General features: G+C 42.5%; 9 protein-coding genes, 5 long non-coding RNA genes and 2 pseudogenes across 22 annotated transcripts; 10 read left to right on the top strand and 6 right to left on the bottom strand.

Moving 5' to 3' along the window:
• Positions 1-47,876: 47,876 nt before the first annotated feature.
• Positions 47,877-90,826, bottom strand: FAM91A1 (family with sequence similarity 91 member A1). 2 transcript variants are annotated; one of them, XM_077847124.1, is made up of 24 exons: positions 90,509-90,826; positions 85,495-85,579; positions 84,299-84,450; positions 82,399-82,456; positions 81,633-81,700; positions 80,961-81,074; positions 79,321-79,411; positions 78,861-78,923; positions 74,570-74,676; positions 74,017-74,055; positions 73,417-73,529; positions 72,876-72,991; positions 71,969-72,081; positions 71,531-71,617; positions 69,346-69,478; positions 64,966-65,114; positions 63,101-63,235; positions 62,862-62,975; positions 58,971-59,043; positions 56,592-56,741; positions 54,523-54,627; positions 53,919-54,042; positions 52,609-52,678; positions 47,877-50,860 (listed from the first exon to the last, which is right to left on the bottom strand). In XM_077847124.1, the coding sequence occupies exons 1-24, from the start codon at positions 90,578-90,580 to the stop codon at positions 50,675-50,677; spliced, it is 2,517 nt and encodes an 838-aa protein (XP_077703250.1). In that variant the 5' UTR covers positions 90,581-90,826; the 3' UTR covers positions 47,877-50,674. The 2 variants fall into 2 exon arrangements, with proteins under 2 accessions (XP_077703250.1, XP_077703251.1); XM_077847125.1 differs by lacking the exon at positions 53,919-54,042.
• A 13,005-nt stretch (positions 90,827-103,831) lies between these two features.
• Positions 103,832-104,597, top strand: LOC144283834 (tetraspanin-3 pseudogene; annotated as a pseudogene).
• A 1,234-nt stretch (positions 104,598-105,831) lies between these two features.
• LOC144283273 (uncharacterized) lies at positions 105,832-186,168 on the bottom strand. The gene is made up of 4 exons (XR_013351719.1): positions 186,124-186,168; positions 165,044-165,305; positions 109,763-109,875; positions 105,832-106,019 (listed from the first exon to the last, which is right to left on the bottom strand). It is a non-coding gene; the product is annotated as an uncharacterized LOC144283273 (long non-coding RNA).
• Positions 116,931-167,156, top strand: ANXA13 (annexin A13). 3 transcript variants are annotated; one of them, XM_077847115.1, is made up of 12 exons: positions 116,931-117,083; positions 118,243-118,365; positions 137,910-137,985; positions 147,109-147,203; positions 150,380-150,550; positions 153,276-153,309; positions 153,415-153,494; positions 154,012-154,080; positions 154,526-154,627; positions 159,176-159,251; positions 162,750-162,862; positions 166,388-167,156. In XM_077847115.1, exons 1-12 carry the CDS (start codon positions 117,069-117,071, stop codon positions 166,505-166,507), a joined length of 1,074 nt encoding a protein of 357 aa, XP_077703241.1. In that variant the 5' UTR covers positions 116,931-117,068; the 3' UTR covers positions 166,508-167,156. The 3 variants fall into 3 exon arrangements, with proteins under 3 accessions (XP_077703241.1, XP_077703243.1, XP_077703242.1); XM_077847117.1 differs by lacking the exon at positions 118,243-118,365 and having other exon boundaries at positions 116,960-117,083; XM_077847116.1 differs by lacking the exons at positions 116,931-117,083; positions 118,243-118,365 and adding an exon at positions 137,499-137,618.
• Positions 186,169-190,066: 3,898 nt separating the features above from the next.
• Positions 190,067-198,794, top strand: KLHL38 (kelch like family member 38). The gene is made up of 4 exons (XM_077847114.1): positions 190,067-190,338; positions 190,712-192,346; positions 196,713-196,818; positions 197,726-198,794. The coding sequence occupies exons 2-4, from the start codon at positions 190,958-190,960 to the stop codon at positions 198,013-198,015; spliced, it is 1,785 nt and encodes a 594-aa protein (XP_077703240.1). The 5' UTR covers positions 190,067-190,338; positions 190,712-190,957; the 3' UTR covers positions 198,016-198,794.
• NTAQ1 (N-terminal glutamine amidase 1) lies at positions 196,904-423,545 on the bottom strand. Of its 4 annotated transcripts, XM_077847123.1 has the most exons (8): positions 415,503-415,659; positions 407,880-407,959; positions 379,700-379,799; positions 378,542-378,592; positions 374,872-375,020; positions 374,108-374,232; positions 236,096-236,208; positions 196,904-197,002 (listed from the first exon to the last, which is right to left on the bottom strand). In XM_077847123.1, exons 3-8 carry the CDS (start codon positions 379,700-379,702, stop codon positions 196,919-196,921), a joined length of 525 nt encoding a protein of 174 aa, XP_077703249.1. In that variant the 5' UTR covers positions 379,703-379,799; positions 407,880-407,959; positions 415,503-415,659; the 3' UTR covers positions 196,904-196,918. The 4 variants fall into 4 exon arrangements, with proteins under 4 accessions (XP_077703249.1, XP_077703246.1, XP_077703247.1 ...); XM_077847120.1 differs by lacking the exons at positions 407,880-407,959; positions 415,503-415,659 and adding an exon at positions 385,366-385,596; XM_077847121.1 differs by lacking the exons at positions 196,904-197,002; positions 236,096-236,208; positions 415,503-415,659 and adding exons at positions 368,811-369,500; positions 423,513-423,545.
• On the top strand, positions 289,543-323,299 carry FBXO32 (F-box protein 32). The gene is made up of 9 exons (XM_077847118.1): positions 289,543-289,702; positions 295,514-295,626; positions 296,525-296,574; positions 297,942-298,034; positions 309,554-309,647; positions 310,493-310,677; positions 316,129-316,311; positions 317,320-317,463; positions 317,911-323,299. The coding sequence occupies exons 1-9, from the start codon at positions 289,587-289,589 to the stop codon at positions 317,998-318,000; spliced, it is 1,068 nt and encodes a 355-aa protein (XP_077703244.1). The 5' UTR covers positions 289,543-289,586; the 3' UTR covers positions 318,001-323,299.
• LOC144283272 (uncharacterized) lies at positions 363,503-376,248 on the top strand. The gene is made up of 2 exons (XR_013351718.1): positions 363,503-363,696; positions 376,024-376,248. It is a non-coding gene; the product is annotated as an uncharacterized LOC144283272 (long non-coding RNA).
• On the top strand, positions 381,988-384,472 carry LOC144283274 (uncharacterized). The gene is made up of 2 exons (XR_013351720.1): positions 381,988-382,347; positions 383,246-384,472. It is a non-coding gene; the product is annotated as an uncharacterized LOC144283274 (long non-coding RNA).
• ATAD2 (ATPase family AAA domain containing 2) lies at positions 385,961-460,407 on the top strand. Of its 2 annotated transcripts, none has more exons than XM_077847113.1 (28): positions 385,961-386,110; positions 406,246-406,394; positions 411,342-411,391; positions 412,903-413,068; positions 413,401-413,503; positions 413,837-413,924; positions 414,762-414,908; positions 415,519-415,636; positions 421,402-421,509; positions 423,772-423,880; positions 424,133-424,248; positions 428,352-428,526; positions 429,394-429,482; positions 435,409-435,568; positions 436,940-437,030; positions 437,705-438,019; positions 438,601-438,733; positions 439,078-439,264; positions 439,912-440,097; positions 447,929-448,064; positions 449,352-449,548; positions 450,110-450,269; positions 452,633-452,755; positions 452,904-453,047; positions 455,047-455,442; positions 457,209-457,342; positions 458,656-458,784; positions 459,506-460,407. In XM_077847113.1, exons 2-28 carry the CDS (start codon positions 406,351-406,353, stop codon positions 459,548-459,550), a joined length of 3,849 nt encoding a protein of 1,282 aa, XP_077703239.1. In that variant the 5' UTR covers positions 385,961-386,110; positions 406,246-406,350; the 3' UTR covers positions 459,551-460,407. The 2 variants fall into 2 exon arrangements, with proteins under 2 accessions (XP_077703239.1, XP_077703238.1); XM_077847112.1 differs by lacking the exon at positions 385,961-386,110 and adding an exon at positions 394,728-395,004.
• On the top strand, positions 426,643-427,104 carry LOC144282867 (phosphatidylinositol N-acetylglucosaminyltransferase subunit P pseudogene; annotated as a pseudogene).
• A 15,142-nt stretch (positions 460,408-475,549) lies between the features above and the next one.
• ZHX1 (zinc fingers and homeoboxes 1) lies at positions 475,550-499,833 on the top strand. Of its 2 annotated transcripts, none has more exons than XM_077847109.1 (4): positions 475,550-475,741; positions 482,710-482,822; positions 492,689-495,538; positions 498,916-499,833. In XM_077847109.1, the coding sequence occupies exon 3, from the start codon at positions 492,914-492,916 to the stop codon at positions 495,533-495,535; it is 2,622 nt and encodes an 873-aa protein (XP_077703235.1). In that variant the 5' UTR covers positions 475,550-475,741; positions 482,710-482,822; positions 492,689-492,913; the 3' UTR covers positions 495,536-495,538; positions 498,916-499,833. The 2 variants fall into 2 exon arrangements, with proteins under 2 accessions (XP_077703235.1, XP_077703234.1); XM_077847108.1 differs by having other exon boundaries at positions 475,553-475,741; positions 498,226-499,833.
• LOC144283265 (uncharacterized) lies at positions 492,656-497,365 on the bottom strand. Its single transcript, XR_013351716.1, has 2 exons — positions 494,499-497,365; positions 492,656-493,022 (listed from the first exon to the last, which is right to left on the bottom strand). It is a non-coding gene; the product is annotated as an uncharacterized LOC144283265 (long non-coding RNA).
• Positions 499,834-508,305: 8,472 nt separating the features above from the next.
• C14H8orf76 (chromosome 14 C8orf76 homolog) lies at positions 508,306-528,249 on the top strand. Its single transcript, XM_077847110.1, has 6 exons — positions 508,306-508,467; positions 511,393-511,488; positions 512,220-512,363; positions 516,862-517,319; positions 521,599-521,731; positions 527,891-528,249. The coding sequence occupies exons 1-6, from the start codon at positions 508,351-508,353 to the stop codon at positions 528,086-528,088; spliced, it is 1,146 nt and encodes a 381-aa protein (XP_077703236.1). The 5' UTR covers positions 508,306-508,350; the 3' UTR covers positions 528,089-528,249.
• Positions 528,250-528,580: 331 nt separating this feature from the next.
• Positions 528,581-531,106, bottom strand: LOC144283266 (uncharacterized). Its single transcript, XR_013351717.1, has 2 exons — positions 530,684-531,106; positions 528,581-529,099 (listed from the first exon to the last, which is right to left on the bottom strand). It is a non-coding gene; the product is annotated as an uncharacterized LOC144283266 (long non-coding RNA).
• A 6,456-nt stretch (positions 531,107-537,562) lies between these two features.
• Positions 537,563-561,305, bottom strand: FAM83A (family with sequence similarity 83 member A). Its single transcript, XM_077847107.1, has 4 exons — positions 560,657-561,305; positions 547,206-547,373; positions 545,496-545,620; positions 537,563-538,227 (listed from the first exon to the last, which is right to left on the bottom strand). Exons 1-4 carry the CDS (start codon positions 561,134-561,136, stop codon positions 537,693-537,695), a joined length of 1,308 nt encoding a protein of 435 aa, XP_077703233.1. The 5' UTR covers positions 561,137-561,305; the 3' UTR covers positions 537,563-537,692.
• Between the last annotated feature and the right edge of the window lie 15,411 nt (positions 561,306-576,716).

The raw sequence follows: 576,716 nt of genomic DNA, 5'->3' as shown, positions 1-576,716 counted from the left end.
TGTGTCCCTTGCCAGGCCATTTTGCTGCTCTGGACCTCTTTCCTGTTCTTTCAAAAGAAGAGCCTACACTAGGCATTCTCCAAGGATCACTGTAGCCCCCTCTACAGTGAGGGGAACTACAGTGTAGTTCTAAGATGAGCTAATTAGGCCAACAGCAAGATGGGCACAAAATGCAGAGCCAGAAAGACCAGGTTCAAATCCCTAGTTGGTTGACTCTGATCAAGCTAGTTAATCTCTCTGGGCCCTGGTTTTCTAATGGATAGAATGAGGATAATATCCTGGCTGTTGGAGCGTTAAAGATAGTGAAAGTCAAGTACTGAGCCACTGGAAATGTTCAGGAAGTAGTGGCTGCTGTGATTAGAATTAGCATCATTATCCCAGTCATCATCATTATTAATATTACCTTTCTTTTAAAAGGCAAAGGCCCAAAAACATCTTACTGCACAACAATCTTAAGGAGTCTGTAGGAATATCAGCTCTTCACTAGTAATTTGTCTGAAATTAGTCAGTTCCTCTCTGATGTATAACTGCTCTTGCTTTTCAAGGTTGTTACCTTAACCCTTTTCATTTCCAACCCATTAATGTTAGTTCCTTAATAATAACAAACCATACAGCTTAGTTCAGGAGGAATTTCATATGCATTGTCTCATGGATTCCTGCCCCACCATCATCATCACCACCACCACCATGACCATGACATCTCCATCCATCAACAACTGGGATCCTATAGGGCTGAGCAACTTACCTGAGATCTCAATGCACACCCAACCAGGAAGTCACAAAGCTTGGACTTCCGGATATGGTTTCTAACTCTGAAGCCAATGATTATTCCACTCCATTGACTTTATGAATTAATTCAACTTTTTCCCCAGTCATTGCCTTGTTATAGAATGTCTTCCTTTTATAAAGTATCTGTCCTTCTGTATAATGTAGAATTTGAAGTACAGCATTCTTAAGTGTTTGACACTAACTCCTGAATCTACGCAGTCATGTGGCATCTAATTTAACCACTTTTTTCCCCCTGGACAACACAAAACAAATTTTAGATGACTTCTGTTCTTAAATTCAAATACCTCAGAAAAGGTTATTCTTATTTTTGGTGAATAGTAACAGTGTTTTAAAGGAGTCTTTTGGTTGCAGGAAAGAACTAACTCAAGTGAAAGGTGAAGATTATTTTAAGGATCCCCATTGAATAGAATTTTATTGAACAAAATAATAAAAGCTGGCATGGCTTCATGGAGGCTGGGACTAAAGGGTAGTTCTTGACCTAAGAAAACCTGAACAGTGTTGTATGTAAAGGGCACTGGTTCTTCTCTCTAGTGGTCTTCTATCTTACCATCTTCCATCGATCATTGGCCATCTTACCATGGAGTGACCTGTCCTATTATTCGTCTGTCCCATTGTACTCACACCATAGACTGGATGCCTTACTCTTTAGTTCTGCACTGAAATTCCCACAGAAATTACATTCTTGGCTCAACTAATTACCATTATTCCCATTTGGAAGTCTTTTTGACACAAGGGCGCATTTCAGTAGATGAATCTACTGCCCCTGAGTTAGGCATAGCTTGGGGTATCAAACCTGGCTGCCTGGGGTTGGGCCCTCAGCTAAGGTAGTGGGTGAATCCTTTTTACTTAGAAGGGGCTGTAAGCCACAGCATGTACCATGATTTTCACTGCTAATATCAACAGAGTAAAATTTTTCCTCTCTAGATGCTCTCGTCTTATATAAATCTTAAAACAAATTGTCACTTTTGGATAACTTTTCATGCCTCCATATGTTTACAAATTCCTTACTGATGCGGAATCCCAGAGCTGACTATAATAACTCCAATAAAAATCACTTCCATGGATACCGTCTTTTATAGTGGTGGCTTCTCTTTCACACACTCTGCTTCTCTTGGTTGCTATAGCATCCTGAGTTGACAGGACAGTTATTATTGTCACCATTTAATGGAAGAAAACCTAAAGTTTAAGAGAAATTATTGACCTTAGGCCACAAAACTAGTTAGTGGTTTGTCTGGGATTTAGACCTGTTTCCTAAATTAACCTCTAAAGAGATAGAAAGCAACCTTTATTTTTAGCTAGTCATGAATAGTTTTTGACAGTTACTGTCTCTTACCGGTCTCCTTTGGCCTAGATTCAGACACTCCTCCATTCTCATGCTAGATTCTTGCAGCATCCTCTTAACCCATCTCCCTGCCCTCATCAACAACCCTTTCAATTCATTCCTCCAAAGGCAGCCAGAGAAGCCCTTCTAAATCAGAGTTTTCAACACACCACCTCCGAGATAACAGGCTCCCTGCTGCCCACAGAATAAAATCTGAATTCCTTCAAAGCAAATTCAGTGTCTTGGGAGGTCCAGCTTTTCCACCTCTTTATCTTACAACCCCTGCTCATGACCACTCATATTCACACACATGCAGCCATGCTAGCTCCCAAGCATGGCTTGCAAATTTCTCCCTCTGCATCTTTTACATAAATCACTGTATATCCACTGGATTTAGATGGATTTGGATCACATGATGTTATAGTGGTGGTTGTTTTATCTATCCATTAGCAACATTACGAAAATTTCCAGCTTCTCTTGAAAAAGTAATGGATCAAGGTAACAGTCAACTGAACCTAAGAAGTGGTTAATCCCTTCAAATGGGGGCACACCCTCTGCAATTGGCCACAATCCCTGTTGTTTCACACTCACGTGATTGTGATGTGCTTGATCCCTTAGGTATTTGAGTTTGCAACCTCTGCTTTCTGTGCTCACTACAGAAATGTTCTTCCCCATACACTTCTATCAAAATATGAGTCATCTCTCAAATAATTCTTCCATGAAGTTTATATTGATTCCCTGAATGGGAATTAATCCCTTCCTCCTTAAACATGTTAATTGATGTCTCTAGCACCTAAAGAACTTCAGTAGATTATGACGGATTTGAGGACGAAAACTATTTCTTATTTATCATATACCCGCACACTGCATAATACTATATCTTACTCTTTATAGATGTTCAAAATATATCTGTTGACTTGAACTTTAATTTCGTTCAATTGGCATTTAAATTTTCCAGTAGAAGTCAGCACTTCTGTGATCATATTTTCCCATCACTCATCTAGACTTAAGCTTTTATTAGTGCCAATAGCACCTGCTTCTTTCCTCAGGTCTTATCTACTGAGGAAACAAACTATTTTTCAAAGTTCTATTGATTTAAAAGTTTAAGCTCTTAAATAAGTTATCTTCCAAGGAAAAGCAAGAGCAGGATATTTGCTTTGGCCCTGATCCAGTACTACTCCCCACCGCAGAGTATTTTGTAAAGTCTTCACAAAAGACGAAAGAGAGAAATACCCAATCTCCACCCCAGGTGAGCATGTGACACTTGATCTCAGGGTTGTGAGTTCGAGCCCCACATGGGGTGTAGAGATTACTTAAAAACAAATCTTAAAAAACAAAACAAAAAACCCACAAACTTCAGTTTCCTCAAATAGTCTATACATTTCTTACATACATTTGCCCGTGACAACCTATTGTCCTCTTATTTCATGCAACTTACATTTTTATGAGCTACTTCCTCATATTTTCAGATGTTGACTTTTGAAATAACATTATCCTTTCACTCAACATTCATTTTCTAAGCATATAACAGTTTATCAGGCACTGTGCTTGGTTCTGGGTAAGACAGATACACCCTGTTCTAGAAACAAGGATGTTTTGTTCTCAGCTCCTGGGAGGCTTACAGTCCAATGGGGAAAACAAACAAACCATTCGGGGACATTTTGTCAAACACCACACATAAATAGAGCAGATCCTCACCACCACATTTGTTGTGTATGACATGTGTGTGGTGCAGTCTTTGTGTGTGTACCGCCACTGTGACACCCAGCTTATGTAGTGAGCATTTATAACCTACTTCTCAGCCCACGATATTGTTAGAGGAGGCAGTTAGGTTCTAACAGGATACCTGGAGGTCAGCAGGTAATGAGGAGCTCATGGCCAGCTATCAGGAAGGTCAGAGGCCTGTCCTGGCAGCCCTCCACAAGAAACCAGGTCTAACTAGACAGGCCCAAGATGGCGGATGCTTTGACAGGAAACCCCTGACCCAATTAGGAAGAAAAAACAGGAAACCTGATTCCCACCTTAGTAACAAATATTCCAATGGGGGTCCCTGCGTGGCAAAGTAGACTGAGCTTCCTACTCTTGATTTCAGCTCAGGTTGTGATCTCACAGTGAGATGGAGCCGCCTGATGGGCTCTGCGTTCAGCAAGGAGTCCACTTGGGTTCTCTCTCTCCCTCTCCCTCTCCTCTTCCCCCACTCTCACTTTCTGTCTGTCTCAAATACATAAATATAATCTCTCTTTTAAAAAAAAAGTAATAAATATTCTACCCTCTAGTTAACAACTGTCAATAGAAGATAGAAATCCAACCCCCCAGGATGTGGAGCTCACACCCTCCTGCTTCCCCCCACCCCATTCCTTGAGAGTATACTTTCCACTTTAATAAAGTTTCCCACTTGTGTCACTCATCTGCTGTGCTGCGTGTCTGTCCTTGAATTCATTCTTGTGACAATACCAAGAACCTTTGGTGATTCCTCTGGGTCTGGCTGGGCGGAGGCCCCAGGGCCCAAGGTCTCCCCAGTTCACCTGGCAACAACCTGAACTTCTCCTAAGCTTTTGAGTATCAAGGAGAAATAGGGGCTGCCACTTCCCAGACACAGTAGGAAGAGCATGGCTGAGACTCGGACCTCCTCTGGCTGCCTCTCACACAATCATGCCCTGTGAGAAAGTCATTGTATGGCCACTCCAACCCCGCACAGATAAAATTACCAAAAGTTCATACCCAACACAGACTTGGGCCACCCCGTAAGATAATGAGCCACAACCAGTTGAGCTGCTGACTTACGGCATGGGCCGTAAAAGAGGGAAAAGATACCAGCAGCTATGACCTTGTGGTCTCTTGATAAAGTGAGGCCCATAGCCCTTCCCTGTGCCTCAACTTCCTTCTTTCCTGCGTTATGCATTATGTGTGTGTATGTGTATACATAACAGCCCCCTGCCCTTTTATGTTGCCTGATTATTATATATAGAATGTACTGGCAATAGCAAACTTTATAGTCTAATCCAGGGGCTGGTAAACTGCAGCTGCAGGCCAAATCCAGCTCACTGCAGGTTTTTATGAATAAAGTTTTATTGGAACACAGCCACACCCACTCATTTACATATCCACAATGATTGCTTCTTGCTATAGTGGCAGAGAAGAATAACGTAGACACTGTGGATTGTGTGCTTTTGACATTTTTTAAAAGATTTATTTATTTGTTTATTTATTTATTTATTTATTTATTTATTTATTTATTTATTTGAGAGAAGGAGGGGGGAGAGAGAGAAAAAGTTGGGGGAAGGGCAGAGGGAGAAGCACACTCCCCTCGAGCAGGGAGCCTGACTCGAGGCTCCATACCAGAGCCTTAGGATCATGACCTGAGCTGAAGGCACACGCTAAACCAACTGAGCCACCCAGGTGCCCTGTTTTTGACAATTTTGACACCAGTTCCCACGTGTCTGTTTTTTCTACACCACCAAGCAAATTTCCAACACCAGCTAGATGTCCCATAATTCAACTCAATTCTGACACTATCTGCTTGGAAATAGCATTATATCCCACAGGTTAAGGGCTTAGTCCTCTAAGACTGAACCCTGCCCCCTACTTCAGATGCCAGTTGCAGGTCCAAGTTTTTCTCTGTGCTTCTGACAGACTGGATATAAATCAGAGGTTCCCATGACTGACCCTCTCCTTGGATTCAATTAATTTATTAGAGCATTTCTCACAGAACTCAGAAAAAGTTTAGTTACTGTTTACCAGGTTATTTTACAAGGGTATGATAAAGGATACAGATGAATATCCAGGTAGAAGACATCCACAGGGTAAGGTATGGGAAAGGGGCACAGAGCTGCCATGCCTTCTCCAGGCATGCCACTCTCCCTGAATCTCCATTTGTTCACCAATCTGGAGGCTCTCTGAATCCACTCCTTTGGGGCTTTTATGGAGGTTTCATTACACAGGCATGATTGATTAAGTCATAGGCTATAGGTGATTGAAATCATACTGTTGGTTCCCCTGGCAACCAGCAACCCCACCTCCCCCATCCCTCCACCCCTCATCCTCCCTGACAACCCCCCCCAATCCTATTTTATGAAAAATACCTTCATCTCCCTCATCACTTAGGAAATTCCAGAAATTTTAGAGGCTCTGTGCCCAGAACAGGGACTAAAGATGAAATACATATTTCTTAAAAATCACAGTATCACAATTGCAAAGCCAAAAATATGTATTATATGATCCTTTTCAGAAGAGTTTGCTAACTCCTGGTCTAGCGCACAGACTATAGGGTATTGGTTGGGATCCCCAAAAGCTAAAGGAAGAAATAGCCTGAATCAGAGCTCTAAAACTTGGAGTCAGATATTAACTCAGAAGACTGATTGGTCTCTCTTTGAAGCAGGAGTTAAAGTGTTCTCAGATGTGCCAGGAATTGTCTTATTACATTAAATGGAAACATGTTTTATATTTGTTTTTGGTTTATTGTTATTTTTGAACACTAAATATGGGAGGAGAGAATGTAGGACACCTAAGTGAATACACCATACTGGACATGGGTCACTTGCCCAGATTTTTCCTATGTTTGGAAATAATCCACAACGTGGGTTTTGGTGGGAGGTCCAGACCATCCTCTAGAACAGATCCTGAAAACATCAGATGTTTGCTTTTACTCAACACCTCTGGAAATTAAGATGCAGTTACCTGACAGGGATTGGCCAATTGGTCATATCTGCCCATGGCTGTGAATCCAATACTTAGACTACAAAGAAACAGGGACAGATAATACTTTCCAACAGTTGGGCTTGGGAGAAGCAGGAAGAATTTCCAACCTCCTTACTTCTCTTGGTTCCTGCTTATTATCTGACCCTGATTCTTTTGTATTTCCACCAGCCATGCCATGCAATATCCTCTCAATCAACCCTATTCCTTCATATAAACAGGAATAGTTTTAGGAATCCTTTCTGCTGTTTAAACCCAACTCTGCAGCTTTTAAAACATACAATGTATACCTTAGAAAAATGATCATAACTGCTACTTACTAATTTGTTGAGATTATCATGTGATAGGAACCAGGTTAAGCATTGTTCGTGAATTATCACATGTAATTGTCACAACAATCCTAGTAAATACTATTATTATCCCCATTTTATAGATGAAGAAACCAACGCTTAGAGAGGCCAAGTAATTTGTCCAAAGCCATGCAGCTGGTTAATACTAGGTTTGTTTGTGCACAAAGCCAGGGGGCCTAGCCACTCGAATGTTCTTCTAGGCTCCTGTATTCTGCTAGAAGAAGTGATGTTGACTTAGTTTAGCTAAAATGAAATTTAATGGCCAGACCAGGGGTGTGCCAGTTAACTAGCTTTCCAGAGAAAAAGAAAGCCCTGATTTATAGTGTCTGCCCATTTCCATGGTGTACATACTCCCACCATGGCTGATTGCAAGCTACCAATGGTTTAACCATCTCTTCTCAAATTTCTAGAATATTTAACTGTTGACACTTGCAAGCCAGGAGGAGCTGGCTCCAGCACACCAGTATACCTATGTCCTGTGTTTCTTTCTGTTTGTTGTTTGCTACCCCAAATACTTTATCTTATACTCTTGGAATCTCACAGTGGGATGAGATCTCAGAGGATGTTTTTTAAAAAATATTTATATATTTTTTTTTATTGGAGTTCAATTTGCCAACATATAGCATAACACCCAGTGCTCATCCCATCAAGTGCCTCCCTCAGTGCCCATCACCCAGTCTCCTCCACCCCCCGCCAACCTCCCTTTCCACCACTCCTTGTTCGTTTCCCAGAGTTAGGAGTCTCTCATGTTCTGTCTCCCTTTCTAATATTTCCCACTCATTTTTTCTCCTTTCCCCTTTATTCCCTTTCACTATTTTTTATAGTCCCCAAATGAATGAGACCATATAATGTTTGTCCTTCTCCGATTGACTTATTTCACTCAGCATAATACCCTCCAGTTCCATCCACGTTGAAGCAAATGGTGGGTATTTGTCGTTTCTAATGGCTGAGGAATATTCCATTGTATACATAGACCACATCTTCTTTATCCATTCATCTTTCAGTGGACACCAAGGCTCCTCCCACAGTTTGGCTATTGTGGACATTGCTGCTATAAACATTGGGGTGCAGGTGTCCCAGCGTTTCATTGCATCTGTATCTTTGGGGTAAATCCCCAGCAGTGCAATTGCTGGGTTGTAGGGCAGGTCTATTTTTAACTCTGAGGAACCTGCACACAGTTTTCCAGAGTGGCTGCACCAGTTCACATTCCCACCAACAGTGCAAGAGGGTTCCCTTTTCTCCGCATCCTCTCCAACATTTGTTGTTTCCTGCCTTGTTAATTTTCCCCATTCTCACTGGTGTGAGGTGGTATCACACTGTGGTTTTGATTTGTATTTCCCTGATGGCCAGTGATGCGGAGCATTTTCTCATGTGCATGTTGGCCATGTCTATGTCTTCCTCTGTGAGATTTCTGTTCATGTCTTTTGCCCATTTCATGATTGGATTGTTTGTCTCTATGCTGTTGAATTTAATAAGTTCTTTATAGATCTTGGATACTAGCCCTTTAGCTGATAGGTCATTTGCAAATATCTTCTCCCATTCTGTAGGTTGTCTTTTAGTTTTGTTGACTGTTTCTTTTGCTGTGCAGGAGCTTTTTATCTTGATGAAGTCCCACTAGTTCATTTTTGCTTTTGTTTCTCTTGCCTTCATGGATGTATCTTGCAAGAAGTTACTGTGGCCAAGTTCAAAAAGGGTGTAGCCTGTGTTCTCCTCTAGGATTTTGATGGAATCTTGTCTCACATTTAGATCTTTCATCCATTTTGAGTTTATCTTTGTGTATGGTGCAAGAGAGTGGTCTAGTTTCATTCTTCTGCATGTGGATGTCCAATTTTCCCAGCACATTTATTGAAGAGACTGTCTTTTTTCCAGTGTATAGTCTTTCCTGCTTTGTCGAATATTAGTTGACCATAAAGTTGAGGGTCCACTTCTGGATTCTCAGAGGATGTTTAGACTCACCACACACCCACAGAAGACCCCTCCAGGCCATCCCTACCTTTGTATCCATCTTCTGCTCAACACTGTAGTGTCTGGGAACTCACCACCTTCCAAGGTTCCTGGTTGTATGTTGAAACAAACACAATTGCTCCAGCAGTAATAGCCTTAGTTTTGTGCAGCAGCTGCTGCACTCCACATTTTAGAGGTAGGCTTTCTCTCTCAACCTAGGAGTGCTTGATTCACACCTCCTGCTGAATATGGCTCTTGTCCGCTTGCCCCAGATCCACTTTCCTGTACCACAGTGGAAGGGGCTTCAGGGGTGGGAGTTGGGCATGCTATGTAGGCTGGATCTACTGGGAGCTGATCACATTTCACAGGTGCTGTTTTCCAACCTCACTTACAGACTCAAGCAAAAAAGGATGTGTGCTTAGCTCCACATGGCCCAAACACACACCCACAGGGTTTATTAAAGATTATATGAACGCCTCTGTCATTCAAGACCAGCACCCAGTGCTGGCGCAGCAAGACTCATGTCCTCAAGTGCCATAAATTTTCTTGTGTCACTCATATCATTTCAGGCCTCAGGGCAACACTTCTACACATCTACTCCCTACATTCTTGAAACCAAAGGTGACCGTATCCACTACTTTGGAGTGAGGAGAGCATTTGAGTGGCAGAAGTGCTTAAGTAAGAGAAAAGGTAAGTTAATTAAGTTGTCAAATCCCTGCTCCCAGAGAACATGAGATTCTTGCATCAATAAGTATCTTTTCCCAGCGGTGCCCAGCATCCCTTGTCTTGTTTCTCTCTGTGCTATAATTCGCCAGCCCAGAAGTACTTGCTGATTAGCACAATATTACCAAGACCAGCACGTGGCTCCTGTTGCTAATGAGAACACAACATGAAACAACCCAAATGCCCTTAAATGTGTATATATCTAAGTGTAGACTCAATATACCTGATGTATTATGCTAATTCTTTACATTGGCAACCAAATGGGCACTGAATGTTAAAATTGCCAACAGTTCCCTTTTTGTACAAACATTTAATAATAAGACATAATTATAGTCTGAAAAAAAATCTAAAATTTTCAGCTTTAAATAGTTTTGACTTAAAATTTGGATCGCCATTAATTATACTTGTATTCTTCTTTGTAATTTTGATAGTAATGGATATTTTATAAGAGAATTACTATTAAAACAGAAAACATAGGCTTTTAAATTCTAACACTTACTTTAAACCACATTTTTTGGGTTTTGTTTTATTTATTTATTTATTTTTATTTAAATTCAATTTGCCAACATATAGTATAACATCCAGTGCTCTAAACCACATTTTGATTAAAACATATATTGAAATTTGTGTATTTTGAATACTACTGCACTTTATTTTTTTAATCTTTTAGGTCAGGGATCCACACCTTACAACCTGCAGGCCAAATCCAGCCCCTTGCCTATTTGTATAAATAAAGTTTCACTAGAACAGAATCCAATTATTCATTTATATTTTGTTCATGGTCCTTTCTTGCTCCAACAGCAGAGTTGAGTAGTTGAGACAGAAACAAATGACCCATATAACCTAAAATATTTATTGTCTGATCCTTTATAGAAAGTTTACCAATTCCTGCTTTCCTGCCAATAGAACACAAATTATGTGAAAATCTTGATAATAACAATAAAGCTAGGGAGTTTGCTGACACAGTCAAGAAAACCAGCTGTTATTGAATAAATAAATAGCTTGCTATGAGTTATACATTCTTACATAGATTACTCCCTCTAACATGGCTGGCCTGTCCACAGTACACCTGGACATGTAAAATCATCACTAAATTCAGCCATCCTTGATATTGAGCCAATTGTAGTCCTATAAAAACAATCACTTCATCCATATATTTTGCCATGATCATGATGAAGGTAAATATGTCAAGATATAAAGATTTAATGTTTCACTAAACAGTTGATGGCTTGATTTATAACTTTTAAATCTTGAGACATGTGGGATGCAGGTGTCTACTTGCCAACTGATCCCAGCCCCCACATATGCTACTGGCAGGTCTGGCACTTTCTATAGTGCCTCACTTCATGAACAGACTCATGAGACAAACGAGATTGGCCCCATTTTACAGATGGGGAAACTCCAACAGTCTGAACAGAGAAGAAATATTGGGAGTGTGATTGAACTCTCATTTTGAAAGGAATGTTCTAGTTGGTATTTGAAGAGGATAAGGGGAGAACAAAGGACTGGGAGGGATTGTGCTGTCCCAAGTAAAAGAAAGGCACCTGGACCAAGTAGCAGCAATGAAGTGGTGGGAGGGGTGGGAGTTTGTTAATGGATCGCCTGTGAGATGTGTGAGACAGTCCAGTCGATGCTGAGGTGGATTTTGCATCTGAGTAATGGACTGAATGGAGATGCCAGTCTCCAAGATGGAGAAGCCCTCGGTCAACCAGCCACATGGATATGTGAACACGGAGTTCAGGGAGAGGCTGCAGTTGGGTCCTCAGCATACAGCACATGTTTAAAACCATTGTTTTCTACCTAGTACGGACACTTTTTACACAGTGAGAAGCACGAACATCGTTTGTGAGTCTTTAAGAAGGAAGAACCAACAAATACTCAAAAGCAAAATTGGAGCAGTGGAGGGAACATCAAGATGAAAGAAAAAAAAAATGAGAGACTAATGACTTTTCAGGCAAAAAGAAAAGAAAAAAAGAAACAAATCACTGCCAAGACACATCCTTCCAAAAATCTTTCCATATTCAAAGCAGAAAGTCAGAGTCCTTGCAAAACAGCCAAATCAGGACAGTTTCAGGTTTCTCCTAACACCACATAATGAAACACCACCATGAAAACAAATGCCATGTGTTTGGCCTGATTTTACTCTGCTGCCCATCAGAAGCAAGGAAGAAGCTGGGCTTTCTTAGATGTATAAGCGAGTTGCAAATATGACACATAAGTGTCCTTCATCGAGGAAGGACTTACAGCTCTACTCTGAACGAATAGCTCTTAAAGATGAGCGTGTTTGTTAGCCCTGGAATGTGACAGCCCCCAAGGCTCTTTGTCATACCTCTGCTTGGCTTCACTGGCTGCCACCGCCCTTGGGCCTCCCTTGCCTCCTCCTCCCAGGACAGCACTTGCTCTTCCTAGAGCTACTGCCTCTAGATTGAGCCTTCTTTTTTATTTTTTAAGATTTTATTTATATATTTTATTCATGAGAGATGCAGAGAGAGAGGCAGAGACATAGGCAGAGGGAGAAACAGGCTTCCCATGGGGAGCCTGATATGAACTTGATCTGGTGACCTGGGGATCATGTCCTGAGCCAAAGGCAGATGCTCAACCACTGAGCCACCCAGGTATCCCCCCCCCCTTTTTTAAAGATTTTATTGCTAATTGAATTTATTTTTTTTATTTTTTATTTTTTATTTTTTTTGCTAATTGAATTTAAATAAAGATGTTAGTTGGGGGAGAAAAAAAGGCTAGGAAGCTTCCCTTATTCTTTATCCTGTTTGTCCTGATCTTCTCATTTCTATTTCCCAGCACCAAGCATCAATATGTTCTTTGTAACTTGACTCTGTGTATCTTATTACATTGAGCTCAGCAATGGGCTCATCCATCAGAGCTAATGCATCCTGTAATTTTTCTAAGATTGAATTGATGAGCAGATAAATGGTATTTCAGCCCCTTCAGGTCTCTGTTTTAACCCTCCCTCTCTCAGTGAGGTCGTCCCTGACCCTTTGTTTCAATTGAAAGCCAGGGCCCAGCACTCCCTGCTTTAGTCTTCTCCATTAGCAACAGTCACCCTCTGCTTCACAATATATTTAGCTTACTTGTGTGCTTATTGTTTGTTCCTGTATTGAGAGGCAGTTTAGTGCAGTGACTAGATCCACACTCTGTCTGGGCAATCCCAGCTCTACTACCCCTAGCTGTGTGATCTTGGGCAAGTTACTTAACCTCTCTGGGCCTCAGATGTCTCATCTGTAAGTCAATACTTCACGGGATGGGTGTGAAGAGTAAATGAGTTTATATGTATAAGACATACAGAAAGGGAATCCCCATCACTTAATCCTTAGACCTCATTCAAGTCTCACCAACAGTACCACTGCTGTCCTTGACAGCCAGAGGATGCGGGCCAGAGTCACATTCAGCATTTTCTTGTCAAGTCTCTCAGTTCTCCTTCAATCAGGACAGTTCCTTGGTCTGTCATTGAATGTCAGGGTTTTAACACATTTTCAAAAAAGATTATAGGTCACTTGTGCTGTAGAATGTTCCTCAGTTTTGGTTTGTCTGACCTTTCCTCTGATTCAATTTGGGTCACACGTCTTTGGCCAAAATATCATAGAAGTGACATTGTCATCTCATTTTATCTTATCAGGTTGCCTACAATTTTGATTTGTCCCATTATTGCCTCCTACTTGCTGTGTGACCTTGGACAAGTTCCTTAACCACTCTGTGCCTTAGTCCCTTGGCCAGTAAATGGCTATAATAGTAGGATTGACCTCATAGCATGGTTGGGGGAATAACAATGAGTTAATCCACATATGGAGTACTTGTAACAGTGTCTATCACTAGATCCAGACTATAAAAATGTTGCCTACTTTTTTTTAAAGGATTTTATTATTTGACAGAGAGAGAGAGCACAAGCAGGGGAAGCAGCAGACAGAGGGAGAGGGAAAAGCAGACACCCCGCTGAGCAGGGAGACCGACTTGGGGCTCAACCCCAGGACCCTGGGATCATGACCTGAGCTGAAGGCAGATGCTTAACCAACAGAGCCACCCAGGGCCCCAGTGTTGCCTATTATTAGGGAAGAAAGAGAGGAGCAAGAGAGCAAAAAGGAAAAAAACGGCACTGCCTGTGTTTATTTCCTGGAGCTGCCGTATCAGCTGATAGCAAACTGTATGGCTTGAAACAACAGAAATATGTTCTCGTGGCTCTGGAGGTCAGATGCCTAAAATCAAGGTGTCCGCAGGGCCTGCCCTCTCCAGAGGGCTCCTGGACAGAATCCTTCCTGGCCTCTTCTGAGCTTCTGGTGGTTCTGACAGTCCTTAGCGTCCTTGGCTTCGAGATGCATCGCTCTAGTCTCTGCTCCATCTGCATCTGGCCTTCTCCTCTGGCTCTCTCTGTTCTTTTCTGTCTCCTAGAAGGGGATTCTCAGAGGGCCTAGGGTCTGCCCTGACCCTCCCTCATTACATCTGCAAAGACTCTAGTTGCAAATAAGATCATATCCTGAGCTTCCAGGAGGACACGACTTTTTGGAGGATGCTATTCAATCCACTGCACTGTCCAAACTTCAGATTCTGGGAAAGTGGGCCCAGCAGTTGGGACAGAAGAGCAGAAGGCGCAGGGGAGGACGGAAAGGCCAGGCCAGGGCATGTGTGTCCCCAGCTGTCTCCCTGTGAGGTCAGCAGAGGCTGTCCTGTCCTTGTCCCAAGGGCCACAGCTCCTGTCAGGAGCCCCTCTCTGTCTCTAAGTGGTTATGGCTCCCTCCTCGGAACCTTCCAGAGCCCTCACTCATGCTAGAGGGTGTGAGCTAACTCTTGGGGTTTCCCTACAGCCTGCCTGCATCTTTATAAATAGTCCCTCTACTAAATTTCTCTTCATTCTGAGCATGCCATCTATTCCTCCAGCCCTGACTGACACACACATGAGTAGTTACAACATCAGGGATCCTCTGGTCAAGAAAAACTGCAGCAAACTGCTGCAGAGGAATTCTGGAACCCCCAGGAGAGCCGGAACAGCTGGCTGTGGATCACAGCAGATCGTCTTTGGCCTCCCCCGGCCGCCACCGCAGCCCAGCAGTGTGGCCCAGGGAAGAGCTCTGGCCTTGGGGCCTGCGTGTGGGTCCTGATGTGTCCCTGCCTGCCTTCATGGTCAGGAGCAAGTTATTCACCACCTCAACTTCCTAATCTGCAGTGTGGATAATCATACTTTCATCCCAAGACTGGAGGACCCTTTAAAGGGATAATATGTCTTGCCTCCCCTGAGACACTCCCCCAGGGACACAGCACTGCTTACCTCCAGCAGCCACACATGTTCTTTGTGAAGGACACCCAGAGCACCCAGGTGGGGCATTGTAGCACCGAGAAAGCACTGTCCTGATTTGCTCAGATAAGTCACACAGCTCTTACTGGGGCTTCTCCGTGTGCTCCAAGGGCATGCACTGGGCTTGCCCATGGCAAGTATCCCATAGGAACTCAATAAATGTGCTCAACACATGACTTAATGGGTAAAAGGGCCCAAAAAAGACATCAGCTTGAATCTGAATCACCATCATTTTGTGCCACCGAGGGTCCTAAATGTCCATCTGGCTTTCCTTTATTCAACAAATACCATCGAGTATTTATATGTCTCACGCCTACATGCCTCAGAGACCACTTAAAAGTCACCCTTGGGGCAGCCCCGGTGGCTCAGCGGTTTAGCACCGCCTTCGGTCCAGGACATGATTCTGGAGACCCAGGATCGAGTCCCACATCAGGCTCCCTGCATGGAGACTTCTTTTCCCTCTGCCTGTGTCTCTGCCTCCCTCTCTCTCTGTGTCTCTCATGAATAAATAAATAAAATCTTAAAAAAAAAAAAGTCACCCTTGCTGCAGCCGATTCCTTGGTCACCAACTGATGCTAGAACACCTGAAGTCCTGTCACACCTGCATGACAATGCTCGTTTACCCTGTTTCCTTCCTCAGAGGGAGCGTCTGTAGTTCAACATTCACAGAGCACCTCCTGAGAGTCAGTCCTGAGCTGGACCCCAGGAATGCAACTGTCACTGGTGGCACCCACCGCCTTGCTCTTGGGCTTGCAAATCCTTTGCCAGGGAAGCACTTTCCCCGTCTTCTGACCCAGGCTCAGCCCTCTTTGTTCCCATCTCAGGTTAAATATCTTTTCAGAGAGGCTTTCTTTGATCACCTTAACTATAATAGCCCTCTTCTTCCTCCCTGTCATTTTTGTCATCTTTGTAGCACCTAGCATCGTCAGAAATTTTCTTATATATGTATTTATTGTTTGGTTCCCTCACAACTCCAACGTCATAGGCTCTGGGAAGACACTTTGTCTATCTTGTTTAATGACTATGTTCACCTAGCATATAGTCAGTGCCCCATAAACATTTGTGGTGTGAATGAATGAATGGATGAATCAACTGGACATGGACCCTGTTCTCAAGGAGAGATCAGAACCTCTACACCCAGGCACGTAAGCACGTCTTCACTTGGTCCCTGCTCTAACTATTTTCTTCACTAACCATCCGCATGTGTCCTCTCAAGGGCTTCCAAGGCAGCTACTGGGGAGGCAGGCAGCTGAGGGGTCTCATGAAGATGGGGTCTCTTGCCTCATTCCTTGCTCAAAACTGGAATAAAAAAATCTACTAGAATCTATTCCAAAACACTCTTGGCAAAGCAGAGAGGATTTTTAGGGCAGTGAAATTATTCTGTATAACACTATATGACACTATAATGCAAGATTCATGTCATTACTTATTTGTCTAAACCAATTGAATGTATAACACCAAAGGTGAACCCTAATGGAAGCTATGCACTTTGGGTCATAATGATGTGTCTCTGTAGGTTCATCGATCATAATAAATGTACCTCTAGTGTGGGGGATACTGATAATGGGAGAGCTGTGCATGTGCGTGGGCTGGAGTTATATGGGAACTCTCTGTACATTCTGCTCAATGTTTCTGTAAACCTGAAACTGCTGTCAAAAATAAAGTTAAAAAAAAAAAAAAAACAACACACCTTAGTGACTCTTGGTCATTGGAGGCTTTGAAAAAAATAATGCAGTGTGTGGTTATATTAGGCCCGTCTTAAGACAATCCCATTAGGAACTTTTAAGTAAATATCATGTTCACATGAGATTTTCTTAATTTGATCCCCAAATGATTGCCTAAATTGGTTGAAATCTATAGGCCTTAAATTAAAAGAAGGATGATGTCATTGGGTTATAATGTAGTCGTTTGAATTTTGGTAGAAAAGCAATGATTGAAAAGATATGAAACATGATTGGCTTTTAGCACATGATGTGAAGGGAATAGTGGGTTAGTGACACTGGAGTGGCCAGCCCCTAAGTGCCTGGCAGCTGCAGATAAGACCCATCAATATGTTCAACAGGCCCCCACAAAGTAGAGGACCCACGATGACTCTTTTTCTGATACAGTTGAGGTAGTGACACAGTCCACATCATTGCTGGCAAGTCAGCCTGAATCCTGTAGGATGAATTGTACCTTTTCCCCAGAATGAGGCTGAGCCAGCTCCTCAGGGACCCTCACACTGCTGGGTCAAGGCCCACCATCAAGGAGAGTCACAATGGGTCCGGGATGTTGAGAGCTATAGCCCTTTACTCGTGACCCTCGTGGCTGGGGGGTGGCTGGGAGGTGTCAATAAAGCTCACTTTCCTTTTAGGCATCCCTGTCAAGCCTTTTTTTGGGAGAAAAGACCCAATCTTTAGAGAGAATCTTCTCTCATTTCCATCTTTGAAAATAGGAACTTACTCTTTACACAGATGACATCATGTAAATCTATACTCAGAATCCTTAAAGAAAAACAAAGTAGCTGATTTGTAACATCAAAATACAGAGAACACGTTCCCAGTTTGGGCCCTAAATGAATCAGGCTAATTCTGCATTCCTACCTTTTATCCCTGACTCCCTGGCCTTCTCCCATCTTCCCATCAACCTCCCCCTTCCCAGCTACCCTCAACCTCCTTCCCCATCTTCTCCCCATTGTCACAGATTCAGCAGGGAGACAGTGGCAGAGAGAAAAACTCTGCAGGTGGTAGGGTCTTTTATTGTCTTCTTTCTCTTATTCACATTTTGCTTTTTAGTTTTAATGTATTTTGTGAGAAAACATGAATATTCTAATGGGGAAGAAAGATATTATTTGTATTTCTTAGAATTAGAGTCTAATAAAATAAGCAAAAGGTAATTCTCTAAAATGACTCCCAAGGTGAACACTCCCCCATCTCAAGCCTTGCTAACTGCTTCATAGATGTGATCACTTACACAAGCTCTTGCCTCGGTGTTGGAAGTTGACCTATGGGAAGGGTTTTGTGATCAAACTGCAGATGACAGGCAATGAAGCCCAGCTTCCATGCATGGAGGAGGAGCTGAAGGGGAATTTTAACCCATTGGTTGGTCCTCTTATGTGTGGACAAAGCCCAGAACTGTTTCATAATTAATCATCAGATTTGTCAGGCAGGAAATCTGGGGTTCCTATTTCAATGGCAAGGGCAAAACCATCACCTGCTTTTAAACAAATCACTGTAGGGCACCTGGCACAGTTGATTAAGAATCTCTTGGTTTCAGCTCAAGTCATGATCTCAGGGGCATGAGATGGAGCCTTGAGTCAGGCTTGGGGCTCAGCTTGGAGTCTGCTTGAGACTTTATCTCCCTCCCCCCACCTGCTTCCCCACTCTCCCACCCCCTGCTCCCACTCACACTTACATGCTCTCTCTCTAAAGTAAATAAGTCTTTAAACAGATCAGTGCAAAGAAACAGAGTTCTGTGTGTGTTCCATTTTCTCTTTCTGAGCACCAAGAGGGGTGTGTGTGTGTGTGTGTGTGTGTGTGTGTGTTTGAGTGTTTCCCATAGTAGGGGACATATGCCCACAAGATATTGATGGTCCTGAGATTATTTTAGGTGGGATTAAATGTTATTAAAATTTATAATAAAATTATCATAACTCTCTGTCTCCCATGATCCTTGTGATTACACCAAAGGGAAAGTTTCGTTTTGATGCTACTGTATCTTTAATGTCCAAGCATTAGCTAATCTCATTTTCTAACAAAGAAAAGGAGGCTTCAGGCTCAGAGCTTGACTCAGGGAACAGAATATAGCTACAATTTAATAATATTTTTTATTTTTAGATACCTTCTTTTTATAACGTGGTTCTTCATTTTCAAGAATGGCATAAAACTTCCTTCTAAGATACATAAAGTGAAATGAAAAAGTTTATACGAAATGAATAGAAAAAAATGGTTCTTGGACAAGGCAAAAAAATAGGCATATTATTTAATGTACACATAGTTCTCACCATGTGCCAAGTACTATTCTGAATTCTTCACAAACATTAACTCATCTATCCTAGGGATGAGCCTGATGGATGATGAACCTTACACAAGGTCCCAGAGCTAGTGGCTGGAGGGCCTGCGGCCAGCACTCCCAGGGCGGGGAGTTGGGGGTGGGGTGGGACAGTGGCTGTCTGAGGTGCTGTGAGGTGCTGGGTCAAGGCTTGGGTTATCGTGATAAGATCCAGATCTCCATCACTACCCTCCATTTAACTTTCTCACATCTGAAAACAGATCCAGGCCTCTCCATATGACTTTGATGTTATGAATTCTAGCTTCTGCAGGGCCATTAAAGGGTTAAAAGACACATTTGGGGGAAAAAAGCTTCCAGTGAGTCCCCTAAGTTCCCTAATGTAATTCTCAGTGCTCTTGCTGCCTCTTCCCTTTCCTGTGCTGGAACAGACCATGTGGCTGTGCCCCCACACCCCCAGCTGTTTTTAATTCTCTCCAGGACTTGCTCTCCCTGGGAGAGTGAACAAGATGGCTCAACAATTTTAAGCCTGATTTCTTAAAGGACTCCCTCCATTTTATTAAAAATGATAACAATAAAAATACATAAAACAACTCGAGCTTTACATTCTTCATGATACAAAAAGATTTCTGTAGAGCTCTCTCTCTCTTACTTTCTCTTGTCTTCTATTGGACTCCCCGACCCAGCTAGAATATAAGACACAACCAAAAAAAAAAAAAAAAAGAGGAAAAACAATGTCTCTGCCTAGATGAATCTGCTTAAGCAAAGAACCAAAATAATTTGTCAACTTCTACTATATCTGGTAATCCTTTTTCATAACGTAAAAGCTTTGTTAAGAAAGAATCAGTCTCATTGGAGATAATAATTTCATTTTCTTTGCAGGGGCAAGTAGAGAAAACAAATCAAAGGAAGCTTATTTCACATGTGTATTCTAGGGGATTATTTGCATAATATGTGAAGGAGTTTCCTGTCATTGGAGAAATCTTATGAAAATGCTAATTCAAATCCTGAGAGATGCTAAGTTCAAACAAAATGAGGCTGCCAGTGAGGCTACTCACAGAACAGGTCCAGAAACTGCCTATCAGAGCAGCAGAATGGCAACGGCCCTCATCATGCCTGCCATTCTAAAGTGCTTCGCCATTTCCCCACACTTCATTTGATGCCAAGCACATTCATCTGCTGGTAGCTGAGCTCCCAAGTGTCCTTCTGAACTCCACCTGAGCCCAGAGAACTCAGGTGTGTGAGCCCAGAACCTCTGCTATTTTGTGCAGAGAAACAGCATCAATCAGAGAAAATTGTACTGCTATTTTGGGAACAGACAGGAAATGGGATGTGAAAAAATATGCTAAATAGACAAGGGTTGGATAAAACCATGGCTCTGAACAAAAAGAAGGCTAGCAGTTCTAGACAAGTCCAATAAAATATTAAAAAATAAGTGATTAAAAAATAAAAGCATGACTCAGGTGGATGTTGTCAAGTGCTTTTAAATTATATAATTTTGTCCTATCAGTAACCACCCAACATGGGGCTCAAACTTGCAACCCTGAGATCGAGAGTCACATGTTCCACCGACTGAGCCAGACTATCAGTAACCATTTCTATATGCCAAGTGTTGTGGTTGGCACCAGGGCTCTGAGGAGGAGAAGGAAGACCTGGTCCACATCTAAGAAAGTCTTACAGACCAGCGTGGGGTGAGGGCTGGGACAGAGAGACCCACAAGCAACTATAAAGCTTTATGTGTGGGGAGCTGGGGAACACAGAGGAGGGAACAGCCAGTTCATCTTGGAGGCCTAAAGGACATGGAGTCTGGTAAGACTTTCCTTAGGAAGTGACATATAATCTGAGACTTGAAGGATACCCAGAAATTTTGTCTATGCAAATATTAACAGAGACTCTTCTAGATCCTAAAGCTATATTAGTGAAAAAAATAAAATAAAATCCCTGCCCTCATGGAGCTTATATTCTAGTTTGGGGAAAGATATCAAAAACACATACCTATATCATATGCCAGATGCTGATAAGCAGAGTAAAGGGACTAGAGAGTGATGGAGTGACAGTGTAGAAGCGGTCGTTATTTTCTATAAGGTCCTTAAGGAAAGGCTCTCTGAAAGAATGACATTTGAATAAACTTGAGGAAGGAAAGAAACAAGCCATATAGCTATCTAGGAAATAGGGACAAAGATATTCCAGGCAGAGGAATCAGCAAGCGCAAAGGCCCTGAGGTAGGCACTTACTTGGTATGTTCAATAAACAGCAAGGGGGGTAATGTAGCTAAAATGTTGAGAGAGTGGTAAGGGTAGCATGACACGGAGTCAGAAAGCTGATGAGGCCCAGACTGAGGAGGGCCTTGTAGACCACTGAACAGATTTTGGTCTTTACTCTGAGTGAAATAGAGCCACCAGAGGGCTTTGAGCAGAGTGATGTGATTTGACCTACATTTTTCAGAGATCACTCTAGATTCTGAATGGAGAATAGACTGTAGAGGAGAAAGCATAAGGACAGCCATGAAATCCATTAATATAGACAAAAGACAAGAGTGGCTTAGGCCAGTATGGTAATGACAGAGGTGGTGAACATGGATGGTTAGCTTCCGGATATATCTGGAAGGAAGAGCCTGCAGGGTATGCTCATAGATTGGATATGATATGCAAGAAAGATGGAAAGTCACCAGTAACCATGGCTGGAACTTGGCCAGGTAAATGCAATAAAAGGAAGTAAGAGTAAAAGAACCAAGGGTGTGTGCAAGGTAGCAATTATAAGATGGTCTCTACAGAACTGAAACTGATAGAAAGGAAAGTGATAATATGAGGGGCAAGAGGAAGAGTGAAAAAGACAATCAGGCCAAGGCATTGTAGGTCCCAGTGGCTTGAATAATTCAGGGCATTTGAGGACAAAAGTATAAAGATCAGAGATGGTGGTCTGAATGGAATGAGACACAGGGGACGCAAGTACAGATGTTGATGAGTTCAGGGTATGGCCTTGGGAATGGGAAGCTGACATAGAGTAGAGGGCAAGGTCACTGGATGAGATAAAGGTGAGAGGCTGAGAGCTCAGGATGCTGCAGAGCCGTCCATGCAGACATGGGAATCAGCAGGAATTAGGAGGAGTGGGGTTGGAGAGAATGGTGGTGAGCCAGGATCTAACTCTTCAAGAATGAAGACCGATGTCCCGGAGTTAAGGGGGTGGATTGCAAATTATATCAACAAAGATTGCTAGCAGGTACTTCAAATCTGATGACATAAGGTTCAAGCTGGAAGATTTCAGGAAGGAGAGAGAAACAGTGGTATAGAACATTGGTGAGAAGGAAGGAGAATATCGCATTTCAAAGCCCAGTGCTATGGAAGATACTAAGAGTAATAAAAATTTGTCACTGTCATTCATAGCAGAGAGAGTGGACCTTAATATATGCAAGTATTAAATAATCATTTAAGAGTTGGAGGATCCCAGGATGGAATGCAGAACATGACAAAATAATCCAACTGTAGTAAAATGTATGGCTCCACCTCACTGAAGGGGTCGGGGTAAAGGTGCTGGCCTAAGTGACTTTGGAAATGAATAGAGTCTGTAAGACTGAAGGCAAAAGCAGCTACATGCGCAGTGTACTTTCATGGATGATGTCGTTCCTCACAGGGTATGCATTGGTGGTTTTAAAACCACTATACAGGGGATCCCTGGGGGGCTCAGTGGTTGAGCATTGGCCTTGGGCCCAGGGCATGATCCTGGGGTCCCGGAATCGAGTCCCACATCGGGCTCCCTGCATGCAGCCTGCTTCTCCCTCTGCCTGTGTCTCTGCCTCTCTCTCTGTCTCTGTGTCTCTCATGAATAAATAAATAAAATCTTAAATAAATGAATAAAAAAATAAAACCACTATACATGCATATGAGAAGTTAGCAATTAAGGAAATGGATGGTTGGTGGTAGGAGCTATTTTCTCACTTTTGGAGTAAACTTTGGTCGTTGGAAACTGTCCCACTTAGACCCTTTTTCCTATTGACATACCATTCAATATTGTGAGTATGTTTTTCTTTCGGAGCACCTCCTAACTTCCTGGCACTACAGAGCGTTCCAGATTAATCTTATACCCTTTCTGCACCAGTCCTGGTATCTGCCATCTGCCCAAAGATCCCCGGCTCCCCTTTTTGGAAGAGATGTGCTTGTTCCTATTGGGGTGTTATTGTTTCTAACAAATCCTTCTTGCTGACAGAATATATTATGGATACCAACCCATGCATACACATATTTTAAAATATTTCTGTATGGATCCATCTGTGTCTACATTAAGCTAAACCTGAGTTCATTCTGATTCCAGCTCTAATCCATTACCACATGAGCAACTAGCACAGCCAAGAGGAGATTAAGGAGCCATGACAACTAAATGTAATGTGGTATCCTGGATGGGATCCTGAGAAGGAAGAAAGACACTAGCAAAAACCTAAGGAAATCTGAATAAAGTATGGACTTCTCTGGAGAATGATTATCAATATTAGTTCACTGATTGTGACAAGTGTAACATACTACAGTAAGATGCTAATTAGAGATTTTGGATATGGGAATTATAGGAACTCTGTACTATCTTTGCAAGTTTTCTTTAAATCTAAAACTATTCTACAATTTAAAAGTTTAAAAACTAAAAAAAATATTCCATTTCACAAAGCATAAATGATAGGGTCATTTCCCTGCTTGGTATCCTTCGGTGCCTCTCCATACCTGCTGGGTAGGATGAATTCCTTACATGGTGTAAAAGGTGCCTTCCGATAAGATTGCTCTGTATGTACCTCAACATCTCTTGTCTCTCAGTAGTCCCCATGTAAATCCCATGCACCAGCCATATCTACCTTCATGGGGCTCCCCATGTGGGCTGTACCTGTTCACACTTGCACGTTGTTGGACACAATGTTCTCTTTGCATAGAACTCATTTCCCTGTTTGTCTAGCAAAGATCCACAACATCCTGAGAAGAGCTCCTATTGCCTAGCTCTCATGCCATTTTCAGGGGCAATGAAGACATGACTTGAGGGCTTTGTGTAATCCTGAGAAAAAAATCCCTCCCCTTTTCCTCCTTTAACACATATAACCTTAGAACTATTAACTGTCTTGAAGATGGTCAAGATCTGTTGTGTCCATCTCCCTGGCTCTATTGGCCACTTCTGGCAAACCGAGACACCCATATCTTTCTTCCTCCCTGGGACTCTCATCTCCTATGGCTCTACACTTCATCTAGTTTGACATTTGACATCCTTAATTGCTTAATTCTCATATGCATGTATAGTGGTTTTAAAACCACCAATGCATACCCTGTGAGGAACGACATTATCCATGAAAGTACACTGCGCATGTAGCTGCTTTTGCCTTCAGTCTTACAGACTCTACTCATTTCCAAAGTCGCTTAGGCCAGCCCCTTTACCCCGACCCCTTCAGTGAGGTGGAGCCATACATTTTACTACAGTTGGATTATTTTGTCACGTTCCGCATTCCATCCTGGGATCCTCCAACTCTTAAATAATTGTTTAATACTTGCATATATTAAGGTCCACTCTTTCTGCTATGAATTTTTATGGGTTTTGACAAATATGCACTATCATGTATTCATCGTTGAAGTACTATACACAATAGTTTCACCACTCTAAAATAATTCCTATGTCTCATCTAGTTTTTTTTTTTAATTTTTTAATTTATGATAGTCACACACACAGAGAGAGAGAGAGAGAGGCAGAGACATAGGCAGAGGGAGAAGCAGGCTCCATGCACCGAGAGCCCGACGTGGGATTCGATCCCGGATCTCCAGGATCGCGCCCTGGGCCAAAGGCAGGCACCAAACCGCTGCGCCACCCAGGGATCCCTGTCTCATCTAGTTAATGCTACCCCACTCAAAGCCCTTGCAGCCCTGAATGGTTTATTACCTCTAAGGTTTTGCTTTGTCCAGATTGTCACATCAATGGAATAATAGTGTGTATTATTATTATTATTATTATTATTATTATTATTATTTTACTTAGAAAAATGTTATTTGAGGTGTATCCATGTCTTTGCATGGCTTAATAGCTCATCTTTTGCTATTGCTGAATAATATTATTTGGATGTAGTACACTTTATCCATTCACCTATTTAAGGACACGTTGAATACTTAAAGTTTTTGATAACTTAGTAAAACTTCTATAAACATTCAGGTGCTGGTCTTTGTGTGCACATCCGTTTTCAAATCTGTTGAGTAAATACCTAGAAGCATGATTGCTAGATGACCTATGTCGATGATATTTAGTTTTGTGAGAAATTGCCAAACTGTCTCCCAAAATGACCGTACCATCTTGCATTCCCACCAGTAATGAATGAGAGTTCCTACTGCTCCACATCTTTCTCAGCAATTGGTTTTGTCAGTTTTTCAGATTTTAGCCGTTCTAATAGGTACCTACTGGAATCTCATTTTTGTTTTACTTTGCATTTCACTAATGAAAAATGACTTTGAGCATCTTTTCTTTTGCTTGCCTGCCATCTATGTATCTCCTTCAGTGAGGGTCTGTGCAGACGTTTTGCCTATTTTTTAAATTGGGTTGTTTGTTTTCTAATTGTTGAGGTTTTTTTTTTTTAAGATTTTATTTATTTACTCACGAGAGACACACAGAGAGAGGCAGAGACACAGGCAGAGGGAGAAACAGGCTCCATGCAGGGAGCCCGATGCGGGACCTGATCCTGGGTCCCCAGGATCACGCTCTGGGCCGAAGGCAGCACTAAACTGCTGGGCTACCCGGGCTGCCTAGAGTTTTAAAAGTTCTTTGTATAATTTGAATGCAAGGCTTTTATCGGGTATGTGTTCCACAAATATTTTTCGCAGTCCATGGCTTGTATTTTTATTCTCTTAACAATGTCTTTCCCAGAAGTTTTTAACTTTACTCAAGTTCAACCTATCAATTTTTCTTTCACAGATCACACTTTTGTTGTGCCCAAAAGCTTACCACCAAAGGCAAAGTCATATAGATTTTCTTCTATATTTTCTTCTAGAAGTTTTGCATATTACATGAAGTAAAGTTATCCAAACTGTATATGTTTATTTCTTTTCCTTGTATTCCACTAGCTATGAGTTCCACTAGGATGTTGAATAAGAATGGGGAGAGAGGACATTCCTTGCATCACTGCCAATCTTCGAGGGAACATCTAGTCTCATCACTATGATTTTAGGCGTAGGGTTTTGTAGATGTTCTCTTAGTTCTTGTCATGAGCAGATGTTGAATTTTGTCAAATTCATCAAGTTTTCTGCATCAGTTTGATATGATCATATGATTTTTCTTCTTTTAGCCTCTTGATGTGGTAGGTTACATTGATGTTGGATTCGTGAGCCAGTTTTGCATACGTGGAATAAATGCTGTTTGGTGGTTGTTATTTAGTTTTTTGTATACATTGTTAGAAGCAGATATGATCGATATGGATAATGATCATCATGGCATCAGTGTTCAAGACAGACTGACAAGACCCATCTGGTCAGGCTAGAGACCAGATGATTACTTGGAAAACTACTGGAATAATTTGGTTAAGAAATAGAAAGAAATCAAATTCCCTAATGGTATGAGAATTGAAAGAATGAAGAGCTGGACTTAAGTGGTATTTAGAAGGTAGAATTGGCAAGATTTGGTAATATATGGGATATGTGAGAAGAAATAGAGAGAGGAGAGTAAGTTGACTTCCAGATCTGAATCTCGAGCTTGAGCAAATGGGTAGTGCCATTTACCAAATCACATTAACACAGTATGAAATGGATCTGACAGGAAAGGGGTAGAAATGCTGACCCTACCTTCGGGCATGTTACCTGTGGAGATGATGACAGGACATCCAGATGGAGATGGCCAGCCAGCATTTGGATCTATAGATTCAGAGCACAGGAGATGGGATGTGTTCAAGATACAGATTTGGAAGTCACCTGTGCAAGATAATGGTGGAAACCATGGGGGTGTATAAGGAGACAGGGAGATCATATATGGGCAGTTATTAAGAATTCTCAAAATGTCCAACTATATAATGACATGTGAAAGTAAAAAGTTAATTCTTGCAAAGATGAAAAGAAATTAGTCCAATTCTTTGTCTTTTCTACCCTCAGACTGTATCCACTTCATTTCCTTATCCAACAGCAACTTCCTTCAATATTTCTTTGGGGAAAATGTTCCTGCCCATGACTTTTTTTTTTTTTTTTTTACATTTTATTTATTTATTCATGAGGGAGGCAGAGACATAGGCAGAGGGGGAGGCAGGCTCCCTGTGAGGAGCCTGATGTGGGGTTTGATCCCTGGGCCCTGGGATCACGACCTGAGCCAAGGGCAGATGCTCAACCGCTGAGCCACCGAGGTGCCCCCACCTACCCCGGTGCTCTATCTTAATCACCTTAAACAATCATTCCATCTCACCTGTCAGCAATCCCAAATTTAGCCACAAACTGGATGCAGTTGTAGCTGCAAGTTACAACCCACCACTCTCCCTCCATGGCTGAATTTGAACTTTTTATGAATCTCTCTGTGGAGCTCTACTCTTTATATTATGCTTCTCTTGAAATGTCTGGCAACTCTTGGTGACTTCCTGCCTTGTTGAAGCATTTGCTCAGAATTGGTTTTGCAGCTAGGGTGAAAGAGAGAGGAATTATTTTACCAATGTCCTGAAATTAAGCAGACATTGACTCCTCCTGGAATATAAAGATGAATGTCAAATTCAAGTCACCAGACTTTTATTTATTGTTCATACAAACACACCAACAGGCCTACAGGGAGGTATGCTAGGGGAAAGAAGCAATGGGGTCACTTAAGGTCACCTCACAAAATGTACAGGCAGCAGAGATCATTTTTCTGGGAGTGGAAAATATGCTGTACCTAGAGTATATTTTATTATATAAAGAAATGAAACTTTGGTGATGACAAATAAAATTATCGGGAAAAAATGGTAGAGGGAGATGAAATAGCTCTCTTGAACCAGCATCTCATATATCAACAGCCTAGAAAAGATGCTAAGAATTTTTTTTCATTTTCATTACTCTCATTCTTTGATTCCTTCCACAAAACTCAAATCACTAAATCAAAACTTCTTACCATACTTGGGATTCTTAAGTGTCAGGATTTTAAATAAGGCAGGAAAGCTCACCAAATCCTCTTAATCAATCCAAATAGTATGTTTTCCTTTTAAGAATTCTTATTAAGTCACCATCCATATATTTTCCCTTTGTACCAGCACTTTATTCCCTCCCAATAAACAAGGAGAGAGGGAGAGGGGAGGAAAGAGGAGGTACATACAGAACTCACAAATATGTTGAGGGAAACAAGCCAGACACACAAAAAGTGCATCCTGTATGTTTCCATATATAGAGAGCACAAAAGTTGGCATTAAAGAATCTATGCTGTTAGAATTTAGAGTATTTACCCTTTTAGGGGGGAATGTGACTGGTAGGAACAAGAGGGGGTTTGGGGGGTTCTGTTGATGTTTCAGATACTGATCTGGATGCGGATTATGAGGGTCGGTCCAGTTGGTATAATTTCATTCACCCGCACACTTACAATATGTCAAGTTTTCTAAGAATACATTATACCTCATTAAAACAATTTTTCAGAAGGGAAATACCATTAATCTTCATGAGAACCACTACATGCAGATATTGTGGGAAATATTAACACCCAACATTCAGAAGCAGTCCCCTGAGCTCTTTGCTCAGTTAAAAATTAACTCATTTTTATTCCCCAAAAAACTAGTCTATGAGGCAAGTACTAAGGTTGTCCCCATTTTGCAGATGAAGAAAATGAAGCTTAGTAAGTCATCTGCCCAGCGTCACCCAGATAGAACATACGGGAGTCGGGGTCTGAACTCAGGACGTCCAGCTCCAGAGCGTGCAGTTTTAACCATCACATCTTGTGTCGGAGGAGTGCAGATGCTGGATCCAGAGTGAGGACCTGAATTGCTGTCGCAGGTCACACTGTGACCACAGACAGGCATCTTTCCACCTTAGGCTTTACCTCCCCTGTAAAATGAACAGGTTGAGCTAGTTGTTTTCTGCCCAGGACCACATTCCCAGCCCCTAGTCACCACCAGTAGTGACTGCCACTGATTGTCACCATTAAGACAGCACCACACATTTCCAGTTGGGTGGTCCCTTAAAAGGGTGGCACAGCCCTGGTTGAAAACAAGGCTACATGACCTCTATGATCCCTTCCAGAGCTAGCATTCTCCTGCGAGCTCTGAAGGTCTATTGTGGAAATCTCCCGTGGCAGAGATGGGTCAGCTGTTTCTCGGCCTATCTCCCTCATTCCCTGGAGGTGCACTGGTTTGGTTGTATTTCCCATCCTCCCTTGCAGTTGCTTGTGAGCGTGTAACTGAATCGTAGGCGAAGTACACGAAGAGAAGTGATCGACGCCAGCACCTGTGCTTGCACCATTCACTCTTGTTCCTCTGCTTTCTCTTCCCTCATCTGGCAGCAGGTTGAAGGTGGCTCAGTGCCCATCACGCTGGGACCCAACCTCACTCCACTGGTGACTGAACTGTAAGTCAGCAAGAAAGAAGCACCTGGCGTGTTTGCCACTGAGATCCCAGGGTGGATCAGCTGTGTCACAGCAGCTAGCACTGCCCTCACTAACACAGCAAATGAAGTGCAGGCAGTGGGACCACAGTCATGGGATTCACTGCTCTTATCACCATCCTCAAGCTCCTGGCTCTACAGGACAGGGGAAGATTAAGTCACCGTGTTAGCTAGTTGTCAACCCCTTGCAGACCTGGAGGGAAGTTCTGCAGGGGCCGTGTATGGTCTGAATCAGCATCCAACATATGCTGCTGTTTCCGCCTTAGCGAAGATCCATGGGTACAGGCACCAAGGGACAGAAATGAGAGTGGCACCCCTCATGATTGGCCACTAGCAAAACTTTTGCTTCCTGTCCCAAGCAACAATATATAAATCAGTCTAACAGATACATCAATGAGCAAAAGAAGCCGAGACGCAAAACAGTGCCAACTGTATGCTTCCATATCTATGAAGTTCAAAAGTAAGGTGATAGAGGTCAGCGTAGTAGTTAACATCTGGAGGGGCATGAGTTAGGAAGGAGCACAAGAGAGTTTCCTGGGGTGCTGGAAATGTTCCTTTCAGGTATCTGTAAGTGCATGTGCGCGCGCACACACACACACACACACACACACACACACACACTGCATCTGAGTCCTCCAATTTCATGACAAGGTCAGATAGAGGGAAGGCTTGAGAGGCAGTTCCATAAACACAGCCCCGCAGGAACAGAGATGTAAGGGCGGACAACAGAGACTGAGTGACCAGCCTGGATCCTTCTAGTCTGTCTTCCCTGTAACTTCTCATGAGAAACACTTTTTATTTTGATCCCAAGAGAAACTTAATTAATTTCACCAATTTACTCAACCTTTGAGAGGGACTAAGTGGCACAAGTGTAGCTACCTGCCCAGGCTCCCCAGTTCCGCAGACCCCAGTCTCTTCCGAGAGTCCCACGGGTTATCCTGCTTGTATTCAAACCAGAGAATCATGCTGGCAGCCTGCTGGGGGCTCTGATGGCGCTGTGAGTGATTCATGGCCCTGCAGGGACACGAGGTCTGCAAATCTGATGACTCCTCAGTCACTGGAGAGAAATGATGCATGACAGAAAGGCTGAAACTTCTTGGATCTTTTTTGTTCCTAAAAGGGAATATTTTGGCAGGTGACTGCCGCTGCAGGGTGATACGAACAGGATGCTGAGCCGAGCCTCTTTGGCAGGACTCACGGGCGGTGACAGTCTGCTTACCCCCCATGCATCAGGAGCTCTCACTTCACCTCATTTAATGCTTGTGTCAGTCTGTGAGGTAAGTCTTAGCCGTCCTCATTGTCGTGATAAGGAAAGTGGAGTTCAGAATGATTGTGCAGCCTGTCCAAGGTCACTTGGCCAGTATTCTTGAAGCCAATGTCCTGCTTTGTTTTTAGAAAGTATGGCTTTGGGGATCCCTGGGTGGCTCAGTGGCTTAGCACCTACCTTTGGCCCAGGGCGTGATCCTGGAGTCCTGGGGTCGAGTCCCACATCGGGCTCCCTGCATGGAGCCTGCTTCTCCCTCTGCCTGTGTCTCTGCCTCTCTCTCTCTCTCTCTCTCTCTCCAAGGCATCTTCATGTGGACCTTTCCATTTACACTCTTTAAATCTTTAATGAATGCATCATGGTGAGGAAGAGGATAAGGAAGCCCGGGTTCAGACAAGGGGCAGAGTTTGTCTGAGGCCACGGTGTAGGGGAACGGTTGACCGGGTATCACAGAGAGAGCACAGGGGCTGCCAAGACGAGAGCCAGCTTGCAACACAGCCTCGTACACGCTCCTCTCAGGCGGCTCTCGGCCAAGGGGTCTCCATGCAAGGGCCAAACAAAAATCACAGCTCACTGTCCCCAGCAACAGACCTGGTGTCGTGAGTCCCACCGATATCCCCTCAGCCCACAGGGAGGGTCATCTGTGGCCTCAGCTCCTGGCTTCAGCTCCTGTGCATGTTGCTGCCTTCCTGCCCCATGTACAGGTGTCTCTCTGCCTCAAAGTGTCTCTCTGACCTGGGGAGTATGCTCAGGCCCCCGGTAGGGCAGGTCAAAGGTGCCAGGGAGTTAACAGCCATGGAAGCAACCCCCAGCCAGTGAGGGATGGGGTCAGAGAAGCAATCCCCAGAGTCCCTCACCCACAGGGAATGTTGCTCAGTCTCCCAAAGGGTCCCCTTCAGAATGGAGCCCTGATGGTCCACAGCCTTAACCCTCTCATTGGCCTACCCCTTAATGGCTTTGATCCCTTCCTTGCCCCCACCCTCAATGTGATTCCAGGGTTCAGCTCTCATATAAGCTATTTGCACCAAAATCTGTCTCATTCTGATGTAACTCCCAAAACATACCTTTAATTTGTGCCCCCCCCCCAAAAAAACAAGACATCAGAGATGTCTCTACTACTTCACTTCACACAAATATACAAGTTCAAATACAAAAGGAAGGGCAGCCCTCAATGCTGAGCCCCGGGGCCACTGGGCGCCACTGGGAGAGCCTATGGGTGTGAACCTGGGGTTACAGGGGTGTGGAGTGCAGGTTCAAGTCTCTTTTCTCCAGCATTTTCAAACATTGTTCATGACCTGCTCAAATCCCTTTAAACTCCTCTAAGGCTCTCTTTGGGGGGAAAGCAGTACTAGGAACTGTCCAAGCAGCGAGCATAATGTGCACCATTTATTGCTTTCTGGGCAAGCACACTGTCATGGCTCTCAGCCCCCCCCCCCCCCCCCCCCCCCCCCCCCGCCCAGCAGAGGATCTCTGGTCCAGTGGAACAGAGGATCTTACTAGCCTTGAGGGCCTTCGAGAAACCCTCTGCTTCCTCCTCCACAAAACCAACTGGCCTCATGTACGGAACCAGCCATTGATTGTGTGCAGACCAGGCCCACCTGGGTCAGCTGCATTGCCCACCGTACAGAGCGACTGAGAAAATGTGACACACACGCCACCTCGGTCTCCCTTTCTATTCCTCAAGATCCCATCTTTGCACTTACCATTCTGTCCACCTGGAAGGCTTTTCCTCTAGCCTTTTGCATCGTTGGTCCAATCCATCCTTTCGTATCTCAGCTCCATGTCAACTCTCCAGAGAGGTCTTGGCTAAAGAGCCCATGTGAGGTGTTCCAGCCACCTGCCACTCTAATACCGCCCCGTTAACATTCTTCACGAGCACTCAACCAGCCAAGGTGTCCTGTTGTTTCCTTTCTTCTTTTATTGTATGTCCCCAGCCCAACCTCCTGGTTAAGAATGGAAACAGCGTCAGAGAAGGGAGCTTGCGTGTTTTATTATCTGGCTTGGTGACGGAATTCATGGTCTCCAAGAAAGACCCCCTGTCCCTGGTGTCACATATATTCTCTTAATTCTTTGATCAAACCCTTATTTAGGTGCTGCTGTGAAAGGGTTTTGTAGATGTACTTAAGGTAAAGTAAGGAGAATATGCGGGTGGGCCTGACCTAAACACATGAGACCTTAAATCTGAGTCTAGAGATCAGATACAGAGAAGTCAGGGAGAGTCACAGTGTGAGGATGCAACACGAGGAAGGTTCCCCATGGCTTTGGAGATAGAGGGGGACATGTGTCAGGGAATGCAGCAGCCTTTAGGAGCGAAAAGAGCTCCCAGCAAGACAGTCAACAAGGAAACCAGGACTGCAAGGCTCTCAATTTTGAATTCTGATTTCTGCCACAACCCCATGAGCTCTGGAGGAGAAGCAGCCTTCTAGAAACCTTGATTCTAGCCTTATGGGACTCTGAGAAGAGAACCCAGCTATGCCGTGCACGGATTTCAGACCCACAGAAACTGGATGTCATTTTACGCCACTAAATGTGTAGTAATTTATTACGCAGCAATAGAAACCCAACACACATGGAACGTTTTATTCAACGCAAAAATTGACCCAAGTGTCAGCTTTTCAGACTCAGTAACATACCCCTGCCATGGCCACCAGGTTGACTATTACATTATTGTCTCTGAACCCCCAAGTCCCCTTCTGTGCCCCTCTGTGATCCTGGGCAGGACCTGATGCTCCTGCTTGGCCGTGGTGGGGAGAAGTGATCGCTAGAACAAAGTCAGGAAGAAGGGGCCGTGGGCACCCACCTCAACCATTGCCACCCAAATACATTCAGGTGGCTTTTCAACAATGTTTCCGTGTCATCCCACACTCAGTCCCAGCACGAGATGCCTTCCCTCGGAATTCTATTCGTATCACCCTATAGGAGTCAGTCCTGATGTTCTCAGAGTAGTTCTCCAAGCCAACGACAGTCAGCAGGGCTGGGGATGTGGGTGAGGATGGACTACCACCAGATCCTGCTTATTCTGCGGAAAGGAAAATCTTTTTTTTTTTTTTTTCCGGAAAGGAAAATCTGTGCTGTCCTCCGGCTAGTGGAGAATTTGAGCCGAGCAAGGAGGATTGCAAAGTGAAACACTGCCACCCTCTGGAGGGGAAAAGCCTGCAGAGGCGACTCCAGCCGCCAGACTGGGCTTTGAACAGGACCATCCTAACCCTGGGAGGCCAACAGAGGGTTGCAGAAGGGGAGGTGGGTGGGAGGATGGCCTAACTGGGTGACGGGCATTAAGGAGGGCAGGTGATGAGATGGGCACTGGGTGTCACACTATATGTTGGCAAGTTGAATTTAAATAAAATATTAAAAAATAAAAATAAACAGGACTGTCACTGCTTTGCCCAAGCAGGAAGGCCAGCACTCCAGGGGCGTGGACAGTGACTTTCCAAACAGCAGCAAGAACATCATCGAGAGATCAGGTTCAAAGAAAAGTTTAGTCGGGCAATGGTGCCCTTGGAGCACTCTGGAGTTACAACGGTGTTGTTCAAATGACACCGGGAATGGTCTAAATAAGACAAATTTCTAGTGGACAATCCTGCCTGGCATTGGGTGGGTGTCTGCTTGGAAGAGTGGCAAGTGCTCAGTGTTTTCTCTCACGGGAGAAACAGACAAAAGCAACAAGACAATTTAGAGCAGACTCAGCATTTTCCAAAGCTCTGTCCTTCCCCTCGTGCATGGAGAGGAAAATCACACTCTGCATAATTTGGGCCTAAGAAGTGGCCTCTTAGGATATACTCAGGACTGATGTTCACTGTGCTTTCATCGGGAGATTTTTGGATTGAAAAAAATGGGCTAGCTGTTCGTGGACTTTATTTGAAATAAGTGTAACTTTCATTTTATTCAGTTGGCCATAAGGAACCACCTGAGTTTTTGATCCTCACGATTTTTAAAGACAATTTACTTAACTAACGATGCTGCGTATTGATGAGGAAGTTCTGGCATGGAAAGTATACATTTTCAGAGAACATTTGATAGATGAAAAAAATTCTAACTAAGTAATGTGAAATGCAAAAGGCAAGAGACTAAGCTTCCTGTAGAGGGTGGCTCTGGATTGTTCCAGGCATTTACCTATGGCTGTGTATGTGTTTCTATGTTGTTGAGTAAGTGAGAAGAATGTGCTGCTAAGAATCATACCAAAAACTTCCCAGTGTTTATCTCTGGGTAGTGAAATTATGGTTTGACATTGTCATCCTCATTTTTGTCTGCATTTTCCAATCTGTCATAGCGAAAGTGAATTGTGTCCTTATCAGAAAAAAACTGTGACTTAAAAAGCTAAGGGAGACCTGGGTGACTCAGTGGTTGAGCGTCAGCCTTTGGCTCAGGTCGTGATCCTGGGGTCCTGGGATCGAGTCCTGAATCGGGCTCCCTGCAGGGACCCTGCTTCTCCCTCTGCCTATGTCTCTGTCTCTCCCTCTGTGTCTCTTACAAATAAATAAAATCTTTAAAAAACTAAAGCTTTCTAAAAATAATGTAAGATTTGTAAACAATTATATGGGCCATGGCTGTTGGTGATTTTAAAATGCGTGCCAATCCCTAATTGCTGTCACAGTTGGAATAGTCTAGGTCAGCAGCTCTCAGACATTTTGGTCTCAGGGCTCCTTTAAAATATTAAAAATTATTGAGGCCTCCAAAGAGCTTTTGTGGATTCAGTGGATTATGTTTATATCTGTTGACATTTAGTAGAAATTAAAACTGTAAAAAGTGTTGAGCATTCATTATTTCAAAGTACAATAATAAACCCATGACATGTTAGCATAAACAACGTATTTAATGAAAAATAACTACCTGGGGATCCCTGGGTGGCTCAGCGGATTAGCGCCTGCCTTTGGCCCAGGGCACGATCCTGGAGTCCCGGGATTGAGTCCCACGTTGGGATCCCGACATGGAGCCTGCTTCTCCCTCTACCTGTGACTCTGCCTCTCTCTCTCTGTGTGTCTCTCATGAATGAATGAATGAATGAATGAATGAATGAATGAATAAAATCTTTAAAAAAAAGAAAAATAACTATCTTTTCTTTTTGTAAGATTTTACTTATTTATTTGAGAGAGAGAACACAAGCCAGGGGAGGGGCAGAGGGAGAGAGAGAAGCAGATTCCCTGCTGAGCGGGGAGTTCGACATGGGGCTTGATCCCAGGACCCTGGGATCATGACTTGAGCTGAAGGTAGATGCTTAACCAGCTGAGCCACCCAGGTGCTCCATATATTTTCCAAAGAAAAAGTACTCCGATGAGAAAAAGAGCATTGTTGTATGTCCTTGCAAATCCTTTTAATGTCCGGCTTACTAAAGGCAGCTGGATTCTCATATGCTTCGGCATTCCATCTGTTACTCTGATTGAAGTACATGAAGAATATTTGGCCTCACAACAAATATATGTTTGGAAAAGAGAGGAAGTAATTTAAAGATAGATAGATAGATAGATAGATAGATAGATAGATAGATAGATTTATTATTTATAGAGCGAAAATGAGCAAGTGTGGGGGTAAGGGCAGAGGGAAAGAATCTCAAGCAGACTCCCCACTGAGCGCAGAGCCTGACACCAGGGATCCACCTCAGGATCCTGAGACATGACTTGAGCCAAAATCAAGAGTTGGATGCTTAACCAACTGAGCCACCCAGTTGCCCAGAGAGGAAGTAATTTAATAGCCTTTTCAGATAATGGTGGATATTGCCTTTTTTACTACACTGCTGTGGGTTCACTGCACATTGCAGGTTGGTCACACAGGGATGGGTAGAGAAAAAAACAAATGTTCTATTCATTGTAGTCACAGGGGATCCAGGCTGAGCAAGCTCTCACCATCTTAAATGTTACCAGTCACCTCACCATGAGGAAAGGAGAATTCCAGAGGATCTTGTCTTGACAATGACATCTTCTGCCCAGAACTAACACAATCCATTCACCTCTACTCACTGGCCAGACAAGTCAAATGGCTCCATCCAACCACACAAGGATGGCCCCCTGTTATCCCACTGAGCCAGCAAGGGCAGCCACTGGGAATCATTGCTGACCAGATCTGACAACTGCAACAGCTGCATTTCCAATGAGCTTCTAAAAATTACATTTTATTACTGTAAAAAAGAAAATTCCAAATGGAGTAGAAGGGGACACGATAAAAATTAGAGCCCTCCCAGATAAATCAAACACTGTCTCCAGAGAGAACTCTTCTAGTTTCTTTGGAATCTTCTCCTGCCTACTGGATCCGCACCTATAACAAGTTTATAACCCTGTTTGTTCATCTCAAATGGGCTCAAATGCTGTCCTGGAACCTCTTGTTTCACTTAACAATATATTATTAAAATCTTTTCCTGCCTTTACTTATTTCTTGGAAATGGGTAGAAAATACCTTTGTTCTACCCAATATTCTAGTGAACAAATTAACATTTTTTAGCTTTTTTTTTTTTTTGCTATTATAAACAAAGCTACAATGAATTTCCTCCTATGCATATGTCCAAGTAGGTTTAAAAATAACATTCCTAGGGTCATAATGTATCAAAAAGTATAGTGTATTTTAAATCCTAACACATATTTTCAAGTTTCCCTCCAAAGAAAGTTAACAAGAATTTACCTTCCCACTAATACTACCCACCCTGCCCTAGACTTTCACAGACACTCTGGATTACCACTTTTTTCATTTTTGCCAGTGTGTTGGGTGGGAAATGCTACCACATAGTAGTTTTAATTTGTGTTTAATTATGAATTAATTTGTTTTCATTTTTGTTAGCTATTATATTTTTCTACAAACTGCCTATTCATACGTTTTGCCCATTGTTCTACCCTAGCTTGCCTTTTCTTCTCAGAAGGGGTTTTTGTATTGTAAAGGTAGCAGGCAAGGAGATGCAGCCCTCTGACCCCCACCCTTCAAGCTGTGGGGCTGCAAACAGGGTGGTTATGTGGTAGCCCCCAGGCTGTTGATTCCTTCAGGGTCAGCCTCAGCTTTCCAGCCTGGGCCACAGTTTTCTCAGGGCAGCCCACAGCCAGTGACTGGGCAAGAAAAAAGAACATCCAACAGAGAGAGAAAGAGCGAGATGGCCACTCTAGCCAAATGGAGGGACAGGGACATGCCCACATGTCCCTTTCAATCGACAGAACCTCCATCCATTACCCGCACCACCACAGGCTTCCTCTGAGGGTGGAGTTCCTTGTCCCTTAAGGGAATAAACAAAATACAATCAATCAGGCCAGGAGACTTTCTGATTTTAAGAAGTTAAAGAACATTCTGCCCTTCTTTGGGCAACCACCCACTAAAACCACAGGAGGATGAGAAACAGAGATGATCGCCGATAAAAAGAAGAGAGGTCTGTAACCAAACCACACAGCACAAGAGCAGAGTTGGGATGGGCAGACGACGTTTCAGAGCAGACGAAGGGGAATCCAGGGGAAAACAGAGTTCATTTGAAACAGCACTGACTCCCCCAAATCACACATCTTCATCTAGCTAGGATGGAAGGAGAAATTGAATCAGAAGGGCTCAGGAAGAGAACGGCACAAGATGGAAGAAAATGGTTAATAAAACCTTGACCCTGGGATGCCTGGGTGGTCCAGCGGTTGGGCATCTGCCTTTGGCTCAGGGTGGAATCCCGGGGTCCTGGGATCAAGTCTCGCATCAGGCTCCCCACAGGGAGCCTGCTTTTCCCTCTGCCTGTGTCTCTGCCTCTCTCTGTGTCTCTTATGAATAAATAAAATCTTTAAAAAAAATTTTTTTAAACCTTGACTCCACCTCCCTTCCCAGCTCCCAGAGCTTGGTAGCCGTGTTTGTTAACATCTGGGCAGGAGCTTGAAGTCTCCTCTGGAACCTCTCCTTAAACCAGAGACAGCACAAGTATCCCTACCACACCGTTCTCACTGACCGCACAGTTCAGACCCAGAGCAGACACCTCCAGATCCAGACAGCTGGAAGCGACCTAGTGACAAGTGGCTCCCTCCTTCAGTGAGTCCCACCAGCCAACAAGCCCCACCTGTGCATGCACTGTCCCAGTAACCTTCTGGGCGATGGCCACCCTTGCATACATGATCGCAGTCTTTACAGGAAAACCTCCAGAAGCAGAAACAGAAAAAAAGGAACTCAGAGAAAAAGAGACAACGTAGAGGGCAGAAGAAAATATCAAAACTAGAAGTAACATCCTCTTGAGGATACTAGAACATATTGTATCCATCTATAAAATGGATGTTATCATTTAAAAGGGGCACTAATAGTTCCAGCTCCATCATTTCCACTTCTATATAATAGGTCAACATGGGAATGTAATACATCATTGGTTGATTCTTCCATTGACTTTTGGACTGTTTAACCTCCTCCCCTTTTTTTTCTATTAAAAATAATATAAACAATGCTACTTGTCTTCTAAGATTTTTTTAGAGCTAAAATTGCTGGATTTCGGGATACGTAAATACGCAACTTTGCAAGATTGTATCAAATTATTTTCCAAAAAAGCTTGTGCCAGTTTTTACCCCACCAGCAGTACACAAGAGCTCCCACCAAAAAGCTCTTCTCCAAGAGCACATCATCTCTCCCATATTCAGAATACGAAGGCCTGGGAGTCAAGAAGGGGGAATGGGCATGGCTCCCTTTACTACTACATGAATAAAGCATTTACAGCATTTTTGCTTTCCATCTGGAGATTTTAGGCTCCCAGGGAGGAATGAATGCTTCCTCCAGGGAGCACAGCAAAGCTTCTTTTGGACCAGCAGTTGAGATGCCCACCTGGCCCCCTTGGACTTCTCAGGTCACTGAAAGAATCATCGGGGGGTCACTGAACTGGTCAGGTAACCCTGGTTGCTGAGGGGAAACTGAATTGCTACCACACCATGGGCAGCATCCCTCAGCCAGTCAGTGCTCCATCCTCGGAATCCGAGTCCCAGCAACACACAGGCCCTCCTCCCGGCTCCTGGGGCACTGGCCACAGCTCGGTGGTACGGGCTCCTTAGCGGTCAGCTTCTCGACTCTGGAGGGCTCCTCCTTCGTGCTTCTAGGTTCTGGCAACGCCAAGCTCATTCCAGGCTTACTCCAGACCTGGGGGTGTAGAGTTCCTGCAGTTACTACCTCTGCTATCTTCTCAGTTTCCCTTTTTCCCCAAAAAACTGTTTTAGTGACTCCATTTTACTTACCTCTGTTAAAATAACTAATGTGGTTTGTTTTCTACATAAACCCTGATAGACAAAAGAAGGTTTTCATCACAGTGCTGCATGAATTCTTACAGCCTCATCGCTAGGAACTATGTTTTGCCATTGAATACCTTTAAAAATATTTTTGTTTATTCCCAGGGAATAGGGAGGCATCTGATTTTTAGCTGTGATAATACATCTATCCACGTTGCGCTTATTTCTAATTATCTACTAGGTTAATTCGTTTTTCTATATAAAGTTATTTCACCTGTGGATAATGGCTATTTCTTTCATTCTTTCCAAATCTTTTTTCTTTTTTACTGCACTGTTAGAACCTCCCACATGACTTAATGAAAGTAGGAATTATGAGTATCCTAATCTAGTTGCTGAATTCAAAGGGAATGCTTCTAACACTTTACCGCTAAAATGATGTTTGTTGTAGGTTTTTGGTAGGTAGATCTTATCAGGTTGAGAAAATTCCTTTCTACTCTCAACTCACTAAAAACATCATTGCCCTTTTTTCTTTTTAAAGATTTTGTTCATTTGATCAAGGGTGAGCAAGCACAAGCAGAGTAGAGGGAGAAGCAGACCCCCCACAGAGCAGGGAGTCCAATGCCCAGGCTCCAACCCAAGACCCCTGAAATCATGACCTGAGCCAAAGCCAGACTCAACCAACTGAGCCACTCAGGTGTCCCTTTTTGTCTTTAATTGGGTGTTGCATTTTATCAAAATCAGTTTCTGCATCTATTGAAATGATCATATACAATATTTAAATTTTGGTGAGATGTATTGTATTAATAGATTAATAGCCTTGCTTTCCTGGAATAAACTCAACTTGCGATCTTTTGAATATTTTCCACTTTCACAACTATATTTATGGGTGAGATGAGATTGCAGGTGGCCATTCTTGGTCCATTCTTCTGTGGCTTTGTGTTCAAGGTTATACTAGCCTTGAGAGTTGAGAGTATTCCCTCCTTATTTACTAGAAAAACTTGCATTAAGTTGAAATGATCTGTTCTTTAAAAATTTGGTAGAACGTACCTATAAAATTATCTAGAGTAGATGTTTTCTTCCTAAGATTTTAAATCACTGATTTAACAATTATAGGACTATTCAGGCTTTTGGGTTCTTCCTAAATCACAATTTTACTAAGTTATACTTTTTTAAAAAATATTTTATTTTATATTCATGACAGACACACAGAGAGAGGCAGAGACAAAGGCAGAGGGAGAAGCAGGCTCCATGCAGGGAGCCCAACAAGGGACTCGATCCCGGGTCTTCAGGACCACACCCCAGGCTGAAGGCGGCGCTAAACCACTGGGCCACTGGGGCTGCCCTAAGTTATACTTTTAAAAATTTTGTCGATGCTTTCAAATCTACACCAGCATAAATTGTCGTATATATTTTTTAAAGATATATTTATTTTAGATAGAGAAAGCACGTGCATGCATGTGAGTTGGGGGGAGGGGCAGAGGAAAAGAATCCTCAAGCTAACTCCCCAGCTGAGTGCAGACCCTCACCCTCAACACACACCTGAGGCCATTATCCGATCCAAAATCAAGAGTCCAACATTCAACCAACCGAGCCCCCCCAGGTGCCCCATCATATATTCTTCTATCTTTTAAAACTCTACTGGATCTATGTTGATGACCCCTTAATTCCTAATGCTGTTTTCATTTTTTAGGATTAATCTCACTTGTTTTTTGGCAATGGACCTTCTGTTTGTATTTTTGTTTTCTAACTCATTAATATCAGTTTATATTTTGTAAAAGAATGCTCCTTAAATGGTCCTAATTTTAATGTGCTATCTGCTTCCATTTGGAACCCTGACACACTCCGGTATCAGTAGTCCTTTTTGTCTTAAGGTGTACTTTGTCTTATGTAAATATCAGATTTCTTTGGCACCTGTTTCCGTATCTCTTTTCCATTATTGCATTTTTAACCCTTTCACATCTCTAGGTTTTTAGGGTGGCTCCCGTAAACATCAAGTTGACAGGGTTGAGGGAAACAGGATAGATGTCAACCTAACAATTTGGTTGTTCCTTTTTTTTTTTTTTTAAGTTTGTAAATTTAGTCAATTTATGTGTACCATGATTCTATGAATTTGGGCTGTTTCACCATATTTTTGCTTTTTATTTGGCCTGCTTTTTCTTCTCTCCCCCCTCCTTTTTTCTTCTCAATTCCATTTTTCCCTTCTTCTGGTTTCAAAGTTATAAACTCTATTCCTTTAGTGTTACTCATACTTTATATGCATAATCCAAATCATTTCTAGCTACTTCCATGAACCATCTTCTATGGAATACTTCCATGAACCATCTCTACCAAAGCAATTAATACTTGACACATAGATTGTTGCACATACTCAAATTCCATGCTTGTCCCTCATTTATTCTCAACGTCCTACTCAGCGACCAAATGTCACACTGGATGGTTTTCTGCTCAAAACCTAGTGATTTCACACCTGAGTCCAAGTGCTTACAATGGCCAATAAGATACCAAACATTCTGTCTTCCCCTGCTACCAAATCTACCCAGCAATCCCCCTAGCTCCTTTTAACCAGTCTCATCTCATTTCTTGAAGTTCCTTGGACGTGCCATGGATGCTTCTGAGAGCCTTTGAATGGTGGTTTCCTCTCCTTCAACACTCTTCCCTAGATGTCTACATGGCTCACATTCTCATTAGGTCTTTGTTTAAAAGTCTCCCTCTCAAAAAAAAAAAAAGTCTCCCTCTCACTGAGGTCTTCTCTGACCAGTTACTGAATTGCAATCCCAAACCTTAGTGTTTCCCACCCTTCTCACCATGACCTTTTTTCTATAGAATCACCACCCTCTAGTGTTTTACTATTTTGTTTACTATCCCCACCAACTAGAATGTAAACTCTATGACGTCCAGAATTTTTAATTCACTGATCCATCCCTAAAAACTAGTACCACATTTGCCATGTAGTAAATGTACAGTAAGTGTTAGGGGTACAAATCAAAGAATATTACTTACTCTCTAAAAAACAGAGTGCTTTAACTGTGTGTAAAACACCTCCTGACTCACATGCCATTATCTTTTAGGATTTTAGTCCTGGTTATTTACTCTCCCAAATTAAACATCATTTTTATTTTTATTCAGAAAAAAATTAATCAACACTTTAATCAACATCTTTGTGCAGCATTCCTCATCTTGCAGAGATTTCTTCTGGAGTAATTCACTTTTATTTGATTTTTTTTTTTTTTTTTAGGTGAGTCTAATGATAAACTTAGTAACTTGTATTTGAAAATATCTTTTTCACCTTTGTGGCTGAAAGACAGTTTTGCTGGATTCACAATGTAAGCTAATATTTTCTCTAAGTACTTTTGTGATGTGATTATTTCCTAAATTCATTATTGATATGCACTGGATTCCTGTACCTCTGGATTCCTACATTTCATCTGTTCTGGGCAATTCTCAAACATTTTCTCTTTGGAATTTACCTCACTTCATCTTTTTTTCTTATTCTGAACCCACTGACTGAAAGGACAATAAGGGAACAGGCACACCTTAGAGACACTGTGGGTTCAGTGACAGACCATTGCAATAAAGTGAATGCAGTAATGTCAATTAAAGTTTAGGTTTCCTATATATAAGTTATGTTTAAATTACACTGGACATAAGTAAGTGTCCAATAGCACTGTCTAAAATAAGGTACATACCTTAATTTAAAAATGCTTTGTTGCTAAAAAATGCTAACCATCAAGTGAGCTGTGAGTTGTAACCACTGATCAAAGATCACCATCACAAATATAGTAATAATTGGAAAAGTTTGAAATACTGAATTACCAGAAGATGCAAACTTCCAAAACTCACTCAAGAAAAAAATAGCTAACCTAAATAGATTAAAGAAAGTTAACTTGTAGTTCAAAATGGTCCAAAAAAGAAAACTTTAGGCCTAGAAAGTTTTACTAGCACATTCTACCAAAATCAGACCAAGATATGACAAAACCACAAATCAATATCTTTCAGGAATATGGACATAAAAATACTCAATATTAGCTAATCAAATCCAGCGATAGGATAAGCCATTGTGATCAAGTTGAAATCATAACAAGAATACAAAGCTGATTAAAGATTCAAAAAGTAATCTGTAATTCACCATATTAAGAGCCTAAATGAAAAACCATATGATCATTTCATTGAATACAAAGACAAAATCCAACAGCCATTCATGATAAAAACAAGAACAAAACAACAACAAAAAAACTTTCTCAGTAAGTAGAACTCGAAGGGAATTTCTTTAACCTAATTGTCATTCATTTAAAAATCTATAGTGAATATCATTCTTAATAGCTAGATACTGAATACTTTCCCCCTAAAATGGGGGAACAAGGCAAAGATGTCTGTTCTCATAACTCTTCTTCAATGTTATACTGGTAGTTTTAGCCAGTGAAATAATGCAAGTAAAAGAAGTAAAAGGCATAGGATTAAAAATAAAGTATCTTTATTCAGAGACAACATAATCATCTATGTTAAAAATCTCCAAGAATCTACTAAAAATTTCACTAAGGGAACTTAGTAAAACCAAAATATCCAAAAGTGAGTCATATTCCTATATATATGCAATGAATAATTTCAACTTGAAAGCTTAAAAAGTGAAGTGTTTATCAAAAGATCTAACAAAATTTGTAGTTTATGTATGCTGAAACCTACAATACAGCACTCACCCTCCCCCCCAAGTTATATATAAATAAATGGGAGAGATATTGGTTAGAGTGTGAATTCTCCTCAGTTTGATTTACTGATTCAAAATAACTGATTAAAATTCCTGCAAAGCTTGTGTGTAGATACTGACATACTGATTCTAAAATTTATATAGAAAGAGGAAAAAAAAAAAGAAAGACAAAGGAACTGAAAGAGCCAAAATCAATCCATCGATTAAAAAAAAAAAAAAAGTCAGGAGGACTCTTACTATTCACTTTCAGTGTGGTATTCAAAGGACAGACACATTGATCAAGTGAACAGAAGAGGGAGCCCAGAAATACACGCGCACAAATGTTAACTGATTTTTTTAAAAACAGCTTTATTGAACTATAACTTACACATAAAATTCACTTGTTTTAAGTGTACAATGCAATTATCTTTTGGTAACATTTCTAGTACTCCAAAAAGATGTATGTCCATTTGCACTCACTCCTCATCTCCACTTCATGTAACCACCAATCTACCTTCTCTCTACATATTTATCAACTGATTTTTGATAAAGGTGCAATGACAATTCAATGAGGAAAGGAGACTCTTCTCAAGAAATGTGCTCTATCAACTGGATGTCTATATGCAAGAACAAGCCTTGAAAAACATCTCACCCCATATATTAAAATTAGCTCAACATGTGTCTAAGACCTACACATAAAACTATAAAACTTTCAGAAGAAAACAGGAAAAAATCTACATGACCTTGGGTTTGTGATGAGTTCTTCAGGTAATAGCATTAAAAGTACAACCCATTAAAAAAAATAAAGTATATTCCGTCAAAATTAAAAATTTTTTGTTCTTTAAGAGACACTATTAGAATGAAAAGACAAGTCAGACTGGGAGAAAACATTTGCAAAACATGTATCTGACAAAGGAGAATAACATATGTAACTCTTAAAACTCAGCAATAAAACCCAATTTTTAAAATATGGACAACAGATCTGAATAGGCACTTCAGCAAAGATACATGGGTGGCAAATAAGCATATGAAAAGAAAGATGCTCAACATCATTTTTCAAAAAAAATGAGTATTTTGGTCACAAAGAGTTACCACTGCTTCACTGCTGGTGGGATACAGAATGGCAGTCATTTTGAAAGACAGTGTGGTAGTTTCTTAGAAGTTAAATATACACTTACCAAATGAGTCAGCAATTCCACTTCCAGCAAAACTAATTATGTTTATATTAAAAACCTGCATGTCATGACCATTAAATGATAAAATAAACCTTGATACATCCATCCAATCACACTCAGCAATACAAAGGAGAGCTACTGATTCACACAATAACACAAATTTATTATTTTTTTTTATTTTTTTATTTTTTTAGTATGCAACTCTTGATCTTGGGATTGTGCAATAACACAAATTTAAAATGCATTCTGCATTGCAAGAGAGGCCAGATTTACAAAGCCACAAATTGCACAATCCCATTTACATGACGTCCAGGAAAAGCAAAATTACAGAATAAAAAACAGGAAAGTGGTTGTGAAGGGCGGGGTGGGGGTGGTGAGTAAATGAGGAGTTTTTAGGGTGATGGAACTCTTCTGTATACTACTGAGATGGTGGGTACATAATCACGCATTTATCAAAGCCTATACAGAGTGAATTTTGTGGTACGGAAAACTCAACTGGGATGTAAGAGACCCCAGATGGAAGGCACAGTGTGAAAATGTTTCACAAATGTATGACATAACCTTAACAAAGGAAGTGGGAAATAAAAGCTGAACTTAAGTTACTTTGGAAAATGGTGCTTTGAGTAGATAGTGTAAGGCTAAGGACAAAAAACAAGTACTTGGACACTATACTACAGTTGGCCATTTTTCTCACGGGGTACAACTTAACTATTCTGAAACCACATTATAAGTACTGTAAGTTTCAACAAATAAGCAAACAAATTGTAGATAAAGAAGCCAGGGTTCTCACTCTCAGAGAAGTTACAAATAAACACAAAGGCAAAACACAAAGAATGAAACTTGCAGTGCTGGTTCAGTGAGTATAACTGAACTTAATATATATACAGATAGATCTAGAAACAATTATAGAAACGTACACTATATATTGGTTAGTATGCATATTAGAATCTCCTAGCACACTTCACTGAAAAAGCCTAGAAGCGGTAGTAGTGAGCACACGCAACACCCAGATCTTGGTATCTAAATACCAATCTCCAATAAAAGTAACTAGGGCTCCTTGAAGAAATAGCTAATTCTAGGGCCTACATCCAGGGAAAACTGGCAGTGCCAGAAAGTAAAAATACAATCTTAAAAAAAAAAAAAAAAAGATGAAGGCATGTCAAAAGAATTTAAGAGCCAACCTCAAAGAGTTCCCAATAGCCAAGGTTGAAACAATTTACACAATAAATAATAGGATTAGATTTTAACCTAAAATACAAAGTAGCCATGTTCACATACTAATATAAACAAAGGACCAAATAAATAGGAAAGAGGAACAAATTTAAGAAAAAAATCTAAATAATATATACAGATACTACCTCCTCCCCTTGACTGTGGGTTAGACCTAGTAATTCAATTCCAAAGGCAAAAGAAGTATAGAAAGTGGGAAAATACAATAGAAATACCCAGCAGGCACCAACTTAGCCAGTGAAGGAATATCACCAGTAATATTTACTGACATTGTGTATCCTGTGATTATGATATAGTGTAGAAGGGCACATCACGTCTGTGCTATCCTTCCTTAAAAGCATAACCTCAAATCTCATCACAAGAAAACATCAGACAAACCCATTATTAAGGGACATTCTACAAAATAACTAACCCGTACTCTTCATAGAGTCAAGGTCATGACTAAATAAATGCAATGTGGTGTCCTGGACTGGATCCTGGAACAGCAAAAGACATTAGTGGAAAACAGATAAATAAAAATAAAGTCCATAGTATAGTAAATAGTACTATCCTAAGGTTAACTTGAGTTTTCACATATAGGCCATAGTTTAAAAGGTGGTAACATTGGGGGAGGCTTGGGGAAAGGTGTAGGAAACATCCCTGGATTATCTTTGCAACTTTCCTATAAATTTGAAACTTCCTATAAATCTGCAATGAAAAGGTAAAGGTCATTAAAGAAAAGTACAGGAAAGCCACAGCACTGAAAGCATGGCTCTATTTAATATTAAGAAAGGAACTTACAGATTATGTACACATTTTCGCAGTAATTTGATCAACACCACAGTTTATTTGTAAACATATTATATGTGTCAATAATCAAATTGACAACACTTTATACATTTTGTTGTAGAATATTAACATCATACCAGAAAACAATCCACTGTACTCAGTTACAGAGTTTTGGTACTTTAAAATCTTTAAATACAAACTGTATTTGAAACACTGAACATAAAATAGAAACAATGAATGGCAGAGAAGATTGACAACATCGAGTAAAAAAACCTGGTATTTCTCCAGAAAATGAATATAAAACCAGCTGATTACATATTTAAAATGAAAGAAAGGAATCGAGAAAATCAGATATGTTTTTAAACGACATAAAGTTGCATTCCTTTAGACCCACCTGGGAGGTGTATCATACTAAATTCTGTGTCCTTTTTGATATTTCTTTTTCTCTTGGTTTCTAAAGAATGTATCCCATGGTTTAAGGACATTAAGGGGAGAACAGAAAGGGAGGTAGCACAAAGCCAAATGAAATTACTTTAAAATTCTTTCATAAGTCTTCTTTGGCAAATAAAGTCTACTCTTAAAATTTAACGGTTTGTTGAATGGGATCGACAGTTCTAAGATTAGGAGATGAGTTAACATATGGATGAAACAAAGCCAAATTCATAAAGCAAAGCACAAAAGCAGCTTTCACATTTTACTAACAGCTCTAAAAAGCAGATTCTCCCTCCTTAAAACTATGAGAGGTTTTCAACTGGGAATCAGAACCTTTCCTCATTCACAGGAGAAAAACCAGAGTTGTCCACCTGTTTTTCCAGTACTTTCCCTAAAATTCATGATCATTATTAGGTTCTAATTCTTTCCCCATTATCTCTCAAAGGAAATATAGCAGCAAATCACTCCCATATTTTAAGTTTTCAATTCACCACCAACTGGGTTCACTGCCAACTACAAATTATTCGATTCTTTATTAGTGTACATGTCATTACAGTAGGCTTAGATTGTTAATACAGGAATAAATAAAATAACTACAGTTAATATAAACAAAGCAAATGAAAATTAGATTAAAGAGCCCTGATCAAGTTGAAATACTTACAACTTTCAGTTGAAAAACTGTAGAAGTTACATACATACCTAATAGTACTAGGAATGTACAATATCAATTATTGGAAAAATAAATGAGTGATTCACAGTCATAAGAAATTATTTTAATATTAGTATGTATTTTGCCTTTTACAGACAAACATTTATAACATACACTTGATTTCTACCTCATATAAGACAAAGTAGAAAACGAAACGTTACTGCACTTACCCAAAACACGGCACTGACTGTGTGCCACAGGTAACCTGCTCCAAGATATTCAATTCTATAGGTAGGCCATTGTATTGAATGAATGGTTATGTTAACAGTTTTAAGAAAGGCATATATTTCCAGTAGTATGTTAAATACACAAATACCAATTCTATAAATAACAAAATTATCAGCAAAAATGTTTAGGTTATAACATTCCCAAATTCTCTAATGCTTTAAATGTTTTAGATATATGTTGTTTGACCAGTTAGTTTGGTTACAGTTTTAAACAAGCAAACCATTATCCTATGAGAAGAGCTACACTAAACTATAACACTGCACAAACTTCCCAAGGAAGGTAACTTAAAAAATCTAGAAAGTGATTCCAATTATTCTAATTAACATTTGAGATCTAAAAGAATCAATGACTCAAGAAACATTTTAAAATTACTCAATTTTTCTTTATCAGTTCCTCCAAAACTATTCACATAAATTTAAGATCCAGATTGCTTAAGAATATCTTCAAAGGAGGTTTATCACCAAAGTGTTTCTGATCAGAAGACATAGCCTTAATACCTCTAATAGGTAATTCTAACCTATAAAATCACAATCCTTGGTTTCAAAACATCAAATTCGATTTCATAACAATTCATTGGTAAAGCTACTAAACAAAAAATCAGTCTGGGTGAAAACGTGCAGCAGCCACAGTTACAAGAGTGGAAAATAAATTCTATTTTTCCATAAAGACTCTATGAAAATATAAAGCCCAAAGTGAGTGACAACAGAAGTCCACATACAAATGTTGGTTTAAAAATAGAATGTTTTCCAAAGCTTCTCATGAGATGTCAATGTATAGTCATAGTCTGAGTTAAGATCTTATAAATCAAGGTTAAATTATACATAACTATGCTGATTTACATACTTTCAACAATGTTCAACTCATGTACATAATTTACAGATAGCCACAGAAATTCTTAATGCCCCATCATATCATCTCTCAAAACTGGATGTTTATTGTTTTATAGTTTTGCTACTTTAAGTACCAAGAAGCCTTTTCAGAGGAAGAGTTCCACCTCTTCCATGATCCCCTAGAGAGTAGGTAACAAAATATAAAATTAAACAAGATTTATGTTTGATAAACTAACATATAAAATTACCACTGCAATATTCATAGTGACTGCTTATAAACATAACAGTCATCATAAAGCCTATAAAGTATATCCTCAGTTTTATAAAAGAAATGCAGATTGTCTCAAGGTAAAAAATACAGTGCAGGCTGCTAAAAAGCTCTTTGTTGCCTTAGGAGGTGCAATAATGAGGAAAACTTGAAAAAACGTGAACATGTTTCCCCAATCTTTTAACATCGGTTGGGCGTGAATTGCACTGCAGCAGCAGGATGCTTTTTAGTGGCTGGCACTATAAAGCTAACGTTAAGAAAGAAAAAAGGCAGAAAGTGTGAGCAACAAATGGTGGAACCGAATTATTGCAAATGGAGATTAGCAGTAAGAAGCGAGGAAGGTGACCGTCCACTCCATTCTGATAAGATGCCATCTTTAAAGATTAAGTTCTTTGCAGGAAGTGGAACTCCTGCGTCAGCACAGGAGGACTGCGAGAGCACACTGGAAAAGCTGGCCTCAGTGGGAACATCCAGTGTTGAAGCACCTTCCTAAAAGACCAAGGAACCGGAGAAAATTCCTAGATTCAACACTTAACCAAATAATTTAATACAGTTCATTATAAATACTGACTCTGATGACCCAAGATGTTTGTGGAACACAAAGCACCGTGGGAGACGCAAAGATCAACCTCACAAACCCCAACTACTCAGGGACATCCATTCCACACTTACCATGTCCAAAACCCTAACTCTCCAGTTAAGTTCCTCCCCAGCCCTCCCTACTCCCTACATCATGCTAGCCCAGACACTGGAGAATCATTCTTGACGCCTCCCTTCTTCACCACACCCTCAATCTTTTCCTCACATTGAATTAATCACCAGGTTCTAGCAATCTAACTCCAACATATATCCTACATTATTCATTCCCTGTAGCCCACCAGCATATACTCCAGGCCAGTGGTCTCCAAAGTGGGTACTCACTCCAAAGTTGGGTATGGGGCTATAAAAATTTTAGAAATCCTCTACCAACTACTGCATCCTTACAAAATTTCTATTTTTGTGTATGTTTTATAATACACATAATTTATTGATTTAACAGTACATATGTATAATAAACCTTTACTATGGATACATGCAAAATTTGGGGGTATTTTTAATTAAAAAGGGAGCTCAGCTACCAGCAACTCTCACTTGTGCTATGACAGTGGTCTCCGACCTGGTCTTGCTTCTATGCTTTGTTCCTTCTTAATCTGCTCTTCAAATGGTAACTAATCTTTTAAAACAGCTGATCAGAAATAATATCATTCTTGTTTAAAAGTCTTTAATAATTTATCTTTTCACTCGAACATAAAATATAAATTCTTTGATATACTCTAGAAGGCTCTGCTATCCTTTCCTCTTCAGCCCCACCTCTTGCCACTATTCCTCCCCCGCTCCCACTTTCACAAGGTTTCCACCACACCAGCCTTCTTTCCTTTCCTTGTACACCAAGTGCTTTCCTCACACAGGACCTTTGCTCCTATCAAGCTCTGCATGGCACACTCTTTTCCATCTCTTACAAGTTTCAGCTTTTATATCATCTCTGTCCATTTAAATTAGGTCCCTTTAGATCCCATCAGATTCCAAGGAGTCTGGCTCCTTCAAAAATACCCATTGAAATCTGTCATTACTTACATATTTCAATGTTTACTTGACTATTTACAGTCTCAAACATCATTATAAGCTCCACTAGTGTCTCCCTCTGCACCTAATAAAGGGTCTGGTATAGAGTAGACTCAAGTATTTAAAATAAATGAAACAAAACTCCAAAACACTGATTTCATAATGTTGGATCACATCTTCTGAACAGAAATACTCCATTCCCAAAGTTTATCTACAAATCAAGTCTACAGAGTATCCTTTCTTTTCTTGGGGAAGGGGGAAGACAAAAGGTCTAAAGCACTGGCCTGCACCACAAACAGACAGCCTCCTCTCAGCAACCAAGAACCACTGCAGTTAATGGAAGCGTATCATGTCCAAGAACTAGCACCTAGCATGGTGCATGGCCCATGGGGTAGATGCTTAACACAATTTCTCTTGAACGAAACACTGGCACAGAACAGAGTCTCAGCTTTAGACGTTCTTCATCTGGACAGTGAAATCACATGCAAGAAAACTAACTTCCTAAAGCTCAGCATCTTAATCAATTAAAATCAGTGCTTATTTCATTACTGTGGAGACTCAATACAAACGTCAAAGTGTTCTGCATCCTATTTCGCTCTATGCAAATACCATTTGGATTTTTTGAGTTTTGTTACCTGGAATGAGTGAACAAAGTTAAGGACTTGTAGAGACAGTTTTCTACTGGAATGTAAGAGGTTCTGAAGGCTGAAAAACAAGGGTAAAAAGTTTAAAATAAATATAATGACAAGAACTAATATCTCACAAGAGTTTAATTTCAACAATTTAAGTGCATTTATATATGTAAATACATTCTGTTTAATCACATAAACTTTTTTAAAAGTTTCAGTGGTTCTCATCAATGAAACTTCTGCCAGTTTAATAATATTAAACAGTACATAAAAAGACCATTTTAAAATAAAAAATCATGTATAAAACCAAAACTGAGAGGTTACTATTAGGAAAAGTTTAAACTATCAGTAAATGTAAATGTTAAATGAAAGAAAATGTTTAAAATGAAAACTCAGACAGGAATGACCATTATAATACCAACTTCAAACACCCCAATTAATTTTAAAATACACCTGGGTAAAAAGTCTAACAGATTTAATATACATCAACCCACTTAAATCAAGTATTTTTCAAATATGTAAACTGGTAACAATTATGGTAGCCATCTTAAATCTGTACAGTATTTCTACTTTTTTACTCATGTAGATAACTTTCAGAGAACTGTTGAAATCATTGGTCAATTGAGGTATTTTCAATCTTCTGATAAAGTATATTAAGCCAATTAGATGGATTACTTATTATCCAACTTTGTTTTTTTAAATAAAGAAGTCAAGGAGACCTTTGGACATCGGCTCTCCCAGCCACTCTACCAAGACAATCAGATTCAGGGATATTCCTCTCTGCTCAGCAGTCACATAAATTTTACTGCCTCTTAGCAACTCCTCCCAATGGATCAGAGTCAGCATGTGAGATAAAACCTACACGTCATCTCTGATACGTAATAGATGCTCATTTTAGAAAACGTGGAAACTGAAGAAAATCTATAAACTCAGCTATAATTGCACCAAAAGAGATAATCACTATTTACATGACCTAACTTGAGTGTGTTTGCTCAGGATGACAGAAGTGCACAAGGGAATCTCATATAAGCATGTGATTTTTATCACACTCTCACCAAACCTGGGTAACTAAGTTAACATACTTAAAATTAACCAAAACATGTACCCCCCAATGTCTGCATGTGTCAGATTCTTAGGTGCTGAAGTTTAATTTAGAAAAATATAGAAAAATCCTTAAACTAGCAATCTTTATTCAATCAACAAATAGACACAAGGCAATTACCATGCTCATGTGTGAAGTAAAAGAAAATAAGATGTAGCAACTGAGCACCAGAAGTCTCATAGATGAAAAGATGACAATGAATATAAACCCTCACCTCTCTTTTCTGCAAAGGCCATGTGTAGCAATTTTTCTACAAACCTTCCGGTTTAATTCAGAACTAAATAATGGAATTCCAAAGCACAGCTCGAGAGGAACCCAATCTGCTTCTGTTGTAGCAACTACAAAATGATATAGTTATTAATCACATATGTATTTACATATATTATGACTGACCAGGGTCTGTTAACTGAGGTCCAGGAATTTTCAGGTTCCTCTCAGCCCCCGCAGTCCATCAACAGGCTTATTAATAGGGGAGAGGATTCAGAGAAGTCAGTGAATCTCTAAACAGTAAAGAATCTTTTTTGAGTGTGTACATGCTTCTGGGGCCTTTTACCCCCACCCCCACCCCCACCACCCCAAGAAAGACATTGCAAGACATCTACAACATGAAAGAATTTAACACAGGAAAAATGAAATACTCTCAGGTCGTATTTTTATAACACTTTCATTGTTATCCTAAACATATAAGCATGTTTCCTAGTGAATACTTATTAAAAGGTTATGGATAATCAGAGCAAACAATGACACCCAAATGATTTAACAGAAGAGTTAAATCTCAGAAACTAGTCTAAAACTGAAGATAATTCTTAAAGCCTTACCAGAGTTTTGTTTTGCTGCTGAGTCTATAGCTGCTTCCTCAATGACCATTTCAAATGACTCTGTACTCCCATTTACGTCTGAACCAGAAGCCAAATCAGGTTCTCCTTCCAATGAAAGGACATACACAATATTAGGATTCTTGTAATTGGCACAAGTCATTCAATAGCCTTAACAGAAGAAAAGCCGTTAAGCAACAAGAATGACAATAGAGATTCACCCTAAAGCAGCTGTTTCCAACTAGGGTCAATCCTGTCCCCCAAGAGACCTCTGACAGCATTTAGAGACCTATGCAGTTGCCATGAAAGGGGACAGGGATGCTACTGATTACCTAGGAAAGCTAAACGTCCTACAATGCATGGGATAGGCCCCCGCAGCAAAGAATTACCCAGCTTAGAATGCAAACAGTGCTGAAGTGGTAAAACCCTGGCCCAAGAAATGAGGACTCAAAAGGCAGACCAAGAGGTTAGCCTTTCACGTAGATCATTCCCAAAGTCACTTCCATCCCCATGGAAATGTGCAATCAGATGTCATTCCTCCTCAAAATTCTTTGACTTTTCATATCTTCCAGTACATATGATCCTCCAAGATCTCTTGATCTTAACCTTTTTCTCAACTCTCATTTTCTGCTACTTACCAACAAATTCTTTCTTTTGATCAAGAGCTACTTGAGTGTCTGACTCCCTCCACCTGAAAGGCTGCTACCCTCCAAATAAACAATCATCTCTTATGTACCCAAATCCTCATTTTTCAAAATTTAGTTCAAACTTCTCTAAGAAGCCTTCGCTGATGGCTCAGTTGGGCTGAGATATGCCTTCTCAGTCCTACATTATTAGCACATTAAGCTGTTGCCAAGCTCCACCGCAGACTTTTAACAGTACAAAGCAGGCTGATTCATTGGTTTGTCTCCCTTCCTAGAGTTTTATTTATTCCTTAGGTCTCAGTAATTCCTATATTTCCAGTACCTAAGCAGATACTGCATAAATGTTTATGGGATGAAAGAAATAAAACATGACTGTAGCAGACATGATTTGTAATGACTGCGTAATCCATACATCTGTTTGGAAAATGCCCTCTGATACGTGGCAGCCAACTATTAAAATTAAGTCAGATCCTCTGGCCAAAGGCAAAGGACCAGGCATGAATATTCAACTCAAAGGGAGCCAATCCAATCCACTGGATGGGTGGGGAGTAATCAATCATATTTACTCAAGATTTCACGCTAAAAGGCTCAGGGAATATAATCAATCAATGACAGATGTCAGAACTGTATGGTTTTCTAGAGTTATGGACCAGAGCTGGAACCATGGGCTCCAAAGCCACATACAAGCCAAAATTATGCCAGAGCAGCAACAATCAGTATATGAGAGAAGGTGACTGGAAAACACATTTTTTAATTAGGAAGAAAAAAGGGAATCAGCTGTTGACAACGTGCAGACTAGGTTGGAGACAGAAGGAGAATACGGTCAGGAAGGCTAATGAACAGGAAAGGACTGTGACAACTCATGATTAAAGGATCGAGACACAGACCAGAATGACAGTCACGAGGAATCTAAAGAGAGAGAAGGGAAGACAGAAGATGACATCTAGAGACTAATCACAGAACGTGGAAACTAAGGGGAAGCATGGCAAAAGAAAGAATAGACAAAGATTCTGGGCTTGGGTGATGAGACAGTGGTGCCTTTGACAGAAAGAGAATGGTTCAACAGGAAAAATTGTTAGTTCTACTCTGGAAAGACCGTGACACAGAGACTGAAGTTTCGAAGCTGTCCTTTATGTAACTGAAAGCCTATAGACATGGAGCAGAGATTAGAGGGCTAACACCCCACAACCATTCTGTAACTCCAACCCCAGGCCAATAGCCTTTTAGCTGGGCACTTAGTATTTTCTCCATCCAAACAACTGATATTTATCCAAAGGATGTCACAGAATAGTGTCTCATCTTCGTGAAAAAATACCAAGTATTAAATAATTCAACATCCCCACAAAAGTCTCCCTGCTTCTTAAGTATTAAGATTGTGATCAACTCAATACAGTGATCTTAATTCAAAGAACCCAACTGTGAGCTGACCTCGCTCATCAGAAGCATCACTGAGTTTTCTGTTTGCAAGCTGGCTAGAAGCATTCAACATGGTGACATATCCACAAAAATGCTGTAAGTCCACTTTGTTCCTCAATATCTGCAAAGCTTTATGAATGCCCATATTGACACGAGTAAACTCTAAGAAGAAAGAGTGACATCACATTATAAGTAAACAGTTTTATAACATAATATGATATCAAACATGTAAATATACTCTTATTAAACAATTCTGGGAATTACTTTTATACTTTATCGACATTGGTTCCAACAAACAACTACCTGTGAGTGTAAAAGGATGACGTACATATACATTTATAGCCTTCAGGAGGCACTTATTGTATCAAAACAAATTACCTGCTAAGTAAAAGCAAATAGGACCAGTCAGTGGCAAAATTCTCTAGGCTTCTTTGTGGTTTTATTCTGCCTCGAATGCTTACTTGTTGGGCTTCTGCCAGGAAAGTATTAAATACATATTTTTGAAAAAATTTTAGAAGTAAAATTATTCCTATTGAAACTAAAGCTAAAAATGTACTTGAAATTATATCCTTAATAAATTAAATATTATGCAAGTACTCATAAATAGATTAACTTTGAAAGGTGCTCTATACTCAAATATGAAGATTCCTTTCTTTTATAATTCATAAAATAATCTTCCAAGGCAAAAGAGCTATTCATCAGCTTTTGAGATTTTATAGTTTGAAGATCCTGTTGTCACTAGTCTATATGTTCAGGTGGATATTTTCCCCCACAGAATTTATAAAGTGTCAAAGGATTAAATAGCAAAGTTTAATTGCAGAGAAATACTTATTTCTGAGAAGAGGCTGTTTTTTGGAAGAGAAAAACTCTTCTCCAAATTTTTTTTTAAAAGATTTTATTTATTCATGAGAGAAACACAGAGAGAGGCAAAGACATAGAGAGAGGCTCCTTGTGAGGAGCCTGATGTGGGACTCAATCCCAGGTCTGGGATCACGCCTTGAGCCAAAGGCAGACACTCAACTGCTGAGCCACTTAGGTGTCCCTCTTCTCCAAATTTCATGAACATTTATTCACAACAGGCAAAAGAGAGAACTGAATTTCAAACGGGAGATTTCTGCAGTCTAGCAATGTAAGAAGGAAAAAGATCTTTTTAAAATCTTCCTTTTCCTGACGTTGGTGGAGTAAGGGACAGTGGGGACTATCATTTTGGAAGAATATTAAGTTCTTATACAAATATAAGTTAATTTTAAAAAAAGAAAAAAAACAAATTAATGCAAGTTAGGTTACTTGAACCATTTACTGCTCTCTAAAAATTCAAGCAATATGGCTTTAAGAACCAGAAATACAAGATTACAGAACAGCAGTTTTACATGAAGTAGGAAACAGAGCTGCTATATGAGTATCATTTTTAACCAGATACAGAAAAGGTTATCTTCTATACTAAACAAAATAAAGAATAAATTTGCTTTTAACAAAAATTCTGTGAGCATCTTTCATCAAATGCACTATAGCTCACATCCAATTCTAGAAAAAGATAACTTTAAACAGGGCCTTCTCCCTTGATTCTAACTAGCTTAATTTAGCTCAAACTCAAATCCTCTCTAATAACAAAAATAACATTTAAATTCAAAATCAGATGCTGAAAGAGGAAATACATGCAAGTACTCTGTGAACCGTAAAATAGCATACACATGTTCATTGGCATCTAGTTCTAAATTACCTAAAAAAGCTGCAGGAAGGTGGGAGGGACAGTATGTAACATTGGGGGGAGGAAGGAGATCAACATTCTCTGCATAAAATATTCCCAATAAATTATCTTCTCCCTTTGCCTCCAAATAAATAAACAATAAAAGACATGTGAAAGTCTAAACAGAGAGAAAACCTAGTCTTCCACCTAGGTAGGCAGAGACCCACTGATATACTTCATCTCAAAGGCAGACTAGTCTTCCTTCAAAGGTCCCAAGTGAGTCTTATTCTACTAGTTCTTTGTGGGAAAAGGCACATGACAGAAAACTACCTTTGCCAATACTCCTTTTCTTAATTATTAAAGACTTATTTACTTGAGAGAGAGAGAGCACGTGAGCATAAGCAGGGTTAGGGGGAGGTAGAGGGAGAGAATCTCAAGCAGACCCCCTGCTGAGTGTGGAGCCCAATGTGGGGTTTGATCTCATGACTCTGAGATCATGACATGAGCCAAAATCAAGAGTCTAATGCTTAACCAACTGAGTCACCCAGGCACCCCCATCTTTGCCAATACTCTTTAAAAGCCACATGATAAGACCCTAGAACTTAAAATTTTTAAGAATTCACTTCTTACGTTTTCTACCAAACTGTTGATAAAGATTAATAATGATAAAGAAGTCAAACAGATATAATTCAAAAGTAAGATACCTCCTTGTAGTTCTGTTTCATCAAATGGAAATGGTATGTGGACAGTTTCTCCTATCCCATGCAAACCATGCCCCTAAACATGAAGAAACACAGTTGAAAGGTATACAAGAAACCTGTATTTCCAAGAACAAACAGGTAATCAAACAATAAATAAGACTATGCCATGTAATGATATATTCTATGTTAATATTCCATTAAAAAATTTGTCAACAATTTTTTATTTTTTCCAGCAAGCAAAGATCATCTTAAGTGCATATTAATTTATAAGACTGAAGTCAAGTACACTCACACAAGGGTTAGCTGCCGTTCTGAGAGAGGAAAGTGGTAAAAGAATCCCATCATCCATCAGCTGGTATATCATGAACTGGGAATGCAAAACTCAAAAACCTGCACTCAGTGACATATACTCAAAATTATATAATTATAAAAGCCCCTCAAAAGGGGTTAAATAACTTAATGGCTGTTATTTTCAAGGCAGCTGCAGAAAAGAAAAGAGAGAGAGAGAGAAGCTCCCTATGAACCAAAATGGAAAGGTCTCTACTTGATAAGTGAAAAAAGCATGGGACTATACTGTGCACTGGCTCACACATGCATAAAGAAATTCTAGGTGGGTATTGGCAGAAACCAATAAATGTATCTGATTTGGAGGAGAAATGGGAAAAATGGGGCAGTGTTAGAAGTGCAGTGATACTTTTCTCTGTGTATCTTTTAATAATGTTTTATTTCTGAATCATGTGTAGGTTCTACCAATTCAAAAATTAAATTTAAAAAAATCTGAATCTCACCACCCCACTCCCATGCTACAAATAATGATTTATTTTTATCTCCTGCATTCAATTAATGTTCATTTGAATTCTGTTAGTTTTAAAGGGTTTTTGCATTTAAATCCCTAAATTTGTTATGACTTTGCAACTGTGCAAGAATAATAAGCATGAAAAATTTAATTTTATGTTTATGTGCCTTTAGTGTTGTTATAATAGAAAATTTAAGTTAACACTGGGGAGCTATATATTTTTCCCTTTAAAAAAACTCTACATGTCATTTAAATTGAAAGTACTCTGACATAAAAGAAAAAAATCATTTCAGAGAAAAATTGCACTCATTTAGATGGTTCATATAACAACTTGAACATTATTTCTTTGGACAGCTCCCTTCTACTTCATTGGTACAGTTATGATATGAATCCTAACCAAGACTTTATAATGAAAGCATGGTTTTAATCAAAATCTTAATTTTGCTACAAGTTCCAGCAGGGTGAATTTCTTCCATAAAACTTAATAAAGGAGGCATCCTTTTTTAGCAAAAACAAAACTCTGTAATGAACATTTTAAAACTCCTCTGCTTCTACTACCATTACCAATACATACATAACGTCTTTTGAGATCTTCCTATGTGTTAAGTGCAGGACCATGTAGATTATGCAAGTCAGTCATTCGTTTCAACCTTATAAGGCCAGAATCCCGTTAAAATCTCTAGTTTGCAGGTAAGGTATTCAAGATTACTGAAATCGCCCAAGACTTCTAATAAGGGTAGAATCAAGATCTGAATTTAGGCAGACTGACTCAAGCCCACGCCTAACCCATTCCATGATGTCATCTCCCACCACTAAGCCCTGCTAGGGGTTCCTCCCTGCTGGCTAACACATCAACCCTCATGGCTTCAAGTACCTCCATGTGCTGATGCAGACACTTAAGTCAGTGTCTCCTGTTCAACTTTTGTTTGGATTTCAAAATATTTTCAATTACTGATTAGGTAGCTCTACCATCTAAACGTCCCACAGACACCTTATATTCAACAGGCCCCAACACAACACATCATCTGATCCCCATCAACTGGCTCTTCCTCCTCTGTTCTCTCAAGTAGTGATATCACCATTCTTCCACTTTCATAAGCCAATATCCGGGGAAACATTCTCTTCCTCTTCTCATGTCCTTCTCAGACATCTGATCAATTCTATTAATTTTAATTTGTAATAATTCCTGAATCCATTTTTTCCTTTCAATTTTTATTACCACTTCTCTGATCTAGGCTGTCTTCACCTCTTATTGGGACTCCTATACTAAATCCTAACTGGACCTCTTGCTCCAGGTATCTTACCGCACCCAATCAGTCTCAGCATACTCTCCAAGCTGATCTTCCCAAAACATATTGACCATATAAATCCTCTGCTTAGCACCTTTCACTGGCTACCATCAATCTATAGGGTAGAGTCTAAGCTCTATAGCAAAACAGTCAAGGTACGCTATATGCCAGGGCCTGCCTACATTAAAACACTCATGAGAACCTCCTCTGAGCCAGGCACTGTTCAGGTACTAGGGAAGTAGCAGTGGAGAAAAAGAAAAAAATCTCCGCCCAGAGATTTATTCCTGCTGCCTGGCCTGGCTCTCTTCTGTATCATCCTTCTATACATAAACAGAGTCTCATTCTCTCTAACAAGTGTCCCTTAAGCCTTTCTCCTTGCCTCAAGGCTGAATCGGGTACTTCTGTCTAATGCTTGCACTGTATATAATCCTATTCAGCACTCAGAAAAAAAACTGAAACTGACACCTAACGCAACATTTTCCACCAGACTTAAATCCCTTAAACTCAGGGACTGTGTCTTATTTGTATATCCCCGTTAATTAGCACAGAATATGGCACAAATGGTTGTTAGTGGAATACATTAATGAAATCCTTATTGAGAACCTATTATGAAGCAGAAAGCGTGCTGCACACTTCACACACAGTCTTGTTTCATTCAACAATCATAGGACTATAAATTGCTTATCTCACCATTAGCTGCTACTATCACTTTTTGTTGCTATACAGTAAATACTGCCATCTCCATTTTACAAGCCAGAAACTAAGCATAAGTATCTTTGAAATGCCACACAGCTCATTAGCACATGAAAAGAGGCTCACCATCATTAGGCATCAGGAAAATACAAATCAAAACCACAATGAGATACAGCTTCACACCCTAGGAGGGTTATAATAAAATAAGTCAGATAATACCAAGTGCTAGTGGGAATATAAAATGGTGCAGCCACTCTGGGAAACAGTCTGGAAATTCCTTAAACAGTTACATATAGAACTACCATATAATCCAGCACTTCCAGTCCTAGCCACCTACCTAAGAGAAATGACAACAAGGTCACACAAAAGCCCATAAATGAACATTTATAGCAGTGACTACCATTATTCCTAAGAGCCATAAAGTGGAAACAATCCAAATGTCCACCAGCAATGGATGGAAAAACAAAATGTGGCATATTTATACAAGGGACTCTTATTTGGCCGTAAAAAGGAATGCAGTACTGAATCATGAAAGGCTGATGCATGCTACATGATGAACCACGAAAACATTTTGCAAAGTAAAAGAGGCCAGGGACAAAAGACCATGTATTACATGACTCTACGTATGTGAAAGGCTCAGAATAAGCATTCTAGAGAGACAAGTAGATTAGTGTTGTTTAGGGCTGGGGAATTGGGGAAGTGAGAACTAAATGTTCAGGAGTTCTCTTTTGAGGTGATATAAATATTCTAAAAATGAGCATGGTGATGGTTGTGGACACCTGTGCCTACACTGAAAACCACTGAGTTGTACAATTTAAAATGGTGAACTGTATGCTAAGTGAATTCTAGCTCAACAGAGCTATTTTAAGTACAGCCACACGGGCAGCAAAAGAGGAAGCTGGAATCCAAAGCTGGGTCTAACTACAAAGTCTGTGTTGTTTCTGGGAGTCCCACACTGCCAGACAAACGCCAGGACAAAAACCCACATCTGGTCTCTTACATTTCAGCTTTACAAATGTCAAATTACATCCGACTGCAACTCAGTAGAAAGCTAGACAAATTGTCATCTTTAAAATCAAAATCCAAAATTGGTTGTTTCAAATAAAGCCACAGTACCTGAATCAAAACTGCCGAATGTGTCAAAGCATCATTCAACATCGTCAGCACATTTGATGTAGGAACTACCCCAGGATCATGACCCCAAGATGTTATTAGTAATCGATCATAACCCTATGGAAAAGAAATGAATAAAAGATAAAATGGTGTTTAGAAATTAAAAAAAAAAAAATAAGAAGGTCACTATAATGTTGTTTACCAATTTCTATCCTCCTCAAACCACACCTCACACAACGTACCTGGAATATGTCTGGTAGTTTTCGAAGTCTTGTACCTTTGGACAATAAAAGAGATGGTGGTCCTTGACCAGTGATGTAATAAATGTACAGTTTAAACCAGACAGAACTGACTTCTGGGATAGCTGGTCCAATATGCTGTAATCACAAAGCAGGTAAGAGAAAGTTTCAATACATAGGTAAGGCAGCCAAATCTCACAAGGGACCCAGGATAGTTTTGCAAAAGCTAAGCCTCGCGTGTTAACTGCTACTATCCTTATAAAAATAAATTTCAAACGCTCCATTGAAACAGTTTAAATGTTTTCCTAAAACTGAGAAAGCACATCTTACCACTGCAATTGGGTGAATGAACTCGAGTAGAACACCAGGGTTTGAACCTTGGCTTTGTCGTCTCAGCTCTATCATCTTAGGAAGGTCACTTAAACTCTCTGTGCCTCACTTTACTCTCCTGTAATGTGGTGATAAAATATCTACCTTATAAAGACACTATAAGGTTGTTCAGAAAGGTTTAAAACAGCACTTGTCATACAATAAGCTCTATTCCAAAGTGTTAGTAATTGTCATTAATCACATGCAATTTTTCACAAAAGGGGCTATCTAACCTTCCATCCACCTTACTATTCATTTAGTTCATGGACTCCTACTAATGCCTAGAAGCTGTGTTACAGAATAGGAGGAAGTATGTATATGGGATGGTGTTGATGGTTGCGGGGATGGGTACACAAGAAATTATTTTTAAAAGGCTGGTAAATGCCAATCAATAACCACTCCCACTGAATAGAGGACAAATTTGGGGGTGTGGGAGGTATGCTCACCAAAGCAGCTAGAACAACAAAGCAATAAAATCAACCTTGTATAAGGATCCCTTCCTTTCTCCTACACCATTAACCTGGCACATCTAGGAAAATCAGGCAGGATGTAGCACTGAAGAACAGTGACATGATCCCCTCTGAAAATGGCACAGGCCACAATGTCCTTGCTAAGTACACAAATACACAACTGATTTATTTTTAAAAAGTAAAAAGCCAGCAGCAATGTTCACAAGTCAATTTACAGATAACTAGAGTTTTAGCTTTTAAACATAATCCTTCCTTTCCAGTTTATTTAGCAATCATAGAAGCCTCTTATTCTTCCTAATTAAATTGACTTTTTCCCTCAAGGCAATCCAGGCTTCCTTAAGAGCATCCAAAACATTCTCTTTAAATTTAAATTTAAATTGACTTTTTCCCTCAAGGCAATCCAGGCTTCCTTAAGAGCATCCAAAACATTCTCTTTAAAATACTGCGTTCGTAATTGAACACCAATAAAAAAAAAAATAAAATAAAAAAAAAAAAAGAAAAAAAAAAAAAAGAAAAATATATTCAAATAAAAAAAAAAAAAAAAAAAAAAAAATACTGCGTTCATCAATGTGGCGCCTGGGTGGTTCAGTTGGTTGAGCATCTGACTCTTGGTTTCGGCTCAGATCATGATCTCAGGATCCTGAGAATGAGCCCCACGACAGGCTCCTTGCTCAGAGCCAAGACTGCTGGAGATTCTCTCCCTCTGCCCCTCTGCCCACTCGCACATGCGCTCTCATTCACATAAAGTCTTTAAAAGATATTAATAAAACACCACATTCATCATGAAAACTTCAATGTATCACAAGTTGCTAGACGATGCGTGAATAAAACATACCATTTCTACCCTCACAAACTGAACCGAACATCTTTCAACAGCATAAAATACAAAAGTGCTTTCTGAGTTACTGGTTTTAATATCTGGCATCTGCAAACTGAAAAATAACATGATAAACCAGTCAACCTCTTCATCAAGTCACCTCAAGGACGTCTGAAATGACAGCACTGGTGATACTTCACATGGCTCTTTACCTGAGGGGTACAGCTGCTCACAGGCCGGATTTCATTGGTGAGAGGAGCCATGGACACGAGCAGTGTGTAATTTTTGTTGAGAACTCGGCTGCAGGTTGCAGGGTCCAGACCAAGGAGGCTCTCACAGCGTAAGAGATCCAGAGGAAAACCTGAATCATGACCAAGCACACACACAAAATGAAAGACTGATGATGTGACACAACATCTAAGACAAAATATTGGTAACTACCTTAGTGTTTAAACATTGTTTTCATAGACAGAGTACCCCTATTAACAGTGTCAAATTTCCCTGGAAACAGGAACTCAGGCCCTTTAAGACTTAAAGCCAACAGTCTTTATTCCCTGGTCTAGGAAGATAATTGTCTACTGGTGTTTCATGAAGCTACTACTTTTACGATAAAAGTATGGATTTGCTCTATCTTCCTTCTTCTCCATCTCCAGCCACCCCAGGGCAGTGGTATATTAGAAAGAACCATGTGCCACAAAGAAACAGTGTCCTGGCCTCCCTCAATTTCTGTTTTCTACAAAGAGCTTCACCACCAAGTTCTGAATTTGGTATAGGAACAAGAGTTCCTCATTAACAATATGTGCCCAAGTCTGCTGGTCCATAAAGCACAAACTCACTCAGCATATAATAGATTTTAAGTGTTCCCATTTGTAATCCTTTCAGAAAATACCAGTCCTATTTGTTCTCTAAAAAGATAATGTAAGACTGAGAGAAACCAAGTCAGCCCTTCTCCCTCTCAAGCAAGAATGAATCAAAAACCATGTGGCCTGCTCAAAGGGTCTAGAAGCAGTGAGTACAACTAGCACCAGGCCTTTGGTCTTCAACATCACACTCCAGGAAAAAGAGATCAGGCTCCTACCAGGAGAAAGGCTGATTCCAGGACTAGACAGAAGTTCAAGAGGAAACTGTTTTGCCAGAAAGTAAAAAACTGCCCCAAAAGTAAAAAATTTTTTTAAAAGATGGAGGCATGGCACAAGGAAACTGGAGCCAGCTTGAGGGGAAATCCTACCGGCAAAATGTGAGGCCACTCTAGCATATGCGTAATTAAGAGAGAGCAATGACTAATGATAAGCCATTGGAAAAAAACAGAAATTTATCAATCCATACTGAGAATATAAAAGAATGCTTAGTCTCAGCTATTACTAGAACAGGAGTTGGAAAATATGAGCAATTTACAACAACCATCACAGTGAAGAATGGTTCAGGCAGGACTACCACTGGATATTCAATACTCAGGGTGGGGCTGGGGGGGTGGGGGGGAGGCAGGCGGATATACTGATGAGGAGCAGGATATGTGCATGGTCTTAAAGTATCTGCCCATAGATTACTTAGCAGTTTCAAGTGGGGAGAATATTTAACTATACAGTAGGAAAACCAGAAAACACATCAACTAACTAACATCACAATGGACAGACAGAAATTACATGCCTCCAGATGTCATACCCTTAGGAGAACATGACATTACTTCAGTAATACACTAAACTTGAGTGCATAATCTGAATCTAATCACAACAAAACATCACACCCACCTAAGTGAGAAACTTCCTCATAAGGCCAACAAAAAGGGACTATAGTCTTAAAAAATAAGAATGTTCTAGGACAAAAAGAAGTTAGAAATTTGTTTCAGAATAAAGGTGATAAAGGAGACGTGACAATTTAATGTAGTATCAGATCTTAAACTAGATCCTGTACTTGAGAGGGGCAAAATGCCATTAAGGACATTATTGGGTCAACTGATAAACAGGAATACAAATGGCAGGATTACTGTATCAATATTAAATCTTCTGAAGTTGATGTAAGGGAATAGCCCTGTTCTTAAGAAACATAGCCTGAATAATTTTGTGGAGAAAGACCATATACAACTTGCTCCCACATTCTGGGTTAAAAGTAATTATACTATCCTTAAATTTTTTGTAAATTTAAAATATTTCCAAATAAAATGTTAATAATGGAGGAGAGAGTCATACAGATGTCAGGAAGAACATCTCTTCCACACAACTGGTAAAGAGGGAGGCAGGAGAATAAAGTGGCTGTAAGACAAATCTGGCTACAGCCAGATGTGATGTTAATTTTGAAGTAAAATCAGAGTTGAGCAGGTGGCTTAGGAAAAGGAGAAAAGGGAAAGAATTCTATTAAGACTATAGAAATTTATACTTGATTACGTACAATAAATCAAGAACAAATTTAATAAACAGAAATCACAGCAAGTGAAAAAATTGTCGGATAAAAAAAATCTTAGGAGAGATTAAACATTGAAAGCTCTAACTAGTACCAAAAATAGTCAACTATCTAACCTCAAAAGTTAGAAAAACACTTAACTACTTTCATACAGATAAGGTTTCGGTTTTTCATTTAACTTACTTTTTGGTACATAGACTATTCATGGTGAAAAACAAAGTTTAGTCCAGACTACTAAGCCATAGATTCATGAATAAATCAATGAAAAGCTTAATGTTCAGGAGAAGATAATAAAAGTGATACAGCACGGACGCCTGGGTGGCTCAGAAGCGGAGCGTCTGCCTTTGGCTCAGGGCGTGATCCCACAGTCCTGGGATCGAGTCCCACATTGGGCTCCCTGCATGGAGCCTGCTTCTCCCTCTGCCTGTGTCTCTGCCTGCCTCTCTCTCTGTGTCTCTCATGAATGAATAAATAAAATCTTAAAAAAAAAAAAAAAAGATTTAAAAGTGATAGAGCAAAGGAAAAAATATTTTTTTTCAAGAAAACACGGACTTAAGTCCCATCTCTTCCACTGACTAATCATACAGGCCATAATGACTAAATGGGCAAGAGATATGACCAAGACAAGCTTCAATTCTTTATCTATAAAATGAGTTACTTGCCTGGTCACTGGTACTAACTCTCGTAGATGCTATGATGGGCAGGAAAGGTTGGTGTATTTCAAGATGGCCATAACAGAGTATCTCAAATATTTTAACCCATTATCTCCTTAAGTCACTAAAAAGTAATTTCAGGATTTTTACATTCAAAGACATCTTCAAGATTGTGCTGCTCATTGCTTAGGTCACAAGATCTATTTGGTAGCCAAAAAATAGCTATTAACAAATGTTTCATGAATAAGTGCTTTGGCCTCTTGGCATCTGGTGACTTAATATTCTCAGTTCTAACTATTAATGAATAATCTGAAAAAGAGCCCCTGCATGGAATCATTCCTAACGCAGAACTCTGACCCTGACACCCTAAGGCTGTAGAAGCAAGTCACGAGGAACTGAGTGTATGCAGCTTCACTCAGCTCAACCACTCAGCATATCTGTCTTTACACCTCTGCGACCACTTTTATGAAGTAACAACTGATTCCATCCTTAAATTTTTAAATTGAGCTAAAAGAAAGCCAGATGCTGGTGAAAGTAGAATGAGAATGAAGATGACTAAGAAACCAACGGTGAAACTGGTGATGAAATTTAATGTTCTCAGGGTGTTAAGAGTTCAGAGTTCCAAGATGCAGATCCTGTGAGTAAGCGAGGGCTGGTGCCAAATGCTCTTCACTGGTGCCCAAGCCACGTCATCTTTTTAAAAACATACATTTCAGGGTGACGCTGCTCTACTCAGAACTGTCTGTTCAGCTACAGTTTGGGAACCCTCTATCTATCCCACACTCGAGAGCTCACACCAGAGCAAGAGCCACAGTTAAGGCTCATCATAGATTAAAACTGCCATGGCTTCTTTCTTTTACTCTTTAAAAAGGTTCTCTGTTCTTTTTATTTTTTTTAAAGCAAAATACTTTTGTAAATATTACAGCAGCATTTCCATCAGAAGCTCCTGTTTATTCCTTTTATAGAATCTAATCTTTCATTCAGGAAGTGTAACATTTCCTGAACCAACTAAATTTTGTCATTTGTTCACCCCTCGAACTGAGGCCAGTACTAAACACCATCCAGCCACTTAAACAAATTAACCATTTTTAGAGGTCCTAAGCAGATTTAGATACTACAAATGTCAGTGGCATACAAGAAAAGAGAAAAAGTTGGGGAATCCCTGGGTAGCTCAGCGGTTTAGTGCCTGCCTTAGGCCCAGGGTGTGATCCTGGAGTCCTGGGATTCAAGTCCCACATCGGGCTCCCAGCATAGAGCCTGCTTCTCCCTCTGTGTCTCTGCCTCTCTCTCGATCTGTGTCTCTCATGAATAAATAAGTTAAATCTTTAAAAAAAAAAAAAAAAAAAAAAGAGAGAGAAAGGAAAGTTAAGAAAGAGTTAACAGGCAAAAAAATTCACAAAACAGGCCTCTAGTTGGAAATTCGACATGACGTCTATACAAAATGTATTAAGCGATGATTAGATAAGCAAGCATGACCTGTTTAATTTCTTAGAAAGAAGGTCCATAGGGTTATGTCTTCAAAATCAAGTACATTTATCATACCATAATTGGGTTGGTCTGGCTGTGCAGTCTGTGCAACTAGATCTTTATTATGACGCAGAAACAATATTGTGTTTCTCAGAGTAAGTGCATGATCAAAATATCTCTGTGCTTCTCCTTCACCAGTGCTCTGAACCTAAACCAAGAGAAAATAAATTGTGCAATATGACTCTCAAGTCATTCATCCTAATATATAATAATACAATAGTGACATTAAGACATTAGAATCACTAAGCCAAAAATTTGCCCAGGCAACATCGAAACAAATATTAATCTAAATCTCAATTGTTTCCATTTGAATTCATCTTTGAAGATGACAGAAATTACTCCAGCAAATAAAACTAACAATTTTAAACAACCAAATAATACTAAACTATACCATTATACGTTGTATCTCCCACATATTATTCAAATACAGTGCTTAAAAAAAAGTTAAGATCTATATTCTGCTTCATCCAGAAAAGTACTCCAATCCATGGTCACCAATTATACCTCTAATTCTCATCATCATGTCCACAGTTCTGTATCACTGGCTGCAAGGGACAATGGAGTATGTGATTCAACACAGCTGTTTCGACACTACTAAATATACAGCTTAAAATCATTCAAAAAGAATTCACCAAGTCCCTATTATGTGCTGGGTATGACCTGTCTAGGAATATAGGGACAGAACAGTGGACAAAACCCCTGTGCTCACTGGCCTTACATTTTAACACATGCTTTTCTGAAACTGAGTCAAGTACTTCTTTAACATGTAAAAATACATCACAGAAACAACATAGGAAATGGAAGGACAGGTCTACAGGGGAAAATGACTAAATTAGATTGACATTAAAAAATAAGATCAATCAGGGTATTTGGGTGACTCAGTCAGTTAAGGGGTCTGCCTTTGGCTCGGGTCATGATACCAGGGGTCCTAGGATCTAGCCCTATGTTGGGCTCCCTGCTCAGTAAGGAGCCTGCTTTCTCCTCTCCCTCTGCCCCTCCCCCTCTGCCCCTCCTCCCTCTATCTCAAATAATAAAATCTTTAAAAGAAATAAGATCAACCAATAAAATTTAATCAAAATGAGGCTTCTTAAAATACAGTTACGAAACTATTTTTAACTAAACTTCAGACTAAAAAGATTTCCCATGAATGACCATGCAGCATAAAAGGATATAGATATATAAAGAATAAAGAAATCTTCCAATTTGCTACCTGTGATAAGACTAGTTGAGGTGAGAAAAATAAAAATCAGGAAAACAGAACTTAAAATGTGCTAGAAAATAAATTTATTGGCAAAAGATACATAATTTATTAGAAATGGAATTAACAAGATATTAAAAGCACTGATGGAACAATAGATGTATAAAGGTAAAATAAAAGAGACTAATTAATAGCAAGGATTATCTCAAATATAGTTCTATACTATCAAACTAAAAATCCTATGAAGAAAGAGTGAAAAAACGTTATAGTCTTTTTATTAAGATATAAGGAAGTTAACAGAATCATCAAAAATCCTCTCAGTAGTACATTTAATATACAGAGTTCATCATTAAAGCATGAAAGGTACCAAAATTATTAGTCAAGGAAGAGATTCAGGACACAAACTATTTGCATAAAGAGCAGACAACAAAAAAACAAAAAACAAAAACAAAAACACAAACAGACAAAAAACCTAGGGAATGGAAAACCACAAAAGGTCAATCAAGATTTAGAACTAAAGACAGCTAGGGCTATCTTCATGGACGGACAAGGTGGCTAAAAGCAAATAATTGCAAAGTCTTCAAGAGGCTAAAGTGAGAATGGACATAAATATGGTAACCAGGGACACTGTTCCAGATTTAAGATAAAAGGAACAAAAACTTCAAATTAAAACTGCTGAAGAGATCTAGAGTCATGCTCAAAAAAAAAAGAAAAATTAAAGGCTATTTTAGAAAAATGTAACTTAAAAAATAACAAACTATATCTATAGTCCATTTCATCAAACCAAATCATGCTAAGTGATAGATAAGGTCACAAATCACTTTGTAAATCACAAAATCTGTTCATCCACTTAATATTTTTAAGTGTAAATGACTGTGGCAGTATTAACGTGGAGAATGGGGTAGTAATGAGCAACAATGTGCCAAAAATCAACAGAATCAATATCAAGCAAGAAACTGTACCAAATGCCCTGACATCCCATACTGAGCAACCCAGATTTACCTTCTCTAGTTCTATAAGAAAGCTGTCCAGAGACTCATCCGAGAGTTTGCCAACTTCAAACATCGTGACTGCATGGCTTTTTAAATTCTGGCATAAAGAAACAAAAACAAAAACTAAAATGGATCTTAAAACCTTATACAAGTCTATTATGAGTAAGTTCTGATTTTCTCTTTCTATATGAAACAGAACATTTTATATTTATATTATCCTTTCCAATATAATCAAACTTAAAGGTGAGTGAGATGCAAGGCTGATTCTTCTAATTATAAAAGTAACCCTCACTAAAGTTACTACACTCCTCTAAGGAATATAAAACAAAGACAATTACATTTTGTGTTTTCAGGAATAAATCCAGTACTTAAAAAAGGGTCTCAAAGCATGAACTATTTTACATCTGATCTTTAAACACTGTCATATTCAAACAAGAATTTGACTTACTGGTGAAAGATTTCCCATCATTAAAAAGGCAGTAAGAGTTGAGTCAAATAGAAAAGCAATACGCTTTGTGTATCCTGTAGACAAACTCAAACTGCTTACACTGGCTGTGTCAGCTGGGAAAAAAAAAAATCCTAATTTAGAATCGAGTAAATGAAAATTATTCTTTGCTTACCATTTGGAAGGAGAAAAATCTCATTTCAACTTTATTTAATAACTGTAGAGTACATAACTCAATATAAGCAATTTTGTAGTCCTAAGAAGGCCAGTCCTACCTACCTCCAACCAGAGAAAGTTAAAAAAAATATTTTTTTAAAGTACTTACTTTTGTAGTAAATTTCTTAAAAGCCAATAATAAACCAAGACTTGATAATTGTCAGAACAATAAGACTAGCTAGCCTAACCTTTAGACAAGCCACCTAGCTCAGATAAGACCCTGTGAACAGAAGCCTATGCTGTGCTCCCTCCCCACCCCAACATAAAACCACATGTAGCCCCCTTGTGTATTTACTATGCTTTGCTTCCCTTTGTGCTTAGGCCATGCTGAGGCCTTCCCTCACTCACTAGCTGGCAAGCTCTTATTCACCCTTAGTCCAATTATCATCCTCTCCATGAAGGCTTCACCAGCCTTTAGGCGACAAGAGAGCTTTTCCTCTGCTTCCCACAAGCACCAAAACACTTCTTGCACTGTTGTGATTTTTGTGCTCATACTGCCTTCTCTCTCCCTAGATATAATTCTCAGAAGGAAGGTACCCTATTCCTGTCAATGCCTAGCATATGGGTAAGTACTCAAGGTCTGCATATCAAATGAATGATATCGAGAACAAAGTCTGGAGTTAACTGTGAGTGTACGTATAGACACATGGCGTATCTATAAACAGACTCTAAATTAAACTGAGTAACTGCTAACCTGGATCTTCTTGACTATTTGTATCCGTGTCAGTAGCTGACGAAGCTTCTTGTACAGGACTCCTACTTTCCCCTCCATCCCATGATAGCAGCATCTTTTGTGGATCTAAAGTACTCCTATTAATGAAGAATACATCCATGTTTTAAAAACCATATAATTATCTTATATACAAATAGCTACCAATGTCAGTACTCAAATTATGAATATCCACCCAAATCCAGTCTTATGTGCAAGCCCAAAATTCAGATGTAGCCCTAAAATGCTCTGCCTACATACAACAATGGTTCTTAATTAAGACTCACAGATTGGGTTCAGGGAATTTGAGAACTCTTTAAAGCTATATGTAAAATACTGTATGTCCTTTTCTCTGGGGAAAGGGTTCTTGTTTTCATTAGATTCTAAAGATTCACCACACAAAAAGGATTAAAACCACTAATATATAGAGTTCACCTCAACTGACAAGCTGACAAAATTTCTGTACATAAAACAATGTTTTTTTCAAAAGGAAACTCTAATATACCATACTGAGTAAATGAGTTACTTTAATCTGTTTACAGATGGAACATTCCTCCACGATGAATGAAGCTGATCCAAATTTATTACTTGTCCCTTCTTATGGGCAAAGCCCAATCGGCAGTACATTGAAACAGCGTTCTGAAAGAACATAAAGGAAGAAAGCATTTAAAATAAACTACTAGATATCAGAATATTTGTAGAAATAAAATATTGTCATAGACTATGCTTATAGCAATCCTCAAACATTTTCATTCCATAACTAAAAAAAACATTCTTCAGTGGGCCTACTCTTCTCCTAAGGTCTTCACATATATAGGAGAGAGTGCTTCCAGTTCTGTGGCCTGGCGCTCTCTAAGAAGCAGAAGTGGTTGCAGTGAAGCAGAAGTTGCTGCTTTAACTGACCTCATGTGTGAGTGCTGGCTTTCACGCCCTGGGGTAGAATATTGCTTCAGGGCCCTTATCTTGCTCTTTCATATCTTTGCAGGTACCCCTTTACTCTCCTCACTCCCTTGGATAGCCAATAAGAATCTGTCTGTATTTCTCAGTAGCTTATCAAGACAAAAGTCTGTAATAAAAGCCATTTGGTATTTATAGTACAAATAAAAAGAATATAAAAATTACATACCTTAACTAGGGATAAGTCTATTTCAAGGACATTTGCAAGCTAGAAAATAAAACAAAAAATTATTTACATTCCTAGAATTATCAGTATTACACAGTTATAATAAACAACTGAACCCATAATCAACAAAATTTTAAATTATGAGTAATTGAAAGACTGAATAAATTTTGAAATCAGACTTTCTTCTTTCCTTATGTCTAAGATGCTCAGAGAAGTATAAATCCAGATAGTAACCATAACGATGGAAGATTCTTTACCCTTTAGTTTCATTTAAAGTAAGAAAATGCTTACGTCAATCAACAGTCTACAATCCTTTTACCAAGAAATCTTTTTTAAAAAATTACTTACCAAATTCTAAGTTATTTACTAAAAGAAAGTTACTATGTATATATGAAAAGTAACTTAAGAATAGTGACTTAATATATTAATCATCTATGGTCTACCCATGTAGATTCTGAAAACATTTTAACCATATCATTAAATAATTTTATCTACTTCACACACTTGTTTTATAATCCTGAGGTCAAGTTCATTCATAAGACACTGTCATACTTACCTCTGCAACATTAGTATGCTCATCTATTGAAACAAATATCTTATAGAGTAGAGTTTCAAAATAATCACCTTGTACCCGATTCATTACAAAACCTTCAAGAGGAGGAACTAAAACAAAACAGATTTTTATCAGTGACACAGTTTTATAAAACAAGAAAGCATAATTCAAATCCCTATTCAAAAAGAGAAACCCCTACCTTAGGGACTAAATTCAGCTTTTGATTTATTTTATCCATTCCCCAGCAAGTTTTCTAAAACCCCCAAAGTTAAGGCCATATAGAACCTTGTCTACACAGAGGGACTCTGATAATAGAACACAAATTCTACAAAGAGTAACTCCACAGAATTCTTAGCATTTCTGAGGCAGAGGAAGTGCTGGAGGACACGAACTGGGTAGAAAGGCAAGGGGGCTGGGGCTGCTTCCGAATGGGGAAGGCTGCAATGAATGTGTTTTAATGCCTCACAGATAGCAGGGGTGACTAGGCTAAAGCAGAAAAGCAAAGGACAGAGTTGCTGTGCTGTACAAAGACCAGGTGGACAGAGTACTGTCTTTCTCCCATCATCCCCACTGCATCCTGAGAAGAGAGATAGTTCATCTGCATGACCAACACTTTTACCAGCAATCACTGGGATCATTTGCTCTTTAGAGCTTTCTGTTCTGTGTCCTCCTCAGTGGCCTCAATGGGAAGAAGGGCAAGATTTTCTTCAGCACAGGAGACAGCCCAGCAGTGGCTGTCCGCCTGAAAGTGTATTCATACTCGTTTCTCTCCATCTCTTTGATCCAAAAACTCTAATCCACTTTACTAGAGCACTCTGCCCAGCTGAAAACAAAGAGGCACTATGCCTTCCTTTAAAACTCTCCCCTGTGCATGTTTCCCTTGAAAATATCCTGGGAAGAAAGAGGGCCTAAGCCATCAAAGGGTTTGAGTATCCCTGTGTCCCCTGGTCCTAATACCATCTAATTGCACCCAGAACCTAAACTAATCCTAACAAAGAGAAATCAGACAAAATTTAAATGGTCAAAACAAAGACACTGCAAAAAATCACAATGTACATTTCAGGACAGGTTATTTATTTTCCAGATCTGGCTCATGTCCCTTTCTAATTTAGCATTATCTATAGTTCCAGTCATCCAAGTACTTTTAAGGATCATAGGTTTCTCTTTAGAAACCCCATATTTGATATAATTAATTCTTTTCCTACGCTATCAATTGTGTGAATAACAGCAAACATTGACTGAGCACATACTAAGTGCCAGACTGCTGCCACGTACTTCACATGTACAATTTCTTCTAACCTTCTTAACCTCATGAGATGTTCAACACTACACCTCTACATTTTAGAGATGAAAAAACAAGACATTTAAGAGGTTAAAAACACAATTTACATCTAGGTAAAAAGAATAACGCAACTCTACATGAAGAGGTACCATATAGTCTCCAATAGATACTAAATTAAAAAAACGAAGTACAAACTATAATACACCATCTGTCTAAAACTAAAACCACACAAAAAAGGGTATATACATACTCAAAAAAGGCTATGTACTTAGCATACTTTTGGAAAGATAAGCAAGAAACTTAACAGTGGACCTGAGAGAGAAACTGGGTACCCAGGCACAGAGGTCAGAGAGAGATATTTCTACATTCTTCTAAAATTTAGAATTTTATATCCTAACAATTGCTTACTCAAAAATAGGTTGAAAAACAAACAAACAAACAAGCTCACATGGTGGTTGCAAGAGGTGAGGGGGTGGGCGAAATGGGTGAAAGGAGTAAAAAGGTACAAACTTCCAATTATGAAATAATTAAGTCCTGGGCATGTAACTTATGGCATAGCAACAATTGTTAATAATGCTGCAGTGAATAACTGAAAGTGGCTAAAAGAGTAGATCCTAAAAGCTCTCATCATAAGAAAAAAATTCTCTGCAAACTATGTGTGGCAATGGATGTTAATTAGACTTGCCGTGGTGCTCATTTCACAAAACGTACAACTATCAACATTACAGTTTATATCTGAAATTAGCATAGTGTATTTTAATTATAAGTCAATAAAAAATAACTAAGTATTTTAAACATGCTAAGAAAAATAAATAAATATAAAGGAAAAAATACCTGGAAATAGCCAAGAAAGTTATTAAAAAAAAAAAAAAAAAAAAAAAAAACTCACAAAGCTGACCTGGCCATAACTAATATTAAAAGTCACTTTAAGTCACTGTAATCAAACAACATAGTACAAGAATTAAATCAGTGAAGAAAAAAGGATATCAGAATTAGATCCAATGTAGAGGGAAATTCAATGTATGACAAAAGTTATACTTCCATTCAGTGATAATGAGTTATTGAAAAAACAGTCTTAGCATTTATCCAAATGTTACTGTTTTCCAGGTTGGGCCCTATTTCACATCAAATACAAAAATAAGTTCCAGCTATAGGTTTGGATTTGTATGATAAAAGTTTTTAAGAATTTTTAGACTATTTTTGTATGTGTCCTGAAGTATACTATTCAAGCATAACAGAAATCTAAAAGCTATAAATGAAAGGGGAAACATAATTTGAGCAAGTATACAGTTGGGATGCATGATGGACTAAACATGTTTTAACAACAGACCCTCTTGTGACTATTCTCTTCAAACTATCTCTCTCCCCCAATTTCTTTGTTCTATCCTCCAGAGTGCTTGTTTTGTTGAAACACAGCTGAAATGCATTCTCAGAAATCAACTTCTGGGGTCTTTTGTGCTAAATGTGCTAAAAGTGATGGCTTTCATGCTGTTAAACTGCTTTCCTTTCACGAGTTATTCCAAATTGGGGAACATCTCATGTTCCGTGGTGATAAGGAGGGTACATTCAGCACTTAGAAGAGCATGAGTCTGTCTGTACCATGAAAAATGCTGGACACTAAGAAAAAGCATGGCAAAAACACATCACTGTAATGGAGTAGCCATTCACTTGGCCTTTCTCTGACTACACCTTTCAAATGCACTTAGTGCTAATGTGAGTCAATGTTCAAACTCTCAAGTCAACAGGGACCAAAATGAACTAATCCAAAACCAATCTTTTTAGGTGACTCTCAAATGAGTCAACATCACTTTATCGATGAGAATAAAGACTACAGTAATGCATAATGCATTCCAATTTTCCCACAGTGACAGGAAGCCACTACTGGCCCTGTCCTCCAGAAATCATTTCCTTATCAAAACCTTTCAAATTGTAAGAATAGTATTTCATTTGTCATAGCATCAATTATACTAACCAGAATTAGTATTTAATTCCTTTCTGGCTGTCTTTCCAAACTTAAAATAGAATTCAGGTATGCACATGGTTCAAAATCCATGATTAAAAGAATCACAGACACATGCTACCACAAATAAAGGTCAGGACACACTACAGCACGATAACATCTCAGGATTCAACACTGATACAAAGGAATACTTTTGTAATAAGCCCCCATTATCACTCAATAGTCAATAGCAAAGTCATTCCCCTGGAAATTTTTGACCTTTCATGTTTGATTACACAAACATTAAATAGTATGTTTATATGGTAAGAGATATCAATGAACAAGAACAAAGCTGAAAGATATGCTGGAAAACATACCAGTAACACGTAACTTAAATCAAGTGCTTCTATAAATTGGTAAGAAATCTAACCTAGAGGAAAAAAGCTCCACTGTGGTTCAAGGATGTTAACCACATCACTGCTATAGTAAAAAAAAAAAAAAAAAAAAACTATAAGCAACCTAAATAACCAGCAATAGTGGATTGTTTTAATATACTGATCAATCCACAAGGAAATACACAGGGCTTTGATATTGGTTTAACTTGGGGAATGGGTGAAGGACGAAGGGAGGAGTAGATAAAGACAAAAAAGACAACAGTGACAGGAAAAAATAAGACAAGTACACAGAGTGAAAATATCAGATATGGCAGGACTGAACATCTGCAAAACCAGTTATGCACTGAACAAAGACAAAAAGGACACTATAATCTATAAAAACATTGAGCTGATTCAGGATGTGAGAAATTTATTTCAGGCTTCCATTATTTCAACATTGTGTGTACAACAACATGAAGATAAAAATAAGGAATTTAAATAAAACACACTGGCAATGTGTGACGATGTAACACATTTTCAAAGAGGAGACACCCTTCTTTGAAAAATTCTAATATCATAGGTCTTAGAATGCTATGTGTCTAATTTATTAGGGTGATATATGCAATACCCCGCACCTAGTAACCATTCAAAAATACTGGAAAATACTGGAAAAGTGTGTGTGTAGAAGCACACACTTACCTGCTATACAACTGTCATCAGATATCGGTACATCCAGATAAATAAATCCTTTGTTATATAAGCCTACAGAAGCAAAAATACTTGTTTTAGAGGGAATACTAAACATCAGCAAATTTAAAACAAAACAGATTCCTGATTTTCTGTAAAGATTCTCACAACAGAACGCTAGATGGAGAAAAAATAGTAAACAGAAGAAGAAAGAATTAAAGTTTTGAAATCTGTTTTCTTCCTATGCTCAGAACTACAAAAAGTACCTTATGATTCATTTGTATAAATTTCTAATGTATGTGAATAACTGTGGCCACAGTGGGGAACAACGGACTAAAATCACATTTCAAACAGTAACATGCCTTAGGAAATAGTACTATGTGTACCTAATTGATAAAAATCGTTCTTTAGTGTTGATGGCTTAAAACAAGTTTTTATCGTTGACAAAAGACCATTTCTACTAACCACTTACTATGTACTACATTGTAATCTAGCGATCCAGAGAGCTGAGGGCCTGCATCGATGATCTTATCAATAGCGCATTTCTCAGGCAAAGTGCATATCTAAGAAAAGCAAAATATTTTCAATTAGGTTCTATCCAAATTAATTCATAAGTCTCCTAAAATCTTATGTTTAAATCAATGATTGTTATGATTATGATTATTATATATGATTACATATTATTACATGTTATGTTATATATTATACGATTATGATTATTATGTGTCATTAGCTGAATGTACCACGTATTTTTTTATCACTCTAGAATTCAAATGAAAAAGCTATGCACATAACTGTCAATTAAGATGCCATAATATGCTACCGACAGAATGGAGGACAAAGTAATTAGAAGTATCAACATTTGCTGTTAAGTATTAAGTGTTACCTAATAAATACCAATTTTTAATAATTTTAAGTGGGAATCAGATCCATTTGCTGAGTCTGAATCTCTCAGATCGGAAGTTTACTCAGACTCCACTCGGATATTATCAGTGACAGGAAGTTTGCTATCTTATGACACAGTCTGACGGCTGTAAGGAAGTTCTTACATTGAAGCAAAATTTCTAAGCCTTCTGCTCACAGGATTTAATCTGCCCTCTGAAGTAAATTAAAACGCAAACTAAAAAAAGTCCACATGTTTGCCTGCATTCCTTCAACTACACAGAAACATGACCTGGTCTCTAGGCCCTCTGGTCCACTTGCCCACCTCCTTCCCTCTAAATTAGCATTTCTTTTACCATGAATAGGCTTATTTCAAATGTGGTCAGACCGCTGAGAATATAATTTCCCTTGATCTTGGCACTCTGTCCCTATCAGAGTACCTCTCTCTTCAGTACAGCACGCCAGCAGATTGACTTAAGAGCACAATTCCTTAGCAAACTGCCTGAGGTAAAATCCTGGACCTTCACTATCTCTGTGACCGGAACCATTACTTCCTTTCTCTGTGCTTACTTTCCTCCTATGTGAGATGGAGTACAAATAACACACACCCCTGGGGCTGCTATAAGAATCAAATGAGACAATATAAAAAGTGCTTGGAAGAGAGCCCGGTGCATCCAAGGTGCAGCAAGTGCTCAAGAAGTGCTGGCCGGTATTATGGCTGGTAGCTGCAGCATCACATCACTTCAGATGAAATTTATATCTAATCAAAGTCCCCAGATTACTGTACATGAACCAAGTCAAGTCTCTCTCATCATTTTATTTTTAAAGATTTATTGATTTATTTGAAAGAGAATGTGCAAGTGTGCACATGCAAGCAAGGAGAGGGGCAGAGGGAGAGAGAATCTCAAGCAGACTATCTGCTGAACATGCACCATGATGTGGGGCTTGACCTCACAACCCTGAGATCACGATCTGAGCCAAAATCAAAAGTCAGACGCTCAAGTGAATGAGCCACCCAGGTATCCCTCCCTCATTATTAAAGAGTATTTTTAAAACCCACCAATATTCTAGCCTACTATGGTCATTTAAAACTCTGAATTTATGTTTAATTTTCTTCAGGAAAACCAAATAGTGTTACTTTTTAGAAAAATTAAGAAAACATTCAGAATTAAAAATTATAAGATATCTTAAAAAATAAAAATCCTATGTCTAATTTCTAAAGATATCTACCTTTATGTCATCTTCTGTGATATATCCAGCCTGCACCACCCACCACGCCTCTATGGCAATCTCTACTGGCTTTACTGGTAGAAGATCACGAGCTGTTTTCCTTCTGAAAAATTTCTGCAATGGTAGAACATTTGAAAATTTGCAATCAGCCTGAAATCACTACTTTCTTTTTTACTGATCATAGTATAAGACTTTCTAACAGGTTAAATAAATATCTTTTAAAATTCTTATGCTTTAAAATCTGAAGAATTCTAGATATCTTAAATAGAGAAAGTCATTCTTCAATTATTTCGAAGTAAATTAGTTCAAAACACTAATCATCAAGTCTGGATCTAAATCCAGAAACTCAAAGGAAATTTAGGAGGTAAAAACGAATTTGGAGAAAGTGTCCTTATTTTACCCATCAAGTGACCACTGGGAGTGGAATGAGCAAGTAAAAAGACCAGCAAAGTTAATTTTAAAAAATAAATGTCTTATTCCTTAAATATTTTAACTCACTAATCACATAAGCATAACCTAGAGAATACAGAGGAGTTGTTTTGGTATTATTTCTGTATTAAGCATATTTTACTTGATCAAAGAAATTTCGATTTATTATTTCTACCACTTCACACAATCAGAATGTGTGATAACAAGGAAAAAGTGAAAAAGGAAGGGAAACAACTAACTTACTTTTGATGAACGACACTGATTCATCAGATCAATGTACTGGTTTCTTCCTATGCCAAGAAGTCTTAGACCTGAAAGAAAGAGCCTTTCCTTTAAAAACATTTAATGCACCTTAAAATATCAGTACACTCAGGTCTTTTAGGAAAAAAACTTCGGCTTTTGTTCATCTTTTGATGACTGATTAGCCATCAATATCAAATTAAAAGGAATTCTTCAAACAAAATATAAAAGAAAACCAAACTGGGAAAGTTGAACTCAAGCTGACACCTCTGACAATGTCACATGGTAATATTTTTAAAAAGCAGAAGCCCTCCGAATTTTAGGAAGTCAAAGCGTACTTCTCAGCAAAAGTTTCTCCTTATACAATATAATAGTGTCACATGTCAAATATATACTTCCTTAAAATAAGCATAATAAAGCAAATTATATTAGTAACAACTGTGTATCATGTTGTAAAACTATCGTGTACAGATTTTCTACCCTCATTAGGTAAACAACACAGCCCAAGTATCAGAAAGAACTCCATTTTCTAGCAATATAGACTAGCCTCATTTTTCTCATTCTACCCTCCAAAATATTCCTCTCTTAGACATTTAGACTAAACCTTATACTTGACTTGCATCACCTGATAAAATTCCCATCAACAGTGTTGCTTGCTGCTCCCACTTTAAGTGTTTTAGATTAAAAACACACATGACGATACAGACAACAGTACGCACGTGCAAAGACAGACTCTAATCATTACCTTCAGCATAATTAAAATACTTACAGTCAGCAGCAGTAAAATTGGGCAATGAATCATAACTTTTCTCACTGTTCATAATGTCCTTTCAAAAAGAAAACAATTACAAATTCTAAATGCAAAATGTCCTCAGACAAAAACATGTGCATAAATATGTATTATTTAGCCTAACAGGATAATAATAATTATAGCCCAGAGTACTGAGATTAGAGTTTGCAATCCAAAGCACACAGGCCATGTTATGGTACTAGCTACATGGTCCCAGCCTAGTCACTGAAGATCAGACTTTCAGGTCTGGGTTTCTCAGAGCACTCTCTATGAATCCCAAACATTTGCCCTGTAACTACTACCCTGTGGAAGCTAGGCAAGGAATACCTTTTCTAGAGCTCCCAGATTCCTGCCTCTCCACATCTCATACCTGACCCTAGACTCAGACCTTGGAAGAAGGGCACCATGTGTCATGGTTCCACCAACATGCATCCGAGACACGCACTACCAACAACGATTCTAACCACTTAGTGGGTCTCCTATGAGACCCCACCAGCAGCAGAGTTAAATTCGGTCTCCAGCTTCTTCCAATCCCCATCTGTTTCTCTAACAACAAACCAACTGTTTACTGTGGGGACAGGGCCCATTTTCAACCTAGGAGCTACAGCCAGTGGTGTGAGAACAGAAGCCAGATAACAGCAAGCACATGGACATACCTGAAAGCTGGTAAAGGGGGGGAACCTCCCCCTATTCTCTCTCCTACACCCTGCGGTCAATACCAGTGAAATAATCAAAGAGACAGCAACAATTATCCTACTTACTGGGTAGCTGCCGCCTTCCTTATGCTGCCCTGGATCTAGAGAAAAAGGACTAACAGAAACCAGGGCTGTCAGGCCTCAAGCTTTACGCTAACATTTCCTCCCAAACAGGGACACAGAGACACAAGAGACGCAGGCCGGTGTAAGTGGCCATGAAGAAAGGGCTCAGGGCAAAAAAGCAAAGGAAGCCACGTGGCAAAGTGACCTCACTGTAACTACACACCCCCAACTCCCTTAGTTCTCAGCTTCTTTCTCCTCTGGAAGTGGCCAGTGGGTCCCAAACAGCAGCACTCACGCAAAATTAAGTAGCAAATGGATACGGGAGAAGCACTTCCAATCTTTACATATAGCTCACTGAAAAACAGTATAACTGGTATTTAAAGTTACCAGCCACAGGCCTAAAAACTGCCTTTGGAAAAAGGCTAACATCTGAAAGTGAATAAAAATAGGAAGAAATTAGCAGCCAGGACTACAAAGACATTTCTTTTTTTCTGACACATGTATGTTGGGTTTATAATCATTTCTTCTTTCTCTAGTGAATAAATATATTAAGTTTCTCTGAGCTCAATGTTCTATCCGTCACCCACATTTTCAACCTTAATCACGCATTTAAAAAGCAGTCGGTTTTATAGACTCCGCTAACATAAATGACTAACTATATGACAGCACTAAGGTCAACAATGCCTTCCAAAACCTCGGAAGAAAAATAGGTACTTCTCCACTGTGAAACCCCTGGATAACAAAGTGTTTGCACGGTATGGCTCAAAGAGTTAACTTGTAACCAACTCCCCTTTTTCCACTGTAAACTCAGAAAACAGGGACGCCTGGGTGGCTCAGTGGTTGACCGTCTGCCTTTGGCTCAGGTCATCATCCCGGGTCCTGGGATCGAGTCCTGAATCTGGCTCCTTGCAGGGAGCCTACTTCTCCCTCTGCCTTATCTCTGCTTCTCTCTGTGTGTCTCTCATGAAAAAATAAATAAAATCTTAAAAAGCAATTAAAAAAATAAACTCAGAAACAATACCCACGGGGGTTTAGGATGGGCAGCTGGTCATTATTGGCAAAGCATTCCCAACATGTAGTCCCGTCCCATTCCCAACAGCCTGCGTCCACTGTACACTCACCTCCATGATCCCAGTATAATATGAAAACGGTGTTATCCTCAGGCCCTTTACCATAATATCTGACAGATGGTAAGGGTACAGCATGAGGTGATCACGACTATACTTTAGCAGTTCCTCATAATATTTGCGTTCATCTTTCTTGACGTGTTTAACTGCGGAAAGAGAAAAAACCTCCAGTTTCAGGTGTCTTACAGTTACATGGAATTATAAATATAATTAAGTACTTCACAATCCAACATTAATTAAAAATAAAAGCATCGTAGTCCGAAGAGAACAGATAAAATGATCTGAGTTGGAACAAAGAAACAATTATGCCACAAAAACAGACTTCAGAGTACACAAGCAAATCTGTAACAGGACAGATAAGTAGAGAAATAATTCCTACTAAATCAGAAAGCTAAGAAACCAATCGTGGAATGTCCCCTCCAGAAGATGCAAAGCACAAGCTAGGATTTATCACATCCTTTACTATATTACTTCATAAGAGAGCCAAACTGAATTTCAATGAAGTCTATTTCAAAAAATTACTTGATAGTTTGTTTTTTAAATGTGAAAAGACTCCCAACTTCCCTGAAACAGATGTAAATTAAAAAACCACCTCTGAAACACTGTGCTTAAAATGAGAGTAACATATGGAAGAGAAGACTACCAGGGCAAGAGAGCAGACTAATCAATGTCATCTGATAAATAAAAAGCAAACATTTAAAAAAAAAAGTTAAAAAAAAAAACAAAAACAAAAACAAAAACACACAGAACCAACTATGCTTAAAATCTGTTCCAATTATTACAGAGTTTTCATTAAATTTATATCTGGAAAATTTACAGGAAAAAAAACACCCACAAAACCCCAAATCAAAAACTAGTAAGAACTAATGTACTTCTTCTCTTCTGGCTTATTTTCTCACCTAAAGGGAAAAAATAAAACCTGAATTGAGATTAATATTCTATAGGTAAAATGAATCTACAAATGATACTCTTAAAAAAAAAAAAAAAAGAAACTGATTCAGATTTAGAAAGAAAAATCTACTTGTTAATAGAAATAAAAATTGTTGTTATGTGGGTCAATACAGAGCTTCTTAAAGTCTATACAGGGAATAATTTCAGTTCTATGAAATATGAATTGAAAACATAGGATTAATGAAAATGGTAAACTGCAATAGTTGTCTCCACCTTGATGTAAAAATGTCTCTACTTACCTAAGTTGTTTCTATATCGTAACTGATTGCGGATACTGTAGAGGACAACCTGCTTTTCATATTCTCTCTGTGAATTTCCAAGACTCTGGAAAAAAGATTCAAATAGTTTTAAAAACAGCTTCTGAACTAAACAACAGTACTTTTTTCTCATATAGTTTCAAAACCATGCCCCTTAATTTCATCCTAATACCTCTAATTTCCAGAACAAAGAATATTTTCTTAAATGTTTTTTTTTCTCTTAAATGTTCTTATACTAATTATCATTCTATAATATTAGAGCAAAAATTCAATGTGTTTATTTTTAGCTTGCCTTTCTAAAAGGACTTACTGAAATCACCTAAAGTATTTAATATCAAATAAAAGAGCAATCTGAGAGGATAACTTCATGAAGTTAACAAAACACTAAGTTCAACTTATAAAGATATCTTTCTTTACTGTTCCTAATTTGTGTGTATTGAATGAGTGGATGAATGAACAGACGGATGGACAAATGGAAGGTTTCTTGCATCTACATTTTTTAAAATTGAAGAGCAGCAACTAAAGGCAGACTCCTGTCTGCTAATTATTTCATCTGAGGATTATGATCATTAAAAATTAACATTTCTGGAGATTGTTTGCTTCAAATGTACCTCTAAATGATAAGAGGACTTCTTTTTTTTTTTTTTTTTAAGATTTATTTCTTTATTTGAGAAAGAGAGTGAGAAGGGGCATGCATGTGCATGCACACAAGTGTAGAGAGGAGCAGAGGGAGAGGGAGAGAGAATACTCAAGTAGACTCCCTGCTGAGAATGGAGCCTGTCCTGGGGCTCAATCTCAGGACTGTGAGATCAAAACCGGAGCTGAAATCAAAAGTTGGACTTGAACTGACTGAACCACCCAAGTACCCCAATAAGAAGACTTCTTAAAAACAGCATCTCCTTATGACTTTGTTAAAAAATATTTTAAAAATAAATATTTAAAAAATATTTAGGTGATTTTAGAATTCTGATTTTTTTAACAAGTGAAAACCTTTCTAGCTGTGCTTTGGTGTTTTAAATTCAAAACTGGGCTCTCACGAAAGCAAAGAAAAAGTATGTATGATTACAGTCAACATTATATTCAATGTCCAACCATAAACTTATTTGAACATATGACTGCTATCTCCCTTCTAATTACTGGGTATGCTGTAAAATCAAATTAGACATCTTGGGAAACTAATAGCAAAAAGATCAAAGGATTCAGTTATTATACTTCCTACCCACGGGTCTGAAAGCCAAGGTAAATGTTCATACAGATACTTTCACCAAAGGCAATCTTCACAGGACAGGTAAGACTCACATTTGAATAAACTGGCACATAACTGGACCCACTGGTGGGATGTATTTTAACAAAAAAGTGATGATGTGAGAAAACTAAAATTTTTCTTCCTGCATCTAAATTAGTTTGTTAATTAGTTTATCAGGTTAAACTGTGACTCACACTACTGCCAGGATATATGTGTTTTTATTTTTTTCATCTGTTTTACTGTTACAAGTGGTTAGGAGCAAAGCTCATTACAGAGAAACTACTCTACATCCTCTATGCAGCCAGGGTCAGTAATGAAGATATTGATGGGAGTTAAAACACTGGGCTTTCTGTATAGGGTCTCCTCTAGCTTTGCTGCCAAATAAGTCTCTTTCTCAAGGAACACAAAACACACACAGAGAACACACAATTTTGGTAGAACCCTAGCAACTTCCACACTTGAGGTTTTGCTCATTTTAAAATAAATCTCTTAATTTATCCCAATTTACAATCATTTTCTCCCTTTCTACCTTCATTCCTGGTAATTCCAGAACAAAAACTGTGACCAACAAAAACTGTAATCAAGGCACTCATACAAAATATAAGGGCCTGTTATTTGTAAGCTAGCTAGAGAATACAATGTTTAAGCATCTAAGGCTTTGTGTCAGGAATTATCTAATGACTGACTCTGATCAATATATTGCATATAAAAGGCACTGTAACTGATGCAAGAGAGACATAGGTACTGGCTGTAGAACAACCACTGTGCATCAGATTATGCTAACAGCAAAAAGAATTTTTCTCTAAAGACTCCTCTGCTCCTACAAACCCCAATCACAACCCTTCACAAAAAAGATACGCACAATTTAACTGACCTTTCTTAGATGATACAGAACCTTATAAGACTTTCCTTAAAATAACTATGAATAGTTTTTGAAAAAAATAACACAAGATGCTGATAAACTATAGAAAAACTCTGAAATAATGGCCTTATCTATAACGTTTAACATGTTTTTTTTTAAGTCTTGCATAGCCCACATTACAGAAAAACATTCATCTCATCCATATAAAAGCTATTCGCTTTATGCACATTTTTTAAAAATCCGAAATCCCTCTTCTGGCTTGATAAACATTAAAAAAAAAAAAAAAAAAAATCTGAAATCACCTTCCCCCCAGCATTCAGAAGTGGGAAATGAGTCATTTCCAAAATAAAATCATCGAAGCTTACTGGAAACTCTATCAAAGTACTTACTATCTATAATGGCAAAAAACAAATTCCTCTCAATAGTACACCTTCCCCCCAGCATTCAGATGTGGGAAATAGTACTATTTCCCACTTTTAAAGTGACTGAGCTTTATTTAGGTCCCAGAAAAATATCTCTGACTGATACCATCACTCATTTGCTCCAAAAATATTTTTTTAATTTTTTTTTAATTTATTTATTCATGATAGACATAGAGAGAGAGAGGCAGAGACACAGGAGGAGTGAGAAGCAGGCTCCATGCCGGGAGCCCGGCGTGGGATTCGATCCCGGGACTCCAGGATCGCGCCCTGGGCCAAAGGCAGGCGCTAAACCACTGAGCCACCCAGGGATCCCCTGCTCCAAAAATATTTATTAAAAGCCAGCCATGTGATAGGTGTTCAAAATACCAAAGCAAAACAAGCAATGTAAGCAGCAAATGCAACATAGTGAGGTAAGGGCTATGGATGAGAAACACAGTGTTTCAGAGAGTCAACTACTCCGGATTTCTGTAGAAGGCCAGAGAAACCTTCCTGGAGAACTTCTGACATCCAAGAAGCTACAAGTAAGTATAGGAGACAGGTAGTACAGGATTGTGTTGGCATTTTAGAAATCTCACCCCAGTGAAGTGTGAGGAATGAATGGGAGGGAGCCCTACACTAAGAAGAGAGACCAGATAGCTGATGTAGTAATCAAAGGTGGAGCTTGACCTAGGAGGAACAGTAGCAAGGCTTCATAAGATCCAAGGAAGTAACTTGTACAGATGGGTTTTCCAACACCTTCTATAAGTGGAAGCTTATCCTAAGCTAAAACAGCTACTCTTTTAAGAGATCTTCCCAAAACAAATTTTAACTTAATGTCACATTTCTACCTAATTATAACACTGATCTGCAATTATTTTTAATAGTCATGACTAAATTTTAGATAGGCTTTTGCCAATACTAATTGAAATCAATTATTCATGCTAAAAATAACTGAATCATCCACTCTTTCTTCCATTATGCTACATTTATTGTTGTGAAAGGAAAAGCAGAGAAAAGATGGAAACAAAGTAAAGGATTGTTGGTTCTTCCAGTTGTCTTTGGATACATCACAAAACCCTAAAGGACAGAAGTACCAAAGCCCTCATTCAGGCTGAACAAGAGAAACTTATTCTTTCAAGTTTAGAGCTTTGTTCTTCCAAGTCAAGATAAATGCCACATGGGCAGCCACTGACAACTTAAGAATTCTTAGTTCCTTGATCTTTCGACTTTCTCTTCTTGTTCGTTGCCTATCTTACAGTGAAAGCACTTTCCCTGCCACACAATGCATCGCCAGAACCTTAAATTACTCATTTCCTAGTACTACACCCCCATGCTGAAGGAAGAAGCAAAGTAATAATGCTATATACCATCAACACCACCATACCAGATTTCCCAAATATAACTGCCCAACACCAATGGCAAACAGAATTCCACTCTCAGCCAAGCAGGAAGGGAGGAACTTGACGGCCAATCTATGGCCAGAGAAACAGCGCCTTCTATGCATGCACGCAGCATGTAGCATTACCTTTATAAGATTCAACACCACCTGCTCTAAGAGGTGCTACTTCATTTATCTGTTTACTGTCTTTACTAAAACGTAAGCTCCAGGGTCTCCGGCAGGGTCTCTGTCTTGTCGACCGGTGCAAACTACCTGCACCCAGAACAAGGCACAGCATGCAGGTGTTCAGTTAATACCTGTTGAGCAACTGAGTGAAAATGACAATCCGGTAATTGAGAATGAACCCTCAAAAACAAACAAACCTTCTGTCACTCTTGTTGAAACAGCTCTAATAAACCTGTTTCGTCTCGAGGATAAAGCCCAAAAAATCAAACTAGGAAAGCCCCTTCGGAATCTGGCCCTGCCCGCTTTTCCAGCCTCACCTGCTACCAACCTCCCCTCAGTCGCAAAATCCCACCTCCAAACCTCGACTTCCCGTGATACGAAGTCGCTCGCCACTCTCAAAACACGCTCGCTCTTTCGCCCGCCCAAGCCCTCAAAAGAACTTTCCCCGGGAAATCTTACACCTTTTTATCTCGCGTTCGTCCTAACTTAAGGCCCAATCTCCCTGCCTCCTGCACACAGCCTGCAGACGCTCCCTGGACAAGCTCGTACTCCCCTGTGCGCCCACACGGACGGTAACGCAGGTACGTGTGAGCGGCTACCATCCTGTAAGGTTCGTTTCTCACCTATGCCCCGCCGTCCCGGAGTTCTTGGAGGTCAGGGGCCCTGCGAAATAGCTCTCGCAAGTACATAACCCAGCGCCTGGTTTAAACGAGGCTGCGGGCAAAGGTGCCAGGCGAGTCCGTCCCGTGCAGCCACGGCCCCATCCTGCCCCTGCGGCCCCCGAGCCGTCCCCTCCCAACCCCTGACCTGCAGGGCGCTCCCCCCGCGACCGCGGCGGGGGAAGGGCGGGAGCCGCCGCGAGGGGCAGCCCCGGCCCGCAGGTGACGGCAGGGCGGGGCCCCGGCCCCGGGCTCTGGCCGTACCTGCCTCACGTTGGCCGGCAACTTGCTCCAGGGGTAGTTGTGCCGGATGTGGAACTCCACGTCTATGTTCATGATGCCGGGGGCACGGCCGGCAGCAGCCGAGCCCGCAGCGGGAACGACGCCCCCCGCCTGCCCGCCTGCCCGCCCTCGGCCTCTCGGGGAGCCCGCGGGAGGCCCCGGGCCTCACACGGCGGAGGGCAAGGGCTGCCCCATGGCCAGGGCTCCCGACAGCTCCGCGCTGCCGAGCCACGGGGCACCGGAGCAGCAGAGACCCGGGCAGCAGCGCCTCTGCAGCTCCAAGTTTCTTCCTAGTTTCGGCCCGCCGGAAATGGCTTTGGACTTGCGTCACTTCCGCCCGCTGGCGCGAGGCTGGAGGGGCGGGACTTCGAGCGGCCTCCGCCCCGCCCCCTACGCCCTGGGGGCGGGGCCAGGACGTGGTGAGAAGCACCCGGTAACCGCCCCCTGCCCACGTGCTTGGCTCCAGCTGTCGGGGCCCCAATGCATTAAGATAAATTCTCGGGTTTGCGTTGCCATTGTTGGATGTCCTAGTTTTCTCCAGTTTCAGGCGCTGGAGTAAGTTGTGCAAGAATGATGGGCTTGGGGGATCCCTGGGCGGCTCAGCTATTTAGCGCCTGTCTTTGGTCCGGGGCGTGATCCTGGAGTCCCGGGATCGAGTCCCGCGTCAGGCTCCCGGCATGGAGCCTGCTTCTCCCTCTGCCTGTGTCTCTGCCCCCCCACCTATGTCTCTCATGAATAAATAAATAAAATGTTTAAAAAAAAAAAAAAAAGAATGATGGGCTTGGGGAGGAAGTCATAGCCAGCCTTAAATAGGTGCAAGAGCAATGAGCCCTTGCCCTCAAAGCCAATCCTGAAGAATCTCTTTAATCAGTGGTGTTGGGAAAACTGGACACTTACATGCAAAAGAATGAAACTGGATGGCTATCTTACACCATACACAAAAATAAATTCAAAACTGATAAGAGGCTATAAGACTCAAAACCATAAAATGCCTAGGGGAAAACATAGGCGGTAAGTCTTTAACATCAGTCTTAGTATTTTTTTGGGGGGGGTGCCAGTCCCTTCAGGCAAGGGCAACAAAAGCTAAAATAAACAAACGGGATTACATCTAACTAAAAGCTTCTGCACAGCAAAGGAAACCATCCACAGAAGAAAAGGCAGCCTAATGAATGGGAGAAGATATTTGCAAATCATTCATCCAATAAAGGGTTAATATCCAAAATACATAAAGAACTTCCACAATTTTGTATTTAAAAAAAATACTGCCAGAAGGGGGGGCGTGCCTGCCGGAAGGCCTCTTGGCTTTGGTGCCAGCATATCAGTGCTTCGCTGCCTCCAAGTCTTGCCACGGCTGGCAGGAGTTTTACCAAATGTAAAGTGTTGTCTCACTGGCCATTGGAATTCAGAGACTTATTTGCTTATTACAATGCCATCTGCAGCAAGGAAACAGGCCAGGTCAGCAGAGTTGATAAGGAACTCATCATCATGGTGACCAGCCTGGCCAACAAGTGTCCATACAGCATGGTTGGTGGTCCACAGTGCTGAGTAATACTTGAAGAACCCTGTGCTCCCTGACCAGGTCTGTACAGACTGGAGAAAATCTGACCTCCCTGCTCCAGAAAAAGGCAATGCTGGAGTTTGCACTTATTATTTCCGGAGCTGATGACATAACAGATAACCATTTCAAAAAGCTTGAGGTACATGGCTTCAATAAAGATGCCTAGGATATCACTGCCATTTCAGGTTTTTCTTACCATGTCCAACAACCTTGTTCATTTTTTCAGTCTTGTTCCCAACAAACAATTCTATTAGATGGGCAGAACCAATGATGTCAAAGACATCAGGAGGGACCCTGCTGTTCCCAAAGTATAAAAGCCTACTCAGAAAGACCAGTGTTTACATTTCAAGCACATTGCATTATAGGAAGTGATTTTTAAAAAACATCTAATCAGTGGATCAGGAAGAAAGTAAATGAATTTGCTCCCTGCCTGCTAGATGAGATAGATCCTAAGTGTTGGGAGTATCCAGAGACATGTGATACCTGCATAGAGGAAATGTTTGCTCATTTCAGGAAACCTTTGCCGATTGTTTCCTGGTATTGTGATATAAAAGGGCTATCAGGGCAAAGAAGTTCAAATGATGCTTTAGATATTACTGATGAACTAATATCTATGAAGTTGAGCAGCTGAAGTTGAAAAATTTTTAGCACTCCGAAACAGTGTCACATAGAAATTGATCTATGTAGACTGTGATTTGCAGTCAACTCCTTGTTAACATGACATGTTTGTATTTAAAGGCTCTCAAAGGCAGTGGGTAAAGAGGAGCAGTCACAGTTAAAGTTAATCTATCTTCAGTGCCTGAGTCTCATTGAATTTCCAGTAATTTTTTTAATTGATGGATTTTAAAATTATGGCTATCTCAATAGAATTTTAGTTCTTATGTAATCTATTCTGATTTTAGGTTTTAGTAAAAATTATTTGGAATTAGCGAGGACTTACGTGTTAAATAGAAGCGTAAGAAAGAGAAAAAGCACACCAAACCTTGGCATTACTCAATGACTTGTTCTGTGTCATAGCCACCACTGCCTTTTTGGTTATCGTCTCAAGACTCATTCTCATTATCTGACTGATAGAGGTACATGCAAACCTACTAAATTTTCTCTTCCCATCTGGCTTCTCCAGATTTTCTACATTGTTAGTGAACATTTCTTAATCATTTTTGGGACCATAGTGTATTAATTTTGAATTGCCCGAACTATGAAATCTGATTATCTTGAGGTAGCATGAACTTTCATTGCAGACCTTGTGTTTTTGTTGTTGTTGTTGTTGTTGTTGTAACTATATCTAAAACACCTTGGAACATGTAACCTTTTTAAATTGTCTTATTTTATCTATTAAAATCAATTTAAAAATTTAATTAAATTTTTGTTTAAATTTTGATTGAAAAATGGACAGAGGACTTGAATAGACATTTTTCCAGAGAGGAGATACAGATGGTTAAAAGACACATGAAAAATGCTCTATACCACTCATCACCACAGTGAGCTATCACCTCACACCTGTCAGATTGGCTCTTATCAAAAATACAAAAAATAACAAGTGTTGGTGAGGATGTGGAGTAAAGGGAACCCTTGGGTACTGTTGGTAGGAGTATAAATTGATGCAGCCGCTATGGAAAACAGTATGGAGATTCCTCAAAAACTTAAAAATAGAGCTACTGTGCAAGCCAGCAATTTCACTTCTGGGTATTTATCTGAATAAACTAACAACACTAACTCAAAGAGATATATTCACCCCAATGTTTATTGTAGTGTTATTTAACAGCCAAGATATGGAATATTTTTCAGCCATAAAAAAATGAAATTTTGCCATTTGTGACAAAATGAATGGAGCTAAAGGGTATTACGCTAAATGAAAGAAGTTAGAGAAAGACAAATGCCATGTGATTTCACTTATATGTGGAATCTAAAAAACAAAACAAATCAACAAACAAGACAAAACAGAAACAGACTCATAGATACAGGTAATTGTTGGTTACCAGAGGGAGAAAGTTTTGGGGAATGGGTAACATGGATGAAGGGGAATAAGAGAAACAAAGTTCCAGTCATAAAATAAGGAAGTCAGTGGGTTGTAATGTACAACATAGAAAATATAGTCAGCAATATTGTAATGACTTTGTATTGTGACAAATGGTAACTAGACTTTTGGTGGGGATCGTTTTGTAGTGTATAAAAATATTGAGTCACTATGATATACACCTAAAACTAATAAGCTATTGTATGCCAATTATATTTCAATGGAAAAAAAATAATCTAATTATAAATGCACTAAAATGTCTTAACTTTTTTTTTTAAGATTTTATTTATTTATTCATGAAAGACACAGAGAGAGAGACAGAGACATAGGCAGAGGGAGAAGCGGGCTCCCTGCAGGAAGCCCGACATGGGACTCCATCCCAGGACTCCAGGATCATGCCCTGAGCTAAAGGTAGATGCTCAACCAGGCATCCCCAAATTTCTTAACTTTCTATTCTTACATCCCACATCCATTGTTAGACACAAGCAAAAAGAGAGAGAGAGAGAAATATTACCTGTTTTTAAAGTCTTTTAATATGTCCAGATTTCTTCATTTACATACCATTGGGAACTCCTCACGGGTATTACAAATAATACTAAATATAAATCCCCATATTTCTTTGATTACAAAAAATTAAATTATATCAATAGCACAGTAATCAATATTTTTTAAATGACATAAACCTTATTTAAGTCTACTGAGAATTTGATCTCTTGGAATTAGTGGAAAATACTTTAAGAGAGCAAGAGTCCAGGGGACGCCTGGATGGCTCCATTAGTTAAGCATCTGCCTTCCGATAGAGTCACAATCCCAGTGTCCTGGGATCAAGCCAGGCAACCGGATCCCTGCTCAATAGGCAGTCTTTCTCCCTCTCCCACTTCCCCTGTTTGTGTGCCCTCTCTCTCTTTTTCTTTCTCTCTCTCTCTCTCTCTCTCTGTCTCTCTGTCTCTGTCAAATAAATAAAATCTTTTTTAAGAAAGAGTTCTGAAATAAAACACTTATTTTGAAATAAACCCAGATCTGTTACCTATTTAAAAATAAAAATGTGGGATCCCTGGGTGGCTCAGTGGTTTGGCGCCTGCCTTCGGCCCAGAATGTGATCCTGGAGACCTGGGATCGAGTCCCATGTCAATCTTCTGCATGGAGCCTGCTTCTTCCTCTGTGTCTTTGCCTCTCTTTCTCTCTCTCTCTCTCTCTCTCTCTCTCTGTGTATCTCATGAATGAATAAATAAAAATCTTTAAAAATAAATAAATAAATAAATAAAAATAAAAATGTGAAAAATTTCATAGCATTGGACCCCCATTCCCCCACCAGTCAGTGAAGCCAAGGACAGGTAATCTGGCTTAAAAAGAATGTGAGCTCTCCTTGGGTCATATTCTTCACTTCTCCCTACCACCTCTGTTACAGAGACTGTCCATTGTGAAAACTATCCCACTTGTGCTTCATTTATTTTGGAGTGAACAAATATTTCTGTATTCTTCTACGATGAAAGTTAAAAAGAAAAGATCAAAAGACCTAGCTCTCTTGCATCATATACTTCAGAAATATTGACATTTGTAACTCCCTAAATATGCCAAACAGAATACCTGCCTCTCTTAAATGTGCTTCCCTGCTTATCTACCTGGAAAAGTTCTCATCCAGACACTGTTACTGGAACACTAAAGAATCAGGAGGTAGGGATGGAGAATCAGGAAGGAGCAAGAAAAATGTGGGACCATTTTTCTCTATATTAGGGAGTTTCTAGGATTTTCTTCTGCAAATGATGTAACTTGAGAGTGACAGTGGGTTAGAGAGAGGCAGAGGGATCCTCTCCATACAGCCTGCAAAAGACTGATATTATAATATTTATCTCTAGTATCAAAAATAACGTATTTCTGCCATCTGAAGTCCTTCTGTGTTTAGAACATTTCTGATGTGGGGGCTCCCGGGTGGCTCAGTGGTTGAGCATCTGCCTTCAGCCCAGGGCGTGATCCTGGAATCCCGGGATGGAGTCCCATGTCGGGCTCCCTGCATGGAGCCTGCTTCCCCCTCTGCCTGTGTCTCTGCCTCGCTCTCTGCTTCTCGTGAATAAATAAATACATTTTCAAAAAAAAAAGGGGGGGGGATCCCTGGGTAGCTCAGCGGTTTAGCGCCTGCCTTTCTGCCCAGGGCGTGATCCTGGAGTCCCGGGATCAAGTCCCACGTCAGGCTCCCTGCATGGAGCCAGCTTCTCCCTCTGCCTGTGTCTCTGCCTCTCTCTCTCTCTCTCTCTCTCTCTCTCTCTGTGTCTCTCATGAATAAATAAATAAAATCTTTAAAAAAAAAAACAACATTTCTGATTGGAAATGAACATTCCAATATCAAGCCACGCAACTGAAGTACTGACCCATTGTGATAGTTTAAGTGTCCACTAGGGGTTGATCTCACACAACATTTCTATATCTAAAACCTGAAGATTCTTTGCTTCTTCATTTCTATTGACTTTTTAAAAATTTTTTTATTTAAATTCAATTTAGTTAACATAGAGTGTATTATTAGTTTTAGAGGTAGAATTTAGTGATTCATCGGTTGCATAGCACACCCAGTGCTCATTCGAATACATGCCTTCCTAATGCCCATCATCCAGATGGCACCCATCTCCCCTCCAGCAACCTTCAGTTTGCTTCCTAGAGTTCAGCATCTCTTATGATTTGCCTCCTTCTCTGTTTTTATCTTATTTTATTTTTCCTTCCCTTCCTCTGTGTTCATCTGTGTTCTTTCTTAAATTCCACATATGAGTGAAATCATATGGTATTTGTCTTTGACTGACGTATTTCATTTTGCATAATACCCTCTAGTTCAATTCACGTCATTGCAAATAGCAAGACTTCATTCTTTTGATGGCTGATATATATATATATATATATATATATATATATATATATATATATATATCTCACATCTTCTTTATCCATTCATTTGTCAATGGACATCTGGCTTTTTCCATATCTTGGCTATTGCGGACATTGCTGCTATAATATTAAGGTGCATATGCCCCTTTGTTATCCAAATCAATCTCTCAGGCCTTAAAATTTTTGAAATTCTTCATTTACTGGAGCTTTGTCTCCCATTTCTGTTAGCACCAAATACTGTCAGTTCTTTCTTGGTCATTGATATAGTTAGGACTACAGGACAGTAGTCCATCTGAGGTTTGCACAATCTCAAGGTGACCATTGAGCCTAAAGGTTTCTGCTTCTTGGCAGGCCAGGTAAACCAGATAAGTCCATCAGCTACAAAGCATAATTTATCCTTAATTGAAAGTATTTTCATAGTGTCCATGATGAGGAGTAAAATCACATTTTGAGTGAATGGGATTTGTGAATTCCCTGGTTGCTATTCAATTCTATTTTGTAAAAGAGGTGGGACTAGCTGGAAAAATAAAGAGGGTTGAGCTTCTGAAAGCCTATGGAAGTGAAGAGGCATCTGGAGGTTCTTATCATTTTTCATCCCCATTACTTCATCAAATAACTTCATTGAAGTAGGTGGATAATATACAGAAGAAAATATTTCAATGTCAGATTTAAAAAAAAAAAAAAAAACAGAGGAAGAGGGTAGTCTTAGGAGAATGAGAATGACCTGAGAAGATTTTAAAATTTCCAATGCTGAGGCTCCATACCAGATCAATTTCATCAGAATTCCTCAGTTGGAAGCCAGGGAATTCAATGCACAGCAAGGGTTGGTAACCACTTATCAGACCCTTTTCTTTGGGCCTCAGGTACTCAATAAGCATTTACTGAATTTGTAAAAATGAAGAAATTGAACATAGATGACTTCTAATATTCATTCTAACTCTATAACACAAAAATTCCATGGCCAACTAAAATAATTTTTTCATATGCAAAATAATTCCCCCAGTCTGCCCCAGGATTTTTTTTTTTTTTTGAGATTTATTTATTTATTTGAGAAAGAGAGAGAGCACACAAGTGGGGTGGGGTGAGGGACAGAGAGAGAGAGGATAGAGAGAAAATCGTAAGCAGACTCCTCACTGAGCATGGAGCCTGACATGGGGCTTGATCCCAGGACCCTGAGATCATGACCCCAGTGGAAACAAGACTCAGTCACTTTAATGACAGCCACCCTCGCACCCCTGCCCCAGGCTTTTTTGTAAAGAAATACAGAAACAGGGATCCCTGGGTGGCACAGCGGTTTAGCGCCTGCCTTTGGCCCAGGGTGCGATCCTGGAGACCCGGGATCGAGTCCCACGTCTGACTCCCGGTGCATGGAGCCTGCTTCTCCCTCTGCCTGTGTCTCTGCCTCTCTCTCTCTCTCTCTCTCTCTCTCTCTATCATAAATAAATAAAAATTAAAAAAAGAAAAAAGAAATACAGAAACATCTATTTCACATTCATGTAGATCAAGGAAATCATTTCTCTACTGCTTGATAACTGTTGAGAGATCCCTGAGAAAAATAAAGAATTACACACTATTGGATCAGTAGGAATTATCTGAGTTCATATTACACATAAGACATTGATCTAGCTCAGATCTGTTTAGCTTATTTGGGTGCATTGTCACAGTGGCTTAAACTTGGCTGAAATGAAATATTTTGTGTTTCCTTCTACATTATGTCATCCAAACTTTATACCTTTAGCAACACATAATCTCTTGCCTATCTGACAAGAAATAAGAGTTTATGTACTAGTATAGACTGTGATCATGGATTAATTCACATATAGTGGGATTACTTCATAACCTATATTAATGACATTTGAGTGAGAGATAGGATACTTTCTTGGCTACAACTACAACTGATCCCAGAACAATATAAATTAGCTATTTCTTGGCCCAGGTCTTTGTAAATATTTGTTCTCTCACTTTGCAGAAATGTGGAATTGTCTTTCTTTCATAATTCATGAAGATATAGTTAAATGTGGTTAGTGATATGTCTTTTTAGACTTGGTATACCTTAATACATAGTGATTCTTTTCTTTCTTTCTTTCTTTCTTTCTTTCTTTCTTTCTTTCTTTCTTTCTTTCTTTCTTTCTTTTTTTAGTAGGAAACCAGCTGAACCATGTACCTGGTAAAAGGTAGGCTCTGAGAAAGCAAAATATCAGGAAAAAATTAACTAAAAAGCCAACATCATCCTTTTGCCTTTGAAGAGATAAGGATTATTACAAAGAAATGCAAAAAGAAAGTCAAGGTTCACCATTGGAAATAAAAAATAGGATTTTTTAGTCTGAACAAGAGAGTAGTCTTGAAAGCCAGGCTTGGTTGAGAAAAGTTTTCTAAATCATTTTAATTCCCACTGGCATATCTTGAGGAGAAACAGAGGGAGAAAATGAGATCTTCAAGGTAGAACATTTGCTGAATAGAAACCATCCCTCCAGTGAAATGACTGTATTTAATCAGGAAGAGGCTGAATTAAGAGCATCTTTATTAGGAGATTTAAAGCCACACTCCCCACCTCCAGCACTACCCAGTGGGGTGAGGATATGAAGATGATTAAGTCTAACTTTGAACATAAAATAGCTACATTTTCTTTGTCTATATAGTCACATATGAACATACTCATCTCCCAAACAACTGCTGGCTTTAATCTGAGCCACAATTTCTTTTCTCCACATGGCACATAAGAAGGAGCAAGACTGAGTTGGAGGGATTGTCCCTCACTATCTGCCTTTAAGATAGTATCAGTAGCCACATGTTAGACTCCTTGGGTAGCAAACAACAGCAAAAGGGGAAGCATGGCAGGTTTCCATGGGCCACTGACCAAGTGGAATAAGAAGACTCAAACCAGGGTCAGGCCCTGGGCCAATTTACCAAGGACCTGTATCTAAAGGAAACTATGAGAATTCTTTGAAGGATTAAGTTCCTGTGAGATTCCTCACAGAGACAAGATGGCTTCATGGAGTCGATAAATGAAATTAACATGAAAGATTGCTATTATTTCCCAAATGTAAAAGACACACAGGGCAGGTCACAGGTGGGACTAAGAAAATCCCAGAGAAAAATCTCTCACTCTACATAAGGGAAGAAGATGGGAAAATCACACCCAGATCTTACAACTCTCCTGATTCTTGCAACCCAATGACAGAAATAGAGTTAGCAATTGATTTTGTCTCACTGCCAAATATCGATTTCCAATTCTAGAGAAATACTAATTTAACTAAACGATACATTCTTTCAAGAAAAATATGCTAAGTGCTTTCTATGTGCAAAGGACTCTGCTAAGTATTTGAGGATGGAGATGAATAAAGCATGATCCTTTCCCTTAAATGATTTACAATCTTGTAGGATTGAGAATCCAGGGATTAAATTAATTGATAGAACATAAAAGAGAATACAATGATGAGTACAAGATGATAAAGGGTCTATTGGAGGGAAGTGGTTCTTTTGATTAAGAATTCTGGAGGTGGGCAGCCTGGTGGCTCAGTGGTTTGGCGCTGCCTTCGGCCCCGGGGTGTGATCTTGGAGACCCGGGATCAAGTCCCGCGTCCGGCTCCCTGCATGGAGCCTGCTTCTCTCCCTCTCCCTCTGCCTGTGTCTCTGCCAGTCTCTGTCTGTCTGTCATGAATGAATAAATAAAATCGTTAAAAAAAAAAAAAAGAAGAATTCTGGAGGTAATCACAGAGGAGGTAGCGTTGTTGCCTGAATTAGATCCTAAGTTATTGGAGGGAAAGGTGTTTTGGCTGGCAAGGGATGATATGGATGATACCATGGAGGCCAGAGCACATTAAAATAAAAAGGATTGAGTGATGCTTTTGCTAGGCCCTGGTGTCAACGATTTAATAACCAGGAAGCCCCATTTGAGAAAAGAGTTGTCCTTCTTTCACTCTTCAATGTTTTATGATATATTAATATATTATGATCATAATATTGATCTTTGTATTTAAAATACTAGTAAACAGGGATCCCTGGGTGGCGCAGCGGGTTAGCGCCTGCCTTTGGCCCAGGGCGTGATCCTGGAGACCCGGGATCGAATCCCACATCGGGCTCTCGGTGCATGGAGCCTGCTTCTCCCTCTGCCTGTGTCTCTGCCTCTCTCTCTCTCTCTCTCTCTCTCTCTCTGTGACTATCATAAATAAATTAAAAAAAAATAAAATAAAATACTAGTAAACAAAAAAATCAGTTAAATATGAATAAACAAATGGACCTAGTTTATAATCTGTCCTATTTTTATAGAGAATCCCCCTCAAAGAATTCCAAACACCAAGTCAAGGAAAGAGATGTTTAAAGAGATTGAGATAACTTGTAGTTTTCTGCCAAGTATGCAGCCACTGGATTCTAGAAAAATAAGAAGCTAGTTGTTCATTTTGCAAGTAAAACACAAAGGTTTCTCACATATTGCATTAAAAACGATAGCTGGTACAAGCTGGTACTGGGTATTTATTTCTGATATGAGAAACTAGACACACCTGCTATTAACAAAGAATGACACGACACTGTACAATAATACCCAAGAGAACATACCACAGTAGCTTAGTCACCTCATTTCCTCCCGAGGGTAATTATTTCTGGGCTCCTCACTGGAGATACTTTAGAATTCACTAGACCAGAAGTTCTCAACCAGGGGTAGTTTTGTTTCCAGGGGAACATGTGGCAATTTCTGGAGACATTTTTGGTTGTCACGAGTGAAGAAGATACTACTGGCATCTAGTGGGTAGAGGCCAGGAATGCTGTCCTAAAATGCATAAGATAGCCCCCACTATGCATACACCTGCAGAATTATGTGGCCCAAAATGTCAATAATGGCAAAGTTGAGAACTATCTCCCAGACAACAAACCCTCTGGCACAAAAACAAGTACTCAAAAAGCATTTATCTCCAAATTTCAGATTGTGAAATCCCCAATTAGTTCTGAAGATTTTCAGTGAGACCATCATATAGGAATCCACAGTCACCCTAACGATACAGTTGTCAGGGAGAGAGTATGCAAATTCTCATTTGACTATTTACTGAGTGACCTGTGGTTATTTAACTACTTTGTGCCTTAGGTTCCCCATCTGTAAAAGGGTAAAAATAGTAGTAACTATCTCCTAAAGTTGATGTGATGTTTAAGTAAACAAACAAATATAAAGTGCTTAGAATAGGGTCTGGCCCACAGCACTAAATAAATGCATTTTTGTCTTATTATTAATACTTGGCACAAAGAGAAATTTAAAATTTGCATTTATCTGGATCAATTTCCAAAAGTTCAGTCATTTGAATATTATTTCCAAGTATCATCTAAACTACTACTTACTTGACATTTTTCTAAGTTGTCACACCCCACATAATAAACTCTCTGTGTCATTCACACATTTCATGTCTTCATCCTATTGTCCTAATACACATAAAGTAATGCAATGTGATAAGCAAAGTTGTTTTTTGTTTTGTTTTGTTTTGTTTCGTTTTGTTTTGTGGATGTGTTTCACATAAGATCATCTCATGTGCTCCACTGGTAGACATACCACAATCAAAGAGCTGACCCCTTTTTAGTAAACTTCTATCATTCATTTGGCTGCTGAGTGTCTAAACATCTTATGGATCTTACTAGAAGGCAGAGCCCACCTCCCATCAGAGAAGCTATAAATGCCAAATATTCTCCTTCTGCTGCCTTTGCAGCTAAAGCATGAGCAAATGCCTTCAGCTTCAGTGCTCAGACTTGCTCACGCCTGAGTCTGAATCAACAGCTGAGTCTGCATCAAAAGAAGCAGGCATGGTATCCATGGTCTCCGTCTCAACAAGATGAGCTCCCATGGCTACAGGCACATCCAGCCCTAGGAGGGTAAGGTGGTAAAAATGTTCTCACTGGTTCAAGATAATCCAGTATCACATGAATGCCCAGAATTGCCAACTCAAATGCTAGGGAAACTATGTAAGTAATGTAGAAAAGAAACATGAACCCAGTCAGGGAGGTAGTGGGGACTGTGCCAGCCTGGACAACCATACTTCATCTACATGGGCACCTGCTGCTCAGATCCACATGGAGATACAAGCTCTGTGTTACCTGGTCTGATTTTCCAAGAGCAATGGGAATTCAAAGTTTTGTGGAAATCTGATGGGCAACTCATTCAAATGAGTTGAAATTAGATGAAATTAACATGAAAGATTGCTATTACATAAACCCATGGTGTGGGGCAACACTGCTAGGCACATGCCTGTGAGTCAGCTTCGGTTGTCAGGCCACCATACACAAAGCCCAGGGTATTCTTAAACATGCTCACTTCTTACTGGCTCCCCAGTGAAAGGTTTAATTGAGAGAGAAGTGAAAGTAGCCTCTCCCTACCCCTGCAATATTAGTAAGGCTTCAAGTAGCTAATAATATCAAATAATATCATTAGTAAGAGTATTAGTAAGTAGTAATACTATTTAAGTATTAATAAAAAAAGTATTAATAACATTACTGAAAATTATTACTTTTAGACATTAAGTAGTAGTAACGATAATAACTGGCCAATATTAGTAAGACTTTGAAACTTCTAGATTTTTTATAAGCCTTCCAAAGAGAAACATTAATCCCCAAATATAACACCAGTCCATGTCTCTGCTTTTGCTCATGTTGTTTAATCTTCCTTTATTAATCCCACTTTGCCTGATGATATCCTACTTTTCCTTCTAAGCTCTTTTTGGAGCCTCCTCTGGAGGTCTTCTCTGATTTCCTCTCCCTTTTCTTCCTCCCCTACTCATTCACCTTAGATTAGGTCCCCCTGGAGCACCATGGGATAATATTCCAGACCTTTAAAATACAATGTCTTAACCCCAATTCTCTAGCCAACAGACGGATAAAGCACATGCTGCCTAAGGGCCCTAGGGGCTGCTGTGAGCACCACACAGGCTGGACCATTCCTGGCCAACCACAGGCCAGCAAGGCATCACCTCCTCCAATACCTCATCTTCTTGGGGGTGGAGAGGCGCAGCTGGTCTTTATCATTTATGATGACTACGATCGCTTCTTTGAAGATATGTGCACTCTCATCCCCACTGTCGTGATCAAGGATAGGAGCCCTGCTTTTCATTATGGGGTGAATTGGCTGCCGAGCCACAATCAGAGAAAACCGCTGTGGACTTGCCATGTTTGTCATTGTCCGACCCTTGGTTTCTGTTGCAGAAGTTGTTGTAGTGGTTTGGGGATATGTTTCCAGAGCAAAGGTGGAAACTGAGGTTGATGGCAGCGTTCAGAAAGTGTGTGAGGCCTACAGTGGAACCAATGTCAAGGCTGCTAGCCTGGGCTGTTGATTACATACAGAGAGAGCTGTATTGTTGTGGACTTCACAGCTATTTAGACTGGGAAAATACGGACTGGTTCAAAGAAACCAAAACACACAGTGTCCCTCTTAGCTGTGCAGAGAGACCACCAGCAGCTGTAAGAGCAGTCTGGCCCACCCTTCAGACCTCTATGCAGAGGGATGTGAGGCTCTAGTTGTAAAGAAGCTATGAGATGTCATGGTGCATGTTATCTGGGCAGTGCTGGCATTTGCAGCAATGCAGCTGCTGAACATGCTGGGTGCATGCATCCCATCTTGCAGGTGGAGTAGAGGTCCTGCTTACTCCTCGTAAGTGCCTCATTACTGGTAAAACCTCTGCATAGTCGAGAACACAAGCCTGAGCTTTTTCCTTGTTCTGATTCAAAAGGCGAATGGAGCAGGCCTGCTGTTGGTGGTGGCCTCTTGAGTTCATTTAGTTAAAGCACATGTGCACAGGTGTTGGACAGAGCAGCGTGGGTCTTCACAGGCCCACCTACTTCCCCACCCACCTATGATTTCCCCTATTCTAGCTGATTTCCATGTCCCTAAGCCCTTAGGGATGGCGGTGTATGTTCTAATTTTGGACCTATTTGAAGGTTGCACAGTGTGGGAGAATCAAAGGATGGCTCAGGCCTGCTCCTGTTACCTCCATGTTGCTGGAGTATCACTGGGTCCTTTCAGTCTTTATGATGGAGAACTCTTGGCCAAAGTTTTCTAGAGAGAGAAGGAGGAAACCAGCTGTGGGCCAGACGGCGCCCCTTGTTATTATCCAATTAAAAAACATACACTGTAGTCCGATAATAAAATGGCTAAAATAGATTTTAGAATCATGCAGTGTGTACTTTGGTTCACCTTCAAAATCAGACCAATCTTTGAAACTAGTGGTTTTTAATCAAATCTGGCTTTAGAGGAAGAATATAGTGTATGCACTACTGTTTTAAGACAATTAAGGTGAGTGTGTGTGTATGTATTTTTGTAAGATTGAGCACGTTCATAATAAGTCTAAACTTTTAGGTTTAAGGTACCCATGTAGATTAGCAGAATAGTATATAGATGTGATCTCTGTTGTAAAGCAAAAAATATAATTCCATAAATGCTGTATCACCCCTCAAAAAGAAAAAGATTGAGTGTCCAGGTGCACACAGGCCTGGCAGCAGGACGGCCTCCATGAAGCACTTTCCCCATTATATAAAATGATGCCTGCGTGTCTCTTCCACAATTGTGCACTCAATGACACCAGTAATGTCTTCATCACCTTTATCTTTAGCATTTTCACAATGACCAGCACACAGTAGGGAAGGAGGTGAGTTTTCTTTGGTTCAGCAGACATTTATAAAACATCTAGTGCTGTTAAGTACAATGAAACATAGGGGTGAATGATAGTACTTTTAAATACCAAAACCATGATTCAATGCAGTACTGTAGCTTTAACAAAAACGTTATATATAAGTCAGAGTTCTCCAAGTAAACAGAACTCATAAAAGATATACATAACACTAATATAGAGTTATTTATTTATTTATTTATTTATTTATTTATTTATTTAGTGTATTAATTGGTTCACACAGTTGTGAAAGCCAACATGTCCCACAATCTGCCCTCTACAAACTGGAAACTCGGGAAAGCCAGTGGTGTAATTCAGTCCAAATCCAAGGGCCTGAGAATCAGGATCGACACTGGCCAAGGGCCGGAGAAGGTGGACATCTCATTCAAGAAGAGAGAGTAGAAATTTGTCCTTAAAAAAAAAAAAGAAAGAAAGAAATTTGTCCTTCTTTCTCCCCTTCCTATTCTACACCCAACAGATTGGATGATGCCCTCTCACATCAATGAGGGCAGATCTTTGCTCAAGTCTACTGAATCAAACACTAATCTCCTCCAGAAACACCCTTGTAGACACACCCACAAATAATGTTTTTCTAGCCATCTGGGCATCCCCTTAGTCTACTCAAGTTGACAAATCAAATTAATCAGCACACTTTCCAACCCAAGGTGCACTGACTTCTGGCCTTCCTCTCCATTCCAGTTCCCGTGGGCCTCTCAGGCACCTGAATTCTCTTCAGGTACCATGGTATGATCTCACCTTGGCTGATTGTTGTAGACAAAATTCTACCAAAATATAAAAATCTGCAGTGTATGCAATATCTACAATTAGGCACCTGGGGGTTCACTATTGTCAACATTAAGTGATGTCCACATGCCTATTGTAGCTGATTTTTCTACAAGAAGGTTTTTATGTATCTTTTCAGATAAAAATATTCCTTTTAATAGTCTTTATTGTAATAATTAGTTTTAAACACTAGCCTCAGTAGGGCTCCCTCCAATCCCCCAGAATTCCCCTGATGACACTAAATCAATCACAAATGAACATTATTATGTAGAAAAATATTAGAAAAGTTCCATATGGGATTTTTATATTTGTTAGCAGGGAAAAAAAAATGTCTTTTTTCAGTTCTTACCTCTGTTCATTTTGTGCATCTACTTAGCACATAATTATTCTGTCTGTGTGTTCATTTTCTCAGCTAGCTATTAAATATCTTATGGGTACATAGCACCCAGCTAGGTATCTTCAGTCACTGACAATTTAAAAGGTTTCATGTTTTCTTGCCACTTAATGTGTACCCCAAAAGTGAAATGCAAAATTTCAACTTGCTCTTCTCAGGGGGTTGATAATTATGAGTAGAATGAAAAGGGGGAATTTTAAAAACTAAACTCTGGCAAATAAAACAAGTTTCTGTACGTAATTACTAATTACATTCCTTGTAATGCTTGGCTCCCTTGTTACTTTAAGAATTCTATCACTAAAAGTAGTCTTGATGCTCAGAAAGGGTAAGGAAGCCTTAGTTATCCATTAAAAAGTGATGTATTAACCTTTATCACTTCATCCTCTGGCAACTATGCATATTGGTCAGCAGGTGAGCGATTAGCTTCCCGTTCTATTAATTATTTATCCATTATTGCTATGCATGACTTATATTGCAGTTTTCTACAGCCTTTATTTAAAGACAGTTCAGGAATATTCAGGAGGTCTGAAACACAGGCTGAAAAACGATGTTTTATGGAACTGAAGTACTCTATCTTTTGCCATGTGTATATCATCAAATAAAGCTTATAAAGCTCCTGAGGGGAGCCCACACATGTTGTGATCCTTGAGAGAGCAAAGGGCCTCAGAACAAATAACTTTCAATATGTACCTTTGTAAAAAGTTCAGGTCTTGAAGTCAGCCAGCAAAACAGAGCCAAAAGGCGGGGGGGGGGGGGGGGGGGGGGGGGGGGGGCAAAGAACTCTTAACTTAGATATCTTAGTCATTGTGTACCCATATAAAATAAAATTTGATTTCTAACATGGAACAGGCTTTAAGATGCCATAAATGTAACAGGAGTCTGAAAATGTGTAGGTCTTGCCTCTTGCTACTGACACTGCTTTGCCCAGAATCATGAAATGAAAAGTCAGAAATAAAAATATTCTTTTGCACATTGGTTAACATAGGCAATGCTAACAAATTAGCAGATTTTTGGAACAAAAACAATTGTTCCAATTTATTGATATGAATACATTTCAGTAAGAAAGGACTAAATAAATGGTCCTATCTAGAATCTTACAATCCAAGTAGTCTTAAGATGGATGGGACTTTAACAAGGTATTGGTCTAACCCCCCTCACTTCACAGTTATAAAAACATAAGCCTATAAAGACAAAAGGACTTTCTAGTCATCAGCTTATTAAAGAGAAGCAGGACAGTGCAGAGTGCCTCGTGGGTGAGGTGGCCAAAGAGTAGCCTTGTGAGCAACTACCTCTCTACCTCAACCCAACCAGGCTGACTCTGAGTGTAATCAAATTTTACACAAATTAAATTAAATGTGCTAATCTTTAAAAATTTAATTAAATAAGAATTTATTTTTCAAATACTTTATTATTAGTTAATAATTAAAAAATAAAACTATCTGAGAAAAGATTGCTTCTGTTCATGTGATATGTATATTCCTGAAAACCTATGAGTTTAATTTGTGTAAGTGAAATAAATTTTAGACACTTGGCCTGCTTCATATTTCTCTCAGGTGCATTCAGCAGAGTCAACTACTCTCCTTGAAACACTCTCTTGCCTTTCTAGACATCACATTCTTCCAACTTTGCCTTCTCTTCTCTTCTCCTTCCTTCACTGTACTTCCCTCTCTATCCTCACATTCTCCCCTAGTAATCTCAAGCTGGCTCCTGACTTACATGTGTGCTATGACTCCAAAGGCGTCTCTAACCCAGGCATCATGCATACATACCCAACTGCAGGCTTGACATCTCCATGTGGGTAACTAATACATCTCACACTAACAAGATCCAACCCAAAAGTCCTGCTGCCCCTACTCTCAGATCTCTTCCCACTACCCCAGTGATTGGCACCACCTCCACCCAAGAGCCTGAGCCTCAAATCTGAAAGAGGCATCCCTGATTCTCCTTTGTACTCCATCCACAAGTCAACCTGCCAACAAGTCCTCTTGGCTCTACTTCCAAATCTCTAACCCGCACATCTGCATCCAAGCTGCCTGCCCTTCTCACCTGCTCCACTGTGAAACACTCTTGTTTCTTCTCTTCTGCTCTGTCCCCTGGAATCCATCATAGTCTACACAAGTAGAGTGATCTTTGAAATGCTAATTCAGATCCCGCTGTGCTGTCATCTAAAACTCTTTAGTGATTTCATAGTTCTCTACAAATGTACTCTGAATCCACTCTCCACCTCTGCAACAGCCACCCCTGCAAGGCCCAGCTGGATCTATTTCCATCCCCTCCTCACTAGCATTCCACTCTCTGCTACCCTCTAGTCACCATCTTTTGTGTCATTCAAATGTACTAAAGACTTTCCGCCTCCTTTCTCTTCCTAAACTGCCTCCCCTAGTTCTTCAAATGCTTCCTCTAGGTCCCCCCCACCTCATGCAGACTGCCCCTTCCTGCCCCATCACCATTGGCCTCCCCACTGGCTCACCTTCCTATCATTGTTTATTCCCAACACAACACCACATTCCTGGCAACCTATGTTTGTTTATGTCTTTGTGAACTAGTTTATGTTTCTCCAATAGAAGGTAAGTTCCACCACAGCCCACACTTGTCCTGTCACCACCAATCCCCAGTGTCCACCAGAATACCTGGCACATAGTAGATGCTCAATAAATAAGTAGTGAGTTAAACTGTGCTAATGATTCTCCTTTAAAAGAATCATAATGGGAATAAATGTAAGAATTGCAGGATCACTCATATGCACATCTTCATTCATCTTTGGATGTAAATCTCAGCTTTCCTACCTTGAATTGCTGAAAGTGAGAGAAACCTGTGTATATACCCACACTTTTCCAGCTAGATTATTTATTTAAGGAAAATTCACATGAACTAAATTTCTGCTCAAGAAAGTTTTATATACCTTGGAGACCGTCTCCACAAAATCTGGCCTATGACAGACAGCTTTCTAAAGAAATCATTGCTCTTGGCCACTTACCACAAAGACATGTTGTAATTCAGCTGCCATGGTTTCCATGTGACAAGTGCCACACAAGACTCAGATGTATGGAGGCGAAGAGGAGGCAATCGCTGTCCATGGGAGGTCCCGTTCTGGGGTGAAAAGGTGCAAGCAGGGACACAGTAGGGTGGGGGCTGACCTGGGGGAGCCAGCCTGCATGCAGCGATGACACATATCACTTTCTCCGATGAATCTTTTGACTTCTTCGATGATCTTCCTCTTTCTGTTCCCTTTGCCTGCATACATCTCTCAAGACTCTACTATCCCTCTGTGTGGATGGATCCCTGAATAGCTCCATCCCTAACTTCTCAGCCAAGCCCAGCACCTCTTCCTCCCCCTGCCCTCTAAACTCTTCCCTCTGGGGGTCGTCTGGTACCTCAGCATCCACAATTCCTTCTAGAGTAGCTCCTTCCTAGACTGCTCCATAGCTAAAGATGGCAGCACCAAATGCCAGCCACTCTCTTGAAACCCTGGGTTCTCTTCCATAGCTTCCTCTTTGCTGCTATTCAAGAGTAGGCATTCCCATCTAGGTTAACTTTCCAAGTCTCCTCTACTCACCTTCACTCCTCAACACAGCATACTCTGACCACCCTCTGTTCATTCCCTAAAGACATTCACCACTTCCACTGGCAACTCCTCCATGCTCTTCCCCTATCTGCCCTTCCAATTCTTGCCACTCCATTGTTGCAAAGTAAGGCCCAGGCCCTCGTGGAGCCTCCCTCATTCCCTTGGGCCACTATTTCTTCTTTCTCAAATTCTGTAACATACTAGTTACAGAATGGCCTGTGATAGTCTGTATTCATCTATAATAGTCCATAATATATCTAGAATAGTCATTTTATATATCAGTTATATCTTGGATTATAACTGTTTTTTTAAATACCTTGTTCCCTGCAAAGAAATACTATGCTCTTGGAGGGCAAGCACCCTGTTTTTTTCCCTTCCTTTCTTCTGCTCCATGGTGCTCAGCAGAGGGTTATAACACTCCTTATGTAGTGAATATACACATCTTAATGAATGAATGTTGAGATCTGAAACTCGACAGTGTAGGTCAGAAGTGGTGGTTTATCATCACAGAAGGACGGACAGTGGAGCCCTGTCCATCAACCAGCACCGAAGCAAAACTCCCAGGACTAAGTCCACAGGATGGAGCTGTCAGAAAGAGGATGCTGCTCGGGTAGGTGGGCTGCAGTTGAATGTGTCCATGGCACTGGCCAACACAGGCAGGTTGCCCACAGGATGCACAGATAGTTGGACCAGAAGTGAAAGCACCAAGGGAAGGGCACTTTGCTCCTCTTTCAGTGGCTCTAGTATCAGTTCTCAGTCTCTCAGTGGGTTAAAAATATTCTGGGCTACCATTTCCACCTACTCTTCCCCTCCTCAGGATCTCTCTCCTCTTTTTCCTTTCATTCCTTCCTCTTACTTCTCTTAGGTTGCTCCTTTTGCCCTCTGCAGTGGACATATCTTGTTTCAGCCAGCCTACTATCCTTTCACCCTTCTTTTGTTAAAAGCACTCCAATTTTCTCTGGGTATCCATTCCTTCCCCCACTCTCAGACCACCCACATGATTTGGTGGGGTTGACTCCTTTTTCAGCTCTAGAGGTGACATGAAATCCAGTCCTCATTACATCCTCCCAGTTATGGTGGCTACTTCAGAGAAATTGAGTCCCAATTGCCACCAGAGATTCAGATCAGGATGTATATTGGATTTGGAAGAAAAGCAAGCTCTCATTTTCTTTTAGTTTTGGAATTGTGAGGATGAAAATGTGGAACCACTGGCAGCCATCTTGCCTTTGAGAAAGGGGATCACTTTGAGAAGGGAGAAAGCAGAACTAAGACATGGAGAGAGACCATGGGTTCCGGGGTGATATTTTGAATAGTTAGATCCTGCTATGCCTAAAGCTATCTTTTCCAATTATGTGAGACAACAAACTTTTTGTTTGCTTAAATGATTATGAGTTAGTCACTTATAACCAAAAGAGTCCCAATATGTCTTCCTAAATCCAAATTGTTCTTAGTATTTTAGGTCTGAAAGTAAATGTAGAGATGAAATTCACCTTTTACATTTATCTAATAGAAACCCAAGAACTGGAGAGAGTGTGACTCCAAAATGAGCGTATTCCTAAGTTGCAGCAGAGACCAGCCTAAAACACAGATCTTTGCTCTCCCGGTGCTAAGGTGTTTCTGCCACAAAAATGTTATATTAAATCAAAGTGTTTTTTCTTATATGTAGATGTTTAATTTCTCCAACTAAGCAAAAGCACCTAACAGGGCAGGGGTAGGAGCTATGTCCTAGATTTTTCATATGCCCTTAGCCTCACGTGGTATCTTGCACGTGGCAAATACACAAGTACCAGTTAACCAATCACTGAGTTAAGAAGACTTTTTTGTATCATGAGATTTTTGTTTTTAATGTTTGCAAGATGATAGTTACTTTTAAGGTTTTTACTATTGAGAAAGTATAGGAGTATAGAAATATAGTTTTTGGCAGCAACTGTAATCATTTCCTGCTGATGTCAATCTTTCTTGTCTTAGTCAAATAAGAACTTTTAAGTAGCCATTGTATGCAGACACTGTGGGGATCTGTTAAGCAACAGGCCTGTCTCTGCCCTTGAAAACCTCCATCATCATGTGGCCTTCTCCCTGTGTGCCTGTGTCTTCACATGATATTTTCCTCTTCTTAAAAGGACACCAGTTATAATGGGTCCAAACCCATCCTAATGACCTCAACTTAACTTGGATACACCACCCAAGACTCTATTTCCAAATAAAGTTACAGGTACTGAGGATTAGGACCTCACCAGGTCCTTTGGGGGATATAATATAGCCCATAAGAAATGCATAAATGACATTTTTAAGAAGTGTTAGAAACTTACCATTGGTGGGTGGAACAGAAGGAAAAAACTCTCTTTGGCAAGATTAATCCATGACTTGCTATTGAGACTCATAATGTTAGAAGGAGATTAGAACTCTGGTTGGCATCACTACTTTGAGAACCACAAAAATCCAAGAGATGTAAATAAACAGGCCCAGGGGGCACCTGGGTGGCTCAGTGATGGAGTGCCTGCCTTGGGATCAGGGCCTGATCCCGGGACCCTGGGATCAAGTTCCCCATCAGGCTCCCTGCAGGGAACCTGCTTATCCCTCTGCCTGTGTCTCTGCCTCTCTCTATGTCTCTCATGAATAAATAAATAAAATCTTAAAAAAAAAAAAAAAAAAAACACAGGCCCAGTCTAGGAGAGAAAAATATGAGGTAGCATCTGTAGTCATTTAGAATCACTAAATATTTAAGATAATAATAACAAAAAACCCTCTCCTCACTGTTCTGTACCCTCTCTCCCCTAAAATGTCAGTCTACTACTCTTCTTTCTCAGGCAGGTCCTCTCCTCTCCCTCAACCATGAATAGCCTCCCAGAAATGACCTGGAGTCACAGGAATTCCACTTCCTTCCTCCTGCTGCTATTGCTTGTAATTATTCTAGCCACCTTCTTATGGACCCATCCAGCTGGGGAAGCAGAAAGGAGTAGTTGACACTGGAAACAGCTCTGTTCCAGTCAGATCCAAACTTGACCATGTAAAAAAAAAAAAAAAAAAAGGCAAACTTGACCATGTACAAAGTGAAATTACTAAGAGGTGGCTATAGCAGTGGTGATCTAGAAAAATAAAAAGGTATGTCAACTTCGCCCTCAGCTCCTCAGCTTTCTATCTCATCTCCCTGGAGCCATAAATTATATCTCTTCTGTATGTATTTCCTGTGAGCCTTTGAACAGAATTTATCTCAACTTTGATCACAGCACATCAAATTGCCCTGTTCCTCCTGAACTTTGAGCTTCAACAGCTCAAAAGGGTGGGAGAGGAAGAGAGAGAGGAAAGTAACTGATCAAATCTTCTAGGAAGGGTTAGTGACACAAAGGGTGGTTTCAAACTAGCACAGATGTGGAGTAGGAGAACTTGGCCCTGAGAAGCCTGGGGCTGAGAGAAGGAGGCCAAGACTTATAGAACCCAAATCAGCCAACATCATAGAGAATGGCCAAAGTATCAGTTTTTATTTTACATCTTCTTGTCATTCCCCACCCCTATTCTACTGCAAATTTCTGGAGGAGAGTTTTGGAAGAGTTCACCTACTCCCATCCTCCCACCTGAGAAACAATAGATTTCAGCCCCTTTGATCATCATTCTCTTCCTCCAGTTAACAAAGCTCTTTCCAATCTCTGAGTCTCTGCACAAAATAAGGGCATCTGATCTGGAACACTTTATTTTTTCAAATGATGGGCTCCTTCTCATCCTTTAGTTCATAGTTTAAATGTTATCTCCTTGAAGAATTTTACCACTGCTTAAAGAAAATTACACACACTCACACACACATTCACCTTTATCATAGCATCCTGCTGGTTTTCTTCATAAGTTGCAACAACAATTTATAACAGTTTGTTCCTTGTACACTTGACTACATCCTAGAAAGAGAACATTTGAATCTATCTTATTCACTTTTATAGTCCTAGCAATTAGCACATCGAAGGCACTCAACAGATAAAGGTTAAAGAAATAAAGAATGAATACATACAATCAGAATTTAATAAATCCATGAGAATTTTAATACTGTGTTACATGGGAATTAGCATAAAATAAAGATGGAATCTTTATGACCAGATGAGGAAAGATTAATTATTTAATAACTATCTAGGATCTATAAAATAACCAAAATTAAAGCTGAATCCATTCCTTCCTTACTCTACATGCAATCAATTCTAAATGCATCAAAGAGATATGTCTTTAAAAATAAAGCCATTATGGGGTGCCTGGGTTGGCTCAGTCAGTTACCTTCCAACTCTTGTTCTCAGCTCCTTGATCTCAGGCTCATGAGTTCAAGCCCTGCATTGGGCTCCATGTTGGGCATAGAGCTTACTTAAAAATAAAAATTAAAAAATATATAAATAAAAAAGAAGCCATTAAAAAACTTGATAAGGTATAAGAAGTCTTAATCATCTTAATGTAGAGTTATTTTTTAAGCAAGCCAATAAATCCATAAAAACTAATACTTTCTGCACTCACATATATGTGCTCAAAATACACTCAAACAGAAACAAAAGACAAACAACAAATTGGCGGGAAATAATCGTTACATTTGGCAAAGGCCTAGATCTTATTATAAAGTGTTGCTACAAATAAACAGTGAAGAGGCTAATAACTCAAAATAAAAATAAAGGACATAAGAAAAATTCACGCAAATGACCTTCAAGGGATATGATACATAATTTAAGAATACCAAAAGAAAGGAATATAAGTCAAACACTGAGGTAACAATTTTTCATCTTTGAAATTGGCAGAAATGAAAAACCCTCATAATATATAATTTGGCCAATATATAGAAAAAATGAGCCCTGGCATATGATTGTAGGGGGATATATATTCTACCTTTTGAAAGTCAGGCTCAAAAATAAGTAAAGAAAGAAAGAAAGAAATTGGAAAATAAATTTAGGGGGCAGCCTGGGTGGCAGAGTGGTTTAGCACTGCCTTCAGCCCAAGGCATGATCCTGGTGACCCAGGATTGAGTCCCATGTCAGGCTCCCTGCACGGAGCCTGCTTCTCCCTCTGCCTGTATCTCTGCCTCTCTCTCTCTTTCTCTCTCATGAATAAATAAAAAAAAATCTTAAAAAAAAAAAAAAAAGAAATTTAGCCTCATGGATCGGCTGGACTTTGAGTAGTTCAACATTTTGATGTCTGTGCAGAGGACAACTGGGAAAGATCTATCAGAATTTTATTTTTTTTAAGATTTTATTTATTTATTTGAAAGAGAGAGAGAGAGAGCAGGGGGAGGGGCAGAGGGAGAAGCAGACTCTCTACTGAGCACAGAGCCCAACGTGGGGCTTGAACCCTGGGTGCTGGGATCATGACCTGAGCTGAAGACCTGAGCCAAAGGCAGACACTTAACCAACTGAGCCATCCAGGTGCCCCATCAGAATTTTAAATGTACACATTCTTTGGCCAACAATCACATCCTAAGATTTTTATTCTACAGATAAACATTCACATACAGGCAAAGATGTAGAAATGAAGATAGTCATACAAAAGGCCAAAAAAAAAAAAAAAAGACCCTAAATAATCTTGAATAGTGGACTGATGACATACGTTTTGGCTAATATTCATAGGAGACCACTGGAAAAGAAATGTACCAGTGTCATATATCTCTTTAATATATGAAGCATAAAAGGCATAGAAAAGAAGGTATTGTGGGGCACCTGGGTGACTCAGTCTGTTGAGCATCTGCCTTCAGTTCAGGTCATGATCTCGGGGTCATGGAATTAAGCCATACATTGGGCTTCCTGCTCAGTGGAGAGCCTGCTTCTCCCTCTCTCTGCCACTGCCCATGCTTGTGCTCACTTTTTCTGTCTCCCAAATAAATTTTTTTTTTAAAAAAATAATGTATTGTACAAACCCATTTGTTGACAATAAAATGAAACAAAACAAAAAACACAGGCCAGAGAAAGAAAGAAAGAAAGTAAGTAACAGAGTAAGGAAGGGAAAAAGAATAAGGAAGGGAGAAAAGAAAGAAAGAAAGAAAGAAAGAAAGAAAGAAAGAAAGAAAGAAAGAAAGAAAGAAAGAAAGAAAAAGAAAGACAAAGAGATAGGTAAATGGAGGGACAGGCAGACATGGCTATGTATGCAAACCATCCAGAAACCACTAGGAAAGGGCCTGGGAGGTCAGGAGGCTTATTTTTCATCATACCCTTTCACACTATTAGGGGGAAAAATTACCATCTATACATATTACTTTTTCAGTTCAAAAACTAGCTGGATTATAAAGATGATGTTGGCATAAGTCAATGTCACTCTCCAAAGGATTCTGTGCAATAATAATAGTGATGTTAGTAAAACAGTAAGATTTTTTCAGCCTTGTTTGGTTAATGCTTTTATTATCACAATGTATAAGATTTTAAGTAAATGCCCCAAATAAAAAAAAAAATATGGACTCTTTCAATAATCTAGAAGTGAGACAGGTTTAGTAGAGAATAAGCTATTCACTTTAAAAGCCTATACTTGACGTGTTAATAAATATTTTACTTTGGAAAGATGGCCTAGAAATACAGCTTGGGAAGGCTAAGCTCATTTGTAGCTATCACCACTCCCTACCCATCCCATCCCCAACAATGTATTCAAATTCAATACCAAAAGTTACTTATTAAACTCAAGAGATATTACACCCTGGGAAAACTATTATAAACTTGGCCTGTAGGAGAACTGATCTCCTAATGAAATACAGAACAACTGTCTTAGAAAAACGAAAATGGGCAATCGTCATGTAAGTATTTATTATCTTTGGGAGTCAAAGTTTTCATTTTAGTTAGCATGTGGAGAAATTTAAATTATGAAATCATGATTTTATATTTTATCATTGTGATTACTACGTATTGTTGGTTTTCACAACAGCATACCATGCTTTTAAAATGCACTTGGAATATACTTTTTCTCCATTAGGAAAAAATCTCTTAGGAGGGAAGTATTTAAAACAAGAAGTATTTAAAACAAGTAAATAGTGCCCAGCACAGAGCAAATGGTTAATATGTATTTGTGGACTGTATGATTAAAGGTATTACTTGTGGTGAAGTTGCACAAAACCTTGCAGACTCAGACTCGCAGACTATGCCCATCAGAGTTTTGTGGGGAAGATAGGTTCATGTTGCAAATATCCATAGACTAAGGTAAAAGTATTCCTACAAGGCTATATAATCTGGGCTGAAAGGTAAAAATATTCTAGTATTATTTCTAAGCAGCATCAAGCATTCAGATGTTTGCAGATATCCAGGAAATGGACTTGATGTTTGGGATTTATTTGTTGTTGTTTTCCTGAAATGTCTAGGCCCATGTGAATACTGTGTCTATAAATTATTAACGACTCAAAACTAACTAAAATACTACCATTTGGAATCAACAATGTGCAAGGCAGGTCAGAGTTAAATCTTGATTTTTTTTTTTTACATTGAAAAATACATATCTAAAGCTGTTGCAATAAGCATTGTAGTAAGGTCTTGTTCTACTTACTATAGCTTCCCACGGCAACAATGATTTATTCTAAGTAAGTTAGGAACAAAGAGAATAAAACTCTAAAATTTTCTGTAAACTATAACTTTGATTATAAGATTTTTTTCCTTTGCTGTAAACTAAACTTTCCCTCAGTGGTTGTAAGCCTACAAATAACGTCTTCAGGGAGGTGTCATATTTAAAATCTTCTGTAGGTAACTTTTTTTTTTTTTTTTTGCTAGCCAAGATTAGGAGCCTTCCATTCATTACATCTTTTGGAGATACTAAAGCCTACTTTGAAGGTACTTCTGATAGCTGCAGAGGGCCCCTGCCACAGCAGTTTAGGAAGATGTTTCCATCTTTGAGTGTCATCCCCATGGGGCAACTGGCTTGTATGAGTGGTCTAGCATTTTTATGTATTTCTTTTTTTGAATCCTCAGAGCCAGTCTTACTCCCTCTCAGAAGGCAGTCAACAGTTGCCCAAAGGGGACATCCAACCCTCAGCAGCCGTGCAGCCTCTCAGCCACCCATCAGGGAGTGGAGAGCCAGAGGCCCAACAGCCTGTAAGCACTCAATTTTCCCTCCAAATCATAAGTATGACTGGGCTCTCTCAGGGGCCCAGTATTGCTCACCAATGACGTGTCATATGGGACCCTCCACAATCCTCCAGCCTGAAAAATGTCATCAATAGGTGTTACTTCCAGGCAGGGAAATCTTCCCTTGGAAAATATTTGTTACAACGTTTGCAGCTAATGTAAAAAGGTAATGGAGGAGCTCAGCTTCCATGCCCAATAGCGTCCTCTTCGTTATGCCTTACAGTGGAGGGCATGTTACCACAGTATGACCACTGTGACATTTTAGAAAACGTAAATGGGAATTTAACATGGCACAAGGAATGAATATGTTCTAAGATTGTGTTTCTGAATAAGTAAATGCAAAACCTTCAAGGACAGAGAATCGTCCTGGTAGTGACTTAAATCATTTGCCTTAGAAGACAACTTGAGTATGTACAAACTTCAAATAACAACGTTTCCAGTTCTGGAGCAACTGCACAACCAAAACAAATATAGAAAACTAGATACTAGTAAAATACAAGATCAGAATGTGCAAGCAGATGCATGTAATGGATAGAGTATAATAGACAATGTTATTTTGCTGAGATAAAATGGCCACAGTCAGTGTAAAAAAAAAAAAAAAGGTCCTGATTGCTATAATGTGGTTTCTTTTGTGTTGCAGCATGTTTAAAATATAACATGGTGTGTGACTTCTTAGTTCTCCTATAATGTTTCTCTATCTAAAAGTGAGACACTTTTGTTTGTAGGACTCCTTATAAAATAATCAGGACTTCTCTTGGCTAAAATGCATGATTTTTGTACTAAACCTTCCTCTGTTCTCTGTTCTTTTATCACTGGCTTGCGACAATTAAAATATGGCTGTTTGGTGTATATACAATCATAAAGAGAAACGCAAATGCAGGTGTTGAAGTAGTGTGCCAGGACTTGGTCATCCTAATGATTCAATGCACTTTTTATTCATGTTTAAGTAATTAAGTTTTAAGTTTATGTATTTAGTAAATACATATTTTAAAAGTCCACCAGGAAAGTTACGAATTCCCTAAAATAAGTCCATAGACTGAGATCCGCAGACAACTGCTTGACAAACAATACTCCAATGCCAGTAGGATATTGGCCAGGAAATTACATTTTCCTAGGAACTGTGATATAGAGGCCTTCCTAGCCAATTCTGAAAACTGAAAATTACTTTTTTACTTTGTGCTTTCCTCCAATCCTTTTGCCATCATTAATGATTTCTTTCAACTGAAGACATAGTAATTGTGACTAACCTATTTGGAGCAGAAATAACCAAGATAGAGGGTGACTATCACTTGGTAAATCACACAATGTTCAGAGTTTGCTTAGCCTAGAGGACGTGTCCTTGTGCTCAATGAGCTTTGTGCAGCCACAGAAAAATAAGATCCACAGGAAAATCTGCTTAGGTTTAGTGAGATGACTCTTCTATTCTCTTGTGCGGGTTGTTTTCAGGAGAATCACTCTCTAGAGGAAAATATAGAATTGAGATCAATAGTGAAATCCCTTCACCACTAGAGTATGGCTGTAGGGTATGGGCAGAGCAATAGAGAGGGGGCAAGACTTAGGGGAGCTGTGGACAAATGTGGAAATAATCACAAACTCAGGAGGATTTATGATTTCTGGAAAAGTCTTTTCAAGGCCGATGAATAGACACTAGGAATGATTTGCCTTGTTCCTCAAAGTGTGGTCTCTGGATTAGTAGCTGCATCTACATTACCTGGGTGTTTGTTAGAAATGCAGAGTCCCAGGCCCATGAAGCCCTCCTGAAGCAGATCTGCATTTTAACAAGATCTCCAAGCGATTCTTATATGCAGTACAGTCTGAGAAGCACTGAAATAGGAAACAAGTTCACACATTTGGCTGCACATTGGCATCACCTGCGGAGTTGTAAAAACCACTGAAGCCTGAGCCCCACCACCGGCGAGTCTGAATCAACTGGTCTGGTGATCTGTCTGGGCACTGGGATTTGCAAATCCCCCCTGGGTGGTGCTAAACGTGCAGCTGAGTTTGAGAAACGCTGAACTGGAGCATAACACAATTCTTCCGAGAACAGATCGGCATACCACCGATGATAGCAGGTGTCATTTTAAGTGCCCAAAAGCGAAAACCAACTTGTCAATGTTAGAACACCTGCTCAGCGATCTGCCACGACGTTTGTGAACATGCCACATTTATGACTTGCTTGTGCCAATATTTAGCCAACATCAATATTGTCTAAAATGGAAAACAGTTCAGGACTTGTAACAGGGCAACAGGCAAGCTCAGATGCAGGTGGATTAGGAACACCCAGGAGCCACACAGCAGGTGGGACTCAGTCCAGATGCCTGAGAAAAGAAGGTAGGTTCTGGAGGCAAGGAAAAATGTGACTGGGAATGTGGGATAAAGTAAGTATGGTTTTCACCAAGAGAGTGCCTTGAAGTGTGATTCCAGACCCCAAAGAAGAATTAGTGAGAGAAACCAAGCAGAAACCAGCCCAGACCCTGCAGGTCTCCTATCAGGAAATCTTTTATCCCAGAAAATTTGTCCTTCGGAACACCACCATGACTCATTGGAGGAAACACAAAGGGCCCCTCTGATATCAAACCGTGACAGGCAGTAAAGCATACGTTCTTCATTTAAAAACAAGCCTCCCGCTCAAAGCTGGCTGCATTCTAGACCCAATCACACAGCCTTGGCTTTGGAGAGGGGTTTCTTGTCTACAGTAGATAAAAAGCAGTCATTTTTAAAGAGGTGCAAAATAGGTTGCCAAGGACAAGTACACTGGCAGAAGGAAGAATGTGGGAACCGAGAAACTGACACACGAGCTTTAAAGTGGAGGGAGCCTGGGGCCACGTGGTGTAGGGGATGGAAGCTGGTACTTGCTCGCTCTGCTGCACAGCAGCAAGAACCAAGACTCCCAGGGATGGGGGGCATGGGTGGAGGTCTCCAGGCAGCCTCCTGAAAGGATGCTGATGATCACTGACATGTCTCAAGTGCTTGCTAGACCCTGAGCTGCTGCGGGGCACGGGCTGTGCACATGAAGTGTGCAGCCTGTCACTCTACCAAGCACCCTGCATACATGTGTCCTTCAGTCCTCACACAATTCTGTGAGGGAGGTAGTATTATTTTCCCCTTGGAAAAGTGGGGAAAGTGAAGCAAGGAGAGATGAGGTAATTTGTCTAGTGAGAGATGAAGCATAGCTTGGGATTTAGGTAGAAGTTCTTCACACACATTATACCAATTAAAAGCTAACTAACTGGGATTTCTAAAATGATTGAACTGGATCATTACCTTCTCTTTATCCCCATTCTTGAGCTTCCTTCTTCTCTCCTAACCCCCTATCTGGATTTGATGCTCTTCCTTAGTGCTTCCATGCTACCCTGCATGTAATGCCACTACTCTCCTTCCATGTGATTTTTAGAACGATCTGTTCACACATCTCCCCCACACTGGACTGATGGCCCACTGGGGGTGGGACTATATCTTGTTCATCTTTGTACCTCCATGACTCACACAAAACCTGGCACATAGCAAATGCTTGATCAAAGTTTGATGAATTCATCAATTCATTATCTTTTATAAGTCAGCCTTACTCAAACCAATGTTTTGCTCACATGCAGTCCAAATCCCTATGACCAGGAACAGCCCCAGACCAATGTGTGAGTAAGGTCCCTGTGTCTGTATTTTTTTAAAAAACCCCAAGTGATTCTAACATACCCAAATTTGAGAACCATGTCAGGTTCTCCTACTAATGTCAGGTGTTCCTCTAGTGTAGGAAAGTGCCCAAATGCAGTCCGCAGACCATCATCAGGACACCCTAGGATCTTGTTAGGAATGCAAATCACCAGGCCCCACTCCACATCTACAGAATCAGAAATTCTGGGGCTAGGGCCCTGCAACTACAGCTGAACAATTCCTCCAGGTGATTCTGAGGTTCACTCAAGTGTGAGAATCCAATGTTGAAGCAAAAGCCTCTCATGGAAGTAGCCTGGAGCTCTGGCCCAGCTTTGGCTTACAAAGCGCTCCCATCACTCAGGCTGCAGAGATCCCCGGATGATGGTCTTTAAAGCCTGCTTAGTCTGACACCCTCCTCCGGGACCAGGCACACCAAATGCAGCCCAGGGAGCTACCCCATTCTGCTCCGTCCACCTGAACCGGGGCTGCACTCTCCCACCACTCATCTTAGCACTGCACAGAGAAGAGGCAGCTCAAGAGCCCCTCCGCCAGTGGAGGAAGGAAGCTTCTTCATCCTTCCCATCAGTTCAACATATTCTTTTAAAGAAACTCCTACAAGCCAGGTACTGGCTCTATAGATAAAAAGAGGAATAAAAGACCATAGTCCATGCCCTTAAAATTACTCACAGTCTAGCAAGGGAGGCAAACAAATAGCTAAAATGAGGTGTGATGGATGCATTAATAGAAACATGTCCAAAACTTGGACAGAAGAGGAACTGATTCTGGGTGGGAGGACAGAGTAGAAGAGGCTCCTAACATGGAGAAGGGCATTCTTTATAGTGCTGGAATACGTGCAAAGAGGTACAAGAAGGGTAGTGCTGCCGGAAGTACAGCTCTCATGCTCCCACCCCGGACAAAGCACTTAATGCATTAAGCATCACCTGCCTGTGCAGCTGCTAGCCCCTCCCCCTGGGCTGGGAGCTTCTGCAAGGCAGACACTGCCTCTTACTCAGGGCTCTATCTCTGGGGCTTGACACGTAACAGGTGTGCCATACATATTTTTGATAGAAAGATCCCTGAACAGGAGGCCGAGGCACAGATGCCCAGAGGTGAGACCCAAAGGCCCTTGTTTGCTATGCAAAGTGTATTAGTATCCTAGGGCTAATATGCAAAGTATCACAACTGGGTGGATTTTTTTAAAGATTTTATTTATTTATTTGGGAGAGAGAGAACAAGCAAGAGAGAGCATGAGCAGGGGGAGAGGGAGAGGGACAAGCAGATACCCCTCTGAGTGGAGAGCCCAATGTGGAGCTCCATCCCAGAACACTGGGATCATGACCTGAGCTGAAAGCAGACGCTTAACCAACTGAACCACCCAGGCATTCCACAAACAGGGTGGCTTAAGACAATGGAATATATTCTCTTCAAGTTCTGGAGTATAAGGATTTGAAATCAAGGTGTTAGCAAGGCTACTGTTGCCTCTGAAGGCTGTGGGGAAGAATTCTTTCTTGCCTCTGGTGGCCTCAGGCGTTGCATTTCTTGGCTTGGCACAGAAGCAGCTCAGTCTCTCTGCCTCCCTCTTCACATGGCCTTCTCCTCTGTGGGCATTTCTGTTTCTCTTCTTCTTAAAAGGACCCCGGCCACTGGGTTTAGGATCCATTCTAAATCCAGGATGATCTCATCCATGATCCTGTACTAATTACATCAACAAAGATTCTATTTCCAAGTAAGGTCACATTCTGAGGTTCCAAGTAGACAAGAATCTGGGGGATACTATTCAACCTACTATACCAAGGAAATTGGGTTTTATTGCTTCAGGCCAGTAGTGGTTTCTAAACTTTGCTCATCAGATTCCTTTGGAAGGCTTGTTTAAAACAGAGAGCTGGCCCCTATCCCCAGAGTGTCTGATTCAGTAGATACTTTAGAGTGGGGCCCGAGAATTTGCATTTCCCACAAGTTACCTGGTGATGCTGATGTTGCTGGTCCGGGGACCACACTTTGAGAACCAGCATCTTAGGCAACAGGCCCTAACTGATCTCAGACAAGGCAAGGACAGATCAGAGCTGTACTTTGGATGGACCATGTTGGAAGCCAGTAAAAAAAGTTTTGGAGAGAAACATGACCAAAGGCAAATTAAAACAATTGGGAGGCAGTGGCCCTGGAGAAAGATGATGAACCCCTGCTCCCAACTAAAACAGTGGCAATGGGACTGGAGAGAGGACAGATTGGAAGGTCAAAGAGATATAACTGGATGACTAACTTGCCAGGTATGTGAGGGACAAGGAGGACTTACAGAGTGACTCCCAGGTACCTGTCTTGTGTACTCAGATGAACGGGGTGCCTCCTGGGGATGAGGGAAAGTGGAGGTTCACGCTGTTTGAGAATGAGTTTGGTTTTGGGACATGTTGAGTTTGAGATACCTGTGACACCTGGGTGTAATGCTTAGCAGGTAGCTGGCTGTGAGACTCAAGAGAGACGTCTGGGCTTGAGGTAGTTTGGAGTATGAATTCATAGTTATTTTGTTTATCTTGTTTTCTTTTTTGTTGTTGTTGTTTATTTTTTTTGTTTATCTTGTTTTCAAGTCAATATGTGTTTGATTACAAGTAGCAGACTACAGAACCAAGAGTGGCTTAAATAACAGTGACATTTCATTAGTAGCCCTCACACGCAGTCTGAAAGGAGGGGACTCCAGGGGCGGGTTCATCATGAAGGACTCATGCCATGTCTGCCTTTCCCTGCCACCCCTGACGTGCTGGCAACAACTCCCCTCATAGGTACAAGATAATGGTCTGTGTTTAAGTTCGTGATCTCACATGATAGGATCACAAGTAAGAAGGAAGGAGATAGAGGAAAAAAGTGCCTTTCTTCTTATGTACCACTCCCCTATCAATGAGAAAATCTTTTATGGAAGCCCCAAGCAGGCATCCTGTTCTGGCTCAGTTGCCAGAGTTGGTCAAAAGCCCATCCCCAGACCAATCACTGACCAAGGGGGAGAGGAGAGCCATGAATCATGGTTCATCCCTGGGGCTGGGGAAATCATCTTGTCAGCTAGCACGCTCTCTCACTCTCTCTTTCTTTCTGTATGCTGGCCTCATTCTCTCCCACTGAAAATGAACTTTTTCTTTTTCCCAGTGGTGTGGGAGGCAAAAGTTGTTGGTGAGAAGGAGGCATGGCCTCAGATAGTTCAGATACCACAGAGAGTTCCACATAGCTCCAGATTAACAACACCAATGAAAAGAGTTTCTTTTGCTAAGGACCCATAATATGTCAGGGAAAAATTCTGATTGGCTTGGGTCAAGTACCTACTCCTTGGGTGTCGCTGCGGTGGAGGTTGGCCTTACCAGTCCTTGGGGTTCGGGGATATTGCTTTCTTAGAACTATTATTTTTATTAATATTACTACTGCTCCTGCAGCTACTATTGGATGGACTGAAATAGAGAATGAAGACCCAAAGATCGGGAGAAAGATAGTCAAATAATTCACCCTTCCTGGAATGGGGATTTGGAGCGTTGCAGTGGGAAGATTAAAAATGTTTAAAAGAATTTTAAAGAAATAATTAATAGGGTTGGATCCAATGCATATTTAAACTCTTACCAGGGGGAAAGAATAGCATCCATTGTTTTGATTCTGATGGAGACAGAAATTTGCTCAAAGCAAATTTAGCTATTTCACCTTGTTTCCTTTCTAGCAAATCAAAACTTGTTCACATACTGTTGGTTATGCCCTCTACACAGCACCATTCAATGCCGTAATGCCCCAGCTCAGCCCCCAGCATTTTCTCTTTTCAATTCTGTCTACCCACTTATCATTGACTCTTGAGGATCCCAGAGTACACTTGCTTCTTTTTTTTCCTGCAAGCAATGAATCCCAAGTTTATACTCTCATTGAATTGGCAGAAAAACAGCCTTTGGCAACAGAAGAAGGAAATGGATAATTCTTTTCTAATGAGAAAAGTGCTTCATTTTTCATAACTTCTTGAAGGCATGATTCTTTTCACGGTTGAGGAATGGCTATCACCTCCCCATGACCACCTTCTCCTCCAAGTTCACTTTCGTTGATGCAATACAGCAGTAATTGGATATCTGGAGGTTTAACACTCTTCAGAGGTTTCTGACTCCCCAAACAATCTATGGACAACCTCAAGGCAGTCACTTTCCCTAGGACACAATCTTGTTTCCAGACAGTGCATGTAATTCTACCTCTAGGAGAAACTCTGAGTTGTCCAGCCCAACATAGTACTCAAGGGCCCCCAAGAATGAATCAGCCCAGGCTGCCGGGTGCAGACTCTGCAGATTGAGGCCATGATGCCTACAGTTGTGATGCAGACAAAGAAGCAGAGAGTGAGGACAGGCTTCTCACTTTGGACCAACTTTAACTCAGATTCTACTCCTAGTTACCTAGTCCCGGTACTCATCTTTCAGATTTGTCACTGGAATTTCTTTGAAAAAAAATTAAGGGAAGAAAGACATCATGATTCACTTCTAATCCTCCCTTTTATGTAACTACAGTAATTCGTTCTCTGTCACTGGGGACCTTGCCTGAGTCAGGTCCTATGTGCCATTTGTACCAGCATCCCAGCCTTCTCAACACCTTTTAAAGAAATATGTTTATAGAATTATTACAACCATTCATAGACCCTCATCATGTTAGATTATGGCACGATTGATACTAGAACCAGATAATTCTTTGTTTTGAGGGGCTGTTCTGTGCCTTGTAGGATGTTTAGCAGAATCCCTCATGTCTATGACTAGATTCCAGTAGCACTCCCCTATTATGACTACAAAAAAATGTCTCTAGACATTGCCAAATGACCCCAGAGAGGCATAATTGCTCCTAGTTGGTAGGAAACGACTTTATGAGCCACAGACCCTAGCAAAAGCAAGGCTATAGGGCGGGAGATGGTCCCCTTCATCTGACTGAATTTCTATCAACAACCGTGTGTTCCTATCCCTCTGGCCTAGAGAGTCCCTCACATGATTGCCTTTCTTATCATAGAATAGAGCCAACTCATCTTCAAGATTGACCTTTGTCCTCTTGATAGTGACAACAGCAGCTTAGAGACAGCAGTTTCCCTCAAAAAGCTGTTAGCCCATTAGTAACTTCTGGCGGCCACAATGAAAAGGGCTTCCCTACAGAAATACCCAGTACTGAAGCTGTTGAGCTGCTGGTTTTCCTGTCCAGATGAGCAGTGCTCAGCCGGAAAGTCACTAATTGAAACAATCATGAGTCTATTTGCTCATCTCTCCCCTATTTGGGTATAGCCTCCAAAAGGACAGCTCCATTTAGTCTTCCTATAGCAGAGCTCAGTGCATAGTGGGTCAGTCACGTGGTTTGTACTTCTGATCATATTGTCAGTATCTTCAGAAATGATAGTGCCTACCACCTTAGGGCACTAGATCTGGTCCCAACCCTGGAGTCACCTTTGATGGGTAACTATCACACCAACTTAAGGTGTAACACAGAGGGCATAGCCTGAGAAAGTTTGTCTTTCTGGGAAATGATCTGACTATATTGATCTTCGTCAAAAGCTGTTCTCAAAATGCCAACATATAAATAATCCCAAATTTAGTAGAAGAAAGGTCATTTTTTTAATCTAAAAAAATGTCACTTACTATTTTAAGAACACACGGTCAGCATATATATGTAAGTCATATCAAGATCCGATTCAAGCTAATGTTTTTCCTATTTTCAGCCCTTTTTCTTGCCAAATGATGCAAATATTCCTACTCATTTAAAGTGATGGAGATATGACCATCGTTCTTGGTCCCAAGAGTCTAGGGAGGGAGATAAACTAATGAATAAGTGTAATAATGCACCTTAAGGAGATCTGATAGAAATCTCTAGAATGGAGTAAAAGCACAAAGGAGAAACTGGTGTGCTAGAAAAATGTCTCACCAGATCTTGATGGGGGGTGGAGGACAAAACCCCAATTTGCACCATGTGCCCGTTTCCACAGCATAAATATGAAATCACAACTGATTTCAAGTTACTAACATGAACATAGAGTTGGGAAGAGATGCACATGATTGGCTCTTGGAAGCTTGCAAAGTCAGCTCCAGCTTGGGTGGCCAACCATCCTGGTTTGCTCAGGATGTTTTAGCACTGAAAATCTCGCATCCTAGGAAACCCGCAGTCTTGGGCAATCAAACCATTGGCCACCTTGGGCCCCATGCCCAATTGGCAGAAAGTTTTCCGTCTTTCCCAAGAGGGTCAGGAATGGTTCCAGAGAGGAGATGAGGCTTCAGCAAATTCCCTCAGGTAGATATATTCTCCACTGTTGTCAGTGGACTCAATGGTGGGCAACCAGGTATTTAGGAAATGGACGAGCATGAGGCCAGTGCTGTCAATCTCCCAACCCTTTGGCCCTCTGAAGACTCCAGAAGTTACGGAGAGGAATTTGTTTGCAGTTAACCCCCCTTCTTCGTCCCCCACTGAACACTGATGGAACCTTCCTAATAAGACAAATCTAGATTTTGTCAAGTAGGGAGAAATGAGATTTTACCTATGAAAATGTTTGGCAGTTTATCAGGCCGGAAAGCAGTTACCTACGAGAATAAACATATTGGAAACCTTGGTCATCCTGTTGGTCCTCTGCTTTTCAGCCTTCAGACTGTCTTTAAGGTCCCATACCTAGGATCTCTCTGCTACTCAGAAGGCAAGATGTTTTAGTAAAGAGGGAACCAGAAGGTTTGGGGTGAAATGGAGAAAGAAAAGGAGGAGGAGAATATGGAGGAGAAAGTGTCCTGAGAGCCCGTTAGAGAAAGGCAGAAAAGCCAATTTCTCCCCTGCCAGCTCTGGATCATCATAATGAAATCTCCCTGCCCAGAAGTCTCCCATTATCTTTTTATATGGCTTTGTTGAGATAAAATTGACATATAACACTATGTAAGTACAAGATGTACAATGTGTTGATATGATACGCTTGCATATTGCAAAGTGATTGCCACCATAATCTCAGCTAACACCAGCATTAGGCATAATTACCATTTCTCTTTTGTGGTGAGAACATTTAAGATCTCCTCTCTTAGCAACTTTCAAGTATACAATATAGTATCATTAACTCTAATCACGTCAGATCCCCAGAACTCATTCATCTTATAACTGGAAGTTTGTATCCTTTGATCAACACCTCCCTTTTCTCCCCACCCCCCATTCTAGTCTCTGTGCTATTAAGTTTGGCTTTTTTATTTTTTTAGATTCCACCTGTAAATGATATCTATCATACAATATTTATCTTTCTCTATTTGCTTATTTCCCTTGGCATTATGCCTTCAAAGTCCATCGATGTTCTTGCAAATGACATAATTTCCTCCTTCCTTTTTTTTTTTTTTTTTTTTTAAGAGGGTGAGAGGAGAGAGCGAATCTGAAGCAGGTTGCACACCCAGCATGAAGCCTGATGCAGGGCTCAATCTGACAACCCTGAGATCATGACCTGAGCCAAATTCAGGAGTCAGATGCTTAACAGATGAGCCACCCAGGCGCCCTGACAGTATTTCCTTGTTTCTCGTGGCTAAGTAATATTTCATTTTGTGTCAGTGTGTGTGTGTGTGTGTGTGTGTATGTGTGTGTGTCTGAACACTCAGGTTGTTTCCCTATATAGGTTATTGTGAATAATGCCATAACGAATCACTTTGACTTATTTCATCTCCCCAAGATTTTCCTACTGTTAGTTTACAGGTGAGAAGCAGAAAACATGATTCCATTTGACTCAAGAGGATACTGAGAGCAGAAGTGACAGCAATGCCTTTCCTGCCCCTACCCTGTGCCCACAGGGAGAGGCTGTGCATTTTGCCTTGCAAATAGTGGCAATTGGCCTTCATTTGCATTTGACTTCCTACTGTCTCATCATCAAGGACACTTCTTGATCACACACTCTGCAAGGGACCCTTGGCTTCCCTGGTCAGCAGATAAATCACAGGTCTCAGCTGGTATTGCTGTAAAATACTAGCATTCTCAGAGCCGGACTGAGATCATCTACCATTAAATCAAAAAATAATACTTTGAAAGGGACAAAAAAAATTTGGTTAATGAGAAGTCAATGGTAGAGTTTCTCGATCCAGACCATGTAGATTTGAAGTCCATCACTTCATAGCTTTGTGACTGCACACAATTTATTAACCTTTCTGTCTCTTGGTTTTCTCAACTTATCTCATAGGGTTCTTGGTGAGGATTGAATGAGTGTTATATGTGAATTATTTGGCCCAGTGCCTGGCACAAAGGAAGTGGCTTATATTCTGTCGTCATGCAATTTTTAGGGTTAATCCCTTAAATTTCTCTTCAACTCTCAGCCCTGCTTACTACTTCTCAGTAAGTAAAAAATGGTTTCTGATTTAGGACAAAATTATGTAATCAGGTATTTTAAAAGTGCCGCACAAAGCAACCTGTCAGGGGGCTTGTTCAACACTCAATAGGAAGCAGGTCGGGCAGCCCTGGTGGCTCAGTGGTTTAGCGCCTGCCTTCAGCCCAGGGCATGATCCTGGAGACCTGGGATGGAGTCCCATGTCGGGCTCCCTGCATGGAGCCTGCTTCTCCCTCTGCCTGTGTCTCTGCCTCTCTCTCTCGCTCTCTCTCTGTGTCTCTAATAAATAAAAAATAAAGTCTTTAAAAAAAAAAGGAAGCAGGTCAAGATGGAAGGAAGTAATAAAAATAACACCGAACACGCACCACGGGCCAAGCTTCCTGCCAAGCATGTTTGATGCATACCCTTGTAACAACCCACAAGACGCTGTTATCTTTCAGATGGAAATCAGAGACTTAGAAAGCATAAGGAGAGAAAAATGCATCACGCCAGGTTCGAGGGCAGATATCTTTGCGAGAATGGATACCTATGTGACCACAAAGAAGCTTCTTTCCCAAACTAGATCTCAGTTTCCATTAAGTCCATAGCACTTTATTTTTTTTTAAGATTTAATTTATTTATTCATGACACACACACACACACACACACACACATACACACAGAGGCAGAGACACAGGCAGAGGGAGAAGCAGGCTCCATGCAGGGAGCCTGATGTGGGACTTGATCCCATGTCTTCAGGACCATACCCTGGGCTGAAGCCAGCACTAAACCACTGAGCCACCTGGGCTGCCCAGTCCATAGCACTTTAAAATCCCTACTAAGCAAGGTGAGCCCAGATCACCAACATTGGCTCAAGGTACCATTAACCAGCAGTGGCAATGGTCATTGCTTACATTGGGAGAGAATTCAGGCATGTCTGAGGCTCTCTCCAGCACAACCCTCGCCTGCCTCTACCTTCCTGCTTAAAAAGCCCAGGCCACCACCTGGTTCTAACCCTGGTCCTCATTTTTTATTTCTTCAGCCTGCCCCTTATTTCATGTTGGCTCAAACAGCAGCCCCATTTCGATCCATGTGCAATGAGCCTTCGTCCCTCTGCTCTCCAGCACTTCCTCAGAGCCCTCCTGTCTAAGGGCCTGGATACCAAGCAACCACTTTCAAATATTTACCGAGCAAACTGCAGCAAGCCAGGGCTTCTGGGGGAACTGCACTGGAAAGAGCAAACAATCAAAATGCCACTCCTATTACATTTTGATAAAGCTTCAGGGTTTACAAATGACCCCCACATCCTTATGTCACTGAGCACCTCCTACGTGCTACCAACCAAGTGCTAACTATAATCTGGCACCGCGTCCCAAACGCAGCTGCATCCAAACCTCAGGCTGCCCATGAACAGGTGCACCTCCACTCGAAACCCGAGGCCACAAAGGCTCAGGGAGATCTGTCAGCTTGCCCAGGGGTGAGGGTTGGGGGGGTCATACAATCAGCGAGGGTCAAAGCATAACTGAACACAGTAGGTCCTACTCCCAAGTCCACGTGGCATCATTATATCTTGTGTGAATCAGTCATGTCTGTCCTGCAGTAGTTCAATGGCAGGACATAAGTAGGCACATGGGTACACAGACCAGAGAACATCATGCTGTAGTCTCTCCCTGCACTGCCCTCCCCCCTCCACCCCTCCATATGTATGTACGTATGTACCTATATATGTATGGATGGATTTAGCCTGCCTAACTCCCAGTCTTCTTTCAAGAACCAGCACAAATGTCAACTTCTCCCTAAAAATTCCTCTTCCTCCTCCCAGCTCTTTGTAGGCAAAGTGTGCATCCTCTCCTAAACGCGATTGGCATTGATCTGCTTCCGTGTTTATTTCCCTGGGGAAAAGGACTGCACTTCATAGATCACGTCCCCCTCACCTGGGGCAGTACTTGCCACATGGCAGATCTTCACTACTTCTCTGCAGAAGGAAGGGGAGGGAGGCACAGCGAGGAAGAGGGAAGAGAGAAAAAGAAGGAAGCGGGGAGAGGAAGAGAGTCTAATTTGCCTGCTGCATATGCTCTTTAATTAAACTCACATGTCTCTCTTGAGAACCATATACTTAGTTTCCAGTCTTGATGCTCTCCAAATAGATCAGGTCACCAGGACTGATGAGTGGGAGTGTCCTTAAATAGGAAGACACTTAAGGCTGGGTCCTGGAACATCCTGGTTACCACAGAATACATAGCAACTGTCTGCCACTCATATCCCTCAGCCAACTTTTTCACAAACTCTATCCCCGGAGTTCACTGCAAGCTGGAGGGAGGTTTTCTTGGAATGTTCCCTTCGGTCCTGAAGAGTTAAGCTTTCTGTGAACTGCACTGGGGCAGAAGCCTTTGGTCGGGGGTCTGTTTCTCCACCCAGGCCCTCATGACTGGCGGGGCTGTGGGTGGCATCTGAACCTGATATAAGAGCTAACTTCCCTCCTGGGCAGTCGAGGTGCTAAAGCTGGCCTGTCTCTGAGTCATTTCAAAGAGTGGGTGTTCTCAGTATTCATTCTGTCCAGGTGACACTGCTTCGAGGCTCCTAGTAGCTCAGTGTATTTTGTATGCCTCCTCCTTCCAGAAAAATGGATCATTCATTTCCTTAAGATGCAGGAACATGGAGACACAGAGCAGTGCCAGAGAGCCTGCTAGAAGGAGGTAAAAACAAGACTGAAATTTCCCAGCTTATTCATGCATGAGGAAGTCAGTACCTTTTGTCGAGTTCTTGGTATTTGCTTCCGTTTGTGAGCTTGACTATACTGGCACTTTGGCAAGCACCCCAGGGCTGTATCTCAGTGAGCTCCTCACACTCCGGGAGGTGCTAATTATCACACTAGCCAAATGAGGCAGTTAACAGAATGTGGTGTTGGGGTGTCATTCTGGATTGCCCGAACTCCACACAGCCTAATTGTGAACCATTTCACTGCCTGGTGTGAAATATGTGTCTAGATCCAAATCGCAGGTGATCAATGAAAAACTGATCCCTAGGGTGCTGTTTGCAAAATGAAAACCTCGCAAGCAGGAGAGGGTTTAAAATGTTCTGGAAGGTTCATTGCTGATCTGCCTTCAGTAAATATTGTTTATATTTTTTAAGCACATGCTGTCTGCTCGGCTTCATTTTAGATGCTTTGTATGAAGGACTTCATCTAAATTCTCATAGGAGACCTATGAGTAGACTCTACTATTATCCACATTTTGCCATAAGGAAGCCACAGCACAGAGGGGTTCCCAAACTTGCCCAAGGTCACATAAGTTATGCTGGGATTCAAATCCAGTTTGGGCCATTGGAGATATATCTATATCTCACAATATCAAGTTCGGAAGATATCTCTTGATAGATGGATGGATGGATGGATGGATGGATGGATGGATGGATAGATAGATGGATGGATGGATGGATGGATAGGTAGGTAGGTAGTAGGTAGGTAGGTAGATAGATATAAATCTTCCAAACTTGTAGAATCAAAATATGCAGAATTTAAAACCTAATATCATAAGATCAAAAACCAAGTGGTGGGCCCAAAGAAGCAGAGGAAACACTAGCAGTTTGGCATGGCTCCCTTTGAAAAGTTATCCCACATAATCAAATCTTACAAGGCAGACATCGTCCCCATTTTACAGGTGAGAAAATGAGGACTTTGAGGTTAGTGGCCCAAGTTCCCATGGCTGCCAAGGGGCAGAACCACATTCAAACTTGGATTCACATGGGCTCAAAGCCCAGACTTCTGCAATCATTTTTATTAACATCTTGTCTTTTTAATGTGTCTCATGAGAGTCAGCACAAACGCTGCAAAAAGACAAATTGAAAGAAAACAAAAAAGGAATGTCGCTCTGCCTCTCTCTTGCCTAGAAAGCAAGTGGAATATCATGCACTCGCCTAAATCCTCACAGTCGTGTCTGTCCTTATGCTGGAGTCCCCTGCCCTGCCATGTGCGCCTGACTCGCATTCCTGCAGACCTGCTTTCTGTGGACGTTCTGCTCAGTGGCCACAGGTTTCAAAAATAACATGTGATGGGCAGACGAGCCCAAGCCCCATAATCAGCTGCCTGGCTTGCTAACAATGAACAATGGAGGTGGAATGTCCACTCCACATGCATTCCGGAGAAGGTGGTTACCCAGCTCACCAGAACAAGCCAAGGACATCCCTTTCATCAACACTGGGCGGCACTGATGAATATGGCCATTGTGGAGGCAGTCCTAGCCACCAGAGAGGGAAATTCCTAACAGATTGCTTCCTCGCCTTCCACCCTCCCCCCCTCTTTTAAATAAGTCCCATCCTGTGATTCCTTCACTCAGACACCAAATAGCCTGCTGTTAGGAGGAACAAGACTGAATTCTCTTTGGATTAGAAAAGATAACCCACACGGCTAAGAGTGGTTCTTAGAAGGAACCTGGGAACTTGACTTCCACCTGCCCTGCTGATGGTTGTGCATCCGATAGAGACTTTTACGCTGTGATTTTTTTAAGACAATATAAATTTATCTTACAGCTCTATAGGTCGGTCAGAAGTCCAACGGGAGTCTCACTAAGTAAACACTGCATTTTTAATTAAGCAAAAAAGGAAAAAGTTGTCTCAGTGTCATCTTTATTCCTAACATGTGGTTCAACATTCTCCCACTGCCCATCCCACACACACCCCGCCCTATATCACTGTTATTTTGGATGAAATGACACTACCTGATTCTTTTTTTAGCCTTGGATAATCTAGACATGCTCACAGGGTTTTTCCCCCTTCCTTTTGCTCCTGTGTTATGTGTTACATGGAACCACCTTACTAAAACAGGGGATGAGGGATGGAATGCCCTTTCATACTTGACAGAGCCAGGCTGGCCCTGGTTCCAACTCAGCCATCACCTGGCCCAGTGATCTTAAACAAGTCCCAACACAGCTTCTGCAAGTCCTGGACGCATCTTTGTGCAAAGGAGGAAAAAATGTGTCTCTCTGGGGGAGAAGCAGCCCTGCCAGCACAGGACTTAGCAAACGGAACCCCAGCTGAAATCCAGCCTCTCTGCCTTCAGCCAGGACATCACCTGCATAGCTGTTCACAGAGCCCTGTGTCTCTGTTTCAATTTATGTGAAGTGGGGCAGATAGTAAGTGTCCCACCAAACCCAGCACTGATGAGGCTAAGAGAACAGTTTATGAATCAGCTTTTTAAGAGGATATGTCTGCTGTTCTGGTTCAATACTACTGGATTACCTGAACCCTCCACAAAATACTTCTAATGAAAAGCAAAGACACCATTCACTCTTCTGAGATTGCTACTACCCAACGCTCCCACCCTTGGAGAATTCAATCAACAGACAGGACAGGCCTTATCATATGCAGCCTGTGCAGTTACATAGGCCCCACACAGGCCTTGCATGTGCTTGAATGCTCTGATGTCACCATCTTAACATTCTAAATCCATTTTTAACATGGATCCTACATTTTTATTTGCACTGAGCCCTGCAAATTATGTCACTGGTCCTGCCAACAAGCCTTCTGCAACACCGGATAGCTTTCTCACACCACAAAAGAGATTTGGAAGGAAAAATGGGATATGTCATCCCTGTGCCAAACAAAAAGGCTCCAGTCATACTTAGAACACGAGGCAGGATGGTGCACGGGATTAATAGTATGGGCGTTAGGAGGGGATCTGAGCTCGGTGCTGTGCTACGTCCCGCAAGTTTTCAGACACATTCCCTAACATACTTGAACCCAGATGTCCTTCTCTGGAAATTTAGACTCCTAGTGGCTACTGTTCTGGGTTAACAATGAAGAAAAGTCTCTGTAAACCAAGAAATTGGCATGTGGCAGGTACTCAACAAATGTAAGCCCCATGCTTTAGAAATAGATACTTCAAGATGGGCCATGTCATGGAGTGAGTCCATAGAGCAGAGAGGTGATCAGAGGCCCTAAAAGATCCCTTGGGCTCTAGGATTACATGATTCTCCATTGAACCAAGGTCTAGAAGCCAGCCCTCCTCTAGTCCATAGGTATTAAACAGAACATTTTTGTTGCAAGGGCAGAAATCCAACTCATTAACTTTGAGAAAGTGTTAGTTTATTAATAAAACTGGGAAGTATTAGGAAACAGGCATTTCTGTGTCTGAGGATTTATACAGTGGTATTCAGTTTCTGTTTCTCTCTCCATATTTCCACTCTTTTTATCTTGCCTTGCTTTGCTCTGAACTCATACCCTCTTCATGCAGAGGATAAGATGGCCTGCAGCAGGCCTAGACTCATTCTCTCAGCTGAACAAGCCCAGTCAGAAGATCTCTCTCTCTTTCTCTCTCTCTCTCCCTCAATATCTCAGAAAAGACTCCGACCCTGCTTGGGTTATACTCCCACTCTTGAGCCAGTCACAATTGCCAGACTGACAGGGTTTATGCCCACCTAAGGGCAGGACAAGGGTGCTCGAGCCTCATGACTGCAGCCCCAATGAACACACATAAAATGGAGGACAGGGAAGCTCCCCAAAGGAATCGCAATGCCAGCCAAACAGAACATGTCTACTGTGCCTTATGTGGTTTCCTATTCCTTCCCCAAAGGAGCCAAAGGAAATGAAAGGTAAAAGAGGGGAATCAGGTGGGTGGTGCAGACAGTAGCACTTAAACCAGATTTCACTGAAGAATGGGAAATAAGTAACACAGGTCATTAAAGAGAATCTCTGTGAGGAAAGGCCAAGAGCTGAGAAAACACGGGATCTGTTCAAAGCTACGAGTTGTGTCACTACAATTAACCTCACATCTTTACATTTTTAATAGTAAAGTATTTATTTTTATGCTGACCTTTTGTTTAGGCAACCAATACTGATTTTCCATTTTAGGGCTAATAGAGAATTTCCTTTTAAAAATGACTTTAAGTAAAAATCAAGTAGGTCAGCTGAAAGAAAAATAATAAGTAATAATAACATAGACTTCAATAGCTGTGGACAAATTGGTGTATGTGTTATGCCAATGACCAAAGTCTGAGAAACACTAGTTTAGTTTAAGTAGAATGTTCTCTCCCCAAGGAACAGTAAAAACCAGTGACTCTGCTATTGCTGCTCCATAGGTATCTCTGGCAAATTAAATATTGTGTCTCTCATTGTGTAGATGGCAAAGCTTTAGCCCAGGTCACAGAATGGATCTGTGATAAGATCCTAGAACCCTCAGCTCTGCCTGGCAACACCTATTCCCTAGATATACTTCTGTCTCATGGCAAAAGGGGAGAACCAGCATTCCAGGACATTGGCCCACTGTATTATTGTCTGTTTCAGAGGCAGTCACACAAAGGTAGGATTGATGTCAAAATATCTCATCCCAGAGATGGCCAGGCTGATTGTCCTTATGAACAGAGGGGCCCATTCTCAATGGTCATCCAGGGCCAGCTGGCTCCAAGGAGTACCAGTCATCTCTCTGGGGCCAGAGTTTCCCCAGCTGATTTCCACATGTAGCCACGTGTAAAGTGGCAGCTGGTCTCTCATTTGGATGACTTAGTCATCTTCCAAGTAGCTACCAATGTCAGCCAGAGATAATTCAAGAATGCCTATATTGTCCACTCATCTTTTCGATTATTTTCTGCAGGCCAAAGCGAAAAGCCATCATGGTTTTGACGTGGATCACGATGCCAAAAAGCTGAACAAAGCCTGCAAAGGAATGGGTATGAGATATATTTTGTTTTTTAATTTACTTTTGAAGTTGATTAAGTTTGATCTCATGTCCAACTTTCCCATGATCTTAGGAAGATGACCATGTGCATTCCAAGCTAACCCAAGTTAATTACTTTTAGTTGTTCTCTTTGTAAAAGATCCCCAAACTATAATCAGATCCTAATGCTTTTCAATATTCAAAATGATAGTTAAAAATGGGATACTGTGACGTTGAATTTGACCTTGAGGTAGAAGAAACTTCATGAGGAGTGTAGTCATGCAATCTTAATGTCATCTAAGCCCCTCTGATCCCTTTCATGAGAGGTGGTGGGAAATAGGGGCTAATGAAAGCTGGATTAGAAATCTGGGGATTGCATCTAGAAGTAGATTAAGTAAACATAAAACTGGGACCAAGGCCAAGAATCAAAGGTCAAAACCAGAGGAGCCATTTATGTTGATGCCTAAGGTAAGTGTATGGCCAAGAAAGAGATCAGGATCAGGAATAAGGTAACCCCAGTAACAAGGTGAGATGAGGGGGAGAGCATCTAGAAAGAAGGCCATGAGGAGAGGCTCTGAGACCCAAGGAGGTCTCTGTTGAAACAAGTTTCTAGTCCCAGAAACCTGGGTTTTAGTATAGTCACAGGATCAGTAACCATCATTATTAATTCCAGAACATTTTCACTGCCCCAAAAGAAACCTCATTTCTATTAGTAGCTGCTCCCCACTCCCCACCCCCTACTCCCTTCAGGCTCAGGCAATCATAATCTGCTTTCTGTCTCTATGGATTTGCCTATTCTGGACATTTCATATAAATGGAATCATGCAGTACGTGACCTTTTATGACTGGCTTCTTTCACTCAGCATATCATTTTGCAAAAACAAGTGCTAGATTTTTACTTAGAAGTAAATTAGTGAAGATTTACTTTCCCAGGAATGGGTACTGTGGTAGAACAAATATGGCCATAAATTCTTTGTGTGACTCACTCCAGGGAAAGGACTGGGATCCATAGTGGAAGTTCTAAGAGATATTTTGCTTCAATATAAGCAACTATCTGAATAAAATAGCCTGTCTTCCCCAAGAAATGTTGGAGAAGTTCCAAGAGAGTCAGGGTTGGAGAAGATCTGGTAGGAAAGCAGTAAAAGGGATTTCTATATAGTAAGTGTTCTTGAATACATCAGAGGGAGAAGGAGCTGGAAATGAAGGATGACAACTCACTTGCTTGGTTTAGGGGGACATCAGAGGAAAGTTCAGCAGAGAGGAGCTGCTTCTCGCTCATATCCTGACCTGGCTCATGCTGTATTTAGACAACAGCTGCCGGGAGCCATGTTTGCCTGGAAGTGGCAGGATGTTTATAGTTCTGAGTTTTGCTGAGTGGCTGGGCCAGCCTCACAGGTGTTTCCCTGCTGCCTCTCAAGTGAGGTCCTGACACCTGGATGTGGGTTGGAGACAGGAGTGTAGTGGGGGTGGGAATAACTCAGCTGCAGTTAATGATAAATCCCTGCGTTCTTAGCCACTTAGTGGGTTAAGTCCAAAAAGCACAGATGGAACACCTACTGAATGCCAAAATCTGTGTTTTTTTTATCCCTTTTGGATGAGGCTTCAAGGTGGGACCACTGTTGTGCTGATTACTGTTGTAGAGCACCTTCTGCGTGCCAAGTGCTAGGTTGATCACCGCATACATGTCATCTTGTGTAGCCCTCTCAACAACGCTATAAAGTTGCCTTCTAATGACTTAACAGATGAAAATGTTGAGGATCAGAGGTTAAATATCTTGCCCGAGTTCAGAGAGTTAGGAAATGAGGGTGGGGTGATTGAAAACTAGGGCCATCTCAGAAAGCTGTGATTTGGTTGAAGGTTTAGAATTCTAGAATTCCAATCTCTATTAAAAAGTACAAGCCAGGAGCACCTTGGGTGGCTCAATCAGTTGAGTATCTGACTCTTGGTTTTGGCTCAGGTCATGATCTCAGGGTCATGAGATTGAGCCCCACGTCAGGCTCTGTGATCAATGGAGAGTTTGCTTGGGATTCTCTCTCTCCTACTTCCCATCCCCCACTCCTCCACCTCTCAAACAAATAAATAAATCCTTTTTTTAAAAAAAAGTGTAAGCCAAAGCAAAATTTCATCATTGGCAAAATTTGTCCGCAAGACTGTGCACCTATCTCATTGATATACCAGCCCTACCAGGGCTGGCTTTATATGTCTAGGGCCATGTTGTCCCATAGCCACAAAGGTGAGTGATATAGGTCATTTTAAATTTTTGAGAAGTCAAATTTTTTTAAAAAGCAGGTGAAAGTAATTTTATTAATATGCATTAGCTAAGTCAATACTATATCAAAAATATTTTTTTTTACATTAAGTCCTCAAAAGACAGTGTGTATTCTATACTTATAGAACATTCCAATTTGATCCAGCCACACTTCATGTCCTCCATAGTCACACGTATCCACTGTGTGGGCTGCAGTGGGTCTAAGGGCTGTACTCGTCAAACAGATTATGAGCACTCCCCACCCATTCATATTCCTACACAATTCAAAATAAAAATGATGTATTCTAAAATGATATTTCATTTTTCCAAATAACATAAAAGTTACAGATTTCCTTATTTATTTGTTGCCCCTGCTTTCCAGGGTCCTAATGATGCATATGGTCTGGGTCTTGGTTAACCCAGAACAGCCTTTTACTCTTCTCCCCACACTGACACTCTTTGTCAGACCTTCCTCTTGGGACTCTGTGACCCTCTGCTGGGCCTTCTGAGAAGAATGCCTTAAACCCAAGAGTGCATAGACCTAACCCCTATTATCATTTCTGAAATTTTACATTGTTGTAAAATGAACCTGCATCTTGTTCTCCCTCAAAGAGACACAGAAAGAGGCTCCAGAAGGAAAAGCTGCCATGGCGATTACCCTGGTTCTAGTTCCTGACTTAAACTTTAATGTGCATTTGAGTCACGAGGGTGTTAATACGCAGATTCGAACTGGTAATTCTAGGTGGTTTCTCAGATCCTGCATTTCCAATAAGTTCCCAGGGGATGCTGATGCTACAGGTCCTGCAACCACGCTTTGGGGAACAAGGACTAGACCATCTGAGATCCACAGAGGTTAATGCCACTCAAGACACACTGGATGCAAACCGGGCCTAGGACTCAGATCTTGTGACCCCGAGCCCAATTCTCTTTCCCCTTGCCAGGCATGGGAATGAACTTTGGACCTAGGTTTGAGCCCCTGCTCTGCTACATACTGATGCTGTGACCTTAGTTTTCTGAACTGCAAAGTGGGGTTAATAATCCCTTGTTACAGAAAGGTGCTGAGGATAAGGAGGCAGCACAGTGCTTGGCACTTCCTACGCTCTCATTACATGCTACTCTGCTCCTTTTGAACAATAAGCTGAGATCCAAAATCCCCACAAAGGCCCTTAGATCAGTATGGGCAGTGAGGAAGCCCACCCTTGAGTGGCCTTTATTCTTCATCACTGAGGGTATACCAGGTTGAATGGCCCCCCCAAAGATATGCCACCCAGACCCTGTGATTGTGACCCTTAATCGAGAAAAGGGTCTTTGGAGATGTAATTAAGTTAAGGACTTTAAGAAGAGATCAACCTGGATCACCTGCATGGGCCCTATTGACAAATGTCCTTAAAAGAAACAGAAGAGGAGCATCTGGCTGGCTCAGTCTGGAGCATGGGACTCTCGATCTTGGGGTCGTGTTCAAGTCCCACATTGGATGCAGTAATTAAATAAATAAATGAAACTTTCTATTAAAAAAAGAGAGAGAGAGACAGAGAGAGAGGCAGAAAAAGAGCAGATACCCAGGGAGAGGCCATGTGGAGCCAAAGCAGAGAGTGAGTAATGCTTGAGAAGCAGAACTAAGGATTGCCGGCAGTCTCCGGAAGTTAGAAGAGGTGAGGAAGAGATTTGACCCCAGAGCCTCTAGTGGGAGTGTGACCTTGCTGACATCATGATTTCAGACTTTTGGTCTCTGAATTGTGGGGGAATATATTGCTGTTTTAAGCCACAGAGTTTGTGGTAATCATTATAGGAGCCTCAGGAAACGAATACAGTGAGCAAGTGAAAGCAATGAGCCTCCCTGGCAGCCAAAGTTCTCCCAATTTGTTGCTTCCTCTACTTTCCCTCCACCTCCATTTCCAAAGGAAGCACTGAAGGACTAGGAAGCCCACAGCCCCTGGCTAAGCCAGGCTGCTGGGGGCTGGCATGTGGAGCCCAGGGAGGGAAGCCAAGCCCCCGCCACCAGCGTACTGCTTAGACCACTCATGTGGCACATGGGCCCCTGGTGTGAAGTGGAGGGCACTTCAAACCCAGTGGCCTCCATCCTGCCGAAACTCAGCCTCAGTCTCCTCCCAGAAAATTGCTGGGAGAGAAAAAGCGAGGAGGCCCTCTGGCACTCCCAAGGCTGATTATCACCCTGGGCCTGACCTCTACTGTATAATTACTCTGCAGTGTCTGATGCACAGGCAGGGCTGAGGTTCCTTCTTGTTTTTTTTAAAAACTCTTTCCCAGAACCACTGGGGACTGGCCCCAGTGCCTCAAACCATTGTAAATGTTTACAGGAAATTGTTCAGCAGCACAGACTGCTTATATGACACACATATTATGAAATGTAAAATGAGGTCATTGTTCAGTAAATCACTTCTTGGTTGGGTAGTGGGAAAGGCTCCCAGGATAAACCCGAGACCCAGATTCAAAGGGCTTGAGGGAAATCTGGTCATTCCAGACTCTCCTCTAACCTCCAGGCTGTTGCTGAGCCATCCCAGAACTGCTCTGGCCTCCAGTCTCACTTTCTAAAGCATTCCAGGAAGGAAAATCTAAAAAGTATTATTTTTAAAATTTTTACTTTCCTGAATTATCCAGCTATGGGTTGACTGTGGCATCAGAGTGGAAGATTTCCAATTGGTCCCTGCTACATAGAGCCCACCCAAGTAGCACATGCAGCTTACACCAATGCAGAGACAAGGTATCCCATAATGCTATGCAAAAGTCTCCATTCACTCATTCATTCATTCACCCATATATGCATGCATTTAAACAACCATCCCACTGTATCCACGCATTCAACAAGTCATCTGATGAATATTGAGAGGCTTCTATGTGGATACAGCTGTAAGCGAACCCTCCTGTCCCATGGAACTTGCAGTGTGGCACGGCAGAGATGGGACAGAGGAGAACAGGCCATGTGAGGGACACAGAAAGCAGAAGGCCTCATCTATTCTAAGAAAGCTCAGTGAGTTGAGTCCTAAAGGCAGAGCGGGAATGAAAGTGAGGATCAAAGACAAAGGTGTTTCAGGTAGAGGGAAGAGCCCATGCAAAGATATGGAGGTGAGAAAGAAAACATTGCTTATTCTAGGAGCTTCACATGGTTTATGAAGAACCTGGGAGAATGGGTGGGAGGGACATGACTTTGAAAGGCAAGTAGGAACCACTCCAAAAGGCCTCGGACATCCCACTGAAGACTTGAGACTTTTCTGGACTTGAAGAGCCCAATATTACAAGCTTTGATAGAAAAGAATGGCCAGGTGAGCTGCTCATAAGTGAGCACAATCCGGGAACAGTGAATGTGGTTGGAAAAGGTATGGGAGACACAGGAACCCCATTTGGGTATCGGTGGTTCTGCTGAGTAATGTGACAGAGGTGAGGGTGAAGAGAAATGGATGGGTCTGAGAGATACCAAGGAAGTGAAATAGTGCCATCTTCATGGTAACTAACTGGGCATGGGGTGAGGGGAAAGAGGGAGCCAGGGATGAGCCCCAGATTCCTAGCTGACACTATATAATGAGTGGGCCATCTGGGAGGCAAGAAGGCTCCTTCCAGGGATGACACCTGTAGGGCTCCAGGCCTGAGATGCTGAGGCCAAGGACCTGGGCAGGAGCAGCTCTCACAGAAAGAAAGGGGCCGATTCAGGAGAGTTTTACAAGAAAAAGAAATCCCTTCTGAGGTGAGATTTCTGGCACTCAGAAGTTTAAAAAAAAAACACACACACACACACATCACAGGGGAAGTAACTGGATCCCCATCACAAAGGTGGAACTGTAGGAAAAAATGAAGAAGAACAACATAAATAACAGCACTCAAACTGAACCAGAACTAGGCAGCAATTAATCACTACTATTCTTGGAGATGAACTCATCCTAGAATTTGCTGTTTCTCCACTTGCAATCAAACAGCTAGGTCTTCCCAGAATTGTAAAGGTGGAACTAATCCCTGAGACTCATTGAACAGTCTGAGGACACAAAGCTAGTGTCTGTGCCAGGACCACCACACAACTCTCATCCCTGTCTCCCCACATCCTGCCCTGAGGACTAGCGCCAGAGTCTAGACAGAGGTAAAACACCTCTAGCCTTTGCCAGCAGAAACACTGAGTCTTCTTATTTCCTTCCCCCTCTCTATAGGCAACTCCTCCTTCCACACCTTCCGCCACCCACCACCCAGATTTCTCTTCCTCCCAATCCTTCCACCAAAACGCATCAAATGCATCTAGCCCCTCTTGTTCCTTGAGGATCCTGATCTCTCAGCTGGGTAGGAGCGATCGCACAAGTTCAACTAATTCAGTTCCATTCAAAGGAGACCAAGCATGTGCTAGTCCCAGGGAGTGGCCAGGGGAACAAGCCAATGCAGGACTCTCCAGATTCTGGCTGTGAAGAGAGAGTTTGGGGTTCCTTTGTTTCTCCCTTTTTTAAAAAATATTTTATTTATTTATTCATGAGAGACCCACAGAGAGGGGCAGAGACACAGGCAGAGGGAGAAGCAGGCTCCCCGCGGGGAGCCTAATGTGGGACTCAATCCCAGGACCCCGAGATCATGCCCTGAACCGAAGGCAAACATTCAACCACTAAAGCACCCAGGTGCCCCGGGTTCCTTTCTTGAAGGCTTGAGATACTGCTGAGGATAGTGGGCATATGAGTTTCAAAGGGTTGTGTAACCAAGTACCACAAACCAGGTGGCTTAGAACATTAACCTATTGTCTCCTAGTCCTGGAAGCCAGGGTCTGAAGTCAAGGAGTCGGCAGGCCATACTCCCCACTGAAGGCACTAGGGGGGACCTGTCCCAGGCTTCTGTCCTGCTTCTGGAGGCCTCAGCTCTTCCTGGGTTTATAGACCCATCTAGCCAATCCTCCATCCTTACGTGGCACTCTCACTGTGACTTTGTGGCCAAAAACTCCTCAATTCTGTAACAGGCTTTCAAACCTCAATCATTCAGATACCACCTTCCATGATCTTGGTCAATCTGAGTCCTATAAACATAACATAACATTTTTCTTTTAATCAATTCCTTCAGCCCCTGTCCTTTACAAAATGTAAGCAAAATCACACATTTAATGACTTAATGATATCTTCATATATGGTTGGCCCTTGAACAACACAGGTTTGAGCTGAACGGGTCCATTGTATGAAGTTTTTTTCAGTACTGTAAATGTATTTTTCTCCTCCTTATGATTTTCTCAGTAACCCTTCCTTTTCTCTAGTTTATTGTAAGAATACAGTATATGATACACAAAACATACAAAAATATGTTGACTGTTGATGTTATCAGTAGGGCTTCTGGTCAATAGTAGACTATTACTTAAGTCCTTAATTTGGGGGGATTCATAAGTTACACATGAATTTTCTATTGCGAGGGGAATTGGTACCCCTAGCCCCTGTATTATTCAAGAGTCAGTGTTGTATGTGTGCATATATATATATATATATATATATGACATATATATCATACAGTTGATAAGTCGATTTGAATCTAGGCTGAAGAATCTTTTTTTTTTTTTTTTTAAGATTTTATTTGATTATGGATGAAAGACACACAGAGAGAGGCAGAGACATAGGGAGAAGCAGGCTCCCTCTGGGGAGCCCAATGTGGGACTTGATCCCAGGATCCTGGGATCACGACCTGAGCCGAAGGCAGATGCTCAACCACTGCACTGCCCAGGCGTCCCTTGGGCTGGAGAGTCTAAATCAGAGTTTGCTGTTTAGTCTTTCTCATTCCCACACCTGCTACACATGGATCATCTTTCCAATCCTGTCTCTGTGGATATTCTAAAGGATATTCTAAAAAGGATATTCCCCTCTTCTTTCTTATTCATTATGGCTTCTGGTACTGACCAAATTGCCTACAAGGAGCATGTATTACTTTGAGGATGGGGGGAAAAATTTTTTAGAAAGAATGTCATTTAAAGGCATTATAGGAGTTTAACAAGGCAAACGGCCATCATGGTCCCTATTAGGACTTCTCTCTTGAGATTGGCAAGTTTATGGGTGGGCTTGTAGCAATTTGGGCTTCTATTTTAATCTCTTCCACCCAGTTTTAAGTACCTGGAGGCCAATGAACAGACTATACTTTTTTTTTTTTTTTTTAGATTTTCCATTTTATTGAGGTATAAATTCACATAACATATAAGTCACCCATTTAAAGTGTACAATTCAATGGTTTTTAATATATCCACAGATACATGAAAGCATCGCCACAGTCAATTTGGAACACTTCCATCAGCTCAGAAAGAAACCTCCTACTCTTTAGCTATTACTCCCCTACCCACACCATCCCCACACACTACTTTTCTACTCTATAGATTTCCCTATCCTACACTTTCACAGGAATGGAGTAATTATAATATGTGGTCTTCTGTGACTGGCTTCTTTCACTTAGCATGATGTTCCAAGGTTCATTCAAATTGTAGCATGTAAAAGTACTTCATTCTTTTTCTGGTCACATAATACTCTATTGTATGGATATACCTCATTTGTTCATCCATTTGTCCGTTGATGGACATTCAGGATGTTTCCACCTTTTAGCTATCATGAATGGTGCAGCAATGAACATTTGTGTGCAAGCTTTATGTGGACATTTGTTTTCATCTCTCCTGAGTATAGACCTAGGAATGAAATTAAAGCTGTGCTCATTCCTCTTTCTGCCACAATGCCCAGTACTTTGCTTCAGGCAATGTGAAGCCTTCATGGATATTTGTCAAGTGAATGAGAATATACTTCTCCACAAGACTTTAAAGCTAAAGGGTCCATCTAGATTCCCCCAAAGCCTCTGACCACTGCCCTAGCTTCCTGAGAATTGATGAAAATCAAACTCCATCTTCTTTCTTATTCACTCTTGACCTTGTTTCTTTCTCTTGCACTTTAGGAACTGATGAAGCAGCCATCATTGAGATCTTATCAAGAAGGACTTCAGATGAGAGGCAACAAATCAAGCAGAAGTACAAGGCTACGTATGGCAAGGTGATTCCAAGGGTTCTTGCAAGCACAGCCTTGGCCAAGGCGGTCTCTGCTTTCTCTACATTCCCAAGGCAGCGGAGAATATCTTTAAAGCTTTACTGAGTTAGCTCCAGAGAAAACAAGATGAAACTATTCTTGACAATTTTAATTGATCACAGAGAAACTGAAATTGCCTTGTTAACTTAATAGCCTATAAAATCAATATTCCTTAACTCCTCTTGAAAATTGACTTCCTTTTTCTAATTAATCCCTCTGCCATTTTTCTACTCCTTTGGTCTAATTCTACATATTAACCTACTGGTAGGCCAGTGACTTGAGAACCAGTTTTCACAGGTGGATCTTCATACAAGAATTCTTCATCTATACACTGACCTTCAAGAATGATACATTCTTCATAAGTGTTTTGACAGAAAACTAAAAAGAAAAAACACAAACAAAACACAAACTTCCATTTCATTAAGCATGAATACTTGTTTTCTTTCTTTCTGTGTCTTTTCTTTCCTTCTTTTTGTTGTTGTTGATGGTGTTATATATAGAAATCTATAAGTATGCATTAGGCTTTCTATTTTCTTTATTGATTTATGATGAACACAATTTAACCTTTTCTTAATGTCATTAGAATTATTAGCATGCAAACCGAATATTAATCATTAGGCTGTTTTTAAATCCATATTTATAAGACCTTTACAGTTTCGATCACTATGCAGAAATAGATACAGAGATGGGTTTTCTTATTTATTTGACACTGGGCAGGCAACAATCTCTTTAGGCCCTGGTGTCCTCAGACACAGAATGAAAATGGTCATTTGGCTTACTTCCCAGCTTTTGGGAGAATCAAGCTGATGGCTGATGGCATACATATCAGTAAAGGGAAGCACTCCTAGGTATGGCTATTTCCATTTTATAGAGAGGAAACCTGGGGCTCCTCTGTATGACCTGAAGCTCACGCAAAATTACTCACCTAATAAGCAAAAGAACCAACATCCAATCCCAGTCTTTTAACTCCAAGGGCAGCATCCACTTCTGAAGAACCCATTGCCATGAAGAGGAGCTATTTATTTCCACACTACCTGGCCTACCTGGCTGTGCTTTTATAGTTTTTCTGCTTCTCTCCTCACAATCGGGCTTGCCAATGTCATTCCTTGATGACATTGATGAAAATAAGTGACTCTTCAGTTCAGCTGCAGGGAACTGAATTGAATGACATTGAACTTTTATCGTTGTCAGCGTGCCTAAGTATAACAGCCTCTCAAGTGCCATGTCTATCCCCCACTCTACCAACATGGAAAGTCAGATCAGGCTTCTTAAGCTTGAATGTAAAGCAGAGTAACTGATCTTGAGGTGGGGACTTAGGAGCTCTGCTAATAGGAAAGTGGGCATGCTCTAGCATCAAACCACAATACCAACAGCCTGCCAATCTTTGCTTACACACCTGTTCACACCTGTCTCAGATAGCTGAGACTGCCAAGGAGGTGATCTGGAATCAACATCTGAAGCATGGAGATGTTGGCAGGGGAAAAATCCAAGTCCCCATGTCAACTGAGCTCCAAAGAGAACACACATCCCAAGGTGACACAACTAGTGAGCAAGAAAACCAGGATTAGAGCTGAGACATACTGAGCCAGCTTCTGTGTCCAAGCAGAATGTAAACATACAAGGATTTGTTTTCATGCCTGTGGCTTATAAGAGTAGACAGCTGGGACTTCTCTGCAGTTCTATATAATGTTCATCTGACCTGAAGAGACATGACCAATATTTGGGTGGATCCACACTGTAGAGTGCTCAGCAAAGGGCCCCATTTATTCCTCTCATGTCCCTGTAATGATTGCAGCACTAGATGCGGTAACTGCCTTAAGACAGAGGCAGTAATACCACGGTCCCCACATAAGACTGCAGATCCCCCTCATAAGGCAAAATCTCTGAGGTTTTTCTCCCAGGCTCAGAGCTCAGAGGTTCATGTGAGTAACATGGATTAGCCTCTTAGAAGGTTCCTCTTGGTGTGAAATAATAATAATAATAATAATAATAATAATAATAATACTCATTAATTAAACATTTAAGTGTCCCAGGCACTGTGCTTGGACTTGAAACAGATTGTTTCTCAGCTTTCTCTCCCCAAAACCCTAAGAGATGAATCTTATTATCTTCCCATTTTTCAGAGAAGGAAACTGACAGCTGGTGAAAGTACATTTCCAAAGTCACACGGCTGCTGTGACCATGTCATTAGCCATCATGCAGCATTGCTGAGTGGCCAGAACAACTCCATGCTGTAATTTGGGTCCTTCAGATGCTAGCTGCTCCGGGGTCCTGTGGTCTGACCCACACGGGGCCGGCTGTACATGAAGGTCTTGCTCTGAGCTCCTTCACTGAAGTTGGGGGCGTTGGCAACTCTAGTTAGACTGAACATCACTTCATGTCCCATTCATCATTAACCCATGTCAGAGAGACACAGGTATGGCAGGCAGTTTGCCTCTAATAAGACAGCACTTGCCAGAAAACATCCATGATGATGGACACTTGCTAAAAACAGTCATTTCATGTCCTTCCTTCCTTCTGCCTACCTGAGTGCTTTCCTACGTGTGTTCCTTTCCAGATTTAACAAGTTAACCAAAGTGGTTGTACCTCTGACATGCCCAGGGTGATCCCCTTTTACTCCTGCTATGCCCCTGCAATGATTGCTACTTTATCATTGCCCCTTTCACTCTCAAAACCATTCCCATTTTGAAGACAAATTATCTGATCCCTCTAGAGATAATCGGTCTTTTCTAGTTGAGCAAGGGTTGGGGCTGGGGGGCAAGCCCTTCATTTTTTTGAGGTCAGTAAACGGGAATGATGCCAATACATCTCCTGCCAGGACTCTTCTGAAGATCAGTGAGAGGGCCCTCTGAATCCCAAAATGTCCGGCAAAGGCTGGTTGTTGTTGTGATTCATCTTCGGGGTCTCCCACCCTGAGTAAGGGATCTTCTCTGCCTCTCTGCCAGTTCCGGGAGAAGATGGATAGGAAGGTGACTTACTTCCAGCGTCCTCCAGAGCAGGTCACTCATGCCAGTAGAGCTCTCTCCCCCACTGTATCCGTGGCAGTTTTCCTGTTGACCCTAAGGCCAAGCAATAGAGAGAGCAACACTTGTCCCTCTGCTTTGGGCCATTCCCCAGTCAGGGCTCTTGCCATCTTCCTACAGGACCTGGAGGAGGTGTTCAAGAGTGACCTGAGTGGGAACTTCGAGAAGACAGCCTTGGCCCTACTGGACCGCCCCAGCGAGTACGATGCCCGGCAGCTGCAAAAGGCCATGAAAGGTCTGGGCACAGATGAGGCAGTGCTCATCGAGATCTTGTGTACGAGAACCAATAAGGTTAGTTCCAGCCAAGCCCTCAGCCCCAGCCCTTGAGGGAGCACCCACATGCCCATCAGACAGAGTTGCAGCAGCCAGAAGGAAAGCTACTCCCTGCATTCCACTCATGGGATAAGCAAGCATCTGGCCAGAACTGTGTCTACTTGGCCCGTGCCAAGATTGGGATCCTTCTCCAAATCTCCTGGCTGTCAATCTTGGTGCTGTTGCCTCTGGCTTGACAGAGTAGATCCCTCCAGAAAAGCTGTGTCAAAGCCGCTTTTGTTTCTCCAAAAGGAATGCATAGTTTTATATGCAGGAGGCAAGATCCTACTTTCCTCTTGCCCGCCTGACTTTGCAGGTCTTCTGGCACGAGTAATGCAATAAGTGGTCTAAGCATGTTTGTGCAGCTGCCTTGTCCGTGGCTGTCATCTAGCACAGAGTACAAAAAGGACTGCAAAGAGGCCTGGAGACAGGTGGTGCAGAGGGGATCCCAGTGACTCCCCCGGTGGCTGCCAGCACCTTCCTGGAGGTTTCCATCTGCTTCTCTCAGCAGACTTCTCCCCTTGTTCCCTGGGGCACATGCTGCCATTTCAGGAGCTGAAAAGAGCCTTTGTTAAGGCCTTAGTAGAAGCCCATTCGTCTTTGGGTCCAGAAGTCATGAGGCCCAAGGGATCCATCGAGAGTAGAGTGGGTCTGCAAATCATTATTGGGAGACCCCTTCTCTCTTCCACAACCGCTTGTCCTGTAGAATGGGAAGTCCAGCAGGAAAAATGCCAGAGTCCCAACATTCTTGAGCCTCCAGGTAGGAAACAGAAGTAGTGTTTGGAGCAGACAGCAAGGAAAAGCTTCAACAGAGCTTTGATGCTAAAATGCTATTTTAAAAGCCTTGAGAACAGACGACTCTGGGTTGACTCCTTCTGCTCAGCTTGTGCTATCCAGCGTCTTTCTTTCTTTCTTTCTTCTTTCTTTCTTTCTTTCTTTCTTTCTTTCTTTCTTTCTTTCTTTCTTTCTTTCTTTCTTCTTTCTTTCTTTCTTTCTTTCTTTTTTCTTTCTTTCTTTCTTTCTTTCTTTCTTTCTTTTTTCTTTCTTTCTTTCTTTTTTTCTTTCTTTCTTTCTTTCTTTCTTTCTTTCTTTCTTTCTTTCTTTCAAGGTTTTATTTATTTGTTCATGAGAGACACAGAGAGAGAGAGAGGGAGAGTCATAGGCAGAGAGAGAAGCAGGCTCCATGCGGGGAGCCTGATGGGGGACTTGATCCCAGGACCCCAGGATCATGCCCTGAGCCAAAGGCAGATGCTCAACCACTGAGCCACTGAGGTGCCCCTCCAGCATGTTTCTTAAAGCGCCATCATGCTCCAAGCTACAGCTTAAACCCCAAAGCCCTTTTCCTAAGCATGCCTGGACTTCTCTTTTTTGCACAAGATCATCAAACCCCCCATTTCAAGGAGTTTCCATTCAGGGCCCAGCCTTAGGGAAGGGTCAGTGTTCTTACTCAACATCTCCCACCTTCTGGAAACACTGCAGTCCCGCCAGGAGACGTCTAGTATTGGGGCAATCGGCAGCCTGCCTGGGCAAGAAGGTTCCGATTATTATTTTTCTAATCTTACTTGACCACATGTGGTTTCCCCCCTTGGTCTAGTTTCCTTCAAGCCCTGCTCTCAAACAACAGACAAGCTCTTTTGTTTCCCCCTAATCAAATAGATCTAATAGTAAAGGGAAGAAAAGTAGGAAGAGAGCAGGTCTCAGGTTCAGGCAGATCCTGGCGGCAGGTTGGAAGGAGGAGAACAGGAGGAGATGCATGGGAACGAGTGGTCAGCCCCCACCAGCTCCTAGGTCCCCTTGCCTCCCGGGCTCCTCATCTTTCACTGCCCCCCTACCTGCTCCCTGGCCTGCCCGCTGACTCTCTTAAACATCTTGCCAGGGAAGCTCTGGGGAAACACCTGCTCTTAGACACTGCTGGTTTAAAGGTAAATTGAGGCAGCTCCTGATGGGGCTAGGTAGCATGAGTCCTTGAAATACAAAGCACTTCTTCCCAGCACACAATTGAGAGAGAAGCTTGCCCTCCTGCGCGCAGCACATTGTTTACTGAATGAAGCTTTGTTTCAAATAGAGAAAAATTGGAAACAACCTACATGTCCATCCATCAGGGAGGCTGGCTAAATAAACTGTGGCTTACTGTGGAGTGGAACATTTTGTGTCCACTTAAAAAACCCTAGGCGGCTAGGTATCAGCAAAGCTGGATCTCCAAGACATATTAGTGAGTGAAAACAGTTAAGTCAAAGAACAACATACACAGTATTCCACTTTTCAAACACATTCCCAAAGCAACTCCATAGATTTTCAGTAGCACGTCTATCTGTATACAAATGCGAAGACAAATACCTGGGAAGGTCCCCACTGAAGTTGTGACACTGGCCACCTGAGGGGGGATGGGGGATGTGAGATGGGGTGAGGGAGGTAGTGCAATGTTAGCTTAGCTGTCGGAGCTTTGCTTTGAACTAAGGAGAGTGTATACATGTGGTAACTCATGTGTGGTTTGGAGCATTTGCACGAGGGGGGCTGTTTCACACCTCCAGGGACCCACCCCAGAGCTAGGCCCTGAGCCACGGGGTAGCCCTCTCTGGAGGAAGTCAGGGAGGCATCCTGCATCCAGAGACAGGCTCCGGCCACTTCCCTCTGTGTGTCTCTGTGTCTCCTACTGATTAACCCCACCTTGGAGTATTGATTTTTCTTTTATCACCCTTCCTAGGAGATCATGGCCATTAAGGAAGCCTACCAAAGGTGTAAGTGACCTTTTGTTCTGACTTTGGATAAAGAATGTTCCTTTCCAAATACCTCTGGGAAATGAAGTCATCTGCTTTCTTCTCTCTCTTTTTCTTCTTCTCAAGTATTTGACAGGAGCCTTGAATCAGATGTCAAAGCTGATACAAGTGGAAACCTAAAAGCAATTCTGGTGTCCCTGCTACAGGTAAGATCAGGCCTAGCAAGGGGAATATCTCTTTTGATCAACTCAACTAATTACAGGCCTTAATTATGTCTGTGAAATATCCTTTGTATATTAACACAACACAATCATGGGTGGGAGGGTGAAAGCTTATATTCGCAGGTCTCACCCACACTCAGGAAGGGGGTCATTCAGGGGCTGGGCTGCTCGGGGTCATCTTGGAATCCTGCCTGCCACAAAGCCCTTAGGTTAGACTCCAGGCCTTTCCATGACCAAGTCTCAGGGTTCTTCATCCTGCTTTAAGGCCCCTAAGGTTTGTGAGTGACCCTGGTTTCTACAAGAAAGAAAACGGTGTTGCCTCAGAAGCTACTCTTTATATCAGATGTGCCCTAAAGATGGCAGCAAAGAGCAGCATTGCAGCTTTGCGGGGCTCCATCTCCTCCCACCCCTCTGAAATCACCCCCAGCTTTCCAGGACTTTCTCTTTTTGTTTTCCGCGGTGGAGCAGGAACTCAGGTTAATAACAATGTCAATTTTTCTAGGCTAATCGTGATGAAGGAGATGACGTGGACAAAGATCTGGCTGGTCAGGATGCCAAAGATCTGTACGATGTAAGTGTGCAGACGTGCCAGTCTCAGCGAGTTCTTTTCCTTTTTAAAAAATTTATTAGCCCTATTTTCAACAAATTTTTATTTCATGAAAAATGGGAGTTACTTGAGAAATAAGCATGATCTTTAAAATACTTTTCACATACACGGTCTTTGTGAGCCTATAAGAGTTGTTCCTACTCGTGCACTCTAGAGTTTACCACTTCAGATCCATTTTGGAGCAAGGAAGGGCATAAATAATATAAGTAAATATGTGCAGTTTACTTGCGGGTAGAAGCCTTAAGTGCTTGGTCGATCACTTTGAATATGACTATTCAGGGCATATCTTATAACATGACTACTTGGTGCATATTTTATAACTTCCTGTAAGTGAGGCCTGGTCACAGAATAGTATATTCAGTCTTTCTGCAACAGGCTTTTTTCAAAATGTTTGCATTTGGCCCACAAGGCAGGGGATGGCCGCTGGGGCACCGATGAGCTTGCCTTCAATGAAGTCCTGGCCAAGAGGAGCCACAAGCAATTACGTGCTACCTTTCAAGCTTACCAAATTGTAAGTAAACAAGTACTAGGGCAAGGGAGTTCACACTAAAACTGCTTATTTCTAAAAGAAGGCAAAATCAGGGATAGGGAACAATGGGGGTCTTTTACCACAGTTGTTCTTAATCAGAAGTGATTTTGCTTCTCTCACTATCAAATATCCTTTGATATTTGATAACGTCCAGAAACATTTGAGGTTGTCATTTGGGTGTTGGGGAGGTAATGCTAACAGCATCTAGTAGGTAAAGGCCAAGGAGGCTGCTAAACATCCTACAATGCACCACAACAAACCCCGCAACAGAATTATCCAGCCCCAAATGCAGTGCCAAGGTTGGGAAATCCTGCTTTACAACAGGGGCTAGGAAAGCAGAGGAGTGTCAGGTTGTGGAGCAAAGCCTTAGAGTCAGCATCTGGGTTGAAACTCTGATCCTCTCACAGGCAGGTGGGTGACCTAACTTCTCTGTCCTCATTTGTAAAGCAGGGACCATGATCCTTATCATCACCCCCTCCTAGGATTCTTTCAGGAGCTGAGTAAGAGAAATGTAAAAGCTTCAGAAAAGCACCTGGCATGTGATAAGCACACAAATGTTCTCTCCTACTATTATTCCAGTTTACAGTTGGGCTGACAAAGTGCCTACCCCTCCCACGACAGATGTCATACGCCTCAGATAAACTCCTGAAAAGATGTATAAGCTGCTTTTATACAATTGTTTTTTTAATCTAATGATAATTTTAAGCCAAGAAGAGGAGTTCGTTATCCCAAAGCACTTACTTAGTGGTGAGTCCTTCCCTGGAAATCAGTCTTGAATTGCAAGCCTTTTGTAGTGTATCAGATTTGTTGTCTCCCATTTTATATTTGCAGAGTGCTTTTAACTATTCGAAGCACTTCCATGCCCTGTATCTCGTTTCAATTTCCCAACAATACTGTGTGTAGGCCGAGCAACCATTGTTACCTACTGGTGCTGGACAAGGCGAGTCTGTTATGAGTAAGGCGCCATCTGTAACTTATCAGGACCACACAGCAAGCCGGTAGCAGAGAGTGGATGAGCACTGCAAGATTCCCCAGCCCCAGCCTCTACCTCGCCTGGAGCTGGCTGCTCCTCACTCAAAATAGTGTTTCCTATGTGTTGCCAGCAGATGAAAAGACAATAAAGCTTAGGAATTTTATCATTACTGTATATAAGCCTTGAGGGCCCTCTGCTTTCAAATCGTGCCCAGAGTCATGATCAAAGCCAGCTGACCCTGCACTCCCTTGGCCTCTGCTCCTGGAACTGTGTAGACTCTGGGCTGGAAGACTTCTCCATGACCTAGACACCCTCTTCCCACATGGCTGGGGCTGTAGATGGAGTTTCTGGGGATGGCTGCCATTGGTGATTACTATGGTAACACACATACATGTGAGTGTGTATATGTGTGTGTGTGTGTGTGTGTGTGTGTGTGTACATGAACTACTGACCGCCTGCAAGGATACTCTCCAGGTCAATTGTTCTCAAAATTAATCCCACAACAGCAGCATCAGTATCACTTGAAAACGTTAAAAATGAGAATTCTCTTATTTAGAGGAGAGAGAGAGAATTCTCAGCTCCCACCTTCAACCTACTGAATCAGATTCTCTGGAATTTGGGCCCTACAATGTGCTTTCAATGAATCTTCCAGGTGATTCTGGTGCAGGTTAAAATTTAAAAGGTCTGCTCTAGACTTCTAGCCATTTGACGTTGGGCAAGTTATTAAGGATTCTGCACCTCAGTCTCCTCAAGGGAGAGGGAAAATAATGGTACCTACTTCATGGGGTTAGTAATTAATTAATGAGTTCATAGAAGTAAAGTGCTTAGTACCTGGTATACAGTAGGTGCTCATTAAACACTAGGACTGCCCGTTGTCTCCCTACGTGAACCAACAGTATCAAATAAAGCTCAAACAGACAGTAAGATGATTTGTTGATTTAATGATTCTTTACATGAAACTAGCTCTAAAATACTACCTATTCATCATTCCAAAAACTTTCCCAGAACATCATTCGTCTTGATCTTTATCACTGATTTTTGTGAGCTTACCCTGATCTTTAGACCCTGTTTTATGAAAACTTATGAGTTTTCACATGGGTCTCTGACTAAAAACAATAAACTGCTAGCATGAGATCACAGGAGTATATTATGTGGCATAGGTTGTCCTGGCACAGAGCTGAATTTTTATTTTTGGCATGAAAACGTAGGGGTTTGCCCTTTATTTGCCCTCAAGCCCGAGCCTTCACTACTGACGCTCTCAGAAATCCTCGCCAAGCAAGAGAGCTTTCCCAGCTCTGCTACACTACACAAGAATATCAACAGTCCAAAGTTGACCAAACACAAAAGGCTTGTATAGCTCTAAAGCTCAAGGAAGTTCCCTACACGGAGCTCAATATAAATTGTAGGTAGGCATACCCACAGGCTGGGCGTACACCTGTCACCATTGCTCCCCTTAACTTTAGGTGTTCCTAGGCCTGTTCCAGAGCCTTTAGCCCTGTAACCACTGAGGCCAAAGCCAGAGGGCATTAGGTTCTGCTGTGGGAATGCTGTCACTTTGGGTGAATCGGTTTTAAAAGAGAGAAATGTCTCCCCTATTCTTCTCATAATCTCCCTACAGGCAGTGCTACCTGGTAACTAGAGGCCTTTGAGGCTTGTCTGGAATCTACCCCGGCAATGTTTTTTGTACTAAGATCAGAAAACCTGATCTGTCTAAAGAGCCCCCTGAGTATTAAGTGTTCCAGTAACTTAAGTGAAAAGCTTGCCATTTGCAAAGGGGATTCACGATAGCTTGGGCCAGTCCATTGTTTTCCATTCCTGTTCCATTAAGGTGCCTCAGTAGCTACCAGGAGGGGGGTGTGGGCAGGAGATAGGTAGAGAAGAGGAGGCAATGTGAACAGTGCCCCCTGAAGTTGTGTGATGGAAAGACTCATAGAAAGCAGGAGCCTGGGACGCCTGGGTGACTCAGTGGTTGAGCATCTGCCTTTGGCTCAGGTCATGATCCAGGGGTCCGGGGATCAAGTTCCGCATTGGGCTCCCTGCAGGGAGCCTGCTTCTCCCTCTGCCTATATCTCTCTGTCTCTCATGAATAAATAAATAAAATCCAAAAAAAAAGCAAGTAAGCAAGCAGAAGCCTGGCCATACTGCCTAGGGCTGGGGTAGAGAACCCTTCTCCCACCTCCCAGAACAGCTGCTTTTCTGCTTTGATCTGTTGCACACTGAGATTCTGCAGAGAATGTAATGCACTATTCTGGCCCAGCATTAACAATAGAAACAGAAAGCGGTTTAACGGGAGGATTATTTTTTTAGTAAGCGCAGACCTGTGTGAACAAGATGTCCTCTTGAAATGCAATCTCAGTCTACAGAACAAGAACCCTGTTCGTGGGAAAGTGAGACCAGTCCCTTTCAAAACACCAGCTCCCACATCAAACCCAAGAGAAGCTGAGAACAGCTAAGGAAGGGACAGGACTGAACGTCCCCCGCCAATCCCCTCATTGTCTAGGTCCATTACCCACCCAAGACCCCTAGATGTCAAACCATGACAAGGAAATCAAGCAACAGAGCCTCATTAAATCTCAACCCACCCCCCACCCCTAGCTATTGTGCTTGCATTTTGCAAAGAATATTTTGTTCACTTATGTTTTCAGAATAAACTACAAACACTCCACTGGTATGTCCCCAAAGGCCAATTATTTATAGAACAACAATTGTGTCATACCCTCAAAAAATAATTCTAAGAAAGAAGCTTAGTATTAAGTATTAGTATTCCTAATGCTTAGCTGCATTTCCCCAAACCCCACAAAGAGCAATCCTTTTTCTTAATTTGCCTGCCCTGCATTTGGCCTAGGCGGGACTGGCATTAAACAGTCACCATCCACTCTGAACTTTAGCTTCTGTAAATATTTGGAAAGAAACCTAACGTGTAATGCTGTGCAGAGTCATATGTGAGCTGGTGGTGAATATAGGATCACTTGGAATCGCCCCCGAGCAAAGGAAAGTGGCATTTTGACGTAGTCAGCCCTCTGGCTTCCAGTCCATGCAGCCCCATTCTATCAGGAGCATAAGACCAGGTCCTTATCATGAACTTCACACCCTCTACTTCTTATTTCACCCAAACTGTGGGGAGGTGCTGAGTCCCCAGTCCCAGGACACGGGGGATGAGAAAAGTACAGGTAAGATGATTACAACCACAGCCTCCTAGAAAGTTGGAAGTGAAAAGAATTTTAAAAACACACTGGAAACTAAACTATTATATAGATGTAATGAATTATTGTTACGGTGTAGATTCATTGTTTCTTCCACTCCCAATTTTACAGATAAGCAAAAAGGCCAAGGGATTGGTCCTCACTGGGGTCTTGTCTGACCCCTTAGAGGTTAAAAGTCATCAGCCATGAGAGGCAACCATCCCTGGCCATGTAAGGCACGGGGCAGGATAGGTTCGTTCCTTAAAGCCGCATGACCAAACCTGGAAGAGTTCTTTTTGTAGAGAACTGACCTCAAGAGTACCAAAGTCAAAAGCAGAACCTGGAATAACGGCCGGCCTTTGGTTGTCTCTCCAGCTCATCGATAAAGACATCGAGGAGGCCATTGAAGCAGAAACATCAGGAGACCTGCAGAAGGCCTACTTAACTCTCGGTAAAGTAAACCTGGGAGAGTCCCTTAGGTCAGGCCCCCTGCAACCAGACTTGGAATCAGAGGTTGGCGTGTGCGAAGATTTTAGGGAATAGTTTGGGAATAACACAAATAAGCAGCATTGGGTAAGGGAGAGAGTGAGCATGATGCCACTATAGTGGGAGCTTTGCTGGTCTTTCACAGAGCTCTTGAGCAGGGAGGCAATGGAACCAGGTCCTTGTGCCCCACACCAAGCAACCCAGTGGACACCAGCTGTGTCCCAGGAGCATTTGCAACCTGGGGTGAGGCAACTCCTTGGAGGGCCATTCCTGGGAAAGGACTCAGCTGTGGGCAGCCAGTAGGCAAGAGTTGGAATGGGTAGTCTCGGTCCTGAAGAGGGCATCTGGGGAAATGCACCACGGCATCCGGGACAGTCCCTTTAAGATGGTAGGTCCTCAAGAGTATCCCAATATCCTGGGACCATTGTCTGGTCTCAAAGAGTAATATGTGGTTCAGCCAGGTTTCCAATCCACAAACAAGTTTTTGCACATGTGTTCTTTTCCATTTGGTTCCATTCAACATTTAGAATGAATGAGGTCTCTTTAGAAAGAGTGCGGAGGGAGACCAGATCTTCCCTGTGCCAAGCAAACACCACGACCTTCTCTCCAGGGGTTGCCCGTAGGCAGGAAATAGCAGAAAGATGGGCATGGTGCTATATCTGGCAGGCTCCTCCTTCCTTTCCACAAGCCCTGGAATGAAGGCATTGTCCATTGTCCACGCTTGTATGGCAAGGAATTGAGGGCACCGACCCAAATAGCACAAGAAATGGAAAGACAGATTCCCCAGAAGAGAAAGAACTGAAAAAACAGTCCTGGAAGTTAAAAAATGTGCTCAATCCGCCAAATTGTGTGTGTGTGTGTGTGTGTGTGTGTGTGTGTGTTGGGGAGGGTGCTAAAAAATTTTTTTGAACAATGTCAGCAATTGATTTTTTTCATCCATACTCATTTTGCATTCAAATTAGCAGGACCTCTACTGTGATGTACAGAGGCCTAAACATTCTTAGTGTCACTCCTGACCCACACTGAACACACATGGATGACTCTCCTTAGGGCTCAAAAGAGGAATCTCTTAAGTAGATGGAGAGAACCACTAACAGCCTGACTCAGAGGTTCCAAATCCTTTCTGTGCTTGCCTCACAGAGAATCAGGAAAATACCAGAATGCAGTCACAGGATTATATTAATCTTCATTACTATTAATCATTAATGGCAATAAACCACTATTAATATTATTAATAGTAATAAAGCCGTTCAATTCTCTAACATTTAGTTGGCCCTACCCAGGCTGGGGATCGTGCTAGGTGTGGGGATCAGAGGTAAAAAGGTCCAGTTCCTGCTCTTAAGAAGCTTAAAGTCCATGGTAGATACACACAAATCAACAGATTTGGTTATGGTAAAGATAAAAACCACCGGAGGGAAGAGGGCACAGGGCAAGAAAGAGTCACACCCCTGGAGACGAGGACCATGAAATGCAGGACTTCGGTGTACCCCAGTGGTAGCAAACTTAAAAGTGATTAGAATAACCTCCAGTATAAACCACACAAATCATAGAGCATGACTTCAGCTGTATTTTCTAGACCCTCCCACCCCTACTCATACCTGACTCATAAAGATGCCCGTTTATAGCTAAATTTGAGACCAAATGACTCCACCTGTTGCGGCCTGTGGGGCAGCACTCCTCCAGCGAGCTCCCCCCACCACATGCATCAGAATCATCCATGCAGAGGCACGTGAAAATGCAGTTTCGGGCCCCATTCCAGGTTACCTATTAGGATCTCCAAGAATGGAGCCCGGAAGCCACACTTTCACAAGCTCCCCCAAGGGATGGTCTTCTCCTCACAGTGGCTGGCTCCCCTGCCTTCCACGTGCCACAGCTTCATCCCCACATTGCCCCTGGCTACCCTCACCCAAACTCTTGAGGGATTCCTGCTGCCGCTACAACAGATGTTATTCACCAGGCATGGATTGTACACAATAGAAAAGTTGAGGATTCTCTTCTAGAATATCAAAAAGAAGGAATGTCAGGGGAGAAGACACCTCTGAAGGCTGACATGAGGCAGACAATCATTTCCACATCAACAAGTCCTGCACTGAGGGGGGTTCTTAACTGAGTCTCAAGTATGCTATTCCCCAAATTGACAGGTTCTCCCCACAACCACCACCAAAATTTTTTGACATTTCACAGCCTATGGCTCTACATCCTACCTATAGAGGAGAAAAATGAAATGTATCGGATTAAATACAATTAAGACTACTTACTAAAGGGAAAAATTTCACCTTTCTTCCAATGTCAATTTGTAATATATATATATCCAACAGCTTTTGGATTGTTCTTGGGATAAAGAGATCTGACACCTGGGCCTGGGCTTTTCTTTTCCACGGAGACTTTGGCGGATTCCACACGGCCTATAAAAGAAAGAAACAGACCCCCTCCTCCCAGCCTAGACAGTGCTTCCCTAACCCTGTTCCTCCCCAATGCTCATAAGTAAGAATCAATCGTGTAGGCAATTGCCTAGAAAACAAAATTTCCCATCACAGGACGTATGAAAGGTGCACGTTCCACACTTACACTGAGCGTATTACTCGTTATGAATCACACAGCATCAAAAACGTTAAGTGTCCTAGGTAAATGTCAACACCTAAAGAGTAAATGGTTCATTCCCCCCAAAGCATTTGTCACCATGGGCATATCGTGCCCCAGCCTTGGGAGGCGGGGAGAGGAAAGATGATTATTCCCCAGGAGTAGAGACGCACTCTCTGGCCTGACTGGCGAGTCCAAGCTATGCCTCACTAGTTTGTGGATTAGATCAAAGCAAGGAGAGGACCCTAGCAGGAGCATAGGAAGGTGGTCCGAGGACACCATCGAACATTCCATCGCGCCGCATCCCAGATCCAGAGCTAAAAGAGAATGTGGAGCACTTGGAAAAGGTTCCGAGATGAGACTCACAGAGCAAAGCCAGTGAGGAAAAACAAAGGAAGGAAAGGTTGTTAAGCGCAGGAAAGCAGGCCGCAGTCCAGCAGAGTGAGTCTTCAAGATTCTGAAGCTTTATTCTGGCAGAGTGGCCTGCCAATCTGTGGGGCCCCCCCTGAACCCCCAAAGCCAGCATCAGAGAGTTCATTTAGACAAGACATGTTGCTTTGGCCCCTAAAAATCACGAAGTTGGCAGGGAAAGCCTGAGGGAGGCCACAGCCTTCCTCCTCCCCCCATGGGTCTCCAGGGACCAGCAGCGGGTGCGCTGAAGGGGTTTAGACAGTCCTTGGTTGAAGAGCCCAGGTGCCCTGACCCAAGGGAACCTTCTAGATCCCATCAGAGGGTGAATCTGCACCCTGCAAAGCTCTATCTCATGCCTGAGTCAGCTCAAGGGTGGCAAGGGGACACCCCGGGCCAGCTCGGCCCCATCGGAGGGCCTCCCCGGGCCACGACCGGTTCGAGCCTCACCTCCTTTTGTCCCCTGTCCGCCCAGTGAGGTGTGCCCGGGACCAGGAGGGCTATTTCGCCGACCGTCTGTACAAGTCCATGAAGGGCACGGGCACCGATGAGGAGACGCTAATTCACATCATCGTGACCAGGGCCGAGGTAAGACGGCCGCCGGCTGCCCCTTCTCCTTTGGCCACTGCTGATGTCATCCACAAATAGTTTTTCTTAAGCTCCCATTTACAGGAAAAGTAAGACAGAGAGACAGCCCTTGCCTTCTCAGACTTTGTGGAAGACACTGTGCCATGCTGCAACCTGTTTCTTCTTATAAAAATACAGGAATGATAGTTGCTTCTCTTCTGGCCTGCACATAGGGGACCTGGCCGGGCCTTTCTGGGTAGTGCCACCACGCTCGGCCCCATTTTAAGGAGGACAGAGCAGAGACACTGGAAGGTTGACAGCTGATGAGGCCACCCAGCAGGGGACGATGAGCCAGTGACTGCCTAGCTCCCCGGCTGGGCCTGCAGTTGAACACACCACGGAAGCCCAGTTTTGCACAAGACGCGTTATCAGTACAGGACAATATTTCTGAACCTTTTTTTTTTTTTTTAATTACCAATCATCCTGCTAAGGGGCCTCTTGGGACCCAGTTTTTTCCCTAATCACCACTCCCCCCAAAACATTACCACCACAGATACACTATTATGTCTGTTTATGCTCCCTATATGCATATTCCATTATGTTCTGTATGTATATATTGTGTCCTGTAAATATATATATTCTGTTAGGTTCTTTTTAAAATTTAAATTCAATTAATTAACATACAGTGCATTATTTCATTTCAGAGATAGTTTAGTGATTCATCAGTTGCATAGAACACCCCATGCTCATTCCATCACGTGTCCTCCTTTATTCTGCTATGTTCTATATATACATGTGTGTGTATATTTATATATGTACTTTCACATAAAAAGATTAAAGTTCTTTTTGCCCTCTAATGCACTTTTGCCCTGTTGGGAGCAGCAATGTCACCCTTCTTTGGGATGCCCAAGTATAAGAAAGAGGGAGCTGAGTAGCCCAAAGCTTGGGAGCACCTGTCAAGATTCAGGGCAGATTCTTTGGAACAAGAGGCCCCAGAGAGAAGGAGGGACAAGATTTAGGGGAAGTGGCATTTCATCCATAGTAGGAGAAGACTTGCAGAATGAAGCACTTGAAAGATCACAATCATCTTCCCTCAAAAAATTGTTAATCGAAGGGGACAATCCCAACCCCAGTCCTGGCCCAAGGCCTTCGACAAATAATATTTAACATCTGACACTGCTTTAAAATATAATTTAGCAACAACTTCATTCTTTCGTTTTTATGCCAATTCTTGGAATTTCTCCTCCTCCTCCACTATTCAGTTTTCTTCTCCCTTCCAGCCCATTTCTCTTGCTCCCACCTCCTTCCCTTCCACAGTCTCTCTGCCACTCTCCTGAGTTCTCTCTTTGTCCTCCCCTCTCTCCCCAGATCTCTGCAGTCTCTGTCTCTCTGTGCCTTAGTAACTCACCACCCCCACACCCCCACCAAAGTCTCAGGAGATCCTGAGGCTCAAGGAAGCAGGAGCAAGATGGAGCAGGACGGGGAATTCTGAAAGACCCCAGGGGATTGGATCACTCTGGAGGGTTCACCAGGGCTCTGTGTTCACTCCAACGTGAGCCATGGAGTGTACATTCCAAGATGCGCTGTCCCATCTTAGGATTGGCCACATGTCCTGGGTCATCTCCACATGTGGACCATTCACTCAGAATGCTTCAGGCTCAGTGAGATGTATTGGCTGGATCCCCTAATCCCCTAAAACCACTTGGTACTAGAAGGGAGCCCCAGTGTGCCCTGTCCCTGCTCCCCTTACTGCCCCCCACCATCCTGCCCCTCCCCCAGCTAAGTAGTGGAGCCAGGGGGTGCGGGGAACACACACCATCCTGCTCAAGTCTCCCCCCGCTCAGTGTCCATTTTGCACAATCCTTCATTCTCCTGCCTTCTGCTCTTACCTTCTTTTTATTTATTTTTTAAATAAATTTATTTTTTATTGGAGTTCAATTTGCCAACATATAGAATAACACCCAGTGCTCATCCCATCAAGTGCCCCCCTCAGTGCCTGTCACCCAGTCACCTCCACCCCCCGCCCATCTCCCCTTCCACCACCCCTAGTTCGTTTCCCAAAGTTAGGAGTCTTTCATGTTCTGTCTCCCTCTCTATTTCCCACTCATTTTTTCTCCTTTCCCTTTTATTCCCTTTCACTATTTTTTATATTCCCCAAATGAATGAGACCATATAGTGTTTGTCCTTCTCCGATTGACTTACTTCACTCAGCATAATACCCTCCAGTTCCATCCACGTCGAAGCAAATGGTGGGTATTTGTCGTTTCTAATGGCTGAGGAATATTCCATTGTATACATAGACCACAGCTTCTTTATCCATTCATCTGTCGGTGGACACCGAGGCTCCTTCCACAGTTTAGCTATTGTGGACATTGCTGCTAGAAACATCGGGGTGCAGGTGTCCCGGCATTTCATTGCATCTGTATCTTTGGGGTTCTCATCTTCTTTCTCTCTTAGTTCATCCCTCCAATAAAGGCAGGAGGAAAAAGTATCAGAAACCTGGGTGATGGTCTGTGGATCTGTCTAGAATGCGCAACAGAGTCTAAATTTTTAAAAATTAAGAACACAACTTGTTAAAGAGAGCTCTGTGCTTCTTTTATGAGACACACTGTGTTCTCTCTGTACTTACATCTTTTCTGGTGCAGGTATTGTCTCCCTTACTAGGTCCTAGGAGTGTTCAGAGCAGAACAATCTTTTTATTTGTTTTTCGTCTGCGTCCTCTGCCCATCTCCAGTGCCTGGGTCTTCCAGGTTATCAATGAATTACATTCAAAATAAGTCCTACAAATTGTAATTGATTTGAATTTTTAAAAAGATTTTATTTATTTATTCATGAGATACACAGAGAGAGAGAGAGAGGCAGAGACACAGGCAGAGGGAGAAGCAGGCTCCATGCAGGGAGCCCAACATGGGACTTGATCCCAGGACTCCAGGTGGACCGAAGGCGGCGCTAAACCGCTGAGCCACCCGGGTTGCCCCTTGATTTAAATTTTGTTGATTGGCACTAATAGCCTTGCTGATCCGGGTACAAGAGGGGGAAAAAAAGAGCTTCATTTCAAATCTCTGTGTTGATAATTTTCTTAACCCTATACCAAGGTTCTGGCCTGCAGGCAGCCTCTTTTTGTGTACAGGCTTGCTACCTAAGAATGATTTGTTTTTAGATGATGGTAAAAAAAAAAAAAAAAAATCAGAAAAATCACCTGAAATTCCAGTTTTGGTATCCATAAATAAATTTATACTGGGAGATAGGTAGATAGATAGATGATAGATAAATGATAGATAGATAAATAGATGATAGATAGATAGATAGATAGATAGATAGATAGATAGATAGATAGATTCACCTCTGCAACCTTTGGGGAGCTGGACTCCACTTCCCCTTTCCCATTCATAAAATAAGAATAGTAATAGCCCATATTGCAAAAGGTTGTTTTGAGGCATAAATGAACAAATGAATATAATGTATTCAGAGCCGTACCTGCCTGCATTCATTGTGAACTTACTATAAATGTTCTTGTCTTTGTTGCTATTGTCATTTCTCCTCCAGGTGGACCTTCAAGGGATAAAAGCAAAGTTCCAAGAGAAGTATCAGAAGTCCCTCTCGGACATGGTTCGCTCAGACACCTCTGGGGACTTCCAGAAACTGCTGGTGGCCCTCTTGCACTGAACCAAGCCAGCATGGTGGAAGCACATGGAGAAGCCACCTTTGTCAAGAGTCCATTTCAACCCAGATTTGCAAATGTGACCCCAGCACAAAAAGTATTGAAGAATCCTGGCTTCCTTTCTTGGCAGCCTGAATGCTGTGGCCAGGCCAAGCTGTTTAGAAGGGCAGCAGCCTCAAAACGCTTGGGCAGATCACCCTGAATGCTGGCTTAGCAGGTCCCTGAGCAGCCTCTCTGCTTGCCTCTAGCATGGCAAACTGAATGCTTTCTGAACACAAATGAGATTAGCTGTTGATGAAAGAAACTGCACTTGTAATAAAACATTCAGAAGAATAGGTATCGCACAGAGTGGGTAGAGACTGAATGGTTAAGGTACAGGGAAGACAAAATTAATCAGTTGATCAATTTTCCTTCTGTGGGGGGGTCTGGGTGGCTCAGTCGGTTAAGGGTCTGCCTTGAGCTCAAGTCATGATCTTGGGGTCCTGGGACCAAGCCCCATGTCGGGCTCCCTGCTCAGCAGGGAGTCTGCTTCTCTCTCCCTCTGCCCCTTCTCTCCACTCGTACTCCACTTGTGTGTGTGTGTGTGCGTGCACGCACATGCTCTCTCTCTCTCTCTCCAAAATAAATAAATAAATAAAATCTTCAATAAATTTTTTCCCTTCCATGTGTTCAATTTCAAATCCTCAATGGTAATTCAAGTGGGAGATGCCCCCCATCAGCTGCTTTCCCAAAGACTGGGTCGATTAGTTTGGGCTCTTGTCCTGGAAATTTATGACTTGTGAAATTCAAATATATGTGGGAAATGTAAATAATAACTTTTGTTAATAATCACCAACGACAGCAATGAAGGCTAGCAGCAAGGAAACAACTGAGGTGTCCATGTGAAATGTGAGTAGGGGTAAAAGTCACTGATCTGTTAACCTGGTACAAACAAGTCTTCTTGCTGCCTTAGATGTTTCACCCACTTGATTCTTACATCTGATCTTCAAATACAGTTAGCCTGGGCACGTGCCAACAAGATCAAGGTCAATAGTCTGACCCTCAAATGGATTGGTTCCACACCAATAGGATCTCTGTTCAAGATGTTTGTCTCATAGCCATGTGTTACTAGACATAAGGGGTCTGTCACAGAACATGGACCCTTTGATCCAGTCATTACGTTTATCATTCATCAAGTGATTATTTGTGCCTAGCACTGCTCAGTAGCACAGTTTCATGTTTAGTCCTCTCAACAGACCTATGAGGTTAATATTACTCCCATTTATCAGTTGAGGAAACTGAAGAGTTCATTCCTAGGCCAATAATGTAGACCCATGCCTCCATATTCGACAGAATGCTCTAAGTAAATTCATGCAGGCACAGCTCTCTGCCCATGAGCAAAAAGAACACACAACTCTGCCTGAAGGAACTGAGGAATGCTTCACCGAGATGCATTTGTGCTGGGTTTTGAAGAATGTATGAACGTTCTCCGGAGAAATAAAGTTAAGTAAGAAGGCCAAAAGCAAAGGCTCAGAAGCACAAGGGAGCAGGATGTGTTCAGGAAGTGGTGAAATCCATTCTCCTGGGCATGGATGCGGTGAAGAGAGGGAGAGGGCTGGGGAGGCAGGCCATGAAGCCGTTGAAAAGTATGTTTGGATCACATTAGTGCTGGTTTTGCCTGCCAAGCGTGGGCTCAGTCCTTTGGGCAATGCGCGGTGGCGGTGGGGGGGGGTGGCCCACTGGAGATGTTCAAGTGAGTGAGAAATATGATCAGATTTGGGCCTTGACAATTGACTTGGTGGTGTAATCAACACACAGCAAAGAGGCCACACTCTCAGTATAAAGGTATATGTCATGGAGTGTCTTTCTAGTGGCTACGAAATGGTGACTGACGCATTGAGATGTTAACACCTGTGTCCTCCACACACAGGTTTATCTAACAGTCAGGGTTGTCATTATGAGCTCTCACACAGAAAAAGGTTTTCTAGAGCCAAGCTCAGTGACAGATCATACTCATGTTTACTTATTTGTTGCCAAAGCTGGTCTTTGCTTTTAAAAACAGAAACAAGACAACCAGTTTTTGGGACCTGAGCTCACAATAAGCATAGAAAAACAAACTGACAGGATGAAAGGGGATCTATTAACAACAGCCACTGTTTGAGATTGTTGAAGGCCACCAGCCACACGGTGAGGAGCAGGAAGTTTATTTCATAGGCGAGGAAACAGGCTGAGCAAGACGGAGAGGCAAAGGCATTTATTTGATCAAGGTCTCAACACAGGAAATGCTAGAACTCAAACCTAGGCTCTTCCAACGCTAATGCCTGAGCCCTTAGCCACACCAGCTCAGGGCCCGAGGGCTTTCCCCAAAACTTTACTGGCCAAGGCACCAGGTACCTCTTTCCATGGCTGCTGAGTGTTGCTCTCTGCTCACAAGCAAAGGTCCGTTTCTGGGGGCTTGACTGGGGACTGCCTCAGGAGAACCCTGGTCTGGCCTGTCCCAGGAATGTCCCACCCCATGGTAGACCAGGGATTTCCTCCTTTTCCTCTCCGCACACCCCAGCTCTGCACAGGTCCCACATCACCATTGCCCAAGCACCCTCTTCCCCGAGTGCTCAGAGGGCAGGGCCAGTCTGTGGAGGGGGTCCAGGGGAGAAAGAGAAGACAAAGTTAGAAGGAAGAGAGAGGGGAGAGCTACACTACCTTGTCACTCTCCCCCTGAGCAGCCCTATCCCCCTTCTCCTGAGCCACAGCTCCTCCCCAGATGTTTGAATAGAGGAGTCTGAACCCCACCTGTAGGTCCCATGGGTACATGTGTTTCCCCCATGAAATTCTTTTCCAGTCCCTCATTGGGCTCCCTAACACAGCTTACCCAGCCCGAGTCACCTGGACACAGTGGGTAACAGACCTTGGAGCACTTACCCAAGTGAACCAAAGCAGAAGCTGATGATCCCCGCTGAGGAGCAAAGGGAGTCCTCTCACCAACCGTGGGAGCTCCAGCCCCCTCCTCATTCCTCTCGGGAGCTCTGGGAGTCCCAAGTGGTTCTCTTCATGCAGGCCCACCCCTACCTTTGTGAGTCCCAGTTCATATCCCCTGCTTTTCCCCTCCCTGGGGGTGTGGGAGCTGATTTGTAGCATTTGTTGATTTCCAGGGTACAAATACTCCCACCATGGTCAATTTCAAACTATTGACACGATGTCACTGAACATGAAGTCTTGGAAAGATGAGCAGTAGCACACCAGCATGCAGTATCCCCACCATACAGATACAATAGATGTGAGTAACCTCAAGAGCATAGATGATAGGAGAACGTAGCAAATAATTAGGAAGTGATGAATTTTGAGTTTTTGCTACATTTGTATCAATATAATTTAATTGTGAGTTTATATGCTTTAATTTTTAATAGCCACTAGGTTTAATCAAATTCATAAAATTCCTGAAAAATTAATAATTGAATCTCATGAATCAATAGGAGCCAAGTCCAGCATGTCCAGCACGCCACTTGGTAAGGATCTTAACTCATTTCTTCCAGAGGACTCCTGAGACAATTTGCACCATGTCTCCAGGTACTCACATAAGAAATGATTATCTTGAATGCTCTTCCTCCCACTGGGTTACTACCTACAGTACATTTCAGGGTCACAATGAATAGTTGTGTACATTGTCTACTGCACAAGGCTGCCTGGCTGAGGGGATGTTTGGGACCTCAAATCCAGACCTAACTTCCCTATCAGCTTTTGCCTGCAGGGCTACAGCTAGAGAGGCAGCTAGCTGCTGCCTAGAGAGGGCGCCTTCTGCTAATCTGCACAAAGCTACCCTAGGGACTGGTCCTGGAATTCTAAGTAACCTCTTTTACCTATGAAGGACCATTCAAGAGGCTCTTCCCCGGACAAAACACCTTGTTACCAGTTTCTTATTCTAAATGTTTTAAGTTCTTCTCCTCTAGGCACCCCATATAGTCATATAACCAATCCTTACAAATGTTGAAAGTAAAGATTAGAGGGAAAGGAGATGGGAATGATGGTCCAGAAGATGAGACAAAGATTTTATCACATCCAAGGCGATAGATGATGAAGAAGCAGAAGAAAGCAGAAGAAGGCTACCCACATTGCCTTCAGGAAGACATAAGCCCCATCAGAATTACATGTGACAGCCCCTGGAAGATGCTGCCATCCTCACACAGAGGGCAATGTGTCTCTGTCCCAGCAGTGCAGAGTATGACGCCTCCAGTGGCAAAAGACCAATGCATAAGACTCTTCAGGCTGCAAACAAACTATTTCTCAGACACATTACAGGCAATAAAAATGCCTCAGATAAGCCCCCAGAAACTAGATAAGCCAAGAAAGAAGGGTGCCAGAAAACCAGAAATGGTATTCAACTCTTCATGTCAACAAGCAAGATCTACCACATTGAATTCAGAGAGATGTCAAGGCTGCCTGTTTGTGCCACTGCAATTTCTTGCACAATCAGGACATAAGGTGCAGACCAGTATGTTGGGTCTGGAAATAGAGAACATAGGGTCAGGAAAAAGAAGTAGCCAGGGGCAGGGGCAGAGATGCGGGTGCTTCAAAATAAACTTTTAATTTAATATGATTTTATGTTCTGTAAATTTTAGACTTACATAAAAGTTGTGACTATATTACAGAGCTTCTATATTCCCCACTCCTAGTGTCTCACATCTCTAACATCAATATGGAACACTTGTCATGACTTATGAACTAATATCGATACATTATAATTGAGTAAAGCCCATACATTATTCACATTTTTAAAAAAGATTTTATTTATTTATTTGTTCATGAGACAGACAGGGAGAGAGGCAGAGACACAGGCAGAGGGAGAAGCAGGCTCCCTGTGAGGAGCCTGATGCAGGACTCTATCCCAGGACCCTGGCGTCACGACCTGAGCCAAAGGCAGACACTCAACCACTGAGCCACCCAGGTGCCCCACGTTATTTACATTTCTGTAGTTTTTACCTAATGTATAGTATCAGATTAGTTACCTGAAGCACAAAATAAATATTCCTAAGTCTATACTGATATAAGTAAATTATTGCATAAATAAATAAATGGGGAGAACAGACAACCTCCTGAACAGAAGAATTCCAAATAATTTATGGATTCCCATGAGAATATCACATCGCATTTAGTTTTTGTGTCCCTTTAGGTTCCTCTAGACCATGACAACCCTGACAGTAGACTGTCCCTCAATTTGGATTCATCTGATGTTTTTCTCATGATTAGACTGGGAGTTGGGGGAAAGATCACAGAGGGAAAGTGCCATTCCCACCTTGTCATATCAAAGGTACCTTCTATCAACATGACTTATCACTGTTGATGTTGACATTGACCATCTTCACTGGGCTCATTAAAAGAAAGTCACTGTGCATGGCTCACACTTAAGGGGTAGGGAATTACACTCCACATCCTTGAATGGGGAGTATCTACATAAATTATTTGGGATTATTCTATTCAGGAGGTTTGTCTGTTCTCCCCATTTATTTAGTTGTTTGTTTATTTATTTACTTATTTATTTATATTGGTATAGAGTTAAGAATATTTACTTTGTACTCTGGGTACAAATCCAATACTATATTATCTATTCTGCTGCTCAAATTGTTTCAGCTTTTTCTACTGAGAGTTCATTCAGTTGGTTCCTGTGTCCCTTTGACATACTCCCTCACTTTACTTTTTGAGTACTTCTTTAATTTCTGGCAATATTAGACACTGCAGGTTCATCTTGCATATTCCCCTCCTTAACCCTAGAACTTGCCTTTGCTCCAAGGAGCTCTGGTTCCTTCTATGGGAGAATGGTATTAGAAACCAAGATCTGAGTACTAGGTGTGCTCATTGCTACCGGGGTGTCATTGCTTCTAGGCTCATTTGGTGGGAAGTGCTAGGAAATATAAGCGCATATACTAAGCCAGGTATATACACATACCTGTATACATACATGTAGATGGATGACATAGATATAGATGCAAACAAAGACAGAGATCCATTTATACTTCTATTAAGTTAGACACAAGTTCATACCATGTCAACTTTCAACCAGTACTATGTGTTTCATGCTAGAAGGGGGACTTCGACATCTTAAAAATAATATAAGGAGGCAAGATATGGGGAAAGGAGCTCCTAGCCAAAGGATCCATGGGAAGAATCAAAGCAAACCACACAGTGCCCTGCATGTACTACTGGTTGTATTTCCATTCTGAATGGCTAAGATGTGCCCAGGTCTGGGGAGAAAGTCTGGTCCTTTTTCCTGAGTGGTCCTCTGACCTCCTCCAATACCAGCTACTCAAGGAATTGTCCTTAGGTTTCGAAGAGGATGTTCCATGGCTCTTTTATGACTAAGCCAGAAACACTGACATCTTATGTTCCTAAGGTAACCAACCTTTAATGAGTTCAAAATGTGTTCAACCAATGTTGATACCACACAAGGGAAAGGGGGAGCAAGACCATCTTCAGTGTCAGAATCAAGAGACAGTGGGCTCTTATGCCAGTCTCTCCTGGTAATGATTTTTGGCCCCCAATCAGGGTCACTTCAGGATTGCTTAGAACAAGGATGTCTTAGGGCAAAAGAGCTCTGAGGCATTTTTAAACTCTGAGCTAGAAGACAAAAAGCACTGGTTTTGCATCATTCCTCACTGTGAGTAATGTGGGCCAGGATAATATGACTCAGAAACCAAAATGGACACACTAATTGGCTGAACTCTGAACTCAATCCAAGTATTGATTTTTGTTTTTTATTGCACTGCAAACAAAATCAAAGTTATTGTTTTTAAAATCCTACTGGGCCAATTCAAATTAGAACTAGTCTTTGGAAAAGGTTGAACCAGAAGAAAAAAAGAATCAGAAAAGCGAAGTCATTTCTGTAAAAGTATTTCATTCACTTCAAGTGTCTGCATACACAGATATGCACTGTATATGTATTTCTTTCAGTTGTAGCTCTTTGAACTGAATCTCACTTAACCTATTAGCGAGATTAACCAACATGTCCCATGCTCTCTACAGAGTCTATTGAAGTGTCTACCAGTCTCTGAAGTCTGGTGGCTAGTGCAGGACTAGATGGGAAGTCCTCTGACTTCTAGTGGATCATGCATTTTGCAAGAGTGCCTTGTATTTGTCCCAAATATGTTTATATCTATTGCTCTTACTATTCTAATTATATAATTTAGTTAGATAGAAAAGAAGCTGATGAACTATAATTGCAAAAAGAAGGACTTCTTGCTTCTATGAGCACTAAATTGAACGCTTTGGAAAGACCTGATAAAGGTGTGTTGCATTTAAAGGAAAAAGAATAAATGACAACTCTGTACATTTGAATGGTTTATATGAAAAATAAAATTAAGCTATATATGTTTTACTGTAATGATTCTCTGCTTTCAGTTTAAATATAAATGACCAGTTGCCTTTCCCTAGTGTATCAAAAGATGTGAGTACACACATCTTTTCTTCCTTCTGAAACACTGATTTGTCTATGATGATCATAGTCTTTTTTGCTGGTCAAAGATCTATAAGGCACTGCCATCAACTCCCACAAATCCCAATACCTAGCCCTCTGCACAGTGACTAATAGGAGAAGGAAAGGCCAGGGAGAGGCTTCAGGTGGCTCCACTCACAGACCATGTCATTTACAAATAAGTGGAGGAGCCATACCTACCTCACAGGATCTTGGTGCAGATTAGATGAAATAAAGTACCAGAAGCCCTTAGTACAAAGATGGACCCACGCCAAAAGCTCCCTACACTCCGGCTGTTTGGTTGTCTAACCAAGTCACCCCATCTGTGCCGGGGTAACCAACCCTGAAATGGAATCACGAAGCAGTCTCTTGCACGATGAGGCAAATCCAAGGTGTGGATGCCAAATGGATTCATGCCTCCCACCCTTCCCCACCTGGACTAACACAACAGACCCCCCCCCCACCTCCGGGTCACATCCTCCTCCAGGCTATTTCCCACCCTACAGCTGGCACTACCATCCCTAACTGCCGCTCTCTCCCACACAGTCCCCAGGCAAAGGGTTTGCCACTCAGACCGCAAGCCTTTATCAGGGCTGCTTCCCCTCCACTGGGATGTCCAATTAGCATCTCATACTAAATGCATCCAAAGAAAAATCTTCAATTCCCACACAAAACCAGTTCCTTTCTTGGTCTTCCCTCAGTAACCACCCCCAGTCAGACAGCTGGTTAGGCCATAGTCATCTTTGATTCCTTCTATCCCTCAATCCTCGAAGACCATGTATCAGAAGTCTTGCTAGCTCTCTTCCTCCAAACGTCTTGGATTTTCCATGATTCACCACCTCCATAGCTACCAATCCATGTCAAGCCTCTGTCCTCTCCAGCCTGGACCCCTACAATATAGTTTCATAACTAGTTTACTCCTTCTCCAGTTGCTTCACCTCTGAGTCCTTCTCACACACACACCCTTCCCTACTTCCACTGACTATGCTGGGCTTTTTTCTGTTCCTCAAATTTTTCACCCTTATTCCAGCCTCAAGATTTCTGCACTATAGTTCTGTCTGCCTAGAACCTTCTTCCAGACTGCCCCATGAGCCGATGTCATCACACATGCCCCCCACCCAGAGGCTTATATTGGCCAACCTACCAAGCCCCATCCCCACCACCCTCAGAAGATACCCGAAGTCTCCCTTTAACATTATCCTATATCATCTTCATGGCAGTTGTCACCATCTGAAAGTATCTTATTTCTTTACTTATTCATTGCCTAACCCACCACCTTCACCATTAGAAGATACATTCTAGGAGGTCTAGACTGTTTCTCCATTGTTTACCATGTAACCCCAGCACCTACAACAATGCCTGACACATATAGATGCTCAATAAACGTGGTTGAATAGATCAACACCCATTTCCTTTCTCCCCATCTTTGGCCACACTGAGCCCTTGACTTCTACTTGCTCTTTCAGTTATTTGCCCCTCCCCGCCGTAGTTAGGCATTATCTCTGTCCTCTCCCTTTCACACAGTTCCATCAGAGCACTCACTGTGTTATTCTTCATCATTCCCTTTACCACATCCCCAGCTAAACCAGGAGATCTGAGACCAGGGGCCACATCTTGCCCAGTCCTCTAGCCCAACACACAGAGCAATTCTCTACACCTCAACCGCCTTGTGTGCCCTGATGGCTAAATATGAAATAGTCTTTCCCTCCACCCCCTTCTCCATCATGGTGCCACCATTATAGCATGTATCATTATCTCAAATCATCTCATCTCTATTAACTGATTTATTTGTTCTGCTTATCTATTGTCTGTCTTCCACCTTTATCCCTAGTGACCGGAGCAGTGGTTGACACATAGTAGGTGCTTTAAGTAAAGATTTTTTTTACAAATGCCTCATTCAACCTGTTTGTTAAATGAAGTCCTAGTTAATTGATTAGCCACCATGAGCAATATAAATCTCAGGGTACTTGAAGGTAAGGAGATGCAATGCTATGTTTACTCGTGGTTTCCAAAACAAGACACATAGACGTGATTCATGAAAATTAAATCACATTAGGAAGCACATGTTGAGGGGAGAGAGGGCAATAGAGATTTGGCTAATGAGCAAAATGGGGCTCGAACTGCCTGGGGCATCTATTGTCTGAATTACTACTTGGTTGCTTCTTTTGTTTGGCATGAAGAGCCCAGACAGGAGCAGCAAGTCTCTCTGCAGCTCTAATAATTCTATTCCAATTAGTCCAATTAGAGACTGGTCCAGAGATAATTGCCCAGATGTTTGATTTCATCAGAGGTCCCATTGCATATGCAGCCTAAGAAGATTATCATAGATTTTGGCATATGGAGGATGGGGGGAAGGGATGACACTCAGCAAAACAGGTTGCAAATGCAAGTTCCAAGAGTAAAGGAGTCTCAGCAGCTCCTTTCCAGGAGGAAGACCTCAGGTCATCTGCCTTCTGCAGGCCCTTGACCTGATCCAGCTGGGGAGCAGGAGCATGAGATTTGCTGGTGACATCAGCTTGGCATCTTCTGTGTGACATGTAAATAATACCAACCATGTTAAGTCACTGTAGGTTCACAGGATGGCTGAGGACATGGGCAACGTGACAGCCACAAGGGCAGCAAAAGTAGAGACTGGGACAGAGCCTGCTTATGGGGCCAGTGGAACAGAGGCCAGCTCAGGGCTGCCAGCAACCAGCCCCAAAATAATGTGTCATCAAGATGGCACAGAGACTTGGCCAGAATGGTCCACCTCAGTGGAAGGAAAGGTCTGGCTAATTCTAAACAGGTCATCAAATACAGAAATGCACCCAAGAACTAGCTGCACTTCACCTTGGGATAGGGTGTCTGTGAGGAAGAAAATCTATTGATTTCTACTTTGTTCTTACTGTGAATAAGATAGGCCAGTTAATCATGTCTGAAGCCCATAAGAGATGAGAAGAGTGTCTAGCACAGCGGTTCCCACCCTTGGCGGCACAGTGGAATCTGGCAAGCTTACAGAATGCCGATGCCTGGACTCCACCCCCGAAAATTTGGATTTTATTGGACTTGGACCAGGGTGCAGCCTGGGAATTGGGCATTTAAAAATTTCCCCAGGGACTTTAATGTGCGGCCAGGTGAGCATCACTGCTAAACGCAGGTGGAGGAAGCTCTGAAACCCATGGACACTCCCAGAAACTCCCAACACTTTCTGGACTCATTTTAAGCAAAGAGGAAAGAAAAGGACCACTCACTGACTCTTGTCACAAAAGGCTCCTTCTGGGACATAGGGAATACTGTTATAGGTTTTATTGAACTTATAATTTTCTATAAAATCCTAATTCCTGAGACTAGCACTCTGGAGCCTCTATCTACTGCTCATATAGTCCTTCAACAAATACTTATTGAGCACCTGCTGTGGCCTCAATGTTCTTGTTCTCATGAGGCTTTCATTCTGTTAAGGGAGTCTGAGAATAAACAATGAAATATCACAAATAGAATAATTTCACTAAACAAAAAGTGTAATAAAAAAAATAAAATAAGGTAAAGTGACCTAGGAAGACAGGTAAGGAAATGCAAGGTACTTTAGGTAGTCCGAGAAGGTATGCTCAATGAAATAATATCTGAACTGAGTCCTGAACGTCGAGGACCCAGCACACGAATATTTGAGGGAAAAGCATTCCAGCAGAGGGAACAGCAAGTGCAAAGGCCCCAACCTCAGTCTCCCTGTAGCTCCACTTCAGCTCCTCTGCTCACCTGCTGGTTGTCACCACCTCCCCTGCCTCTGCACTTGGGATTTGTGCCATCAGAAGTACATCTTCCCACCCAAATCTCTTACTTCTTCATGAAGCCCCTCCTCTAAGAAGGTTCCCATGCCCATCCCCTCCTCGTTCTGGCCACTCTTCACCTCACGTCAAATGCTTGTGAATGCCCTTGGTAAACCGCAGTAGGTATAAAAGCACAAGACATGATTGTTGCTACTCATACCTCCTTAGCATCAGGCCTGAATCTGCACTGAATCATCACGCCCTTGATTTTACTGTCTTATTGTTTCACCTGGGTACATCTGGTCTCCTCCTATGAGATCGCTGGTTCTTTGGATCATAGATCGGTTTCCTGCAACTGTTCCTAGTTGCTCCTAGAACAGAGCTAGGCATTCATTCACAGCCTCTGATTAGAGCTGTTTATACAAGAAGCCGACTAGGTTGTCAATTAAGAGTTTGTGTGAATGAAAGAATTAATCAGTAAGCCTTGCCTCAAAACCACACAGCCTTCATTCGATTTTGTGCTAGTATTATCTCCAATTTATAGATGAGGAAACCAAGGCCCAGTGAGATCAGGCTGCTTGCCCCAGGTCATACAGCTGGTAAGTGGCAGGGCTGGGACTTAAACCCAGGCCTATCTGGTATTAGATGCTATACCACACACTGCATAACATGTCATGAAGCGTGAATGTCAGTAGTCCCATTCTCAATTTTTGTGGGGTTTTTTAAAAGATTTTATTTATTTATTCATGAGAGACACACAGAGAGAGGTAGAGACATAGGCAGAGGGAGAAGGGGGCTCCCTGCAGGGAGCCCAAGCAGGACTTGTTCCCAGGACCCCAGGATCACACCCTGAGCCAAAGGCAGACGTTCAACCACTGAGCACCCGGGTATCCCCCATTCTCAATTTTTGAATAAAGAAACTAAAACTCACAAAAGAGTTAACAGATATGGCCTGGTTCATAGACTGAGCTGGTGCCAGAGCCAGGGCAGGTATTCATGGCTTTGGATGCCAAGGCCTCTGGGCTCTCTGCTTTGCCATGTCCCTTGCAAAAGGTCAAAATTCTGGTCAGGATTCAGCCAAAGTATCAGATCATCACTGTGCCCTCTACTGAATTTAGTGCTGCAAGGGAGCTCCTGACAATAGGTGAAAATGTCTAATGAAATGACAAATGGGCGCAGGCTGGAGCGTATTCATTCACTTTAAATAATATTTCTTTCTTTTCTTTCTTTCTTTCTTTCTTTCTTTCTCTCTCTCTCTCTCTCCCTTCCTTCTTCTCTTTTTCTTTCTTTTCTTCTCTTTTCTTTTCCCTTCTTTTCTTTCTCTTTCAACTGTTTGAATGGCAGAGATGGGGGAAGAGCAGGAGAACGAAGTTAACCCTTATCAAGCACCCTGAGCAGGTCACATAACCTTATCTGTAGTATAAAATAAAAGGTTGGCAGCTCAAGCAAGTGAAAAGTACAGGATACATACTTAAATCTGAATTTCAGATAACAAGACAATATTTTAGTGTAAGTATGTCTTGTGACTATTTGGGACATACTTACACTGAAAACCCTGGCTTAATGAAACCTGCCTCACAGGCTTATCCTGAGGATTAACAACACACCAAATGAAAAGTGCTCATAGGTACCTAGCTAGCAAATTGGCAGCCCTTGGTCCAAGTGGCAATCCTAGGTGTGCTCAAAGACTGTCTTTCTCCCTTTATCTTACAGTTGAAAATAAATAAATAAATCTGTACCTTTACACAGATTAGAAAAATGGCCATTGTGGAATACTGACTCACAGTTTCCTAAGGAGAAACCATGCCCCACTCTCAGCATGTGAGGCTCTTTGCTCAGGCTGGAATCTGGTGGCTAAACCAGTGAAGCCCCAGTGCACCTGGGTGGCTCAGTAGTTGAGCATCTGCATTTGGCTCAGGTCATGATTCCAGGGTCCTGGGATCGAGTCCCACATCAGTCTCCCTGCAAGGAGCCTCCTTCTCCCTCTGCCTATGTCTCTGCCTCTCTCTCTCTGTGTCTCTCATGAATAAATAAATAAAATTTTTAAAGACAACAACAACAATGAAGCCCAGAAAAGTTCTTCATGAGACATAATAATAGAAGAGATAACAGGATAGTGGTTTTGCAAACAAGAATAAATCTGCTGAGCAAGAGGGGAACACGAGATGAGGAGATAGTGCGGGTGAAGGCGGAGGGGAGGGAGATAGGACCTTGGGAGACCACATGAAGAAAGTTTCCGGGAAAATGTCAAGTAGGAAAGGTCTATTCCTCCTAAATCAGAACATCTGAGCACCTTGCCTGATGCACTGACAGGAAGGAAACTTGTTTCAAAGGTTCTCAGACAACCTCAGGCACAGTGGGGAAGTGAAGAAGTTCCCTCTGCCTCTTCAGTGGTTAACATCAAGTCTGTCGAGCAAACCCCCAATGTCTCAGAAACACTGTTCCAAGAAAAGCACCAGCATAATACACCACTGCCATCCCAGGTTGGCATTGCTCTGTTCACACATCCAAGGTGCCCCCTTCTCAGACCTCAACCAGTTTATCTGACAAATTAATCACAGGGCAGGAACATTTTTTCTACAGATAATACACATTTTGATAATACCTTCTGGAATGACCTTCTTCTCTCCTCTCCAGCATCTTACTCCTTATTGCTGTCTAACTGGTTATCTGAGTGAGAGGGGGGGGTGCTTCTCAAGTAGAAGAGAGGGCTAGTGTATGTCCTGGTAAAAATGAGATCTCGGTGCATCTCTCCAAATGCCTTCCAGGAGCAAGGAATACAGTAGGTATGCAACAGGTGTTCAATAATTTTGTATTGGGATGAAAGAATCCATTCACCTGCCCTAGTGGCTCTCCTGATTTCAGAAAAGGTCATCCCCAGTGCTGTTCTTATGCAAGCATTTCTGGGGGAATATTCTGAGTAATTGCAAATCTCAGTCACATCATTAGTTACCACCCCGCACAGCCATCGAATAATGATCTACTTTGGGAGTCATAAGGAGAGAAAGTTCTCCTTCAGGCACTTGTGTGGAAGAAAATTCTGGAGATGACAATAGGAACAATGTGCACATCTCCCAGGTGGAATGGCAGGTTTCTGATCGCTATTATTACTACCAATATTGTGCAATGCTTTTGGGCAACTGACAAAGCACTAGGTGTTAGGAAGAGTTTAAATAGCAGGCTTCCCAACCTCCAACTCATGTCTAAGACTCCATAGCCTGTGTTGGCCTGCCCATTGGAATGGAAAACACAAGGTACTCTCTACTTCCTTACTCAAAGCCTTGGGGACATGGCAAGCTCTCCTGGGAATGGGGGTTGCCAAATCAATCATGTTTGTCTTTGCCCACTCTTTTTTCTACCTTTTGATTATTCAGGTGTAGAAGAAAGTAAAGAGGTGACAGGGAAGCCTCTACCTCAGGGGCTCCTGAATTTCTGGTAGGTTCTCAAGAACAATGTGTGAAGCTAATACAAAATATTGTCTCTCAAAAAAAAATATTGTCTCTCTTAGAGCCTCTCGTGCTCATCAAAAGTGATTTACAAAGAGTGGTGAATATATACCACATCTCAAAAAACAAAGACTGCTTACAACCCAGTATCGGAATAAATCTGATATCAGAAGCAGGTACAGTTGGCTTGAGAGAAATAATGATTTACTTATTCATGCTTTACATTGTAGATGAGAAAAGATCCAATTCTCTGGAAGTCAGTTAAGAGAGTTCATTTTTCCCGCACTCCTGCTCCATCACTGGGAGACACAGAGAATGGATCAATCTTAAAACTCTACTGTCTGGGTGATATTTTTTTGTGACAGCCACAGTATAGTTTTATACTGTGCATACACCACAAAATCTTTCCATATCCTTATAGAGATGGCAATTCTCAAGCAAGCAACCGGGTAAGAGGTGGAAAATGGTGGGGAGTGTCCCTGCTAGGAGCCCCTTTGGATCCTGAAGGTGAAATGGAGTCAGAATAAATAAAGTTTTGAAAGCTGTGGGGATAACAGGAAGAGCCTACTGGAGACATTTGTTGTACAGTTGGGGGTACAGTTGGGGGTTACAGTTTCTCATGTATTAGAGATAGAAAATCACACCTCAATCCAGCAGTGCCAAACTACATGGATGCCACTAGACCCCTGGGAATTAAATGAGGGAATGGGAAGAACAATCAGCCATCCCCCTGTTAGCGTAAGAAGGATATTTAAGGGGCATCTGGGTAACTTAATTGGTTGAACACCTGACTTTGATTTTGACTCCGATTACTCAGGTCATGGGATCAAGCCCCACTCAGGCCCCAGGCACAGTGGAGAGTCTGCTTGAGATTCTCTCTTTCCCTCTACCTCTACCCCTCTCCCCCCAAAATTAGTAAATAAACCTTTTTTTAAAAAAAGAGGAAGAAGAAGAAGAAGAAGAAGAAGAAGGAGGAGGAGGAGGAGGAGGAGGAGGAGGAGGAGGAGGAGGGGCACCTAGGTGGCTCAGTTGCTTAAGCATCTGCCTTTGGCTCAAGTCATGATCCTAAGACCCTGGGATAGAGCCCTGCATCAGGGTGGCCTGCTCCTCCCTCTCCTTCTGCTGCTCCTCCTGCTTGTGCTCACTCTTTTTCTCTCTCAAGTAAATAATCTTTTTTAAAAAGGAAGGATATTCAAGTAGCATCCAAAGTGATAGGTAGTTGTTTCAAGGGCAAGCTACATAGTCTGTTGGCAAGCTGCTGAGTCTGGATAAGTCTTCTTATTCAAAGATGAATAAGTAGGTGAAACTATTTACTTCTGAATGTCCAGTAATTTCAAATATTTGTACTTTTTCACAGTACATGAAAGTGATATTTAACACTTTTTGAAGTAAAACTTAATCTTTGGGGATATGCAGTATAAATAGGACTTACAGGTAATAGTTGCTTTCATTTCCAGGTCTGCTGAATATATGATTAAGTAAAACAAAGCACAATAGCCATCCTTTCCCTTCTATTACAACACTGATCATGTGCCTTGATAAAATGACTGGGTAGATAAGATGTGGATTTACCTATAAAACATGACCATTGGTTTGTATACTTTGGCCTTTTCTCAATCCATGACATTTTTCAATTTTTCTTCAAGGGGAATTCTTCAGTTTTCCTTTCTAGTCATCTATGTCTATGTTAGTAATGTTAATTTCTTTTATTGCAGAAGACTTGATCTTTATTGCTCAGTGTCCTTATTCTTCTTTCATTACCATATACTGTATTAGTTTCAGATGTAGAATTTGGTGATTCATCAGTTGCATACAACACCCAGTGCTCATTGCATCAAGTGTTCTCCTTATTGCCCATCATCCAGTGACCCCATCCTCCCACCCACCTCCTCTCCAGTGCCCCTCCCTTTGTTTCCTATACTTAAGAGTCTCTCTCTCTCTCTTCTTTTTAAAGATTTTATTTATTCATGAGAGAGAGAGAGAGAGAGAGAAGCAGAGACACAGGCAGAGGGAGGAGCAGGCTCCACGCAGGCAGTCTGACGTGGGACTCCATCCCGGGTCTCCAGGATCACGCCCTGGGCTGAAGGCGGCGCTAAACCACTGAGCCACGGGGGTTGCCCAACTTAAGAGTCTCTTGTGGTTTGTTTCTCTCTCTGTTTTCATTTATTGTATTTTTCTTCCCTTCCCTTATGTTCATCTGTTTTCTTTCTTAAAGTCCTCATATGAGTGAAATCATATGGTATTTGTCTTTCTCTGGCTACTTATTTCACTTTGCACAATACTCTCTAGCTCCATCCACATCATTGCAAATGGGAAGATTTCATTCTATTTGATGGCAGGGTAATAGTTCATTGTATATATATACCACATGTTCTTTATACACTCATCTGTCAATGGACATCTGGGCTCTTTCCATATTTTGGCAATTGTGTGTGGTTTTTATTGCAATATAAGATAAAAGAATTATGTATTTTTAACTAAAAAGATGAATAAAGAAGAGATAAGCTATGCAAAAATATTGAATAACAAGGAAAAAACATCATTCTGAAGACTCAAGAGTATGTCCAGAAGAAATTATTTCAAAAACCTTAACATCAATAGAAAGAAAAATGAAATTCCTTCTGTAAAATAGGCAGAAATCTATAGAGATCAAACTGAGCCACATAGAAAGCTAGATGAACTACAGGAGTATTTCAGAGCAATAAAAATGCAATAACATATTTCAACTCTGCATTAGAAGGAATAAAGAGAAAAACTAACCCTATGAAAAATATACCAGTAGAGCAAAGGGTATATTTGGGATGGTGTAGGGGAATGTAGAATGAATGTAGGGGAAAAGAACAAGCAAGTAAATATTCAAAGAGTGATACAAATTTACAGGAGGAAGCCAAGTTAAAAAAATATATATAGGGCAGCCCAGGTGGCTCAGCAGTTTAGCACTGCCTTCGGCCCAGGGAAACACAGGATCGAGTCCCGTGTCGGGCTCCCTGCATGGAGCCTGTTTCTCCCTCTGCCTGTGTCTCTGCCTCTCTCTCTCTCTCTGTCTCTCATGAATGGATAAATAAAATCTTTATATATGTGTGTGTGTGTGTGTGTGTGTGTTGTACATGAAGAAACAAAATTGCAATTAAAGTAATAAAGATATAATTGAAGAAAATTTTGCTCAGCTGAGTGAAGACCAAAGTATATAAGTCAGTGGCCATAGTTTCATAGGCAAGTCAACAGCTGTTATATGTCTTAAAAAGAACATAAAAAAAAATAAAAATAAAAAAATAAAAAGAACATACACCCTGGACACATTCTGGTATTTTTTAAAATAGAAGGATAAAGAAAAAAAGAAGTTTAAGAAACAAAAAAAGGATATAAATTGGTCAATTGTGTGGTTTCTTCTCTGTAGTTCTATAGTCTTCCCAGAATAAAATGGGTGATTTTCAGAAAATTCTAAAGAAAAGAATGTTTGATCCTAAGCCATGATATACCTAGCCAAGTTGTTTGCAAATGATAGGAAATTAAAAGAAAATCTTTGATAAGGAAGGATTTGGAAAAATGCACCTCTCTCATATTGTCTCTAAAAAAATATTGCAAGTCAATGAACTCTGTTGGTCAAAAAATGAGTTAGAGTTAAGCATTTAAAAATGGAGAAACTATGGCATAAAAAAACTAGCACTGAAAATGTAAATCAGCCAAGCACAGAGCTTAGTCTATAAATTGGATTCAAAAGCAAACAACAAAGCCATTTGTAAAAGATAAGATATAGAATATAAAATAATTTGATGATAATAATCAGGGCTTTAAATTCCAGGTCATCTTTACAAAAGCCAGGAAGAAAGAAGTAAACAGATTTAAGATTCTTTTTTCTTACCTAGCAGGGAGTCAAAAAGTATTATTTTTATTTATGATCATTAGAAAAACATAGGTTAAAAAAATGTTTTGGGAAAAACTTAAAAGAAAGCCACTAGTAAAAAATATAAGCAGTTTGAAAAAAAGGCAAAAGTAATCAAAGAGTTTCCAGTGTCAGTCTTGTCAACCAATTCCATTATACTTCTCTGTTTTTCCTAATAAGCAGATGGGGAGTAAGACTTGTCTTGCCCCCAAGGAGCTATAGGACAGGAAAGAGATGGAAACACATTCTGCCTGATGTGAGAGCTTTTCAAAGATGTATGTTTAATTTCTCCATTTATGGGGACCCGGAATTCATGGTGGGTGGGGTGTGAAGTGGGAAGGAGGAAGATTGGGGAAGGTTTCCCTTCAGAACACTTGGAACACTTAAATGACTTATTTGTCTGCCTTCTCTATAGACTCTAAGCACCACAAAGTCAGAACTTTTCTGTCTCCCTAGTGTCTTACTGGATAGACTGATGGATGGATGGATAGATGGATGGATGGATGGATGGATGGATGGATGGACATATGGCAGACAGATTAATAAACCCTTAGTTAATTAGACCCATACTTTCCTCAATTTGCATTTCCGCTAGGGATCCTAATTAATCCTACCTCTAAGGCAGTAAAGTTCACCCTCCCTCTGTAGGTCATCTGCCTTCTATACCACAGCAGCAAATTGAAACCACGGCTGAAGGGCCTGGAGGAAGTGTTGTTCCTGCCTAAATGCCTGTCTCACCATCGGGGAGTGCCTGCCCTGGGGAGCTGAGAGGCCAAGGCAGTGTATTATTCTTTGTGACTCACTGTGCTAAAACGGGAGAGCAAGAATGCATCCTTGATCACATTATTTCTTTTTTCCCAATTTGACTTAGAGCCTAGAAAGCTGAGCTATGGCATAAATGATGTGTGAGGTCAGACTTTAGTTTGTGGAGAGAAGGCAAGGCAGACAGCTGAGTTATATACCAATAATCCACCAACAGTCCTAACGTTGTCTCTGTTAGCCCTTTCCCCCCCTTGCTCTCTCAGGGAGGAAGAAAGATATTTTCTGGTGGTGGTGGGGGGGCAGAACAGGGTGGAGGAAGAGTTGGGATGCAGTCATTTGCACTACTGACCTAGTAAAAGTAGTGTTGGACTTTTAGCTTCTCAGTGGACAGTTGTCATGGCAACCTTGGAATCAAGGAGCCCACCCTCTTTTGGCCATTGTCTGGAGTACAAAGTCCCTGTTCAGCTTTCTACAAGCTGGTTAAAAAAGCACATCCAGCCAGACAGATACAGACACCGATAGACAGGCACTCAAATATGTAGAAAACTTTTTAATCATATAGCAGGAGTCAAGTTCCTTCCTACAGCTCTTAATGACCCAGTTTACTGAAACCTCATTTTTATCTTCACCTGTGGGAACAGGAAATACTCTGATGGCAGCAGAGACAGCCTCCCAGTCACCAACAAACTGTCACAAAGCCTTGTTAGTGCACGTTTCTGCATTCTTGAAACCCAGTTCCTGGGCACCATCACAAGCCATGGTTTGCTGGTGAAAGCAATGCCTGGCCCTGAAGGATGTGAGGACAATGAGGCATAATGGAACACAATTTGTGGTTTCCTACCCTATAGTTGTCAGATCTGCTGCTGACCCAAAACAGCCAGCCTTTCCACAAGAATCCGAGCTCAGGGCAACCATACAGGAAAAGGTTTCCTGAGGCAAAGTGCCCTGTAACGTCAATGCAAAACTCTGTGAGGAAACTGATGGCTTTATGAATTTACTTAACGCTACAAAATATAAAGAACACCAGCTGGCAGCTTGACTGGCATTGAGGCCAGAGCGTCTGGCTTCGGGCCAGAGATGTTCAGAAGCTCAGAGGAGGTCCCTTTGCTAAGGCCCAGCCTCTAACAGTTCCTTTTCTGGCCACTTAGGACACAAACCACAGGGCAATCTGGAAGAGGGCTCAGATGTCACCTGGCCTACATCATCACAGCCAGGTGAGAAAGTAAGTGCAGAGAGGTTAAGTGACTTGTCTAAAGATACACAGCCAGTCTCTGCCAGAACCTGGACTGGAACAAATCCAGGACTTCGGAAGGCCAAGTAGATAATGAGGAACATAGCAAACTCTTCAAGGAATAGGAAAGAGAGTAAATAAGAGACCAAATCAGACGCTGAAACTGAGCACCAAGACCCACAGGAATCTCATGAGATTATTTTCAGATTAACAATATAATACTTACCGTAATTTACTGGGAACCTACACTGTGCCAGCCACTTTACTGGATGCTTCACATACATTATTTCTTGGTGACAAGGTTAGTTATCCCTATTTAACAGATGGACAAAGTAAGGCTGGAAAAATATAAATTACTTGCCCAAGACTATATGGATACTGAGAAGAAATGTTGATTCTCTTGAGTCTTTCTGCCCTTGAAGCCTGAGTCTTGACTTGTTACGCCACTGACTTTCATCAAAAGGAGGAGCAAGGAGCTGAATGTCCTCATTTATTTTGGGCTCCCATATGTTCAGACCTTAAACTAAGACATCTCCCAGAGAAAGTCAGGACACAAAGTTAAGACAAAAAACTATAGAACTCTTAAAGACAAAGAGATTCATGAATTGAAGGTAGGTTGGTTGGGATTACATGTGGGTGGTAGATAATCTTTTGCGGGTTGGGCTTGGGTTATTTGTGTGTGTTTGCTTTGAGGTAAACACCAAGACTTGATTTGTCTTTTCCTGACATTTACTGTAGAGCCAGAACCTCCTAGCAAGCCAGGCCAAAGGAATGGGCCTGTTTTTTCTAAACCTTAGAAGCCAGAGGATTTATTAAAGTTGGTCAGACATTGATACTGCACACCAGGGTTCCTTTGAACACTTGACAGGGCTGGATTCCAGAAGGTCTAATTAGTTAGAGAGAACGTGGGGGAAGCTCCAAGATGCCTGCCAGTGGATGGCGCCATATTAGTTCACTCCCAGAAATCCCTACCTATTGTCCTCATGGCCAACCCTTGGTTTGCTCCCTAGCTGGAAGAGAAATCACACAGGCATTTCAGAGCAAAAAGGAAATTATTTTTCCCTTGTGTTGACTCTGAGGCCAAGGAGTAAAGCACTAGCATTAGGGTTGGAAACAGAGGAGCCTCGGGCCTTATATGGAATTTGGCTACTCACCTGTCATATCACCAGCATGGCTCAGAAGTGCAGGAATAATCACCAGCCCTGATAGCCACTGAACATGTCCTCTCTCCAGCTCCTTGCTTATACCTCTGCGGGTCTCTGATCCCCTTGCCTCAGGTCTTCTGCTCCTAGGTCTGGCCTTTGGGTCCCAGGCCCCAATAACATGTTACGGTTACACTTGCCTGACTTTCATCTTCCAGACTCTTTGGGGCGTGATCCACCCTGTGATGTACAGCTAGGAAGGAGAGACACTCCTCCTTCCACCAACTGGAAGGTATCTGTGACACCCTAAAAGCCAGGTCAGCCTAGCCAGGGACGATACACATACAAAGATCTGCCCTTCGTCTCCTAGAGCTGGAATAAAAAATGTAAGTGGGAGACAGACAGGGCAGGAGACAGTTCTCTAGGAGGGCAACAGACCAATCTGATTCGTGCTAAAGTCTGGACTTTATCCTGCAGACTTGGAGAACCACTGAAAGGCATGATACAGGGGCCTGGTAAATTCTGCTTTGCCGGGTAGCCTGGGTGGCTTGGTGGTTTGGTGCTGCCTTCGGCCCAGGGCCTGATCCTGGAGACCTAGGATCGAGTCCTGTGTCAGGCTCCCTGCATGGAGCCTGCCTCTCCCTCTGCCTGTGTCTCTGCCTCTCTCTGTGTGTGTCTGTCATGAATAAATAAATAAAATCTTTAAAAAAAAATTCTGTTTTGCCTTCCTTGGGGTTACTCTGCTGATTCCTCAGGGTGGTTGTACTGGAGGGAGAGAGACAGGGAGCAAGTGAAAAAATTGAGCAAGACGTGAGAAGGAGAACAAACCAGGCTTCCCTGCCACTCGCTGCTGGTGCACTCAATCAGCACCTCATGGGGGCAGAGGCAGGACGGAGCTGGGCTCCCTTTTAATCGCCCTTGTGTTTCTACATGCAGCCATCGTGGCCCTGATTCTTACACTTGGGGGCCGCCTCCTCCTCTCTTTCCTTCTTCTCCCTCACTCCCTCTCTTCCCTTCTCACCCCGTCCTTCCTCCTCCACCTCTTCCTTCCTCCCCTCTCTCTGACACACCATGGAGAGAGATGTCTTGCCTCCTGCCTCCTGCCTCTGGCTCAAGACTCCCTGATGGAAGAAAATGGAAAAGTAAAACAGAAAAACCAGGCTGAACCATTGAAAAAAAAAAAAAAAAAAAACTGAAGAGGGATGGCTGGGTGGCTCTGTCAGTTAAGCGGTTGCCTTCAGCTCAGGCCAGGATCCCAGGGCCCTGGGATGGAGCCTGCTTCTCCCTCTCCTCCTGCCCCTCCCCACTGCCTACTCCCCTGTTTGTTCTCTCTTTCTCTCTCTCAAATAAATAAGTAAAATCTTAATTAAAAAAAAAAAAACCAACTGAAGAACAATCAGCATGTCTCTGTGAGAGGCAGCTATGACCTAAAAGAGTACAATCCTTGCCACTCTAAAACAGAAGCCCCTGGTGTCAGGGGGACCAACAAATGCTTGATCTTTCCTGCGTCTAGAAACTCTGGGGTGCTCCACAAATATTAAAAACAACTTTTGTCAGAGACTCCATCACCTCGGAGCCCGCAGGTGGGAATCACAGCCCTCTCCAATGACCCTGTCGGCAGACAGTACCCTTGGGCCCATGTACTGGCTTCCCTAAGACCGTGCATCACCTTCAACTTGCCCAGGACTATCTTCAGTGACTGTCCCAGGTCACAGCAACCTGTTTACAAACATCTAGAATTCCCAGGCACTTTTAGGACAAGGGACTCGAGATGTGTCCAAGTGGGCAGTGAAGTCTGCTCTAAGAGAAGCTGTTCCTCAGGATCTATTTATGCCCATGTAAACACTTGCCAAGGAAACAAGGCATGTGGGCATGCGCTGGCCCCGCGGGTCCTTGGGTGGCTGCAAAAGGCAACTGGACAGTCACATGTCATCACAGTGGAAAGTACATATGCAACTATTCTTAGCTCTGGAATGTATACACTGTCTCCCTGCCCAGTGCTTCTTTCCCGAAGTTCTAGAAAACTGCGAAAGCACCGTTAGCATAAACAAATCCAGAACTCTCCCAGGACAAATCATTTGCCAACTGAAGGAAAGGCCTGGGTTTATGGTTTCACTTGGAGCAGAGGTGGAAGCTCTCCGGAGGGACCAGCCGGACCAGGCATCGGTGGATGTCACTGCAGCAAACCAAGGTAAAAACCTCTAACGGTTAATTCTCCTGCAGGTAGACAACCAGGTGTCACCCAGGAAACCCTGCCCAGAGTACCGTTTGCTCTCTGCTTTCTATTTATCACATCTTTAAAACAAAACCCCAAAGCCTCTATGAAGCCACGTTTTAAAAATTAAATTGCAGAGGCCCATTCTCATCCTTTAGTACCATCTAGTTACCAGAGGGTCACATCCCCAGAACGACATCCTCGGGGAAGGACTAACACCCGGAGGAGGCTCACAGACTTGGGCTGCTCAGATGCACTGACGGTCCCCTTGCTTCAAGCTAACATTTCAGCCCCTGACAATCAGGTAACTTCCAAAATGTTGGTGGTTCTTTTTGTTTTTTCCCCTCAGATGATCTGAAGATGCTATTTGCCTATTACCTTTGGGAGTAATCACAACTGGGAACAAAAAACAAAACAAAGCAAAACAAAACAAAAAACAACAAAAAAAGAGGTGTCGGCTGTGAGGTCTGGGGTGTAGGTGGCTGCTCTTTCCAGTCTTCACTAAGCAACATTCTGGGTGAAATCCATAAGCATCTTGGTGGGTGGACATAGATGCACTAAGGCTGAGAGACAGCGCAGGCCAACCCTTCGGCACATGCTACCCCTTGGGACCTCCGCCCCCCCTGGCAGGATGGACGAGGAGTTGCCAGATGGGCTGCTCTTCAAAGACCATGACTTCTCCTCTGAATTGTTGAGGCAGCTCAATGGCTTCAGGCAAAACAGGATGCTGACCGACGTGAGCATCTGTACGGGGACCCAGGAGGTCCCGTGCCACCGAAGCGTCCTGGCTTCCAGCAGCCCCTACTTCAGAGCCATGTTCTGTAGCAACTTCCGGGAGAGACGTGAGGCCAAGGTCCAGCTGAAAGGCATCGAGGCCGGGACCCTGGAGCAGATCGTCTCGTATGTGTACACCGGGCAGGTGCGCATCACCGCGGACAACGTCCTGCCGTTGATGGAGGCAGCCTCCATGCTGCAGTACCCCAAGCTGCTGGAGGCCTGCTCCTCCTACCTCCAGAGCCAGCTGACCCCCAGCAACTGCCTGGGCATGATCAGACTCTCTGAAATCTTAAGTTGTGAGACCCTCAAGAAGAAAGCCCGGGAGGTGGCCCTGACGCGTTTCCCAGAGGTGGCCACGTCGGCCGACCTGAAGGAGCTCTGCGCCCTGGAACTGAGAGACTACCTGGGGGACGATGGGCTCTGTGGGGAGGAGGAAAAGGTGTTCGAGGCCCTCATGGTTTGGGTCAAGCATGACCCCCAGGCCCGGAAACGACACGTGCAGGAGCTGTTCGAGCAGGTCAGGCTTCAGTACATCCACCCGGCCTTCTTCCACCACTTCATCGCCAACGAGGCCCTCCTACAGTCCTCGCCCTCGTGCCGGACCATCCTGGAGACAGCCAAGAGGCAGATGTTTGCCTCATATGTCACCACCAGTGCCCCAGACCTCCAGCCTCCATGGCATGTCCCCCCAAGAACCTCTTATCAAGATTTCCTCATCCTCTTGGGTGGAAGGAAGGACAACCAAGAGACCACCAGGGATGTTCTGCTGTACAACAGACAGACCAACCAGTGGGAGAACCTTGCCAAACTCCCAACCCGGCTGTACAAGGCCTCAGCTGTCACCTTGCACCGCAGCATCTACGTGCTAGGAGGCATGGCTGTCGGTGCAGGGAAGAATGTGCCCAGCCACAACGTCTACATCTACTCCCTGAAGCTCAATCAGTGGAGGCTGGGGCAGCCCATGCTGGTGGCCCGCTACTCCCACAGAAGCACTGCCCATAAGAACTTCATCTTCTCCATCGGGGGGATTGGGGAAGGGCAGGAGGTCATGGGCTCCATGGAGAGATACAACAGCATCTTCAACATCTGGGAAAGTATGGCCAGCATGCCGGTGGGGGTCCTCCACCCTGCAGTCGCTGTGAAAGACCAAAGACTCTACCTTTTTGGGGGAGAGGACATCATGCAAAATCCTGTACGCCTTATCCAGGTAAATGGCTGGTCCTTCCCATCACGTAAGTGCATGAGGGTACACTCAGGCATACACACATGTGTGTGCACACACATACACACTTATACCTGTACACACATAAATACACACATGCATACACACGTGTGTACATACATGCATACATCTATACATGCATGCATGAGTGCATATAATACACACTGTTGTTTGCAGGGAAAGCATAAAGGAGGGAGGAAAGGAAGGATGGAAGGAAGGGAGGAGAGAAGAAAGTTTGAATTCAGCAAGATTTTATCCATTTATGAGCTCTTGTTGTGTAAGATTAATACACAATTAATCCTTTGTAAGAATACAAAAGAACGTCAGATACGATCCCTGTCCACGAAGAGTTGATTTGCTGAAGAAACTAGTGTATCTGAAAGTTAAAAAAAAAAAAAAAGTTTAAGTTAGAACACATTGAATGTCAGAGAGTGAAGTTTATAGGAATTTTGAAGATGTTTCTAACTCAAATCAGCAAAGCCTTAGAAGAAGATTCCCAAACATTGGACCAAATCCCTGGGAACCCGATCTCAGATCAGCTGAATCAAAATCTCTTTGTGTGGGGTCCTGATGTGTATCTGTTACAGACATCTCCAGGAGATTCTAAGGACCAGCCACGTTGGGGAACCCTTCCCTTAAATGATAGGGAGATGCTAATATCACTAGCAAGCTCTCTGAGGAGTATTATTAATAGTGACCCAAATTTCAGAATAGTAAGTGTTTTATGCAAGTTCTGATCTCTGCAGGTCGAATAATGACATGAAAAACTTGAATAATGAGCCTATCTTTAAAGATAATCAAAGAGATTCCTGATATTTGCTTTGTTTATTGATTAAGAGCGATATTGAGCTCCAGCCCTAGTAAGAGCTCTGGGGACAGGGGCATGAGCAGGAACATGCACTTACCCTCCAGGAGCTTGTGGGACAATCGCAATGCAGGCGCTGAATGGAGAGGTGCTTTAAGAGCGTGGGCGGGGGGGGGGGGGGGGGGCGGGCGGGGGGGGGTGCCCTAAACCAGTCTAGAGGGAATCAGGGATGGTGTGAACTTTTCAAGGTTGGTTTTAGCTGACTTAAACAGAGACGCAAGAGAAGAGAGAAGGTGAGTAAATGAAGAAGGAGAATCACTGGGAGGCTAGAAGGACCTGACATGGATGGAGACAGGGATGGAAAGCTTCTCTGAGCAGAGGCAGAGTCCTCTGTTGAGGGAGGGGTGGTATTCCTGGGTAAGGGAACAGCTGGACCGAAGGGCCTGGAGCAGAAAGGGGCACACCCATCACCTGGAGGAACTGAAAGCCTGACCATATCCCTGGGACGCAGAGCAGGAGGCATAAAGGTGGTATACTAAGAGGAGCAGGGGGGTTAACCCCCACGTGATCCCCACCAGCCCCCTTCCCACACTGCCCTGAGTGATCCCCCTCCACCCAGACTCCTGCTCCTAAGCCCCTACTATAGAAATTCTAGAACTTTCTTGGGGGATGGGTGTTTGTGGAGATGAGGCTCACCTGGCAGGCTTTCTAGGCCTTGTCAAGGGGTTGTAGCCACAGGGTGGCTGAAGTCATCAAATTTTACATTTTTAGAAGTTCCTTTGGGGCTCCTGGGTGGCTCAGTCAGTTGGGCATCTACCTTTGGCTCAGGCCAGGATCCTGGAGTCTCAGGATTGAGCAGCGGGGAGTCTGCTTCTCCCTCTGCCCCTCCCCCCCACTTGTGCTCTCTCTTTTGCTCATTCTCTCTTTCAAATAATAAGTAAATAAAATCTTAAAAAAAAAAAAAAAAAAGAAGTTCCCTCTGGATGCCTTGTGGAGAAGGGATTGGAGGGGCCTGAGTGGACAAAGGGAGGAGATTTGGGGACTGTTCTAGGGGTCCAGGCCAGGGTGACAGTGGCTTGGTCTAAGTTGATGCCAGTGGAGATGGAGAAAAGCAACAAGCTCCATATTAATCCTTGTTTTTTTCTTGCCTTCACTTCTCCAGCCCATATTTTCAGCTCTTCCCTGACCACCTAAGCAGATTCGGAGCCTATTCCAAATCCCGCTCATTTATTTGAGCCAAGAGAGACATGTTCTGTTCCCTACCAAGCTCTGGCCACACAATACAGATGTAACCAAGTGCTCCTATGTAAAGCTAGAACCCCTCTTGACTTTTTTAAAATGTAGGTAGGTATATTATTATCAATAAAATAAAATAAAATAGCAGAAAGTACATTTTACTAGAAATTGGTCTTTATGTGACCCCACGAGATCCTTGGTTATGTCTCTATAGAATGGACCTCTTTTAAAAAGAGCATTTTTCAAAATAAAGTCAAAAATATGCTAACGATTTCACATTGCAAAATTGTTATTGATTTCCTAAGAATAAATACAAAGCTCAAAAAAGCTTTTAAGCTGGCATATCAAAAAAAAATGCTTAATACCATCAAACAAGATGGTTGCAAAGGCAGAAAAAAAAAAAACAAACCCACCAACATGTGAGTAATCCTTTTATACTGCAGTGATGAGAAGGGGAAAAATATTCATGGAAGCTTCTCTTGTCTACTTACCTTTAGCTTTGAAATGGTAATTTTAGTTATTCAAATGTAGTGTAAGATCAGTGCCTTGGGGGTTGCTTGATGGAGTGGGTTGATTTTCTGACACAGATTCAGAGTTTTCTTTACAGGATGGTTCTTCTGCACACATGTATTCTTTTAGAAACTGTTGAACAGTGGAGTCACTGTGAGATTTGTGTGCGCACGTGTACCTTTCTCCCTGGCCTTTCTACCTCTGTTTCTGGATGGCATAGAACAAATCCCTCACTGTAACGAAGTACCACTTCCTCCACTGGTCCAACCCCATCTTTGATATCCTTGCCCCAGCCTCTCTGGGGTATTATGAGGATTGTGAGCAAATGTTTAATCTATCTTTGAAATCATACCCCAAGCTTGCTGACAAAGAACAGAAAGCCAGGAGGCAATTACTCACTCAGTGTTTACTTCTGCTCCAAGGATCCCACTTTCCAGTGTCATCTACGTATTTTCAGATGAAACCATGAGGATTAGCAGCCACTGAGACTGCCCCTGTCTCTAGCACCTGGCCTCCTCCATGCTTTCTTTACCAACTTCAGGGATGGAGCTGCCTGAAGGGGTCTCCAGTCTCAAACCACTTCGATCAACAAAGGTGACACCTACATGGCCCCAGGCAGAGCCATAAGTGTGGTGGTTAAGAACTTGGACTCTGGGGCAACCTGGGTGGCTCAGTGGTTTAGCGCTGCCTTTGGCCAGGGGCCTGATCCTGGAGACCCGGGATCCAGTCCTGAGTTCCCTGCATGGGGCCTGCTTCTCTCTCTGCCTGTGTCTCTGCCTCTCTCTCTCTCAATATCTCTCTCTCTCTGTCTCTCTGTCTCTCTGTCTCTCATGAATAAATAAATAAAATCTAAAAAAAAAAAAAAAAAGAACTTGGACTCTGGGCTCAACCAGACCAGCTCTTTCATTCACTCTAGTTGTGTGACTTTGGGCATGTCACTTAACCTCTCTGAGCATCAATGATCAAATCTGAAAAATGGGGGCAAGTAAGGGTACCTACTTCATAGGATGGTTGTGAAGATAAATTTGGCAAAATGATAAAAAATAAGAGCCTTTCCTATGGTAGCAATTACATTTAATATAGAAAGAATTGTCACTTACTTCGGTAAATAAATGTTTTGCTCCTTCTTTTATGAAATCCATCCTGAATCTCTTGTGGTAAATTTTGCTAGTAGTGAACTAATTTACATTTGATATTTAAACTTTATTTACACTGAAGGGAACATGTTCTGGGAATCATGATTTGTGACTCTATTTCAGAACGTGGCCAAGGAGCCCTGCCCCACCTCTTTGCTCTTTCTCTCTTTTCTCATGCTTCCTCTATGATTCTAATGACTTTCAGGCATGAACTATTCAAAAGCCTTCCTCACTTAGCCCCAAATGTATTCTTGGCTCTAAGGCCCTCCCTGATACACTGGAACATTTAGAAATTTAAACATGAGCTGGAAATAGAAATGATTGAAAAATCATTGGTTTTATGAATACCCGAGCTGCTCCATTTCCCGAAAGAAAAAAAAATGTTCCAAGCAAGGTAAGTAAACACATATTACAATGCATAACTCTCGGTCCATTCTATAGAGACATAGCCAAGGATCTCGTGGGGTCACATAAAGACCAATTTTTAGTGATATGTACTTTCTGCTATTTTATTTTATTTTATTGATAATAATTTACCTACCTACATTTTTAAAAGTCAAAAGAAAAAGAGTCAGTCTTATTTCACTCTCTTTAATACTACTTCATCTTTTTAAAAATACATATCACTTTACAATGTAGCGCCATGATTATATTTCTCCCTCAGGTTTATCACATTTCCAGAAACACATGGTTCAAAATGGAGACGAGAATGATCAAGAATGTGTGTGCCCCCGCAGTGGTGCTCGGGGAGAGGATTGTTATCGTAGGAGGTGAGTTTGAACAGAGGATCTCTAGGCTGGACACAAACTTGGCATCTCCCATGGAAAAAGGGTCACCAGTAGACAGATGTTGTTCTACGAAACAGTGTTTTTAAAAGCACAACCATCCAACTAGGGGAGTGTGGATGACTTGACAAAGTTCTTTTCTCATCCAGAAGTTTCTCCCTGTCTTTATCTGTAAACAAAGAATGAAATAATACCGATTTCACGGAATTGTTGTGATAATAAAATGTGCTCATATATCTGAAGCACTTAGCACTATCCCAGATACATGGCAAATACTCAAAAAATGTTTGCTACTGCTAATAATATTAGCCACTAATAGATCATTTCTCTGCGATTACAGTATAGTGTCTCGGCTAAGAGAACTGGTTGTAGGGTCAGGTTCAAATCCTGATTCTTTCCCTGGCTATATACTCTCGGGCAAGTTATTCATCTTTTCCTGTGCCTCCGTTTGCACATCTGGAAAATGGGGATCCTAAAAGTGTGGGCCAGATAGGGCTATTGTGGGAGCCATTCCTGAATTCCCAAGGCTCCTTCTATGGATTTTTAAGTCTGGGGCGGGGGGGTGGGGAGGGAGCATGTGAGAGAGTTGAAAAAGCCAATGAGACAGAGGAAGCTGCTGGAATCAGGAAGCTCCTCCCAAACTAATGCTGCCTTAACTTGAGATGAAGCATTCAGGGACCAGAAGCTGACAGATCTGAGTCTAAACCCCAGCTTTGCCACCTGCTAGATCTTGGGCAGGTTCCAGAACATTCTACACCTTAGTTCAGAGTTATGACCCTCAGAGTCCAGCCTTGGTATTGGGAAATGGCAGAGATCAGACATGTTTGCAGACCACAGATTTCCAGTCCCAAGTGAGCAATGCTGAGCTTGCCGATATGCCATTGGTTTTCAGGTTACACAAGGAGGATTCTTGCTTATGACCCTCAGTCTAACAAATTTGTCAAGTGCGCGGACATGAAGGACCGGAGGATGCATCACGGGGCCACGGTGATGGAGAACAAGCTGTATGTGACCGGGGGCCGGCGGCTGACCACAGACTGCAACATCGAGGACTTGGCCTCCTTTGACTGCTATGACCCTGAGACAGACACCTGGACGTCCCAGGGACAGTTGCCTCACAAACTCTTTGACCACGCCTGCCTCACTCTGCAGTGCATACCTCACATCCACACCTCCCCATGAAGCTTCCAGAAACCACGGGTCTTTGTCAAGATCCTTTCTGTTGCAAGAGATGGAAGCCCAACTCCAAGGAGCTCAACCCCACAAGGATGCAGGGAGTGCCCACAGGACAGGAAATCCCAGAGCCCAGAAGCCTGAAAGCAGGCATATTGCTGGCAGAACTCTTCACACCCCCGCCTTCTCTCCCCCTCTCTCCCCACTTTCCCTCCTTCTCTACCTCATCTCTGTCAGACGTCATGCTACAAGCAAGCTGCTGTATCCACAAAGTATGAAGACAATGGCAACTGCTAATCCTAGACTCACATTTTCTAACGTTGCCTTTTCACAAGGCAAGAACTTTACCGTTTTCCATGTATTAACCCTGAAAATAATCCCAACTGGCCATTTCTTAATTCCCTGCCTTCCTCTTGAGCCAATCATTGTTTCCAGGGCTTGTGCTGCTATAACTGTGTAATCCCGGATCACATCCCTACAGGCAGAGGTTGACTGTCACCATTGACAGCTCATCCAAACAGCACAGAGGAGATAGATGCAGCTTCCCAAAGGAAGAACTGCTGGCCTGACCCAAACCACATCTGCCCAGGTCATCATGGAAATCCAGAACAAAAGGGTCCCTGGAAGCACATGGTCCAGGTGGCAATGTGGAAAATTGGCCATGACTGTGTTTCTTTGCATTCTATGGATGCAGTAAATTGGAATTTCGGGAAAAAGTGTGCAATGCAGTATCTAGCGTTTGCAAAATTATCTATGTGGCCAGAATAAAGTTTGTTTCTGGTGCCAAATGATGTTTTTCTCCAGCCTCTGGGGAGCTATAAACCTGCAGAATTAATCAGGATTTTCATTTTGGTAAATGTTATGAGAATCGCTCTTCTGAGGAAAGCCAACAAATTCCTCCAGGGATTCCAGCAATTATTGCCCTCTCCAAACCAGGGCTGAATATCGATCCCCATGGCCCCCTTGGTCTCAAAGTGCCTCCCAAGCTGGCTCCTGACCCAAGTTCAGAATAAACCAAAGATGGTGACACATCACCATCACCTGAGAAGGTGTTTGAAAATGGGGCCAAGCCCCCTTCCAGATGGACAGACAGGGATTCTCAGAGGTGGGCCCAGGCCATTGTAACATACAGTCAAGATTAAGAACCATTTCCCGGCTCAACCATATGAAACCTTCGTGTGTTGACCCCCTTCCCAGCGTGTTCCAGCCAGCCCTGTGTCACAGCCTGTCACAGCACAGCAGCACAGGCAAAGTCTTCTCCCCAGCAATGGAAGCATCTGGAATGGGTCTCACTGCCGTGAACCTAGAACCAGAGTGCTCCTCAAGCTGGAGCCTTCCTCCCTGCCCTGATCTCCAGGTTCACCTTCTGGATTTTTCCTTTCTTCCTAAATTGTATTTTTTGCACTTTAGTTCCTCCTCCTGGGGTCTGAAACTTTGCCCCACTCCCCAGACCACTTGGCTATGGTCCAGACCCCCTGCTCAGCCCCGTCTCCTCATCCTGGATGCCGTCACCTTAGCGGTTGGCTGGCCTCTTACTACAACCTGCTCTCCTTGAACCTCTCTATTCAGGCCCTCAATCCCAGCTCTCCCTGCAAAAGGTAATGGGGAACACCTCCAGTGCCTAAATGGCAGTGCATCTATGATTTCTCATCTGATGTGACCAGTCGGTAGCATGCCACACAGACAACCCTCCCTCCATCTTTATTCTTTTTTTATGGCGAAAAAATTTATATTTAGATTTATAGCTGGCTGGACTCAGTTTAGATGATCCCAATTGTGTTGGCAACTTCCAAAGCATCATAGTCAGGAGCCAGTCGAACATATGCTTTCTTCTCTCCATCAGGCCTGATCAAGGTGTTGACCTTGGCCACATCAATGTCATAGAGCTTCTTCACAGCTTGTTTGATCTGGTGCTTATTGGCCTTGACACAATGCACGCAAGTGTGTTTGTTGTCTTCTATTTTCTTGATGGCTGACTCAGTAGTCAGGGACAACTTGATGATGGCATAGTGATTAAGCTTGCTTCTCCTGGGAGCACTCTTTTGAGGATATTTGGGCTGCCTTTGGAGACCGCAGGGTCTTGGGTCATCAGAATGTAGGTGACGTAGGGATCTTCTTTTTTTTGTGACTGTGCACGCCTTTCAGCACCGCTTTCTTAGCTTTCAAAGCCTTTGCTTTGGCTTCAGCTTTGGGAGGGGCAGGGGCTTCCTTCTTCTCCCTCCCTCCATCTTAAAATGCCTTCCTCACCCTGCCTCTGGGACACCACTCAGCCTCTCTCTCCTTACTCCCTGCAGTTCATTCTCTTCTCCTTCTTTCCCACTAGCAAATGGTGGTGTACCCCAGTGCTTAGCCCCAACACTTGTGCATCTACCCTTACCCCCAAGGGGAGCAGGCCCCTTAGTGTGTGGCTTTTCATTTCAGGCCAGCACTGCCGACTCCCCACCTGACTCCACTGCTCGCTCCCGGTTTCCACTTGGATGTTAAACACCTCACAACAAACATGTTCACCATCACGTTTTCCTCGCCAAACTAACCCCTCCTTTAGTAGGTTTTCCCATCCTGGGAGAGAAATCCCTGTGTCCCAGCTTCTCAGGCCCAAAGCCTCGGATGCTCCTCTTGACTCTCCTCCCTCATACTCCACTCCGTTTGGCTCAGGCCTGCAGGGTCCCAGCTGCCTCACTGGCCACTGGCTCTCCCTCTGGTCCAAGCCTCCATCTTCTCTCATCTGTACTCATCACTGGTGTCTCTGCTTCTACCCCCGCTCCTGAATCTCTCCCCAGTGGCTTGGGGTGTCTTTCACAAACATATAAATCAGAAGGGGTCATTCCCTGTTGAAAACCCTCCAAAGCTTATACTAGAATTAAAATTTAAAGACTTGATAAAAAATTTTTTTCTTCATTAAAAAAAAAAAAAAAACCCTCTCCAAAGCCTTCCTAGCTTTCTCAGATGCCTTTCAGAGACTCTCAAGATTGCTCCTGCCACCTCACCCTGTTCCCCTTCTGCTCTCACCTCCCAACAGGTCCACTACTGCCCTCCACTCCCCAGACTCAGCGTCAGCCACACCTGCCTCTGGGCTCACACTTCTGCATTCTCACCTGCTGTGCCCTCCTCCAGAACATGGTTGGCCCAGATGCCACACCCCCAGAGCTCCCTTCCTCACCTCCCTCGGGTCCCAGCTCCGAGGTGCCTCTCCTCACTACCCTGGGCCAATCCACACTCTCTCATCTCTTTGCCTGATATAATTTGAGTTTATACCTCACTGGCCAGATTAAAATTCACTGTCTCAGAGGCCCTCCATGCACCCCCACCCTAGTCTGGGTCAGTTCTCTTTCCTATTAAATGTCCCTATATATCCCCCTTGAGACCCTCATCCTACTTGATCACTGTCTTCCCCTCCAGGCTCATATCTGTCCTGTTCTCCTCCGCATTCCCAGGCTGGGCTCAGGCCCAGTTACATGTATTATAGACCCTCGGTAAGTATAGCATGAATGGATTAAAGAATGAATCTGCTGAATCCACACTGTTTCTAGAATCTCCACTTGGAGATTACTGTGGATAGTCCTTGGGTTAAGCTCCTCAGATCCTCTGCTAAGGGATCACTGTGTCTTTCCCCTCTTTCCCCTTTCCCACTCTGGGGAAGAAGTAGCATGGCCTACACTAGGTCAAGCCTGGAAGGTAGGAGCTTTTCCTAGAGGGTCCCATTTGCCTGCAATTGGAAGTAGGAGTCTTGCTGTCTATAAACTCTTTCTGTGCCCACCAAAATTCCTTAAGTCAGACTTGCTAATGCCTAAACTCTCCTTCCCCTTCATCTTAATCCAAAACTTAATAAGCTGCCCAAGTCTGTGGCCACTTGGAGCTTGTCCAAGTCTCACTGGGGCACAGAAGAACTAAGTAAATTGTCCCCTCGAATTCATAAAGAAAGATGGCACCAGGGCTGAACACATTTGGACACACATGGCAAGCCAACTTTGGGCATCAAGTAAGACTCCTCTGTGGCAGATGCATTCACACATCTGGGCACTCCCCTGGCCAAGCCCTATATCTGAACTGGGTTATAAAACTCCCCTCAAGCCATAATGTATGCTTTCCAATCTGCTGAGGATAATCTCAGTCCAAAGAGAGAAGGTTTTGGCACAAGGCTTCCTTCAGCTCCCTGGCTGAGTAGAGAGTCACAGTCCAGAGCTGAGGTCAAAATATATTTAGCCAGCAGCCGTTAAGCTGAAACATTTTAAGTAAAAAATGTCAGATAGTCTGACTAATCATCTCAACAGGCAACAAGGAACGGGGCAAAAATGAAGTGGAACAAGAGTTAAGCAAGAAAACACTAACAAAAATATCAAACGCCCTGTCCCAACATAAACCAGTGAGCAGAAGAGAAGCCAGTAGAGAAAACAGCATCCACGGGAAAAAAGCAGCTGAATTTAACTTCACCATCTATAACAAAAATCTGTAATGTGCTTGAGGACAAGGACTGTTACTGGTTTTACTTAAATACTGTGTCCTCCTCAGGATGTCTGACACAACCTTGCCCCACTCCAACGTGCCATACGTGACCTCTGTGCCTCCGCACACACCATTCCCTCTGCCATGCCTTTCCCTGCCCTGCCTAGTGAACTCTTACCTGGCCTTCACCTCCTCTGTGGAGCCTTCTCCAACCTTTCTACATCCTCTCTCCTCTCTCCCTTTATTCCAGCTCTTTCCACATTGTAGCACCATAGACACTTGTTACCAGAACTGGAAGAGGAGCTCTTCATGGAGGCAAAAGAGTCTTGGTCCCTAAGAACCTCTAGGTCAAGTTCAGTCAGTACCTGGCACAAAAATGGTGCTGATATGTTTGCAGAATGAAGGAGCAGATGCACAAGTGAATGGGCCCTGAACGTCACTGGAATATACAGGCTGCTCTGGGTACCCAGAAGGGCTTCATTATCAGACAAACTGCCATTCTTTACCTTGTAGCTCCATCACCCCAGAATCTGCCTCCAGTGTCACATGGCCTTTTTCCACATGCGTCCTCTTATTGGCTCTAGAGGCCACCCTAAACTAGCACGCTCTCATCTTGATCCTCACCTATTACATCTTGAAAGATCCTATTTCCAAATACAATCACATTCTGGGTTCCAGGTGGCCATGCATTTGTGGGGAGGCACCATTCAGCCCATTGCAGATCCTGTCTCCCACAAGAAGGCACTCCCCCTCCTCTGCCCCAGGCAGAGCCACATGGCACAGACTCCTCCTTCTCTCCCCATTTCATCAGGGGCATCTCCTGGGCAGGAACCATGTCTTTCATCTCTATTCCCACTTCAGCTCCACAGGGCCTGGCACTGCGAAGATACTCAGTAAACGTTCACAAAGCTAAACTCAACCATTTCACAGGGGTTAGCAAACACCACATGGACTCCAAGGCCAATGTGTACAAGACACTGCTTCCGAGTGGCTTCCCGAAAGTCCAGAGTGAACAGTATCTGCCAAATGCCAATGGAGAAGGAATTAGGGTCAGGCATAAGAAATTATGCAAGAGAACTAATCTGTTAACACAATGTCATCAGTAATGTCCTATTCTTGATCTTGCCAACATAAGCTTTTGAGGTGACGTCATGAGAGTGAATCCAATGCTGTGGATGTTGGGGGGAAGGGAGTTTCTGGTTTCTGAAATGTCAGCTTTCACGCAGTCTTATAGGAATTCTAGGCTCCTGTTCAAATGCCACGTTATTCTCTTCATGTGGGGAATTTGGTTTTTGTTTTCCCTAAAGATATCCATGAGTCTCTCTTCCCCCTGATTTCACTGATTTAAATTAATTAGAATTCCAGGGCTCGCAATCCAGAATTCCCCAGTAATGCTCCCATAACAAGCCAGCGGTCCAGGAAAAAAATGGTGCTTTGAGGACACAGACAGGGATTCAAGTGCTCAAGGTGTTTCTAAGTTAAAAAGATGCAGACAGGAAGGTCTGTCCTATTCAAACTCAAAGGCTGTCTTTGCAGTGTCCCCAACAGCCCCATCAGCCCAGCACACATTCAGAGACAAGAGGGCGACCTCAGGACAACTGTAAAATCAAATCCTTCCAAAAGGGGTTGGAAGGGAAGTAAGGTGGAGACATCCACGCTCAAGATAAGATCAAGGAGAAAAATAGCAGAATTCATTAGCAGAGTCTCTGAGACATTTATCTTTTGTCAAGTGAGGAAAAAACCCAGAATCCCCACTTGGAGTATAGATTTATTTGGCCTACTTATCTGAAGAGCAAAACCAAGACTGCTAATGGATTTGCCCATTTACTAAGCACTGAACATGCATTACCTAGCTCAACACAAGAAACTTCTGGCTCTTCCTCAGCACCCTTCCTGACCACCCTAATATAGCCCCCACCCAGCCCACTGCATTGTTCTCTCTGGCTCCTTGTTTCTTCCCTTCATACCCTTTATCGCAATTATTTATTGTTTTGTTTGCTTTCTTGAGTTCATTTAGTTGACACCCCCACCCAAATGGAAGTTCTCTGAGAATAGAGAACATGGCTATCCTTTTCACATCTGTTTCCCTGGCACCTGACACAAAGAAGCAATCAACAAAGATTTGTTGGATGGATGGATGGATGGATGGATGGATGGATGGATACATGGATGGATAGCTGGCAATCCAGGCATTTAGGACGAGCACAAAGGAGAGTGAAGGTACATTCTTAGAATGACACTGGGGAAGGGGAGACTTATGGGGAGAAAGCTGACTGGCATGGGAGGGCATAGTGGTCTTTATCCATGTGAGTATTGCAGGCAGCCAGTGGAAGCATGGAGTAGTCCAGAGACTTTAGATGGGAAGCTGTTCCCATCCCTAAGAGGGATGATGAGGTGGGGCCACTAAGGTAACTGTGAGGTGTAAAGGGAAGGGAGTACACATGAAACAAGGAGGTGGAATCCACTGGGAACTGGTCATTAATAGGACATAGAAAAAGGTGAGGGGGTAGCAAGGAAGCAAGAGAGAACAGCTGCTAGCCTGGCTGACTCACAGGGTGCTGTGCCATCAGCAGAGAAGTACAAAACAAATGGAAGGGGAAGTTTGTCCCAAGTTCCCACCCTCTGGAGTCACAGAAGAGAGTATTCCTTGCCCTGGGGTTTTGTACAAGTTCCAAGGATCTATGATCTTGCTTATAGTCTGTCTCACCCACTAGATCTTAGGGGACCATATTTCAGAACCCCTTTTAAAGCTCCTCGGCCATCACTGAAAATATATCTAACAATGGTTCTACAGTGAACTTTCATGTCGATGGAGGAGCCGATAAGGCAGATCTGAGTGGATGAGAACAGACTGAGCCAACATGTTTAGCTTTCACCCTGACTCTGCAATTCACTGGCTGTGTGGCCCAAGGAAAATTAACCAATTTCTCTGTTTCTCAGTTTTCTCATCTCTAAAATGGGGATTATGATAACACCTGCCTCTTCAGAGGGTTTTTGAGAGAATTAACTGAGTGAATACACATAAGTGTTCTTTGTGAGTTTACCTTCATTAATATTGTTTTTAAATATAGTGCACTGCAAAGAGCAATGGCTCCAGAACCCACCTCTGCCATCTGCAGACTCTGTGGCCTTGGGAAGTTCTCTTCATCTCTCTGAGCATCAGTGACTTATTGGTAAACTAGAGATGATGATTACCCTACTCTGTAGTAGATTGAATCATGGGCCCCCCAAAGATATAGCCTTATTTGGAAAAAGGGTCTTTGCAAATGTAGTTACTCAGGGGATCTCAAGATGATCATCCTGATTATCTGGGCAGAACTTCAATCCAATGACAAATGTCTATATAAGAGAAAGGCTGAAGGAGATCTGAGACCCCGAGAAGAAGGGTTTGTGAAGACAAGAGCAGAGCTTGCAGTTCCGCAGCCCTACAAGCCAAAGAATATGTAGAGTTGCCAGAAGCTGGAAGAGGCAAGGAAGGATTCTCCCCTAGAGTCTCTGGAGGGTGGGCAGTCCCGCTAACACCTTGGCCTCCAGAACTAGGAGAGAATAAATTTCTGGTGTTTTAGGCCAACAAGTTGGTGTTAATTTGTTACAGCGGCCCTAGGAAATTAACACACTCCCTCAGAGGATTGCCACAAGGACTGAAAAAGGTCACGTTCATACAGTAGCCAGCACTTAACAATTTATAACAGTTACTCTCATAATGTATTTCCTGTCTCTGGTCCTTCATTGTCTCACCTACAAAATGAGAATGTTAGAAGAAATAAAGGCATTCAGGGTGTTGCTACGTATGCACATTCCTCCACCACCCAACTCTTTCACAAGTTGACTGGGGACCATGTCAATCCCTCATCTCCCCATTGTCCCTCACTCTCGGGACCCATGACAGACAATGTCCCCAGTCTCCAGGTCTTCACATCTCATGTCCGTCACGGAGGATGGTGGGTACTTGCCCTTAACCCATCTTCTCAGTGGACATGATGATGAGACACAGCATCCTGAGCAGTCATCCTCCAGATCTTCCCACGTGAAAGAAGATCCTAGGCAAGTCACTCAACACCCCCAGGACATGGTTGCCAAATATATTTTAGGCATTATGATGTTTTCCTCCTTCTCAGGGCTTGATGAGGGAGAAGCACCCAAGACGACCATAAATGTCCAAAGCAAAAGTAGCAACTATGAATGGTGGGGATAATAACAGATGTAGAAGTAAGATGTATGAAGACATTTTAAATGTCAATGACACTTAAAATTTAAATTTACAATGCCATTGTAAATTTGGGAGAGAGGAAGTGCATGGGGATGCAATGATCCAGACTATACAAGAGGCCCCCTAACCACTCTTCCTGGCTCCAACGTCTCCCCTTCTGTCCCCTGCTAGGAGCAATCCGAGCCAGGTTAAGGGAGCCATAGATCCATTTATCTTTCTAGAAGATAAACCCAGCCAGACCTCTTCCTTGTTTAAATCCTTTCAATGGCTTCCCACCTCAAAAAATTCAGGCTTCACTTCCATATTTATGGGGTCTCTACATGTGGAAGAATAAAACAGCCTCCACTTGACTAGGTAACAAATAAAATGGTAGCAGAGGGCCCACCCAGAAAGCACTCAGTAAATGCTATTCTCCTTGTTGCCCCACACTCCCTGTTCAACTGGCCAAAAAGAAAACTCTCTTACTTGCCTACTAACAATGTTCAGCTATTAGCTATAGTTGTAGATATATAGAAAATGAGACTAAAGAGATCTCAGATTCTTGGCAACTAGCTCCTCATTCTATGGGGACATCATGACCTGCTCTTCCATACCAAAGTGTCCTATACCAAAGGCATGGGACACTTATCGCAGAAGGGCTTGGTTCTGGTGAACGTGGTCAAGGCCTTAGTTTCTCAAAATGTCTCCAGGGAAATACTTTGCCCTCAAAATTGCCTCCTTTTCATCTAGAATGATGATTCATTTCGTTATTCAGTGACTGAAAATTCATGAAATTTTGTGGTTAAAGCAAAAATGTGTCACACACAATTCCATATGTCCATGCAGTGGGACTGAGAAAAATCTAACAATGAAAACCATCATTTCTTCCCTCGGAGTTTACCAGATCTCTCCATCTTTTTCTTTTAACTGATAATATTTTTATCCCCTTAATCAAAAACATAACTTTACAAAATAATTAGATATAAGGCTCTATAAATAAACATAATGGTCAAGGCATTGACTTTCTTAGATTCGTTTCAAGATTCAAATTCTCAAATGCAAATGTAACATTTCTGAGTCACGGAGTTGGAAGGAGGCCTGAGGGACCAGTTGGTCCAATCCAGAAAGGCAGCACAGAGAACCGGAAACAGTAGTGGGCCTCATGAAAAGCATCTAAGGACCTGGACTTAAGTTCAACTCTCCCTATAGATAGAGGGATCTTGGGCAGGTCACTAAGCTACAATGCCCTTGCCTGTAAAATGGATGAATCTCATCTGCTCAACACTTTTGAGAAAATTGCAATTGTAAATGGGAAAGCAGACATTTGCTCTATGGTGGCCAGAGATAAATATCCTCCCACATTCTTCACTCTACCCCTCTGGGCTCAAGATCCATTTAGCCTGGGAAAATAAGAGTAAAGGGATGACTAGAGAAGGACACCAAACACACTCATATAACCAGCATCCAGGTCAGGAAATAGGATATCACATCACCTGAAGGGCCCCTTCATACCTCTACCAGTCATTAGACTCTCCAAAAGCACAACTACTTGGACTTCTAACCCTCATATTAGTTGTGCCTGTTTATGAAGTTCATATAAATGGGATTAGATTAGCTGTATTAGTTTCAATACAGCTTCTTTTGCTCAACATTAACTTTGTGAAATTCATCCATGTGGTTATGTGTAGTTATAGTTTGCCCATTCTTGATGCTAATAGTATTCAAGTCTACAAGGATACCACAATTCACATTTCTGTTTTATTCTTGATGGGCATTTGTATAGTCTCCCATTTAAAGCTATTATGAACTTATTTTGTGCTTTTGGTAAATATTTGTACAACTATCTATTGAGTATGTAACTAGGAACGAAACTGATGGGTTTTGGGGGTATGCATATATTCAGCTTTATAGATACAGCCAATCAGTTTCCAAACTTGCCATACCAATCTCTGCTCCCACCAACAGTGTATGGGAATTCTAGCTGCTGCACATCCTCAACAATACTCAATATTGTCTGTCTTTTTCATGTTAGCCATTCTGATGGGTCAAAAGCAGTATCGCATTGCAGAATGATATTTTTAAAGTGTAAATCAGATTATGTTACTTTGCCAATGGTTCCCTTTGCACTCAGAATAAAACCCAACCCTTTAACCTGACCTACAAAACCCTGGTTACATTGGCTTTCTTGCTAACCACTCATTCTACTCACTAGGCTTCAGCACCTTCTCCTTCTTTCTAGTCTTCAAATATGCCAAGGTCATTCCCAACTCAGGATCTTTACATTGACTATTTCCTCTGCCTAGAATGTTCTTCCTCCATATACTCTCATGACTATCTCCTTCTTGTTCATCCATACGTTCAACAAATATTGTCAAGCAATTATCAGGTTTCTCCTCAAATGCCACCTCCCTCAAGAATCCTTCCCTGACCACTGTCTAGTGTACTCTCCCACATTGCCCCACATTTACTCTCTAGTTTGTTATCTTATTTTACTTGTAGTACTTATTACTACCTCCACTTCCTCTTTTAAGAATTAAATGTTTGCTGCCTTATCTTACTAGGATGTAAAATAATGGCAGAGATAGTGTATCTTCAATGTCTAGCATAGTACATACAATAAGTATTCAACAAATATTTGTTGGATGAATCGAGAATTAATGGAAGGAATTCACAGATAGCTTCTCAAATATAACTATAAAGTATTAAAGCTAATGGAGCCCCTTCCTTTTTATTTCCCACTTGATGGATAAAAATGAAGCTCAGAAAGATAAAATGACTTGGCCAAGTTCATGGTCAGCAGCAGAAATGGGGTTTGAACCCAAGCTCATGACTTCTACTTCTGGTACATTATTCTGCCTCCAAGAAGAGGGAGGAAAGTCTTATTGCATTTGAATGAGTCCCTAATTATTGAATGTTGGAAATTAGGAATTGATTCAGCACAGGGAAGTACCTCCCTCCTATCATGAAGGTAGACACACTTCAAGAAGATATGACAAAGGATTTGTTTCTGCTTCACCCAAATCACTCCTGACCTTGCTCCATAGGAAAAGGAGGATGTTGTGAGGGTAAAAATGCACAGGGATCTTCCACTCTCTGCAGACAGGAAAGAGAACGATCTTGGCAGGAACAATTTCCTTAGACTCCCAAGGCCTGAGATTGACCAGAAGATCATGACCTACCAGGTAAGGGCTGTCTCATACTTAATTTGGGTGAGAATCAGGCTGTACCACAATGTAAGCCTCAGGACTAGTTGCATAATTGGATGTGTAATCAGTACCTTCCAGATTTTCAGCCAAAAGCACTCCTGATACCACTTCAATCTTGCTGAATCATCTCTAAACCCCATGACTGGATGATTCACTGGTCTCCTCTAGGGTCATGACTATCAGGTGTTCACCCAGAAATGAGAACTAAATTCATAAGGGGGAGAGATCCTCTTGTTGGAACTCTGGTTTTTCTAGTGCTTCAAACTACCACCCTTTAGGTTTCCAAATAGTGATGGAGGCCACATTGGTCTCTTCTTCATTAATGTAAATAAATGGGGAAAGATAATCAGATACCAGCTAGATAAGATACGGAGCTAGTGTTTGGAAAGAAATCAACCTAGGATGATAAAAAAACATACAAATCACAATCTCCAACCACAATTCTAAAATCAAAAAAGCTCTGAAAACCAATTTTTCTTCTTTGTTCCTTTTGTATATTGGCAGCGGATTTATGTGGCAGCAAATCTTGATAGCAAAAACTGACATGAAACCATTTTTAGTCTTTATTTATCCATTTCGGGTGCATACTCATACATTTTCATGCCAGAATATTACTGTTTGATTATGAGGTGCTGAATCAGACCCCAACAGGGTGTTTCAGAATATATAGTATAGTATGCACCCCATTACTTCAATAAAAGCTGAAAAATTCTTAATACCCAAACATATTTTGCTCTTAAGATTTAAGATAAGGATGGTAGACCTGTAATTTTTCACTAATCATATTTGTTCTGTACAAAAAGCTAGGCCAGACAGTGTTGTCCCCATTTATCAAATGAATAAACTGAGGCTCAGAGAAGTTAACTGTTATTTATTGTTGCGTAACAATTTACTCCAAAACTTAGTGGCTTGAAACAACAATAAACATTTGCTATTTCACCCAGTTTCTGTGGGCCGGGGAATTGAGAGTAGCTCAGTTGAATGGTTCTGGCTGGAGGTCTCTTGTGAAATTACAGTCAAGATGTCAGCCAGTTATCCAGCATATTCCACCTGAAGTTTTGACCAAAGGTGAAGGATCCCCTTCCAAGATGGCTCACTCACTTGGCAGGAGGACTCAGAACCTTGTCACATAGACCTTTCCGTATGGTTGCTTATGTGCCCTCCCAACATGGCGACTGGATTTCCCCAGAGCAAGTAATCCAAAAGAGAGCAATATAGAAGACACATGTCTTTTATGGCCTGGACTCAGAAATCACAGTCTATCATTTTCACAGTATGTTACTGGTTACACTGGTCAGTCTCTCCAATATGGAGGGAACTACACAAGGACATGAATACCAGGAAGCACTATCAATATCATCTTGGAAGGCCTGCTACCACAATTAGATATATCGTTTTGTTTACATTTTACAGATGAAAGTCTGAGCAATTGGTCCAAGATTGCACAGCTGGTCAGATGCAGAACAGGACTTAAAGCCAGACTGACCAATTCCAAGGCCCATATTTTTACTACGACATAATGCCACCTCCTTCAGTAGTACTTGGGTGCCTCCATCAGTTAAACATCTGCCTTTGGCTCAGGTCATGATCGCAGGGTCCTGGGATTGAGCCCCATGTCAGGCTCCCTGCTCAGCAGGGAATCTGCTTATCTTTTCCCTCTGCTCCTACCTCCAACCCTCTGATCATGCTCTCTCTCTCTCTCTCTCTCTCAAATAAATAAATACAATCTTTAAAAAAAATACCACCTCCTTCATTTACTTGACCATCTTCCTAATATATAGAATATTTAAGTCAATTCCTATTTCTTTTACTATAAGTAACACCGAACACTTTCTACATAAATCTTTATCTCTGTCTCTTGTTCTCTTGTTGGTACAAATGCTTAAAGGCAGAATTGCTAGGTCAAAAGGTATAAATGTTTTAAATCATCTTGACACATATTGTAAAAAAAATAATTGCCAGAAAGGAAACACCAATTAACAATCTTAGAGAAAGTTTGTGTGAATGTGTCTCACTACATCCTTGATACAACTGGGTATCATCATTGTTTAAATCTCTTTTAATTTTGGGATGCCTGAGTGTCTCAGTGGTTGAGCATCTGCCTTTGGCTCAGGTCGTGATCCTGAGGTCCTGGGATGGAGTCCCACATCAGGGTCCCCGTGGGGGGTCTGCTTCTCCCTCTGACTATATCTCTGCCTCTCTCTGTGTCTCTCTCATAAATAAATAATTTTTAAAATTTCTTTTAATTTTATAAGCTATATTTATTTTTATTTATTTTTATTTATTAGAACATTTCTTTTTTCATATTCTTATTATTATCATTTATTTGTACCATTTAGGGTCTTTGGTTATAAGAAATAGAATTTGACTAATTTTACTTAGAGAGGGAAGTATTGAAAGAATACAGGTGGCTCTCAAAATTAAAGGAAGGCTTGCTAAGTTTGGCAGGGATCAGAGTATCCTGAGGTCTATAGGCAACAGGAAGAGAAGGATAGTTTTGCAGGCCACCATTACTAGGATGAGTTGACTTCAACATTCTGTCCATCTCTGGGTCAAAGAGCCCTAGTTCGAGTCATATGTCTAACCTTGGGTAGGGCACAGCAGGATACCTTGAGTTAACCAAGACAGCACTTAGTGGGAAGAGGTAATTACCCAGAAGTCAGTAAATTGCTATTGCCATAAGAAAGAAGGAATGAAACTTAGACAACCAAAGAACAAATAAATGCCTACTAGAGAGTTTGATAGGTCCCAAGCCCATTCTCTTAAGTTAAAAGTCTGCTGCTCCTTATGCTGGTTCATGATCTATTCTTATTAATTGCTCAAGTAAAGGACCTCTACTTGGTTTTTACCTAAATTTCAGCATCCCTGGAGACCCCACCGTGGACAAGCTGGGGAAGAGTTCTTTTCCACTGGGAAAAAAAATTCTGGAAATATAGAAATGTGGCAACAAGGCTCCTTCAGCATTTCCAAATAAAATAACCAAGACCCAAGATCAAGGGGATCAGGAGAAGACTTACAATGACCTGAATGTTCATGCCTCCACCTCACCTCCAAAATTCCCATGTTGAAATCCTAATGCCCAATGTGATAATATTAGAAGGTGTGACCTTTGGGAGGTGATTAGGTCCTGAGGGTGGAGCCCTCATGAATGCGATTGTTTTACAAAAGAGAGTCCACATCACTGCCTAGTCCAATTTCTATCTTATGTAGATACAATGAGAATCTGTAACCTGGAAGACAGCCCTAACCCAACCACGCTGGCACCCTAATATTGGATTTCCAGCCTCCAGAACTGTGAAAAATAAATGTTTGTTGCTTCTTAGTCACCCAGTTTATGGTATTTCTTATAACACCAAATGGAGTAAGAAAAGCCCTTTACCAGAGGTTGGCAAACCTTTTCTGTGAAAAGCCAGATAGTAAATATTTTAGGCTTTGAGAGGATACATAATCTGCCACAACTCAATTCTGCTGTTGGAGCTCAAAAGTAGTTATAGACAATAAGGAAACAAATGGGCATGGCTGTATTTCAGTAAAACTTTACTTACAAAAACAGGTGGCAGGCAGGATTTGGCCAGGATGCTGGGAGGCACAGTTTGCTGACTTTTTCTTTAAACAACAACAAAGCACATAATACTTTTGTTTATGGTTGTTTCAATCCTAGCTCCAAAATGGTAAAATTTCTCCTATGACTTTAAGGAATTTAGCTTCAGTTGCTAATATTTAGGACAGTGTTCACTTAATTTATCACCTGCACTTTTAACTAGAAATTACTTCAGGTGGTTTTTGCTTAGAGAAAATATGAGACCAATGATGAACAGGAACTCAATACCCACATCAAAGTCAACTTTGCTATATGTAGATGGGGAAGAGTAAATGTGTTTATTCATTCAAGAACATTCACATGCATTTACTTAGCACTTATTGTACGCCTGGGAGGCTGGATACACAAAATACACAGGCCCAGGCCTTGAAAAGTTTAAGCCTGATGGAAAAACTCGCAGTCTAGAAAAACAATCCATAGTTGAGTGTTATGCTAATGGATAATTGATGGGTATTACAGAGAACTAGAATGACGTTTACGTAACTATAACTGTCTGAAAATGGAACAGGGTGCCTCATGGAAAGGTCAGAAGAGGTTTAGCTCTTCTGGATAGCCAATGTCCAAGGGCACTTCCTAATTTGAGTAAATGCTCAAGCGAGATGATCTGTAAGACATCCCTTAGAGTGCCTGCAGATTTATAACAATTCCCCCTCCAATGGGTGCCCTCCTCAATATGCCAGGTTGAGCCCCTAGTGACTAAATCTGTATTATGTTCCCCTCCCTTTGTCCATGACTGAGTCAATAACTGACCCAAACAAGGCACAGTAGAAAATTGTCAAAGGTGTCCACCCTTGATTCCTTTCCTCTTTCTGTGCACATACTGCTCACATCGAGGGGAGGAAGTGTGTCTCGTCTATGCTGGAATCTGGGTTGGTAGTTGTTAATTTCTTGCCTAACAGTATATGGTAGAGTGATGCTATCTGATATCTGAGGCTATGTCCAAAGAAGCTTGCAGCTTCCATCTTAGCCCCTCAGAATATTTGCTCTTGGAACCCACCAACTATGTTGTGGGGAAGCCAAACAGCCCCCATGGAGAGTCCTATGTGAAAGACACTGAGGTGTCTCCATTGATGACCTGGCTAAGCTCCTGCCTGACAACTAGAAATGACCTGCTAGTCATGGGAATGCACCGTCTGGAAGTGGATCCTTCAGCCCTGTATCAGCTCCACTAGCTGAGCCCTGCCTAAATTCCTGGCTCATATATCATAAGATAGAATTGTTTTTTAACCCATACGTTTTGGGATAATTTGTTATTCAGCAACATGTCATTGGAACGTGAAGCCAGTCATAGTCTTTCCCAAGAATTTGAAATTTAGGTTGGAGATGGAAAACAACAGGTAATGGAAATTATAGAAGCTGAGTCTCATTAAAAGCAACCTTTGGGGGATCCCTGGGTGGCGCAGCGGTTTGGTGCCTGACTTTGGCCCAGGGCGCGATCCTGGAGACCCGGGATCAAATCCCATGTCGGGCTCCCGGTGCATGGAGCCTGCTTCTCCCTCTGTCTATGTCTCTGCCTCTCTCTCTCTGTGACTATCATAAATAAAATAAAATAAAAAAATTAAAAAAAAAAGCAACCTTTGGTGTGCATTAGATTCACATGGAGAAATTGTATAAAATGTAAAGTTCTAGGCTGCCACCTTTCCCCCAAATTTCTGAACCAGTCAGATTGGGTAGAGCCTAGTAATTTTTTAAGCAAATATTTTAGGCACATGTCCCAGGTGATTCTGATATCACAGATTAAAACAATGATTTGGATACATAACTTAGAAAATCAAAACACACATAGATTTTCCCTTACTCCGTGTCCCCAAACTGGCCTTGACTTGAGCCCCAGACAATCCAGTGTTAGCTCTTCAGAGCCTGAAATCTGGTTGGACCTCAAGGTTAAGAAAAGTCCATGTCAATAACAAAATCAGTAGAAAAGACAGTGCTTGAATCCTCGTTAAGCCCAGTTCACTTAATAAATTGAACTTGAAGACAATGATCTTCCTAATTTTAAAATCCTGAAATATCTAGGATTGCAAGATTAAAGACCTCTCTACACTACAATGTTAAATGTGGTATAGTCCTTGTTATATTTTTTTCCTCCAAAAGGCAAATCTCGTCAGCCACCTTGGGGATTCTTCTGGATTATATCGCAGCCAACAGGATTCTCTCAGTAAGACAGGCTGGCTGTGACTGCCATTATCTGCAGACAGAATTTCAAAGGGCTGGTCAGCGTGTGTGAACTCTGGCTGAGGCAATTGCCTTGGGGAAGATTTTCTTTGAGGCGTTCAGAGAGGAAAGCTGATTTATAGGCACTGGACTCCCACAGTCCTGCTTTGGTTAGACATGAATCGGGTCAAGGTCTGTGAGTTCTTTTTTGCTTGAAAGTTTATTTGGGAACAAAAAAAAGAAAGGGAAAAATATCTCTGCAAGTTAAGTCCATTGACTGTTCACCTCTTCCCACAGCCAGCCCCAAAAGGCAAATACGATGTGAGGGAGAATCTGAAAGGTCTCAGAGTGACAAGCCTGGAACTTTTGACTCTGGAGGCAATGCCAGCCAAGTCAGGTAGGAGGTGAAACTCACTTCTGCAACCTTCTCACAGCTCTGTTCTTAGTAATACCTCCTCCTTTATTCCTTAAACTAAGGTTCCCACCCAGAAGTGGCTCATTCAAGAAATATCTTAAGCTCTAGAAGTGTTTTCTCCTCTTTCTTCAATCTTTTTTTTTTTTTATCCAACCCACCCCTTCCATCAAAACATACCCTTCCCAACCTCCATTCCCACTGGACCCTTCCCACGCCTCACCTCCTAACCACTGCACTAATACATGATGATTTTATCACCAGACTTCAGGTTTCAGGTTTGCTCTTCACAGGGCCCTAAAAGAAGCAATCCCTCAGGGGACAAAGTGGGTTGAAGCTTCAGGCTCACTGGCAGTAAGTTGAGAGGGTTTAAAGCAATGCATGGCCCATTCTGTCTGCCAGGCACGCTTTAGAGGCCCAGAGGAGTCCCAGGCACCACGCTGGGGCCCCTGAGAAAAACTCAGTTACTGGGGAGTGGAGATTTTATTCTTAATGAGGGTGTAATTGAATATGTCTGGATTTTGGAATAGAAATGACCTTTCCTGTAACTTAGAATCTATTTATTTTTCCCTGTGCAAATGAACAAAAGTTTTTTTTTTTAATCCAGAAAATAAAACCACCTCAAAAATTAAATTAAAAAATGGAAATCTGAAACTCATCCCTGCACCCCACCCCCAAGCTATTACTGGCTGATTCTGTGGCACATTTCGGTGGGCGGTTCACATTCAAGGCACATCACTACCAAAGCTCTTTTCCCAGCTCAGCTACCTTGAAGCCCAAGACTCCCATCGTGACTCTTTCCGCAGGAAGTAATCTGGACTAGAAATCAGAAAACCTGACTTCTGGCCCAGGTTCTGCTGTTAACTGTGGAGTCTTCACCTTCACAGGAAAATGAGTACAAACCCAGAAAATTCTCTTATCCTAAAATGAGGAGGATTCCAAGATTAAAGGCCTCTGTTCAAAATGCAAGAAAAGTCCCTGGGGGAGAAAAAAAAAATCAATGCATTCATTAACTATTACTCACTACCCCTTAGCTCAAATGAGTCTCCTGGCTTGCCCATTTTGTCACAGGTGCTAGAGGATGCCACAAATGACCAGTAATTTAGGAAAGGTGATAAAAAAGGGAATGATCTAGAAGATGAAGTTTTCTCAAGGAAGGAGCAGAATCTGGTGGGAGGCCCCTGCTGGACCAGGGGAAAGCATAAGACTCTGGACCCCCATTCTGGAGGCACCACAAGAAAAGGGAGTCACGGACAAGGCACAAAAAACCTAATTTTTCCCATTTCACATTTTTTTTCTTAGCTACCATCCACTCTGGACTAGGCACCGTACTGAGTTCTCTCTCTCTCTCTCTTTTTTAAAGATTTTATTTATTTATTCATGAGAGGCAGAGACACAGACAGAGGGAGAAGCAGGCTTCCTGTGGCCGTGCCAATGCAGGACTCGATCCCAGAACCCCGAGATCACAACCTGAGCCAAAGGCAGATGCTCAACCACTGAGCCACCCAGGAGCTCCATACTGGGTTCTCTTATTAGACATGATCAGTTTGCAAAGAAGACACTGTTCCCACTGTATGGGAGACATTGGGGCTCTAAGAAGTTTCACTTGCTCAACATCATCCAGGCAGTGGCGGGCACAGCCAGGATCTAAATCCACACCTGAATGACAGCAAAACATTCTACCCACAATGGCCATGGAAAATGAGTTTTAGCAAATGGGTGTTAACTTTCCGCTTAAGCGATAAGCAAAGTAATGATAATGATTAACATTCGACGAGCGCCTATTATTTGCCAACCACTATGCTAAATGTTGTCATTTATCATGACATTTAATACTCACTGTGACACTGTGAAACAACTAATATTGCCCGATTTCACTGCTGAGGACTCTGAAGCTAAGCACTTCGCCCAAGGCCACACGGCTAGATGGCAAAGAACAGAGGTAAGCCAGACAATCAAAACCAAAGACTGTAATCTCACTGCTACATAGAGTACACTTATTTTAGCACAATTCCCCATAAATAAAAGCTTGTTATTGCTCAATGTATTAGCAGGGATGAAGAAAGAGGGAATTTTAACTACGATCCAAGCTGTTGACAGATCCAGAAATCACTCTTTGACAGCAGCTTGGAGTGACTGAGAGGTGAATGTTTTCAGAGTGGCAGGCCTGCCCCCAAAGCTATTCAGGCCCCAAACAAAACCTTCTCTGTGTCCCTGATGTTCTTTAAAAAAAAAAAACAGGCCAATTTCAACTGTCCTGGGACAGATGGCTGCCACTGTACCCCATCTTGCAGGAACAGCAGCCTCACCTCCCCCCCACCTTGGGGGCCTGGAAATTGTTTCTGGCATCTTTGAAGAAATGGGACACTGGAGCAGGAAGGAGAGAAGAGAGGAAAGAAGAGGGAAAACCCAGTGTCTACATATACAAAATACAGTGGGAGACTGAGCTAGTGAAAGAACATATTGCCCCAAACGGAACCAGACATGTTTCACAAATGCTCTTGGCCTTGCAAAGGATTAGCTGCTAAAGGACATGACCATGGGTACCACTCTCTGTTTACAAGTTTCTCCTCTGCCCTACATGGAGACGTGACTTTCCATGTCCTCACTAAAGGGGCTAATTATCTGGTTACCTGAGCTGCATATACCCAAACAATTCCCGGAGTCTCTAGGACAGGATTGAGGAGCAAGCAGTGGAGGGGCACCAGCTGTGGACACATTGTCACAGTCAGCTGGGATATATGCATTTCTTCAGGGGTCTCCCCACCACTTCCCAAAAGTCAGGGTCATGAAAGATTTAAAAAAGAAAAAAAAAAAAAAAGAGCTAAGGAGCTGTTCCAGATTAAAAAGGATTAAAGAGGCATGACCACTAAATGCAGTGCATCATCTTCTGCTGCATTTTGGATCAGAAGGGGAAATTGCCATAAAGGATTTGATTAGGGCAACTGACAAAATTTTAATATACAGTATATTCTAGATAACAGTGTTTTACCCCAGAGTTAAATCTGAAGTTGCGAGACCTGGGTGGCTCAGCGGTTGAGTATCTGCCTTTGGTTCAGGGCGTAATCCTGGAGTCCCAGGATCGAGCCTCACAGCGGGCTCCCTGCATGGAGCCTGCTTCTCCCTCTGCCTGTGTCTCTGCTTCTCTTTGTGTGTCTCTTGTGAATAATAAATAAATAAAATCTTTAAAAATCTGAAGTTGATCATTATATTCTGAGAATGAATATATAGACAGTGGCTAGACTGTACGTAAAAATAGAACTCTGACCAACAACCTACAGCAATCTGCCCAGGAAACCAACCCCTTATCTACAATAAACAGCCCTATAAGTTAGACTTGCAGGAAGCCATATCCATCTCCAGTGGCGATCCAGGAAACCTAACAATAACTTCTGTAACAGTTGGCCCATAGTGGCTAGGACATGATTAATAACTGACAGCTTCCCTGATTTTTGTCCCTGCTTCCAACTTTGGACCGACCAGGGAAAGTCAAACAAGCATCCTTGACCAATCACAAGGATTCCCCACATCTAGTTAGCCCACCTCCAGATTCCTGTGCCAACAGCCTTCAGTCAGGGCACACTTGAATCCTTCTCATTCCTCTGACTGCCTTTGAATCTCTGCCAAGATTCAAATGATGGTGGTCAACTCCCTTGTGGTAGCCAACTCAGAATAAATAGCCTTTGCTTTTCTCATTTGGTGGGTCTTCATTTATCTCCCAGTTCTGTGGCTCTGTAAGAAAAAGTCCTTGTTCATAGGAAATATGTGCTGAAGTGCTTAGGGGCAAAGGTTCAGAAAAATATGTATACATCTTGACAGAGACATGATAAAGTAAATGTGGTTACAAGTTAATAATTAGTGAGTCCAAGCTAATGGTGTGGGAGTTCTTTGTAGGGGAATCTTGCAATTCTTCTGTACCTTTGAAATGATCTCAAAACAAAACATCTTTTAAAAAGTGTTTCTGAAAAATAATTAATTAATTAATTAATTAATTAATAAAATGAAATAAAATAAAAAATAAAATAAAATAAAATAAAATAAATAAGTGCCCCTGGGTGATTGCTTACATCCTGACCCAAAGACCACACCGGTGCACTAGAACCTTGGGTGATGGATTTTTGTCTTGTTTGTGTCCCTTGGTCCTTCCGTCAGGGTCTATCAGCCCTACCTCTGAAGAGCAATCATACCCTCCTCACCCCCTGCACTCTCCTAACCCTCTTTGGCAGCTATTCATTGGGATTGCTGGCCGCATAAAGAACCAGAATGATCTTGATTGTAGTCCCCTCACCCCTCCTCCCTGGGCCAAGGGGCACGGAAGAAGTGTGGTGTTGCTCTCATCATCAGCCCTCACATGGACCGTGAGCCTCGTGATGCAAATGGCTCGTGAACTGGGGATTGCAAGGATGTTTGGAGATTGGCCATCAGTTTCTTAAGGCTAAGCTGAGTTCTTGGAGCTGGCTGGACTTAACTGTTACATTCCAAAGCTGCTGTATGTGACTAGTCTCTAACCTTGACGTCTTACTTTTCTTTTTTCCTTGCAGCTTACTGGGTCACCCTCTTATTTATTAAGCCTCTCTTATCCCCTCACACAGCGGTTCTTAACCTTGGCTGTACATCGAAATCATCTGAGGCTTTAAAAAATATTGATGTCAAGTCTCATGTCCCAGAGACTCTTATTCAATTGTTCCAGGGTACAGCTTGAGATTTGGGTTTTCTGTTGTCTTTGTTTTTGATGTTTAAGCTCCCTGGAAGATTTTAGTGTGCAGCCAAGATTGAAGACCACTGCCTTCATGCATTGTCAAATACATCAACAAAGCTTTTCTCTCCCAGATCTTCCATCTTTCTAATTGCTCTTGGAAGGGGGGAGGGTGGGTTCTGACCATTCCCTTTGACCTCGCTGAAGCTCCCACATAGGGGAATTTCTCTAAAGTAGTTAGAATTAACTTGGCCTTTACAAAAGTGATTTATTTAAAAGTCTTTCCCCAACAACAAATTAAAGGGCAAATGAGACATGTAAAAACCTGCTCTGGTCAATAACAGTCAGAGGTAACCATCATAATTTCCTATAAATAAACTCACCCAGCCTATATTTACAGGGCAAAAGCCCCAGCAGTCCCACAGCACCCATCCCCTTGTGACTGCACAATCTGCTATAAAGTAGAAAACAACAGACTACCCATCCAGATGTAGTTATAAGATACTGAAAATACATGGGGCAAAGAGATGATGAAATTGCACCAGATTTACAGCAACAGGTGGTGGCCTCTCCTCACAGGCATATACATGGTCATCTGACCTCTCAGTCACAGGAAAGAGAGAACAAGGAGGCCCAGCCACCAAGAAGTCTGTTGAAAGACCTGTGGCTTGGATTCAAAACAGGGGAGAGCCCATGAAATGCTAGAAAAGTATGCATTTGCCCACTTCTTGGTCCAGATATGCATTAGAATCACAAAGGAGGCTTCCAAAAACTCCTCATCTATCTCCAATTCCCGACTTGGCCCAATTAAATCAGTTTCTTTAGGCAGGGCCCAGGCACTGGTATTTTTAAAAAGTTCCCCAGATATTCTAACATGCTGCACCTGACTTTGAACATCAGCTCCACACATAGAATCCTCTTACCTCACCCACCAGGCAGGACCCCGAGATCCCTGTGCCCTCTGAACCAGGTTCTGCAGCCACATCACTTCCCCTCCCCCATAGTGATACCTTCTTCTCTTCTCATACCCTTTCTCCCATTACACACACACACACACACACACACACACACACACACACAGGCTCACAGAGCAAAACTTCCAGCAAGCCCATTTGAGTTATTACAGTTTCTTGCAAATGTCTCATTTTCTTAATTACACTGTGAGTCTCTGGGATAAAGTAACTCTTCTTACCCTTTGGGGACCCCACAGCACATAGCAGAGCATCAGACTCAACTAAATATAAGTGCCAAATAGCTGAAAGGTCAGTTGATCTATTCAGCCAAAACTATCAGGAGATAGTTGACCTCATTGAGCCCAAGACTTGGTATCGTGAAGCAGTCAAACAGCTACTAAACATTATGTACCATGGGCTAGATTTGAATTCTGACTCCAATAGCTATGAGCTATTGGACTTTAAGCAAGTAACTCAATTTTTTCTCCAACCTCAGTTTCTAGATCAACCAACCAAATGAGAAAATAATAATATGTACTTCATAGCCTTGTTAGGTGATACATGTAAAGCACTTCACAACTGCATTGTGGCCAACAGTAAACAAAAAATCTCCATAGTTGACTTTAATAGCCACATCTGTGGACCAAAGTTTGCTCTTTGGAAGAATCCCCAAAGCACACTGAAGTTTGTGGGGATCATCTCTAAACAGTGACAATGGTCAACAAAGATGGTCTCCAGATGGTACGGAAGCCATCACCCCATGTACCAATGTCTCATCTGGATGACCCCATAGCTCCACTTCTGTGTGTTCCAACTTAGGGCCACCCCTAGAGTGCCAACTCATGGCTCATCTCTCTCATTCTTCCCTTGCAACAGGATACGGAGGATATGGCAAAAATTTTGAGAGGAATCCTAGAAATCAGACCAGTCTCAGAGTTGTCCACTGGCCATAGGAGGGGAACCTCAGCACAAATGACATCAGAAACACCTGCAGAACTTGCTACATAGGCAAGGGGTGATGGGCTCCACTCCCAGAGACTGATAGGTCTGGATTCCATCAGTGATTCTTCCAAAAAGTAGCCAAAATGATTCTGAGTCAGGTAGTGAGAAACATTGATCTCATAGGATGAAAAAGACAGTGAATGCTGAGGAGAAGCACAGGGACTGTGGGAAGAATTTGAGTTCTGATGTTGGACATAATAGTTTTAAGACTGAAGCATCTACCTAAGCTGTTAGCAGTAGTTTCATCATTTGTAAAATAAGGGTAATAATACCCATCTCACTGGATTATTATGAGGAGTAATACAAAAATACCTGTAAGGCACCCAGAATAGCACACAGCATATTTGGCCCTCAGAGCAAATTTATGCATCATGTACTGAAGGGCACAGCACAAAAGCAGCTCAGTTTTCCAGTCCAAGATACCAGGAGATGGTGACACCCTTGATCAAGATGGCATAATTTATCAGAATGAATAGGCTGGGAGCAGAGATTGGAGCTCTGACTCTAATTGAGTTGCTGCAGATCAACACAGCCACTCTCCTGCAAGGAAGGAAGAGCCTCAAAGTCAGTTCTTTGCCTGACCCAGCATTTCCTGTCCAGCCCCTGGGACTTCTTTCATTCACACTGCCGCTCCACAGTTAACCCTACAGGTTCTCCTTCTCCTGAGAGTGGGTTTGTGTCCCAGCGTCTTGCTGCTCCCGAAGACAAACCTACAGCCTCACTAAGCAACAGACAACAATACAGATGATCTTCTAAAATATATAGAATTCCACCCAGTTCTTAGGCTCCCATCCTGACTCCTCTTTGGGATAGTCCCTGAAAGTCCCTGGAAGCTTTGGATCTCAGTTTTCATTCCTGAGGGTGGTGTTCAGCAAACCTCCCCACTCCCTGAGCTCCTCCTTTGAGTGGGCCTGGTGTTCCCTTCCCACATGAAAGCCCCTCATCTCAGCTGAGAGCCTCGGGGTCAGACCACTGGTGCCTATCATTGGCCTTCAGATGCCCAACTGTCTCAAGCAGGTGACTTGTATCTTTGAGGAGTCCAGGCTAAGAAAACACTCATCCCTTTGGGCCTTGACCTCTGGGGACTTTCCCTTACTTGAGAGGGTGATGGGAAATGAGTCAGTAATATTTACCAAGTATCCAGAGCCCAACACACGTCACTTATATTTTCTCAGCCAACCTGCCTGGAGAGGACAACACTGTCTCAATGATAATAACAACACAGACCATGGGGGAAATCTGTGACTCTTAAAACTACCACCTCCACTCAGCTCTTTCCCAAACTGTCCTCAAGAACATGCTCACATGAACTAGAGAATGTTGTCTTCCGAGCTCTCACATGGGCTCTGTCTACAGCCAAAGCCAAGGCCAAGGCCCCAGAGCTCCGGCTCCATCCAGAATGCAAGCTGGTCTAGCCCTCTGCTCAGGCCACCCCCTCCTGCTGCCTCTCAGATGCATAATGTCCTCTCACCCTCACCACTTCCATGCCCCACTGAGTTCTGCCTCACAGAGGACTTACAGCATTTGTGCTCACTGTTCTTCATTGGGTCACATTCTGACTCCATCATGTAATCACCCCCCTCCCCCTCGTCAAAGAGCCAGAGAGAGACAGCTCTTGAACCACATACTTCCTGCTGAGCTCAAAAGCCTCCTACCTTCCAACACCAACACGTGGCCTTTGAACCAACTGTTTGGCCGCCTCCACCTCCATCTCTCTCATTCCCAAAGTGCCCCTCAATCCCTCCTACTCACAGACCTGTGGAAGACTAGCCTTACTGGCCTCTGGACAAGCCCAGACATGGCTGTAATCAAAAGAAAATATGCTTAAACCTTCAAGCTAGGACCACCACAAGCCACAGTTCTCTGAGAAACATCAGCGGAATACTAGGTCAGGCAGGCTGTAGTCCTCAAGGGGTTTAAATCCTAAAGAATATCACAGAATTGTAAGATGACATTAGGGGAAACTGAAACTGGGTGAGGGGTATATTGGAATTCTCTGTACTATCTTTGCAACTTTCCTGTAAATCTAAAATTATTCCAGAATAAAAAGTTTGTTTGAATAAATAATGGAAGGAAAGACAGAGGAAGGGAAAGAGGGAGGGGATGCTGAAAATATTGCGTAAGTTCAGATGAGGAAAGGCCATGAATAAGAAAACCAAGTCAGGTGTATTGGTTAGCTATTGGTACAGAAATATAACATAATAAGGAACTGTAAAATCTTTAAAAATTAAAAAATAGACAAGTCTCCCCCCCCACATACACTTGTACACTATACCCCCTCAACACACACATACCTGCCACCATTACCAGCCCACCAATGGAGAATGAATTGCAGGCCCATGATCCTACCCTCTCAAGTGGGTTCAATCTTGCCATCTGGGGTAAAAATTAGTGCTGCTCACCAGATATCTCCAGCTCTCCACCTTCTGGATTCATGGCAGGAATGTACTTCCTGGCCACCTTGTGGGCAGTAGAGTCATGTGACCAGTTCCAGACAGTCAGATGTAACCAGAAGTGATGTGATCCAGCAGACATTACAAGATGAGACTCTCCAGAGTCCACTTTCCTTCTGCTTCATTGATTTCCTGTGCTCAAACTAGTGACTTCTCTGCCATCCTGAAAGGCAGGACGCCAAGTCCCCAGGTGACCCACAGCAGACATGTAACAGGGGCATGTGGGTGGCTCAGTTAAGCATCTGCTTTCAGCTCAGGTCACAATTCCAGGGTTCTGGGATTGAGCCCCACCTTTGGCTTCCCGCTCAGTGGGGAGTCTGCTTCTCCCTCTCCCTATGCTCCTCCTCCTGGCTTGTGCTCTCCCTCTCTCACGTGCTCTCTCTCTCCCCAATAAATAAATAAAATCTTAAAAAATAAAAAAGAAAAGAAAAAAGCCTTTGTTATTATAAGCCACTAAAATTTGGGGTTGTTTGTTACTGCAGCATAACTTAGCTTAGCTTCTTGATTCATACACCCTCTTTTTCCGGCAGTTATTCTAGTGTTTCTCCCAACTAGTCTATTTGTGAGCCAGTTACAGCATTTTGCCACCAGCCTTTCTTTCTTCATTTTAAATGCCTCTGAATGGGGGCACCTTGGTGGCTTAGTCAGCTAAGCCCCTGCCTTCAGCTCAGGTCATGATCTCTGGGTCCTGGGATCGAGCCCCACATCGGTCTCCCTGTTCAGCGGGGAGTTCAGCGGGGAGTCTGCTTCTCCCTCTGCCTCTCCCCCGCTCATGCTCTTTCTCTCTATCTCTCTGTCTCCAACGAATAAATAAGATCTTTTTAAAGAATTTTTTAAATAATAAAAAAAATAAATACCTCTGAAAAAATAGTATCTTCATGCCTTTGCTTGCCCATTTCCTTGCCTGAAATGCTCTTCATCTCCACATGTTGAAATTAGGTTCATCCTAGTTTCAAAAGCTTCCAAGGGCACCGGGGTGGTTCAGTGGTTGAGCATCTGCTTTTGGCTTAAGGTGTGATCCCTGTGTCCTGGGATTGAGTCCTGCATCAGGTTCTCTGTGAGAATCGCTTCTCCCTCTGCCTATGTCTCTTCCTCTTTCTGTGTCTCTCATGAATAAATAAATAAAATCTTTTTTAAAAAAAAGCTTCCATAAGTCCCTGTTATGTTCCATAAAACTTAATTTGATTTGTTTCTATAGGTCTTATCACGCTTCAGTAGGGAGAGTCTGTGTTAAGAACTAGAGCTGGTTTACCTCTGTATTCTCTGTAGGACCTACAAGCACCTGGCACACAGGTGGTGCATTCCTATGTTATTATCCTCGGCCTTAAATTACACTGGCTTTAAATCTGCAAAAATCAACTAACCATTTACTAATTAAGCTCAGGCCTACTAAGGGGCAAGTGCCACACTGGGTGCTGGGATTCAGAGATGTGAATGACATGATTCCTGCCTTTCCAAACTCTTAGCCTACTGGAGGAAAAAGACCCAGAAGCAGGTAATTATAAATATGTGCACCTCTATTCAGTATAACTTGCTTCATCAACTTAGGGTCAAATGTTCTCATTTGCTTTTATTTTTCCAATCAGTAACTCAGCCCCCCCTTGCCAATATTGGCAGAAAGTCTGCAATCTCCTTCTTCAGGACATGACTCTGGTGATGCAGTCCAAAGGGGTTGGGGGTGGGGAGAAGCAGGATCTTGCTGGCAGGATCCATCCTTTTTCCATATCAAGCAGAGAATTGAAGCTGGTCCCTCCACTTCCCACTCCTTCCGGTGTTGCTGTGGACCGCGGGGCCCACACAGCTGAACAGATGGTGCTGCTGTGCTGTCACAGGACTGCACTCACAGATGCTGCCCACCCCACAGGGTGCCCCTCTGAGCAGGTGCCTCCCTGTGGTTTCCATACCTCTGCTAAGCCACCGTTCTCCACAACCTAAACTCAGGGCTGGCCCAGGTTGTTCCATCTAGAGAAACTTCCAGCATCACCCACTGACAGTGCTGATCCAGTCCTCCCCCACCAATCCTCAGATCCTGTATGTAGCTGGAGGCCCAGCCTAGATGCCCTCTTGCCCCTTTCCTTCCCTGTCACAAGCTTTCTTTGATCAGAGCCATCCCAGTCTATCCTGAGAGAGCTCCCTAACTTCCAGTCTCAAGACTTCAGAAGTTGGGGTGTCAGCCCCTTCCCTCCCTCAGGCCCACATTCATTCCTCAAATAGGTCACTCATCTCCTCCCCCAGAGCTTTGTGTCCTAGGAAAGAGATGGCTTTTGCTAACATGTCCTGCTCTTTGGACCAAGGGTGTCCACTAGCTTTGTATTCACATGAACAACCCTGGTGATCCTTCATGAGACAAAAAAGAGTAGCAGTCTCTCTAAATTATAAATAAATAAATAAATAAATAAATAAATAAATAAATAAGATACAACTTAAAGCAGGGCAACTATAGTTAATGCTGTACCATATATTTGAAAGTTGGTAACAGAGTAGATCTTAAAAGTTCTCATCACAAGAAAAAAACTGAAAGAAAAAAAAGGAAAAAAAACTGTGTAAGGTGATGAATGTTGACTGCATTTATTGTGGTGATCATTTCGTAATGTATACAAATAGTGAATCCTGTTACACACCTGAAATTAATACAATGTTATAGATCAGTTACTACTTCAATAAAAAAAAAGTCCTTGCCTATTACATATATGATTGTAAAACACTATAATAGGTAAGGACCAGGTGTTATGGAGCCCAGAAGAAAAATATCTGATCCAGATTTGTTTCATGGAAGGGAATGGGAAGCCAGGGAAGCCTTCCTGTATCATTCATCCGCATTATGATGTCCCAGGTCATGCTCATTCTATATCCTGAATGCCTACAGGCTAAGGGGCCGGTCTGGTCAAGTTCTTAGGTGTCAGCTTAAGAACACAGTTTCCACAGAACTGAAGCATACCAGAGTAGAGGAGGAGGTTGAGGGAGGGGTCATAGTCAGGCCAAGATATAACAAGATGGGATTTTAAAGAGTCAAGCATCTAAGTCCCTGCATCAGTAATTAGAGATATACAGACAATGATTTCAAGTATGAAGCTAACTCTTATTGTCCCAGCCACATTTTAGGAGCTGCGTATGCCATGATGAATAAGACAGACACAAGGGTATACACTAAATCAGTCAGCTTGCTAAGGACTCTGATCCAGGAGTGAGCAAATGATGTAGAAGCACAGAAGTATCCTCTACCTGACAGTTAGGGAAGGCTCAGTGCAAGGCGACAATGTTGGAGGTCAATCTACAATGCTCCAGTTGGTCTAGATGATGCCTTTGAACAAATTTGAAAAAGATACCTCTTTAGGGAGACAAATTAAAAAGAGAAAAAGACCCCCACTTCTGGGTTGACACAGAGTCAGTGCTTGGTGAGAGGAACATGAGCTGGATTTCAGGTGCCACTCACCCTCTAGGCCAGGTACCTTGATAGAGTATGCAAAAAGCAAATTTATTTGAAGAGACCTTGCCTTGAAGGATGAGTCAGAGAGTATATCTCCAAATAGAGGGACAGGCATTCCAAGCAGAGAAACAATATGGACAAAGGCCAAGGGCTATAGCAAAGCTTGAGCCTAGAGAATCTTTTAACCTTCCTTTCAAGGCAGAAAGTGGTCCCAGAGTACAGGTGACCTGGAATTCAGAGTATGGGTGACCTGGGGTTTAGGGTACAGGTGACCTGGGGTTCAGAGTTCAGATGATCTGGGCTCAGGCTGCAGGTTACTTAGGGTTCATAGGTGTGAATTTTAAAACAAATATCCCCAGTCGGAGAGCAAAGTGAAAAGCACTCCTACCAGAGATCAGTTCCAAATCTAAGGAAGGTAGGGAAGCTTCTAAACTAAAGCAACAGGGTAGCTCTCTCGGTAGCAGAGAAATTATTTAGTCAGTTTCAAAAACGTGGAAAACACCTGGGACCAATCTATTCTTTAAAAAAAATAAAATAAAAAGCTTTCTCTTCCTTGTGAACTAGGATTCGGAGACTGGTTCTCCCAAAACAATGGTCCTTAGCTTTTCATTTCCCTTTGCAAGCTTGGAAAGGAACAAACACATCCTACTTGGCTGCATTTGACCTTCTTTGTGGTAGACATACCATCCCCCTACCCACCCACCAACCAAGAATGAATCATTAGGAAGAACATTTTAATCAGACTGCCACCATCCACAGACAATTCAAGGAGATAAAACACATGTGAGTATGGACTGGAAAAGCCAGTTTTTAAATAAAACAAAATGTGCCATTTGCTTATTTTGCTAGGTCTCCAGGAATTAGCCTAATGAAAAGGTGGAGGAAGCCACCCTACCACAACAAATGGTGTGAACTGAGGTAGACAAAAGGGTATTCCCAATTCTACCTCAAAATAACTCCTCCCAAGCTCAACATATGCTATAAAAATCATTCCCTTGACTCATAAAAGTCCCATTAAGACCTTGGGAGAACCCATCTACACAGCAGCCACATTCCCCTTCCCCTCCTCATAGTACCCAGATGGCAGGGGAGGCAAGCCCAAGCCAGGAGTCAGGATTTGTTCAAGCAGATCAGGGTGTCATATGGCCATTGCCAGTTTTGGTTTAGCCATGGGCCATAATTCTGACCAATGAGATACAGAGGGACATCAGCTGGGGAGGGGGTAGCTTATGGAAAAAAATCTTTCAGTTCTTAAAAAGACACACAAGGAAGAGACACTGTATTTCTGCTTCTGACTATTGGTGAATATGGATGTGTCTTTTGAAACTGGTGTCCATCTTGCAACACGGATGTCAATTGGATTGAGTGACATGCTTTAAGGGGTAGCAAAGCCAAAAGATAGACAAAATCTGTGTCGACAATCACAACATGGAGCCGTCAAATTAACCAATCTATAAATGGTCCCTTTTTAGGACTTTTGTTATAGGAGTTAATATGTATCCTTCATTTTTAAAGGCATTTTAAATAAGGTTTTCTATTGTTTATAGCCAAAAACATCCTAACTGATATGGACACTTTGATGCCTTCCTTACTTGCCACCCATTTACCCCAAAACATGCTTCAGTCTGGATTCTATATGTCCTAACTGCCACTGAACCCATTTTTGATTCAATCCCCAGTGTCCTCCTAAATATGAGATCCCCTGGCCTTACCTGACTCAACCGCCCTCCCATATTTGACTCTGCCTCTTCCTAGAAACTCCCCATTCCCTTGATTTTCATGACACTAAAATCTCCTGGTTCTTCTCTTACCCATACGACCACATCTTCTCTGTCCCTTTCTTCTAGTTACTTTAAAGAGGCCCTTGGCCAACAGATATATTTTGTTTGGCCTGGTAGTGTTTTTAAAATTTTGTAAGTTCATTTCCAATATTAAAAATTGAGAAATTTCACGCAAACACAAGATTTCTAGCTTCCTTAAATAATTGGAGGAATAGACAACACTAGCCTCACATTCCCAACATGGGACTTTACAAGTTGGGAACAGGAGGTTGGTCCAGCAAATAGGCAAAAGAATCAGCCAGAGTCCAGGTAATGGATGCGTTTGTGTCAAAAGCTGCTAATAGGTCAAGATGAAGACTCAGAATTGACCACTAGATTAGGCAATGTTGAGGTGCTGGTGACCCTGAAGAGAGTGTTTTAAGATAAAAAATATTCTTTTTTTTAAATTTTTTATTTATTTATTTATGATAGGCACACAGTGAGAGAGAGAGACAGAGAGAGAGAGAGAGGCAGAGACACAGGCAGAGGGAGAAGCAGGCTCCATGCACCGGGAGCCTGATGTGGGACTCGATCCCGGGTCTCCAGGATCGCGCCCTGGGCCAAAGGCAGGCGCCAAACTGCTGCGCCACCCAGGGATCCCTTGATCAAAAATATTCTTAAAAGAGCAGTTTCGGGGATCCCTGGGTGGCGCAGCAGTTTGGCGCCTGCCTTTGGCCCAGGGCGCGATCCTGGAGACCCGGGATCGAGTCCCACATCAGGCTCCCGGTGCATGGAGCCTGCTTCTCCCTCTGCCTGTGTCTCTGCCTCTCTCTCTCTTTCTCTCTCTGTGACTATCATAAATAATTAAAAATTAAAAAAAAAAAAAAGAGCAGTTTCAAGAAAGAAAGGGTGGAGGAAAGTTTGCATTACTAGCAAAGCTATGGATTCACATAGCACATAATCCAGAAATTCCATTTCTAAGATCTACCATCTAGCACACACGTACCATAAAATATGTACAAGAATGTTCATAATGGCCCCAAACTGAAAACAACCCAATGTTCATCAATAGTAGAATAGATAAGAGATCAGAGTCTATTTATAGGATGGGATAATAGGCAGCAATGAAAACGAATAGACTACCAGAGACAACATGGAAAAAACACCATGAATGTAAAATGCTGAGAGCATTTAAAACAAATAAGACACAAAGAATACAACTCAACTTGTATAAAATTTTTAAAAAGGAAAAACCAAATTGTATAGTTTAAAGGGCTCATACCTAAATGATAAGACTCAGGAAAGAAAACCAAGGAAGCTATTATGAAAAAAACCAAATAACAGCCCTAGTGGGACGCCTGGGTGGCTCAGGGGTTGAGCACCTGCCTTCGGCTCAGGGCGTGATCCTGGAATCCAGGGGTCAAGTCCCACATAGGACCTCCTGCATGGATCCTGCTTCTCCCTCTGCGTAGGTCTCTGACTCTCTCTCTCTCTCTCTCTCTCTCTCTATCTCTCTTGTGAAAAAATAAATAAATAATCTAAAAAAAAAAAAAAAAAACACAATCAGCCCTGGAAAGGGAGAAGTATATTGCAGGTGTATGGGGTAACTCAGTATATTGCAGGTATACAGCATGACTCAAAAACTAGTAAGAATTAGTGTCATATCTGAAACCATTGTCTGCATGTTCGCAATGTCTTATTTTTTGGACTGGACTTTGGTTACATGAAGTTTGCTTTGTATAGAGCAGCATGTGTTGTGTTGTGTGGAGATTTTAAGGACTCATGCTCACTATATCTTGCTATTTAAAAAGGAAATGAGAAGGAGCCATTAAACAAAAACGTTTCTTAAGCATGATTATGATTGGCCACATCCTGTGCCATCACTGAATGGGTCACTGTCAGAAGTCACTGCTTTGTGGAGCCTCTGGGACCACTGAGGCTAACCTAGCCCAACTCCATCACTTTCATTTCACTTTTTACTTGGCAATAGCTGAACTTCTCCATGAGGGAAAAAGGAGAATGGGAACTGAAAAAAATGGAGGCAGCGAAGGTTAACAACTATTCCCATAATTTTTGTTCAGGGAAGAATAGAAATGTAGCAGGAGATAGACAAGGAGTCAAGGGAAATCTTTTTTTTTTTTTTTCTTTTTTAAGATGGTATGTATTATGGTGTATCTGTATGGCGAAGGAAATCATCCAAAGAGAAAGGGGAAATGTTGTGATCCAGAAGGAAGAGGGAATGGTTGGAAAGGCTAAGTTCTGAAGGAGGTGTTGGGAGCAGATGTCAATGCATGAGTGCAAGGCTGTGCCTTGGCCAAGAAGCAAGGACCATATGGAGCAAAGGCAGAGCACATGGGAGCAACAGCTAGGATGTCATAGGTTTTGTGGTGAAAAGAAGAGGAAGTTCTGCAATTGTTTCTATTTTCTCAGTCAGAGTGAGAGTGAGAAAGGGGGTGTTCAAGATTGGAGTCAAAAGTGGCAAATAGCCATCTGGACAAATGGGATGGAAACTGACACAAGAATGGCTGTGTATGATGGAGGGCCCTCTTAAAAATTATGGTTCCTAATTTAAGGTGAGGCTGGTCAACACACTGGCTTTTCTCCAGACTTGTTTGGCTGCTTGATGCAGATTAAGAATCAGAGGAGAGTTGGAGCTTTGTCAGCGAGTATAATACAGGGAGAGGGTACAAGGGGGTGGCTGCTGGGCAAGGAGAGAGCACAGACAGTAGCAAACTTCACATTCACTCTCATTACTGTCTTCAACCACCAACACAATTATTCTTTTCATTTGAGTTTTAAAGCTATAGCAATAGGGGATCCCTGGGTGGCTCAGCAGTTTAGCACGGCCTTCGGCCCGGGGCATGATCCTGGAGATCCGGGATCAAGTCCCATGTCGGGGTCCCTGTATGGAGCCTGCTTCTCCCTCTGCCTGTGTCTCTGCCTCTCTCTCCGTGTCTCTCATAAATAAATAAGTAAAATCTTTAAAAAAATAAAATAAAAAAATAAAGCTATAGCAATAGAGTTTACTCCAACAAGACACATAGTATCTTATCTGTTTTCAAATGTACTTTTTAATGTCTATAAAGATATGAAGGTCCTTGGGGAAACTGGACTTTTCAGATCTGTCCTGATAGGTTCCTGGTGTTTGACAGAATAACTGATAAGACATAGGAACGCCTGGGAACCACTATCTCTTACGATCTTTATCTAAGTAAGGGTCCCTTTCAGAGAACCCTGTGTGCTGCTGATTAACAGTGCAGCCAAGCAAGAGACAGATCTGGCCTTGAAAACCCACCTCGATCACCAGCTGACTCTGGCCAGGTTTCTTAGCCTCTTTTAATCTCTTCTCCGCTGTATAATAGGGATAATAATAGTATCTGCTTCTTGGAATTGCTGTAAAGAATCAAGTGAGAAGGGACGCCTGGGTGGCTCAGCGATTGAGCATCTATCTGCCCTAGGCTCAGGGTGTGATCCCAAGGTCCTGGGATCGAGTTCTGCATCAGGCTCCCCATGGGGAGCCTGCTTTTCCCTCTGCCTATATTTCTGCCTCTCTCTGTGTGTCTCTCATGAATAAATAAATTAAATCTTAAAAAAAAAAAAAAGAATCAAGTGAGAAAGTTCATGTAAAATGCATAGCGTGGTGCCTGGCACAAAATAAACATCCAGTAAAAGACAGAGTTGCTTTGCATAAGTACTCAATAAATGTTGGCTGATTTGGTTGGTGGTGGTGCTGTTGCTCTATTTAACCCTGAATAATGAGTTAAATGTTTGAGTACTTGGGTAATAAGGAGATCTCAATCTCATTGGTGTTCTAGTCTATACTTGGACAACTTTAATTTGATTCAGGACGGGGGGCATTTATGTCTCACGCTGTCCTAAGCACCTATATGCATTATTTCACCTCCTCTTCCCAACAGTAAAATCCAAAACCAGATCTTTCTGCTGCCAAAATCTATACTTTTTGCCCAACAAAACACTTTTCTTCTTGAAAAGCTGGTTCTAATTCTGATTTATTCTAATTCTTTTCTCAGGAAGGACCCAGAGGAAGTCAATTCCTCTCCTACATGACAGTTTCCTTCAAATTAAACAGAAATTCTCCAGAGTTGTCGATCACACTGGAGATTGTCCCCTTATGCCGTTGGGACTAGTGAGGAAGTCAGCAGCAGCAAATACAGAGTGGCCTCAGGATCCACTGAGTGTCTCTCAGAACCTCTGCTTACAGCCAGAAACCCTTTCATTGGGTCCTTATCTAGTTATTTCTATGAAGTCCAGGGAAGCTTCCTCAAGGGAAGCAACTTCTCTCTCCAGTGAAACAAAAGTCTGTTGATGCCATATTCCCAGTACAAGATCCCCATACATGCCTCTCTTACCTTAAATGGATATGCCATCATTCCACTATTTAACCAGCAAGCTTTTAGTGAGTGCTTGCCAAGCTCTCTGCAGGCATTAAGAGGAGTACAGAGGCAGTGCATGGTCCTTAAGGGCATGAAGACACCCCATAAGGACACCCCAACATCTTGTGTGACCTCAAACAAATCACCACCTTCCTAACTCTCAGCTTCCTTGCTGTGAAATGGGGATAGCAATAATTTCCCACGCAAAGATGATTGTAAAGATTTCATGAGATGATACTAGTTATTACTATGGAAGATATTCCCACACAGACACCCTTCTTTCTTGTTATCAGAACCCCAGTTTTGTTCAAGAAAGCACTGTGCCTGCCCCCAGACTATAAATTAAAGTTGATCTGATATAATCATGATCCTAATCCTCTCTGCCAGATACTCACTTTCCCAGATTCTCTTGTGCCTGGAAATATTCATCTGACCAATGGACAAATTCTGGCCAACGAAAAATTAAAAGAAGTCATCTGAGAGGCTTCTGGAAATTGTTTTGCTTTCCCCATAAAGGGGACAGCCATGAGATAATGCACATAAGTGTCCCCTCCCCACCTGTGCACACACATATACTTTCTCTCATCTTTCTCCCTTGAATCCAGATGTCTTGCCTGGAACTATAGTAGCCATGCTGTAACTGTGAGGTGGCGAGCATGAAGGCAATGTTCAAAAGCTAAAGATAGGGAAGCAAAATGTCAAATGATCCTAGATTTTTGATGAGACCCCAGAGCTGACAAACCTATCTCAGAATGCCTTCTTCCAGAGTTCTTTTTTTTTTTTTAAGATTTTATTTATTTATTTATTTATTTATTTATTTATTTATTTATTTGAAAGAGAGAGAGAGAGTGAAAGCATGAGAGGGAGGGGGAGGAGCAGAGGGAGAAGGAGAAGCAGACTCCCTGCTGAGCAGGGAGCCCAAGGAGGAACTCAACCCCAGGACCCTGGGATCATGACCTGAGCCAAACGCAGGCTCAACCAACCCACTGAGCCACCCAGGTGCCCCCTCCAGAGTTTTTAAGTGAGCTAATAAATGCTTGAGTCTTAAACTACTGTTAATCAAATGTCACTCACAGCCCAAATCATCCCTAATTGATTCAATGATATCATCTACTGTTACATTTACTCCAGGCTCCCATAATTGTCCCTTCCATGACTTGGAGCAGGGACTCATGTCTCTGAGTACTAAAAGGGTTTTATGAGTGGTATTACTTTGGACCAGGCCTTACACAGTAAAGTTGAGTCCCTCTCTTATTTTTCGTAGGGTCCTCTTCTACAAAGGATGCCAATGCAATCAGGAAATGAAGGGAGCCTTTAGCCCTGCATGGCTGAGAAAATGCTTCTCAGAGATGCCTCTAGTACAACATCATATTTACAGCCTCCTTGACCAACCCCATACCTCAGATTTCTCATAGGTTGTATTAACACCATTCTTGGCTATATCCTGGGCATTCCGCTCTGCTTCAGTGAAAAAATCCCCTCCTGATCTCAAGAACTGGATTTCACAACTACCTGTGAAGACAAAGGAGAGAGAACACATGCATAGAAAATGCTTAGCACAGTGGCTGGTACCTAGTGGCTTCTCAATGAAAGGTGATTGGTATTATCATTATACAACACAATGGCTGTTGCTTCTAAGTTCAGCTCTCTCACACGGGGATAAACAGACCCTGTACTTCTCAGTCCACTCCCTTGATAACTTAGAGACAATGATTCCTTCTGGCTTGGTATGATCCCAGTGTGGGAAGAGAATAGAAGGTTCTGGTGGGGAAGTAGGTGCCTGGTAGGTTACATGGAGAAAAGAGGCAGAACTTAGATTCACCATTCAGAAGAGGAGTTGGGACCATGGTAAAGAATCACACCCTGTCTTCCCAACCTGGGTTGGAAAGTCAAGACTGATTTTACATTATTCACACCCAACAAGTATGTATTAAGGTATATGGCTCAAAACTATACTGTAAAATTCCCCCTTGTAAACAAGGAAGACAGTGAGATATACACAACAGAGGGGATTTATGGTTTGATTAAAGGCATTCACTCCAGAAAAACACTCTCAGGTTTTAGTTGCTTAGTTTCCTGGAATTCAGACTGAGGACCAAGCTGAGGGATTCTGGAAGACTGAGCTTCCTCAAAAATTCTCCTGTAAAATGCATGCTGCAACTCTATAAATAAGCCAGTCCAACACATTTAATGTTGCTGTGGTGAGATTGCCTTCATTTGGTGCCAAAGCAATGAGCGGTCTCCTTGTTTGCCGGGTTTCCCCCCTAGATACCCTTGTGAGTGGTTCAGTACAAGAGTGGAGGACTGCAGCCAGGTAACCTACATTTCCATCTGCCCCCCCTCCATTGCACTGATGCATGATTCCAAGCACATCGTTGTGCCTCCCTGAACCCTATTTTCCCACCCATCAAGTGAGGGTGTTAGACTCAATGACTCCTGTTATGGTTAATCTTATGTGTCAACCTGGCTGGACCACAGTTCCCAGGTGTGTGGGGAAACATTAATCCGTATGTTTCTGTGAGGGCATCTTAGATGTTTAATCTGTGGACTTTGAATAAAGCAGATTGCTCTCCATCATGTAGGTGGGCCTCATCCAATCAGTTGAAGGCATGAATAGACAAAGATCAACTTCCCCTGAGAGAACGGGAATTCTTCCAGCAGACAGCCTTTGGAATTGAATTGCATGTCATCCCTGAGTCTCCAGCCTGCCAGCCTACCTTGCAGATTCATTTTGGACTCACCAGCCCTCCACAATCGCAGGAGCCAATTCCTAAAAAAAAAGGCATGTATTTGTACATCCTACTGGTTCTGTTTCTCTGGAGAACCTCAGCTAATACAACCCCCAAACACCTTTGCAGTTTTAAGATGTCAGAAGTCTGAATGGTAACTGAGGGGAAGGTTCGGTCCATTTCTCAGCCTGCAGCTCCCCAGGGCAGGGAAGCAATCAAGACAATGTCTTCTTTGAGGAGAACTTATGCAATGGGACTCCTCAGGACAGTGATAAATACCAGTAGTTCCAGAACTGGTACACCAAGTACTCTAGGGTATGGAGAGAGATAAGTGGATATGAGTGCAGCCAAGAGGAAATCCAAAATGGGAGGTTATAAAGATAGTTTCACATTCCACAAGTTTTGCCATCTTCTATTGGACCTCCCCAACTACTTGCCACATTATAAAACTGTTATCCCTGAGGCAGGGAGCTGGTTTTTTACTAATGATTGATGAGGTGTTGCTACAGATCAGAGCATCTGCTGCAGAGAAGACAAGGAGACTTTCTGTGCAAGACAAAGTTTGGGGGAAAGGAGAAGGGAGGGAGAGTGGGAGCTGATATTGAAGTCCGTCTGAAGACCACAGCAACTTGGAAGAGGCTGCCCCACACCAGCCATTGTCTGGAAGCCCCAGGACACTTGCATTGCTTCTCCTTTAACACACTTCAAGCAGATCTCACCCACAGCTTTCAGAACTAGAGAAGCCACAGATGGAAGGTGGTTGCTCCTTCTCATATTCCATTGTTGTCTCTTTCTCCTTAAGTCCTGTGTATCCCATGTTCCATCCAAGGCCCTCTTCTCTTCCATTCCACACCCTTCCAGGTAGCCCCACCCATGCTCAAGGCTTCTATTACCACTCTCACATGCATGAGCCCCAAATCTAGATACCCAGCCCTCCTGTGCTCTTGACCTGAGCTCCCCTAGAATGTAAGCTCCACGGGAGCAAGAGTGGTCACCTCTTGTTCTCTGCTGCATCTCCAGAACCTGTAACAGTGCCTGTAACATAACTGGTGATTTAATAAATAAATTAAGAATTAATAAACCTGCCTCCAGCAGCCTTTAGGCATTTCCACTTGGGCTCTCTTAGGCTCAGCAAGTATAAAACCAAACACTCAATCTTCCATTTAAAACCTGTGTTCTCCATTTCACTGATTCACTCCACTATTCATTTTCTTGCTTAATCCCAAAATCTCTGTGTTATGTCTATTCTCCTTTGCCCTCCATTGCTTCCCACTTTGAATCTCCAAGCCCTGTCTCCTTATTATCTCTCACCTATTCAGTTTTCTCTTTCCCCACCTGGACTGAAAAATGTAGCACTTGTCATTCCTGTTGTATTATAGTCATCTATTTACCTTTCTGCTTCTCCAACCAAACAACAAGTCATGTGAGGGCAAAGACCTGAGATATTGACCTTTATTCATGTGTGGGTGTGTGTGGAGGGAGAAGAGGGAGGCAATTTCCAGAATCGGAATACTCCCTTCTTAGTTTGGGAAAATCCTCAATTGAGGGAGAAATGGTGAGAAGCATCCCTTGACTTCCCCTCTAGAAGTCAAGGGAGCCACACATACCCTCCCTTGAAGTGATATGACCTGGCCTCACTCACTCAGTGGACTCCACCTGGAGGAATGCCACCCTAGAGAACTAGAGGCAGGTTCACTCAGAGTTATTCAGGATCTAGACATTGGTGTTGGTTGCCCAGCAGAGTGGTGCCTGCAGTGAATCCTAGCTAGAGACTGCCCCTGGGGTAGGCCTTTGGCTGTGTTCTTAGCAGCCTGGCATCCTTGGTCCCTACCTGCTGCCCAAGCCCTGCTCTCCATCTTCACATCAACTCTGAGAAGTGACCAGTATCCTTCTGACACATATTTTTTATCAATAAGTTCAGCTAGAGTCAGCTTCTGATCTGTAACAAGAACTCTAAGTGACATACCTGTTCTCATCTGTCTCTTAACCTCAGCACCTAGCAGAAAGCCCAGCATCTAATAGGTAATCAGTGTGTAAATGAATAAATGAAAGAAGGAAAGGGAAAAAGGAAGGAGGGAAAGAAATGAGGAAAGACAGCCATTCTTCTTTTTTGATCTTTGACTACTCAGATGAACTTGAAAATAGAGAGAGAGGGGTTGCAAATTAGGACAACTATATGTATGTGAGATTTAGGATTTTGTGAGTTTGTTGTTTTTGTTGTTGTTGTTTTAGCACAAGAACCTTCCCTCCTTCTTCACTGGCTGCATCTGGGAGTCCTTAAAGAATGTAAGACAATACACCATCATCTCAAGCTTTGAGAAATCATTAGTAGCCACACTTCATGTTGTAGAATGACAGTGACTCCAATGTCACTCCCAGTAGAGCAGGGAAAGCATGGGGGAAGAGGAGCAGGGTCTGAGTGACTACGGTGGGAGACATGCAATTGGGAGACTAGAATCTGCGAAGGCACATAAATAGAGCCTGTAAAATTCCCATGCTTTATAAAAACCAGCTGAGAGTATAAATTGGTAGAAGTCTTCTGAAAATTACTCTGGCATTCCCTTTGACCCAGTAATTCCATTTCCAAGCATCTTTTAAGCAAGCAATCGGAAATATGGACAACAATTTATGTATAAAAATATCCACATTAGTGTTATTTATAACCAGAAAAAAAAAACTGGAAGCAACTTAATATCCAACATTAAGGAAATAACTGGGTAAAACATGTCTCATTTATATGATGGCATATTAGGCAGCCATTAAAAATAACATTCACAAGGAGGTGATAAAGCTATAGAGAAATACGATGACATAATGTTATGCATAAGAGACAAGATACATGCAAAACCACATTTATGGAACCTAATCACAAACAAATAAAAATATCTAGAATGAAGGATGGAAAGAGTTGACAAGGGTTGTCTATATGGTGAGGTTATTTTTTTTTTTTTTTTTAGTAACTGCTCTTTTGTAGAATGGAGCATTTCTTTTCTCATATCTCCAATTGATTTTGCAGGTGTTCAGAATGATCTGATAACAGTCTAGCTGAATTCCAGGAGCCAAATATAGGATTCCCTACTCTTCCACCGTCTTAATTCCTTCCCTTTAGTAACTTCTCCATAGTTTTCTATGGAGTTAATATTAATTTATTGATCAATAAAAAGTAAATACAAAGGTAAAATGCAATGCGAAAATTTCAATTAACTATAATGCCAACTCATATAGGAACTGCCATTTCTTGCCTTTTACTTCACAGTGCTTCTGGCTGACTCTGAGCCTAAAGAAGCCCTACTTTCTGCCCCAATCACTTTACCAGGTGATCACTGGTCCAGACAGGCAGTCAGTCTCCTTCTCCTCCCATCCCTCAACCCCCACCCAGTTCCAGTACCTTTCTCTCACTCCAACTTCCTTACCACCTCCCCATTGACTCCTAGACTGGATCCATCACACCTGACCCATGAGTGATACTTCTACAAAGCTACATTCTCAGGTGGGTGTATCTCTGAAAGGATGTCACAAAATAACTTGTATTCAATGACTAGGCTATGTGGGATGTGTTTGGGTCATCTGCCACTCAAAAAGTTTGGGATGACAATCCATGACTTACCAAGACCATTATTCCATTTAGACTCTCTGAATTCTGAGTGGTCACTACAGATGTATTTGTTCATAGGTCCAGCACCTAAGCACATCTAACACTGAGAAACAGGTATGTGCATCTTATCACTAAATTAATACATTTTCTAACCAAATATAGGAGTGATGTTCATTTAATTAATAGTGCAATCTTTTTATTAATCTCAGCTTCTTACAGCAACATAATAAAAAAATGTTAGAACAAAGCTCCTATAAGTAATTTGAATACCCCTGTCACTAAACTATTGTACAGCCAAGTTCAACTAATCTTCAGGTCTGCTCCAGTCTGTTCTAAATTGTACCTAAAATAGATTGTTGGTGTTAATTGCCTCCATAGTAATGAGAACAACAACAACATTTATAAACATAATGGCTTATGTTGTGTTCTTAACAACGCCCAACAAATAACAACTCTTAAACATCTGTCAGCATCTTGAAATTCTATTTTGTGACCCAAAATTAATTGCTCTAAAACTTTATACCTTCATGTCTCTGACCACAGGGCTTTTATTTATTCAACTTGAGTATCTGTATCATTTTCCAGTGTGATTCTTAATTATTTTTAGGGGGTTTTTAGAAACTTTTTAAAGTATCAAATCTCCTCCTCTTAAAATGTTTTTATATTAAAAAAAAAACTATCCAGAGGAAGCTGAATATAATCATTACTAGGAACTGGTTACGTGGGCAAGTAAACAATATTATATAAATAAAGGAAAATTATTTTAATGAAACCAAGTGCATGCATGCCTAATGGTGGAATCTGGTTTGTTGTCAACAGTCTGATGAAGAAGACATTTGTGGTTAGATCGTCTTCCATGGGAGTAAAACAAATCAAACAAAAAGTAGTCTTCTTGTCACTTCTCCAGGGGTGGGAAATGGGAACCCACTGAAATTTCTACCTAATGATTTGGCCTGCCAGGAATTTGCTTTCAGGGGGCTATCTTCCTGAGTCTGGCTATGGTGAGGATGGCAACAGTCAAGAAGTGATTCTGAGAAAAAAACAAAAAACAAAACAAAACAAAACAAAAAAAACGTGGCAGGAGAAGGAGAAGAAAACAGAAGTAGTAGGTGTTACAACTGTGCTAAATGTCAGCTACGATGGTTAAGTGTCAAGAGATATTGTCCAATTGATAAAATGATATTGACAGATCAAAAAATAAAAGTAAAATAACATTTAGGTTTATGGTTGTAGCCATAATGTTAATTTGTAAAAATCCACATCAGAAGGTGGGGTAGCATGCCTTTCCAGGACCTGGAGTGGTGGGTTTGGGGAAAAGCAGAAAGTTTATTTTTTCCATATACCCTACCAATCTACTTGAAATCTTAAATTAAGAATATATATATTAGGGATGCCTGGGTGGCTCAGTGGTTGAGCATCTGCCTTCAACTCAGGGTGTGATACTGGGTCCTGAGATCGAGTCCCACATCAGGTTCCTGGCAGGGAGCCTGTTTCTCCCTCTGCCTGTGTCTCTGCCTCTGTGTGTGTGTCTCTCATGAATAAATAAATAAAATCTTCAAAATAAAAGCATATATGTATCATTACTATAACAGAAAAATTAAGACCAAAAATTATAAAAATATATAGATGTCCATCTCTCCATCCATGTGTATAAATGTCTATACACATGTGTGCATGGATACATGCACATGCATGAATATGCACATACATATATACACAACCATCCTTTCCAGTATTTTTTTTTGAGGATTTTGTAAAACCCCTATAGGTATCTATTTTCAGACAGTTAATGCTGTCTTTTCAATCCAGATTTCTATGCTTTCAAAAAACCCCAAAACAAAACCAATGACTCTGAGAACCTCCAGTCAAAGACCCTCCTATAGTAGGTGGAGAGAGAAAAACACTCCTTCCACTAAGAGTTTTGGAGCAGCTACAGGTACCAGAAGACACAGCGTGAGGCCTTGAGCCGCAGAGATAATCCCAGGGCTTCTGATTAAGAGGAGGTACCAAAATGTGGATGGCTAAGTACATCACAGCACAAATGCAGGAAGTGGAGAAACAGAAGGCAATCACCAAGACTGAGCAGAAGGAAGAACCAAATCACAGGTGTGAGAGCTTCCTCGATGGGAAGGGATGTTGTGGAAGGCAGAGAATTTGAAGTTAACTCCACTTGTCCAGAGGTTTGGGACCCTAAAAACCCAGCCCCTCAATTTTTCCCATCTGTATCCTGCTCCAGCCAGATCCGGGCTGACGCAGAGCCCAGGGTCCAGACATAGAGAGAAATCCTTTTCCCGCCCCCTGCTTCACTAGAGCTGGGCTATTTTAGGAGTTGGACAACTACCGGACATTTATAGTCTTCCTAGGGCCTAAATCCCTGGCAGTCCAACCTGAGGAGGGAGTCCTATTCTTTCTCATGAACTGAGGGCTTCTGAATATAAGAGGCATGCAAATGGCCCTCTGCGTAGGAAAGCTCCCTGGTTACCAGTGAAATAGCAACCTCGTGCTTCCATTTTCCACTCGTCAGCTTGGCAAAATTTCTAAAGACTGAGAAAATCCAGCGTTGTTGAGATGAGAGGAAAAAGACACACTCATTCACCACTGGTTGGAGTATGAACCGGCTTAAACTCCTATAGGGCAGTTGGAGGGCATTCAAATGCAAATCTTTCAACCTGCAGCTCCACAAGCATATTTGCATAAATGCATCCTTACACAAGAACATATGGACAAAATGCTCACACAAATGTTTATAATAGCAGAAAATTGTAAACAACCAAAATGCCCATCAATAAAGAAATGGTAAGTTCAACTGAACATAGCCATGCTAGACAATGCCACTATGTGCAACAGTTAGAATGAAGCGAGTCTCATGGTCTTGTCATGGATATAAGAATAAATGAAAGATGCAAGTATCATGATAATACAGAGTGTGATCTTATGAATGTTTTTAAAAATCTAGGGGCTCCCGGGTGGCTTAGTCGGTTAAGCATCTGCCTTAGGCTCAGGTCATGATCCCAGGATCTAGGATCAAGCCCCACATCGCGCTCTCTGCTCAGCCAGCAGTCTGCTTCTCCCTTCCCCTCTGCCTGCTTTTCTATCTGCTTGTGCTTGCTCTCTCTCTCTCTGTCAAATAAATAAATAAAATCTTAAAAATACCCATCTGCATTGTGGGAAAGCATATTTATAAGAGACGGTGGCTGCCTGTCTGTTGTCCAAAACTTTATAACATGTACGCATATTTCGCTTATTGAATTTTTTTAAAGTGAAGAAAACTAACAGTATTTAAAAATAGGCAGTTGAAAGACTCTTAAGTCATGGGAGACAAGGGAGAGGCCCAGAGCTCCAACCAGTGAATGGGACAGAGTCTAGGTATTGATCTCAGCCTGACAGGCTAAGAGACATGATTGTATCACACCAAGAGTTGCTTAGTGTCTCAGCAGCAAATTCAAGCTCACTAAGCTTTCAAGAGCCTGAGGGAGAGCTATTCATCTATCATTTCCAGTGGGGTTTCTCAAGCTCAGCACCATCCACCTACAGACGTTTGGGCTGGATAATTCTCTGTCATGTGTGGTGGGGGCATTGTGAGATGCTTCACAGCTTCCCCGGCCTCTGCTCACCAAATGCCAGTATCACAACCCTCCCCCATTGCGACAATCAAAAATGTCTCCAGTTATTGCCAAATGTTCACCAGAAAAGTCCACGGTTGAGAACCATTGACTTACAGTGAGAAATGGAACTGCCAAGAAAGCCAGATGTTGTCACTGCAGGAAAATGACAATGGACACCCCAATTACAACAAGAAGTTGCTGGGAAAGCAGGAAGCTGGAACAAAGGCAGTTTTTGAAGAAAAAAAAATATATATATATAGTTTAAAAATTTGATGACTGTAGTCTGGAAAAGGCTGAGACATCTCCCTCACTCCAGAAAATTCTATGCACCTGCTCACACTTTGGCTGGGTGCTGACAGCTCTGTCTCCTTGAGCCCACACCAATTAACAGTTCCCCTTCTGATGGACACTTTTTTCCCCCGAGACACTAATGTTGTCGATTGTGTTCATGCTTCTCAAACATGCCAATGGCCTGGAACCACAGAGGAGCAGAAACCCACGGAAGTGGGTGACCCCTGGGAGAGGCAGCCCCCCAAATGCCCACCTGGAGCACATCATGTTTTTGAAGCCTTCTTTCATCTTAAAAGTGCAGGTGATTCAACTTTCTGCTCTATATTATATGTGCATATTTATTTCAACACAAAGCGAATGGATTTCCCAAATCCTAAATAGTAAACTTGGGGAGGATACACTGGTTTATCCTGTGGCTTCATGTGCTCCCAGGCGCATTCCAAGATGTAAAGAAGAACTTCCTGTTCTTCCTTCCTCTCCTCCCTGGAGAGTATCCACTCCCCCCACCCCTACCCTCACCCCCACCCCCCCACCCCCCGGGGCTTGAGAAATGTTCAAAGCAGTTACTTGGGGAATCATCTTGCTCTAGGTTGCCTCCCGAGTCTATCTGGCCTCCTCCAGGGCCTGTGGATACCCCCAGAGTCTAAAAAACACCCTTTGTCAGCCACCAACACTGCCCACACCCCAGCTGAGCATCCCCCACCCAATACTGATGAGCAAGTGAGGGAGCCAGAAGCCCGGCCTCCACTATCTCCAGCAGAATTCCCGTGAAGACAACCAAGTGGCTCATTTTGGTTTCAAGCCATATAGCCTCTTGAGACTTTTTTTTAAAGAAATGTCTCTTAGCAAAAGAGAAATTGGGGTAAAAATGCATGGGAGGCTCTATTTCTAAATCAGATTTCCTTGGGATTTCACATGCTCTTCTTGAAGGGACTTCATGTATCACTGGGGATGGGATTTTTGAATGCAGAAGTCTGTGGCAAGCATGACTCATGGAAAGCAGGTATGAGGCCTGGATGTGCCAGGGACAGAGGACTCATGGATGTATAAGATTGAAGACTCAGTGAGAGGTGCCCAAGAAACGTGGAACTTCCTTCCCGTGTGGGTTCTGAGGTTCCTGGGTTGGATCTTGAGGTGCTGGGATAGGTCTAGGATTTTCTGAGACACAAACATTTCTGAGGTTACAGTCAGGATTTTAGAAATCTCATTTCAGTGTCTTTGGGGAGCCTGCATTCTTTCCTCATTCCCATCTCTCCTCTTCAAGTCCCCTCTTTATTTATATGCCAGAAATACCAAACGTGAGAAAGGACAGAAGTAGACACATCCTTTTTCTCCAATTCTTCCCAGAATTGGGATGGGCTTTCATGGTCTGTGGTTGCTTCCTTACCCGATTCTATATGTGATTCTGTTGTGCTTTTGTCCTTAAATAGTTCTTTAGTAGAACAAGATTTTCTATTTTTACATTTTCCTCTAAAAATGACCAAGAGAAATGAGCTCTGGATTTTTACCTTTTCTTCTCTCCAGAATATTTTTCAAGGACTCAAATATCAATCCCTTTTATTCATCCTTGGTACTATCCTATCTAAGGAGGGAGGACTCAAAGTGATGGGAAAATTGAAGCCCTCTTGGAAGTTAGGTTTTTGGAGAAATAGATGTGGCATTGGTTCCTGCATTTTCCAGGCCCATGACAAAAACTGCTTAGCCTGCTCGGGGATTATTTACACAGAGAGGGGGCAGGGAGAGATGAGAGGCACAGCTCTGGGAGATCGTGTTCTTCGTTAGGAAAAATAAGGCCCTGTACCAATTAGGTGGCATGCCGAATAGAAAAGTAATCTGGCTTTAGTCCGGAAGAAAAATTCAGAAAGGGAAGTCATACCACCATGAGGCCAGTAATGCATCAGGATTAAGGGTGTCTGTTTTAGAGACAAGCAACTTGGGTTTGAACCCCAGCTCTTCCACTGTATGGACTGCAGGTTACTCAGCCTCTCTCTCTGTTTCAATTTTCTCATATTTGAAATGATGATAATAGCATCGAGTCACTTAACAAACATCAATGAATGCCTAGTATATTCCGGGTACTCTTTTAGATACTGAGGGTGGGGCGGGTCAGTGGTGAGCAAAACATTCTTGGTCACAGCTCTCGGGGAGTTTACATCCTCAGGAGGAGTGACAAGCAATAAAGAAATGTGTAGGATAAATTTCATAACAAATGCTACGAAGAAAATAAGACAGGATGGTGTAAAGGGGTGGTAAAACATTGAAGAAGAAGTAAATGAGCCGGTAGTGAATGATGGAAACAAACCAGCCCCATAAAGACGAGGACAGGGTATCTCATAGGGACCCAGGGAAACAAAGTACGTAAAATCTTAATGCAATACCAGACAAAACAAATGTAAGTTACTCAACAAATGTAGGTAGCCATTATGATTCAGAGGGCTTGGAAAAGTTCCCGGAGTCAGACCATGAGGAAGCTGGGAGAGGGAATGGCAAGTACATCAGGGAGGAAATTAAGCCAGAGAGTCAATTGTATAGCCTCAACCATGGAGGTCAGATGGAACAAAGGAGGCATGGTGCAGGGGGCTATGGAGGAGACCGTGGAGAACTGGAGAGCCCATACTCCATCTAGAAGGAGCAGCTGGGGCTCACTCCACTTCCCTAAACTGATCCAATCCCCATGACCTGAGGGCCATCCTGACCTACACACAGCACTCCTGTCAACTCACCCTCCCCACGTGCCTCCCCTCTTTGTGCCTGAGCTGCCTCTGCTCAGCTTGTCCTGGACTCTTGAGCAGGAGGTAAGCAAACAAGTCAACAAGCATCTATCTAATCTTCCTGTTTTATAGGTAAGGAAACTGAGGCCCACAGAGATGACATAGATGACGATATTCTAGCAGGAAATGCGATCACTCCCTCGGCCTTGACAAAGACTGTGGCTCCCATGGCAGAGAATGTTATCTTAGATCTTCCACCTTGGCCTGCTCTCTGTCTGCCCTGCAGTTCGAGAAGTGGCAGGCACCGAGCAGCAGGAGAGAGGAGACACCACCCTGCCAACCAACTCTGCTGACCCATGGAATATCCCCCACATCCAGAGATGTGAAGCTCCGGACACCTCGGTTGTCAGAAGTAGTCTTTGGCAGGTTGTGGAGAAGAGAGAAGGCCGTGGCATTATTACCCCCAGGGGTACTGATTGAGCAGCCCATGCACATACGAGGGCAGAATGTGAGAACAGTCCTAGAAAACAGATCTGGTCAAATGAACAACTCAATCATCCAAAGAGTATTGATGGTACAGCCTCAAGCACAGGACTTCAGAGGAACCCAAGAGAAGCAGTGATATTCCCTTCCATTTGAAAATTGATTTCACCTTCTCTGTTGGGGCAGCTTTTAGAGGAGGCAATTACAGCCCAAAGAGGGTAACTGAGATGTGACTCCCTCGTGCTCTGCTTTCACAGAAATCAAAGACCGTGATATTTGGGATGCCTTCCATGTAGAGGTTCCCATCCGTGAAACAATGAGAGAATAGCACGACACGCAGAGTACTACCATAGGAGCACCTGCTGGTCAATGCTCCAGACTGTTGAACAACTTGTAATCTCTGGATGACACCATGCTCTTTTCATCTGTAGGCTTTTGTAAATAATTATTTCCGCAGCCTAAAATCACATTCCTCACTCCTCTCCCCACCATGCCCCTCATTCACCTGGATAATTCCTATTCATTTTGTCCCAACTTAAATATCACCTCCTCCGGGGAGCCTTCCCCCCGATCCATGTGTCTCCCCAGCAGCTGATGCCTCTCAGAGCATTCACCAAACTTTCTGTCCTACGATGACTTGATTATGTTTCTGTCTCCCCCACTAGACTATATCCCATGATGGCAGAGGTTGTGTTGTGTCTGCTGTTATATCCCCTGGCCTCAGTAAGTTGTCATTTAGAGAATCAGGAACAGAGTCAGAGCCCTGCCCTCTCAGAGCTCACAGAGTGGTAGGGAAGCCCACTGCCTGGGATGTTCATTCCACAGCTGACTCTCATCCTGAGAGCTCCATGCCTCTTATGGCTCTGCTCTTTGTTTTAAGAATTTCTACCCTCTCCCATCGTCAACAACTCCATGTTAGTCAGAGGAGATCTGGATAATGCCAACCCATTCCGGAGCCAGCCAGCTCCTCTCTGCAGACTGGGCACCGGTCCATCTGGTTTTCTCCCCTCTGCTGGCATGAGACATCCAAAGCCAGCCAGGAAATCAGTCTTGGGAATGTTTGGCCTTTCCAGGCCCTTGGGATTAGAGTCGAAAAATCTGATTCAGGGAGACAAGCTAACAACCCCTTCCCCTGTTTTTTGGTGGCGATTCCTTGCTTTCACCTGGAAAGCTCCCTGGGACCACCTGTCTCTTCTCTCTCCTCCCAGTTCTTCATCATTTGTAGGGTTTTATTTTTGATAGTGACTCTAGGTACAGGCTACGAGGAACATATGTGGTATATGTGCCCAGTTTATGTGACTCCTTAGTGGTACTTCTGGTACCACTTACCAGCATCCCTCACACCATGCCCCCTCATCAGTGTCAACTAGACCAGACACCTGAACCAACACTTTCTTTTACCCAGGAACTGGGACGAAGGGACTCTAGCTCAGTCTGAGCTGGTCTCTTAAATGGAGGTGATATAAACCAAGCAGCTGTCTGGTGGCCTTCTCGTACCTACTAAGTAGACTGGAAAGTACAGGAGGCTGGTCTTCAGAAAAAGAAGAAGGAACCAGAGACCCTGGATTAAGACATCTGGACTGGCCACTCTATTGCTTATTGCAGACCCTTCCTAAGGCCCAGTCTCCTTCTTTCCCAAAGGTACCTGTTCAACATTCGACAACCACCTACTGAGCACATACTAGGTGCCAAGCATGAGGGTCTAAGCACTTGTCCTAAGTGTTGGGGGAAAATAGACATAACCTCTACCCCCCCCCCATAGAGTATAAGATCTAATTAATCAAAATAATACAACACTAAATATGGAATCACAAACTGGTTTAATTGCTATGAAAGAAAAGTACAGGGGATATATCAAAAAGGCCTGACCTGGTCTGGGGAATCAAGGAAGGCTTCCCTGAGAGAGTGGCATTCGGGTGCTGTTATGAAACGGAAGCACCTATAGATGGTAAAATGGTTCCTACACTAAACCAATGCAGCAGAGGCAGGGTTTCAGGAACAGAAGCAGCCATCAGGATGTCAAATCAACAGTAACAGTAACTGGGAGGAGCCTGGGCCCTCTGCAGAACAAGGGAGGGCAAACCAAGTCAATCTCATCTAGATCTGAAGAGGCACAATGCCACCTGATTTAATCGGCTGGGGCTGTCCTTGAGCACTGGGAGTGTTTTAACTCTTTGGGTTGTTCCAATGTGCAGTAAAAATGGGGAACCCCTGACCCATGGCCCGCAGCGAGAGCCGAGCAGACAACGATACCATGACTGCCTAGGAGCCCCAATCTTTGTACTCATGCAGGTTCTCAGGAATCTCAACCCACCTTCACTTCTGTGATCAAATCTTGTACCCTCTGGGTCACATCTGATTAGACTGCTGCCATGTGGCATGTTGGCAACTTAGACAGAAAAGAGAGAGAGAGAGAGACCTTGAACCAGCCTGAGGTGTGACCTGGACTCGTTTACCAGGAAAGAAGAGCTCAAATTCCAAGGAAAACAAGTAGAGGGAAAGCCAAGAAAGAGAAGGAGGGAAGACGGCTGTAGAGCACATGGAACTGAAAACAAGTCTCCTTAGCCACCGAGACTCCCCGCCTGTTGCAGAGTACCAGGAATTAGGAAGCAGGAAGCCAAGCAGGAGCACCCTGAGGTCTCGCATGAGAGCCAGAGAAAGGCCTAGGGTCAGTGGCTGCAGCTGTGACGTGCCAGTAAATGTTTACCGACCCATTCTCTGCAGAAAGCTCTGGTTTATAGCATTTGTCCATTTTCATGGTGTGAATACTTGCACTATGGCCAATTTCAAGTTATCAATGTGGCATCGCTTAAAGCAGAGCTGGAAAGAGGTGCACACAGTTGGCACCGTGAGCGGATGTGAACCGGCTCCAGCACACCACTGGCCTCAGCAGGTAACCCGAAAGTTTTACAGGCTGGAGTCACCCCAGGAGCCCTGGGCACCTAGCATTCACACTTAGTCTGACATATGTAATAAACAACATTTTCTGTTATGTAGCGCTCCAGATGAGCACTGGGTGACATACATAACTGATGACTTACTGAACATTACATCTGAAACGAATGAGGTATTATATGTTGGCTGATTGAATTAAAAGTAAAAAATAATAATTTTTTTAAAAAGCAGTACTCTAATGTAAGAAAGGAAAAGATTATTTGCCTTCCAAGGAGGATGAATCCTAAAGAGGATGTGTCCAGAGAGCGGGACAAGCTACCAAAAGGAGTGGGAAAATATTTGGCGGGGCAGGGGGGGGTAGAGAAGAAATGGGGTTGCTAGCATGAAGAAAGGACCTTTCAGGAAAGAACAGAAATGCTTTTTAAAAAGGGATTTTTTTTTTTTTAAGTTTTGCTGCTGGTATGCAGTATTATCATCCAGATTTCCTTAAGTATCTTCAGTAAAGTCTGCGTTTCTCACCAAAACTTTTGTAGTCTGATTTGATTTGAAGGAGGGAATCCAGTACGATGCTGAGTTTGTGTGTGGCTTTTAAAGATTTATGTATGTATTTATTTGAGAACGAAAAAGAAATAGATGGCAAGCAAGCACACAGAGGGAGAAGCAGCAGACTCCTGCCGGGCAGGGAGCCTGATTCGGGGCTCAATCCCAGGACTCTGGGATCATGACCCGAACCAAAGGCAGATGCATAACTGACTGAGCCCCCCAGGTGCCCCCTGAGTTTGGTCTCAAGGTGGGTAAAGAGCGAAAGAAGGGGCTGCCCAAAGCAGCACAGCCACATTCAGATTAGATGGAAAATAACAATAATACAACAATACCAGCCCCACCACTGAGCACCAACCATGTGCCCACACTGCCCTATTCGACTTTATGAACTCAAGTATTGCTGCTTTTAATCTCACAACATCTCTATATGGTAGGAACTATACAGACTAGAGATTTATTGAACCCAGAGTCCCTGGTAGCCGAACTGAGCTTGATTGATTGTTACACCATTTGACCTCTCAGCATACGGAATACAATATACCTCTTTAAATAAACAGTATATGTTTCAATATAGAACACCTTAGACTTCGGTGGTTAGGAGACTTGATCTCTAATTCAGATGCTTCCAGGAGAGCTGACAACCTGATAGCCCTTTTCATAAACATTGCTTTGAAGTGAAATGAAAGGGGTTCCGTAAATTGTAAGGGGGATTTCAGTCATTGGGGAACTGGATGCTTTCTTTCTGGAGCTTCTGAGACCACTATAGAAATTCATCGTGTACCAGCTGCATACAATCAATTCAACAGACATTATTAAGCACCCTTTGAGGGCTGCAACACGAAGATGACAGTCTCTTATGCACCTCACCCCGACACAGGAATGGGCAGGGAGTAGAATGGAAAAGCAAGTACACTCTTACTTGCGACAGGGAGAGTGAAGTGGGTGTGTGACAGGCAAATTCGTAAGCACCACTTGCTCAGGACCGAAATCATGAGAAATGTCATGAGAAAGTCTGGGCTTGGCTTTGAGGGCTTGCAACAGGTGGAGAGAGAGTGAGGGCGCTCTGGAAAGAGGGAAAAGCTCAAGCCAAGGTGTAAAGGTGACCTAGACTGGGATAGGGAGCAGGACCTTGGGCATGAAAAGGGATCATAAGGCACAGAAGCCAGATGCTATTCTCAGGAGCTCATAGTCTTCTGTGTATTGTCTCTTAACAATGAAACTATGATATAATGATAATGAAATTATTAGGAAGACCCCAAAAGTCAATAGGACTGTTTTCATTCTGACAAAATAAAGAGCACCTTGAATTTCAGCAAAAAAAGAAAAAAAAAAAAGAAATAAACAAACAAACAAAAAAAACCCCATACTTCCACTAACCTTAATTAATAAAAATTAATAATGAAGCAGCTCAGGAAGGCTTAAAATTTTAAAGGCAGAGTAGAGTTACTCTGCCCAGATATGTGGCACAACCAGATCTCTACTCCTTTCTCCTGACACCCCATCTCCGTTTTTCCATCCTGCCCTGGCTCAGTTCGTGAGGCTGCACCTGCCCTCAGCTACTCCAGGCTCCTGTCCACATTGTCCTTTCAAAGTTTCCTTTTCTGATGGTGCCTTTTCTATTTTCTGTGCTCCAGGCCCTTGGAATCTGACATAACCCTAACTGGAGCTCAGTGATAACAGTTAATTATGATCTTCAATGAAAATATATTGGGTTCAAAACCAAAAGTGCAGGTAAGCAGAGAATTTCAGGCTGATAGAAAGATTGGGGCTGAGCCTTCCAGTTCCCCTCCAATCAAACCCAGTAGGAGACTCCTCATTCTACCTGCAGGGCTGGCATTGATTGGGGAAATTTCTTTCGGAAACCATAGGCCAAATTTCATAAAAGAAAAAGTAGAACATGGTTAGAGTCTCCTCTCTGCCCTCTTTTGCCCTGGTCCCTGTTTTCCTTTCTCCCCTGAGGAAGCGCAGAGATGTTTTTGGAATGTAATACTAGATAACTCAGGCTATCAAGTTACATTTCATCTGGCAATTCAAACAAGCTGAATGAGCCAGCATAAAGGGAGACTGGAGGTGGGGGAGGGAGGACAAAGCTACAGGGGAGAACAGGATAGAAGAGAAGGTGATGACAAGAGGAGCTTATGGAGACAGGGACCTGGAAATCTGGACCTAGCAGGTTCTGTTGCTGAGGCCACTGTCTGTCTGAAGGCCAAGGGCACTGCCAACAGCCCTATGGGAATCTCCAGCATTTCCTAACTGTCTTGGCTGGAGTCCACACAACTCATATCTCTAGACATTTCACTGTTTACAGAACCTTCCCAGAGAGAATGTCTCACAAGGGCCCCGGGACGAGGACTGCCAGTGTTAACACCCCTGTTATACAAATGAGCAAACTGAGGCTGAAAAATCCAGTGATCTGCCCCCAGTCACACAATGAATGAGAAGGGAACTGTGACTCCACAGTTTAAAGCCAATCCTTGAGGTGCCTGGGTGGTTCAGTCAGTTGAGTAGCTGCCTTCACCTCAGGTCATGATCTTAAGGTCCTGGAATCCAGCCGTGCATCAGGCTCTCTGCTCAGCAGGGAGTCGTCTTCTTCTCCCTCTGCCCCTCTTCCCTGCTCATTCTCTCTCTCTCTCTCTCTCTCTCTCTCTCTCAAATAAATAAAATCCTTTAAAAATAAATAAATAAAGCCAATCCTCTCCCATCTGCTCTTCCTTCTCTCCTCTACCATGGTCAAATAATTAAGCAGAATTTGATTCCATTGAGCTGTTATACTCCCAGCATCTACTATGATGTGATACTAGGCAATATCATAGGAGATAAAGAGATAGACCAAAAAATGTCCTCTCTCCTCAAGTTACTTACAAGCTTAAGAGATTCTGAAAACATTCAACCTTTATTCAGTGTCTGCACTCTGTCGGGCCCTGTCCTAGGTGCTGAGGTTTTGATTGAGACCGAACAGGTAAGGCCCTTGCTCTCATGAAGCTTATGTTCTAATGAAGGGAGAAAAGTAAGAAACCAGAAAAATAAACAAGTGTGTGTTGAAACTAAAACAGATGCAAACAAAGCCTCTCTTGGGCAAAAAGAAGATCAGATCATATGAATGTCAGACTGGGGTTCACAAATCAGCCTGCAGTCTTTTAAATTAATACCAAGAGTTGGTTCTCTATTTACCAGATCATATAAAAACAAGTCCCTTTATTACAAAACCACAAAAAAGACCATGTGAGAGCCCAGTCAAAAGTCCAAGCAGAAGAAACTATTGCAAGACCAAAGGAAAGATGTTACTGCTAATAAACCACAGCTCCAACTTCAAGGCCATAATGAATACAAAGCCTGAGAAAAGGGCAGATTCATTCATGCTGGAATGATCTGGGAAGATGACATTATCATTATGACTTCAGGGTCGAACTGGAGACTCTTGTATATCAAAATTAAATTACACTTTCAGTATCACAAGCAAGGATTGCAGCTCCCATCATGTCAGTATGTGTTTGTTCACATGTGGCTTTTATATTTCAAAAGATCATGCTGTCTGAAGCCAGCCCAGCCCACCCCACAGAGAGTGTTCTCTCTTTGAACTTGATGCATTTGACATCCACTGGGCTTGTTTGGCAGTTAACCACGCACTGCCTGTGAACTCAAATTGTTCTCTTGAATTGTTCCTTATCTCTTGCAATGTTGAACTTCTCATGTAATAATGATTCATCTACCAACTGGTCTACAGGGATCACCTCTCACCTGGTGTTGTTTTAACCTTGCACTATAAGATAGGCTTCATTTAATCCACAATTTGTTGAGTGCCTACTATGTTGCGGGGCACTGCATTAGATACTAGGGAGGTAGCCTTCTGGAGATTTTAGTCTACAGGGAGACAGAAATTAGCCATCACTCAAAGGAATCTATCATTATATAGGGTCTATATGGTCATATAATGAATCTATAGTTACATATTACAGACCAAGACAAATGCAGGAAAAGAATTCAATTCCATGAGCATGGAGCATATTCAGGAAACTCAACCTGGGCTGGAAGGAAGGAAAGGATGCCCAAAGAAACTGGAACTGGAGCTGGGAAGGGAAGTAGGGGAAGAAGAATGTGTAAAGGCCTCAGGCAAAAGGACACATGGGAAGGGCTCCTGGGTGGTGCAACGGCAGTGGGTTAAGCATCTGACTTGATTTCGGCTCAGGTCATGATCTTATGGTCATGAGAACAAGTTCTGTGTTGGCTCCTCACTGAGCATGGAGTCTGCTTAGGATTCTCTCTCTCCCTCCACCCTCCCCCCACCTTGAAAAAGGACACAGGGGTCAATATGGGCACTGTGTAAAGTCTGCCCTGCAAACTGGTATTGGCGCCGGAGTAGAGGGAGCAAAGGAGGTTGGAGGGGGAGTGAGGCAAGACACTTAAGTGGATCCTTGGAGAGCTTTCCTTAAAAGCAATAGGAAGCCGTTAGGGGTGCAGCATAGAACAACATGGTCGAATTTGTACAACAAAAAGTTCTGTCTGCATCGTGAAGCAGCCTTCTCTAAACATTTGATTACGCAAATCCTGATGACTGAAAAGTCTTTGAGTACACGCTTTTGATTTATGAACATTTATGTACTGAATATTTGTATACACTGTAGAGCTCATGTATACTATAAAACATACAAATATAGAAATCTTTTAAAGGGAGTTAATGATAAAAATAGTTTTTAAGGTTTAATCTGGACAAAATGCTAACCATCATTGAAGTTGAGCAACAGGCACATGGAGTTTCATTATTATATTTTCTCTTTCGTGTATGTTTGAAAACATCCACAAAGAAAAGATTTTATTTTATCTCAAAAATTATTATGATGACCACATACTATCATTAGTTAGTATCTCAAAGCATAATGTACACTAAGGGTTAGGCAAGGTTGCTTGCCTTTAGTATTATCTTCAATCAACAAATGTAGTGCAGGAATCCTTTTCAGTTGCTTGTCCATTTTTTGAAAGTTCATTTAATTAAAGCTACTTAATGTAATCCAGAAGTGGTTTTCCCCTGGAGAAGACAGATGCTGCAGTACATTGCAACACACTGAGAACAAATGGGTAAGGGACCTGAACAGACATTTCTCCAAAGAAGACAGACAGTGGCCAACAGGTGTGAGAAGATGCTCAACTTTACTCATCATCAGGGAAATGCAAATCAAAACCACAATGAGATATTGCCTCACACCTGTCAGGTTGGCTGTCATCAGAAAGACCAAAGATGAATGTTGGCAGGGATGTGGTGAAAAGGAAACCCCTGTACACCATTAGTAGGAATGTAAGTTGGGATAGCCACTATGGAAAACATGGATCCATATGATCCAGCAGTCTCACTTTGGGGTATGTATCCAAAGGAAATGAAAACAAGATATTGAAGAGGTATTGCACTCCCATATTCATTGCCTCATTATTAACAATAGTTGTGATATGGAAACACCCCCAAATGTCCACTGAGGAATGAATGAATGGATACATGTATATATGTATATAACATTATACAGTTCAGCTTTCTAAAAGAAGGAAATCCTAGCATGTGCAACAACATGGATGGACCAGAAGCCATTAGGCTCAGTGAAATGAGCCAGAGGCAGGAAGACAAATATCGGGTGATCTCACTTATATGTAGAATCTAAAATAGTCAATCTCTTAGAAGCAGAGTCGAATGGTGATTACCAGGGGCTGGGAGACATGGGGAGATGTTGGTAAAGGTGTACAGTGTTTCGGTTACAAAAGATAAAATAAGTTCTAAAAATCTAATGTACAACAATGTGCATATGTTATGCTATAGTTAACAATATTGTATTGTATGCCTGAAATTTGCTAAAAGGATAAATCATAAGTGTTCTCACCACGCACACACAAAAAGTATATGAAGGGATGGATACTTTAATTACCTTGATGGTTGTATTTCCACAATGTGTGTGTATATATATATATATATATATATATATATATATATATATATCAAATCATCAAGTTGTATTATCTTAAATATATACAATTTTTAATTGTCCACTATACCCCAGTAAAGCTAGGGGAAAAAAAAATCAAGGAGCAAAAACCATGACGGCATTCCCTGAACCCTGCCATGATACCTCTTGAACCAAAGATGACATGCTACTGTCTGGAACTAGGATTAGGTGAGAGGTCAGGGTCAATCCAACTGTTGAATATCAGTAAAACTTTATTCCTAAATTTCTGTTCCTTATTTTATTAAAAATAAGTAAAAATCTAAATTCTAATGTTTTCCGCCTGCACCTCAATGGGTCATATTGTGTGCTCAGTTTTGGAGACACTGCAATGAAGACTGGCTAGGAGGGACTCAGCAGAAACACACAGAGACCCCTGCAGCATAGCCCGGGGCAATGGTGGGGTGACCATGGTGATGGAGGCAAGTAGACAGACTCAGAGATACTCAGATGTGCATCATGGACTCCCTACTGGACTGGGCATATGGGATAGAGAAGAAGAAGGACACGAGAGTGCACCTGGGTTTCTAATTGTGAAGGGTTGAACCTTATACAAAGGAAGTATATTTATTCAAATTTTGAATATTTTTAAAATTACCACACTGATGTGTGCTATTTAAATGGACTGTCTATACTACCAGTGCTTATGGTAATGCATTCTCTGCTTTGGTTTCCTAATAGCTCTGCTTTAGAGAGAGAGTGCCAGGTTTTCACTTAGCTAATCTCACTTGTGAGAAGCTTCCAATTTCGAACTCTGAGCCCAGGCTATGCACAGATGAGGGCAGGAGTCTAGGGACAACACACCTCATGGTTTTCAAGCCGCACATTCAAGCCTCTGCAGAGCAACCACATCCCAGGTGCTTTCTCTCAGGTGAGAGGTCAGTCCTTCCCCTCCCACCACCAAGAACCAGCTTCCCAGGCAGAAAGTCCTCAATGTGGGAGCATATCGCCTATTAGGAGCATGAGGAGAGCGGAGTGAGATGAGCCCTGGATATGAATCAAGCAGATGACCATCTCCCATCGTTTGACAGTAGGGGCCCCAGGAAGACCAAACTCCAATGTCCAAAGTCTTTCTCCCATCCACCAGGTACTGTCATCTGAGATTCTCTCCCCTTGGAAATGAATCATTTTGCATTCAATATCATCTTCCATGTGGTATATATACAATGGAATATTACTCAGCCATCAGGAAGGACAAATACCCACCATTTGCTTCAACATGGATGGAACTGGAGGGTATTACGCTGAGTGAAGTCAATCAGAGAAGGACAATCAACACATGGTTTCACTCATACGTGGAATATAAGAAATAGTGAAAGGGATTATAAGGGAAAAGAGGGGAATGGAGTGGGAAAAAGTAGAGAGGGAGATAAATCATGAGAGTCTCCTAACTCTGAGAAACAAACACAGGGTTGCGGAAGGGGAGGTGGCCAGGGGGTTGGGGAAACTGGGTGATGGGCACTGAGGAGGGCACTTAATGGAATGAACACTGGGTGTTACATGTTGGCAAATCGAACTTCAATAAAAACAAATTAAAAAAATAAAAAATATATCATCTTCTAGGCATTTTGAGGGGAGTAAAACACCACTGTCATCTTCTTGTGAGTGGGTTCATTGGGTTACTTTTCTGAGGGGCAGGAAATGCCCAGGGTTTCACAAGAAACATACAATGTTTATCTGGCAAAACATCAAAACCGACACGCAGGAAAGCCCCAAACACAAACATTGCTGTTGTGCCCTCACCACACTCCCCAGCTACAGGGGCAGGCAGGCAGAGACACCCCTTCCTTTCCATAAGACCATCTTCCCAACTAGGAAGGTTATGCTGTTTTAAAACACAGAAGGAAAAAAAATAAAAATAAATAAATAAAATAAAACACAGAAGGATGACACTGCTATTAAGAATTTTTTAAATCTCTCATTTACTGAACAATCATGTGTTCCAGGCACTTGGGAAAGTACAGGCAAAGTCTCATTTGTTCCTCACCATAACTCCATGAGGTAAGTATCTATGATCGCATAGATTTTACAAATGAGCAAAGAACAGAGAGGTTAAATGCTTGTGTTAGGTCACACAGCATGAATAGCGAAGCGAAGCTTGTATCCAAGGCAGCGGGATGTCGTAGATTAAAGAAAACTGCACCAAAAATCAAGCGATCTGACTTTGAAGTCCAGCTTCCCCAGTCAATAGCTACGTGAGCTTGCGTTTCCTCCCCTGTAGGATGAAGAGCCCAATGACCTCCTCCCAGCCCTGACATCCGATGAATCTGCTGAGACATAATCTTCCACCCACCCGAGCTCCCATCCAACTAGATAGACACTGTCTCTTGAACACAGTTTAATTAGCCACTGTGTGCTCTAGCTCGAAGGAACAGATGCCACTTTCAGAGGGCAACTCAGATGTTGTAATGGCTTTGTTTCACTCCTAAGTTAAACGAGCAAACTCACTGTAGCGCTAGCGAGATCAATGCCAGGGCATTCAAGGGGCTGAATGGAAGGAGGAATATCAACCTGCTGAGTGGACGGGCCTTTGGAAGACACCGGCTGTGTTAGGGCACTGTGTTGCTGTAACCAAGGCCTGGGAAGGCTTTAGTGCCTCAGCTGTTCCATCAGCTGAGAACTGTTCGTGTTTCTCAATCCTCAGAGTTACTCTGCCTTAGGCTGAATTATTTTCCACAACGAGACATGACAGGTGGCCCTGGGTCCCTACTGAGCACCCAGGACAGTCTTGATGACCAGTCCCTGCTGCAAACTACTTTCTCAGAAGAGGAAGCGCCTTCCCTTGTAACCAGGAGGAGTCTTCGTCTGGGGCCTGCCTCTTCTTCGTGCGGCTCATGTGTACTTTGATCACCCCAGGCTCTTGTTAACGAGCTCTACCTGGCTCTGCCCATGGAGTCATAAATCTCGGCGTTGCCACTTAATTTAGAACAAGACCTTGGCCGAGTCGCCTAACGCCTTCAAGGCTTAACCTCGTCACCTGGAAAATGGAGGTGATCCTACTTTACGGGATCACTGAAAGTTTAAATAGGAGTTTATTTATATGGGAACATGTCAGGTGCGGGGTTCACATACATTAAGCACTCAACACACATAAATTGCACTCAACACACATAAATTAAAAGAATTTTTTAAACTGAATCCTACGTTGTAAGTCAGAGCCTGGGAGGGGGGAAAGTTCAAGATTTTTATGTCACCCAGAGGGATTCTGCTGCCCTCAAAAGGAAGTGGAAATTTAACCCCATTTATTTTGCAAGTCTTTATTGAGCGCCTACTATGTGCCAGGCACTAAGGATACAGCCATGAGCAAGATGCACGAGAGCTTGCTGCCACAGAATTTATTTAGTATAAGGTATTCAACGTTTTCAAAAGTTTAAGTCCATCTGGGGACAACAATATCATATGAAGCTATAAGGCCATTAAGGAGAACCGAGTCTCCGGCCTCTGAGCTTGGCCTCAGCAGAGGGCAGCCACATGTTCTTGCAACACTTTCCTTGGTGGCCCTAACACAGAGTACATTCCTGGGCTCTAAGGACTGTGGCTCTGACCCAGTGTGACATTGCTTATGTCCTCAGGTATCCTTTCTGGCCTAAGTGGACAGCCAGTACAGTGTGCCACAGCCTCTCTCTCCCCAACGATATTCTTGAGGATTGACTAGATGATTGATATGAAAAGAGCTCCTTGTCCACACAAGTTCAGGGAACACTGAGCTGAACCAATTCTGATAGGTTTCTTTGCTGCAGGCCTTCTCAGAGCCTTAAGGAAGCTAAGGTACTTGCGAATCTGAGCGGACAACAGTGTGCGGCCTTTGACCAAAATGCTGCTTTTAGCATGGAACAGGTCTTTATTCCAGGGCATATGCTAAATCTGGCCTTCCCCAGCATGCAGTTTTGGACATGCTGGATTCTTGGAAGAAAGTCAAGAGCCCCAAGCTCGGGCCCCAGGATGCCACTGACTTGTTCCATGACCCCTAGAAGGTCAAGTTACCCGCTGAGGTCTTAGTTTTCTCAACTAGAAATTGTGTTTGTGCTGTCAGGGTGGGGCTGGAGAGGGATGAAGACAAAGGAGGAGGCTGGACCACATCATCTCAAAGGTACCTTTCAGGAGGACCAGTCTATCACCTGCAATGTCACCAAGCCCCCTGGTGTACAAGCAGGCTCAGGGCTCTGTGTGCTGGCCCCTGTGTTGCAGTGGCCCCTCAACCCTCAAGACCCTGGGTTTGACTGGGATGCAGTCTCTGTCCCAAGAGTCACTCCCACTCCTCTCCTTCAATCCCATTAGTTTTGGAAAAAATCACCCAGTAGCTTGTGTCAGCAGCCAGGTGGAACGTTAAAGATGCTCCAGGACAAGCAAGAGTCAGCCAGTCCCATTTGAACCATTCTAGAAGACTGGGTAAAAACTACACAAATAGTATGAGTTAATATTTTAACATGATCAATCACATACAAATATGTCATTCTTTCCCCTTTGCGATTACATATATATTATCCATCAAGAAACAGAAAGAAGAGTCTGGAGGAAACATAACAAAATGCCAGAAGTGGTTTGCTCTGGATCATGGGCAATGGATGACTACTATTTTCTTATTTAAGCTTTTCTATATATTCCAAATGTCCATCAGTAAGCATGTATTAGGGCCACCTGAGTGGCTCAGTCAGTTGAATGTCTAACTCTTGATTTTGGCTCAGGTCACATTCTTGAGGCCATGGGATCAAGACCCCCAGTAGGTCTCCCCACTTAGAAGGGAGTCTGCTTAGAATTCTCTCCATCTCCCTCTGCCCCATCACTCCCCTTGTGCATGAGCTCACTCTCTCTCTCAAATAAATAGGTAAATCTTTTAAAAAAATAAGCATGTATTATTTCTATGATAACAATAAAACTAACTCCTCCTCCTTTTGTAAAGAATCATCTAGTGCAGGTCTGGGTGAGAAAGAAACCATCCAGCGGATTTTGTCAGACTGCCCCAGCAAGAGTCCTCTGCGCTCTTGTCTCCCATTACCTTGGTTTGTTTCCCTGATTTCTAATCTTCAACTCTAACGCCCAAGCGGTTTTTAATAGCTCCCCAGCTGAGTTCCTGGCATTTCCATGTGACCTTCTGCTATCAGCTTATGTAAGCCCCAAGGCCTTAGAATGGCCACAGATAATCGTGTAGGTTGCCTACCGTACAACTCCAGGGGTTACAATAAACATAGATGACAATGTGAATGGCACCTCCTGAGTTGTGCAGTGTCCAGTCCACACGGCCATACAGGGCAACCCTACCTGGTTTCCTGAACCATTATCACGATCCTCTAAACATTTTGCTGAGTAAAGTGCTACTTAGAAGATGACAGTACCTGGGCTTCAGAAGCAGCACACGTAACGTATCACAGCACGGGCTCCAAAATCAGACTGCCTGGTTTATATACCAGCCCTGCCATTTGGAGGTTCAATGACCTCAGACAAGTTATTTAACTTCTCTGTTCATACAGCCTCAGTTTCTTTATCTGTAAAGTGACATAACACTGGTACTTGCCCTTAGTGTTATTCTGAGGCTAAAATGCACTTAAAATATAAAGCACTTAGTCAATTTTCTGCCTCTTAGTAAGTGCTCAGTAAATGTTAACTATTAGAACCATGATCTCCTCTGAAGTCATACACAAAGACCTAGAGGCAAGATCTTCAATGCTGTTTAAATCTTGCATTCTTATTTGACTCCATGGAGGTGTGATGTGGCGGGGAGGGGCGTCCAGCCAGGATAGGAAGGAGATTCTTGGGACCAGAACTGGGTCATCGGTGCTCACCAAAACAGCACAGGGTTCAGAGAGCCAGAGGGTCAAGCTGAATCGGGGTTGGTTAGGGTTGCTGCTAAAGAACAGACACAAACAGCAAAGGAGGATACAGGAGGGCTTTGAGGGCTGCACCTGATGGGAAGGATCCCGGTGGCTCCAGGGAAGAGTTAAGGATGGGGAGGAGCTACCAAATCATCGCTGGAACACCCTTGGGATGCTCTCACCTTGCAGAGACTGGATCTGGTGAAAGGTCAGTGTGGAGGCCTTTTTACAAAATAATTAGGTTTGGCTCCAGCTGTGAGTTTTAAAAACACCCATCATAACAGTAGCTTGAACAAGATAAACATTTCTCACTCAAGTCAAAGCATAAAGGTGGAAATTTCAAGGCTGCTGTGTGGCTCTGCTCCTCCCAGCTCATAGAGGGTGTGGCCTCACCCTGGTGCTCCCGTTGGCATCCACTTCTAGGGAGCAGGATGGAAGAGATGAAGGAGGAGAAGGGAGGGCACTGCCTGCTGCCCGAGAGCCCCCGCAGCTGCCTCACAGCCACTGCCTCTATGCCCAGGACTGTCGTGGCCACATGTGGATGCAAAGGTCAAGTAATTCCCTTCTCATTCTGGCCAGTGTGCTAGTTTCCTATGGCTGCTCTATCAAATTGTCACAAACATGATGGTTTAAAACAACACAATTTATTATCTTATGGTTCTAGAGGTCAGAAGTCTGAAATGTGTCTCACTGGACTAAAATCAGCAGGACTGGTTCCCTTCCAGGGGCTCTTGGGGAGAACCCATGTCTAGCGTTTTCTGTCTTCAAAAGGTCACCCTCATCCCTTAGGTCCTAGCCCCCTTCCACCTCCAAAGCCAGGAGAGTCTTCCTCCCAATGCCATCTCTCTGACTCTTTTGCCACCTTTTCCCCCCATTTAATGAAGGACTCTTGTGATTACATTAGGCCCACCTGCATCGTCCAAGATAATCTCCTTATTTTACAGCCATCTGATTTAATTTAATCTGCAACCTTAATTCCCCCTGCCATGTAACATAACATATTCATAGTTTCTGGGGAGTAGGATGTATAGACATCTTTGGAGGAGCGCCATCCTGCTTACCACAGGCAACCAATTCTATCACTCTACAGGAGAGGCAGAGGACAAGCCACACTCCCCAGCAAGGCTATGAACTCAGAGAGCAGGTGTCACAGCCCTTCAGCCCTGCCATGCTGGTGGCATAGAGATGTTCATTGTGGAGGAGCCTTCTCATCTACCCAGCATCTCTGAGGAATCCCTGTCCCCCATGTATAGTCTGGGTGGTTCAGGTGGGGCAGCCCCATCCTCTTAAGCCTCTGATGGTACCAATCAGAACTCTCCTGAGTAGAGCAATTGCTTCAGGAGATGGGCATGCGAACCAAGCCAGATCAATCATGTCATTCCTGGTAGTTGGGCTGGAATTTTGGAAATGACTATCTCCCTTATTTCCAGGATTACCAGCTCCGAGGCCAACTAAAGCTGGGAGACGTCACTGGCTACCTTGGTCACCACTGAGACAAGTCTGCCTGGTGTTGAACCAGCACAGAAGTGAGTAAGGATGAGATGTGGAGAGAAAAACACAGCAACATGGGGATCTCTGGCCATCCCCAAAGCCCACGAGTCCCCCTCCCCACCCTAGGCTTTTCATGCACATGGGTCAATAAATTCCTCTTGCTCTTTTATTCTTCCTCAAGTTTCTTTCACTTACAGCCAAGTGCCTTGATTAATAGACTCAATAGACTAATAGACTCAAGAGACACCTGTCAGGGCAAGTCACTTCCCAGAGCCCTGGAGTGTCTCCTGAATCCCAACTCTCAAATGCTCTGACTCTAAGTAAGTGATTGGGACCCATGAGACCCTTCCAGCTTTTATATGCCCTAGCAGATACTCATACATCCTGGCCTCACTTGACCTAGCTTAGCCCAAAGGCATATACAATTTCCCCAAGTCACTTACTCTGCATGGGAAATGTCTGTGTAACCAAAGGCCCTTCCTGGCAACTCTACTTCTTATGCATCTGCTGGGAACACTAACAAATACTCCGGAGTAACTGGAGACCTTCATGGCTCTTGTTAAGGACATCCATATGGAGGGAGAGGATATAAGAGAGAAAGAAAGAACAGCTTTCTTTCTTTGAGTGGCAGCTGCAGGGGCCTGTGGTTATTTGCTCTCTGCCGTAGCCCCATTGCTAGCACAGCTTTCCTGGCCTGAGTCCCTCTCTGCAGTCCAACTGGTGGCTTCGTTCCAGTGGAAAGACACTCCCTAAAGTGTAACCTGAAGCAGGAATATTACCTTCAGGGAATCCAGCCACTGAGAAAGAAATTTTAGGAGAAATAACCATTCCCCAGCCCTCCACTGTCTGGGGTGATGTCAGAATCAGAGCCTTCAGAGTTGTCATAAAAAGCGACTGAACTAAGGAATTTTACAAAGCACCTGGGAAGTTGGAATATAAATGTCCCATTTCAAAATTCCCTGCCAGTAGTGTGCCTGGCCAGCTCATGAGAGCAGCTGTGTGCATCGCTTCCCAGACTTAACATTTACCAGCACATTTTATGTTTTCCCAGGTGGGTGGGACCTTCCCTGCTATGCAGGGCGGGAAAGCCTCTAAGGCCCACCTGGATTCTGGTGTCTTTAAAGAAAGCAACACCCCCTTAGGTCATTCAATAAATGAGAAATCAGCCCTTATAATCTTGGAATTGGTCTCCCACATACTATCAACTTATACCATTGCCCACTCTAAACCTAACTACAACATACCAGGAGGACTTACTTTTTTTTAAAGATTTTATTTATTTATTCATGAGAGACACAGAGAGAGAGAGAGAGGCAGAGACACAGGCAGAAGGAGAAACAGGCTCCCTGCGGGGAAGCTGATACAGGACTTGATCCCAGGGCCCCAGGATCATGTACTGAGCCGAAGGCCGATGCTCAACCACGGAGCCACCTAGGTGCGCCTGGAAGAAAGGTCTTATAGTGAGTCCTGTCTCCAGGTAGCTCTTGAGTTCCAGGCCATGGAGTCCTTGGCACATTGATAATGGACCCACTTGTCTTCCATGGCTCTCAGTTCTTCTACTGCCCAGGGTCCACTCTGTAACCTCCCAGCCCACCTCGCCAGCCATCCAGTCCCCTAAGAGCACCATCTTCTAGGCCTTCCTTCAGTGTATTTTCTGCCCTCACTATCCTCCCACTCTGTCCCAGATCAATTAATTTTAGTGCCCAACTACTGCTAATATGCATTGAGCACTTACTGTGGCTCACTGCCAGGTGCTTTATAAATATTACCCGAAATCCTTACAAAACCCCAGAGAGATAGGTATTCCCAGCTTTACTTTTCATATGAGAAAACTGAGGTTTACTTGGTTACTTGACTTATCCAAGGTCTCACCACTAGTTAGAAGCAGAGCTAGAATTTAATCTAAGAGCCCCCCTCTCTGTGCATCTCCCATGAATAAAAAATAAAACTTAAAATAAAAAAATAAGACCTCTCTTCCAGAAGGACCACTTGCCCAGATGCTGACCTAAGACCCTTGAGTTGACTTCCTATACAAAGGGGCTGGGACTTAGGTCACTTGCTCACTTGCTCTTCCATCACCAGATAAACAGCCCCTCTGCCACTTCCTTGCTCTTCTCCCCACCCACCACCCACCACCGCCATCACTCTGCAGGAAGTCAATGAGAAATATTCCCTAGAGCTTCCTCTCCTTGCAAAGCTATGGGAAGGAGACTCTTTAAAAAAACAAATATTCAGCCTCATAAACCCATAACCAGTTCTCCATGTTCTTTGTGTTTTTTAATGCGATGCCTCTAATATCATCCTACCCTGGACTTTGAACTCACATCTTCCGGGTCCAGGTTATGAAGAAGCAGCTGTTCACAGGAGATTTTATGGCTACTTACTACTTTTGTGTGGATGGGGCCGTTGCTTCTTTTTGATTTATCTCCAAGAAAAATATATTCTCTGGTACACTCAGACAAAATGTGATATTAGATATATTTTTCTTTTTCTGAAGAAGTTGCTTCCACTTCTGGTAGGATATTATCCAACCTGGATCTCCCAGAGGCCAACTTGCATTAATGGTTTCACAGTGGGGGCAACCGCATGGGAACCCACTTCCCTTTCCTTCCCTCTGAATGAAGGTGCCCAAGACAAGTACCAACGGATACCTAGCAGGCCCCTTGCAAATTCTATCCGTAAATTTCAATGAGCCACAAAACAGGAGGGGAGCCAACTCTTGGTTAACCAGCCTTCAACCAACCAGAACTCTCAGTTACCAAAACTTTGTGCTTGGCTTCAAAGGAAAAGGCCGACTATGGAGAGAAGAAGCTAAGACCAGTTAGCTTTAGAAACAAACACCTTCCAGTGGCTGTTGTTATCATAGCTCATCCTTCCTAGGAGCTCATGAGACACCAGATACCAGACACTATCTAATTTAATCCTCACAACAACCCTTGAAGGAAGTCCTGTTATCACCCCATTTTACAGATCAGAAAACTGAGGCATGGAGGAGTTAAGCAATTTGTCCAGTCACGCAGACAGCACCTGTACCCAAGACTCTGGTTCCAGGATGCACAAGCTCAACTCATACCACCCTATTCTAGAAAATCAATAACTCAGATCCGACATCTACACATTTGGCAGAGACAACTAGACCTGAAAGAGCCTTTTCACGCCTTCTTTTTACAGTAAAGGGAAGGGATGGCCAAAGAAAGGAAAGGGTTGGCCTACAGGCACCTAGCCAGCGAGCGACTGGGAGAGCCAGGATTTGAAACAAGCTCACCCCTGAGGACAGTACCCAGGTGCTGCATATACAAAAAGATGCCACAGCCACATTCCTCAGTTCCCATGTCAGCCCTTCCTCCTGTCTCTGAGGCTCATTAAACTAGGACAGTGAGACCTGAGCTCTTGGAGAGATTTCCACAGGAAAGTTTGGAAGGGAGTAATTAGCTACTTAATTAACTTTTTTAATTTATTGGTCAAATAGCAGAACCTAATTGAAGGTACCTTTGGGTGACAGATTCAATAAACCAACATGATGACCAACATTCATTTAGCACACACAACGTGCCAAGTTTGGTCCTGAGCAATTTACACGTTTTCACTTAGTTCATCCTCACACAACTTAATAACGCATACTGATAAGATTATTCCCATTACATAGGTGATAAGATTGAGGTGCTGGGAGATTAGGCACTTGCTCAGGGTCTGCTAAATTTACCTAATACTTTTATAACACTGTGTCCATATCTGTCTTCTTTGATGTTGTAACAAGCTTGTGATCCACAAACGAATATTTTATTACTGTTCCTACCTCCATTCTGGAGAGGGAGAACCAAGGTTTGCCTCAGCCCTGTCACTTGTGAGCTGTGTAAGCTTGAGCAAGTGCTTTATCTCTCCAGGCCCCAATTTCTATAAAATAATCAAGGTGGAACCAGATTCTCTCTAAGATCCCCGCCACCACCACCATCCCCCCACCCCCAGCGGGAATACTCAAGGTAACAAAGAGAGACAGAGTTGGTCTCTGGGATGTCCTCCCAATACGTTCCAGCAAATGTGAGGTCTCTTGGCTTAAATACAGAGAGGCTGGCATCTCATTAGTAGTTGTGAATGATTATGTAGCTGAATTGTCAATGCATCCGAGGGGCAAAAGAGAGGGGGTGCACTTTTACACAGATCTAATAAAAAAACTGATTGATTCCAGGTGAGGCCTCTCAGATGGTGCAGCCGGTCTGTTTTCCATGGGCACCAGATGGATGGTCCCTCTCCTTGAGGTGATATCAAGGAAATGCCACAGGTAGTTCACTCCTGACAAGTCCTGGGGGTATTAACAAGGAAAAAACCACGTGTTTCTCAATACAGCCCCCTTTGGAACAGAGGGTGGCAAATAGGTACAGGCATCAGGCCACTCTTCTTGAGGTCTAAAGCAGCAGGGAAACCTTTCAATCACGCGTACATGACAAGATCAGGGGCTGAGGCCCTCATATTTTTCGAGGTATTTTTGGTTTGGTTTGCCTTGGGTTGGGTTGGGTTGGTTTTGCTTTGTTTTAGGCACTCAATTCTGCTTACATTTAAAAGGGCACTGTGTTCTGGCAGGATTTGCTTTTAAAATAAAAGGTGGGGGATAGATAAGAAATTAATAGGCCTCCCTCAGTACATGATGACCTGTCATAGTTTTGACACCTGACATTTGGAGAGTGAGGACTCGATGAAAAACAACATGGTAAGGCTTTCACTGACTCAGAAGGTTCAGAGGACTGGGCTTCTTCTCAGAAGCTATCCAACAACTATAGTGCACTCAATTTGAAGAGATGTGGCTTTCCGCCTATTACTAAAGTTTTTGGGTTTTTGTCCTACCCAACACTAAATCTTCCTGTTCCAGAGACTTCCTCCCCATAGGAGTCCAAGGGGTAAAGCAGACCCCACCTCCACCAGAAAAGCCTAAAAGGCCAGACATTCATTTTCCCAGCTTTCCTTGTGGCTAAGCACAGCCAATCAGATGGACCCATGGGCTTTCAGTCAGAAGCTGGTGGTGCAAAGAAGTAGTAGGGCCAATGGAAAAGGCCTTCTGGTAAGGCCAGCAGCATCAGCAGCAATGTCTGATATCCAGAGCCAGTGATGGTAGCAATGCTATGCTGGTAACATCCTCTGTTCAGAGCAAGGCGGGGATATCCCAGCCATGTCCTCACTAGGCTGCTTCTCAGGCATCATTTTGTCCTTGGTCCCAACCGCCATCTTGCCTCCCTTGTTCCAACTTTATTTTGTAAGCCTGAGCCTTCCTGCTGATTCTGTGAGCTCCCCAATAGGCTTTCCATAAGTTCTTTTTCTTCTTAAATCAGCCAGAGTCGGCTTCTGTTGTTTATAATGAGGAACTGCAATGGTCACACTAGTTGCCTGAGTTAGACAGTTAATCTCCCTAACCCTCAGCTTTCCTGTCTGCAAAATGGGGATCATGCTCCTATGTCCTCCCTTTATGCAGTCAGCAAATATGTAATCCCTGAACACCTACTAACTGTTAGGCACCGTATAAGCTCTTCTGCATTCGTAGATTCATAATCTGATGGGAAAGACAGACATGGAAATAATTTATTACAGTTGTGTGAGGTTCTGTGAAAAATTCATAGCAGCGTAATTCCTAATAGCCCCCCAACAAGCCAAATGTATATCAACTGACCACTGAAGAAACAAAAATGTGGTATGTGCATACAAGGGACATGATTTAGCTGTACAGAGAAGTGAAGTACAGAACATGCTACCATATGGGTGAATCTCGAAAACAATACACAGAGTGAAAGAAGGCAGGCACAAAAGACCACAGACTGTATGATTCTATTCAGATGAAATGTCCAGAAGAGGCAAATCTATTGAGATTAGAAAGTTAGAAAGTAGATTAGTGGTCTTCAGGGGCTAAGAGGAGGGGGTATTTGGGAGTGACTGCTAAAGGTGACAGTTTCCTTCTGGGGTGATGAAAATGTTCTGGAATTAGATCGTAGTGATGATTAGCTACCACCCTGTGACCACACTAAGAACCACTGAACTGTACCCTTGAAAAGGGTCCATTTTATGATATGTGGAGAATATCTCTACAGAGGGCTCTCATTCTCATTCCATTCCCCATCACTGTTCCCTTGGTGCTTGCCTTCTTTCTCTCTTAATGCTGATCGTTTTTCCTCAATGCTACTAAGAAAAACAGCCTCTGGTATCCCTTGATGCACACGTTTCTGGCTTAGCAGACCCATGGCAAGGACCCTCCTTCTCGCCAGACCTAAGTCAATTCCAGAGAAGACCCTGATTGGCTCCACATAGGTCTTATGCCCAATGCCCATCTGTGGGCTAATCACTGTGAAGGACAAGGGGTGGGGGAGAGGGACTATGATTGGCCTAGCCTGGTTACCTGGCAACCCCCATAGGAAGTAAGTGGACACAGTAATTAACAGCCCCACTGGAACCACACAGAAAGGGGGTGATCTGCCCCTAAAGGAGAGGTGGAGCTGTTACCAAAAGGCAGGAGGTGGGGGATGAGATGGTGTGCTTGCTTCACCATGATGACCACAGAAAAGCAAAGAGAGCTGTGGCTTAGAACACTTTCGGCCCCAGGTTGCCTGCAGAAGCTCCACCCTGAGACCTGTCACCTCAGATGAGCAACATACCTGATTCACGAAGACTCTCCAGCTGTTTCGTATCACAAGCAAAATAAATACCATTTCATGCCTAGTGTTCCAGCCCTCTTCCCACATAAAAGTTGCAAGGAGATATTTTAATAGTCCTCACTTTCATCTAGGTAAAACTGTGCCAAGGGACATAACATCAGCTCGAGTACATTGCTTGAATCTTGGAACACTCTGCACAGCAGGTTTGTTCTGTTTTGTTTTGTTTTGATGTTAAAAGGTGGGGGGGGAGGCTGCAAGACTGGGCTGATACGGATGCATAAACTTTATGGAGCTGGAAGAGGACATAAAAGTCACCCAGCCACTCATCTTAAAGATGGAGAAATCAAAGCTTCGTAGAAGATTTTAGAGACTTGGTCTAAACCACGCAAAAGCTCCTGTCTCCTAAGCAGCCCGTTTCTGGCTTAGTTGGGAGCCAGAGCAAGACAGAAGCCAGTGAAAGTCCACAGACAGGGCTGGAACTTGGGGGCTCACATGATGTCATCAGGACAGGACATATACCTCTGTCCTTGAGGTAAAGACTGTCCCAGTCTGCCCAGGACTGAGAAGATTCCTGGGATGTGGAACTTTAAGTTTTAAACTCTGGACAGTCTGGGATCATTGGGTCACTCTAGCCTGCATCTGCAGCTGGGCCCATCCTTTGAGTCAACTCTGTTCTCTCCAGCTTCTGTCTCACGGAGGCAAGACAGCTGCCAGCAGCTGCAGGATCTGCAACTAGGGCAGAAAAGAGACTTCCTAGATCATGGCACGAGTTTGGCAGTTCACCCTGTTTGCATCACATGCCCTGAATGCCTCACTGTATCCAACAGGATGACTAGCCAGGGTTGTGCTCAGCCCCTGTCTCCTAGACCTTCTAGAAAAACGGCTATGGAAGCCCACACACTGGTCATCACTTCATGGCTGTGATTCACGCCCATGTGTGATGCCCGGAACTATATAACCAGTTATATTTATATAAGATGATTAAAAGATAGCTGTACAAAAAGATGGTCCAGTAAGAAGTTGCTCCTAGAACCCAGATGTCAGATCGACATGAAGTATCTTGACAAAAGGCACTTGTTGCAATCATTTAAAGTGACATTGCAGGAGTTTCAATAGGACCTCACTCCATACAGGCATATTCCCATCCTACAAACCAAATGCATCCCCTAAGAGGAAATGGGGCACCTGAGGATGCGGTTCTCCCAGCAGCACATCCTCCAGCCTGAAACCTCCTGGTCCCCTTTGCCGAGAGGGTGCCTTCTGGGCCTGTCACAGGAAATTGAGACATTTCTAACTTTCAGGGTCGGTTTTGCCAAGCCTCCAACCCCCAAGCGGAGAACTGCTTCACCTGGGCCACATGCCCCCACGCACATGTGTTAAGTATCAAGGAGGGGAACTCTTGCCAAAAGAAGGGAGACGATCCATGTCAAAAACAACACACGTCCGCCCCGCCTTCCCGTGCTGTTTAATCCTGCTGGCAGGTACCCCGTAGGTAATTGTGAAGGTGAGCCACGTGTCAGCCAGCCAGCCAGCTGCTGCTTTAGCGTGGCAAGTGGAAGTCATGACATCAGAAAAGTTTAACCTCCTCTTTATCCCGTACCAGTTGTGCTGGCTATTTCCCATTTGCCCTTCCAGACCCAACCTCTGCCCTTCTCTGCCTTGCCCTGTGTGCCAGAAGCTGCCTCAGTGGGCATTCTTGCCCTCCAGCTTCCAGTTGGGTTTATCAATGGGAGAGGACAGGTGGGAGACTAAACGTCAGGAAGAGAGTGGGGCCAGGGTATTTATTCCCGATGGCTCCTTTCTTTCCTTTTTTTTTTTTTTTTTTTAAGATTTTATTTATTCATTCATGAGAGACATAGAGGCAGAGACACAGGCAGAGGGAGAAGCAGGCTCCCTGCGGGGAACCTGATGTGGGACTCAATCCCAGGACCCCGGATCACGTCCTGAGCCAAAGGCAGACGCTCAGCCACTGAGCCACCCAGATGCCCCTCGTTGGCTCCTGTCTCCCAAGTCCTGGGACGTGGCCATCTCCTTTACCAAGGCCAATGCTCTTCTGTGGCAGCCCTCCCCTGTAACCACAGCTCCTCTCTCCAGATTCCTCTAACTGCTCCCTCCACCTGCCCCAGGGGGGGGCTTTGCAGCAGAAATATTCCTCCCCTCCGCTGTCCCCAGAGCACCCCACCATCCCTTGCTGGTTTCCCTGCCCACACCATTGTAAACTGTCCCTTTACTAAATTGTTCTCACGTACCCCTGTCTGAGTGTGTCATCTGTTCCCTGCAGGGATCCTGAGTGATATCCCAACTATGAGACCTCAAGCAAAGAACTCAGCTTCCAGGAACTTTAGTTCTCACATCTGAGGATGAGGAGGACTATACTTGCCTCTCACGGTCATTATGGGATAACGTATGGAGCCCAACACCTTGTCTGATACACGGCAGACACAGTCTAAAGACACAATGGTCTCCTTCACTAGTCCGTAAGTTCCTCCAGACCAGGGACCTCATTTTATTCATCTTTGAATCAGCAGCACCCAGCACTGTACGTGGTACACTCTATGTGCTCAATAAATGTAACGTCATGGATTTTCAGTCTGTTGTTTGGCCCCTGTTTCTTTCCTTTGGTTCTGGAAGATAGATAAGAAAAATAAAGCAGCCCTTCGCATCAATCCTCTGACACCTACCAATCCCAGAAGCTTGTAGTGGCGGTCTTCATGTTGTACTTTATATTTCTGCTATGTCACAAAAGGTAACTGGTGTTATCACACTTGATCTATGTGCTTTCTCTGGAAAAGTCTTGCTGAGGAGGGATGCCATTTAAACATGTGATCCAGTACCATATTTGGAGACTGTACTGTGAAACAGCTCTCTGGATCCATTGGTCTCCCCAGCCTTAGGAGTTCATAATGCTGCTTCAGCCTTTAAAACTGCTGAAAGCGAAAGGCGAACCCTCTTGCACTGTTGGTGGGAATGTGAACTGGTGCAGCCACTCTGGAAAACTGTGTGGAGGTTCCTCAAAGAGTTAAAAATAGACCTGCCCTACGACCCAGCAATTGCACTGCTGGGGATTTACCCCAAAGATACAGATGGAGTGAAACGCCGGGACACCTGCACACCAATGTTCACAGCAGCAATGTCCACAATAGTGAAACTGGGGAAGGAGCCTTGGTGTCCATCCAAAGATGAATGGATAAAGAAGATGTGGTTTATGTATACAATGGAATATTCCTCAGCCATTAGAAACGACAAATACCCACCATTTGCTTCGACGTGGATGGAACTGGAGGGTATTATGCTGAGTGAAGTAAGTCAATCGGAGAAGGACAAACATTATATGGTCTCATTCATTTGGGGAATATAAAAAATAGTGAAAGGGATTAAAGGGGAAAGGAGAGAAAATGAGTGGGAAATATCAGAGACGGTGATAGAACATGAGAGACGCTTAACTCTGGGAAACGAACAAGGGGTGGTGGAAAGGGAGGTGGGCGGGGGGTTGGGGTGACTGGGTGACGGGCACAGAGGAGGGCACTTGACGGGTCGAGCACTGGGTGTTATGCTATATGTTGGCAAATTGAACTCCAATTAAAAAAAAAGTTTTTTAAATGTTGAAAGCACAAGAACACAGAGTGCCCACCCACAGGGATAGACACACTGGTTCCAACATGTCTCCAGTGCCGTAGGGTTGAACACTATGCAAGATGCTCACCTCACTTCCGAAAGACTCTCTGCCCTCCATACAGTGGAGGAGAAGGGTCTTCACAATCAGGCTCTAACTTGCCTTCTAGACTCGTTTCCCACCTCCTTCCATGCAACCTCTGCTCCAGCAACACTGAGTCAACACCTTTTCCCAAACACCCTGGGGCTCTCTCACTCCTGCATGGCATTGCCCTCTGTCTGAATGCCATCCTTCCTTGTCCTTTCTATGGTGAAGTGAGGTTTGTCCTTCAGCTGTCACTTCTCCTGTAGAACCTTCCATGACTTCCCCTTAACAGAGTGAGTTCCTTCCTCCTCTAATGCTCCTCTACTATTTTGCACATATATACTATACATTACATTTTAGTGCAATGGGTCTGTCTCTCCAATAGATGCTCATAATCTCTAGCATTTATTAAGCATCTACTATGTGCCTGCTGTTCCATGAACACCTTATTGAATCCTCAAGTCAACTCTGCACTAGCTCCCTAAATTTAAAGGCTATGACTGCAGAGACCATCTGACTATGTGTTTTGGGGTGCTGGTCTTTAGGACAGCTTTGTTCATTTGGCTTTTTCTTTTTTGCTTGTTTTTCTTTTTTTCTTGTTTTTTTTTGGAGCGTTTGTTTCTTGCATTTTTTCCTTTCAGTGTTATACGTCCAGTACCTAGCAGTGGCACATTGCAAGTGTTCGACAAATAGTTGTGTTTTTGTTTTTGTTTTTGTTTTTTTACTTATGGAGACACTCAAAAGCGGAGACTGGAATGAGTTTACCCACGGCTCTGTCCCTGTGCTCAGTCTGTGTCTGGTGGGCAAAGGCCATACCCCATTCATCTTTGTTTCACCAATGCTAGGACTCTGTGTGGCATTCCATAAGTACAAAATAAAAGCTTGGAGAAGGAATAAATGATGGAATAAATATGATTATGACATATCCCAAAGGATTATAACTTAATGACAGGCTATTGAAAGAAAAGGTAGAGTCACAGCTAAATTCTACCACAGGTCAATAGAAATCAACTTTCTCATTTAAAGCAATGAAATGATGTTACTAGTCATAAGTAATGCTGGGAGGAAAGTCTATTTGCCTAACTTTTTAAGGTAAAAGACACTTTTAAGATATTCCCCTCTTATTTTGTATTAGATCTGGCTTGCCTTCTTCCTGAAAGGCTGCACGTAAATTGAACATTTGTAGATCAAATTGATTTAATTACTGTAGGAATCCTTGCTTTTTCGAGAAACACCACTACATAGCCTCTGGGAAAATGAAGACTGTTTCAATAAAATGAATAAAATGATCATTTTATGCTTCAGTAAAATGAAATCAGATCCCAATTTGTATCACACAGGGGCCCAGCAGGTTATAAAACTCTGCTCAAATGGTTTGACTTAAGAGGTTTTAATGAAAGGATCAGTTACAGAGGTGTGGATAGAGTTAAGGGAGCCCACAAGAGGCAAGGGCAGCAGGAAGTTGTTACTACCTCTGGGCCTTGGGGGCAAGAGGAAGAAAGTGATTTTGCAGAGTCCAGTCAGAGCTGAAATCAGGGCAAAGCAGCTGCCTGGCAAGAACTGAAGTCATGGAAAGGCTAAACCTACTGTGCTGAAACAAAGAAGAGAGGAAGAAATTTTTTTCTCTCTCTCTAGAGTCTCTCTCTCTCTAGAGCTCTCTGATCTTTTGCCAGTAACTTTCATTGAACAAACCCAACCAGAAAACAGAGCACAAGGAAGCCCAGGTGAGGTAGTCTGGATGGACTAGAAAGAAGGGAAAGGGGAGCGATGCTGGGAGTAACCTTCATGATTCATTCCTTTTCCATCTACTCAGCATCCATCTTGCCCCTCATTCAGAAGAAGAAACTCATACCCAACATCCCGGAGACCCAAAGTCCCATAAACCACTGTGTCATGCATGGTAAAGAAAAGTCAATACAGTCACACTTTCACTTGGAACCTCTATTGTAGCATACCCTTCACATGAGGCAGCAGAGAGCAGAGCCCCAAAAGAGAATTATAATGAATTGGGAAAGACATACATAACAGCAACAATCCAAACTTCAGTTGCTGGTCATGGGAAGAAAATCAGCAATTCCTACCACCTACTGCCATTCCACCTTCTCCCTCAGCACCTCAGCTGGCTGGAGTTTTATTACCTGATAGGATGAGTCATCTCTTCATTTCCTGAAGATCAGAGCCCTTAGGGACCCTGTACTGTACTGGCTGGATTATCACGGTTTACTAGTAACCATTATTATTGTATAAGGCAGCGCTAAGAAGTAACCCAGTGAATTTTCTGGGTTCTGGATATGGTTTCTCTTGCCTCCACTGGGTAGCGGTAACCTATTTCCATTGATAATTAGGTTCAATCACTTCAGTCAATACAGTGACCTTAAGTCTGCTTGTTAGTTTGGTGATAGCAGGAGCCTGAAATGGCTAGGGACAGTTTCAGCTTCAACTATAGTAGAACTATGTCTGTGCTCTCTGGTGGAAATCAGAACCTCCAAACCCACCAACCCAAGATTTCAGGGATGGGAAGCCAAAGTGCTCTAGGTGGGGCTAGTTAGGTGTGACAGTCTAAAAATGGGGTGGGGCTACTCCCACCTCCCCCCTTCTGAACATGGCAGAAACACTATATTTACTACATTCTGTAAGACAGGAGCCCTAAACTTGTAGAACATTACTCCCCAGCAGTCTTTAATTTTTTTTTTTTTTTATTTATGATAGTCACAGAGAGAGAGAGAGAGAGAGAGAGAGGCAGAGACACAGGCAGAGGGAGAAGCAGGCTCCATGCACCGGGAGCCCGACGTGGGATTTGATCCCGGGTCTCCAGGATCGCGCCCTGGGCCAAAGGCAGGCGCCAAACCATTGCACCACCCAGGGATCCCCCCAGCAGTCTTTAGAAGGTCATTCTACAGTTCTATCAAGCTTCTGAGTGGTGGGTTACACAGTCAAGTCAGCTACTTTTGCCAGCAAGCACCCAGTGCTCTACTTCATTTGTCATAACGTGAGCTCCTTGGTTTTTTTAGTGGTAGGATACTAAGACAATTGAGGTCCTTCCAGACTACACAATGGCAGCTGTGACAAAAACCAGTTGGCTGTGTCTCCAGTCCTGAGTCTCACTTACATGATAGAGGGATTTTCTTCCCAAAGTCTAGAAGTCAGGTTTCTCTGTCCTTATGCTCCCTGTTGCCCTCACATAAACTTTGGGAGGTAGAATCATTTCATGGAAAGAGTACAAGCTTTAGAGTTAAAAGACCTGGATTGAAATCCCAGCTCTGCCACTTGTGAGCTGTGTGATTCTAACTACGCAGTTTCCTTGTGAATAAACTAAGGATATTATACCTACCTTGTAGTGTTTGGGGGGTGAATCAAATAAGCTAATGTAGATAAAAGTCAGACACCCAAGAGGTATTCAATAAATGTTACTCTCTTCCTCCTGCCTTCAAGACAAATTCCACACCTGAAGCATCAATTTTAGAAATTGTAACAAAGTGTGTACCTTAGGGAATTTATAAGATATCACGAGTTGAACTTTCTCCGGGTTCAGCCTTGCTGCCCTGATGATGTTCATGCCATGGATTTATAAGAAAAATCTACAGCTCTGAGCTTTTCAATTCCTCATCTTTGACTTTCACACATGGACAGCTCAACATTCTTCTCTGTCTTCGTATTTCTAAATCTGCCAGTTTTGTGCAAGCCAAAATCCCCTGTCTGGGCTTGGGTCCAGTTTTCTCAGCAGATGATTTCTTTAGGTAAGTCCTAATACTTACAAATCATCCTCTCTGATCTAGTTCAACGGTTGGCCCGAGTGCACACATAAGCACATGAGACCACAGGGACTTGGAGGGGTGATGGGCAGAGGAGACAGTGTATTTGCATGTAACCCAGGCTCTGAGTGTTTCTCCTACATGGAGGTTCCACACTGTCACGACTACTGTTTGCAAGCAACAGAAATGACCCTGGCTCTTCTAAGCACAAAGAGTTTGTTGGAAGACTATAGGGGTCCATACAGTTAGCAAGAGGCTGAAGAAACAGGCATGGGAAACCAAGGCAAGAACAGAGACAGCAAGGATTATGGCAAACCTGCTACAGCAGGGGCCAAACTAGGTCAGCACCCTTCCAGTGACGCTGGCCCGGAATGCCCCCCAATGAGGAACCACCAAACCTCCTTCCATCACTTCTGTAGGAGAGTGTGTGTGATGTCACATGTCACATGCCTGGCCCTGACTGAACCACAGCAGGGAGAGAGAAGATCCGGTCCCTTTAGATACTAAATTTGGAAGTCAGCATTACCTCCCGCCAAGATACCTGAACCATCCCCCCACCCACCTAAGTCAGGGGGGTTGCAGGCAGTACAAACTGGATGGTAAAAAATATATACATAATAATATGTACATCAAAGAAATTTTCAGCACACATCCATTCACTTGTTCGTCTTAGGCAATTTCATTCTTTGTTTCTTTTTTTTTAAGATTTTATTTATTTTTCATGACATACACACAGAGAGAGGCAGAGACTGGCAGAGGGAGAAGCAGGCTCCCTGGGAGGAGCCTGATGCAGGACTCGATCCCAGGACCCCAGGATTATGATCTGAGCAGACGCTCAACCACTGAGCCACGCAGCCAAGCAGTCCCTCTGCTTCTTGTTTAAAAGAAAGTTTGTTATAACTTATTTGTAGTGAGAACAGCACTATATATATTCATAACATTTTTTAAGGCATTTGAAATGGAACATTTCATTTCATGGGACAGGACTGTGTGTTATAACTACTGGCAGGAAAAAAAAAACCATCTTATTCAAGATGGATCAGATAGTGGAGGACAAAAAGAGAAGATAACTGTTTGAATGTTGTTCTAAATGGAGTTCCTGCCTCTTCCCTGGACAGGCCTAGGCAATTCGAAAGGAGTCCCTCCTGCAACACAAGCAATCTCCCAAGGGCAGAGGCAACAGAATTCGTCCTGCTGATGGCCCTCAAACCAGTGCAAATGAGGTCTCGCTCAGAACAGTGAGACTTAGTCCTTAGCCTTCCACTCAATCGTTTGTTTCTTCTTCCACCTAAAGTAGAATCTGACTCTTGATGTTGAGGTCGTGAGTTCAAGCCCCACATTGAGTGTAGAGCTAAGAGAGAAAAGAAGGAAGGAAGGAAGGAAGGAAGGAAGGAAGGAAGGAAGGAAGGAAGGAAGGAAGGAAAGAAGGAAGGAAGGAAGGAAGGAAGAAGGAAGGAAGGAGAAAGAAAGAGAGAAAGAGAGAAAGAGAGAAAGAAAGAAAGAAAGAAAGAAAGAAAGAAAGAAGGAAGGAAGGAAGGAAGGAAGGAAGGAAGGAAGGGAAAGAAAGAAAGAAAGAAAGAAAGAAAGAAAGAAAGAAAGAAAGAAAGAAAGAAAGAAAGAAAGAAAGGAAAGGAAAGAAGGATCTGGAAAGCCCTCCTTGGCACTGCGCTTTCTTCATCCCTTGCATGGGATCAATCACCGAGTCCTGGGTGTTTGCCTCCTACAGGAGTCTCAAGTTTATCCCCTCCTCACCGGTGGCCCCAGCTACCACCCTCCTGGCTCTGACGCTCATCAGCTGCTGCCTGGAAATAGTGACACCTCCTGACCTGTCTCCTGTCCATGCAGTGTACTTCTTCCATCCGCCCCTATGCTCTCCCCCGCCCCTAGAGATATCTATTACAGCACAACCTCACAACCTACCTGAGTCATTCCGCTGTTTACAGCTCTCTGACACTCCCATCACTTCAGATAAAGCCCCACTTTCTACCAGACCACATGGAGCCCTCTGCAACCTGCCCCCACCCCCCTCCATCCCCAGCTCTCCTCACTCTCTGCTCACATTCTGTCCTTCAAGGTCCCCCAGGCTGTTCCACCCCTCCTATCACTGCTCCTGCTGTTTCCTCTACCTGGACGCTCTCTGCCCAACCCCCCCATCTTTCTCTCCATCTGCTTCATCCCTTCCTAATCATCCTTTAAGACCCAGCTCAGGAGCAACTCCTGGCAGCCTCACCTCATGGTTCCATTCATCCTCATGGGTGTCCCAACAAACACTGTGCCAATCCCTGTCACTGCACACCCCACATAATTTTAGGAATACATATTTGTATGTCTCTCTCTCCCTAGAGCCTATACTTTCCCTGAGAGTCAATGCTCTGTCTTTGTGTCCCTAAGCGGCTTTAGTAGAGCACCAGGAACATAGCAAAGGCACGATGTAGCCCTGTTGAGACAATGAATGAATGATACTCTTTCAGCCTGTAAAATGATCGAAACCAGAACTAAGGATAACCACTCCTTTTGCTTAGCTGACAGAGGAGAGAAAAAAAAAAATCTAATTTATGCCCCATCTCTTCAATAAATACAGAGTTTGAAGACGTTTAGCAAAAGCTATTATACAATACCATTTTTAGCAAAGCAGATGTTTAAAAGACTAAATTATTTCTTAAATTACTATCAACAGTAAACCCTGGTTGAAAATACTATGTCCCTTAAGGGACTGAATTTCTCAGGCTGTAGTCAGAATGGGAAAGAAGATGAACATTCTGTACTTATTTTTAAATTACATTCTTCTTCCTGAAATGAATGTACTGCTGTTTTAAAAAAAAAAAAAACTCACGGGCTCATTTTATTTTTATTTTTATTGAATCATCTGAGACAAACAGTAAAATGGTTTTCAGTTCATGGACCACAATTTCTAGGTTACAACTTAGCAATTCAGTTCCATACACACCGAGACCCCCTTGGCACTTTGATTCTTCGATATGTGCCAGGCATCAGGCATACAGCAGGGAGCGCAACACATCTATAGACTTTTGCTTTCTGTGGAAAAATGATGGCTAGAACAAACAGCCACCCAACAAGAAAGACAGGAGAGACTCGTGTTTTTCTATTTCCCAAACAAAATTTGCAATCATTAATGATGACCCCTTCGATCAACGATGCCCATAGAATCATATGGCCATCTTCACAATATGTGTGTATATAAATGGAAAACTGAACACCAAACAGGTTAAGTGACTGCTCCAGGATTTGACAATTCAATAATTAACTCATATGAGGAAACACTCCATATGACTCACAAACCACTTCTCCAATCACCAGGATTGACGAGTCAAAACATGCAGTGATTACAACACTGTCAACATGTAACAAGCCGCAGATCTACACTCAGTCTGAGGGTCAGGTAATTACAAGGCGCCAGATTTTTCAACTCTACTGTTCCTCTAGGATCCTAGCTGACTTTGAGGAGCAGCCTCTTTAGGGGATCCAGTTGTCCTTCTTGTACCCTTTGGAACGAACTCACCGATGACAAGTCCTAATAAAAGCTGATCACTGGAGTATATAAATCAGAGGATTTGAATTTTACTTCAAAATTTACATTTCTCATGGACATTGGTCAGTATAGCAAGATTAATGGAACATTCCAACCCTGTTGGTTTGGTCTCAGGGTGCCTAACTCCCAGGCCTGCTACTAACTAGCTCCGTGTTCAAGTGAGTCTCTCTTCCCAAAAAATGAAATCTTGCCATTTGCAAAGACATGGATGGAGCTAGAAGATATTATGCTAAGTGAAATAAGTCTCTCTTCTTAGGGACTTAGCCTTCTCAAGGGTAAAAGGAGGGAATTGGATTAGTTAACCTCTCGAAAAGTTTGTTCTGATTTTTAAGCAGACCTGTGAATAAATGTTAAGCATATTTGAGCCTTAGTCTCTTTATCTATAAAATGGGGATAAAAATACTTAACTTTGCAACATTAAATAAACATTAGCATTATCGCTAATAAGTGATAAACATTTACTTATCGCTGTAAGTAAACCTCAAGACACCATGTCTAGGTGAATTTCAGTCCAAGTTATTCTTGTATATGAGAAATCTCAGAACTAAAATGTGTTACCCAACCATTCAAGATACCATTTGAAAGGTTACAGATATGATGGCTTTAACCAATTTCAGGCACTGATATTGCATTTAAAGCTTGACATCCGTAACAAATTCAACATCCTCCTTCTAAAATGTGTTTTTATAAAAAGACACCAGAAGTCTGGGCTATTTGTGTAAAATGTTATGGTTTCATTCATTTCTCTATATTCTACAAAAGTTAGCAGCCTTGTCTCCAAATCCTATTTGCTACTTATTAAAAGAAAAAAAAGAAGGAATTTTCATTAAAATTGAACTGGGCTATGAAAGAAGGATTATAACAAAATGCCCTTGACCCTCTCTCAAAAACAGAATCAGGCCCACATTTGAGGAATGCCAAATGATTCTCATTAAAGTAATGAGAATATTTTCAGTGACATGTGTCTGACCAACTTTAATTTAGTTGGCAGGACTCATGGCAGCCAGAGACCCAAAAATAACACACAGCCAGCAGTTCCTGCTCAAACACACCTAACAGACGTATTTCACACTGTTTCAAGGGTACCCCACCCTAGACAGACAGGGTGTAGGGTCATATGCAAATTGTTGTGGCATTAAACACACGGTCCTATGACAACACTGACAGGTTGAAATTAATATCCCAAGTTCTTCTGGCTCCCCCTTCATAAAATTCGCTCTAACTCAGACAGGGTGAGCCAACAGATTTGGTTGATCCCAGCCCCTGCCCCACCCAACAAGCTAGTTATTTTTAACTTACAACTACTGCTGATAAGTTTTTTTTTTTTTAAATACTCTTTCAGAAAGAGAAACTATGAAAAAACAAAATACCATTGCATTTTAGTGAGAAGTAGTCCCTCAGCCAAAACTATAAACAAATGCCATTTTGGGATTAGAAGCTACAGAACACTTTGTATTTATCAGGTTTTCAATCCTTTCTACAAACAAATTCTCTAAGCAGCCTTATGGGGCAGTGGGCAGGCTAAGATCATGTTGGGCTTACCTTTGGAAATATAGTCTTCTGAACAGAATAAGGCCCATTTCCATGGTTCCGGTGCAATAAACAGTAACTAACAGTATGCAAGCTCTCATCTCATTGTATAATTTGCTCCAACATAGGCAGTTTTTCCCATATCTGGAGATTAGCTGAGTGAGCTATGCTCCATGCCCTCAAAACTTAAAATTTGGGGGGTAGACATGAACGTAAGCAAGTAAAAGACGGAGATGCAAATTTTGCCTAAAGGTAATAATATTCACTACCATTGGTGCTGGCACCTTTATAGGTGCTGTATACATATTATTTCAATAAATCCTCACAACACCCTTTGAGGTGGGTACTATCATTAGTCCCATTTCACCAATGAGAAAACTGTGACACACAGAGGTTAAGTAACTCGCCCAAGGTCTCACAGCTATTTAAGTGGGGAACTGTGATTTGAACCCAACCTGGCTCCAGCTAGGGTTGGAGATAGACCTGGGTACCAGCTTGGGTTTCATCACGTACTAGCTGGCTCATCTTCGACATGCTACCTAACTTTTCAGAACCTCAGCTTCCTAATCTATAAAATAGGGAATAACAATACCCAGCTCACAGGCTTTTGTGAGGGGTATTAAACAGGATGATATTTGCAAAGTGCTTGCCCCTTGGGTCTTCAGCATGGCTAGCAGCTGCCATGAGGGGAACATACCTTTAAACACTTAAAACATTTTTCCCCCCTAAGGTGATACCTTTTAACCTCTTTCCCTATGGAGGTACTACTTTTAATCTTCCACCACTTATGGAGGATTCAGCTCTGCAGGGCAGGATTTGGGGCTGCCGACCCATCCCCTTCCCTACTCTGCTATGTCTGAGGAGTAATAAGATGTCAATAGGTGAAGACATGGGAATAACAGCATCCCAGAGTAGTTGAACAACATTTTTTGAATTATTTATTGGTTGCCAGTCACGTAGCAAGCACCATAAATAGGTGCTGTATGACTAAAGCAATAAGACATAGCCCCAGCCACAAGGAGTTCACAGCCCCATAGGGGAGAAGCACACATTTTTAAAAAAATTAAATCCCCAGCATATAATGTGGACAATCTGCTACGTGAAGCTGTTCAGGAGAGGCAGAGGCTCTGTGTCCAGGCAAAGGAACTCACCATCATGGTTCTGGCATTATGTGCCCTGCTCAAATCATTAAGCCACACTGGTCCTCCCCAGTCTGTGCTTTGTGAAATTCTCAGAGCATCCTTCTGCCTCTAGATCTTCAGTATGAAGCCAAGACACAGATACTTTGTTTTTGTGGTTCTCAAAAGCTCTAAGATAAGGCCTCCAATCACAGGGATTTTGCAAAGTCAAACCAATATCTGTTATGAAGGTAATTGTTTGAGACATGGCCTAGCACGTTCTTTATCCTGAGGGGCTCAGCTCCGCTTTCTAGTAGAGACCATGTATTTGAAGAAATGTCAGGTTAGATTTTTAATGGTAGGGGAAATCTAAAGCAGTCACTGACACCTCAGAAGAAGGCTGGGTTAAGATATCATGGCCACTATGGAAAGAGCCCAGATGTCCATCGACAGATGAATGGATAAAGAAGATGTAGTGTATACACACAATGGAATATATATACTACTCGGCCATCAAAAATATGAAATCTTGCCATTTGCAACGATGTGGATGGAACCAGAGGGAGGAACCAGATGCTAAGAGAAATTAGTCAATCAGAGAAAGACAATTATCTATGCTCTCACTCATATGTGAAATTTAAGAAACAAAAACAGAGAATCATAGAGGAAGAGAGGAAAAAATAAAACAAAATGAAATCAGAGAGGGAGACAAACCATAAGAGACTCTTAATCATAGGAAACACACTGAGGGATGCTGGAGGGGAGGGGGGTAGGGGAGGGGGTAGCTGGGTGATGGGCATGAAGGACAGCATGTGATGTGATGAGCACTGGGTGTTACATAAGACTGATGAATCACTGACCTCTACCTCTGAAACCAGTAATACATTATATGTTAGCTAATTGAATTTACATAAAATTTTAAAAAATAAACTTAGAAAAAAGATAAGATATGATAACCACAACTTTTTATTTCTTTATTTCTTTTTTTTTTTTTTTTGAGAAGGAGGATAGAGCCAAGGGACTAGACACAAACACTGAGGCTTTCTGAGTTTAGTTCTTAGCACCCGCCCCCACTCTGCCTAAAAAGGTGATTTCCTACTTATTCTTGAATTTTAGAAGTTAAAAAAACTTTGACAAACTTTCAGCCACTCAACCCCTTTTAGCTACTGGCTGAGTAACAAAGGGCCACAACAATCTCAGTGGCATTCAACAATAAATATATATTTCTTGCTAATATATCTGTGAGGCAACTGGGGTGTCTCCTCCATGTGTCCCATACTGGGACAAAGGCTGGAGCAGTGTACCCAGTGTATACTCTTTTTTTTTCTAGATTTTATTTATTTATTCATGAGAGACACACACAGAGAGAGGCAGACACATAGGCAGAGGGAGAAGCAGGCTCCATCCAGGGAGCTCGATGTGGGACTCCATCCCAGGACCCTGGGATCACCCCCTGAGCCAAAGGCAGACGCTCAACTGCTGAGCCACCCAGGCATCCCCCCAGTGTATACTCTTGCCATGACATTCATAGAAACACAAGAGGACAAGACCAACCAGACAAGCACACACACCATTTCCTCTGCTCACTTCATATCCACCAGCAATCCCACTCACTGACCAAAGCAAGTCACATGGCCAAGTCCAATGTCAAGAATCAAAGAAGTAAAAAAAAAAAAAAAAAAAAAAAGATTCAAAGAAGTACATCTCACTAGGAGGCCATGGGTCATGTGGGTATATAACATTACCAAAGAGGAGGAAAGAATGAGAACCAGTAATCCCCCTTACAGCACTTTCTAAATAATCCTGAAAGGGAAGCATTAGAGGCTCTGGTTTTTTTGTTGTTGTTGTTGTTTTGTTTTGTTTTTGTTTTGTTTTTGTTTTGATAGCTCAAAAAACTGAGGCTCCAGAATTTAAATCATTCATCCAGGTCAGACAGCAGTATGACGCTCTAGCAGAATTAGAATTCAAATCTTCTGCCTTCTGTGCTTTCCAGAGTGATGTAGCTTGCTGACATGTAACTAGCAGGCATCTATAATAATCACATCCCTTAATTATGTCCCCTTGTGGATATCAGTTCTCTCCAACAAAGGCCAGACCCAACATTGTCCCATCTGTTAGCACGATCATAGTGTTTATCACTTGTTTAGGACCTTCTGCAGTGTTTTTACAAGCTATTTTTACTATTACCACACTAATAAATTATTTATGGTGGGAAACCTGAATCAGAAAACTCTGGCTACTTGAAAACAGACTTTATTAAAAACATCTCCTTCCCCCTCCAACATGCACCCTCCTAAGGCACACACAATTATTTTGCCTACTCTAAGCCTTAAAGACTGCAGAGTCTGTGGAACAGGAGACACTTGTAGATGGCTGCAGAGGAAAGAGTAGGGAGGGATCAAGTTCGAAACTAATTCTTGGGCTTGGGGTTTTAACTGGCAGCGATTGCATCGTGCAACCTAATCACCCAACAGATCAGAGTATGAAGCATCATAACTAGAAGTCATGAAGGGCAAGATGCTACCCCGATGCCAGCAGCCCCCACATCCATTCACCCATTCGTACAACGAGTAGTTTATTGAAGGTCTGCTTTGGGCCTGGCGAGGTGCTGGGACGCCCCTTGAACAAGACCGACCAGCCCTGAAGGAGTTTACACTGTGCGGAGAGGGACGGAGGGGGATGGATTGTTACAAACAAAAAAAGTGACAGTGAACAGGGTAATTTCGGATTGTACTAAGGGTTGTGAAGAAGCTAGCCCTGCCACCCTGGGTAAATCAGCGGTCTAAGCCCTTCTGGGTCTCCGCGCTCGTCGGGGAAGCCGCGCACCCCCGCACCGGCCGCTCCCGGCTGCAGCGACGCTCGGGTTAGGGAGCAAGTGCGTGAGGCTCTGGGCACCTGCGCCCCGGCAGGGCCTGCGCCCCAAACTTCCTTTAGAGCCCCCAGCGCGCGGGCCGAGGGCCTTTCGGGGCCCCTCTCCCTTACCGCTCACCTAAACCAGACCAAGATCGTGGCCGGCAGTTCCCGGAGAGGCGTTGACAGCCCCGAGGATGCCGAGCAGCCGGGAAGGAGAGGAGGGTGCGGCGGTTCCTCAAAACAGAAGCCCAGCCCCGGCGCTGGGGCGCGGCGGCACCTGGAAGGGGCTGCGGACCGCTGTGTCGGGGCGGGGGGGACCCCAGACGTCGGCGCTGCGCCCGCAGGGTGCGAGGGGGAGAGGCGGGGGGAAGGGAGGGGAGGGGGGAGGGGGAGGGGCCCCATCCCCGCTCCCACCCCGCGGGCACAGAGCCGCCCGGCCTCCCGGTCCTTCTCCTTCCTTTGCCAGCCTCGGACACGCGCCTGGCAGCGGACTCGGCAACGACAGTTTGGGAGCTGGGGGCGCTATGCACCCCACCCCCGCCGCCTCGCAGAGCCGGGTTGAGGCGCGGAGCGAGGCCAGGAGGCTGCCGGCCCCCTCCCCCCGCTTCCCTCCCCCGCTCGCGATGGGCGGCTCGGGCTGCGGGGCTCCCTGTGACACCTCGGCTGGGGGTGGGGGTGGGGTGGGGGTGGGGGGCGCGATCCCTCCCCTCCTGCCCCCCCCCCCGGGTCGCGAAGGGCGGCTCGGGCGGCGGGGCTCCCTGTGACACCTCGGCTGGGGGTGGGGGTGGGGTGGGGGTGGGGGGCGCGATCCCTCCCCTCCTGCCCCCCCCCCCGGGTCGCGAAGGGCGGCTCGGGCTGCGGGGCTCCCTGTGACACCTCGGCTGGGGGTGGGGGGTGCGATCCCTCGTCCCTCCCCCTCCGCCCGGGAGCGCCCCAGACGCCGCTGGGGCCTCGCTCCTGCACCTCGCCAGCCCCCGAGCCGCGGGCGGACGGGCCCGGTTCTCCGGCGGCGGCAGCTGCGCCCTGGGGGCGGGGGCGGGGGCGGGGGGCGGGGGGCGGCGGGAGCCCCGGCCGCTCAGCGCCGCTTCAAGTTTCCACCGGCGCGCGGTTGTGCAACAGCCCGGGGAGCGGGAGCCGCGGGCGCCTCGGAAAACAAGCCGAGCCCATAAACAAAGCCACGTGGGCTCGCGCGGGGGGGCCGGGCTGCGAGCAGGCGGCTCTTCCGGCAACAAAGGGCCGGGGCCCGCGGCCCGGGATAAATAGCGCGGCCGCCACCGCGGCGCAGCACTCCGGCCAGCCCCGCGCCCCGCGCCCCGACCTCGCAGCGCCCCGACCTCGCAGCGCCCCGACCCCGCAGCGCCCCGGCCCCGCAGCGCCCCGGCTCCGCAGCGCCCCGACCTCGCAGCGCCCAGACCCCGCAGCGCCCCGGCCCCGCAGCGCCCCGGCCCCGCAGCGCCCAGACTCCGCAGCGCCCCGGCCCCGCGCCCCGACCTCGCAGCGCCCAGACCCCGCAGCGCCCCGGCCCCGCAGCGCCCCGCGGCCGGCCCCCAGCCCCCGCCCCGAGGCGGCCCAGCCGCGCGGCCCCTCCGCCCGCCCGCCCGGCCGGTCCCGTGGCCTCGGTGCCATGCCGTTCCTCGGGCAGGACTGGCGGTCCCCCGGGCAGAGCTGGGTGAAGACGGCCGACGGCTGGAAGCGCTTCCTGGACGAGAAGAGCGGCGGCTTCGTGAGCGACCTCGGCAGGTGAGTGCATCCGCCACCGACCCCCAGACGGAGCCGGGCTGGTGGGGGGCGCGGGGGGCGGCGGGACTGCACCAGGATGAGGAGGGGGCCCCGGGCCGAGAGGTGGGGTGCGGGGTGCACGGGCGGGGTGCAGTTGACCGGGTTTCTGCAGAGGTCACCAGAGCCGGGGATTCGGGGAATTTGGTTTCTCCTGTTCAAGGTCAGCGACTCCCAGCGGGCACAACCCGCGTCGCTCGGAGCATCCGACGACCAGCGCGGATCTTGTCCGCAAACGTCCGACCTTAAGCGCACAAGTTCGGGGGCCCCCGCCTTGGGGGCGCGGGCGAGTGGGTGCGCGCCTGGGGCGGCGGGGCTCGGGCACCCCAGCGCGTGGGCACAGCGGGCGACGCGGGACCCGGGGCCAGCGCCTCCAGGCTCTCCCCACGCACGGGCGACCGCGGAGGGGGCGGCCGGGCGGTCCCCGGGGCACCCGCGCTTGCGGGGCGGGCTTGCGGGATCTGGGTACCGACTCGGGGTGCCGCGCGGCGGGGAGGGAAGGGAGGCGGCACCGCAACCCTCAAGCTGCTGCTGCGGGAAGGAGAAGCGTTTGCACCTGTTTCCCCGGCGGCCCTTTCGGTCGGAGTCCGGGCCGAAATAAATTCCAGGGATGCGCATCAACTGCAAAAAGCCCGCTTGGCCCACGGGAGGTCCCACCTGAGCTCCGTCAGTCTGGTGGAAAAATCCGAGTTCCGCTCGATCCGGGGCTCCGCTTGGTTAGGAACACCCGACTGCTCGCTGTCTAGTAAGTTCACTGGTGTGGAATCGGTCAGTCCCGGGTCCCAACAGCCGACTTCCAGACCCCTGCCATGTGGCACAGGTGAGAAGAGCAATGACAGTGGGCCCAGGGGAGATCAGTGCAGCCCAGTCATCCGTGGGTGCCTTTTTGTGAAGCCTTTGGTCAAAACCACTGGCGACCAGAGCCCTTAAATTGATTTCGGTGATGTCTGTGACTGGACCAGGCTTGTGCTTATTGAGATTTACCAGTGATTTTTTTTTTTTTTTTTGGATGAGCCCCTGGCACTCAATTTTATGGAAATTATCAAGAAAGTATGGTTATTTTGATAGCTTGACCTCCAGCCCCCCCCACCAGCTGTCTGTGATTTGTAAAGCATTAAACTCCTTTAGTCTTCCAATGAAAAAACAAACAACAACAAACCTAAAAGGATTTAATCCTGAGGGGGGGGTTCTGTCAGGAAAAATGAGAGCATATATAACTCTTATGTGAAAGATACTTCGAGGCAGTGCCTGTGGAGTTTGGGGAGCAAATGAGGAATCTTATTTATGGAAAATCAGATAACTTACTTATAGAAAAATGACCAACTGCTGTCACTAGACTCTTCCCTTTTAGGGATGCAAATTACCAATTCTGCCTAAATTTTTCTCCTTAGACTAGAAGCTTCCTTCCAGCCTCCTCTTTCCTAAGGAATGACAATCTGAGAGTTTGGTACTGTATTTCTGTGCAACAGTTCAGATGCTTTCTGCAGAGATACAGCAATGATCTGCTGAATGGTGTCACAGTGGCTCACCCAAATATAATTATAGGATGCTATTCAGTAGGATACAGACCACTGGGCTCTGAAGGAGAGGATTCAAAATACAGAGCCTCTGGTTCAAATAAATATTCACACTGTATCTACTCCAGGAGATAACCCGGTATCACTCCCCTTGAGAAGCGAATAGTGGTGCCTCTCTTGCTATAGTATAGGAGACCTGAAGATGGTTTTAACTTACTGTAAAAGTTTAACCTAGGCTGGGGTCCGGTAGCTTCACACCCCTCTATTCCCTTCATGAGCCTCCTTTCTTTCCTCCCATTTCCTGCCTTCTGAGCCAGAGCTGTGGCACTGCCACCTTATCACAAATGGTGATCAATATAGTGACCACCTGTGGTTTTGGAATGAGTCAGAGTTTAGGAATCATTTGGTAGCTCCTAGCAAAGCAGCTGGCTGTTTGTTTGTGGAGTTTTTTTTTTTTTCCTCCACCAATTGTAAACAATCCCTTCCCTACTTAGCATGAGAAGTCTGCCAACTTCTTAAAAGCAGTTGGCCTTCTGAGACCTAGGTTTGTAGTCTCAAATATCCCCACTGTTTTTAGCCTTGGTGATGTTTCTCTGTGATGTAAGGTTTGGGCTGAAGGCCCAACTGCACAGGTGAAGTTGAATGCCTCTCCTGTTAGGAGAAAACAAAAGGCAGACCCTTTCAAAAGAGGAAGGAATGAGTAATGAAACAGAGGACTACAGAGGCATGGTACTCTTCTCTAATCCCATGTACCATTCTGTCAGTGTCTGAGCAAGAGTGGGGGAATGAAGGGTGCCTTTGGTGTGTTCCAAACTGGGAACAGTGTTTAGTGTTGACCACAGCATGTCTGCACAGCACACCTTCTCTGGACTCTGCTGAGACCAGACCACTGTCTCTGTCTCCCTCCAACAGCAGAATGGTGCAAAGCCCATCCCAGCTACATGCTGGGATGCTACAAGCCTACATGCCTGAACAGAGATCATGGCAGAATGTAGGATGCGCTTAAAGCAGTACCCCTTGTTAAAAGGTGGAAACAGCATAAGACGGAAGACAAATTTAAATTTGGTGGGCAGATGAAAAATTCGAGGAAAGAGCTTGGTGTGAATTTGGGGTAGTCCAAGGATGCTTCAAGGATGCGGTGGAGGAGACACCTCCAAGCCCCTATCACCAACAGCCCCTCTGCCTCACCCACCCCCAGGATGAATAATCCCAGTGATGTGAGCCTCAGGCCACTCTTCCCCAAATCTACAGTTCTGCAGTTGGAATCTCCAGTGTTGCTTTCCAGTATAGCTGAGGCTGAACCAGGAAGCAGGAAGTTTACCTGAGTACCCTAGATGAGTAGTACAGGAGATAAAAATAATAGTTCAGATTTTTTATGAGTGTATACCATGTGCAAGGAAGCCACATGAGCTTCATATATGAGGTTGATGGTTTTACCAGAACAATCCGGGCACTAGCCCAGGGAGTTTGACAATTTGGCCATGTATTGGAGCAAATTAGCACAGAAATCTCACTGGCCTTACTCTACAACTAAGCCCTTTAGAGCAGGCCACAGCTTTCTTAAATGACCTGTTATTGCAAACAAAATGAGAAATAGGTCTCTCTTTCTCCCTTCCATCCTTTTTATCTCCTCTGCCCAAATGGTCTTAATTCTGAAATCTTTCTACCTTTTCTAAAGTTGTTTCAGTATCTTGGTATGTGCATGTTGATAGATAGAATAGGGCTGGGAGAGGTCTTTTCTCTTATTCTAGGCCTGCGCCTTTATAAATCAAGATTAGTCAAAATTGACCATGAAATAGCAACTGTAGTGGCTATTATCAAATTTAATGAAGAAATGGAGCCTTTAAGAAAAATTAAATGCCATGGTTCCTAAATGGTGGTGGCTTTTCTTGTTAAAATTTTCAGTTGTGATTTTCAGTCAGCTTTGCATTTCCTTGAAATGGACATAACTGAACTCTCAAAATAGCCTCTAACTGAATATATTCTTGCTTGGCAGAAAGCATATACGCTGGCAACACAAATCTTACAGTCCTTGCTTCCAGGCCCTACCTCTGGAGGCCACAACCTAATCACCAAGAGAAAAGTGCAGGTTTTGTCTTTGGTTGAGGCTTTTCTACATTCTTCAGTCAAAGAACATCATCAGTGATGTCAAATTCTTCTTAAGCTACCTGGAAATGAGTCACTTGGGCTTAAGGCAGATTATTGTCATTTCTATAAGGAAGGCAGGTACTCAGATTCCTTTGAGTAATGTTCTCAATTAGAAGAGAGTAAGATAAACTGTAAATCTTTAAGATTTCTGGGGAATGGCCACGATCTATGGCCCAGCCTCCGAAAACTTTCCGCTGAATCTCAAATGTGTGATTAAAGAGAATAAGACTGCTTCACTTTATGGCTCTCTGCTGGTGGAATTTGGACTCTAGGCCTTCGTTCATGGTGCCAGGAGTGTGTTTTCTTTAAAAATGAGCCTTCATGTGGCCTTTTTACATGCAAAAGGTCCTAACCTTGCTTTCTAAAGCTGTCTTTAGCCTTGGTGTATCATGGACCAGTCAAGTGCCCTTCCATCTTTTTCTGTTCTCAACTTTGATTAAAATTTCTTGTTGGCTCTAAGGACTCAGAGTTCATCTCTCCCTTAGTACTGTCCGGCTTTCCTGCTGACCTGGGAGCAGATAACGGGCTGGTCAGCGGTTCTGTACACGATAGTGGTACAAGTAGACAAGCACATGCTCCTGGGTGATACGAAGCCTGGCCCAAACATTCACCCTTGGCTTACTTAAGAAACTGTCTCTAAGAGAGAGCCTTTCTGCAGTAATCTCTGTGAAACCTAAAAATATCCTGTTTCCCCCAAATGATTAGATGAAGGCTATAGATACTAGGAAACTCAATAAATGGTATTAAATATGGTCTTGTTAGGGCAGATTAACAAATGATTATCCATCCAGCTCATCCCTGTGGGCCCAGAAACACTGAGTATATTGTTGGTAATGTCTTGTATAAGCATTTAGGTAGCAGGATACTTATTGAAGTGCTGTTTGAGAGACTCGTGCAACAACCAGATACTGGAAATTGTTGTAAACCCTGTTTTCTCTTTTACCATTTACATAATGTCCGTGGCATGGAGAAGTGCAGGTGTATCCCATATTACCAAACAGATGTATGTCAGAAAGAGATACAAAGCAAATCACATTTTAAATTCAGTGGAGGAACCCCAAAAATTAAAGGACTCTGATATATTGGTGATATAAGAAAAAGCCCCTAATGTACGTTTTACCAGTGGGCATTATAAATCCTGCCTTGCACATCCAGACCCATGGGGTTTGGGGAATCTGCTCACTATACCTCAATATATCTCCAGCATCTCTTCTATGGAAGCACTTCAGAGATTTGCTTTAAAGTCACGTGGTGGAATAGGATAGAATCAGTCCCCTGAAATGATAGTTCAGCCTATCTGAACTATCAGAACGGAAATATGCACTTGACCCAAGCTGAACCCGGGAACCCTGCAGTGACCTGTGAATTGGGCAGTTCTCTTTTCGGCTGTTCTAAATGTACAAACTGTGAATCCAGCCAGTGTCATTTAGGAAGAAGGGTCTTCACCTCGCAGCATGACACTTAGTGTTAGTCACGGAATTCTATAAAACCTAAACAATTAGCACTGTGCATTAAACATCCCTTAGAAATAGTGTGTAAGTCAGATTTTGGCAAATATCCTATTTTAAAGGCATGATAGAAGCATGCTAGTTAAAAGCACCTCGGGTACGCTTTAAATGGGTGGATTGTATGGTATGTGAATTATATCTCCATAAAGCTGGGGGTTATTTTAGAAAACAGCTTAGGGTGGATGCTTTTGCAAAATGAAGGCATTGTGTACTATAGTGATACCAGTAACCATCCCTCTCCCTCCCCCTGCAGTCATCATTTTTGCTTAAAGTAATATTGTAGTGCCCAGCATTGCCCCGAGTTAAAACGGTGCAGAGCTGTGTGTCAAACACAATGGCAGGCACTGTTGGGATTTCAAAAGACGCAGAAGCCCCCATCCCTGCCTTCCACAGAGATGTGATAATATCTCATCCCCAAAGAGGGAGGCCTGTGCCCGAATAGACTTCGTTTCAGGGGGGTTTAAGAAACTAAATGTACAATTTAGAGGGGTTTTGTTTGTGAAAATGTATGTTTGTGTTTTATAACCCAGTAAGTTATTTATAGAAACCACTCTGATTAAAGTATAGCTGTCACAGCTCATCCCCTCTTCTGTTATCCCTAGTTACTGCAACAAGGAAGTATACAACAAGGAGAATCTTTTCAACAGCCTGAACTATGACGTTGCAGCCAAGAAGAGAAAGAAGGACATGCTGAATAGCAAAACCAAAACTCAGTGTAAGCCATTTGTTTTTGAACTTAGAAGAAAGCTGCTTGAGGATCGTTAGGATTGGTTCTTTGAGGGGGAAAAAGAAAAATCCGACCTCGAATGTTAGACATCTGCTTTAATGTTTACTGTGTCATTGACAGAGGTTACTGGGCTCTTTGCACTCAGAGGACTGGCTGTGCATTTTACAAGCAAGATTAACGCGTTCTTTATGGTCTTGTTTATAAGTCAGTTGGTAGTTGGGGTGTTTTTCTTCTGCTTGTCACTTGTATTTGATGTAGTTAATTTAGTTATTATCCAGTGATATGGTCAGCTGAATCAGTGCCAGCATGTGCTTTTATTTGGCACTGGGCTTTGAGGCTTTGGAAATAGATTTGTTTCTCCCTCTTTCCTTGTGTAAATACTATTACATCTCTAGATGCCGAATGTAAGAGTATCAAGTTCTATTAATAAGCAGGAATTACAGATCTTTAGTTTAATCTACCTGTACAACATGATTTCTTCCTGTTATCTGCTTTATTTCTATTTTTTATGGCCTTGTAGTAGTTATAGGCTTGGCATTTAAAACAAACTTCTATTTGGGTATTTGATTTTTTTTTTTTCAATTTGGAGCTTTGGTCTACTAAATCTGATGATCAAAGACTTGGAGCACTTCAGACCAAGTAAGCTATAACTCCAGTATGTATGTATACACTGCAGAAATTAGGCATTTGCATCTCTTAGATTGTCAATAGAGTCTTTGTCTGTTTTGTCAAAACATTTTACACTTTGTTTTTTTGTTTTTTTTTTTTTTTTTTACACTTTGAAATACATGAAAAAGAAGCAAGTTTAAAAATCGGAGCATGTTGCACATTTTAAAGCTGTGGGGGGATTTGTTTTAAATTTTTATTTATTTTTTTGCCTGTGTAGATTTCCACCAAGAAAAATGGATCTATGTTCACAAAGGAAGTACTAAAGAGGTAAGCATCCATCTGTTTATTAAAGAATATCTCTTAGCTTTATGCCTCTCCCAACAGGGTAGGGAGGAAAATTAGGCAAGAATATTATTTCAAATCGTGGCTGTCATCTTGGGTGCTGGTGGTGATGGCAAGCAGCCACCACCTACCCAACCATCAGAATTTAGGGCTACAGAGTGAGTGATAAGCAAAAGTCACTAAGTGAACTCCCTAGTCATTCGGTGAGATTCTGTATGTAAAAGAGCTTTATAAAGATTAATATGCCCATCTCAGATGTATTATTGTAAAGCACTGACCCCTCCCCCTGAACAGTGCCTCTCTTTGATTCTGAGATAGCTTCAGACTCCAACTTTGTGAAGTTTTAGCCCTAGAAGAGCTAATCCCTAAATACTGCAGAAGTTTCAGTGCCTGCACAGGGGACAAGACACTGTAATTAGTACATTTGCGTGGCACTTCATAAAACCTTTTTACATACATTCTCTCTCTACACAGGCATCTGCTCAGAGAGCTGGGATACAAAGCAGTATGGTAGAGGCTAGAATTTCTCTGTCAGGGACCTTGATGAATATGTACATCCCTATGTGGGTTGTGGCCCTGCGGGGGTCAAGGACATACCCAGGACTACCCAGATACTTGGAGTTGGGACAGAATCAGGACTCTCTGCTCCCAGTTCCTCGTGTGTTCATGGGTAAAGGATCAAAACTTCTTTTTGCTTCCTCATGAAGCCTTATAAATGCTTCTGATGATCACAACGAGAAAAGCACTAAAGATACGAGGCAAGGTGGCAGGCACAGTTGACACAAGGAAGTCTAATTCTCCTCCCATAGTACATCCCAACTCCTGACCTTTCCTTTTTTTTTTTTTTTCTTAAAATTTTTATTTATTTATGATAGTCACACACACAGAGAGAGAGAGAGAGAGAGAGAGAGAGAGAGAGAGAGGCAGAGACACAGGCAGAGGAAGAAGCAGGCTCCATGCACCGGGAGCCTGATGTGGGATTCGATCCCGGGTCTCCAGGATCGCGCCCTGGGCCAAAGGCAGGCGCCAAACCGCTGTGCCACCCAGGGATCCCCTCCTGACCTTTCCTTGATCAGCAACTACTTATGATTTCCCCATTCAAGTTTGTACAAGGGCTCAAGTGGTACAAATCATGAAGAGGGGTGTTTAACATGTGAGTCACTGACTAGAGCAGCTGCTGTCTACACTGCGCATCTTTGTGGCTCGCAGGGGGTTCCCAGAAAGTGCTTATCATGGCACAGGAAAGCAACAGATGGCCACAGGTTCCCTATGACAGCCATCCAGTCTTGTCAGTAGAGTCCAGGTGGATTGTTCTGGAGAATGACCTCTGCACCCCCTGTTTTCATGTCCAGCGCCATGGATATTGCACTTTGGGGGAAGCCTTCAACAGGCTGGACTTCTCAACTGCCATTCTGGATTCCAGGAGATTTAACTACGTTGTGCGGGTAAGTTTCTGTAGGTTACCAGAGTCTCAGCTGAATTGTCTTTCAGGTTGTCTTGAGGTAGTTTCCTGCCCCTGCCCCCCAAATAACTTCTTAGGACTCTAGGAATTTGGAACAGAGCAGAAAACAGACTTCTCCCCTCCCCTCTCTCCAGACCTACTTCAGGTCCTTACATTCATCCCATTAGGATGTGTCCCTGAGCTTGGCTGTGACAGACAGGAATGGCCATAATCCTATCTCATGTGAGCACCCACACACCCCCACCCCCCACTCTCCACCATGGATAAATGGGACCACACTGCAGGCACCAAGAGCTCTGGCAGCAACCTTAGCAAGGGAGAACTCAGTCATAAGCAATCTGAAAACCACCATGGATTGTTTTAAAAACCTTCTGTACCTCTGATTGTTCTCATTGTCCTCCTCCTTGTCGTGCTAGCGGACTCTAGGTGACCCCAAGGCATTCTTGGTTGAGGCTACAAAACCAGAGGAGTTCAGAGCACTTGCCCATGCTTCTTTCCCATGACTCCCTTGCACCCCACGTGATGACCTATTGGGTCTCGCATTCACCTAGTCACCTAAAGCTTGAAACTACCTGTTTGGGCCAGTTGCTTTCCATTTGAAACCCTATGTTGGGAAGAAAAAAAAAATTTTAATGAGCTTTAGTGAAATAGTCACGATAGACGTAGTCAAGAAAATGAGTCTAACCAAGCTGTTCAAGTCCGTGATCCTTTTTAATTGATTTATTGTTGTTTTCTCCCCCTTGACATTTGTGCATTTCTGTCCATGGTCAGAATGTCTGTGTCTCCCTCTCCTCCTGGGGAGGTGGCAGCTCTTTGGGTTTTCAGCTCAGAAGTAAGCGGGAATTTACCCACGAGGGGTGTTGGTTGGTTGGGTTTTTATTTTCTTTTTCTTGGGTTGTTGTGCTTCACAGCGCTGGGTCACTGAGTCAGATGATTGCCACGGCCCAGCCAGAACGATGACATTCAAGCCCCCTTGAGGCCTGGATCATTCACCTGTCATCTGGGCAGATGCAGGCCTGGCCGTCCCAACTGACCTGATACCCAGGCCTCCTTGCAGGTTAGGAGCTCCAGGCTGAGCCTGTGACCACATGAGCAGACCTGTCAGCTCTCAGCTGAGCCCTTACTCCAATCCAAAAGGGATGAAAATAAGAGGCCTTCTTGATGAAATGTTTGTGTCATTCAGTATGACTGTGCCACTTCAGAGAGATCGCTGTGGCCTGCAACCCAGCCCAGGCTGGTTGGAGACAGGCCCAGCAAGAGCTGGAAACTCTGTTGCTAAGAATATGAATAGTTTCCATGTCCTAGGTGTCAGAGGAGGACACTCAGTTCTGATGTCTTAATTACAAACTAATCAGCTAAAGGGTCAGTTTTTAGATGGCTCTCCTTCCTACCTGTTTTTCCTTTCACAAGAAATAAAGCACAGGAACAAGGTCCTAATAGCAAAAATCTATTTTTTGTGTAATTACATGTATTCCCCTTTATCCTTTCGTTGACCTTGTGTGGGTACTTTGATGATCTGTTTAAATAGATGGCAGTACAACAAGGTAAAATGACTTGTCCAAGGTCACAAAGCTACATAAGCAATAGAATCGGAATCTGAAACCGGGTCAGTCTCAGAGTCCTTACTCTCAGATGCAGAGGATCAAAGGAACAATGGTCCAAGGTCAGGCGCAGCTCCACTACTCTCCAGCTATTTCAGCTTCTCAGACTCCGCTGCCCCTTGTATTAGGACTTAGAACAACCTCACAGGGTAGCTGTCTATCAGTAATGTATTCTATGTGGAGATACCCTGCAAACCAGAATCTGTTATTCAGAGTCAGCTACTAATACTTATTATCACCTACTAACCAAAATTATTACTAATTCTTCCTAATATGCCTTCTCAGGCCAGTTGATAAATGTTTTTCCCTTAAAAAAAAAAGGAAATTTTGCACTTGATAAAGACCCAGCATAGAGAGCTTGGATCTGATAGTATCTAATTGTAAAATATGAGGACTTTTCTTATAGAATATTTAAGTTAGAGAAACTGCTAAACTGCTTTCCGAGTTGTCAGGTTCAGCAATAGTGGAAAATATTTCTATTTTGGAAAGAACAATCTTTTTTTTCCCCCCTCACTGTTAGAATCCTCTATAATTTGAGAAATAATGTTATTTTTATAAAGAGCTTAAAACATTTTAATGATAGGCGCTGCGTTTTGAGGGTTTTCTTCTAACGGACCCCATGCACATCTCAGATATTCTTATCCTCAAGCCAACTTTGCAAAGTAGCTTGCCAGTATGCCTTCCCATCTTACAACTTCCACCTAACAGTTTCTTAATTTAGTACTAAAGTGATACCTTGGTCCAGTGAACAACTGAACCAACTTTGAAGGCCTTAAAAAAAAAAAAGCCTTTTAATCTCTTTAAAGCCAAGTACATTTTTTAAAAATGTGCTGTATTCATCCTGGCTATCATCTTCAGAAACAGACAATGCAGAGGGAATAAGAGAGGGCTAACACCGCTATCTCTGAATTTTATAACTTTTATCAGTAAGTATGAAGATTTTGTGGAATTTTTGGAATAAAAAATTTTGAATATAAACTGGAAAGGTTTTCATAGAACATTTGTATCTTATTTTAATAGGCTTCAGATTATACGTACTGCCTTCACTTCATTCTCTACATACCCCCAATGGCTTAAATACAATTTTAACTATGGGATTTAAGAAGACTTAAAATCTTTAGAGGCAACAACTTACCCATTTATGAAAGGTCATTTTAAAAATCAGTTTACAAAAAAAAAAAAATCAGTTTACACCATGCCTCAAGACCAACACATTTTGGAAATTCCCCTGGGGAACTGGCGAGGACTCCAGAGGCTGGGCTGGTGTGGGGTTGGCCCTTGGTCACCACAAGGAGGTGAGTGCTGATTAAATCAGCCAGGGCACAGAGAGAGACCAGTGAAGAAAGTAGGTCTCCAGTAAACCAGGAGAGGGCTTTGAAGACCACACACCACCTCATGGCTCTCTGAAGCAAGCCTGCTATGACCCACTGGTTCACATTTGAACTGGCTGCACCTTAGAAGTACCTGCAAAGCTTGTTGGTCTATAGAAACCCACCTCTAGAGCATCCAGTTTAATTAGTTCAAGGTAGTGGCCACACATTGCTACCTAAATTTGTCCATCAGGTGATCCCTGTGTTTTCAAGTTTGAGAACCGGCTCAAAAAACTATTGGGGAAAAAAAAAAAAAACTATTGGGAGCCCAAATGCCATATTTTGCATGCTGTGTTTTTAAGCAAGATACAATGAGGCATACTGGCAGGAGAGGATTTTGATGCTTTAAGGCCAGGGTGACCTTTGACCTGGTCTTCCAGCTCTCTCCATGGGCTGTAGATGCCACCTCCAGACCAGCAAGGTCCTAGAGAACCTTGAGAACCACTTCCTGATTGGAACAATGTGACCCATATGTGCTAGCAGATCAGAAAGGACAAGCCAATACTTGCAACCCCATTCCCTAGCCCTCTGCAGCAAAAAAGAACATCACAGCCTAAACCAAGGCACATTCTTATTTTTTTCTGCATTACCACCCTAAGACCATTTGAATGTTTCCAGCAAGTTACTGCATTCCTACCACCCCTAAAAGTCTTTTCCAAAAACATGTTTTAGTTTAAGTTGACTGGCGGTTTGGCAAGGAAAAGGCTGAAATATGGCACTATGACTCAAATTCAAACCCAATGCCTTAAATTAAGGGCGTGCTGTTGCCAACCCCCTGGTGGGTCGTGATGTGCCTGAGAAGCCTGGCCCCTTCACTAGGTTCCTTGGCCACAGTGACCTTGAATTAATTTGGCATTGCACAGATTCGGTGCCTTCCTCGTATGGAAGGCAGTCCCTGCCACCTGGGTCCTAAAGCCGGGGGTTCTTTTTCCATTGGGACACAGAAGGTGGGATGGAGGGAAGGAGGCCAGTCACCCCAAAAACAACAAAGTCAAAAGAACAGAGCTGTGAGCCTATTTGAGAAAGTTTCACAGAAACGGTTGGGAATTATGAGAATCCACTGCAGGGTATTAACATTAGAGGGCACAGGGTGGGATCCTTCAGTGAGTGTTGATTAGGCTGCCAGTGATTTTATAGGAGAAAGTCTGTGTCTGTTAGATTTCATGGCTTTCAGTTATAACAAGCATTCAGGCAAGCAGATCCTGCAATATCTGGGTACCCAAAGACATGAGGGTATGCCCTAAGAAGTGGAGGAAGCATACAGAGAAGTAGGGAGCTACCTGAGAAAGCAGGGGTGCCTGCAGAAATAATGGGGTATGTGCAGAAGCAGGAGGGTACCCACACACGTGGGGAGCACCTGAGAAAATGAGGGATGGCCAAGAGCCCAGAACAGTGGTATTTTGACCCTGGGCTCCTAAACAAATGGTGTAAGCATGTACTTTCAATTTCTCTACGTTCATAAATTCATGTGTGAATCACATCCCTATAAAAGGTGCTAACAATGGTATATGTCCCGTCATGTTGCTCAGAGAATTAAAACTTAATTTAAGTGCTTTTCAGCAGTGCCTGGTACATGGTAAGCACTTGATGAGAATCATTGTTGCTATTAACGTCCTCATCTTTCAGATTCTCATTACAGGCATTAGAAAACACACAAATAGAAAAATGATAGGAATAATAGAGATGAAATAAAATGGAGAGATTGGCGTTTTATGGTTTTTCTGCCTGTTTGCCTCCCCAGTCCCACTTTGGAGACCACAGGATCAGAGCTTTTCTCAAGGACTCAGAATCTAAACCTTATCCCACCATGGGCCTGGAAATATATTTTATATAAAAATTATGTCTAGTTTCTAGGTTTAAGTTAGGTGCTTACTATCCAAGGGGATAGGATAAGTTGGACAGGTGAGCTGAGGTGGTTTTTGTTTATTTTTTAATCTCACTTTATTTTTCTGAGTGCTTTTTCTGTTCCAGGTTCCAATCCAGGATCTTATGCTGCATTTAGTGTTGTTTTAGTTTACATATCCCATTATGATTGAATTTGAATATTTTCCCATATGTTTCAGAATTATATTATTTCTGTGTGTGTGTGTAGATTGCTTATTTGAGTCTCTCTCTCTCTCTCTCTCTCTCTCTCTCTCTTTGAGGCTTTTAAGCCTTTGTCTGTGAGCTGAGTTTAAATGCCAATTCAGTAGACTTTCCTCCCATTCGAGGAGGTGAGTTTTGAGAGCATTTGACACTATAGTCTAAGTGCTCTAGCTGAGGGTAAAACAGAGGTTTGCTTACAGTATCTGTGAGCTAGGATCAGAAGGCCCCTCAAATTGACAGCATTGTCCTGCTAGGTCCCCAGAGATCACAGACTGCTTCAGGTGAATGCTTTCAAATTCCTAAACAGGTATTTCTGGATGAAACGTCTGACATTTACCTAGTATTGCCAAAGCCACTTGAGAATCAGCAAAGACCTGGCCCTTGCTTGTCAGAGCCACTCTGAGGGGACAAGGTTGAAATGACTGTAGTGGCAAATTGGGTTTTGGCCCTGTCCAGGAGACTGGACGAGGGCGTATTAGAGACAGCTTCTTGGAAGAGGTAGAGCCTGAGATTGAATAATGAGCCTCCTTCCTTGAAGGATGGCCAGGATTTGGCAAGTAGAAAGAGGCAAGCAAGTAGCAAGCCCCACAGGAACAAGTGGCATGAGCAGGAATCTGGAGATGAGAAAGAACAGGAGTGGCGGGGAGTTGCTGGTGGGCCGGGGACCCAGGGTGATGTGACATCCAGCCTCATGGAATCCTAGGGCGGAGGTGAGGGAGTGCTGGAGTAGATGGGAAGCCCAATTTAAGCAGGAGTGCTGAGGCAAACAGAGCTGCTCAGACTGAGGCAGCAGGGAGCAGGGCACCATTACAAGTTCAAAAATATCTGCGATGGATAGAAGACAGGGCAAGTTTCTCTCAGATGAGAATACAATTAATTTGTGTAAACTTGGCCCTCCTTCTTAGGATTCTAACGCCCTCCGTTAGAGAGATGTTTCCCTTGCAAATAATATTTACCCAATCTTGACATGCCTGAAGATTATTAATGTAGCTGAAATGTTCCCTCTTCCAACCTGTCAGCGTCCAAGCTCAAAGTCAGGACAAAACCTTCCAGGTTTTTAATCTGTGTTATCCACTGGATAAATATGGGTCTTGAAAGTACGTGGCGCTCAGTACAAGCAGAGGCACTGCCTGATGCAACCAAGGGTTTCCTGCAAAAGACAAAATCTTCCCTAGGCACCTGGCTTGGGTACTGAGCATGTGAGAGTTTCTTTCCTGACTCTGATAAGCATGAGGCATGTTTCTCCATCAGATCTATAATACAAACTAGAAGGCCCACTGTCATGGGAGATGAGAGAACTTAGAGATAAATTATGTTAATAGTCTATGCAAGATATGCTTTGAGCAACAGCCTTATGGTTAACCTCCATGTGGTTTTGTCTCAAACAAATAGTCAGGGCAGCTACTACTGCTTCTGTTGATGCCTCCGAAGCCCTAATTGTTTAGCATCCCTCTAAGTCTCAGCTGCTTGTCTCCCTGGAAGGTATCTATGATGTGTGTGCATTCTATGTGATTTTGCTCCTAAAACCTCAGTCTGGGCCCAGACCCCTTAGGACTTCCAGCCTGACCGCCCAGCCCCTCTGCCACCAACTGTGATTGTGTCATCTGATCACCATGACCTGCCTCACCTACAGAGGAGGGACTTAGGGATACTCTTGCCCAGGTACAACTACAGCTTGCAGCTACAACACTCCTCGATTCCAAAAAACAGAAAAAGGACGCTGAGAAGGGGCACAGGCCAGATCAAGGAGGACCTTACTGGTCAAGGAAAGGAGTTTAGATTCTTCTCAAAATGCAAAGGGAAGCTGTTTGAGGGTTACAAGCAGAGAAGTGACGTGAGCTCGTGTTTGTAAAGTACATATGCTCTGATGAAGAGGAGAGAAGAGACCTGCTCTTTCTGTGGTAAAGTGAGAGAGGAGAGAAATCTCGCTTCTGCCCATTTGTGTTCCACACGCCACTGCAAACCATGGTTGGATCTGCTCCAAGGTTTGCTCTGAGATCTTGCTTGCAGCTCGATTTTTGTCCTCCTCGATATCTCCAAAAGTAGCATGAGCCAAAACTGAAGGGCAGGATGTGGTTTCTGCATGCGGTGACCACCATCCCTTCCTCTGGTAGCCCAGAACCATTCCTGTTACTGCACGACTAGTCACTGCAGATCACGCCGGATAGCCAGCCTGCCCACGCGGCAGTCATACCGTGGAATTCAGGAGGAGCCTGAGAGCGCCCCCTCCTCCCCCTCCTCCTCCTCAGCACAGCCACAAATTACTGGCACCTGGGCTAAAATTTGCCCAGCAGAAAAGAAACAGCTATTTCCAAACAAGACATTTTCTTCTGCTCTCTTGTTGTCTAAGTCATCTTGGAAATAAATTGCAAGATAAAGTCCTGCTACCCTAGGCACACAGCTCTCTTAACACAGAAGTAAATTTAATTAATTCCGTCCTCTTTGACCACTAGTTCCAAATGATACTATCCACTGGTTTGGGGTCCCGCAGAGTTCTGCCGATGTGGAAAGTAGAACTAAATGGTTTGCCCAAAGCAACTGCCCCAGCCCAGTTATTAACACTTTCTGGGGATTATTTCTCCCTCACTGGTAAAAACTGATTACCTGTCACAATGTAATCCTGATACAGAACTTCAGACTCTGTCTCCCAGAAGAGAGCAATACATGATATTGCCACTAGTTTCAAAGTTTGGCCCTAGGTGCAAATTTGATTGACCCTGAAAAGCTGAAGTCTCTAAGTGATCAAAATACATGTTCTCTGTTAAATGGGCACAAGTCCTCGCTCTACCACTTACTGCTAGTGTGACTTTAGGTATTTAAATTCTCTGAGCCACAGTGTCCTCTTTTATCAAATGGAGAACCTAACTCACCAGCTTACCATTGAAGACTAAGCAAAATCAGATCGTACATGGAAGTGCTTAGTGCAGTCACTGGTATGTAGGAACCCCCCATTAATGTTAGCAAAATAAGACCACATAGTAGATGCAATTTTGTAAGTCCTAAAATGTATCAACTTTAATTCTCATCAACAGGGAGCTATTAAATGTATCACAAACATAATAAAAATGACAGAAAGGAATATTAAAATTTGAAACCATTGAAGCATTTGGTTGGCAATGATAAAACTGAAATACAGGGATTCTAAAGATCTTTAACCCAGCTGTACTTTACTAATTCACTATGCCCTCCTTAGCAGTAATTTTACTTACTAATAGTCTCTGTATTACGATAAAAACTAATTATAATAATTTGAGTATATTCTTTGTACCAGACACTGCTATGAATGCTTTATGAACACAGTCAATCTTCATTGCAACTCTCATGTGGATCCTGTCATTATGCATATTTTACAGATGGGGAAACTGATGCAGGAAGTTTGGCTCTGAAGCCTTTACTCTTAAATTCTAGTGATAGATACAGATATATAAAACTTTATATTATAATTTATATTATATCATATTAAAGTTGGTAAACTATAGCCTAAAAACCAAGTCTGGCCCCTCACCTGTTTTTGTAAATAAAGCTTTATTGAAAAACAGCCACATTTATTCATTTACATATTGTCTAAGGCTGTTTTGCATCACAACTGCTGAGTTGAGTAGTTGAATAGTTGTGACAAAGAGCATATGGCTCACAAAGCCCAAAGTATCTATTATCTGGCCCTTTATAGAAAGCTTGCTAAACCTTGATATCAGCTGTAAACTTCACTAAAAGACTGGGGTCTAGAAGAGGATGAAATACTATAATAATAATGCCTTATATTTGGTATTTAGAGTGGGTTTTTACATATTTATCTCTTTGATTCTCCTAACAACCCTGTGAAATAGGTAGTCTTTTGAGTTCCATTTTAGAAATGAAGAAACTGGAGTTTGAGAGGTTAAGTGACTAACAGAAAGGACCACTGACTAACAGTAAACACCATGAGTCTAGCCATCATGTGTCTTTACTGTCATATCCATGTCACCTACCACAATGCTAGGACAGTGGGCACTCAAAAAAAAAGGGGAGCTGTAAAGGTCACCTGACTAGAGAAGCTGGGTCTCCTTCAGTTCCAGGTTTTTTTTTTTCTCCTGACCCCACCACCGCCTGGCAGTGAAAGAAGGGACTTTCTCTTGAGATAGGGTTAAACGTAGGGTGGCTGACCTGTCATTCTGCAGTCAATTGAGAAATTTTTGCTGCTGCCTTCCTCCTGCCTCGTCAAACATCATCTCAATCAAACCAAAGGGCTTTTTGTTTTCCCTCAAATACACAGTCACAGCCTTGAGAGTTTTCTTCTCTTTGTGATTGGTGCATTTTTTCAACAAGATTAACGATGCCGCCCTCAAGGAGGGTAGTCACATGGAATCTGGGTTTTGGATGGATTTCAGGCAGAGCGCTGCCCGCCCTTCTCCCACCCCATGATGAGTCACAGTGCACAAGCCAACTGCCCTTCCGAGCGACTCAAGGCTTTGTTTTCTTTCATCTTGCTTCATGCTGGTCATGTGAGGCACAGGGTATTAATAGACCATCCGGTTGGCTTTCTGAATCTGGTTGTTGTTGGTCAGGGAGATAAACGAAAGGTTTGGTCAGTCCCTTTGTGCCATTTGTCACTCCTCTCTTGACTGTCACGTGCCAGTTGGTGACAGAGCTAAACCAGGCAAGCAGAGGTCATCTAGTGTGGTCATTGCCCGTGAATGTGGCCTCTACAAATGTACTGACTTCTTGCCTCTCTTTGTGGGTCCTCGGTTGGGTCAGCTCCTGGCTTCCAACATTGGATCACCGGTAGTAATCTCAACAAAGCAGCCTCAACCTTTCTTCATCTCCTTTTCCTTGCATGTGTGAGAGATACATAAGCCAGGCAGGAAAAAGTTTCAGGGTGTTTTGTTTAGCTTTTTTTTTTTTTCTTAGAGTAAAATTATGTTCAGGAAATTAAAAATCTGTATGTGGTTTGACAGGCTCCTAAGGGGCTCCAGGAGGACAGAAGGTTTAAACAAATGCTTTGGAAGCAGAGGTTCTTTGAATTGCTTAGGGCTTTGATCCAAAAGTTTCAGTTCTCCTCTGCAACCCAATTTTTAGAATGTCACTTTGCTAGTTCCCTCAGCCTTGATGCCAGTGTGCAGGCACAGCGTCACACTCGGTGTTTACTGACCTGAAGCGAAGTGGAGCTGGGGCCTGGCCAAGTTGATGAAACTCCCTGGAAAAATTTCTGAGAAACAGACATTCAAGCTTTAATGTAAAGGAGAGGTCTTGGTTCTAAGGCTAAGGCCAGCTAGTTTCAGTTGGGGGCCTGCTGGGCCCTGGTAAAATTATTGTCACCTTACATCAACCTCTTTTATTTGATAACTCTGTGAAAGCATGAAGTGTATTGAGGTCTCTGCTGAGTCCTGTCATGGGTGTAAGTTGGCAGGCTTAGTCTCTTGAGCCTCATTTTGCTCATCTGTTAAGTGGGTTGATCTCCTTGATCTCTGAGATGCCATCTTCCAGTCAAGTTTCATTTTTCAACAATACAATGTTTAATAGATCTTTTTCCTTTTTTAATGTTACCACATCTGTAAAGAATTTTGCTAGAAAGACTGGACTAAGGACACACCAACTTAAATTATTACCTTTCTTTCTTTTTGCTTGGCAATAAATGGTGTAGTGGGATTAGGACACACTCCTTCAGCAAACACACTGACCTTTATTTTTCACGTAATTTGGGCCAGGCACTGGGCTTTTTGAGCATTCCCTCATTCAGAGCTCTCAACTGTCTTGGGGACTCTGAGTATTATTAGTACAGGTGAAGAAACTGGGGCACCAAGAAATTTAGTAACTGGCCCATAGTCACAGAGGCTCCTAGTCTCTAAGTAAAAATAGGTATATGTACTCTACAACCCTGAATTCCTCTCTCTTCCTGTGATTGGTCTCTTTCTACAGGAAGATTAAGTGCAGTGGAATATTCTAATTAACAGACATTTTTACTGAACGCTGCATGGGCAGGAGATTTCTGGATAAGATTTGCCCCTTCCTTGGAAAACACGTGTCTTGCTGACCATGAACTCTAATGTACCTTGAGAACAGTTGGTGCCTGTGGGGAAGAAGTTCAAGTAGGGGTAGAAAAATTTCTGCTGGGAGTGATTCTGTAGAGCTCAAACATTTACAGGTCATAGGAGGCTTTGTTCCCTTCAGAGTCCTTGGCTTCACTTGCTGAAGTAGGCCAAGCAGAATGAATTCACCCTGGCTGAAGCCAAACTCTTTATATTTAAAAGAAAAAAAAACAATTAAATATTCAGCCTGATTCCTGGGGTTTGAGTTACCCCCATTTGTCTTTCACTTTGAGCATCTGCTTTTTATTGCACTGTGGGACCGCCTGCTATCTATGTCTCCTCGTCGGTCTGTATCTGCATGTCATGTGACTCAAAAGCAAAGATTAGAGGAGAAAAATGTCTCTGTGTTCTAAGCCTGGCAACTTCTATTTTTATCCACAGCTGTTGGAACTGATAGCAAAGTCACAGCTCACATCCCTGAGTGGCATTGCCCAAAAGAACTTCATGAACATTTTGGAAAAAGTGGTACTGAAAGGTGAGCTAGCTCTCTCGCGTGCTTTCTCTCTCCCTCTCCCCTTTTTATAGAGATGGGGATGGGCAGATGGATATTCCAAAAGAGTAGACGTGTCTGCTTTAAGGAAGAGTGAGTGGATGGAAATGAGTAACTCCAGATGCGTTTCAAGGGTGCCAAACTCTAGTTCAGAAAGGAGTGCCGCTCATGCTCATGATGAAGGGAGAGACAGTTACCTTCCCATCCTTTTATCAGGAGCATCCATTTACCCTGCCATAAGTCTCTCAGACTTCTCAGTGTGGGCACATGTCTCAACCTTGGCTACCAAGCCTCTGGATTCCAAATTCCTAGAAAATCGAGCTATGTACAAGGTAGAACAGACTCATAGACTATATGCCCTAGAAGGACCTTTAGGTCTTTGGCTCATTTGATTCATTGTGCATATGGGAAAACTGAGGTCCATAGAAAGAGTAATTTATCCATGATCATCCAAAGACTCAGGCAGACAGAATCAGAACTCACATTCCTGACTGCTGACCACCGAAACAACACATCACTGCTGGGCTAAAGAACCTGCTTTCAGATCAGGTGAGCCATTGGTGCTGGTGAAATAACAAAGAGAGAAAGAGTCTTTGTCAAAAACTGGGGAGAAGAGAACAAAGAGGGACCTAGATAATGGAAACTCTACCCAGTAACCTCAAGTGTGGAAGCTTGGCCAAGTGTAGAATAAATAACAGTGAGAAAGAAAACCACATCCCTGGAGGCAGTACCCACGTAACATGAGCAGAATCGAGAAGAAAGGCCCACTTAGAAAATATACAGTGTTCCAGTATCATAACTGGTAATACTTTTTTTCTTCCCCATTCAAGTCCTTGAAGACCAGCAAAACATCAGACTAATAAGGGAACTCCTCCAGACCCTCTACACGTCCTTATGTACACTGGTCCAGAGAGTCGGCAAGTCTGTGCTGGTCGGAAACATCAACATGTGGGTGTACCGAATGGAGACAATTCTACACTGGCAGCAGCAGCTGAACAATATCCAAATTACCAGGGTAAGCAGGAACGCCCCAACTTCCTCCTGGCAGGAAAGACTTGGGTCAGTTCCTCTGACCAAAGCCTCACCAGGACTTTATATCTTCTCTGGTGGTGGAAGAGTCTGGACTGTTCTGATTGGATGCATTCTACTGGGTGCTGAGCATGGGTTGGAAATTCCCAATAAAAGAGAGGGTGGGAAGAAGATCTCGCAGAACAGGGTCAAAGCACGTGAATTGAAGCATGATAGGAAGACTGGAAACTTGGATTTGGAGGGGATCTCCCCTCTTGCCCATGTCCTCCTAAAGAATATGTCCATTACAACTGTAGGAATGCTGCCTTGAATATGATAGAGCTGTGATGGCAGTGGCTTGGAAAGCTGGTACCCACCTCGGAAAATTGTAGTTCCAATGATTAATAATTATGACAAGGAAGCCTTTGGTTAAAGACCATGAACATACGTGGAGGCAAAAAAGAGCAATTCTCACTCCAAGCCAGGGAAAGAAAAGGCCCTATATTACAGCTAAACTACTATCAGTTGTGTCTTTTAGCTTTTAGAACACAACTTGGCCCTCAGCTCCTGTCCTTTTAATAGTGAGCAGGAGGATGGAGGCACACAAAAAATGTGAGAAAGACACTGTTCTAATCTCCTGAGGCTCGCTAATGGACAGGCACACTTAGACAGCTCACGTAGCGCTCCCCTCGCTTATCACTGACCGCGCTGTTCTAAGTGGTTCCGGGACCCAAGCTGATAAAGTTTGGGTCTGCCCATCTCTTGAGAAAGTAACATGAAGAAACCTCTTTGACCTTTTTTAAATAATGATTTTACCATGTGAAGTTTTCAAAATGCAGCTGACTTGACTTTGCTGTTAATAACCTCTCTGGGCCTTAGTTTCTTAAACTCTGAAACAAGGGGGATAATGAGAAGCCTCAGAATTATGTGACTTCCTTTGAATCACTTAGGCTATAATTCTTACACTTACACACACACACACACACACACACACACACGCAGCACAACCCCAGATAATCTTTCAAAACCTGTCTCAACGATTTATCTTAGTGTGTATTCTGAACATTTACCTAATTTATTCTAATCATCTACCCCATTTCTTTCACTTAAGTGTAGGCATAGTTTGACAATGTGAATTTGAGAGCCAAATTCCCAGCTTATCTCTCACAGAAAACCTACTTAACACCTTATGCCTGATTCCTGGTGTTCTGTGTAGCCTGGACTTAATACTTTCTTTTTTTGTCTAAGCCCAGGAGAGAATCATCTAGCCAGTGATCTAAAAGAGCAAATCCCATCCGTCCTAAGGGCCTCTTCCCTCCAGTTGCTTTGGGACACTAGATGATCACACTTGCCCAGAGTTTGCCTCTGTGTCCTGTATCTGTATCACAGAGCTTCCTTGGCCAGAGTATAGCCGCTCATGTACTCTGCACTCCCATGGGCTCACTCACCTGGAACTCCCCCCCCCCCCCCCCCCCCCCCCCCGCCCCTTTAACTGATCTACAAGCACTTGGGAGAGGAAGTAGCCATTGTAGGTGCTATCACTGTTCATGGGGTGAGACCAGAGAAGCCCAGCGATTTAGGCCAGAACCTGGGACTCCTTATTCCTTACATGGCAAAGCTTTCTTAACATCAGTGGCTTCCAAACTTCTTTTCAATCCAGCTTTCTTCCAACTATTTATTCAATGAACCAGCTTTTTGCAGACCTTTTACATCTAATCCCATGCAGGACAGATCAAACACTGCCATTCATCTCACTCTCCCCTCTGCTCCTGGCACTCCAGCCAGGCCGAGCTATCCTCTGCCCATTCCAAGCTTGGTCCTGCCTCCCCAAACCATCCAATCCCCTGAAGACACTCTCATCTCACATTCCTCGGAGGAGTTGTTGCCATCTGAAATTATCACATACGTGATTCCACTTCCCTGTCTCCATCCACTGGTTTATAAACGCCACAAAGACAGACACTACTTGCTCCCTGCTCTCTTCCCTCTGCCTTGCACAGGGAACTGGGCAGAAAGCAGTTGATAAATCTTAGATGAATGAATGAATGATTGAAGGGAAGTAATGCCTGTCCCCTAGCCCTGGTGTAAGATTTAATAAGCTAACATATAGAAAGTACTTGGAACAGTGCCTGGCATATAGTAAGTCTTTGCATGTGACAGCTCTTATTGTCACTAAGGGCTCGCTCTGTGGCAGGCACTCTTCTGAGTCTTTCATGTGTATTAATTAACTCATCCAGTGAATAATTGTAAGTAGGGGTCTTTATAATAGCTGATTTCCACCAGGCACCGTGCTAAGTCTTCTGTGCATTATCTTATCCACTCTGCCCACCAACACAGTAAGATATGCTCTTCCTTATTTTATAAATGAGAAAAATCAGGCTGAGTCATCACTGAGTAGTATGTGGCTGGTGCCTCAGTGCAGGTGAGACGTAGTAGTCTGGGGACTGAATCCAGCCCTGTCTGCAGAGGCTGCACTTCCAGCCACTGCACTCTGCTCCCTGCTGTCCTCCTTCCCAGCCCTCCTCGCTGTGAGCCACATTATTTTGAGAACAGTGATGGGAACCATGGAGCCCTAAAGATGCCCAACTCTCCAGAGGAAAGAACGATTGAGAGAGAGGGAGAGAAATGGGACTTAATTACTTCAGTCTGGACTATATTTTAAAGCTGACTTTTTAACAGTTTGGGCTAAAGAGAAGTATGTTATTACACAGAAATGTTAAGGTGACATTTACAGTAATTGCTTTCTATTTGCCAGAATTCTAGCAGCATCTTCCTGGCATATGATCTTGTTTTTCTTCAAAATTTCATATCTAATTCTATGGAGCCAGTTTTTATTGGCAAAAATAATTAATAGGATAAAGGATGAAGGGGGAAAAAATGAAAAGACCCAGTTTGGATGGGGGGGGAATCAAATAGGATCATAGCATGCTATGGGTAAGGCAGTGTTTTGAAGCAGGTAGAGGGCAGGGTGGCCATAAAAGGATTTTAGCCGAATGAGTGTTTAGAGGAGCAAGAGTGACTTATTTTTCTTTTTATATGTTTATATCCAAAAAAAAAAAATAAAAAAAAGAAGAAGAAGAAGGCATGCAAGCAGTTAACCATTTATCAGGAGTAAGGGCTCAGCATGGGGTCTGGGCAAGGATTTTGGAAAAGTTCAGGTTTGAAAATTTGAGGGTAAACTCTGCCAAGTGGACTTTAATAGGAGTCCATGTAATAATTGGCCTGGGAGTTTTAACCAAAAAAGTAGATGCTTTGAAGTGCTGGAAACAAAAAGAAAATTTCATGGCAGTTTTATTAGCTCATATGATCAGCAGCAGATGATAAACGACAAATAGGTCTAGAGCCTTCAGCGGTCCAGCAGAGTCCTGAATTTTGCAAACAATTGAAAGTTCAGCCCAGCAGCCTGAGCAATTTAAACTGTCAAGTCATAGACACTTCTGATGAGTTAAGAGGCTGAAGCTGATCCAAATCTGAGATTGTTGGAGCTGGAAGGGATTTTTAGTCTTCTAAGCCAATTCATTTTGGACATGGGGAAACTGAGACCCAGAGTTCCCAAGGGCACCTGGCATCCAGATCTGCTGCCTGTCCATCCAGTGTTTCTTCCATGCTACCTCCCATTCCTCTCTATAGTCCCAACTTCCCAAGGCCCCACGCCTCTACACACCTGTCCTGCTTTGCAGGGGACACAGTGGGAATTGGTGAGACCAACCCCCCACCCAGTGGTGGGGGGCTTTGATCTGCCATGAAGAGGGTAGTTCCCTAAAAATTTGAGGAGGGAACTCGAAACCCATTGACAGGATATCCCCCCCCCCCCCACCAGCTAAGGAAGGGCTTCTGCATCCTATTTCTTCCTGTGACAAACCCTCCGCCTCACCCAGAGGGACAGAGCACTGAGCTAAAAATGTTAGTAGTCCAAAATCAAGAGCTCACCCAGGTCTAGCATGGGAAGAACAAAGAGCCACAATCTCCGGTGATTCGTGCTGATTTCTTATCCAAATGGCAGCATCAGTTGCTGTTCGAGTCTTACCAGTAAATACTAGTAAGGACCTTCTCTGTACAGATTGTCCCAGAGCACTCTGTGCCTCCCTCCTTGATAGCACTTAACATATTGTTCTGTCATTATTTGCTTATGTTTCTGAGTCTCTTGCCAGCCTCATGAATCCATTCCAACTCCAGTGCCGGGCCATAGTAGGCCCTCAAAAGAGGTTGTTTGTGCTGGGCTAGTCTGTAAGGGATACGAAATTAGACCCCACCTTCAAGGATCTAGGCGTGGGTGGGATAACATGAGTCCATCGAAATGTAAATAATAAATTAAATAAAATTAAACATTTGAATACAAGTTCAGGGTTATAGTAGAAGAAGCTCCTGATTAATTGCCAATGTATTATCCACAAAGAGTTGGGTTTTTATTTTTATTTTATTTTTATTTTTTTAATGTTCTATGGAGCCCTAGGTTTCAATAGAGATGCTGTAATGGATGGGATCACTTATGCCAAAAGATTCTGGACCAACCATCCCTAAAGCACACGTGTGCGCACACACACACACACACACACACACCCATACATATGTGCATGCACACATACACAAGTACATATAAGCACAGGATCTTTTTGTTGTTTTTCACCTACTTAATTATTAGGGTTTCATTCATCCCTCAGATGTTTTTTGGGTGGCAACTATATGCTAGGCACTTTCCTAGGCACAAAGGACATTAGCAATGAGAAAAGACAAAAAGTCCTGCCTCCATGGAGCTTACGTGCCAGCAGGAATGTGCCATTCAGGCTTTCTTTTGGAAAAGGTTTGCATTACATAACAAAATGGGGCTGGTTCAAAAAGTATCCTGAAGAGATCATAGGAATTCCAGGACAATCCAGTGAAAGTGGCCTGGGATAGTCACAAAAAGCAGTAAAGACCTTTTAGAAAAAAATAGGTATAAACTGGATCTGAGGAAAAGCAACATTTGGACAGATCAAGAGGCAGGGGCCCATGGGCAGCATATTTGGGCACAGGCAAAAACTCCTGCCTGGAGGGCTCAGCGGTCAGGAGGGGCAATGAGAAAGCCCTCACAGGAGGCAGGCAGGGGGGCTCTGTCCAAGGCACTGACCCCTAATTTTAGGAAGGTAGTGAATCTTGTCATTGAGTAAACTGATTGGAGCACAAGAATCCAACATGTGCTGTTGGGAGAATCATTAAAAGCATAAAGCTTTGTGAAACTTCGGAAAATCCCCCTGGCACCATGCTTGGGCTGTTCCAGGCTATTCTGTGGGTCTCAGCCATGGGTCCTGTTTCTGCATCTAAGGAAGGGAGAATTGATGCTTTTGGTCTCGGATCAATCAGCCAGCTGGAGGGTGGAGGGCAAGGGGACAGCTGCACCCTTGCAGAGTGTCACCTGACAATCCGCTGCTGCCCCCCGCCCCCAACAACCTGCAACTTAATATCATCCTTCTCCCCACAGCCTGCCTTCAAAGGCCTCACCTTCACCGACCTGCCTTTGTGCCTGCAATTGAACATCATGCAGAGGCTGAGTGACGGGCGTGACCTGGTCAGCCTCGGCCAGGTGGCCCCTGACCTGCATGTGCTTAGCGAGGACCGGCTGCTGTGGAAAAAGCTGTGCCAGTACCACTTCTCTGAGCGGCAGGTCAGTGGGCCTGACAGGCCACCCCTCCTCTGTCGCCTGACCCTCACACTTCCTTGGCATTTTTCTCGAGCTTGAGGGGTGGATCCCACCCTCCAGGGCCTTCCTGGCTATCCAGAAGGCAACCTTACAAAGCGTCTCTAAATAACATATGTGAGGGTTTCCTTTAAGGCACTTTTGATGGAAACAAAAACAACCAAAAAAAAACAAAAACAACAACTTACATTCTTAACCTATATGCATGCTTCACACCTTGCTTTAAAAAGTTCATAAAGTGACACCAGTCCTCCTCTTCTATAACAAAGTTAACTTACAAAAGTAACATTTTATATATTACAGCTAATGAACTTTTATACATATAATTTCACTTTAGTCCAACACCCAGGGTAGGGTAGGTATCATTATGTTCTGTTTAAACAGATGAGGGGACTCAGGCCCCAAACCAGGGAAATGGCTCTCAAGGTAAGGAAACTGGCCTTGAGTGTGAATTTGAACTGGGAGCTTCTGACACCAGCTCTAGGCCTGTTTCCCCTCCTCATGCTCCCTCAGACTTTTTCCCCCAACTTTATATAGATGTGTGAGTTCAACAAGTTCTGTTCACGAAGCCACTAATATTTAGATATAAAATAGAGCTACTGTGCCAAGCAGTTACTGCATCTCCCTGGAAATAAATCCCTCAAGTCTACAACAAAGAAAAGATGGAAGGTGTTTATTGAGATCACCTGAACTTTAAAGGACCATCCAAATACAGTTTAGTAGAGGTCACTAGTGAGATGTCACCAGCCACCTGTTTCTTTTAAAGACTGGCAAAAGCCACTGTTTCACTGGGTTAGAGTTCAGAAGGACCTTCTTTTTATCTTGGCAGTTTTTTCCCTGGCAGTTGCAGGGCATAGATGCAAAAGGGGAAGGAGGGTGGGAACAGAACTTTTCAGAAGCACAAAACCACAAACCATCTTCTTGATGAACTCTCCTGCAGTTGTTTGCAATTTTCTGTATTCGTTTGCAATTTAGATCCGCAAGCGATTAATTTTGTCAGACAAAGGACAGCTGGATTGGAAGAAGATGTATTTTAAACTTGTGCGATGTTACCCACGGAAAGAGCAGTACGGAGACACCCTTCAGCTTTGCAGACACTGTCACATTCTTTCCTGGAAGGTATGTGTCTCGAGGTGGCTGCCACAGTCCCCTAGCCGAGCCCCTAAGAGCCAAAGGCACCAGCGTTGCAAGACCAAAGCCCTTCCTACTTCCCTGCTCTTCACTTCTGCAGCTCCCACTCCCGCCCTGCTGAAGGTGTGGGGAACACTGATTCAGTCCCTGGGGAGAAAAACTTTGAGAGGCCTTCATTTCCTCCACCCCTATTTTTATGGATACATATTTTATGTGTATGTATATTTTTGTACATCCCACCCACCTCCAAATTCTCCAATCTCTTTGTGCACTGGTGCACATGGACACACACAAATACACACACAGCTCTTTAGTTTTTGCAGAACTTATGGCATTCTGGACAGAGGAATGTTGTTTTGAGGCTGAGCACAGCCTCATGGTGCTACAATGAGATGCTTCTGAGAAGTCAGACCTAACCATGATGTTCCTTTCCAGGGCACTGACCATCCGTGCACAGCCAATAACCCAGAGAGCTGCTCCGTCTCCCTTTCACCCCAGGACTTTATCAACTTGTTCAAGTTCTGAGTCCCAGCACGTGACAATACTTCAGAAGGGTTCCCTGCTGATGGGATGGCTGGGAATATGGAATTTGGACACTTCATCTGTAAATAGTGTACATTTGAAACCTTGGCTCAAAACTTCTGAGATAAGTCACTGAGAGGACGTCACAAGGGGAGAGATGCGGTTGCTGGCTGAGAATTTAAGGAAATGGACTTCTCGTTAGAATCGGTATGGAAAAGCAGAAATACTGTAAATAAACTTTTTTCTCCCTTTTTGCCAGCAAGACTATAAGGGCAGGAATTCCGTTTCATCGGTGAAAATGGAAATCCTCCTGATGTTCACTGACACTCCTTGGTCTAGTTCCCTAGGGATGTGGAAGACAAGGGGAGGACTCGAACACAAGATAGAACACTCTGTTTACAATGTGAAAATGTGCTCAAAGAAAGAGAAGACGAACATACGCGAAATCTCTGCGCTTTGGTTTCAATTGTTGGGGGGGGGGGGTTGTAAAAGGGCAAAGGAAGTACCACCCATCTTAAACCCGCGTGGGCATAGGGCCTTATCTTGCGAATCTATCACACAATTCTCTACCTCAGAAAGTAGGCACTGCTCCCCCTGACAGAGCGCATCGCCCAGTAGGCCGCATCTGCTGGTCTTGGTTTTTCGTCACATGAAAGGGGTTTCAACAGGAAGAGATTCTGGAGGCAATCCTCATCATGCTCCAGGCTTCCTTTTTAAGCAAATAGGCACCCTTTTGGAGTTGCATCTTTTCTAGAACAACCCCGCAGCACATAGGCCTCTCCTTTCATGCGGTAGCTCATTCGGGGTGGCATAAGGCCAATTAAAAACAGTCCCAGAGGAAGTCCTCCTTCAGAAAAAGATAGAATTAGTCCCACCCAAGAGCTGTGAAGACTTTTCGTATTCTTGTTTCACTTCTCGGCTTGTCTGGGTTCCTGGAGTCTATTCACGGATAAGCGTATCTGTGGACGGGTGGGAGCCAGAGTGCTGATAAAAGCTGGGGAAACGGGTTTTACGTATCAGTGAGACGGTTTCCCAGCTGCTGTGCCTCATGGCAGGTGACAAGCCGAGGAGCTCTCTTTTTCTTTAGGTCCGACATCAAAATTGAATCAGCCTAAGCTAGGACTTCATGCGAGGATGAGGAGAATAAAGCCTGGAGTTCCCAGTCACAGGGAACAGAAGTACTGTGCGGTTCTTCCTAAACTTGCTCCACACCCCCTGGGGATCTTGCTAGGCAAAGAGCAGCAGGTGTGGAAGAAAGGAAATCTCAGGACTTCAGGAGTTCCTTGTCAAATATTCCTGGGATGGGGGAGGGGACGTTTTTGTTTTTTACTTTTTATAGAACTTGGCTTTTCTACAACAATGTACATATTCTGGCAGTTGTGTTTGCTTTGTGCTTTTTTTTTTTTTTCCTTCTTTTGCAAATAAAGTTGCCACCCTGCATGCCCTTGGCAAGTAAGAGAAGCAGAAATAGGAACTTGCTCACATTCACACTGAAGAACAGTTATATCCTTAGGGGTGACCTGGAGAGGGCAAAGGTGGCTGAGCATGTATAGAAACAAAGCCAGGCACCGGCTGGCGATGCCGAGCCCCCTGCTGCCCTGCCCAAGTGTCAGCATGCTGAAGAGAAGGCAACCATCAGCCCCCCTCACTCTGCAGCACCTGTGCCTATCTATACACCAGCGCATCTCCATGTTTATTTTCATTATCACTCCCATCAGAAGGAAAATTTAATTTAAATGCTCCCCACTGAGCTGAATTCAACATTGAAGAATAAGATCTTGTTGGCTAAGGTTGAGCTTCTGGAGCCCCTGTAATACCTAGTGGGGTTTTTGCACTCCCCTCCCCGAGTCAAAGTCACACTGAGAATGCAGGCCCTAGATGGTGGAATTAAAAACTTAGCTCTTCCAGAATTCAGATGTCTCTCAAATGTCTCAGCTTCCTGAAAGATATGGGGCGGAACTGGGTTGATTGCAACTGTGAGATCTCTGGAACCTTTGACTCTGACATTTTTAGGTTTAGGCCTGCATGGCCTTCCACATCTGTCCATCACCTCATGACCTCTGCCCCTTCATACTGATCCAGGAGGTGGAAACCCCACAGGCACCCTCAGGTTTGCAGTCCCAGAAATGTTGCCTGCCTTAAATTGTCAGCACCAAACTGGCAAACCAGTCTCCTTTGGACTGTCTGCAGTGCCCACGATTGCATATCATCCCCCAGGCAGCGAGGTGCATCTGTGTGAGATGACTCCTGCCACTAGTGGGAGGGTTATGGCTTTCTGAGATGTTTCCCTTAGTGGTGCCTCTGGGCTCTCCCTAACTCTGTTGGCATCTTTGGAGGTGGTATGTGACGGAGTCAAGGAAAACTTTTAAGGAGAAAAGAGAAGAAACCAACATTTATGGTTCTCTTTCATTGGTAGTGGAGAATAAGAAAGGAAATGGCAGGTGGAGAGGGATGGGGGAAGGAATAGAAATGGCCTATCTTTGATGCTGTGGTTTGTGTGAAGGCAATGGAGAAGAACCTAGCGGGTGCAGAGCATCCGTGTTGGCGGCACATGGCAGCTGTTCAGCATGGCCAGAGCCTCACCTGTAAGTAAAGCGAGTGAAAAAGAAAATTCTTGTTCCCTGGGTACCAATCATCTTAAGAATTTCTATTGGCAAACCCTCTGGGGACAACCTAACCTAAAAAAACAAAACCAAAGAATCCCTGTCTCAAAACTGCTAGTCTAAAAGCCAGACGGACAAGATGGTGGAAACTACTAGAAGAGACAGAAGGCTCCCCTCTCTTTGCTGTACCTACCTAACCACTCCTACCCCTGTAACGTAGAATTGGAGATTGATGTCAGCTATGAAGTAATTTGGACTTTGAAAGAAGGAAGGAGTGTGTCCAGGGCAGGGTGAGCACAAATCCATGGGGATGTTATGTACAATCTGGTTCAACTTAAAGGTGTATAAGCAACAAGCCTGGAGCCTCTTGAGAGTAAAGCACAACATTTAGGGAAAGAATATGTGAGTGCTAACTTCATAGCAAGATTCAGAAAAAAGTCCAATGACATCTTCAACTACCTTGCATTGTTACTTTAATGCTATTCCTTTGAGGAGATGGATCAGTGTCATGGGAGGGTGGGTGACAAAGCTTCAAAGAAAAACATCGCCAGGGTGTCAGTTGTGAGATGACATTTATTTAGTGATGATCAATTTTATACTGAAGCGGCTCGGAGGAGTTATTTCGGGTGGGGTGGGTTGATACCACAAAACACTGCAACAGTGGGCTTTACTTGAGGGTGAAGGAAGGTAACAAGCATGCACCTTGTTATTGCCATGATTCTCTGTGGATTCCAAAACTTTTTCACAAGGAGCTTGCAATTAACGGGCTCCTTTTTTACTGTTGTTTCTTTGTGGGAGCACAGAGGGAGCTTAGAATTTCATTTGTCTAAGCAAGTGGTGTGATTTACAAGGTCAATCATTTCAAGACATGTTCAACAATGTATCATTTGTAGCATTGGATACAATGTTTACCATAAAATATGCACCTGACTTTATATTTTTTTGCCAGGTTATAGGGCAAAAGTGTTTTGCTATGCACTCTATTTTATGTGTGAATTTTTTTAACTGTAATTTTATGTGTGAATTTTTTTTTTAACTAAACTATATCAACATTTTCTATGTGGACATCTGGGTGTTGTTGTTTTTTTTTTTTATCTGTTTCCAACTATCTGTGTCTGTGAACCATCCTTCTGACTGGATGCTGGCCTAAAATCCTATTAGTGTTTAAACAGACCTCAGAAACACCCTGAACCTCTAGACAAATGCTAAGAGATGGCTCTTTGATATATCTCGGGCTCACGATGTCTTCAGTAAACAAGATCATAACTCCTTTAAAGCCAACCTTTTCTGTAGAAGCTTTCTTCTGTGTTTTGTTAAAGAGAGTAAACCCTCCATGGCTTCCCAAAGGAAGGAAACTCCTATCCCAGACTCTTGTGCTGGAAGGGAAGTTGAGGATGGTGGAGTCTGGCATTCCATCTGCCCTTCAACATGAGGTAGTGGGACATGTCTGAGCCCGTCTGATACTCAGTGGTAGACCTGAATATGAACCTGGGATTTTCTGAGGCCTTTACTTTGTACCCTCTATCCAGCATCCTTTGGTGTGTCCAGAGACACATAACATCTGACCTGGTTGTTCTCCACACCTTCACTGTGAAAGGCAAGCATGAGGGTCCAGTGTTAGGCATCTGGCCATTATCTTTTCCAAATATTTTAAGTCCCTGGTTCTCCATGGAGAAGTTAACATTTCTCCCTGGAGCCACTTAACATTTTTGCAGACTTCTGACCCTATTGTGAGTACACCATCCTAGTAAGTACAACCTGCTCACCATAAAGCAAACAGCATATTTTGACAAATTCACTTTTCCCTGGGTACTTTCATTTTAATTACAAAAGTGGCCCTTAAGACATATAAAGGCTGAGCAGCTGGCTTGCTTTCTAGAAACTGAGGTTCTGATGGTAACCAAAGCAGGTATTTCCTCTCAGACTAAGAAGTACATTTAATCCATACCCTTCATCTCCCCATCCTCCGGCACCTGCCACAAGATCTGGTGAGTGTCCATGGGGGGGGGGGGGGGAGGACCCTCCCACCCTCTGCTAAACGTCAACTTCACTAAGCAAAGAGGGATTATTCCAAGAGGCAGCAAGGAGTGAGAAACCACAAATATTTGTGACTTTGTCTGCTGGACGTTTTTCCAAGTGTCCCTGAACACAGCAAACAAAGCTTCCTGAGAAATCTTCCAAAATTCAGGCCCTGCTCCATTTGTCCAAAAATGGACGGCTGCTCCAGATCTCTGAACCTCTTAAAACGCCATCTGCTACGACGTTACTTCTGGAGTTTGAATATGACTTTTTCTGTCTTTGAGTATAGCAATGTTTGTTTAATTAACGATGCACAAGTCTGTTAAACAGAAGGCTCCAAGGACTGCTCTATGCTTGAGAGCTCTTGGCACCATCTTTATTCTACCAAATGCCAATAACCCTGGCTAAAGGGAGTGTATATTAAAGCCCATGTCCTAAGTTCAGAAGCTTTACTCTTTTTAATAAAAAATAGGAGGTTGAACTAAAATTATAAGGTTAGTCTTGTTACATGCAAAGATGTTTATTTAATATTGTGTGAGCTAAGTCCTTCTGTATAAATTATTTGCACACTTTCCTTGCATGATGAACTGATTTTTTTTATAGTTGTTTGTACCAGACGGTGGCATATTTTTGTAAAAATTTTTTGACACTGAATTGCAATAAATGTTTTTCCAACAACACATTGGTGCATTTTTGGCGTGTGCCAATTCAAGTTGGCTTTTTAACATACTGAGTATGTTTATCTTTTGCCTAGTGAGGCTTAGATTCCTTGTCCCAGAAACTTATCATTGTTACAAAATTTTTAGGAATATGGAGAAAAATAAGCTTGCTGCTGAGTACCATCCTCAGTCAATAACAGCATTATGCGTAAATGGGATAGTTCCATTTGCTATATGTATAATAGAATGATTAGGGAATCATGAGCTATGAAATCAATATCCATTTATTCATCAATAGACTTTTCTTGAACAGCTAATATACACTGGACCTTGTGCAAGGCACTGGAAACAGGACAGTGAACAAGACAAATAGAGTGCCCGCCTTCATGGAATTTTGATTCTAGTGGGAAAAACAAAAACACACAAAGCAAGTAGGAAAATATTTAATTCGTAATAAGTGCTACGATAAAAATAAACAAGGGGCCAAAATGCAGAATAACGAGGGAACCTGCTTTTAACAGGCTGAGCGAGGTGGGGCGGGGGCGTCTCTCCAACAAGAGATAGGCTGAGATCTCAACTGTGAGAAAGAACAGGCTGCAGAACATGGATATGTTCTCATGCATTCCAGAAAGAGGGAATGGCTTGTGCAAGGTTCAGTTCATGGTCCTGCCACTTACCTGCAGTGCGACCTTTGTCAGCTTAACCCCTCTAGGTCTCAATTTCCTAAATTCCAAAACAGTGGTACTAAATCTATTACTTATGGTTGTGAGGATTTAGTGAACTAGTACAAGGAAAATTCATGAAGCCAGGCACATGACACATGTTCTGTCGATAATAACAATCATGATTCCCTGAGCAACAAGGGTCTGAGAATTGGGTTAGGCATTACTCTGCATCTCTAGTTACGTGTGATGTGCTTAGGTGTCTGACGTGGTGGCTGACCTACTCAATAATATATTTACTCTGGAACACATCTCGATCCTGCCACTAACTCTCCCATCAGAAAATGACAAAAAAAAAAGAAAAAAAAGGCGGGGGGGGATCCCTGGGTGGCTCAGCGGTTTGGCACCTGCCTTTGGCCCAGGGCGCAATCCTGGAGACCCGGGATCGAATCCCACATCGGGCTCCTGGTGCATGGAGCCTGCTTCTCCCTCTGCCTGTGTCTCTGCCTCTCTCTCTCTCTCTCTCTCTCTCTCTCTCTCTCTGTGACTATCATAAATAAAAATGTAAAAAAATTTTAAAAAATAAAAAAAAAAATAAAATGACATAAAAGGCACATGAGAGTAATCAGATTTTTAAAAAATTCCTACCAGGATCACAAAAGCTCAACATTCAGTAGCTATCCCATGCTTTCTTTGCTCAGGCTGCTCCATCTACCTAGAATAGTCTTCCCTAAAGTCTCCTCCGACTGAGTAAATCTCCCTCCCAGAACACTTTTCTGCATCGAGACTTTGCTACACTGTAGTCTTATTTGGGGCTGTGTCATAGTGCCCAGTCCAGTGCTGGGGCTGCATGAATTAGTGACACACACATTCACAAAATGCTTTTCAAAGTCTCACTGATCGCATACCTTCCACTCAAATAAGAATCAGTGCAAGCATGGAACTATTTATAGCTTTTTTAGTTAAAAATTAATGGTAGTTGAAAAAGTAACAAATGTGGGGACCTAGTTTTCATTAAAGTTCGACTAAATCTTTACAAGTCTAGTAAATTTTCATACAAAATAAGAGAGGCTTTTCTTACTGTTTGATAAGCTCAAATTGAATGACTAAAGTCCCTTTAAAAAATAAGTCCCTTTTATACACCTAGTGAAAATTCCTTGGAGCCCCTGGGTGGTGCAGTTGGTTAAGCATCCTACTCTTGGTTTCAGCTCAGGTCATGATCTCAGGGTGGTCAGATCAAGTCCTGAATGGGGGCTCTGAGCTCAGCGAGGAGTCTGCTAAAGTTTCTCTCTCCCTCTTCCACTGTCCCTCCCCGTGCTTTCTCTCTCTCTCTCAAATAAACAAATATTTTAAAAAGGGGAAGGGGCCCCTGGGTGGCTCAGTGGTTGAACACCTGCCTTTGTCTCAGGTCATGATCCCGGGATCCTGGGATCGAGTCCCACAGGGAGCCTGCTTCTCTCTCTGCCTATGACTCTGCCTCCTGTGTCTCTCATGAGTAAATAAATAAAATCTTAACAAAAAAAATTCCTTTAAACATGTTAAAGCTACAATTATAAATCTAACCCATTTGCCTTTTTTTTTTTTTTTTTATAAGCACTTCAAATGTCTGCTCAGGTAAGCATCAACCTAAAAAGCAAAACTATTCCCAGGTCAATTAATAACTTATAAACTTAATAAATTAAGCATAAATATATCTCAAAAACTCTAGCATTGTTAAAACGTGTGCAATTATTATATCCTTCTGTTTAAAATCATATCTTACACGAATTACTTATTTTCCATGGAAATCATAAGGCTACCACTGTAGGCAAAATAATGTCTCTCTGAAGATGAACACATCCAAATCCCCAGATCCTGTGAGCATGTTACATGACAAAGGAGAATTTGTGGGTGTGATTAAGTGCTTTGAGTTGGGAGATTATCCTGGACTACCTGGGTGGGCCCCATCACAAGGGTCCTTGAAAGTGGAAGAGAAAGGCACAAGAGGACAAAGTGATGTGATGAGCAAAGGGCCCTCCCGCCACTGCTGGCTTTAAAGAGGCAGAAAGGGGGTGAGGAGCCAAGGAATGAGAGCACCACCTATAATCAGGAAAAGGCAAGGAAACAATTCATCCCCAGAGTCCTCAGACAGGAAAGCAGGCCTGCCAATACCTTGAACTTAGCCCGGTGAGAACTGGGTTAGACTTCTGACATTATAATGGATCTGTGTTGTTTTAAGCCACTCAATGTGGGAGCCTGGGTGGCTCAGTGGTTGAACACCTGCCTTTGGCTCAGGTCATGGTTCCGGGGTCCTGGGATCAGGTTCCGCATCAGGCTCCCCACAGAGAGCCTGCTTCTCCCTCTGCCCGTGTCTCTGCCTCTCTCTCTGTGTGTGTCTCTCAGGAATAAATAAATTAAATATTTTTTAAAATTTTTTTAAAAATTTATTTATGGTAGAGAGAGAGAGAGAGGCAGAGACACAGGCAGAGGGAGAAGCAGGCTCCATGCACTGGTAGCCCGACATGGGATTCAATCCCGGGTCTCCAGGATCATGCCCAGGGCCAAAGGCAGGCGCTAAACTGCTGCGCCACCCAGGGATCCCTAAATACTTTTTTTTTAAAGCCACTCAATGTGTAGTTAATTCATGACAGCAAAACAGGAACTAACAGCAGATTTGCTAGCATGCCCAGCAGCATGCCCTACAAAGCCATCAGTTCTGACCATTATGCTGTATGTCCCCCATCCCAGGCTGAGGGAGAGTCTGTCTACAAATGAAAGGCTCAACTGCTTGATAGTCTAGTTCTGCAACAAGAGTTATGTTGACTGCCCAGATATATGACCTGCGAAGCTAGACAGGAGAGTTCTGCTTGTCAGTGTAGTAGGTATAAAGTTGTCTCCTGCCCCCTTACACAGACTCAGTGGGGTTAACACCGATCACATTCCTGCCCAAGAAACATCACAGGGGATCAGCATTTCAAAGTCTCTCCAATAAGCCATGTTTATGAAGCAGCAGTGTCCTGGCACTGGAAAAGTCATTCAGAAGTGTGAACCCAACCCCTGCCTGCAAGAACTATTTTTTTAAAGATTTTATTTATTTATTTGAGAGAGAGAGAGCAGGAACAGGGGCAGGGGTAGAGGGAGAGAGAGAGAAGCAGACTCCCTGCTGAGCAAGGAGCCCAATGTGGGGCTCGATCCCAGGACCCTAGGATTTTGACCTGAGCAAAAGGCAGATACTTAACCAACTGAGCCACCCAGGTGCCCCAGGCCTTCCTTACATTACAGACTTGCCAGCTCCACATCTGTGTGAGCCAATTCCTTAAAGATAAATAGATGATTGATTGATTGATTGATAGAAAATTGATAGATTTTGAGTAATAAAAATATATCTATATAGTTATACAGAGAGAGAGAGAGAGAGAGAGGTGCATCCCATTGGTTCTGTTTCTCTGGAGAGCCCTGACTTGTATGAGCTCCTAGAAAGAGAACAAGGACAAGGAAAGTCTACAGAAAGGCTTCAGAGGGCAGGAAGGAAAGGAAGAAAAACCAGAGAGAGAGCGGAATCTAGTGGCTATAAGAGGCTGTCAGCCAACTACCACATCCTGAGAAATCGTATTTGGCAAATCCCAAAGAGTACAGCAAAATAGTCCCTCTTGCCCCACATAAAAGTGACTGGTTCCCCTCTCTTTGTGCTTTTTAAACTGGCATTCAGTTGTTTTCATCATGTTTAGTTTTTTCTTTTTCTTTTTTTTTTAATGAAAGAAAGGTGAGCCTTTCTATATCAGCTAGCACCCAGCTGACTGTCAGCTATTTTTTTCCCAAGGTTTTACTTAAATTCCAGTTGGTTAATATATAGTGTAATATTAGTTTCAGGTGTACAGTATAGTGATTCAACACTTCCATTCATCACATGGTGCTCATGACAACCAGTGCCCTCCTTAATCCCCTGTTTCCCCCCTCCCTCTCCCGACCTCCTCTCTGGTGACCATCAGTTTGTTCTCTACAGTTAAGTCTGTTTCTTGGATCCTCTGCTCCCTTCCCCCCTGCTTTTTTCCTTTACTCTTTTGTTTTGTTCCTTAAATTCCACATATGAGTGAAATCATATGGTATTTGTCTTTCTCTGACTTATTTCATTTAGCATAATACTCCCTAGCTCTGTTCATGTCATTGCAAATGCTAAGATTTCATTCGATTTTTATGGCTGAGTAACACTCCATTATATATATAGATCACATCTTCTTTATTCATCAATGGACATGTAGGCTCTTTCCATAATTTGGCAATTGTAGATAATGCTGCTATAAACATTGGGGTGCATGTATCCCTCTGAAATAGTGTTTTGTGTTCTTTGGGTAAATACTCATTAGTGCGATTGCTGGATCATAAGTTAGCTCAATTTTTAACTTTTTGAGGAACCTCCATACTGTTTTTCCACAGTGGTTGCACCAGTAGTTTGCATTCCCACCAACTATGCACGAGGGTTCCACTTTCTCTACAGCCTCACCAACATCTATTGCAGGGTTTTTTTTGTTGTTGTTGTTGTTGTTATTGATTTCAGCCATTCTGATAGGTGTGAAGTGATACTTTTTTCTTAATTTCAAAATTATTCCAAGAAGCCCCTACTTCTTTCAGAGAGGCAGCCTAGCATAGTGATCAAGAGCAAAGAATCTGCAGCCAATCTGCCTGGGTTCAAACCGTGTCCTGCCTCCTCCTTGCTATATCAGACAGAGTGCTAATGCTTGACAAGTCTGTCCCCTTATATGTAAAATGGAATGATAACAGTACCTGCATCATAGAACTGCTGCGAGGAGTATCTGAGTTGATGCATTTTAAGTGATTGATGCATTTTGTGCTGTTAGAGCAGTGCTTAACACATACTAAGTTTTATTTAAATATTCATTATTATTTTTAATGTTTTTATTGAAGTTCAACTTGCCAACATACAGTATAATGCCCAGTGCTCATTCCATCAAGTGCCCTCTTCAGTGCCTGTCATCCAGTTACCCCAACCCTCTGCCCACCTCCCCTTCCACAACCCTTCATTACTATTATTCACTAAGTCCACTTTCCATTTTCTGTTTTTGCATTATGTGCTCTAGGCAGAAAAACCATGTAGCCTTCACTGTCCATAAAGAGAAGCATATTTTCCACAATTGTAGCCTTTGCTTATTGTTTAAACCAAGGTCTTCTATCAACTCATCAGTACACATTTTCAGCATAAACCCAATAGATGTGTATTTATTAAATATAGACAGGGGCGCCTGGGTGGCTCAATAGGTTGAGTGTCCACTCTCTTGGTGGACTCAGGACTGAAACTCTTGGTTTCAGCTCAGGTCATTATCTCATGGGTCATGGGATTGAGATCCATGGGCCTGTACTTAGTGGGGACCCTGCTTGAGATCTCTTTCTCTGCCCCTCCCATTCCCCCTCTCACATTTGCTCTCTAGATCTCAAATAAATAAAATCTTTTTAAAAAAGTATATATAGGCATTATCATTAATATTTCAAAGCATAATAAACACTTAGGAGGACAGTCAGCATTAGTAATGTTGGATATAAATTCATATTTCAAATAGCTGTGATCATTTTGGACTTTCTAGCCAACTTTGGGTCAAATTTCATTAGCTTATTATTGTACCAGACACTGCAGCCAGTGAAGGGGCCCTTCTAGGAAGAACCCTGTTAGTGTTGACATTTTCTTGTTCCATTATGTATGCAATTGTAGTATCTTCCCTCTACAGTGTCTTTGCAAGAACCTTCTTAAAACATTTGTGCATTTGGTGAGATTCTATTTGACACTAGATACTATAAACCATAAATCCATTTAGCCAGGCAGACAGAGGTTGCAGTATGTCACAATATACCAAAAACAAACGATTGACTAAGGGTTCCTCTGGCTTCCACTTTGCATTGGGGTCAAGGTGCCTCGGTTCCTGATATGACACCTGATGTCTGATAAGTGGATAGAGAGGACTTATCAATATGGATACTAAATATTTGTAGAGCTTCTGTGCTGGTTGTTCTCTGTTTGTTGCAAGGATCCATGCCCACCTCTGTGCTTCAGAGGACTGACCAAAAAAGGCTGCATCCCCTAGCCTCTATTGCTGTTGGATTGGTGTGTGGTTGGGTTTTCCCAATGGGAGATGCTGGCATAAAGCAGAGAGCAGAGAAAGAGAGAGTTCTGGGTCTTTCTCACCTGCTCCCTCCTGTCTGGCCATTCATCTTGGACAGGGGCTGTTTCCTTCCTCCACATAAACCCTCCCCATGGCTCCAGCTATCATGGGCCTCCTCTCCAAGACTGGGAGAAGCAATGCTCATTGTTGCTCACCCCTGGGAGCCTCAGCATCCTTTGTGTTCCCTTAACCCTGTCCACACCTCCCCAAGTGGTCCTTTCATCAATCTTCCTTGGCTGGAATTACATAAGGAGATTATTTCCCATCAGAAACCAGTGATAATTGCTTTATTTCTTTCTTTTCAATAAAGCAGTCAATGGCAATTTTTATTTTCTCCTTCCAGGACCTCACTTCAGAGAACACGGGTTTGATTTTTAAAGATTTATCTATTTATTTTATAGAAGGTGGGGAGGGGTGGAGGGACAGAGAGACTCTCCAGCTGACTTCCTGCCGAGTTCAGAGCCCAACGTAGGGCTCGATACCAGGACCCTGAGATCTCAACCAGAGCCAAACCAAGGGTCAGACACTCACTTGACTGAGTCATCCAGAGACCACCAAGACCACCAGTTTAAATAACTATTCTGAACAGTAAGCCAAATCATTTTCCTGACCAGTATGAATATAAGCCTTAGATTTCCCATTTCTCCCATCTCTCTTCCAGGAAAAGTTCTTGCTTGAGCCAATAAATGCCTGCTGCAAAGGGGCAGAATGAGCCCTGGATAGAGAGCCACTTGGCAGCTCTGGCCTCTACTCAGGGGTCTATCCCACCAGGCTGAACCTGTGCGAAGCCACTCCAGCTCTCTGACTCAGTTTCCTTGTCTGTAACATGAAAGTATGTTGGATCAGCTAATCTCTAGGTCCTCTTTAGCTCAAATATCCTTTTTGTGATTTTAGGAAGTCATAAAGTAGTTTAGAGGAAACTCTTATTTAGTACTTTTGTTTTCTTTTTTCTTCAACACCATCCCTACCCTCCTCTCCAAAACAAGTACATCCTCCACTGGTTAGAATATTCCTTTTGTGAAAAGTCTTTAAATTTTATAACTCCTAAGTAGGGGCGCCTGGGTGGTGCAGTGGATAAAGCATATGACTCTTGGTTTCGGCTCGGTTCCTGATATCAAGATCATGAGATGGAGTCCCACACATTAAAGATTGAGATTCTCTCCCACTCCCTCTGCCCTTCCTCCAGCTCCTGCTCTCTCTCTCAAATAAAATAAATAAACCAAACCTTTAAAAATAAATAAATAAATATGAACTAAGTAATAAGCAAGCCCAGACACAGTATCAATAATAGACTGAATTCTGTGCTTTCAAATACATTATTCTTTTTTTAAATTGTCATAACAACCCTGGAAGGTAGATACTGGTATCACCCCACTTTACAGATGTGGAAGCTGAGGAGGCTCAGAAAAATTCAACAATCTGTCCTGGAGCAATCACACAGTGTGGTGTGCTGGAGCCGGCTCATGAAAGCTGACCTACATGTTTGTCTCTTTCCAAGTCTACATTCAGTGGCACATCAGTAACTTAAAATTGGCCTTAGTGAGGATATTCAGAAAGACCTACAGATCAGAGCTGCTGCTTTTTCTCCTCCTCCTCCTCCTCCTCCCCCCCCCTTCCTCTTCCTTCTGCCCTTCCTCCCCCCCCCCCCCTTCAGAGCTGATTCTTCAACATTTACCATCATACTCTGGTCACACTGTTACTTAAACCACAGAGCTATGGTGTAAGCTCAAATCTGTCTCACCCTAAACCCAGCATGCTTTTTATGACACTCCAGCTGTGCCCCCCTGCACAGCACCTAATACAGTGCCTCGGGAAAAGCCATTGTGAAATACATATTTCCTGCACCAGATACCCAGAGGTCTCCAGGATAAATTTTCATTAGGCTTGCCATTCAAATAGGCTTGCTATTAGATGAAGACTTGCCGACAAATAACTTCCAAGGAATTCTTGGCTTGTGCTAATAGTCCTGCCACTGCTAGATGGAATAGATTATACACAGAGCACTGCTTTGTTTCCATTCCCTCATGTGTATGAGCACAATACTCTTCTGCTCTCCTAGTTAGGACTGTCCCTCTTTGCAGGTCTGGCTTCACAACCAGGAAATGCCTTGCCATGAATGCAATTTTAACTTGAGATGAAGCAAAGGAGGGGGGAAACCTTAAATTCCCCTAAAACCATGAACTTCACAGATTGAAAAATGTTAAACCTGTCAGAGACCTAAAGAGGTGATCTGGTCAGGCTTCTATCAACTTCCTATAAGCATACAGCCCACCCCCACCCCCACCCCCATTTCACTGAGACAACAGAGACCAAGGAATGTTCCGTATCTGCCCCAAAAACAATACTCTGTAACTTGATAATTACTATAACAGGATGTTGAGTGGGGTTTCTCTGGTTCCAGAACTTTGTTTTTGTTTTTTTCCCACTAAGTGTTGATTTTAACTAGTTTCATTAACGTGGGTCACCTCATTTCCTAGCTCTGGGGACATCCATGTCATTCAAGTACTTCTAACATGTGCCTGTGTATATAATTCAGAAAAACTTCCGATGACTCATTTCCAAAGACACACAATTCACAAAGTCATAGCTTCAGGTATGCAGATGAAAGAGAATCATACACATTAAATTTTATGGTCTGTTTCATAGAATCACTCATGAAGTAAAGTATTATGTCTTCCTAAATTATTTTTGGAAGATTTTTTTAAGTTTAGAAATGTCCCTAACTTTGTTTAGGTTTTTGCTCCAGCTTTATCCAGGTATAATTGACATATAACATTGTTTAAGTTTAAGGTATACAACTTGAGGATTTGATACACACGTATAATTGAAATGATTACCACAATAAGGCTAATTAACATTTCTATCAACTCACATAATTACTGTTGGTGTGTGGGGTGGGGGATGAGAATATTTAAGATCTCTAAGATTCTCTAAGATTCTAAGATAGACAATCTTTAAGATTCTCTTAGCAGCTTTCAAATATATAATATAGCACTGTTAACTACAGTCACCATGCTGTACATTAAGTCTCCAAATCTTATTCAGCTTATAAGTGGATGTTTGTACTCTAGGATTAACAGCTCCCCATCTACCCCATGGCTCTGGCAACCACTTCAGCTTTTTGAGATTCTACATATAAGTAAGATCAAACAGTATTTGTCTTTCTCTTCCTGACTTATTGCACTTAGCATAATGCCTTCAAGTTTCACCATGTTGTCACCAATGACAGGATCTCCTTTTTTGTGTCTGAATAATATTCCACTGCGTGTGTGTACACAGAGAGAAAGAAAGAAAGAAAGAAAGAAAGAAAGAAAGAAAGAAAGAAAGAAAGAAAATGGATTTTCTTTATCCATTCATCCACCAATGGACATTTAGGTTGCTTCCATGCCTTGGCTACTGTGAACAATGCTACAGTGAAGTCTCAGAACTTTGAATAAAACCCAATCCTAAGGACAAATGGCACTAAGTATCCTGACATTCTAAGTCCAACAGTTGGAGCCAGCACCTTACTGCAGGGCTTATGGAAAGGCCACAATCAATCCTCCATCCCCTGAATCAAAATAAAGGAAGGAACAAGGGAGAGGAGTTCAGCCAGGAGGGAAGAGCAGTGTTCATGGAGAGAGCCTCTCCCCTCCCTTAAATCACAGCCAGGACTCCAGGAGAATCGTTCACAAAGCCCAGGAGTTCCAGCCACATGGAACTCCTGGCATTTCATTCCCCTATGGATGGTTGTTTGGGCAACAGGCTTGCAAGTTGCCTGGGGCTAAGGAAAAAGCCCTGGAGAGGACACCTTTGAGACAGAGGAGCAGCAAGACAGCTTGCACTGTGTCCAGGGACCTGCAAGGGTGTGCAAGGTTTCCTTGGGTAGACTGAACACTTAGAAGGTACCTAGGCTTGAGCTACCTTTCCCATATCTCATTAAGAGAGGGCATGAGGTGAAGCATGGTCAGGGGAAGAGGTTTCACTGGAGCCTGATCTCCATGCAAGGAAGTGTGTGGGGAGAGACTCCCAAGGGGGCCTTGGAAGGACTTGCTCCCACAGCCCACAGGAGAGCCAGCTTTAGAACCTGCCCCCGGGGGAGGTGACCACAAACCAGTTAGCTAGAGAAGCAGCAACAACCCACGGGGACAGGATGGATACCTCCTCTTGGACTCGGGGAGGAAGAACCTCTGTCTCCTCCCTGTTCCCGCCCTCCCACTCCCACCCTTCACCTAAGCTCCAGAAAGAGGGGCAGCCACGGGGAAACCAGCGGCCCCTGGAGCCACCACCTCCCCCTGCCTTGTAGGGCAGAGAGGAGAGATCAGATCAGAGAGAGACACTATAAAATTAACCTGAGGCTCATATCCTGGAATGAGACTGCTAAGAATTTCTGGAAAGCTGCAGGATTTGGCCTGAAGGTCACCAAAGGAGCCGTTTTAATGAAACCTCAGGAAGAGCCATAATATCATTGGGAACTGATACTAAAAAAAAAATAATAAAATAAAAAAAAATATATTTTCATAGTGATACCCTGAGCTGAGACTTCCCATTAAGCCCGTTCCAATTTACTCAACATTATTTATCAATGTGTGCCTGGTACTAGGTCTATGAAGTCAAAAAAGGCAACTGCAATTATCATATTTCAAGAGCCCATATATTTAAGGTGGGAGACTCAGACATAGGAACCAACAATTTTACATTCTACAATCAGGTTACACAAGGTTCAGCAGAGACACAATAATACTTAGAACAATCTCTATGTCTCAATTTCCTCATCTATAAAATGGGAATTACAATAGCACCCACATCATAAGATGGTTGGTTGGATTAAATGAGCTATTTTATGCAGAACGGTGCCTGGCACTGAACATTAGTGTTCTATTCAAAGCAACTCATGTTCGACACTGTAGTTATTTTATGTTAAATAGCTAGGCACTGTTCCCAGCATGCTAAATGCTTGATTATCTCAACAAGTCTATGAAACAGATAGTATTTATTATTCCCATTTCACAGAGGAGAGAACTGAGGCACAGAAAGGATAAGCAGTCTGCCCAGGTACACACAACAGAACTGGGATTCAAGCTTAGGCTGTCTAAATCCAGGACCTGCACTCACTGTGCAGCTCGGCAGGGTGACAGGGTGAGGGGGGGTGGTGTTAGAGTGGCCAATTTTGCTGGGTACTTCCGGGAACACACAGGCTAAAGTGGTTTTTTTCCAAAACAGCGACCGATAAAATATAGTCCTAAAATAACTTGCAACAAAGAAGTCTGGCTCTGCCTGAACTTTCTAAAAAACATTCGCATGGATTCTTCATTCTTATTTCAAATTAGAAAAGGCAAAAATTCGGGGCACCTGGGTGACTGAGTGGTTGAGCGTTTGCCTTCGCTCAGGGTGTGATTCTGGGTCCCAGGATCGAGTACCGCATCGGGCTCCCTGCGGAGAGCCTGCTTCTGCCTCAACCTGTCTCTGCCTCGCTCTTTCATGAATAAATAAATAAAATGTTTAAATTAAAAAACCAAAAAGGCAAAAATTCATTCCGAGGGCCCTGGGTGTGCAGATACAAGCTCCCTAGCTGGTACAACTGGGGCCACCCTGGCATGTTGATCCTTCAAGCCTGCATCCGGCTCTTCTTGCAGAAAGCTGCATCCTGCCCCTCAGCCAGGTGTCTTGTTTGATTTGGATGCCATGCCCTCCAAAGGGGGAATTTCAGGTCCTCGAAGTATAGCCGGGGCAAGCAATGCTTGCTCTTGGTGTTTATATAACCATCCCAGCTCCAAAACAAGGGATGCTGGCACTCTGTAATTACAGACTTGTTGGCCTGTCGCTGGGGAGAGAAAAACAGGGATAATAGCTCCATCTGCCTGTGGAATTCAAGCTCTCTCTAGAAGCCCAACAAAGCTCCCAGAAAAGGAAGCAGGAGGCTAGATCCCCTAGCACCCCATTCAAAACATCCATTCTTATTAAATAAACAGAATTTGGCTGCTTCTAAACTGAGCGTGACTGTGGCCTTGGAAATGACATCATCACATCTGGGTAGCATTTTGTTAAGAGGAGAGCTCCTTTAAGTTCCCAGCCACATAAATCCGCCCCCCTGCGCATATCAAACATGTTCTTTAATCAAGAACAGCAAGAGTTCAACTTGGGAAGCATAAAAAAAGACATGCTTATTAATCCATACCATGTATCAGGATTCCAGATATCAAAATCTTGCTTCTCTTTTGCACACTAATAAACTGTGAGCTGGTGTCCAGTATTCCCATGGGGAGTTGGTGGTCCGAGCTTTTAATTCTACTGCATTTCATCAATTCTAAAATGAACATCCTTTTCATTCTTTACATCTTTGAATTCAGGCTGCATCTTATAATCCATGGCATCTTAGATTCAGAGAAGCATAGACTGAGACTCATGTATCTCATAAATTCTATTCTGCAATTCCTCTCTGACGGTTCCCCTTCGTCTTCACTGCCTCCTCCAACTAGAGCTGTCAGCATCATTTGCCTGGAAGTCTGCAGGAGGCGCATAACATGTCCCCCCATTGCCAGCTTGCACCCCTCCAACACATCCATCTTACTGCTTCTAGAACATATGTCTAATCATATCTAATCGTTGAATCTGGGAGATAGGTAATTAAAGATTATTTCACTACTTTTTTTCTATTTTTGGCAGGTATCTTGGTCTCAGGCTGCCAAAACAAAATCCCCTAGACTGGGACCTTAAACAATAGAAATGCATTTTTCCATAGTTCTGGTGGCTGGGAGTCCAAGATCAATGTCTGGCAGTGTCCGGTTGCCAGTGAGAGCTCTCTTCCGGACTTGCAGACAGCCGTCTTCTTACTGCGGCCTCACATGACAGACAACTGACCTCATTTCATCTGAATTTCCTCCTATCTCCAAATGCAGTCACACTGGGGGGTTTAAGGCTTCAACATATGAATTTCAGGAGAACACAATTAAGTCCACAGCAGTAGGTTTGAAAATATACATAATAGAGATGCCTGGGTGGCTCAGTCAGTTAAGCATCTGACCCTTGATCTAAACTCAGGTCTTGATCTCAGGATTGTGATTTCAAGACCCACATTGGGATCCACACTGAGCGTGGAGAAAAAAATAAAATTCATAACACATCAGTGAGGATTTCCTATTAACAAAGGCTACCTCTCTGTTAGGGGAGGTGAAGGAGGCTGATTTGGATGCACATAGAAGACAGCCATGAAAGGGGACGTTCACTCTTTAACCGCAAAATTACTTGGGGTTGTTTGGGAGTCTGGCAAGAGTTGCTTTTGTTGTTTTTATAATAATTTTTCAAATCACTTCAAGGCATCTCTTTAATACTGGTCTGACATTCAAGCTCACTGTCATGGCAAACATAAAGCCCCTGCCTCCCCAAAACCTCATCAAGAGCCTTATGTGTATCCTCTGTTCCAGCTCCCCCAAAACACATGCAGTCCTTTGAACTAGCCAGCAGCTTAATGCCTCTTTGCATGCACTGTTTTTGCTGTCTGGAATGCTCTTCCCAGCCTTGTAAATTCCTACTCTCCCTATAAGGCCCAGCTCAAAAGTTGCCTCTTCTGTAGAGACTTCTCTGAGCTTCACCTCCCAATTCTTTTTTTTTTTTTTAAGATTTTATTTATTTATTCATGAGAGACACAAGGTGAGAGGCAGAGACATAGGAGAAGGAGAAGCAGGCTCCCTGGGGGGAGCATGATGCAGACTCAATCCCAGGACCCCTTGATCACAGTCTGAGCTGAAGACAGACGCTCAACCACTGAGCCACCCAGGTGTTCCTTCGCCTCCCAGTTCTTGAGGCACCATGCTCATGGTTCCACCATAGCACTGATCTGTGTTACAATTATTTGTCTGCAGAGCTGTCCCTCTCAACAGATTAAAGCCTTGAAAATCCATATTATAATTTATCTGTCTTTGTGTCCACAGTGCCTCATTTAGTGACTGCCACATCTTGGTGGTTCATTACATGTATACAGTGTGACTACACATTAATGAAATGGATTTTCTGTTCAAACTGTGTTTGGTGAATTTAATTCCAATCCAGTTGATTGGAAGTAGAACTGAATAAGCTTTTTTATTCTTTTTTTTTTTAAGATTGTATTTATTTATTTGAGGGAGAGAAAGTGTGTGCACACAGAGAGGAAGAAGGAGAAGCAGACGCCCCACTGAGCAGGGAGCCTGACACAGGTCTCGATCCCAGGGCCCTGATATGATGAGCTGAGATCAAGAGCCACCCAGGTGCCAAAAGAAACTGAATAGGCTTTTGAAAAAAAATTTTAAACTTAAAAAAAGTCTCCTTAACACAATATATAACTAAGTCTGTAGTCACTTTGACTTAAAAAAATAGTCTAGATCTCAGGCACCTGTTGCTCATAATACTCTGGAGTTATTTACGTATTTTTGTATTTATTTATTTATTTGTTTGTTTGTTTATTTATTTATTTGAGAGAGAATGAGAAGGCAAGTCGGGGAAGGGGCAGAGGGAGAGAATATCAAAGCCAACTCCACGCTGAGCTCAGAGCCCAACCCAGGGCTCGATCCCACAACCCATGAGATTAGGACCTGAGCTGAAACCAAGAGCCAGGTTCTTAACTGACTAAGCCACTCAGGTGCCCCTCTGGGGGCACATTTTAAAAAGAAAACAGATTCACTGCCCTCATCCAGGCCTACTGAATGACAATCTCCACAGATAGATTCCCCAAATCTGTAAAATCTTAAAACATCCCTGAGAACACTGATGCAGTCAGTTCAAGGATAGATTTGAGACCTCTGTTTTAGGGAAAAATACAAAAAGTTTAGGTCAATTCATTCATGATACGGTGATGTCAACCAGTGTTTTGGTCTCATATTTACAGTATGACAGACTAACTTTAACATATCATTTACTGGGATCCCTGGGTGGCGCAGCGGTTTGGCGCCTGCCTTTGGCCCAGGGCGCGATCCTGGAGACCCGGGATCGAATCCCACATCAGGCTCCCGGTGCATGGAGCCTGCTTCTCCCTCTGCCTGTGTCTCTGCCTCTCTCTCTCTCTCTCTGTGACTATCATAAATAATAAATAAAAAAAAAACATATCATTTACTTTGAGAACTTGCTGCATCACACTGAGGAGTGAATCAGACATTAGAAACAGGTGTACTGGGATGCCTGGGTGGCTCAGTCAGTTAAGCGTCTGCCTTTGACTCAGGTCATGATCCTGGGGTCCTGGAATGGAGACTGACATTGAGCTCCCTGCTCAGTGGAGAGTCTGCTTCTCATTTTCCCTCTGCCTCTCTCTCTCTCTCTCTCTCTCTCTCTCAAATAAATAAAATATTTTTAAAAAAGAAAAAGCCAGGGACACTGACATCATTTATCTGCACTATAAAAATATGAGGAAAACCCAAAGTTAGAAGGCTATGCTAGAAAGAACCTACAGAAGAGAAGACACAGATAAGTGAAGGAGCCACTCCAAACTTCCTACTTTATTATAAGCTCCAGATAAGGGGCAAACCACTCAACCTACACTGGTCTGGATATTTTCCATCTGCTGCTCCAGATCTACTCTCCACCTTCTGTATTCTCTCTGTCGCCTGAGAGTCTGACCCATGTGAACTGCACCTGTGGGTCCCCTGCCTGTAGCTCTGGTTAGATTAGGCCAGGGGAAGAGAGATCTAGGGAGTGAGGCAGAGTACTTACTCCTGCTGACACCTCCCTGACACCTCCCCACAGGCTAGCTGCCTCCCCTTCTTTATAGCTGTCAGCTGACCCTCTCCTGCAGCTTTCTCCCTGGATCTGCTCACACCTTCCTTCCCCTCCCTCCTTTAGGCTTAGGGGCTGTGAAGTTTTCTATTGCTGCTGTAACTAACTACCACCAACCTAGTGGCCTAAAGCAAGAAACTCATTTTATTATAGTTTTCTAAGACAAGAGTTTAAAATGGGTTGGCAGGGAAGCCTGGGTGGCTCAGCGGTTTAGCATTGCCTTTGGCCCAGGGCCCGATCCTGGAGACCCAGGATCGAGTCCCGTGTTGGGCTCCATGCATGGAGCCTGCTTCTCCCTCTACTTGTGTCTCTGCCTCTCTCTCTCTCTCTACCTCTGTGTGTCTCTCATGAATAAATAAAATATTTTTAAAAAATAAATAAAAATAAAATGGGTTGGCAGGGCTGCATTTCTTCTGGAGGCCTTAGGGGAGAATCCATTTCTTTGCCTTTCCCAGTATCTAGAGGCTGCTCGTGTTCCTTGGCTCTTGGCCCCACACAGCTCCGACCTCTGTTTCCATCATCCTATAGCCTCTGACCATCCAGCCCCCCTCTTATAAGGACTGCTTGGTCCCAGCCACCACATACAGTCTTTGGTCCAGGCCACCTCAACAGAATTTTTATCCTGTCTAGTCCACAGCAGCATATCAGATCACATCATTCATCTATTTAGGACCCCTTGGTGGGTTTCCATCAGACTTCAAATAAAACCTGATTTCTTACTAAGAACACATAATACCCTCCATGGTCTGCTCCTGCCCATCCTTCTGGTCCCATCTCATCCCCCCACCCCTGTTATGCTCCAGCCACACTCATCCTCTTTGAGCCCCTCCAACTTGTCAAGCTTTTTCCCACCTCAAAGCCTTTGTATTGTTCCCCTTCCAAGGTTCTTCTCATCATTAGATCATAAAGGCTACCTACTCCAGGAAGCCTTACTTTCCTACCTCAATGCAAAGTAGGATCTGACCTCCCTTTTCCTGTCCCAGTTCCATTATTCCATATCTCAACCCTTTGGTTATTTCCTTGGTGGCACTTATTATAATTTGTAATGATTTCATTTGTTTCTTTGAGTTTTAAGGTATTCTTTACTAGACTGTAAATTCCAGGAGCACAAGCCTTAAGTCTTGTCTAATACTGTCTTCCTATAGCCATGGAGTCTGACAAAGTACACCCTTAATATGTTTGTTATATGTGGTATATGGCCATTGCTTAGACTCTAGGAGGCAATGGGTAATCAAACCAAGCCTGTAGTCTTTATTGCAGTGTGGGCCAGTTCCTTTCACTTGTTTACCAGCCTTCCAACCTGAGCAACCATAACCATTACTGTATCTCCAGCCCTAAAACGCCACATGAACTATATGCACTGAGTAGAAATCCTCGCCACCACTATTCATTTCAATTCACTAGCTATGGAGAAACACTAAGCAGGGATGAGTAGCGTCACCTACTCAATACTGAAGAACAGCATTATGTTACTTATATGTGTAAATGATAGCACGAATTCATCATGATTCTTATTATGGGCCAGGAACCGTGATAAATCTGTTACATGCATCACCTCATTAATCTTCACAACAGCCCCACGATGCTATAGCATAGCAACAAAGAACATAGGTTCTAGAGTCATACTGATTTGGGTTCAAATGCCAGCTCTGCTTCTCTTGAAAAATCCCTTAATAGCTCTGTGCTTGCATTTCTTCATGGGTGAAATGGGAGTAATGGTTGTTACCACATGTTAGCGTTGTCCAGAGGATTAAATGAGATTGTGTATGTGATGTGCTTCGCTCAGTGCCTGGCACATAGAATTCGTTCCATAAATGCCAGCTGCTTCTTCTTAACTTGCTCTTCTGTGGGACATTTTACAGCCTGCAGCATTCAACTATGCATTGAACACAGAGGGAGAATGAATGATCAGGGCTGAGCTCCTGCCCTTTGGGAGCACACAATCAGAGACAGCTGCAAGCACATTCTTAGAATTCAGAGAAGACAGTAAATGTGTTCCTCCAAATGGCTGTGTTCATTTTATGGTGCAAGCACAGTAAACCTATGTTCTCATTTCCTTTTCCACCAAAATAGCTATCTCTGCTCCCTGAAGAGGCCCTGGATTATTATAGTCCCTTGAATGCCCTGAAATTCTCAGGAGAGAAGGAATGTTTTTTTAAAAAACAGGCACAGCTTGGAGCTAGAAGACAAAAGGTTAAATTCTCTTAAGCTACGACAATGTAACTCATTTCCTGTTTTTCTCAACTGTCTAGACACAGATCTCATAAGCATTAGCCATGAATCCCACCATCATGTTAAAAATAGAAGGTTTAAATATGAAATGCTGTGGTGGAGGAAAGATTGTAGGTTTCTACCTTCATCCACAAAATGACTACTTTGAAACAGGACTTTTTGGCTTTGGTGTCAGCTTTTCCCTAAATTCTGTGAAGCTGTATTTCAATGGCAGGACTAGAGAATACCTTTTTTCCTAAAGAATATATCTGCCCCTCCATAAAGTGAATGCAATTTTTCCCTCTACGTTTTAAAACCACTTGAAGACAAACTTATGGCAGCTTCTCCTAACAAGGACTGTGGTCACACTTGAAAGTTTTCAGGTTACTGCACAGGCCAACATTTAGTCCCAAATGGATGTGTGCAAGAGAAAATCCATATAGAGTTGACACATTTACTGTTTCTTCTGCTTATATCTTACCCTTCCATTAAGTGTCTGACAAATGTTTTGTTTTGAACATGTTTTTCTGGAAAACACATTTTTTTAAACTCCTGTAATAATTCCTGGGCAGTGTTACTCAAGTGTGGGAGATCTACCATGACAAGTTTCCCAAACCTATTGGACCACAGAGCCCTTTTATCATTAAGCCTTTTAACACCTCCCCAAACAATATTCCATGGAATAGCAGTTTAGAGAACATGAATTGGATACCTCTATGATTCTTTTTTTCTGGTTTCTGGATTATATAAGGCTAGGTCTCTTCCCTAATAACCTCAGCTATCTGATTTGTAACATAAAATCTAGAAGTAAACAAGTACTATTGACTCTGCAGTGCTGTAATGGACCTGTTGTTCTCATTATTGGAGACAGATAGAAGCCTGCCTTACAGATACTCATGCATTTACTTTAGAAGGAATGTATTCATCATGGCTTTTAACATTTGAACAGGCGCATACTGAAATAAATGTAGAAGAGTGTGTGTGTGTGTGTGTGTGTGTGTTAGTATATGCAAAAAAATTTCCTAGGTCTATCCACTAAAAGGATCAAGAAGCAATGAGCTTCTGTACCACTACCAAGGTCTTGGTTTCAAAATCAATACTCTGATAAAAGGAGCTAATGTTTTTCTGAAAAAAAAGTTTGATTCCAGGATCGGGGCAAGGAAAATATAAGCTGAGCCTAGGGGAAAAAAGGAAGTGCCAAAAAGTAAGTAGGTACTTACAAATGATGGAGCAAGTTGAAAGGATACAGACCAACCTAATTAAGCTCCTAATAGGCAAAGTGGGGACAACTTGAACAACAAAATAAATAATGATAGTATGAAATTGTGACCCATAAAATAAAATAAATATGCATAAGGCCATCCTAATAGAAAGATATAAATAAGAGAGAAGGAACAACTCTTCCGTACAGAGAAATTACAATTAATAAATGTAGAAGTCATGAAAGATATAGAAAGTGCCCAATAAGCAAACATCATGGTAATATCTTCCCATCCCCTATGCCCAACAACTAACAATCACAATAATTTCTGTCCACTGAAATTAAGATAAACTAACATCCAAAGTATCCTTGAATGAGCAAACAAGTAATGAACATACAAAGATGGCAGCAGAGAGAAGGCAGGCAGATGGGAAGAAGGAAGACTTTTTGGCTAGTCAATGGTTAAGAATACGCATGTACCCTCAGCTCTGCAGCTTTCTAACAGTGACCTGGACAACTGGTTATTCTTTCTGACTCTTTCTCCTTAACTGAAAAAATGAGGTTTAATAAGTGTAGTGGGATGAAGAGTGTACCCCCAAATTCACATCCACTCACAACTTCAGAATGTGACCTTTTTTGGAAATAGGATCTTTGCAAATGTAAATTATGATAAAGTTATACTGGCTTAGGGAGGGCCCTAAGTCCAATGACTGGTGTCCTAATAAGAAGAGAGAACACATAGAGAAACAAAGAGAAGGCCATGTGACAACAGAGAAAGATCGTAGTGATCCAACTGCAAGCTGAGAGACAAACACCAAGGATCACCAGAAACCAATAGCTAGGAAGAGGCAAGGAAGGATTTTTTTTCCCTTGGACCTTCAGAGGAAGGATGACACCTGCTGACACCTTGATTTCAAACGTCCAGTTTCTAGAACTGTGAGAAAATAACTTTCTGTTGTTTTAAGCCATTGAGTTTGTGATCATTTGTTTTGGCAGCCCTAGGAAACTCACAGAGTAAGCAATACAGAAGGCAATGGATAGAAAGGGGCTAGCCAAGGGCAATTAATCATCTTTTAGCCACATCATGGCTCTGCTTTAGTCAGGAGGAAGGAGGAGGAAGGTCTGGCTTGATTACACTGTTTCTTAGCTTGGGATATTTTAGCACTAGTCGGCACACTCCCTGCCATTTCTCTACCCACAACTACTCTGAGTCACTGCCCAGCTATCAGGAACTCTCAAATTCTGTAAAATAGCCTTTGCCACCACTATCCATTTCAGGAGTGGGAGTGGGATAAGACCCCTCTCAAATAATAATACTACAGAGCAGTAAATATAGATTTGAACCGATCCTTCTATCTCATCAGCCTGAAAAATGTTCTCTGGGCATAAGGTCACTGTTGTGGAATTGTGCTCCCCAAAAAGATAGGTTGAAGCCCTAACTTCCAATCCCTCAGAATGTCATCTTATCTGGAATTAGGGTCATTGCAGATATGATTACTTTAGGATGGGATCATGCTGAAGTAGGGTGGAGGCCCTTAACCCAATGACTGGTGTACTTCTACAAAGAACCAGTCAGAAACACAGAGAGAGAGGACAACAGTGTGACTCTAGAGACTGAGACTGGAGTGATACACCTACAAGCCAAGGAATGCAGACACCAGATGCTAGAAAAGGCCAGAAATTATTCTCTCCTGCCAGTTTCACAGGGAGCATGGCCCTAATGATACCTTGATTTCAGAATTCTCGCTTCTCAGAACTGTGAGAATACATTTTTGTAGTTGTTGAAGATGTATTTATTTTAGAGAGAGACAAAGAGTGCAGGAGCAGAGTGAGGGGCTGAAGAAGAGAGAGAATCTCAAGGAGACTCCCCACTGAGCACGGAACATGATGCAGGGCTCGACACAGGGCTCGATCCCAGGACCCCCAAGAAATCAAGAGTTGGTCGCTTAATTGAATGAGCCATCCAGGCACCCTTGCTGTTTTGAGCCAGTTTGTGGTGCTTTGTTTTGCAGGCCTGGGAAACATATATAATTGCTTTAACAAGGCTGTTTCGGCAGGTGGTGTGCCCTGCTCTCCAAAAGTTTGCATTATGAAATAAGTGGATACAGGCAGCATAGGGATTCTTGTAAGTGTCTATGGTGGTTATTCTCTATTTACACATACCCTCCTCTGTTTTACACAGTTCTCTGTGCCCTGCAGGGCTGATTCTAAGGAATGCAGTATCCAAGCTCCCTTGTCCTTAGCTTCTGGTTGGGTCTGGCGAATGAAAGACAACTGGTAATGTGAGGGTAAAAGACATGAGGTTGGAGATTTCTCTCTCCCTGCCTCAGTGTTCTGGCAATTTCTTCATCTCTCTACTACTACAGTTCCTATTGGGCACCCCTGCCCACTTTCACCCTACCTCTTCAACTCTCTCTGAGCTCCATAATTTCCTCCTTTTTCTCCTTCCTTGGGGTGAGAACTTCCTTCTGCTGCCAGTCCCTGAGAGCCTCAACATTCCTATTGGTTCCCTCTATTGCTGCTTACTATAGAATGCATATTTGTATCCCCTCAAAATTCATATGTTGTGGCTCTAACCCACAATTTGATGGAATTTGGAGGTGAGGCACCTAGGAGGTAAACAGGTATAGAAGAGATCATGAAAATAAGGCAGGAGTTACTTTTAAGAAGAAAGACTAGAGCTATCCCTCTCCACGTGAGAATAAAGAAAGAAGGCAATCAGCTATACGCCAGGAAGAAAGCCATCATCAGGAACCAGTTGGCCAACACCTTGATCCCGGACTTTCCAGCCTCTAGAGCTGTGAGAAATAAATGTCTATTGTTTAAGCCACCCAGCTTGTGGTACTTTTTTTAGAACCACTCAAACTAAAACACTGTCCCACCTGGATATATAGCCCCTTTATTAAGTCCTCTTCAAAATGCTAGGTAAATATGCCTTAGATTTCCTTCCAAGATCCTAAGACAGTAGCTGTGTGGCAAAACCAAAGAGATATAGACCACATGACGAAAGCTAGACTGTATGATGACAACTCAAAACTGCAGTTGTCCCTCCCGGACACTGGATTCTTAATAACAGTAACTAATTGGTTATGAATTGCAAGGGTCCATTCAAGTCCAACCAATCCAGAGAACTACCTTTGATGATAATTGAAGAAGTGGCTTAACTCTAGGTTCTAGGAAGATCACAAAATAATGCACTAAAAATTACCAAACCCAACATTCTAAAAAATACATGCCCAACTCTCCTCAAAATTGTCAAGATCACAAAAAAACAAAGAGAGACTGAGAAACTATCACAGACCAGAGGAGACTAGAGACATGACAACTGAATGCATTGTAGTATCCTAAATTGAACTGTAGAACAGAAAAAGGACATTGATGGAGAAAAACTGGTGAAATCCAAATAAAAGTCTAGAGTTTACTTAATGGTAATGTACCAATATTGGTTTCTTGGTTTTGACAAATGTATCATGATAATATAAGATGTTAACATCCGGAGAAATTGAAAGTGGGTAAGGGATATATGGGAACTCTGTAACTTCTCTGTAGATCCAAAATATTACAAAAGTAAAAAGTTTATTTTAAAAAATGATTAGCCCTACATTATAGAGTGAGAACTATATGCAGGACAAGGGACAGTTCTTGTAAGCATAAGTAATTTGTTTACAACCAGGACTATTACAAACTGGGTTCCTTATATAAATTTGATATGCCTCTCCAATGATATTAAAAACCCTTCAAACAGGCTGGGAGAGGTTGTGCTGAGAGAAGAGTCAATGCAAAAGATACTCCAGTCACACATGCAGACCCACTCCATTAGGAAGAAATAAAACACCCAAACAAGAAACTGCAAAACAAAGCATTACCTTCACTACTACACAATTGCTATTGTTCAGCCCAAAAGAAGGTGCTATTGAATGTCTCAGTGGCTTGCAAAAGCAGTATCTCTTTTTACCCTATTTTCTGTGTTTCTTGAATGGAGCACTTAGGTTACTGAAATGACAAAACCTTAGGTTTCAACCAAAGTGGAATGCCCCTGGGGAGGTGCAAAGAAACAGCCCTACAGGGAGAGCCTTCAGATGGAACACTGACTCTTTCAGACATCTAGACATAATCCTCGGTCTTTAAGGCCTCATTCCTTTTATTCTCCAAGCTATGGAGTGTCCTTCTCATCAGGTATCAGTCAGTCCACAGCAAAGGGCAGTGGACACAGAGAGTTTCTGGGGGTCATTAGGAATAAGCTCACATGGGCCCTTAAGGGCATGGAAAGCATTGCACAGTCCCCTATGCCTCTCCAAAATCCTAGGAGAGCAAGGGAAAGCACATACATTATTGTTGATGTCTGCTAACAGAAAATGAAATTCTACACAGAAATGTACGCTATTATTAGAGCAAGTGTCAATAGCAGGGACTTGCTCTAATGCACATCTGGATTCCCTTGGCCTGGTTAGTGCCGCTATAGCAGGCACTCAATAATCACTTGCGTAGTGAATTAATCAATCAACAGCTGCCCCAAGCATTGATGACATTGTAACAAAAGGTATTACTAGGTCTGCATCCAATAGTCTCAAAGTTTATTCACATTTTTGTACTTTTACTTTGACCTCTCTGCCTCATTCGAAAAATCATTATATACCCCCAAATCTACCTTACAAAGAATAAGACTGTAACTATAAACTGTAACATTTTTCCATCTATAAAAAATAATAATATTTGATGATCTTTGACAAGATTGCCAATATCACTTAATGGAAAAAGAACAGTCTCTTCACAAATGGTGTTGGTGTTAGTGCTTAGATGTCTACAAGCAAGAGATTTAAGTTGAACCCTTATCTTATACCATATGCAAAAAATAACTCAAAATAGAATAAATACTTAAATATAAGACCTAAAACTGTAAAACTCCTAGAAAAAAACACAAGGGAAAACTTTACGCCATTGGACTTAGCAATGGCTTCTTGGATACAACACTAAAAGCGCATGCCACAAAAGCAAAAATAGACAAATGAGACTACATCAAACTTAAAAATGTCTGTGCATCAAAAGACACAATCAACAAATGAAATGCAATGGACAGGAGAAAATATCTGCAAATCATTTATCTGAGAAGTAGTTAATAACCAGAATATATAACGAACTCCAACAATTCAACAACAAAACAATCAAATAACCTGATTTTAAAATGGACAGAAGTCTTAAACGTGTAAATTGCCCTGGGTAACATTGACATTATGGTCAACTAATATTCGATAAAGGAGGAAAGACTATCCATTGGAAGAAAGACAGTCTCTTCAATAAATGGTGCTGGGAAAATTGGACATCCACATGCACAAGAATGAAACTAGACCACTCTCTTTCACCATACACAAAGATAAACTCAAAATGGATGAAAGATCTAAATGTGAGACAAGATTCCATCAAAATCCTAGAGGAGAACACAGGCAACACCCTTTGTGAACTCTGCCACAGTAACTTCTTGCAAGATACATCCACGAAGGCAAAAGAAACAAAAGCAAAAATGAACTAGTGGGACTTCATCAAGATAAGAAGCTTTTGCACAGCAAAGGATATAGTCAACAAAACTAAAAGACAACCTACAGAATGGGAGAAGATATTTGCAAATGACGTATCAGATAAAGGGCTAGTTTCCAAGATCTATAAAGAACTTATTAAACTCAACACCAAAGAAACAAACAATCCAATCATGAAATGGGCAAAAGACATGAACAGAAATCTCACAGAGGAAGACCTAGACATGGCCAACATGCACATGAGAAAATGCTCTGCATCACTTGCCATCAGGGAAATACAAATCAAATCCACAATGAGATACCACCTCACACCAGTGAGAATGGGGAAAATTAACAAGGCAGGAAACCACAAATGTTGGAGAGGATGCGGAGTAAAGGGAACCCTCTTACACTGTTGGTGGGAATGTGAACTGGTGCAGCCACTCTGGAAAACTGTGTGGAGGTTCCTCAAAGAGTTAAAAATAGACCTGCCCTAAAACCCAGCAATTGCACTGTTGGGGATTTACCCCAAAGATACAGATGCAATGAAACGCCGGGACACCTGCACCCCAATGTTTCTAGCAGCAATGTCCACAATAGCCAAACTGTGGAAGGAGCCTTGGTGTCCATCGAAAGATGAATGGATAAAGAAGATGTGGTTTGCAATGGAATATTCCTCAGCCATTAGAAACGACAAATACCCACCATTTGCTTCAACGTGGATGGAACTGGAGGGTATTATGCTGAGTGAAGTAAGTCAATCGGAGAAGGACAAACATTATATGTTCTCATTCATTTGGGGAATATAAATAATAGTGAAAGGGAATATAAGGGAAAGGAGAAGAAATGTGTGGGAAACATCAGAAAGGGAGACAGAACATAAAGACTCCTAACTCTGGGAAACGAACTAGGGGTGGAAAGCGGGGGGTGGGGATGAATGGGTGACGGGCACTGAGGGGGCACTTGACGGGATGAGCACTGGGTGTTATTCTGTATGTTGGCAAATTGAACACCAATAAAAAATAAATTTATTATTTAAAAAAATAATAAAATAAAATGGACAGAAGTCAATGCTGAAAGCCTTCAGGAAGCAAAGGGGGAAAAAAAGAGGAAAAAAAAGAAAAGAAAGAAAAGAAGGAAGGAAAGTAGACAAAGGATTTAAATAGACATATCTCTAAAGATGATATACAAATGGCAACCAACATATGAAAAGATGCTCAACAGCACTAATCACCAGGGAAATGCAAGACAAAATCGCAATAAGAAATCACCTCACATCCATTAGGAGGGCCAATACTAAAAAACAGAAAAACAAACAAAAAACCCAGAAAATAAGAGGTGTTGCTAAGAATGTGGAAAAATTGGAATTCTTGTCCACTGTTAGTGTGATTGTAAAATGGCATTACCACTATGGAAAACGGTATGGAGGTTCCCAAAAAATTAAAAATAGGAATAACATGCAACCCAGAAATCCTACTTCTGAATATATATACAAAAGTGAAACCAGATAACTCAAAGAGTTATCTGCACACCCACATTCATAGCAGCACTATTCACAATAGCCAAGAGATCAACCAAATATCCATCAACAGATGAGTAGATAACCAAAATGTGGTGTATACATACCATGGAATACTATTCGGCCTTAAAAAGGGAAGGAAATCCTGTTAAGTGCTACACAATACCAATGAACCTCAAAGACATCATGCTAAAAGTAAAATAAACCAGTCACAAAAAGACAAATACTACTCGCTTCCACTTATATGAGGTATCTAAAGTAGTCAAACTCAGAAAAGATTAATAAAATGGTGGCCACCCAGAGCCCAGGGTGGAAGGTATGTATTGCTCTTCTGTGGCTGAAGAATTTGTTTTGCAAGATAAAAAAGTTCTGCAGATCTGTTTCAAACCATGGAATCGTACACTTAAAACTGGTTAAGATAATCAATTTTGTGTTCTATAAAACACATGCATACATAAATTTTTAATTCATTGATACTTGGCAGGGGAAGAGGCCTATTTCCTACCCTGCTGCCTTGTTGGGAGGCCACTCCAGCATCTTTGTCTCCCAAGGTCCTTTCTCACCTCATCTCTCAACCTCATGGCCACCTCCTTGTTCCTGGTCCCTTGCTTCATGTGTCATCCCTAACTTAGAGCTCTGAACCTGTCTCTTGTATTCACTGATGCTCTGGCCTTCATCCACTTCTTTCATTCCTGCCTGCAAAAATCCTATAGAATTTGGTTCAGGAAAGTGGTCCAGGAAAGCCCTCGAAGCTGCACATGAATAGCCAGTGATTAATTTATAAAATCACACCTTTAGCGATATTCTATACTCCAGATATTAATGCCAAGTGTAAAGAGATGGATAAAACATCTAATGCAAAAATTTTCATATTATAAAAGCACTTTAAAAATTATTCCAGGGGCACCAGGTCATAGTCCTGGAGTTCTGGGATCAAGTCCCAAGTTGGGCTCCCTGCTAAGCAGGGAACCTGTTTCTCCCTCTCCCTCTGCCTCTTCCCCCCACTCATGCTCACTCTATCTCAAATAAGTAAGTAAAAACTTTAAAAAAGTATTCCAAATATCAAATAGCATTTAAACATCATCACATTAACAATCTTACAATATTATCCTGTACCACTGAATATGTGATAAAACTTTCGTACAGTATCCGGTGGGAATATAAATTGGTAGGAACCTTTAGAAAAGCAATTTGGTGAGGTGCCTGGGTGGCTCAGTCAATGAAGTGCCTTTAGCTTAGGTCATGATCTTGGGGTCCTGAGATCGGGCCTCATACCTGGCTTCCTGCTCATTGGGGAGCCTGCTTCTCCCTTTCCTCTGCTTTTCCCCCTGCTCATGCTCTCTCTCTCTCTTTCTCTCTTTTCTCTCTCTCAGAAAAATAAATGAAATCATAAATAAATAAATAAATAAATAAATAAATAAATAAATAAATAAATAAATAAATAGAAATTAAAAAACAGAAAATCAATTTGGCAATATGTTTTCAAAACTATAAAAATATCCATGCCTTTTGACCTATTAACCCCATTGCCAGGAATTTGCTCTAGAGAAATTATAGTATATAAGGAAAAAGTTTATGTACAGTTTATTTCCAAGTTATTTCTATACCACTGTGTGGACATCATCAAAACACACTTTTTCATTTTTCTCCCACCATCCCTTTAAAATTTGTTCAGTTTGGGGGAGGGGGGGGTTAATTGGAAGAAGAAAGGAGGCTGTACTTGATCACAGGACCCTTCCAGCTCAGGTCACTTTCAAGTAATGACATGCTAATGGTCACAGCAAGTCACAAACAAGGTCATAATAGAGAAATCTGATGTGTTACAACGTTCATTATATTAAACAATAATCCCGGCTTCATTCAAAGATTTCTCCCACTTCTCAGCTAGAGCTATCACCAGCTCAGTGAGAGCTGCAAGGGAAAGCAGGGGCTCATATGCAGTCAACTTCTCTCTCCTACCATTCCTTCACATTTCCTCCCCTGCTCATTGGCTGCTGTTTTGAATGCCATGTCAAAATGGGTGGAAGGCAAAGAGGTTAAGTCGTTATGTCTGGAAATACTCTAACTGGCTTGTGACAGGTACTGTTGTAAGCTGACTTCGTGCTCACTGGGCTTTGGGGCTCTATAAAACTGCTCTCCCGTGTGGCACGCCTCATGGGATCTTTGGAGATCCCCATCTCTGAGGACCTCTCTAGTTTGAGTTCTCAGGACAAGGGAGAAGCAATCCATCCCAGCTGCCACTGCCTCCTCTGCCCTGGTCCCTGGCATGCCTCTCCACTCGGACTTCATCGTTGGAAGTGCTCACCCTCCTGGAGTGGGTCCTCTTGGCCAGGACTTAAATGACTCCTGCCCAGAACAGATAAGCAAACTGTGGGTGGGTATACAATGGCATATTACTAAAATACAAAAGAGAATGAACATCAATACATGCAACAACAGGATGGAACTCCAGGATATTATGCCCAGTGGAAAAAGTCAATCTCAAAAAGTTACATACTGCATGATACTATTATATAACACCCTTGAAATGATAAGATTCCAGTGATGGAGATAATAGATCGGTGGCTGTGGGCGGTAGGGGGTGAATGTGTAGGTGTAGCATTAGGGAGTTTCTTCTTAGTAATGGAGCAATTATGTACCCTGATTGCAGTGGTGATCACACAAACCTAGGCATGTGATACAATTGTATAGTAATACACGCACAGCACAGCTCATATATGCATTGATGGAACCCAAGTAAAGTCTGTAACTTAGTTCATAGTATTATACAATGTCATGTCAATTCCCTAGTCTTGCAAATGCACTATGGTTATGTAAGATGATATCACTGGGGAAAACAGGGTGGAGGGCACATGAGAACTCTATTTTTGCAGTTTGTGCGTCTTAAATAATTTTTTAAAGTTTTTTTAAAAAAAGGCTCTGGCCCAGTTCCCTCTTCCCAAGGGGCCCACCTTTGAGCCCAGGAAACATTCTCTCATCCTTTACCCTAACAGAGCCTGGGAGGGCAGTTCTCTCTGGCCCCAACTGTGGAAAATACATTTCAAGCTCTATCTGGTCCTAAGGAAGCCCCCATCATATACTTTGGAAGAAGGCCTTTCCCCTGGGGAGTGAGGGAGGAGTCACAGCATGCAATGTACCCCCACCAAGCTGACTGCTTGCTTATTCAATCTGGCTGCAGGGGTCAAGGACTTAGCCAATGTTGTGCCCAAGATTGCGAATCTGAGAAACCACCAAGGAGCCGACACCAATGCAAACACACGAGGGTTTATTTACAAGCTCGAGCTTGGGTCCAAGTGTACCCGACACAGCGGACCAGGGACTTGGACCCCGAGACTAAGAGGCGTAGCAGCTTTATAGGGGCCAGTGGCCCATGGGATACGCAGAAAGTTGCACAGTTATGGCGGTCCCCATGCAGGTGGCCAATTGAATTACATCTTACCTTATAGTATCCATTTGAGCTGGCCTATTACTTTGGTCAGAATTGGCACGTGCAGTTTTGGCGGGCACAAAGCAGGGTTACATTGTTATGAGCCGATTTCAAATTAGGGTGTGCCCAGCGGCTTGACTAGGGTGGGGCAGCGCCTTAAGCAATAAGCAGGTTATGTGGGGGTCACACAGGAGGTGGCAGGTGTAGCACAAAATGGAATCAGTCCTGCTTTGCTTGTCCAGGGGTAGGGGATTTTTGTTAAATTTCCTGGGTCCCACAGCCAACAGGTTCATGAGAATTCCCCTGGTGTGGTGGATGCTCTAGTCTCCGCCCAGCCCTCCTCTCAGGACTGAAGCCCTCATTCCCACCCTGAGTCTCCCTGAAAACTGCTTTAAGTTGAAGACAGCATCGCACCCATGTCCCCTTGTGTCATGTCCCCTTCCAGGGGCAATTTGCATCCAGTGACTGGTCCACACAGAGGCATAAAGAGCCGGCCTCCTTGCTTCAAAAAGGGACACCTCTGTACGACTATCTCCGCTTCAGAGCTAGTGGAGGAGCAGCTGAGGCCTTTACAATGACAGCATCAAAGTGCTACTCCCTCTGCCCACTCTCGCTTCTTTCATTCCCCCACAGGTGGTGATCCCCAAGCACTGCCCAATGAACCTCTATACACAAATCTCCAGGGGCTCTTGGGTGCTAAGTTGTTAAGTGTCTGCCTTCAGCTCAGGGCATGATCCCCGGATCCTGGGATCTAGTCCCACATCGGGCTCCCCACGGGAAGCCTGCTTCTCCCTCTACCTATGTCTCTGCCTTTCTCTGCAGTCTCTCATGAATAAATAAATAAAATCTTTAAAAAAAACAAAACAAAAACAAACCTCCATCACAGATCTTTCCTGGAGAACTGACCTTTGACACTTGGTGAATTCCATACATGATGGTCAGCCTCACCCTCATTTTGAAATCTAGTATCTATCGAATTGGTGCCTAAGTCAAAAGCGAAAATGGAAAAGTCCCACAGAGCACATTATACTTGTAATAGGAATAACCAAGGAGAGATTTATTAAGAAATTGTGGCAAATCTGCTCCAGGAAATATTAAATAGCCAGTAAAAATTATGGACATTTTGAAGTACAATATTCTGGAAAAATGACCATGATCTAATATCAAGAGAATACAATGTTAATGCTGGATGGTGGCAGGGGAGAGGGAGGAAGCACTTAAGGACATCTTGGGAATATTTGGAGAAATGTGAATATAGAATGTGGATTACATAATATCACTGCATCAGTGTTAAGCTTCCTGGACATGAAAATAATATTGAGATTATGCAGAAAAATGACTTTGATGTTAGGAAATCCTGCTGTAGTATTTATAGTCAAAGTCTCCTGATATCTGCAACTTGCTTTCAAATGGTTCAGCAAACAATTGTGAGCAACAGAGAAAGAAAGAGAAAAGGAGAACTCTTTTCCTGCAAAGAGCAAGAATACTCTCTGCAGTGATCTTATTTCATTCTTGTGCCAAATGCTCCACCTTGTGTACCAAGAGAGCAGAATGCATTCATCAAAATGAACTTTAAACCTCCTCTGTGTGATGGGAAAGCAAGACCCCAAGACTTTTAGAGAAGGCAGTCAAAGGACAGCACATTTTAGTACACCCTCTCCCAACCTGCAACCAATAGTATAGCTCCTATCTCCCATTTGCTCTGCATGGTGTCAAAACTGGAGTTTCAGTTCTGGTGGAGGGAAGGCATAGTTGGCAAAGGGTGGGGAGGAGGGTACCTTGCCTGTGAAGGTCATGGGCTCTAGAGTCAAATAGCCCCGGGAATGAATCCCACTTTGTCCACCTCCTAGCTGAGTGACCTCTGTGAACATCAGCTTCCTCATCTGTGAAGAAGAGATGAAAACAGCCCTTGTAATCAGAGGAGGGATAGATAGGATTAAATGAGATAATGCAGACCAAGACATAGCCTAGGCCCACCACTTGGTTAGAGTACAGGGGCCCTGGGTGGCTCAGTCGATTAAGTGTCCAACTCTTGATTTCAGCTCAGGTCATGATTTCAGGGTCCTGGGATTGAGCCCCACATGGGGTTCCCCACTCAGCAGGGAGTCTGCTTGAGATTCTCTCCCTGCACTCTTTCACTCATATTCTCTCTAATAAATAAAATCTTTAAAAAAGAGAGAGTCCAGGGGCACCTGGGTAGCTCATTTGGTTAAGCATCTGCCTTCAGCTCAGTTCATGATCTTGGGGTCCTGGGATCGAGCCCCACATCAGGCTCTGCTCCTCGGGGAGTCTGCTTCTCCCTCTGCCTCTGCTCCTCCCCACTACCTGCTCATGTGCTTGTATACTCTTTCTCTGGGTCTCAATTAAACTCTTTTAAAAATGAAAAAATTTACTTAAAAAGAGTCCAGTATTAATCAAATATCATGACCTATTAACCTCTTCTTGAGGAGGCTTCCAGGAGAGTTCCTTGGAAGTTCTACTGGCTTGTAGAGCATAGTTTGAAAAATACTTCCCTAGGGTAACTATTTGTAGACTTTAATCCTTGGTGAGAATCCATCTGATGTTTTTCCTATAAAACTATGCTTACTAATACCATATTGAAACAAGAAATAAATAAGAAAAAGACTCCCTTTCAGGGATGCATACACTGAAAAAGGGCTATTTCACTAGTAATGTTTCCTCATAAGTGATTTCCAAGAAAATGGACATTTTTGAGTTCTCTGCCAGTTTTTCTGCTCATCATCATGGCTCCTCTGCGTCTTCTGCTTTTGAAACTCTAATCATTGTCTCCTCCAAGGCACATCACTCTCATGTTCCAGGTCAAGATGCCTGCAGAGTCTCTTTCATGCTCCCCAGGGTCATGCACCCAACTGTCTACTCTTCCTCCTTCCACTCTCTTCCTCTTGCTCTATTTCTTCCTTTCAACAAATCCTCATGGAGCATCTGTTATCTAAAGGGCACAGTTCTTGCTGGTCTTGGGTATAAAAATCTCAAGACCATAGTTCCTGCCTTTTAGGAGTTTATATTAGAGTCTACTAGGCCAGACTCTAGTAGGAAACCCAGACATGTAAAAAAGGCCCAGGGAGGCATTACAGCAGATACTAGATATGGTCTAGCAGAAAACAACATCAGAATCCCACTGGGCTCAGGAGACCTGGATTAAAATCCTAGATATGTAGGGACACCTGGGTGGCTCAGTGGTTGAGCGTCTACCTTTGGCTCAGGGCAGGGATTGAGTCCTGCATCGAGCTCCCTGCAGGGAGCTCTTTAAAATAAATAAAATCTTAAAAAAAAAAAAGAAAAAGAAAACCTAGATATGCTACAGACTGGATTTGTGAGCTTGAACAAGTGAAATCATGTCTCTGAGCCTAAATAGTATCACCTGTTAACTGCCTTAGATTGGGTTCTCCCAAGGTCGGCCTTGAGATGGGGACTGGGGTACAGGTAGTTTATCTGAGAAAGGATCCTAGGAAACATCAGTGAGGAGTGGGGAGGTGAGTCCGGAGAGGCAAGGAAGCAGGTTACTGAGCAGGTGCCAAGCAGGTGTGCCTAGTGGGCAGGTGGGAACCAACACTGCTTGGGATCCCAGGAAACCTGTAGCACCTCACTCGAGTTGTACCCTCTGAGGAACAAGAAAGCTGAAGCATCAGCTGAGAATCGGCTGCTGAAGACTCTTCCAGGGTGTATTAACTCTTCCACACTTCCAGCCAAGCATGTTAGGACCATGGAAAGCCTCTCATGGACACACAGGGGCTTCACTTAGGTGAGGAAGAGTAAGGGAAGATGGGAACTATTGGGGCGGTAGGGATTGACAACATCTGCTGTGACTTCTGGAAGAATTGTTTGGGCAGACAATGGTAGACCATGAAAGCCCTGAGCAGGGTAGCTGGCAGAGCATTAAATACACCAGAATGTGATAGCAGCATGAAGTACCTCCTCAATGACCCATCCCCGCGTGATAGAGCACGCTAACCATGTTATTCTCCACTTGCTTCCTTTTCAACCTTCAATGAATACAAACTCTACCAAATCATTGGAAAGAAATCACCTAGATCCATCCTTCCATGCCCATGCCACCCCTTCCCTAGTCCTGACACCATCAGTTTGCATGTGGAGGCCTTCTCCTACTGGTCCCCCCTCTTCCTCACCCCTCTGCCAACCCCAACCTGTCAACCCCAGTCTATGGACACTCCACAAAGTGCTAATCTTCCCACAGCCCTTTGCTGTTTAACAGCTTGCCACCAGAGCTCCTTTCTCCTACAAGATTAAGCCCTAAATCCCAACCTGTGGTTCGAGACAGGCCACCCCCATTACTTCCCCAGATTTTTGCTTCTATAATCCACCCTGCTTCTCAGAGAACGATGCCCTAATTTTGCCTTTGGGTTTATTCCAATGTGCCTGCATCTTCATTTTATGAGGGAGTAATTCTGGAGTCAGACCCTGGTTCAAATCTACTAAGAAGGGTTTGTGTCTTTGCATGAGTTCATGGGCCTTGTGAGCCTTTCTGTACCCAAAGTGCAGCTCAAGCCATAGGCAGCACAGAAATACATCCTTTACCAGCACACAAAACAAAGTGCTCCTCAGCTGCTTGGAGGTCTCACCTTCACTCCTGACACCAAAATCAAAGGTTAGAGCCGTTGAACACGGGGCTAAACGAAGTATAATGGAAAAACAATCGGGGGCAGTTTCCTCATTCCTCAGGCTCTCACCATGTGAACTTTCCCTCCACGTTCCCTAAGTGTGCATCACACATCCTGACTTTTCCCACTGTGGCTCAAAGCAACTTTCACAATAGAGAGCACCTGAAGCTATAGCTGTTAAAAGTTGTGTTTTTAAAAAAAAAAAAAAAGTTATATGGATACATGTGTAAGTGATGGAAAGCGTAGGTTTTTTTTTTTTTTTTTTAAATCTGTTTCTAACAAGTGACATATTCACAGAGATCACAACTCTTAAAACCAAAAAAGGGTGTACAATGAAGTTTCCCTCCCTCCCCAACAACCCCAGCCACCTGGTTCTCCACTCCAGAGGCAACCAATATTACCAGCTTCTTTTGGAAGTGCATATTCTTTTAGATATCCTGTACAAATACAAGCAAATATATATTTTTCTCTTTTAAAACGCACTGTTTCACTTGCTTTGTAAACTTAACTTTATTAAATATCTCACTGAGGCAAAAGAATGTAACATAAGAGTGAACATAACAGAATAAAAACATCCCCACTCAGCTTGAGGAAGAACCTTGCTCGTTTATTTTTACAGCTTCATAATATTTTCCACTACAGCTGGATTACAATTCAGTCAGTCAGTCCCCAGTGAATAGGCCTACAGGTGGATTCCAGGTGGGGTTGTTATCCATGTGTACAGTGAATAACCTTGTTTATCCATAGCTCACATATGTGCAGTGTATTTGGAAGATAAATCCCTACATGGGGAATTACTAAGTCAGAGTATTTTTATAGGTCATTTTTAAAGATAAATATCCAGGTTACCATCCATACAGGTTGAACCAAATTGACTTGCCTTTAAGTTTCCAAGATGCCTAGAAGTCCAACAGGTGGCAAAGTCATTAAATGATAGATCCAAGAGGATGGGAAAGCAAAAGGATCCCTTTAAAATGAGATTAAGAAAAAGACAGGGCACATATTAGGCATGAAGTAAGTGTTAGCAATTTAAAACACTTTACCTTTCAGAGTATAAAAACTTTTCTCTCTCTCTCTCTCACACACACAATCTCAAAATAACCATAAGTGAAGCAATAAGGGCCCAGAGAGGTTAAGTGACTTCCTCAAGGTAACACAGCAAGTGATGAACAAAAAGCACAGCTGTGATGGGGACTAAGGACTGAAACCTAAATTTTTCTTGTATGCTGAGTGCAGGAACTAGGCCTCCCCCACACCTGGCCTTAAAGAGATCACAACAGTTCTGCATCCTGTGGGCCTTGAGTGGAGAGTGACTCACCCATCACCCATGATTCTAGAAATGGTGTGTGCCAGAACAGTGTGACTGTATTAACATTTTGCCCCTCAATTTCTTTCCAATATTCTTCCCAGAAATTGCTCTAAAACTCCAGGGCCCCATGGAAACCTCAGGAAAGCCTGCCTGTTGACTCTACGTGAATTTCAGCTGTGACTGCTCCCTTGATAACAAATGGATATTACTAAAAGCCTGGCCCCAACAGATGCCTGCTGTAGCTCATGGCCAGAGCCACATTATCTGTGGCTGAGAGGGTGAAGGAGATAGCCCATTCTGGTGCCAGGCTGTGTGCGGTCAGCTCAGAGGAGAGGGGGACACCACCTGAGGCCCCACTGTTACAGCCAGATGCAGGACAAGGTGTTTTTCAAGTACATTTGTGGAGGGAGGACTCCACTGAGAGTATAGTATGGGTGATGCTCATAAAATCACCTCTCAACCGTCCTGGCCACCTGAAGAAGTCATCTGTGACATGCCCTCCAGACAGAGGTGAAAGAGGAAGGCCTGGAGCCCAGAGTCTGTGAAAGAAAGCTATGTGGCCAAGGACCACATGATCTAAAAAGGAACAGAACCTAGTTGGAGCAAGGAATCCAAAGACCAAGAATTTAGCAGCACCTTCCTGGCATTTTATCCAGAAACCAGTGGTTGGGTGGCTTGATCTTCCAGACCCTGCTGGCGACAGGAATTGTTCCTTCGTGAAACAGTCGAGGAATACTTACTTGCTGGGTACCTACCAGGCCAGACACTGTTGGCGTTGAGTAAGGCAGAGCCAGCACCCACAGTCTGGGGAAGGGAGATAGCAAACAGGCTCTTAAATAAATATATACACAAGGTCATTTCCATTAGCGACAACAGCTATGAAGGAAAGAAGTGATGAAATGATGTGACCTCGCCTGGTCAGGCAGCTTGGATTAGCAGACTCGGAGCTGGGACCTAAATATCAGGGAGCAGTCAGCCCAGAGAAGACACAGGAAGGAAGGGGCAAGTCAGAGCAAGCAGAATGTGAGGTTCTTCAGGAAGGAAGAGCTCGGCCTGGCCCACAACAGAAACTTCATGGAGACGGCAGGACAGGGATTTGGGGAGCTGGACCCACACAGGCAGCCACAGTCCAGATCACAAGGGGCCTTGATGGCTTTAGAAACGACAGTGGATTTTATCTAAGTTCATGTTGAAGCCACTTTAAGAGTAGTGGTGGTGACAGTTTGTTGTTTTAAAGCAGGGGAGTGAGGTGCTCTGGTTTGTATTTTTAGAAGACCACTCTGGCTGCTTGGTGGAGATAATAGACTGCAAGGTGGGAAGGAGACAAGAAAAAAAGCAGGGAGTCTTATTAGGGCTGGCGCCAAGGATGAAATATCCCTGCAGGCCATCCAGCATTCTTTTCTCCATGTGGATGCTCAAGAAAGACAGGATAGGGACATCTGGTGGCTCAGTGATTGAGCATCTGCCTTTGGCTCAGGTCATGATCCCGGGGTCCTGGGATCAAGTCCTGCATTGGCATGCCCACAGGAAGCCTGCTTCTCCCTCTGCCTGTGTCTCTGTGTCTCTCATGAATAAATAAGTAAAATCTTAAAAAAAAAAGAAAGTACAAGCCATGGGACAGATCTAGTCATAGGGAATAAGCCCTGGAGCAAGAACTGAGTAGTGTTAGCCCTGCATGAGAAGACAGCAGGCAGGGAGGTGAGGTCTCTGATGTCATCTGAGCACTCTTTAGAGGGGTAGAAATGGTTCATTTGTTCATAAAGGAAGAATTGCACGAGGGCCAGGGACAAAGTAGTCTCTCCATGACCCCCTTCCCCCTCAGCACTGCCCCATTTCTCCGTTCCCTTTATCATAATACTCTGCCTCCTTCCTCTTGTTCTCTCCTGAACCCATTCAACTACTTCCATCCCCATCACACCACTGAAACTGCTCTGAAGACCTCCATGTTGCCAAAGCCAACAGTACCTCAGTCCTCAGCTGACTCCACTGATCGGCAATATCTGACCGGACTGATTCCTCTCTCCCTCTGGAATCACTTATCCCCTGGGCTTTCCTGGTTTTCTCCTCCTCCCCTTGCTCCCCTATCCTCTCTGTTTCTGGGACCTCCTCCTCTCCTGACCTCTAAATGTAAAAGCCCCCAGGGCTAGGTCCCCAGACCTCTTCTCCATCTACACCCAGCATTTCCATGATCTCACTGAGCCCAGTGCCCTCCAATACTATCTGATGTCTGTCTCCCAGTTGCATATTGTCAGCCGGAACCTCATCCCTGAATCTGACTTCTTTACCCAACTCCTATTTGACATCTCCTCTCAGACATCCAACTGGCATCTCAGATTTAATACGTCCAGAATAAGACTCCTGATCTTCCTCCCCCAAAATGCTCCACCCTCAATCTTTCCCCAATTCAGTAAATGGTAACCACCTTTTTACACATAGTACATTACATGTTCGGTGTCTGTCTTCTCCAGCAGAGTATAGGCTCTGTGAGCTCAGGGGCTTTGATTTCTTCACCGCTCAATCACCGGGGCAGGAAGTATTTGGCAGAGTAGGAGCCACCTGTTGGATGGATAAAACACCTCTTCCAGGAAGCCTCCTCACTCCTTTAACCAGATGTTTCTCTCACCTCACAGAGCTATTGCCTCTCCTCAATGGCACAGTGCGCAGCTGCCACTGTGTGGTCATTTGCATGATTCTTTGGTTGACATCAGCCTCTACCATCAGTCAGCCCATAAACAACCAGAGGGCAGGTGCTATTCTGGTTTCAGTTACCAGGATCTAACTTGGAGCATGGCACACAGGAGCCCCTCGATAAGTAAAAATGATAATATTTTTAAATGGATAAACAGATAATACGGGCTATGGGTCCTCTCTCCAGAAAAATATGTTCATACAGCCACACACAGCATGTGCTGGGACTGCAGGTTAGGAATTCTTGGTCTTAATCCTTTCAGCCTGTCCTAACAAAATACCACAGACTGAGTGGCTTAAAAACAAGTTCTTGCTCACAGTTCTAGATGCTGGAAGACCAATCAGGGCACCTGCATGGCCGGGTCAGCTCACTGGCTGCACACTTACCATCCTGTCCTCACACGGAGAGAGGCTAGAGAGGTTTCTGGGATCTCTTTCCTGAAAGTGCTAACCTTATTCATGAGGACTCTGCCCTCAAGAATGAATCGCCTCTCAAAGGCCCCCACCTCCTCATACCACATCACCTTTGTGGGTTAGGATTTCAACATACGGATTTGGGAGATGGAGACCTCAGGCCCCTTGATATATTACAACAGGCTCAACTTACCCTGAAATCCAGAGATACTGTCCCCTCTCCTCTGTGTCCCTCGGCCACAGCACACAAGGAAGTAGATTCCTCAACAGAATGTTCTAATGAGTTGGAGATACTTGTGAATCCTCTCAGAACTGGCACAGACAACAAGCCTTATACACAAGACTGGGAGGAAGCACAGTGAGACCAAGGGCAAAAGGAGACCCAGAGAGAAGCCCTCCCACAGAACATTCTTGTCCTTTCTTCACCAAAAGAAAAATGACTCTGCTGGTGTCAGTTGTGTGGCCCATGACCCAATTCAATCTCATCAACTGGCAATAGCTGCCTTAGATGCACAACTACATAACCATCTCATTGATTTTATAATTACCACTGACAGAAACACATCTAGACAACCTCATGAACATACATTCATTTCTTCAGTAAATGTTAATTGAGCATCCACCATGTGTCTCATTCTGCAAGACAGTTTCATATGGGGGACTACTTAGCATACTACTTACCATGAGTATCGGGTGCTGGACTAAATAATAGCTCCAGCACTCAGCCTAGATACTCACTGCTGTCATAATTGGAGAGGTTCTTTACCTCAGTGTTCTTTACCTTGGTGTTCTATGAAGGTGACAGAAGGACCTGTTTGCAGAGACTGTCATTCACCTCCATAATGAGTACTCTATACCAAACCTATCTACCTACTGCCAACCACACAGAAGCAGCAGCAGGTGCTGGTGTGAGTCTCCAGCAAGTCCTCACTAGAGAGCTGATGGTAACCCCTGAACAGAGGAGCTAAGTGAGTAACTCTGGTTCAGGCTAGACTTCTTTTTCTGATCCTAGGGATCTTCATATATTTACATATTTTCTGGTTCTATCGCGTCTGTACTACAATAGTCACTTCCTTCCTTCAAGGTCCTTTTAAGTAATTACAGGACAATTCTTTAGTTGGGCTTACATGTTTGTTCAAAATGCAATCTTTTAAGTGCCAAGTCTTTATCGAAAGATTTCTGTAGAACAGGCTTCGCAAAGTACCTTCTTGTACTTCTTGTACCCCTGTTCTCCAAAATTTACTCAAGGCAAATGAGTACGACCTCCTTTTCCCTTAATGGTATGTATCTGGTATGTCCCAGGCTTCCAACCACTAGTAAATCCAAACCCATTACATTTATAGTAATCCCAAATCTTGATGATTTAAGCATACCTTCACCAAGTCCAGCTTTCTAGAAAAGCATTCTCCACCAAAAATTCCAGCAAAGCACCAGGGGGCGCTATTACAAGCTGAGTGTACTCAAGCCCCCACCAGCTCCTGAGTCCCATATAAGGTCATTTTCTACTTCAAAGTCGTGATGAAATGGGGGTTCACAGAGAATCAAAGCCTCAGGCTTCAGGCTTCATCATGCTCCAGCTTCAGTGCTCTGAGCCCAGCACTCAACCACTGAAACTCCATCCTTTGTCAGACTGCTGATCTCTACCCACCCAAGACCAGTTCCCTGCAAGGTTCCCACAGAGCCATGCTGAGCTCTGATGATGGTTCCTTCCTCTCTTTCCCAGAAGATGGGGCTTTCAAGAACGTGGGGGAGGTGGGGCCAGAGTATGCTGTGAGGGGACAGTCGTAGGAAGGCACCACTGTAACTGCCACCTGTGATTCCCCTAATTTCCACTCATCGTTCAGTCTGAGCTACTCAGCCACATGTCTCCCACTCGGGTGTCATCTTCTCTCAGGAACCTGTTTTTCTGTCATCTAGCAAGGACTGCTTTCAGGACTCCTAGGCCATCAGACAGGCCTGAACACAGATGAACCATATATGAAAACAGGGCTTCTCTGGCATCTTTCCCACAAGGCTCCCAACCTCTTGCAAAACAAGAGGTATGAATGGACATCTGTGTTTGGTGTTCCCGGACATTCTTTGAAGGGCAATAATTCCACAAACACTGCAGGACATCGAGGGGGTAGTGGGCAAAAGCACAAAGAGGATCTGACTCCACATGGAACATCACAATTTCTGATCCAGTCAAAAAATACCGTGCCACAAGTACCTGAATGGGCACTTTATTATTTAGGGAAGGCTAAATGCTAAATCAAGACTCACCAATAATTCTGTGACTTAAAGAAACACACCAGTTTGTCTCTGAGGATCAGTTCCACATTATTTCAAGTTAGACATGAGACTCTGCTCCATAGGGTCATTCAAGAATCCAGGCTGATGGCAGCTCTGCTATCTTCAATGGGTAGCTTTTGAGGGGGTCATTCTAGTCCTCAGCCATTCATCAGGAGGCAAGGTAGAAAAGGTAGGCACTGCCTACCCAGTGTTTCCCACATCAGCCCCTTACATTCCAATGGTGAGAACCTGGTCACATGACCACACCTTGCTGCAAAGGAATCTGAGAACTGTAGTCCCTGGCAGATCAGCCATATACCGGAGACAATGCTTTCTCTAGAACAAGGGACAGCAAATTATACCCCAAAGGTCAAACCCTCAAGTCCCCTTTGTTTTATAAAAGTTTTTACTGGAGCACAGCCATATATTCATTTCCATATTGCCTATGACTGCTTTCCAGTTACAAACGAAGGGTTGAGCAGTTACGGCAAAGGCCTTACGGCATGCAAAGCCTGAAGCATTTATTTGGCCCTTTATAGAAAACATTTGCCAGTCCCTTCTTCAGGAAAAACAAAACAAAACAAAACCATGCATTCAGTGGGACATCTAGCAGTCTACACTTTCAAAATTTATCTCGGAAACTGTTATAAAGACACATAGACAAAAATATTCCTTCAAGCAGTTTTGTCATACCAAAAGACTAAAAACAACTTAAAAAGGACTGTGAAATTATGGGCCATGCATACCACAGAATACAATATAACCTTTGAAAAGAATGAGGAAGTTCAACATGTACTGATTAGAAAATATCCAACTATTTTAACTTTAAAAAGTAAAATGAAGGGACACCTGGGTGGCTCAGCATTTCAGTGTCTGCCTTGGGCTTGGGGCGTGATCCTGGAGTCCCAGGATCGAGTCCGACATCGGGCTCCCTGCATGGGGCCTGCTTCTCCCTCTGCCTGTCTCTGCCTCTCTCTCTCTGGTGTCTCTCATGTGTCTCTCATGAATAAATAAATAAAATCTTTAAAGAAAAAAAAAGTAAAATGAAGAACAATGTTTAGAATGTTACTACTTGTGGGGGAAAAAAAAAAGCCACAACAGAAATTCACGTATAAAACCTATATGCTAACATGGACATAAAAATTCCTGGAAGAACACAGAAGAAACTGAAGACAGATTGTTTCTGGAGAGAGAAATCTGAAAATTAAAATACAGGACTTCTTACCATATACTTTTCTATATTTTAACTATATACAATATGCATGTACCACCTATTTTTAAAATAATTAATTTGGAATGCCTGGGTGGCTCAGTGGTTGAGTGTCTGCCTTTGACTCAGGTTGTGATCCCAAGGTCCTGGGTTCGAGTCCTGAATCAGGCTCCCCACAGGTAGCCTGCTTCAGCCTCTGTCTCTGCCTCTCTCTGTGTGTCTATCATGAATAAATAAAATCTCTAAAAAAAATAAATACATAAAATAAAATAACTAATTAAAAATTACTCAGAAAACCACATACACAAAACAGTTCACCTTTACTTCCATTGCTAACCAACCCCTCTTCTGAAAGACATAATCCTTCTTACAAGCCACGGTAGCATCTCCAATCAGATATAGTCAGTTCTACTGCACTGTGAGCCGTTTTGCATTGTGGTATCCCCACCTGCCCCCACTCTATCATATATCAGATTCTCAGAGATACTTCATTTCTCTTATTTTCATAGTCAACTCGCAAATTCTATTTTAGTCAACTGCTTTTCTTAAAAGTTCCTCTTTCCAAACAGACAAGCATTTATCGGTATTTCTTCAGTTCTCTCACACATGTTGAGTATAAAGAGAAGCAACTCTGACCTCAAACAACAATTAAGCACAGAAAGATAAAAGTACAGTTCCTGATAAACAACTTTTCAAGAAAAATCTTGCAAGGGAACCTACCTTTAGGTTAAAACTGATGGCAATCCAACTCACACGGGCTGAAGAGGAAAAGAAATCCACTGGTTTATGTAACTGGGATGTTCCAAAGTTGTGGCTGGCTTGAAGCAACAGAAAGATCCAGGCACTCAGAAATGCCTTTAGAGCTCTTGCTCTGCTCTCAGTTCTGCTGGGCTGCCTTCTGCAATGGAGCCCTTTAGCAGCAGTCGGCCTGGGCACCATAAGCCCCAAACTCCCAGGCCCTCCCAGGCCCCTAGTTTAGCATTCCTCATAGAGAATTTTTTTGGTTTTTAAATGTCAATACAGCAAATCCAGAGAATTCTGTGACAGGTCATTCTTAGACTTGTCCAGGGATGGGCTCCAAGCCTGGCCCAGCTTAAGCCATATGCCTTAAAATACAGGCCACCAGGACTATATGAAATGTGCAAAGAGTTCCCAAAAGGAGCTATAGGAGTGGGGAGTGGTAGGTAGAAAAAAACCAAATGTCCTCTTTTGCTTCTACCTACTCAAGATTGTGACCACTAGACATTTTAACAAGCTTAAAACTATAAACCTTGCTCCCTACACTGGCTAGAAGGAAGGGGTTTTCAATTACAAAACAAGTTGGCTGCAAAGCTCAAACTCCTACACACACATTGTCTGATTCATCTGTACTAGACACAATTATGAATACCAGATTGGAAACCTGCTCATAAATTGGCAAAAAAAAAAAAAAAAAAAAAGACCCAACAAAAATGCAATTTGTAAATCAGATTACAATCAGATTGTAAGAAACAATCAGAAAGTCAGAAACTTTCTACTCAAGACAAAGTATTTCCATAGTACAGCCTGCCAAAATTTATCTTCATTTTAGCCACATGCTTTTTAAATGACCACCTAAAAGTCAACAAAGATATGCAAGTACGAGGTCTATAATTAGATCTAAATTATAAAATAACTTAAGAGGTTGTGTTTGTATTCCTCTTACCAAGGTTCATTCACTTTCTCCCAGAATCCTCCCTGGTTAGCTGAACCAAATGGATACATGACATTTCCTTTGATTGATTCTTTAGTAATGATTGCAATTGTCCCTCCATAGCACAAGGCAGAGGATCTACATTAACTGAAAGTTTCTCATAAGCGAAACTCATCTAAGATCAAAACCCTGGACATCCTTGCTTTCAAAAATTGCTCATTTCTGAAATTGCTCTACTGTTACAGTAGAATCGTGGAGACATATATGAGAGTTAACATTATAAGCTGGTTTAATGCCAAATGTCTTTTACTTGGAATTATACTATGAAAGACAAATTTCCAAAACATCTTCAAGAAGGAAGACTGATACATGTACTTTTTTTTTAAAGATTTTATTTATTTAGGGACACCTGAGTGGCTCAGCAGTTGAGCATCTGCCTTTGGCTCGGGGCATGATCCCAGAGTCCCGGGATCGAGTCCTACATCAGGCTCCCTGCATGGAGCCTTCCTCTTCCTTTGCCTGTGTCTCTGCCTCTCTCTGTGTCTCTCATGAATAAATAAATAACATCTTTAAAAAAAAAAAAAAGATGTTATTGATTTATTTGAGAGACTGAGGGAGAGCATGAGCAGGGAGGCAGGGTGGAGGGAGAAGCAAACTCCTCATTGAGCAGAGAGCCCAACTTGGGGCTCAATCCCAGGACCCTGAGATCATGATCTAAGTCAAAGGCAGATGCTCAACCAACTGAGCCATCAGGCACCCTGATACTGATACATGTATTTTTTTTTTTTTTTTTTTACCGGGGCTGGGGACTGCGCCTGCGCAGCCGGCCCAGCCCCTGATACATGTATTTTAAAACAATGGTTCCTGTCTACAAGTGAAGTATTCCTGGGTATCTCAGGAAAGGTGACATAAATATCTTCAAAACAAAATTACTTTTAAACCAATTTTATTTAAAAACATATATAAATTAGGCCAAATAACACTCAAACCTGAGAGGGCTGCAATCTTTTCTTAAGAACATAATAGTCCAAAAAGACTAATACTTATTGCTGATTCAGCTCACAGTACCAGCCCCCTTTAAGCAGCAGCACAATCACTAGCAAACATTTTATGGGCACCTTTTAGGGGCATAAGGGATTCACAGAGCAATGAGCCACAGCCTTGCCCTCAAGGAGCTTACAGTGTAGCTGGAAAGAAACAAAACATCCAGAACAAAGTCCACACATCTATCTTAACAAAAGGAATTACTGGCATAAGTCATCACATGTTTTTAACAAATGAATATTGGAATATCTTAACAAATATGCACTACATCAAGTTTCAACGTGACATATCAAAAAAAATGTGTTGTTATTGTTGTTGTTGTTTACTCATGTTTCAACTCAACTGAATTAAAAGAGGAAAATATAATTCCAAGCCAAATGTACCATAGTGTTTGCTGTCCCAAATGAAGGGATGAACTGTTAGTGTCCTAGAATTTCTCCACGGTTCTCCATCCAGATGTCAAGTTCAGTAGTTCTGACTGCCAAACCGATGTACAAATTCAGATAGGGAGTAGACAGCTCCCCATCCTACCTCAGGATCCATACTGATAAAATCATTCAGGTTCATTTTGGAATCTAAAAAATTTATGAAAGAAATGTCCATTGAAAATACAATAAAAACATCCAGAAGACCAAAAGTAGGGGAAATTACTCAAATGGAGAAGCGTTCAATATCACTTCTGTAGTAGTCTTGTCTCAAACACTTAACTCAATCTAATCATGACAAAACATCACAAAAACCGAAACCGAGGGACACTCTACAAAATAGCTGACCAGTACTCTTCAAAAGTGTAAAAGTTATAAAAGAACAGAAAAAGAAAAAAAATTGTTACAGATTGAAGGGGACTGAGACAGGACAACAGAATGTAATATCCTGGGGTAGATTCTGGACCAGAACAAAGAAATTAGTGGGAAAACTTGTGAAACTTAAGTAAGATCTATAAGTCAACAGTACTGGATCAATATTTTTATATCAAGTACATCATTTCCTTGGTTCAGAATTACACTATGGTTATGAAAAATTCAACATCAGCAGACAGAATCTGAGTAAAAGGTATATGGAAACACTACAGTTTTTTAGCAAATTTTTTAGAAGTCCAAAATTATTTCAAAATAAAAACTTAAATGAAAAATGCATAAAGGAGGGCACTTGATGTAATAAGCACTGAGTGTTATATGCAACTGTTGAATATTTAAGCTCTACCTCTGAAACTAATAACACATTATATATTAACTGATTTTTTTAATTAACTGATTTTAAATAAAATTTTAAAAAACAAAAAATGCATGAATAATCAAACTACCAATTTATTGGATTCAACTACAAAATTATAGGAAATTCAGAGGCTACAAAAGAGACACAATCAGCAAAATCCAGACTGTTTCTCCCAGATCCAGTTTCTTCAACAAATAAATTGTAAGAAAAAAAAGAGTTGGGCAAGGAACCTATATATTAAAAAAGACTCTTAAGAGACATAACCAAACACAATGTAGGGATCTCAATTGGACGCTGATTCAGATAAACACACTGTATAATAAAAGATATGGGGGCAGCTGACTGTCTCAGTCAGTAGAGCATGCAGCTCTTGATCCTGGGGTTATGAGTTAAAGCCCCATGCTAGATATAGAGATTACTAAAAAATCTTAAAGAAAAACAAAACAAAAAGATGATGACTTTATGACTTTATAACTGTGAATCTGAACACTGGCTAGATATATGATGATTTTAAAGAATTATTAAATTTTTTAGCTGTAATAATGGTACAATGATATTTTTTTATTTTTTATTGTTTTTTAAAGATTTTATTTATTTATTCATGAGAGACACAGAGAGAGAGAGAGAGAGGCAGAGACACAGGCAGAGGGAAAAGCTCCATGAAGGGAGCCCGATGTCGGACTCGATCCCAGGTCCCCAGGATCACATCCCAGGCTGAAGGCTGCACTAAACCACTGAGCCACCTGGGCTGCCCTGATCATATTTTTTTTTAAAAAAGAAAGCCTTATATTTTAGAGATCCATACTGAAATATTGAAAGTTGAAATGACATAGTATCTGGTATTAGCTTCAAAATAATAAGAGAAGGGCAAAAGTGAATGGAATACAAATCGATTGGCCATGAACTGATAACTTCAAATTTGGTCTGATATACTATTTTGTCTAGTCTGGTATATGATTTCAATTTTCCACACTAAAAAAAAAAAAAAATGTGTGACAAAATAATGGCCAAATGTTTACAAATTTGATGAAAACTATAAATCCACCAATCTATGGATCTAACAAACTTCAAGTGGACTAAGCCTAAAGGAAACTACATGACAGTCCATCATAACTGAAACGCTAAAAACCTTTAAAAATACTGAAAGGGGAACACAGAGAAACAAATACGAGATCAGAACCCACGCAAGCAGAAAACAAAGGAGAGACGCCTTTAAACAACTAAAGGTAGAAACACATAAATCTAGTATAGGTTACCCCACAACTCCCTCTCTCAAAAGTGAAGGTAAGCACTTAGGATGTAGAAAACTAGAAACAGGGTTGCTAAACCCCCTGTAACAAAAAAGCTAGATAATCAACAAACACAGAACTTTTGCTAAGGTGCAGGATTACCACATAACCAGAAATAAGGGGAAGACAGCCACCTGTCAAGAAATATGGGGTGGAAGCTCTTGCTAACCTGGGTAGGTGCCAGACTCCACATAGGCCAGTAAGTCTGTGAAAATTTCTAACAAACTGCTTTAAAAGGAAATCCCAACTTCTGAAATACAACATTTGTTTTCTAAGACGTTCCCTCTCTTTTTTTTGTTTTCTAAGACTTTTTAATGTAATTAAATAAAAGATGATTACTATATGCAGCCATTTACTATCTAAAAAGATCAATGTATTAAGAACAAAATAAAAAAATGTTTTTAAAGGTCAAGGTATAACAAATAGACATCTGTCTCTAATTTCCCCCATGAGGCACTATAACATTTCTGTTTACCTAACACTGGTCTTCCAGCTTGGCTCAAATTAGCCAGTGTTACTATACATTTGGAAGTAAAAAAATGAGAAGTATATGCAGGCAAGAGGCAAGAAAGGACTCAGAAAGAGAGAAGGGAATTTGGTGTACTCAAAAATTCAGCCCAAGACAGGAAATGTCTTTAAAAACTGACCCATTGGTGGCCAATGCTGGAACTGATTCTTCAGGGCAAGGTATTACAACTATAAATTTCAGTTTCCTTCTCATCAGGGTGGGGGCGGGGGGGGAATCCTTTCTTTAAAATACACTAAATGCTGAATTGAAAATAGTGGTCATGCAGACACCTGGCCACCAAAATTATTAAACATATAACCCTAATGTCTGAAACATCAAATGTACTAAATTTCAAGCCCTAAGAGTCAATCCCACCACTGAATGCAGGGAACAGAGGGAACTGCCTTTTTTTTTTTTTTTTTTTAAGATTGTATTTATTTATTCATGAAAGACACACGGAGAGAGGCAGAGACATAAGGCAGAGGGAGAAGCAGGCTCCATGCAGAAACCCCAACGTGGAACTCAATCCTGGAACTCCAGGATCACGCCCTGAGCCAAAGGCAGACGCTCAACTGCTGAGCCACCCAGGCATCCCAGGAACTGCTTTTTTAACCTTATTTTTTATAAAACATTATGAATTAGCTAAAGGTAATTCTCACTTATCCTGACTTCAAATATATTCCTTGATAAACACGGGATTTGAAGTAATGAGTTTACTACATGAAAGAACATTATAGTGTGGTGAAATTATGAGATGGGAAACTCATGCTTGCTCCACACTTCAGAGGAGACTTCTTTTAGTTTCAATCTCAAGTTCAGGAGATCCCTGATGAACTAGCTACACACAGGGTAGAAACAGACACCACCATCTCCTCTCCCCATCCTGCCTAGCTATGCATCTGAGGCAAAGGGCCTAATCTTCATGCACCTCACTTTATGCATCTATCAAATGAGGAAAATAAAGCGTCCCTGAGCTGCAGTAAAAATTATATCAAACTAGTTTGAAAAGCGGCTGGCACCAAAGCCTGGCACAAAATAGCATCTACTGGGCGGTAGTCATCAAAACTGAAAGGAATGACTCAAAGAGGGGCCAGGCTGACAGGCTGGTGTTTACTGAGTGCTAGCTATGTGCTAGGCTCTGCGTTGGATGCTCATGTCTAAAAGAGAAATGGGAGTGGCTGAAGGCATGCTCTCCCAGACCACAACCTATATGGCAGGTTGCCTGAGATTAAAAGGAAGATCTACGATGCCCTCTAACCTAGAAGCTATCCCAATTCTAGCACTGAGGATAGCAAACAGCCTGGTAAGCCAAAAAGCAGCTCCAATACAAATGTTTAAACTCATGAGAGAGAGCTTCTCACAGAGAGCATTCCAAAATCAGTTTGAAAAAACAAAACAAAAAATAAAATAAAATCAGTTTGAATCCTCTTCCAGTGTTCAAATACACCAAATATATTTACTTTCTTCCTTGCTGAACTCCAAACACTACAGTCCTATTTTTCTGGCATGTTGTACATGTACAAAGCATTTTCACACAGAAGGTCCCATCCCCTAGGATGGGATGACCTCACCAAGAAACGGCAATGCTGCGAATTACTTAGAATCGTAAATAACATTTCAAACTCATGTGGAATGCCAAACGATGGTAATGCGGTGAAGAACTCTTTATCTACTTAAATCTCAGAAAATTATTAATTGGACTGATGCCTAAAAGCACATAAATGAGATGAGTGGTACAATAAAACCTGCTGGCTCTCACTTCCTTCTACTGTAGATTTTCTCACAGAGCCAGGGAAATGACATTTCACATACCACAAGAATGCCATAGGGACTTTGGCCCTAATGTGAAACTCCATAATAGCAAGGTGCTATGCAGACCTGAAGTGCAGTGTTCTAACAGTAGGCACACCTAACACCCTGGTGGTGTGCAAGTGTCATGGTTCTGCTCCTGAACACCTCTCCCCTCCCCTATGAGCTCTTCTGCTTTCCACTCCTGTTTTCTGTGCTTCAATTCCCAAATCTAACAAATGCGTACATCTGTGCTTGCTGCTACCTTCTTAGGACTCAAGGAGTTTCATACAAAGAGTAACACATGATTTCTGTCCCTGGTTAAGGGGCACTGATCTGTACAGTGACCAGAAAGCTTTCTAAAAAGGCATTTGAGGCTCACCTCCAGTTTCAATACAGGGATATGATGGAGGAGGTTCTCTCCAGTTCCCACTGGAATCTTTCATGTGAGATCGGTCAGAAGCAAAGTTCTTCAGATACGAATCTGCACGGATCACTCTAAATTTCCTGCAGATAAAACAATATTTGCTCCCATTAGGAAGGTTCCACGTAAAATTCTCGATTTTTAGACAGACTCATTTTCTATGACATACAAAAAAGTACCCAGACATTTTGGTACTATCAGTAATACACAAGTATGTATGCAGCTTTACCACCTGTTAAAGAAGCCACAAGAAAGGATCAGTTGAAATCCAACACTACACAGGCACAGAAATACATCTGGGTACCTTTATTTGCTCAGTTGTACATCAGGGGTAGAGGGCCTAATGTTCAGTTGCTGCCATCACAGATCTCTCAATGTTGCCATCATTAAAGCCACAACCCACAACTGCCCACCCACCCACATACACACGTATGAGAGAAATCCCCAAAATGGCTTTCAGAAAATGTTTGGGATCTCTTAAAAGAATGCCAAGCTTTTATATATTGGACAACCTCTAAAACCTTGAAACATTTTGAGTCTTCTATGTAGCACATCATTTTCAAATATCAACTCAATGGTGATACCAAAACAAGTCATCTTTGCAAAAAATGCCCCCCCCCCAAAAAAACAGAAAAGTTCCCTCATACACTCATACAAACTCTCTGCACAACTGTCAAGGTCTAACTTGAGAAAGTAGGTAAAGCCATTCTGAATCCCCTCACCTTCTAAACTGTGGATGGATGTCCTCATCAGACTTAAAGGCATCTTCCACGTAAGTGTCAAAAGGACAGGGAAATGGCAGGACAGTGTCAAGATCATATATGAAGCTCTGTCCTCCACTTGAAACATGAAGCAGGACAACATGGTAATCCTAGAAGTAAAAGTTGCTAAAGTTAACCAAATTACCTCATGATGGTGAATTCCAAGGTCACAATAATATACATACATATGTGTACGTATGTGTGTGTATATATATACACACACATATATATGTTAAACCATTAAAAATGATTACAAGATTAATATAGCCCTTCTCAAAATAGTAAAAAACAAAGCAAACACAAAGCCCTAAAAAAAGACTCAATGTCCAGTGACAGGGAACACTTAAGTAGTGAAGATGCTCATATGCATTAAATGCATACCCTTTGATGTAGCAATTTCACTTCTAGGAACCATTCCTACAGAAATAAACGGCAATATGCACATAAAAGTATATATACAAAGAAAATCTCTGCAGCACCATTTACAATAGTGAAAATTCAGAAACAATCAAAGTCCACCACAAGAGAAATAAAACCACAATGCAGCCACTAAAAAAAAAAAAAAAAAAAAAATTAGGTGAATTTATGTAGAAAATGGAAAAACGGGACATGTTACATAGTTGAATGGGAAAAGTAAATTCCAAAATATGTACTATTTAGTAAAAGCTTTATGTATGCAAAGACATACATGTGTATTCCAAAGAACACATACATCCATATGAATACAGAGAAAAAAGTATGCAAGGATATCCTCCAAATCATTAACAAAAAGGATTTCTCAGGCTAGCCTGGAATGTGAAAGGACTTTTAAATATTGTTCTTAAGTCAGCCAACCCCCACTCTGTAGCCATTAAGGGAGAGATGAAGACAGCTTCTCCTGTGCAGCTCAGCGTGATGCACCACACCCAGTCCCTGATGCTGGGCACTGCCCGACACCAGTTAATGGCTAGAAGGGAGGACATCAGGAAGATTATCAAGGGGCATGAGGGCAGTCTGATGCTCTGAGTCCCTCAGAAGGAAGGTGCTTTCACAGAGAACATGACTGGGAAATAAAAAGGCTCAATCACATCAGTACCACATTAGTAACACCACCTTATATTTCTACTATTTCAGAGCTTATAGAGCACTTTCTCTAATGTTGTTTCATCGACTCTATGATGATGGAGTGGAGGTGATTAATTAAGACTGGAGATGCTGTGCCATCAAAGCCCAAAGAGCTTCCTTTGGCTCCAGTGCTACCTGAGTAAAGCAGAAATAGCATCAGAAATGAATGCTTATACCCTGCATTCCCCTTAATGCATGCTACCTTCCAGATAAAGTAAAAGCATCCTCCTTTCACTGGGTGTGTCCGTGTCTTTCCCGTCCTTCTGCAGCAAGCTTTCCACCTCTCCCCACATCCATCCCTTGCATGCTGGCTCTCCATGAGTCTCCCACTTCCTACTAGAAAGTCTCTGCCTTATCCAAAATCTGTTTCTCTCTTGACACTTTCTACCTCATTATTACAGTGGTTTGGACATGCCTACTCTCTATTACTTGTGGGAAATTGTTACTGAAATAAAGATGCAAAGATGATAAAGGTAGGTTCTGACCCTCGAGTTCATGGAGCAGACTGGGAACTAGTAAGGGCTACAGGACAGTGTGACAGTTGCAGAGAGCAGGTGGCTTCACGAGAGGGCAATGGGGTCAAACCTCAGCCTCTCCCCTTCCAGCCTGAGCTTCTTCCTTTATAAACTGAGATAAGTGTAGTATTTACCTCAGACTGTTGCTGGGACAATTACGGAGATTGTTAGTAAACACTTTTTTTTTTGTAAATGCTTTTTAAAAACCAACTCAGAAATGGAGGGGAGTGGGGCCCAAAAGCCAAGGAGAGTTTCACAGAGGAAAGGCTGCCACGGCTGAATCCCACCTGAGGAGAAAGTGTTCCAGGAAAATAGTACAACTTGCCAAAAATGCATATGTAATGAATATACACAACCTCCCAGTTAGTTTAGGTCCATACCCTTAGATCCTAGATGGCTGGTGAAATGGACAGGGAAAGCAGTCCTCAACTCCATGTTGCCTTTATAGCACAGATGTGGAGTCAAGGAATCCAGATCAAGCAGCAGCCTCACTGAGCTGGGTTCAGCGCCTGCCCAGATGCCAGGACGAGACCAAGCTGGGCTAGGGGGAGGGAACTCCACCTAGAAGGTGATCAGCTTCTTGGGACTGGGTGTCTCTATCCACTCAAGGTCCTCATTTCCTACCACAGGGCAGCAATGAGGCAAAGACACATCTGCTGAAGGGTGCTGGGAGACTTCTTGGAACAGGAGTCCCTACTCTGGGCTGCCATGAGATGCTGGGTAAGGGGGACATGACTACAGATCATTTCTCTAAAACGAGAAGAAAGACTATGACTCAAAGTCAGCTGAGTGGTTCAGCAACGGGGATGACTTCTAGGGCACATGGACAGTCTGCAATAGGGATTATGTAGCCATTGTTGCTAACAAGAAAAGCTAATGCTTCTTGAGTACCAGTACCAGATGCTGTACCAGGTACCAGGATAATGCCTTACACATATTATCTCACTTAATACTTACAACGCCACTGGTCAGAGGACACTGAAGAGAGAGGGTAAATAACATGTCCAGCTCACACTGCCACCAATGGGAGGACTGGGACTTAACCCCCAATTTGGGATTTGGGATTTAATGTTAGCATAGCAAATTACCTGCTGGTAAAGGAAGCAAGAACATGAGCTCTGTGAGGCCAAGGACTTTCATCTATTTTATGCCTAGCATATGATAGGCACTCAATAAATACAGGTTAAATGAGTGAATGAATGAAGGCGATTTAAGTGATACTTATTTTAAGTAAGTATCAGAAACAAGATGTTCATTACATTATCACAAATGGAGTTTTTCTTTTATCTTCATGTTATTAGCATAGACAAGTATTCAAGGGGACAGGTTAAAGTAACACATACATGTGTAAAGGGCCCTAGCCTAAGATGCAGTCCTGCCACTAATCAGATAACTTTGAGCTTCTTGCTTTGTCTTCTGGGCTCGTTTCCTCACTTGAAAAATGAAAGGGTTGTAGTAGATCTGGGTTTTTTAAATGCTAGTCATGGTGACTCAGGAGTCTGCTAAAAATATTAACTCCTAAGTCCTTCTCTAAATCGATTAAATCAGAAACCTGTATTTTTAATATGATAGCCAGATAATTCTAATGTGCAGCTGTACTAGATATTGCTAAAGTTCCTCCCAGTGTTAAATGGATAATAGTCTAGGAGATCACAAATATATCTGCCCCATCAGCGATTTTAAATCTTTACGGAGTGCCTGGCTGGCTCAGTTGGTAGAGCATGTAACTCTTGATCTTGTGGTCATGAGTTTGAGCCCCACATTGGGCACAGAGCTCACTGAAAAAATAACAATTAAAAAATAAAATTTTTCCTATAAGAATAAAATTAAATGAAAACATGTCTGTAAGTACTACCCTAGACAAAAGAACATCTATTCCCAAGAGGTCAATTACCAATAATTATGATAGCCATTCTCTACTGCCCTATCATTTTTGTTTTACCAAAACATAAAGACCACTCAGGGATTACAAGTACTAATGCACCAGAGGCTCTATGTGTTAACCATCTTACCCAGATCACAGGTCCATCTCCAGGTCTTGCCTGTTGTTTCCAGATAGGTATCTACAAAATATAATCAATTTCATAAGCTACAACTTCAGTTAAACCATTACTATCTCCCTTAAAGCAATACATAAATAAAATATAGGGGCGCCTGGGTGGCTCAGACAGTTAAGCATCTGCTTTTGGTTCAGGTAATGATCCCAGGGTCCTGGGATCAAGACCTGAGTCAGGCTCCCTGATCAGTGGAGAATCTGCTTCTCCCTCTTCTTCTGCTCCACCCTGCCCACTCATGTTCTACCATGTTCTCTCTCTCTCAAATAAATAAAATATTTTTAAAAATTCAAAAATAAATAAAATATAAAATATTTCTAAGCAACCAACAATCAATGTGAATGAAGAAATCTAAATCCTTCCAAGCATTCTTAACAATGAAAATGCAAGAATTCATTATCTGATATTCTTTGGAGAGTAGAAAGAGACCTCAACAGGGAATCAGAAGACCTGGCAGATTCTCAAGTCTTAGTTTCCCAGATTGTTATGGGAGCTCCCTGAGTCTCTATCTCCTCCTTTATAAAACAGAAACAGCCATCTGAACCCTGCCTACTTTATCATGGTTCCATTAGCATGACATGATGCTTACAAAAGTGCTTTACGGGCTCCAGGATGGATCATTTGGTAGCATGTGTGACTCTTGATCTCGGGGTTGTGAGTTCAAGCCCCACATTGGGTGTAGGGATTACTTAAAAATCTAAATCTTTAAAAAAAAATTTAAAAGGTGCTTTACAAAATATTAAGGGCTTTTTTTTAAGGGTTTGCTTTTTTAATAATTCATGTAAGTTTATCATAATTTTATTTAAACTCCAGAGACAAAAACATCTTTACTTCAAACCTGAGAGTACATGGCTGTAGTCTAAGGAATTTAAAAAGCTTTAACTTGTGTAAATACACCATCATCTATTTCTTGACCTACAAATAAGGGACTTAACTTTTCTAACTCAACTGTGCCCTGAAATGAGGGGAAAAAAAAATCTCATTCAAAAATAAATTTTAAAATGTTATTTTATTTTATAAAGCACGTTAGGACAGCACTGACCCCATATATTATATTTAGTTTCTACTATCACCCTAAATCTCTTGTTCTCTTTCTGCAATCAGTCACCAACTTACCATCTTCCTCTCATTAGATATGAAGACAGCGTAACACTCTTCTAAAGGATACTGGTCATGGTTTTTGATGTATTCACAGAGCTTCCAGATATTTTCTTCACTGAAATAAAATAATAGTTTCATCAACATAATTATACAATGACTCTCTGTGTCTTTCAAATTTGAACAGAAGACTGATGAGGATATTAAAAAGTTGGAAGAGATTTTAAACACCACCTCATTCAATAACTAGCTGATGCCTGACCCTCCTCTAAAATATCCCCAACAAAGTGTTACCCAAATTATACTGTGTGCTGAGCTCTCTCCAAACACAGCAGTTGTTACCTGCCCCAGCAGTGTTTGCAAATGGAGGCATTTTATAACTGATAAAATGCTACATCAATACTCCACAGCTTTGGGTCCAGTGACTCGAGACACAGCTGGAATTCCAACTCAGCCACTTAAACAAGGTAAGAAGCTTTGAACATCTTGACCTGAGTATCTACTTTTCTTACCTGTAAAATGAGGATAATCATATTTTAAACACTTGAAAAATCTTAGTTAATATTGGTTCACTGCTCCCCTTAGGAAAGGGGCAAGAATAATGTTTTGGGTAGGAGGGCTTCTGGCTGGAAAGGACTGAGGGCAGTTACATGATATGCCTAGGAATTCTTTTGGAGAGAGACTCTGAGTGGGATTCCCTGCATCCCTCTGGTACAGCAGAGGTCCTGACTTTTAGAAAGTTTTCTCATACTGAATTAAAATCCACCTTCCTATATTTCAGCCCCAGATAAATGTCTCTATGACAGGCCTTTAGATATTTAAAACAGTAGTCAGAACCACCTAAGCAATGCCAAGTGCATCAAACCAAGCCACACTGGTGGCCACAGGCACACTCCCACACAGGTAAAAACATTCACTGCTGGCAGTATTCACAGCTCAGCCCCTGGATTATTTTTTTTCAATGAGGCACATAGCACCTTCGTTCAAAACAACCTGCATCAACACTCTGCTCATACTCATGATTCAACTGTCAAAGTCTAATTTCCAAACACCTACACTATGCCACTTGAAAATAAAGTAAGGCATACACGGCACTAAGGACTACCACCATTTTATGACACACGTTCAATGCAGTTTTGACCTTGTCTACCTGCACGACTACATTTAAAGTACCGAAATGAAGTGTATTTTTTTCCTATGATTTTTTTTCTATAAGATACCTAAGAAATCTTAACAGAAAAAGTAGTGGCAGAGGTAAAAACAGGAAACTGCTACTACTTCCATAGGCTATGTAGTATGGGGTAAGCAAAAAGGTACAGTTTCAACATGACATATGACGTGTATTAGCTACATTTTAAAAAACCTGGATGTTGGGCAGCCCCGGTAGCTCAGTGGTTTAGCGCTGCCTTCAGCCCAGGGCGTGATCCTGGAGACCCGGGATCGAGTCCCACATTGGGCTCCTGCATGGAGCCTGCTTCTCCCTCTCCCTCTGCCTGTGTGTCTCTCTGTGTGTGTCTCTCATAAATAAATTAAAAAAAAAAAAAAAAAAAAAAACCCTGGATGTTCTAAGACCACATTTTTAGAAGACATGTCTGTCCAGCCTCTAGACATTCTTGAGTTGATCAAAGACATCAAGAGCCCATGATATAAAAGCACCATGCTAAGTGGTTGGAGAATGTAATGATAAATTAGAGCTTGCAGACAGTGAGAGAAGACATACAGATCCATAAATAAGCAAGCATCATAGAAGGCCATAAAAGATGCACAGAAGGAAGCGTCATTGATTTTGAGGGGCACAAGAAGATGGAGGGCATATAGGTCAGGGGTTTCTCCTTGTGTTGCCCTTCCCCCAGGCCTAAGGATGGGCACAGGGTTAACACAAAGATTTTAAGAATCTGTGTGTACCCCAAGTACTGTTGGCAGGCTGAATATGTACGTGGCTGGACAAACTTTGTCTATTATCTTTCAAATATGTGTGAATGTTACAAAGAGAAATAAAAATTTAAACTAAGAGTCACTGAATCTGTAGCCCCTTTTTATTATCAATTTTTTTCCCAAGAGTACAATTAATAACATGTAGGAGGATCTCAAGAAACTTGATGTTTAAAAAAAGGGGGCCTGGGGACACCTGGGTGGGTAGCTCATTCGGTTAAGCATCCAACTCTTGATCTCAGCTCAGGCCTTGATCTCAGGGTTATCAGTTCAAGCCCTGCATGGGGCTCACTCTGGGCATGGAGCCTACTTTTAAAAGGTTGAGGGGGGTACTTATACTTGGAAATGCTGGGGTTACTGGTGGAATAGGAAGAAACCCAGATTTGGTATGAATCCTAGCACCTCTTTAAAAAAGGGGGGCGGATCCCTGGGTGGCTTAGCAGTTTGGCGCCTACCTTTGGCCCAGGGAGCAATCCTGGAGTCCGGGATTGAGCCCCATGTCGGGCTCCTGGCATGGAGCCTGCTTCTCCCTCTGCCTATGTCTCTGCCTCTCTCTCTCTTTCTATGCCTATCATAAATAAATAAATCTTTAAAAAAAGGGGGGGGATTGTGATAATAATGTTCCAACCTACTGGTTGATTACTTTGTTGTAGCAGAAAAACTAACAACGCAGCATTAAGGTCAAGATTCTGCAAGGGTTACTGGTGATGGGCTGAGATCAGAGAAGCATGAAGGTAAGGATCCCTGGCACACAGGAGGAGCTCAACCAACATCTGAAGAGTACAAAGAGAATCAGACATGTTCTGCAAACCACCTAGTGCCACACAAATACTGGTTACCACTATTACCACTCAGCTGGGTCTGAACAGATAAATAACATCTGACAGAAGCTAAAAGACACAGAGAGGAGGCACTTATTCCAAGTTATAAAAACCTGCAGGAGCAAACATAATAAGGTACACTATCTGATAGATTAAGACAAGATAGAACAGTGGTTCTTAACTGAGGCAATTTTGCCCCCCAGGGAACATTTGGCACTATCTGGTGACGTTTTTGCTCATCACAAATTGGGGCAGGGTGCTACAGGCTTCTAGTGAGTGGAGGCCAGGGATGCTGCTACATACCCTACAATGCACAGAACAGCCCTCCACAACATTAGCACGTTCCACATGTCAATAAAGCCATGGGTGAGAAACCCTGGGTTAGGGCATAGAAGGCAGGCTCAAAATAAGATTGCAGAAACACAAGTGACCAGATCTCTGAATATGCTCAGGAGACAGACTTTACTGTTTATGCCTATATTCCTGAAAACGTGATCAATGGACGAGCGTAAGACTCCTCCACTGTACTGTTTACACACCAAGACTCTCTGGAGTAGAACCCTAAGATCTGCACACTTTACAAGCTCCCAAGTGATTCTATGGCTCATTTGAATTTAGAACAACTTTTAGCAGTGTGAAGCCAGTTAAGGTTTAGGACCTGAGGGAATAGGAAACAGATCTGGGCAGAGTCCTATAAGGAAGGGCTGGAACAGGCCCCTGACAGCCGAGGAGGGCTCAGCCCACAGCTGAAGGAACTTAATTAAGGGAGGCCATCTATTGAAGAGATATCCATTCCCGACCATTCTTCCAGCAGACCACTGCACTCTCGCTGTACGAGCCACCTTGTTCCTAGAATACTCCTGCACACTTCGTTCTCAGAGCCTTTGCACCACTGCTCCCCTGCCTGGGATGATTTTCCTCCAATATCCACAAAGCTCCCACTGGTTTTTTTTTCTTCAGATCTCTGCTCAAATACCACTTTACCAACAACCCTTCCCTAAATATCCATTATAAAAGTGAGTCACCATCCCTTACCTTTATTTTTTCATAGCACTTAACACCAAACATGGTTTTACGTGGTTTTGCCTGCTTTCCCTGAACCAAAATATTAAGAACCATAAGATCTTAACTAGGGAATCTATTTTCTGCTGTCTCCCAAGTGCCCACAATTGTAATATCACACAGTCCACATGCCTAATAAACATCAGATGAACAAGTAAAATAATGAATGGGTGCTAGGGACAAAAACTAATAGGATTTAGGTGAGAGGTAAGGCAGTACTAAAGTACAGTCTTTTAGAATCATGGACTCCTGTACTACAGTTCCAATTTCAGCCCTGCCTCTTGCTACATGTGTGACCTTGGACATGGCCTGTCTGTGGCTCAGTCTTTTCGTTAATAAAATGAGGTAAATGACAGAACCTATCTCGGAGCCATGGATGGAAACACTTGACACTAGCCCTGACATGCAGTCAGAGCGGAACAGATGTAAATTGGTGACATGGTTTGACCGCCAGCTAAAGGAGGAAAAGGTAGTTTTAGATGGGCCTAAGGTTTCTTTTGCAACTGAAAGTTGGGGAAGTCATTAATTACTCAAGTGTACGAGCGAAAAAGACAGAGGTAGGAGTGGTGATTTGGTCACACAGGTGGCCTAGGCCAAGGGGATAGTGTGTGGACTCCAGAGCCAAACCCTGCAGGTAAATCCCCATTTCTTCACTTACTAGACAGGATGGCCTTATGCAAATTAGTTGCACCCTCTGTGCTTCGGTGTTCTCATCTTTAAAACGGGGGTAACAATAACACCTATGCCGCTCAAATGAATTGGTTTACATAAGCCAATCAAAACAGTGTTTGGGGGGGATCCCTGGGTGGCTCAGCGGTTTAGTGCCTGCCTTTGGCCCAGGGCGCGATCCCGAAGTTCCGGGATCAAGCCCCACGTCGGGCTCCCTGCATGGAGCCTGCTTCTCCCTCTGCCTATGTCTCTGCCTCTCTATGTCTATCATGAATAAATAAATAAATCTTTAAAAAAAAAAAAAAAAGGGATCCCTGGGTGGCGCAGCGGTTTGGCGCCTGCCTTTGGCCCGGGGCGGATCCTGGAGACCCGGGATTGAGTCCCACGTCGGGGTCCCGGTGCATGGAGCCTGCTTCTCCCTCTGCCTGTGTCTCTGCCTCTCTCTCTCTCTGTGACTATCATAAATAAATAAAATTTTTTAAAAAATTAAAAAAAAAAAAAGTGTTTGGGGGGGCACCTGGGTGGCTCAGTGGTTGTTGCCGGGAGTTCTGGGATCCATCCATCGAGTCCCACATCGGGCCCGCAGGGAGCCTGCCCCCCCCCCCCACGAATAAATAAGATCTTAAAAAAAACAAACAAACAAGTGGCATACAGCAAGTGCTATGTAAATATAATGGGCACGATCAGGACAACATGGTGGTTAAGCTCATGGTTTCTGGTACAAGAAGGCCTGAATTGGATTCCTGGCTGCTATTAGCCGATGACCTTGGGAAAGTTACTGCAAAATCTCCGCTCTCCCATTCTCTTCCTAAAATTAAAATGACCTTTCACATCAGTGGGGAAACCACAAAGGCTTCAGCAGGATAATCCGCAACGGTTCTCTGCGCTCCACCCTCCGCCTCCAACTCCCCTTTCCTGGCCCCCAGGCACTGAGATCTGCCGACAAAAGTCCAAGCGAAAGGCTTCGGGCATTAGTAATGCACCACCGAGCCCACCCCCTGGGAATCCGCCCCCGCCCCGTGCCTGCGCTCCTCTCAAGGGCCGAGGGCTGCCATTCCCGCTCCCTCAGCCCCCACGCGGGAACCTCGCCGGACGAGACCCAGAGCGCCCCCAGGGAGGGGCCGGGAAGAGGCGGGGCCCGGCCGCGACGCCGAGACCGCGGGAGCCGGGATGCCGGGGGCTGCGCCCGCGCCCCCTCACCAGTAGCAGCTGTTGTAGACGCAGGCGTCCCGCGGGGGGCTGGCCGGCTGGTAGCGGGCGGCGGCGGCGGCGGGGACATCCCCCTCCATGGCGGGCTGGCTGGGGCCCGGGCACGGCCTGAGGCGAAGCGACTGCACCAGCCCCGCGGGCAGGCTTCGGGGGAGGAGCCGGCGTTCGGCGCGCGGCGCGGGCCTCCCGGGCGGAGCCTGAGGCGGGGGTGCAGTTCCCTCCCGGGCGGTGGAGCCAGGGACCCGGCGGGCGGAGCCTGGGTGGAGCGAGCGACGCAGCTTCCGGGCGCGCGCCGCCAGGGAGGGCGGTGCCAGTTCCGGGTGGACGGAGCCGGGGGCCGCGCGGGCTCTGGCGGTTCCGGTGGGCGGGGCCTGGAGGGAAGCGCCGAGCGGGTTCCGGGAGCGTGGAGGCCGGGCCAAGTGGGCGGATCCAGGGCGGCGAACGGCGTGGGTCTCCAGTGGGCGGGGCCTGGGGCAGGAGGATGACGTAATTCCTGGGGGCGGGGCCTGGGGCGGGGCCGGGCGTGCCCCGCGAGACTGAGGTCAGCGTGGAGAGGGCAGAGGTCACCCGCAGGTCGCTCGGAGGAGTGGGGGCGGAGCGTGGGGTTGGTCAACCGCCCAACCCTAAATGGCGCTTCGGGGATCTCCCGGAGGCGTCGGAGGCCCTCTTCCAGCCCGGGTCTGGGGTTGCCAACAGCTGTGGAGGAACCAGAAGAGACGCCAAATGAGAGAACCTTGTATGTAAAAAACGGAGCTTTAGCAGTTTTTTCCTAGAGGCCGCGGGAGCGCAGGGGAAGGGGGGACCGAATTCCAAATACGTCCGCATCGGATGGTTTCAGAGAGGGCCAGCCACCCCGAAGCTCACCGCTCTGTGACAAGTTTTTATTAGAATTGTGTACGTTGACCCAGAAAAATATAGTGATTCTTGGTAAAGTTTTTAAAAGTTTAAAAGGAGTCCTCATGGCATTCATTTTGTGTTAATCATATTTTTATTTGCCAGCAGCCTGGAAGGAAAGACCCCAAATTATTAAAACGGTATTTATCTTTGATGAATGAATGATATGAAGGACTCTCACTTTATACTTAATAGCCTTCTGAATTGTCTTAGACTAGTAATGAGCATGCATAACTCATCAGGGTACTTCCCATGATAAAAACTTAAATTCTTAGTCTGTTCATAGGCTATTTGCAGTCAGGCTTTCCCAATGTCAGGAGTTCGAAAGCCCATATGTAAATCCTAAACACTTTGAGCATATGTCGTTGTGTCAGTTATCAAGGCATTGCCTCTCAGCTCTGAACACACTTCGACATAGGCTCTGTGATAAATAGCAATTACTTTGAGCATTTCTCCTTCAAAGCGGGCACCAAGTTAAGCCTTCTGAGTAAAGTATGCTGGAGGAAGAAGCTCCTTGCAGTTTCTAGAGCAGTACAAGAGTTGGGAGTGTGATCCTGAGAACATCCTGTGGGGTCTGCCCCAGCCACAGGTTCAAACCCAGTTCCTCTGTGACCTTACAGCCCAAATTTGGCAATAACCTTCCTACAGCCCTCTTAACCCAGAAACCAGAGTCCTGTGAAGCCTGCAGGCAGCCACTTGCCCATACTTCTTTGGCAAACCCTTCAATGGCCTGTGCACAGTTGCCTGTGGCCAACAGGGTCACACGCTGAGCAGTCATTCCCTCACCAAGCCTCCCCCTCCTCCATCAACCCCACCATTCCTTCTTAGACATTCTGAGAGCTTTCTACTCTAGCTGGCTCCCAGACCCCTAAGGCATCCCCCTGACACTGATTGATGATTGCTCCCTTTGCTGACTTCTCTGTCTTGCTTAAGGGAAGGTGGATGTCAAGCATTAACTGTGATAAAAGGGTAGCCAGAAGACATAAGGACACTATATGGTACCTAGGGCTGAGGACCAGTACTCAAGGACAAATTTGAAAGGAGAATGCACCTGGTTGGAGAAGGCATGGGTTGCTACCAGATTGCAGAGAAGGTTTACCCAGTCTGGAGGTGGTCTGAAGTCACTGGGCAAACAACAGAGAAGGGGGGAGAGGAGAGCCAGCAGTCTCTGCCATAATGCACTCTCTTTATGATTCAGACTTTGTCATAAGTAGGAATTTTTTAACTAAAAAAAAAATAGATCGTGTTTTTTACATTCATGTGATTTAAGGGATATGGTTTCAGAGGAATAAGGTTCTAATGCTTAGAAACAGATTCTGACCTATAAACTCCAAAGATCTGTTTGAGGAAAAAATAAGAGTGCACTCAAAGAGCCCAAAACCCAATGAAATCAGGATGTTAAAGGGCTGGGGTTGACAGGACACAGAACAAAGGAAAGTATAAAAGAGAGCCACATATGTGAAAGGGGAGATCAAGAAGTAGGCAGCACATAATACACTGAGGTTTAACCACAAAGGTTTTTTTTTTTTTTTTAATTGGAGAAGGTATTTTTAATGCCCAATATTAAGAGCTAGAAGAAAAAAGAAAGAGATAATCCCTTACTTGAGACCATATGATATGTGGTAAGGGACCATACAAATGAAAGGAAACAAATACCCAATGTCTATTTTGATGTCTTTTTTCTATCAAAGAAAATGATCCTCAGGCTGTAAAGAATAAGGGAAATAGCAGTTGAGAGGAAATGAAACCCAAGATAGGTGCAGTGGTAAGAAGCACCAACTTGCCTTAAATGGATTAAAAATCATCAGACCCAGATAAGTTATATCCCAGCATATTCGAAGTGTTGTAGATTATGACCCCAAAGCCTTTATTATGGATGTGGAGAAAATATGTTGGAGATGACATAAAACTAAATATGAATACTTGCTGGCTTAAGTTCCATAAAAAGGAAAGATACATATTCCAGACATTATGCTTTGTGAACTTGATGCCTATTCCCAGGATGATTCGTGGCCATGAAGAAAGGTGATTATTTAGGGGCCTTTAGTGGTTTACCAAGCCCATTTCATGCCAAATGGACCTCATTTCATGTTGTTGGAAGAATTAATTGATCATTAGAATAGAATTATAGCACACACACTATAATTTGATTCCAACAAAGCAGCTGGCCCAGGATTAGTCATGACTCATTCAGTTAGAAGTCAAGGCAGAAAGGCTGTTTATTAGCTGATTTAATGGGAAGGATGCTGAAGTGGCTCTCAGAGTCAAAAGATGATCTGCAGAAACCGAGTCCCAAGGGACCAGCAGCAGAACCCACTTCCCCAAGCCTTCCTTCTCCCTAGTTCTCAGCCTGCTTCTCAGAGCTTGGCTTCATCCCGAGGTGACTTCACTTCCTGCTGTGGGGAGGATGGCTGCTGGCAGCCCCATATTCATATTTTCCAGGCTTGGCAGCCCCAGTGGAAAGAGAAACCTCCCTTTTCCTCATAGCAATCACACAGAGCAACTTGTACCTTTATTTTTTATGTTTCTGTACTTCTTGACATTTTTACATGTACAGTTGACCCTTGAACTACACAGGTTTGAACTGTGTGGGTCCACCTACACACATTTTTTACAGTACCGTAAATGTATTTTCTCTGTGGTTTTCTTAATAACATTTTCTTTTCTCTGGCTTACTTTATTGTAAGAATATGGTATATAATACATATACAAAATAAATGTTCATTAACTGTTTCTGTTATCAGTAAGGCATCCAGTCCATAGTAGATTATTAGTAGTTATATTTTGCAGAAGTCAAGTTATATGCAGTTATACCAAGTTATATGCAGATTTTTGACAGCACAGGTGTTAGTGCCCTTAGGCTCCATGTTATTCAAGGGTCAACTGTATTACTTTCTAAGAACAAAAAATTTTTTTAATAAAAAAATCCAATCAACAAAAAAAAATCAAATTTATCAACATTAATATAAAGAGCTGCATAAAAAAAAAAAGCTGGACAGAGTATGGTTCATGTAACTTTCCCCCTACTTTTGTATATTTAGTTTTCAGATCCTACTATTATAAATAAAGCTGCAATTAACATTTTTGTATGTAAACCTCGGTCCATGCCTCTGATTATTATGTTAGGGTAGAGTCCTAGAAGTGGAATTTCTAGGCCAATGGTTTTAAATATTTTCCTGGTCTCTTGATACATGTGTCTATATTGCTTTGAAGAAATGGGCCTATACTTCAATATTACATTATTATTATTAAAAAAAAACATGGATGCCTGGATATCTCAGCGGTTGAGCATCGGCCTTCAGCTCAGAGCGTGATCCTGGAGTCCCAGGATCAAGTCCCATGTCAGGCTCCCTGAGGGGAGCCTGCTTCTCTCTCTGCCTGTGTCTCTGCTTCTCTTTCTGTGTGTCTCTCATGAATAAATAAATAAAATCTTAAAAAACAGACAAAAAATAGGCCCCCAAAACCCCTAGCATTCCCATTATTATTTTAATTTCTATTTATATTAGTATTACTTTCCTGTGTTAAAAGGATAACTTCTTTCTTTAAAGACTTATGTATTTATATGAGAGAGAGAGCACGTATGGGCAGGGGGGAAGGACAGAGGGAGAAGGGAGAAATCCTCAAGCAGACTCCCTGCTGAGCATGGAACCTGACGTGAGGCTCAATCCCAGGAACCCTGAGATCATGAGCTGAGTTGAAACCAAGAGCCAGACATTCAACCAACTGAGCCACCCAGGTGCCCTTAAAGGGATAATTTCAATATAAAGTGCTAAGATAGCAATATACAATGGGAGCTAATGGGGGGCACCTCACCACTAGAGGTGAGGAATTAGGCTGGATTGGAATGTAATACTGCTCCTACATAGAATGGGGTAGGAAGAAGGCAATAGTCTAGGGCCCCCTGTGTGGGCCAGCCTATGTCTGTGGTGTTAGAGCTGTGTACCATACCTTACATGGAAAAACTGAGAAATTGAAGTATATTCAGGGGAGGCTGATAAAGAGAGAAAGTCTGAAAAACATGTCACAAAATTATGGTATCTCTTCCCAGCTTACTTCCAGTGCCCACATAGCCTCTCTCCCAACCCTCCGTCCCCCAGGTCTGGAAGGGGTATCGGTCTCACATGGCCTCCATTCTTTTTGTCAGTGTCCATTCTGGGAAACCATTGGTAATATCTTCCCTCGGACCTGAAACCTCTATGCAAGGCAGAATTCTTGGTTACAAACGACTGAAACCACCTCTGGCTAAGCAAAACAGGAAATCAAATTTACTGGAAGGATAGGAAGGAGGGAGATCAGGCAGGGCTTGGAAGAGAAAAAGTCCAGCCAGGTCGCACTGATCTAATTCACCATAATTCCAAGAACCAGCTGGCTAGAATGCCACCATTAATGCCACCGCCTCTGTACCGTCTGTGCTGCCTCCATGAATAATCACTGCCCCTACATCTTTGGGTCACTCGTTCAACAGGCAGTGAACATTTGAGGTGGAAACAATTCACTGCCTGAGCGGAGGTCATATGCCTGAGTCCTGGTTTCCGGGTTAACAGGGAAATAAAGTCTCTGTCCCTGTACAATATCCATCAAAGGAGGTGGGACCCTGCCTAATCCAAATCCACTCAGAGAAAAATCTCTCAAATAGGAAGGGTGTCTGTTTAAATTCCCAGTAGTTTAAAAATGGCAACTATGATTCCCTCCCACTTTTTGTGGTTAATGCTTTTTTTATTTCCTTTTGACAAATCAGTGAGATGAGCTATTGTATTTATACAAGGTCACGTTTACAACATTCCTGAAAGAAATACCTGTCCAAGTTGATGTTTATTTCTAACCTTGTCACCAAAGAACAGAAAGGGACCCACCTATAACCTCATTTCAGATGAGGTAATGGCATTATGGTTGGCTCTTACCTCAGTCTTCTGTCACATGTGAAGTAAAGACAATCCTCTGTGAGCCATCTGGGGCCATGGGGAACAACCTCAGTTTCCACTGTCCTTTTTTTTTCGTAACAAATAATTCCTACATGCAATAGCTAAAACTAGAAGGGAAGAAATACCTGCCAAAGACCAATTCCACACCAACTCGTAAGTTTCCTGAGACTGCTGTAACAAATTACTACAAACTAGGTGGTTTTAAAAATAAAAAAGAAAGAAAACCCAGAAACTTGTTCTCAGGAGGCCAGAAGTCTGAAATCAAGGTGTCAGCAGGGTTGGTTCCTTCCGGAGGCTCTGAGGCAGAGTCTGTTCTGTATCTGTTGCCTCACTTCTGGTGGTTGCCAGCAATCCTTGGCATTCATTCCCTTAGAGATGCATCATTGCAATTTCTGCTTCCATCTTCACATTCCCTTTTTCTCCTTATGTTTTAATGTGTCAAAACACCCTCCCTCCTTTCTCGCCTATGGACACTAGGCATTGTGTTTAGGGTCTACCACAAATCCAAGATGGTCTCATTTCGAAGTCCTTAATTACACCTGCAAAGACCCTATTTCCAAATAAGGTCACATTCACAGGTGTCAGAGCTTACGACTTGGACACAAGTCCTTTGGGATACACAGTTCAACCCACTATACCAACTAAAGCCTGAAGCAAGTGTGGTTATTCTTAATATTGTTGTAAAGAGAATAAAGGAACAGAGAAAGCCATTTGGCTGCCTCTGTCTCTTGGTGTTCTGAAATTTCTGTCTTTATTTTTTATTTATTTTTACGATTTTATTTATTTATTCATAAGGGAGAGAGAGAGGGGGGCAGAGACACAGCAGAGGGAGAAGCAGGCCCCATGCAGGGAGCCCGACATGGGACTAGATCCCGGGTCTCCAGGATCAGGCCCTGGGTCAAAGGTGGCGCTAAACCGCTGAGCCACCCGGGCTGCCCTCTATGTCTTTATTTTAAAAGAACTAAAGTGACTCCTAAAACTTCTGTGGAGGTCAATCTGATAATATCTAACAAAATCACAAATGCCTATCATATGCCTTTTGGGTAGAAGTTTTTAAAATAATATTTTTAGGGCAGCCCAGGCTGCCCTAAAATAACTTGTGAAGTATAATATGCATAAGGAAAAGTGCACAGAAGGGTAGACTATGCTACCATAAATATTGTTATTTCCTCTTCCATTTGTATTAGGTAAGCAATCACTTTAAAGCTTTTTTCTCTTGTAAACGTGACACAGTTCATGCAAAAAAAAAATCAGAAAAATTGAAAGTACAAAGAAACTACACAATAGTATTACCATTCAGAAATTAACTATGAACATTTTGTTATGGTTTATTTTGTTTTTTTTTCCATGAACATTTTGTTATGGTTTATTTTGTTTTTTTTTTTCCAATGTGAGTATACACATATACTTTTTTAAAACAAAGATGGGAACCATCTCTGTAGTTTCCTAACAAGTTACAATGCATTGTGCCCAACCTTTTATCTAATTAAATTAACACAGAACCACATCATAATTTGTAATGACTGTCTAGCATCCTTCTTTTTTTTTAAAGATTTTATTTTTTAGGTAATCTCTACACCCAACATGGGGCTTTAACTGAGATCAAGAGTTGCATGCTCCATCCACTGAGCCAGCCAGGCGCCCTTCTCAAGTGAAGCCTCACTGAAGACATTCAAGTTGTCTTCAGTTTTTTGATATTACAAATAACACTGTGGTAAATATCCTGCTGCATACATGCTTGAAACTTTTTAAAAGGCCAAATTTTAAGTACAGAACATACATAACTTGCATATCTTACATGTGCATCAAAAGGAATTCCTCACATTCCTTCCAAACTTGCTATAGCCATAACGTTCTTCATCCCAGTTAAGTGCAGCATCCTGTTTCCATTAGCTCAAGCAAAAAATAAAAATTACAATAAAATAAAATGAATTAGAGTCATCCTTGTTGCCTCTCTTTCTCTCACACCTAAATCCAATTAATCAGCAAATTCCCTTGGCTCTTTCTTCCTGATACATCCAGAATTCAACCATTTAGTTCCTCCACTGCGGTAACACTGGCCTGTGTCACCATCATCTCTTGCCTGAACAGCAATGGCCTCCTAACTAGGGTTGCCAAATTTAGCAAATAAAAATGTAAGACAACTAGTTGAAATTCAGATAAACCTTTTTTTTTTTTTTTTTAGTATTTATAAACCTAAATATTGCATTCTCCATGCAGCAGCCAGGGAAATTCTTTGAAGAACTCAAAAAGTAACTCCTCTATTCAAATTCCTATGATGTCCTTTCACCTCAGTTGTAATAAAAAGTAGTCAGAATGGCTGAAATTCACAAGTTAGGAGATAACAGATGTTGGCAAGTAGAAAGGGGAACCTTTTTACAGTGCTGGTGGGAATGCAAGCTGGTGTAGCCACTCTGGAAAACAGTATGGAGGTTCCTCAAAGTTAAAGATAGAACTACCCAATGACCCAGCAATTGCACTACTAGGTATTTATTTACCCAAAGGATACAAACATAGTGATTCGAAGGGCTACCCCAATGTTTCTAGCACCAATGTCAGCAATAGCCAAAATACGGGAAAAGCCCAGATGTCACTGACACACGAGCGGTTAAAAAAGATGTAATATATGTACAGAATGAAACATTACTCAGCCATCAAAAAGAATGAAATCTTAGTATTTGCAACGACCTGGATGGAACTAGAGGGGATTATGCTATGCGAAATAAAATCAGAGAAAGATAATTATATGATTTCACTCATATGTGAGATTAAAGAAGCAAAACAAGATCATAGGGGAAGGGAAGGAAAATAAGATGAAAGAGGAAGAGGTAAACCAGAAGAGCCTCTTAACTATAGGAAACTGAGGGTTGCTGGAGGGGAGGGGGCGCGGGGGGGAATGGAGTAACTGGGTGATGGGCATTAAGGAGGGAGGGCACATGATGTGATGAGCATTGGGTGTTATATGCAACTAATGAATCCCTAAACTCTACCTCTGAAACTAATAATACTATATGTTAATTAATTGAATCCAAAAATTTTTTTTAAATCAGAAAACTTTAAAGCTGAGGCACACAGCCCTGCAGGAACTACTCCTAGAGGCTCTGCTTAACCTGCCTGTCCTCCGCATTTTTCGTTTGAATCCCGCGTGGCGGGAAGCGGCCGGCAGGTGTTGGGCGGGGCTGGGAGGAGCCGCCGTGCGCCCGCCAGCCAATCAGAGCAGGCAGGAGCCTCCCTCCCCCCCCCCCCCCCCCCCGGCAGCCACGCGCCAAAATTCCAAACGGGACTTCGCCCCGGTCCCCGCCGTCTCCCTCCGCCGAGTTCAGCGAGCCGGCACTATGTGAGAAGAAGAAGTCAGCCTTCTCCCCTGGCTGTCGGCTCAGGTCCTGGCCCCCGGCGGTGCAGGTCCTCCCCCACTTCAAGCCGAAGCCCCTCGCCCGGCAGAAGGGCAGAAAGTTTCGAGCCCGCAGAGGCAGGGCCGCGGCGTGGGCGGGCCGGGCGGCGGAAGGATTCCGGGTGCGCGCGCTGCGGCCGCTGGCGCGGAGCTTGTGGCGCCAGAATTCGGAGCGCGGAAGAGCCCGAGCGGCTGGCGGCCGGCCGCGGACTCGTCTCCCCCGCGGACGCCGGGCGACGAGACAGAGAAGATAAGATGGTGGTCCTCCGGAGCAGCTTGGAGCTGCACGGCCCCTTGGTCTCCTCGGCCACCGACCCCCTGGACCTGTCCAACGAGTTCCTCAGCCTGGAGCAGATCGGCCGGAGGCGGCTCCGCTCGGCCCGCGCCGCCGAGCAGGCCGCCGTCACCGTGGCCGCTTCGGGCGTGAGTACCGCCTGGGGCCTGGGGCCTGCGGGCCTGCGGGCGGCGGGCGGCGGTTTGGCCGGGTGGGGCCCGGGGGTGGGCGGCGCGGTCCGGGTGACAGTTGGCGGCGGAGGGGGGAGGGGGAAGGGGGAGGTTGGGAAGAGTGTTGTCGAGGACAAGTAAAATGGAAGGCTTCCTAAGATCCGCGCCCCGGGGGTGTGGGTCGGGGTGGGCGGTCGGGCGGTCGGAGGGGGCACAGCAGTTCCTTTACTACCGCGTTTCATGCGAGGGGGAGACCGAAGCCCTCAGGAACCTTGGTGCGGGGCTGCCCCACCCCCACCTCCCACACCTTGACCTCTCGTCAGGCTCGCATCTGGCGGGGGGTGGGGGGCGCCGCACGCGCTCGCTGACTCCCCGCTGGATGCACGGTGGGCCACGGGAATAGAAAGATTGTGATTCACGTTTCCTGACCTTCATCTGCGATCCAGAGAGGTTCGGTAGTAAGAGCGCCGTGAATAACAGCAGGTTGCATAATGTGGGGGGGAGATGGGGAGACCAACATTTCATGTACACCTTCATTTAGCCTCGGTAACAGCCCCGGAGAGTGGCTAGTTATGGTATCTATGTTACAGACGGGGAAAAAATGGACTCAAGAAGGTAGCCAGTGAGTGGTAGATAGATCTAAAATTGGAACTTGGATCCTCTGCCTCCAAAACCTTTCCCTTTCTATTATATCATGCTGCAGTTATAAACAGTGTCTATAGGGGAAGTTTCCAAGGGGGTGGAGCAGTAAAGTCTTGAAAAGAATTCTTCTCTCTGAAGGTCTGAAGTACAGATTGGATTTTTGAATGTAGGTTTAAAGCCAGGGGGAAGAGACCCTCCAGTTCCCTACCGGAGCTGCTGAGAGAGGCGCAGGTGGAGGAGACAGGGTTAACAAAAGGTTAGGGAAGTGGAGGGAGCAACACTAGAAAAGTTAAGGCAGCAGGAAGTAGTCTAGTAGTCTAGTTCTCTTGGAGGGAGGGTAGGCATGGGGCTGAGAAAAAGAGGACCGGAGAGAGGGTTAGGAAGTAGGAAGTCAGAATGAGAGGCCAAGAGGGAGAGACTGAACTAACATAGTTATGGGAGGGATCACCACATGAAATTGGTTGTCAGTATCTTTTGTAGGCACCCTGTATTAGCTCCTTCTCTCCTGAAGGGAGTGAAAAAGTCTGTTTAATCTCTGAAATTGTGATTCTGAATTGAGAAAAAAAAAAATGTTTTTCCTGAACTTTCAGGATAGGCTTCTCAATCACCTATTGAGATTGAGATCTGAGGAGGCCAGACATGTCTGCACTGAACTGGAGTCCCTTATTAACCCATGTTCAGAAAATCTAATTATCTCAATAAATATTTATTGAGTAATTATCCTCTGGACAGTGCTAATTCCTATGATTGTAATGATATATTGAACATTGATTAAGTAACATAGGTGCTTAAAACAATTACTAGTTTTGAATCTCAGCTTACCAATAATCTACATTTGTTAAAAGAGGTGATACCACATGGGTAGTGAAGATTAAATGTGATCATACATGGAAAGACATTACCCAAACAGATTGGCCTATAGTTAGGACTCAGGCATTGTCAGCAATTAAGACCAGGGTCAATGTTATGCCCACTCCCATCTTTCCAGTTCTTCAGGCCAAAAACCTAAGAATCATCCTGACTCCTCTCTCATTTCATAGTCACAAATTCTTTTGGGTCTACTTTCAGTGTATTTGGAATCTGATCTCTTCTCAGGTCCTCCATTGTTGCCATGCTGGCCCAAGTCATTATCTATCTCTTCCCTAGATTGTTAAAACGGGTTCTTCACTAGCTGCCTGGTTTTCCACCCATGTGTGTAATGGTCCCTTTCCACAACCATCAGTTCTCAGGCATAGCTTACAAGAGTGATCTTTGTAAAAGAAACAGTTGATCTCTCTGCTCAAACATTTCTAAGTGTAAAAACTGAAAAGTTTAGGAGTAGCCCTATGCCCTTTTCTCTTTATGATGACATCCTCTTCCGTTTTCCCTTTTGGAAAATCTGGTCCTTTCCACCCCTTTGGTGTAGCTGCTCCTTGAATACCAGGGCCTTTGTACTTGTTTTCCCCTCTGATGGGAATACTCTTCCTCTAAATATCTGTGTGACACATTCCTAAGTTACTTTTTACATTTTTAATTAAAAAAAAAAAAATCAGAACTCACAATACTTACCATTTTCCAAGAATTTCACAACTCTTAACTCAATCCTCCTAACCTTATGAGGTAGATATGATAATCTTTGTTTTGCAGGTGAGAGAACTGAGACACAGAGACTTAAATAACTTTATAATAAGCAGTAGAGCTCCAGGTTCAACCTAGGAGAACTTAGGAATTTGTCCGTTTCAAGTCTGCTAAAACTTCACCTTTTCAGTGATGCTTACCCTAAACCCCTTATTTAAAATTACCACTCTCATTGACATGCCTCTTTACTGTGCTTTGTTTCCTTATCACCTCCTCACGTGTTCTATTAATTTCCTACTTTTTAAAGTATTTTACCCTCTTCCTAAGTCAGAATGTAACTCTATACAGTTCTGGATTTTGACTTTTTGTTCAGTATTGTATCCCTAGGACCTAGAATAGAACCTATGTGTAACAGATACATAATAAATACTCATTGTTAATTTTCCTTTCTTTAAAGGAACTTTAGAAGAAGAGACCTAACACATCAATATAACAGAGGCTGTTTGCATTCTTGCCGTATCAGTAGTATGTGGTGGCTGAGCAATTAGCACTCAGATAGATATTGTAGGGTGAAAGGGGTTTTTTTTTCCCCAGGCTAGGATTTCCAGTAGGGATTATACCTTTGAGACATAGTACTTCTGTCTTCTATAAATTCTCCATAGACCAAATTATAATCAGAGGGTTACTTATCATGGGATTGGATCAAAAGAAATGGATAGTCCTGAGGAGTAATGTATTCATGCTGTCAAAGCCCACCAATGCCAAAAATGAAACATACCTTTGTGATTGGAATATTTTCTAATTGAAGTCTTACATTCAGTACATTTGATTTAATTACAGTTTTTTTGTTTGTTTGTTTGTTTTTTTACATCAGTCAAGCATTTCAGAAACTTAACACTTGGTCACCCTGATTGTATTTAGATATTCTTATCTCCTCAGGTTCATATTTTTTGACAGATCATTTCTTTTTTTTTTTTTTTTTTTTGACAGATCATTTTTCTTAGGGTAAGTTTTAAAGATGGTTAAATTTATTCATATTTGTTAACTTGGAATTTTCTTCATCTCAGAAGCCGACCTTATATTCAATTTCTGAAGGTTTAGTTACCTATTTATTAACCTCATTCTACCTTTACATTTTTTTTTTTTTTTTTTTTTTTTTATGATAGAGAAAGAGAGAGAGGCAGAGACATAGGCAGAGGAAGAAGCAGGCTCCATGCACAGGGAGCCCGATGTGGAACTCGATCCCGGGTCTCCAGGATCGCGCCCTGGGCCAAAGGCAGGCGCCAAACCGCTGCGCCACCCAGGGTTCCCCTACCTTTACATTTTGAATATGAGCTTAATCAGATGGGCTTAAGGATTTCCTTGTTTGGGGTTTTTTTTTTTTTTCTCCTGATTTAGTATGATTTCTCTGAAGTTTTGTTTTAAATTTGTTTTTTTGTTTCATAAACTTTTATCTCCATCCTAATTGGATCACAGGATACAGCATTTTCACCCATTCAGAAGCCCCTTCTGTGGTTTCTTTTTCCTCCAGAGTCAGACTAGCCATTGCCTATTTCTGTGCTTTCATGGGTCTGAGGTTCTTTGATTTGTTAAATTTAGGGTTCTTAACATTAGATAGTAGTGGGATGGTGAGTGTACATTATTTTTAAGTTGTGTTTATATACATTTTTATTCTTCTGTATGTTAAGTAAAATAAGATATGCTGTGGTGTGTAGGAGGTACTTTTTAAGTTAGCTTTTTTTTTTTTAAGATTTTATTTATTCATAGAGACACAGAGAGAGAGAGAGAGAGAGGCAGAGACACAGGCAGAAGGAGAAGCAGGCTCCATGTAGAGAGCCCGACATGGGACTCGATCCAGGGTCTCCAGGATCATGCCCTGGGCTGCAGGCGGCACTAAACCGCTGTGCCACCGGGGCAGCCCTTAAGTTAGCTATTTTAAAAGTTTGAAAAGTACTGCAAATAACAGTTGATATGTACAACATTTGGGAGATTATTTAAAATTTGGTGTATAACACAACACAGAAAAATGAAAAGTATACAGCTTAGTGAATTATCATAAAGCATGGTAGGGATTGGGATACCTAGGTGGCTCAGTGGTTGAGCATCTGCCTTCAGCTTAGGGCGTGATACCAGGTTCAGGGATTGAGTCCCGCATTGGGCTCCCTGCAGGGAGCCTGCTTCTCCCTCTGCCTGTCTCTTTCTCTCTCTCATGAATAAATAAATAAAATCTTTAAAAAAATGATACGGATATTTTGACACGTTGCTATGACTGTTGCACCCTGAAGTTGAGTGACAAGGCTGCTCTGAATTCAAGAGCATGTACTTGTTTTGATGTAATAATAGGTAGTCCATGTTTGTCAGTTTGTGTAAAGACTGGCCCTTGATTTTATGCTTAGAAGTTGCAACTTTTAGGGGCACCTGGGTGGCTCAGTCAGTTAACTGTGTGCCTTAGGATCAAGTCAAAATCCCAGGGTTGTGAGATTGAGCCCCAGGGCAGGAATTCTTGAAGGTGAGTAGAAAATGTAGCAGAACACAAATATATTTAAGATCTGAAGTAATGGCTATATTTTAAGGCAAGAAGAAGATGAATTATGTTTCTTTTTTAAAAAAAAGTATGTGAACAAAGGATCAAAGGGTTTAAAGGAATGACCAACTGCACCAACTGAAATCAGTGGGGGTAGAGCAGAGGCCATTTGATGCAGCTTTTGGGAGATAGTTTTAGGTCTGTTGTAAGAGCTGCAGAGATAGAAATCAAATATTGCAGCTTGTGGAATAGATCCATAGTGAAGACTTGTTTAAAGATGAAGCCAAGGAGGGATATCACAGCTATACTGGTCTAGAATATTCTGATCAAGTTTTGAAGGAGCCTTATGTCTGGATGCATACATTTTATGTCAGTGTTTTAACTATGGTTTAAAACATCCTGTTTACACCTCATTTGTTGGACTGATGCTTGGATTCAACCAACTGACCTACATACATATTTTTTGTTACGAATTTAAAGCTTGGAGCTTAGTATTGTGGGAAAACAATATTTCTGTTATGCAATTTTGTCTACTTTGGGGAAAAGCTTTTGTTACTCTGGTTGCTTCTTGTCTACTAACTTACTGATTCTGCAAGATTATAACATTTGTTAGATTAAAAATTTAAAAATATGTTTTTTCCTCTTTTAAAACTCTACTTTTGAAAACCATCAGTGCTCAATATTTAAGTAGATTTTAGTAGAAGAATAAATAAGGACACTACATCTCCAGGTTTAGTTTTCAGAGTAAGGATGTTTTCTCTTTGTTTTTTATTTCTTAGGAAAATTTTTTCAAGTAATGCATGTTGTAAAAATGTATAAAATAGAAAGTGAAAGTACTCATTTCTATCATCCAGTGTTAATTACTGTTACCAGTTGACATTTAACTTAGCTCTTGAGAATTATTTTGATAAACTATATTAAAATGTGACTGGTTTAATAACTGTGCTAGTTCCCTTAGGAAATTAGATGTATACAGGATAATTCATCTAGAGGCTTTTATAACACAAAAGAATTGCAGATAACTTAAATATACATTAAGCATTTTGTTAAATTGATTCATGTAATGGCTAGAATACTAGGCTTTAATTTTTAAAAAAGATTTGTTTACTTATTTTGAGAGAGGGAGAATGAGCAGAGGGAGAGGCAAAGGGAGGGATAGAATCCCAGGCAGACTCCCTGTCTGATCCCAGAGCCCAAGGGTGGGGGCGGGCAGAGCTCAATCCCACAACCCTGAGATCATGACCTGAGCTGAAAACCAAGAGTCAGGGGCTTAACATACTGAGCTACCCAGGTTCCCCTACTCATTCATTTCAAAAGATTTTTAGAATAATATTTGAGGGCATGGGGAAATGTTTTGTATTACTAGAAAAAAGTTAGAAAACATAACATCCCAATTTAAAAATCATGTGCATATGATTGTCTAGTTTATGCACCAAAAGATTAACAGTGGTTATCACGAGTAGCTAGAATTAAGAGAGATATTATCATCTTTGTGCAGTTCTTTATTTTTTCCAATTATAATGGGCATGTATTGCTTTTATAAGAAATATTTTTGAAAGCTACTATTTTAAAACTTCCCAGTATGTACCTCTATGTAGGTGATTCCCCAAGAACCTGTTTTGTTTTTTTCTCCACATAGTTAAGGAAAGCCTTTCTTATTTAGGAAGTATGAATGAAGTCATTCAATATGCAAATCAAAGATTCACTCGTACCACTTATAAAATCTTCTAAGTTTTTCAGGGAATTTTTTTCCCAGTAGTTAGCACCCCCCCTTTTTTCCACGAAAGACACAGGGAGAGAGGCAGAGACATATAGACAGAGGGAGAAGTAGGCTCCCTGCAGGGAGCCTGATGCGGGACTCAATCCCAGGACTTCAGGATCACGACCTGAGCCAAAGGCAGACGCTCCAACCACTGAGCCACTCAGGTGCCCCAAAAACCTTTTTTTATTTTTCCCAGGAATATGGTAACATTTGCTTTCCATTTTATTGTAATAAAACACAGATAATATAAAATGTACCTTTTTAACTATTTTTAAGTGTATACTTCTATAGCATTAGGTACATTCATTTTGTTCAACCATTGTCACTATCCATGTCCAAAATTTTTTATGTTCCAAAATTGAAACTCAGTACCTATTAAATAACTCCCCATTCTTCCTTCCTCCCAGCACCTAACAACTACCTTTCTATGTCTATGAACTTGACTGCCCTAGAAGCCTCATATAAAAGGAAACATAAAATATTTGTTTTTTTGTAACTGACTTATTTCACTTAGTATAATGTCTTCTGGTATATGTTATTATATCAGTGTGTTAAAATTTACATCCTTTTTAAGGCCGGATAATATTCTACTGTAAGTACCACAGTTTTTTAATCCATTCATACATCAATGAACATTTGGATTGCATCTACCTTTGGCCCTTGTAAATAATGCTGCTATGAATATGAGTATACAAGTGTCTGCTTTCATTTCTTTTGAGATATACCTAGAAGTAGGATTGCTGGATCGTATGGTAATTCTGTGTTTAATTTTTTGAGGAATTGCCATATCATTTTCCATAGTGGCTGCACCATTTTACATTCCTGTAAGCAATGTACAGATTTCCATTTTCTCCACATCCTTGCCAACACTTAATTTCTCTTTTATAATAGCTATCCTAACAAGTGTGAAGGGATATCTCATTTGTGGGTTTGATTTTGCATTTCTCTATGAGTAGTTATGGTAGGCATCTTTTTGTGTGTTTATTGGCCATTTATATATATTCCTTAAAGAAATGTCTATTCAAGTCTTCTGTCTACTTTGGGGGGTTTTTTGTTGTTAAAATATAGGAGTTCTTTGTATATTATGGATATCAATCCTTTGTCAAATATATGATTTGTAAATATGTTCTATTCCATGGGTTTCCATTTCACTCTGGTTAGTGTCCTTGGCACAAAAGTTTGTAATTTTGATGAAGGCCAGCTTACCTGTTTTTTCTTTTGTTATCTGTGCTTTCGGTGTCATATCTAAGAAATCTTTGCTGGGGCACCTGGGTGGCTCAGTGCCTTTGGCTCAGGTTGTGATCCCAGGCCTGGGATTGAGTCTTGCATCAGGCTTTCCACAGGCAGCCTGCTTCTCCCTCTGCTTATATCTCTGCTCTCTCATGAATAAATAAAATCTTTAAAAAAAGAAAGAAAGAAATCTTTACCAAACCCAGTGTAATGAAAGTTTTCCCCTGTTTTCTTATAAGACCGTCTAAATTTTTTAGCTCTGTATTCTCTTGTACATTTTTAAGATTTCTCTTAAAATGGTTTTGCTATCTAAGGTTTCCCCCCATCCCCATTGGCTAAACAGTTAGAAAGAAGATCATTTCAGTCATCCTTTAGTGTTGACATTAAAAATTAAAACTTGGGCAGCCCAGGTGGCTTAGCGGTTTAGCGCCACCTTCAGCCCAGGGTGTGATCCTGGAGACCCTGATCAAGTCCCATGTCTGGTTCCCTGCATGGAGCCTGGTTTTCCCTCTGTCTGTGTCTGTGCGCTCTCTCTCTGTGTCTCTCATGAATAAATAAATAAAATCTTTAAAAAAAATAAATAAGGCATGGAGATGACAAATACTATAGGAAATATAGTCAATGATGTAATAACATTGTATGATGACAGATTGTAACTATACTTACATGTTGAGCCTTGTGTAATGTATAGAATTATTGAATCAGTATGTTAATAAAATAAGTAAATAATTACGTCAGTCTTTTGATCCACTGGAATTTAAAAACCATAGTTATTTGATTACCTGTCTTGAAACATAAACATGCTCTTTTTTTTTTTTTTTTTCAATTTTTATTTATTTATGATAGTCACAGAGAGAGAGGGGCAGAGACACAGGCAGAGGGAGAAGCAGGCTCCATGCACCGAGAGCCCGACGTGGGATTTGAGCCCGGGTCTCCAGGATCGCGCCCTGGGCCAAAGGCAGGCGCCAAACGCTGCGCCACCCAGGGATCCCAACATGCTCCTTTAGCGATTAGAAATTTTATCTTGATTCTTTTTTTTCCTCTTTTAGCTTGTATTTCTAATTCACAAAGCCACAGCATTTTATCTTGACATATTTTTATACTTAAAAGTACTTTATTAAGTATCCTTTCATACTTGTAAAACAAAATTTGAAATTTTTTATACTTTTCTGTGATCATAAGGCTCTGAGAAATACAATCTATAATATTCAGTTGATTCAAACATCAAAAACATACTTATTTCGATTAAAAATGAAACAGAAAAAAATGAAACCTAGAGAGTAAGATTTCATTGGGATTTCATGTGATTGAGGGCCCCCCCCCCCCCAATTAGTTTTCATATGTCTGTGGAGGAATCTTAATGCTGAAGACAGTGTTTGGCATCATTTCCATGCACTGAGAAACATTGTTCATATAAATAAGTAGACAGTAATGAAAGGAGTTTAGCAGTGCCACTCAGTTTTTCTGGCTTATATGCCGAAAAACACTTGCCAAAATTATTTTTCAGGGTCTCTTAACTTGATTAGGTCTCTTTTTCAATTTTGTTGAAAGCAGAGAATTAGAAACCACCTCCCAAAGGACAGGACTTGCTGCCTAGCTTTGTCATTCAATTTAACAACACCTATACTAGTGTTTTTCTTTGTTTGGCTTTAGGAAGGTTTTTAAGGCCTTGAGGCAGTCCACAATAGGAAGATTTAGAATGAATGAGAGAAGACTTTCTTTTGTAAAATGAGAGAAAGGTGAATGAAAGAGGATGCCTTCTCAGGCAGATCAGTTTTAAGAAAAAGTACATGTGGAAGTTAAGAATCTGGAAATAGATTCCCATAAAATTTTTCTTAGTCTTGTTGTATTATTCCTAAGATGTAGATATTTGTTTAAAAAATAATACACCGGGATCCCTGGGTGGCCCAGCGGTTTGGTGCCCGCCTTTGGCCCAGGGCGTGATCCTGGAGACAGGGGATCAAGTCCCACATCAGGCTCCCTGTGTGGAGCCTGCTTCTCCCTCTGCCTGTGTCTCTGCCTCTCTCTCTCTCTCTCTGTGTCTCTTAAGAATAAGTAAATAAAACCTTTAAAAAAAATAAATAAAACATAAAAATAATACACCTACCTAAAAATATAGGTATTCCTTTTTCAGACATCCTTATATATAGGTACAAAGATAAAAGTGATTAGCAAACCATACATATTACTAATATTTTATAAAGTACCTATCTAATTCTTAACACAAATCCTGTGGTTTAAATATCCTTATTTTACTTGTGAACCAGTAAGTATTCTGCTCAAAGCAAAATTAGATGACAGAATGTCCTGATAAAATGAAATGACTGTGTAAAGCCAGCCTAAGTGGAAGGGTATACTTATATTGCAGGTTTTCTTAAAATACTAACCATTTTTTCTAAAATTATCAATTTTCAGAGTAATATGGCATATAATTAGAGAGTTGTTAGGTACTTTTATCTTCTCATGTAAAAGTAGCCTTTATATGATTTCAGAGAAATGTGTGTGAACTTTTGAATACTTTATGACAGAACTTCTATAGCTCATAAAGCTGCCACTAAGAAACTCTATAGTCTGTTGAGTAAGAATAAAGTCATATAGAGAGAGCACTGTGGTTTTTACAACAGATTAACATACATATAAACAGTCTTTGAATTCAAGTGTTATATCATCTGGGTGAAACTGTGAAATAGATAGTAATAACTCCTTTTTGTCATCCAAGCCCAAATTACAATTCTCATGGTCCAGTTATTTTTAAAGTTGTTGCCAGTGGTTGCATGGCAGGCAATGGTTTGTGTATCTTTCTAATTTCTGTAGCCTTAAAGGAGTATTTAGTGTTATGAACTATTACAAATTTTTGTCAGTGGTGGAAAACTTTATTAGGCCACTTGCTGTGAAATAGAGCTATAAACCATCAATAAATCTTAGACTAGACATTGCTGGTATTTGTTTATCATAACATGATTGTTTTTTTTTATTTTTATTTTTTTATTTATGATAGTCACACAGAGAGAGATGAGAGAGAGGCAGAGGGAGAAGCAGGCTCCATGCACCAGGAGCCCGATGTGGGATTCGATCCCGGGTCTCCAGGATCGTGCCCTGGTCCCAAAGGCAGGCGCTAAACCGCTGCGCCACCCAGGGATCCCCAACATGATTGTTTTAAATACGATTATAGTTTCTTGGGGAGATACAGAATGATGCTGCATAAAAAGCAGTTGTTACAAACTTGTAATCAAAGAAAACTCTTAGGAGTTTAACTTGGGGATTTTATTTTATTTTATTTTTAAAGATTTTATTTATTTATTCATAGACACAGAGAGAGAGAGGCAGAAACACAGGGAGAAGGAGAAGCAGGCTCCATGCAGGGAGCCCAATGTGGGACTTGATCCCGGGTCTCCAGGATAACACCCCAGGCTGCAGGCGGCGCCAAACCACTGCGCCACCAGGGCTGCCCTAACTTGGGGATTTTAAAGAAAAACTTAGATCACTTTCTCAATTTTTCTTAAAGGATGGGTCTTCGGTTAAAGAAGTTGAAACCTACCACCGGACACGTGCTTCAAGGTCTTTGAGAAAAAATGCACAGAATTCTTCAGATTCTAGTTTTGATAAGAATATGGAAATAACAGAAAAACATTCTAATCGAAGGCATTTTACAAGGTAATACACGGTGGTTGAATGCTAATTTTAAATAGTTTTAAAGTAATTTAGGATTTAATTTTTTAAGTGTATTCTTGACCAGTCATCAAGATTCCAGGGTTACAAAATGTAATTTGAAATGAAATTGCCACAAATGAATGTTATTGACTTAAAATATTAATATGTAACCAGTTTTTATTTTCTTGTTCAAAGACAGTATTTGTGGTATGTGTGAGTATACCTGACAAAGTCGCTTGATAACTACTTATTTTTGTGATTTTTAACTTGCTTATGATGTGATTCTTCATACTTACACAAAGCCTCTGTTCAAAATAGTGGTTTATACTTGTGATCGCTTGCTATCAAGTATTTTGTTAATTCTGCGTCATTTATGAATTTGTATGTTGGTGTGCTTCTAAAGTAGTTTTCACATAGGAAGTGGAACATGATTTTTTTTTTTTGACTTGTCTAAGGGTACGAGATGTTTTATACATATTTAAATTTCATTTCTCAAGAACCCTGAGGTAGATGGCATGAATTCCATTTTAATTCTCAAGGAATTCTTTTCAGTGAATTAAGTAAGTTAGTAATTCAAGGAACTTGGGTTTGTTTGGTTTGGGGCATATTTAAATTTAATTAGCTAAAAATTCTTCACTTTTCCTCTCTTTGGTGGGCCTGACATAAATGGGGGAGGGTGCCAATTAGAATAAAATTTCTTTGATGAAATAATTGTTTTATTCTCATAAAATATTTCTCATACTGACTTAAAAGACTAGAACCCTCCTACTTTTTTTTTTTTTAAAGACTTATTTATTTAAGTAATCTCTATGCCCAACATGGAGCTCAAACTCATGACCCGGAGATCAAGAGTCATATGCTCCACTGACCAAGCCAGCCAAGCACCCCTACATAGGACCCTCCTATTCTTAGGTAGACTTTATTTTGTGTAGCAGATTTTCCAGATAAGTGACATTGTGCCCTTTTAAGTTTGTTTTTTGTTAGTATTATTTAAATAGTCTTTCATTATGTATTTTAAAATTGGCATCATTTCATCCATTATTTATGGTGTGCTTACTACCGTATTTCGTAGGATCCAGGATAGCAACAATTGAAACACTCATTGTTTTATGAAACAGTAAAAAACAAAACACTGAAAGTTAAGCTATGACATTCCATCAGTTTTAAGACACATCCCAATTTCAGAGATGTTAAAATGGAGGGAAATGTAACTTAAAGAATTGATGAAGTACAGTTCAAGCTACCTAAGTATTTCTGAAAATTGAAGTCTTTTGGGGGTGGAGAAAGTGGCCCATGGGTTCTCTCCAAGAATTTTAGACTTTATTTCATGATCTGAAGAAAAAGTAAACATTCTAGATCGTCTAAATGGCTACCTTGTAGAGAATAGTCATAAAATTTCAGGCCCCATATTTGTATTTACAACTAAGTCGATACCAGCTAGTACTGCTTGAGTTAGCTCAGGTTTATGAGATAAAAACGGAGTCTGACCTTAATATATAAATGATGCTTTGAAGAGGAAGCCATGGATATGATGTTATAACATGCTGTTCATATGAAGATTTGGAGCACTTGAAATAAAGAGAAATACAAACATGATGTACAACATACCAAACGCAAAAGAAACTGATAGCAGTCTATCACATTCACAGAGCAAATGGCTATTTTGTTTCACCAAAACCTCATATGTTAATATTTTTGTTAGTGGTTTTGCTGGCTTATTTGTATAAAATGTAAATGAATTTCTCTCTAATTTGTCTTGTACATAGTCATAAAAATTTTAATGTTTGGGAGGCACCTGGGTTTCTCATTCAGTTAAACATCTCTTTATTTCAGCTCAGGTTATGATCCAGGGTCCTGGGATCGAAGTGCCACATTAGGCTCTGCACTCAGCAGGAAGTTTCCCTGAGGTTCCTCGCCCTCTCCTTTGCCCTTTCCCCTGCTCATTCTCACATGCATTCTCTCACTCTCAAATAAATAAATAGATCTTTAAAAAAAGAACTATTAAAAATTTAATGTTGGAAGTCCTTAAAGTCTGTACCTTTAAAAGTTAATGTAGCTTGCTCAAATATATGAAACATCATACTGTCCTTTATGCTCAAAAGGTATTAAAGGAGTATTAAAATAAGTGCTTTTTCAATCTAGATTTAAAGATGAGTGACTTTTATATTATATTTTTAAATTTGATTCCTTTTACAATATATTGAATTGCTATCTTTTAAAGTTTATTTTTATTTTATTAGAGAGGGAGTGGGGAGGAAGAGGGAGAAAGAGGATCTTAAGCAGACTTCATGCTCAGTGTGGAACCTGACAGAGGGCTCCATCTCACAATCGTGAGATTATGACCTGAGCCACCTAGGCATCTCGAAAATTGTTCTTAAATAACTTTATGGAGATATAATTCACATACCATAAAATTCACTATATTAAGATGTATAATTCATTGGTTTTAGAATATTCACAATATTGTGCTACCATCGCTACTATCCAATTTCAGAACATTTTCATCACCCCAGAAAGAAGCCCTGTTATATTATCTCCCTCCTCCTTCTACCTTTCTTTCTTTTTTTTTTTTTCCTTCTCCCTTTCCACTGGCTCTTTGGAAATCACTAATCTACTTTCCATCTCTATGAATTTGCCTATTCTGGACATTTTATATAAATGGAATCATATTTATGTCTTTTTGTATCTGGCTTTTCACTTGGTATGATGTTTTTGAGGGTTCATTTTATTGTAGTACCTATCAGCACTTCATTCTTTTTTCACTGAATAAGCTTCCATTGCATAAATATATCATGTTTTGTTTATCCAGGCATTAGTTGATGGACATTTGGATTGTGGCTTTGTGATACTGTGAACATTGGTGCTCAGATTTTGTGTGGACATAGGGTTTTGATTGTTTGGGGCGATATATACCTAGGAGTGAATTGCTAGGTCAAATGGTAACTGTTTTAACATTGAGGATCTGCTGAACAGTTGGCTAAAGCAGCTGTACCATTTTACATGCCCATTAGCAGCGCATGAACGTTCTAATTTCTTCACATCCTAGTCAACACTTGTCATAGTCTGTCTTTTTGGTTTTAGCCATTTTAGGGGGTGTGAAAATACCTCATTGTGGTTCTGATTTATGTTTCCTTGCTTGTTAATGGCATTGAATATCTTTTCACGTGCTCGTTGGGTATTTATATGTCTTCTGTGAAGAACTTCTTAAAAATGATCTGTATATTCAGATTATTATTACAAAGACTGTTATATTACATAGTGACAACCTTTGGATCCGTTTGTACAGGAAGACTTAGATAAACCGACCCTTAGTTATTGTTGAATTTTGTTTTATGTAGTTTCCCGCTTCTTATCAGGGTGACCCCTTTTGCTCTTGCTAGTTTGCCTGACTGTAGTAATCTTTTAACTTCCTTTGTGTCCCTCCATCCATTTTGTTTTCTATCTGAGGCTCAAAGACCAGGGGACCAAAACTGTTAGAATAATACAGAAAGAGTTGAGTGACTGTACCTGATAGCAGGATCTTATACCTCTTTGGTTCTGAAGTTCCTAACTAGGGCCCAGTAATCCTAGTTTTTAAGGGGGCATATGAAACCTCTAAAATAATGTATAAACTTGTATGTGTGTATGCAGTTTTCTAGGTAGAAAAGATCCATAGCTTTTATCAGATTTGCAGACACCTATTTTTGTAAATAGTTTCATTGGAACACAGCCATACCCATTTGTTCTATGGGTGTTTTCCTGCTTCAGTGTTAAAGTTGTGTGAGTAGTTGTGACAGAGACTGTATGATTCACAAGCCTAAAACATTGACTACTACCTGTTTAAGAAGTTTTATCAACCCCTGTAAGGGCCAAGGTGCTTCCATTTCCCTATAGGTGAGAAGGAAGGAAGGAGAAAAGAGAGGAGGAAAGGCAGAGAGACAGACATTGTTTCAATCGTTATGTTTCTAGCATTTAATTGGGGCCTTGTTTATAGAAATCTAGACCTACGTGGTATGGAGGGAGGGGCTTCTTTATGAGAAATGTCTATGAGCCAATGAAAAACTAGGCCTTGACCTGTGGATGGATTGCGCGAATGTTTTATTTTGTTCTTGGTTCTTACCAAAAGAGATAATGACTGAATGATGACTTATATTGCTGTGAGAATACATGATCTAACTCTTCTAGATAAGATGATCCCATTTTATTTTAAAATGTCACATTTGAAATCCCATGTGTAACCAGCCCACTTGGAAATAGCTTGACACATAGGTTGATTAATAGATGTAGCTATCCAAGTATGGAAAATTGAGTCCCTAAAAATAAGTTAATGAAACATATTGTTTTGTTTGCTCAGTGGAAGAGAGGATACTTATTTTTTTTAAAGCCTTGGAAAGTATTCTTTCCAAATTCAGTAGATTCCGTCTGCCAGTTTGTAAGTAGGGTATCTGATTTACAAATGGGACTGTTTCTGCATGTGAATGATAATGCATGTCATACAGAGGTGGTAGCCAGCAAATGTTTTTAGAAGGAAATTAACATATCACCAAGAGACATTAGTTCTGTTTATAGTTATAAATATCTCAAGTATGTGGGATCACTATATCCCTGTGGTATAAAACACATTGTCTTGTTTTTGCTCAATACTTAAACTATAACTAAATACTTAGGCTACAGACATAATTTTTTTGTTTTAAGTAAGATATTTTGATTTGATTATTCTGTTTAACCAAGAGTTAATACATGTACATTGCGTTTCACAACTGGGTTCTCAGACTTTGTTTAGCTGTAACTGACATAAGCATAGATATTCTAAAGCTTTTTGTTTTACAGTGGTTTTTAAGCTTTTAAGTATCTATGAGTATTTACTCTCTAAGCTGATACATCTTTTTACCCTACTTTGTAGTGTTAGGAAACATAGGATTTGAAATTATGTCAATTATTTTGAATTATTTAATATATTTTTTCATGTAGGCAATTGGCCAGACAGCAGGCTGATAAGAAAAAAGAAGAATGCAAAGAAGGTAAGTAATGTTAAAGACATTTCAAATTGAAAACATGTAATTCATATTTTGTTTACAGATGTATTGAGGTATATACAATAAATTGTGCATATTTAAAGTGTACAATTTGTTTGGTTTGACATAAGTATATACCATGAAACCACCACCACAGTCAGATAGTGAAGGTAACTGTCACTGCCAAAAACTTCTTCAGGCCTCTTTATATAATCACTCCCCCAGCTCCTTTCCAGACGTTCCATGCACCAGGCTTCCTGAGCAATCACCAGTCTACCTTCTATCACTGTAATTTAATTTTCATTTTCTAGAGTTTTGTATAAATGAAAATTATACAATTGCATTCTTTTTGTCTGGCCTGCTTTATCTCAGCATAATTACTTCGAGTATCATTCATGTGGTTGCATTTTCTTGCCAAATCCTCCATTATATAGATATACCACAGTTGTTTTTACCCCAGTTTTATTGTGATATAATTGACATATAACATTGTGTATGTTTAAAGTGTACAATACTTGTTGATTTGGTACATTTATATATCACAAAATGATTATCATAGCTTTAGCTAACACCAGCATCATGTCACATAATTACCATTTCTTTTTTGTGATGAGAACATTTAAGATCCACTCTCATAGCAACTTTGAAATGTATAATACAGTATTATTAACTATAATCTCTGGGCTATACATTATATCCTCAGAACTGACTTGTCTTATTGCTGGAAGTTTATGTTCTAAACAACATTCCTCCTTTTCCCTCACCTGCCAGTCCTTGTTAACTAACATTCTAGTCTCTATTTCTATGAATTTGGCTTTTTTTTTTTTTTTAGATTCCACATTTAAATGATATCACACAACATTTGTTTTTCTCTGACTTTTTCACTTAGCATAATGCCCTCAGGGTCCATCCATGTTATTGCAAACAGCAGGATATTCTTCTTTCTCATGGCTGAATACTATTCTATTGTGTATGTGTATTTTACATCCTCTGTATCTATTCATTCATTGATGGACACTTAGGTTGTTTCCCATAATTTGCTTGTTCATCTTTTGGCGGACATTTGAGTTGTTTCCAGTTTGAAGCTATCACAAACCTTTGTTGGACATTTGTGTACAAATTTTATATAACATATCTTTCCTTTCTCTGGAGAGTGGAATGGCTGGATCATATGGTAGGTGTATGTTATAACTTTATTTTTGTTTTCTATTATTTTTAAGAAAGATAAGTTCAATGGGACACCTGGGTGGCTTTGCGGTATGGTGCCTGCCTTCAGCCCAGGGCGTAATCCTGGAGACCCAGAATCGAGTCCCATGTCTGGCTCCTTGCATGGAGCCTATTTCTCTGCCTATGTCTCTGCTTCTCTCTCATTAAATTAATTAATTAAATCTTTAAAAAAAAGATCAAGATACAATGATTTTGTTATGACAGTCTAGCTGTTCAGTCCATTTTAGAATTGTTTTGTAAATGCCATTATTTAAAACGTTTGCATTTATTTTTATGAACACATCTTGAAGACAAAGTGATTCCAGTTACTCGGTCATTGAGGACGAGAAACATTGTTCAAACTAAAGAACACTTGCATGAAGAGAATGGTGACATTGAAGTTCGCCGTAGTTGTAGGATTAGAAGTCGCTACAGTAGTGTGAACCAGTCTGTGCTGTTTGACAAACTTATAACAAAGTAAGTAAAAATTATTTAGATCAAGATGATTTAACTGGCAAAACTTTGCTGGGGAGGGATCATAAATTTCAACTAGCTTAAATATTTAATACATTCAGCTGTGTAAAGCATAAAGGAAAATAAATTAGTAGAGGGCTTAGTAATAGTTCTATGTATGTATTTAAATTTCTTGGAAAGAAATTTTAGAATATTTTTACACATGGAAATCAATGCCTCATATAGATATATTTAAAATCCCAGCACTCAAAAAATACAATGGAAGAAAAATCAAGTCTTTAAAAATGTGTACTACTCTTAAAATTTTAGCTTCTGTTATCTCAATTTTCTTAAAGCACTGCCGAAGCTGTACTTCAGAAAATGGATGACATGAAGAAGATGCGTAGACAGAGAATGAGGGAACTTGAAGACTTGGGAGTGTTTAATGAAACAGAAGAAGTAAATATATCCTTCCTTAGCCCTGAAACTAGTGTAACATTGTGTGTCAACTATAGTTCAGTAAAAAAGAATATATATATATCTCCTTCCATATAAGGGATGATTTAATGATCTCCAGTTTAACCTTTTTTCTATGGTACCTATCCATTTTTTGATTGTTATTCATCATTTTCAACATTTTTAAACTGTCCAGCATTTTGATCTGTCACTAGTTATTGTTGGAGTTGTAAGAATTTATAACTGTAAATATCTTCATTTTAAGCAAGATAGGAAGACCCTACTGAATTTTTTTAATATACTAAATATTAATGGCTTTTGTTTAAACATTTTTAGGAGAATCTTAATGTGTACACAAGAGGAAAACAAAAAGGTATTCAAAGAACTGATGAGGAAACAACTGACAATCAAGAAGGCAGTGTGGGTTAGTCTTTTGTTCTACTTCTGGGTTTGAATTTCAGCACTTTTTATTTAGTAGGAAATAGCTTTTTTATTCAGAAGTTGTAACATTTATGGTACTTTGTGAGAGATTAAAGGATTGGTCAAAATGGAAAAGTGAGGGCAGTAGAGAGCTTAAAAGGATACTATGTCTTACTTGGGAAAGTACTTGAAATCAAACCTAAAGCAAATAAACCTGGTTTGCTTGTATGATACACCTGCAGATAACACACCTCTACCTGTTCTAGTTAAAAGGTGATTAAAATTGAATTTTGCTCTTCTGTTTAGAAATTACTACTGTGATTTATTAGAACTCTTAAGTGAAAACCAGTTTTCTGACATGGATTTTAAATATTTGGTGAGGGTGTTTCACATTTTCATAAGTAGATTGTTTGAGTTACACTTTATGTAACTAAGTAACAGCAAGAAGGTCTGGATGGAATTTAAAACTAAGAAAATGAAGGGAGGAGATACTCTAATTTCTCAACATGTGAAATTAACTTAGAAACTTAAGTATAGTCACTTATATATAATAATAAAATTAGCAATACCATAAACTTTAGTTTGATTCTACTGATACTAGCCTTTAAATGTATTTTCCTCCTTCCTTTTTTCCTTCCTCTGGTTATTTTTAATTTTACAATTTACTTCATTTTTTAAAATCTTCATTTAATGTTGCAAATGCATTAACATATAATTTCTATGAACAATCTAGAAGTAAATACATTTTTAGAGAAGGGTCTCTTTCTTCCTCAGTACCACTGTGTTAAAAATTGTTAATATTTTGGTGAGTATCTTGAAAGTAAATGTTTTTTAAATGTAGAATCATCTGAAGAGGGTGAAGACCAAGAAGATGATGATGGTGAAGATGAAGATGATGATGATGAAGAGGATGGGGAAGAAGATAATCAGAAACGATATTATCTTAGACAGAGAAAAGCTACTGTGTACTACCAAGCTCCACTGGAAAGTAAGTGCTATATAAATTTTTTTCCGGGAGAAGCTGTAAATATATTACCTTTATCTTTACTGACTTTTTCTCTGTTATTCTTATTTTTCATGTTTTCATTTTGCAGAATACTCATGGCTGTTGTCTTTAATAAACTATCCTAAATGTGCAAGAAAGTTAGATGTTATCCTTGACCAAAGCAATTAATGGGCTATTTTGAAATTTCATGTCTGTCTTTAATTATTTGAGATTTATTTATTCATATTTTACAGCTTTCTACTTAGTTTATTTTGCCACTTTGTGTAAATAGGACTGGTTTTGATTTATGTTGATGTTGTACCTCAGTACTCATGAACAAATATATGCAGGGCTGATAACCAGCTGTTATGCATCAGTATAATCATAATGGTTGTTTATGGCCAGTGTATGTTTTGGTTGGTTGGTGTCTGCTATACATATTTTCAACAGCAACCCTGCAGATGTAAATGATTTAAAACGTGAAAAGTAAAACAGTGTAAGTAAGGTAGATATGTACTAGTGTTTTCATGAAAGGCAGCACCTTTGTATTTAGATGAAGACCAAAATTATCTTCATACGTGTTTATATGTCACATACCTTTTCTTCTTTTTAGAACCACGTCACCAGAGAAAGCCCAACATATTTTATAGTGGCCCAGCTTCTCCTGCAAGACCAAGATATAGATTATCCTCTGCTGGACCAAGAAGTCCTTATTGTAAACGAATGAACAGGTTTGGTTCTGACGTAGTGATTGATTTATGACAACATAATTGTGGCTATGTTAGTGTAGGATTCTAGAGTCTTAGGATTGGGTATATCCAAGTAAGATTCTAGAATCATATATTTGGGAGAGTTAGCTCAATGCTTATAGTGCTCTTATCACTACTACCACTGATTAGTTTTTGCTTTTGCTTCCATTAATAGAAATTGTTAATAACTACCATGGTAAGGTAGTTGATTCTATTGTTCCACAACTTAATAATAGAGGCTACCTTTGCTTCAGTGTTTACTGTATTCCTGGCTTGGTGTTAAGCATCTTACGTAGACTGTTTCATTTAATCTTCACATTGCTCAAGTGTAGGTCTTGTCTTCCACATAGTATCACAGACATATTTCCTCACTATGACAAACATTCTAGGTTATATAACTTTCTAGACTTTTCATGATGGTGACCATCCTTTTCTGGGTCGGTTTTTTTTTTTTTTCCAAATTTTATTTCCACTTTCTAAAAATCCATTTCTCTCTTACATAGGAAATATTAATCTTCTTTGATCATTCAGATTATTTGTAGGTTTTTTTTACTTCTACATCATAACATTTGTTGGTTGTCATATTTAAGTCCAAAGAGGGAACTCTCCTTATTTTCTCATTCACCCAAGTAATAAAATATTTTCTGATTCATTACAACTTTCTGGATAATAGTAACATTATAGTAGTTCATGAATGAGAGAGTTTGTTGGTGAAGATGAAAGAAGGCAGAAAAAAATGACATTGTGGTACTTTTTCCTAATATTAATTTGCTCAGCGGTAAGACTGAAATCCTACGAGACTTCAACTGTTTGCACAGTTCTTGGAAGTCTCCTCATTGAAGCAGACTATCTGATCAGGAAAAGCAACACTTTTATAGGCACTGACAAATTCTTCTAGGAAAAATATGAAATACTACTGTGTCTCTGGGTCTTTTAATTTCATTGAGTGTCAAAACATCACAAATGTGCACATTCTAGATTTCCTGTTTTGTCATCCCTTTTCATGCATACATACAGAGCCCAGAAGGATGGAGGATGAGGGGGCAACCTATCAGGGCTGCCCAAGATAAATTGCACTTGAAAGGATGCCACACTGTCATTTCTTTTCATAGGCCCCTTAGGGTATTGTTAAAGACCAGTATTTTGGTAGTGAAACCTAATGATCTTCAGAAAAGCAGGGTACAATGTAATGTTCCCTGGAATCCCCACCAAACATAAGGTCCGGGGTAGCTGTCTTGGTTGCCTGCCTCAGAGGACAAACCTCTCTATTAGATCCAACAGAAGTGAAAGGCTGGCACTTTGAGATTTAGTTTCTTCCATTTTTAATGGATATATGTTTGTGGAAGTAACGTACTTAATGATTGCCTGCCTCTGTACTTACCACCTACAATATATCTTACGGCAGGTAGGAATATTTTTTTGCCCATTTGGTGCTCAAGTTCCCATATCTGGTTCACAGAGTCTACCCTTTATGGAAAGCATTTCATAGCTCTTTGAGTAGAGGATTTTTTTTTTTTTTTCACTACAATTTAACAGATGTTTGAGTACTACCATGTGCTGAGCACTATATATATAAAAATGACTTAAGTCAGGATTCCTGCCCTTGGCTCTTGTAGACTACAAGATTCTAACATTTTTTTATGTATGTATTTTATTAATTTTTTTCTTTAGGTGTAGTTGACACATGATGTTATATGAGTTTCAGTTATACAACATAGTGATTCAGCAACTGTATGTTATGCTATGGTCACCACAAGTGTAGCTACCATCTGTTACTATAATAATGCTATTAAAATACTTTTGACTATACTCTCCATACCATACCTTTTTTTAAAAAAAAAAAATATTTATTTATTGATGAGAGACCGGGGGAAGGAGGCAGAGACACAGGCAGAGGGAGAAGCAGGCTCCATGCAGGGAGCCTGATGTGGGACCCAATCCCAGGACCCCAGGATCCTGAGCCGAAGGCAGACGCACTTAACCACTGAGCCACCCAGGCGTCCCACCATACCGTACCTTTAACTCCTGTAACTTATTCATCCATTATTGGAAGCCTGAATCTCCCACTCCTGGTCACCCATTTTGCTCATCCCCCTCTCTCACACCCTCCCCACTGGGTCTGGCAATCATCAGTTCTCTGTATTTATAAGTCTGAGTCTCCTTTTTGTTTATGCATTCTGATACATTTAAATTAAAGTATGAACTAAGAGATTCAAATTGTACCCTGAGTCACATTATTTGACTTAATGATTTTGGTTTTGGTTTTGATAGCTTTGTAAAGATTTTTGCTTTTTGATAATAGTTTTATTGATATGATTCGCATACCATATAGTTTACCCATATAAAGTGTACAATTCAAGGGCTTTTAGTATTTTTACAGTTGTGCAGCCTAAACAGCACCATAAACAATTTTAGAACATTTTTCTTGCTTCAGAAAGAAACAGTATGCCCTTTAGTTATCTCTAATCCCCCCTCATTCTGTACCCCCAGCCTTAAGCAACCAGTAATCTATTTTTTGTCTCCATAGATTTGCCAATTCGAGGTATTTCATTTATGTGCATTCTCTTGTGAGTGGCTTCTTTCACTTGGTACATTTTCAAGGTTCATCCACATTTAGCATGTACCAGTGTTTCATTTTTTTATTACCAAATACAATTCCATTGTATAAATATACCATATTTTGCTTACCCATTTATCAGTTGATGGACATTTGGGTTGTTACTACTTTTTGGCTACAGTGTATAATGCTACCATGAACATTTGCGAACTACTTTTTGTGTGGACTTATGTTTTCACTTTTCTTAAGTATGTACCTAGAAGTGGAATTGCTAGATCAAATGCTCACTATATTTGCTATTTCAAGGAATTGTCAGATTATTTTCCAGAGTGGCTTCTTTATTTTATGTCCCCACAAGCAATGTATGAGAGTTCCAGTTTCTCCACATCTTAATTAACATTTATTATCTGACCTTTTGTAGGTTTTTTTTTTTTTAAGGTTCCTTTCCTGATTTTATTTTTTTTTTTTTATTGGAGTTCAATTTGCCAACATATAGCATATCACCCAGTGCTCATCCCATCAAGTGCCCCCACAGTGTGCATACCCAGTCACCCCAATCCCCCGCCCACCTCCCTTTCCACCACTCCTTGTTCGTTTCCGAGAGTTAGGAGTCTCTCATGTTCTGTCATCCTCACTGATATTTTCACTCATTTTCTCTCCTTTCCCCTTTATCTGACCTTTTGAATATAGCCCTTTAAACTTTGGATTTTTTGGTAACACCCTTGCCAAGACTGTGTAAACATCTCTTCCCCTTTAATAACCTTAATGGTAATTTTGCTCAGTCTTTTTACGTTTTCTTGAAGAGACCAGCATGTGTATACTTTATATCCTACTTCATCCACATAGGCATGGAAACAAAACACACATCCAAAGAATCATTTGAACATTGCTCTTGGTATCCATGTCAAATGGTCAAGAAACCTTGCACCCACAGCACAGGATCTTCTGGTATACTTAGCAGAGCTTCAGAAATGCTGCCTTTAAACAGGATTTTCTTTCTTAACGATTGCTAACCTCTACTCATCTAAGATTTATTCTTTAGCTTCAGTCTGCGGTTTCTGGAACAAGCCTAGTCCCTTTGAACATGAAGGTAACATAAAAGTACAATTCCTTCACCTGTTATCAAAGTGTTAGAACTGCCAATTCTAGACACTGATTAGATTCACAGTGCTGATCCAGTGCTTATCCATGCCAAAAAATCAAATGTTTTTAAAAAACAAAGTGGAAAAAAATGAGTGAATGTGGGTATGTGTGTTTAGAATCTTTTTAAAACTGAAATAATGGGTTTTTTACAGTATAGAGTTATGAAGAACCAGGACCCATAACCAGGACTGCCCAGATTGCAAGTCCGGTTCTTCCATTTATTAGTGACCTTTAGCAAGCTATTTAACCTCTCTTGTTTCGTTTTGACCCATAGAATGAGGAGATGATACTATCTCACACTATTGTGAGAATTAAATGAGTTAATACATGTAAAGCATTTAGAATACTATCTGGCTCATATTGAGTGCTATTTTTGTTATAACTATTTCAGTGCTTAAAAATCCTACCTACTTTGCAAACCAAATGGAAAATTGTTTCAGTCCTCAGGTTTTTTTGTTTGCCTATAACTGTTTTTTGGTTTGTGAAATAAACAACTGGAAATCACCATTGTATATAGAATGTGGATTTTTGAAATAGAAAGACAAAGGTTTGAATTCTGACACCATCATTGCCTTATTTTGAGCAAATTTGAACTGTGAGTCAACCACACTAGCCCCAACTCTAAATGAGCATGCCAATATGTACTTGTCCAAAATTTAATTAAGATTAAATGAGGTAATATGTCTACTACCTGGAACAAGAAGTTCTTAATAATTATTAATCCTTTTTATTGTGAAGTTGGTCTTAATTATGTGAATACATACTGAATTCACATGCAGTTATGTGAATTATGTGCTTACAAGTTAGAGTCTTTGTAATATTAATGGGAATATTAAATAAATTTGTCTCATATAAAATTGCAGACTCTCTTTTAAAATTGCAGTAGAGGATCCCTTCTCATTTATATCTGTGTTTCCATAACTCCTATCCAAAGTCCTTGGGGCTATTTGTGTTTCAGAAATCAGGTTGAAGGGAATGGGGAAGTCACGAAGGTAATGTGCAATATTAACATCTCTAAGGGTATCTGGGCTAGTACCACCTAGTCAGGTATGTTTTATAGTAGAACATATGCATAATCATAATAAATGGAACAAATAGAGGCTATGAATTGCCTTTTAAGATATTTCAGATCCTCCTATGTGAATAGTGGGAAAACTTGTTTGCAGAGTACAAGATTCTGGACTTACATTATACAGATAATATATTGTGAACCTTTTATATTTTTGGAAATACCTATTTAACCGTGATTGCACTCTAACTCAGGAAGAGCTCTAGACCCTGAGCCAATAGAATGATTAAAGGTTTTCCTATCTAGATCCTTTGTCTTTCCTGTCGGTCTTTTGCAACAATACAAAGGTAGAAGTAATAGAAAATCTTTTCAGTATTTGTAGCCCTTGGCATCTTAGTTAATACTACCAACCAGCCTAAGAATTTGGGGAAATTAAGGCTTTTATGGTTTCGGTAACACATCCATATTTACACAGCTATTAAGTGGCAGTTATGAATTTACACTTGGTGATGTGCTGTAGATAAAAGGCCATCTTATTTCTCACTGTTTCCTAGTATTTTTTAACTTCTTGATCCTTTTTGGTTTACATAAAAATTTGCATGTTCTCCTTTTAAGGTTGACATTTCAAAAGGCGAGTCCCTTCTGAATGTGAAATTGTATATACCATAATACTGAAAATACTTTCTGAAATTACAGTCCCAAAGAGTCTAATACCCTCTTTTCCTCACCTTACTCTTTGGGAATAATGGATTTCTATTAAGACTAAGAAGTCATTCTGCCTGGACTGTGTCCTATCATAGTGAACATGTGATTGTCACCTCTAGCACAGCCTGTCTCCCCTCCCCCCTTCTCTCAGTTATCCACATCTTTTAAAGACTTCAAAAGATTCAACCAACAAAGCCTACTTCATTGGTTCAGCAATGTATTAGTGTTATAATAAACCTTTTTGGATCCTTAGGTATTTCTGATGTTTGCATCTTATGTCCCTGCTTTTCCTGCCCTCCTTCGTCATGATTTCAGCTTTCCTCTCTGCTTTAGGCGAAGGCATGCGATCCACAGTAGTGACTCTACTTCATCTTCCTCTTCTGAAGATGAACAGCACTTTGAGAGGCGAAGAAAAAGGAGCCGTAATAGAGCCATCAACAGGTAAGTGTCATACTGATGCCTTTTAAAACTACAAACTTTTTTTTAAGTGATGAGAAGGCTGAATAATTTGGGAATAAATATAACTTGACCAAATTTCAGAATTACTAAGAGGTTAACATATAAACCAGAATGCCATCTTGTTTGAAATACCTGTATTTGAAACTAGCAATAGATTTTTTTCTTACACAAACATTGTATAGCTCAAAATGGTGCTTGGTTAACGCTCACTTGAGGAAATAACTTTTTTTTCAAATATATTTTTTCTATTTATAATAATTTAATAGTACATTCTTATTGTAAAACTCCTTAGGAAAATTAAGGAGTTTACTCATTTCATAGCTCTTTGTAGTGTAAGTTCATAAGTTCATATATAATTTCATAGCAAGGATAATAATGCCCATTCTACAGATATGAGTGGGTGAGTGAAAAATGCAATGCCGCTATCCTAATAAAATATTTTTATAAAGTAGAAAAAATGTTCAATGAAACAATTAGAACATAAAAGTTGAAGAGGTATGCAACCCAACCATTCTTTGTATCCTAAGCTCTGTTCTTTGATAACATTAGATCTTCCCTGATGTGGTAGTCACTTGTTAACACGTGGCTACTAAGCACTTGAAATGTAGCTAATCTGAATTGAGAAATGTTACAATTTTTTTCAAAAATATACTCTTGGATTACAAAGATTTAGTACAAGAATATAAATTATCTCAATTTTGTAAATATTTTGTGTATTGAAACAGTAACGTTTTAGATAAGTAAAGTATATTATTAAAATTAGTTTTAAAATTTTGTTTAGTGTGTCTAATACAAAATTTTGACTTGCATTTCATTTCTGTTGGCAGCAATAAGTTGTTAGATCATCCACAACCTGTATTATTTAGGCTACTTGGATTTTTCTTTACCTTCATTCCTAGAAATGTGCATCTAATCCTATGGACTTTATAGCATACATTTCTATTAAGAATTATTTAAGAAATGCCTTTTAAAAAGCCCAATTGAAAAAATGTCCATCTCAGATTTCACAGTGTAAATTTCTTATGGAGTCTGGGGCTAGCAGGAGCTGGCCCTCGAGTGGTTCTGGAGTACTTTTACTCATGTTCAGCTGTAGCACTTAGGTGCTCTGATGTGTTTCAGCCTCCAGCATGAGCCGTTTGCATTCTCCATCTATAAAACATATTCTTCTAGGTGTATTCTGTGTAATCTACCATAACTGTTTTTTGAAAGTAGCTAAAAAAAAAAAAAAAAAGCAATGATTCATTCTTGCAGGATTGATGTGGATCCAAATGCTTGGTGGACTGTGAATGTTTTGCTGAGAGGTATAGTAGCAGAGTTGTTGCAGATCTGGAGACACACTGCTTTGGTTTGAGTCCTAGATATGCCACTTACTAGTTGTGTACTTTGGGCATTTTTTTTTTGGTAAGGTTTTATTTATTCATAGAGACACGCAGAGAGAGAGAGAGGCAGAGACACAGGCAGAGGGAGAAGCAGGCACCATGCAGAGAGCCTGACATGGGACTCGATCCAGGGTCTCCAGGATCACCCCCTGGGCTGCAGGCGGCGCCAAAGCGCTGTGCCACCGGGGCTGCCCTACTTTGGGCATTTTATTTAACCTTCTTGCGCCTCAGTTTTCTTTTAAAATAAGGGAAATAATTATACTCCTTAAGACTATTGTGAAGGGATCCCTGGGTGGCGCAGAGGTTTGGCGCCTGCCTTTGGCCCAGGGCGTGATCCTGGAGACCCGGGATCGAATCCCACATCGGGCTCCCGGTGCATGGAGCCTGCTTCTCCCTCTGCCTGTGTCTCTGCGCCTCTCTCTCTCTCTGTGACTATCATAAATAAATAAAAATTAAAAAAAAAAAAAAAAAAAGACTATTGTGAAGACTTAACAAATTATTACACATAAAGCCACCTAAAGCAGCCTGGCAATAGTAAATACTCTGTATATGTGAAACACAGTCATTATAAAGTATATTGATACTGGATTCCCAAACATGAATTACTTTACGGTGCTGTGGCATCTTGAACACTGGTCTTTCATTTGACTGTATATCTTTAATAATAAAACTTCAGAGATAAATATTTCCAACATTGAAGTTCTCAACCTAAAGAAGCAAATGAGGAAGTTGAAATACATAACTTCACAATTGCTGTGTTTGAAATTTAACTTTTTAATTTTTAAGAAAAATTTCCATATTCTAACATGGAATTTGGGGGAGAAAGGTGAACTGATGGGTGTTTTTAAAAATCTTTTCTAATTAGGTGCCTTCCACTAAATTTTCGGAAAGATGAATTAAAAGGAATTTATAAAGATAGAATGAAGATTGGAGCAAGTCTTGCAGATGTCGATCCAATGCAACTAGATTCTTCAGTGAGTACTATCTTGAAATGTATATTTGAACATATATACTGTTTGTTTTAGTTTAGTTTTAAAGTTAAAGTAACCAACTTCCTTTAATTCAGAAACTTTACAGACCTTTTTGTTTTCTTTTCAAATCTTCAGGCTACAGCTAAAATGCTGTTACTCAGTTGACTGTGTATGGGTTGAGTATAGTTTAGGGATGGAGTGACATTTTAACTTTGACTTCAAATCTGAGAATGTCTGTTTCCCTTCCATTATCAGGTACGATTTGATAGTGTTGGTGGTCTGTCTAATCATATAGCAGCTCTAAAAGAGATGGTGGTGTTTCCATTACTTTATCCAGAAGTCTTTGAAAAATTTAAAATTCAACCTCCAAGGTAATTTAATTTTAGCCAAAATCTGGGCTGTGCTATTGTACAGAAAGATAACACTTCTTCATTGATATTTTTCAGGTCTATAGTAATTTGTTATGCTTTCCTGGGTACTTTGAATATTTTTAATTTCTTAATATTTAAGTTGAAAAATGGTTTCAGAATTGATTCTACATGAAAAGAAAAATAATTTCCACAGCTTTTCATACAGTTAGTGAAATTCTTCCCCGTACATATTCTTTTTTCTTTCACTTTTAAAAATTAGTTTCGAATTTATACCAAAGTAATATATGTACATATTTTTTAAAGTCATATAGTACTACTATTAGTCTTAAAAAGGAAAAAATGGTAGTAGTCCCTTCTTTCTCTTCCCAATTTCCAGAACCAACTACTTTCAACTCCTGTTTACCTATTTAAATACATATTTAAATAATACTCTATACTGTAATCTTTGGTCTTTCTGTTTTAGACAGAATCTATTGATTTCTAACATGAACATTCTCTTGCTTTCCTCACCCTCCAAATATACACATTTTTTTTCCCATCCTCATATGCTCCTGGCAGCTGCTTTACACACATAGAATAATGTTGAATCAATTTTTAGTGTGTGCTTTATGATCATATAAATATTTCTTACAGCTAAAACTACATTTTCCCTCTTTTACAACCCTGCTCTTTCCCCTCAGCTTTAGTACTGTTTGCCCGTGTGGGGGGTTTTTTGGTTGTTTTTTTGTAATTAGTTTTATATGACTTTTCAGTTCATGCACAGAGTCTTTGCTAGAGATAAAACTCCTTAGTACAGTTAAACATATAAAATAATTTCTTGATTCTTCCTTATTTTTCTAGACTCTTAGAACTTTGTTTCCTTGCTCCCATCCAGACTATTCTATTCTTGAAGCACAACTAAGCTTTGGGACTTCTCATCACAATCGATGGGATTTCTTTCATTTTTCAGTGCTGGATACCTGCTTCCTGGAATCAACTAAGACCTTTTTTTAAGATTTTTTTTTTTTTTTTTAATTTTTAAGTAATCTCCACACCCAACATGAGGCTTGAACCCACATCCTAAGATCAAGAGTCTTCCACTCACTCCACCAACTGAGCCAGCCAGGTGCCCCTAAGACCTTTTTTTACAGCTGTGTTTTGATGGACTACATTCAGGGAATATCCTGAGAAAGAAAAAGAGTGCATAAGAGGTTATTTTTACTTTCTTTTTAAGAGTGGTCGTGTAACTACACTCTATTGATGGGGCTTTTTTCCCCTACCACTTTTTGTTGTACTATGCGTTTACTATGTGGAAACATGTCCTTGATTTCTGGACAAGTTTTTTTTATTGCTTCTTCAGTAACTTCCACTCCCATATTTTCTCTTCCCTCAATTCATGTCAGTTGAATGTTGGACTTTCTAGATTAATCTTTTTTTTTTTTCTTATTTTCACCTCTTTTAGGGGATTTCCTTAAGTGTCTAATGATCCCTGGCTCTCTGTTAATATTTAAGAGTGAAGCTTTTCTTAAGATTTATTTATTTGAGAAAGCACACACACAGGTGTGCACAGGGCCAGAGGGAGAGGATCTCCAGCAGACTCTGCGCTGAGTACCCTGCCCCCATGGGGCTTAATTTCATGACCCTGAAATCATGACCTGAGTCAGAATCAGGAGTCAACCACTGAAGCAACTGAGCCACCTAATTTGTCCCACAAATTAGCTTTCTTATTGGGTGCTTTATTTAGCTTTCTTATCACCACATTTTTTATCTTCTTCCTTTTTCTTCTAGTTTTTATACCTTACTCATTAACCCATTTTTAAACCCTAATCACTTGATTCCTTTGTCCTTATGCAACTTTTCTTCCTGAATCATCCTGTGCAGAAACATTGATTTAAGTAAACTTTTTTAAATTACTAAGCTTGGGACGCTTGGGTGGCTCGGTGGTTGAGTCTTTGCCTTTGACTCTGGGCATGATCCCGGAGTCCCTGGATCAAGTCCCCCATTGGGCTTCTCCCTCTGCCTATGTCTCTGCCTCTCTCTCTCTGTCTCTCATGAATAAATAAATAAATCTTTAAAAAAAATAAAACTAGTAAGCTTTTTCCTTTTTCATTATGAAAGTTATGTATACATACATCAATCAAAGTTAAATATTGGTGAAGTTAAAGGTTTTTTTGCAAGGAAGTTATATTAAATAATGTTATAATATATATTACTGCTTATAAGTAAGTATTAGAAGTACCTAGTTAAGATAATTTAGTAAATTAGTCTAGGTGGGTGGGGCCTGTCATGACCCAGCCTTTCCCTCAATTTTCCCTCTCTGCCCCCACTGTGATTTGCCACTGAGGTCGCAGAGCTGTCAGGAGGGGCCTGAATGGGCATTTCAGGGACCCAAGATTGTCTAAAGCAACAAGGAAAATGGTGGAAAATTCACCGTCCCCATTGCCACAAAGAGCAATTTATGGTTTTTTTCTTAAGCTCCCAATTTGGCTTTATATACTACATTTTTTGTGGGTTTTTTATTCCTGAATCTTGGCTAACCTGCTTAGGCTAAACCTATTGGCTTCAGAAATATAGGGCAGTTGCATTGCCTATCTCCTCCCACTACTGTAGTGATTATTTACTCTTATTCGAAATAAACATGATGAGTACCTCTGTCCACTCAACAACATTCATATAATCACAGATAGTTAGTTATAAGCTAAAAATCAACAGCAGAAGAAATACCAAGAAGAGGCCATCCCAGCATTAAACAGATGAAATTCCTATTAGTGAAGGAAACCAAATGTTCTTCCTTGCAGCCGAAGAACTTTATGCCAAAAATTGGTAGTATATAGACTAACACCTGCATTTATTATGTTTTTGATGTAATAATTTTGATCATATTTGTTTTTGTTTTTAAATATTTATTTAAGAGAGGGAGAGAAAGAGCAGGAGGGAGGGGCAGAAGGAGATTGAGTCTTAAGCGGACTCGACATTGAGCATGGAACCTATCTCATTGCTTCCTCTGTGTGAATCCTTAATTCCATCTTTAAGATACAGCCCCACAGATGACATTGTTAGCTCAATAGATACATTTTTAAAAGTCTGATCCTTCCTTAGCTTTTGAATTTTTCATTTATTTTTCCTTTTTTTTTTTTTTTTTTGGTATTTTTTTTATTGGAGTTCGATTTGCCAACATATAGCATAACACTCAGTGCTCATCCTGTCAGGTTGCCCCCCTATTCCATTCATTTTTAACAGTTGCTTTGTTTTTTTCCTACTGCATTTGATCATATCTATTTCTTATTTTTCTTTTATATTTTATTCTTTTAATAGATTTCATCTAGTACATGTGAATTTTTCCCCACAATTCTCATTTTGTCATTTTTGCTTTTCTGAAATCTTTAATGTTACTTTTCTTTTTTTTTTTTATGTTACTTTTCAAGAGGAGCTGTATGATGATCTGAAATTGATTATTTCATGTTACTTTGGTAGCACTTCATCTTTGACATGTTCTATTTCTATACCCTTTTTACATTTCTAATAAGAATTATGAGTATAGCCTATTTTTTTTTTTTTGGAATTCTATCTGAAGAGCAATGAATAACATTGGAAATATGTTTGAAACTATAGATTACCCCATTACAGTGATGTCACCAAGACTGATTTCAGATTACTTACATTGTCCTAGTCCCTACCGTTCAAACACCACTTATTTCTTTAAGATCTTTTCTTTTATCTTACTTTCTTTTCTGTTTATTCCCAACATGTTTTCTTGCAAAACTTTTGGTGTTGTATTCCTGGCCGTGAGACCAGAGTTGTAGATGAAATCTGCTATTCTTTCCCCTGATATGTTACAAAAGTAAACTATCAAGTCTTTAAGCCTGACTTCTAGGGAAGTAATATGATGAATATAATGAGTGAATAAAAGCAAATATGTTTCAAATAGAGGGTTTTATTTCAATATTAATTTTGTAGTATTGATATTAATTTTCAGGTTTTAAGTTGTGCTTTGTGGATTGAAACAATACAGTTGTCTTGTTTACTTCTTTATTCCTAAATTAACTACATTCATGAAATTGATTTCTGATTTTTAAATAGTCTACTTTCAATGTAGTACTGTAATGATACTTATTCTTTTATAGAGGTTGTTTGTTTTATGGCCCACCTGGAACTGGAAAAACTCTGGTTGCTAGAGCACTTGCTAATGAATGCAGTCAAGGGGATAAGAGAGTAGCATTCTTCATGAGGAAAGGTGCTGACTGTCTAAGTAAATGGGTAGGAGAGTCTGAAAGACAGCTACGATTACTATTTGATCAGGTATGATATTAAGATTTACCTACATAGATCTATAATCAATGTAGATGTAAGGATTAGATAAGTCTTGTATTTAATCACATTTCATAGAAATGAATTCAGAAGAATTAGACCAAATATCTACTTCTTATGGATTATTTTCCTTTGTATGTCATGATAATACTGACCTTCGATGAACAGTTATATAGGAAAAAGACAAAGGAATCATTAGATCTACGTTCTTAGGTCTCATATCTAGAGCATGACTGGTAGTCTTATACTTAGCAGCAGTGTGTTATGTCTCAGTATGTGGTTGAAGATTAGTTCTGCCCTAGTGTGGCTTTCAATTTCATATCCCAGATTGTATTGACAGCACATCGTGAGATAATGCATTCTGATATACCGAGGCATACTGCTGCAAATGCTTTAAAAATCTCTTTATAGTTTCTTTGAGTTTACTGAAATAGACTTTAAAAAAACAAAAATGAACTATAGCATCTTGCTAAACATTTTCCTATCCTTACCTGGAGGAAGGCTATGTCATTGTCTTCTGGTCTTTGTCTTGTTTTGACAGTTAGTCTTGAATAGGTAATTTTGTGCCCCAGTAACTATAGCTATATGAAAGCTAAGGTATCTGAAACCTAAGGTGTGTGATCAGTGGAGTATGTATTTTGAATATTTCCAGTTGAGAATGCAAATAAAATTAAATTGTATATAATATTTTAGTTTAGATCCTTAAAATACAGTTCTTGGATTTACATTTAGATTTATAAATTATAAATAAAATTTTTATAATCAAGTTGAAATGAAAATGTATTAAAATGGTTCATAATAAGTCTATATATTTGAAGTTTTTCATGATAACATGCAACCACTGGACCTGCTTTCTAGGCTTATCAGATGCGCCCATCCATTATTTTTTTTGATGAAATCGATGGTCTGGCTCCAGTACGATCAAGCAGGCAAGATCAGATTCACAGGTAAAACTTGCTTGATGGCACTCTCTGAGCTGTATTGATGCTACATGAGGAATAGAATGTTAAGTAGTGAAAGGTACTTTACAAACCAATAGTTTCCCTTTTTTGGGTAGAATCCTAATACATAGTATGAAAAGAAAAAAATGGACCTGTTCTGCATGGCAAGATGTTAACAAGCACAGTATTAAACTCTTGGTTACAGGTTTAATTCATGAGTACAAACTTAAAAGTCCACTGGCCAGTGAGGTGTCAGGCAAATGAAATGAGTGAGGCAGGCCAATAGTAAGAGTGGGGCTACTGTTGGGAATGGGGCTGAGCATCTAATCCTGTGTGCAGCCAGTTGTTTTTAGCCCCAGCCTGTTACTGAAGTGCAGAAGCTGACTCAGACTTGAAAAATGAATTTGCTCTCTTTCTTAAATGTTACATTCAAATTTTTGTGTTAGGTATCTTTTAAATGCTGCCAACTAATGCAGGTATTTTTAAGACACTGCCTTGGCTATACAAAATATGTCTTAGTGCATGACTACTAGTTTGAGATTAGTTTTAGGATGGGAAAACTCTGCCTCCTCTGTGAGCAGCTGACTGCCCAAGGGGAGGGGGGAGCCTGCTTCAACTTGAATCTAAATTACTTTTAATCCTAGTTCATCTTCAGATTTTCAGAACTTCTTTTTAGCTGGTCTCATGTGTTATCCATAATTGCTTAATTAATTTGGAATACCCTAAAGCAAATGTTTGCATGCCTTCATATAGGCCAGTATTGTTTTATTTATTCCAAATAATATAAAAGGGAACAAGACATAAAATGTGAGTGATAGATAGGTCTTTATTTTTCTAATACCTAACAATATTTACTGTAGTCTGATGGCCCTCTTTGACTTGATGCTACACAATTTCATTTGTTGCCCTCAGTAAATTAAAATGTTAAATACTATAGTAAAAATAGCTGTGTCTAAAATATCCTACCAGTAATCACATAGACTTTTTATACATGACACATGTCATCATCAGCCATACTATATTCATTATGTTAAACTAACTGAGTGCTTACTGTGTTTTGGAATAGTTCTAAAAGTAATTGGAGAGAGATGCCTGGGTGGCTCAGTGGTTGAGCGTCTGCCTTTGGCTCAGATCATGATCCCAGAGTCCTGGAATCAAGTCCCACATTGGGCTCCCCAAAGGGAGCTGCTGCTTCCTCTGCCTATGTCTCTGCCTCTCTCTGTGTCTTTCATGAATAAATAAATAAAATCTTTTTTAAAGGGGGGGGGGGATTGGAGAAATTTTAGCAACAAAATTTATAGCACAGTTAAAAGAGTACATGCCATCTCTAATACATACATGTATTTTTTAATTAAAGGATAAGTGACATACACGGTTAATAGTTTAAGGTGTTAAAACATAGTGATTCAGCAGTTCTATACACTAAGCTATGCTCTCATACCAGGATAAGTATAGTTACCATCTGTCACCATACAACATTATTACAATATTGATTACATTCCCTAAGCTGTACTTTTTCATCCACATGATTTATTTTATAATTGTAAGTTTGTACCTCTTAATTCCCTTTGCCCATTTTCTCATCCCCCCAAAAACCTTCCCTCTGTCAATTACCAGTTCTATATTTATGGTTCTGTTTCTATGTTTTTTGTTTTTAGATTCCACATATAACTGAAATCATATGGTATTTTCTTTTTCTGACTTATTTCAGTTAGTATGACAGCTTCTAGGTCAATCTGTGTTGTTGCAAATGGCAAGATCCCATTCTTCTTAATGGCTGAGTAATATTCCATCGTATACATGTATAGCACATCTTCTTTACCCATCCATCATCAATCAATGGCAGGTTGCCTCTGTATCTTGCCTATTGTAAATAATGCTATAATAAACATAGAGGGATATATATATATATATTTGAATTAGTGTTTTTGTTTTTGGGGAGTAAATAACCAGTAGTGGAATTACTGGATTGTAGTATGGGTTGGGATTTTGGGATTGTTGGGGGGCACTGATATTTTTATTTTTAACTTTTTGAAGAACCTCCATACTGTTTTCCATAGTTGCTATACCAGTTTACGTTCGCAGTAACAAGGTACAAGGGTTTTCTTTTCTCCACATCCTTGCCAATGCTAATTTTTTCTTTTTGATATTAGCCATTCTGACAAGTATAAGATGATTTTTTTTTATTTTAAGATTTTATTTATTTGAGAGGGGCAGAGGGAAAGGGAGAAACAGACTCCCCATTGAATGGGAAGTCCATATAAGATATCTGATTGTGGTTTTGATTTGCATTTCTCTGATGATTAGTGATATTGACCATCTTTTCATGTGTCGGCTGTCTGTACGTCTTTGGGAGAACGTCTATTCTTCAAAGAATGTACTCTGCCCCATTTTTAAATCAGATTTTTTTTGGGGGTTGGTGTTGAGTTATAGAAGTTCTTTATATATCTTAGATATTAACACCTTATCAGATATATCATTTGTAAATATTTTCTCCTATTCAATAGGCTGCCTTTTCGTTTTGTTGATGGTTTCCTTTGATTTGCAAAACCTTTTTATTTTGCTGTAGTCCCAATAGTTTAATTTTGCTTTGGTTTCCTTTGGCTGAGGGAGATATACCTAGAAAAATGTTGTCAAGGCTGATGTCCAAGAGATTACTCCCTATGTTTTCTTTAAGGAGTTTTATGGTTTCTGGTCTCATATTTAGGTCTTTAATCCATTTTGAATGGATTTTGTGAATGGTGTAAGAAAGTGGTCCAGTTTCAAAGATTACCAAAGCAGTCCGAGAAAGAGGAAAGTTGGAGGTATCACAGTCCCAGATTTCAAGACATGCTACAAAGCTATGGTGATCAGAATGGTATGGCACTGGCACAAAAAATATATGATCATAACAGGATAGAGAGACCAGAAATAAACCCACACTTACAGGGCAATTAATCTGTGACAAAGGAGGCAAGAGTATGCAATGGGGACATGGTATATAAGAAGTAGAATAATAGTCTTTTTAGTAAATGGCTTTGGGAAAACGAAGTGGCTACATTCAAATATATATATATGAGAAAATGTGCAAATTTTGTTTTGAGGTTTTGTTTTGTTTTGTTTTGGGGGGGGACGTTTAACCAAAGACTTAAACAATCTGAGCATAAACATTTTTGTTAAATATTTTTATCTCCCTCTGCCTATGTCTCTGCCTCTCTCTGTGTCTCTCATAGAATAAATAAAAATCTTTTTTAAAAAAAAAAAGTATTTTGGGGGCAGCCCAGTGGCTCAGCGGTTTAGCCCTGCCTTCAGCCCAGGGCGTGATCCTGAGACCTGGGATCGGGTCCCATGTCAGGCTCCCTGCATAGAGCCTGCTTCCCCCCCCTCCCCTCCGCCTGTGTCTCTGCCTCTCTCTCTTTCTCTGTGTCTCTCATGAATAAATAAATAAAATTTAAAAAAATAAAAATGAAAAAAGTATTTTTAAAAGTTAAACGACTTTTTTGTTAGTAATAAGGTAATGCAAAGAAGTAAATTTGTGAATGCCTTAGAAAATGATTTTTTAGCCTATGATTTTTTTAGCCTTTACTTTGAATTGAAAATATTAGTATGAACTCACAATGAATATTTTTAAGAAAAAAATGGTTCCTAGCTCTAGACACTTAAAAAGGCCTAGAAGCTATTACAGTCCAATAGCAGTTCGTACCCCTAGCACCCTAAATGTAGTCTCTACATACTAGGACACTTAGGAGAGATGGTGGATAATAGAAATGAGTCTCGAAATAAGCACGACAAGCAGGCCTGGACTATCAAGGAATTCCTGGAAGCAAGGAAACAAAAACTACTGGGGTCACATCAGAATGAAATAGTCAATTTTGAAGGTATTTCCACTGCCAGGACAGGATAATTTTTGAGCCTCAAAAATAATGACTACAAGAGTAAAATGCATTAAATACATAAAAATTGATAGTTTTTCATCTCTTTTTTAAAAAATAAAAACCTAATTGGTCATTCCAAAGGATGCTGAATAAAATAGTCACTCATTACTCTGAAAATTGATAAAATGAATCACACATTTCTTTTTCCTGTCCTGTAACTATGATTCAGGTCATGATTCAGAGTAATAATTGATGGAGTAACATTGTTCTTCATAGGAAAGTCATCGTTTTTATAAATGGAAAGGAAATTACTGAAATAGAAAATCACCATTTCACAACCCCTGATGAAATAGTGGATCTAGATCTGTGGTTTTCAACTGGGAGTGGATTTTCCCCGCTGCTCCATGGGACAAATGTCTAGAGACATTTTTGATTGTCACAAAGTGGAGGATGTGGGTGGTACAATATTGGTATCTACCGGATGAGGACCACAGGTGCTATTAAACATCCTGCAGTACAGAGGACAGCTCTGCTCTGTACACTAGAGCTCTGCTCTGTACAACATTTGGATGAGTTATCTCATCCAAATGTTAATTGTGCCAAGATTAAGAAACCTTGATCTAAAGATTAATTACCAGCAGCTGCAAAAACAATGAGGTAAAAAGGTTGATAGTGAAGTTTATGAGAAATGTAGTAAGCTCATAAGACCTCACCTAAACCTAATCTTAAATGAGAAATTGGCATGTGCCTCCTGAGTATACAGTAGCAAGTACATGGTTTACTCCTCTGATAGAAGCTATCCCAAGTAGTTCAGCTTGCATCTGTTAAGCTTCTAGATCTAACAGCCAGTTCATAGGAAATATGAAAGATAGAGGACAGGTTAAATGACCCTATGAGGAAGCAAGCAGCCCAATCCAGAATTTGGGGAGGAAATTTTACAAGGCAAATGACTCAGTTTCTTTAACAAATAAATGGCATGGGACGCCTGGATGGCTCAGCAGTTGAGTGTCTGCCTGTGGCTCAGGTCATGATACCAGACTGGGTATCATGGGATTGGGTCCCTCATCAGGCTCCTAGCAGGGAGCCTACTTCTCCCTTTGCCTATGTCTCTGCCTCTCCCTCTCTGGGTCTCTCATGAGTAAATAATTAAAATCTTTAAAAAAACAAAAACAAATAATGACATGAAGGAATAAAAAGAAAGGAAGGTTCGATGGGAAGTGTTTAGGATTTGAGGGACATTTGACCAAGGGCAGTGTGTGGATCTTTGCTTAAAAAAAATCAAACATAAGATATTTTGAAACAATCAGGAAAATTAAATATTAAGTGATATTAAAGGATTACTGTCAGTTCCATTGGTGTCCTAGTACTGTGGGAGTTGTGCAAAGTCCTTATCTCAGAAATAAATACATGAAGTAGTTAGTATGAAATGTGTATGGATTAAATGATCTGTGTGTAGTTTCTTGGGTTTTCTTTCTTAGAAAACTATTGGGTTAAGTCAGAAAAAAGGACACTGATAATTGTTGAAAGTGGGTGATGAAGGGGGGTGCCTGACTGGCTCAGTCAGAGGAGCACATGACTTGATTTTCGGAGTCATGAGTTTGGGCCCCACATTGAGTGTAGAGATAAAAAAAAAAATGGGGTGATAGAGATGTGGAGGTTGTTGTACTATTCTCTATCCATAATTAAAATGTAATTAAAGTTCTGTTTTTTTAATACTTTATGTATATTCTATTTGGGGGTTCTTTGATAATGTATACACAATGGAACATTTTTTAGATATAGTTTGCCTAGTTTTTTTTTTTTTATATTTTATCCTTTTGAGATAAACTCAAGTTCCTATGTGAAGTTATGCTTAATGAAATGTCTTCTAGGATCCATTTGTGGCATTCTAAAGACCATTTATATTTTTCATTGATTTTAACCTCTGTGCCACTTAGTATGTTATTTTACAGTTTTTAAATCTATTAGAAGTAATGGCATGCTCTGAGAAAATTTGTTCAGATATTTATTAAATCTTAGCAAAAGTAGAAATAATACACTCAGTATATATGTTTAATCTCTCTTATTTTTACATTTAGTTCCATTGTTTCCACCTTGCTAGCTCTTATGGATGGACTGGACAGCAGAGGAGAAATTGTGGTCATTGGTGCTACCAACAGACTGGATTCTATCGATCCTGCTTTGCGAAGACCTGGTCGCTTTGACAGAGAATTCCTTTTCAGCCTACCTGACAAAGATGTAGGAATTTAACATTCAAATTTTGACAGAATATGTTGCCCATATCATGAACAAATCTTGGCACAGTGAAAATTTGAAGATTGAATTTTGTATGTTCTGAAGCAAAAGTCATGTGATTAACATCAAAACATGTATGCATGTATTTTTAGGGAGGCATTATTTAAAGAAGCTGAATTTTTTTTATCCTTTTTTTTCTTTTTAAATAAAATAATGCTTTCCCTAAAAATACTCTTTAAATTTTCTCAATTTGAGGAGTACCTGGGTAGCTCAGTCAGTTAAGCATCCAACTCTTGATTTCAGCTCAAGTCATGATCGCAGGGTCATGAGATTGAGCTCTGTGTTCAGCAGGGAGTCCACTTCTCTCCCTCTGCCCCTCTCCCCACTCGTGCTTTCTCTCTGGAATGAATAAATTTTAAGAAAGTTTTGGGGGCCATAGAGGAGGAGGAGAAACTGAATGAGGAAAATCAGAGATGAAAAAAAACCATGAGAGACTCTTAACTCTGGGAAACAAACTGAGGGTTGCTGAAGGGGAGGTGAGTGGGGGATGAGTGGGTGACAAGCATTAAGGAGGGCACATGATATGATGAGCACTGAGTGTTATATGAAACTGATGAATTATTGAAAATACATCTGAGGGATCCCTGGGTGGCGCAGCGGTTTAGCGCCTGCCTTTGGCCCAGGGCACGATCCTGGAGACCCGGGATCGAATCCCACGTCGGGCTCCCAGTGCATGGAGCCTGCTTCTCCCTCTGCCTATGTCTCTGCCTCTCTCTCTCTCTCTCTCTCTCTCACTATCATAAATAAATAAAAATTTAAAAAAATAAAAAATAAAAATAAAAAAAAGAAAATACATCTGAAACTAATGTACTGTATGTTGGCAAATTGAATTTAAATTTTAAAAAACCTACAATTTTTAATATGTACCAGAATGAACACTAGTCCTATCATTATTTCTCTCATACACATTTATGGTGACTAAAACTTGAGCACTATAAACATAAGTATTTATTTATTTATTTATTTATTAATGAGAGATACAGAGAGAGAGAGAGGCAGAGACACAGGCAGAGTGAGAAGCAGGCTCCATGCAGGGAGCTCGTCGTGGGACTCGATCCCGGGTCTCCAGGATCACACCTTAGGCTGAAGGCGGCGCTAAACCGCTGAGCCACCAGGGCTGCCCCAACATAAATCTTAACATAAACTCCTTAAATGCTTTTACAAATACATCTTTTTCATTTTCAGTGTTTCATATTTTTATTTTAATAGGAATTGATTTCTTTATGATTTTAGATAAAATTATTTTTAATTGAAATTATTCAAATCTGAATAGCACCTTGTTATAAAAAAAATTTTAATTGTTATCATTTATAGGCTCGAAAAGAAATTCTTAAGATTCACACAAGGGATTGGAATCCTAAACCACTGGACATATTTCTAGAAGAACTAGCAGAAAACTGTGTTGGTAAACATTGCTTTAGACATTAAAAGATAAAATGCATGCATTTCAGAGATAAAACAAGTTGTAGTTTTGCAAATTATGTTTAAAAAAAATACAGGTTATATTTGTTTCTAATCTCTTATTTGTGGCATGTTTTCTTTTTCCAAAATCGGGGATATTAAATAGAGATATTTGATGAACTAGCTGTTGGAGAATTTGAAAGCAAAGTTAGAAAATAATATGCAGTTTACATTCTCCTAGTCATTGTGTTAAGCATTCTATATATACTATTTCAGGAAATTCTCTTATCAGTCATGTGAGGTAGGTAGCATTTCCCCTATTTTACAGAGGTGGAAATAGCTGAGAGGGCATAAATGATTCTCCAAGGATTATACACGTACTAAATGATAAATTGAAATTAAAACCTCATCTGTCTGATTTTAAAACCCTTGTTCTTGACTGCTATGTTGTACTTAAGTGTTTGTATATTTCACTTGTAAAAGTTGGTAGATTTGTTGATGGTTATTACTAGCATTATAAGTTCACTGGGTGATTGAGAGATTTTAGTTAGCCTTATTACTTCTAAATATTTTCCTACTATATTGCTGGGTTGAGTTTTAATTTTCTTTTAACCATGATCATGCTAATTAATAGGATAAAGATACTCATTTAAAAAATTTTTTGGTTGCCTTGGATAGGATACTGTGGTGCAGATATTAAGTCGATATGCTCTGAGGCTGCTTTATGTGCTCTGCGTCGACGCTACCCACAAATCTATACTACAAGTGAGAAACTACAGTTGGATCTCTCTTCAATTAACATCTCAGCTAAGGATTTTGAGGTAGCTATGCAAAAGATGATACCAGCTGCCCAGAGAGCTGTGACATCACCTGGGCAGGCATTGTCTACTGTTGTGAAACCACTCCTGCAAAGCACTGTTCACAAGATCTTAGAAGCCCTGCAGAGAGTATTCCCACATGCAGAAATCAGAACAAATAAAGCATTAGACTCAGGTATGAAATTTGATTGGCCATTTAAGGTTAGTTTTCATAATAAGTAAAGCTAAATGTTTTATAAATCCCAGAAACGTTTCTTTAGAAAAGATCCTCTTCAGGGCATCTGGGTGGTCATCATTTGAGCATGTGACTCTTGGTTGCAGCTTGGTCATGATCTTGCAGTCATGAGATCAAGCCCTGTGTCAGGCTCTATACACTCAGCCTGGAGTCTGCTCAAGTTTCTCTTTTCCTCTTCCTCTGCCCATACCCCTTACTTGTCTACATACATGCTCTTTCTTTCTCAAAATAAATAAGTAAATCTGCTAAAAAAGAGTAATAAGAGCCTCTTGGAAGCAATTTAGTCATACTTTGCCTGAATTTTTGAAGGAAATTTACTTCAGAGATTGCCCTCAATTAAAATTAATTTAAGTTTGAAATGGCATTTTTATATTGTTCGTATCTACACAAATACTTGTGATTCTTAAACAATTTTATTGTACATTTCATACATGTTCATTGATTTGCTAATTAAAGCATTTTGTAAACATTTGCTTTGCAATCCAGAAAAGTTACTAATGTGCGATCTTTTTGTTTTATAGATATTTCATGTCCTCTGCTAGAAAGTGATTTGGCATACAGTGATGATGATGTTCCATCCGTTTATGAAAATGGGATTTCTCAAAAATCCTTTAATAAGTCGAAAGAAAAATATAATTTTCTTCATTTGAATAGGTATATTTCCCCTGCAAATGAATATATATAATTTTTTGGTGTGTAAATTCCCTGAAACTAAAAGATGGTGCTTGTAAAGATAAAAGATGCTAAGTGATCTTTTTCTAAGTTAAAATATCAAGTATTTTTATCATGACAGTTGTCACTGTAGTAGAAATTTCACTGTATAAACTATTCCTAAAATCTGTGGAGGCTGATATTTTCCAAAAACCATGTGAACCATGCTGTTATGGATTGACCAGCTGTGCAGTCAAAATTTTTGCCTTAAGAGAGTTAAAAATTTATTACTTGGGAGGAAATTTTAAATTTTTGCTTTTTTCTAAAATAAGCTAAATTTCTTTCAGAAATGCATGTTATCAGCCTATGTCCTTTCGACCAAGAATATTGATAGTAGGAGAACCAGGCTTTGGGCAAGGTTCTCATTTGGCACCAGCTGTCATCCATGCTTTGGAAAAATTTGCAGTGTATACATTAGACATTCCTGTTCTTTTTGGAGTCAGTGCTACATCTCCTGAAGAAACATGTGCCCAGGTAATTCATTGTTGCCCAAATAAGCTGTAAGAGTATCGGCTTCAGAGACATAATCTAGAATTGCCTTATGCTTTTTGAGCTGTGTTTTCTTATTGTTCCGATTCCTACCTCCAGGCTTAGGACACAGAACTATATGTAATTGCTAGTCATTAAAGAGTATGGGTTTAAAATCACATTTCCACCATTAATATCTGTTTGACCTTAGGGAAGTCGTTAGATCTCTGCCATGTTTTCCCCATGTGCAAAATGGAGGTAATATAGTACTAACCTTACGTGGCTGTTTTGAGAATTAAGTGAATAAAGTTCTTAAAACAGTGACTGCTACATGGTATGTACTCATTCTGCTGCTTCTGTTTTTGCTATTTTCATGTTAAAAGTTTTCACATGTAAAAGTTTTATATTTTTATATTTAACACAAATCTTCTAGATCTATTAAGGTGTTTTCTTTCTAATTGCTTGAAGCAACCATGTTTTCCTAAAAATGAGACTTTTATAAAACATTTAAAAATAAGCTCATGAGACTGGGGGAAAACATTTTAAAAACTTGAGGGTTTTATATGATAATTCCAGGAAGTTCCAGACTAATCAAGCATAATTAATTTAATGACTCTTCAACTGAGTTTAATTTATTTTTCCCTCTCTACTAGATGATTCGTGAAGCTAAGAGAACAGCACCAAGTATAGTCTATGTTCCTCATATCCACTTGTGGTGGGAAATAGTTGGACCAACACTCAAAGCCACATTTACTACGTTGTTACAGAATATTCCTTCATTTGCTCCAGTTTTATTACTTGCAACTTCTGACAAACCCCATTCTGCTCTGCCAGAAGAGGTAATTTGAGGGGGAAGAAAATCACTATACTTTAAAAAGAGACTTATTAAGAATTTATTGTAGGGGCACCTGGGTGGCTCAAGTGGTTGAGCATCTGCCTTCACACTCAGGACATGATCCTGGGGTCCTGGGATCAAGTCCCACATTGGGCTCCCTGCATGGAGCCTGCTTCTCCCTCTGCCTGTGTCTCTGCCTCTCTCTCTCTCTGTATGTCTCATGAATAAATAAAATCTTAAAAAATAAAAGATGAGAAATCTTATATAGACTGTAAAAAAAAAAAAAAAGAATTGTAGAAATTTCAAGTGCTACAGAGATGAATAAAAGGATATGGAAGAGTTTTCTTACCAGAAATACTGTGTTAACTATGTAGTGTATAGACTTGTTTGTTGGACAGGATGATGTATATATATGTGTATAGTAGGGCTACATTATAAATATTTTTCTCTTACAAAAATAGGGGTTAGGGATCCCTGGGTGGCGCAGCAGTTTAGCGCCTGCCTTTGGCCCAGGGCGCGATCCTAGAGACCCGGGATCGAATCCCACGTCGGGCTCCTGGTGCATGGAGCCTGCTTCTCCCTCTGCCTGTGTCTCTGCCTCTCTCTCTCTCTCTCTCTCTCTCTCTCTCTCTATGACTATCATAAAAAAAAAAAAAATAGGGGTTATATGTTGAATACTATTCTGCAATTTGCAGAATATATATATGTGTGTGTGTGTGTGTGTGTATAATGTGTTTCAGTACACAATCTCATTCCTTTTAAAAGCAGCATGATTTTTCCACTGTCTTTATGTACCAGAATTTATCCAGATTCTTGCTTATAGGTATTTTGGTGGTTTTTTAGTTTTTTTCTGTTGAACTGTTACAGTGAGCATCCTTGGGTTTTATTTTGTATAAGCATTACTGTGTGGATTTTTCTGGCATCCGTTCCTAAAAGTGGAATAACTATGGCTTAATCAAAGAGTATACACATATAATATTTTTGATGTCACTAAATTACTTTCAGGTTTGTGCCTGAAAACTGACAACTATCAGTGACACAAGTTCATGCTTAATTGCCTGGCACAAACCTTTATTTTTCTCAGGTCTCTACCCAGATGTCACCTTGGAGAGGCCTTCCCTGATCAGTTTCTCAATTATACTGACTAGCTCCTCTGCCCATCACTCTCTTTTCCCTTACTCTGTTGTTTTTATCACTCTCTGCCATTAAATATTTGTTTGACTCTGTCTCCCTTAGAGAATATAAAGTACATGAAGCAAGACTTTTTCCTCCCACCTTTTCAATTCTGAGTACATAATCATATTGTAGGCTTCTATATATTTTGTTTTTATTTACTAAGTTTTTCCATACTTTTTGACATAATTGGTTTGCATTTTTTAGAATGTGAGTAGGAAAATAAGTTCAAATATTTTTTTTTAGTTCTAATATTAAAGAAATATTTATGGAGTACTTATTCTTTGTCAAGCATAGTTCTTAGATACTGGGCATATAGCATTGAAAGATAGAGACAAAAATTTCTCTTCCTAGAGCTTACATTATAATTGAGGGGGAGAGAAAAATAAATAAAATATATAATACCTATTGCTATAGAGAAAATTCTAGCTAGACAATGCCAGTAGAGTGTGATAGGGTCACAATGTTAATAGTCTTAGGTAAGGCCTCACCAAGAAGGTGACTTTTGAGGAAAGACCTGAAAAAGCTAAGACAGTGAGTAAACCATTTGGGCATCTGAGGGACAAAGGTTCCTGGCAGAAGAAAAGCAAGTGCAAAGACCTGGAAGCAAAAGTGTGTTTGGTGTTTGGGAAAAATAGTGAAACCAGGGTGGCTAGAGCAGAGTGAGTGAAGAGCAGAATTAAGGACATGAGATAAGTCATCAAGAGGACAAAATGATGTCCCTGCTGGCTCTATTTTAATGGTTGATTGTGAATTATTCAACTAAAAGTTGAAAACGCTGGGAAATAAACGTCAAGTATGTGTTACATGTTATGGAGTCAAAGATCTCTGATTAGTTAATCTGGTTCTGGACTCTTCCATATTGGCTCCTTTATGTGGATATCCCACCTTTGTTGAGACACTTTCTTCACTATTCAGTTTGTTAGCTCTGACTCCTAAAAAATCTATTTATTCTTAGTCTCTGTTTTGTAGGTACTATATAGAACCTGTTGAATCTGTTTTCGTCATGACAACTCTTTGATATTTGAATACTCTGTTATATTTATTTGTATCTCCCCACTCTGACCCATGCTTCACATTAAACATTGCTTCTGTGATATGGTATATTCCTTAGAGTTATTTTTTTTTATTTTTTATTTATTTATGATAGTCACAGAGAGAGAGAGAGAGAGAGGCAGAGACACAGGCAAAGGGAGAAGCAGGCTCCATGCACCAGGAGCCCAATGTGGGATTCGATCCCGGGTCTCAAGGATCGCACCCCGGGCCAAAGGCAGGCGCCAAACCGCTGCGCCACCCAGGGATCCCTTCTTAGAGTTATTAATACAACAAGTTTATTTCTCGATTGCTTAACTGTACTACTCAGATGACTACATTCAGGTCTGTCCTCCCCCGTATAGTCGTTCCAGACATTGGGCTGAGAGACGTTTCTCATTTTCATCACATGGCTTTCCAGTTTGCTTTCACTGTACCTCACTGGAAAGCGTAGCCCATTCATGTGCCTGATCTGAAAGATCTATATCATTTCCTCTCATGACTGTACCAACAGCAAGGGAGACTAGAAAGTATGACAAACAGTGTGCCCCAAGAAGAGGATATGGGCTTGATAATAGCAGGCTCTGCTACACAACACATGTTTTTCTTCAGAATTCTAGTCACTCTCCTGAATGTCTTTATATTCCTCTTGAAAAGCTGTACTCAGAATAAATTAAGTACTCTAGCATTGTTCTGGTTAACAGAGTAAAGAACTACTATTTAGTAGCCATGTTATACCATTGGCTTATTGTACTCACTGTCAGTTAAAACTTAACTGTCAGTTAATCATTTTGAAATTTGAAACAAAGTAAGTTTATACTCTTGATAACAAGACAAACTAGCTGAGTTGTGGGAGTTTCTTTTTGGTTGTTTGTTTGTTTGAGACCAGGGCAGACAAGAAGGGAAAGAGAAAATCTCCAGAAGGCTCCATACCCACCGTGGAGCTTGATACACCGGACTCAAGTCTCACACCCCGAGATCATGATGAGCAGAAATCAACAGTCAGACACTTAAACTGACTGAGCCACCCAGGCACCCCCAGCTGAGTATTCTTTCTATGGATGTAGGAAGATTGAAAAACAAGTCCTTTTAATCTAAGATCACTTTATCAAGAATATGGGAATTCTGCACTCAAAGATCTTTTTTTAAAGAATAGCTACTCTATTTTCTTAGGGTAGTATTTCCTAAACATAAATTGGGTGAAGTATCCCAGTACTGCACTGCATGGTAGGGAGGAATGGGTACCGGACTGGGAGTTGTTTATTTTTTAAAAATGAATAATCTAATTTATATACATATAAATAAGCAAGTCCACTTTGAGCCTTTTAGTGGTTCTGTGATACTGTCAATGTAGCATGTTCTATATAATAAATGAGAACACTGTGTGTACCATTTTTAGCTGCATTAAAGTCTGTCCATATCAGAATTGCAGTCAGAGTACCTATATGTATGAGCACTTAACAATTCAGCAGTATGGGGAAAGTGAGAAAGAATGTTATGAATAGATTAGAAACTTTCATGAGTCCTTGAAAGACAAAGCAGTGGGGATTAGGGATTAGACTGATGAGGGTAACCACAGTTCAAAGCATGTGCATGAGAGGACTGTATTGAAAGATGGCAGTAGTTTCTAGCTCTGAGTCAATGCTAGAAAGGAATTGAAAGAGCTCTTGGACAACTTTAAGTTAATTGGCTTTCTTCACTTTTGACCGTGCCAAGCAGTAATTAGCAGAGTTGTTCATCCTTAGCTAGAGCAGTGAGGATGGGCCCAAAGACTACTGTGTCAGCAGTCACTATCTATGGCTGCCAATATCAGGAGGAATGGGGAGACCCTGTTGTCCAGAAAGAAAATTACAGGCACATTCTATTTCTAGTATAGGCTAGCTTCTTCATAATCACTGGATGTAGAAGCTAAAATAAACAGAAAAAGCATCTATGGGCAGAATTCAAAGGCAAAGATGAGCTTATAAATAAGCATTTGAGAAGGACAGCTCAATGAATAATCATATCCATGCATCACTTAACAGACTGTTTGTTGTAAAAAAGAACCAATTGGAGATACTATAAATGAAATAACTCCCCCCTCCCCCCAAATAAAAAGTCCATGAGGTTTTTGAAAAGGAACAGGCACAGATAAAGACTGAATTAGTGAGATGAAACATGAGATCAGGAATTCTTACAGTATATGGTACAAAAGGACAGAGATTTGAAAAAGAAGAGAAAAAGCTAAAATAGAATTTAATGCACTCTAACACCTATTTAGTGGGCCTTATGGGAGGAGAAAATTAGAAAATATTCACATAGTAAAACAGTTTGTAGAGTTAAAGAATACCTTAAGTCCAGATGTAAGGGTTCCTGTGTTCTAACTAATGGATATAAAAAGGTCCACATCTAGATAAATTAGGATTTCAGAAGTACAGAGGAGAATTTTAAAAATCAACCGAGAGAAAAAATATTACTAGGAAGGACTGAAAGTCAAATTGCTTCTACCTTTTCATTGTGAACACTAGCTACTAAGGAGACAACTGAGCAATATTTCCAAAGTTTTGAAGGAAAATAACTTTAGACTTATAATTTCCTTCCCAACAAAGTAGCATTTGAGTGAAAGAACAAAACAAATATTTTTTTCTGTTTTTTTTTTTTTTTTTGAGAGAATTCTAAGCAGGCTCTATATCTGGCACAGAGCCAGATGTAGGGCTCAGTGTCACAACCCTGAGATCATGACCTAAGCCGAAATCAAGAGTCAGATGCTTAACCGACTGAGCCACCCAGGAGCCCCAATGACATTTTTGAATATGCAATTCCTAAGAAACTTTCACTCATAAACCCTTGACTGAATTATTAAAGGATTATTTCTCTGAGATTTTTTTTTTAAAGATTTTTAATTTATTTATTCATGAGAGAGACAGAGAGGCAGAGACACAGGCAGAGGGAGAAGCAGGCTCCATGCAGGGAGCCCGACGTGGGACTCGATCCTGGAACTCCAGGATCACGCCCTGGGCCAAAGGCAGGCACCAAACCGCTAAGCCACCCAGGGATCCCTCTCTGAGATTTTTATTTGTAGAAGTTGCATAAAAAAAGCAGTGAACAAAGAAAGCAAACTTACTGTCACAAAATTGTGATAGAAAAATTTTTTAAGGAATGTGAAACTAAGTTGGTCTGTTGGTCTGAACTTGATAATGGCAGGAAGGACATAGGACATAGCAAAGGAGACTAAAGAAGTAAAAGCACATTCAGATTTTTGCCTGATACATAGAAATTGATTAACCTTAGAGTTTGCTAGGAAAGGAAACTTAGATATGTCTGTTAATACTTGTAACAAGGGGTGCCTGGGTGGCTCAGTTTGTTAACCTGCCTTTGGCTCGGGTCATGATCTCAGGGTCCCTGCATATTAAAAATTAGAAATTAAAACTGTAGGATTTGGGCCAGCATTGGGAAATTGATGTAATAAAATCCATTAGATGCTTGTTTACATAATAATTTGGTAAATGAATTAGCAAAAATAGAGACATTTCTTAAATGATGTTGAGACAATAGGAAAAGCTTCATATAACATACTTGGAACATTTTCATATATGGAAACGTGGAAGACCCTATAAATCAGGTTATTTAAATCTATGAATGTAAACTTCTGTATGTCAAAGATAACCCAAAATAAAATACATAAGCATCACCAAGGAATAAACATGATTATTCTCTAATAATAATACTGGAAAAACAAGAGTGCCTGGGTGGATTGGTCAGTTAAGTGTTGCGTTCAGCTCAGGTCATGATCTCAGGGTCCTGGAATTGGCCCTACTTTGGGCTCTCTGCTTAGCAGGGAGTCTGCTTCTCCTTCTCTCTCTCCCCTACCCCCACTTGTGCTGACTCTCTCTCTCTCTCTCAAAAAAATCTTTAAAGAAAAATACTGGAAAAGGTCAAGAGGTTGCTTAGAAACGTCCTTTTGGGATCTCCTTTGCCCTTCTTTTGGTAGTGAAATATGCATAACAAATTTACCATTTTAACCATTTTTAAGTGTACAATTCAGTGACCTCAAGTACATTGCATTGAGTATATTCACAATGTTGTGCACCATTCCCAGAACTACTTCATCATCCCAAACAGAAACTCTATACCCATTAAACAGTTACTCCCCTATTCCCTCCTTTTCCTAACCCCTAGTAACCTCTGTTGTAATAAATTTCTTTCTGTGAATTTACCTATTCTACATACCTTGTAAAAGTGGAATCCTATGGTATTTGTCCTTTTGTGACTGGGTTATTTCACTTAGCATGTTTTCAGAGTTCATCAGTATTGTAGCATGCATTAGAATTTCACTCCTTTTTAAGGTTGAATAATACTCCATTTTATTCATATATATAATATATATATGTGTGTATATATATATATATATATCACAGTTTTATCCATTCGTCTAGTGATAAACATTTGGATGATTTCTACCTCTTGCCTACTATGCATACAAGTTGTATTTGAGTGGGTTTTTGTGTTTTTTTTTTCTTGCTCTTCAGATATGTATACTGGATTACATGGTAATTCTGTTTTCCACAGTGGCTACACCATTTTAACATTCCTACCAGCACAAAGGTTCTAATTTCTCTATATTCTCACCAGCACTTACTATTTCCTTTTATTCTTTATTCTTTCTTTCTTTCTTTCTTTCTTTCTTTCTTTCTTTCTTTCTTTCTTTCTTTCTTTCTTTCTTTCTTTTCTTTCCTTCCTTCCTTCCTTCCTTCCTTCCTTCCTTCCTTCCTTCCTTCTTTCTTTCTTTCTATTTCCTTTTATTCTTTCTTTTTTTGGGGGGGGGGATTTTATTTATTACTGAGAGACGCAGAGAGAGAGAGGCAGAGACATAGGCAGAGGAAAAGCAGGCTCCCTACAGTGAGCCTAGTGTGGGACTCGATCCCAGGATGCTGGGATTATGCCCTGAGCATAAGTCAAGGCACTCAGCCACAGAACCCCCCGGGTGCCCTTAAAAATTTCATTTTTAAGTAATCTCTACACCCAAGGTGGGGCTCAAACTCACAACCTCAAGATCAAGACTTGCATGCTTTACCAACTGAGCCAGCCAGGCACCCCTTAGCCTTTAAATTCTTATCCTGCCTCACTTAGGGTTGTGAAAGTGAATTCATTCATTCGTTCATTAATAGAGCTCAAAACCCTTGAAATCAAATAATGCCATATTAGTTACCACATGAATACTTTGGAGTCTTGAGTTTTAAAGAAGGTCCCATATTTTTTAGTTCCTAATCTTTTGTATAATGATTTATATGTAACTCCAGCATACATTAAAGATCTGTGTCTTAAAAATATCTCTTTATTACACACAGTTAAGGGCATTAAAAATTTGTGTATAATAACCTGTTGCACTGAATGATACATACGTAGTATTGGTTTGTTTTGTTTTTTTAAGATTTTTATTCATTTATTCATGAGAGGCACAGCGAGAGAGAGAGGCAGAAACACAGGCTGAGGGAGAAGCAGGCTCCCTGCAAGGAGCCTGATGTGGGACTCAATCCTGGATCCTGGGATCACACCCTGGGCCAAAGGCAGACACTCAACCGCTGAGCCACCCAGGCATCCCCATAGTATTGTTTATACACATATATAATTCATGTATTTTCTTTTTTAAGGTGCAAGAATTATTTATCCGTGATTATGGAGAAATTTTTAATGTCCAGTTACCTGGTAAAGAAGAACGAACAAAATTTTTTGAAGATTTAATTCTGAAGCAAGCTGCTAAGCCTCCTGTATCAAAAAAGAAAGCAGGTTAGTTTCTCCATCAAAGTTTAACATATACTAATTTCAAGAAGGTGGGAATAAAATATTAATGGCATTATTGTCTTCTAATAACACAAACTCAAAAACCTCGATCATTAGGTTGATATCTCTACAGATTACAAGTCTCTATGCTTCCCATTAAAATAGACCAAAGATCGTAAAGCGTACCAGATACCAAGGTGGCTGCTTCTTTCTCTTCCTATGTCTGCCTCCCTCTGTGTCTCTCATGAATGAATGAATGAATAATTGAAATCTTAAAAAAAAAAAAAAAAAAAAAGATCTTAAAGCATACAAGACCTTTCCTAGTGTAATCCTAGTCTATAGAATTTCAGCTGGAATTCATAATAAAGCCCTAGTCTGGGGCAGCCCTGGTGGCGCAGCGGTTTAGCGCCGCCTGCAGCCTGGGGTGTGATCCTGGAGACCCAAGATCGAGTCCCACATCGGGCTTCCTGCATGGAGCCTGCTTCTCCCTCTGCCTCTCTCTCGCTCTCTCTGAATGAATGAATAAATAAATCTTAAAAAAAAAAAAAAAAAAGCCCCAGTCTGTCTTACCAAACCCATTTTTGGCACTTTTGTTCTCTTTTTCCCTCATCTCTTTCCTTGCAAAACATTCTGTCATTACACTACTTGCAGCATATTCCGGTCTTTTCATAATCTCATTCATGCTTGCTCCCTGTCAGCAATGCTTCTATCCTCATTGCCTATCTCTGCCTAAGGAACCAGTTGTCCCTTCTACTATGACTCCTTTATTCCTCCTTCCACTGTACTTTTTTCATACTACTAATATGACATTACAATGATGTAATAATTGTCTCTTATTCCCTTAATAGATTGCCAGTTTATTGTAGCAGCACTTTCATACTTCTTTTTCTTGTCCTGAGTACTCAGTGCATCTCTGTTTAAACAAAATTAAACTTACTACATTTGAAACCTACCACAATTTGTTATTAGTTCAAAAATTAACTATTAAAAGCTTTTTTTAATAGAATATTCTTATATTGGAAAGAATACATTTTGAAAGTTTTGATAACCTCTCAAATGATCTTAAAATGGAACAGAGGGAATGATGTAGGAACTAATGTTACAAATTACAATTATTGCTAGAGGGGGAGGTAAGGTTAGAGATTATGGTAGCACTTGAGTATTTCAAATCCTCTGATTGCCAGGAATATAAGGAGGATAACAGTTGAAAGCCTGGCCACTATGTTCACTGAATCATTTGTTATCCTTGATGTGATAGAAGAGTAGTAACTAGTATCTTCTATTCATGTGAAGTTTTGCAGGCCTTGGAGGTACTCCCTGTAGCACCACCACCTGAGCCAAGACCACTGACAGCAGAAGAAGTGAAACGACTAGAAGAACAAGAAGAAGACACATTTAGAGAACTGAGGATTTTCTTGAGAAATGTTACACATAGGCTTGCTATTGACAAGCGATTCAGAGTATTTACTAAACCTGTTGACCCTGATGAGGTATTGATTTAATCTTTGGATCAAATGTGCTCTAAACTGTAATGAACTAGGGAATATTTGGGTAGTTTATGTGGTTCCTTGTCTACACTCTGAGCTTATTTTCTTTGTATAGAATATACCGAGTAGTGTCCTAAGCACATGGAGCTATGTAATGCATTTTCCTTTTCTCCAGAGAGTAGCCTGTTAACTTTATCTGCCCAACCCAAACATTCTAGATGTGATTTAAGAGTGACTTAATGCTACATAATATTATTGTGATCTACAGGGTTTAGAGTGAGCTTGAGAGTGAAGTCTTAAGTTGACATTGAAAGATGAATGACATTTGGATAAGGGAAGAGGTATAAGATATTACTGGAGACAGGTGCCCAAGAACAAGAGTAAATACAAAACAAAGCCAGCTTTAAATAGAGTCAAAGGTTTCATATTAATACATTAATACATCATTTCTTATATATTTATTCTCCTTCCCCCCTCCCCATATTGCCTGGCAGAGCAACTGGACTCAAATGTTTTTGATGTTCACAGTTAATTTAGTGATTTGGTCATTTGCTTGAATTTTAGGTTCCTGATTATGTCACTGTGATAAAGCAACCAATGGACCTTTCATCTGTAATCAGTAAAATTGATCTCCACAAGTATCTGACTGTGAAAGACTATTTGAGTGATATTGATCTAATCTGTAGTAATGCTTTAGAATACAATCCAGATAGAGATCCTGGAGGTGAGCATTAGTGGGTTTTTTTCCCCCAGGGGGTGGAACAGGGGCTGCGAACATTTTAGTGAGGGTTGACTTCATACCAGATGATATAAACATTTTACCTTCACAGTGCCACTTAATAGAGCATTACTCTCACTTTACAGTTAAGGAAAATGAAGTTAGGTTAAAAAACTTATTCACGGTCATACACCCAGGAAGTGGTAGAGGCAGAATTTGAATGTGGGTTTCTTTGTCTCCAAAATACCTCTATTAATTAAGAGTTTCATGGTGTATCTGCTAACAAGACACAGAATTGCATAACAACTTAGCTTCTTTATCAGTGCTCTTTCTCCAAGTAGTAAAGAAACATTCTGTAGTAAGAAAGATCTGAAAGAATTTTCTTAGTTAGGACCATTATTATTTTTATTACAAAAGTAACATATATAATATTTGCTCATAATATATTTTTTAGACTTCCTTATTTTAGAGCAACCTGGGAGAAGGGCAGAATGAGAGGGAGACAAAGTCTCAAGTAGACTCTGTGTGGAGCGTGGAGCCGTACATGGGGCTCTGTCCCAGGACCTTGATATCATGACCCAAACCAAAACCAAGAGTTGGACATTTAAATGACTGAGACACTCCAACTTGCTAATAATAGCAAAACTAAGCCCCCTAGGTTTGTTATGATGATCACTTCATAATATATAAATGTCAAATCATTATGTTGTACACTTGAAACTAATACAATATTGTAAGTCAACTAACTACACTTAAATAAAAATTAAGTCCCTCATTTCCTCTCTCCAAAGGTGGACACTGTTAAGTTTGGAGATATCTTTTTAGACCTTTTCTAGACATACACCCATTCTGTCTTCACCTACACAATCTATAAGTAAATTAAAAGTAAGGGATTTTTTTTAACTTCATATATGTAATAATCAACTTTCTACATATTTGATATAATCTTTACTCATATCCAGAAATATTCTTTCTTAGGCACTTCTTTTTCCTAGCTTCCTATTTTTGTTTTGTGGATAGTGTCCTTAACTTTCAGTGGATAATTTTTTTTTTAATAGTCCTGTTTGCTGTGTTACCTCTCTCCCCCAATACATTGGTTTTCTCTTTTCTTGGTAGTGTTTATAAATAAGACTGATTAGCATAGAGACCTACTGAGAGTTCTTCAAAAGTTGAAAAGCTCACTGTTCTTCCTCTCCCAGGCCTCTGCCCTCACCTCCCCAAGGCTTTTCCCTGTAGTTCACATCTGTAGGTAAGCACTGGGAACAGGCTACCAACCTGAGAACACTCCTTAATTGTAGAGTGAAGCATTACCCTGGAACCTGAGGACTTTTTCTGTATCCTTGCACTCATGCTGCTGCTACGTCTTCTTCTGTCCATTGTGACTATCTAAAATTACTTTAGACCAGTGGTATGCCTTTAGCAGGCAATCAGCATCTCCTAAAAGGATTATTAAGATGGAGCTTGCAAGGCCCCATCTCCATGGTTTCAGATTCTGTAGATGTAGGTTGGGACCTGAGAATTTAGATTTCTGACAAGTTTCCAGGTTACGTGATGCTACCCTACTCAGGGAACCAGTGCTTAAACTTTTGCCTCTGCTTTTCTTCAGGCCCAAATGCCATGTTAGAAATCCCCTGAAGAATCCTGATATTATAACTATTGTTGCCAACTCTAACCTAGGCATGAATATTGCAGCCTACCACCCTGTGAGGGAACTGATCTGGTTGTTCAAACAATTTTACATTTGCTTATTACTTGCTCTCTACCTCAAAGCATATTCCAGCTTATGGTGCTTGGATTCTGAGTAGAACTGATCTGGTTGTTCAAACAATTTTACATTTGCTTATTACTTGCTCTCTACCTCAAAGCATATTCCAGCTTATGGTGCTTGGATTCTGAGTAGACGAGCTTTTCTAGTGTTTTCCTGTGTAAGGTTGCTATTTGTTTAGTTTCTCTGTCAATGCAGTACCAACTTCTCTTCTAAAATTCTTTAACATCTCTGGCTCACTAATGATATTAGTAGCCTTCCTTGCTGTCTTTGTTGTTGTCATGTTGTTGTATAGTCCTGCTGTTGATTGATTTTTTTATTTTTATTTTTTCTGATATGTCAAGGGGAGCTAGATCTAGGACAGAGTAGTAAAATTATTTGGGTTTAGTCTGCCATACTGAATTGGATGTCCAGAACATCCAATAACATCCAGAACAATTAATAGCAAAAACAGAACAATACAATTCCAGTAACATTTACTCTTCATGGTAAAAGTAAAAAAGGAATTTTAATGACTACAATCTTAGCCTAACATGTTGAGTTTATTTTTGGTAAATTATTAAAAGGAGATATTTTTAAATTGAATTCTTTATTCATTTCTCAGATCGTCTCATTAGGCATAGAGCCTGTGCTTTAAGAGATACTGCCTATGCAATAATTAAAGAAGAACTTGATGAAGACTTTGAGCAGCTTTGTGAAGAAATTCAGGAATCTAGAAAGAAGAGAGGTAGGAAAATGATTTGGCATCAGAAAAAGATGTTTCTGATGATGTTTCTGATGTTCTGATGTCATGTATTACTTATTCCTTTTAATTAACCCTTCATGTAATTTTGAAATCCGGACATTTGACTTGATATTCCATGTCTATTTATAAGGTTGTAGCTCCTCCAAATATGCCCCATCTTACTATCATGTGATGCCAAAGCAAAATTCCACCTCTGCTGGTGAAAAAAGATCAGATCCAGAGCAGAATGAAAAACTCAAGACACCTAGTACTCCTGTGGCTTGCAGTACTCCTGGTAAGTGCACTTGGGTAATTTTCACTTAGGAAACTAGCCTTCACTTTCTGCTGATGCCATTCACTTTCTCCTTCGTTTTCTCTGTGTTGATGTGGTAAATTACCTTGATATTGTTAATAAATATTAAGGCAACTCTGCATTCTTAAAGTAAACCCAGGTTTATTTTTATTTATTATTTTATTTTATTTTTTTAATAATAAATTTATTTTTTATTGGTGTTCAATTTGCCAACATACAGAATAACACCCAGTGCTCATCCCGTCAAGTGCCCCCCTCAGTGCCCGTCACCCATTCACCCCCACCCCCCGCCCTACTCCCCTACCACCACCCCTAGTTCATTTCCCAGAGTTAGGAGTCTTCATGTTTTGTCTCCCTTTCTGATATTTCCTACCCATTTCTTCTCCTTTCCCTTCTATTCCCTTTCACTATTACTTATATTCCCCAAATGAATGAGACCATATAATTAAACCCAGGTTTATAATGACCTACCACTTGCAGTCCCAGTTCACCTTCATCTAATTGCAGATTAACTCATTTGAAATTGATTTTCATTTCTATAAATTCTAGTCTATTTCCTGTTCCTTCTTATTCTTAGGGTATAACTCCAGGGGGTACTAACTTGGAGCCCATGGGTTTTCCCAAGGCCTCCTTTCCTTGGCAGGCTCTTAATTCCAGTTTTTGTTAAGCCCACGAATGTCCTGACTCTCCTCAGCACCTTAGACTCTGTTATTCATTTGTTTTCCCAGAGTCTGGTATCATAATTCCTCAGTGCCTTAATTAGATCTCAGATCTTTTTTTTTTTTCTTTTAAGATTTTATTTATTTATTCATGAGAGAGAGAGAGGCACAGGCAGAGAGAGAAGCAGGCTCCATGCTGGGAGCCTGACATGGGACTCAATTCCGGTCTCCAGGATCAGGCCCTGAGCTGAAGGCGGCGCTAAACCGCTGAGCTACCCGGGCTGCCCTGATCTCAGATGCTTTTAAACAGAATTTTTAAAACTCTATTTGTGTATGTTTTGCTGGGATTGGAACATTCCTTTATCGTATTGCATGTTTGTCTCCTGGAGTAAATGATTTAAGATAGGTAGGGTAAGCCCTTCTTTGTAAAAATGGAAGGAGGCAATTAGAAAAGGGAGGATGAGAATAGCAAATGAGCAAGGAACCTGTACTAGCAGGTGTTCTTGGTCAAATCAGCTTTGAGCAAATGTGTGTGTGTGTGTGTGTGTGTGTGTGTGGAAATTGAGAACATGGAAAATGTCTCCTCTCAAACAGTCCATCCCTAGCTATATATCCAGCAGGACTGCATACATTGTGTTCACTGAAATACATGTACAAGAATGTTCTTAGAACCAATATTTTAATAGCCCAAAACTGGGAACAACCCAAATGCCCACAACAACAGATTGGGAAAATATAGATTATTAAACAACAGTGAGAATGACTAAACACATGCAGCAGCCATATGAGTGAATCTCCCAAACAGAATATTACAGTGTAGTCATTCTGTATCTGGTCCAGGCAGAATGTTTCATCTATGGATAGCTTAGTTTCTTCATCTATAAAAGGATGTTGATAATGATAGCAAACCTGATCAGGTGAAAGTGAAATTTCAGGGAGTCAGTACATACATAAAGAGCTTAGAAGAGTCCCCACTATGTGGTAAGCACTCAGTAAGTATAGGCCATTTTTAGCCTTACCCTTCCTCCAGTTCATTCCTTGTATTCCTGCCACAGTGATTGTTGAATTAGAGTCATCGGATGATTCATATCATTGCCCTCCTTGAAATTATTCAAGATAAAATTCAAACTCCTTAGAATGACACATTATTGCCTACTACTCTGCCTTCTCACAGTACTTTCTACCCTTGTTTCTGTGTTCAGCCATACAAAACTACAGCAGTTTCTCAAACTCTACCCTCTTATATCTCAGGAGGTATTTTCCCCCCAGTTACTTGGAAAATTGTCAAATGTCCTTTTATCGTTTTCTTAAATTTTTTGAAGCTCAGTTGAAGAGAAAAATCCGCAAAAAGTCAAAGTGGTACTTAGGCACCATAACAAAACGAAGGAGGATTTCACAGGTGAAAGATGAGAGCCAGAATACCACAGATGACAAAATTGAGAGTGATACAGAGGAAAATCAAGATACAAGTGTAGACCACAATGAGACTGGAAACACAGGAGAGTCCTCAGTGGAAGAAAATGAGAAACACCAAAATGCCTCTGAAAGCAGAATCGAATTGAGGAATAAGAATTCAAGTATTTGTGGTATTGAGAATGAGCTTGAAGAATCTGAGAAGACCACAGCATGCACAGAAGTGAGGAAAGATAAAATTGTTTGCAATGGAGATGCTTCTGGTTCTCAGATAATAGATATTTCTAATGAAAATGAAGCAAAGGGTAAGTCTCAAGCAATTTACTAATTTTAATTTTAAAAGATGTTTTGGGGCATCCTGACTCTTAGTTTAGGCTTAGATGGCAATCATAGGGTTGTGAGATTGAGCCCTATATCAGGTTCCTCACTCAGCTCTGAGTCTGCTTGGGATTCTCTCCCTATTCCCCTCCTGCTCATTCTCCCTGCCCCCCATTTCTCTCTCAAATCTTTAAAAAGAGGTTTCACTCAAAGTTCTTAAATGACTAATTACTATCTCAGTTTATTCCTTTTTCTTGTCTTCCAGAATGTAGGTGTTAATTAGGAAAAATAGTATTATCTTAATAACTATTGAGCTTATAAATCACTGTTGTTAAAAGCACAGTGTGGCATCAATAGGCCTGGATTTGAGTGCTAGTCCTCTACTCAGTAACTTGTGACCTTGGGCAAGGTCTTGACGAATCATGCTCTATTTTCTAACTTCTGCAAAATTGGGGTAGATAGTGGTCAGGTAATCAGATATTTTGAAACTTAAATAATCCATTTAAAGCATGTAGCAAAGTGCTTGGCTATACAGTTTTCAAAAACTGGCAGGATACCCTCTTCTTTTTAAGCAAGATCAGCGATTCTCTAATTCTGGCTGAGTGGTATAGAACAAATGTTACTCCGATCATTGCTGTTTCTATTATACGTTAAGTCTAAGATTATTTATGATCCTTCTATCCATTCTAATGATCCTTCTCCCAAAGTTTGTCTTTTAGAATTGTCTTCTATCTGCATCTTTTTAGATCTTTAGCAGTAGATTTGTTTGGGTTTTGGAAAAGTCAAGCATTAGTCTTATAAAGCAAAAAGAGGGGTAACAATTAAAAATTTGTTTTGGTCAAAAACAAGTATTGACAGTGTTAATGAGACTGGTTTTTTTCAGTGGCTTATAGACTATAGGCAAATCTTTTTCAAGGACTTCCTCAAAATGAGTTCAAGTGTGTTTGAATAATCCTAGCAGAATGAAAAAAAAATCATAACAGAATGGACTAGGATATAGTCTTTCCAATATGGGTATTTTAAATGTTAATCCTCTGGCTACATAATGTAGTATGTTTTCTTTAGGTTCAGAATTGTTTTATTTTTCCTTTACCATTATCTTTTTTTTATCATTATCTTTTTTTTTAAAGGACACTATTTAATGGGGGACAGATATTTGTTTACATATCAGCATACTTCAGTTCTTACTTTGGCTCTTACAACAGTTAGGTACATTGACCTTAGAAGAGTCTCTTCACCACTCTTGGCCTCATTTTTCTTATCTACCAGCATGGATTATTCTAGATCAGAGATAGGCAAACTTTTTCTGTAAAGGGACAGATAATAAAGATTTAGTGGTACAATCTCTGTCATAACTACTCAACTCTGTTAGAAAAGCCACATTGACACAGACATGTAAAATGGGCATGATTGTGTTCTAATAAGACTTCATGTATACCAGTAGGGCAGATTAGGCCTATGAGTGGTAGTTTGCAACTCCTAGATTACTGAGGTCCCTTCCAGCTTTTTCATTCTATGAATCTCATGCTGAAGTAATCCTGTGCAAAGGATCCTGTTGAGGATCTTTTGAAATACTCCATTTAAGAAGTACTTCTCTTTTTTTAAGAGTAGAAGTAGCAGCATCTTAATCTTACAGCAGACCCAATACGCCAGAGTTGGTGTTTGTTTTAGTCCTGCTATTTAATCTGCCTAATGTTTATTTTAATCGTAATGTCTGTGAACCAAATAATAGTTATTTAACTTTTCATTCTAGAAATGTGTATTCTGCGAATGACTCGAGCTAGACGTTCCCAAGTAGAGCAGCAGCAGCTGATCAGTGTTGAAAAGGCTTTAGCAATTCTTTCCCAGCCTACGCCCTCACTTGTTGTGGACCATGAGCGATTAAAAGTATGTAAATTGAAAAATAAATGAATAAAGAAATAAAAAAGAAATAAAAAATAAAAGTATGTGAATTGAAATCATAATATTTTTGCTATGCAGATTAGTAACATAACCCACCAAAAATGGACTTGTGATAGTACACTGTGTCAATTTGACATGGAATAAATAATCTTTTATGAAAAGTTAAACTTGGTATAGAATAACTTTCATAAAAGCAGTGTTTGGAGATGACTAATGTGTTGATATTCTGGTTTTTAACATACTTGTCTGCATTATTGATCCTATGTATTAGGTTTTGTTTTTTTTTTTAAAGATTGATTTATTTGTTTTAGAGAGTGAGCAAACATAGTAGGGAGGGAGAGAGAGATCACAAGCAGACTCCTCACTGAGCATGGAGCCTGGTGGCATAGGGCTCAGTCTCAGGACCTTTGAGATCATGACTTGAGCCAAAACCAAGAGTTGGACACTAAACTGATTGAGCTACCCAGGTTCCCATATACATTATTTTTTAACCATTACCAGTGACCATTTTTAGTTGGTATTTACTCAACCATAATGGCATTTTTTTGTTGTTGTTAACTGAGAGGTAATGACATATATCCCCATAGGACCAGGTTGAAGAGTCACAGAAATATAGTAAGTCCATTTCAATCATTAAACACTGAGTAAATGGAAAAGTCTTTTATAAGAAAAAGAACGGGCACCTGGATGGCACAGTTGGTTAAGTATCCTACTCTTGGTTTTGGCTCAGGTCATGATCTCAGGGTTGTGAGATCAAGCTCCATGTCAAGCTTCACATAGATAGGCTTTGTGCTCAGTGGGGAGTCTGCTTAAGATTTTCTCTCCCTCTCCTTCTGCCCCTCCCTCACTCGTGTTCTCTCTCTAAAATAGATAACTAAATCTTAAAAAGAATTGAAGTAGTGAGGTGGTTCATTTTTTATGTACTATCTCTTTTTTTTCCACATTACAATGTACCTGCAGTGCCATAAAATACCCTGCAAAAAAAATGTTGCTTTTCTCCTTATTAATCTACTCTGAGATTATATTTAATTTGTCTATAGAGATTTATGGCTAAAATTGAAATTGGCCACCTCCTCAGCTATAGTTTTTAGGTTGAGAGTTACCCAGGGCAAAGATAAGGATCATAAAATGATGGTTAATTACTGCGAAATATCAGAGCCATTATCAGAGGTCACCATGTCTCATCAGATAATTAGGTGTGCCGTCTCTCTGGTTTATATGCTAAAAATTCCCAAAATCTACAGAATATCTCACAGAATTTATCTCTCACATGTGTAAACACTCATGTTTTCTTTTAGAATCTTTTGAAGACTGTTGTTAAAAAAAGTCAAGAATACAATATTTTTCAGTTGGAAAATTTATATGCAGTAATCAGCCAGTGTATTTATCAGCATCGCATGGACTATGACAAAACAAGACTTATTCAGGTAAACTAATCTATATAAGAAGTTAATAAGATTATAAGAATTTTTAAAGACTATTTTTTATATAAAGACTAGGAATTATTTGTAGATACAGCTAAGTTCTGTACTTCTAAAAATCAAGTTTGGTGTTTCTTCAATAAACATTGGAACTATAGTATCAGACTATAAAAAAGTCTCTATATTGTGTATGTATTAATGAAGAGCTCCTTTTTAAGATAGACTTAAGAAAGACCCATGTGTCTTTACTTAATCTTGCTGTATAGTGGGCATTAGTACTAAGATAATGGATGATAACAGTATAATAATAGATCTTATTACTAGTACCTGCTAGTATATAATATACATAGTAATTAATATACCTACTAAGAGTACTATGTTACCTACATAGTATATATGTATATAATATTAGTACCTACAAATTACAAAATATTAATATCTAAAAATACACCAGTGACTTGATTATAATAACTACTTGAACTTAACATAAGATGAACGTATCTCAGACTCATTTCAAGAGGATTTAAAATAATGAAGTCCCATTGGTGGTATCAATTTTATGTAACAGTCATAAATACTAAACTAAATTTCTGTTTTCACTCTCAGATATATAAATGAGTTAATAATATTCTTGAGTTTGACTTAAAAAAAAATAGTAATAGAGTCATGTTTTTTCAACTTTTTTCATCCTGAAAGTTACTATTTTTCCTTTGTACCCTTTATCTAGAAAATGGAGCAAGAGGTAGAAAACTTCAGTTGTTCCAGATCATGATGTCATGGTATCAAATGTTCTTTATATTTAGTTGCTATTTAATTTACCTTTGTTATGTTCGTAGAACTGATGCAAGACAAAAATCCTGCATCTTTAAGATTAAAATAGTAAATAAAAATATTTAAACTTTCTTGGTATTTATGTACATGTGTAAGATAAATTACAGAGATAACTAATAAATATTGGAACTTTGAACAGGGCACTGTAGTGATAGTAATTCTGTAGCATATCAATAGTTGAAGTATGGCCAACTCTTAAAAGTTATTTTGATAACTAATGTTTTATGGCACGTAAGAGTAATTAGTGACATTGACATCCTTTTTGTTTTAAGCACTTTTAAGGCTTTTCCTTCCTAAAAATAGTTTCATGTATTGGACTAGAAATTTACTTAGCCATTGTATCTTTGTGTCTTTGCCACCCTTTTTGTTCTCCTTTTTTTCAGTGCCCATCTCCCATTTGCCTTGAGCTTTCTTTCTCTGTTTACTTAAAAGCTAGGGTTCAAGTCATACTTTGTGGAAAGCCCCCCCCCCGAACAGTTTCTGTACTTGAATGTCAAAATTTACATAAACATTTTTATAATTCTCATTTGGATTAATAAAGATTTTAAATATATTTCGGTTTATTTTTATGATTATACACACAGCAAATGTATTAATAACTAGTTTGTTAAATATCTTTAATAGCACAAAAGTTTTATATTTGAAAATGCTTTATATCCTTCTAAATTTGTGTTTAGGTTATATACTGTAGATAGCTTTTATATACAATTATATAAATATAAATATTATAAATTTTGTATTAATGATATCAAAAATACATTTCTTTCTTAAAGCAATAAAACTGTTCACTGCCATGCATATTCTCTTGTGTTGTTTTTTTTTTACAGAGACATTCTAATATTAGTTTGTAAAATAGTTGGAAACTTTTTTCAAGGGGCATAGGAGATAATGATCTCATGAGAGATTCTGGATTTTGAAACAGTTTCGAGAAAAAAAATTTTTTTAATAAAACAGTTACAGAATTGAGTTACCTTTTGTTGTTGATTTATGTGGATATTTTATTTAAAGCCTTATAAAACCTAATAATTTAGATACCTTAATTAATAGATACCCACTTATATAATGCATAAAGCAATGCTGGTCACTGAAAAAATTTTAAGTAGTGTATTTCTGCCTTTATGTATACACACATACTCATTCTTTATTGAAGATTATTATAACTTACTCCAGATACATCTTTTGTGGGGTTTTTTAAGGTTTTTAAGATTTTATTTATTTATTCATGTGAGGCAGAGACATAGGCAGAAGAAAAAACAGGTTCCCCAGGCGTCCCTCCAGATACATCTTTTATAACTAGGATTTCATTTTGTATATATAGCTTCTGTAATAAATTTTAATTTTTTTTTTTAATTTTTTTTTTAATTTATTTATGATAGTCACAGAGAGAGAGAGAGAGAGGCAGAGACACAGGCAGAGGGAGAAGCAGGCTCCATGCACCGGGAGCCCGACGTGGGATTCGATCCCGGGTCTCCAGGATCGCGCCCTGGGCCAAAGGCAGGCGCCAAACCGCGGCGCCACCCAGGGATCCCCCTGTAATAAATTTTAAAAGTAAAAAATGCTTCTCAAACTTTTCTATTTTTTAATTATTTTAAAGCATACTAAAGATAATCTAATGCAAAACAAGTACAAAATCTGTTTTATTACTGTGTATGGTTTAAAATACTGTTGACACTTGAATCTTGATATGGTATATGTTCATTAGCTACAAAGATGAATGTGCTCCTTGTCCTTTTCATGATGTACTGTCTGCAGACATGGGAAGTAATAGATCTACATTTTCTATGTAGACTCACAAAATCATGCTGAAATTGCAAGCCTAGAATGTTTATCATTTGTTGCTTAAAATACAATCAGTCTATAGTAATTAGGGCAAGAAAAAGAAATAGAAGGCACCCAAATTGGAAATGATTAAGTAAAGTTATTCACAAATGGCATGATTTTATATGTACAAAATCCTAAAGAATTCACAAAATATCTATTAGAACTAATAAATTCAGCAAAGTGGCAGGATAGGGGCACCTGGGTGGCTCAGTGGTTGAGCCTCTGCCTTTGGCTCAGGTCATGATCCTGGGGTTCTGAGATTGAGTCCCGCAAGAGCCTCCTCGCAGAGAGCCTGCTTCTCTCTCTACCTGTGTCTTTGCCTCTCTCTGTCTCACATTCAGTCATTTCATAAATAAATAAATAAATAAATCCATAAATAAATTCATCCAACCACATTGGAATACCATTTCTCACCTAGACTAAAGGTTTAAAAATAAGGTTGATGGGATGCCTTGATGGCTCAGTGGTTGAGCAGCTGCCTTTGGCTCAGGGCATGATCCCAGGGTCCTGGGATCGAGTCCCTCCCTCATCAGGCTCCCCATAGGGAGCCTGCTTCTCTCTCTGCCAGTCTCTGCCCCTCTTTCTGCCCCTCATGAATAATACATAAAATCTTAAAAAAAAAAAAGTGGCAGGATAGAAGATCATTAAAATCATTTGTATTTCTATACACTAGCAATGAACATTTATAAGAGCATCTAAGATAATAAAACATCTTAGAGTAAATTTAACCAAGGAAGTACAAGACTCTCTACACTGATTAAGACCCTGGGGGTCCCTGGATGGCTCAGCGGTATGGCACCTGCCTTCGGCCCGGGGTGTGATCCTGGGGACCCGGGATCGAGTCCTGCATTGGGCTCCCTGTGTGGAGCCTGCTTCTCCCTCTGCCTGTGTCTCTGCCTCTTTCTGTGTCTATCATGAATAAATAGATAAAATCTTTAAAAAAATATATTGGAAAAAAATTAAGACCTAAATAAATGAGAAGTTATCCTATATTCACATATTGGAAGACTAAATGTCAAAGTGGCAATATTCACTGAAGCAATCTACAGATTGAGTATAATACCTATCAAAATCCCACTGGCTTTGTTTGCAGAAATGGGAAAGTCTATCCTAAATTCATAATGGAATTGCAAGGGACCTTGAATAGCCAAAACAATCTTGAAAAAAGAGAAACTTGGAAGACCCCTACTTCCCAATTTCAAAAGTAACAAAATTACATCAGTAAGACAGTATGGTATTGGCGTAGAGGATAGATACAAGATCAATAAAATAGAATTGAGAGTCAACAAATAATCCATTAGTCTATGGTCAGTTGATTTTTGAAAATGATGTCCAAGATCCTTCAATGGGAAAAGAATAGTCTCTTCAAGAAATGGTGTGCTGGGAAAGCTGGACATCCACATGCAAAAGAATGAGGTTGGACCTCTGCCTCACACCATATATGATAATTAACACAAATGGATCAAAGACCCAAATTTGACCTAAAATTATAAAATTCATAGAAAATAAAGACAAATCTTTATGACCTTTCCTGAACTAGAGACAAACACCATATCTTGATCTTTCCCTGAAATCTGTTGCTCCTTCAGAATTCCTCTTATCAATAAATGCTACTACTATCCAACCAAATGCTGAAGCCAGAAACCTAAAGCTTCCTTCTCCTTCAGCTTCCGGCTTATCACCACGTCTTTGTATTCTGCCTCCCAAATACCTCACAATTCTCCATTTCTTCCGCTAGCTCTCGACTCATAATCACATGCCTATACTGCAAGAGCTTGCTGATTTGCCTTGCTTCTACTCTTGCCCTGCCATTAATTCTCCATTCAGTAGTCAAAATACTCTTATGGATCTTAGATCTGATATCATTTGCTCTTACTCAGTGTTATTTTTTCCTACCTCTGGGCTTTTCCACATGCTATTCTGTTTGTATAGAATGCCTTTCCCTCCACCAATGCATGTCTAACTCCTATCCTTCATTTCAGCATAAAAGTCTGAGAAGTTTTCCCAATAGCCCCTTCAATCTAAATGAGATTTACTATGTTAATCTTCCATTTAATACATGACATTTTTATAATTTGTAACAATTATTTTAGTGTTTACTTAACATCTGTCTCACCATGAGATTATAGGCTTTATAAATCAGGAACTATTTTGTTTTATGATTATAGATCCAGCACTTACATAATACCCATTGTCAATGCTAAATATCATTTGGTCAAATGGGTAATGGATAAGGAAAGCAGAAGATTAAGAGCAGAATGGGAAGATATGAAGTTGAAAATGGAGGCCCATGCCTCAGAAAAAGAGTAGGATCTAGCTAATAGCATCTAATTTTTTAAAAAGATACATAATTATTTTGATTATATTTTTAGAAGCTACTGCTGTTAGATTTATCCAGCTCCTGTGCTGTAAAAAAACATATTTGGGGGGTTCCTGAATGGCTCAGTTGGTTGGGCATCCTGACTTGGTTTGGGCTCCAGTCATGATCTTAGGGTCATGATATCAAGTCTTGCATTGAGTGGGTAATCTGCTTTAGGATTCTCTCCTTCTCCTTCTATCCCTCCCCCTTGCTCACTTGCTCTCTCTGAACTGAATAAATCTTTAAAAAAAACAAAACAAAACAGATTTTCATTTCAGTTGGCTACTAGTCCACATATTGGGCATTCTCATGAAATTGAAACCCATTTAATAATTATATCTTAGCTTTGCAACTGATGATACAGATCATCAGTAACAATGACTGAAAAGACTGAAAGGTGATAGGGCTTTTCATTTTTGTTTTTTGCTAGCTCTGGAATATTCACATATATAAGATAATATTTACATACTTAATGTGTTATGTTTGTGCATAAAAATATATAATTTATATGTAATTGTTTTATATGTATTTTTAAGTTATGTTTATATATAAATATTGATGAGAGCAGTCATCAGTTGAAGTGTTGAATTAAGAACAGATGGATTTTACTGGTTTAGATTCTTTTGGTTGCAAGCAACAGAAATTCTCTCTGGCTAACTTTAGCAAAAAGGCATATTTTTAAAAGAATGTAAGTTACCTCATGGATGGTCAATACAACCAAAAGTCAGTGGAGAGAATCAGAACTGCTCCAAGCTCTTGCAAGAATTTTTAAAATAGTTGCCATTAATGTAACACAACAGAGACACCCCCATGTTCATTGATTCCATTTTATTTATTTATTTTTTATTCCATTTTATTTATATTTTAAAGATTTACATATTTTGGGGAGAGAGCACACAAGTGGGGTAAGGGACAGAGGAGAGGGAGAAGCAGAACCCAACATGGGGCTCAATCCCAAAACCCTTATTAGATCATGACCTAAGCCAAAATCAGAAGTCTGATGTTCAACTGACTGAGCCACCAAGGCGCCTCAACTCCATTTTAGATTTCAAAATTCCCCCATCAAAGAATTGGATTAGTCTTGATGTTCCCCCTATGGCCAGAGGCTAGGGTCACATAATTTAGACATTGTTGAAGAAAATCACCATCACAAGGAAAAGGAAGGGCAAAACCAAAAGCCACCCCAAGAGTTGTCTGTCATAAAGGCTGAGTCACAATTTACTAACATAATTTCTAATGTGTGTTTGAGTCAGTTCTTTGATACGTATGGAGAACTCTCACCTTGTATGCAATATTTAATCCTTACAAAGACCCTACGAGGTAAAATATGTTATTTTCACTTTAAAAATTAAATGGATAGATTAGGTAATTTACTCAATTTCACAGGCGAAAGCAGGACTCTAGTAGGTGTGTTTGATTGAAACTTAAGTTCTTAACTACCTTCCCTAACCAGACACTATGGTGGTGCCTTACTCATACGCTCTCCGCAGTCAACATTCTGGTATGTGCCACTGGCAACCTCCTGCCAACATCTGTTAACCCCACCTGAGGGTGTTTTCGTGGTCCATGCTGGATGTAGGCTGGAAGTGACAAGATATAACATCCCTGGGAATAACTCCAATGAGGTATAGGTAGAAGCTGATGAATAATAACACCCTAGTTCCCTTGCTCCTGGGATGTGCTCTACACTTTGTCTCTAGTCTCCACTGGGTTTGAACCCTAGATCTTGAAACAGCGTTATCCAAGCCTAGGCTGCTTGAAACTGCACTGTCTGTACCACTACCTTCCTTCCCTGTCTCACTTCTCTCCCTTGCCTGTACTTCTTGGCATCACATCCCAAATAACCACTTGCTCTCACATCCTTTCTTCAGGATCTGCTTTAGGGAGACCCGAATCTATGACACTCCCTTTATAAAGTAAAAGAAAAATATGAAATTCCCTAAACAACAATGACAATTTTTTTTTGTTTCTGAGCTGTTATTGAACCTCACAGACCAGCATTAATTTCCTCATTATTGCGACAGCTTAACAATTTCCAAATGTATTCCCATTTCAAAGATTGTCTTTATTATTTTGTAGCAATGTTAAATTATTCTGTTTTCAAGAGGAAAAATCTGGAAGCTTCATGTTTGGGCTATGTAATTTTAGTATGCAAAGGTTGGAAATGAAATCACTACATTTGAGCAATCAACCCTGCCAACATCCGAATTCTGGCTGAGAGTCAGAGAACAGCACTTAACATGCAGTGAGAGGGCTCTTGGAATACCACTACCTTCAGACCACATGCCAAATCAAAGTGATTTAAACATCCAAAATATATGAGACTAAAACATTTACTGGATCGAGGAGTGCCAAAAATGGGCACCCTGGACATGCAGACATTGTGAGCTACAAATATTGGTTTAAAGGACCATTGTGAAACTTCAACTTGCTTGAAGATTGACTTGGGGGAAAAAAGGAGGGGGCCTGTTGCAATAGATAATGTATTCATGAAATAATTTGGAAACTGATTACGTGTGATGAATCTTAATTATAGCTATTTACTGTGGCGAATATTTAGGAAAATCAGGGTCTTAAAAAAAGACACAAGCTTTTGCTTTAATTATTTAGGAAGAAAAATAAGTTACCCCAATCTTATGTTCTATAATTATTTTTTTTCATTCAATTTACATGTTTTATATTTAGGACCACAGCATATGTCTCTTTTCTGTTTCTTCCTCAAATTTTTCCTAAGTCTCCTTCCCCACCCCACTAGGGAGGAAATGCAATTTACCATCATCACTCAAATGAATTCCCTGGTATTTTATGAACTTTCACCTCACAGCTGTTGCATGAAATATAATCCCAATGAAAATGTCTATCCAAAATGACAGTTTTCTAGTATTCTTATATGAAATAACCTTGCAGAAGAAGAAACAAAGATAACATATATTCTTTCATCTAAAAATAGGCTAATCCAGAAATACACCAAAATGCTAATAGTAGTTAGGGAGAACCATAAATGGGTTCTTACCTCTGTTGTTGTCATTTTAAGTTTCTGCAAAGTGATTGTATTTCTTTGGTAATGAAAATATTAAAAATGTTAAAGTTGATTTTAAGCTATAATTCTTAGTTATGAAATGTGAAGTATCTAAAGGAGGGGAAAAATCAGGAGAAAATGATGTAGTTCTTTAATTTTTATATTGTCCTTCAACTGTCTTTGGGCAAGTATATCTCAAAAAAGTTGTTAAAAGTCTGCATATCTCTGCATGATCAGAAAAGAGGTGTGTGACTCTTGGTACATGCATAACATAAGCATGGCATTGTATCACCTTGCTAGCTATAAATGACATAACTCTCACTCATCCAGCTACGAAACGGAGGAAAGAAATGTGTAAGGAGGTAGATAATAAAATATCTGACGTACAAAACAGCTGAGAAATTAACGAGAAGCCCAAGCTAATTGGTCTCTATTTTCAATTTATGGCATTCATAATTAAGATGAGATAATGGTATAGTTAAAATACATTGCAAATAACAAGACACAAAACCAGTATGTTATTATTAGAGTATTCTAATTATAGTCATGAAAGCAGAGACTATGTCTGTCTTGTCCAATTAATATTTTTTTAAAGATTTTACTTATTTATCCATGAGAGACACACAGAGAGAGAGGCAGAGACAGAGGTAGAGGGAGAAGCAGGCTCCATGCAGAGAGCCTGATGTGGGACTCGATCCCGGGATTACAGGATCACGACCCCAGCCGAAGGCAGATGCTCAACCGCTGAGCCACCCCAGCATCCCTCCAATTAATATTTTCTGAATTTATGTGTCTGTGTACATACATACTATTATCGAGGCTCTACTGTGTACAATGCATTAGGAGAGAGAAAAATGAAATATGATCCCTGTCCCCTAAGAAATGTATAATATGGCAAAATTACATGTGAACACACCTAAAGTTCCTCACACCTCAGTTAAGAACTTAAGTTTGCCTTTACAGAAGAATGGATTGTAGACTTCACTATGCAGTGGAAAAAGAGGGCCTGTGGAGTCAAAACATGGCTTTCAATCTTCTTCAACATGTTCTCCAAAAAAGATCTCTTTTGTTACGGTAATAGGACAGAGACATTTGCTGCTCACCAAAATGTCCTTGTACTCTCCTACATTTCCTGTGATTAGGGCTGATCAAAGAGCTCTAAGCAGAAGTGCCATGTGTCACTTGTAAACCGAAACATTTAACAGCTGGTAGAAATATCTTTTCCTTCCTGTCTGAGCAACCTAGAAGACATGTATTCCAAAAGGTATAGCCAAAAAGAGGGAGCAGCCTAGCACCCTGAGTAACGGTTTGGTAGGAGCTGACCCAGAGAGTCACTGAGAGCTATAAGAAAACTTAATGAGTAAGAAATAAATCACAATATGTTAAACTGAGATTTATTGCGGGTTTGTTATAGCTTCGTCTATTCTGAAAAATAGAAATATTTCCTTGATGGTTGTTGAGCCTGTGATGGAAGAATCAGTGTGAAAGTAAGACAGATCTGCTTGTTTTTAGGTGGCTAGAAATTGTTGTTTTTCTGTGCTGTGTCCTCAATGGAAAAGGCCTGACCAACCTCCAGCTCTGTCCAGGCTTCTGCTACCCAATATTTAAACCTGAATAAACCCTCTGGTTCCACAGCTTATGGGACTTGACTAAGGCAGTCTTCTTGAGTCTCAGTTTTCTTGTCTAGGAAATGGAGGATGTATAAACAAATTAAAAAAAAAAAAAAGAAATGGAGGATGTAGTACTAATATTTATAGGATTGTTTTGAAGATTAAATCATAGAGCAAGCGCCTAGCTCAGTGCCTGGCAGGTTGAGGTGCTTTATAAGAGTTGTTTGCCTCCCCTATGTTTTATCTGAAGCCAATGGTTCTCAACACTGACTTGACTTTAGAATCATTTGGGAAGGTTTCTGGTTTTTGTTTTTTGTTTTTTTAAATCACAGTGCCTGTATCCCAACCTAAATCAAATAATCAGAATCTTTGGAAGTAGAACTGGTGGGGGAGGCTAGGGGGAGCTATTGTTTAAAAGCAGTAGATGACTCTTTTGTCTAACCAGGGTCAAGAACCATTTTCTTAGGCAATGTACAAACAAAATGCTCTTTGATAACAGAATTTTTTCAAAAGTGCCTTCAAAAAGTACACAGTATGACCACTTGGAGCTTTGAAGAAGGCTTATTTATAGGGGTGCCTAGGTGGCACAGTGATGAGCATCTGCCTTTGGTTCAGGTCCTGATCCCAGGATTCTGGGATCGAGCCTGCTTCTCCCTTTGCCTGTGTCTCTGCCTCTCTCTCTCTGTGTATCTCTTATGAATAAATAAAAATCTTAAAAAATAAAATGAAATAAAAAATAAGGCTTATTTATAAATGACAGATGAAAAGAGTCAATAAGTTGTTACTGGATGCTCTAAGGGACTCTAGGGCATTCTGATAAGCAGAACTGTAGATAAACCTAGTGATGTTGCAATGAAAAGTACAGGCTCAGATAAGAATTTACATTGCTTACAATGATAAGTATTTTGATGCTGTTATGGGCTGAATTACTATGTCTCCCCTCAGAACTTGTGTTGGAAGTTCTAACCTCGTCAGAATGTGACTATTTGGAGAAAAGATCTTTGCAGAGGGAATTAGGTAAAATGAGGGCTTTAGGGTGGACCCTAATCTTGTGTGATTGGTGTCCTTACAAGAGAGGAATTTGAACACAGACATGTACAGAGGGAAGATGATGTGAAGACCCTGGGAGAAGACAGCCATCCACAAGTCAAAGAGAGAAACCTGCAACAGATCTCTTTCTTACAACCCTCAGAAGGAACTAATCCTGCCTTGACCTCCGGACTTGTAGCCTCTGCAACTGTGAGAAAAATACATTTCTGCTGTGTAAGCCACCCCATCTGTGGAAGCCCTAGCAAATGAATATACCTCTGCTTACAGCGAAAGCATGTGGTAGGATTTTTTGGTGAGTGGGTGGGAGAAGTAGCCACTTACCTCCACTTTATTAAGAGATGTTCAGAGAGGAGATGGATTTTTATAAAGTCCTTGAAGTTGTGTACTTTGTTTGATGGGAAGGTAATTTAAAATATTAGAGAAGGCTGCCTGTGTCCAGGAAATGTGAATCATTGTGCCTGCTGGCTCACAGCCATCTCCTGAAGGAACTGCTTCTGCTCACAGCCTCTGTTGCCCACATAAAGCTGCCCCTTCCCCCCCAAACTGCCCACCCTCCTGCCATGGCAGATTAGACTAAACTAACCTTTTAAGAAGAGATGTGCTGGACCAAGCAGATTCTCTCTTTAGATGTTGGAATTGGGACACTGAGAACCAGGCCATTTAGCTCTAATGAACAAAGCTGAACAGTCATATTGGACTCCAGGGCTAAGGCCACTTGGCCGGGGCATGTTCTAGAGGAGTCTTGAAAAGGAGAGTCAAGGGAGGAGAGAATGGCGTGAACATGCAGGAACAAACAGTAGCTTTGGCTTCTTTTATTGAGCTAGCTTGAATGCGTTTCTGTACCACAACCAGAAGAGTGCTAAGTGGAACAGCATGAAATCAACAGAGGAAATCAGAGCCAAAGTCCTGCCCTAAGAGGTCACAAAAAAATACGCCTACTCTCTCTACCACACAGATTCCTAAGACTTTCAAGCTAGGAAGACCCTAGAGGGCAGCATCAGCATGCCATGGCCAATATTTACTGAAAAATTAAGGCCCTTTGCATGAACTATCAACTCTTTGAGATGGACACAACAATTGTAATATTTTCTTCATTTTGAAGATGAGTAGAAATACAAGTTAAGAAACCTGCCTTGAGGGGCACCTGGGTGGCTGGCTCAGTGGTTGAGCAGCCTTTGGCTCAGGTCTTGATTCCAGGGTCCTGGGATTGAGTCCTGCATTGGGCTCCCCACAGGAAGCCTACTTCTCCTCTGCCTATGTCTCTGCCTCTCTCTGTGTCTCTCATGAATAAATAAAATCTTTAGGAAAAAAAAAAGAAAAAGAAAGTTATGTTGAGTCATATAGTTATTGTGGAAAATCAATTACAAAAAAATGGCCATGGTTGTTTATTTTTCCTGTATCCTCATCCTTTGCAGTGTGACTTTGCAGCTGCTCCCATCAAGAGGTGGCATCTGGGCTGGCCCTGTGACTTGCTTTGACTAGTAGATCATGGCAGAAATGACAAGTGTGTCAGTTCCAAGGCTAGCCATAAGAAGTCTTAAACATTGCTTCTCAATTTCTTAGAACTCTGTGCATGTGAAGGAGTCCAGGCTATGTTCTATTGGAAGATGAGACACATGTGGTCACCCTATGATCAATAACCAACCACCCAAGGGAGGGGGACTGAGGCCATCCTAGATGAGCCGGCACCTAGATGATCCACTGACCATCAGCCAACTGCCAGCTTACATGAACGAATCTCTCCTAGACCAAGCAGCCTCTAGACAACCCACCTGCTAACTATGATGCATGAGTGAATCCCGTCAAGGTCAACCAAACCTGGCCCAGATCAGCAGAACCACCCAGCTGACCCACTGGTTTATGAGCTACATAACTGCTTGGGCTTTTAAGCCACTAAATTTTTATGGGTTTGTTATGAAGCAACAGTTGCTGATGCAGAGGATCTGGGATTTGAACAGAAGACTGTCTGACTTCCAACACCAGAGAATGCTCTCAAATCCTGTGTCCCTTGTAGCCTGGCTAATGCAATACCGTCCTTCAAAGAAGGAGTGCATGTAACGTCTTCATTAGATTTTAGGATTGGTCAAGGTGGGTTCAAAACCCTTTACCTTGTAGGTCACAGGGCAACTGACTGGCAGCTTAACCTCTCCAAACATTGGCATCCTCATTATGTTAACTTCAAGCAATACCAACTACTTCACACAGACCCCAGGAAGGTAAAACAAGATAGTATATCTAAAGTGCCCAGGGTTTAGTGAGCTGCGTGGGTTTTCCTGGAAGATGGACATTTGCAGTGCTCCAAAAGTTCTTGAAGACCGAAGAATTTCCCTTTCGGTGTTGATATCCAACCAACTGACAGTTTTAGGAATGAATATGTCTTCTTAGAGATAATGACTTTTGATGGCTTGTAGCCTTTGGTTCTACAAGAATGCAATAACTTTTTCCTCAATTATAAGCATTTTTCTAGATCACTGTTTCTCAAAGTAAACCTACAGTTCATTTGCCTGAGCCTCACCAGCTGCCTGGCAGATTCATAGCCTCATCCCAGACCTACTGAATTAGAGACTCTCCCAGGAGCAGAGTCTGAGAACTTACATTTTAAACAAGTTACCGGTAATTTTCACACACATTAAAATTTAAGAGTTGCTGCCCTAGACTCCTCTGCTAAGACTTTGAAATACAGTGAAGTATTTCATCTTCTCACTCTAGTACTGCTTTTTAGTTGGGTGTTCCTCTAGTGTTACTCATGTCCCAAGATTTTAGGTCAAAAAAGATAACACTGGCACCATTTTTTTTCCTCCCAGAGATGGTGTTGACATAGCCACTAACTTTTTGGTGAAAATAGACCACATAGCAATGATTGAACCAACCCAGATGACACCATGATTAAAAAAAAGAAAAAGTGCATCAACATGTTACTCCTTGAATAAACACTGGGAAATCCATTTTTCCTGTTTTTCTTGTTTTGCATCTGCAGTCTCATAGTCCTGTATGTATTACAGTCTTATGCTAGCTAGATACAGAAACGGGAAGAGTGGGATGGGAAGAACATTACTAAGAATATTACCTTGTTTTTACTGTTGTTATTATCAACAACATTCCTATTTTCACAAAGCAAGCATTCAGAGGAATAGGAAATGACTTGACCCTAAACTGACTTTGGAAGTTTGTTCAGTCTGAACTAGCTTTAGCCTGAACGTTTTTGTTTACCTTCGGAACTAGCCATTGGAGAGCGCTGTGGGAGTATTTCACTAAGGCTAAATTCTTCAGTTCATCTACCTGTAATTAAAACTTTAAAGTGTCTTCTTCATTTGACGTCTTTCCGGCTGATCTGTTTTCAAGGTATCATGTGTGTGTGTGTGTGTGTGTGTGTGTTTTTAAAGACTTTGTCACCAAAAGAGGAAAAAGGAAAAAAATAATAACAGAAGGAACTACTACAAAAAAGTGCTTTTGGAAGCCTATTCCTCTTCAGATGACACCAGTGCTTAGAACTTTTGATTCAAATCTCTTCATTTCCTACAAATATTTTTTTTTCACTGTTCCAAATACGGAAGAGGCTCTGAATAGCAAAAGTGCTGTGCTTTTTAAAAACCTGCTGGACAACTTTTCATCTCTAGCAGTACTGAAGTTTTGCCATACCAGACTGTGTATGACAAACTGCAAAACATATGCATAAAAAATCTAGACTCTTCTAATTGTGCCAATGCATGGCTAAAAACTTACTTCTGGAGCCACACAGCTGTTGAAATCAGTCATATTTACAATTTTTACAAATGAGTTTATTTTAATAAAAACAAGTTACTCTGTGAGCATGATCTCTAAACAGATTTATGTGGGCTGGCACAATCTGCTATGCTAAACATATATTCATATTGCTTGGGTCTGCAAGCAGGTTTTTTTGTGTGTGTGTGGTTTTTTGTTTTTTGTTTTTTTTTTTTTTTTTTTTTTTTTTTGAGGGTGATAACAGTCTTGCTTTGTACAAGGATACCAAATAATTGGCAGCAATTCAGCCAAGGACACTGTTCTAAGCACTGTGCTGTTGAAGTTGTTTTCCTGGACAGAATTGCCCTGTGGGCATGGCCCTAAATTGGGAGGACTCTGGGCTGCTGGCATTGGGCAGTGAACCAGGCAGACAGCTTACAGTGAGAAGGAGGTGATTCTATAAAATGGTACTAAGAGGATGAGGAGGAGGAAAAAAAGAAGGGAAGGAGGGATAGAAGAAGGGAAAGGGAGAAAGGGAGAGAGAGGGTGAGATTTCTATTCATCAGTCCATACCCTTAAAGGGATCTCTTTTTGTATTCCATCTTGGTCTCGTCTCACCTCTCCCTTTGACTGATGTTTTTATGCTCATGTTTTTCACTTGGTTACTCGACTGTAGCCTCCTTGAAGACAGAAATGTTACCTGACTCAGCTTTGCATCTCCCACAGTGCCTGGTGGACGCTGGTGCTCAAAAACCTAGCTGTTAAATGTATGAACAAAAGAATGCATTTCTGTAACTGAAGCATTTCCTTTCCACAGAAAGAAGTCCTAAGGGCACGGTACTGCCCCCTAGGGGGCGTCCTGAAATTTTATGGGGGCAGTTTTTGTTCAGTAGTTCTCGTATTGGGGCCAGAGTGTTTACACAGTGCAAAACATATTTTATTGTTTTCCTTGATATTAGTATAGTATTTTCGAACTTTCTCTTTTTCCACCTTTATAACATTACACTGGTTTATTGAATTTATTTGTGTAGTTTACATTATCTGTGAATGTAGCTCTAGGAGAGTGAAGTGGTGTTACATTTATGTTGTAAATACGGGGATGTTGAGTATGGTAGGGTTGAGTACTCTGCTTATAAGATCATCAAGCTTTGCTTGCTTCTGCTTCCCCAAGTTCTAGGATTCTAAGACGAAACATACAAATAAAGAAGCTGGTGTACATTGATTTCAACAATCAGGCTTTCACTTTAAGCAACTGCACGTTTTAGGATTAATGTGGCTCAGGGAAGCATTGCTGTCAAAAGCACAGAGGGTCCAGCGTCCAGGCTCATGAATCTGTGCAGAGCGGCTTGGAGAGTGAAACATTTCTCATCCCTTTGGTTTGCACGTTTCATAATTTTGAAAGTGATGGTGGAGGAGTGGTGAGGAGGGGCGGTGACGCCTGGGTGCTTGGCTGGCCCCCCTCTCTGCAGGACTAGTGCCCATGGAAGCTGTCCGGGTTTGAAGAGCTCGGCTGGAAAAGGAAGCCTTTCAGCAGAGCGGCTCGTAAGAGGGGAAAGGAGGGTTCCAGGGGAGCAAAGGGTGGCTCCGTCTTCAACGACAGTTGGAAGTGAGGCTGAACTGAACTTTCGGTGTCAGCGGGTGGAGCTGCGGTTTGTGGTGGAGTGGGGACCCGCAGGCGAGAAGAGGCGGGGCGGAGGTTGACAGAAGGTGGGGCCCCGGCCAGGCGGGGCTTCTTTTTGACAGTGGGCGGGGATTCCGATGAAGGGGCGGGGCTTGGGCGGACGCCCCCGGGAGACGGGGCTTACGCTGACAACGGGCGTTTCTTGAGGTCCGGCGGTGACAGTAGCAAGGCGGAGCGCCCAGAGGGCAGGCCCACAAGTGACGGGAGGAGGGAACCGACCCGAGTTAAGACGAGGCTTCTGTTGATAGCGCAAGGGGCGGGGCCGCTCCGCGATCCGGAGAGGGCGGGCCTTCTGCTGACAGGGGGCGGGGCCAGCGCGACCAGGGGGCGGGGCCGCTCCGCGATCCGGAGTGGGCGGGTCTCCTGCTGACAGGGGGCGGGGCCACCGCGGGCAAGGGGCGGGGCCGCTCCATGATCCGGAGTGGGCGGGCCTTCTGCTGACAGGGGGCGGGGCCGCCGCGGGCAAGGGGCGGGGCTTATGTTGACAGAGGGGCGGGGCGGCGCCCTACCTCCCAGTGCGCCAATCCTGAGGGTAGAGGCCGGGGTCGGACCCCAGGGGAGCCGCGGGGTCCGGGAGCCGAGAGCCCGGCGCGGAGTGGGGTGGGGGCGCGCGGGGACGGCGTGCGCGCGGGAGGGCCCCGCCTCGGCCGGCTCCTTCCCTCCCTCCCCGCTCCCGGTCGGCCGCTGGGGCGCGCGCCTCGCCTCGCACCCCCACCCCCCGACCCTCCGCGCTCCGCGGGGCCCGCCGAGCTGCCGAGGCCGTGTGCCGGCCCGCCGAGCGGTTCCGGGTGTAGGGTTCACAGGTCAGAGTTGACTCCCTGAAAAGTGCAGCCGGTTTGAAATGCAAGATGGCGGCGGCGGGGCGCTGAGAGGCGCGGCGGCCCCTGCAGGTAGCGGCGCGAGCGGGCTCCGGGACGAGCGGGCCGGGACGCCCGGGGGACCGCGGGGGGGGGGGCGCGGGGAACCGGCAGCGCGGGCCGGCCGGGGGAAGGCGGCTCCGGGGCAGGGACCCCGGGGGCTCCGGGCGCCGGCGGCGGCGGCGGCGGCGGCGGCGGCGGCTGGCGAGGAGGACGCGGCGCGGGGCGCCCGAGGGGGAGGGACCCCGCCTGCCTGCCGGCCTCGGGGAGTCGCCGCCGAGGGACGGCCCCTGAGGTTCCCTCGCGCCCTCGGGGTGTCTGCGGCCGTGGAGGGAGCTGGCGGGGGGCTCTGGGAGGAGTCATGTCAGCCCCCGTTCTTACGGGAGCACCGAGCAACTTGGGACTGGAGCGGAGTGAAGACGCGGCCGCCGGGGCGGGGGGGCGCCGCGGGGCGCGGGGAGGGTCCTGGCGGAGGTCGGGAGGCCCGCCCCGCGGAGGCGCGCGCCGGCTGGTGGGTGCTGCCCCCGGGGCGGCGAGCAGACCCCCCTTGCGGGGCCGAGCGCAGTCGGCGTCGGAGCCCCCGGGCAACGCGCCGCGGGAGGGCTGCCCCCCACTTGACGGAAGGCTCGGCGCCCATCTCGGGGCCAGGCCGTGCCCGCCCCTGGGGGGCAAGACTCGGAGTCGAGTCCCGACGAGCTCTCTTCCGTTTAGAGGCAGACTGGCACTCCGAAGTTCATTCAAGAGAATGGAAGCGGTCCCCGTCCCCTTGCAGGAGGGAGACGAGGGAGGCCCCACCGGGCACTCGCCCGAGCCTCGGGGCCTAACGGGAACAGCCTCGCAGTCTCAGCGAGGGAGGAAGGGCTGCGGAGGGGGTGCGAGGGGACAAGGCGCGGGGGCTGAGGGCGCGAGGAGCCCTGGCGGATGATGCCCTTCCCCTGGGGGTTTACCCTGAAGTTGTGGGTAGAGGGACTTGGAATTCTTTGTTCCGTGCACCTCCCTCCACCTCTCCCCGCTGTAGGTAACAGTAAGGAGAGAGCAGAACCCCCACTGGAAGAGAAGGCTCCGTTGGATATCCTAAGTTTAGGTTATAGCGCTGAGCGGAGCGGCCAGCTGTGACCGGCTCCGGGGAGAGACTGGGCGGGGGGGGTGGGGGGGTGGTCGAGGAGTGCGGTGCAGAGCTGGGCAGAGTGCGGATCCTACAGCGCTGTTCTGTCGTCACCCCCCCCCCCCCACCCCGAGCTGAAAACAGAAGGAGCTCATCTTTAAGGGGCGGGGGGGGGGTGTAAAAAAAAAAAAAGGCTGATAGTTTGTAATGTGATTAGGTGGGGATTGCATGTAACTTGAAAAAGCAGTTCTCTTGGAGGTTGAGAATATAACAGAAAAGGGAGGAAAATCACAGGATTGGGAAATAGAGTTCACAGGGAGGAAGCAGCAGCTTTCCCTCTAGGACTAGTGCCTATTCGTGGGTTTGGACTGTGTGTGTGTGTGTGTGTGTGTGTGTGTGTGTGTGTGTGCCCGCGCGCCTTCCCTACGGTAGTGCACCTTTAGACTTGTTGGTGTTGGTCATTGCATCTCAGTCTTTGTCTGGAAGCTTTAACTTGTCTTACACGGTGTTACATGGATTGTCCTTGTTTCTGAGAAATTATCCCCCCAAAAGTCGTTATGTTTTTATGCCATCAGTGAGGATGAACGGGAGTTGGTTTTCACACGGCCTTAGTATATCCATAGAGTTTAAACAATTTTCTTAAGGAGCAATTCTGACTCTTGATTTCAGGCAAAAGAAATGTGGGTGCTGCCAAAGACAGTAATGCATCACAGGATGTAAAAGGGCCCTCATGAATATTTTTTCCTCCTAATCTGTCTCTCCTTACTCCAAGCATTAGGGCCAAGCTAACTAATTTTACGCAAAGTAAAATGTAAAGTGTTGGGTTCGTTCAATATAGAAATGATAGCATTTCACTTAAGAGTGAGTCTTTTGTAGAAGTACCTCTTCAAATGCTTTATGTAATGATCAGGATTAAAATGAGAAAAAAATCAAGTAAGACTTGGGTACCTGATGACAGCTATGATTCATACAGATTTCTTGAACCATTCTAGTATTTTTAAAAGAGCTTTAATGTCTTTCATAGAAATGTCTTCTCAAACACATTTCAAGTGTAAACTAGTTGAGAGCTGCACATTTAGAGCATTATTATACATGTGAGCTATTCTTTGGTTTCCCCAAAGTGCATGTAGCTCTAGTTTTGTATTCAATTCTGAACAGACTAGGCTGGATGAACCAGAGTAGCATTGATGCCAGATGGTTTGAAAATATGCTAAGGCTGAAAACATAAATGTGCTTGTGCTGTGCTTGTACTCGTTAATAGTAGATGTCTTTCCCTTATAGCGAGCTTATTATTTCACTGGATTTGGAGGACAGTTCATGAATGATGTAGCAATTATTTCACCTTTGGTGATACTTGCAAGGTTTTTAAAAATAAATATGAATAAAGTTTAACAGTTATTTTATTAGTGACCTTAACAGCGTAGGTGAGGTGCTTCATGTTGAAGATTTTCTCCCTTTTATAACTTACATTAAGATTGAGAGGTGATATTTTAATGTATTTATATTTTCTTTCTTATACTGTTAATTGGGCACAAAAATGGGTTATTTGAGACTTAATTTGCTGTGAATCATGGCTTTATATTTAAATAGAATTACTCTTAACATTACTAAAATGATTACAAATGTAGCTGAGGAAATAACCTTTTTATATACATTGCATCATTGTGGATGTGGGCTCAAGAGACTCTACTTATTTGAACATTAGCAGTGTTAAAACTTCAGTGCCTAAGCTAGGTTTTAATCTAATATCATATTCATTAATTTAGGGAGGTGTTTGGAAATATCTGTTGCCCTATAGCCAGTGTAACACATCCACTTTTACATCTAAATCTCTTCTAAATTAAAATCCTTCCAAATCATCCTATGTAATCTCAAAGGTAATTTAAACTACATTTAATTGAGGGGGGAAAAAAGCTGTGATGCTAGCCTTTGAATAATAGCCAATGCTTCCATAATATTACTGATCTATCTTACTGTCTCCTGTTGCTCTGATATATTTGTGGTTGTGAGTAACCAAATTTGAATGGCTGAAGCTGCTAATTTAGATTACTAATCAAAATACATTTGAATTTACATTTTTGGGATCTGTATTTCATACAGTTAATTTTTAAGTAAATGTTTATGTAAATTTTTATGTAGTTGCCAAGTTTGGGTCTTAAGGGGTACATAATCTTTGCAGCTTATATAATCCATATCCTATGGTGTATTCAAGAGGTATTAAGATGGTCTTTAATTCCTTTGATCAAAACAAATATGATGATATACTTTGGAAAAAAAGTGTTTTTTTTTTAAGATTTTATTTATTTATTCATGAGAGACACAGAGAGAGGCAGAGGCATAGGCAGAGGGAGAAGCAGACTCCATGCAAGGACCCTGATGTGAGACCTGGGATCACACCCTGAGCCAAAGGCAGACGCTCAACTACTAAGCCACCCAGGTGTCCCAGAAAATAAGTTTTTATGAGTAGGTTAAGAATGACATTTATTGAAGACAGTCAAAATGTTTTACTTTTTTTTTTTTTTTAAGTAGCCTCCATACTCAGCGCGGAGCCCAACGTGGGGGCTTGAAGTCACAACCCGAGATCAAGACCTGAGCCAAGACCAAGTGTCACTCAACCAACTGAGTCACCCAGATACCCAAAGCTGTCAAAAATTTTATGCAGGATTTTTGTTTTGAGTTTTTAGATTTAGATTTTAAAAAATAATATTCTCAAAGCCTATCTAAAAAAATCATTGAAGTAGGAACCATATACATATTATTTTGAAACAAAAGAACTTTGTCATTAAATCTTAGTGATTTCATATTTCCCATAGGATTTCTGACTCCCCTTTTCCTCCTTCCCGATGGTCTTTCTGTTTTTTTGGGTTATTGTGAGGAATGAAAGGAGATAGAAATTCTGATTTTTATATTTCTAAGCACTTCACTCAATAATTATGTTTTTCTTCTATACAAAATCTATTCCCTTTTAACTTCTAATATTGTCAAAAAGAAGTTTGTGAAAACTTTGCTGGACCTGGGCTGTATTTGAAAGTGAGGGAATGGTAATTGCACTACTGAGTATTTACCCCAAAGATACCGATGTAGTGAAATGCTGGGACACCTGCACTCCAATGTTCATAGCAGCAGTGTCCACAATAGCCAAACTATGGAAGGAGCCATGATGTCTTTCGACAGATGAATCAATAAAGAAGATGTGGTATATATACAATGGAATGTTACTCGGCCATCAGGAAGGATGAATACCCACCATTTGCTTCAGCATAGATGAACTAGAGGGTATTAGGCTAAGTGAAATAAGTCAGTTGGGGAAGGACAATCATCATAGGGTTTCATTCATACGTGGAATATAAGAAATAGTGAAAGGGATTATAAGAGAAAGGAGGGAAATTGAGTGGGGATAAGTCAGAGAGGGAGACAAACCATGAGAGACTCCTAACTCTGGGAAACAAAGGGTTGTGGAAGGGGTGCTGGGTGGGGAGATGGGGTAACTGGGTGACAGGCACTGAGGATGGCACTTGATGGGATGAAGACTGGGTGTTATACTATATGTTGGCAAATTGAATTTAAACAAAAAAAAATTTTTTAAGTGAGGGTATGGTGAGGAGGGAACAATTTTTCTTCATAACTACAATAAGATGATTTGTATCAGAGCTTTGTTAGTTCTGTGAAACACATTTTAAAATGTGTTATGCATTAATGATTCTCCTTGAAGCTAAGGTCAGAGAAAGTATGTGTATGTTGGGGTGGGGGGGTGTAAATTATGATTGCTTAATGCCTACCTGTTAAAGCCAACTTGTTCTAGCATTGCTTAATATGCTCAAAAGTATGAAGTGGAAAATAAAATTGATTGTTGCCCAGACCTTTAAAATATTTTATAATGTCTCAACATTTAGCAAAGTTTATGTGAAGACTTCCTTTGTTGTATAACTTAAAGCTAATACCTTAAATAAAAGTCAGAAAAATCTAGTTGTGGGGACACCCGGGTAGCTCAGCAGTTGAGTGTCTGCCTTTGGCTCAGGGTGTTAACCCAAGGGTCTGGGATCAAGTCCTGCATCCAGCTCTTTGCAGGGAGCCTGCTTCTCCCTCTGCCTATGTCTCTGTCTCTCTCTCTGTGCCTACCATGAATAAATAAATAACATATTTTTAAAAAGAAAAATCTAATTGTGGACTTACTAAGTCTACAAGCTTTACGTGGGTTATTTTAAACACATGTTATTAGAGTCCCACTTGAGATGAGGGGGCAATAACATAAGCTAAGTCACTTGTTTAAGACCACCCAGCTAGTAAGTGACAGAGCTGAGATTTGAACCCATGCAGTCTTGGTTCCAAAGCCCGAGGTCTTCATCTTTATTTACAGTCCCATCTTCTGCCAAAACAACTCCTCTGTTTTACTATATAATGTATATAGCTGAGATGATTTCTGTAATTTTTGAAGTTCATTCTAATATTAAAATCTTAAAAGATACTTTGAATTAGAAGTATTTAAAAATAACCCCAGTGTCAAGAGCTAAAATAACATCGGGCAAGTATACTTTTCATCCAGAAGTATCAAGGAGCTGCTTTGTTGCTCTTCTAGTTGCCTTGTGCCCTTGCAATGTCTCAGCAGCTCTTCTCAAGAGACTCTCGTTCGGTAAAATGTCTTGCAATTACTGTATGATTCAAGAATGGATTCAAATAGGTTACCAATTTCCCATAATATTAATAATTCATTTTGGAAAATAACTTCCCCTCTTTGGCAGCTGTTTCCTATCTTCTCTTCTAGTCCACATCCTGTGGATGGATAGCTAAGGAGCTTCCAAACAAGGAGATACCAGGAAATGAAACTGTAGAATCCCAGGCTGCAGAGAGCAGGATGCTCTACTGGGCCTACCAGGAAAATGCTCTTTTGCTTTTCATGAAAATAGTGTAACTATTTAGCCTAAGCTTTAACTTAATCTAGAAGTATCTTACTAAAGGGTTGGTGTATTTACTTTATTTCTTAAGAGCCTCTTCATGAACATGTATATAATAAAAGAATCAAAGGATAAGGTATTTGGAAGAAATCATCTTCCTTAATATTTATTCGCTTGGTTTATGGAGTTTCAGTGCTTAAAGAACAACAGCTAAAATGCTTTGACTCTTCAAAAGTGCCATTTACTATTATTTATTAAGAGAAGCAGTTACAGTTTTCGTTACGTTTTCCTGATTGGGTTAAATACTCTGAATAATACATCCCAAGAATTTTGGACACATATCTCAATTTTTGGTAAATGATCTTCAGTTTGATTGTATGGTCTAATGCTTACAACACACGGATTGAAAAGCCATCTGGTAGTAGTTTCTTGTAAAAATGAAATAAACACAGGTCATTCTACTAGATAATACATGCTTTGGGGTAGAGTACCGCTAGTTAAGTTATATTGTCTTGTTGCCAGGATTAATAACCACTGCATTGCAATTAATGCATTGTAAATAGGATACAGATATCAGTGGGTTTATGTGTAAACATACAAACATACACTTTCTCCCACCTCTTAGTTTAACTAAATTATCTTTCATAACTTTTGTTATGGGTCTAATATTTTACAGTTCCCAGTTTCTTCATCTCTCCTTTTATATTACAGCCTGCATATATCCATCCACATTTTGGAAATTTTTATTGAAAATAACGTAATAGTGAAAATAGTATCTGGTTGTTTTATATAATATAAATCCAGTTTTTGAGAATGTTTTACATTTTGTGTTTCTTAGTAATATTGGGTTTGACAGTTAAATGCTTCCTTTACAATTTCTATGAGGAAATTAAATTTTTTTCCAAAATTACGTTTATTTTTTAAAAATCAAGGCATAAACTTTAAAGTCCTAAGGCCGTATTATATCTAGGATAATAAAGTGATATTATTATTATTTTTTTTAGGAAATGGCAGATAGGTACTTCAGACCTGTTGGTAATGATGGCCTGAGCTAAACACCGAATTTGAAGGGACACCCTCCGTGTCAAAGAACAGAATGCTGAAGAAGCTATGGCAAGTATGTATTTCATTGTTTGAATATGATAAAATTCAAATTCTGAATATGTTCACTTTAGATCCCATGATACTATATTTGGCTAACCTCTTAAAAGCTTTCCTTAAAAAAGCAGCAGACTTAGTCTTGATACTGTTAAGAAATGCGCTTTCAAACTTTAAAAATATAGGAGTACTGGCTGCTTTAATTTCAAAGGAAACAGCATCACAGTTCATGATAAATCTATGTGGTATATTAATCATTAATTTTTCAATTAATATTTGTTGAAGGGATACCTGGGTGGCGCAGCGGTTTGGCGCCTGCCTTTGGCCCGGGGCACGATCCTGGAGACCCGGGATCGAATCCCACGTCGGGCTCCCGGTGCATGAAGCCTGCTTCTTCCTCTGCCTGTGTCTCTGCCTCTCTGTCTCTCTCTGTGTGACTATCATGAATAAATAAATAAAATCAAAAAATAAAAAAATAAAAAAAAATATTTGTTGAAATACACTGTCAGGCACTATATTCAGTGCTGTGGTAACAGTGGTAAACAAGACAAATGAAGATCATGAGGGCAGATAACTTTAGTGTAGGAAAATTGATCTAGAAATTTTACTGTTTTTTTGCCTATATCCAGAAAAATTCTTCAAGACTTCAGAGAACAACTCCTGAAAATATATTTCCAGTATATAGTCTACTAATAATAATTATAATTCTAAAAGTTAAGATATTGGTGATTAAGTACTTAGTTTTAGGTTAAGCATGGCAGTATTTAAATATCTGAATATATTTGTACCTAATTACTTTTATATTTTATTTAACTGACATAAATTGGCTTTCATAAGAAGCATTAGATCACATACTATAGTGTTGAAATATTTACACTTTAGTCCTATTGTTATTTTAGATAATTCTAGAAAGTACCAAGAAGGATTTTTTAAAGATTTATTTATGTATTTTATTTTTTTATTTTTATTTTTTAAATTTTATTTATTTATTCATGAGATACACACAGAGAGAAAGCAGAGACACAGGCAGAGGGAGAAGCAGGCTCCATGCAGGGAGCCCGGCATGGGACTCTATTCCGGGACTGCAGGATCCCACCCTGGGCCAAAGGCAGGCGCTAAACCACTGAGCCACCCAGGAATCCCTATTTATGTATTTTAGAGAGAGAGAGAGTGTAGGCGCATGGGTACACACAGAGGGAGATAATCTTCAAGCAGACTCCCAGCTGAGTATGGAGCCCAAACTGGGGCTTGATCCCATCACCCTGAGATCGTGACCTGAGCTGAAACCAAAAGTTGAACGCTTAACTGCCTGAGCTACCCAGGCACCCCAGATTCTCTAGCTATTAATGTGATGGTTCAACTTTCATTTTTAAAAAATTGTTAAGAGTCCTTACAAGTTGACATTACCAATACTAATTACTATTATGTTTCAAAGTATTTTTTATAATTGAATGATTATATTCTGAATAAAATATGTAAGTTATTTTATTTTATAAATGGGGACGATAATAGACAGATGAATGGTTTTTCAGCCTCTCAATGATAATATCACTTGCAGTCACTTGCAGTCACTTGCACTTGCAGTCACTTGCAGCACTTGCAGTTTTTTGTTTGCCTTCTTGTGTTAGACTGTCTGTGAAAGATTTAATGTACCTTCTTGGAAAAAGTTAGGCAAAACTTTTTCCAGCAAAAAAAATTACTTTGGGGCAATACTATAAACTTTAATAACAAAAATAGTGGATTTCATTATAGTACTTATTTATGTATCACTCTCAATATGTTACTTACCTACCTACAGCAAAAAAAAATTACTTTGGGGTAATACTATAAACTTTAATAACAAAAATAGTGGATTTCATTATAGTACTTATTTATGTATCACTCTCAATATGTTACTTACCTACCTACATGCCAGCAGAAGATAGAAAACCAGGATAGTAGTTAGTGTTGTAGAAACCTTACAAAAAGACATTTCACTCCTCAAATCTGGGGTCAATGCTTGCCAGGAGAAATCTGTCCAGCTTAGATTCTTCTTTTAATCTTTAACAGTATTAAGGTTGGCTTTTTCAGGTAGAAAAACATAGGTAGAGAGGATAGAATTTCTAAACCATTAAGCCTTAGTTTAGTATTAGCAAAGAGGATAGAATTTCTAAACCATTAAGCCTTAGTTTAGTATTAGCAAAGGGACCTGAAATTAGTTGATTTTTGGCCAAAGTTTCTTCAGTGCTTCTATTTTTAGCACATTTACTTCTGTCTGTATTCACCTTCATACTTGAATTTTGATCATCTTGAGACCATTTTGGCAATTTTCTTGAGATTTATCTCTTAGGTAATAATTCTTAAAAACATATGCTGTGGGTATAAATTTGAGTTATCAAATTTCTTATTTAATTTTTTTTAGGAAATTAGCCATTGTTTCTAAATATTTTTACATTTTGGCTTTAAAAAGTGCCTAAAGTGTATACAGGCCAAAACGGGTTTGCTTTCTTTAAGTAAAGAAGGTATCTTCTTGGACATCTTTTTCTTTAACATGGTGGATATTCTGTGTTTTAATTTGACCCCATTATTCTTTATTCCTATTATTATTCCGGGCATTCTGTGATTTTGGTGGATTTGTAACTTTTAGTTTGAATATAAACATGCAAAAATAAGTATTTTCAGTTGGCTAAACAGAACTCTGACTTTAGAGAATAAGAAATGAAACTAAATAAAATACAGAATTCTAAGAATTCTCAGTATAGGTCTGAATAAATATCCCAAAGGATTTATCAGTTTATATTTTAGCTACCTTGAGAACAATTTTTAGCTAGTACCAGATCAAAACTAACATAATCCTTAAAAATTATAATTATTTTATAAGTGTTCGTATTTGATTAAGAATTGGTATGAAAGTTGTTTTTATTCACATAAAATCTTACCAATATAATATGCTTTTGTGGCTAACGAGGCAAGTAAATTATTGTCTGTTAGTCATTTAATTTGAAGTATAAGACAGACAAAAAAATAGAGGCATGGAAATTCAGTATAATCACAAGTCTGTGTAACCGTAAAAAATTTTAGACTTTTTGTAGCACTAAGCATAGAATTTGAAACAATCTACTATTTATAATGTATTAATTGAGAACTTATTTTTTAATCTAAAATTTAATTTAAAAATGTACAACACCATTAAAGTATAGTTTTCTCCAGGAACAGAAAAATAATGATTCTAAGTTCAGATTTATATTTGCTATTTTTACAGGAACATTTTTCTCCTGAATTTGACTGCAGGACTAATTCTGTGAATGAATTTATTTCCCTTGTTTCATTCTTATGCGGTCCACAAATTTAGACATGTACTACTCATACATAAAACTGATTTGTTACAACAGAATTATAGATGATAGTAAATATTTATTGAATATTCATTGCTATATTTTAATAAATAGAATGTTTTATATAGGAAGATGGTTTAATATTCTAATGACTAAGGTAATTTTATTAGTAAGGATTTCACCATTGGAAGTAATTTACTATATAGTAAGCACAGTTGTTCTTTATAACTCCTCTGTAAAAGAGTGTTTAATGAAGTAAAATGTTATAATATATGATACCGATATATTATAAAAGGTTTTTTTTCCAACAAATATTATTGAGGCCTTAATAGGCAATGTGCTGGGCTCTTGGAATATATAGTGGAGAGCTAGGTAGACATTCTTTCTGACTATGTAAGAACTGCTGTTGGAACTGTCCCTGATAAAATGAATTTTGCTTTCATTAAATGCTCTTCTGTAGAGAAACTTTGTTGAAATTATTTTGATGAGTTTAGAATCATGAATTGTTTAAGAAGTATCTTACCCTCAGAAGAAGAGCTAGGATGCAGATGGAACCATGGAAATTGACTTGACCTAGATGCATATGCCGCACATTCTGAGTGCTCCTGAGGGTTCTTAGAACTAGTTTGACTTCTCAGACTGTGGAGCAGGTCCCAAAAATGTGTGGAATACACTCGAATGCTATACATACTCAGAGATTTCTGCTTCCCCTGAAAAAAACCTTTATGTAGCACATGTTTTTGCCCTAAAAATAGAAAGTAAACTTTGTTTCCAGCTCCAGATAAATGACCATCAGAATATTCTAGTCTATTTGCAATTTTAAGGCCTTGAAATTGTTTGTTGTATTTTATAATAAAGCAATGTTATAATGAAGAAAATTTGTAAATAGCACACATAAAAATTTCACCCATACTCTCATATGAAAATTTCATTTCTTTATATTCTCATCTAGTTTTTGCCCATATGCATACATATTTTCCCAGTTATTTTATAATTAATATTGCAAATTTTGTTATGATTTTTTGTTTGATTCTTTAAAAAGTTTAGCAGTAAAAGTGGATAAATATTTTTTCATATTCCTACACTTGATCTTAGTCAAAGGCTGAGAGGCGATTTTTTTTATATTCCTTAATTACTCTTGATTACATTTTAAAATAATCATATAATAGTTGATCAGGTTGGGGGTTTTTTGTTACGTTGTTACCATTTTTCTACTGAAAAGTTACCTGAAAATAGCTTTCAACTATATTTACAGTGCTATATGCATTGAGAGTATAATTTTTTTATCTTTTTGGCAGTCTTCACTTTGTGTTTTAATTGCAAAGCCACCTAGCTATCTACTCAGTTGTGCAACTGAACTCTACCCCCTTTTTACAGGTAAATAGTGCAAGGTTCCCCTAATTGATTTTGAGCTGTTTTTTGTTTACCTTCACCTGTCAGCTAATAGTGATTTCTGTATGGCAATTTTCGTGTCTCAGCCTCGTTGTACTTTAATGATAAAAGGAGATAAATTGGAACCACACCAAAGAAATTCTTATTCTTTTTATCCTTTCTCCTTTTTCATTCAGTTTGTGTCAGCTGATTAAATTGTAAGAGATAGAAAGAGAGAGAGGACAATACTAAATAAGTGGTATTTCTTCATCTCCCAAAAGAATTTTTAGAGACTAGAAAATAGCATTAATTGGGCACCGACTATGTTTTACCGTGTGTGAAGCATTTTATTTGATAGGCCTCTGAGGTGGATAGCGCCATTCTTATTTTTTCCAGGGCAGCCTTTCTGTTTCCTTTCTAGAAGCCTCCTATAGTGTGCTCATAGAGTTCCTGATGTTTCCTCTCTCATTGCATTGATCACAGCTATTTTAAGTGATTGTTTACTACCTGTTTTTCTTGCTCAACTGCTAGTAGTGACAGACCTGAGGCAATCTATCATGGTCATTGCCTTACTATAGTGCCTAACACAGTGCTTGGCTCATGGTTGACATCCAACAAATAGTTGAATGAATTTGTTGAATTGAAGAATCTTGGTTTTATAGATGAGAAAACTGAGGTTGATTCTGAGTAACTTTTCCAGGCACTGAACCACTGAGTAACAGAGCAGACTCTAGAACCTGTGGTTTTATCCTATATCACAGCTCCTCTGTGAATGTGTTCCTCTGGGCCTGAGTTTCTTCTGTCATGAAAATGGAGTATTTGTACTGAGTTCCCTGCTTCCCCCCAAATTATGACTTTATGTAATCAGGACCCCGAGGATCTCTTTGTTTGTGCTTTGGTCTATTTTTGAGCTATATACATTACAGTAGACTTGAGCCATTAGACCAAATCTTGAGGTTTCTTGGGAATTCTCAGTCTCCCTTAGAAATAATACTAAACAATATAGTGACTCAGGTTTTGTTGGGAAAATGTAAACAGTATCAGGAATAAAGTGGGGAGTATTTCTTGGATCTGTGTATTTGGGTATAAAAGTCACCTGAGCTGGAGGCCATCTTTAATACCTGAGATAATCAGATTTGAGTCTTTTGCATTACTGAAGATTTTTTTTAAAGCTTCTCTTTTAAGTAGCTTAAGTTTATATTGCCAAAACCAGTGCTTTCAACAGAAAACACACAATGGTGCATATACATCATTAGATTGTAAAATAATCTATGAATATTTTGTAATTTTTTATGGCTTTAGCAAAACATATTTAAGACTTTAAAATTTGTTTATATTGGGGCAGCCCCGGGGACTCAGTGGTTTAGTGCTGTCTTCAGCCCAGGGCCTGATCCTGGAGACCCAGGATCGAGTCCCATGTCAGGCTTCCTGCATGGAGCCTGTTTCTCCCTCTGCCTGTGTCTCTGCCTCTCTCTCTCTCTCTCTCTCTCTCTCTCTCTCTCTCTGTGTGTGTGTGTGTGTGTGTGAATTTAGCAAATTCCTATTTTTAAGCTAGATAAAATGAAAAGTAAGCAGCTTAACCTAAGACCTAGAGAGCCAGATCAATAAAGGGACCTGAGGTCCTCAAGTTTCTCTTTTGTATCTCTTAGTAGTACTGGCAACTCTGTTCTACCCTGAGTGTCCAAGCCCTGCCTTCCACAGTGAAACAAGCTGAAGGACACATTAAATTTTCTTTAGATTAGTTTTCAAATTTCATGGCTCAGCAGTTAAGCTGCAAAGGATTTTTAGTGACACTGATACATTGTCTTGAAAGTATTTAAGTTTTTTAAAGCACAGGCTTTCAAACACATCTCAGAACCCGTTGGAGATGGAAGTAGGGTTTGTGGGATCCATGGGATGGAGTCAGGAAGTAGTTTAGCCTCTCCTTCTTCAACCAGATAGCTGTTCTTTTATCTATTTTGCCCCAAGGCTTCTCATAGAATCTTGTTTGAAGAAAGGGCTCCCCTGCTTACAACAAAAAGTTTGAAAACCATCACTAAGGAAAGGTAGTTTCAAAAAAACCTATCTTTGATTTTTAACTATTAGTATACTCCCAATTCCATATAATCTAAGATTCTAGGAGAATAACAGTTACAAAATAACTTACTCCCTGCCTTTCAACAATTCTCCCTCACTGCCAAAAATGTGAGTACTGCTCATTTGTTACTCTTCCACTTACTTCAGGCTATTTGAGGAATTCCCTGTTCCTAATAACCAAAAAATGATCAAACAGCTATACTAGCACTTGAACAAAATAGTTAAAATCCTACTGAAATGACTAGGAGAGATGGCATTAGCTTAGCATAAAATATTCAGTTAAGAAATAGTTTTAAATATCAGTGATTTCTTTATATTACCTTAGAAATCAGAGGCTTTTTCCTGGGTGGGGGTGGGGAATGACACCTTTGAGAATCGAATACTATTATTACTAAGTGGATGCTTTTTATTTTATAATGGAAAATTGGGGAATGAAAGACATTTAGGCCAACTTTCCTTCTGTTGCTTGGATACATCAAATGGATATGTAGTATATATTTGAATAATCCCAGTGAAGAGGATCTTCCTACCTTCAAATCAAAGGCAAGGCATTCTCTCTTTGGACAGTTCTGTTTCCTAAAGATGTTTCTGCTTTTCCTGAGTCAATATATCTCCTCATACACCCTGGGTTTTGCTTTATAATCTTTGAAGTAAACTTTATCTCCTCAGTTCAGTGAGAATAAGGATAAGACTAATAAATGCAAATAGTTCTAATTTGGAGTAGAGAGTAAGGGAGACCACTTAACTCATTTTATTCATTTTTCTTTGGTTTAGACTTCAAAGCACATTACCTTGCATTGTTGTAGCATAAAAATTTTAAATATTTGGATACAAAATTACTGAAATGTATTTGTATAAACATAATTCACTTTTTCTTGATAAGTCACAATCATTCTTGTGAATTTCTGCTACTGTTCTCTGTGGTGATGTTCTCAGGGCATGTTGAGTTTCTTTTATTTTTTATTTCAATTTCTTATTTAAATAGTGAACATATATGCTAATATTAGTTTCAGGTGTAGAATTTAGTGATTCATCACTTAAATACAAAACCCAGTGCTTGGGACGCCTGGGTAACTAAGGGGTTGGGCGTCTACCTTCAGCTCAGGGTATGATCCCAGGATACAGGATGGAGTGCTGCATCGGCTCCCTGCAAGGGAGCTGCTTGTCCCTGTGCCTGTGTTTCTGCCTCTCCCTCTGTGTATTTTATGAATGAATAAATAAGTCTTTAAAAACAAAAAACAGGGGCAGCCCTGGTGGCTCAGCGGTTTAGCGCCACCTTCAGCCCAGGGCGTGATCCTGGAGACCTGGGATCGAGTTCCGTGTCGGGCTCCCTGCATGGAGCCTGCTTCTCCCTCGGCCTGTTTCTCTGCCTCTCTCTCTCTCTGTGTCGCTTATGAATAAATAAATGAAATATTTTTAAAAAATAAAAACAAAAAAACAGTGCTTGTCACAAGTGCCCTCCTTAATCCCCATCACCCATTCAGCCCATCCTACACACACCTCTCTCCATCAGCCCTTAGTTTGTTCTCTGTTGTTAAGAGTTTCTTATGGTTTGTTACCCCTCTTTTTCCCCTTCCCTTATGTTCATCTGTTTTGTTTTTTAAATTCCACATATAAGTGAAATCATATGATATTTGTCTTTCTCTGGGACTTATTTTGCTTAGCATAATACTCTCTGGCTCTGTCCACATTGTTGCCAATGGCAAGATTTCATTCTCTTTGATGACTGAGTAATATTCCATTGTATATATGTATACATCTTTTTTTTTAAAGATTTTATTTATTGATTGAGTAGAGACACAGAGAGAGAGGCAGAGACATAGGCAGAGGGAGAAGCAGGCTCCCCACAGGGAGCCTGATACAGGACTCAATCCCAGGACCCCTGGATCATACCCTGAGCCCAAGGCAGACACTCAGCCGCTGAGCCACCTGTCCATTCATCAGTCGATGGACATTTGGGCTCTTTCCATAATTTGGCAGGGTATGTTGAGTTTCATAGGACTGTTTTCCTGTTCATTATAGTTCAAGTTAATAAACATTTAATGAGTCCCTACTTCTAGGCTTTTTGTATGCAGAGGGGCTACAGAAATAAATGAGAAGGCAGCCAAGATAGTTCAGCTGAAGATAGTTCAGCTGGGAGAGCATTACACTGAAGATATAAAGGTCCTTGGAAGAATGAGATGCACTGTAGTAAGGAGACCAGGAGTATGGATAGGTTGTGGGATAGAAATGTAACACTCCTCTGCCACAATATGGTAAGTGCTAGACCAGAAGATAAATTGAGGAGGAGGTCAGGCCAAGTTAAAGGGAGAAGGTGATCTATAGAGCAGACAAAGATCATCACAGCTCATGCACAAACAAGGCTTCTGGCATAGGGAATGACCCCATTGTGTGTCCCTGGACAACAGTTGTGTCTACTGTGTTCAAAGCATAAGAAATAGGAGTCAGGAGGGAGACTACAGGAAGTTGAGGTTGAAACCAGGTGTAAAGAGAACTACATGTGGCTTAAGGAGTTTGGGTTTCATTCTTTCAACACTGGGGAAACTTTAAGTCAGAAGACTGATATGATCATATATGTTTTATAAATTCTAGTAGCATTATGGAGAATGATTAAGAATAATGTCTCTAAAACTAAAACTTTGATCACTCTTACCCATCTTTGCTGCTTCTGTCATACTTGGCTCTACTACTAGAATCGTAAAACAGCCTAGTAGGAAGAAGAGGGCATAAGTGATGGATTGAATTTCTTATATACTTAATGGCTCTGAGTACCTGTGACTACCTTTTAGAGTTTTAAATTTCCTCCCTTATTAACAGATTATCATTTCACATTGATAATAGTGTGCTTGCCAAAGCAAACTCTTCTCCTTTTAAATATAGAGCTGGCTGAAAAATCCAAGTAAACAGCTGGGGGCTGACCATGATACAGTATGTGACTTTCAGTGATTTGACTTGGAGACATATATTTTGATCATCAGATGACTTTTTTTCCTGGTTCTGATCTTATTCTAGATCTTTATAACTTAACTATCCAACAACTTCATATAAGTGAAATATAACTGCAGCTTGTTTAAAAGATCATAATCACACATTTAAAAACATTTTTAAATTTATTTTAATATAGGTGATTGGAGTTGTGCTTCAAAAATTTCAGCAGTTCAACAGTATTTTATCTGCCAACAATAAGCTCTTTACTTGATTGCACCATGAGAAAGCTGCTAATGAAACTTGCTGAACACAAAAATGGACTTGAAGAACCAAAAGGCATTGTTTTCAAATGAAGAATACTGAACAATTTTAAGCCTCGATGCTTTTTAATCACCACTGAGATTTTCCTCATAACATCAGAATGGCAAGCAGGCGAAAATCCACAACACCTTGCATGGTCCTTGCCAGTGAACAGGATCCAGACCTGGAGTTGATATCAGATTTGGATGAAGGTCCTCCTGTACTTACACCTGTAGAAAACACCAGAGCAGAGAGTATCTCAAGTGATGAAGAAGTTCATGAATCTGTGGATTCTGACAATCAACAAAATAAAAAAGTTGAAGGTGGCTATGAATGTAAATATTGTACTTTTCAAACCCCAGATCTAAATATGTTTACTTTTCATGTGGATTCAGAACATCCCAATGTAGTGCTAAATTCATCCTATGTTTGTGTTGAATGCAATTTTCTTACCAAAAGGTATGATGCACTTTCCGAGCATAATCTGAAATATCACCCAGGAGAAGAGAATTTTAAGTTGACTATGGTGAAACGAAATAACCAGACAATCTTTGAACAGACAATAAATGATCTGACTTTTGATGGTAGTTTTGTCAAAGAGGAGAATTCAGAGCAAGCTGAACCTACAGAAGTTTCTTCTTCAGGAATATCTATCAGTAAAACCCCAATCATGAAAATGATGAAAAATAAAGTGGAGAACAAACGGATCACAGTTCATCACAACTCAGTTGAGGACATTCCTGAAGACAAAGAGAATGAAATCAAACCAGACCGTGAAGAAACTGTGGAAAATCCAAGTTCCTCAGCCTCTGAATCTAATACAAGTACTTCGATTGTCAACAGAATACATCCAAATACTGCCAGCACAGTCATGACCCCAGCAGCAGTTCTTCCTGGGTTAGCACAGGTGATAACTGCTGTATCAGCTCAGCAGAATTCCAATTTGATTCCCAAAGTCTTAATCCCCGTTAATAGCATTCCTACCTACAATGCTGCATTGGATAACAACCCCCTGTTGCTTAACACCTACAACAAGTTCCCTTATCCCACAATGTCAGAAATTACTGTTCTTTCTGCTCAAGCAAAATACACAGAGGAACAGATCAAGATATGGTTTTCAGCCCAACGCTTAAAACATGGTGTTAGCTGGACTCCCGAGGAAGTAGAGGAGGCCAGAAGAAAACAATTCAATGGAACAGTACACACTGTACCTCAGACCATAACCGTTATTCCTACACACATTTCCACAGGGAGTAATGGTTTACCATCCATTTTACAGACATGCCAAATAGTTGGTCAGCCAGGACTGGTCCTTACACAAGTAGCTGGAGCAAACCCCTTGCCAGTAACAGCACCTATAGCCTTGACAGTGGCAGGGGTTCCAAATCAAACAAACGTACAAAAAAGTCAGGCACCTGCTGCCCAGCCTATTGCAGAGACAAAGCCAGCAACAGCAGCAATCCCACCTTCTCAGCTTGTTAAACATGAAACCACAGGGGCAAACCCTGATTCATTTGGCATTCGAGCCAAAAAGACTAAAGAACAACTGGCTGAATTAAAAGTCAGCTACCTTAAAAATCAGTTTCCCCATGATTCAGAAATTATCAGACTTATGAAAATCACAGGCCTGACTAAAGGAGAGATTAAAAAATGGTTTAGTGACACAAGGTACAACCAGAGAAATTCGAAGAGTAATCAGTGCTTACATCTCAACAATGATTCCTCCACGACTATTATTATAGACTCCAGTGATGAAACCACGGAATCCCCAACTGTTGTTACTTCACAGCCTAAACAATCCTGGAATCCTTTTCCCGACTTCACTCCCCAGAAATTTAAAGAGAAGACCGCAGAACAGCTCCGTGCCCTTCAGGCAAGTTTTCTCAACAGCTCTGTACTCACAGATGAAGAGTTAAATAGGTTAAGAGCTCAAACCAAACTTACCAGAAGGGAAATTGATGCTTGGTTTACAGAGAAGAAGAAATCAAAAGCTTTAAAGGAGGAGAAAATGGAAGTAGATGAAAATAATGCAGGTAGTTCCAAAGAAGAACCTGGAGAAACTTCTCCCAGAGATGAATCTGGTGCACCTAAGCCAGGAAATACGGGCAAGATCTGTAAAAAAACACCTGAGCAGTTGCACATGCTTAAGAGTGCATTTGTCCGAACCCAGTGGCCATCACCAGAAGAATATGACAAGTTGGCTGAAGAAAGCGGGCTTGCTAGAACAGACATTGTCAGTTGGTTTGGGGACACCCGTTATGCTTGGAAAAATGGAAACTTAAAATGGTACTACTACTATCAAAGCGCCAATTCGAGTAGTATGAATGGGCTGTCCTCCCTTAGGAAAAGGGGGAGGGGGAGACCCAAAGGAAGGGGAAGAGGAAGACCACGTGGGCGGCCGAGAGGAAGCAAGAGAATGAACAACTGGGACAGGGGGCCATCACTCATAAAATTTAAAACTGGAACTGCAATACTTAAGGATTATTACCTGAAGCACAAATTTCTTAATGAGCAAGACCTTGACGAGCTCGTGAACAAATCACATATGGGCTATGAGCAGGTCAGAGAGTGGTTTGCAGAAAGACAGAGGAGATCCGAGTTAGGTATGGAATTATTTGAGGAAAATGAGGAGGAAGATGAAGTGATCGATGATCAGGAAGAGGACGAAGAAGAAACAGATGATAGTGACACTTGGGAACCCCCACGACATGTGAAACGGAAGCTTTCTAAATCAGATGACTGAAATGTAAGTTTCTAATCTGAGTGTATATTCATCAACCATATACATTTAGAATAGTCACCTTATATCTGACGCCTTCACTCTTGACAGTTTTTTCTGAGATGGTTTTCCTTTTAGCTAATAAGAGGACTAAGGACCAAGACTGTGGCCAAGAGACACGTGATTATTATGTGTAGTCTGATTATTATGATTGTTACATTGATTATGTAGAATTTAATGCTGCTATCATTTTTACATAAAATGTTTTTTTTTTTCACTTTGTTTTAAGGGAAAGGTACCCATTCTCAGAGAAGGGAGACTAGACTGGTGGTGGAGTGGAGGGATTCACAAAATACTGAAGATAACTAAAATGTATTGTTTGCAACCCTCCTTCACTAAAGCTTCATTTTTTGCCTATTTAAGGGAAGAATTCAAAAATGAAAATTAAAAAGAAGGGGAAAAGTGTACCGAAGGACAAACTTACCACAGGGGCGAGGATTGCTCAGTTTTAGGAAACTAGGTGAAAATGGGTATCTTTTTTAATTTATTGTATTGCCCCCAAACTATTAGGTTTTTAACTAGAGTTTAAAATGCTTTATGTGGGATCCTTGGGTGGCGCAGCGGTTTGGCGCCTGCCTTTGGCCCAGGGCGCGATCCTGGAGACCCGGGATCGAATCCCACGTCGGGCTCCCAGTGCATGGAGCCTGCTTCTCCCTCTGCCTGTGTCTCTGCCTCTCTCTCTCTCTGTGTGAGACTATCATAAATAAATAAAAATTAAAAAAATAAAATAAAATAAAATAAAATGCTTTATGTGTTAAAATTATTCAGTAATTTTTCTGTTGAAAGCCAAAGGTCTATTTTAGGCTTTATGTAAATTCATATTTGCTTGGAGGGCATCTGTTTTTGAAAACTGTGATATAAATTATTTCTGACTTAGAGATCAAAAGGTAAATAACATATTTGATATTAAATTAACTCAGTTGCCTAAATTGTCTTTTCATTCTTTGATAGAAAACAAACCTGCTACCAGAAGAAATGCTGTATTTGGTTAAAAATACATCTCTTGCTATAAAAGCGCAAGTAAACATGCTTTAAATCTGAAATGTTTGGCATGTTCCTTAAATTTTAACTCTTTTATAGATTGAATTAAAATTTCACTGTAGCTGCAAATCAGACACCTGATTTGGAGTTAGGACTTCAATTCTTAATACTTTTGGAATTTAATAGCATAGTTCTACTCTCTGTTTTGGAGTGTTCTAGGATAAAACTATACTCTGTTGAGTATAGAGTAAACCATATTCTATTGCAAATAATGCACTTGTCACAAAATGTTTGTATATGTCTGTCAGGAGTCCAAAAGCATCTTATTATCAGAGATTACTGCCGTGTTCTCAAACAGTAAAAAAGGAAATGAGGAATAGATCCTCATTATCGTATGAGCATGTTTACTTACTTCCTTAGCTGTTTGCATCCCTACCCCATCCTCTACTTTTATGCTCTATTATTCTGCACAGTATTTCCATGACTCCCCCATGTCTTCCTCACTGGTTTTATTTATTTTGTTAAACAGTTATTTATAGAGAGCTTAATATGTACCAGGCACTTTTCTTTTTGCTTAGCAGTCCTTTTCCAGACTTTCTTTTCATTAACATTTTTTTTTCAAGCAGAAATATAGATGAAACTAAAGCATCTATTTTTGAGTAAATCTTACTCCAGGTTATTGATAATGTAAGTAACAGGAAGTTAAACAATGTTGTATAGCTTTATTCTGAAGTGCAGTCCTCCATTTCCTAATGTCAGAAATTTTCAGGACAGGCTTTCTTCTGACCCAGATGCATAAAATATTTTTACCAGGCTTTTTTTTTTTTTTTTTTTTTGCTAAACACAATTCTCACTCGGCCAAGATTAAATCAACAAATGTGTTGCTGCAGTGAATTGTCCTTGTGGTTGTAGTAACTTCAGCAATGATTCTGTAGGGAGCTGCAATCTTCTAAAAATAACAGGAACTTTTTTGTACAGTTTTTGGCTTTGTGTGGATAATTCTCATGTTCTGTATTGACACTCTAATGGATACTATGATAAAAATTCATACAAAGCCACAGTTTTCAAAAAATTATGTATGTTATTCATGTACTTTCATGGTACATATTCAGGCATGCCTTTAAAAATATTCAAAAGTCTAAAATTTAAAAATGCATTAATTAGCAAGTTACTGTTGGCTTAACAAAATAACTTTTCATCTTATAAGAGGATTCATCTTAAGTTTCCTCTTATTTCTTCACTTAAATATGGTTCAGTTTACCAAAAATAAGTAACCAAAACTTCTCCAAAATAGTTATTGCAAAAAGTGAAATACATATATATCTTTTGCATAAGTGAGACTTGTATATAAATAGAAAAAAAATACAAGAGCCTTTAGATCTCAGTCTGTTTATTACAAATACTGACAGTGAATATACACTTCCTACTAATAATTGTTTTTATAAATTTTAACATAAAGGTGAAAATGTCCATATGCAGAACCTATACATAGGAGTTGCACACAAAATCTACTTTATATAAAATGTATATAGCAAGTGATCTCAGTGTTTAATAAGCAAATACAAAGGATGTATTTTCATGGCTAATTTGTATAATTTTTGTTTCTAAAGTGGTAAACATTAAAATATGGGTTTTAAAAAATTTTAGTTTTTTATTATGTTTTTCTTTTATAGCTGCCTAACGTTGGAGGAGAATCAATTCTTCAACGCAAGATGTCTGATTTACTGTGAATGGGCCCAATCTTTGATGACACTGAAAATGTTTTGGGGCATACACATTCTCAAAAAAATAGGATCCAATACCCAAAAGAAATGGAACTTAATGTTGTGCCAAAGTTAAACTACTGCATTTGGCGGAAGTTCTGCAATGTAAATAGAACACTAATTAAACAACTTGTAAAAATTCGAATTTTAATATAGTACATTTTTATTCTGATATGATGGAGATGTTCTGATTCTTAGACTTTCTGAGGGGGTTTAATGACCACTAGAGCTTGTCCTCATATTTTGTCCAGCTTAATACTGTATGTCTAGTGAGATGGGCCTTATTGCCTATATTCTTTGATATGTGATTAAGCTTATAGCTTTGAGTGACCAAACATTTTACAGAGTAAAAATTGTTAGAAACAGGAAGAGGAAAAACTTGATGTATTTCTATGTCTTATTTATCAGGCCCTGCACTGAGATTAAAATTTGTGCATGGGCTTATACAATTTCAACGTAAGTGGAAAAAAGCAGCCTATTGACACATGTTGAAACAGTAAGATTTTGTGATATCATTGGCCCTTAATGATGGATCTTTAATTTAACACATTCATGGATACCACTATTATTCTGTAATACTCTGTTCATTTTTTTCATTAGAAGCTGAATTTGCTTTGTATTAAACTGAAGATAATCAATTCTGAAGAAGGAAAAGAAAAAGGCATAAGAATTTGGTAGGGTGAAACTCTGAAATAATTATTTTACCAAAAATGTGAAGAAGAACCATTTAGTAAATATATACTTAATGTTTTCTTAACAATCATATAGAAATCAGAAATGTTTGTACAGGTATCATATCAGAATTTTCAAGAATTCTCTTTCAGGGAAATTCTACTTTATGTAGCAATTTCAGTGAATAGAGAGAAAATTCTGAACTGATCATAATGAGTTAAAGGTTAGCTTTTCATTTATGAATCATGGGAGTGTTAACTGTTAACTCTTGCCATATCAGGAGACTGAAAGTTCATACTAACTTATAAACTTTGTAAAGACCGGTGCTGTTCATTCATGTTGAGAAGGACCCTTTTTTTTTTTTTTTTGTGACTTTAGGATCGTTTTTCAAAATGTGCTTTCTTCATAGAAAAAAAATGTTCAGTTTAATTAGCTCTGGATTTTAAAATGTTTTTCCGAATGACCGGATGTAGTGGGCTTGGCCAGTTTCTTTTGTCTAATTTAATGAATAATATTAAGCTCTTGTTTTTACCTAAATGTTTGTCAGCTAATGAAATGTTATGAAAAAGCCTTGAATATGCATGCTGCTTTCATTTTTATAAACTTTTTATTTTTTAACTATAGCTTTATTAGTAATTCCAAAATGCTGCAATTTAGCTGATTTCTTCACTCAGACAGCTGGCTTTGTGGGTGGCTTTTTCATACTACTGTTAACTTTTTTAAGAAGAAGCAATGTAAAGACTGTAACAATTTAATGCACTAAACTGTTCTTTCTTTTACACATTTAAAAACTTCTTAAAGCCCTCTGTATTATAATAATTAAATTGCTCCCTTTTTTAAACCATTGCTAATGTGGTCTGCGTTTTGTTTGACAATTTTCATATTTGAAATGTCAAGTATTAGAAATAAAGCCTTTGAATAATATATTTATATTATGTTTCCCCTGCTATATGTAAACTTTGTATAACCATAAATAACTAGTAGTAATTTCCCTCTCTGTCTCTTTTATAAACTTGACACTTCATTCTGCTCTGATGTTTGCTAGATTTTAAATATATTTATTTGACAGAGCAAAAGCCCTCTTTTCCGGGTTAATGATGTCCTTGAATACAGAATAAAAATTAGCAGTGATTAGTAGGTTTCAGTGATTTTTTTTCCATTTTATTAATTGAGTTTTTTAAAAACTGTGGTAAAATACACATAACAAAATTTGCCACTATAGCTGTTTTTAGGTGTATGATTCAATGGCATTAATTATGTTCACAATGTTGGGCAACCATTACCACTATTAACAAAACATTTTCATCATCCCAAACAGAAACTCCATAACCGTTGAGCATTCCCCCTCCCCCAAGCCCCTGGTAACCTTTAATCTACTATTCTATTTCTCTGAAATTGCCTATTTTTGATATTTCAAGTAAGTGGAATTATACAATACTTTTCCTTTTGTACTTGATTATCATAATGTTTTCAAGGTGCATTCATGTTGTAATATATATCAGTACTTTGTTCCTCTTTTTTTTTTTTTTTTTAAGTAGGCTCCATGCCCAGCGTGGAGCCCAGTATGGGGCTTGAACTCATGAGATCTTGGTCTTGAACCCTGAGATCAAGACCTGAACCAAGATCAAGAGTCGGAGGCTTAACTGATTGAGCCACCCCAGGTACTTCTGTTACTTTTTATGGCAGAATAATATTCCAGACGGTAGCTGTGTTTTGTTTGTTTGTTGTTTTATTTGAGTATAGTTGCCACACGATGTTACATTAGTTTCAAGTATACAACATAGTGATTGAACAATCCAATATATACATTTTATTTATTCTTCTGTTGATAGATGATAGACATTTGAGTTGTTTTTACCTTTTGGCCAGAAAAATGCTACAGTAAACATGGGCGTGTATAAGTATCCATTTAGAGTCTCTGTTTTCAGTTCTTTCAGGTATTTATCTAGGAGCGGAATTGCTGAATCAAATAGTAATTCTGTGTTTAAATTTTTGAGGAACCACCAAACTTTTCTACAGTGACAAAATGTCTTCCATAGTGTCTGTAACCATTTTACTCCAGTTTCTTTGTATCCTAGCCAACATTTTTTATTTTCAGTTTTAAAAAGTTATTATTATTATTATTATTATTACTACTAGTATTACTATCCTAATAGGTATGAAGTGGTGTCTCATAGTTTTGATTTGCATTTCTCTAATGACTAATGATGTTCCACATCTTTTAGCTGTTTATTGACTATTTATAGATTTTCTTTGGAGAAGTAAGTGTGTGTTCAAGTCCTTTGCCCAAGTATAATTGCGTTGCTTTTTGTCGTTGAGTTTTAGGGGTTCTTTGTATATTTTGGATGGAAACCTTTAACAGATTATATGATTTGCAGATACAGTCACTTCTCATTATCCACAGATTCTGTTTATGAAATTTGACTACTCACTAACATTTATTTGCAATCCTGAAATCAATATTCATGGCACTTTTGTGCTCATCCACACACATGTGAATGGTGGCAAAACATTTGAATTGTCAAACTGCGTGTTCCCAGATGAAGTTTAAAAAAAAAAAAGTTATGCTTTGCCTCTTATTTCAACTCTCAGATTATAAAGAAACATCCCTTCTGTAGTCTGTTAGTGCCACTTTTAAAGTATTTTTGCGTCTTTTCTTGGTGATTTAGCTGTTTAAAATGACCCTAAGTGTAGTGCTGAAGCACTGTCTAGTGTTCATAAATGCAAGAAGGCTGTGAGGTGCCTTATGGAGAAAACACGTGTTAGACAAGCTTTATTCAGGCATGAGTTATGGTGCTGTCGGCTGAGAGTTCAATGTTAATGAATCAACAATGTATATTAAATAGGGTATCTTTAAACAGAAGAACACATAAAACAGGTTATGTATTAATCAGTTTATGAAAACGTTATGATCGAAAAACTCCCAGGATTCTCCCTAGGAGAATTTGTTCAGTATTCACTGAATTAGTGACTCTATAGAACATGACTATTGAGAGGAACAAAAATTGACTATATTTTCTTCCTTCTGTGGATTGTATTTTCACTTTCTTGATAGCATCATTTGATGAACAAAAAATTTTCTACTGTGATAATGTTCAATTTATCTATTTTTGTTATTGTTGTTATTTATGCTTTTGATGTCATATCTAAGAATCCATTTCCAAGGGGTGCCTGGCTGGCTCAGTTGGTAGATCATGAGACTTTTGATCTCTAGATTGAGTTCAAGCCCTGTATTGGTCCTACAAATTATTTAATAAGAAAAAATCCATTGCCAAATCCAAGGTCATGAAGATTTACCCCTACGTTTTCTTCTAAGAGTTTTATGGTTACAGCTCTTTTTTATGTTTTTTATTTTATTTTTTATGGTTACAGATCTTATATTTAGATCATTAATGCATTGTGAATAAATTTTTGTATATGGCTTGAGGTAAAAGTCCGACTTCATTCTTTTGTTTGTGGTAATCCAGTTATCCTAGTGCTATCTGTTGAAACAACTATCTTTCTCTTACTGAATGGATATAGCACCCTAGTCAAAAATCAGTTGCCTATATTTATGAAGGTTTATTTCTAGACTTTCACTTCTATTCCTTTGGTATATATACTTATCCTTTTGCCATTGCCACACTGTTTTGATTATTTTAGTTTTATAGTAAGTTTTCACATCAGGAGTATGAGTCCTTAACTTTCTTCTTTTTCAAGATTATTTTGTATACTTGGGGTCCCTTGCAATTATATGCAAATTTGAGGATTGGCTTTTCCATTTCTGAAAAAAAGTTATTAGAAGTTTAAATTATGAACCATGGAAGCAGTTATGTTGAATCTTTAGATTGCTTTGGGTAGTATTGACATCTTAACAATATTCAGTATTCCTATCTATGAAGATGAGATGCCTTTCCACTTATTTAGGTCTTATTTCTTTGAGCAAGTTTTGTAGTTTTCAGTGGATAAGTCTTTCACTTCCTTGGTTACATGTTATTCATAGATATTCTTTAGATGCTATTGTTATTGGAATTGCTGTCTTAATTTGTTCTTCAGATGTTTATTGTACAGAAGCAACTAATTTTTGTTTGTTGATCTCATAACCTCCAATTTTGCTGGATTCACTTATTAGCTCTAGTAGTTTTCTTGTGGATTCTTTAGTATTTTCTATATGTAGGATCATGCCCTCCTTAAATAGATGTAGTTTTACTCTTTTCCCATCTGGATACCTATTTTTCTCATCTAATTGCTCTGGCTGGAACTTCTGACACTGTGCTGCATAGCACTGGTAAAAGAGGACATCCTTGTCTTGTTCCTGATCACAAAAGAAGGCTTTTAACCTTGCCATCAAATATCATTATCTGTGGGCTTTTTATTAATGTCCTTTATCATGTTAGGGAAGTTGTAGTCTTAGTGTTCTGACAGATTTAATTGTGAAAGAGTGCTGGATTTGTGTCAGATGCTTTCTCTGGCATCAATTGAGATGATTGTATGGTTCCCCCCCTTCATTCTATTAATATGATGTCTTATATTGATTATTTTTCTTGCGTTAAACCACTCTTGTATTCCTAAAATAAATCCCACTTAGTTATAGTGGGAGGGCACTGGGAGGGGCTTTCCTGATGAAAGAAGTGGTGAGCTGGGATGCCTGGATGGCTCAGCGGTTGAGCATCTGCCTTCCGCCCAGGGTATGATCCCGGGATCCGGGATCGAGTCCCACGTTGGGCTCCCTGCGTGGAGCCTGTTTCTCCCTCTGCCTGTGTCTGTGCCTCTCTCTCTCAATCTGTGTCTCTCATGAATAAATGAATAAAATCTTAAAAAAAAAAAAAGTGGTGAGCTGAGACCTAGTAAATGCAGGGAAGGTTGTAAGATAAAGGAAAGACTTGGAGTGGGGGTCAGGGGCAATGTAGGAGGCCTATTCTGGAGAGGACCCAGCCTGGCTACAAAGCAGGATTCAGTGAAAGAAATGAGGTAGGGAAGGATAAAACCTTTATAGGTGATGGATATGTTCATCATCGTGAGTGGAGGGAGGGTTTCATAGATATATACCTATGTCAAAATTCATTTTAAATATGTGTAGTTGTTAATTATAACTTAATAAAGTTATATAAACAGAAACACAAAAATAAATAAACAAAAGAATAAAACAGTATGAGTTAGTTTGGTGTCAGACTGTAGATGGCTTTGAATGCCTGAAGAATGTATAGTTAGTAAGGCATTGCGCTTTTTATTTTATTTTTTAAAAGATTTATTTATTTACTCATGAGACACACACAGAGAGGGAGAGGCAGAGACATAGGCAGAGGAAGAAGCAGGTTCCTCACAGGGAGCCCAATGTGGAACTGGATCCCGGATCCCAGGATCAGGCAGGCCCTGATCCGAAGACAGGTGCTCAACCTTTGAGCCACCCAGGTGTCCTGGTATTGGGCTTTTTAAAAGTACCTCTAAGGTCTCCCTTGGGCCAGGAAAGTAGTAACCTCAGACACCCATCTTTGAGGGCTGGATAAAACTTCCTCTTGCTTCATAGAGCATCTGGATTTCTGGGCAGTTCCAAAAACGATTTGAAAACAACCAGTCTTCCCACCTTTGGTTAAAGCCTATAGTCAAAGATAATATTCTGGTGTTCTGGAAGGGAGTATCTTTGAGAGGCAGAAATAGAAATTGAGCAGGGCTCAAGACCGGGAGAGGTGTGGAGGTCTGTAATTTCTAAGTATAGTGAGAACAATCTTGTACTCTGGAAGCACCCTTGAGTCTGTGGAATGATGTACCCAAGAGACTAGACTCTAGCCCAGGGGCTCCCAGCCAATGCCAAAGCAAAGACCCAGCTCTCTGCCTGGCATAGTGACTGCAAATTCCGTAGACCACACATATATGTACACTTGGCTCCCTGCCACCTCCCAGTTCCACAGCCCCCACCCCCACCCCCGAGCCACCAGGAGACCACCAGAACCTTCAGCTTTCAGTTCTTTGAGATGGCGAGGGCATCTCACTCTTTGGCCAATAGAATCTCTTGGCCAATGACCTTGAAAGGGGACACATAGTGATGCTTGTCATTTTCTTAGGCTCAATAAATATTGGTTCCTCCCCTCCCTCTCAGAAAAGGCCTCATTATGTGACTTAAAACTTCAAAGTGCCACTTCCTGTCCATTCAACAAGCATTAATAGAGCAGCTCTGGACCAAGCTCTGTCTGAGGGCTGAGTTTCCAAAGAGTGAGAAAGACACTATCTTTAATTTCCAACAGTCCACAGTGTGATAAATGCCACAGTGGATGAAAGCATGGAGGAATTCGAAGAATGAGGAGGGACAGCTGCCTGGAGGAGGTGGTATCTTGCGGTGGGAAACTCAATCTAATAATCTATAAAAACAGATTTTAATGACAACCAACAAAATCTTAAACACTTGCAGAATTCCCTTTTACTCCCTAACAGTGCCTAACACCTAGCATTTCCTATGTATTTAATAGTTACAAAGTACTCTTCTCTTTTATTTTATTTTATTTTTTACTCTTCTCTTTTATTTTACTCTCTTCTTTTTATTCTTTTAACTAGGCTCCACACCCAGTATGGGATTCAAACTCACAACCCCAAGATTAAGAATCTCTTGCTCTACCTACTGAGCCATCCAGGCTTCCCTCTCTTTTTAAAAATAACATAATCCTAGGGCCTTTCTGTCAAATGACACAGTGATTTAAAACTTGGGGTCTAGGGATCCCTGGGTGGCGCAGCGGTTTAGCGCCTGCCTTTGGCCCAGGGCGCGATCCTGGAGACCCAGGATCGAATCCCACGTCGGGCTCCCGGTGCATGGAGCCTGCTTCTCCCTCTGCCTATGTCTCTGCCTCTGTGTGTGTGTGTGTGTGTGTGTGTGACTATCATAAATTTAAAATAAATAAATAAATAAATAAATAAATAAATAAATAAATAAAACTTGGGGTCTAGATGCCAGGTCCTCAACAGTGATAAGGGCCCTTTGAGCTGTTTTCATTATTGCCAAAGGCCTGATGTTAATTACATTTAACCTTTCCCCAGGCTTCCTAACAGCTACCTCTTTGCTTTCAACTGAAACTCTAATACACAATGACGTTGGCTGGTAGGCTCAGGCTGAGCAGAAGCTTGTGTTGGCTGTTATATAGAATTTAGATTCAATGTTTTAAAGGAAAATGAAGCAATTATTAGTTAATTAGTGCAGTTTATTGTGTGCACAAATCCTCCATAACTTTGGGGAAAATAACAAAGGCTTCTTAGTGGTGAAAAGGCTAGAAACCCTGCACCTCAGGAATCCTGAGTTCAAAGGCTGAAGAACTCTCTCATACTCATAAGCTGCTGTTCTGTGGCTTCTTGACCACTGTGGTAAGAATATCTAGCTTAGGGCAGCCCAGGTGGCGCAGCGGTTTAGCGCCACCTTCAGCTCAGGGTGTGATCCTGGAGACCCAGAATCAAGTCCCACGTGGGGCTCCCTGCATGGAGCCTGCTTCTCTCTCTGCCTGTGTCTCTGCCTCTCTGTCCCTCTCTGTGTCTCTCATGAATAAATAAAAAAATAAAATATTAAAAAAAAGAATATCTAGCTTAGATAGTTTCATTGGGCCAGGAGGAGGCTAGGAGGCTAGAATGAGGTGGGAGGTAGAGGGCACAGATTCCAATAGGGTGGAGATTCCAAAACCAAACAGCCTTAAAAAAGAAAAAACTGGGAAAAAAAAAAAAGTTCTCTCTGCCTGCCTTTGCTTTGTTCTTACTTTGTACCTGAAACAGGAATTTTGAATGAACATATCTTACTCACTTGCTATCCGACAGGCACTTTACATGCATTATTTTAATCAGTGCCCATTTCACAAATTGGATCACACCGCTAGTGAATAACTAAACCAGGATCATGAACCCAGACAAATCTGGTCCATGAGGCCCTTTCAACACTATACTATATTGCCTTTTCTACTAGAACAGGGCATATTAGGATTAGGGCAAATATCTCTACCCTTTTAGACTCCATTACTTCTGGATGCTTATATTATGGATACCTCTTTTTCTTCTACTTTTCTATAATTTCTAAGTTTTTCCAAATTAGGACTATTACATCTCTGAATGGAAAACAAACATTTTTTTCTTGTTTTTTTTAATGACCCATCTATGGATGAATGCATCAGTAGCTAATGTCTGAAGGCTATCCTGGTGAAGCCTTCCACTCAAGGCTGTTGGATATATGGGCTGATTCTAGATTTGAGGATTGATCAGCAGAGAGATTTTGAAACTTTGGGGAGTAGCTTAGACTCTCCCAGGGTGAATTTGTGGAATAGAAGATTGGGTTAAAGAAAGAAAATTGAGGGATCCCTGGGTGGCTCAGCCCAGGGCATGATCCTGGAGTCCCAGGATTGAGTCCCACATCGGGCTCCTTGCATGGAGCCTGCTTCTCCCTCTGCCTGTGTCTCTGCCTCTCTCTTTCTGTGTCTATCATGAATAAATATAATCTTAAAAAAAAAGAAAGAAAGAAACTTGGAAGACAAATGGTGGAAGAGGAATAGGTGAATGAGAAATAGGAGGAAAGCAAGGAAAAACCTGCTGTCACAGTAGTAGTATGTCACAGTAGTAGTATGTCACAGTAATATTGTGTTGTGCAATATTGGTGGTTATTTTGTCAATTTCTATTTTCCAGTCTCAAGGGATATCTTGAATGTATAAGAAATCTAGTAAATGTTAGTTTTAAACTTCTGGAATTTGGTATTTTTCTCCAGGTAGAATTAATGGTCCTTGATGGAGCATCAGAGTGAATTTCTGTCCTCCATTCTATAAATGCGTGAATTACTCTGGTCTTTGTTTTTGATGGTGGTGGTGTCTCTTTTCTGGAGACATGGGGACTAGTGATTCATTTCTGTATTTCCCAGCTCTTAGCCACATAAAAATTGATCCTGAGCAAGGTACTTAACTTCTCTAAACCCCAGTAGCTTCATTTGGAAAGTGAGAATCACTGCGCCTTTCATAAATTGTTAGGAGAGGATACAAAGTGCAAAAGAACATGCTTAACACAGTGTCAGGAGTATCTTCAGTGGTGAAAAACTGGTATGCACTAGTTTTAAAAAGCTACCCTGGAGCCAGTGCTTTTTGATGCGTGCAGGTAAGGCTCTCTCTGTCCATCTGCTGAAAGGGAGCGGTCAAACATTTTGTCCTGGCTTCGATCAGAGTGAGTCAGATAAAGATCGGAGTTCCACCACGACTCCACGCCAGCAGCGCAGCCGCGGGCCGGATCCCGGTTTGGGTCCCCCCGCCTCCACCCAGAGACTACAAGTCCCAGCATGCCGCGCTCTGGCCTTGACGGCCCCGCCCCTTCCGCGTTGGCCCGCACGTGGCCGCCGTTCTAGCCCCCCCCCCTCCCGGTACCGCGGCGGCGGGAGCGCCATGGAGACCGGTTGCTGGTTGCTGGGCGGCGAGTTCGAGGACGCGGTGTTCGAAGAGAGGCGGGAGCGGCGGCCGGGACCGGCGGCGCCCTACTGCGCCAAGCGCTGCGAGCCGCAGGTGAGAGGGCGGGGCCTGCCGGCCTGTCTCCCGACCCCCGCAGGCCTGGGGCCCCGGGTCCCGGGCGGCCCGCCGCCCCCGCAGGCCTCGGCTCCCCGAGAGGCCCGGCCGTTTCCGAACCTCAGCCGGTGGGCCTGGCCGGCGGCGCCGCGCTCTCGGCGGCGGGGGTCCCCGCGGCGCCCGGTCCTGCAGCCTCGGGTCACGACGTGCGCCCTCGCTGAGCCTGCAGCCCGGCGGGCAGCACCCACCTCCCGAAGCTCACCTGCTCCCCAAACGGCGACGCCGCACCCGCCGGCCGGCCCCTGTTCGGGCACCTCCCCCAGCCCCGTCAGCCCGGCTCGCGGGGTCAGGGTGTGCAGTTATACCCATCTCGGAGCACACCTTGACTGCCGCTTCCTCCAGGAAGTCTTCTCTGATTCCTCCTTTCCAGCAAATATGTTTGTCTTTGCCTCCCTCCCTCCCCGCCCCCTTCAGTTTGTATTACAGCCCTTGCCTGTACCATAAAGCTAATTAGTCGATCACATTAGAGCGGGGGGGCTTAACTTTACGTCCTCCAGTGCCTGGCAGTTTCTGTTCATAACAGGAGCTCCGTGAATATTTTGAGTCCGTAGAATATTACTTTGTATTATTGCACATATGTAAATCTCCTCTCATGTGTAAGAACTACCCTACTATGTATCAGAAACTCACCTGTTTCTGGAAATGCTAGCTAGGTTCCTTTTCTGGTATTGTCTTCATGTTTCCTTAAAACCCATTGTACTTAAAGGTGTCGGGTGCTCAGTAGTGACCAGATTATGTTAGTTTTATTTCACTTCCCTTTTCTCCTTAACGCATAGCTTCTTTCAGAGTTACCTGTAGTAGTTGATCATGCAGACTAAAAACAGGAACGGACTTGGGAAGTCATGTGGCACAGCATTAAAAGCCATCGGCATGAGACAAGACCCTGAATTGCAGCCTTGGCTTTTACTACTTGCCTTTCAGAGTGTCAATTCCTTATTTGTAGTTCGGGAAAAATAATATTTGCTGGCTCACAGGGTCATTGTGGAGTGCGATGGGTGAGATACTTTGTCAGGTGTGATGTGCTGTACACTCACAGGTAAAACCCAAAATCACTTGTCTTTAGGATTTGTTTGGTATAGGATACTGCTCATAACCTCAAAGAGGCCTTCCTTACTCGAGTCATGTTGATTTCCCTGGGTGAAAAACCTGGAGCCTGGGTTAGAAGATTTCTGCTGTCCCTGCCCAGATTCTTTGTGGGACAGAGGTTGGCCTTATCCAGCACTTCACCTGTTAGTTCCACGTTTGCTCACAAGCTTTCTCTTACCAGAAAGGGAGATTTGAAGCCATTTCTGTCTGAATCATTGTGGACCTGCAGCGTATGTGGGAGAATAGAAACAATCATTTGAAAGCCAGTTTTTCTCCATCATTTCCCAGTGGGATCATGAAAATTGGAAGAAGGGTTGCAGTTAGGTGGTTATTGTTCGGCAAGTTGGGGCTGGCACCGTGACTAGAAAGCAGCAGAGCATGAAGGAAAATTATGGATTTAGTACCTAGACTTGTTGACTTAACGCAACACTTAAGGGAAACAGAAAAACAGCACTTACTAGCTTTCTTTGCTGGGATGGAACAGGCCAAGGAGATAAAGTGTTTTACTAAGATGATGGGAGGGCACTGATAGCCAGGCAACTCTTAGAAATAGGACCAAGCAATTTGACATGATGGTACCACCACCACAAATGCAGTTGCATTTTAATAGCATTTACCTGGGGATAGACTACATCCAGCCTCAGTATGTTTTACTGTGAGTAAAAAAGGAGATTGAGCTACTGTGGTGAAGCTGGAAAAACTGGCACACAGACTGCTTTTTGTTATGCCTTTTGCCTCATCTTGACGTTCTTTACTAACCAAGTCCAATGTCACTTTCCTTTCTAATAGGGTTTAAATCAGTAGAAAAGTGAATAAAATATTCCAGAATGGCATTTCCTCAGACTTCTCTTCTATAGGTCCTTGGCATTAGATTGCACAGAAACCTCCTTTCAGCCTTAATTTCAGTCTCTTTGGTTAGAGTCTACCTTTGCTTTTATGACATTTTCATAAAAGCACTGTAAATAAAGGTAATTCCTCTTTCCTTTGTCCTTTCCATAAAGCGTTGTCAATCCCTGTTCCATCTACTCTAAAAGTGTCTCTACAGGGAAATGTGTCTCAGTCTAAAGAAGCATTGGTGGGATCCCTGAGTGGCTCAGCAGTTTAAGCGCTGCCTTCAACTGGGGGCGTGATCCTGGAGACCTGGGATCGAGTCCCATGTCGGGCTCCCTGCATGGAGCCTGTTTCTCCCTCTTTCTCTCTCTCTCTCTCTGTCTCTGTCTCTCATGAATAAATAAATAAAATAAAATAAAATAAAATTTAAAAAAAGCAGCATTGGGAACTGTGCTAGTTAAAAATGTAGCTTCCCAGGCACCACCCCATTTCAAAATGCTCTAGATAGAACCGTATATGCCTGTGCTGCTTTTTCAGTCGAGGGGTTTCGTGTTATTGGTATGTTTATTACTCAAAATAATTTATTTATTTATTTATTCATGAGAGACAGAGAAAGGCAGAGAGACACAGGCAGAGGGAGAAGCAGGCTCCTCACAGGCAGCCCGATGCGGGACTCGATCCCAGAACCCCAAGATCACATCCTGAGCCAAAGACAGACAGACGCTCAACCACTGAGCCACCCAGGCGTCCCAACTCAAAATAATTCTAATGAAAACTAAACCAATGCTAAAATTGTCATTCTTGTTGGATGTTTTCCTGTGAGTCTCATCCTAAAGAAGTATGTCTCTCTTTGAGGTTTAATCAACTATATGTGGGAAATTGCTTCTATTTAAGTAGGTGGAAAAGCAAAACGTAATTTCTGTAACATGCTATTTTCACAATTTCTAGTGGTTTGATGAAGAAACGGGGAACAGTGATGATGTTGAAGCTCTAACTCTGAAGAAATTCAAAGGGGACCTTGCCTACAGACGGCAGGAGTATCAGGTAGAATTCAGCTCCCTGAGGTTGCACTACCTGACATAAGCTCTTGTTCTGTCAGTTGTAGGATGTTAGTTGTGAGCATGTTGTTTGTGAGGGTGAATTTGATCTTCTGTGATAAGTGTTTGTAAACTCAGAACCCCAAGTTTCTGTCCTTTTCTACATGCCTCTATGTCATTTGTTTTGTGTCCTGTATCTACGATATAGGGATCTTTTTGGGATCCTTGCAGGTCTGTTTCCCCAGGTTCTGTTACCTCCTCATTCTGTGGGAGCCTCTAGTACAGATTCCTCACGGAGTCACGGGGTAGGGCACCCCAAAATGTGTAAGAAAAGGGAAGGACAAGTAGATATCATCTTGCTTTACATAGAAGATCTCATTTCTTCGCAAGAGTCTTGTTATTACTTTGCTGATGAGAAATGGCAGGTAGTGTAGCAAGTTAGTGGCACAACCAGGATTCAATCCTGGTCTATTTGGCTTCAGAAAGCTCTTCCTACCCTATGGTGATATTTCCCATGGTGGTAGCGGTTATATTCTCCAGCCATTTCTTTTCTACCTTTTAGAAGAATAGTATTAACAAGTTACTCAAGCCTTCCTTGGTTCGTTGCGGAGTCCATTATCATAATACCTTCTGCCAAGAAAAAAGTCATCCCTATAACTGAATCCTTATTTCTATTATATTTTTGCCCCTCTTTTTATTCCTTCTCTTCATTTCCTTTATGTAACAAATAATTGGCAGAAAGCACTGCAAGAGTATTCCAGCATCTCTGAAAAATTGCCATCTACGAATTTTGCCATGAAGAGGGATGTCCAGGAAGGCCAGGCTCGGTGTCTGGCTCACCTGGGAAGGCACACAGAAGCCTTGGAGATTGCTACAAACTTGGTAAGTGGTTTGGTTGCTTATTTTCCTTTTGCTTTCTTGGGATTTTTGAATAGTTTATTTTCTAAAACAAAAACAAAAACAACTTCTTGCCAGCAGCAAAATCTGCGGGTTTGGATAAGTAGAGGAAAATCGTCAGTGGTGCAAGAACTTTGTAATGAACAGTTCAGAGCTCTAGACAGTCATTTTCTTGTAACATTTTTTTCTTTCCTGTGTTATGCCTAAAAATCTCATTTGTAAAGGTTTTACTCTTGTTAGGAGTAAACGTTCAGAGTAGGAAGATCATCAGTAACGTTTATTTTATTTTATTTTGTTTTGTTTTATTTATTTATTTATTTATTTATTTATTTACTTATTTTAGATTTTGTTTTCCAAAATTTCTACAATGAACATGGATTACTTTTGTAAACAAGAAATAAAGTTAATCAAAAAAAAAAAGCTAGATACAATACTGAGCCAAGCTTAACAGCCTTTTTTATTCTTAAATGGAATTCACAGAATCCCTTTTTAAGGGATGAAGAAAAGCAGTTATTTGCAGTTCTAGATTCTGCTTGTTTTTGTTTTCAGATGAAAGCATTTTTTAAATTTACTTCTGGTTTTTCTCTGTGTAAATTTTATATAAGGATTGGTCTAAAAAGACCAATCTTAGTTTATAGATGACCAGTTTTCTTGCTCAGAGGGAATTAAAATGAGGTGCCAAGACACTGATCCATGATCCCGGCAGTTGAAGTTGCTGGGAGGTCAGCCTAAAGTATGCATCCGATTGAGCTGTCCTCCTCCATTTCACTAAGAGAAATCCCTAAATTTACTTGCTGGTGGGTTTACTGCCTCAGACCTCAGCCTCTTGCAGTGAGAGCAGGCTTGGAATTTGTCTTTAGAATGTGGAAAACAGCTATGTCTTCTTCTTTTTCTCCCCTTTAATAAATGCAGGTTAATTCTTAAGCTGGAAGGTAAGATTAGCTTCTTCAGAAGCACGTGGCACAGTGAACTTGATGGGATTTAACAGCATTCATTCTCTGTCTCTGGGGTCTGCAAATTAGCAGCAGCTTTGGCCCTTTGTGCCTTTTTCTAGACATCAGTCACGCGTCCTTCGTTCCTGTTCTATGCTCTCTCTCCCCTCTCTCTTCCTGGCATCTCTGGCACCACTGTGCTCTTCCCTGCCTAACCTACTGAAGGCAGTGGCAGCAGCATTAGTGTCTGGATCATTTCTGTGGTTCCTTCTAGCTTAGGAAGTCTGTTTCTGTGGCTCAGAGAAACATCTGTTGCCTGTCAGCAGATGCCAGCTGTCCAGAGCTTAGGATGTTATGAAGCAGGAAGAGGGACCAGTCGGAAGACCTTCAGCTCCCCTGCCAGGACTGAGAACTATCCATCAGGCTTGTAGGCCCCTTGTGGGAGAACGAACCAGCAGTGTAGGCCAGTGGCTTTCACTCTTTCTTTGAGTCTCTACATGACCTCCGACCTCTACCAATTTGCATAGTTTCCCATTGCCTGGTACCCCGTGTTTTGTTTTATTTTTTAAATTTCTTCCTTACAGACCTTTCTCTTTTGTTATTAGCTCTGGTCCATTTCTGTTTTTGTCTCGGTGGTTATTGTCCTTTTGTGTTCTGTATGGGGGACAGGTCGGTATATGGCATTGAATAAAATACACAGTCCTAGAGTGCCCCTCAGGATGCGAACACTTTATGCTCACAACTTCTAATTCACTCTCTTCTTAATGATTTTTGGGCAGAATTTGTAATAGAACTCATTTATATTTTATCATTTTAAATAATTAAACATCTTACAGTAACTGATAGGCTCATGAGATAAGCTATGGTAACAATGTTGTTTTCTGACGGTAAATGACTTTTTTTTTTAAATGTGTGTACTCTACAAATGTTGCAGTCCTACATGCCCAGTTCTGGGTTCAGTGCTAAGGTGACAGATGAAGCATATCCATACCCCCCCCCCCAATACACTGCTCATCTTGTATCTGGAGGGAGAATCCCAAGCCAGCTAACATGCGTCAGCTCTTCTAAAGTACCCTGCATCCTGTGCCTTCTGATATGACTGACTATAGCTCTGCTACTTACTAGCTATGTAGGCAAGCTCTCCAACTTCTCTGCTATGACTCGGTTCCCTCTTCTATGAAATGGGGATAATAATGGAATCTATTTTAAAGGATTGTCATGAGGAATAAATGAGTATAACTAGTGCATGACACATATTAGCACTCAATAAATATATTTTTTTAAGATTTTATTTATTTGGGATCCCTGGGTAGCTCAGTGGTTTGGCGCCTGCATTTGGCCCAGGGCGCGGTCCTGGAGTCCCAGGATCAAATCCCGCGTCGGGCTCCCGGCATGGAGCCTGCTTCTCCCTCCTCCTGTGTCTCTGCCTCTCTCTCTCTCTCTCTCTCTGTCTATCATAACATAACATATCATCTCTGTCTATCATAAAATTTTATTTTATTTATTTATTAGAGACAGAGAGAGAGAGAGGCAGAGGGAGAAGCAGGCTCCATGCAGGGAGCCGGACGTGGGACTCAATATCCGGTCTCCAGGATCATGCCCTGGGCTGAAGGCGGCGCTGAACTGCTGAGCCACCCGGTCTGCCCATCACTCAATAAATATTAACTGTTGTCATCATTATTGCATTTCAGGAGTTGTATTATTCTGGGAAAATCACACAAAGTCATTTAAATGGAATTTAATTTCCATAGAGTTATTATTTATGCTGTAAAAACTCTTCCATCAAAATCATAGTTTGTATGTAACAGCCTCTACCCCAACATACATTCTCAATATGAAATGTTGTTAAATAGCATAAAGCACTATAGACTAGTTGTAGAAGAAAGGTAGTATTTCTTAAAGTCTGTGTGTTGTTCTCCTTATAAATAAACGACATGAAGATGTATTACTTAGTTACTGAATATCTGCTATGTCCATGGTGCTATGCTCTCTACTAGGAATTCAGCATTGAACAGAAAAACTTTTGGGGGGAGAAATGAGAGAAGTAAAAAAGCAAGAAACAGATTCTTAACTACAGAGAACAAACTGATGGTTACCAGAAGGGAGGGGAGTGGGAGTGGAATGGTGGGTGAACTAGGTAGTGGGGATTAAGGAGTGCACTTGTGATGAGCACAGAGTGATGTGTGAAAGGGGTAAATCACTATATTGTACGCCTGTAACTAATAAAACACTGTATGTTAACTAACTGGAAATAAAATAAACTTAAAAAGAAAAAAATTATAGAAGATTTCTGAAGGGAAAAACTTTAGAAAAAAGAGTTTTATATGTGGTCAGAACTAAGGTTGAAATAAATGAGTTTTAAAAAGTAAACAAAAAAAAAAACCCTTTTGGAACCTAATGTTCTGTTAGGAAGGACAAAATGCTAAACAATAGTAATAAAACCAAATATATTTGTCTTTGGGAAGTTGCAGTATCACCAGATAGATTGCATGGAGCTTTATTTTCTGTATTCTCACTTAATATAGAAATATTTAGGATCCTCCCCAAGCTTTCACTCACTGGCCTGTTTCTTCAGGCTGGATACTGGGTAGTTTTACTTGTATTTCTGGCTCATTGTAGTTTTGTACAGGAGTTTGATCTGGATATTAGTAGGCCAAGTTTTCTTTAGGCTTAAAATTAACTGAAAGGTAATTTTAGTCTGCCATCTGCTCTCCACAGACTAACTTAGAAAAAGAAGCCTTGTTTTCCCTAACCCACAGGGCTTTTGCCATATGGCAAGTTAGGCAAGAGGTGGTGGCTCTGGTTAAAGAGACTTGAAAAGCATTTTCTGATCAGAAGGAAACCAAGCAACCCCTTCTGGCCAAAAATAATTGGCCTTGGTAATAGTTACCAGGGACGGCATTTGGATTCAATTATGATGCATCGTGAAGCACTGAGAGCTTCAGGGCTCTCCTGTTTAAGATGTCTAAGCCAAGTCAGATTTGGAAATGGAGTCCATTTGAATCCTCAAGGAAATTACCATTTGGATTTTTAGAAAACCTGGAATATTAAAATGGAACCGCTAGCCCAGGGTTAAAAAGAGTTGGCTTAGGTCTTTCGGCTTTCTGGCTAAGACAATGAAGATTACAATAAAAATTGAAGATAAACTGCCATTTTATGATTTGGGTGCTGAATTTTGTCAGGCCACTGTCACATGAATTATGTTACAGTTATGACAGGATGTTTGGGAGTGTCTGGTGGTTATTTTGGTAGGTAGTATGTATTTCTCTAGGTTTACAGCTTCAAACAGTTCTCTGTACTTGTAGCTACAGAAAGATACCTCTCATTTACAGCATACCAAGTTGGGTTTTTAGGCATCTCCATTTTTACATGAAAAACATTCTGCAGTTTAAAGTTTTTAACTCTTGGAGCCCCTGGCTAGCTGAGTCGGTGGAGCATGCAAGTATTGATCTCGGAGCTGTGGGTTTGGGCCCCACATTGCGTATAGAGATTGTTTAAAAATAGAATTTTAAAAAAATAATAAAGTTTTTAACTTTTTTTTTTCTCCTTAGGAAAATAAAGCAACTAACACAGACCATTTAACCACTGTGCTCTATCTCCAGTTGGCTATTTGTTCAAGTCTGCAGAACTTGGAGAAAACAATTCTCTGCCTACAGAAACTAATTTCTTTGCATCCTTTTAATCCTTGGAACTGGGGCAAATTGGCAGAGGCTTACCTGAATCTGGGGCCAGCTCTGTCAACATTGTGTGCGTCATCTCAGAAACAGAACAGTTTCACCTCCAGTGACAAAACTATCAAATCCTCCTTTCCACACTCAGGAAAAGACTGTCTTTTGTGTTTTCCTGAAACGTTGCCTGAGAGCTCTGTGTTTTCTATGGAAGCAAGCAGCAGTAATAACCAGAAGAATGAGAAAGCCATGAAAAATATTCAAAACTGTATGGCAGAAAAGAGAGAAGCAGTGTTGCTAGAGACTCAGATGAAAGCGTGTGCCTCTTTTATACGAACCAGGTAATGAAGATGGATTAAACAACACAGGAGACTAGGCCAAGGGTAAAGGTGTTATTTTTCTAATTTTAAACTTCAAAAAGTTATAGGCTAGACATTTGGTATGTTTTTGAGATTATTTTCCCTATAGTCTAGATGGAATCCTTTGAACATGTCCTTTTAGTAAGATTTAAAAACAAAACTATGTTTGCTCAAGAATATGATTTGTTACCATTGCTCCAGATAAAATGTTAAAATTCAAAAACATTAAAACTAGAAAAAGAAAACTAAATGTATAAAACATTAACAGAGGGGAAGAGGTATTTTAAACAAGGAATTTTTCACTTGCAGTTTCCATAGAAATCTACTAAAGACCAAAATTTGTTCTTGTGTTTGAATCACTATTAATAATATGAATAAACACTGTTTAACTCATTCTACAGAGAATTCCTGTGGTTTAGGGACTCCAGACACTTTAAATCCATCGTAACAAGAGTTTAAGAGAAAAAAAAAAAAGTTTAAGGAAAAGGGGAACATACACTTGACCAAATCCCATAATTTATGAAAGAAACAGATTCTCTTAGGTCTCACATGATGCCAAAAAGGGAGTGCTTTTGTTGTTGTTGTTGTTGTCGTCATTGTTTTTAACTCTGGAGAATTCTAGAAATATGAACAGTGAGGCTCACTGAGAAGTGGTATCTCTGAGGCAAAATTGTAAACTTTATTCAGCAGATGTTTAGTGTTGACTGTGTTACTTTGTGAATCAGAAATATGTTGAATCAGTGGTATGCCAGGCACATGCGGGGTGCTGGGATCGTAAAGATTGTTAAAAAGAGGCCCTTTTTGGGACCCCTGGGTGGCTCACTCAGATAAGCACCCACCTCTGGCTCAGGTCATGATCCCAGGGTCCTGGTATCCAGCCCCACATCGCATCAGGCTCCCTGCTCAACAGGGAGTCTACTTCTCTCTCTCCCTCTGCTACTTCTCCTGCTTGTGCTCTCTCACTCTCTTAAAAAAAAGATTTTATTTTTCTTTTTTAAAAAAGAAAAATAAAATCTTTTTTTTTTTTTTTTTAAAAGGCCCTTTCCTTACACCACTCAGTGCTCTGAGGAAAATACATGAAGAGTCAGTGACAGGTGGCACAGGTGCTAACGGGTAGGTGAGTGGAACCCTATGGGGACAGGTAGCAGGAGCTGTTTAGTGTAGCAGGAAGAAGGAAGCCTTTACAGAGGGAGTGATGCTTCTGCTGAATGTTTCTGGGAACCTCCATCAGCTGTAGAGAAATGTGTGCTAGAGCTTTGTATACCTTATTTCACTCGCTGCTCCCTGGGGTGGACATTTGGATCCCATCGGGGAGACTAGGCATCATAACTTAGAATTATGCCCAAAGTGGCACAGCTAGGAAATGCTGCCATGTTTTGGACCCAGGCCTTTGATTCCACAGCTTGTGTTCTTTCTGGGATATCTTGCTGACTCTGGAATACGTCTCCAAATGAGAAGAGGCTGGGTAAAGAGAAAGAAAGCCGAGTCCACGGGGTGGAAGGCCTGGTGTAACACAATCTGCTGCAATGACAGCAGCATTGGTGGTGGAGCTGGAGAGGTGCGTTGTAGACCATGAGCCAGGATGACATAGTGAGAAGGAGGAAGAGGGGTTTTGGAGTTAAGGTGTTAAAGAACCTAATAAATTGTTACTAAGTGAATGAGTGTGGACTCCTCCACTTGCTAGTGGTCTGATCTTGCACAAATTACTTAAACTCTCTGATCTCCAGTTCCTTCATCTTCATCTTCATGGAGAAATGGGGAAATGCCTTCTTCATGGGATCGTTAGAATTAAAGTATCTGAAGCTCTTGGTGTAGTGCACAGTATTTGGACAGCATTTGGTGAAGGCTGTACTTCTGTACTATTAGCATAAGATGTTAAACGTCATCTTAAAGAATTTGGTCTTTAGGCTGAAGGCCTGAATAGTATTTGAAAGTTTTAAATGTCCAAGTGGTATGACAAGAGCTGTGATTTCAAGAGAGAGATCTGGTGGCTGGCAGGATATTTTGGAAGAAGGAATAGGGATCCCGGAACACCGGTAAAGGAGCTGTGGAATCATCAGTGGATGGCAATCAAGACCTGATCTAGGACCTGACCCAAGAGGAAATGGACATCACTGCAGGGTGGAATAGCCCAAACTGAGTGACCAGCTGAGGGTGTAGGAAAGACAAGGAAGAGAGAAAAGGAGTCCAAGACCAGTCAAGGGTCTACCTTGGGTGGATGGTGGCACCTTTTGCTGCGACAGGACACACGGGACAAAGAGCAGAGCAGACTTAGGATGGCAGTGAAGATTTTCGTTCAGTGTGCTGACATTTGAGTGCCTGTAGGACATCCAGCTGGAGCTTTTCACAAGGAGGAGTTCAGCTCAGAAGAAGGGAGCTAGAGATGAAGGAGTTTTCAGGAAAGAAAATAGCAACCAGATGATAAAAGTCAGGTAGGATCGATTCTGAGATTTGAAAGTGAGGTCATTGCAGCCTTTGAGAAGGCAGTTTGAATGGTGATGGATGACGAGGCAGAGGGTTGAATGAGCATGACACGGAAGGAACGAGTGTAAGCTGTATTTTCAGGTACTTTCAGGAGGAAGAGTAGAAATGTACATCTTTGATATCCATCAAAGATAAAAGGGGTCACAAATATACATGCCTCCAGAGGCCAGGTAGGTCATATAAGTAAGCAGGTTTGAGTGAATGGGGGAATGTGGGTCAGAGCATGCTCTCCTACCAGGCTGTCCGGTGACTTCCCGTTGCACTTACATAAACGCCCCGCTTCTTTCCATGGCCTGCAAGATGTTGACCTTGCCTTTCCTTTTCTCCTCACTTACTGCAGTTATTTTTTCCTCTCTGTTCTAGCCACAGTGATCTTTATGATTTTCAAACACATCAAGCTAATTCATGTGTCAGGGGCCTCCTTCCGCCGGATATTCTGGTGGCTGGCTCATCATTAGATCTTAGCTTGAGTGGTAACACAGAAAAGCCTTCCTTTACTTCCCCACCTAAAGCAGACACTTTATTCCCCCTGCTTGGGTTGTTTTGTTTGTACAGCAGTCCTCACTGCCTGAAGTCATCTTATTTATTTGTGATATCTCTCCTTCTGTTCCATGAAGCAGGACCCTGTTTTTCGCCTACCAGTATCTCCCAATGCCTAGAATAGTGAGTGGTCCATTCAAGACGTGAAATGAGTGAATGGAAGAGTCGAGTGCTTATGGAATAGCAATAGAGACCAGTGAGGCCTGAGGGAAATTGGGAAATTTTACACACTCAATATTTTTTTTTAAAGATTGAAATTTTTTTTAGAGTGCGTGAGTGCGCAGAAGCCAGGAGATGAGCAGAATGAGTAGAGAGAATCTCAAGCAGACTCCCCCTGCTGAGCAGGGAGCCCGACATGGCTCAATCTCATGTCCCTGAGATCATGACCTGAGCCAAAAATCAAGAGTCAGCCACTCAAAGGACTGGGCTACCCGGGCACCCCCACATTCAATTTTTTTAAAAGATTTTATTTATTTATTCATGAGAAACACAGAGAGAGGCAGAGACAGGCAGAGGGAGAAGCAGGCTCCATGCAGGGAGCCCGACGTGGGACTTGATCCTGGGTCTCCAGGATCATGCCCTGGGCTGAAGGCAGGCACCAAACCTCTGAGCCACCAGGGATTCCCCCACATTCAATATTTTAAGAAACAATGAAGAGAAGAGCTGTGTGAAGAGGACACGAGGGAGGAGGAAAGAGAAAACCAGGTTATGCTCATGATGGGAAGGTAGTGGCGAGGCGGTTGCCAGATGGTCATCAGAAGCTTGTCAAAGATTTGACCTTGCTTGGGGTAATTAAAGTATGCTGGAGGATCTAATTAGTCCTTGAAGTTGAGTGGCTGTGGGTTTGGAGAGATTTAAAGGGTCACAGAACACGGACTTCAAAAGAACGCATCCCAGACACTTTGTGAGGAGGAGCCTTTGATTAGGAAGCTTGTCCTTTTCACTCCAAATTGTTTGTGCTTTCAATCACTTGACTTCCACAGGAAGCCCTTTTGAGATTTTGCCCTCTAAAGATTTATTTGAGAAGCTTTGGTCTATGAATTTTAGAAAAGATGTCTCTCCATTGCAGTTTGCTCCATTTGCTCAGGTAAGAAGCTTTAGGGATTAAAACGAAGGTGAGGATCTTCCTTTATCCTGGTAGGACTCCCATCCAGCCCAGTACCTGTGCTCTCTGCAAACATTTCCTCACTGCTTTCCCTTACCTGTTGCTCACACGTTGGAACTTAATGTTTTTCAGGCTTTTGCTTCAGCTCACCCAATCTCAGCAAACATCATTTGCTTTGGAGAAGAACTTAAGGACTCAGCAGGAAATTGAAGATAAAATGAAAGGGTTCAGCTTCAAGGAAGACACTTTGCTGTTGATAGCTGAGGTGAGTGTTCACATAAACCTCCAGGCATCAGAGGTATTTTTCTTGGCTCTGGTACCATTTTTTAAGAAACAGCCAAATCTCTACGAAGGGACTCTTTTTTCCCTGCTTCACATGCCTTTTGATCACTCAATCCCTGAAAGCAGCCTCTTCGTCATCTCTCTCCTGCAGCATGCTGGAGGCAGGGACTCTGTTTCATTTTCTTGTCGGTGCTTGTTAGTACCTGCCTGCTTGAACATCGTAAATGCCCAGTAACTGTTATTTGAGTGCTGATTAAACGAATGAATGAATGTTGACATTCTTGCAGCATTTCCGTACCTTTTTTCCTCCATTTGTCCTCAGAACCCTCAGCACGGCCTGTGGGACAGGTGAATCTGGGAGTGAGAATCAGACAGATTAGGACCTGCCTAAGGTGAGATCATAAGCTGCAGTGCTAGATGGGAGCCCGTCCCACCACAAAGTCCATATTCTTTATTGCCCACTTTTCAACTACCTTGATGGTTGCAGAAAAATTGAAATGTCAAGGTTTTGACATTTGACTGTAACTGAAACTTGACAATACAGGTGCTTTTCCCATGCAGTTAGTCTATATCCATATCCATCCCACCGTCATTCTTTAAGAAATACTGCATATCTCAATTGTCTGGCTCCTTTCTTCCTTCAAACTAAGTGTCCACTTGGACCCCTTTTCTCTCTTATGGGGCCACGCTCTCCTTCCCGTTCTCTGTGAGCCTTTTTCAACCTTTTCCCTTTCATGGGCTTTTTCCCTTGAGCCCACAGACCGGTGTAACAGATAGTCTGTCCATCCTCAGTTTCCTGTAGCCTTCTTTAGCCTTTGCTTTCCTTCATCCTTATGTGGCATTTATAGCTATTAGCCACCCACTTTTTGTTTCCACTTCCCTTTACTTCAGAGAGGCAATATTAGTCTAATTTTCTCCTATTTTCCTAATAGTCCTCTGCCTCTTGGAACTTGCTGCTTTCCTCTGGGTCTTAAGTAATGACATCATCTGAGGTTCTACTTAGGTTCTCTGTTCTCTTTGCCATCTCCCACAGAAGTCATAACCACACTCATGGTTTCAGTGGTCACCTCTGGGTTGATTATCCTCCAGTCTGTATCTTTAGTCCCATCTCTGGAACACTTGTCTCACGTCTCAGACCAGTTACCTGGTCTGTGATTAAGTGATTTATCTGAAATGATAACTGATGATCCTACTGTCACTTCAGGTACAAAGTGTCTAAAATGGAGCTACTCATCAAAACACTTTCCAGTCAATCTTCTGTCAGTATCTAGCAGAGAGAAGTTGGAGAGAACCCTCTCCATGCTAGACTTTGTTTTTTTCATCACTGCTGTCTGTCATTCTGTTATCTAGACCTGGGGCCTCGCTAGCTGTGAGCCATCTCCCCTCCTGCAGGCACGCAGTCACCCTTCTTTCAGGTCCACCTTTCATTTCTCTTGCACCTCCAGCACCCTCATCCCTACCACCTCTGCTTGGCTCACAGTGACCTCCTGGCTTGGCTCTCCTTGCCTCCTTACTTTCTCCCCTCAGATCTGACTGAAACGTTGCTGCTGCTAGCTTTCTCTTACAACATTGCTTTGAGCGTATTACCTGCTTGCCCCAAAACCAAAGTGTGTCACCATCACCTCAGAGGTCAAGTCTATTTTAGGTGCCTCCATATGATATCCAAGGCCTCCCAGAGAGTAACCCCAAACTTAGGACCTAGTAATTCCTTACACAAATCTTTTGCATCCTCTAAACTGATCTGCCACATCTAACAGACTTGTGGGTTTTCTCATCTCCACCCACTTACTGTATTTCCATCCTCAAAGACCTCACTGAGGTTCTTCCCTGTAGGAAGCTTTCCCTGAACGTTCCTGTCTGTGGCAATGGCTCCCTCCTCTCAGCTCAGGAAGAGTGAAGTATTGAATAGGTAGCTCTTTGGACCCTATAAGAAATACAAGAATATGTCTTAACTTTTCAACTAGATTTTAGGTTTCCTTATAAGTAAGGTTATCCTTAAAAATAAGACATCCTTACAAGATGTCTTAAAAATCTTCATACTCTTTATCTTTACCACGCTCAGTACATCTGTGGACTGAGTGCAATAGTAGTTCTCCACCTGGACAATGCATGTGAAGTACCTGTGGAGCTTTTTAACAAAGACTAATGTCTGGGGGCAGCCCGGGTGGCTCAGCAGTTTGGCGCCACCTTCAGCCCAGGCATGATCCTGGAGACCCTGGATCGAGTCCCATGTTGGGCTTCCTGCATGGAGCCTGCTTCTCCCTCTGCCTGTGTCTCTGCCTCTCTCTCTCCTCTCTGTGTTTCTCATGAATAAATAAATAAAATATTAAAAAAAAAAGACTAATGTCTGGACCCTCATTGGGATTATAATATACACTTCATTTTGTGCTCCATAAATCTTACTTGGTGACATGAGCATGACCCTGTGTCCTTAAATATCCTTTGATTGTATACATTTTTTTCTTCTTATCACTGTTTATTTGAATTAGGATCTAGGGCACCTGGCTGGCTCAGTTGGTAGAACATCCAACTCTTCTTCTCTAATGTGGGTATAAGCCTCATATTGGGTGTGGAGCCTACTTTAAAAAAAAAAATTAAAGGATCCATATAAGATCCACGGACTGTATTTGGTTCTTCTGTCTCTTACAACTCTTTTATTCTTTTTTTTTTAATTTGTTTTTATTTATTTATGATAGTCACACACAGAGAGAGAGAGAGAGAGAGAGAGGCAGAGACATAGGCAGAGGGAGAAGCAGGCTCCATGCACCGGGAGCCCGACGTGGGATTCGATCCCGGGTCTCCAGGATCGCGCCCTGGGCCAAAGGCAGGCGCTAAACCACTGCGCCACCCAGGGATCCCCATCTCTTTTATTCTATAAAAGCTACCCTTCTCTACTTTTTTAAGATGAAAAATATATAACATAAAATTTGCCATCTTAACCATGTTTAATGTACAATTCATTAATCACATGCACGGTGTTGTGCAACCATCAGCACTACTTCCAAAATTTTTTCATCATCCCTAAGAGAAACTCTAACCATTAAGCAATAATTTCCATTCCCTCCCAACCTCTAGTAACCTCTAATCTACTTCCTGTGTCTATGAATTTGCCTATATTAGATATTTCAAACAGTGGAGTCCTATAATATTTGCCCTTTTATGTCTGGCTTCTTTCACTTAATGTAGTGTTTCAAGGTTCATCCATTATTGTAGCATGTGTCAGAACTTCATTCCTTTTTTATAGCTGAATAATGTTCCATTGCATTTATGTATATGCCACATTTTGTTTATCCATTCATCTGTCAAATGGCACTTAGAGCATTTCTACCTTTTGGCTATTGTGAATAATACTACTATGAACATTGGCATACAAGTATCTGTTTGAATTCCTGATTTAAATTCTTCTGGATATATATTCCTAAGAATGGAGTTTGCTGGGTCACGTGGTGATTCTGTTTAATTTTTGAAGAACTGCCAAACTGTACATTTCACCTTATACTCTTATTTTTACCTGACATAGTAACATGATTGTGTCCCCGTATCTTTTTTTTTTTTTTTAAGATTTATTTATTTTAGAGAGAGAGCATGCCTTGGGGAGAGGTAGAGGGACAGGGAGGGAGAAACTCAAGCAGACTCTGCACTGAGTGCAGAGCACAAAGCCTGATGTGAGGCTTGATCCCATGACCCTGAGATCACAACCCATACCTCTATAGGGTTGTTTAAGTATGTCCTTTTTTTTTTTTTTTTTTTTTTTATTCATGAGAGACAGAGAGAGAGAGAGAGAGAGAGAGAGGGGCAGAGACACAGGCAGAGGGAGAAGCAGGCTCCATGCAGGGAGCCCAATGTGGGACTCCATCCCGGGTCTCCAGGATCACACCCCAGGCTGCAGGCGGCGCTAAACCACTGTGCCACCAGGGCTGCCCAAGTATGTCCTTTTTAATGGTGGGATAGTGGTCCAGTTATAGCTTTGGATGAGCTATCATTTATTTACTTAAGTCCTCTATATTGAACATTTAACAAATATTAACTACCTATTTTAATAACTCTGCAAAAAAAAAATCAGTGTATTCCTTTTAGAATAGATTACTAGGAATAGAATCACTGGGTTAAAATATATAAACATTTTTAAAGAAACTCCTTTTCCAAATTATGATTCAGAAAGCTGGTTCAATTTACATATCCTGTATGAGAATACTGATTTTCCTTCTCTAAATCCTATTTAGATTGAACCATATGAAATTGTCAAGTTGATCATTTTGACCTATAAAAACAGTTTTATATGTATTAGTCAACTTATTTTTCAAAATCTGCAATTTGATTAGTAAAAATGGCACTTTTTAGTGTTAATTTACTTATTTGATTACTCTTAAGATGAACAGTTTTTTCATGTTTATGGGCCATCTGTATTTTGTGAAATACCTAGTCATGCTTTTTCTTCATTATTCTGTTTGTATGTTTCTGTTTTTCTTAATAATTTTTAAGAGTTCTCTCTATACTAGGCTTACTAACCTTTTATATGTTGTAGTATTTTCTGAAGTTTATGATTTTTTTTTGATATATAGAAGTTTAAATTATTTTATATGGTCAAATGTTTTTGCAGATATTTTGACAACTGTGAATTATGCACCTGCTAATCCCTCTTTCTGGAATATTGTATTATTTGGATATTACTATTCAATTCTCTTTTTATTAAAAAAAAAGACTTTTAGGGTTATATCCTAGATTTTAAAATACTTCATTTAATTGAGTCCAAGAAATCATCAATTGTAAGACACATCATTATTTGATGGGCCACTAAAAAGAAAATTAAGATGCCATTTATGCTGTGACATGCTGGTGTTGCTTGATGTCAGAAATGTTAAAATACAAAACAAAAATTGTCTTAGAATTAATGAAAATACAGGGGGATCCCTGGGTGGCGCAGCGGTTTGGCGCCTGCCTTTGGCCCGGGGCGCGATCCTGGAGACCCGGGATTGAATCCCACGTCGGGCTCCCAGTGCATGGAGCCTGCTTCTCCCTCTGCCTGTATCTCTGCCTCTCTCTCTCTCTCTCTCTCTCTCTGTGTGACTATCATAAATAAATAAAAATGTAAAAAAAAAGAATTAATGAAAATACAAAGCTATAATAAATGCTGATAGTTGACTGGGAAAGCTATTCATCTTGTTAGCTCCTGCCTCAAATAATAAGTAGTCTTTGAAGATTTAAAGTCAGTGGAAACTGTTCTTTGGATGTGCTTATTAATCCACTATAATTTGAGTATTCATGAATACATTGGATCTCAGGGTTTGCAAGAAATTTAGGCATAATCTAGTCCAAATCCAAGTGACTTAAATTCTCTCTACAGCATCCCTGCCAGATGGTTCCCTAAACCTTTTGTGCCAATGGTATGAAGTGTGTTGGAACTTAATTTCAGTTCACTGTCCTTACCAAAGATGGGCTGATCACTTAGTGGGTTCAGGTGCAAGCTTTCCACATCTTAACTTTTGCGTGTCTTATCAGAGAAACTAACAAAATATCTGGGCCTGATTCTGACCAGTAGGGAGCAGTGTTGTGCCTTGGGAGGGTAAACAAGCTCCTCCAGGTCCTGGAGGCTGCTGTGACCTCTCCAGAGGGATTGAGTACTCTCTGGGTCAGGAGAGGGTAGGCCCAGCTACTTGCTACTTGCCTATTTGCTGCCTTTGACTTCTTTGGAGAACTTCTAAGAGGGAGAATCTATGCCCCCATCTCACCCCCAGCAGCAGTTTTCTGCCCAAGCTCTGCTTTCTGATTATTTTATGAGGAGGGAGAAGTACTCACAGATGTGTTCTTGCCAGCAAAAGATCATCTTTGATTTGAGATGGTTGACCGGGCACTCTCTGTAGGCTGAATAGCTGCCACATTGGTCATTTCAGTGATTTGTTCACTCAGGGGAAGATAAGAGGAGAAATAGGGGTATTTTACTTATGTAGTCCTTGGATCACTACTTCTGAACAAACATCTTTTCAATATGTTGGAATTGTTGGAATTATCCCCTAGCTGCTAAAATATTTCTGCTTGCTTTTTGGTATGAAATCCTTTACACTTGATGAATAGCATAGTCTTCTATTCCACGTCTGCTGCCCCTTTCACTGGGACATGTTTTGTTTTTTTCCTCCTGCTGCAGGTTATGGGAGAAGATATCGTCCCAGAAAAAATAAAAGATGAGGTTCATACAGAGGTGAAGTGTGTTGGTTCTACAGCCCTGACTGCCTTGGTGATTGCATCTTCGAAAGAATTTGAAGACAAGTGGTTCAAAAAGATCAAAGACCACTTCTGTCCCTTTGAAAATCAGTTCCATACAGAGATACAAATCTTGGCTTAGTGGTCCCTTTAAAAACAAAAGAAAACATCCTGCATGTTTTAATTGTCCTTATTTATTTCGGATAGAATCCATACTAATCATGGAATATAATAAATTTATTTATTTATTTTTAAAAAATTTTTTTGGAATATAGTAAATTTAAAATGATTGTTTTATAAAAATAGCTTCTCTTCCAGATTATTTCTACTGTGTCATTTCTTGATTTTTTTTGTTTCCATTGTAGATTTTTACCATTCACTTATCTTAAACCTACTATCCCTTTAGAAGGTACCTGTTGGGAAAGTGAATAAAAGAGGCTTTTAGATATTAATAGTTTTTTTTTAAACAGGTACTGTGTTATAATCAGCAATAAAAGTATCCACATTGTTTAGGTAAATTCATCAGGAAAGAATGAGAATGTTGAAACATAAAGGTAAACCATTTCTAAGAAGGATGTGTCAAAGTCTTTGAAGGCTCTGAGATTTTGTTTTTTGTTTTTTTTTTTTTTTAATATTTTTTGTATATTTATTTATTTATTTATGATAGTCACACAGAGAGAGAGAGAGAGGCAGAGACACAGGCAGAGGGAGAAGCAGGCTCCATGCACCGGGAGCCCGATGTGGGATTCGATCCCGGGTCTCCAGGATCGCGCCCTGGGCCAAAGGCAGGCGCCAAACCACTGCGCCACCCAGGGATCCTGGCTCTGAGATTTTGTATATGGGTCTGAACAAAGAGTGCGCATGGAGTAGGCTGTAGTATAGAAACTCAGGTCTCTCTCTCGTGGGCAGTACTCAGCATGCTGGCCTTGTGCTCCAGCGGAGGGCACCTTCTCTTTTGTAAGGCTGTTTGCTGTGCAGGCATCATTGAAATTACAGTGTGGAATGAAGGGCAGTCTTGCTCACCAGAGGCACAAAAACGCAAGGCCCACAGGGCACTGTCATCTATGGTGATGGTCTGTCCTTCCAGCCACTTGATTAGAGTCACAGTCTCTAAAATCTTCCATACAAAAGGCCATCATCTTACTCGCATCATCTGGAATGGAAGAGCGCCCTTATGAGGAGTGGAATTTAATAGTAAACCAAAAACTTCATCAAGTGTTGTCCCACACAGCTTTTTATTCTCAGCAGAGGTAAAAGAATTCCAGCCCTGGGCAAAGAAGTGGAATCCTCGAGATTTCCCTTTCACTTCACCGGCTGCTTCACCCCTTCCCAGGCCCCTTCACAAAACAGAAATGTCTGATTCTCTTTCTATTTTGACTGGTCTTTTAGTATGTATGATAGCTTGACTAGCAATTTTAAGTTGTCATTTATCTCTAATGTGAAACAAAAGATTGGTATGATTAATAGACATTTTAATTTTTAGGAACCATTATATGGAAGCCTCTCAACAGCTCCCCATTGTCCTCCATCCATCCACTCACGGAGTCATGAACAATCACTGTGGAGCTCCTGTTCAATGACAAGCATTGTGTGGTTGCCGTGGAGACACTGGCTCTGGGAGTTTATGGTCTAGTTGCGGATGGCCCCCAAGGATAGAGCCCAAACAGAAACCTGGTTTGCCAAGCCTTTGGCTCCCAGGCTCCCTCCTTCCCGGCTCCCCAGCTTTAAATGTGCCATAGCTTTTGCCTTCAGGCCTTCGCATGGCAGTTTGGCCTGGCACCTCTCCCCATCCCCTATCATAGGGCTGCTTCTCTAAGCCTTTCCAGTCTCTACTTCTTACAGCTTCCCAGAAGTCTTGACCTCCAGGTGGCAGTAGGTTTCCCTCTTTCATGCTCCTTCACTGTTTCACTCCCATATTGTTTCTCACTGCTCAGTTGTGATCACCTGCTTGTTTTTCACCGTAGACTTTAAAATTGTAAAACTAGGGACTAAGACTGTCTTTTTCATAGAGGTATCCTCAGGACAGAATACTCGACATTTCATTAAATATTTGTTGAATTTCTGAATTAACTGCATTAATTCAGTTAATTACAAAACAGCATCTTATTTTGTTGGCACAAAAACTTAATTCCCCAAAGACCCAACACAGTGCTGAGGCACTGGAAACACCCTGCCTGTTTCTCTTTCTGGAACTGAACACCTTCCCCCTGTTAGTCTAGGCCTCCTAGAAATACCCTTTTCCCTCCAGTCTGGCTTGGCTTCCCATCTCCATTCTAGTGCCCTTCTTGCTGCATCCATGCTTTTAGCTCTCAGCCCTCTGGCAGTCCTCCCAGATCCAGTGTCTGTGCTGTCCTGAACTCCCTGAGTGGTCTCCATGTGAATCTTCCCGCACCCCTGCCCCACCTCACTTTCCTGGCAGCAATATGATGATGATGTGTGTGAGAAGCCAGCCTCCTTCACCATGATGCTTGGCTGTAATGCAAGGCGGGGAAGGGCACTCAGAAATACTGGGCACCTCAGAGTTTCCTCACACACATCATCTTGATCATTTCCAGCACAGATGGTGAAGGGCAGGGTTAACTGAGCAGTGATTATGCTAAAGAAAAATCTCAGGCCTGCCTACTTAGAGACCCCACCCTCTTGTCAATGAGTGAATCACAGGGAAGGTGAGCAAATGTGAACCAGGGGGATGACTGCACTCCAGGTGGGTGGGGTGGGACCCAAGGGCAATCCTCACCTCTTGTGACTCCCAAAAGGTCTGTCTGCAACATTTTCTCCCAAGGTGGAGTTTGTAGCTGGCATTTGAGCTGGTGAAAGTCCTTTGTCCTATATGCTCTCACACATCCACAATCTTCATACTGTAGCCAGAGGGTCTTAGAAAGATCGTTTTCAGTGCAGTAGTGGACTTCCCAATTCATTCCCACCCAAGCCCTTTGCCCATGCAGTTACCTCTACTGGGAACATTATTTCCCGTAGTCTCCCAACCCTGCCATTAGTTTCCCCTTCCTACAGATCTCAGCTCAGGGGTCATTCTCATACAAAATGTTCCTGATCCCACACTAGCTTAGGTCCCCCTTTAAATTTCATAGTGTTCGTGCTTTTTCCCCCAAAGCACCAGATGGGATTATAATTGAAAAAATAGAGGACTGGCCTTTGTCTATTTGGGACTCACTCTTGTCATTTTTCTCCCTCCTTAGCAGAGTGACTTGACTACCTAAAGCTTCAGTGTTGGGTCTGCTCAGCCCTTGAGTTAACAACCACCCGACCCCCTATCTCTGGGAACTACCCTCTCACCCTCACAGGTGGGTACCCGGCTGCCATATTTGTACTCAGTGACTCTAATTGGAGAGAGGATGGAGGGTTTACCTGGAAATGTCTCAGCCAATCAGAATCTCACCCAAGAGATTTAGAAATCAAAGACTCTTCTCCTGTCTGAAACTAACAGGGTCAAAACCTGGGAGTGGCTGTGTTCTGCCAAAGTAGACTGAGGAATGGACAGAGAAAGTCTACAGAGAAGGAGGAAAAGTAATGCCCAGATGCCCGGCTACTTCCTGATTGCAAGCCCTTCCTGTTCTCTACCCCCAGCTACATTCCTGGCTGAAGTCTCCATGAGACACCTGGAGTGTGGCGAGCAGAATAAGAGCCACCCAAGGATGTCCATGTCTTAATTCCCACAACCTGTGAATACATTAGGTTACACAGCAAAGGGGAATTAAGGTTGCTAATCAGCAGACCTAAAAATAGGGAGACTATCCTGGATTATCCAGGTAGGCCCAGTGTAATCACTGGGATCTTTCCAAATGGAAGATGGAATGTATTAGGGCTCTCCAGAGAAATAGAACCAGCAGGAGATATCTGTATATCTGTAGCTATAGATACAGATATATGTATGTACTTATCCATGTATATGTATAAATGTGTGTGTATATAGAGAGAGTCTTTTTATGGGAGTTGGTTCATATGATTATGGAGGCTGAGAAGTTGAAAGGCCTGAAAGTCAATGGGGTTAACGGTCTATGTCCTGATCTGCATACCAAAGCCAGAGAACCAGGAGTGCCAGTGTCCAAAGGCAGAAGATTGATGTCTCAGCTCAAGCAAAGAGCAAATTTGCCCTTCCTCTGCCTTTTTGTTCCATTCAGGCTTTCAGCAGGATGAATGGTGCCCACCTACACTGGGGAAAGTGATCTTCTTTACTCAGTTCGCAGATTCAAATGCTCATCTCTACCAGAAACTCTCAAAACACACCCAAAATAATGTCCTACTAGCTATCTGGGCATCCCTTCGCCTAGTCAAGTTGACACATAAAATTAGCCATCACATGGAGACAGAAGGAGTGAGTCAGGGTCAGAGAGATGCTATGCTACTGGCTTTGAAGATAGAGAAAGGGTCCACGAGCCAAGGAATGCAGGTGGCCTATGGAAATTGCAAAAGACAAGGAGATGGACTCTCTCCTAGGGTGTCCTGCTGGCCCAGTGAAATGCATGTTGGAGTTCTGAACTAGAGAACTCTAAGGTAATGAATGTGTGTAATGTGTGTTGTTTCAAGCTATGATGTTTGTAGTCATAAGTTGACTGCTTGAGCTAGTTTCAGCTCCTGTTACTTGCAACCAAAGAATCCTAATACAGGCCACTTGGGCCCCTTCAATCTCTGTTTTAGAATAAGAATTTGATTCTCAGAAGGCAATTTCTTTTATACATGACTTTCCTTTTTAAAACTTTGATAGAACATTATTGTAGAAGGTATCAAATAAAAAATGCAGCACCTGCTTTCAAGAGCTTCCATTCTCTAGCCGAAGTAACAGGACATCCACGTAAATAGTAGATAATGGGCAGGAGGGAGGTCTGGCTATTGCAGGGTACAGAGGAAGGTGGGGCTTCCAAAGAAGTTTCATGAAGGTGGAAACATCCGAGCTGGACTTTGGGAAGGGGAGGGTTTGCAGCAGGGTCTGTGGGGAACAAGAGGCAGGCATGTTGAGTTTCTCAGTAAGAAGATGTAAGGAGCCACCACCTGGAGGACGTGAAGGCTGGTTGTCCAGGTTAGCGGGCATGAGGGGACATGGGAGATGAGGCAGGGCAGGTGAGCCAGCATCACATTATGAAAGGTCATTGATGCCATGTAAAAAGTTTTACTTCACTCAGGGAACAAATACCAAACTAGAGAAAGTTTTTGAGCAGGGTTAGGGTTGTGCTTTGGTCTGATAAATCTGATTTTACTTTACAAATGTTAAAAGTCTTTGAGCTTCATGCAACATGTGTTTGGGGGCTGGTCTGGGAAAGCTCCAGATATTGGTACCAATGTGGCCTCAAGATCCCCCGGATGTTCCAAGGGCCTTAGGGAATTCACATTGTTGTGAAGAATTTGTTACTCTTCAGGGCTTCCCATTACACTTAGAAGGCCAACTCCAACCAGCCTTTGCCTGCTGTCTGGCACGCTCTTCCCACCTTTTTCGTGGTTGACTGCTTCTCACATTCCAGTGTCCACCCCTGTCTCCCCTCATACAGGCCTTCCCTGCCCCCCGTCACTCTCAGACCCAACAAACCACAGATAGCAAGATGCAGGCAGGCAGCGAGGCCCTTGACGCTGCTAAGCTCATGGAAAGCAGGGAGCACATCCGCTTCCATCCACATTGGCCACCCAGCTCCTGGCACCGCAGAGGGCCAAGTTTGTGATTAAATACATGAATCCAGGCCCTTTTGGTGTGGAAACCGAGGCTGGCGTCCCAGGACTTGGGATAGAATAATTCAGCAAGGAAACGTGAGCTGGACGTTTCTTCACGCCGCCCTGCGGGGAGGGTTCCCAGCACAGCAGTGGCGGGCTCACCCCTCTGTGGGCTGCACTGCAGGGCCTGTGAGGAGCTCACACATGTTCTCGAAGAACAGCCCCCAGAGTAAGCCCCTGACTCTGCTGGCAGAGTTTGAATGGAGAAGGGCCGTCTCCGGAGGCCTAGCTGAGCTGACTCAGCTGTCTGTTGTCCCACGGCAGGGCAGGAGGGGAGTGCCGTGGGGACAGGCGGGGGGGCAAGGGCGGGGCTGGAAGGGGCAGCCCGGTGTCCAGGCCAGGCTGCTCTGGCCACGTGGGCCTACGTGTCACAGCCTGTATTCCGTTCCCCCATCCCGCCCCGAAGTTGTATGTTGAAGGCCTAGCCCAGTACCTCAGAATGTATTTGGAGATAAGGCCCTTAAACGCCTGGCACCGAAATCAGTGTTAGCCAGGGTTGTCTGGGGCAACAGAACCTCAATATGCCTATTTGTACTTGTATCTGTACCTGTGGCTCTGTCTGTCCAGAGAGATCTAGTACATGCACTGGCTGATGTGATTCTGGAGGCCGGCAAGTCCCAAGGTCCGCAGGGTGAGCAGGCAGGCTGGGACCCGGGGAGTCCGGCGTGAGGTTCCAGTCCAAAGGCCAACAGGCTCCAGGCCCAGGGACAGCCAGGCTTTCAGTGTGAGTCTGATGACAGGAAAGACCTATGTCCTGGTTCAAAGGCAGTCAGGTAGAAGGAGTGTCTTCCTCGGGGAGGGTCAGCCTCAGCGTGGCTCCTGCAGACGCCCCTCAGCACGCCCTCCCGAGGGGAGAGGGAAGGGACGCGCCACCCACCTCGGAAGCGACATGTCTGCCTCAGGCGAAACACAGCAAACAACAAGAAGAAAGGAGGTTGTGTTTATGCTCGTGCATGTGTGTCTGCGATATTTATACTCTCTGGTAACAGTTTTTCTGACACACATTCGCTCTTCAGGAGGAAGCTGAGAAAGTGAGTGGCAGTTTCTCTGTGTCCAACAACTTCTTGGACCAAGTCCAGCAAACGAAGTGTTTGAAGATGTGGCTCTGGCACCTTCCGTGACAGGCCAGCATGGCAAGCAAGGCTGGAGACAGGGAGCCCACGTCGAGGTGAGAGCAGGAGCCGGGAGAGGAGAAGTCATCCTGCGCTGTGTCAGTGTCCCCAGCAGGAGCCAAGCCCCTCCGGCAGTCAGGTGGCACTCACTGTGGGCTGGGACCACCCAGGCGCTGAGGTTAGGGCCCCCCGGGCCGGCAAAGGTAACCTTGGCCTCTGGGCTCTTACGGTGCAGACAGGGCGATAAAAGGTCAGTATCTGGTGAGGAGCACGTGAGCACAACAGATAATTTCTAGGAGAGGCTTGTGGGACTAACATTTCCAGTCAGTCCTGGCTGATAATCCTTCTGGGTAACATGAGCCCTCATCCCCGGTATGGGGCGTGCATCTGGCCGTCAGTGACGCCCCCCTCTGCCCCCCACCCATACTATTTCATTCTCTCATGTTCTTCACGATGGTGGTTCATGTGGGTGTCACGCCTCGGCCACCTTTGGATTTCTCCAGGACAGACGTGAGTCTGGGTCCCTGCCTGGAGCTGAAATGGTGTCAGCACACACATGGCAGGTGTCCCCTGGCTACCGTCGAATTTCACACGGTGGCAGAGATGCCATGTGTTTAGGACAGCCCCCAGCGAGCAGGGCGGCCAAGGCAGGTACAGGTGTGGTTTTAGCCCAGAGCAGAATTAGAGACAGGGCATACTGGGTTTGGGAGGATTGGAAACTTGGATTAGCATTTGCTTTGATCCTCAGTCACCCCCTTGCCATGTGTGTAAAACCCTCCTGGTGTCTGGTGGAAATAGCGTCTTGGGGTGAGAGCCCAGGGCTTGGGGGGCCCTTGGGAATCCAGTTCCACAAAGGAACGGCCCAGCCTCACGTAGGCAGGTCCCAGCGGGCTAGGGTGGATCATGATGCAGTGATAAATAATCCCAAATCTCGGGGCTTGCACAACAAAGGTTGATTTCTGGCTCGTGCTACTTATCCACTGCAGGGATCGGAGGGTGGGAGTGGGAGGTCCTGCTCAGCACCGTCCCTGGGGAATCTGGGCTGGCGGAGGGGCTCCATCGGAGGAGAGCTCCCGCACGGCCACCTGCACCCAAGTTCTTAAAGCTCGGGCCGGAAGTGATCCCCACCGCTTTGCCCATATTCCACCAACCACAGCTAACTTCCCTGGCAGGCAGGGGTCACACATGACAAAATGTCCAGAGGAGGAAAAACCTTATGTGTGAACCGCTAAGAAGACCTCGGGGGTGAGGGGTGACTGGCTGGTGCGGAGTGAGTGGGGGCAAGGGGGCTCGTTCCTCTCCGTTCAGACTGAGCCAGCTGCAGGCCGAGGCGGAGCCGGCCTTTGGGGCTCTTGGTCCCTGGCAGGCTTTACCTTCCCGAAGCTTTCTCAGCAGACTGGAATCCAGCTTAGAACCTTCAGCGGCCCCTGGCCGTTCCAGCCTTGTTAGGGCGGTCAGCAGGAAAACAGCACATCAGGCCTGGGGTTTAAAGAACCTTCAGGAACCAAAAGGGTTTTTTGTTGTTGTTGGAGTTTTAGGAACTAAGGAGGGGAAAAGTGAAATGAGGACAGGAATACTATTTGAAAGAAGCAAAGATGCCTTTGCCTTTGCCTTTGCCTTTGCCAGGAGTACTGGGCAAACACAGGGATGGGCTGAAGGGAGGTACCCTCTGGGGAGCGTGACTTGGGCTGCCAGGAGCTGCCGGGCTTCAGAAGCCATCAGGACAAAGGGCTCTGTCCTCGCAGCCCTTCATGGTGAAGGCAAAGCTTCTGAACCAGGCTCCAGCAACAGGAAGACATTGGCTCGGGTGATCTGGTGGCAGAGGGAGGGAAACGGGGATGCCTGTGGGGCTTTCTGTGCCTGCCTCCGTGGGGCTGGAACAGTCTGAGTTGTCGTCCCCCCACCACCACCTTTCACACCCGTGTCCATCAGGTCTCGTTAACTGTCACTTCTCTGGGAAGTGTCCCCTGACCTCCCCAGACCCGGCTGCCCGGCCCTTGCCTTACTTGCTGTGAGTCTGACAGTAAGTGCATGATGGGGCCTGCAAGGGCCCAGCGTCCTTGTTTCAGAGGCCCCTGGGTATGACCTTGCAGTTCAGCTGAACGCCCCCCTGGTGGCTCCCAGCTGCCCTGGGCACTGCGGCGGGGATCTCTCTAGACCCTGACAACGCCAGCCCCTGGGCCTGGCCAGACTCTGGGACCTCTTGACCTGCCCAAGGCTCCCTGAAGCCAGAACCTGAGCTCATGAACAGCCTTGCCCAACTCCACCCCCAGACACCTCGGCTTGCCCCATCCCTGGTGGCTACCATTTCAACTGACCCACCACTGCTTAGAGGGGCACATCCTGCAGCCTTACCCCTAATTCACCAGCCCAGGGGTAGTGGTATGCCTTCACCACCCTTCCCAGAAACATCCACAATGTTCCCATACCTTCTGAATCTCTGTGGACTGGGCTATCCCTGGGCACTGGGAAACAGAACTACCTTAGTCACACCCACAGTCTACCTCTTTGTGCCTCAGTTTACCCATATGTAAAACCTGGGCCACATCTGCCCCTTCTTACATTACAGAGATTCAGGAAACATTATTAAAGCGCCAGCTGTTCTTTGGAAGAAAAGGGCTCTATTTTCATGCTTTTGTCCTCTACCTCCTCACACATCCCCACCTCCCTGGAACTTTCTGGAATGTGCTCCATAGGCCAAACTAAAGAGGCCAACACCCCCAGGACTGGTGGGTGTTGGCCAGCGAATGGTCGCAGGCCTGGAAACATTCAAACACAGGCAACGATGTTGTCCAAGCACTTTTAGTTCAAAGCTAAAGTTCAAAGCTGCTAGTCCTTGAGGTGGGGTCCTTGGGCCGGACAGTCCCGGAATGCCCAGCCCTGGCCCTGGGGAGGGCTGCTGGGGGAAGCGACCCTTCAGAAGTGAGGGGAGGCCTGTAGAAAGGGTCTCCAGATGTGGGCCACCCTGGGTACCAAGCCAAGCTGCTCGAGCTGCAGCCGCGTGGGCCTGTAGGCATTGAGGTTGCTGTAGGGAGCTGCTGTGCCGTCGTGGGGCCTCGGGGAGAAGTGGGCCTGCGGGCTCAGGGCCCCCCACGGGCCATGGTGGGGCTGAAGCCTGGCGGGCAGAGGTGGGTTGGGGGCCGGGGGACTGCTGGGCCCCGACGCCGCCGACACATTCCGGTTCTGGGGGTTGCTGCCCGTCGATGGGCTGCTGAAAGGGTTGGAGGACGTGTGGTCGCTGGCAGAGCTGCTGCTGCCACTGAGGCGGCCAGGCGGGGGGCTGCGGCCGGCCCTGGGCTGCAGGGGTGCCCCCAGCCTGGGGGACTTCGGGCCCATCACGGGCTTGGAGGATGCGTATAGGTGGCGGAACTCCTCGTCAAACAGCTCCACCGCCGGGCCCGTGAACTTGGAGAGGATGTTCCGGTGGACGTGTCCGCAGAGCCAGGTGAAGCTGCAGGGGAAGAGGAGAGCGGGCTGGCAACGGGGAGGCCCGCCGAGCCCCCACAGGCCGCTCCGGTGGCAGTGGGCTCCCGGCACGGCTGCCCGGAGGGACCGACCACTAGCCAGAGGGGACCGGCCAGTGTCCGCAGGTGAACCCTAAAGACACCAGACCGAAGCCCTGGGTCGGGCCAGGCTCCCTCCTGGGGCTCGAACTCTTGCGCTCCCTGCCCAAGTGCAAGAGGGCTAAGTGACAGCCGAGTCCCCGGACTGCTGAGGCCACCTGTGACATGTGGGAACACCTGCCTCTTCTAACCAAAGGGGGGGTCTGGGGGAGGCTGCTCCTTAGAAGGCAGGGCGTGTTCTCAGGAAAGTCTTGAGGGTGTGGCCACACTTGAGGCCCAGGGACCCCAAGGGGCAGGCGGCAGGGGAGGGGATTCCCACGGGAACCAGAGTGCACTTTGCCCCGACCCCCAGGGAGGTGGGCGGAGGCCTCGGCCCTCCCTCCATTAACTGGTTTCAAATGAAAACAAAATGCTGAAGGCATTTATGGATTGCGTTTTATGATTCCTTGATTTAACTGAGTTCCTTTTTATCTCTGATGGAAAAGTCCCCTTATTAACCCCACTTACACACACCCACATACTCAAACCCCTTGAAAAGTCCTGGTGGACAGCACAGAGGACCCACCCAAAGGGTCAGGGTAGAGATTCCTGGGTCCCTAATAATGGGAACCCAGGCATAGAGGGCAATAGTGACAGGATGGTCAGAGGGACACACGGTCAATGTGGGGGACAGGAACGACCCCCCACCAACGGTCTCAACCTTCCCCCCCACCCCCCACCGGCCTTGCTACCAAAAAAGGCCTGGCCCAACCAGCAGAGTCCCCACTTGGTGAGGCAGGGCAGGTGAGCAAGGCTGAGCAATCCCGGGAAGAACAATGAGGCTTTGTTCAAACCTCACCTCCGGCCCACAAGCCACCCACACACCCCAGAGAGGTGAGCAACTGACGAAGAGCCTAGGGCCAGCCAGGTGACAGGGAAGGCAGCAAACAGTGGGGACAGCAGGACTCGGCTCCACTAAGAAATCAGTCGCCTGGTGTTGCTTGGAATCAGACGAGATTAGGCCAAGCAACTGCATGCTTTATGCAACAGAACAGTCCCACAGGTGCCCTGGCAACTTTTCAGGCTCCCACACCCCGGTGGTCTCTGCACCTGCCCCCCACCCCAGGTCCTTGGTGTCCCTGCAGCCCCTGCACACCTATGAACCTCCTTTACACCCTGCATTGCCATTCATTCTATGCCCTTTTACACTTTCTCTTTATCACCACCCGAGGTAAGAAGTACACTTCATTTCTATTGCTTTTTGGCACTTAGTACATGGAACTGATGTTGTCACAATTTTTGGCTCAAGAACCACTCTCATGACTGGTCTATTCCTCGCCCGTTTTAATCTATTCAGCTATTTACTTAGTTATTTTAAATAACGTAATAAGCACCAACAAACCCAGCACCTAAAAAAAATAAAAAGCTAGCATCTTGGCAATAATCAGCATCAAACCATACAGTCCCTCCCCAAAAGAAGGAATCATCACCCTGAATCCTGTGTCATAGTTCCCATACTTTCCTTTCTCCTTAAAAAAATGTTTTATGTATTCTGGAAAGAAAGTATTTTCGAGTTTAATATACATGTAATATTTTGGGGGGTTTTCCCATTTAATATTATATTGCTAAGATTTATCCATGTTCTTTCTTGTTGCTGTGCCTCATCCATTTTTGACTGCTGTATAATATTCCACTGGTGGCTAGATCATGGTTTATTCATCCACTCTCCCGTTGACAGGCATTTGGATTGCTTCCACGGTATTTCTGTTGGGACCTGTGCTATAGCAAGCATTCTCATACCTGTCTTTTACTACACCGTGGACTCCCTCTCTTGGAAATACCCCTGGGAGTGGAAGTGCTGGATCATAAGCCAGGTGAATAGTCAGCTTCAGGAGAAATTCCAAACTCTTTTAAAAGTCACTGTCTTGGGGATCCCTGGGTGGCTCAGTGGTTTAGCTCCTGCCTTTGGCCCAGGCAGTGATCCTGGAGTCCCAGGATCGAGTCCTACGTCAGGTCCCTGCATGGAGCCTGCTTCTCTCTCTGCCTGTGTCTCTGCCTCTCTCTCTCTCTCGTGTTTCTCATGAATAAATAATTTTTTTAAAAAATCACTCTCTCGACCTACAATCCCCTCAGCCATGCAGGAAAGATCCTGTACAGCCAGCATCTGGTATCGTCAGTCTTATTTTCTTGCCAGTTGAAAAGGTATAAAAAGGCAACTGGTCCTAGCCTCGATCTGCACTTTCTGGTCACTGAGATGCGAACGCCTCTCCCCGCGTGCTCCTGGCTGGGATGCCCACTCGCACCCCCTATTCTGGCGCTAAGCCTCGGGAACTACTTGTGGTTCTGACACTAATCGCGTCAGGGCATCAGGAAAGCCCGCTCTCACTCTGTAAGCTGACTTTTCCCTTTCTTTCAGGTATCTTTCAATGAACCGAAGTTCTTCATCGGAATACAGTCAGATACAGCGATCTTTCAGGGTCAAGGCTTTTTTTGTGTTGTTTCACACAAAAGACAGGTGTCCGTGTTAAGACACTTAATCCTTATCCTAAGGCCTAAAAAGATATTCATCTATTCTTTTCTATTAAGAGTTTAAAGTTTGTGGGGTTTTTTTGACATTTAAGAGTTTTTAATCTATTGGAAGGTGATTTTTTTTTGTACATGTGTGACATGGAATCCAATTTTCTGTGTGCAGAATTATTGTTTTCCAGTTTCTCCTTTCCCCACTGTGCAGACATGCCCCATCATGTGTGGGTCTGTCTCCGGGCTTTCTGCTCTGTTCCATTTGTCAGTTTGCCTGTACCTCCTCCGATGCCACATTGTCTAGATTATTCCAGCTCCACGACACAGCCTGATCCCTGGCAGGAGCAAGTCCTCCCTACCTGTTCTTCCTCCGACTTACCTGGCTAATCTTGGAGAGATACATTTAATGTCTTGACCTACTCACATAGACAAACACATACATAAGTACACAACAGTTTCCAGAACATTCCTGACCTCAGGAATGCTCTCTGTATGTTTATTCTATCCTATATCATTATAAAAATAATTCCAGGCATCATCCACTAACTTGATTTCATATCCTGCTAATGGATAATGATGCACATGGTTTGAAAAAACTTTGTTCCTCTAGCTACATTGGATGGCCAGAACCTTATATAGACTTTCATTAATTTATTTACTCATTCATTCAACATATATTATGATCATATATAATGTTCGGGCACTGGGTTAGCTATATTTCATTCCAGGGATATAACAGAGAGAAAACAGACTCGATCCAGGTTCTGACATCATGTTTACGATCTTGGATAAACAAGTCCACAGAGAAGCTCTCTAGGAGATGATCTGGAAACTCCAAGATAAGGAGTTAGCAGGATAAGACAGCAGGAATTACCTCTCCAGCAGAGGGCATGTACAGCAAGTGCAAAGGCCCTGAGGCCTGAAAGAGCATGAAAGACCTGGAGGAACACAGTATGGCTACAGCACAGTGGAGAGGAACGAAAATCCTGCAGAGGCCATGGTAAGAATGATTTTTTTTTTCTTTTCTAGGAGAAGTGACAAGCATAGAAGTATCTTAAGGAGGCCAGTGATTTGATCTGGTTTTTGTTTAAAAATCTTTCTGTTCCTGGTACAGAAAGCCCAGAAGTAGAAGTGTGGGTCAGGGCAGGAATGGATTCAGGGGTGGTTCAGTTCTCACGCTGTGGCCACCAAGGCCCAACCCCAAAGGCACCAACCTCCTGGACTTGCCAGCAGAAGTGGGAGCTCCTTCCTGGCTGACCACAGAGCACTTCCTAAGCTCATACTGACCTTAGAACACACGCCACACCGCTCTGTGGCCATTTGTCCATGTTTTTTCATAAGAGAGAAGAGCTCTGTGTCCCCAGCACCTGGCATATTGCCTGTGCTGGATAAGGCTTCACTTTTTTTTTTTTTTTTTAAAGAGTTTTGTTATTTATTCATGAGAGACATAGAGAAAGAGAGGCAGAGACACAGGCAGAGGGAGAAGCAGGCTCCATGCAGGGACTCCAGGATCACGACCTGAGCCAAAGGCAGATGCCCAACTGCTGAGCCACCCAGGCGTCCCTGGGTAAGACTTTCTAACAGAGCTTAAATGTTCAAATGTACACCCCCCCACCTCACCCGCACCCCTCAGCTAAAGATGTGCACAGAGCACCTCAGTTTGGGAGAACTGTATACAACCAGGGCCAAAATATCCGAAGCCCAAGGACAGCTGCATTGAAAGAATGGGAGGGAGACATGTTTTGTTTCAACTGGAGACAACCTTGAGAGTCCCCACGGAGAAGGATCTAACTGAAGGCCAGCAAACAGATCTCCTCTGAGCGCTGAGTGCAAATGAAGTTACAGGTGTCCTGCCCTCTCTCCAGGAGCTGGGTTCTTCGGTTCTCAGGAATGGCCCTGTGTGTCTTCAGGCCCGGTGCCACCCTCCTCCCGGCACCTCCCATATCAGGATGACAAGCTCAGAAGGCACTAGAGAGCTGGAGATCCTAGCTGAGAAGGCTGGTGACCCTGGGCCAATCACCTACCCTTGCCGTGCCTCAGTTCCCCCAACCGTCATTGGGAAGAATAATGCCTCCCTCAAAGGGTTAAATCCTTCCTAAAAGTCTCATCACACCCGGCCTAGGGCCTGGCACAAAGCTCAACAAGGTTAGTTCTGCTTCCTTCTGCCCCCACCAAGGGCAAAGACCCCCCACCCCCAACCCACCCCCCTTGCCAGCAGCATAATGAGCTCCGCAAGGGCAAATACAAACAAAAACAAAGAAGCATAATTCTCCCAATTGAAAACAAGAGGAGACACTCTCATTCCTCTGCATTTTCTCTTTCAGAATTTCTTTCTCTGGCCCAGAAGACAAGGGAGGAATCCGAATGAGTGGGCCTTGCTACATTTCCCCAGTGACAACCTTTAGCTCGTACCCTTTTGCCCTACCATGTTTTCCAGGACTTTCCTTGACTCTGCTCTTCATCAAAGCTCATATAAAAACGCCCAGGCTGGAGGCACCTGGGTGGCTCAGTGGTTGAGCGTCTGCCTTGGGCTCAGGTTGTGATCCCGGGGTCTCAGGATCGAGTCCTGGATCAGGCCCCCCTGCATGGAGCCTGCTTCTCCCTCTGCCTGTGTCTGCCTCTCTCTCTGTCTCTCATGAATAAATTAATAAATTTTTTTTAAATGCTCAGGCTTAACCATTTCTTAGGATCATTTCTTTCTGGAGGTCCCATGTCACATGAAACTTGGAAATAAATCCACATGCTTTTCTCTTGTTAGTCTATCTTTTGTCCAGTTTACAGGCCCCAGCCAGAGCACCTAGAAAGGTAATAGGAAAATGAGGGTTTTCCTCCCCATATACTGGGTATGGGTTTTTTTTTTTTTTTTTTTTGAGGTGATAAAAATATTCTGGACCTAGGTAGCAGTGACGGTTGCACACACAGGGAATGAATTAAATGCCACTGAATCACACATTGAAAATGGCTAATTTTAGGTTATGCGAATTTCCCCATAATAATAAAAAAGAATGAAGGAGGACTCTTCAGCTCTGGTGGGCCCCTGACTCCAGCTGCCCATCCAGGTGGTGAGCTAGGTCTCTAGTGGCAGCTTAGCTAAGGTCAGAGGTCAAGGTCAGAGGCCTCCAGTCCTGATGTGGGGTTTGAGGCTGAGCTCCCACCCAGAGCTTATGGCTTGCTGGCTTGCTGCCCAGCGGCCTTTGTCACTTTCAAATCTGAAAGAACAAAAAGCTGAGAAAGTGGCTTTGGCCACTTGGGGAGGGTAACTCAGCCCCATCTCAGCCTCTTACAAAACAACCGAGCGCTAATGCGGGGCCCTAGGATCAGAAGTACATGGGGTCCCTTTTGCACAGGTGCCCCAGTGAAGCAAAACAATGAGGAGAGAAGCTGTGGGAGGAAATGCACATGGGGCTCAGTGACGCCCGGACACTGGGTGTCCCCTCAGGGCTGTCTGGTCTCAGAGCCCCTCCTGGCATAGGAGCTAAGGAACAACTATTCCCCCTGCAGATGGACCACACCTCATTCAGCTCAGGTGCAGTCTGTGAGGCAGAGAGCACAGGCCCATGCACAGCCGAGGAAACCAGGGCCAGGAAAAGGTGGAGACAGCCAGAGGGGAGTAAACGGAGCTTTAGGCAGCTCAGCCCCCCTCCAAAAGACCCCCTCCCTCCCCCCATCACTCTTCTTTCTCTGTCTGTCTGTACGGGTTCTCCTTCTTCTTCCTTCTTCTTCCTTCTTCCTTCTTCTTCCTTCTTCCTTCTTCTTCCTTCTTCCTTCTTCTTCCTTCTTCTTCCTTCTTCCTTCTTCTTCCTTCTTCTTCCTTCTTCTTCCTTCTTCTTCCTCTTCTTCCTCTTCTTCCTCTTCTTCTTTCTTCTTCTTCTTCTTCTTCTTCTTCTTCTTCTTCTTTCTTCTTTCTTCTTTCTTCTTTCTTCTTTCTTCTTCGTCTACACCCAACATAGGGCTTGAACTCACAGCCCCAAGATCGAGAGTTACACACTGTACCGAATGAACCAGCCATGACCGGCTGTAGTCTATCTCCTTGGTTTGAATGGCAGCTCCAGAGGGGCGCCCCAGCCTTGAAGCATGCCTACTATGTACCCAGTAGGTCTCTACATAGCTGTCGAATGAATGAAGGAACAGAGACACATGGTGACTTGCTCAAGGTCACCCAGCCAGAAAGCTACAGAGCTGGGAATTGAACCCAACGTCTAGTCCAGGCTGCTGCCACGTCCAGTCTCTAGCACTAGCCTTAGGTCCCAGTGAATTGGGACACACTTCTGAAAATAAAATAGGACACACACACACACACACACACACACACACAGCCCAAAACAAATTGCATAGTTTTACAATCACGCCTGATAGAGCTGAGGAAGGAAAAAGAAGATTCTAAAAAAAAAAAAGAAAAAGAAGATTCTATGTCCTGTTGCAACCTGAAGGGAAACTTCAAAGTGCCTCTCTACCCTCAAGCCCAGAAGGCCCCCTTCTTCCCAGGCTAGTCCTGCCTCCAGCCTCATGTATGTGATGAAGTCTCAGCTCGGCAGGGACAGAAGCAGCCCCCTGGGAGCCCCTGGGAGGGACAGGCTACGTGCCTGAGCGGCCAGGACTACGCCACACTCAGCCTGGGCCTCCTCGAAGCCTTGGGCCCGTGAAACCCAGCGCTCACCTGTACGATCCCGACAGGACATATCTCCAATCTGAGATGATGAACTTCTCCTGGATTTGGCCGGCGAACTTCCGGCCTGATTTGGCACAGTACACCTCTCCTTCCACACTCCGGATGGAAATGTTCTGTTGGAAGGAGAGTCAAGGCCTCATTTGCTAATTACGTATGTGTAGATATATGTTTGCCTAGGAAAACATCTGGAAGGATGCTCAGCAAGACATGAGCAGGGGTTATCTCTAATTTGTAGGCTCATCGGCTATTTTTATTTTTCCCTTTGCTGAATTTTCTAGATTCTTTTCATTGTCCTGACATTATTTGAGAAATGGGGCGGGGGGAGGGGGAGAGAGATGGTAGGATTTTATTTTATTTTTTTAGATGGTAGGATTTAAACAAAGTGACAAAGAAAAGAAAGATGACGGCCTAATACCCAACTTGCCTTGCAGGGGGCTTCAGTTACATGAGTCCCTGACCCCAAGCTGGTCACAGGGAAGTGCAGCCGGAGGGGTGGCTCTGTGGAGACCTCAGTGGACCTTAGATCGTCCTAAGGAAAGGTGTGTCCACAACCCAAATCATGGCCCTGCGTGTCCCTTCCTCTGCCCCCAGGAACACCTGCTGCCCCAGCCCCTGCCCAGAACCCTTGGGAGGCTGGAGAAATGAAAGGGTGGGTAAAGCCAGGGATCTCTGGGGAAGCCAGGATACTGCTGGGATCCCGTGAATGTCCCTGGTGGCTGGGCAGGCTCTGGGAAGGGGACACCCACGAGCTTCCTAGTGATTCCCAGCCTCCCCATAAGCTCTGTGACCTGTTGAGAGGAGGGTCTCATCTCACTGTCCCTTGGCGGGCAGAGGACTGGCAGCTGTGGCTGGTGTGGGCCATGGATGCAAGGCCTGCGCGGACTCTGCACCTGCCGATGGCCTCGTGTCGAGGAGGTGCGATCCAGGCCAAGCAGGCCTGGTAATCACAGGACCCAGGCCTGTCGCTCCAGATGCCTGAGCTCGGCTGCATCCCAGGCAGTGGGGAGGACAAGGGATGGAGGAAGGGAGGTTGGGGGGTCTCCCGGAGGCTGACCTGTCTGAGCTAGAGCCCAGTCACCGAGGGAACCACCCACCCCTGGTGAGTAGAGCCTGCTTATAAAAACTGGGTGGTTTTACCTTTGACCCTGAAGTAGCTGCCCTAAATTCGACATGATTAAATGACCCTTTATGCCTGGGTTTCTTTTCTCCTTGCCAGAAGGAAGTCCGTGGGCAGTTGGGTTCTGTCCAAAAGGATCAGCTTCCTGGGGTCCTGCGGAGTCCTATACGTGTACCAAACAGCCCGGATGCTGACCTGGCCTGTGGAGCCACGAGGTCCTTCAGCAGAGAAGACAACAGGCATGCGCAGCAGAGATTGCGGCCCACGAGATACCCACGGCCCCTTCCAGTTCCCAGCCCCCGTGGGCTGCGTGAGCCAGAGGGCCTAAGCAGGCATGACGGACACGTCCTCCAGGTCAGGTCCTGCGGCACTCCCCTGCCCTCTCTCCCTGTCACTGCCACCCCGAGGCCACGTATTCCTATGGTGTAGCTACAAGGTGAGGGAGGACCGCCTGTTTTACAGGGCACTTTTGAGCGAGAGACAAACCTTTCTTTACGCTGAGCCATTGAGATGGGGTGTGTGGGAGGGGACTGTTAGCGGGCGCCAGCCATGCTGCCCTCACTCCCACTGGGGGCCCCTACCTTGAGGTGGCTGTCAGAGATCTGGACTTTGTCACACATCTCCTGGAAGAGCTTCACACCTCCCTGGTCCAGGAGCACACAGACAAACACCCCGCGCTTGTTGGCCGCCTCTAGAATGTCACAGAAGATCTCCACGTCGGTGAACACATCCATCAGGATAGCCAGGACCTGGGCCAGGGCAGAGGGGTGGACACAGAGTCAGGGGCCAGGTGCTAACTGGTTTCCGCCCGGCTTCCTACGGCCCCGACCCCGTGGGCCTTCCTGGGAGAGCAGCCCCCACGGCTGCTGCACTGGAGGAGCGAGGGGTGGGGGCTCCGCCAGGGCACATTCAAGGGGAAAGAGCTGGAGGCCTCTGCCCTGACTCCATCGCCTGACCACGGCCCCTCGGGCCTCTTGGCCCACTGCTGGAGTGCAGCACCCACAGCAGGAAGGAGAGAAAGGCAGAGAAAGGAGCAGGAGGGAAGGGCAGAGCAAGGGGAGGCGGCCACGCAGGTTCAGGGCTGAGGGACAGATTTGACGACGGGGCTGCTCAGCCAGACAAGCTCGAAGGCCCCCAGTGGCCACTGGTTTTCACCTGCTATGAAGCCACATGTATTCGCCTCCAACAGAACCCTGGTGGAGGGGATCCCTGGGTGGCTCAGCGGACTAGCACCTGCCTTTGGCCCAGGGCTCAATGCTGCAGCCCAGGCCCGGGATCGAGTCCTGCATCAGGCTCCCGGCATGGAGCCTGCTTCTTCCTCTGCCTGTGTCTCTGCCTGTGTCTCTGCCTCTCTCTCTGTGTGTGTCTGGAGACCCCTACATGCAGAGTAGCCACTGCCACCTCTATCATAACAGGATCTGGGGGATCTGGGGGAGGAGAGAGCCCTAGAAATGCAGCAAAGGGGGGATGTGAGTGTGTGTGTGTGTGTGTGTCTCCCCCTGCCAGGCATCCAGTGTGTGTGTGTGTGTCTCTCCAGTGTGTGTGTGTGTGTCTACCTGCCAGGCATCCAGTGTGTGTGTGTGTGTGTGTCCACCTGCCAGGCATCCAGTGTGTGTGTGTGTGTTTGTGTGTTTGTGTCTCCACCTGCCAGGCATCCAGTGTGTGTATATGTGCGTGTGTGTGTCTCACCTACCAGGCATCCAGTGTGTGTGTGTGTGTGTGTGTGTGTGTGTCTCCACCTGCCAGGCATCCAGTGTGTGTGTGTGTGTGTTTGTGTGTGTGTGTCTCCACCTGCCAGGCATCCAGTGTGTGTGCGCGCGCACGTGTGTGCGCGTGTGTGTGCATGTGTGTGTCTCCACCTGCCAGGCATCCAGTGTGTGTGTGTGTGTGTGTGTGTGTGTTTGTGTCTCCACCTGCCAGGCATCCAGTGTGTGTGTGTGTGTGTGTGTGTGTGTCTCCACCTGCCAGGCATCCAGTGTGTGTGTGTGTGTGTGTGTGTGTGTGTCTCCACCTGCCAGGCATCCAGTGTGTGTGCGCGCGCGTGTGTGCGCGTGTGTGTGCATGTGTGTGTCTCCACCTGCCAGGCATCCAGTGTGTGTGTGTTTGTGTGTTTGTGTCTCCCCCTGCCAGGCATCCAGTGTGTGCGTGTGTGCGCGTGTGTCTCCACCTGCCAGGCATCCAGTGTGTGTGTGTGTGTATGTGTGTGTGTCTCCACCTGCTAGGCATCCAGTGTGTGTGTGTCTCCACCTGCCAGGCATCCAATGTGTGTGTGTGTGTTTGGGTGCGTCTCCACCCGCCAGACAGCCAGTGTGTGTGCGCGTGTGTGTGCGTGTGCGTCTCCACCTGCCAGGCATCCACTGTGTGCGTGTGCGCGTGTGTGTGCATGTGTGTGTCTCCACCTGCCAGGCATCCAGTGTGTGTGCGCGCGCGTGTGTGCGCGTGTGTGTGCATGTGTGTGTCTCCACCTGCCAGGCATCCAGTGTGTGTGTGTTTGTGTGTTTGTGTCTCCCCCTGCCAGGCATCCAGTGTGTGCGTGTGTGTGTGTGTGCGCGTGTGTCTCCACCTGCCAGGCATCCAGTGTGTGTGTGTGTGTATGTGTGTGTGTCTCCACCTGCTAGGCATCCAGTGTGTGTGTGTCTCCACCTGCCAGGCATCCAATGTGTGTGTGTGTGTTTGTGTGCGTCTCCACCCACCAGACAGCCAGTGTGTGTGCGCGTGTGTGTGCGTGTGCGTCTCCACCTGCCAGGCATCCACTGTGTGCGTGTGCGCGTGTGTGTGCATGTGTGTGTCTCCACCTGCCAGGCATCCAGTGTGTGTGCGCGCGCGTGTGTGCGCGTGTGTGTGCATGTGTGTGTCTCCCCCTGCCAGGCATCCAGTGTGTGTGTGTTTGTGTGTTTGTGTCTCCCCCTGCCAGGCATCCAGTGTGTGCGTGTGTGTGTGTGTGTGCGCGTGTGTCTCCACCTGCCAGGCATCCAGTGTGTGTGTGTGTGTATGTGTGTGTGTCTCCACCTGCTAGGCATCCAGTGTGTGTGTGTCTCCACCTGCCAGGCATCCAATGTGTGTGTGTGTGTTTGTGTGCGTCTCCACCCGCCAGACAGCCAGTGTGTGTGCGCGTGTGTGTGCGTGTGCGTCTCCACCTGCCAGGCATCCACTGTGTGCGTGTGTGTGTTTGTGTGTGTGTGTCTCCACCTGCCAGGCATCCAGTGTGTGTGCGCGCGCGCGTGTGTGCGCGTGTGTGTGCATGTGTGTGTCTCCACCTGCCAGGCATCCAGTGTGTGTGTGTGTGTGTGTGTTTGTGTCTCCACCTGCCAGGCATCCAGTGTGTGTGTGTGTGTGTGTGTGTCTCCACCTGCCAGGCATCCAGTGTGTGTGTGTGTGTGTGTGTGTGTGTGTCTCCACCTGCCAGGCATCCAGTGTGTGTGCGCGCGCGTGTGTGCGCGTGTGTGTGCATGTGTGTGTCTCCACCTGCCAGGCATCCAGTGTGTGTGTGTTTGTGTGTTTGTGTCTCCCCCTGCCAGGCATACAGTGTGTGCGTGTGTGTGTGTGTGCGCGTGTGTCTCCACCTGCCAGGCATCCAGTGTGTGTGTGTGTGTATGTGTGTGTGTCTCCACCTGCTAGGCATCCAGTGTGTGTGTGTCTCCACCTGCCAGGCATCCAATGTGTGTGTGTGTGTTTGTGTGCGTCTCCACCCGCCAGACAGCCAGTGTGTGTGCGCGTGTGTGTGCGTGTGCGTCTCCACCTGCCAGGCATCCACTGTGTGCGTGTGCGCGTGTGTGTGCATGTGTGTGTCTCCACCTGCCAGGCATCCAGTGTGTGTGCGCGCGCGTGTGTGCGCGTGTGTGTGCATGTGTGTGTCTCCACCTGCCAGGCATCCAGTGTGTGTGTGTTTGTGTGTTTGTGTCTCCCCCTGCCAGGCATCCAGTGTGTGCGTGTGTGTGTGTGTGCGCGTGTGTCTCCACCTGCCAGGCATCCAGTGTGTGTGTGTGTGTATGTGTGTGTGTCTCCACCTGCTAGGCATCCAGTGTGTGTGTGTCTCCACCTGCCAGGCATCCAATGTGTGTGTGTGTGTTTGTGTGCGTCTCCACCCGCCAGACAGCCAGTGTGTGTGCGCGTGTTTGTGCGTGTGCGTCTCCACCTGCCAGGCATCCACTGTGTGCGTGTGTGTGTTTGTGTGTGTGTGTCTCCACCTGCCAGGCATCCAGTGTGTGTGCGCGCGCGCGTGTGTGCGCGTGTGTGTGCATGTGTGTGTCTCCACCTGCCAGGCATCCAGTGTGTGTGTGTGTGTGTGTGTTTGTGTCTCCACCTGCCAGGCATCCAGTGTGTGTGTGTGTGTGTGTGTGTGTCTCCACCTGCCAGGCATCCAGTGTGTGTGTGTTTGTGTGTTTGTGTCTCCCCCTGCCAGGCATCCAGTGTGTGCGTGTGTGTGTGTGCGCGTGTGTCTCCACCTGCCAGGCATCCAGTGTGTGTGTGTGTGTATGTGTGTGTGTCTCCACCTGCTAGGCATCCAGTGTGTGTGTGTCTCCACCTGCCAGGCATCCAATGTGTGTGTGTGTGTTTGTGTGCGTCTCCACCCACCAGACAGCCAGTGTGTGTGCGCGTGTGTGTGCGTGTGCGTCTCCACCTGCCAGGCATCCACTGTGTGCGTGTGCGCGTGTGTGTGCATGTGTGTGTCTCCACCTGCCAGGCATCCAGTGTGTGTGCGCGCGCGTGTGTGCGCGTGTGTGTGCATGTGTGTGTCTCCACCTGCCAGGCATCCAGTGTGTGTGTGTTTGTGTGTTTGTGTCTCCCCCTGCCAGGCATCCAGTGTGTGCGTGTGTGTGTGTGCGCGTGTGTCTCCACCTGCCAGGCATCCAGTGTGTGTGTGTGTGTATGTGTGTGTGTCTCCACCTGCTAGGCATCCAGTGTGTGTGTGTCTCCACCTGCCAGGCATCCAATGTGTGTGTGTGTGTTTGTGTGCGTCTCCACCCGCCAGACAGCCAGTGTGTGTGCGCGTGTGTGTGCGTGTGCGTCTCCACCTGCCAGGCATCCACTGTGTGCATGTGCGCGTGTGTGTGCATGTGTGTGTCTCCACCTGCCAGGCATCCAGTGTGTGTGTGTTTGTGTGTTTGTGTCTCCCCCTGCCAGGCATCCAGTGTGTGTGTGTGTGTGTGTGTGTGTGTGTGTGTGTCTCCACCTGCTAGGCATCCAGTGTGTGTGTGTCTCCACCTGCCAGGCATCCAATGTGTGTGTGTGTGTTTGTGTGCGTCTCCACCCGCCAGACAGCCAGTGTGTGTGCGCGTGTGTGTGCGTGTGCGTCTCCACCTGCCAGGCATCCACTGTGTGCGTGTGCGCGTGTGTGTGCATGTGTGTGTCTCCACCTGCCAGGCATCCAGTGTGTGTGCGCGCGCGTGTGTGCGCGTGTGTGTGCATGTGTGTGTCTCCACCTGCCAGGCATCCAGTGTGTGTGCGCGTGCGTGTGTGCGCGTGTGTGTGCATGTGTGTGTCTCCACCTGCCAGGCATCCAGTGTGTGTGTGTTTGTGTGTTTGTGTCTCCCCCTGCCAGGCATCCAGTGTGTGCGTGTGTGTGTGCGCGTGTGTGTCTCCACCTGCCAGGCATCCAGTGTGTGTGTGTTTGTGTGTTTGTGTCTCCCCCTGCCAGGCATCCAGTGTGTGTGTGTGTGTGTGTGTGTGTGTGTCTCCACCTGCTAGGCATCCAGTGTGTGTGTGTCTCCACCTGCCAGGCATCCAATGTGTGTGTGTGTGTTTGTGTGCGTCTCCACCCGCCAGACAGCCAGTGTGTGTGCGCGTGTGTGTGCGTGTGCGTCTCCACCTGCCAGGCATCCACTGTGTGCGTGTGCGCGTGTGTGTTTGTGTGTGTCTCCACCTGCCAGGCATCCAGTGTGTGCGTGCGCGTGTGTGCGCGTGTGCGTCTCCACCTGCCAGGCCCCAGGCCTCCTCCCGCCAGCGGCTCCCGGCCTCCCTCTGAGGACTCCCGCCTCCTCCGCAAGCAAAGTGGTTTGGGCGGGGCCACCGGGGCGGGGAGGGCCCATCACCGCGGCCAGGCCAATGAGAGCGCGGCATCCCCTGCGAGCCACGGGGATTGGCCCGGGGCTGCTCACGTGACCCACGTTATGCTAATGAGAGCCCCGCGGGCGGTCGCTGGGCCGCAGCGCGGGGGAGGCTCCGGCTGCCGTCTCGCCGCCACTTGGGGACAGCGTACGCGAACGTGAAGGCAGCCCCGGCGACAGCCGGGCCGAGCAGGGTCCCGGCAGCATCCTCCGATCATCTGGTTTCGGCCATGCCCGAAGCCGGCCCTACCCTTGACCTTCCCACCGTGGAAGTCAGTGCCTGCTCCTCTCCTTACACTTGTTTGGGGTTGTTTCCCCCGATATTGTGATTTATAAAAAAATATATATATTTGATCCTTGTCCGTGTTTTGGCACCAAGCTCTAACACACCTGGAATTTGCTAAGTGGTGAGAGCGGAGAGAGATAACGGTGCTTTGTTATGTTAATGAGGTGACTTTTGGATGGGGCTGGTTGCCAGGGGAACCCACTTAGGGGTTGGAGGGTTGGAATTTTCTGTCCCTCCCGCCCGCTGCCCCAGGGAAAGGGGGGGCTGGAGGTTGAATCAGCTGCCAGTGCCAATGACGTCGGGGGTCGTGCCTGTGTGAGGCCGGGCTCTGAGTGCCTCTGGGTTGGTGATTTGGGGAGAGCTGAGTGCTCAGAGGAGGCGTGGAAGTTCCATGCCCTTCCCCGTGCATCTCTTCCATCTGGCTGTTCCTGAGTGCTCGCCCTTATAATAGCGGCAATCTAGAAAGTAAAAGGTTTCTTTGTTGTGAGCTAGTCCAGCGGATTGATCAAACCCAAGGAGAGGGCCAGTCTCCAGACTCTGAGCTGGTGGGGCAGAGGCACCGGTGACAACCTGGGACGCCCAGCTGGGGTCTGAGAATTGCCCGGTGGTGGGAGACTCCCACACAGTGGGGTGGGAGCAGAACTAGACGGCTGTCACCCAATCGAAAGTCAGTCCTCACACCCGGATCATGGCATATGGACAAGTGGATTCAGCAGCCATTCGCAATGATAATTAAAACCATCATATAAAAACTGTAAGACATGGCGAAATGTTGAAGTAAAAGTGCTGTATAATCCACCCTTAAGGGACACCTGGGTGGCTTAGCGATTGGGTGTCTGCCTTTGGCTCAGGTTATGATCCCAGGGTCCTGGGATCGAGTCCCACGTCAGACTCCCTGCTTAGCAGAGTCTGCTCCTTCTCTTCCCTGCTGGTGCGCTCTCTCTCACTATCTCTGTCTTTCTTTCTCTCCAATAAATAAGTAAAATCTTAAGAAATCCATGCTCGGGCAGCCCTGGTGGTGCAGCGGCTTGGCGCCATCTGCAGCCCAGGGTGTGATCCTGGAGACCCTGAATCGAGTCCCATGTCGGGCTCCCTGCATGGTGCCTGCTTCTCCCTCTGCCTGTGTCTCTGCCTCTCTCTCTCTCTGCATCTCTATGAATAAATAAATAAAATCTTAAAAAAAAAAAAAAAAAGGAAATCCATGCTCAACACAGGTGTGTTAGCAATGAACGAATTCAGTGAAAAAGGCTTAACAGAGCACAAAATGATAGTATTTCTGGTACGGTTGCCAGTGAGGGCAAGTGGCGTGGAGACACATAAGCAGGCACAAAGCCAAAACTAGCGGTTTGGACTGGGCATGAGGGCAGCTTTCAACATTACCTATAACAACGTTCCACCATTTTTCTAATAATTGCTATAAAAGTAGAGTAATTATATAGATATGGTATATGGAGATGTATATGTACATACAGATCTGTAGATATATGGACCATTAGCATCTGGGAAGTAGCAAGGACAAGAAGAGGGTCATTGACACAGACAAAGGAGATGTCTGGTACCTCTTGGAGCTGACTTCCTGCTCAGATGACATGAGTGTCTGCACAGGGGAAAGAACTGCCTGGGTCACAAGTCGGAAAAGATGTTCTCACAGGGAGGTCACGCTCCTTTAGAACCGTGGCCCTGTTAGCACGTGATTGTCTTTACCCATTTAGCCTTCTGATGCCAACAGCAACCCAGGCCCTCTCTGCAGAAAGATAACTGCTTCCTCCTTGAGGGGGATATAGATGAAAGGGACAATTCCCTCTCTCTGCTCCTGTCCACCCTTCACCCCCTGTTGTATTCCAGTGAGGGGGCATGTTTACAAATAACCCCAGGTCATGATTTAAGGGATACTTGGAAAAACAGGCTCAAGAAGTCTAGGTTTATCGTGTTGGCCTCCTGTTGGGATTGGCTCCCAGTCGGACTGTTTTAAGGCCCATAACCTCTTCAGTCCCCTGCGTGGTCATGCTACCTTACAGGGTGTGGTGGGATGAATGAGGACCTCCCAAAAGACAGGTCCACATCCTAACCATCAGAGCCTATGGATGTGACCTCACTTGGAAAAAGTCTTCACAGGTGCAATTAAGCTCCCAAAGTGAGGGGCACCTGGGTGGCTCAGTGGTTAAGTGGCCGCCTTTGGCTCAGGTCATGATCCTGGGGTCCTGGGATCAAGTCCCTCATCAGGCTCCCCTCGGGGAGCCTGCTTCTTCCTCTGCCTATGTCTCTGACTCTCTGTGTCTCTCATGAATAAATAAATAAATAAAATCTTCAAAAAAAATTGCAAGATGAGATCATCCTGGATTATCCAGTGGGCCCTAAATTCACTGGCAAATATCCTCATAAAAGACACCCAGAGGAGGGCAGCCCGGGTGGCTCAGCAGTTTAGCACCTGCCTTTGGCCCAGGGTGTGATCCTGGAGATCCAGGATCAAGTCCCACGTCAGGCTCCCTACATGGAGCCTGCTTCTCCCTCTGCCTCTCTCTCTGTCTCTCATGAATGAATGAATAAATAAAATCTTAAAAAAAAAAAAAAAAGACACCCAGAGGAGAGACAAGGAGAAGAGGCCACGCGAAGACAGAGGCAGAGCCTGGAGTGAAGGAACATAAGCTGAGGAACACCTGCCGCCACCAGAAGCTGGGGGCAGAAGACAGGACCCTCCCCCAGAGACTTCAGAGCAAGAATGGCTCAACGGATGTCTTCATTTTAGGTCTGGCTTCCAGAACTAGGAGAGATAAATATGTCTTGTTTGAAACCACCAGCTGTGCAGGAACTTGTCACAGCAGCCCCGGGACACTAATAGGGAGGGGTAGCACACAATCCAGAGGACAGTGCTCTACGGGGTGTTAGGGAACCCTGGCGCCAGCCCCGGTGCTACTAGAGATGAGCTGAGTCCCTTCGGACAAGCCACTTACTGTCTCTGGGCCTTAGTTTCTTTACCCAAAAAGAGCATTAGCTATCATTCCAGCTGCGTCCAACCCTGAGCCCAGATAACATAGAGGAAACCGTGTGCAAAAAGTAAAAGTTTTTATTCTAGTTTGTAGTTTAAAAATGAGTGTGGTTTTTATATGCATTGGGAACAAGTATGAATAATGTTAGAAGAACACCATGCAGGGGAGCCTGGGTGGCTCAGTGGTTGAGCATCTACCTTCAGCCCAGGGCGTGATCCTGGAGACCCGGGATCGAGTCCCACATCGGGCTCCCTGCATGGAGCCTGCTTCTCCCTCTGCCTGTGTCTCAGCCTCTCTCTCTGTGTCTCTCATGAATAAATAAATAAAATCTCTAAAAATCACCATGCAAACATGTTTCAGTCTGGGTTATGGAAGGGGATTAAAATTAGTGCCTGCACCTCTGTGGCAGAAAGAAGAAATCAAGTAGGCCGATCAGTGGGATGGGCACTTTGGAGCGGGGTTGGCTGAGAAGGAGGAAGTACTCTGGAGACCCTAAAGGAGGAAGCCCAGGTGGCAGCTGGCTCTGGGAACCTGAGCTGCAGAGAGACGGAGGAGGCCCCCCAGGGGGTGCTGCTCTGCTGGGGGCATGCTCATATGCCAGGGTCATCCTGCGGGGACCTCACCCCCTGCCTGGCAGATGCGAGCTCCTCCTGGGCTAGAGGGCCGCTGCCTCATCCGTCTGTAGGGGATGGCAGGGTGGAAAAGGGGCGATGGGATTTGGGTCCTGGTGGGGCCCAAGCATGGTGGGAACACTATCGCCCCCCATCCCGGCTTCCATTTCTCTTGCCTCTTTCTCTTCTGTGTGCTGAGGCTCCTTTGTTTTCGAAAAACAACAGCAACAGCCACATGTAGGGAGCAGAGCACACCCTTTCCCAGTTTGGCAAATCCCTGTGGTATCTGGCCTCACGGAAGACAGCTGGCTTCTCAAACCTGCTTCTGCAGCAATCTGTTGTGCTATGTTGCTGGGTGGAAGCCAACGAAGATAATCTGGCCTCGCACAGGTAAGTGGTGAGAGAGGACATGACGGCCCAGGCCCACGGACGGGGTCTGGGAAACCCTCGGGGATCCTGACTGCCTCGGAGGATGGATTGATCCTCGTGTTTCCATATTTCAGGATGCTTCTTCCTGCAGGGCCAGCTGATTGCCGGAGAGGCGGCAAGCACCGTGCCTCGGAGCACGCCTTTGGTAGGCACGCCAAGCCAGCACTGCCCCTGCCCTGAGTGACCCTGAATGACCCCAGGGCCACGTGCTGGGCAGCAGAGCCTGCTGAACAGGGCCTCCTTCCAACTAGCCCATCCTGATCCGTGTACCCTGCCTGCCCTCCCTTCCCTGCAGAAGCACAGTAAGGGCCTGTGCGTGTGCGTTCCCCGCGCCCCTTCTGCCTCCTGACCCCCCTGGTGCTTCCTGTGGTCCTGCAGCCCACGCTATGCCCCCTGCTTCTAAGGCACTGTGAGCAAAAACTTCTTGTTTCACGCCAGGCGTTTCCATGCCTGCACATCCCCCCCGCTGCGGGACACCCAACCCTCTCACACCTCCTGACCTCTGCCTAGACTCCCGTCCCTCTCTGCCTCACAACCTCTTACTCAGCCTTGGAGACTCAGGTCAGAGGCCACCTCTTCCGTGAAGCCAGCCTTAGTCACCCTGTCCTCCCAGGCACAGACGGTTGCTCACGCCCCGGGGCTGCCTCCCACCCAGTGTCCTCTTCTCCTCCCCTAATGGGCACAGAGGCAGGGCGCTCCCCGAGGGATGGAGGGAGGCCCCCTGTTCTGCTTGGCCATCCTGGGTGCGGGACCTGGCTATGAATTAGGCTCTGTGGGATAAAGGAATGTGAGCATGAAGGGAAAGACAGACAATTCCTGCAAGCTGAGGGAGTGGAAACTGGTCTGGAAAACCCTGAGCAGGCTGGCTCTGTTTGTTCCCCTCTCAGGAGGCTGAAGCCATAGAGGGAGGACGCCAACCGATCCACCCTCCAGCTCTGAGTGGGGAGGCAGGGGCACAGCCTGCTTCTGAGGACAGCCTGTGACCAGGTCCCTGGGCCCTGGCATCTCTGTGGGGGCCGGCCACCCCTGAGCCCCTGTGTGTGTGTGTGTGTGTGTGTGTGTGTGTGTGTGGAGAATATCACAAACTGCCTGCAGGGGCCTGGCAGGCTACAACATGGGTGCAGCTCATCAAGGCCTGGGACAAGAGGGTGTGGTGGGGACTGTGGCAAAGCACACTCCCACAAAGTGGTGGTCGCCACTCAGCGCCAGCAGAGCCAGCTCTTCCTACTTGCTAAGAGGAACTAGAAATTCTCACTCTTAAGTGAACTCTTCAGGCTTTTTTTTTTTTTTTTTTAAGATTTTATCCATTTATTCATGAGACACACAGAGAGGCAGAGACACAGGCAGAGGGAGAAGCAGGCTCCCTGCGGGGAGCCCGATGCGGGGACTTGATCCAGGGACCCCCGGGATCACAACCTGAGCTGAAGGCAGACGCTGAACCACTGAACCACCCAGGAACCCCGAAATCTTCAGCTTTTCAGTGTTGTGTTAAATTTATAACACGCTGTTTTGGTGAAACAAAGGATATTGAGGGGGCCTCAGGGCCACAGAGGGAGGGAAGCCTCTCTGGGTGGAGGGTGGGTGTGGGGGGGGAGGGACTCAGCCTGGGGATTACTTCACAAGCCCTAACCTGGCTTCTTTCCAGGGAGCCTCACTCACTCAGGGTCCGAGCTGCGGCCGTGGGTGAGAATGTTCCCCATGCCAGTGGTCCCTACCCCTCGGGAGGCCGCTGAACTGCACACTGGAGAGGCCAGAGTGGAGTCTGAGGCCTGGGGAGGTCGAGCGACTTGCCCCAGGTCCCGCAGTCAGCCCCAGGCGCGGCCTGCGCTCCTGGCTGCCTGCCTGGGCCCATCTGTCAATCCCTAATGCTGACCTGGCCCGGAAGCATGAAATACTGCTCTCAAGCAGCCCTGCCACTTGAAAAACCAACACTCCACCCATTGTGACTTTATTTCATTTTCCAGAACTCCACTCTTTCCCTGCCGGTCCACACACCGCCTCCCCATCTTAAGCGGGGCTTTTTCTGGAGCCTGAAGATTTCACAGAGTACCGACCCTCTGAGGGCACTTGGTCAGGAGCCTGGGATCCCGGCAGAAAATGAGCTGAAGCATCAGCTTGTTCTTTCTTTGAGTCTCCTCTCAAAAAAAAAAAAAAAAAAAAAAGAGTCTCGGGACACCTGAGTGGCTCAGCGGTTTGGCGCCTGCCTTTGGCCCAGGGCATGATCCCTGAGTCCTGGGTTCGAGTCCCGCATCGGGCTCTCCGCAAAGGAGCCTGCTTCTCCCTCTGCCTGTGTCTCTGCCTCTCTCTGTGAGTCTCATGAATAAATAAAATTAAGAAAAAAAAAATGAGTTCCTTCTCCCCTCTCTGAGCTTCAGGTGGCAGGAGGGAGCCTCCCCAGCCCTGTTTGTTCGGAACAGTTGTCTCATGCAGCTGGGGGAGAATGAGCCAGAGTGGCTCCGGCCGTGCCCGAAATTCTTTTTTTTTTTTTTTTTTTTAAGATTTTATTTATTTATTCATGAGACACAAAGAGAGAGAGAGGCAGAGACCCAGGTAGAGGGAGAAGCAGGCTCCATGCAGGGAGCCCGACGTGGGACTCGATCCCTGGACTCAGGGATCACACCCTGGGCTGAAAGCAGGTGCCATACCGCTGGGCCCCCCAGGGATCCCTTTCTTTCTTTTCTTTTTTTTTTTTTTTAAAGATCGTGCCCGAAATTCTATCAACCACGCTCCAGTCTTGAAATGTTTTTCTTCTTCCAAAGTCACATATTGGCGTGCAGACACGCGGGGAGAAACCTCTCTGCCTGTCCTGTCTTCCGTGTGACACTAGCTGGACCCAGGTGCTGCCTGGCCTGTTGTGACCGGGTCTAAGCCGAGGCTGGGGGCTCAGGGGCGGGCGTGAGCCTCGGCGGCCTGACCCCGAGGTGAGGCCTTCCTGAGAAGGGGACTCGGGTGCTGCGTCCTGAAGAAGCAGCCGGCGTCATCATCAGGTGAAGAGCAGGGAAGGGGAGGGGTGCCGGGCAGGGGGCACCGGCAAGGCCCGAAGACGGAGCAAGGCGGGCTGGAGGGTCTGCAGGCCCCGGGACCGGCCGCTCGAGCTGGGAGCCCCGCGGAGTTGCTCTTCCCACTGCGGGTGCGGGGGAGACCCGGAGGCTCCCAGCGGGAAGGGACCAGGCTAGACTGGAAGCGCAGAAGTACTGGGGGGCGGCATGGAGTCTGGGTGGTTGGGGATCGCCACGGAGGGCGAGGGGCAGGGCAGCCCGGGGCTCAGCGGTTTAGCGCCGCCTTGGGCCCAGGGCCTGATCCTGGAGACCCGGGGATCGAGTCCCACATCGGGCTCCCTGCGTGGAGCCTGCTCCTCCCTCTGCCTGGGTCTCTGCCTCTCTCTGTGTCTCTCATGAACATATAAATAAAATCCTTAAAAAATAATTAAAAAAAAAGAAGTCGAGGGGCAGGTAGGATGCCAGGGAGGGTGGGTCGTGGGACCCAGATGGTGACAGGTGGGACCAGAAAGTCGGTGATCCAGGGCAAGAGAGAGAATAGCACCTGACTCCATCCTCAGCCCCAGCCTCTGAACCCCATCCCGTGGGGCCAGCCCCAGCCCCATTCCTCCTCTACCAGCCCCGTTCGCCCCCGACCCCACGGCCAAGGAGACACAGGCCCCACCACCTGTACCTGGCTGGTCCGGGTGATGCAGCGGCGAATGAGGTCTCGGATGTTGTTGTGCTTGTCCATCTGGAAATAGACGGTGGCGCTGGATTTTTCCTTCAGGTAGGGCTTCTGGGCTGAGGCCCAGGTGTGCAGCAGGGTGGGCTCGCTGCCCTCGGAGGCCGCGGGGAAGTAGGTGCCCGAGGGCAGGGAGCAGGAGTCCAGTCCCCTGGCGCCTGCCTCTGCCCCTGCTGCGGGCTCGGGGGCACCCGGCGGCTCCCTGGCCCGGGCCTGGATGAACTGGGCCTCCTCGGAGGACAAGAAGTCCACCTCCCCTTCCTGGCCCAGCACCTGCCAGTAGGCCTCGGGACCCCCATCCAGGAGGGCGTCTGTGGCCAGCCGGGCGCTCTCGTTGTCGCTGAAATCGGCCCTGGCCGGCCGGACCCACTGGCTCTTGACGTCTTCCAGGCGCTTCTGGATCTTGCCCACGTGCCTTGACCGGCTCATGCTGCCCAGTGGTGCTGGGGAGGCCGCTGCTGCTCCAGGTCTCCTTGAGGCCAGTGGGCCTCGCTGCGGGGGGGGGGGGGGCTAGCGCTCCCGGGAAGCCCCCCGCATCCACCTGTGCAGGGAAGTGGTTACCTGGCCCAGCAGCGCTGCCGGGATCAGCATCCCGGCCAGGCCCACCTGTGGGCGCCACCGCCCTGCCCTGCCCGGGGCACGCCCCGCGCTCCGCCCTGCACCCCCCCCCCCCCAGCCAGGCGGCAGGGCAGAGCCGGGAGGCCGTCCTGTGCTCTCAGTTCAGACACCACTGGTTCGAGCCCAGGACTCCCCTGCGGAGCAGATGCGGCTCTGAGGTTGGGGAGAGCCGGGGGGGGGGGCCCAGAGCTGTCCACCTCGCGCCCCTCCCTTCTCCCGGGCCGCCCCAGTTCCCGGCCTCCTCCTCCGAAAAACCTGCCTGGGCTCCCTCTCCCCCTGCTAATGTTTGTCACCGTCGTGTTTGAACAGAGCATGGAGAGAAGCTCCGGGAGGGGGGTGCGCCACCGGCTTGGAGAAGCGCCTGGAGGGGAGGCCGCTGCTGTCTGCGCGGTGACGGGACCTGCCCGCCCTGCGCTGGAGGCAGGTGGCAGCAGAACAGCTAAGGGAGAAGCCTCTTTCTTTCTTTCTTTCTTTCTTTTTTTCTTTTTTCTTTTCTTTTCTTTCTTTCTTTCTTTCTTTCTTTCTTTCTTTCTTTCTTTCTTTTTCTTTCTTTCTTCTTTTTTTCTTTTTCTCCTTCCCCTTCTCTTTCTTTCTCTCTTTCTCAATCTCTCTCTTCCTTTTTTTTAGAAGCCGCATTTTCTCCCCAGGTCAGGTCATGGTCAAGTCAGTGTCAGTGGAATGCAATGTCTATCTTCCTACCAGAAACAGAATGACACAGGATTTGCTCATTGGAAGGTGATTCCAAGAAGCGCCAACGGGTCTGGGGAGGAGTGAGACAGGAAGGGCAGGGAGCACCACAGGGCACCACCCGGGCATATGCTAATGAGCAGGTGACTGTTGTGCACATCTGGGATTTATGAACACCGAGGGACCGTCTGGGGTCATTCCTGCCAGGCCCTCTGGGAGATGGTATTGAATACATCTTAGAATTTTCCTACACCCTCCCCCCCAAAAAAGAATTGTCCTACCCAAAGGGTGAGGATTTATCTACCAATCTCCATTTCTCATGGGGGGAGGGCTGCTCCCCGGCCCACATCAACCCCCACGTGGCTGGCCTGCCCTGTGTGCTCACCAAGCAAACCTTGAAGCCAGAGGAGACATGTGGTCCGACTCTCAGAGACAGGGTCAGAGATTCAGGGGAGTGGTGAGTGCTAATGGGAGCGAAGTAGGGCCCTGACAATGTCTGCTAAGAGAACAATGCCAGAGGAGTGGGCCTGTGGGGTCCTCACACAGCTGGCACGTAGAAAGAGCCAGAAGTCTATCTGTCTGTGGCTTATCTATTCTTTGGAGAAAAATCGCTGTCAGCATCTATAACCCACCAAAGCCATGGCCCAAGTGGCTCAGTCCAGAAGGACAGTAGTAGCATTTTAAAAAACACAGTCCAGGGGCACCTGGGTGGCTCAGTGGTGGCTCAGTCAGTTAAGCACCTGCCTTCAGCTCAGGTCATGATCCCAGGGTCCTGAGATCAAATCCTACCTCAAGCCCCCTGCTCAGTGGGGAGCCTGCTTCTCTCTCTCCTGCTCCCCCTGCTTGTGTTCCCTCTATCTCTCTGTGGCAAAAAGATAAATAAAATCTTTAAAAAAAAATCACAGTCCAAGAAGAGAAAAAGAAATTAAAAGAAATTTCTTCTTTTAAAGGTCATTGAAGAAATCCAATTCACACCCTTGTGCAACCCTCTCTCGTATTTGACTTTCTCTCTTCCCTGCAACCCCTAGAACCCCTAGTATGACAAACCTAACTCTCTCCCTAGTGCCCTTCTGGCTCCGTGCCTCTCCCTTTGGCCGACTCTTGCTTGGACAGATTGACTTAACCTCTTCCCCACGTTCGCCTCTGAGCCTGCCTCCTCTCTGGCCCTCCTCGGTCCCTTCTTCCAGCTGTGTCACCTAAGTCCAGTGCCCAGTCTGGTGAAACCAACTTGGGGAGGACAGTAATAACCCCCGGATTTCTCCTGGTTCGTGCCAGGGCTCTACAGATGTCCGCGGCTCTCCACTGCCTGCCGTGTTAAGTACTGATTCCCAAGCCCTGCGTTGAAGACCTTGTGTGTTCGAGACCCGTGGGAACATTCCAGCCTGACCCTTCCTACACTTGGCCATAATTAAGTGCTCATTGCATGCTGGCCATCTGTGCTGAGGGAGACACAGATTAGTGGGCTTCGTTTCACAGATGAGGAAACCAAGGCTCAGAGAAGTTGAGTAACTAGTCCAGGATCACGCAGCTAGTGAGTGGCATAGCCCAGACACTGTCACCCCAAAGCTCATGTGCTCACTGTGCCAAGCTTCCCCTGCCCTTTCGCCTTCTACCCTCAGAACAATCCACATCCTCCTACCAGTTCCAGAGTCTATACAAGGGAGACCTAAGAAGTGGGTGGAGGAGATGGGCTTCTGGTCTCACCCAGGCCCCAATTCTCTTTGATGAATAAATGATTGAGGGACCCCTGAACCATTGGCCAGTCTCCAGGGCCTGTAGGGACTATTTTTACCTTTGCACTTGCAGAGCAGCTCTAATTTAAAAAAAAATAAAAAACCACATCTGAATGGAACTTTCACCTCTAGAACTGCATGAGGAAGAAGAGCCCTGTTTCTCTTTTTCTCAGCTCTGTGCCCTCACAAAGACCCCAGAGATTCTACTTTAATCCTTCAGAATAGACACCCATACATTCAATGTGCTGCGACACAGCTTATCCCCCTATTTCTGTGTCCCTGGCAGACATTACTAGTTGATCACAGAGCTCTTTCCCAGGAAAGGGGGACCATACCCCCCTGCTCTTTACGGGCTCAGAGAGAAGTCCTCACCGGGAGGAATCTTGGATGTACCACAAGCCTTCCATTTGCTGATGAGAAAACGGGAAGCCCAGAGAGGGGACGTCAGACAGCTGGCAGGTGCTGGTCATGGGTGTTGCTCCCCCCTCTGCTCCTCTGCAGCCCCGGCCCTGGGGACCATCACTGTTCCTGCTGGATCTGCTGGCTGAAATAACACCCCCCCCCCCACACACACACACCCCGGACTGCGCTTCTGGAGCAGGAAATCTGGCCAGCTGTTGAGCCACACATGCTGAGGAATCCCTGCCAAAGAGCCCTGAGTGGGGCGCCTGGGGGGCTCCGTGGTTGAGCATCTGCCTTCGGCTCAGGTCCTGATCCTGGGGTCCTGGGATGGAGCCCAGCATCAGGCTCCCTGCAGGGAGCCTGCTCCTCCCTCTGCCTGTGTCTCTGCCTCTCTCTCTCTCTGTGTCTCATGAATACATAAATATATAAAATCTTAAAAAAAATAATAAAGGGAAAGCCCTGTGTCATACATGATCAAACCTTGTTCCAGTTTTGCTCCACTCTTCAGCCTGAGACAGCTGCAGTGTTTTTTTTTTCTTCTGAGCTCTTTAGGTAGGATACTATCCATGCAATTTTATAGCTTATCTTCTTTGATAGCATCATAATACTCAGAAGTGTATTTCTCATGTCATTAAAAAATGTCCATGCTTCCTGCTCCCTTGTCTCCCACCCCCTTCCTGGCTGAACAGTTTGTTTGAGACAGAGAGAGAGAGAGAGAGAGAGAGAGAGAGAGCAGGGGGAGGGGCAGAGGGAGGAGAGAGAATTTTTTTTTTGCAGTTTTTTCAACAGATTTTTTTTTTTTTTTATTGGAGTTCGATTTGCCAACATATAGCATAAGAGAGAGAAGATCTTAAGCAGACTCCACGCTAAGCAGTTTAGGTGAGATTCTCCTCCTTCAGGCTGTGAGCAAGTTAGGGTGAGGGATGGGGGAGCAAGCAAGGCAGGACTTCGCTTCTTGACACCCCTCGGGGCCTATGCCGCTTGGAGCTGGCACACAGTAGGCACCTAATACACATTTGTCAGGTGGATGATGGCGAAGGGCTCCTGGGGCGGAGGCCAGCTCGCACAGAATCTTCTGGAATGAGGACCCCAGAGCTTGTCTGTGGAGCAGCCAGGGGCTGCGAGCCTGGGCCTTGGGGGCAGGAATCTGCCTGTTTGACCTTACGAAGCAGCTGCCCCCGCCTCCCTACCACCTCTCCATCCGGGCCTGCAGCAGCATGCAAACTGTATGCTCATTACCCAGTGACCCAAGAAGTGCAATTAAGTTGAAAATTAGTTGGCATAATTAATTAGACGGGTAAATAGCTCCCTGTCAACACCAATCAATTCATTCTGCATATAATCAGCTCCACGAAGGCGGCCTAGGAGCTCCTGCAGCTGATCCTTCCTTCCTCTGGCAGGCAAGGGCAGAGGGTGGGAGCCCAAAGGGGCCAGGATGTCCAGCCCCCCGCCCCCCCAAGCTAAGCTGCACCCACAGGTGCTCTACAGTTGCTCTTCAGCAGAGCAGCCTCTCCCCGGCTGTCCTCAGTGATTCCATCCAGGCACCCAGCAAAACCACAGCTTTACTCCCCGGAGCCCTTTGCCTTCTCCAGCTTCCTACTTTTGAGTTCCCCGTGTGTTGCTCAAGATTCCTGATGTGTGTAAAAACCATAAACACGCATAAAAACCATGGGAGCTCCCAGTTTGGGGCTAGCAAATCTGCAGATGCTTTTTTAAAAATTTAATGTAATTAATTTATTTTTTATTTTTTATTTTTTTTGCAGATGCTTTTTTCAAATGAAGGTATAACTTAAATGAGCGTAATGCACCCTCGTTAGTGTTCAGCTCTATGCGCTTTGAGAAATGCCTACAGTCATGTAGCCACACCACAGCTAAGATCTAGAACATTTCTATCTCCTGCCCTCTCCTAGTAGTCAACTGCTCTCCACGCCCAACCCCTGGCAAGCACTGATCCATGACCTCTCCCGAGAGGTCCTACTCCAGAAAGTTCTATAAATGGAATCATACAGCGTGAACCTTTCGAGTCTGGCTTCCTTTTGCTTAGCATAATGCACTAGGGATTGATCCATATAGTGATGTGTGCCAGTGATTAGCTACTCCGTATTGCTGAGTAGTGTCTTACAGCACAAATGCACCAGTGTATCTGTTTCCCAGTTGAAGGACACCGGGTTGTTTCTAGTTTTGAGTGTTTATGAACAAAGCCACTATAAATATTCATATATAAGCTTTTGTATGAACACAAATTTTGTGCACTTGTCTTAGATAAATACCTAGGGGTGAGTTTGCTGGGTCTTATGCTAGGTGTGTAGGCAACTATATAAGAAACTGTCAAGTGGTTTCCTTAAGTCCTGTACCATTTTGCATCCCACTGGCAATGTATGGGACTTCCAGGAGCTTTGCATCTTTGCCAGGGTGTAGACTTCAAAAAACAGTGCTATCCATCGCTGCTGATAGCAGGGATGGTGGCATAATTTTCAGGGCCCTAATTTTCAAGAAAAAAAAGTGCCACTAACAGTATTAAAATAGAAAGCTTTTTCCTTTCTACCATAGTCTTTCTCTCCACTTCTCATGGCAGTGTGTTTTTTTTTTCACTTGTTATTTCATGTTTTGAGTAAAGAAACGTTAAAATTCAAAACTGTTAACATGGATTTTACCCTTCATCTCTATATTGTGCAATGCTGTTTCAAATGCAAATATGAGCGCACTTAACCTGTACGTAGAATCACTGAAATTACACAATTCGCATTTTGTTTGTACATGCATATGTATTTTGTTCTTCCCAGAAAGTGGAAATGCTGCACAAAACGAGCTCACCTGTTTTGCTTTGTTCCTTTTTAAGATTTTATTTATTTGACAGAGTGAGAGAGCACAAGCAAGTACAATTTTATTTATGTGACCAAGAGAGAGCACAAGCAAGGGGAGAGGGAGAGGGAGAAGCAGGCTCCCCACTGAGCAGGGAGCCCAGTGCAGGGCTCCCTCCCTCTCAGGACCCTGGGATCATGACCTGAGCTGAAGGCAGGTCATGATCCCACTTAACCAGATGTAGCCACCTGGGCTCACCTGTTTTTGTCTCACTTCTTACCATGTGCATGTCCTACCTACAAACACTCTCTACCTTTGGCTTACCGGTGCATAAGGAAGGCCAGAGACAAGAAGGAGGTACCTTCATTCTCTTCAGTGAGCATATGGAGAATTCCTTGGTTGTTTCCCAGAACAATGCCCTTTCCTGCAACCAAAGCAAATTCTGGTTCCAACAGAAGGCGTGACCTCTCGGGGTCTGCTCTTGCCCCCACTTTCCTTGTCTTCCCTGGGAGTTTCACTGACTTCCCACGCTCGGCGGGCCCACTGGGGTTCAGAGCTCATGGGCACTGTCTGTGCTCTGTGCTAGTGGCTCAGCCAGGAGCTGCCTGTCTCCTGCTCACCCCGCTGTTGGACTTCACTTACAAAACCCCAGTTCAACGATCAAAATCATTCAAGAATTTCAAGATGGTGACAGGAGAGCCTTAGACCAAGCCTAGGGCCCTCGTGAGCCTGGGACCTACGGGACTGACCCCACGGGCTGCCTGGAGAAACGAGTTCTTTGACGTGCACATCCTCTGTGATACCAGATTAAAAGACTTTTATCATTTTTTTTTTTTTATCAAAAAAAGTCCATCCCTGAGATCCTAGGTAATTATGTTATTTGGGGTATGCTGTTCTTTAGGTGATTAACTTAAGCTTTCTCTGTCTGAGGACATCGTTCCTTTTTCTAGAATGAAGAAGACAACTTTTTATTTTTTTTATTTTTTGTTTTTTTAAATTTTTATTTATTTATGATAGTCACACAGAGAGAGAGAGAGAGAGAGGCAGAGACACAGGCAGAGGGAGAAGCAGGCTCCATGCATCGGGAGCCCGACGTGGGACTCGATTCTGGGTCTCCAGGATCGTGCCCTGGGCCAAAGGCAGGCGCCAGACCGCTGCGCCACCCAGGGATCCTCACAACTTCTTTTTAATTTTAATTTTAATTTTTTATTTTTTTAAAAGATTTTATTTATTTATTCATGAGAGACACAGAGGGAGAGAGAGGCAGAGACACAGGTAGAGGGAGAAGCAGGCTCCATGCAGGGAGCCTGACATGGGACTCAATTCCGGGTCCCAGGATCAGGCCCTGGGCTGAAGGCAGCGCTAAACCACTGAGCCACCTGGGCTGACCTTCTTTTTATTTTTTTTCTAAGATTTTATTGATTTATTCTTGAGAGGCACACAGAGAGAGGCAGAGACATAAGCAGAGGGAGAAGCAGGCTCCCTATGGGGAGCCTGACATGGGACTTGATCCCAGGACCCCGGGACCACGCCCTGGGCCGAAAGCAGATGCTCAACCACTGAGCCACCCAGGTGTCCCAAGAACACAACTTCTGTTCTTTCATTACTGGGCACAACCCCTGGCCTGGCCAGGGCACCCACAGGCCCTCAGGAAAACCACTGTGCTGGAATAAGCCTCCCCTGCACCCCTGACTCTGTGTGGGAGCAAGGGGAGAGTGAGAGCACTGAGGCTCCCCTATGATGACCCTCACCTCACACACAGCTGGCAGGGGCTGGGGCAAGAAGGCTGAAGATATCAGCTGGTAAAGGAAGGAATATATAAGTGGGTCAACCCAGCAACATCTCAGCAACTCAGAAATGACTCTCAGGAATTTCATATAGTTCCTGGTACAGGTCAGTAAATAGTCAGAACCTGCCCAAGGTGGCCACCGGGCAGGTGTGGGTAGTCGGAGGGACCTTCCCTCCAAGCCCAGCTGGGAAACTTCTTTTTTAGAACTCCACCCTGTCTCCTTGGCTTTGGAAAATAATTCCATTGGCTTTCCCCTTTGTTTTGTGACTATTACATGGTCATTTGTGAAGTGAACCCAGAAAAAATTTGTGAAAAAAATCCAGATAAACAAAAATGAGTAAAATGCATTAAGATGGAACCCCACCCACCCTGTCTTCCACAGCCGCACACCACTGGCATCACAATTTTTAACACTGGTTGTGCGTTGTGGCCACAGCATAGATTAGATGTCTCTGGGACCCTCTGTAAAGTCCCTCTAGAGAGTGCTACTCCCTTCCCCCCCCAGTACTCCCCAAAGCCAGAGCTCTGCATAGGACCCAAGCTCTGCCAGGCAGGAGCATCCCCCCATGACTTGGAAGGTGCTCGCTCTTAAGAGATCGGAGCTCGGGTGGGAATGGGTGCAGGCTCCAGTCCGGGTGTCAGAGATGCAGAACCACAGCAGCAGTGTTCCCCTGGAACCATCCATGGTGTGGCCAGGCATCTGCCTGGGCTTGTTCTTGACTCTGTGGCATCTGAGCACGGTTCCCTAGCCCTCCTGGAAATTCTGGAATGAACTAATACTCTGCAACAAAGCCCCTTCTGCTCAGCCGGCTAGAGTGGATTCTGTTGTCTGCAATGAAGAACTCGCTGCTGGGGCCTCAGCTTCACTCCTCCCAACCTCCTTCATAGCACTTATCTGAGATCATCACCTGAGATCGTGACCTGAGCTGAAATCAAGAGTTGGACGCTTAACCAACGGAGCCACCCAGGTGCCTCTACTTAATATGTCTTAATGAGGGAGGACCCAACTGTCTCATCCACCGCGTTGATCCCCGTGGCTGTCCCGTGGCAGCACTTGGCAAGTATCTGCGGAGTGAAGTACTTGCTCCTGTCCAGCAGCCCTTACTTTGCCCCAAGGGGGGAGTGGAGTAGTCCTAGCACCAGCCACTTCTGGATCGAGTCGGGGATATTCTTTCTCCATGTATGCCCCCCCCCACCAACATTTCCTGACTGTCTCCCAGAGAAATGCACTGTTCTAGAAGATACCAGCTTGCACACCCTGGCTCTAGTGACTCAAGGTCGTACAGATGAATGAGCTCACCGCGGCCAATTCCTTGCTCTGCTTCAATGAGCAAAGACCCGCTCCGTGATGAGTGTGTGTATGTCCGTGTGTGTTCAGTGGGGACAGATTTTTCTGAATAGAAAACCCCACAGACTCAGAATAGCAGACATGGATCATTCATTCATTCTGCAAACACCGACCGTGGGTCTGCTATGCATGTATGTGTGTGTAAAGTGCAGGAGGCAGCCTGGACCTCCCAGCAAATGCCACTTTGTAAACAGACTTTCTCCCTTTGGCTATCAGACTGTCACCTAGATTAGTTGAAGCCTCTAAGCCTTAAATTAGGAGCCAGATGATGCAACTTTGCCATAATGTAGTTGTGCAATTTCAGGCACAAAGCTACGTTTGAAACACAGGTGCGGGAGTAGATTTTAGTGATATGATTTGAAAGCATTAATATTTAAGCAGCCCAGGCCCTGGAAGCCTGGCTACTGCAGGTGGGAACCATGACGCCCATTAGCCCTGTGAAGAAGGGAGCCTCGAGCCTCTGTGTCTCAACACCGACTGGGGTCCCAGGACACACACTGTGACCCCTGTCACTGTCATTGTGTCTGTTGGAATGTCAATCTGACCATGGAAGGGGCAGGCCCACCTGCTGGTGCCCCAGGGCTGCTGGGACCACACCCTTCACCACCTGTCTCACCTGTCCGAGGGGGCGGAGTGGGAGGGCCCTGGGAAGGGAGTGCTGTAACCCTTTCCTCTCCTCTGGCTAGGACACCTGGCTGTCCTCCCCACCCTGTGTGTGGGGAGTGGGTCATGGATCTTTTGTTGTTGTTGTCGTTAAAGATTTTTAATTTATTTATTCATGGGAGACACAGAGAGAGAGGCAGAGACATAAGAGGGAGAAGCAGGCTCCCTGCGGGGAGCCTGTTATGGGACTCAGGACTCCATCCCAGGACCCCAGGATCACGACCTGAGCCAAAGGCAGACACTCAACCACTGAGCCACCCAGGCACCCAGTGGGCAATGGATCTTGAAGCCCATTCCTGGCCGGGTCATGGCAAGGCCCACTTGGTTATTAGATCAGATCCTGCACATGTTTGAAACTAAGAAATAGGTCTTTGATCAGCCTCAAAGTTGGAGATCCAGAAATGAACCAACCACAGCCCCCGCCCTCCAGGAAAGAAAAGCCGTTAGGGTAGAATGTGAGAAGCTTCCCCTCCTCAGCGAACACTGGAGGGCCCGGCGTGGGTTCTGCTCAGCCTGCCGCAGACCCCTGTCGCGGTGGCTCTGACAGTCCACGGGAAAGACAGCAAATGAGAAGTCACCACGTCAGACTGTGGTGAACCTTAAGGTCACGGGAGCCAAGAGAATGCAGAACAGAGAGGCCTGACCCAGTCCCGGGGGTCAGGAGGCATCTCTCAGGTCACAGCCCTGTGTAGGTGGGGACCAGCGGGGTGGTGGGAATCAGCTGGGGGAGGCGGGAGGGAATGGGCACCCAAGTCGTGTTGAGGTTGTGTGGAGGGTGGTGAGGGCAGGGGACAGAGGAACCCCAAAGCCGAGGCCTCTGGGGGCACAGGAGGACTTCCTGCAGGGATAGTCTGAGGAAAATCCTCCTCTCCTGGCCCCACATTCTGTCTCTCTCAGTCTTCCCTAGACCTGCCCAGCTGGCTGTGGCCTCACTCCTGGCTTGTCACAGCCAGGATAATGAGACAAGACACGAGGGCCTGCAGCCAGTTACCAAGTCCTGGCTGGCAAGGGGCCAGGCCTGGAAGCCTCTGCTGCTCCCAAAGTGCCACAGGCGAACCTACCATAAATGAGGCTTTTCTCCTCAGCGTCCTTCCTTCCCTCATAGCCTTTCCCCTCACTTAGCCCTCTCTTTATATATCTATAGGTAGATGATAGATAGATAGATAGATGATAGATAGATGATAGAGATATTATTTTATTTTACTATTTTATTTTATTTTATTTTATTTTATTTTATTTTATTTTAGCAGAGAGAGAGAGCTGGAAAGGAGAGGAGAATCACAGTGAGGGTGGGCCCTGGAAGCCGCTCACTCTGACTTCCCTCCACCTGGACCAGTGACAGGAGAGCTGTTTGAGAAAAGATGGGCTGTGGGTCGTGGTCAGGTCAGATGGGCTCACGGTGTGCTGGTGACCCTGCCAAGCAGACGGAGTCAGGGGCCCGAGGGTGGCGTGGAGGTGCAGGGACAGGTCAGGGTGGAAAGAGAAGTCCCAGCTCCTAACCGCACAGCGACCCTGGAGCTTCTGGTGTTCGCCCTCAGGTAAATGGACAACCCCGTCTGTGCTTCCTTGGGAGCAAACCAGTAAATCTACCAGAATCCAGGACAGAACAAGTTTTCGGCTGTCCACAAGCCCCTTGGATGTCCGCTGTCAAACACCAGCACAAGAGTGTTCACTACAGCACTCGTTACTGATTGGGAAGGATGAGATGTTCTGGAATCAGAAGACCTAGGGCAGCTGGGGCTGCCACTACAAAGGACCAGCCTGGGTGGCTGAAACAACAGAGATCTGGCCTGTCACAGTTCTGAGGCCGGAAGCCTGCGGCTGAGGAGTCGGCAGGGCTTCTCTGTGGCCTCTCTCCCTGGCCTGTACTCGGCCGTCCTCTCCCTGTGCCCTCACATGGTCTCCCCCTTGTGCGTCTACCGCCCCATCTCCTCTTAGAGACACTCTGCTGTGGTGACAAAGAACAGGAAGATGTATATGTATTGGCAGGAAAAGAGTTCCAAGCTCGGGACGTCTGGGTGGCTCAGTGGTTGAGTGTCCGCCTTCGGTTCAGGTTGTGATCCTGGGGTTCTGGGATCGAGTCCCACATCGGGCTCCCTGCAGGGCGCCTGCGTCTCCCTCTGCCTGTGTCTCTGCCTCTCTCTCTGTGTCTCTCATGAATAATTAAAAAAAAAAAAAAGAGTTCCCAGCTTACTGTTAGTAATGGGACAAAAGGATACTGATACCAGTGGTCTCCCTCTGGAGAGGGAACAGATTAGGGGCCAGGGTGGGACGAGGAGGACTTACGTGCTTGAGTCCGTGTTGACATATGGGTATGTGACAGACTGGCTTCTTGCCCTCACCTCTTCATTCCCTCCCTTCCCTGGCTTTGCGGCCTCCCACAGTGGGCCGAGAATGCTTCCCTGCCCCATGGATGTTGAACTTGGCCAGGTGGTTTGGTTTGCCCAATGCAATTTTGATGGATGTACCCAGAGCAGAGGCCTTAAATGTGCTTTCTTGGCATAGCTTGGCCTCTTGGGCTGCCATGACCCTCACTGAGAAGAACATCCCCTGGGGGGTAGCTGGTCCCAGGAGAACATGGAGACAGCCCTGAGCAGAGCTGAATTCAACCTCACCTGGTGTGAGTCCTGCAACCTGCAGGAGCAAGAAAAATACATGCTTACCTTGAAAACAGTAGGCTGAGCGGAGTAAACCAGACACAGAGGGACAAGTGTTGTATAATTCCATGTACATGAAATGCCTCGATTAGGCAAATCCTAGACAGTAGATTAGAGGCCACCAGGAACACGGAGGAGGGGGACTAGGGAGCTATTGCTTAATGGATACAGTTTCTGCTTGGGGTGAGGCAAAGGTTTTGGAAATTGATAGTTAAGACAGTTGCATCATAAATGTACCTAGTGCCACTGAATTGCACAGTGAAAGTGGTTAAGATGGTAAATTTTGTATATCTTTGGCTACAATTTATTATTTTTTCAAAAAGATTTTATTTGAGAGGGAGAGACAAGCAGAGGGGCAGAGGGAAAGGGAGAAGCAGATTCCACGCTGAGCTGGGAGCCCGATGAGAGACTCCATCCCAGGATCCTGGGATCATGCCCTGAGCTGAAGTCAGCCACTTAACCAACTGAGCCCTCCAGGTGCCCACAATAAAGCCATTTTTATTTTTATTTTTAAAATATTTTATTTATTTATTCATTAGAGACAGAGAGAGAGGCAGAGACATAGGCATTGGGAGAAGCAGGTTCCCCGTGGGGAGCCTGATGTGGGACTTGATCCCAGGACCCTGGGAGCACGCCCTGACTCAACCACTGAGCCAGGCAGGCGTCCCATAAAGCTATTTTTACAAAAGAAAAATACCTGCTTGTTGTTTAAGTCATTGACTTTTGGATGATTGGTTGAAGTAGCACTTGTATGGCAATTTTTGGCAGAGAGCTGTGTGTGTGTGTCTACACTGAGCACACGTTATTTGTGTAATACAAAAGATGCAAAATCAGCATGTATTGGGTTTCCCTTAAACAGGCCCTCTGTCTTCCTGCCTGGTGGTGGCACCAGGATGTTTCTGGACATTGCTCATCCTAATTTGGAATGACTCCTGGCTTCTCTGTCTATCCTTGGCAGTTGACCAGATCCAAGTCCTGACTGTTCCTGGAGAACGTGTCTCCATTGGCTCCCTAATCCTCGTCTCCGTAGCCATCTCCCTGGGCCTGGATTGTCTGTCTGGTTCCTCTGGTGACCTCCCTGCCTGGGTTCAGCCAGGCTGTGGGAAAGCAATAATTTGCAACACGTTTCCATTAAGTTCCCCTGTCCAGCTGGCCCTGAGGCCCCCTTCTCAAAACACACACACACACTCAAGCACACCAACTTTTCACTTTATAAAATGGGTTTACAACAGCCTCTCCTGCCTGTCAGTACCCGCAGGGGTACGTGAAGAGGTCCTAAAATTAATCAAGAGGAGGGGTTCCTGTTCCTTCTCCATCTCCCATTTCCCATCTGTTCTTCCATATTTCGGATCGTCGTACTACTAGGTGGGTGTGGAAAGCTCCAGCACCACAAGTAAGGGGAATGTTCAATTCAACATCGCTTAGAAGTTGAGAAAGCTAAAGATTCTGACGACTAATGATCGTGGCTTCCAATCCCAAGCTGAAAGAGGACCAACCAAGCTGCTAAATGGATGAAAATTAGTTCTGAAGTGCTTTTTAGGCTGTAACTTGAAATATGCTGAAGGAATTGATTCTAGTGCTGAAGCAAAGCTCTCTCCACCCTTTTTTCTTCTTTATGTGAAGTTTCTCAACTTTTATGTCTGTAAATATGAAAAATAGGAATAAAATTAATGCAGAACCCCATCTTATTCTAGCAAAACGTACTAATAGTTGTTCACTCTGTGAACTACATAGAACACTGCAGCCAGGGGCGCCTCGGGGGCTCAGACCCTTAAGCTGGGGACTCTTGATTTCGGATCAAGTTATGACCTTGGATCCAGTTATGATCTCAGGATCCTGATCTCCAGGTGGTGAGATGGAGCCCAGCCTGGAGCCTGCTTGAGACTCTCTCTCTCCCTCCGCTCCTCCCCTGCATGTTGGCCAGTTGCTGCTGGGGGTGCGGGGAGCGCTGGAGGGAGGCCCCCAGCGGTGCCTGACTAGGGCTGAGGTCTTTGCCTCCCTGGCAGCCAGGGGTTCCTACCCGAGCAGGCCGCCTAACCGGCCTCCTTGGGTGTGCACCCCTGTAAGTGAAGAACAGGGGTGGTACTGACCCCTTCAGGTTGTTCTGGGGAGTAAGTGAGCCCCAGGGAGGGAGTGTTCCGCTGCGAGGACCAAGCCGCCCCCCCTCCCCCGCCCCCGCATCCACCCAAGGGAGGGGTTTGGGGGTGGGGCCGGGGAAAGAAGCAAAGGAGGAAGGCAACAGGGATCAGGTTTTTGCAGAGGGGGTGACCGGTGTACCAGGCTGGAGAAAGGTTGAGAAGAGAAGGGAAGAGACTCGTCTCAAACAAGGTGCTTGACGGTGGAAAAGGCGTGCCAGGCCTTTGGTGCCAGGCCTCTGGGTGGAAGGGGCTCGTCTGGGGACCCCCTGCACAGACACAGGTCCTCAGCCTTGGGTCACTCACTGGCTGCCAGGCCTGGGGGTCTGCGTCTGCCACCCTGGTGGGCAGGTGACACTGACTCCAGACTCGGGGCACAGCCAGGCCACGGACCCTGCGCAGCAGCCAGGGGGGTGCCACGTGGGGGCCGGCACCTGCCCGGGTTCTGCAGGGCGCGGGCCTCACGGAGGAAGCACGAGTGTGCGTGTGCGTGTGCGTGCACACGGGCTCCTTGTCAAAGTCTTTGAAAATTGGTGACACGCGCATTTAAAAGATGGAGACGCTTTATTTGGTGGAATATTGACCCGGTGCTCACCGCCCCCCCCCCCCCCTCGCGTGCTCTACTTTGCATGGGAAGGTTTGGGTGATGCTGCGACCCCCCCCCCCCCCCCCCGGGCGGGCCCAGCCCGGTTCCCCCCAGTGGCCGCGCCCCCCTCGGCCTCCTGCCCTGTTCCCGGGACGCTCTAGAACCCAACGGACGGGCCCTCCCCTCTCCCGCCTTCCCGAGGGGACCCCCCCACCCGGAGATGGGGAGACGGCTGCGCCCCCTCCCCGCGCACCGACGCCCTCCTCCCCATCTGCACCGTCCCCTCCTCGCTCTCCGCCGCCCCCGCCCCCGCCTCCTTTGGTCCTGCAGTTTAGATCTTTTAGGTTAATGGACTTAACATCTTAAATAGGCAGTAGATGAACAAAGTTGGAATATTTTATTTTCAACTATTCAAAGGTAAACCGAGAAACATCTTCCTCCCAGAAGAACTTGAGGCAAATCCCCAAACTGAGGATCAGTCTATGAACTATCTGACCAGTCCTACCCAACACTGGGGTCCAGGGGCCCTGTCAGTGATAGTAACTACTTATTGGGGTTGGGGGGGGTCCTCTCCACCAATCTGCTTGGG

This window comes from Canis aureus, chromosome 14, assembly GCF_053574225.1.
Source record: "Canis aureus isolate CA01 chromosome 14, VMU_Caureus_v.1.0, whole genome shotgun sequence".
Classification (NCBI taxonomy): domain Eukaryota; kingdom Metazoa; phylum Chordata; class Mammalia; order Carnivora; family Canidae; genus Canis; species Canis aureus.
Note: the sequence above shows the minus strand (reverse complement) of the source record. Positions and strands in the feature narration are given on the sequence as shown.

What these genes read in the sequence shown, in the direction of transcription:
- NTAQ1 (XM_077847120.1), bottom strand. Translation starts at nt 385,454, where the DNA reads ATGGAGGGGGATGTCCCCGCCGCCGCCGCCGCCCGCTACCAGCCGGCC. An exon ending in GAGATGGACCTGTGATCTGG is followed by an intron (nt 375,021 to 378,541) that starts GTAAGATGGTTA and finishes TTTTACTTCTAG; the next exon opens with GATTACCATGTTGTCCTGCT. An exon ending in CAACCTATGAGAAATCTGAG is followed by an intron (nt 197,003 to 236,095) that starts GTATGGGGTTGG and finishes CTTTGTTTACAG; the next exon opens with ATAAAGACAGGGAGAAACTT.
- FBXO32 (XM_077847118.1), top strand. Translation starts at nt 289,587, where the DNA reads ATGCCGTTCCTCGGGCAGGACTGGCGGTCCCCCGGGCAGAGCTGGGTG. An exon ending in TTCGTGAGCGACCTCGGCAG is followed by an intron (nt 289,703 to 295,513) that starts GTGAGTGCATCC and finishes TGTTATCCCTAG; the next exon opens with TTACTGCAACAAGGAAGTAT. An exon ending in ACCACTTCTCTGAGCGGCAG is followed by an intron (nt 316,312 to 317,319) that starts GTCAGTGGGCCT and finishes TTTGCAATTTAG; the next exon opens with ATCCGCAAGCGATTAATTTT.
- ANXA13 (XM_077847115.1), top strand. An exon ending in TTCTGGTGTCCCTGCTACAG is followed by an intron (nt 153,495 to 154,011) that starts GTAAGATCAGGC and finishes CAATTTTTCTAG; the next exon opens with GCTAATCGTGATGAAGGAGA. An exon ending in CCTTTCAAGCTTACCAAATT is followed by an intron (nt 154,628 to 159,175) that starts GTAAGTAAACAA and finishes TTGTCTCTCCAG; the next exon opens with CTCATCGATAAAGACATCGA.
- FAM83A (XM_077847107.1), bottom strand. Translation starts at nt 561,136, where the DNA reads ATGAGCCGGTCAAGGCACGTGGGCAAGATCCAGAAGCGCCTGGAAGAC. An exon ending in GCATCACCCGGACCAGCCAG is followed by an intron (nt 547,374 to 560,656) that starts GTACAGGTGGTG and finishes GCCCTGGCCCAG; the next exon opens with GTCCTGGCTATCCTGATGGA. An exon ending in TCTCTGACAGCCACCTCAAG is followed by an intron (nt 545,621 to 547,205) that starts GTAGGGGCCCCC and finishes TCCTTCCAACAG; the next exon opens with AACATTTCCATCCGGAGTGT.
- KLHL38 (XM_077847114.1), top strand. Translation starts at nt 190,958, where the DNA reads ATGCTACCCCTTGGGACCTCCGCCCCCCCTGGCAGGATGGACGAGGAG. An exon ending in ATCCTGTACGCCTTATCCAG is followed by an intron (nt 192,347 to 196,712) that starts GTAAATGGCTGG and finishes TTTCTCCCTCAG; the next exon opens with GTTTATCACATTTCCAGAAA. An exon ending in GAGGATTGTTATCGTAGGAG is followed by an intron (nt 196,819 to 197,725) that starts GTGAGTTTGAAC and finishes ATTGGTTTTCAG; the next exon opens with GTTACACAAGGAGGATTCTT.
- FAM91A1 (XM_077847124.1), bottom strand. Translation starts at nt 90,580, where the DNA reads ATGAACATAGACGTGGAGTTCCACATCCGGCACAACTACCCCTGGAGC. An exon ending in TGCCGGCCAACGTGAGGCAG is followed by an intron (nt 85,580 to 90,508) that starts GTACGGCCAGAG and finishes TCTTTTTTCCAG; the next exon opens with AGTCTTGGAAATTCACAGAG. An exon ending in TGAAACAGAACTACAAGGAG is followed by an intron (nt 56,742 to 58,970) that starts GTATCTTACTTT and finishes CTTTCTTCTTAG; the next exon opens with AGTTTACTCGTGTCAATATG.
- ZHX1 (XM_077847109.1), top strand. Translation starts at nt 492,914, where the DNA reads ATGGCAAGCAGGCGAAAATCCACAACACCTTGCATGGTCCTTGCCAGT.
- ATAD2 (XM_077847112.1), top strand. Translation starts at nt 394,837, where the DNA reads ATGGTGGTCCTCCGGAGCAGCTTGGAGCTGCACGGCCCCTTGGTCTCC. An exon ending in AACCTGTTGACCCTGATGAG is followed by an intron (nt 449,549 to 450,109) that starts GTATTGATTTAA and finishes CTTGAATTTTAG; the next exon opens with GTTCCTGATTATGTCACTGT. An exon ending in TGGACCATGAGCGATTAAAA is followed by an intron (nt 457,343 to 458,655) that starts GTATGTAAATTG and finishes GTTTTCTTTTAG; the next exon opens with AATCTTTTGAAGACTGTTGT.
- C14H8orf76 (XM_077847110.1), top strand. Translation starts at nt 508,351, where the DNA reads ATGGAGACCGGTTGCTGGTTGCTGGGCGGCGAGTTCGAGGACGCGGTG. An exon ending in CCAAGCGCTGCGAGCCGCAG is followed by an intron (nt 508,468 to 511,392) that starts GTGAGAGGGCGG and finishes CACAATTTCTAG; the next exon opens with TGGTTTGATGAAGAAACGGG. An exon ending in TGGAGATTGCTACAAACTTG is followed by an intron (nt 512,364 to 516,861) that starts GTAAGTGGTTTG and finishes TTTTCTCCTTAG; the next exon opens with GAAAATAAAGCAACTAACAC.